Here is a 576716-nt window from a genome sequence, read left to right as displayed (position 1 = left end):
GCTAAATTTTGGTGTTTCTTTATAGGATAATGTTACATACTTGGTACATTGTGATCTGCACTGCGTGCCCTTGTGTTCTTCAGGAGGTCATGACCGCAGTGCTTTTATAGACTAGAGTGGGAGTGGGGTATCAGTCCAGCAATGTTTTCTGCTCAGGCTAAATCATGGATGACTCAGATGTTGACAAGTAAGCAGGTGGCCATTTACCTGCCCTCCACAGCACTGTAAACTGTCATAAGAATTCCACATGCATGAGCATTGACCTTTCAATTAAAGTGCACTTCAGCTCTGTCTTGGCGCCTTAAAAATAGATTCATTCAAAGATCTGTTCAGCTTCCCATTACTTCTTCTTCTCTAATTACGGTGCCTTTCCATCTCCACCCGACAAATTAAGACTCAGTAGAAATGCTGCCCTGGTTCAGAGATTCTATTCTCAATTAATCAGACATTGTTAGACTCAGGAGAATCACCACTTGATGTTATTCGTTTTTTATTTCATTCCAGCTCCAATTAATGCAACTAAATGTTTAACTTTGCTTATTTTTATATTCAACATTCCTAATGCCACTAAAACTCTATTAGATGGAACTTTTCCTGCCTCTCCATGCCTATATTTTTTTGACCTGCTTTTAAAATTCCTCCTTTATCTGCTACTCACGTAGAACTTCTTAATTCTCTTTTGGACTATTATTCATCACTCTCCTCCTGGACGTTTGCCAGTTTTCTGCATTGGTCTCTACTTCTGTTGTGCTTTGGATACTGCTCTGATGTGAGTATCTATCCCTTTGAGATTTGCATTACAATTGCTGTAAAACATGATAATACAGAAATTCTAAATCCTTTCTCATTTAGGACTTCTACTTGCCTCATACAATCTTCAAACTCTTTGATATTTGAAGCCTGTTATTGCTGAATCCTAGCTCCATATTCCAAACTGTATATATTTTGAGCCCGATACCCTCCATATCAAGTTGCATTGTGCCATTGATGCTCTCACTGCTTACCTTTCTTCAGACCTGGTTGTTGGCCATGACTTGTCGGTCTCAAGGATACTTTGATGATTGGCTGGATATGTACTTATATACGGTTCTGAGTTTTTAAAGAAGTTAGTGGCTGACCGGCTATACCAAATCTTATGAATGAAATGAAGGGGAGCTCATCTTGAAAGTTGGAGAAAATACTACACATTTTAAGTCTCATGCCTAATAGAGATGAAAACTGTTGTCTGAATAGTCCCTGATGTCAAGAAATTAGAAGTAAATGCCATGACATATGTTTGAAATACTAATAGACAATTGAAACAGAATTTAGCATTTTTTATAGAAAGGGAAATATAGAAGTTTTAAACTTACAAAATTCAGTTTATAGTGCGTTAGTGCACAGGGTCAATAAGCAAACATGTCACAAAATGGAGGGCGATCGTCTGAATTGTTCCCAAATGTTCAGTTTTGTGGAAAAAGTTCCCTTTATTTTGGATGCAACTCAGAAAAAAAGGTTCAAAGAAAGACTTTGTTATGATTGACACAGTACATTTCAGGCACACTAAACATATGTTCTGTAGTATTTTGAATCGTCTCTGCATTGACAGTGTTTGAAATTGACATATATGCTGTGTATTACAGGATGGATACATAATAAATTTCCAGTGCATTGATGAAGTGAGTGGAAAATTGTCTGGATTTTGACGAAGAATATACCCTGGAAAATGCTAATAAAGCATGCTGTTGAGATAATTATGATATGAGATCTATTCAGTGTTTCAGTTTGATGACAACAAAGAAGTACTGAAAGAAAAGCGCTGTAAGTCAATTATTTTCTTAGCACTTACAGTATAGTGTATGATGCATATTCAATTTAGGAAAAAATATGAGCAGGTGAAGAGTAGTCTGAATTGGGTAATGAGACATTGTCTCAACTCAACCATTGCACTCAGCCAAGCCAACCACAAGCCACTTTCAATACCAGGAGAACAGCATCAGCTGGTCTGGGAATCAGAAACTTGCCCCAGCACAACCTCTTTTGCAGTAGCTGCCAGCCACAGGTTACTGGTTGCTTGTTCTCCTTACTCAGGAGATCCCTGCTAGGAAGGTGACTAGCTCTTGTCTCAGACCTTTCCTAAGGTGAGGGAGTAACAAATGCACTCAGCCAGTGACCTCTATGTTGAGCTTCCTCTGCTCTAATGCTCAAACTCATCAATGCAGTATATATACATTAGTTTTCAAGTTACTCACACTTGCAGGGTGAGCATGACGGGAATTTGATTCATCTTGTTTGCAGCACTACTGTCACTTTAGGCATAAAAACAAGATTCAAAATTGCACAAAAAGCAAAACTTTGATTGAAAATTTTAGTCTATCTCACACAAGGATCAATGCTCATTTGCATATTGCATCATTCACAATCAGCCTCATTTACATGCAAATCTGAGGAGTGGTGCACATTTAATGCTAATGGATAGGCAGTGGTTAGTATTTTAGCTTCAGGAAATATCTCTTAAGATAAATTCTTGATGATTTTCGACACTTTTTAAAAGAAGAGCTGGATCACAGTATCTTAAATTGAAGGATGTCTACTATTAGATAGTATATTTAAAAGATACTTGGATGATTTCTTTAAATTTGTTAGCACTTGTGAAACTGCTTACCGTCATTTCTCTGATTTTTAGTTTACTTTAAGGAAATTACCAGCTATATTTTTGAATTTATGAAAACCATGGGGATGGCAGCCAGGCTAAATCTTGGTGTTTCTTTATAAGATAATGTTGCATACTTGGTACATTGTGATCTGCACTGCGTGCCCTTGCGTTCTTCGGGCGGTCATGACAGCAGTGCTTTTGTAGACTAGAGTGGGAGTGGGGTATCAGTGCAGCAATGTTTTCTGCTCAGGCTAAATCATGGATGACTCATATGTTGACAAGTAGGCAGGTGGCCATTTACCTGCCCTCCACAGCACTGTAAACTGTCATAAGAATTCCACATGCTTGAGCATTGACCTTTCAAAGTACACTTCAGCTCTGTCTTGGCGCCTTAAAAATAGGTTCATTCAAAGATCTGTTTAGCTTCCTATTACTTCTTCTTCTCTAATTACGGTGCCTTTCCATCTCCACCCGACAAATTAAGACTCAGTAGAAATGCTGCCCTGGTTGAGATATTCTATTCTCAATTAATCAGACATCGTTAGACTCAGGAGAATCACCACTTGCGGTTATTCGTTTTTAATTTCATTCCAGCTCCAATTAATGCAACTAAAGGTTTAACTTTGCTTATGTTTATATTCAACATCCCTAATGCCACCAAATCTCCATTAGTTGGAACTTTTCCTGCCCCTCCATGCCTATATTTTTTTGACCTGCTTTTAAAATTCCTCCTTTATCCGCTACTCACTTACAACTTCTTAATTCTCTTTTGGACTATTATTCATCACTCTCCTCCTGGACATTTGCCAGTTTTCTGCATTGGTCTCTACTTCTGTTGTGCTTTGGATACTGCTCTGAGGTGAGTATCTATCCCTTTGAGATTTGCATTACAATTGCTGTAAAACATGATAATACAGAAATTCTAAATCCTTTCTCATTTAGGACTTCTATTTGCCTCATACAATCTTCCAACTCTTTGATATTTGAAGCCTGTTATTGCTGCATCCTAGCTCCATATTCCAAACTGTATATATTTTGAACCCGATACCCTCCATATCAAGTTGCATTGTGCCATTGATGCTCTCACTGCTTACCTTTCTTCAGACCTGGTTATTGGCCATGACTTGTTGGTATCAAGAATACTTTGATGATTGGCTGGATATGTACTTATATACGGTTCTGAGTTTTTAAAGAAGTTAGTGGCTGACCGGCTATACCAAATCTTATGAATGAAATGAAGGGGAGCTCATCTTGAAAGTCGGAGAAAATACTACACATTTCAAGTCTCATGCCTAATAGAGATGGAAACTGTTGTCTGATTAGTCCCCGATGTCAAGAAATTAGAAGTAAATGCCATGACATATGTTTGAAATACTAATAGACAATTGAAACAGAATTTAGCATTTTTTATAGAAAGGGAAATATAGAGGTTTTAAACTTACAAAATTCAGTTTATAGTGCGTTAGTGCACAGGGTCAATAAGCAAACATGTCACAAAATGGAGGGTGATCGTCTGAATTGTTCCCAAATGTTCCGTTTTGTGAAAAAGTTCCCTTTATTTTGGATGCAACTCAGAAAAAAGGGTTGAAAGAAAGACTTTGTTATAATTGACACAGTACATTTCAGGCACACTAAACATATGTTCTGTAGTATTTTGAATCGTCTCTGCATTGACAGTGTTTGAAATTGACATATATGCTGTGTATTACAGGATGGATACATAATAAATTTCCAGTGCATTGATGAAGTGAGTGGAAAATTGTCTGGATTTTGACGAAGAATATACCCTGGAAAATGCAAATAAAGCATGCTGTTGAGATAATTATGATATGAGATCTATTCAGTGTTTCAGTTTGATGACAACAAAGAGGTACTGAAAGAAAAGCACTGTAAGTCAATTTTTTTCTTAGCACTTACAGTATAGTGTATGATGCATATTCAATTTAGGAAAAGATATGAGCAGATGAAGAGTAGTCTGAATTGGGTAATGAGACATTGTCTCATCTCAACCATTGCACTCAGCCAAGCCAACACACAAGCCACTTTCAATACCAGGAGAACAGCATCAGCTGGTCTGGGAATCAGAAACTTGCCCCAGCACAACCTCTTTTTCAGTAGCTGCCAGCCACAGGTTTCTGGTTGCTTGTTCTCCTTGCTCAGGAGATCCCTGCTAGGAAGGTGACTAGCTCTTGTCTCAGACTTTTCCTAAGGTGAGGGAGTAACAAATGCACTCAGCGAGTGACCTCTATGTTGAGCTTCCTCTGCTCTAATGTGCAAACTCATCAATGCAGTATATATATGTTAGTTTTCAAGTTACTCACACTCATAGGGTGAGCATGACGGGAATTCGATTAATCTTGTTTGCATCACTACTGTCACTGTAGGCATAAAAACATGATGCAAAATTGCACAAAAAGCGACACTTTGATTGAAAATTTTAGTCTGTCTCACACAAGGATCAATGCTCATTTGCATATTGCATCATTCACATTCAGCCTCATTTACATGCAAATCTGAAGAGTGGTGCACATTTAATGCTAATGGATAGGCAGTGGTTAGTATTTTAGCTTTAGGAAATATCTCTTAAGATAAATTCTTGATGATTTTCGGCACTTTTTAAAAGAAGAGCCGGATCACAGTATCTTAAATTGAAGGATGTCTACTATTAGATAGTATATTTAAAAGATACTTGGATGATTTCTTTAAATTTGTTAGCACTTGTGAAACTGCTTACCGTCATTTCTCTGATTTTCTGTTTACTTTAAGGAAATTACCAGCTATATTTTTTAAGTAATGAAAACCATGGGGATGGCAGCCAGGCTAAGGGCCCCATTAGGATGTCGGGCGGATTGCCTCCGCCAGGGTGGCAGTGGCCACCGCCACCCTGGCGGAGGCAATCCGCCCAACAAGCACTCTCGTTTTCCCCTCTGCCAGATTAGGATGGCGGAGGGGACAGCGGCGGACGGAAAGACCGTCCGCCGCTTTACCGCCGCGGTCGCCTTGCGACCGGGGCGGTAATGGATTAATATGGTGGCGGTGTCCAATGGACACCGCCAGCCATATTACAATGGCACACAGTAGAGGCCTTTCCGCGGCGGCAATGCCGCCACGGAAAGGCAGGCGGGGATTGCTGCGGGGGCCCCCTGCAGGGCCCCCAGGTTGACACCACTGTCGGGGGCACATGGGGGGTACCTATGGTACCCCCCCACATTTGCATATGCAAAGCGGCAGGCACCGCGCGGTGCCTGCCGCTTTGCATATGCAAATGCAAAAAAGCATTTTTAGCATTGTGGCGGGCGGTGCAGAGTGCACCGCCCGCCACAATGCTAAAACTACAGGATGTGCCCGCCACTGTGGCAGGCACATCCTAATTCCCCCCACGGGACCCCCGCCCTTATGGCGGGCGGTCCCGTTCCCCACTATGGTGACGGGCGGACAAAGTCCGCCCGTCATCATAATGGACCCCTAAGTCTTGGTGTTTCTTTATAAGATAATTTTTGCATTCTTGGTACATTGTGATCTGCACTGCGTGCCCTTGCGTTCTTCGGGGGGTCATGACAGCAGTGCTTTTGTAGACTAGAGTGGGAGTGGGGTATCAGTGCAGCAATGTTTTCTGCTCAGGCTAAATCATGGATGACTCATATGTTGACAATTAGGCAGGTGGCCATTTACCGGATGTATGACGTTACAACGCATACTTTTACAACGACTACTATGACCACGCAATTTTTACAACGCAGGATCCATTACAACGAAGTACCATTACAACGCATGTATTTACAACGCAGATACCTTTACAACGCATACCATTACAACGTAAGTATTAGTAAGTATATAATATTTTTTGAAATGTAAATTAATTAAAATTAATTTAATTTAATTTAATTTAATTAATTTAATTAATTTAATTAATTTAATTAATTTAATTTAATTTATTTTAATTTATTTAATTTAATGTGATTTATTTAATGTAAATAATTTAATTTAATTAATTTAATGTAATTTAATATAATTAATTAATTTTAATTAAATTGAATTAATTTAATGTAATTTAATGTAATTTATTTAATTTAAATAATTTAATGTAATTAATTTAATTTAATTTAATGTAATTTAATATAATTAATTTATTTTAATTAAATTTAAATAATTTAATGTAATTTAATGTAAGTTAATTGAATTAATTAATTTAATTTAATTTAATTTTATTTATTTTAATTAATTTAATTAAATTAATTTAATTTATTCTAATTTAATTTAATTAATATAATTTAATTTATTTTAATTTAAATAATTTAATTTAATTAATTTAATTTAATTTAATTTATTTCAATTTAATTAATTTTTTTTTATTTAATTTAATTTAATTTAATTATTTAATTTAATTTAATTTATCCTGTACCCCTTTACCCAAAAAACCCCAAACTGACCCTGAACCCTAAAAATACCCCTTTACCCAAAAACCCCAAACTGACCCTGAACCCTAAAAATACTAAGCATGGGCGGAAAATCCGTTACGCTCGCGGATTTTTCGGATTTTCGGTAAATCCGCAATCCGCGAACTCCCGCGGATGTGGCGAAAATACGCAAATCCGCGCGAAGTGGATTTTTGCTTGTGTTCGCACTGCTCGCGGTCCGCGGCGCGGGCAGCAACAATCTCGCACTCGCGAAAGTACAAAAATTACAATTGGGGAGGGGTGAAGGAAGTGGCCCAGTCTCCAACTTCCTGTTCCTGTCCAGCAAGCTCCTCCCATAGGGGTGGGGTGAAGGAAGTGACCCAGTCTCCAATTTCCTGTTCCTGTCCAGCAAGCTCCTCCCATTGCTTACTCCATTTCCTGGCCACTTTGAATTCGATCTTGACTGGGAAGGATTACTTTTTGTGGATGCTGCTGGAGATTTGGCTTTGAGGCCTTTTGGATTACTTTTTGATTCGACATTTGATTTCACAAGTAAGTTGATAAGTTGATGTTGTTTGTTTGTGGTGATTTTTGTGTGTGTTTTATGTTTTTCGACTTTTTGGGGTGGGTTTGGGGGCTGGCTATGTTGGTGGGAGGCCATTTTGAGGCATGGTCCTGCAGGTCCTAGCCATGTGGATGGGGTCAATCGGGCCAACCAGTCTGCTCTGATTGCTTTCATATGCCCAGGGGGCCTAGAACTCCCGCGGATTACCCGAAAATCGGATTTAAAAAAAAATGTTTTGCCTGTGTTCGCACTGCTCGCGTCCCGAGCAGCAACAATCTTGCACTCGCGAAATAGTAAAAATTACAATTCTGCACATGAATTGAAAACTACCAGGCTTAGTTATGGGTGCATGCATGATACAACTGTTTTCTTTAATTTTAACATTATTCTGGCCAGGGCATGGATGGCATTGGATTGTGGTGATTTTTGTGTGTTTTACAACTTTTTGGGGTGGTGTTGGGGGCTTGTTATGTGGGTGGGGGCCATTTTATTGCCTGGTCCCGTGTGGGTGGGGGTCTATGGGCCATTTTTAAGCCAGTTTGTGTGCTTTGTGCCATAGGCCTGCACCCAGTGTGCTCTGATTTCATCCATTATGGCCAGGGGGCCCAGAATCGGTCTGTTCGCGGATTTTGCTGGTTTTTCGGCACGTTCGCGCCGTGAAGCAACAATCTCGCACTCGCGAAATTGTAAAAATTGCAATTTTGCACCAGAAAACCACCAGCAGGCAGCATAAGCCTTCTGAAACTTGATGGATGGCATTGGATTGTGGTGATTTGATTTGTGTTGTGTTTTTTGACTTTTTGGAGTAGGGGTTGGGGGCTGGCTATGTTGGTGGTGGCCATTTTGAGGCATGGTCCTTGCCATGTGGATGGGGGTCAAGCGGCCATTTGGAAGGCAGGCAGTGAGCTTTGAGACATAGGCCTGCACCCTTTTTGCCTTGCTTTCACCCATTGTGCCCAGGCGGAGTCAGGGGTACATGAAAGTACAACCCTCTCTGTGTGTGCTCTCTTGGATCAATGTTAAATTCTTGTTTCCCAAAAATTTAGCAAATCCTAATTTTGAAATTTCCATATTGTGTGGTGTGCACGTGTGTATTCATAAATGCCTACTTGCAAACTATTTATTGAAGCGCTACATATGCAACATATATTTACTAATGATCCTCTGTCTTCGTTTGCTTTTAGGTGCACAAAGTCAATAACTCCGCATCATCGTTGAGCATCAGTGCCAGGAAGAAGTCCTGCTGCGGCCTGTTGTTCCGACATCTGAAGAAGATGGCTCCAAAAAGAGGTGCCCGTAGGTCCTCTTGCAAGAAAGATGTCTCTACTAAGGAGAAGAAGAAGCAAGTGGCACCACTTACCAAGGAGACTGGTGGCTCGACCACTAAATTTTTTGGGGAAAAACAAAGGCCCACCATGAGTGCTGCACAGGTAGCCTGTTTAGTTGTTGAATCACCAACGACCAGTGATGTTGGTTCATCGCAAGAAAGTAGCAGCACATCATCAACACAGGTTGTAACTCATCTCACAAGTACTATTCAACAACCAAAGCCGCAACAACAACTGCATGGGCTACTAGTACAAGCACAAGTACATGCGCAAGGAGCTGTCAGAGAAGGAGAGGTCCATGGAGAGTTGCAAGTAGAGGTCAGTGAAGAGGCCCATGTAGCGGCGCATGGAGCGGTGCAAGTGCCCACAATGGTTGTTCTTCCAGAAGTAGGGGCACAGGAGGAAATTGACTTTGGAGCCGGGGTATCATGTCAGGAAGACGAAGGCACTCCTCCTGATGAATCATTTTCTCCCAGCTCCCAAGCAAGGAAAAGATCAAGGAGTGTGTGTAGAAGTTCCTCTTCAAGCCCCGCTCCATCAGATGATGATCTGGATCTAGATTGGCAACCATCTCCGACGTCTGAGAGGGAGGCACACCATGAGCTGCAAAAGGTATCAAATGTTAAAAGGAAGGGCCCCGGAAAGCTCATACTTATGGATCCGAACGTCGGACTTGATGAAGTGGTGCATTGTGATGTTGTTGAACAGGATGACAGCAATGACCTAGTCATCACACACGTCAGTCCAGCCACACCGGCCATGCAGCAGACAGACATTTATACCCTATCCCGATGTCAGGCTGAGCGTGACCCAGGCGACGTGCCACTGGTAGCACCACCAATGCAGTCAAGTAGTACAACAAGTTCAACAAAACCTACAGCTCCCATATTTTCTCCCCAGAGGGGGACTCCATCCAGCTCGACTACCTCAAGTAGGGTTGCTGAAATAATTGCACACCCCAGTAGATGTCTGCAAGGCTCATCCACCACTGCTTCATCTGGCATTGGCAGTATCATCTCGTGCGCCAAAACCAGAGGTTTCAAGTCCCCAGTTTGGAACTTTTTTAGTGTCCATGCAAAGTATGATAACATAGCCGTTTGTTGCATTTGTAAGACTAGCGTTAGCCGTGGTAAGACTAGTACCAACTATGGAACCGGAGGCCAGATAGGTCATCTTGAAAGAAGGCACGCTGTCGAATGGTTTGCGCACCTAGCAAACATCAAGGGAAAGCAATCCCAAAGGGCAAGTGGCCAAAATATACCCAAACTAGGTGTTTCATCTGAAGATGACGGGGAGGTAGAAGAAGCGTCAGACATGTGTCCGGTTGCACCCAGTACCCCTGGCAGCACCACACCCTCCGGAACACATAGGAGGCACACTGAGAGTCTGGGAGACACACCAATGCGGAAAATGTCAACACTGATCAGAAGTGGGTCGAAGAAGGCATCAGCATCATCCCGTAAATTTGTCCAGCACACCATTTCAGCCATGTTCTCCTCAGATGTGCAATTTCAACGCAACCACCCAATTGTACGCCTGTATAACACTAAGCTGGCTAAAATGCTAGCGGTGGACCTTCTCCCTTTTTCGTTTGTCGAAGGTGTGGGTTTCCTTGAACTCGTGGCAACACTGGCCCCTAAATGGAAGGTTCCTAGCCGGTTCTATTTTGCCAGGGCTGCTGTTCCAGCACTATATAAAGAGGTGCTTGAGTTGGTTGGGGCTGCTTTGCAGAAGAGTGCTGTTCACACTATACACCTGACAACAGACATGTGGACCAGTTGCCAAGCCCTTGATTACATGTGCATGACTGCACACTGGGTCTCTTTTTCAGGGGTTACAAAACAGATAAATGCAGGTGGTGACTTGGTCGAGATTTTTAAGGGTGCTCGTAAACATGCAACATTAGCCATGTTTGGCATGGAGAAAAGTCATACTGCAGCCAACATTTTGGATGACTTTAACAAAAAGGTCTCGCAATGGCTGCCCCCAAGAAAATGCAAGGTTGGTTATGTTTCTACTGATAATGGCAGCAATGTACTTAGGGCCATGGAGGACGGTTTCTATTTCAGAGTGCCGTGTTTGGCGCACTGTATGAACCTTGTCGTGCAAAAGTTCTTGAAAAAAGAACTTGCAGTCGACAAAATACTGACCATCTGCAGAAGAATATGCACACATTTTAACCATTCGTTTAAGGCCCGGAAGGAGCTGAGGCGCAAGCAAAATGAACGTAGTATGCCAGTGAAAGCACTTATCCAGGAGGTGGCAACACGTTGGAACTCAACCTTCTACATGCTTGAGCGTCTGCATGAGCTGTTTCCAGTAGTCAATGAGTATTTCTACAACCTGGGTGGTGATACGACAGAAATGATGCTAGCGGTGGAGCAATGGCAGCTAGTTAAAAGCCTGACAGACATGCTTCGTCCTTTTGAGGTCTTCACGCGTGACGTCCGCAGGGAGGACTGTTCTTTGAGCAAGGCTATCCCATTGTTGCTGAAGCTCGAGCACCAAGTCAAGGTGGTGTCTTCACAATTAAAAGAAGCTGGAAAGAATGAAGCATATGAGTTGGCGCAGAGATTATTACAACGCCTAGTTAGCAATAAACGGCTTGTAAATATCAAGAAACAACAGCACTACATTTGTGCTACTATTCTGGATCCACGTTACAAAAAGCCATTGTTTGGCAAAGTAATAATTCCTTTTGAAACATCAGATGTTGCAGAGTACAAAGGTTGGCTAGCTCAGTCAGCCATTCGTTTTGAAAGAGAGCGGAAGGAAACTGTAGGAGAAGACAGTACAACTAGTGAATCAGCAGGCCATCAGGCGTCCCAAAAAAGCACTTCTGCATCTGTGCCTCTGGCAGAAGTGAGTGACTTTTCCACTAAGCCGTTAACCACACCAGCAACCGTATCATCTGCACCAGGCCCAGGCGATATGTCTGAAGCGGATTGGCTAAGTGAGCTAGGGTTTCCTTGTCCCAGAAAGGACACAGAAGTGCAAAGTACAGGAATGCAGGAGGACATTCTTTCAATGGTGCAGGCCTATCTGGATGACTCAACAGCGGTCAATATTACTGAGGACCCATTGGCGTATTGGCATGGGAAAAGAAAAATATGGCGAGAGCTCACCAACCTGGCTATCAATTACTTGTCTTGCCCACTCGCAAGCGTGTCTTCAGAACGTGTTTTTAGTTCTGCTGGTGGCATTGTGACTTGCAAAAGGTCCCGCCTCTTGGCCGCAAATGTGGAGCGGCTCACCGTGATAAAGATGAAACAGCACTTCATACCACCAGATTACAAAGTGCGAGAATGCACGCAGGAAGAAGAGGACACCGACCTACCTGAGGAAAGTTCTCCTCAGTTACCAGAAGTACTACCGACTGATGAATTTGCAGAGTATGAGGACGAGTTCTGCTTCCCTGACAGCGAGTTCTGAAAATGAGTCAATGATTCATTAACTGTAAATTTAGTCCTCCTTATTCACTTTTATTCCTGTGTGTCTGTCTTTCTTTGTTTAGCAAGTGCTTCATCACATTCACAACAAAACTGTAATCACCCCATCACAACAACAAGCCCATCAGCAGAACTGTCTTGATTTTGATGCTGCAGCATTCCTCATGTTCACAACAGTTAGTTGACAAGAACTCAGTCCTGGTCGTCTATCCTCCTCCTCCACTCATCCTATCCATTTCCCGTAATGCTGATGCCTGGATTCTGCACAATGAAGAAACTTACGTTGAGTCCCCTAAAGAGGGACTGGAAGTAGTGAGTCCTCATTTAAATACATTTTGCTAAGTGTGACTTTTTTTCCCCGATTTGCATTTTTGGCTGTTTGGGGGTGTCAAACTTGTTTGCGCTTGGGTTTACGGGTCTTGGCTGGGCCATTGCTGGCAAGGTCTATTAAGGGATGAAATTGGTTAGGCATTTACTTTGGAAAACATTTGGCCTATTACACGTGAACGTTTAGGCGTTATTATTGCTCGCTTGCCTGTCTTAGGGGTGCTGTCTGTGGGGCTTCTAGGTTTTTGTGGTGTGTGAGCACCGCTGCCACATTTCTAATGTTGATTGCTTTTGTTTTGCAGAAAATCCACTCCGGGAAACTCCAGTTGTGGCCCTGCTGCAGAACGCTTTAGGACTCTGTGAATTCCAGGTGGAGCCAGCCCTCAAACACAAATTACAGATAAGATAAGCGTTTGGATGGGAGGTAGTATAATGGAGTATTCGGAGAGGCGAGAGAGTGACAGTGGTACTAGTAGTAAAGTCCTAGGGCTCTTGATTTAACAAACTCTGTGACAGGCATTTACTTTGGAAAACATTTGGCCTATTGCACGTGAACCAACACGATGACAGTGTTCAGTTAAATTAACTTACTGCAAAACCACCACCCACCAAGCTCAAAAGTAGTAAAAAAACAGGTATGCTCAGATAAAGTTTGAAAAAGTATATTTATATCCCTAACAAAATAATCTCCCGCAAGACCCTCCCTAACCCCAACAAATAAATAGTCCTTCAAAAGTCCCCAAAAAACCCAACTCCCAATTCCCACCCCCCAAAAGTCTCTAAAAAAGGGGCAAGGGACACTCTAGGGATGCAAGGTGTTGAGTTTGGCCTCCAGGGCATCATGCCTTAGGGCCAGGGCATCGTACTTCTCCTGGAGGGTGGCGTGATCTAAGCGGAGGCCCTCCACCACATTCTGATACTCGTTCCATTTCTGGACCTCCGCCTCTAGGTCGGACACTCTGCGGAGTGCACAGCGCAAGCGAGCCTTAACAGTACTGCGAGGTGCAGCCTTTGCTGCTCGGCGGTGGCGTCTTCCAGCATGGCTCCGGTTCGCTGGAGCACTGCGCTTACCGGCAGAACGTGGGGTCACGGAGGAGGATGCAGATGTTACATTTGATGCACTGGAGTGCGTGTCGTCCCCCTCCAGTTCCACCAGCCGCCGATATTGGGCAACAGTGGCATCCAGCCTCCGTTGCCGGGCCAGTACAGCCTTCATACTCCTGCTCGGTGTTGAGGTTTTAGTATGACCAACTATACGAAGAAAGAAAGACATAATCTGTAACCAATGTTCTTTAAGTATATGATTAACACAAAAAGATTCAGCAGGAAGTTGTGTCACAGTACAACTAGCAACTAGCCAGCGCAGTACAAAACTATTCAGGCCAGTATCATGGGCGTCCGCAGGGAGGGGCAAGGGGGGGCGCTTGAATCACCATTTCCCTTCCCACAACTCACTTGTATCCTTGGTTTGGTGCTCTTTCATATGAAAGAGATCTGGCAGAAGTGAGTGACTTTTCCTCTGAACCGTTAACCACACCAGCAACAGTATCATCTGCACCAGGCCCAGGCGATATGTCTGTTTCCCTCTCTCTCTCTCTCTCTGTCTCCCTCCCTCACCCTCCCTCTGGCTCCCTCCCTCTCTCTCTCTCTCCTTCTGTCTTCCTCTCTCTCTGTCTCTGCCTCTATCTGTCTGTCGGTCCCAGCCTGCTGTAATTACCATATTGTAATTTGTCACTGGGCCACCACTGGATACACATCATATCCTATCTAAAAGTCAGATAGTACCATGATCCAGCTTACCTGTACTCGCCACCGCCACTGTCTTCTTCCTCACAGTTTGTACTTCTTGGTCCGACTCCTCTTGCGCCGCATTCTCCCCATAGCTGTCCTCGGACTCAGAGTCAATGATCACCACCACATCCGAGCTGGCCCCGCCACCAGATGTTCCACCTACAAAGTAGATTTAAGAATGTTAGATTACACCACTCACTAGTATTTGGTCTAGGAATGAAGAAATGTGAAAACAACAGAAAAATTAATTGAATGTCTACTCTAGTCGACTCTAAAGTAAAAATGTCCATCCTTCCAGGGAAGGTTGTTGTTTTGCTGCATTTTTTTGTCATAATTGATGAATGCTTGATTAATTTTAACACACATCATTTTTCTCTGAACAGACAGAAACTGGACTTCTAAGGACAAGAGCAACATCAACTTCAAACCAGGTGAAAGCTCGGCTCGACCACAAGAAATGTGTTCCATTACTCATCAACTCAGCACCAAGCACTTTTATATAAAATTTCCAACTAACTTTATTTTAATATATGTGTTTACTTAAACTTTTAATAAAGCTTTTAAACTTGAATAGACTCTGTGGTTTTTGGTCCTCCAGACTAGAGTGACTGAGGAAAGGTTTTGCAATTTTTGCAAGGAGGATTCCGTGCCGCTGACACTACCAGGTTTATACAGTGTGCCAAACACGCCACTCTGAAATATTATTACTCTGGTCTTTGGTGTCCATAGTTCGGTTTGTGGAGAATTGTCCCTGCAACAGTAGTATTATTGATTTTGCTCCTATCTAAACACTATTTCGAAAAAATTAAATTAGGAACGCTTGGACAACAATAGGTCCTCTATATTTAAATGAAAACTTACTGGGGCCAGCAAAGGAGCACTCGCCGCCCTGGCCTGCATCCTCCTCCTTTGGAGCCACTGCATCCGCTTTTTCTGTCCGCTTGCCCCTGGGCGGACCTGACGTACAACATGAAAGAAAGAACAGAAAACATTGATGATTGCTGCTTGTCGATGTCCTTCTCAACCCAATCAAACATTTAGAAAGAACAAGAACCAACTATTTCATCCAAAATGAGGGCTACAAAGGAAGGACTGCACCTGAGCCTCCACTCTAGGGGCAGATTTACAAGCCCCTTGCAGCTCTTTTGCTCCGTTCTTGCGTCACTTTTGTGACGCAGCGCCACAACAAGAGAGGCGCCATGGTGTGGCGTATATTAACAACGTGACGCATATGGGAGATGCATCCCATTCTATTGCCCTGCACCATTAGGGAGCGTTCCAGCGCAAGGGAGGGCGTTCCTGCGCAGGAACGCATGCTAAAAGTGGCTATGGGGAATATATAAAATTTCAATCAGTCATTTAGGACAATGATGCGTCACTGAAACCCTGCGCCTGCATGAAGCAGACTTACGGCTTGACGCAGCATTGCTGGAGCTGCGCCATCGTTGCAACGCAACTCCATCTATGAGCCGCCTTTACGGCACCAATGCGTAACGCTTCGGTGACGTTTTGGGACCATGGTGTGCCGCATTGTAAATACGGCGCACCATGGGTGGTGCTGGCGTGCCGCACACTTTGCAGGGATGCGCAGGTAATTGCTAATCTGACACTTAGGGGCATACTTACGAGTTCTGAGCTGGACACCTCCAGATGTGCACCAGAACAAATGCGTAACGCAAAACTAACCTTGCGTCACGGCAGATGCGCCGCAATTACAATGCGGCAAACCCTGGCGCAAGGGTAGGCAGATGCGTGACACATCTCGTGACGAAAGAGAGGCGCATCTCTAGAGTCGCGTCGCAGGCGCGATGCAACTATAGCAATGCTCAGGGCTGCCCAATACTCAACATACCGCATCAGTCCTTACGCCTGCTTCAAGCAAGCAGGCATAAAGAATTGACGTAGCAGCGTCGCGGAAGTGCTTGCGTTAAATCTTGTAGATTTCACGCAGGCACTTTTGCGAGGCGCACAGCTGCCTGACCGCCACCCCCCACCCCCCACCCCCCCCCTGCGTGGGAACGCACCCATTGTGACGCAGGCCCAGGCCTTAACGTGGCGCATCTCCCTAGATGCATCACGTTGTACATGACTCGCAGGGATGCGCCACGTTTACGTCGCTGTGCGTCAGGTAAGGCAGCGTAAACGTGGCACAAGGGGCTTGTAAATCTGCCCCTTTGTGTCTAGCATTACGCAGTTCTGTAAAATACACTCATACATTACTCAGCCCAATTAAATGAACACAAAATAGAAAACAAATAAGCAGTGGCACCGCCACAGAGAAGGAGAACAGTGCACCTGAAATGCACAGAAGATTTTGAAATATTAATTTACCTCTGTTATCAATGTAATCAGCAGCATTATTGCTCTTTGTAAAAAAGTTAAAGCAAACATTTGCTATATAACACAGTCACACAGAGCAGGAGAAAAAACAGAGTAGTGAGTGATGAAAAAATTGCTACTACTACTCACCAAGCCTGGGGACCTCCACTCCCAGCACGTCTAGCAGGTCACGCTCTCGGTCCAGGATATCGGTCCAGCGGTGGGTCACTTGATTGTAGGTGCGCTGGACCCCCGTGATGTTAAAAAGGGCCCGGCACACCTGCCCCCACCGCTTCCGTCGCTCCTGGCTGTTGGTATAACCAGCAGCGATCCTGCCGCGATGGTCCTGGGGAGACGGCGCTGCACATAAAAAACGAGTGAGCCCACCTCCTCAGGGCTGAAGATCTCCCTGGGCACCACCGTTTCCGCCCTCAAGCGGCCACACGGGAGCCGGGCACGGGCTGCGGTGCCCGTCTTGGGCAGCTTGACAGCTGTCTTCACCATGTTCTGGGCAGGTGTTAGCAGTAAGGAGACAAAATGAAAAAGAATAAGAGTAGGGAAGAAGGAAATAAAAGTTTAAAAAAGTAGTTGAAAAGTAAACAAAAGTAGCCTAAAACACAAAAATATAGACCTAGAAAAATAGAGGGATAGAAAAAAAGTTAAATAGATCAAAAAAATATCAAAACAAGCAAAGGATGGCAGAGATATTCAGAGGATAGAAACACCATACCCAGACACATAGGAATGAATGAAAAACAAGATGGCGGCCCGAACACGTGCGTGTAAGTAAGTTCGCATGCAATTTCTCTCGCGAACTCGTGCGAACTTGCATTCGCAAGGCGCTCATTGCGCGAGATTACACATAGCGGGCGGAAACGGAAATACGTCACGCAAACAAAATGGCGGCGCCCATACTCAACCTTGGGGTAACTCGCACGAGTTCGCGGCTTCCACGGTCGATTTCGCACGACGCCGCGCCTCGCGAATAGGGCGAAATTACCGAAAAACGAGTTTTGCAAAAGCAAAACCAACGAGCAGGTGCAAAAGTTTGAGCTCATCATTTGTAACCATTTACCTGTAGTGCTTCCTGAAGGGGCCCTCCAGAATCCGGTTGCCTACTTGCAACTATTGTGTGACCCTGCTCTGACAGTCACAGAATAGTTACAAGTATGCCATTGCATCCTGTTATTGCAACAAAAAGGAAAGGGAGCAGACAAGCAGGTGCCAGCCTTCATTAATGTCAGTTGGGGCAGGGCAGGTGTTGTTGTTTGCAAAACTTAAAGCACTTAGCAGGTGTGCTTGGCTTTGCCACAATAATGTACACTCACTGGTCAATCAGAGGGTGCTGTGATGACACCGAGGGTGGCATGGGTGTGCCAGCCAGAGGGTGGCATGGGTGAACCAGAGTGCCAGTGTTGACAGAGGATGGCAGTGCTTTGCTTTGCCCCAATAATGTACACTGGTGAACCAGAGGGTGCTGTGATGACACAGAGGGTGACATGGGTGAGCCAGAGGATGGCATGGGTGACCAAAGAGAGTGCCAGTGGTGACAGAGGGTGGCAGTGATGAAGAAAGCCTTGCAAACAGGCTGGGCACGTAGAAACAACAAGTTCGCAAAACTGGCGACCCGACAAGAAAGTTCGCAATTTGCGAAATTGTACAAAACCCTCGCGAACTAGCAGAAACCCGTGCGAACACACACCCCCCCAAAAAATATGCAAATCCGCAAGAATTCGCGGAATTTGCGGATTTTCGCAATACGCAAATACGCAAATACGCAAATTCGCGGATTGCGAATCCGCAAAATCCGCCCATGCCCTTTACCCAAAAACTGAAAACTAACCCTGAACCCTAAAAATACCCCTTTACCCAAAAACTGAAAACTGACCCTGAACCCTAAAAATACCCCTTTACCCAAAAACTGAAAACTGACCCTGAACCCTAAAAATACCCCTTTACCCAAAAACTGAAAACTGACCCTGAACCCTAAAAATACCCTTTTACCCAAAAACTGAAAACTGACCCTGAACCCTAAAAATACCCCTTTACCCAAAAACTGAAAACTGACCCTGAACCCTAAAAATACCCCTTTACCCAAAAACTGAAAACTGACCCTGAACCCTAAAAATACCCCTTTACCCAATAACTGAAAACTGACCCTGAACCCTAAAAATACCCCTTAAAAAAAACCCAAAATATAACATTTTAAATATAATTATATACTTACCAATACTTACGTTGTAATGGTATGCGTTGTAAAGGTACCTGCGTTGTAAAAACATGCGTTGTAAATACATGCGTTGTAATAGTTTTTGCGTTGTAAAACTTTCGTTGTAATGGTAGTTCGTTGTAAAAGTTGCGTTGTAAAGGTTGTTTCCCCCATTTACCTGCCCTCCACAGCACTGTAAACTGTCATAAGAATTCCACATGCTTGAGCATTGACCTTTCAATTAAAGTACACTTCAGCTCTGTCTTGCCGCCTTAAAAATAGGTTCATTCACAGATCTGTTTAGCTTCCCATTACTTCTTCTTCTCTAATTACGGTGCCTTTCCATCTCCACCCGACAAATTAAGACTCAGTAGAAATGCTGCCCTGGTTCAGAGATTCTATTCTCAATTAATCAGACATCGTTAGACTCAGGAGAATCACCACTTGCGGTTATTCGTTTTTAATTTCATTCCAGCTCCAATTAATGCAACTAAAGGTTTAACTTTGCTTATGTTTATATTCAACATCCCTAATGCCACCAAATCTCCATTAGTTGGAACTTTTCCTGCCCCTCCATGCCTATATTTTTTTGACCTGCTTTTAAAATTCCTCCTTTATCCGCTACTCACGTAGAACTTCTTAATTCTCTTTTGGACTATTATTCATCACTCTCCTCCTGGACGTTTGCCAGTTTTCTGTATTGGTCTCTACTTCTGTTGTGCTTTGGATACTGCTCTGAGGTGAGTATCTATCCCTTTGAGATTTGCATTACAATTGCTTTAAAACATGATAATACAGAAATTCTAAATCCTTTCTCATTTAGGACTTCTACTTGCCTCATGCAATCTTCCAACTCTTTGATATTTGAAGCCTGTTATTGCTGCATCCTAGCTCCATATTCCAAACTGTATATATTTTGAACCCGATACCCTCCATATCGAGTTGCATTGTGCCATTGATGCTCTCACTGCTTACCTTTCTTCAGACCTGGTTGTTGGCCATGACTTGTTGATCTCAAGAATACTTTGATGATTGGCTGGATATGTACTTATATACGGTTCTGAGTTTTTAAAGAAGTTTGTGGCTGACCGGCTATACCAAATCTTATGAATGAAATGAAGGGGAGCTCATCTTGAAAGTTGGAGAAAATACTACACATTTTAATTCTCATGCCTAATAGAGATCGAAACTGTTGTCTGAATAGTCCTTGATGTCAAGAAATTGGAAGTAAATGCAATGACATATGTTTGAAATACTAATAGACAATTGAAACAGAATTTAGCATTTTTCATAGAAAGGGAAATATAGAAGTTTTAAACTTACAGAATTCAGTTTATAGTGTGTTAGTGCACAGGGTCAATAAGCAAACATGTCACAAAATGGAGGGTGATCGTCTGAATTGTTCCCAAATGTTCAGTTTTGTGAAAAAGTTCCCTTTATTTTGGCTGCAACTCAGAAATAAGGGTTCAAAGAAAGACTTTGTTATAATTGACACAGTACATTTCAGGCACACTAAACATATGTTCTGTAGTATTTTGAATCGTCTCTGCATTGACAGTGTTTATAATTGACATATATGCTGTGTATTACAGGATGGATACATAATCAATTTCCAGTGCATTGATGAAGTGAGTGGAAAATTGTCTGGATTTTGACGAAGAATATACCCTGGAAAATGCTAATAAAGCATGCTGTTGAGATAATTATGATATGAGATCTATTCAGTGTTTCAGTTTGATGACAACAAAGAAGTACTGAAAGAAAAGCACTGTAAGTCAATTTATTTCTTAGCACTTACAGTATAGTGTATGATGCATATTCAATTTAGGAAAAAATAGGAGCAGATGAAGAGTAGTCTGAATTGGGTAATGAGACATTGTCTCATCTCAACCATTGCACTCAGCCAAGCCAACCACAAGCCACTTTCAATACCAGGAGAACAGCATCAGCTGGACTGGGAATCAGAAACTTGCCCCAGCACATCCTCTTTTGCAGTAGCTGCCAGCCACAGGTTTCTGGTTGCTTGTTCTCCTTGCTCAGGAGATCCCTGCTAGGAAGGTGACTAGCTCTTGTCTCAGACCTTTCCTAAGTTGAGGGAGTATCAAATGCACTCAGTCAGTGACCTCTATGTTGAGCTTCCTCTGCTCTAATGCTCAAACTCATCAATGCAGTATATATATGTTAGTTTTCCAGTTACTCACACTCATAGGGTGAGCATGACTGGAATTTGATTCATCTTGTTTGCAGCACTACTGTCACTGTAGGCATAAAAACATGATTCAAAATTGCACAAAAAGCAAAACTTTGATTGAAAATGTTAGTCTATCTCACACAAGGATCAATGCTCATTTGCATATTGCATCATTCACATTCAGCCTCATTTACATGCAAATCTGAAGAGTGGTGCACATTTAATGCTAATGGATAGGCAGTGGTTAGTATTTTAGCTTCAGGAATATCTCTTAAGATAAATTCTTGATGATTTTCGACACTTTTTAAAAGAAGAGCTGGATCACAGTATCTTAAATTGAAGGATGTCTACTATTAGATAGTATATTTAAAAGATACTTGGATGATTTCTTTAAATTTGTTAGCACTTGTGAAACTGCTTACCGTCATTTCTCTGATTTTCTGTTTACTTTAAGGAAATTACCAGCTATATTTTTGAATTTATGAAAACCATGGGGATGGCAGCCAGGCTAAATCTTGGTGTTTCTTTATAAGATAATGTTGCATACTTGGTACATTGTGATCTGCACTGCGTGCCCTTGCGTTCTTCGGGGGGTCATGACAGCAGTGCTTTTGTAGACTAGAGTGGGAGTGGGGTATCAGTGCAGCAATGTTTTCTGCTCAGGCTAAATCATGGATGACTCATATGTTGACAAGTAGGCAGGTGGCCATTTACCTGCCCTCCACAGCACTGTAAACTGTCATAAGAATTCCACATGCTTGAGCATTGACCAGCTCTGTCTTGGCACCTTAAAAATAGGTTCATTCAAAGATCAGTTTAGCTTCCCATTACTTCTTCTTCTCTAATTACGGTGCCTTTCCATCTCCACCCGACAAATTAAGACTCAGTAGAAATGCTGCCCTGGTTTAGAGATTCTATTCTCAATTAATCAGACATCGTTAGACTCAGGAGAATCACCACTTGCGGTTATTCGTTTTTTATTTCATTCCAGCTCCAATTAATGCAACTAAAGGTTTAACTTTGCTTATGTTTATATTCAACATCCCTAATGCCACCAAATCTCCATTAGTTGGAACTTTTCCTGCCCCTCCATGCCCATATTTTTTTGACCTGCTTTTAAAATTCCTCCTTTATCCGCTACTCACGTAGAACTTCTTAATTCTCTTTTGGACTATTATTCATCACTCTCCTCCTGGACGTTTGCCAGTTTTCTGCATTGGTCTCTACTTCTGTTGTGCTTTGGATACTGCTCTGAGGTGAGTATCTATCCCTTTGAGATTTGCATTACAATTGCTGTGAAACATGATAATACAGAAATTCTAAATCCTTTCTCATTTAGGACTTCTACTTGCCTCATACAATCTTCCAACTCTTTGATATTTGAAGCCTGTTATTGCTGCATCCTAGCTCCATATTCCAAACTGTATATATTTTGAACCCGATTCCCTCCATATCAAGTTGCATTGTGCCATTGATGCTCTCATTGCTTACCTTTCTTCAGACCTGGTTGTTGGCCATGACTTGTTGGTATCAAGAATACTTTGATGATTGGCTGGATATGTACTTATATACGTTTCTGAGTTTTTAAAGAAGTTAGTGGCTGACCGGCTATACCAAATCTTATGAATGAAATGAAGGGGAGCTCATCTTGAAAGTCAGTGAAAATACTACACATTTCAAGTCTCATGCCTAATAGAGATGGAAACTGTTGTCTGAATAGTCCCTGATGTCAAGAAATTAGACGTAAATGCCATGACACATGTTTGAAATACTAATAGACAATTGAAACAGAATTTAGCATTTTTTATAGAAAGGGAAATATAGAAGTTTTAAACTTACAAAATTCACTTTATAGTGCGTTAGTGCACAGGGTCAATAAGCAAACATGTCACAAAATGGAGGGTGATCGTCTGAATTGTTCCCAAATGTTCAGTTTTGTGAAAAAGTTCCCTTTATTTTGGCTGCAACTCAGAAATAAGGGTTCAAAGAAAGACTTTGTTATAATTGACACAGTACATTTCAGGCACACTAAACATATGTTCTGTAGTATTTTGAATCGTCTCTGCATTGACAGTGTTTATAATTGACATATATGCTGTGTATTACAGGATGGATACATAATCAATTTCCAGTGCATTGATGAAGTGAGTGGAAAATTGTCTGGATTTTGACGAAGAATATACCCTGGAAAATGCTAATAAAGCATGCTGTTGAGATAATTATGATATGAGATCTATTCAGTGTTTCAGTTTGATGACAACAAAGAAGTACTGAAAGAAAAGCACTGTAAGTCAATTTATTTCTTAGCACTTACAGTATAGTGTATGATGCATATTCAATTTAGGAAAAAATAGGAGCAGATGAAGAGTAGTCTGAATTGGGTAATGAGACATTGTCTCATCTCAACCATTGCACTCAGCCAAGCCAACCACAAGCCACTTTCAATACCAGGAGAACAGCATCAGCTGGACTGGGAATCAGAAACTTGCCCCAGCACAACCTCTTTTGCAGTAGCTGCCAGCCACAGGTTTCTGGTTGCTTGTTCTCCTTGCTCAGGAGATCCCTGCTAGGAAGGTGACTAGCTCTTGTCTCAGACCTTTCCTAAGTTGAGGGAGTATCAAATGCACTCAGTCAGTGACCTCTATGTTGAGCTTCCTCTGCTCTAATGCTCAAACTCATCAATGCAGTATATATATGTTAGTTTTCCAGTTACTCACACTCATAGGGTGAGCATGACTGGAATTTGATTCATCTTGTTTGCAGCACTACTGTCACTGTAGGCATAAAAACATGATTCAAAATTGCACAAAAAGCAAAACTTTGATTGAAAATGTTAGTCTATCTCACACAAGGATCAATGCTCATTTGCATATTGCATCATTCACATTCAGCCTCATTTACATGCAAATCTGAAGAGTGGTGCACATTTAATGCTAATGGATAGGCAGTGGTTAGTATTTTAGCTTCAGGAATATCTCTTAAGATAAATTCTTGATGATTTTTGACACTTTTTAAAAGAAGAGCTGGATCACAGTATCTTAAATTGAAGGATGTCTACTATTAGATAGTATATTTAAAAGATACTTGGATGATTTCTTTAAATTTGTTAGCACTTGTGAAACTGCTTACCGTCATTTCTCTGATTTTCTGTTTACTTTAAGGAAATTACCAGCTATATTTTTGAATTTATGAAAACCATGGGGATGGCAGCCAGGCTAAATCTTGGTGTTTCTTTATAAGATAATGTTGCATACTTGGTACATTGTGATCTGCACTGCGTGCCCTTGCGTTCTTCGGGGGGTCATGACAGCAGTGCTTTTGTAGACTAGAGTGGGAGTGGGGTATCAGTGCAGCAATGTTTTCTGCTCAGGCTAAATCATGGATGACTCATATGTTGACAAGTAGGCAGGTGGCCATTTACCTGCCCTCCACAGCACTGTAAACTGTCATAAGAATTCCACATGCTTGAGCATTGACCAGCTCTGTCTTGGCACCTTAAAAATAGGTTCATTCAAAGATCAGTTTAGCTTCCCATTACTTCTTCTTCTCTAATTACGGTGCCTTTCCATCTCCACCCGACAAATTAAGACTCAGTAGAAATGCTGCCCTGGTTTAGAGATTCTATTCTCAATTAATCAGACATCGTTAGACTCAGGAGAATCACCACTTGCGGTTATTCGTTTTTTATTTCATTCCAGCTCCAATTAATGCAACTAAAGGTTTAACTTTGCTTATGTTTATATTCAACATCCCTAATGCCACCAAATCTCCATTAGTTGGAACTTTTCCTGCCCCTCCATGCCCATATTTTTTTGACCTGCTTTTAAAATTCCTCCTTTATCCGCTACTCACGTAGAACTTCTTAATTCTCTTTTGGACTATTATTCATCACTCTCCTCCTGGACGTTTGCCAGTTTTCTGCATTGGTCTCTACTTCTGTTGTGCTTTGGATACTGCTCTGAGGTGAGTATCTATCCCTTTGAGATTTGCATTACAATTGCTGTGAAACATGATAATACAGAAATTCTAAATCCTTTCTCATTTAGGACTTCTACTTGCCTCATACAATCTTCCAACTCTTTGATATTTGAAGCCTGTTATTGCTGCATCCTAGCTCCATATTCCAAACTGTATATATTTTGAACCCGATTCCCTCCATATCAAGTTGCATTGTGCCATTGATGCTCTCATTGCTTACCTTTCTTCAGACCTGGTTGTTGGCCATGACTTGTTGGTATCAAGAATACTTTGATGATTGGCTGGATATGTACTTATATACGTTTCTGAGTTTTTAAAGAAGTTAGTGGCTGACCGGCTATACCAAATCTTATGAATGAAATGAAGGGGAGCTCATCTTGAAAGTCAGTGAAAATACTACACATTTCAAGTCTCATGCCTAATAGAGATGGAAACTGTTGTCTGAATAGTCCCTGATGTCAAGAAATTAGACGTAAATGCCATGACACATGTTTGAAATACTAATAGACAATTGAAACAGAATTTAGCATTTTTTATAGAAAGGGAAATATAGAAGTTTTAAACTTACAAAATTCACTTTATAGTGCGTTAGTGCACAGGGTCAATAAGCAAACATGTCACAAAATGGAGGGTGATCGTCTGAATTGTTCCCAAATGTTCAGTTTTGTGAAAAAGTTCCCTTTATTTTGGATGCAACTCAGAAAAAAGGGTTCAAAGAAAGACTTTGTTATAATTGACACAGTACATTTCAGGAACACTAAACATATGTTCTGCAGTATTTTGAATCGTCTCTGCATTGACAGTGTTTGAAATTGACATATATGCTGTGTATTACAGGATGGATACATAATCAATTTCCAGTGCATTGATGAAGTGAGTGGAAAATCGTCTGGATTTTGACGAAGAATATACCCTGGAAAATGCTAATAAAGCATGCTGTTGAGATAATTATGATAGGAGATCTATCCAGTGTTTCAGTTTGATGACAACAAAGAAGTACTGAAAGAAAAGCACTGTAAGTCAAGTTTTTTTCTTAGCACTTTGTGGGGAGGTGAGAGAGGGCTTGGGGACCTGGTCAGAAACTTTTGCACTGATACGGGCCCTGTGGGTTTCTTCCCCGGAAGCAGAGGCTGAGAACTTAAAGAGACTTTTCAAAGACGGCTTTATTTTAGAGTAAGTCTTTCTCTGTCGGCTGGTGAGGCGCTCTCGGGCAAAACCGGCCGGGTCATAGGTCGCTGACGTCGGGGAATCCAGGATGTCTCAATCTCTGGTCTGTTCTCCTCAGGAACCAGGGCGCCCCGTGTGGAAGAAGAGAAATCAAGTATTAGACTTGTTCAGGCTCTATAATTTTAGGGGACCGGGAGTGAGGGGAACCAGTGCTCAAGTGCATTCACAACGGAGTGGCTCGTGAGGGATTGTGCACGTGACTACTGGGATGCAGGGCACTCGATTCAGGGTCGGTACGCTTAGTCTACGGGAGGGAGGCGTTTCTGTCCCATCCAACCCGCCATGCGACCCCGTACCTGTTGGAGCCACACTCCTCCCGTGGGAGTGTGGCGGGGCGGCTCGTATATCCGGTGGCCTCCTGGCTTCTCCGACTCTTCTCCTGGACTCGCTATGTTCTCCACGTCCACGGGATCACGGCTCACTCGCTCCTCGGCTCCTCTCCTCTCCAGGGAAACGTTGTCCGTCGCTTCCTGCTTCCGGGGCTCTTTTGACGCATGCGCGTCCATTGTCAGGGGCGGGGCTTCCGGTGTTACTTCCCATCCCTTAAAGGCATAGTACGGGTTTCCGTCCCTCGTCGGCCACCAGTACTCGGGGTCTCCGGAGGTCCAGTCATCTCCCTCAGGGCGGTCAGGGTGCTGCGTAGAGGGAACGGAGGTATGTGAAATAGAGGTGGCTAACCACCAGTCCGTATCCTGAACCCTCTCGTCGGGAGCCGGCAACCCCACCCCGTCACACACCTCCCCCCCTGGACTCTCCCGATCGGGGAGAGGAAACACCCGGGAGAGGAAGTCCGCATTCCCATTATCTTTTCCATGTTTGTGTAGTACTGTGAAGGAATAGGGTTGAAGGGAGAGGAACCATCGCAGGACCCGGGGATTGTGACCGCTTTGTTGGTGCATCCAACGCAGCGGCGCATGATCGGTATGGAGAACGAATGTCCTGCCCTCTAAATAATACTGCAACTTCTCCACCGCCCATTTGATGGCCAGGCATTCCCTCTCAATGGTGGAATATCTTGTTTTTCGGGGGTACAATTTCCTACTTATATACACAATGGGATGCTCCATCCCGTCTGGACCTTTCTGGGAGAGGACCGCCCCTACCCCCACATTAGACGCGTCGGTTGCTAGCATGAAAGGCTTCTCAAAGTCAGGGGATATCAACAAAGGGGCTGTGGTCATGGCTCTTTTGAGACGGGTAAATGCTGTGAGGGCCTCGGGGGAGGGAGAGGCCAGGTCTCGGGGTCTGACGCCCTTCTTCAACAGATCTGTGAGGGGAGAGGCTGTTTCCGCAAACTTGGGGATAAAGCGTCTGTAGTATCCGATTAGGCCTAAAAAGGCTCTCAGTTCTTTTTTTATTTTCGGATACGCCACTTCGTTGATGGCCTTAACTTTAGCTTCTTGGGGGGCGATATGACCTTCCCCCAACACATACCCCAAATAGTTCACCTTGGAAAAAGCCGCTTGGGACTTTTTGGCGTTGATGTGTAGGCCGGCCTCCTGTAGCGCGGTCAGAATGGTCTGGATGTGTTTCAGGTGTTCTTCCCAACTCCTGCTGAAGATCACGATGTCATCCAGGTAGGCCGAACTATAGGAGAGGTGTGGCCGTAGTACTTCGTTCATGAGGCGTTGGAATGTGGCGGAAGCCCCGTGCAGGCCGAACGGGAGCACCGTGAATTCGTAGAGGCCCTCCTCTGTGACAAAGGCCATCTTCTTCCTATCTTCCTCACGGAGGGGCACCTGCCAATACCCCTTCATGAGGTCCAGGGTAGTGATGTACACAGCGTCCCCGATCTTTTCGATTAGTTCGTCCACCCTGGGGATAGGGTAGGTGTCGAAGGAGGATATTGTGTTCAGCACCCGAAAGTCCATGCAAAACCGCTTGGACCCATCGGGCTTTGGGATCATCACAATCGGGGAGGACCATTCGCTGTTCGAGGGGCGTATCACTCCTAACTCCAACATCTCCTTGACTTCCTTCTTCACCGCAGCGCGTCTGGCCTCGGGGATCCTGTATGGTTTCTGTTTCACTATCTTTCCCGGTTCGGTGTTAATGCCGTGCTCGACGAGGCTCGTTTTTCCCGGGAGATCGGAGAAGATGGGGGCAAAAGGATGCAGAACACGGTGTAGGGCTCCTTCCTTCTCTTTGGCCAGTTCGGGGTTTACCACTAGCTGCTTTACCGTGGAGGGCGACCCCGTGGCTAGATGTGCCGATTGTACGCTTCTAGGAGCTGGACCCAGCCACTCTTTGAGGAGGTTGATATGGTAGGTTTGTGTTTTCCTTGCCGACATTCTTAGTTTATACGTCGTGTCCCCTATGGTTCCAACCACTTGGTAAGGACCTTGCCATTCACTCTTGTTTTTCCCACTTATGGAGGGGAGCAACACCAGGGCCCACTTCCCCACAGAAAGACGCCTCAGTCTTTTCCCCTTATCGTAGGTCTTCTTTTGCTCCCCTTGTTTCTGTTCCAGATTGGAGGCAGCAAGACCCCCTCAGCTTACCGAGCCTGCTCCTCAAGTGCATGGTGTAATCGAGGACGGATTTCTGTTCCTGTATCTCCTCGGATTCCCACAGGTCCTTAGTAATTTCTAGAAGCGATCGGGGTTGACGTCCGTATAAAAGCTCAAAAGAAGAGCACCCCAAACTGCTTTTCTTTTGGGCTCTTAACACGTATAGGGCCAGAGGTAGCAGTCGATCCCATTCCGGTCCTTCCGAGGTCATCATCTTCTTTAGGATATTTTTCAGGGACTGGTTATACCTTTCCACCAACCCATCGGTCTGGGGGTGGTAGACCGAGGCCTTCAGATGTTTTATATGCAGGGTCTTGCATATCTCCTTCATCAGTTTGGAAGTGAATGGCGTTCCTTGATCCGTTAACACTTCCTTGGGAAACCAAACTCTTGCAAACAGCTCTACGAATCGGTCGGCAATGGCGGTTGTAGTGGGTGCTCTTAATGGAAATGCTTCCACGAATCTGGTGGCATAGTCCACTAATACCAGGGCATATACGTGACCTTTTGCAGTTTTCGGCAGCGGGCCTATTAAATCCATGCCGACCCGTTCAAACAGAACCCCCACGATGGGCATGGGACACAACGGAGCGGCGCTTGGACGGTGTGTGTTCTTTCTCTGGCACACCTCGCACTGAGCGCAGTGGTCCTGCACTTCTTTGTAGATACCCGGCCAGAAGAAATATCGCAGGATGCTCTCCGTGGTTTTTTCTTTGCCTGAATGTCCTGCTGTCAGGTGAGTGTGGGCGTAGAAGAGCACTTGGTCTCTAAAGGACCGGGGTACCAGTAACTGGGGCTGCTTGTTCTCCTGTGTTTGACGATATAGCAATCCGTTCTTTATGATGAACCGAGGGTATACGGGGTTTGGGGTTCCCTGATGCTCATGGGCGCTCTCCCACGCATTGAACAGAGTCCGGTCTTCTGCCTGTGCGTAACGGAAACTATGGTCGGTGATCCATGGCTCAGGGGCAAGGTAGTGGGGTACCGGTGGGTTACCTAGTCGCTGGGAGGGCTCTAGGGATTCCCTGAACAAGGAAAGGAAATCCGGATTGTCCACCCCTACTATGACGTCCTCGGGTAACGAATCCACCACCCCAACCCTTACCCGTACAGGGACCCTTATCCTTGGGGGTAAGCGTGATGGAGGCCAGGGGGTAGGGCTTGACATCCCCATGGACACATCTGATGTGTACGAGGGCACCTGGGACATACTGACTAGGTAAGACAAATTGTTCCTGCACCACTGACTGTCTGCACCCCGAGTCCAACAGGGCCCTCACCTGCAAGCCATTCATCCACATACTTATGTAGAAAGAAGAGCCCAATTCGGAGGAATATAGCACTGTTCGGGGTAGATACCCCACCTCCATGGGTTCCTCAGGGGGGGTCTTTTCCGGGGACACATCCGGGCTATGTGCCCCCATTCACCGCATTCGTAACATTGCGGCCCTCTCAACAGGGGTGAAATGGCTCCTGGGGGGTTTTTGAAACATCCTGAGTCCCCGCTGGGTTTGGGTTTTTGCTCCGGTTTGAAGGGCAAAGGATGCTTCGTTGCTTTCTCGTGGTCCCAGGAGGGGTTCTTGGGCTGCGCTCTGGCGTAATTGGCCGCCATTTCGATGGCCTGCTCGATCCCTAAGCCGGAATGTTGGCGTAGCCATCGTTGGGAGGCGTAGGGGAGGGCTTCCATAAATTGTTCCAGATACACTTTATGCAGGATTTCCTCCTTGGAACATGTCTCTGGCTTTAGCCATTTGTCGGCGGCCATTTTAAGGCGGAAGAAGAGGGTCTTCGGGTTCTCCCCTGGAAGGCCTCTCTCCTTCCTGAACTTCACCCTGTACGCTTCCTGGTCTAGCCCCAAGTGGTCTAGGATGACGCTCTTATTCACAGTGTACGGGGTGTTTCCTAAAGGGTTCGCAGCCTGGTAGGCTGACTGAGCTTCTCCCGTGAGCAAAGGGGCCCAAAAAAATGGCCATTTTTCTTCGGGCCATCCCAATGCCCTGGCGGCCCTTTCAAAATTCATCAGGAAGGCGTCGGGATCCTCACCGTGCATATACTTTTGTAAGGTAATACCCGAGGGGTGTGGTGAGTGCACCCGGGTTTCTCCCAGGGGCAGGCTTGCGGGAGGCGGCACATTTTTCAGGCTCTCGATCTGGGCCGTGATGGTGGCTTTAAACAACTCACGGTCGGCTTGGGCTGAGGTCAGCTGTCTTTCGACCACCCATTCGAGCTTTTCTTGTCCCTTGACAATGTGCTGGATGAGGGCGTCCATCTCGTTGGCACAGATGGTCTGGTCTTCCGATCCCACTTCTGACACCAGTTGTGGGGAGGTGAGAGAGGGCTTGGGGACCTGGTCAGAAACGTTTGCACTGATACGGGCCCTGTGGGTTTCTTCCCCGGAAGCAGAGGCTGAGAACTAAAAGAGACTTTTCAAAGACGGCTTTATTTTAGAGTAAGTCTTTCTCTGTCGGCTGGTGAGGCGCTCTCGGGCAAAAGCGGCCGGGTCATAGGTCGCTGACGTCGGGGAATCCAGGATGTCTCAGTCTCTGGTCTGTTCTCTTCAGGAACCAGGGCGCCCCGTGTGGAAGAAGAGAAATCAAGTATTAGACTTTTTCAGGCTCTATAATTTTAGGGGACCGGGAGTGAGGGGAACCAGTGCTCAAGTGCATTCACAACGGAGTGGCTCGTGAGGGATTGTGCACGTGACTACTGGGATGCAGGGCACTCGATTCAGGGTCGGTACGCTTAGTCTACGGGAGGGAGGCGTTTCTGTCCCATCCAACCCGCCATGCGACCCCGTACCTGTTGGAGCCACACTCCTCCCGTGGGAGTGTGGCGGGGCGGCTCGTATATCCGGTGGCCTCCTGGCTTCTCCGACTCTTCTCCTGGACTCGCTATGTTCTCCACGTCCTCGGGATCACGGCTCACTCGCTCCTCGGCTCCTCTCCAGGGAAACGTTGTCCGTCGCTTCCTGCTTCCGGGGCTCTTTTGACGCATGCGCGTCCATCGTCAGGGACGGGGCTTCCGGTGTTACTTCCCATCCCTTAAAGGCATAGTACGGGTTTCCGTCCCTCGTCGGCCACCAGTACTCGGGGTCTCCGGAGGACCAGTCATCTCCCTCAGGGCGGTCAGGGTGCTGCATAGAGGGAACGGAGGTACGTGAAATAGAGGTGGCTAACCACCAGTCCATATCCTGAACCCTCTCGTCGGGAGCCGGTAACCCCACCCCGTCACACACTTACAGTATAGTGTATGATGCATATTCAATTTAGGAAAAAATATGAGCAGATGAAGAGTAGTCTGAATTGGGTAATGAGACATTGTCTCATCTCAACCATTGCACTCAGCCAAGCCAACCACAAGCCACTTTCAATGCCAGGAGAACAGCATCAGCTGGTCTGGGAATCAGAAACTTGCACCAGCACAACCTCTTTTGCAGTAGCTGCCAGCCACAGGTTTCTGGTTGCTTGTTCTCCTTGCTCAGGAGATGCCTGCTAGGAAGGTGACTAGCTCTTGTCTCAGACCTTTCCTAAGGTGAGGGAGTTACAAAGGCACTCAGCCAGTGACCTCTATGTTGAGCTTCCTCTGCTCTAATGCTCAAACTCATCAATGCAGTATATATATGTTAGTTTTCAAGTTACTCACACTCATAGAGTGAGCATGACGGGAATTTGATTCATCTTGTTTGCAGCACTACTGGCACTGTAGGCATAAAAACATGATTCAAAATTGCACAAAAAGCAAAACTTTGATTGAAAATTTTAGTCTATCTCACACAAGGATCAATGCTCATTTGCATATTGCATCATTCACAATCAGCCTCATTTACATGCAAATCTGAAGAGTGGTGCACATTTAATGCTAATGGATAGGCAGTGGTTAGTATTTTAGCTTCAGGAAATATCTCTTAAGATAAATTCTTGATGATTTTCGACACTTTTTAAAAGAAGAGCTGGATCACAGTATCTTAAATTGAAGGATGTATACTATTAGATAGTATATTTAAAAGATACTTGGATGATTTCTTTAAATTTTTTAGCACTTGTGAAACTGCTTACCGTCATTTCTCTGATTTTCTGTTTACTTTAAGGAAATTACCAGCAATATTTTTGAACTTATGAAAACCATGGGGATGATCTGCACTGCGTGCCCTTGCGTTCTTCGGGGGGTCATGACAGCAGTGCTTTTGTAGACTAGAGTGGGAGTGGGGTATCAGTGCAGCAATGTTTTCTGCTCAGGATAAATCATGGGTGACTCTTGTGTTGACAAGTAGGCAGGTGGCCATTTACCTGCCCTCCACAGCACTGTAAACTGTCATAAGAATTCCACATGCTTGAGCATTGACCTTTCAATTAAAGTACACTTCAGCTCTGTCTTGGCGCCTTAAAAATAGGTTCATTCAAAGATCTGTTTAGATTCCCATTACTTCTTCTTCTCTAATTACGGTGCCTTTCCATCTCCACCCGACAAATTAAGACTCAGTAGAAATGCTGCCCTGGTTCAGAGATTCTATTCTCAATTAATCAGACATCGTTAGACTCAGGAGAATCACCACTAGCGGTTATTCGTTTTTAATTTCATTCCAACTCCAATGAATGCAACTAAAGGTTTAACTTTGCTTATGTTTATATTCAACATCCCTAATGCCACCAAATCTCCATTAGTTGGAACCTTTCTTGCCCCTCCATGCCTATATTTTTTAGACCTGCTTTTAAAATTTCTCCTTTATCCGCTACTCACGTAGAACTTCTTAATTCTCTTTTGAACTATTATTCATCACTCTCCTCCTGGACGTTTGCCAGTTTTTGTGCATTGGTCTCTACTTCTGTTGTGCTTTGGATACTGCTCTGAGGTGAGTATCTATCCCTTTGAGATTTGCATTACAATTGCTGTAAAACATGATAATACAGAAATTCTAAATCCTTTCTCATTTAGGACTTCTACTTGCGTCATGCAATCTTCCAACTCTTTGATATTTGAAGCCTGTTATTGCTGCATCCTAGCTCCATATTCCAAACTGTATATATTTTGAACCCGAAACCCTCAATATCGAGTTGCATTGTGCCATTGATGCTCTCACTGCTTACCTTTCTTCAGACCTGGTTGTTGGCCATGATTTGTTGGTCTCAAGAATACTTTGATGATTGGCTGGATATGTACTTATATACGGTTCTGAGTTTTTAAAGAAGTTTGTGGCTGACCGGCTATACCAAATGTTATGAATGAAATGAAGGGGTGCTCATCTTGAAAGTTGGAGAAAATACTACACATTTTAAGTCTCATGCCTAATAGAGATCGAAACTGTTGTCTGAATAGTCCCTGATTTCAAGAAATTAGAAGTAAATGCCATGAAATATGTTTGAAATACTAATAGACAATTGAAACAGAATTTAGCATTTTTTATAGAAAGGGAAATATAGAAGTTTTAAACTTACAAAATTCAGTTTATAGTGCGTTAGTGCACAGGGTCAATAAGCAAACATGTCACAAAATGGAGGGTGATCGTCTGAATTGTTCCCAAATGTTCAGTTTTGTGAAAAAGTTCCCTTTATTTTGGATGCAACTCAGAAAAAAGGGTTCAAAGAAAGACGTTGTTATAATTGACACAGTACATTTCAGGCACACTAAACATATGTTCTGTAGTATTTTGAATCGTCTCTGCATTGACAGTGTTTATAATTGACATATATGCTGTGTATTACAGGATGGATACATAATCAATTTCCAGTGCATTGATGAAGTGAGTGGAAAATTGTCTGGATTTTGACGAAGAATATACCCTGGAAAATGCTAATAAAGCATGCTGTTGAGATAATTATGATATGAGATCTATTCAGTGTTTCAGTTTGATGACAACAAAGAAGTACTGAAAGAAAAGCACTGTAAGTCAATTTTTTTCTTAGCACTTACAGTATAGTGTATGATGCATATTCAATTTAGGAAAAAATAGGAGCAGATGAAGAGTAGTCTGAATTGGGTAATGAGACATTGTCTCATCTCAACCATTGCACTCAGCCAAGCCAACCACAAGCCACTTTCAATACCAGGAGAACAGCATCAGCTGGACTGGGAATCAGAAACTTGCCCCGGCACAACCTCTTTTGCAGTAGCTGCCAGCCACAGGTTTCTGGTTGCTTGTTCTCCTTGCTCAGGAGATCCCTGCTAGGAAGGTGACTAGCCCTTGTCTCAGACCTTTCCTAAGGTGAGGGAGTAACAAATGCACTCAGCCAGTGACCTCTATGTTGAGCTTCCTCTGCTCTAATGCTCAAACTCATTAATGCAGTATATATATGTTAGTTTTCAAGTTACTCACACTCATAGGGTGAGCATGACGGGAATTTGATTCATCTTGTTTGCAGCACTACTGTCACTGTAGGCATAAAAACATGATTCAAAATTGCACAAAAATCAAAACTTTGATTGAAAATGTTAGTCTATCTCTCACAAGGATCAATGCTCATTTGCATATTGCATCATTCACATTCAGCCTCATTTACATGCAAATCTGAAGAGTGGGGCACATTTAATGCTAATGGATAGGCAGTGGTTAGTATTTTAGCTTCAGGAAATATCTCTTAAGATAAATTCTTGATGATTTTCGACACTTTTTAAAAGAAGAGCTGGATCACAGTATCTTAAATTGAAGGATATCTACTATTAGATAGTATATTTAAAAGATACTTGGATGATTTCTTTAAATTTGTTAGCACTTGTGAAACTGCTTACCGTCATTTCTCTGATTTTCTGTTTACTTTAAGGAAATTACCAGCAATATTTTTGAACTTATGAAAACCATGGGGATGGCAGCCAGGCTAAATCTTGGTGTTTCTTTATAAGATAATGTTGCATACTTGGTACATTGTGATCTGCACTGCGTGCCCTTGCGTTCTTCGGGGGGTCATGACAGCAGTGCTTTTGTAGACTAGAGTGGGAGTGGGGTATCAGTGCAGCAATGTTTTCTGCTCAGGCTAAATCATGGATGACTCATATGTTGACAAGTAGGCAGGTGGCCATTTACCTGCCCTCCACAGCACTGTAAACTGTCATAAGAATTCCACATGCTTGAGCATTGACCTTTCAATTAAAGTACACTTCAGCTCTGTCTTGGCGCCTTAAAAATAGGTTCATTCAAAGATCTGTTTAGATTCCCATTACTTCTTCTTCTCTAATTACGGTGCCTTTCCATCTCCACCCGACAAATTAAGACTCAGTAGAAATGCTGCCCTGGTTCAGAGATTCTATTCTCAATTAATCAGACATCGTTAGACTCAGGAGAATCACCACTTGCGGTTATTCGTTTTTTATTTCATTCCAGCTCCAATTAATGCAACTAAAGGTTTAACTTTGCTTATGTTTATATTCAACATCCCTAATGCCACCAAATCTCCATTAGTTGGAACTTTTCCTGCCCCTCCATGCTTATATTTTTTTGACCTGCTTTGAAAATTCCTCCTTTATCCGCTACTCACGTAGAACTTCTTAATTCTCTTTTGGACTATTATTCATCACTCTCCTCCTGGACGTTTGCCAGTTTTCTGCATTGGTCTCTACTTCTGTTGTGCTTTGGATACTGCTCTGAGGTGAGTATCTATCCCTTTGAGATTTGCATTACAATTGCTGTAAAACATGATAATACAGAAATTCTAAATCCTTTCTCATTTAGGACTTCTACTTGCCTCATACAATCTTCCAACTCTTTGATATTTGAAGCCTGTTATTGCTGCATCCTAGCTCCATATTCCAAACTGTATATATTTTGAACCCGATACCCTCCATATCAAGTTGCATTGTGCCATTGATGCTCTCACTGCTTACCTTTCTTCAGACCTGGTTGTTGGCCATGACTTGTTGGTATCAAGAATACTTTGATGATTGGCTGGATATGTACTTATATACGGTTCTGAGTTTTTAAAGAAGTTAGTGACTGACCGGCTATACCAAATCCTATGAATGAAATGAAGGGGAGCTCATCTTGAAAGTCTGAGAAAATACTACACATTTCAAGTCTCATGCCTAATAGAGATGGAAACTGTTGTCTGAATAGTCCCTGATGTCAAGAAATTAGATGTAAATGCCATGACATATGTTTGAAATACTAATAGACAATTGAAACAGAATTTAGCATTTTTTATAGAAAGGGAAATATAGAAGTTTTAAACTTACAAAATTCAGTTTATAGTGCGTTAGTGCACAGGGTCAATAAGCAAACATGTCACAAAATGGAGGGTGATCGTCTGAATTGTTCCCAAATGTTCAGTTTTGTGAAAAAGTTCCCTTTATTTTGGATGCAACTCAGAAAAAAGGGTTCAAAGAAAGACGTTGTTATAATTGACACAGTACATTTCAGGCACACTAAACATATGTTCTGTAGTATTTTGAATCGTCTCTGCATTGACAGTGTTTATAATTGACATATATGCTGTGTATTACAGGATGGATACATAATCAATTTCCAGTGCATTGATGAAGTGAGTGGAAAATTGTCTGGATTTTGACGAAGAATATACCCTGGAAAATGCTAATAAAGCATGCTGTTGAGATAATTATGATATGAGATCTATTCAGTGTTTCAGTTTGATGACAACAAAGAAGTACTGAAAGAAAAGCACTGTAAGTCAATTTTTTTCTTAGCACTTACAGTATAGTGTATGATGCATATTCAATTTAGGAAAAAATAGGAGCAGATGAAGAGTAGTCTGAATTGGGTAATGAGACATTGTCTCATCTCAACCATTGCACTCAGCCAAGCCAACCACAAGCCACTTTCAATACCAGGAGAACAGCATCAGCTGGACTGGGAATCAGAAACTTGCCCCGGCACAACCTCTTTTGCAGTAGCTGCCAGCCACAGGTTTCTGGTTGCTTGTTCTCCTTGCTCAGGAGATCCCTGCTAGGAAGGTGACTAGCTCTTGTCTCAGACCTTTCCTAAGGTGAGGGAGTAACAAATGCACTCAGCCAGTGACCTCTATGTTGAGCTTCCTCTGCTCTAATGCTCAAACTCATTAATGCAGTATATATATGTTAGTTTTCAAGTTACTCACACTCATAGGGTGAGCATGACGGGAATTTGATTCATCTTGTTTGCAGCACTACTGTCACTGTAGGCATAAAAACATGATTCAAAATTGCACAAAAATCAAAACTTTGATTGAAAATGTTAGTCTATCTCACACACGGATCAATGCTCATTTGCATATTGCATCATTCACATTCAGCCTCGTTTACATGCAAATCTGAAGAGTGGTGCACATTTAATGCTAATGGATAGGCAGTGGTTAGTATTTTAGCTTCAGGAAATATCTCTTAAGATAAATTCTTGATGATTTTCGACACTTTTTAAAAGAAGAGCTGGATCACAGTATCTTAAATTGAAGGATGTCTACTATTATATAGTATATTTAAAAGATACTTGGATGATTTCTTTAAATTTGTTAGCACTTGTGAAACTGCTTACCGTCATTTCTCTGATTTTCTGTTTACTTTAAGGAAATTACCAGCTATATTTTTGAATTTATGAAAACCATGGGGATGGCAGCCAGGCTAAATCTTGGTGTTTCTTTATAAGATAATGTTGCATACTTGGTACATTGTGATCTGCACTGCGTGCCCTTGCGTTCTTCGGGGGGTCATGACAGCAGTGCTTTTGTAGACTAGAGTGGGAGTGGGGTATCAGTGCAGCAATGTTTTCTGCTCAGGCTAAATCATGGATGACTCATATGTTGACAAGTAGGCAGGTGGCCATTTACCTGCCCTCCACAGCACTGTAAACTGTCATAAGAATTCCACATGCTTGAGCATTGACCTTTCAATTAAAGTACACTTCAGCTCTGTCTTGGCGCCTTAAAAATAGGTTCATTCAAAGATCTGTTTAGATTCCCATTACTTCTTCTTCTCTAATTACGGTGCCTTTCCATCTCCACCCGACAAATTAAGACTCAGTAGAAATGCTGCCCTGGTTCAGAGATTCTATTCTCAATTAATCAGACATCGTTAGACTCAGGAGAATCACCACTTGCGGTTATTCGCTTTTTATTTCATTCCAGCTCCAATTAATGCAACTAAAGGTTTAACTTTGCTTATGTTTATATTCAACATCCCTAATGCCACCAAATCTCCATTAGTTGGAACTTTTCCTGCCCCTCCATGCTTATATTTTTTTGACCTGCTTTGAAAATTCCTCCTTTATCCGCTACTCACGTAGAACTTCTTAATTCTCTTTTGGACTATTATTCATCACTCTCCTCCTGGACGTTTGCCAGTTTTCTGCATTGGTCTCTACTTCTGTTGTGCTTTGGATACTGCTCTGAGGTGAGTATCTATCCCTTTGAGATTTGCATTACAATTGCTGTAAAACATGATAATACAGAAATTCTAAATCCTTTCTCATTTAGGACTTCTACTTGCCTCATACAATCTTCCAACTCTTTGATATTTGAAGCCTGTTATTGCTGCATCCTAGATCCATATTCCAAACTGTATATATTTTGAACCCGATACCCTCCATATCAAGTTGCATTGTGCCATTGATGCTCTCACTGCTTACCTTTCTTCAGACCTGGTTGTTGGCCATGACTTGTTGGTATCAAGAATACTTTGATGATTGGCTGGATATGTACTTATATACGGTTCTGAGTTTTTAAAGAAGTTAGTGACTGACCGGCTATACCAAATCCTATGAATGAAATGAAGGGGAGCTCATCTTGAAAGTCTGAGAAAATACTACACATTTCAAGTCTCATGCCTAATAGAGATGGAAACTGTTGTCTGAATAGTCCCTGATGTCAAGAAATTAGATGTAAATGCCATGACATATGTTTGAAATACTAATAGACAATTGAAACAGAATTTAGCATTTTTTATAGAAAGGGAAATATAGAAGTTTTAAACTTACAAAATTCAGTTTATAGTGCGTTAGTGCACAGGGTCAATAAGCAAACATGTCACAAAATGGAGGGTGATCGTCTGAATTGTTCCCAAATGTTCAGTTTTGTGAAAAAGTTCCCTTTATTTTGGATGCAACTCAGAAAAAAGGGTTCAAAGAAAGACGTTGTTATAATTGACACAGTACATTTCAGCCACACTAAACATATGTTCTGTAGTATTTTGAATCGTCTCTGCATTGACAGTGTTTATAATTGACATATATGCTGTGTATTACAGGATGGATACATAATCAATTTCCAGTGCATTGATGAAGTGAGTGGAAAATTGTCTGGATTTTGACGAAGAATATACCCTGGAAAATGCTAATAAAGCATGCTGTTGAGATAATTATGATATGAGATCTATTCAGTGTTTCAGTTTGATGACAACAAAGAAGTACTGAAAGAAAAGCACTGTAAGTCAATTTTTTTCTTAGCACTTACAGTATAGTGTATGATGCATATTCAATTTAGGAAAAAATAGGAGCAGATGAAGAGTAGTCTGAATTGGGTAATGAGACATTGTCTCATCTCAACCATTGCACTCAGCCAAGCCAACCACAAGCCACTTTCAATACCAGGAGAACAGCATCAGCTGGACTGGGAATCAGAAACTTGCCCCGGCACAACCTCTTTTGCAGTAGCTGCCAGCCACAGGTTTCTGGTTGCTTGTTCTCCTTGCTCAGGAGATCCCTGCTAGGAAGGTGACTAGCTCTTGTCTCAGACCTTTCCTAAGGTGAGGGAGTAACAAATGCACTCAGCCAGTGACCTCTATGTTGAGCTTCCTCTGCTCTAATGCTCAAACTCATTAATGCAGTATATATATGTTAGTTTTCAAGTTACTCACACTCATAGGGTGAGCATGACGGGAATTTGATTCATCTTGTTTGCAGCACTACTGTCACTGTAGGCATAAAAACATGATTCAAAATTGCACAAAAATCAAAACTTTGATTGAAAATGTTAGTCTATCTCACACACGGATCAATGCTCATTTGCATATTGCATCATTCACATTCAGCCTCATTTACATGCAAATCTGAAGAGTGGTGCACATTTAATGCTAATGGATAGGCAGTGGTTAGTATTTTAGCTTCAGGAAATATCTCTTAAGATAAATTCTTGATGATTTTCGACACTTTTTAAAAGAAGAGCTGGATCACAGTATCTTAAATTGAAGGATGTCTACTATTATATAGTATATTTAAAAGATACTTGGATGATTTCTTTAAATTTGTTAGCACTTGTGAAACTGCTTACCGTCATTTCTCTGATTTTCTGTTTACTTTAAGGAAATTACCAGCTATATTTTTGAATTTATGAAAACCATGGGGATGGCAGCCAGGCTAAATCTTGGTGTTTCTTTATAAGATAATGTTGCATACTTGGTACATTGTGATCTGCACTGCGTGCCCTTGCGTTCTTCGGGGGGTCATGACAGCAGTGCTTTTGTAGACTAGAGTGGGAGTGGGGTATCAGTGCAGCAATGTTTTCTGCTCAGGCTAAATCATGGATGACTCATATGTTGACAAGTAGGCAGGTGGCCATTTACCTGCCCTCCACAGCACTGTAAACTGTCATAAGAATTCCACATGCTTGAGCATTGACCTTTCAATTAAAGTACACTTCAGCTCTGTCTTGGCACCTTAAAAATAGGTTCATTCAAAGATCTGTTTAGATTCCCATTACTTCTTCTTCTCTAATTACGGTGCCTTTCCATCTCCACCCGACAAATTAAGACTCAGTAGAAATGCTGCCCTGGTTCAGAGATTCTATTCTCAATTAATCAGACATCGTTAGACTCAGGAGAATCACCACTTGCGGTTATTCGTTTTTTATTTCATTCCAGCTCCAATTAATGCAACTAAAGGTTTAACTTTGCTTATGTTTATATTCAACATCCCCAATGCCACCAAATCTCCATTAGTTGGAACTTTTCCTGCCCCTCCATGCTTATATTTTTTTGACCTGCTTTGAAAATTCCTCCTTTATCCGCTACTCACGTAGAACTTCTTTTTTTTTTTTTTTTTTTTTGAAAACCTTTATTGAACAGAGAAAGCTCACAAATACGGGCCCACAACCCACCAGGGCTGGCCACCACATAACAAAAACAGCAGGAGACATATATCAGGTGTCACAATATACTAAGGCAACAAATCAGGGGAAAGAGCAAGCATCTTAGAGCAATCTCAGGAGCAAACAAATAGAAAGGTAGTTTTCTTTTTTAAGAACGGGTTTGGGAGGTCAGGAGCCTGGCGGGCCATAACACAAGCCAGAGGGGCGGGGTCGCGGCGGGCAGCAACGCAGCGATCTTAAAGACACAGGAGAAATAAATACGACAGAGGTATACCAGTAAGTACCGGGCAAAACAACGGGTAGAAAGAAAAGCAATTGTGCACACAATCCACTGCCCGCCCACCGCAGCCACCACCCGTCCCACCGATCAGCACAATAAAGGACCCAAATACCAAAACGATACGAAATGCACCCCCAAGTAGAAGAAAACCCCACAAAAAGGGGGGGGGAGAGGGAAGGGAAAGGGGGAAAAAGGAAAAGGAAGGGACCCCAACCCAACCACCCGCCCCCAGGTGACAAAGCAGGAAAAACAAAATTCCGGTACAAAATCGACCACAAAATAGGAAGACAAACAGAACAAATCACCATCTTTGTAATACCGGAAAAATACACCAGAAAGACACCCGGGGGACAGACGGCGATACAGAGCCCCGAAAAAGGGGATACACAAGGGCCATAGAACCAAGTAGGGAGAAAAAAGGAGGAGAGAAAGACCCCTCCAAAAACAACAACAGACCCTCCCACCCACCCCACAAGCCCTCCCTACACCCCTGCAGAGGGCTATGGCCTACCCCCCGGCAGCGTGCCTGTCGCCCTAAATAGAACCCGAAATATAGAAGAAAAGGAACAGGGTAGAAACAAAGACAAACGGGAGGGGGCAGGGGAAGGGAAGGAACAACGCACACGGGGGAGGGCGAAAAATCAGTATCATCTGCTTCCATCCCGCCACCTGCTACAAGGGAAGGGTATAGCCCATGGGAAGTTAACGATATTAGAAAAAGTTTCAGGAGTCCCATAAAATTACAGGAACATCACAACAGCACTTGTCAATCACATAACAAAGAAACCAGACTACCGCATATAAAAGTCGTTTCAGCCCTGTCCACTTTTGTCCAAGGTTGTAACCATCCGAACAAACAAAGAGCAAACGATGAAGGACACAGGGCTCAGGAGAAAATTTCGCGGCAGTCCAAAGAAGAAACTGGAAAGAAAATATTGAGGATACAGGAAAGACACAGTACAACAATCGTATTGCAGACAGAGTTCCAAGGACAGTTCGAACGAGGCAGGCCCAGCCGGGCCGGAACATACTTCTCGGTCGGGGAGTCGACGCGAAGAGAGACTGGAAGGATCGTCGACGCCAGGCCAGGATACAAGCGGACCGCAGCCCAGTGGCCGAGGCAACCAGACAGGACAACGGGGGGCGTCGGAGACTCTCCGAGCCAAGGATGCGGTCCCCGCCGGGGGCACAGAGTCCAGGAGCACATCAGTCGCGATCCTCGACGAGGAGGCCAAATCCGATGACGGGGGCCCGCATTGTTCAAAATGAGGGTCCGCCCCCACAGTGGAGACAGACGCAGCCACGGTAGTCCGCCAGGAGTTCAGTGCATCCAGGACAACTCGAAGCGCAGGAAACTCTTTACAAGATCCGACATCCGGGCCATGCGGCGGGCCCCCAGTGCTCGCCCGGGCCCGGCAAAGACTCCCAGGGCAGGCCGCCATCTTAAGAGCCCAGCACGTCCCCGGTCGTCGGGAACCCCGGCCGGGGTAACACCAGAGCAAAAGGAGGTCAGCCGGACTGCGGCAGGGCGCCCCAAGGCAGAAAGGAGAGCCACCAGAAGAAGGATGTCTGTCGGTCCCCCCGTACCGCCGGCCCCGTTCTCCGAGCCCGGGCGGAAAAATTCAAAATGGCCGGGCCGGGGAATAGAAGGGGGACCCAACCAGACAATTGAGTAGGCTCTCCCGCGAGGAGCAGCGTTCGTACCTCTGGGCCCAGGCCAGTCGGGTCCGTCAAGGGGCACAGCCGGCCAATTCACACATCAGCCTCCGCGTCCAGCTCCACAGCGCCAGCAAGGGCCGACCAACATGTTCCGTCACGGCCCAGCGTAGCAAGGAGGCCCGGCCAGACCGCCCCGGAGGCTCCGAGCGGGATCACTGCACAGGATCGACAGCACTCAGGATCACCGGAGCAACGGGTAAGTGTCCGCTAAGTGACTGGAGTACCGAAACACAGCAAGGAGGGCTTCCCGGGGCAAGAGGAATACAGGATAAATGAAGATAAACAGGCGGCCGGACGGAGCCGAGCTAAAACGCGGCCATCTCGGTCGCGAGCTAGGCTCCTCCCACGTAGAACTTCTTAATTCTCTTTTGGACTATTATTCATCACTCTCCTCCTGGACGTTTGCCAGTTTTCTGCATTGGTCTCTACTTCTGTTGTGCTTTGGATACTGCTCTGAGGTGAGTATCTATCCCTTTGAGATTTGCATTACAATTGCTGTAAAACATGATAATACAGAAATTCTAAATCCTTTCTCATTTAGGACTTCTACTTGCCTCATACAATCTTCCAACTCTTTGATATTTGAAGCCTGTTATTGCTGCATCCTAGATCCATATTCCAAACTGTATATATTTTGAACCCGATACCCTCCATATCAAGTTGCATTGTGCCATTGATGCTCTCACTGCTTACCTTTCTTCAGACCTGGTTGTTGGCCATGACTTGTTGGTATCAAGAATACTTTGATGATTGGCTGGATATGTACTTATATACGGTTCTGAGTTTTTAAAGAAGTTAGTGGCTGACCGGCTATACCAAATCTTATGAATGAAATGAAGGGGAGCTCATCTTGAAAGTCGGAGAAAATACTACACATTTCAAGTCTCATGCCTAATAGAGATGGAAACTGTTGTCTGAATAGTCCCTGATGTCAAGAAATTAGATGTAAATGCCATGACATATGTTTGAAATACTAATAGACAATTGAAACAGAATTTAGCATTTTTTATAGAAAGGGAAATATAGAAGTTTTAAACTTACAAAATTCAGTTTATAGTGCGTTAGTGCACAGGGTCAATAAGCAAACATGTCACAAAATGGAGGGTGATCGTCTGAATTGTTCCCAAATGTTCAGTTTTGTGAAAAAGTTCCCTTTATTTTGGATGCAGCTCAGAAAAAAGGGTTCAAAGAAATACTTTGTTATAATTGACACAGTACATTTCAGGCACACTAAACATATGTTCTGTAGTATTTTGAATCGTCTCTGCATTGACAGTGTTTGAAATTGACATATATGCTGTGTATTACAGGATGGATACATAATCAATTTCCAGTGCATTGATGAAGTGAGTGGAAAATTGTCTGGATTTTGACGAAGAATATACCCTGGAAAATGCTAATAAAGCATGCTGTTGAGATAATTATGATATGAGATCTATTCAGTGTTTCAGTTTGATGACAACAAAGAAGTACTGAAAGAAAAGCACTGTAAGTCAAGTTTTTTTCTTAGCACTTACAGTATAGTGTATGATGCATATTCAATTTAGGAAAAAATATGAGCAGATGAAGAGTAGTCTGAATTGGGTAATGAGACATTGTCTCATCTCAACCATTGCACTCAGCCAAGCCAACCACAAGCCACTTTAAATACCAGGAGAACAGCATCAGCTGGTCTGGGAATCAGAAACTTGCCCAGCACAACCTCTTTTTCAGTAGCTGCCAGCCACAGGTTTCTGGTTGCTTGTTCTCCTTGCTCAGGAGATCCCTGCTAGGAAGGTGACTAGCTCTTGTCTCAGACCTTTCCTAAGGTGAGGGAGTTACAAATGCACCCAGCCAGTGACCTCTATGTTGAGCTTCCTCTGCTCTAATGCTCAAACTCATCAATGCAGTATATATATGTTCGTTTTCAAGTTACTCACACTCATAGGGTGAGCATGACGGGAATTTGATTCATCTTGTTTGCAGCACTACTGTCACTGTAGGCATAAAAACATGATTCAAAATTGCACAAAAAGCAAAACTTTGATTGAAAATGTTAGTCTATCTCACACAAGGATCAATGCTCATTTGCATATTGCATCATTCACATTCAGCCTCATTTACATGCAAATCTGAAGAGTGGTGCACATTTAATGCTAATGGATAGGCAGTGGTTAGTATTTTAGCTTCAGGAAATATCTCTTAAGATAAATTCTTGATGATTTTCGACACTTTTTAAAAGAAGAGCTGGATCACAGTATCTTAAATTGAAGGATGTCTACTATTAGATAGTATATTTAAAAGATACTTGGATGATTTCTTTAAATTTGTTAGCACTTGTGAAACTGCTTACCGTCATTTCTCTGATTTTCTGTTTACTTTAAGGAAATTACCAGCTATATTTTTGAATTTATGAAAACCATGGGGATGGCAGCCAGGCTAAATCTTGGTGTTTCTTTATAAGATAATGTTGCATACTTGGTACATTGTGATCTGCACTGCGTGCCCTTGCGTTCTTCGGGGGGTCATGACAGCAGTGCTTTTGTAGACTAGAGTGGGAGTGGGGTATCAGTGCAGCAATGTTTTCTGCTCAGGCTAAATCATGGATGACTCATATGTTGACAAGTAGGCAGGTGGCCATTTGCCTGCCCTCCACAGCACTGTAAACTGTCATAAGAATTCCACATGCTTGAGCATTGACCGTTCAATTAAAGTACACTTCAGCTCTGTCTTGGCGCCTTAAAAATAGGTTCATTCAAAGATCTGTTTAGCTTCCCATTACTTCTTCTTCTCTAATTACGGTGCCTTTCCATCTCCACCCGACAAATTAAGACTCAGTAGAAATGCTGCCCTGGTTCAGAGATTCTATTCTCAATTAATCAGACATCGTTAGACTCAGGAGAATCACCACTTGCGGTTATTCGTTTTTTATTTCATTCCAGCTCCAATTAATGCAACTAAAGGTTTAACTTTGCTTATGTTTATATTCAACATCCCTAATGCCACCAAATCTCCATTAGTTGGAACTTTTTCTGCCCCTCCATGCCTATATTTTTTTGACCTGCTTTTAAAATTCCTCCTTTTTCCGCTACTCACGTAGAACTTCTTAATTCTCTTTTGGACTATTATTCATCACTCTCCTCCTGGACGTTTGCCAGTTTTCTGCATTGGTCTCTACTTCTGTTGTGCTTTGGATACTGCTCTGAGGTGAGTATCTATCCCTTTGAGATTTGCATTACAATTGCTGTAAAACATGATAATACAGAAATTCTAAATCCTTTCTCATTTAGGACTTCTACTTGCCTCATACAATCTTCCAACTCTTTGATATTTGAAGCCTGTTATTGCTGCATCCTAGCTCCATATTCCAAACTGTATATATTTTGAACCCGATACCCTCCATATCAAGTTGCATTGTGCCATTGATGCTCTCACTGCTTACCTTTCTTCAGACCTGGTTGTTGGCCATGACTTGTTGGTATCAAGAATACTTTGATGATTGGCTGGATATGTACCTATATACGGTTCTGAGTTTTTAAAGAAGTTAGTGGCTGACCGGCTATACCAAATCTTATGAATGAAATGAAGGGGAGCTCATCTTGAAAGTCGGAGAAAATACTACACATTTCAAGTCTCATGCCTAATAGAGATGGAAACTGTTGTCTGAATAGTCCCTGATGTCAAGAAATTAGATGTAAATGCCATGACATATGTTTGAAATACTAATAGACAATTGAAACAGAATTTAGCATTTTTTATAGAAAGGGAAATATAGAAGTTTTAAACTTACAAAATTCAGTTTATAGTGCGTTAGTGCACAGGGTCAATAAGCAAACATGTCACAAAATGGAGGGTGATCGTCTGAATTGTTCCCAAATGTTCAGTTTTGTGAAAAAGTTCCCTTTATTTTGGATGCAACTCAGAAAAAAGGGTTCAAAGAAATACTTTGTTATAATTGACACAGTACATTTCAGGCACACTAAACATATGTTCTGTAGTATTTTGAATCGTCTCTGCATTGACAGTGTTTGAAATTGACATATATACTGTGTATTACAGGATGGATACATAATCAATTTCCAGTGCATTGATGAAGTGAGTGGAAAATTGTCTGGATTTTGACGAAGAATATACCCTGGAAAATGCTAATAAAGCATGCTGTTGAGATAATTATGATATGAGATCTATTCAGTGTTTCAGTTTGATGACAACAAAGAAGTACTGAAAGAAAAGCACTGTAAGTCAAGTTTTTTTCTTAGCACTTACAGTATAGTGTATGATGCATATTCAATTTAGGAAAAAATATGAGCAGATGAAGAGTAGTCTGAATTGGGTAATGAGACATTGTCTCATCTCAACCATTGCACTCAGCCAAGCCAACCACAAGCCACTTTAAATACCAGGAGAACAGCATCAGCTGGTCTGGGAATCAGAAACTTGCCCCAGCACAACCTCTTTTGCAGTAGCTGCCAGCCACAGGTTTCTGGTTGCTTGTTCTCCTTGCTCAGGAGATCCCTGCTAGGAAGGTGACTAGCTCTTGTCTCAGACCTTTCCTAAGGTGAGGGAGTAACAAATGCACTCAGCCAGTGACCTCTATGTTGAGCTTCCTCTGCTCTAATGCTCAAACTCATCAATGCAGTATATATATGTTAGTTTTCAAGTTACTCACACTCATAGGGTGAGCATGACGGGAATTTGATTCATCTTGTTTGCAGCACTACTGTCACTGTAGGCATAAAAACATGATTCAAAATTGCACAAAAAGCAAAACTTTGATTGAAAATTTTAGTCTATCTCACACAAGGATCAATGCTCATTTACATAGTGCATCATTCACAATCAGCCTCATTTACATGTAAATCTGAAGAGTGGTGCACATTTGTTATGTTATGTTATGTTATTTATTTTTATATCGCGCACAGCTGCCCCAGCGAAGGGGCGTCCTGGCGCGTGAACAGGTACTGAACATAACAGAATAGAAAGGAAGGAGTCCTAGTCGAGGGCAGGGAACAGGAAAGTTTTAATCATACGTCTGAAAACAGTAAGATTATTCAGTGCACGGATATGCACTGGTAGAGCATTCCACAGGCCAGCGGCCAGTACTCGGTAAGATCGACCACCCATCCTACTGAGCTTAAAGCGAGTACAAAGCGCCAGATGAAGCGCCTCCGATCTTAGAGACCTCAATGGTAGATACGGAGTTAGCAGATTCGCTAATGCCGGCGGCGAGGAAAGCTTCAGAATTTTGAAGGCCAAACAAAGTCACTTAAACTGAATTCTTTGCCTAACCGGTAGCCAATGAAGAGCGGAGATCGTGCTGGACACAGAGCAATATTTAGGAAGACCAACTATCGCCCTTGCCGCGGCGTTCTGCACCCTTTGGAGTCTAGATGCTTCGGCCTGATTGACCCCCAACAACAGCACACTGCCGTAGTCCAGTCGCGATAGAACCGTGGCTTGAACCACGATTTGCCGAGTGGAAGAGTCGAAGAACTTAAGGATGGGTCTGAGGCCCCGCAAAATGCCATAGCAGGTGGCTGCAACCTTCTTCGTGTGACTCGAGAAGGATAGGGCAGAGTCCATCCAGGCTCCTAGGTTCTTTACCTCGGAGACAGGGACAGGAGTAACGCCCAATTCCGGCGGCCACCACTGATCACCCCAGAGCTCTGCGTGTTTCCCCAACACCATAACTTCCGTTTTTTTGGCGTTAAGTTGTAGGCAGTTAGATCTTAACCAATCTGCCACGGCCAGAAGTCCTGCTCGGAATCTGGGGTCATCTATCTCAGGGTCACTGTTCAGAGTCACCGCCAGCTGCGTATCGTCAGCATATGAGGTCATAGTCAGACCCCACTGATTGACGATCACAGCTAGCGGTTGTACATATAGGTTGAACAATGTAGGGCTCAACGAGGAACCCTGAGGAACCCCCATATCCAACAAGTGAAAGGTGGACTGGCCAGGTGGTATAGCCACTTTAAAGGACCTGCCGGAGAGGAAAGAGCAGAACCACTGAAGGGCGGTCCCCGAGATACCAGCCTCCTGCAGACGCAGGGCCAGAATGCGGTGAGACACAGTGTCGAACGCGGCGCTCAGATCTAATAGGAGGAGCGCCGCCGTTCGCCCCGCATCGAGTACTCCACGTAAGTGCTCAGTCATGTAGAGCAACGCGGTCTCGGTACTGTGTCCCGCCCGAAAGCCATTCTGGCTCGGATCTAAAATGTTATTGCGAGCAAGGTGTTCAGTCAGGGTGGAATTTACGTGTGCCTCAGTGATTTTGGCTATCCAAGGAAGAAGGGATATAGGGCGGTAGTTTTCCGGTAGAGCTGGATCCAAGGTGGCCTTCTTTAAAACAGGAGTAACTACCGCCTGCTTCCATGAGGAAGGAACCGTTCCTGAGGTTAACGACAGATTAATCAAAGACAACATCGAGGCCCGGCACGAAAGGGGAAGAATCCTGATATGATCAGGCTTCAGCGGATCTAACAGAGATCCAGATTTAATCCTCAAACCCAGTGTGTCAAAGGTTTCCATGGATAATGCCGGTAGGCAGGACAAAGTCTCCACCTCCGACGAGTGAAGGCTCCCAAACTCTGAGTCATGCAGTGAACAGTTAAATCCTCGATAAATAGTCTGCACTTTTTCCAAAAAGAAGGATGCCAACCCCTCACAGTGAGCATCAGTGCAGATAGCAGTCGAGGTGGCCCTTTTATTTAGAAGATCCTTGATGACCTTAAAGATTAGTTTGGAGGGATTAGAGCTGGTTTGGAATTCCAGGGCATAGAATGTGGCGCGGGTTCTGCAGATCGTTCTGTGATAGTTCTTGAGTTTAGCAAAATAAATGGACTTCAGGTTAGGATCATAAGTCTTCCTCCACTCCCTCTCAGCTTTCCGGCAAGTTCTTTTTAGCTCGGCAAGCGAGTCATTATACCATGGGCTGGATACTTTAGAATGGCATTTTGACCAGCGCATTGGTATAAGGGAGTCGAGGGCATCCGAAATCCATTTACAGAACGATTCATACCCTGCATTTAATGCTAATGGATAGGCAGTGGTTAGTATTTTAGCTTCAGGAAATATCTCTTAAGATAAATTCTTGATGATTTTCGACACTTTTTAAAAGAAGAGCTTGATCACAGTATCTTAAATTGAAGGATGTCTACTATTAGATAGTATATTTAAAAGATACTTGGATGATTTCTTTAAATGTGTTAGCACTTGTGAAACTGCTTACCGTCATTTCTCTGATTTTCTGTTTACTTTAAGGAAATTACCAGCTATATTTTTGAAGTAATGAACACCATGGGGATGGCAGACAGGCTAAATCTTGGTGTTTCTTTCTAGGATAATGTTGCATACTTGGTACATTGTGATCTGCACTGCGTGCCCTTGCGTTCTTCGGGGGGTCATGACAGCAGTGCTTTTGTAGACTAGAGTGGGAGTGGGGTATCAGTGCAGCAATGTTTTCTGCTCAGGCTAAATCATGGATGACTCATATGTTGACAAGTAGGCAGGTGGCCATTTACCTGCCCTCCACAGCACTGTAAACTGTCATAAGAATTCCACATGCTTGAGCATTGACCTTTCAATTAAAGTACACTTCAGCTCTGTCTTGGCGCCTTAAAAATAGGTTCATTCAAAGATCTGTTTAGCTTCCCATTACTTCTTCTTCTCTAATTACGGTGCCTTTCCATCTCCACCCGACAAATTAAAACTCAGTAGAAATGCTGCCCTGGTTCAGAGATTCTATTCTCAATTAATCAGACATCGTTAGACTCAGGAGAATCACCACTAGCGGTTATTCGTTTTTAATTTCATTCCAGCTCCAATTAATGCAATTAAAGGTTTAACTTTGCTTATGTTTATATTCAACATCCCTAATGCCACCAAATCTCCATTAGTTGGAACTTTTCTTGCCCCTCCATGCCTATATTTTTTTGACCTGCTTTTAAAATTCCTCCTTTATCCGCTACTCACGTAGAACTTCTTAATTCTCTTTTGGACTATTATTCATCACTCTCCTCCTGGACGTTTGCCAGTTTTCTGCATTGGTCTCTACTTCTGTTGTGCTTTGGATACTGCTCTCTGGTGAGTATCTATCCCTTTGAGATTTACATTACAATTGCTGTAAAACATGATAATACAGAAATTCTAAATCCTTTCTCATTTAGGACTTCTACTTGCCTCATGCAATCTTCCAACTCTTTGATATTTGAAGCCTGTTATTGCTGCATCCTAGCTCCATATTCCAAACTGTATATATTTTGAACCCGATACCCTCCATATCGAGTTGCATTGTGCCATTGATGCTCTCACTGCTTACCTTTCTTCAGACCTGGTTGTTGGCCATGACTTGTTGGTCTCAAGAATACTTTGATGATTGGCTGGATATGTACTTATATACGGTTCTGAGTTTTTAAAGAAGTTTGTGGCTGACCGGCTATACCAAATCTTATGAATGAAATGAAGGGGAGCTCATCTTGAAAGTTGGAGAAAATACTACACATTTTAAGTCTCATGCCTAATAGAGATCGAAACTGTTGTCTGAATAGTCCCTGATGTCAAGAAATTAGAAGTAAATGCCATGACACATGTTTGAAATACTAATAGACAATTGAAACAGAATTTCGCATTTTTTATAGAAAGGGAAATATAGAAGTTTTAAACTTACAAAATTCAGTTTATAGTGCGTTAGTGCACAGGGTCAATAAGCAAACATGTCACAAAATGGAGGGTGATCGTCTGAATTGTTCCCAAACGTTCAGTTTTGTGAAAAAGTTCCCTTTATTTTGGATGCAACTCAGAAAAAAGGGTTCAAAGAAAGACTTTGTTATAATTGACACAGTACATTTCAGGCACACTAAACATATGTTCTGTAGTATTTTGAATCGTCTCTGCATTGACAGTGTTTATAATTGACATATATGCTGTGTATTACAGGATGGATACATAATCAATTTCCAGTGCATTGATGAAGTGAGTGGAAAATTGTCTGGATTTTGACGAAGAATATACCCTGGAAAATGCTAATAAAGCATGCTGTTGAGATAATTATGATATGAGATCTATTCAGTGTTTCAGTTTGATGACAACAAAGAAGTACTGAAAGAAAAGCACTGTAAGTCAATTTTTTTCTTAGCACTTACAGTATAGTGTATGATGCATATTCAATTTAGGAAAAAATAGGAGGAGATGAAGAGTAGTCTGAATTGGGTAATGAGACATTGTCTCATCTCAACCATTGCACTCAGCCAAGCCAACCACAAGCCACTTTCAATACCAGAAGAACAGCATCAGCTGGACTGGGAATCAGAAACTTGCCCCAGCACAACCTCTTTTGCAGTAGCTGCCAGCCACAGGTTTCTGGTTGCTTGTTCTCCTTGCTCAGGAGATCCCTGCTAGGAAGGTGACTAGCTCTTGTCTCAGACCTTTCCTAAGGTGAGGGAGTAACAAATGCACTCAGCCAGTGACCTCTATGTTGAGCTTCCTCTGCTCTAATGCTCAAACTCATTAATGCAGTATATATATGTTAGTTTTCAAGTTACTCACACTCATAGGGGGAGCATGACGGGAATTTGATTCATCTTGTTTGCAGCACTACTGTCACTGTAGGCATAAAAACATGATTCAAAATTACACAAAAAGCAAAACTTTGATTGAAAATGTTAGTCTATCTCACACAAGGATCAATGCTCATTTGCATATTGCATCATTCACATTCAGCCTCATTTACATGCAAATCTGAAGAGTGGTGCACATTTAATGCTAATGGATAGGCAGTGGTTAGTATTTTAGCTTCAGGAAATATCTCTTAAGATAAATTCTTGATGATTTTCGACACTTTTTAAAAGAAGAGCTGGATCACAGTATCTTAAATTGAAGGATGTCTACTATTAGATAGTATATTTAAAAGATACTTGGATGATTTCTTTAAATTTGTTAGCACTTGTGAAACTGCTTACCGTCATTTCTCTGAATTTCTGTTTACTTTAAGGAAATTACCAGCTATATTTTTGAATTTATGAAAACCATGGGGATGGCAGCCAGGCTAAATCTTGGTGTTTCTTCATAAGATAATGTTGCATACTTGGTACATTGTGATCTGCACTGCGTGCCCGTGCGTTCTTCGGGGGGTCATGACAGCAGTGCTTTTGTAGACTAGAGTGGGAGTGGGGTATCAGTGCAGCAATGTTTTCTGCTCAGGCTAAATCATGGATGACTCATATGTTGACAAGTAGGCAGGTGGCCATTTGCCTGCCCCCCACAGCACTGTAAACTGTCATAAGAATTCCACATGCTTGAGCATTGACCGTTCAATTAAAGTACACTTCAGCTCTGTCTTGGCGCCTTAAAAATAGGTTCATTCAAAGATCTGTTTAGCTTCCCATTACTTCTTCTTCTCTAATTACGGTGCCTTTCCATCTCCACCCGACAAATTAAGACTCAGTAGAAATGCTGCCCTGGTTCAGAGATTCTATTCTCAATTAATCAGACATTGTTAGACTCAGGAGAATCACCACTTGCCGTTATTCGTTTTTTATTTCATTCCAGCTCCAATTAATGCAACTAAAGGTTTAACTTTGCTTATGTTTATATTCAACATCCCTAATGCCACCAAATCTCCATTAGTTGGAACTTTTCCTGCCCCTCCATGCCTATATTTTTTTGACCTGCTTTTAAAATTCCTCCTTTATCCGCTACTCACGTAGAACTTCTTAATTCTCTTTTGGACTATTATTCATCACTCTCCTCCTGGACGTTTGCCAGTTTTCTGCATTGGTCTCTACTTCTGTTGTGCTTTGGATACTGCTCTGAGGTGAGTATCTATCCCTTTGAAATTTGCATTACAATTGCTGTAAAACATGATAATACAGAAATTCTAAATCCTTTCTCATTTAGGACTTCTACTTGCCTCATACAATCTTCCAACTCTTTGATATTTGAAGCCTGTTATTGCTGCATCCTAGCTCCATATTCCAAACTGTATATATTTTGAACCCGATACCCTCCATATCAAGTTGCATTGTGCCATTGATGCTCTCACTGCTTACCTTTCTTCAGACCTGGTTGTTGGCCATGACTTGTTGGTATCAAGAATACTTTGATGATTGGCTGGATATGTACTTATATACGGTTCTGAGTTTTTAAAGAAGTTAGTGGCTGACCGGCTATACCAAATCTTATGAATGAAATGAAGGGGAGCTCATCTTGAAAGTCGGAGAAAATACTACACATTTCAAGTCTCATGCCTAATAGAGATGGAAACTGTTGTCTGAATAGTCCCTGATGTCAAGAAATTAGATGTAAATGCCATGACATATGTTTGAAATACTAATAGACAATTGAAACAGAATTTAGCATTTTTTATAGAAAGGGAAATATAGAAGTTTTAAACTTACAAAATTCAGTTTATAGTGCGTTAGTGCACAGGGTCAATAAGCAAACATGTCACAAAATGGAGGGTGATCGTCTGAATTGTTCCCAAATGTTCAGTTTTGTGAAAAAGTTCCCTTTATTTTGGATGCAACTCAGAAAAAAGGGTTCAAAGAAATACTTTGTTATAATTGACACAGTACATTTCAGGCACACTAAACATATGTTCTGTAGTATTTTGAATCGTCTCTGCATTGACAGTGTTTGAAATTGACATATATACTGTGTATTACAGGATGGATACATAATCAATTTCCAGTGCATTGATGAAGTGAGTGGAAAATTGTCTGGATTTTGACGAAGAATATACCCTGGAAAATGCTAATAAAGCATGCTGTTGAGATAATTATGATATGAGATCTATTCAGTGTTTCAGTTTGATGACAACAAAGAAGTACTGAAAGAAAAGCACTGTAAGTCAAGTTTTTTTCTTAGCACTTACAGTATAGTGTATGATGCATATTCAATTTAGGAAAAAATATGAGCAGATGAAGAGTAGTCTGAATTGGGTAATGAGACATTGTCTCATCTCAACCATTGCACTCAGCCAAGCCAACCACAAGCCACTTTAAATACCAGGAGATCAGCATCAGCTGGTCTGGGAATCAGAAACTTGCCCCAGCACAACCTCTTTTTCAGTAGCTGCCAGCCACAGGTTTCTGGTTGCTTGTTCTCCTTGCTCAGGAGATCCCTGCTAGGAAGGTGACTAGCTCTTGTCTCAGACCTTTCCTAAGGTGAGGGAGTTACAAATGCACCCAGCCAGTGACCTCTATGTTGAGCTTCCTCTGCTCTAATGCTCAAACTCATCAATGCAGTATATATATGTTCGTTTTCAAGTTACTCACACTCATAGGGTGAGCATGACGGGAATTTGATTCATCTTGTTTGCAGCACTACTGTCACTGTAGGCATAAAAACATGATTCAAAATTGCACAAAAAGCAAAACTTTGATTGAAAATGTTAGTCTATCTCACACAAGGATCAATGCTCATTTGCATATTGCATCATTCACATTCAGCCTCATTTACATGCAAATCTGAAGAGTGGTGCACATTTAATGCTAATGGATAGGCAGTGGTTAGTATTTTAGCTTCAGGAAATATCTCTTAAGATAAATTCTTGATGATTTTCGACACTTTTTAAAAGAAGAGCTGGATCACAGTATCTTAAATTGAAGGATGTCTACTATTAGATAGTATATTTAAAAGATACTTGGATGATTTCTTTAAATTTGTTAGCACTTGTGAAACTGCTTACCGTCATTTCTCTGATTTTCTGTTTACTTTAAGGAAATTACCAGCTATATTTTTGAATTTATGAAAACCATGGGGATGGCAGCCAGGCTAAATCTTGGTGTTTCTTTATAAGATAATGTTGCATACTTGGTACATTGTGATCTGCACTGCGTGCCCTTGCGTTCTTCGGGGGGTCATGACAGCAGTGCTTTTGTAGACTAGAGTGGGAGTGGGGTATCAGTGCAGCAATGTTTTCTGCTCAGGCTAAATCATGGATGACTCATATGTTGACAAGTAGGCAGGTGGCCATTTGCCTGCCCTCCACAGCACTGTAAACTGTCATAAGAATTCCACATGCTTGAGCATTGACCGTTCAATTAAAGTACACTTCAGCTCTGTCTTGGCGCCTTAAAAATAGGTTCATTCAAAGATCTGTTTAGCTTCCCATTACTTCTTCTTCTCTAATTACGGTGCCTTTCCATCTCCACCCGACAAATTAAGACTCAGTAGAAATGCTGCCCTGGTTCAGAGATTCTATTCTCAATTAATCAGACATCGTTAGACTCAGGAGAATCACCACTTGCGGTTATTCGTTTTTTATTTCATTCCAGCTCCAATTAATGCAACTAAAGGTTTAACTTTGCTTATGTTTATATTCAACATCCCTAATGCCACCAAATCTCCATTAGTTGGAACTTTTTCTGCCCCTCCATGCCTATATTTTTTTGACCTGCTTTTAAAATTCCTCCTTTTTCCGCTACTCACGTAGAACTTCTTAATTCTCTTTTGGACTATTATTCATCACTCTCCTCCTGGACGTTTGCCAGTTTTCTGCATTGGTCTCTACTTCTGTTGTGCTTTGGATACTGCTCTGAGGTGAGTATCTATCCCTTTGAGATTTGCATTACAATTGCTGTAAAACATGATAATACAGAAATTCTAAATCCTTTCTCATTTAGGACTTCTACTTGCCTCATACAATCTTCCAACTCTTTGATATTTGAAGCCTGTTATTGCTGCATCCTAGCTCCATATTCCAAACTGTATATATTTTGAACCCGATACCCTCCATATCAAGTTGCATTGTGCCATTGATGCTCTCACTGCTTACCTTTCTTCAGACCTGGTTGTTGGCCATGACTTGTTGGTATCAAGAATACTTTGATGATTGGCTGGATATGTACCTATATACGGTTCTGAGTTTTTAAAGAAGTTAGTGGCTGACCGGCTATACCAAATCTTATGAATGAAATGAAGGGGAGCTCATCTTGAAAGTCGGAGAAAATACTACACATTTCAAGTCTCATGCCTAATAGAGATGGAAACTGTTGTCTGAATAGTCCCTGATGTCAAGAAATTAGATGTAAATGCCATGACATATGTTTGAAATACTAATAGACAATTGAAACAGAATTTAGCATTTTTTATAGAAAGGGAAATATAGAAGTTTTAAACTTACAAAATTCAGTTTATAGTGCGTTAGTGCACAGGGTCAATAAGCAAACATGTCACAAAATGGAGGGTGATCGTCTGAATTGTTCCCAAATGTTCAGTTTTGTGAAAAAGTTCCCTTTATTTTGGATGCAACTCAGAAAAAAGGGTTCAAAGAAATACTTTGTTATAATTGACACAGTACATTTCAGGCACACTAAACATATGTTCTGTAGTATTTTGAATCGTCTCTGCATTGACAGTGTTTGAAATTGACATATATACTGTGTATTACAGGATGGATACATAATCAATTTCCAGTGCATTGATGAAGTGAGTGGAAAATTGTCTGGATTTTGACGAAGAATATACCCTGGAAAATGCTAATAAAGCATGCTGTTGAGATAATTATGATATGAGATCTATTCAGTGTTTCAGTTTGATGACAACAAAGAAGTACTGAAAGAAAAGCACTGTAAGTCAAGTTTTTTTCTTAGCACTTACAGTATAGTGTATGATGCATATTCAATTTAGGAAAAAATATGAGCAGATGAAGAGTAGTCTGAATTGGGTAATGAGACATTGTCTCATCTCAACCATTGCACTCAGCCAAGCCAACCACAAGCCACTTTAAATACCAGGAGATCAGCATCAGCTGGTCTGGGAATCAGAAACTTGCCCCAGCACAACCTCTTTTTCAGTAGCTGCCAGCCACAGGTTTCTGGTTGCTTGTTCTCCTTGCTCAGGAGATCCCTGCTAGGAAGGTGACTAGCTCTTGTCTCAGACCTTTCCTAAGGTGAGGGAGTTACAAATGCACCCAGCCAGTGACCTCTATGTTGAGCTTCCTCTGCTCTAATGCTCAAACTCATCAATGCAGTATATATATGTTCGTTTTCAAGTTACTCACACTCATAGGGTGAGCATGACGGGAATTTGATTCATCTTGTTTGCAGCACTACTGTCACTGTAGGCATAAAAACATGATTCAAAATTGCACAAAAAGCAAAACTTTGATTGAAAATGTTAGTCTATCTCACACAAGGATCAATGCTCATTTGCATATTGCATCATTCACATTCAGCCTCATTTACATGCAAATCTGAAGAGTGGTGCACATTTAATGCTAATGGATAGGCAGTGGTTAGTATTTTAGCTTCAGGAAATATCTCTTAAGATAAATTCTTGATGATTTTCGACACTTTTTAAAAGAAGAGCTGGATCACAGTATCTTAAATTGAAGGATGTCTACTATTAGATAGTATATTTAAAAGATACTTGGATGATTTCTTTAAATTTGTTAGCACTTGTGAAACTGCTTACCGTCATTTCTCTGATTTTCTGTTTACTTTAAGGAAATTACCAGCTATATTTTTGAATTTATGAAAACCATGGGGATGGCAGCCAGGCTAAATCTTGGTGTTTCTTTATAAGATAATGTTGCATACTTGGTACATTGTGATCTGCACTGCGTGCCCTTGCGTTCTTCGGGGGGTCATGACAGCAGTGCTTTTGTAGACTAGAGTGGGAGTGGGGTATCAGTGCAGCAATGTTTTCTGCTCAGGCTAAATCATGGATGACTCATATGTTGACAAGTAGGCAGGTGGCCATTTGCCTGCCCTCCACAGCACTGTAAACTGTCATAAGAATTCCACATGCTTGAGCATTGACCGTTCAATTAAAGTACACTTCAGCTCTGTCTTGGCGCCTTAAAAATAGGTTCATTCAAAGATCTGTTTAGCTTCCCATTACTTCTTCTTCTCTAATTACGGTGCCTTTCCATCTCCACCCGACAAATTAAGACTCAGTAGAAATGCTGCCCTGGTTCAGAGATTCTATTCTCAATTAATCAGACATCGTTAGACTCAGGAGAATCACCACTTGCGGTTATTCGTTTTTTATTTCATTCCAGCTCCAATTAATGCAACTAAAGGTTTAACTTTGCTTATGTTTATATTCAACATCCCTAATGCCACCAAATCTCCATTAGTTGGAACTTTTTCTGCCCCTCCATGCCTATATTTTTTTGACCTGCTTTTAAAATTCCTCCTTTTTCCGCTACTCACGTAGAACTTCTTAATTCTCTTTTGGACTATTATTCATCACTCTCCTCCTGGACGTTTGCCAGTTTTCTGCATTGGTCTCTACTTCTGTTGTGCTTTGGATACTGCTCTGAGGTGAGTATCTATCCCTTTGAGATTTGCATTACAATTGCTGTAAAACATGATAATACAGAAATTCTAAATCCTTTCTCATTTAGGACTTCTACTTGCCTCATACAATCTTCCAACTCTTTGATATTTGAAGCCTGTTATTGCTGCATCCTAGCTCCATATTCCAAACTGTATATATTTTGAACCCGATACCCTCCATATCAAGTTGCATTGTGCCATTGATGCTCTCACTGCTTACCTTTCTTCAGACCTGGTTGTTGGCCATGACTTGTTGGTATCAAGAATACTTTGATGATTGGCTGGATATGTACCTATATACGGTTCTGAGTTTTTAAAGAAGTTAGTGGCTGACCGGCTATACCAAATCTTATGAATGAAATGAAGGGGAGCTCATCTTGAAAGTCGGAGAAAATACTACACATTTCAAGTCTCATGCCTAATAGAGATGGAAACTGTTGTCTGAATAGTCCCTGATGTCAAGAAATTAGATGTAAATGCCATGACATATGTTTGAAATACTAATAGACAATTGAAACAGAATTTAGCATTTTTTATAGAAAGGGAAATATAGAAGTTTTAAACTTACAAAATTCAGTTTATAGTGCGTTAGTGCACAGGGTCAATAAGCAAACATGTCACAAAATGGAGGGTGATCGTCTGAATTGTTCCCAAATGTTCAGTTTTGTGAAAAAGTTCCCTTTATTTTGGATGCAACTCAGAAAAAAGGGTTCAAAGAAATACTTTGTTATAATTGACACAGTACATTTCAGGCACACTAAACATATGTTCTGTAGTATTTTGAATCGTCTCTGCATTGACAGTGTTTGAAATTGACATATATACTGTGTATTACAGGATGGATACATAATCAATTTCCAGTGCATTGATGAAGTGAGTGGAAAATTGTCTGGATTTTGACGAAGAATATACCCTGGAAAATGCTAATAAAGCATGCTGTTGAGATAATTATGATATGAGATCTATTCAGTGTTTCAGTTTGATGACAACAAAGAAGTACTGAAAGAAAAGCACTGTAAGTCAAGTTTTTTTCTTAGCACTTACAGTATAGTGTATGATGCATATTCAATTTAGGAAAAAATATGAGCAGATGAAGAGTAGTCTGAATTGGGTAATGAGACATTGTCTCATCTCAACCATTGCACTCAGCCAAGCCAACCACAAGCCACTTTAAATACCAGGAGAACAGCATCAGCTGGTCTGGGAATCAGAAACTTGCCCCAGCACAACCTCTTTTGCAGTAGCTGCCAGCCACAGGTTTCTGGTTGCTTGTTCTCCTTGCTCAGGAGATCCCTGCTAGGAAGGTGACTAGCTCTTGTCTCAGACCTTTCCTAAGGTGAGGGAGTTACAAATGCACTCAGCCAGTGACCTCTATGTTGAGCTTCCTCTGCTCTAATGCTCAAACTCATCAATGCAGTATATATATGTTAGTTTTCAAGTTACTCACACTCATAGGGTGAGCATGACGGGAATTTGATTCATCTTGTTTGCAGCACTACTGTCACTGTAGGCATAAAAACATGATTCAAAATTGCACAAAAAGCAAAACTTTGATTGAAAATTTTAGTCTATCTCACACAAGGATCAATGCTCATTTACATAGTGCATCATTCACAATCAGCCTCATTTACATGTAAATCTGAAGAGTGGTGCACATTTGTTATGTTATGTTATGTTATTTATTTTTATATCGCGCACAGCTGCCCCAGCGAAGGGGCGTCCTGGCGCGTGAACAGGTACTGAACATAACAGAATAGAAAGGAAGGAGTCCTAGTCGAGGGCAGGGAACAGGAAAGTTTTAATCATACGTCTGAAAACAGTAAGATTATTCAGTGCACGGATATGCACTGGTAGAGCATTCCTCAGGCCAGCGGCCAGTACTCGGTAAGATCGACCACCCATCCTACTGAGCTTAAAGCGAGTACAAAGCGCCAGATGAAGCGCCTCCGATCTTAGAGACCTCAATGGTAGATACGGAGTTAGCAGATTCGCTAATGCCGGCGGCGAGGAAAGCTTCAGAATTTTGAAGGCCAAACAAAGTCACTTAAACTGAATTCTTTGCCTAACCGGTAGCCAATGAAGAGCGGAGATCGTGCTGGACACAGAGCAATATTTAGGAAGACCAACTATCGCATGCCGCGGCGTTCTGCACCCTTTGGAGTCTAGATGCTTCGGCCTGATTGACCCCCAACAACAGCACACTGCCGTAGTCCAGTCGCGATAGAACCGTGGCTTGAACCACGATTTGCCGAGTGGAAGAGTCGAAGAACTTAAGGATGGGTCTGAGGCCCCGCAAAATGCCATAGCAGGTGGCTGCAACCTTCTTCGTGTGACTCGAGAAGGATAGGGCAGAGTCCATCCAGGCTCCTAGGTTCTTTACCTCGGAGACAGGGACAGGAGTAACGCCCAATTCCGGCGGCCACCACTGATCACCCCAGAGCTCTGCGTGTTTCCCCAACACCATAACTTCCGTTTTTTTGGCGTTAAGTTGTAGGCAGTTAGATCTTAACCAATCTGCCACGGCCAGAAGTCCTGCTCGGAATCTGGGGTCATCTATCTCAGGGTCACTGTTCAGAGTCACCGCCAGCTGCGTATCGTCAGCATATGAGGTCATAGTCAGACCCCACTGATTGACGATCACAGCTAGCGGTTGTACATATAGGTTGAACAATGTAGGGCTCAACGAGGAACCCTGAGGAACCCCCATATCCAACAAGTGAAAGGTGGACTGGCCAGGTGGTATAGCCACTTTAAAGGACCTGCCGGAGAGGAAAGAGCAGAACCACTGAAGGGCGGTCCCCGAGATACCAGCCTCCTGCAGACGCAGGGCCAGAATGCGGTGAGACACAGTGTCGAACGCGGCGCTCAGATCTAATAGGAGGAGCGCCGCCGTTCGCCCCGCATCGAGTACTCCACGTAAGTGCTCAGTCATGTAGAGCAACGCGGTCTCGGTACTGTGTCCCGCCCGAAAGCCATTCTGGCTCGGATCTAAAATGTTATTGCGAGCAAGGTGTTCAGTCAGGGTGGAATTTACGTGTGCCTCAGTGATTTTGGCTATCCAAGGAAGAAGGGATATAGGGCGGTAGTTTTCCGGTAGAGCTGGATCCAAGGTGGCCTTCTTTAAAACAGGAGTAACTACCGCCTGCTTCCATGAGGAAGGAACCGTTCCTGAGGTTAACGACAGATTAATCAAAGACAACATCGAGGCCCGGCACGAAAGGGGAAGAATCCTGATATGATCAGGCTTCAGCGGATCTAACAGAGATCCAGATTTAATCCTCAAACCCAGTGTGTCAAAGGTTTCCATGGATAATGCCGGTAGGCAGGACAAAGTCTCCACCTCCGACGAGTGAAGGCTCCCAAACTCTGAGTCATGCAGTGAACAGTTAAATCCTCGATAAATAGTCTGCACTTTTTCCAAAAAGAAGGATGCCAACCCCTCACAGTGAGCATCAGTGCAGATAGCAGTCGAGGTGGCCCTTTTATTTAGAAGATCCTTGATGACCTTAAAGATTAGTTTGGAGGGATTAGAGCTGGTTTGGAATTCCAGGGCATAGAATGTGGCGCGGGTTCTGCAGATCGTTCTGTGATAGTTCTTGAGTTTAGCAAAATAAATGGACTTCAGGTTAGGATCATAAGTCTTCCTCCACTCCCTCTCAGCTTTCCGGCAAGTTCTTTTTAGCTCGGCAAGCGAGTCATTATACCATGGGCTGGATACTTTAGAATGGCATTTTGACCAGCGCATTGGTATAAGGGAGTCGAGGGCATCCGAAATCCATTTACAGAACGATTCATACCCTGCATTTAATGCTAATGGATAGGCAGTGGTTAGTATTTTAGCTTCAGGAAATATCTCTTAAGATAAATTCTTGATGATTTTCGACACTTTTTAAAAGAAGAGCTTGATCACAGTATCTTAAATTGAAGGATGTCTACTATTAGATAGTATATTTAAAAGATACTTGGATGATTTCTTTAAATGTGTTAGCACTTGTGAAACTGCTTACCGTCATTTCTCTGATTTTCTGTTTACTTTAAGGAAATTACCAGCTATATTTTTGAAGTAATGAAAACCATGGGGATGGCAGACAGGCTAAATCTTGGTGTTTCTTTCTAGGATAATGTTGCATACTTGGTACATTGTGATCTGCACTGCGTGCCCTTGCGTTCTTCGGGGGGTCATGACAGCAGTGCTTTTGTAGACTAGAGTGGGAGTGGGGTATCAGTGCAGCAATGTTTTCTGCTCAGGCTAAATCATGGATGACTCATATGTTGACAAGTAGGCAGGTGGCCATTTACCTGCCCTCCACAGCACTGTAAACTGTCATAAGAATTCCACATGCTTGAGCATTGACCTTTCAATTAAAGTACACTTCAGCTCTGTCTTGGCGCCTTAAAAATAGGTTCATTCAAAGATCTGTTTAGCTTCCCATTACTTCTTCTTCTCTAATTACGGTGCCTTTCCATCTCCACCCGACAAATTAAGACTCAGTAGAAATGCTGCCCTGGTTCAGAGATTCTATTCTCAATTAATCAGACATCGTTAGACTCAGGAGAATCACCACTAGCGGTTATTCGTTTTTAATTTCATTCCAGCTCCAATTAATGCAATTAAAGGTTTAACTTTGCTTATGTTTATATTCAACATCCCTAATGCCACCAAATCTCCATTAGTTGGAACTTTTCTTGCCCCTCCATGCCTATATTTTTTTGACCTGCTTTTAAAATTCCTCCTTTATCCGCTACTCACGTAGAACTTCTTAATTCTCTTTTGGACTATTATTCATCACTCTCCTCCTGGACGTTTGCCAGTTTTCTGCATTGGTCTCTACTTCTGTTGTGCTTTGGATACTGCTCTCAGGTGAGTATCTATCCCTTTGAGATTTGCATTACAATTGCTGTAAAACATGATAATACAGAAATTCTAAATCCTTTCTCATTTAGGACTTCTACTTGCCTCATGCAATCTTCCAACTCTTTGATATTTGAAGCCTGTTATTGCTGCATCCTAGCTCCATATTCCAAACTGTATATATTTTGAACCCGATACCCTCCATATCGAGTTGCATTGTGCCATTGATGCTCTCACTGCTTACCTTTCTTCAGACCTGGTTGTTGGCCATGACTTGTTGGTCTCAAGAATACTTTGATGATTGGCTGGATATGTACTTATATACGGTTCTGAGTTTTTAAAGAAGTTTGTGGCTGACCGGCTATACCAAATCTTATGAATGAAATGAAGGGGAGCTCATCTTGAAAGTTGGAGAAAATACTACACATTTTAAGTCTCATGCCTAATAGAGATCGAAACTGTTGTCTGAATAGTCCCTGATGTCAAGAAATTAGAAGTAAATGCCATGACACATGTTTGAAATACTAATAGACAATTGAAACAGAATTTCGCATTTTTTATAGAAAGGGAAATATAGAAGTTTTAAACTTACAAAATTCAGTTTATAGTGCGTTAGTGCACAGGGTCAATAAGCAAACATGTCACAAAATGGAGGGTGATCGTCTGAATTGTTCCCAAACGTTCAGTTTTGTGAAAAAGTTCCCTTTATTTTGGATGCAACTCAGAAAAAAGGGTTCAAAGAAAGACTTTGTTATAATTGACACAGTACATTTCAGGCACACTAAACATATGTTCTGTAGTATTTTGAATCGTCTCTGCATTGACAGTGTTTATAATTGACATATATGCTGTGTATTACAGGATGGATACATAATCAATTTCCAGTGCATTGATGAAGTGAGTGGAAAATTGTCTGGATTTTGACGAAGAATATACCCTGGAAAATGCTAATAAAGCATGCTGTTGAGATAATTATGATATGAGATCTATTCAGTGTTTCAGTTTGATGACAACAAAGAAGTACTGAAAGAAAAGCACTGTAAGTCAATTTTTTTCTTAGCACTTACAGTATAGTGTATGATGCATATTCAATTTAGGAAAAAATGGGAGGAGATGAAGAGTAGTCTGAATTGGGTAATGAGACATTGTCTCATCTCAACCATTGCACTCAGCCAAGCCAACCACAAGCCACTTTCAATACCAGAAGAACAGCATCAGCTGGACTGGGAATCAGAAACTTGCCCCAGCACAACCTCTTTTGCAGTAGCTGCCAGCCACAGGTTTCTGGTTGCTTGTTCTCCTTGCTCAGGAGATCCCTGCTAGGAAGGTGACTAGCTCTTGTCTCAGACCTTTCCTAAGGTGAGGGAGTAACAAATGCACTCAGCCAGTGACCTCTATGTTGAGCTTCCTCTGCTCTAATGCTCAAACTCATTAATGCAGTATATATATGTTAGTTTTCAAGTTACTCACACTCATAGGGTGAGCATGACGGGAATTTGATTCATCTTGTTTGCAGCACTACTGTCACTGTAGGCATAAAAACATGATTCAAAATTACACAAAAAGCAAAACTTTGATTGAAAATGTTAGTCTATCTCACACAAGGATCAATGCTCATTTGCATATTGCATCATTCACATTCAGCCTCATTTACATGCAAATCTGAAGAGTGGTGCACATTTAATGCTAATGGATAGGCAGTGGTTAGTATTTTAGCTTCAGGAAATATCTCTTAAGATAAATTCTTGATGATTTTCGACACTTTTTAAAAGAAGAGCTGGATCACAGTATCTTAAATTGAAGGATGTCTACTATTAGATAGTATATTTAAAAGATACTTGGATGATTTCTTTAAATTTGTTAGCACTTGTGAAACTGCTTACCGTCATTTCTCTGAATTTCTGTTTACTTTAAGGAAATTACCAGCTATATTTTTGAATTTATGAAAACCATGGGGATGGCAGCCAGGCTAAATCTTGGTGTTTCTTCATAAGATAATGTTGCATACTTGGTACATTGTGATCTGCACTGCGTGCCTGTGCGTTCTTCGGGGGGTCATGACAGCAGTGCTTTTGTAGACTAGAGTGGGAGTGGGGTATCAGTGCAGCAATGTTTTCTGCTCAGGCTAAATCATGGATGACTCATATGTTGACAAGTAGGCAGGTGGCCATTTGCCTGCCCCCCACAGCACTGTAAACTGTCATAAGAATTCCACATGCTTGAGCATTGACCGTTCAATTAAAGTACACTTCAGCTCTGTCTTGGCGCCTTAAAAATAGGTTCATTCAAAGATCTGTTTAGCTTCCCATTACTTCTTCTTCTCTAATTACGGTGCCTTTCCATCTCCACCCGACAAATTAAGACTCAGTAGAAATGCTGCCCTGGTTCAGAGATTCTATTCTCAATTAATCAGACATTGTTAGACTCAGGAGAATCACCACTTGCCGTTATTCGTTTTTTATTTCATTCCAGCTCCAATTAATGCAACTAAAGGTTTAACTTTGCTTATGTTTATATTCAACATCCCTAATGCCACCAAATCTCCATTAGTTGGAACTTTTCCTGCCCCTCCATGCCTATATTTTTTTGACCTGCTTTTAAAATTCCTCCTTTATCCGCTACTCACGTAGAACTTCTTAATTCTCTTTTGGACTATTATTCATCACTCTCCTCCTGGACGTTTGCCAGTTTTCTGCATTGGTCTCTACTTCTGTTGTGCTTTGGATACTGCTCTGAGGTGAGTATCTATCCCTTTGAAATTTGCATTACAATTGCTGTAAAACATGATAATACAGAAATTCTAAATCCTTTCTCATTTAGGACTTCTACTTGCCTCATACAATCTTCCAACTCTTTGATATTTGAAGCCTGTTATTGCTGCATCCTAGCTCCATATTCCAAACTGTATATATTTTGAACCCGATACCCTCCATATCAAGTTGCATTGTGCCATTGATGCTCTCACTGCTTACCTTTCTTCAGACCTGGTTGTTGGCCATGACTTGTTGGTATCAAGAATACTTTGATGATTGGCTGGATATGTACTTATATACGGTTCTGAGTTTTTAAAGAAGTTAGTGGCTGACCGGCTATACCAAATCTTATGAATGAAATGAAGGGGAGCTCATCTTGAAATTCGGAGAAAATACTACACATTTCAAGTCTCATGCCTAATAGAGATGGAAACTGTTGTCTGAATAGTCCCTGATGTCAAGAAATTAGATGTAAATGCCATGACATATGTTTGAAATACTAATAGACAATTGAAACAAAATTTAGCATTTTTTATAGAAAGGGAAATATAGAAGTTTTAAACTTACAAAATTCAGTTTATAGTGCGTTAGTGCACAGGGTCAATAAGCAAACATGTCACAAAATGGAGGGTGATCGTCTGAACTGTTCCCAAATGTTCAGTTTTGTGAAAAAGTTCCCTTTATTTTGGATGCAACTCAGAAAAAAGGGTTCAAAGAAATACTTTGTTATAATTGACACAGTACATTTCAGGCACACTAAACATATGTTCTGTAGTATTTAGAATCGTCTCTGCATTGACAGTGTTTGAAATTGACATATATGCTGTGTATTACAGGATGGATACATAATCAATTTCCAGTGCATTGATGAAGTGAGTGGAAAATTGTCTGGATTTTGACGAAGAATATACCCTGGAAAATGCTAATAAAGCATGCTGTTGAGATAATTATGATATGAGATCTATTCAGTGTTTCAGTTTGATGACAACAAAGAAGTACTGAAAGAAAAGCACTGTAAGTCAATTTTTTTCTTAGCACTTACAGTATAGTGTATAATGCATATTCAATTTAGGAAAAAATATGAGCAGATGAAGAGTAGTCTGAATTGGGTAATTAAACATTGTCTCATCTCAATCATTGCACTCAGCCAAGCCAACCACAAGCCACTTTCAACACCAGGAGAACAGCATCAGCTGGTCTGGGAATCAGAAACTTGCCCCAGCACATCCTCTTTTGCAGTAGCTGCCAGCCACAGGTTTCTGGTTGCTTGTTCTCCTTGCTCAGGAGATCCCTGCTTGGAAGGTGACTAGCTCTTGTCTCAGACCTTTCCTAAGGTGAGGGAGTTACAAATGCACTCAGCCAGTGACCTCTATGTTGAGCTTCCTCTGCTCTAATGCTCAAACTCATCAATGCAGTATATATATGTTAGTTTTCAAGTTACTCACACTCATAGGGTGAGAATGACGGGAATTTGATTCATCTTGTTTGCAGCACTACTGTCACTGTAGGCATAAAAACATGATTCAAAATTGCACAAAAAGCAAAACTTTGATTGAAAATTTTAGTCTATCTCACACAAGGATCAATGCTCATTTGCATATTGCATCATTCACAATCAGCCTCATTTACATGTAAATCTGAAGAGTGGTGCACATTTAATGCTAATGGATAGGCAGTGGTTAGTATTTTAGCTTCAGGAAATATCTCTTAAGATAAATTCTTGATGATTTTCGACACTTTTTAAAAGAAGAGCTGGATCACAGTATCTTAAATTGAAGGATGTCTACTATTAGATAGTATATTTAAAAGATACTTGGATGATTTCTTTAAATTTGTTAGCACTTGTGAAACCGCTTACAGTCATTTCTCTGATTTTCTGTTTACTTTAAGGAAATTACCAGCTATATTTTTGAAGTAATGAAAACCATGGGGATGGCAGCCAGGCTAAATCTTGGTGTTTCTTTATAGGATAATGTTGCATACTTGGTACATTGTGATCTGCACTGCGTGCCCTTGCGTTCTTCGGGGGGTCATGACAGCAGTGCTTTTGTAGACTAGAGTGGGAGTGGGGTATCAGTGCAGCAATGTTTTCTGCTCAGGCTAAATCATGGATGACTCATATGTTGACAAGTAGGCAGGTGGCCATTTACCTGCCCTCCACAGCACTGTAAACTGTCATAGGAATTCCACATGCTTGAGCATTGACCTTTCAATTAAAGTACACTTCAGCTCTGTCTTGGCGCCTTAAAAATAGGTTCATTCAAAGATCTGTTTAGCTTCCCATTACTTCTTCTTCTCTAATTACGGTGCCTTTCCATCTCCACCCGACAAATTAAGACTCAGTAGAAATGCTGCCCTGGTTCAGAGATTCTATTCTCAATTAATCAGACATCGTTAGACTCAGGAGAATCACCACTAGCGGTTATTCGTTTTTAATTTCATTCCAGCTACAATTAATGCAACTAAAGGTTTAACTTTGCTTATGTTTATATTCAACATCCCTAATGCCACCAAATCTCCATTAGTTGGAACTTTTCTTGCCCCTCCATGCCTATATTTTTTTGACCTGCTTTTAAAATTCCTCCTTTATCCGCTACTCACGTAGAACTTCTTAATTCTCTTTTGGACTATTATTCATCACTCTCCTCCTGGACGTTTGCCAGTTTTCTGCATTGGTCTCTACTTCTGTTGTGCTTTGGATACTGCTCTCAGGTGAGTATCTATCCCTTTGAGATTTGCATTACAATTGCTGTAAAACATGATAATACAGAAATTCTAAATCCTTTCTCATTTAGGACTTTTACTTGCCTCATACAATCTTCCAACTCTTTGATATTTGAAGCCTGTTATTGCTGCATCCTAGCTCCATATTCCAAACTGTATATATTTTGAACCCGATACCCTCCATATCAAGTTGCATTGTGCCATTGATGCTCTCACTGCTTACCTTTCTTCAGACCTGGTTGTTGGCCATGACTTGTTGGTATCAAGAATACTTTGATGATTGGCTGGATATGTACTTATATACGGTTCTGAGTTTTTAAAGAAGTTAGTGGCTGACCGGCTATACCAAATCTTATGAATGAAATGAAGGGGAGCTCATCTTGAAAGTCGGAGAAAATACTACACATTTCAAGTCTCATGCCTAATAGAGATGGAAACTGTTGTCTGAATAGTCCCTGATGTCAAGAAATTAGAAGTAAATGCCATGACATATGTTTGAAATACTAATAGACAATTGAAACAGAATTTAGCATTTTTTATAGAAAGGGAAATATAGAAGTTTTAAACTTACAAAATTCAGTTTATAGTGCGTTAGTGCACAGGGTCAATAAGCAAACATGTCACAAAATGGAGGGTGATCGTCTGAATTGTTCCCAAATGTTCAGTTTTGTGAAAAAGTTCCCTTTATTTTGGATGCAACTCAGAAAAAAGGGTTCAAAGAAAGACTTTGTTATAATTGACACAGTACATTTCAGGCACACTAAACATATGTTCTGTAGTATTTTGAATCGTCTCTGCATTGACAGTGTTTATAATTGACATATATGCTGTGTATTACAGGATGGATACATAATCAATTTCCAGTGCATTGATGAAGTGAGTGGAAAATTGTCTGGATTTTGACGAAGAATATACCCTGGAAAATGCTAATAAAGCATGCTGTTGAGATAATTATGATATGAGATCTATTCAGTGTTTCAGTTTGATGACAACAAAGAAGTACTGAAAGAAAAGCACTGTAAGTCAATTTTTTTCTTAGCACTTACAGTATAGTGTATGATGCATATTCAATTTAGGAAAAAATAGGAGCAGATGAAGAGTAGTCTGAATTGGGTAATGAGACATTGTCTCATCTCAACCATTGCACTCAGCCAAGCCAACCACAAGCCACTTTCAATACCAGGAGAACAGCATCAGCTGGACTGGGAATCAGAAACTTGCCCCAGCACAACCTCTTTTGCAGTAGCTGCCAGCCACAGGTTTCTGGTTGCTTGTTCTCCTTGCTCAGGAGATCCCTGCTAGGAAGGTGACTAGCTCTTGTCTCAGACCTTTCCTAAGGTGAGGGAGTAACAAATGCACTCAGCCAGTGACCTCTATGTTGAGCTTCCTCTGCTCTAATGCTCAAACTCATCAATGCAGTATATATATGTTAGTTTTCAAGTTACTCACACTCATAGGGTGAGCATGACGGGAATTTGATTCATCTTGTTTGCAGCACTACTGTCACTGTAGGCATAAAAACATGATTCAAAATTGCACAAAAAGCAAAACTTTGATTGAAAATTTTAGTCTATCTCACACAAGGATCAATTCTCATTTGCATATTGCATCATTCACATTCAGCCTAATTTACATGCAAATCTGAAGAGTGGTGCACATTTAATGCTAATGGATAGGCAGTGGTTAGTATTTTAGCTTCAGGAAATATCTCTTAAGATAAATTCTTGATGATTTTCGACACTTTTTAAAAGAAGAGCTGGATCACAGTATCTTAAATTGAAGGATGTCTACTATTAGATAGTATATTTAAAAGATACTTGGATGATTTCTTCAAATTTGTTAGCACTTGTGAAACTGCTTACCGTAATTTCTCTGATTTTCTGTTTACTTTAAGGAAATTACCAGCTATATTTTTGAATTCATGAAAACCATTGGGATGGCAGCCAGGCTAAATCTTGGTGTTTCTTTATAAGATAATGTTACATACTTGGTACATTGTGATCTGCACTGCGTGCCCTTGCGTTCTCCGGGGGGGTCATGACAGCAGTGCTTTTGTAGACTAGAGTGGGAGTGGGGTATCAGTGCAGCAATGTTTTCTGCTCAGGCTAAATCATGGATGACTCATATGTTGACAAGTAGGAAGGTGGCCATTTACCTGCCCTCCACAGCACTGTAAACTGTCATAAGAATTCCACATGCTTGAGCATTGACCTTTCAATTAAAGTACACTTCAGCTCTGTCTTGGCGCCTTAAAAATAGGTTCATTCAAAGATCTGTTTAGCTTCCCATTACTTCTTCTTCTCTAATTACGGTGCCTTTCCATCTCCACCCGACAAATTAAGACTCAGTAGAAATGCTGCCCTGGTTCAGAGATTCTATTCTCAATTAATCAGACATCGTTAGACTCAGGAGAATCACCACTAGCGGTTATTCGTTTTTAATTTCATTCCAGCTCCAATTAATGCAACTAAAGGTTTAACTTTGCTTATGTTTATATTCAACATCCCTAATGCCACCAAATCTCCATTAGTTGGAACTTTTCTTGCCCCTCCATGCCTATATTTTTTTGACCTGCTTTTAAAATTCCTCCTTTATCCGCTACTCACGTAGAACTTCTTAATTCTCTTTTGGACTATTATTCATCACTCTCCTCCTGGACGTTTGCCAGTTTTCTGCATTGGTCTCTACTTCTGTTGTGCTTTGGATACTGCTCTCAGGTGAGTATCTATCCCTTTGTGATTTGCATTACAATTGCTGTAAAACATGATAATACAGAAATTCTAAATCCTTTCTCATTTAGGACTTCTACTTGCCTCATACAATCTTCCAACTCTTTGATATTTGAAGCCTGTTATTGCTGCATCCTAGCTCCATATTCCAAACTGTATATATTTTGAACCCGATACCCTCCATATCAAGTTGCATTGTGCCATTGATGCTCTCACTGCTTACCTTTCTTCAGACCTGGTTGTTGGCCATGACTTGTTGGTATCAAGAATACTTTGATGATTGGCTGGATATGTACTTATATACGGTTCTGAGTTTTTAAAGAAGTTAGTGGCTGACCGGCTATACCAAATCTTATGAATGAAATGAAGGGGAGCTCATCTTGAAAGTCGGAGAAAATACTACACATTTCAAGTCTCAAGCCTAATAGAGATGGAAACTGTTGTCTGAATAGTTCCTGATGTCAAGAAATTAGATGTAAATGCATGACATTTGTTTGAAATACTAATAGACAATTGAAACAGAATTTAGCATTTTTTATAGAAAGGGAAATATAGAAGTTTTAAACTTACAAAATTCAGTTTATAGTGTGTTAGTGCACAGGGTCAATAAGCAAACATGTCACAAAATGGAGGGTGATCGTCTGAATTGTTGCCAAATGTTCAGTTTTGTGAAAAAGTTCCCTTTATTTTGGATGCAACTCAGAAAAAAGGGTTCAAAGAAATACTTTGTTATAATTGACACAGTACATTTCAGGCACACTAAACATATGTTCTGTAGTATTTAGAATTGTCTCTGCATTGACAGTGTTTGAAATTGACATATATGCTGTGTATTACAGGATGGATACATAATCAATTTCCAGTGCATTGATGAAGTGAGTGGAAAATTGTCTGGATTTTGACGAAGAATATACCCTGGAAAATGCTAATAAAGCATGCTGTTGAGATAATTATGATGTGAGATCTATTCAGTGTTTCAGTTTGATGACAACAAAGAAGTACTGAAAGAAAAGCACTGTAAGTCAATTTTTTTCTTAGCACTTACAGTATAGTGTATAATGCATATTCAATTTAGGAAAAAATATGAGCAGATGAAGAGTAGTCTGAATTGGGTAATGAGACATTGTCTCATCTCAACCATTGCACTCAGCCAAGCCAACCACAAGCCACTTTCAATACCAGGAGAACAGCATCAGCTGGTCTGGGAATCAGAAACTTGCCCCAGCACTTCCTCTTTTGCAGTAGCTGCCAGCCACAGGTTTCTGGTTGCTTGTTCTCCTTGCTCAGGAGATCCCTGCTAGGAAGGTGACTAGCTCTTGTCTCAGACCTTTTCTAAGGTGAGGGAGTTACAAATGCACTCAGCCAGTGACCTCTATGTTGAGCTTCCTCTGCTCTAATGCTCAAACTCATCAATGCAGTATATATATGTTAGTTTTCAAGTTACTCACACTCATAGGGTGAGAATGACGGGAATTTGATTCATCTTGTTTGAAGCACTACTGTCACTGTAGGCATAAAAACATGATTCAAAATTGCACAAAAAGCAAAACTTTGATTGAAAATGTTAGTCTATCTCACACAAGGATCAATGCTCATTTGCATATTGCATCATTCACATTCAGCCTCATTTACATGCAAATCTGAAGAGTGGTGCACATTTAATGCTAATGGATAGGCAGTGGTTAGTATTTTAGCTTCAGGAAATATCTCTTAAGATAAATTCTTGATGATTTTCGACACTTTTTAAAAGAAGAGCTGGATCACAGTATCTTAAATTGAAGGATGTCTACTATTAGATAGTATATTTAAAAGATACTTGGATGATTTCTTTAAATTTGTTAGCACTTGTGAAACTGCTTACCGTCATTTCTCTGATTTTCTGTTTACTTTAAGGAAATTACCAGCTATATTTTTGAATTTATGAAAACCATGGGGATGGCAGCCAGGCTAAATCTTGGTGTTTCTTTATAAGATAATGTTGCATACTTGGTACATTGTGATCTGCACTGCGTAACCGTGCGTTCTTCGGGTGGTCATGACAGCAGTGCTTTTGTAGACTAGAGTGGGAGTGGGGTATCAGTGCAGCAATGTTTTCTGCTCAGGCTAAATCATGGATGACTCATATGTTGACAAGTAGGCAGGTGGCCATTTGCCTGCCCTCCACAGCACTGTAAACTGTCATAAGAATTCCACATGCTTGAGCATTGACCGTTCAATTAAAGTACACTTCAGCTCTGTCTTGGCGCCTTAAAAATAGGTTCATTCAAAGATCTGTTTAGCTTCCCATTACTTCTTCTTCTCTAATTACGGTGCCTTTCCATCTCCACCCGACAAATTAAGACTCAGTAGAAATGCTGCCCTGGTTCAGAGATTCTATTCTCAATTAATCAGACATTGTTAGACTCAGGAGAATCACCACTTGCCGTTATTCGTTTTTTATTTCATTCCAGCTCCAATTAATGCAACTAAAGGTTTAACTTTGCTTATGTTTATAATCAACATCCCTAATGCCACCAAATCTCCATTAGTTGGAACTTTTCCTGCCCCTCCATGCCTATATTTTTTTGACCTGCTTTTAAAATTCCTCCTTTATCCGCTACTCACGTAGAACTTCTTAATTCTCTTTTGGACTATTATTCATCACTCTCCTCCTGGACGTTTGCCAGTTTTCTGCATTGGTCTCTACTTCTGTTGTGCTTTGGATACTGCTCTGAGGTGAGTATCTATCCCTTTGAGATTTGCATTACAATTGCTGTAAAACATGATAATACAGAAATTCTAAATCCTTTCTCATTTAGGACTTCTACTTGCCTCATACAATCTTCCAACTCTTTGATATTTGAAGCCTGTTATTGCTGCATCCTAGCTCCATATTCCAAACTGTATATATTTTGAACCCGATACCCTCCATATCAAGTTGCATTGTGCCATTGATGCTCTCACTGCTTACCTTTCTTCAGACCTGGTTGTTGGCCATGACTTGTTGGTATCAAGAATACTTTGATGATTGGCTGGATATGTACTTATATACGGTTCTGAGTTTTTAAAGAAGTTAGTGGCTGACCGGCTATACCAAATCTTATGAATGAAATGAAGGGGAGCTCATCTTGAAAGTCGGAGAAAATACTACACATTTCAAGTCTCATGCCTAATAGAGATGGAAACTGTTGTCTGAATAGTCCCTGATGTCAAGAAATTAGATGTAAATGCCATGACATATGTTTGAAATACTAATAGACAATTGAAACAGAATTTAGCATTTTTTATAGAAAGGGAAATATAGAAGTTTTAAACTTACAAAATTCAGTTTCTAGTGCGTTAGTGCACAGGGTCAATAAGCAAACATGTCACAAAATGGAGGGTGATCGTCTGAATTGTTCCCAAATGTTCAGTTTTGTGAAAAAGTTCCCTTTATTTTGGATGCAACTCAGAAAAAAGGGTTCAAAGAAATACTTTGTTATAATTGACACAGTACATTTCAGGCACACTAAACATATGTTCTGTAGTATTTAGAATCGTCTCTGCATTGACAGTGTTTGAAATTGACATATATGCCGTGTATTACAGGATGGATACATAATCAATTTCCAGTGCATTGATGAAGTGAGTGGAAAATTGTCTGGATTTTGACGAAGAATATACCCTGGAAAATGCTAATAAAGCATGCTGTTGAGATAATTATGATATGAGATCTATTCAGTGTTTCAGTTTGATGACAACAAAGAAGTACTGAAAGAAAAGCACTGTAAGTCAATTTTTTTCTTAGCACTTACAGTATAGTGTATAATGCATATTCAATTTAGGAAAAAATATGAGCAGAGGAAGAGTAGTCTGAATTGGGTAATGAGACATTGTCTCATCTCAACCATTGCACTCAGCCAAGCCAACCACAAGCCACTTTCAACACCAGGAGAACAGCATCAGCTGGTCTGGGAATCAGAAACTTGCCCCAGCACATCCTCTTTTGCAGTAGCTGCCAGCCACAGGTTTCTGGTTGCTTGTTCTCCTTGCTCAGGAGATCCCTGCTAGGAAGGTGACTAGCTCTTGTCTCAGACCTTTCCTAAGGTGAGGGAGTTACAAATGCACTCAGCCAGTGACCTCTATGTTGAGCTTCTTCTGCTCTAATGCACAAACTCATCAATGCAGTATATATATGTTAGTTTTCAAGTTACTCACACTCATAGGGTGAGAATGACGGGAATTTGATTCATCTTGTTTGCAGCACTACTGTCACTGTAGGCATAAAAACATGATTCAAAATTGCACAAAAAGCAAAACTTTGATTGAAAATTTTAGTCTATCTCACACAAGGATCAATGCTCATTTGCATATTGCATCATTCACAATCAGCCTCATTTACATGTAAATCTGAAGAGTGGTGCACATTTAATGCTAATGGATAGGCAGTGGTTAGTATTTTAGCTTCAGGAAATATCTCTTAAGATAAATTCTTGATGATTTTCGACACTTTTTAAAAGAAGAGCTGGATCACAGTATCTTTAATTGAAGGATGTCTACTATTAGATAGTATATTTAAAAGATACTTGGATGATTTCTTTAAATTTGTTAGCACTTGTGAAACTGCTTACCGTCATTTCTCTGATTTTCTGTTTACTTTAAGGAAATTACCAGCTATATTTTTGAATTTATGAAAACCATGGGGATGGCAGCCAGGCTAAATCTTGGTGTTTCTTTATAAGATAATGTTGCATACTTGGTACATTGTGATCTGCACTGCGTAACCGTGCGTTCTTCGGGTGGTCATGACAGCAGTGCTTTTGTAGACTAGAGTGGGAGTGGGGTATCAGTGCAGCAATGTTTTCTGCTCAGGCTAAATCATGGATGACTCATATGTTGACAAGTAGGCAGGTGGCCATTTGCCTGCCCTCCACAGCACTGTAAACTGTCATAAGAATTCCACATGCTTGAGCATTGACCGTTCAATTAAAGTACACTTCAGCTCTGTCTTGGCGCCTTAAAAATAGGTTCATTCAAAGATCTGTTTAGCTTCCCATTACTTCTTCTTCTCTAATTACGGTGCCTTTCCATCTCCACCCGACAAATTAAGACTCAGTAGAAATGCTGCCCTGGTTCAGAGATTCTATTCTCAATTAATCAGACATTGTTAGACTCAGGAGAATCACCACTTGCCGTTATTCGTTTTTTATTTAATTCCAGCTCCAATTAATGCAACTAAAGGTTTAACTTTGCTTATGTTTATAATCAACATCCCTAATGCCACCAAATCTCCATTAGTTGGAACTTTTCCTGCCCCTCCATGCCTATATTTTTTTGACCTGCTTTTAAAATTCCTCCTTTATCCGCTACTCACGTAGAACTTCTTAATTCTCTTTTGGACTATTATTCATCACTCTCCTCCTGGACGTTTGCCAGTTTTCTGCTTTGGTCTCTACTTCTGTTGTGCTTTGGATACTGCTCTGAGGTGAGTATCTATCCCTTTGAGATTTGCATTACAATTGCTGTAAAACATGATAATACAGAAATTCTAAATCCTTTCTCATTTAGGACTTCTACTTGCCTCATACAATCTTCCAACTCTTTGATATTTGAAGCCTGTTATTGCTGCATCCTAGCTCCATATTCCAAACTGTATATATTTTGAACCCGATACCCTCCATATCAAGTTGCATTGTGCCATTGATGCTCTCACTGCTTACCTTTCTTCAGACCTGGTTGTTGGCCATGACTTGTTGGTATCAAGAATACTTTGATGATTGGCTGGATATGTACTTATATACGGTTCTGAGTTTTTAAAGAAGTTAGTGGCTGACCGGCTATACCAAATCTTATGAATGAAATGAAGGGGAGCTCATCTTGAAAGTCGGAGAAAATACTACACATTTCAAGTCTCATGCCTAATAGAGATGGAAACTGTTGTCTGAATAGTCCCTGATGTCAAGAAATTAGATGTAAATGCCATGACATATGTTTGAAATACTAATAGACAATTGAAACAGAATTTAGCATTTTTTATAGAAAGGGAAATATAGAAGTTTTAAACTTACAAAATTCAGTTTCTAGTGCGTTAGTGCACAGGGTCAATAAGCAAACATGTCACAAAATGGAGGGTGATCGTCTGAATTGTTCCCAAATGTTCAGTTTTGTGAAAAAGTTCCCTTTATTTTGGATGCAACTCAGAAAAAAGGGTTCAAAGAAATACTTTGTTATAATTGACACAGTACATTTCAGGCACACTAAACATATGTTCTGTAGTATTTAGAATCGTCTCTGCATTGACAGTGTTTGAAATTGACATATATGCCGTGTATTACAGGATGGATACATAATCAATTTCCAGTGCATTGATGAAGTGAGTGGAAAATTGTCTGGATTTTGACGAAGAATATACCCTGGAAAATGCTAATAAAGCATGCTGTTGAGATAATTATGATATGAGATCTATTCAGTGTTTCAGTTTGATGACAACAAAGAAGTACTGAAAGAAAAGCACTGTAAGTCAATTTTTTTCTTAGCACTTACAGTATAGTGTATAATGCATATTCAATTTAGGAAAAAATATGAGCAGAGGAAGAGTAGTCTGAATTGGGTAATGAGACATTGTCTCATCTCAACCATTGCACTCAGCCAAGCCAACCACAAGCCACTCTCAACACCAGGAGAACAGCATCAGCTGGTCTGGGAATCAGAAACTTGCCCCAGCACATCCTCTTTTGCAGTAGCTGCCAGCCACAGGTTTCTGGTTGCTTGTTCTCCTTGCTCAGGAGATCCCTGCTAGGAAGGTGACTAGCTCTTGTCTCAGACCTTTCCTAAGGTGAGGGAGTTACAAATGCACTCAGCCAGTGACCTCTATGTTGAGCTTCCTCTGCTCTAATGCACAAACTCATCAATGCAGTATATATATGTTAGTTTTCAAGTTACTCACACTCATAGGGTGAGAATGACGGGAATTTGATTCATCTTGTTTGCAGCACTACTGTCACTGTAGGCATAAAAACATGATTCAAAATTGCACAAAAAGCAAAACTTTGATTGAAAATTTTAGTCTATCTCACACAAGGATCAATGCTCATTTGCATATTGCATCATTCACAATCAGCCTCATTTACATGTAAATCTGAAGAGTGGTGCACATTTAATGCTAATGGATAGGCAGTGGTTAGTATTTTAGCTTCAGGAAATATCTCTTAAGATAAATTCTTGATGATTTTCGACACTTTTTAAAAGAAGAGCTGGATCACAGTATCTTTAATTGAAGGATGTCTACTATTAGATAGTATATTTAAAAGATACTTGGATGATTTCTTTAAATTTGTTAGCACTTGTGAAACTGCTTACCGTCATTTCTCTGATTTTCTGTTTACTTTAAGGAAATTACCAGCTATATTTTTGAAGTAATGAAAACCATGGGGATGGCAGCCAGGCTAAATCTCGGTGTTTCTTTATAGGATAATGTTGCATACTTGGTACATTGTGATCTGCACTGCGTGCCCTTGCGTTCTTCGGGGGGTCATGACAGCAGTGCTTTTGTAGACTAGAGTGGGAGTGGGGTATCAGTGCAGCAATGTTTTCTGCTCAGGCTAAATCATGGATGACTCATATGTTGACAAGTAGGCAGGTGGCCATTTACCTGCCCTCCACAGCACTGTAAACTGTCATAGGAATTCCACATGCTTGAGCATTGACCTTTCAATTAAAGTACACTTCAGCTCTGTCTTGGCGCCTTAAAAATAGGTTCATTCAAAGATCTGTTTAGCTTCCCATTACTTCTTCTTCTCTAATTACGGTGCCTTTCCATCTCCACCCGACAAATTAAGACTCAGTAGAAATGCTGCCCTGGTTCAGAGATTCTATTCTCAATTAATCAGACATCGTTAGACTCAGGAGAATCACCACTAGCGGTTATTCGTTTTTAATTTCATTCCAGCTACAATTAATGCAACTAAAGGTTTAACTTTGCTTACGTTTATATTCAACATCCCTAATGCCACCAAATCTCCATTAGTTGGAACTTTTCTTGCCCCTCCATGCCTATATTTTTTTGACCTGCTTTTAAGATTCCTCCTTTATCCGCTACTCACGTAGAACTTCTTAATTCTCTTTTGGACTATTATTCATCACTCTCCTCCTGGACGTTTGCCAGTTTTCTGCTTTGGTCTCTACTTCTGTTGTGCTTTGGATACTGCTCTCAGGTGAGTATCTATCCCTTTGAGATTTGCATTACAATTGCTGTAAAACATGATAATACAGAAATTCTAAATCCTTTCTAATTTAGGACTTCTACTTGCCTCATACAATCTTCCAACTCTTTGATATTTGAAGCCTGTTATTGCTGCATCCTAGCTCCATATTCCAAACTGTATATATTTTGAACCCGATACCCTCCATATCAAGTTGCATTGTGCCATTGATGCTCTCACTGCTTACCTTTCTTCAGACCTGGTTGTTGGCCATGACTTGTTGGTATCAAGAATACTTTGATGATTGGCTGGATATGTACTTATATACGGTTCTGAGTTTTTAAAGAAGTTAGTGGCTGACCGGCTATACCAAATCTTATGATGAAATGAAGGGGAGCTCATCTTGAAAGTCGGAGAAAATACTACACATTTCAAGTCTCATGCCTAATAGAGATGGAAACTGTTGCCTGAATAGTCCCTGATGTCAAGAAATTAGATGTAAATGCCATGACATATGTTTGAAATACTAATAGACAATTGAAACAGAATTTAGCATTTTTTATAGAAAGGGAAATATAGAAGTTTTAAACTTACAAAATTCAGTTTATAGTGCGTTAGTGCACAGGGTCAATAAGCAAACATGTCACAAAATGGAGGGTGATCGTCTGAATTGTTCCCAAATGTTCAGTTTTGTGAAAAAGTTCCCTTTATTTTGGATGCAACTCAGAAAAAAGGGTTCAAAGAAATACTTTGTTATAATTGACACAGTACATTTCAGGCACACTAAACATATGTTCTGTAGTATTTAGAATCGTCTCTGCATTGACAGTGTTTGAAATTGACATATATGCCGTGTATTACAGGATGGATACATAATCAATTTCCAGTGCATTGATGAAGTGAGTGGAAAATTGTCTGGATTTTGACGAAGAATATACCCTGGAAAATGCTAATAAAGCATGCTGTTGAGATAATTATGATATGAGATCTATTCAGTGTTTCAGTTTGATGACAACAAAGAAGTACTGAAAGAAAAGCACTGTAAGTCAATTTTTTTCTTAGCACTTACAGTATAGTGTATAATGCATATTCAATTTAGGAAAAAATATGAGCAGATGAAGAGTAGTCTGAATTGGGTAATGAGACATTGTCTCATCTCAACCATTGCACTCAGCCAAGCCAACCACAAGCCACTTTCAACACCAGGAGAACAGCATCAGCTGGTCTGGGAATCAGAAACTTGCCCCAGCACATCCTCTTTTGCAGTAGCTGCCAGCCACAGGTTTCTGGTTGCTTGTTCTCCTTGCTCAGGAGATCCCTGCTAGGAAGGTGACTAGCTCTTGTCTCAGACCTTTCCTAAGGTGAGGGAGTTACAAATGCACTCAGCCAGTGACCTCTATGTTGAGCTTCCTCTGCTCTAATGCTCAAACTCATCAATGCAGTATATATATATGTTAGTTTTCAAGTTACTCACACTCATAGGGTGAGAATGACGGGAATTTGATTCATCTTGTTTGCAGCACTACTGTCACTGTAGGCATAAAAACATGATTCAAAATTGCACAAAAAGCAAAACTTTGATTGAAAATTTTAGTCTATCTCACACAAGGATCAATGCTCATTTGCATATTGCATCATTCACAATCAGCCTCATTTACATGTAAATCTGAAGAGTGGTGCACATTTAATGCTAATGGATAGGCAGTAGTTAGTATTTTAGCTTCAGGAAATATCTCTTAAGATAAATTCTTGATGATTTTCGACACTTTTTAAAAGAAGAGCTGGATCACAGTATCTTAAATTGAAGGATGTCTACTATTAGATAGTATATTTAAAAGATACTTGGATGATTTCTTTAAATTTGTTAGCACTTGTGAAACTGCTTACCGTAATTTCTCTGATTTTCTGTTTACTTTAAGGAAATTACCAGCTATATTTTTGAATTTATGAAAACCATGGGGATGGCAGCCAGGCTAAATCTTGGTGTTTCTTTATAGGATAATGTTGCATACTTGGTACATTGTGATCTGCACTGCGTGCCCTTGCGTTCTTCGGGGGGTCATGACAGCAGTGCTTTTGTAGACTAGAGTGGGAGTGGGGTATCAGTGCAGCAATGTTTTCTGCTCAGGCTAAATCATGGATGACTCATATGTTGACAAGTAGGCAGGTGGCCATTTACCTGCCCTCCACAGCACTGTAAACTGTCATAGGAATTCCACATGCTTGAGCATTGACCTTTCAATTAAAGTACACTTCAGCTCTGTCTTGGCGCCTTAAAAATAGGTTCATTCAAAGATCTGTTTAGCTTCCCATTACTTCTTCTTCTCTAATTACGGTGCCTTTCCATCTCCACCCGACAAATTAAGACTCAGTAGAAATGCTGCCCTGGTTCAGAGATTCTATTCTCAATTAATCAGACATCGTTAGACTCAGGAGAATCACCACTAGCGGTTATTCGTTTTTAATTTCATTCCAGCTACAATTAATGCAACTAAAGGTTTAACTTTGCTTATGTTTATATTCAACATCCCTAATGCCACCAAATCTCCATTAGTTGGAACTTTTCTTGCCCCTCCATGCCTATATTTTTTTGACCTGCTTTTAAAATTCCTCCTTTATCAATCAATCAATCAATCAGGTCATTTGTAGAGCGCACTACTCACCCGTAGGGTCTCAAGGCGCTGGGAGGGGGGGGGGGGGGTGCCGCTACTGCTCGAACAGCCAGGTCTTGAGCTTCTTCCTGAAGGAGAGGTGGTCTTGGGTCAGGCGCAGATTGGTGGGAAGTGAGTTCCAGGTCTTGGCGGCCAGGTAGGAGAAGGATCTTCCTCCTGTTGTCGCTCTTCGGATGCGGGGGACGGCGGCGAGGGCGTGGTTGGTTGATCTGAGGAGGCGCTTGGGAGTGTAGAAGTTGATCCGGTTGTTGAGGTAGCTCGGGCCTTGGTCGTGTAGGGCTTTGTGTGCGTGGGTGAGGAGACGGAAGGTGATTCTCTTGTTGACCGGGAGCCAGTGCAGATCTCTCAGGTGTCCGGAGATGTGGCTGCGTCGGGGGATGTCGAGGATGAGTCTCGCCGAGGCGTTCTGGATCCGCTGGAGTCTCTTCTGGAGTTTGGCAGTGGTTCCGGCGTAGAGGGCGTTGCCGTAGTCCAGTCGGCTGGTGACGAGGGCTTGGGTGACCGTCTTCCTCGTCTCGGTGGGGATCCACCGGAAGATCTTACGTAGCATGCGCAGGATGTTGAAGCATGATGAGGAGACGGCGTTGACTTGTCTGGTCATGGAGAGGGAGGAGTCCAGGATGAAGCCCAGGTTGCGTGCGTGGTCCGTCGGTTTGGGTGCGGTGCCCAGGGCGGGGGGCCACCAGGAGTCGTCCCAGGCGGAGGGCGTGGAGCCCAGGATGAGGACCTCCGTCTTGTCTGAGTTCAGTTTCAGGCGGCTGGTCGTCATCCATTCGGCTACGTCTCTCATCCCTTCGTGCAGGTTGGCTCTGGCGGTGGCGGGGTCGTTGGTCAGGGAGAGGATCAGCTGGGTGTCGTCAGCGTAGGAGATTATGTTGAGGTTGTGTTGGCGTGCGATGGCCGCGAGGGGGCTCATGTAGACGTTGAAGAGGGTGGGGCTCAGTGAGGATCCTTGAGGGACGCCGCAGATGACTTTGGTGGCCTCTGACTTGTACGGTGGTAGGCGGACTCTTTGTGTTCTTCCGTCGAGGAAGGAGGTGATCCATTCCAGTGCCTTCTCCTGGATTCCGATGTTGCTGAGGCGCTGTACTAGGGTGCGGTGGCAGACAGTGTCGAAAGCCGCGGAGAGGTCCAGGAGGATGAGGGCCGCTGTTTCTCCGTTGTCCATCAGGGTTCGAAGGTCGTCGGTGGCGGCGATGAGGGCGGTCTCGGTGCTGTGGTTCGCTCGGAAGCCAGACTGTGAGGGGTCGAGGGATCCATTCGTCTCGAGGAAGGCGGCCAGCTGTTTGTTGACGGTCTTCTCGATGACTTTGGCCGGGAACGGGAGGAGCGAGATGGGACGGTAGTTCTTGAGGTCGGTGGGGTCTGCTGTGGGTTTCTTGAGGAGAGCGCTGAGTTCGGCGTGCTTCCAGCTCTCAGGGAAGGTGGCGGAGTCGAAGGAGGTGTTGATGATGTCCCGTAGGTGGGGTGCGAGGACAGTGTCGGCTTTGTTGAAGACGTGGTGAGGGCAGGGGTCAGTCGGAGATCCGGAATGGATGGAGTTCATGGTGCGGATGGTGTCTTCGGTGCTGATCGGGGTCCAGGTGCGGAGGGTGGTGGTGGGTGGCGTCGTTGCGGTTGTGGCTTGCGTTGGTTGGTTGTTGAAGCTGTTGTGTATGTCCGTGATCTTGTTGTGGAAGTAGGACGCGAGGGAGTTGCAGAGTTCTTGCGACGGGGTGATGTCATTGTTTCCGGCGTTGGGGTTGGATAGCTCTTTCACGATGTTGAAGAGTTCCTTGCAGTTGTGTGCGTTGTTGTCCAGCCGGTCCTTGTATGCATTTTTCTTGGTGGCGCGGATCAGTTGGTGGTGCTTCCGGGTGGCGAGCTTGAGGGTGGTCATGTTGTCCGTCGTTGGTTCCCTTCTCCAGGCTTTCTCGAGGGCTCGACAGTTCTTCTTGGAGCTCTTGAGTTCGTCGGTGAACCATGGTGTTTTTCTGCTGCAGGATCTGCTGGGTGGGGTTCTCAGAGGGGCGAGTTCGTCCGCGCAGTCGTTGATCCATTTCGTGAGGTTGTCGGCGGCCTGGCTGGGGTTCGCTGAGTTGGCGGGAGGGTGCTGGCTCAGGGAAGCGGTGAGCTGGTCGGCTGTGATCTTGTTCCAGCTTCTTCGAGCAACCTGTTGCTGGTGGTGGTGGATCGTCGTTCTTCTGAAGGTGAAGTGGACGCAGCTGTGGTCCGTCCAGTGGAGTCCTGTTGCGTGACTGAAGGTGACGTCTTTGCTGGATGAGAAGACGGCGTCGAGTGTGTGTCCGGCGTAGTGGGTGGGGGTGGTCACCAGTTGCTTGAGTCCTAGGTTGTCGAGGTTGTCGAGCAGGCTGATGGTGTTGCGGTCGTTGTTGTTCTCCAGGTGGAAGTTGAGGTCCCCCAGGAGGATGTAGTCGGCGGAGGGGAGAGCGTGCGGGCTGACGAAGTCGGCGATGTCCTCGCTGAATCGTGTGCGTGGTCCCGGGGGTCGGTAGATCAGGGTGCCTCTGAGGGTGGTCTTTGGGTTGGTGTGGATCTGGAAGTGCAGGTGTTCAGCGGTGGTGAGGGTGTCATCGGTGTTGGTAGTGATGCGGATGGTGTCTCTGTGGATGATGGCGATGCCTCCTCCGGTCTGGTTGTCGCGGTCCCTCCGGGTGATCTTGTAGCCCTCTGGGATGGCGATGGCGATGTCTGGGGCTGAGGAGGCGTTCATCCAGGTCTCGGTGATGAAGGCAACGTCGGGGGCGGTGGTGTCGAGCAGGTTCCAGAGTTCTACGGCGTGTCTGTGGACGGAGCGGGTGTTGAGCAGGATACACTTGAGGTGGGTGCTGCTGGAGTTCGGCTTGGCGGGTGCAGGGAAGGTCCGGATGCAGGTGAACTTGCAGGCGTGGCAGCTGAAGGGTCCGTGGGTGTGCTTCGGGGCGGCTCGGTGACATCCTGGGATGTGGCCGGTGTTGAGTGCGATGAGGTCGGCGGCGCTGTAGGTTCGTCGGGTCGGCTTCCGTCGGTGGGGGCCAGGGGTCCTGGCGCTGGTCGCGGTCCGGTCGCGGACGGGCGCAGACGGGCTTACCTTTGGCGCGCCTTCGGCGCACAATCGGCGCGCCCGCTGCGCGTGACCGCTGCGCGTTCGCACGGTCGCCATTTAAGGCGAAGTGCGCGGGTGGGCGGAGCAGCTGGGAGGCGGGAGCGGGGAGGGAAACAGAAGAGAAAAGGGGCGGGGCTAAAGGCGGTGGCGGGAAGCGGGAGCGGGGGGCGGCGAGGTGGCCAAGCACGACGAGAAGCGGCAAAAAACAAGCACAATTCCAAGTCAAAACAGGGGAAAAAGACAGCGACACACGATCTGGGGAAGAAAAAAAACAAGCACAACTACAGGCAAAAATACGGGGGAAAAAAGACAGTGACACGATCTGGGGAAGAAAAAAACAAGCACAATTACAGGCAAAAACACGGGGGAAAAAAGACAGTGACACGATCTGGGGAAGAAAAAACAAGCACAATTTCAGGCAAAAACGAGGGAAAAACCAAGGAGAGCGCTCAGGGCGGCAGCGAGGCCGGCGCTGAGGCAGAGGCAGGCACTGGGGGCACACGCAGCAGCTGGTGGCCGTGCGGCGCGGGGGTGTCCCGCTACTCACGTAGAACTTCTTAATTCTCTTTTGGACTATTATTCATCACTCTCCTCCTGGACGTTTGCCAGTTTTCTGCTTTGGTCTCTACTTCTGTTGTGCTTTGGATACTGCTCTCAGGTGAGTATCTATCCCTTTGAGATTTGCATTACAATTGCTGTAAAACATGATAATACAGAAATTCTAAATCCTTTCTAATTTAGGACTTCTACTTGCCTCATACAATCTTCCAACTCTTTGATATTTGAAGCCTGTTATTGCTGCATCCTAGCTCCATATTCCAAACTGTATATATTTTGAACCCGATACCCTCCATATCAAGTTGCATTGTGCCATTGATGCTCTCACTGCTTACCTTTCTTCAGACCTGGTTGTTGGCCATGACTTGTTGGTATCAAGAATACTTTGATGATTGGCTGGATATGTACTTATATACGGTTCTGAGTTTTTAAAGAAGTTAGTGGCTGACCAGCTATACCAAATCTTATGATGAAATGAAGGGGAGCTCATCTTGAAAGTCGGAGAAAATACTACACATTTCAAGTCTCATGCCTAATAGAGATGGAAACTGTTGCCTGAATAGTCCCTGATGTCAAGAAATTAGATGTAAATGCCATGACATATGTTTGAAATACTAATAGACAATTGAAACAGAATTTAGCATTTTTTATAGAAAGGGAAATATAGAAGTTTTAAACTTACAAAATTCAGTTTATAGTGCGTTAGTACACAGGGTCAATAAGCAAACATGTCACAAAATGGAGGGTGATCGTCTGAATTGTTCCCAAATGTTCAGTTTTGTGAAAAAGTTCCCTTTGTTTTGGATGCAACTCAGAAAAAAGGGTTCAAAGAAATACTTTGTTATAATTGACACAGTACATTTCAGGCACACTAAACATCTTGTTCTGTAGTATTTAGAATCGTCTCTGCATTGACAGTGTTTGAAATTGACATATATGCTGTGTATTACAGGATGGATACATAATCAATTTCCAGTGCATTGATGAAGTGAGTGGAAAATTGTCTGGATTTTGACGAAGAATATACCCTGGAAAATGCTAATAAAGCATGCTGTTGAGATAATTATGATATGAGATCTATTCAGTGTTTCAGTTTGATGACAACAAAGAAGTACTGAAAGAAAAGCACTGTAAGTCATTTTTTTTCTTAGCACTTACAGTATAGTGTATAATGCATATTCAATTTAGGAAAAAATATGAGCACATGAAGAGTAGTCTGAATTGGGTAATGAGACATTGTCTCATCTCAACCATTGCACTCAGCCAAGCCAACCACAAGCCACTTTCAATACCAGGAGAACAGCATCAGCTGGTCTGGGAATCAGAAACTTGCCCCAGCACAACCTCTTTTGCAGCAGCTGCCAGCCACAGGTTTCTGGTTGCTAGTTCTCTTTGCTCAGGAAATCCCTGCTAGGAAGGTGACTAGCTCTTGTCTCAGACCTTTCCTAAGGTGAGGGAGTAACAAATACACTCAGCCAGTGACCTCTATGTTGAGCTTCCTCTGCTCTAATGCTCAAACTCATCAACGCAGTATATATATGTTAGTTTTCAAGTTACTCACACTCATAGGGTGAGCATGACGGGAATTTGATTCATCTTGTTTGCAGCACTACTGTCACTGTAGGCATAAAAACATGATGCAAAATTGCACAAAAAGCAACGCTTTGATTGAAAATTTTAGTCTGTCTCACACAAGGATCAATGCTCATTTGCATATTGCATCATTCACATTCAGCCTCATTTACATGCAAATCTGAAGAGTGGTGCACATTTAATGTTAATGGATAGGCAGTGCTTAGTATTTTAGCTTCAGGAAATATCTCTCCAGATAAATTCTTGATGATTTTCTGCACTTTTTAAAAGAAGAGCCGGATCACAGTATCTTAAATTGAAGGATGTCTACTATTAGATAGTATATTTAAAAGGTACTTGGATGATTTCTTTAAATTTGTTAGCACTTGTGAAACTGCTTACCGTCATTTCTCTGATTTTCTGTTTACTTTAAGGAAATTACCAGCTATATTTTTGAATTTATGAAAACCATGGGGATGGCAGCCAGGCTAAATCTTGGTGTTTCTTTATAAGATAATGTTACATACTTGGTACATTGTGATCTGCACTGCGTGCCCTTGCGTTCTTCGGGGGGGTCATGACAGCAGTGCTTTTGTAGACTAGAGTGGGAGTGGGGTATCAGTGCAGCAATGTTTTCTGCTCAAGCTAAATCATGGATGACTCATATGTTGACAAGTAGGCAGGTGGCCATTTACCTGCCCTCCACAGCACTGTAAACTGTCATAAGAATTCCACATGCTTGAGCATTGACCTTTCAATTAAAGTACACTTCAGCTCAGTCTTGGCGCCTTAAAAATAGGTTCATTCAAAGATCTGTTTAGCTTCCCATTACTTCTTCTTCTCTAATTACGGTGCCTTTCCATCTCCACCCGACAAATTAAGACTTAGTAGAAATGCTGCCCTGGTTCAGAGATTCTATTCTCAATTAATCAGACATCGTTAGACTCAGGAGAATCACCACTTGCGGTTATTCGTTTTTTATTTAATTCCAGCTCCAATTAATGCAACTAAAGGTTTAACTTTGCTTATGTTTATATTCAACATCCCTAATGCCACCAAATCTCCATTAGTTGGAACTTTTCCTGCCCCTCCATGCCTATATTTTTTTGACCTGCTTTTAAAATTCCTCCTTTATCCGCTACTCACGTAGAACTTCTTAATTCTCTTTTGGACTATTATTCATCACTCTCCTCCTGGACGTTTGCCAGTTTTCTGCATTGGTCTCTACTTCTGTTGTGCTTTGGATACTGCTCTGAGGTGAGTATCTATCCCTTTGAGATTTGCATTACAATTGCTGTAAAACATGATAATACAGAAATTCTAAATCCTATCTCATTTAGGACTTCTACTTGCCTCATGCAATCTTCCAACTCTTTGATATTTGAAGCCTGTTATTGCTGCATCCTAGCTCCATATTCCAAACTGTATATATTTTGAACCCGGTACCCTCCATATCGAGTTGCATTGTGCCATTGATGCTCTCACTGCTTACCTTTCGTCAGACCTGGTTGTTGGCCATGACTTGTTGGTCTCAAGAATACTTTGATGATTGGCTGGATATGTACTTATATACGGTTCTGAGTTTTTAAAGAAGTTTGTGGCTGACCGGCTATACCAAATCTTATGAATGAAATGAAGGGGAGCTCATCTTGAAAGTTGGAGAAAATACAACACATTTTAAGTCTCATGCCTAATAGAGATCGAAACTGTTGTCTGAATAGTCCCTGATATCAAGAAATTAGAAGTAAATGCCATGACATATGTTTGAAATACTAATAGACAATTGAAACAGAATTTAGCATTTTTTATAGAAAGGGAAATATAGAAGTTTTAAACTTACAAAATTCAGTTTATAGTGCGTTAGTGCACAGGGTCAATAAGCAAACATGTCACAAAATGGAGGGTGATCGTCTGAATTGTTCCCAAATGTTCAGTTTTGTGAAAAAGTTCCCTTTATTTTGGATGCAACTCAGAAAAAAGGGTTCAAAGAAAAACTTTGTTATAATTGACACAGTACATTTCAGGCACACTAAACATATGTTATGTAGTATTTTGAATCGTCTCTGCATTGACAGTGTTTATAATTGACATATATGCTGTGTATTACAGGATGGATACATAATCAATTTCCAGTGCATTGATGAAGTGAGTGGAAAATTGTCTGGATTTTGACGAAGAATATACCCTGGAAAATGCTAATAAAGCATGCTGTTGAGATAATTATGATATGAGATCTATTCAGTGTTTCAGTTTGATGACAACAAAGAAGTACTGAAAGAAAAGCACTGTAAGTCAATTTTTTTCTTAGCACTTACAGTATAGTGTATGATGCATATTCAATTTAGGAAAAAATAGGAGCAGATGAAGAGTAGTCTGAATTGGGTAATGAGACATTGTCTCATCTCAACCATTGCACTCAGCCAAGCCAACCACAAGCCACTTTCAATACCAGGAGAACAGCATCAGCTGGACTGGGAATCAGAAACTTGCCCCAGCACAACCTCTTTTGCAGTAGCTGCCAGCCACAGGTTTCTGGTTGCTTGTTCTCCTTGCTCAGGAGATCCCTGCTAGGAAGGTGACTAGCTCTTGTCTCAGACCTTTCCTAAGGTGAGGGAGTAACAAATGCACTCAGCCAGTGACCTCTATGTTGAGCTTCCTCTGCTCTAATGCTCAAACTCATCAATGCAGTATATATATGTTAGTTTTCAAGTTACTCACACTCATAGGGTGAGCATGACGGGAATTTGATTCATCTTGTTTGCAGCACTACTGTCACTGTAGGCATAAAAACATGATTCAAAATTGCACAAAAAGCAAAACTTTGATTGAAAATTTTAGTCTATCTCACACAAGGATCAATGCTCATTTGCATATTGCATCATTCACATTCAGCCTCATTTACATGCAAATCTGAAGAGTGGTGCACATTTAATGCTAATGGATAGGCAGTGGTTAGTATTTTAGCTTCAGGAAATATCTCTTAAGATAAATTCTTGATGATTTTCGACACTTTTTAAAAGAAGAGCTGGATCACAGTATCTTAAATTGAAGGATGTCTACTATTAGATAGTATATTTAAAAGATACTTGGATGATTTCTTTAAATTTGTTAGCACTTGTGAAACTGCTTACCGTAATTTCTCTGATTTTCTGTTTACTTTAAGGAAATTACCAGCTATATTTTTGAATTTATGAAAACCATGGGGATGGCAGCCAGGCTAAATCTTGTTGTTTCTTTATAAGATAATGTTACATACTTGGTACATTGTGATCTGCACTGCGTGCCCTTGCGTTCTCCGGGGGGGTCATGACAGCAGTGCTTTTGTAGACTAGAGTGGGAGTGGGGTATCAGTGCAGCAATGTTTTCTGCTCAGGCTAAATCATGGATGACTCATATGTTGACAAGTAGGCAGGTGGCCATTTACCTGCCCTCCACAGCACTGTAAACTGTCATAAGAATTCCACATGCTTGAGCATTGACCTTTCAATTAAAGTACACTTCAGCTCTGTCTTGGCGCCTTAAAAATAGGTTCATTCAAAGATCTGTTTAGCTTCCCATTACTTCTTCTTCTCTAATTACGGTGCCTTTCCATCTCCACCCGACAAATTAAGACTCAGTAGAAATGCTGCCCTGGTTCAGAGATTCTATTCTCAATTAATCAGACATCGTTAGACTCAGGAGAATCACCACTAGCGGTTATTCGTTTTTAATTTCATTCCAGCTACAATTAATGCAACTAAAGGTTTAACTTTGCTTATGTTTATATTCAACATCCCTAATGCCACCAAATCTCCATTAGTTGGAACTTTTCTTGCCCCTCCATGCCTATATTTTTTTGACCTGCTTTTAAAATTCCTCCTTTATCCGCTACTCACGTAGAACTTCTTAATTCTCTTTTGGACTATTATTCATCACTCTCCTCCTGGACGTTTGCCAGTTTTCTGCATTGGTCTCTACTTCTGTTGTGCTTTGGATACTGCTCTGAGGTGAGTATCTATCCCTTTGAGATTTGCATTACAATTGCTGTAAAACATGATAATACAGAAATTCTAAATCCTTTCTCATTTAGGACTTCTACTTGCCTCATGCAATCTTCCAACTCTTTGATATTTGAAGCCTGTTATTGCTGCATCCTAGCTCCATATTCCAAACTGTATATATTTTGAACCCGGTACCCTCCATATCGAGTTGCATTGTGCCATTGATGCTCTCACTGCTTACCTTTCTTCAGACCTGGTTGTTGGCCATAACTTGTTGGTCTCAAGAATACTTTGATGATTGGCTGGATATGTACTTATATACGGTTCTGAGTTTTTAAAGAAGTTTGTGGCTGACCGGCTATACCAAATCTTATGAATGAAATGAAGGGGAGCTCATCTTGAAAGTTGGAGAAAATACTGCACATTTTTAGTCTCATGCCTAATAGAGATCGAAACTGTTGTCTGAATAGTCCCTGATGTCAAGAAATTAGAAGTAAATGCCATGACATATGTTTGAAATACTAATAGACAATTGAAACAGAATTTAGCATTTTTTATAGAAAGGGAAATATAGAAGTTTTAAACTTAAAAAATTCAGTTTATAGTGCGATAGTGCACAGGGTCAATAAGCAAACATGTCACAAAATGGAGGGTGATCGTCTGAATTGTTCCAAAATGTTCAGTTTTGTGAAAAAGTTCCCTTTATTTTGGATGCAACTCAGAAAAAAGGGTTCAAAGAAAAACTTTGTTATAATTGACACAGTACATTTCAGGCACACTAAACATTTGTTATGTAGTATTTTGAATCGTCTCTGCATTGACAGTGTTTATAATTGACATATATGCTGTGTATTAAAGGATGGATACATAATCAATTTCCAGTGCATTGATGAAGTGAGTGGAAAATTGTCTGGATTTTGACGAAGAATATACCCTGGAAAATGCTAATAAAGCATGCTGTTGAGATAATTATGATATGAGATCTATTCAGTGTTTCAGTTTGATGACAACAAAGAAGTACTGAAAGAAAAGCACTGTAAGTCAATTTTTTTCTTAGCACTTACAGTATAGTGTATGATGCATATTCAATTTAGGAAAAAATAGGAGCAGATGAAGAGTAGTCTGAATTGGGTAATGAGACATTGTCACATCTCAACCATTGCACTCAGCCAAGCCAACCACAAGCCACTTTCAATACCAGGAGAACAGCATCAGCTGGACTGGGAATCAGAAACTTGCCCCGGCACAACCTCTTTTGCAGTAGCTGCCAGCCACAGGTTTCTGGTTGCTTGTTCTCCTTGCTCAGGAGATCCCTGCTAGGAAGGTGACTAGCTCTTGTCTCAGACCTTTCCTAAGGTGAGGGAGTTACAAATGCACTCAGCCAGTGACCTCTATGTTGAGCTTCCTCTGCTCTAATGCTCAAACGCATCAATGCAGTATATATATGTTAGTTTTCAAGTTACTCACACTCATAGGGTGAGCATGACGGGAATTTGATTCATCTTGTTTGCAGCACTACTGTCACTGTAGGCATAAAAACTTGATTCAAAATTACACAAAAAGCAAAACTTTGATTGAAAATGTTAGTCTATCTCACACAAGGATCAATGCTCATTTGCATATTGCATCATTCACATTCAGCCTCATTTACATGCAAATCTGAAGAGTGGTGCACATTTAATGCTAATGGATAGGCAGTGGTTAGTATTTTAGCTTCAGGAAATATCTCTTAAGATAAATTCTTGATGATTTTCGACACTTTTTAAAAGAAGAGCTGGATCACAGTATCTTAAATTGAAGGATGTCTACTATTTGATAGTATATTTCAAAGATACTTGGATGATTTCTTTAAATTTGTTAGCACTTGTGAAACTGCTTACCGTCATTTCTCTGATTTTCTGTTTACTTTAAGGAAATTACCAGCTATATTTTTGAATTTATGAAAACCATGGGGATGGCAGCCAGGCTAAATCTTGGTGTTTCTTTATAAGATAATGTTGCATACTTGGTACATTGTGATCTGCACTGCGTGCCCGTGCGTTCTTCGGGGGGTCATGACAGCACTGCTTTTGTAGACTAGAGTGGGAGTGGGGTATCAGTGCAGCAATGTTTTCTGCTCAGGCTAAATCATGGATGACTCATATGTTGACAAGTAGGCAGGTGGCCATTTGCCTGCCCTCCACAGCACTGTAAACTGTCATAAGAATTCCACATGCTTGAGCATTGACCGTTGAATTAAAGTACACTTCAGCTCTGTCTTGGCGCCTTAAAAATAGGTTCATTCAAAGATCTGTTTAGCTTCCCATTACTTCTTCTTCTCTAATTACGGTGCCTTTCCATCTCCACCCGACAAATTAAGACTCAGTAGAAATGCTGCCCTGGTTCAGAGATTCTATTCTCAATTAATCAGACATTGTTAGACTCAGGAGAATCACCACTTGCCGTTATTCGTTTTTTATTTCATTCCAGCTCCAATTAATGCAACTAAAGGTTTAACTTTGCTTATGTTTATATTCAACATCCCTAATGCCACCAAATCTCCATTAGTTGGAACTTTTCCTGCCCCTCCATGCCTATATTTTTTTGACCTGCTTTTAAAATTCCTCCTTTATCCGCTACTCACGTAGAACTTCTTAATTCTCTTTTGGACTATTATTCATCACTCTCCTCCTGGACGTTTGCCAGTTTTCTGCATTGGTCTCTACTTCTGTTGTGCTTTGGATACTGCTCTGAGGTGAGTATCTATCCCTTTGAGATTTGCATTACAATTGCTGTAAAACATGATAATACAGAAATTCTAAATCCTTTCTCATTTAGGACTTCTACTTGCCTCATACAATCTTCCAACTCTTTGATATTTGAAGCCTGTTATTGCTGCATCCTAGCTCCATATTCCAAACTGTATATATTTTGAACCCGATACCCTCCATATCAAGTTGCATTGTGCCATTGATGCTCTCACTGCTTACCTTTCTTCAGACCTGGTTGTTGGCCATGACTTGTTGGTATCAAGAATACTTTAAAGATTGGCTGGATATGTACTTATATACGGTTCTGAGTTTTTAAAGAAGTTAGTGGCTGACCGGCTATACCAAATCTTATGAATGAAATGAAGGGGAGCTCATCTTGAAAGTCGGAGAAAATACTACACATTTCAAGTCTCATGCCTAATAGAGATGGAAACTGTTGTCTGAATAGTCCCTGATGTCAAGAAATTAGATGTAAATGCCATGTATGTTTGAAATACTAATAGACAATTGAAACAGAATTTAGCATTTTTTATAGAAAGGGAAATATAGAAGTTTTAAACTTACAAAATTCAGTTTATAGTGCGTTAGTGCACAGGGTCAATAAGCAAACATGTCACAAAATGGAGGGTGATCGTATGAATTGTTCCCAAATGTTCAGTTTTGTGAAAAAGTTCCCTTTATTTTGGATGCAACTCAGAAAAAAGGGTTCAAAGAAATACTTTGTTATAATTGACACAGTACATTTCAGGCACACTAAACATATGTTCTGTAGTATTTAGAATCGTCTCTGCATTGACAGTGTTTGAAATTGACATATATGCTGTGTATTACAGAATGGATACATAATCAATTTCCAGTGCATTGATGAAGTGAGTGGAAAATTGTCTGGATTTTGACGAAGAATATACCCTGGAAAATGCTAATAAAGCATGCTGTTGAGATAATTATGATGTGAGATCTATTCAGTGTTTCAGTTTGATGACAACAAAGAAGTACTGAAAGAAAAGCACTGTAAGTCAATTTTTTTCTTAGCACTTACAGTATAGTGTATAATGCATATTCAATTTAGGAAAAAATATGAGCAGATGAAGGGTAGTCTGAATTGGGTAATGAGACATTGTCTCATCTCAACCATTGCACTCACCCAAGCCAACCACAAGCCACTTTCAACACCAGGAGAACAGCATCAGCTGGTCTGGGAATCAGAAACTTGCCCCAGCACATCCTCTTTTGCAGTAGCTGCCAGCCACAGGTTTCTGGTTGCTTGTTCTCCTTGCTCAGGAGATCCCTGCTAGGAAGGTGACAAGCTCTTGTCTCAGACCTTTCCTAAGGTGAGGGAGTTACAAATGCACTCAGCCAGTGACCTCTATGTTGAGCTTCCTCTGCTCTAATGCTCAAACTCATCAATGCAGTATATATATATGTTAGTTTTCAAGTTACTCACACTCATAGGGTGAGAATGACGGGAATTTGATTCATCTTGTTTGCAGCACTACTGTCACTGTAGGCATAAAAACATGATTCAAAATTGCACAAAAAGCAAAACTTTGATTGAAAATGTTAGTCTATCTCACACAAGGATCAATGCTCATTTGCATATTGCATCATTCACAATCAGCCTCATTTACATGTAAATCTGAAGAGTGGTGCACATTTAATGCTAATGGATAGGCAGTGGTTAGTATTTTAGCTTCAGGAAATATCTCTTAAGATAAATTCTTGATGATTTTCGACACTTTTTAAAAGAAGAGCTGGATCACAGTATCTTAAATTGAAGGATGTCTACTATTAGATAGTATATTTAAAAGATACTTGGATGATTTCTTTAAATTTGTTAGCACTTGTGAAACTGCTTACCGTCATTTCTCTGATTTTCTGTTTACTTTAAGGAAATTACCAGCTATATTTTTGAAGTAATGAAAACCATGGGGATGGCAGCCAGGCTAAATCTTGGTGTTTCTTTATAGGATAATGTTGCATACTTGGTACATTGTGATCTGCACTGCGTGCCCTTGCGTTCTTCGGGGGGTCATGACAGCAGTGCTTTTGTAGACTAGAGTGGGAGTGGGGTATCAGTGCAGCAATGTTTTCTGCTCAGGCTAAATCATGGATGACTCATATGTTGACAAGTAGGCAGGTGGCCATTTACCTGCCCTTAACAGCACTGTAAACTGTCATAGGAATTCCACATGCTTGAGCATTGACCTTTCAATTAAAGTACACTTCAGCTCTGTCTTGGCGCCTTAAAAATAGGTTCATTCAAAGATCTGTTTAGCTTCCCATTACTTCTTCTTCTCTAATTACGGTGCCTTTCCATCTCCACCCGACAAATTAAGACTCAGTAGAAATGCTGCCCTGGTTCAGAGATTCTATTCTCAATTAATCAGACATCGTTAGACTCAGGAGAATCACCACTAGCGGTTATTCGTTTTTAATTTCATTCCAGCTCCAATTAATGCAACTAAAGGTTTAACTTTGCTTATGTTTATATTCAACATCCCTAATGCCACCAAATCTCCATTAGTTGGAACTTTTCTTGCCCCTCCATGCCTATATTTTTTTGACCTGCTTTTAAAATTCCTCCTTTATCCGCTACTCACGTAGAACTTCTTAATTCTCTTTTGGACTATTATTCATCACTCTCCTCCTGGACCTTTGCCAGTTTTCTGCATTGGTCTCTACTTCTGTTGTGCTTTGGATACTGCTCTCAGGTGAGTATCTATCCCTTTGTGATTTGCATTACAATTGCTGTAAAACATGATAATACAGAAATTCTAAATCCTTTCTCATTTAGGACTTCTACTTGCCTCATACAATCTTCCAACTCTTTGATATTTGAAGCCTGTTATTGCTGCATCCTAGCTCCATATTCCAAACTGTATATATTTTGAACCCGATACCCTCCATATCAAGTTGCATTGTGCCATTGATGCTCTCACTGCTTACCTTTCTTCAGACCTGGTTGTTGGCCATGACTTGTTGGTATCAAGAATACTTTGATGATTGGCTGGATACGTACTTATATACGGTTCTGAGTTTTTAAAGAAGTTAGTGGCTGACCGGCTATACCAAATCTTATGAATGAAATGAAGGGGAGCTCATCTTGAAAGTCGGAGAAAATACTACACATTTCAAGTCTCAAGCCTAATAGAGATGGAAACTGTTGTCTGAATAGTCCCTGATGTCAAGAAATTAGATGTAAATGCATGACATTTGTTTGAAATACTAATAGACAATTGAAACAGAATTTAGCATTTTTTATAGAAAGGGAAATATAGAAGTTTTAAACTTACAAAATTCAGTTTATAGTGCGTTAGTGCACAGGGTCAATAAGCAAACATGTCACAAAATGGAGGGTGATCGTCTGAATTGTTCCCAAATGTTCAGTTTTGTGAAAAAGTTCCCTTTATTTTGGATGCAACTCAGAAAAAAGGGTTCAAAGAAATACTTTGTTATAATTGACACAGTACATTTCAGGCACACTAAACATATGTTCTGTAGTATTTAGAATCGTCTCTGCATTGACAGTGTTTGAAATTGACATATATGCTGTGTATTACAGGATGGATACATAATCAATTTCCAGTGCATTGATGAAGTGAGTGGAAAATTGTCTGGATTTTGACGAAGAATATACCCTGGAAAATGCTAATAAAGCATGCTGTTGAGATAATTATGATGTGAGATCTATTCAGTGTTTCAGTTTGATGACAACAAAGAAGTACTGAAAGAAAAGCACTGTAAGTCAATTTTTTTCTTAGCACTTACAGTATAGTGTATAATGCATATTCAATTTAGGAAAAAATATGAGCAGATGAAGAGTAGTCTGAATTGGGTAATGAGACATTGTCTCATCTCAACCATTGCACTCAGCCAAGCCAACCACAAGCCACTTTCAATACCAGGAGAACAGCATCAGCTGGTCTGGGAATCAGAAACTTGCCCCAGCACATCCTCTTTTGCAGTAGCTGCCAGCCACAGGTTTCTGGTTGCTTGTTCTCCTTGCTCAGGAGATCCCTGCTAGGAAAGTGACTAGCTCTTGTCTCAGACCTTTCCTAAGGTGAGGGAGTTATAAATGCACTCAGCCAGTGACCTCTATGTTGAGCTTCCTCTGCTCTAATGCTCAAACTCATCAATGCAGTATATATATGTTAGTTTTCAAGTTACTCACACTCATAGGGTGAGAATGACGGGAATTTGATTCATCTTGTTTGCAGCACTACTGTTGATAGAGCGCGCGAGGCCACCCGACCAATAGTTTTCGCCGTTTCCGGCTTCAGGGCCCATATACTTTCAAATCACCATATACATCGATCGGGTGACTTCACGAGCTCTACCAAGTTGATGTGTGTGTGTTCCCTGCTAATAATTTTCAGTGCACCCGACTTACCATCCACCGATGCGGGTATCTAATGACCACAATGAATCAGGGAGCTAGCTGTAAAAGAAAGGCAGCAAAATGCAAACCCACACAATAACATTCAAATACTGTTTAAATGACCACGGACAACTGGAAGTTTTAAAATGTTTATCTAAATTCAATAACTTCTTGCATGAGGTACAGTAAAATAAGGCAATCAATAACCAAGGTAACGTAAATTATATAGGCATAAAGAAATAATGACAGGGTAATCATTCGAATGTAATATGAAATGCAGATGGAAAATACTATAAAATCTCAGAAATGTTTAAGCATGGACAGTTTATGCATGAATAACTATGGGAGGGTCTATAAAGAGTAACACGCTTCACTTAAGGTGAATGGGCCTTTGAACAATCTAGGCAATGAAGTTCTAGACCATATCATAAAATTACAGACTGCAATGCAAAATATAATTTCTAACCAGTGAGTAGACATAGGAACAAAACCTTATGGAAAAATATGTAATTGACTTTCAATAGTTGCGGAAAAGCATGGAAAATATAACATATGCAATGATGAACTTTATTAAAGCAAAAGTCAGAAATTCAGAAGGTGCAAGATTTAAAGAGTTTTCAGAGCAATATTTACCTAGAAAGGTGTGGAAACCAAACCCTGGCCACGGGTCAGTTAAGGACAGGAAACCCTCAAGGAAGGATACCCCTCAAAGGACAGCAGGTGCAGAACGGACACCCAGGACAGGACAGGATACCCTCGGAATAGGAATCAGGACAGGACCCTCAGGACAGGACAGCAAACCCTCAGGACAGGACCCTCTTCAGGACAGGACCGGAACCCACAGTTCGGAAGCAACGCCTGCGCTCCACCCGCTCTGCAGCTATCGATCAAGACCCCGATTGGGTCAGCGAACTCCCAGCTAAGTGCTTTGCCAGCACTTTAAGGTTCAGTAGAACCTTAGTCTATGGTCAAATTCGGACAGAGTGCTTCGCAGCGCTCTGTATCTTCAGTCACCTATTGAGTGCGTTGGGTCAGTGACAGGTCAGCTAAACCAGACAAGTCGGACGGTTCACTAGGTGAACCCAGGGTAGATATACAGTTTGGGGTCAGTGTACCACCCCCCAATGTTGCAAAGTGTCAGAATCCTTCAATTTGGATTGGTCCTAAGGTAGGATTTGGGTAGCACACCAATCACGACATAGAGTCTCAAGCCTTCATTTGCATAATAGGGTACCGCCTAACTAGATTGGGGTTCTCATGAGAACTGGTGCAGAAATACAATGGCAACTTTAACATTGTTGCTCTGTGAGTACATGTGATTGGTTCAGCCGAGTTTTCGGGTCGTTCTCAGGAGCATCTTGCTCATCACTGCCAACTGGCTGAGTTCCATCATTCAAGGTCTGCTCTGGCTTGGCAGGTCGCGCAGGCGCAGAAGGACCTCCAAAATGGTTCTCGGCACAGACAAACCCCATTCCCCGCGGTACATAAAAAGTAAGCGAAAAACAAATTAATACATAATAATGTCATTATGAAAATACATCACAGGATTTGTACTTTTGACTCATCATCAAGAAATAAAACTATTGCATTAAAATGTTAGCTACATTGACACAGTCACAAGAGCAGTGGCACGAGCAGTACCACATGATAAGCACAGCTATGAATTACGCATGCGCATAACTTTCCCTCCACTTCTGCAGACGCGTCAGGACACGTGAGTGTGGCTGACGCATGCGCAGTAACTAAATACAAGCGGCGGCCATTTTAGGTGACTTGGGTAAATTATTTTAGTAAAACACATGTGCAAGCTTCACTATCTGTGTTCAAACTTAACATAAACGTTAGTAAAACATACATTTGTTACCTTATTACACATAAACGAGGTTCTTGACTTCGGCAAGCCGCAAAATATGCGAAGCTTTGCTTCATCAATCCCCTCTTTGATGATATTTTCTATCATCACAAATTATAATGGAACCAGATGCCAACTTTCTTTCACACTTTATAAAGTTCTATTTCTTCCAGCAACCGTTCTAACTTTTCTCTCTCAGTTTTAGTAGGGTGAGAAGTCTTCACCTTTTTGTATATCTGATCATTCACTTCCTCTAATTCAATCTCATCCACACTTCGTTTCACTCCTCTTGCATTTACCCCGTGCTTTTTTGTGCGCTTGCGGCATTTACAGCATAAGAAAATGGAAAGTATAATAAGACCTATAATACCAATTGGCATCAGAATTTTGAACAATAAGCTTTTACCTATGCTAGCAAGCCAATGACCTACATTTGAGAGACCATCTACCAGTCTCTTCCAGGCACTATCAACCTCGAGTGGTTTGAGTTCCTTTGCCAAATTAGTAATGTTTTTCACATATCTTTTGATCTGTACACTTTTATCCGGAATATAAGTGCAACAATGTTGCGCCTTCAACATCCGGCAGACTCCGCCCTCTTTCGCTAATAAGGTGTCAAGAGCAAGTCGATTCTGCAAAACCATTGATCTGATCGCAACCATTTCAGTATTGACCAGCAGAAATCCATGAGCTGTTTCAGTAGACAGCACATCTACTATAGTAGACAATTTGCAAATTCTGTGAGTGTTCAGAACCACTCCCACTCCAGGTATCAGTGCACTGAAAATACTACCCATAATTTCACCTATACTTTCTCTTTTACTACGCACTAAGCCATTAGTATCTTCATTGCTTCCAGCTTTTCCATTCACATGGTATATTTTCGGGAAGACAATGCCAAAGTAGCAGCTTCCATACCAGTGATCTGGCAATTTGAAATAAGCCTTGTCCCCACAAATATAATAAATTCCAGGAAACACAGGCTCTGACCCATTTTTGAAACCCCAACCTCCAATTACCTTGTAATTATGTTCGCATTCACTGGAACCAATGAAAACATTATTATAATAGCTAGTCTTCTCGCGGTGAAGACATAGCTTGCCTTTCTTTTCAAAATCCAGCAACAGAGCAGGACCCGCTCCACCAGATGAGGTGCCTTCCATGTTCTCTGCCCACTTTGGCTTTTTCTGACTTTCGTCATTAGCCTTCTTTTGAATTTTAATTCTTCTTTTCTCTGCCATGTTCAGGAACATTTTTTCCTGCTCACGCAAAGAACAAGTCAAGTTATCTCTGTGTGCGTCTGCTATGTCAATGTTACCTATAGTCAGAAAGTAGTCTCCCATATATCTTATGGTGTCACTTTTGGTATGTACAGGATTCAAGTTCCCACGTATAGGAAGTTCAGAAAAGATCACGTCATTGTTAGAGTAATAGTACTGTAACGGTCCCCTTTTGTAAAATAAACTAGCTAAAATGCTACAGGAGATTCCATATGTCAATGGCAGGTGATGGTATGTCACGCCTTCAGCCACAGAAGTAGGTAGCTTCATGCAGACATAGCAATCTTCAATTTCCATAGTCTCTACATAGTGTATTAATAAGTTTGCGAAAACATTTAAGTGTGTCTTGTTCTTAACTCCATGATAATGTAGTCCTCCCTCATCTGATGCTTCTAAGTTCTGTTTTGTTTGTCTCAGGGCTCTTTCATGTCGTGCTACACTCTGTGTTGTTAGCTCCTCACTGTCAGTATTTACAACTTCAGTAGGGACAATGTTAGTATCTTTACTTACAGCAAAGGGAATGAAAATTGTTAATCCTATCCAGATAACTATCAGTACTACTACACTACATATACACACCTTGCAACACGTCTTAAAACGGCTGCAACTAGGTCTACCATTCACCGTTGAATCAGACATTTTGGCTCAGAAGGAGTTTCTCGAACCCCTCTTTTTGGCTTTACACAACTAGCTTACTTCGTGCAAATTCACGGTGGTTCGTCTTCTTCTTCAGCTGAGTACCCAGGGACGGGCTCTCCGTCGCTCACGTCAGTTATATCAAGATCTTCAAGTTCTTCCAAAACCAGTGTCCATTCAGGAGACTTGTACTTTTTGTTTTGTCTTTTTATTCGTTCACTCCTTCTTTTGGAAGAGTCTTCTTCTTGCTCTGCTATCCGAGCACTTCTTCTTGCTTCTGCACGTTTTTCTTCCACTGTCTTTATCCTTAGTCTCAATCTTTTTACAAACCTAGGCTCAAGGTTGTTTCTTTTCTTTAGTCTCTTAGTCGGTACTTGGACTTCACTTTCTTCTCTTATTCTCTTGTTCTCTTTATCTTGTGGTAATTCTTCTCCACTTTCTTCTTCTACTTCCCCTATCTGGCTAGTTCCAGGGCTAGCATCAAATTCTTCTGCCTGGTTGCTAATCTGGCCTTGTTCAGGAATATTTTGCTTTTGGCTTTCGATTGTCTTTATTTCTGTGTCTATTTCCTGAACCCGTTCTTCTAACCCTCTCTGATCCTGTTCAAGCACTTCGATCTCTTGATTTTCTTCTGCTCGAACTATCACTCTATTTCTAGTCTCTCTTTTATCTGCATCAGGTGTTAGCGGTGGGGTATCGAACACCTGCTCTGTCCCTGTCTGACCTTCTCCTTCCTCAGTTTTGATGTGAATCTCAAGCGGCTGAGGTTCTTCGCCTGTGCCTTGCTTTTCCTGACTAGTCCACTCTCTACCTTCACTAAGTCGCTCTCTTGTTCTGATAGGATCTTCGGTCAGATCAATCATCGGTATCCATTCTTCTGGCCATATGCTTGGCAGCTCGTCTTCAGCTACTCCTGGCTCAGTTTCCTGGACCTCTTCAGCAGGCTGGATTCTTGGCAGTTCGTAGTCAACTACTCCTGGGCCAATGTCTGCTGTTCCTGCAACCTGACTGGTGCTGGGCTGCTCGTTGTCAGTTGCTTCTGGTCTGGCTCCTTCAGGGTCCTCTACTGGTTGCCCTTCTTCTTCAAATCCTCTGTCTGGTAATACCTTCTGGGTGTGTCCAGCGTGGATCCACTGGGGAACACCTGCGACCTTCACTGCAGTGGTTGTTACCAGGATTACTTGGCGTTTCTTTCCCCACCTTGGTGCCAGACAGCTTGATCGAGTGTGCTTCTTTATTTTGACCCAATCTCCTGGAACCAAGCTGTGGAGAGGAGTCGTTGGATTGAGGATGCCGTCGTCTCCAATCTGGCGAGAGATAGAACGCACTTGATCACCCAATCTTCTGCAGTATTCAAGCACCAAATCATCAGTAATATTCAACAGTTTGCTTCCTGGCACCCATGCTTGTCTCATCACTCTTCCCATAATGATTTCATGGGGACTTAGGCCTGTCTTGCGGTCAGGAACACTTCTCAGTCCCATCAGGACCAGGGGCAGGGCCTTCACCCAGGTCATGCCAGTAGCATTTGTCAGCTTTGCTAGTCTGTTTTTGATAGTTCCATTTACTTGTTCTACTATTCCAGAAGCCTCTGGGTGGTATGCACAATGCAATTTTTGCCTTATTCCGAAGGCCTTACATAATTCAGCCAGTATCTCATTCTGGAAATGTCCACCCTTATCTGATTCAATAATGTATGGTATGCCGAATCTAGGTATCAGTTCTTTTAGTAAACACTTCGCTACTGTCAGTGCGTCACTTTTGGGAGTAGGGTAAGCTTCTACCCATTTTGAAAATACACAAACAATGACAAGGACATATCGCTTTCCTTCACAACGGGGCATGGTGATGAAATCAATCTGTATTTTTATAAAGGGACCCCCTGATCTCCCAATCTTGCTCAGTTCAACCATTGTCCTCTTGCCTGGGTTCATCTGTTGACATGACAGGCACCTCTGCCAGAGGGACTCTGCTACCTTCCTGAACTTTTTACTGTACCAAGTCTGTTGAAATACCAGAATCATGGCATCCCTACCAATGTGTGATCCTTCGTGTATTAATCTTGCCATTGCGCCAAGCAAGTGTCGGGGTAACACAGGCATACCAGTTGGGCCCAAAATCACACCATCCACACGCCTCGGTCTACACCCATCCTCCTTCCATTTCTCTCTTTCTTGCCAAGGAGCCGATTCCTGCCACTCTCTCACTTCATCCCATGTAGGCACTTCTTCAAACACCTGAAGCTGGCAGCTGGTTCCTGGCCCCCCTCGTTTTGGATTTACAATATACCGATCTTTGGCACACCATTGGGCCACTCGATCAGCATAATCGTTTCCCAGTGATACTTTGTCCATGCTCTTTTTATGAGCAGCACATTTTACCACTGCCAGTTCTTTGGGCAACTGGATGGCCTCTAAAAGGTCATGAACAACCTTTGCATTCCGAATGGGAGTACCTGAGGAAGTCATGAATTCCCTCTGCAGCCACAATTGGCCAAAGTCATGCACAACTCCATAACAGTACTGACTGTCAGTATACACTGTTATGCGTAAGTCCTTCCCAATTTTGCAAGCTTTTATCATAGCTATTAATTCGGCTACTTGTGCAGACTTGATGTTATATAGGTAACCTGCTTCTTCAATTTTTGTGAAAGAGACTACTGCATAAGCAGCACTCAAGCCTCCGAGTTCATGTCTTAGACAGGAACCATCCACAAATAGTTCTTTATCATGTTCAGGCAATGGCACTTCTTTTATGTCTGGGCGTGGTTTAGTACTGAACTCTGTCAGGTCAATACAATCATGTTCATCATCATCCCCACCTTCTATTTCCAAGGGGTCGGGGAGTAAAGTGGCAGGGTTCAGAATACCGCACCTAACAATGCTTACATTTGCTGCACCCACAAGAATCCTCTCGTATTTAGTCAGCCGACTAGGGGTGAGATACTGTGTTTTAGTTCTGGTCAATAGAATTACCACTCCATGTGAAACATACACGGTCACAGGATGTCCCATGACAATGGACTCACTCTGTTCCAAACTTGCGCAGGTAGCAGCTACTGCTTTCAGACAGCCTGGTAACCCAGCAGCTACTGGGTCCAAAGTGGCAGAGAAATAGGCCACAGGCCTTCTGGTCGTGCCATGTTCTTGAGTCAGGACTGACAATGCACAATTATCGCGAGTGTCACAGAATAGGGCAAACTCTTTGGAATAATCTGGCATTCCCAACGCAGGGGCTGTACACAGACAATTTTTCAGTCTTGTGAAAGCCATTAGACTTTCATCGTCCCACTCTACAACATCTGGCATTCCTCTCGTGGTCATTTTTATCAAGGGCCTGGCTAAGGCTGCAAATCCCAGAATCCACTGCCTGCAGTACCCTAATACACCCAGGAACATTCTGACATCTTTTTGAGTACGGGGCAACTGCATCTTTTGAATTATTCTCACTCTTTCTGATGTGACCTTTCTGACACCCTTTTCTATTTGGTGTCCCAGATATTTCACTGATTTCGCACAGAACTGTAGTTTGTCAGGGGCCACTTTATGCCCTTTCTCACACAGATGATTTAAGAGGGCAATGGTGTCAACTACACAGTCCCTATGACTTTTAGACGCCAGTAGAAGGTCGTCTATGTACTGCACTAACACAGAGTTCCCAGGTAAGATCAAAGTCTCTAGACATTTTTTCAAGATCTGATTAAAGATAGAAGGGCTCTCTGTATACCCTTGAGGGACCCGGTTCCAACAATACACGTGACCTTCGAAGGCAAATGAGAAAAGAAATTTGCTGTCGGGGTGCAGGGGTATCGAAAAGAATGCATGACACAAATCAATCACAGTGAACCATTCAGCATCCCAAGGAATCTGGTACAATATCACTGCAGGGTTCGGGACAATAGGGCAGCAAGGAACTACAATTTTGTTAACCTTTCTCAGGTCCTGCACTACCCTATACTTGCCACTAGGCTTTTTGATGCCCATAATCGGTGAGTTGCATGGGCTGCTCATCACTTCCTGTATGATGTCTCCTTCTAATAATTTTTGTATTTCCAGAGTGACACCTGCTTTCACTTCAGCATTCATTCGGTAGGGCCTAGTGTTAGGATATACTGCATTGTCCTTGATGGCTATCTGTATGGGGTCCACATCTTTCATCAACCCCACATCTTTTCCAGTGAAATCCCACACCTCTGGCTTTACGGTTTCCTGGAGTTCTTGGGGCAAGTCCTGCAGGGTCAATCTTTTAATTTCTGAGTCAGGTCTAAGTAACAATAGTTTATAAATGCCATCTTCATCTGGGGTCTGTATTTCAACACCTTTTGGTGTGCAAAAGATGGTACAGTTCATTTTGCACAGCAAATCACGACCCAGTAGATTCACTGGACTGGTGTCACAGACGACAAATCTATGCATCTGTTTAAAATTTCCAATTGAAATCTCCATTGGTTCGGTAACAGGAGTACTAATCAATTGATTAGATACACCCACTACTTGGATATTTTCTCCCGAGAGGGGTAGGTTTGGAACGTCCACTGTTCTTACAGTAGAACGGGTAGCGCCAGTGTCCAACAGAAAAGTGACATCATTTCCGTCAACCTTTCCTTCAATATATGGTCCAGACTGGTCTACCGGCAAGGAAGCGCCAAGTACGCACTCCTCGTCCTCCCCTCTCAGGCCCCGTCAGTCCTGATCATTACAAAGGAAGGTATCATTTAGCAGATACTGCGAAGTTGCTGTATTTCTGTTCTCCCCGCTTTCCCAAACCTCTATCTCTTCATCTTCTGCCTGTCTTCCCCTGTATACCTGCTTGGGTGCTCGAGGCACCTGGACTGTTTTTACCTGGGGTTGAGTCTTTCTTGGTCTTTCTTTCTGCGTCTGTGGAGTTAAATCAGGAGTTTTTTCATTAGCATCTACTAATTGGGGACACTCGTTTCGCCAGTGTCCAATTTCGCCGCACTGATGGCAGGGAAATTTCTTCATAGCCTCTTCCCTGCTAAATTTGGGCCGGGGCTTTCCTCCACCCCCTCCCCCAGGACTTTTGTTCTCAGCATTCTTAACCATGTTACTCAATTGTTTTTCCTGCTGTTCTGCGAGCTTCACCTGAGCCCACATCACCTTTTCCTTAAGGGCTTTTTTCTTCTCTGCCATCTCGTCCTCGCAGTACTTAGCGTACCGCAGGACCTCATCCATTTTCTTAGTATGCCAACAGATTTTATTATCTTTTATCCACTGACAAATTTCAGGTCTTAAACCATTTACAAACCTGTAAATAAAGTGCGTCATGTCCTTCAAATCGATGTTATCAATACCACTGTATGTTTTAAATACCTGCAATAACCTCTCATAGAAGGAGTGCACTGTCTCGTCCCTTTCCTGAGTTGTTCTATCTATTTTTGTCCAATCAGTTTCCTTTGCGGGCACCTTTTCTTTCAAATGCTGAATTACCTGCTCATATTTTCGCATGACATCCTTTGATGGCTCCCCAGTTTCCTTGTTTCTGGGATACTCCTCACTGGGCCAGTCTATGGCTATTTTACACTGGGTCCATAAATCTACTGGAACCACAATGTCGAAAAACCCATCCAGGTCTTTCCACAGACATTTCTGTACCTTCACGAACCTCTCCACCTGCCTGTACCAGTCAACTGGTTTCTCTCATAATTTTGGAAAATCGTTCGTGAAGGACACAATATCCTGCCTAGACCAGGGGACATGCACATATTTCCCTCATGGAACTTCGCGCATGGGGCATAACTGCTCAGGTTTTTCTACCTCCCTTAAAGCAAACTCAGGAGTCACTTGTCGGGAGCGAACCTCTTCCCTCTTTTTCGCCCACCTGCTTCTCCATCTTTCCACATCTCCCCATTTCTGCAGTACCCCCATTAATTCTTTAATCTGCAACTTCTTCCCTGCCACATTCAGGTGTTCTATATCTTTGTCTGAGAAGTCTGCTCGGTACGGTTTCTGTAAGGGCTTGGATTTTGAGATATCTACCCCCATACTAACTGCTGTTTCGGTCAGTTTTTCGTGGAGCACTCTGGTGTTCCTTGTAAAGCTTTTACATATGAACGACAATTCTTCTTCAGAGTAGGTATTCAATCGATCCAACCCCACATTTCCTGCCATTAATTCTTCTATTTCGACCCTCAGCTTGTAGAGGTCTAAAGGTTTTGTTTGCGGAGTCTGCTTCTCTAATTCACGACTCCAACTCTCAATTTCATCCGGAGTTACCAGAGAGACATTCCTAGTACCTGTTGCTGTCTCTAATTTAATTTCTTTTGTATTAAAAGGGTTATGCCTCTGCTGTATTCCCTTTCCAGTCTGTTTGTTTGGCAATTCCAAGAACGCAACTTCAGACTCGCACTCACTGGACTGATCATCTATGATGATCGATTCCTGTCTCGGGGTTGCCATGACTGGGGTCATAACTGGAGTAATCGGATTTCCCTGACCATTTCCGTATAACGGGACCACCGGTCCAATAGTTACTGGAATAGTCAATGCCTCAGGACTGGTATTTAACTGGGAAATTTTCTGAATTATTTCTGTCCTTTGTCTAGCTAGAGCCTCTTGTTCCTTTTCCACTAGTACCCTTCTTAAAGTTGTGTCATGTAATATCTGTGGGGTCAACGGAGGAGTAAAACTCGGGGCAGTAGGATGCGTTTCACTTGGTCCTCCCCCATAATTTGGTTTCGGGAATAAAGTTCCAGTATTAAAGGACCTGCGCTCTTCCCCATATGGAGGTTGAACAAAAGGCAGTCCTGTATTCGATGGTTTCTCTTCGCTTTCATACAAGGGTCTGGGAAAAAAGATTTTCGTACGTGAATATTTTTCTTCCTGGCTCGCGGGCACTTTGGGATATATATCCCTTGTTTCCGCCGGTTCGGGTTTTTCAGGATAGGGCAATACTTGACCACCCCCTCCCAGTCCCAGGGACCTGTCTTCTTCCTTTAGGAAGTGGCGTCGGGGAACATCTCCTACACTGGAAGGTCGGGTTCCCTCATTGTAAGGTGGCGGACTTCTGGTACAGATGTCATCTATTAGTTCATCATCTGATTCCCCCAGGGCCCCCCAATGCTTACATTTTTCAGTGCTTTTCTCACCCGCTCCAATGTTATGACATGCCGGCATCATGGGAAACAGACCCTCAACAATCATGCTCTGCCTCCACTGTTTCATCCTTTTATCCCTGGACTCCTGTTTCTGCCTGGGGTACCACTTGGTCAAACCCTTGTCCATTCGGGGTCTTTCTCTTTCAAAAGCCTCAATCTCCCATTCCTCTAATGCCTCATACTGCGTTAGTCTCGGTCTGGGATGCAATTCGTTCATCCGAGTCCTTAAATTAAATAGGATCCTACCATTGAAAGTACCATCTAACGGAAAAGCCAATACTCCGTCATCTTTTGTGTATTTCACCCAATTCTCCAACCACACACAGGTATTGTACCCTCGGTCAAACATCATGAATGAGGCAGGACTATTAGGTGGTGGGACAAGAACACCTTCCCTAGATTTAATCGGTTTGTCCGTTTTAAAATAATTTTTCACCTTACTTATAAGGGACATTTTTCTTTTTGTTCCGTACATAATATCGTATCTATTAGTCTTCCACTGATCCCTTTCAAACCCTAGGTGCCTTGGATCAGGTCGAGTTCCTGTAGTCTGCGAGTGCCACATACGACTTCTGCGCTAAACTTTGTTTACAAACTACCTCCAATCAGAACGCGCTTCAGAAATTCGTGTAACCAATGGGTGCGCGACACTAAATAAGCTCCGCCAATGGGTGCGCGGCCCCTTCGTGAGACAGTTCCCACGCTCCGGCGCTCACCCCTCCTTTACAATTCCAGCTCCGCTACCCGCCCGCTGCTTCTACCAATCCTAGCGCGGCACAGAGTGACGTCAGAGGCGCTTCGCGACTGACTCCCTCCCTTCACAAGGTAACGGAAACTTTCTTTCTTTTAAAGTGCTCAGTGCTTGGTTATTTTACAACAAATACACATTCGCCACAGTGCTCAAGTGTCTAGACAGAGAAAGAATTGTTTTACTGCAAGTAAACTACTTCCATTTACTTTTCACTCGCTGCGGGCAGATCTCTTCCGCCTACCCTTCACTCTAGCCTCGGTGAACCTGTTATTCCCCTAAACTCATCCACTTCTTTCCGGGATATATTCAGAGTTTTAAGGTTTCTCAGCGGACCCCTCTGCTTTCACGCTAGCTCCGAGGAACCTGCTACTCTTCCGATGTGACCCTTACTAGGTTACGCCACTATGGGAATTTTGCCAATGAACCCCGTTACTGTCATTTATTCACACATGTATTCAGAAAACCCTAGTTAGTGCTTCCCGGTTATCCTAACCTGCACCTAACTTTCCTCGAACCTGTGACCTCAGGACAATGGATTCTATTCACCACTTGCCCTTTCAATTCCCCGGGGAGTTCGGACAACATGAAACTAAACGATTGACAAATGCATGGATTAGTACATATAACAATATAAGAACAAGAATAATAAAAATGCAAAAATTCATGAGTTTCAGCAGCGTATTCACAAGAGAATGATCAGGTCTCTTAGAACAGCCGCTCTTCTAGCAGCATCAATATAATAGCAGCTTCCGACTCAACTTAGTCCAACTAATCCCTGCCTTACTCTCAACTAGTCCCTAACCATCCTCTAGCTACCAGTAAACTGATAGAGCGCGCGAGGCCACCCGACCAATAGTTTTCGCCGTTTCCGGCTTCAGGGCCCATATACTTTCAAATCACCATATACATCGATCGGGTGACTTCACGAGCTCTACCAAGTTGATGTGTGTGTGTTCCCTGCTAATAATTTTCAGTGCACCCGACTTACCATCCACCGATGCGGTTATCTAATGACCACAATGAATCAGGGAGCTAGCTGTAAAAGAAAGGCAGCAAAATGCAAACCCACACAATAACATTCAAATACTGTTTAAATGACCACGGACAACTGGAAGTTTTAAAATGTTTATCTAAATTCAATAACTTCTTGCATGAGGTACAGTAAAATAAGGCAATCAATAACCAAGGTAACGTAAATTATATAGGCATAAAGAAATAATGACAGGGTAATCATTCGAATGTAATATGAAATGCAGATGGAAAATACTATAAAATCTCAGAAATGTTTAAGCATGGACAGTTTATGCATGAATAACTATGGGAGGGTCTATAAAGAGTAACACGCTTCACTTAAGGTGAATGGGCCTTTGAACAATCTAGGCAATGAAGTTCTAGACCATATCATAAAATTACAGACTGCAATGCAAAATATAATTTCTAACCAGTGAGTAGACATAGGAACAAAACCTTATGGAAAAATATGTAATTGACTTTCAATAGTTGCGGAAAAGCATGGAAAATATAACATATGCAATGATGAACTTTATTAAAGCAAAAGTCAGAAATTCAGAAGGTGCAAGATTTAAAGAGTTTTCAGAGCAATATTTACCTAGAAAGGTGTGGAAACCAAACCCTGGCCACGGGTCAGTTAAGGACAGGAAACCCTCAAGGAAGGATACCCCTCAAAGGACAGCAGGTGCAGAACGGACACCCAGGACAGGACAGGATACCCTCGGAATAGGAATCAGGACAGGACCCTCAGGACAGGACAGCAAACCCTCAGGACAGGACCCTCTTCAGGACAGGACCGGAACCCACAGTTCGGAAGCAACGCCTGCGCTCCACCCGCTCTGCAGCTATCGATCAAGACCCCGATTGGGTCAGCGAACTCCCAGCTAAGTGCTTTGCCAGCACTTTAAGGTTCAGTAGAACCTTAGTCTATGGTCAAATTCGGACAGAGTGCTTCGCAGCGCTCTGTATCTTCAGTCACCTATTGAGTGCGTTGGGTCAGTGACAGGTCAGCTAAACCAGACAAGTCGGACGGTTCACTAGGTGAACCCAGGGTAGATATACAGTTTGGGGTCAGTGTACCACCCCCCAATGTTGCAAAGTGTCAGAATCCTTCAATTTGGATTGGTCCTAAGGTAGGATTTGGGTAGCACACCAATCACGACATAGAGTCTCAAGCCTTCATTTGCATAATAGGGTACCGCCTAACTAGATTGGGGTTCTCATGAGAACTGGTGCAGAAATACAATGGCAACTTTAACATTGTTGCTCTGTGAGTACATGTGATTGGTTCAGCCGAGTTTTCGGGTCGTTCTCAGGAGCATCTTGCTCATCACTGCCAACTGGCTGAGTTCCATCATTCAAGGTCTGCTCTGGCTTGGCAGGTCGCGCAGGCGCAGAAGGACCTCCAAAATGGTTGTCGGCACAGACAAACCCCATTCCCCGCGGTACATAAAAAGTAAGCGAAAAACAAATTAATACATAATAATGTCATTATGAAAATACATCACAGGATTTGTACTTTTGACTCATCATCAAGAAATAAAACTATTGCATTAAAATGTTAGCTACATTGACACAGTCACAAGAGCAGTGGCACGAGCAGTACCACATGATAAGCACAGCTATGAATTACGCATGCGCATAACTTTCCCTCCACTTCTGCAGACGCGTCAGGACACGTGAGTGTGGCTGACGCATGCGCAGTAACTAAATACAAGCGGCGGCCATTTTAGGTGACTTGGGTAAATTATTTTAGTAAAACACATGTGCAAGCTTCACTATCTGTGTTCAAACTTAACATAAACGTTAGTAAAACATACATTTGTTACCTTATTACACATAAACGAGGTTCTTGACTTCGGCAAGCCGCAAAATATGCGAAGCTTTGCTTCATCACTGTCACTGTAGGCATAAAAACATGATTCAAAATTGCACAAAAAGCAAAACTTTGATTGAAAATTTTAGTCTATCTCACACAAGGATCAATGCTCATTTGCATATTGCATCATTCACAATCAGCCTCATTTACATGTAAATCTGAAGAGTGGTGCACATTTAATGCTAATGGATAGGCAGTGGTTAGTATTTTAGCTTCAGGAAATATCTCTTAAGATAAATTCTTGATGATTTTCGACACTTTTTAAAAGAAGAGCTGGATCACAGTATCTTAAATTGAAGGATGTCTACTATTAGATAGTATATTTAAAAGATACTTGGATGATTTCTTAAAATTTGTTAGCACTTGTGAAACTGCTTACCGTCATTTCTCTGATTTTCTGTTTACTTTAAGGAAATTACCAGCTATATTTTTGAAGTAATGAAAACCATGGGGATGGCAGCCAGGCTAAATCTTGGTGTTTCTTTATAGGATAATGTTGCATACTTGGTACATTGTGATCTGCACTGCGTGCCCTTGCGTTCTTCGGGGGGTCATGACAGCAGTGCTTTTGTAGACTAGAGTGGGAGTGGGGTATCAGTGCAGCAATGTTTTCTGCTCAGGCTAAATCATGGATGACTCATATGTTGACAAGTAGGCAGGTGGCCATTTACCTGCCCTTAACAGCACTGTAAACTGTCATAGGAATTCCACATGCTTGAGCATTGACCTTTCAATTAAAGTACACTTCAGCTCTGTCTTGGCGCCTTAAAAATAGGTTCATTCAAAGATCTGTTTAGCTTCCCATTACTTCTTCTTCTCTAATTACGGTGCCTTTCCATCTCCACCCGACAAATTAAGACTCAGTAGAAATGCTGCCCTGGTTCAGAGATTCTATTCTCAATTAATCAGACATCGTTAGACTCAGGAGAATCACCACTAGCGGTTATTCGTTTTTAATTTCATTCCAGCTCCAATTAATGCAACTAAAGGTTTAACTTTGCTTATGTTTATATTCAACATCCCTAATGCCACCAAATCTCCATTAGTTGGAACTTTTCTTGCCCCTCCATGCCTATACTTTTTTTGACCTGCTTTTAAAATTCCTCCTTTATCCGCTACTCACGTAGAACTTCTTAATTCTCTTTTGGACTATTATTGATCACTCTCCTCCTGGACGTTTGCCAGTTTTCTGCATTGGTCTCTACTTCTGTTGTGCTTTGGATACTGCTCTCAGGTGAGTATCTATCCCTTTGAGATTTGCATTACAATTGCTGTAAAACATGATAATACAGAAATTCTAAATCCTTTCTCATTTAGGACTTCTACTTGCCTCATGCAATCTTCCAACTCTTTGATATTTGAAGCCTGTTATTGCTGCATCCTAGCTCCATATTCCAAACTGTATATATTTTGAACCCGATACCCTCCATATCGAGTTGCATTGTGCCATTGATGCTCTCACTGCTTACCTTTCTTCAGACCTGGTTGTTGGCCATGACTTGTTGGTCTCAAGAATACTTTGATGATTGGCTGGATTTGTACTTATATACGGTTCTGAGTTTTTAAAGAAGTTAGTGGCTGACCGGCTATACCAAATCTTATGAATGAAATGAAGGGGAGCTCATCTTGAAAGTTGGAGAAAATACTGCACATTTTAAGTCTCATGCCTAATAGAGATCGAAACTGTTGTCTGAATAGTCCCTGATGTCAAGAAATTAGAAGTAAATGCCATGACATATGTTTGAAATACTAATAGACAATTGAAACAGAATTTAGCATTTTTTATAGAAAGGGAAATATAGAAGTTTTAAACTTACAAAATTCAGTTTATAGTGCGTTAGTGCAAAGGGTCAATAAGCAAACATGTCACAAAATGGAGGGTGATCGTCTGAATTGTTCCCAAATGTTCAGTTTTGTGAAAAAGTTCCCTTTATTTTGGATGCAACTCAGAAAAAAGGGTTCAAAGAAAGACTGTTATAATTGACACAGTACATTTCAGGCACACTAAACATATGTTCTGTAGTATTTTGAATTGTCTCTGCATTGACAGTGTTTATAATTGACATATATGCTGTGTATTACAGGATGGATACATAATCAATTTCCAGTGCATTGATGAAGTGAGTGGAAAATTGTCTGGATTTTGACGAAGAATATACCCTGGAAAATGCTAATAAAGCATGCTGTTGAGATAATTATGATATGAGATCTATTCAGTGTTTCAGTTTGATGACAACAAAGAAGTACTGAAAGAAAAGCACTGTAAGTCAATTTTTTTCTTAGCACTTACAGTATAGTGTATGATGCATATTCAATTTAGGAAAAAATAGGAGCAGATGAAGAGTAGTCTGAATTGGGTAATGAGACATTGTCTCATCTCAACCATTGCACTCAGCCAAGCCAACCACAAGCCACTTTCAATACCAGGAGAACAGCATCAGCTGGACTGGGAATCAGAAACTTTCCCCGGCATAACCTCTTTTGCAGTAGCTGCCAGCCACAGGTTTCTGGTTGCTTGTTCTCCTTGCTCAGGAGATCCCTGCTAGGAAGGTGACTAGCTCTTGTCTCAGACCTTTCCTAAGGTGAGGGAGTAACAAATGCACTCAGCCAGTGACCTCTATGTTGAGCTTCCTCTGCTCTAATGCTCAAACTCATCAATGCAGTATATATATGTTAATTTTCAAGTTACTCACACTCATAGGGTGAGCATGACGGGAATTTGATTCATCTTGTTTGCAGCACTACTGTCACTGTAGGCATAAAAACATGATTCAAAATTGCACAAAAAGCAAAACTTTGATTGAAAATTTTAGTCTATCTCACACAAGGATCAATGCTCATTTGCATATTGCATCATTCACATTCAGCCTAATTTACATGCAAATCTGAAGAGTGGTGCACATTTAATGCTAATGGATAGGCAGTGGTTAGTATTTTAGCTTCAGGAAATATCTCTTAAGATAAATTCTTGATGATTTTCGACACTTTTTAAAAGAAGAGCTGGATCACAGTATCTTAAATTGAAGGATGTCTACTATTAGATAGTATATTTAAAAGATACTTGGATGATTTCTTTAAATTTGTTAGCACTTGTGAAACTGCTTACCGTAATTTCTCTGATTTTCTGTTTACTTTAAGGAAATTACCAGCTATATTTTTGAATTTATGAAAACCATGGGGATGGCAGCCAGGCTAAATCTTGGTGTTTCTTTATAAGATAATGTTACATACTTGGTACATTGTGATCTGCACTGCGTGCCCTTGCGTTCTCCGGGGGGGTCATGACAGCAGTGCTTTTGTAGACTAGAGTGGGAGTGGGGTATCAGTGCAGCAATGTTTTCTGCTCAGGCTAAATCATGGATGACTCATATGTTGACAAGTAGGCAGGTGGCCATTTACCTGCCCTCCACAGCACTGTAAACTGTCATAAGAATTTCACATGCTTGAGCATTGACCTTTCAATTAAAGTACACTTCAGCTCTGTCTTGGCGCCTTAAAAATAGGTTCATTCAAAGATCTGTTCAGCTTCCCATTACTTCTTCTTCTCTAATTACGGTGCCTTTCCATCTCCACCCGACAAATTAAGACTCAGTAGAAATGCTGCCCTGGTTCAGAGATTCTATTCTCAATTAATCAGACATTGTTAGACTCAGGAGAATCACCACTAGCGGTTATTCGTTTTTAATTTCATTCCAGCTCCAATTAATGCAACTAAAGGTTTAACTTTGCTTATGTTTATATTCAACATCCCTAATGCCACCAAATCTCCATTAGTTGAACTTTTCCTGCCCCTCCATGCCTATATTTTTTTGACCTGCTTTTAAAATTCCTCCTTTATCCGCTACTCACGTAGAACTTCTTAATTCTCTTTTGGACTATTATTCCTCACTCTCCTCCTGGACGTTTGCCAGTTTTCTGCATTGGTCTCTACTTCTGTTGTGCTTTGGATACTGCTCTGAGGTGAGTATCTATCCCTTTGAGATTTGCATTACAATTGCTGTAAAACATGATAATACAGAAATTCTAAATCCTTTCTCATTTAGGACTTCTACTTGCCTCATACAATCTTCCAACTCTTTGATATTTGAAGCCTGTTATTGCTGCATCCTAGCTCCATATTCCAAACTGTATATATTTTGAACCCGATACCCTCCATATCAAGTTGCATTGTGCCATTGATGCTCTCACTGCTTACCTTTCTTCAGACCTGGTTGTTGGCCATGACTTGTTGGTATCAAGAATACTTTGATGATTGGCTGGATATGTACTTATATACGGTTCTGAGTTTTTAAAGAAGTTAGTGGCTGACCGGCTATACCAAATCTTATGAATGAAATGAAGGGGAGCTCATCTTGAAAGTCGGAGAAAATACTACACATTTCAAGTCTCATGCCTAATAGAGATGGAAACTGTTGTCTGAATAGTCCCTGATGTCAAGAAATTAGATGTAAATGCCATGACATATGTTTGAAATACTAATAGACAATTGAAACAGAATTTAGCATTTTTTATAGAAAGGGAAATATAGAAGTTTTAAACTTACAAAATTCAGTTTATAGTGCGTTAGTGCAAAGGGTCAATAAGCAAACATGTCACAAAATGGAGGGTGATCGTCTGAATTGTTCCCAAATGTTCAGTTTTGTGAAAAAGTTCCCTTTATTTTGGATGCAACTCGGAAAAAAGGGTTCAAAGAAATACTTTGTTATAATTGACACAGTACATTTCAGGCACACTAAACATATGTTCTGTAGTATTTAGAATCGTCTCTGCATTGACAGTGTTTGAAATTGACATATATGCTGTGTATTACAGGATGGATACATAATCAATTTCCAGTGCATTGATGAAGTGAGTGGAAAATTGTCTGGATTTTGACGAAGAATATACCCTGGAAAATGCTAATAAAGCATGCTGTTGAGATAATTATGATATGAGATCTATTCAGTGTTTCAGTTTGATGACAACAAAGAAGTACTGAAAGAAAAGCACTGTAAGTCAATTTTTTTCTTAGCACTTACAGTATAGTGTATAATGCATATTCAATTTAGGAAAAAATATGAGCAGATGAAGAGTAGTCTGAATTGGGTAATGAGACATTGTCTCATCTCAACCATTGCACTCAGCCAAGCCAACCACAAGCCACTTTCAACACCAGGAGAACAGCATCAGCTGGTCTGGGAATCAGAAACTTGCCCCAGCACATCCTCTTTTGCAGTAGATGCCAGCCACAGGTTTCTGGTTGCTTGTTCTCCTTGCTCAGGAGATCCCTGCTAGGAAGGTGACTAGCTCTTGTCTCAGACCTTTCCTAAGGTGAGGGAGTTACAAATGCACTCAGCCAGTGACCTCTATGTTGAGTTTCCTCTGCTCTAATGCTCAAACTCATCAATGCAGTATATATATGTTAGTTTTCAAGTTACTCACACTCATAGGGTGAGAATGACGGGAATTTGATTCATCTTGTTTGCAGCACTACTGTCACTGTAGGCATAAAAACATGATTCAAAATTGCACAAAAAGCAAAACTTTGATTGAAAATTTTAGTCTATCTCACACAAGGATCAATGCTCATTTGCATATTGCATCATTCACAATCAGCCTCATTTACATGTAAATCTGAAGAGTGGTGCACATTTAATGCTAATGGATAGGCAGTGGTTAGTATTTTAGCTTCAGGAAATATCTCTTAAGATAAATTCTTGATGATTTTCGACACTTTTTAAAAGAAGAGCTGGATCACAGTATCTTAAATTGAAGGATGTCTACTATTAGATAGTATATTTAAAAGATACTTGGATGATTTCTTTAAATTTGTTAGCACTTGTGAAACTGCTTACCGTAATTTCTCTGATTTTCTGTTTACTTTAAGGAAATTACCAGCTATATTTTTGAATTTATGAAAACCATGGGGATGGCAGCCAGGCTAAATCTTGGTGTTTCTTTATAAGATAATGTTACATACTTGGTACATTGTGATCTGCACTGCGTGCCCTTGCGTTCTCCGGGGGGGTCATGACAGCAGTGCTTTTGTAGACTAGAGTGGGAGTGGGGTATCAGTGCAGCAATGTTTTCTGCTCAGGCTAAATCATGGATGACTCATATGTTGACAAGTAGGCAGGTGGCCATTTACCTGCCCTCCACAGCACTGTAAACTGTCATAAGAATTCCACATGCTTGAGCATTGACCTTTCAATTAAAGTACACTTCAGCTCTGTCTTGGCGCCTTAAAAATAGGTTCATTCAAAGATCTGTTTAGCTTCCCATTACTTCTTCTTCTCTAATTACGGTGCCTTTCCATCTCCACCCGACAAATTAAGACTCAGTAGAAATGCTGCCCTGGTTCAGAGATTCTATTCTCAATTAATCAGACATCGTTAGACTCAGGAGAATCACCACTAGCGGTTATTCGTTTTTAATTTCATTCCAGCTACAATTAATGCAACTAAAGGTTTAACTTTGCTTATGTTTATATTCAACATACCTAATGCCACCAAATCTCCATTAGTTGGAACTTTTCTTGCCCCTCCATGCCTATATTTTTTTGACCTGCTTTTACAATTCCTCCTTTATCCGCTACTCACGTAGAACTTCTTAATTCTCTTTTGGACTATTATTCATCACTCTCCTCCTGGACGTTTGCCAGTTTTCTGCTTTGGTCTCAACTTCTGTTGTGCTTTGGATACTGCTCTCAGGTGAGTATCTATCCCTTTGAGATTTGCATTACAATTGCTGTAAAACATGATAATACAGAAATTCTAAATCCTTTCTAATTTAGGACTTCTACTTGCCTCATACAATCTTCCAACTCTTTGATATTTGAAGCCTGTTATTGCTGCATCCTAGCTCCATATTCCAAACTGTATATATTTTGAACCCGATACCCTCCATATCAAGTTGCATTGTGCCATTGATGCTCTCACTGCTTACCTTTCTTCAGACCTGGTTGTTGGCCATGACTTGTTGGTATCAAGAATACTTTGATGATTGGCTGGATATGTACTTATATACGGTTCTGAGTTTTTAAAGAAGTTAGTGGCTGACCGGCTATACCAAATCTTATGATGAAATGAAGGGGAGCTCATCTTGAAAGTCGGAGAAAATACTACACATTTCAAGTCTCATGCCTAATAGAGATGGAAACCGTTGTCTGAATAGTCCCTGATGTCAAGAAATTAGATGTAAATGCCATGACATATGTTTGAAATACTAATAGACAATTGAAACAGAATTTAGCATTTTTTATAGAAAGGGAAATATAGAAGTTTTAAACTTACAAAATTCAGTTTATAGTGCGTTAGTGCACAGGGTCAATAAGCAAACATGTCACAAAATGGAGGGTGATCGTCTGAATTGTTCCCAAATGTTCAGTTTTGTGAAAAAGTTCCCTTTATTTTGGATGCAACTCAGAAAAAAGGGTTCAAAGAAATACTTTGTTATAATTGACACAGTACATTTCAGGCACACTAAACATCTTGTTCTGTAGTATTTAGAATCGTCTCTGCATTGACAGTGTTTGAAATTGACATATATGCTGTGTATTACAGGATGGATACATAATCAATTTCCAGTGCATTGATGAAGTGAGTGGAAAATTGTCTGGATTTTGACGAAGAATATACCCTGGAAAATGCTAATAAAGCATGCTGTTGAGATAATTATGATATGAGATCTATTCAGTGTTTCAGTTTGATGACAACAAAGAAGTACTGAAAGAAAAGCACTGTAAGTCATATTTTTTCTTAGCACTTACAGTACAGTGTATAATGCATATTCAATTTAGGAAAAATTATGAGCACATGAAGAGTAGTCTGAATTGGGTAATGAGACATTGTCTCATCTCAACCATTGCACTCAGCCAAGCCAACCACAAGCCACTTTCAATACCAGGAGAACAGCATCAGCTGGTCTGGGAATCAGAAACTTGCCCCAGCACATCCTCTTTTGCAGTAGCTGCCAGCCACAGGTTTCTGGTTGCTTGTTCTCCTTGCTCAGGAGATCCCTGCTAGGAAGGTGACTAGCTCTTGTCTCAGACCTTTCCTAAGGTGAGGGAGTAACAAATGCACTCAGCCAGTGACCTCTATGTTGAGCTTCCTCTGCTCTAATGCTCAAACTCATCAATGCAGTATATATATGTTAGTTTTCAAGTTACTCACACTCATAGGGTGAGAATGACGGGAATTTGATTCATCTTGTTTGCAGCACTACTGTCACTGTAGGCATAAAAACATGATTTAAAATTGCACAAAAAGCAAAACTTTGATTGAAAATTTTAGTCTATCTCACACAAGGATCAATGCTCATTTGCATATTGCATCATTCACAATCAGCCTCATTTATATGTAAATCTGAAGAGTGGTGCACATTTAATGCTAATGGATAGGCAGTGGTTAGTATTTTAGCTTCAGGAAATATCTCTTAAGATAAATTCTTGATGATTTTCGACACTTTTTAAAAGAAGAGCTGGATCACAGTATCTTAAATTGAAGGATGTCTACTATTAGATAGTATATTTAAAAGATACTTGGATGATTTCTTTAAATGTGTTAGCACTTGTGAAACTGCTTACCGTCATTTCTCTGATTTTCTGTTTACTTTAAGGAAATTACCAGCTATATTTTTGAAGTAATGAAAACCATGGGGATGGCAGCCAGGCTAAATCTTGGTGTTTCTTTATAGGATAATGTTGCATACTTGGTACATTGTGATCTACACTGCGTGCCCTTGCGTTCTTCGGGGGGTCATGACAGCAGTGCTTTTGTAGACTAGAGTGGGAGTGGGGTATCAGTGCAGCAATGTTTTCTGCTCAGGCTAAATCATGGATGACTCATATGTTGACAAGTAGGCAGGTGGCCATTTACCTGCCCTCCACAGCACTGTAAACTGTCATAAGAATTCCACATGCTTGAGCATTGACCTTTCAATTAAAGTACACTTCAGCTCTGTCTTGGCGCCTTAAAAATAGGTTCATTCAAAGATCTGTTTAGCTTCCCATTACTTCTTCTTCTCTAATTACGGTGCCTTTCCATCTCCACCCGACAAATTAAGACTCAGTAGAAATGCTGCCCTGGTTCAGAGATTCTATTCTCAATTAATCAGACATCGTTAGACTCAGGAGAATCACCACTAGCGGTTATTCGTTTTTAATTTCATTCCAGCTCCAATTAATGCAACTAAAGGTTTAACTTTGCTTATGTTTATATTCAACATCCCTAATGCCACCAAATCTCCATTAGTTGGAACTTTTCTTGCCCCTCCATGCCTATATTTTTTTGACCTGCTTTTAAAATTCCTCCTTTATCCGCTACTCACGTAGAACTTCTTAATTCTCTTTTGGACTATTATTCATCACTCTCCTCCTGGACGTTTGCCAGTTTTCTGCATTGGTCTCTACTTCTGTTGTGCTTTGGATACTGCTCTCAGGTGAGTATCTATCCCTTTGAGATTTGCATTACAATTGCTGTAAAACATGATAATACAGAAATTCTAAATCCTTTCTCATTTAGGACTTCTACTTGCCTCATGCAATCTTCCAACTCTTTGATATTTGAAGCCTGTTATTGCTGCATCCTAGCTCCATATTCCAAACTGTATATATTTTGAACCCGATACCCTCCATATCGAGTTGCATTTTGCCATTGATGCTCTCACTGCTTACCTTTCTTCAGACCTGGTTGTTGGCCATGACTTGTTGGTATCAAGAATACTTTGATGATTGGCTGGATATGTACTTATATACGGTTCTGAGTTTTTAAAGAAGTTTGTGGCTGACCGGCTATACCAAATCTTATGAATGAAATGAAGGGGAGCTCATCTTGAAAGTTGGACAAAATACTACACATTGTAAGTCTCATGCCTAATAGAGATCAAAACTGTTGTCTGAATAGTCCCTGATGTCAAGAAATTAGAAGTAAATGCCATGACATATGTTTGAAATACTAATAGACAATTGAAACAGAATTTAGCATTTTTTATAGAAAGGGAAATATAGAAGTTTTAAACTTACAAAATTCAGTTTATAGTGCGTTAGTGCACAGGGTCAATAAGCAAACATGTCACAAAATGGAGGGTGATCGTCTGAATTGTTCCCAAATGTTCAGTTTTGTGAAAAAGTTTTCTTTATTTTGGATGCAACTCAGGAAAAAGGGTTCAAAGAAAGACTTTGTTATAATTGACACAGTACATTTCAGGCACACTAAACATATGTTCTGTAGTATTTTGAATCGTCTCTGCATTGACAGTGTTTATAATTGACATATATGCTGTGTATTACAGGATGGATACATAATCAATTTCCAGTGCATTGATGAAGTGAGTGGAAAATTGTCTGGATTTTGACGAAGAATATACCCTGGAAAATGCTAATAAAGCATGCTGTTGAGATAATTATGATATGAGATCTATTCAGTGTTTCAGTTTGATGACAACAAAGAAGTACTGAAAGAAAAGCACTGTAAGTCAATTTTTTTCTTAGCACTTACAGTATAGTGTATGATGCATATTCAATTTAGGAAAAAATAGGAGCAGATGAAGAGTAGTCTGAATTGGGTAATGAGACATTGTCTCATCTCAACCATTGCACTCAGCCAAGCCAACCACAAGCCACTTTCAATACCAGGCGAACAGCATCAGCTGGACTGGGAATCAGAAACTTGCCCCAGCACAACCTCTTTTGCAGTAGCTGCCAGCCACAGGTTTCTGGTTGCTTGTTCTCCTTGCTCAGGAGAGCCCTGCTAGGAAGGTGACTAGCTCTTGTCTCAGACCTTTCCTTAGATGAGGGAGTAACAAATGCACTCAGCCAGTGACCTCTATGTTGAGCTTCCTCTGCTCTAATGCTCAAACTCATCAATGCAGTATATATATGTTAGTTTTCAAGTTACTCACACTCATAGGGTGAGCATGACGGGAATTTGATTCATCTTGTTTGCAGCACTACTGTCACTGTAGGCATAAAAACATGATTCAAAATTGCACAAAAAGCAAAACTTTGATTGAAAATTTTAGTCTATCTCACACAAGGATCAATGCTCATTTGCATATTGCATCATTCACATTCAGCCTCATTTACATGCAAATCTGAAGAGTGGCGCACATTTAATGCTAATGGATAGGCAGTGGTTAGTATTTTAGCTTCAGGAAATATCTCTTAAGATAAATTCTTGATGATTTTCGACACTTTTTAAAAGAAGAGCTGGATCACAGTATCTTAAATTGAAGGATGTCTACTATTAGATAGTATATTTAAAAGATACTTGGATGATTTCTTTAAATTTGTTAGCACTTGTGAAACTGCTTACCGTCATTTCTCTGATTTTCTGTTTACTTTAAGGAAATTACCAGCTATATTTTTGAATTTATGAAAACCATGGGGATGGCAGCCAGGCTTAATCTTGGTGTTTCTTTATAAGATAATGTTGCATACTTGGTACATTGTGATCTGCACTGCGTGCCCTTGCGTTCTTCGGGGGGTCATGACAGCAGTGCTTTTGTAGACTAGAGTGGGAGTGGGGTATCAGTGCAGCAATGTTTTCTGCTCAGGCTAAATCATGGATGACTCATATGTTGACAAGTAGGCAGGTGGCCATTTACCTGCCCTCCACAGCACTGTAAACTGTCATAAGAATTCCAAATGCTTGAGCATTGACCTTTCAATTAAAGTACACTTCAGCTCTGTCTTGGCGCCTTAAAAATAGGTTCATTGAAAGATCTGTTTAGCTTCCCATTACTTCTTCTTCTCTAATTACGGTGCCTTTCCATCTCCACCCGACAAATTAAGACTCAGTAGAAATGCTGCCCTGGTTCAGAGATTCTATTCTCAATTAATCAGACATCGTTAGACTCAGGAGAATCACCACTTGCGGTTATTCGTTTTTTATTTCATTCCAGCTCCAATTAATGCAACTAAAGGTTTAACTTTGCTTATGTTTATATTCAACATCCCTAATGCCACCAAATCTCTATTAGTTGGAACTTTTCCTGCCCCTCCATGCCTATATTTTTTTGACCTGCTTTTAAAATTCCTCCTTTATCCGCTACTCACGTAGAACTTCTTAATTCTCTTTTGGACTATTATTCATCACTCTCCTCCTGGACGTTTGCCAGTTTTCTGCATTGGTCTCTACTTCTGTTGTGCTTTGGATACTGCTCTGAGGTGAGTATCTATCCCTTTGAGATTTGCATTACAAATGCTGTAAAACATGATAATACAGAAATTCTAAATCCTTTCTCATTTAGGACTTCTACTTGCCTCATACAATCTTCCAACTCTTTGATATTTGAAGCCTGTTATTGCTGCATCCTAGCTCCATATTCCAAACTGTATATATTTTGAACCCGATACCCTCCATATCGAGTTGCATTGTGCCATTGATGCTCTCACTGCTTACCTTTCTTCAGACCTGGTTGTTGGCCATGACTTGTTGGTCTCAAGAATACTTTGATGATTGGCTGGATATGTACTTATATACGGTTCTGAGTTTTTAAAGAAGTTTGTGGCTGACCGGCTATACCAAATCTTATGAATGAAATGAAGGGGAGCTCATCTTGAAAGTTGGAAAAAATACTTCACATTTTAAGTCTCATGCCTAATAGAGATCGAAACTGTTGTCTGAATAGTCCCTGATGTCAAGAAATTAGAAGTAAATGCCATGACATATGTTTGAAATACTAATAGACAATTGAAACAGAATTTAGCATTTTTTCTTTTTTTTTTTTTTTTACTTTTATTCGTTGCAAAACATGATACAGGGTAGGCATCTCACCTTCCAAAAGGGTCGGCTACAAATATTGGGCTAAAGCATCCAAACATACTAGTGCGAATTTACACAGCCTATTCGCCGACATCCCGGAGGCCCGGCAGCGTAAAGTATGTCTTAGTGAGTCAAAGTCCAATGATTCTGTGGCTGGTAATGCTGCACTATCTATTCAGCAACATCAGGCCGCTCCCTGCAATATGTTATCTGCAAATCGTGCAGCTAAACCCCGACCAGCTGCAGATCAACCCACCCTTCTCATGCCTAGAAACATCTACAGTCTACCCCAGCTACCCCCCCACCCACTGTTGTCAGTAGTATGCCTGTCTGAAATGCGTCACAGAATAGAAACCCTGGTCTGCTAACTACACCCGCCCCTCCTTCCAACGCATCCCTCCAGCTCATAATCACCCATACACTATACCGTCCCACCTACCGTCTAAACTTCTCTACCCTGATCTAGTAGTCATCTTCGATGCACCTATCCCAGGATCTGGTTCACTGCCGTCTCTAGCTCAGCCGTGTCCCCATCCCGTTCTATGTCCTCCCCACCCTCGCCGGACTCTACATGCATCCTATATAAGCTCCAGAAGTTCTTGGGGCGGCTCTTAGGGGAAAGCAGTTCACTGTACACTTCGGATTGAGTGCAGCAGTATAACATGTCTCTGGCCCATTTCTGTTTGGTTGGTAACGGTCCCCTCATCCAGCAAGTGGCGACTACGCGCCTGGCCACAAGTAAAGCCATGTCTGCCAGACGCCGCAAAGCCACAGGTAGTGGTTTTGAATATCCCAACAATGCTAGCACCAGAGAGATTTCTATCTCTGCATGCAGTATCTGGTTTAATTCCAAGAACACCTCTCCCCAGAATTAATGGATTCCAGGGCAGTCCCACGCCATGTGTATGAAGTCAGCAATTTGCGCGTGGCAGCGTTCGCATTCCGGAGACTGTCGCAGCCCATACCTGTGGAGCCTCTCTGGTGTGTAATAGACTCGGTGCAGATATTTGAAATGCACTAGTCTGTGCCTCCCATTCAGCGAGATCTTTTTTGTGCTGACACAACAATATTTCCACATTTCGTCGTCTATCCGCACCTGTAGGTCATGCTGCCACTCCGCTCTGGCCTTGGAGAGTGGGGGTTGTTTGTGTCGGGGTCCCAATTTGTTTCGATTCGTTACCAGTTTACGCGGGGATGGAGTCTTAATCACGTAGGTGAGTTCGGGCAGCGCAGGTGGCTCCGCAAGATCCGGGCCCAGGATTACCTGCAGTGCGCTCCGAAGCCTGTGATATTGAAAGCGTGTTAGTAGTGTCGCCTCTGCCCGCGATGGGGGTAGCTGTTCCCACGTTTTCACAACTGCATTAATGAATAAGTCTTCTAATTTGGAGATCCCCAGTTCATTTAACGCTCTCGTGACACCTCTCTCAAGTAGCAGAGGGATCCACACTGCCCACTCAATTGGCATATGTGGGGAATACATCAGGTCACAGCCCTGCGCCTTCGCCAGCTCGTTCCAAGCATGGTTTGTGGCTTTAATGGAGTCTAGATATCCAATCCTACGGTCCACCGGTAGGCAGACCGTGGCCGGTAATGGTGTGGGTTTCGCAAATAAGCGTTCCAGCACTATATGCGGAATGCTCGAGTGCCCATGTATCCACGAATGTAGGTGAGTAGCCTGAGCCACCCTGTAATATCTTTCCATATCTGGGGCTCCGAGACCTCCCATTTCATAAGATAGAGTCAATATCCTCCATTGAATTCGGGGCTGCCCACCCCCCCAAGCCAGTTGTATAAGGTCTTGTGTCAGTTGCTTGAAGAAGGCCTTCGAGAGGACCACAGGTAAGTTATTAAACAGAAAGAGGAATCGCGGTAAAACTACCATTTTCATGATGGCTATCCTACCCATTAGTGACAGGGGGAGTTTACACCATTTTTCGACGTCATCCACTAGCTTGGAGAAAGCAGTCCCATAGTTCTCCCGGATCAGGATTTCGGGATTAGTGTGTAGCTGAATCCCCAAGTATCGTACAGAGTCAGTGGACCACTGCAGTGGGTATTCCATCTCGAACGGCTCAGTGACTGGGGTGAGGGGGAACGCAACTGACTTGGCCCAGTTGACTTTAAGACCCGAGAGGGTCCCAAACCGTACTACCTCTCTGATCACTGACTGAAGGTTAGATTCTGGGTCGCGGACATATAGGAGTGTATCGTCAGCATACGTGGAGATACCAATTTTATATGTCGGGAAATTGATACCTTCCGCAGCATGATATTCCCTAATAGCACACGCTAATGGTTCAGCCACTAATGCGTATAGGAGCGGGGAGAGGGGGCACCCCTGTCGCGTACCTCTACTGATTCCGAAGGAGTCAGTGACTACATTCCCTATCCGCAATCTAGCAGTTGGTTTGTGGTATAGCGCTCCTACCATCTGCAGGAAGGGCTCTCCCAGCCCTAATTTCCTCAGTACTCTCACCATGAAGGGCCATTCGACAGAGTCGAACGCCTTTTCCATATCAAGGAAAACTGCCAGCGCTTTGTTTTCTTGCCGGACGTGCTGCATCGTCCCCAGCACTGTACGGATGTTATATGTTAGGTTCCGGTCCGGGACAAACCCGGCTTGCTCCGGAGCAACCAGATCCGGGACCAGTAGGGCCAGTCGTGTGGCCAATATCTTAGCATATAGTTTGGCATCTACGTTCAATAATGAAAGAGGTCTATAGGATCCGCACCTATCAGGGGGCTTTCCTGGTTTCAGAATGGTAACTAGCAGTGCCTCACACATGGTCGGGGACATACCTCCCTCCTCGCAGATGTCCTCGAAGAGGGCTGTCAAGTGAGGCATCAGTTTGTCTATGTACGCCTTATAGAAGCTCACTGTAAGGCCGTCCGCCCCGGGGGCACTCCCGGCACGCATCCCCCCCAAAGCGTCTCTTATTTCGTCCTCCTGTATAGGCGTCGTCAAAAATTCCCTCTGTGCGTTTGTTAGGAATGGCATTCTGATGTAACTAAGGTAGTCCTCGATCTCCTCCTCCATATGAGAAGCTTTTGACGTATAGAGATCGGCATAATAATCTTTTAGTTCGTTAATAATCTCAGTCTCGTCCGTGAGTACCGCACCTGCGGTCGTAGTTAATTCGTCTATCACCAGTGGCCTTCTTTCCTGTTTCAGGATTCTGGCTAGCACCGAGCTAGGTCTGTCTCCCTCCCCATACGTCCGCGCAGTGGCATACTTGCCCATGTGTTTCACCTCTCTATCCGCCTCTTTATTATAGTCTGCCAGTAGCGTTTTAAGCTGTTCCTCTACATCAGGGCCCGGGTCAGTGCGTTGCCTTGTCTCCACCTCCTGTATTTGTGTTTCAAGGTGTTTCAACCGTTGTCTAATAGCCTTTAGAACACTGGAGTGTTTGGCCATAGCCATCCCTCTGATGTAGGCTTTGAAGGTGTCCCACAGCGTCAGGAAACTGTCAACAGACCCCAGGTTAGTCTCAAAGAAAATGTCGATGTCATTCGCCAGCTCCCCTCTGAACACTTCGTCCAATAAGGAGTAGGGGGGAAATCGCCATGTATATGGGGGGATCCTCCTTGTAGGAGTCACCAGAGTCAACAACAGCGGGGAATGATCCGATAGGGTCCGCGGTAGCACTACACATCCCCGGACCCAAGGGAGCACAGAGTGGGAAGCCAGAAAGTAATCAATTCTCGTGTGAATATTGTGGAAGGCTGAATAGTGTGTGAAACCTCCCTGAGTGGGGTGTTTACAGCGCCAGACATCCGCAATGTCTAATTTAATAAGCTCCGCTTGCATTAGGAGGGCCGCGGCAGCTGGCCGACGGGATGGCCCTCTGGATCTGTCCCTGGCAGGGTCAAATACGAAGTTGAAATCCCCTCCCCAAAGCATATGAGAGGAGACATAAGGTCTGCAATGCCTGGCCAGATTCGAGTAGAAGTCAGGGTGGTCGTAATTGGGTCCATACACATTTACCACTATGAAATCGTGTCCCTTCCCCACACACCGTGTTATCAGATAGCGACCCTCAGGATCAGCTGCCAATAACGTCTGCTTTATACAAGAGCGAGGATTTACCCATGTAACCACCCCTCTGGAGTTTGAAGTGAATCCCGCAGCAAGACTATTACCTCCCATACCTCTAGCGGTGTGCATCTTACTCTGCGGAGGGAGGTGCGTTTCTTGTATGAGGGCTAGATCAATGTGGTGCCTATGGAGGTAGTGCAGCACTTTCCTGAGTTTGCGGTGGTCGTTGAGCCCCCTTTCATTCCAGGTTAAGGCCCTCAGCATGGTCTGATCACAATCTACAGTTGAGTCACCCAATCCTGCCATACCAAAAGTATAAATTCAGTGCTCGTGTGTGCTGGTGTCCCCAGATCGCAAGACAGTCTCTGTAAGGGCCTATCCAGTGTAAACATCCCTCGACAAGCATATCAGGCAAAACTATGTGCAATTCAGGAGTCAGTGCCTTATTAGCACAACAAACATAACCCTCCCCCCAACCAACCCCCCACCCACTGCAGACCACCCCCAACCAGGGCTGACAGAGTCCCTCCCCATACCACAACATCAAACTTGGAACCAATCCCTGAGTACACCCTAAGGAATGTCTCTCAGGGGAGTGTTGAGCCAAAGGCACTAGGGCGGAGGTCACCATGTGAGTCACACAGTTTTGTGTCAGTGATCTACCGAGGCACTCTGGCCCGTAGCGCCATCACCCAGTCTATGTCCATCAACAGACACCCAATACGGGGTGCCTCACAGCACACCGCAAGGCCCCTCCCCTAGTAACGCTCATCTACCCCCCGCCATCAGGACCGTGCACTGGCAGCTCTAGGGATGGACAAGACACCAATACTAAACTAAAGCAGCAGTCCTTGCAATATCATAACAGTTCACATGTTTGTCGTGACAGTGGAAGCAAAATGAAACAATCTCACCCAGCCGCCACACGTCGACCATATACGGATAGCAGGACTCTCCTCACCCCCGCCAATGTTCAGTGTGTGTAAGCGCGTAAAGTGGCCACAGTTCAGCGCCTCTCTTCTCTGTGCTCGTGATCCCTGGGCAGCCGACCAATCGTAGGTTACATAGGAGATTATTCCTGTTCGTCGAGGCGGCTATTGTCTGCTTGGTCATCGGCCTGTCCACGTGGGCTCTTCCGTTGTTCCTTGGTCCACTCCTTCAGCGACTTCTGGAGAGTCTTAGGGTCCGTGAAAAAATGGGAATGTCCCTGCCGGTTGACCCTTAATTTCGCCGGGTACAGCATTGCGTAGTCCAGACCCAGATCCCGTAGTTGTTTCTTGTATGGTGCGAAGTGCCGCCTCTCCTCCTGGACCCTCGCGGTAAAGTCTGGATATAGGGAGACTTCCATACCCTCGTACTGCAGCTTCCCCTTGTCTCTGGCCACCCGTAGCGCCGTGTCTCGATCCCTGTAATTCAGTAGTTTCGCTATTATCGGTCGAGGTGCTGCTCCCGTGTGCGGGCGTGGGCCCAGAGTGCGATGCGCCCTCTCCACTATGAACATCGGAGAGAAAACGTCGTCGCCCAGCAGGGTGACCAGAAGTTTCTCCACAAACAGTTCCATTTTGCCGGTCTGGGTCGTCTCCGAAATCCCCGTGATACGGATGTTCGATCTTCTTGAGCGGGCCTCCAAGTCCTCTGACTTGTCTTGGATGACCTGCAGCAGCCTGGAAAACTGTTTGCGGTCCTTGTCCCATTCAGTCTGTGCTTCCTCGACCTCTGTTATCCGGCGCTCCGACATGTCCAGTCTCTCCGAGTGCTTGTCGACACGCTCCGACATGCGGTCCATACGATAGGTGAGTGCGTCGATTTTCGTCCCGATGGAAGCCATACTTTCCTGCAGACCTTTTTCCATTGACACCAGCATGTCTTTGATATCAGAGTACATAGTGTGCTCAGGGCCGGAGCTCTGCTGAGCGGGGTTAGGCGCGACTCCTCTGGAGGCTTGGTTTTACGCTGTTCAAATGCCAGTTTAGGCTGGGTCCTGTCGTTTTTACCCATATCGCGACACAGGTAGCGGTCAATGTCCTGTCTCCCACAGCGAAAAAATCCTGAGCAACTGGTGACCTCTCGCTAGTGACTTCGCGCCCCCGCAAGACGCTTTGTCTCTCCGCTGCCGGGGAGTTGGCGCAGCGAATGTCCACGTCCTCCGTGTAATATAGACCGGCCGCTGCCGTAGTCGCGCCTCCGTCCGCAGGCCAGTAGGTCACACGCTGCACCGAGGTTGCGGCACAATTCACCAAGCAATGCAACAGTGGCCACAGGAATCGCTGTCCCGCACCGCCACAGACAAAGTCAGAACTCCGACAGCTAGTGCGCCTGGCTACTCAGTCTTTGCTCACTCAGACACGTGGTCGCCAGTCCAGAAGGATGCCTTGTCTCCCAGTCCCCCTCTCGGGCGCACAGATGGCGGGCCCCCCCAGAGCCCAGAGGCCGGGTCCCACGTCGCACAGCAGCTCGGTAGTACTGACCTCCCACTGGGAGAGATAGCGAACTTCCACCGGGCCCCCTCAGGCAGTTACTTCAAATCAGGGGTATTACCAAAACACAAGCATTGAAGACAGTGGGGGACCCAGTTATGCACCCCCGATGCAGTGAGGCGGGGGTCTCGGTGGCAGCGTTCAGACCCGTACGGGGATGTCCGTTACTCACACTGCAGGCCTCTTCCGGATTCCCAGTCGCCAGGCACCTGGAGACTCACCCCCGCAGGGGCACAGCAAGGAAGCCCCGCGTTGTCTAGTGTCCGTCCGTCGCTAGCAAATGTTGCCCGACTCCGCCGTCTCTCCGGGGGGGCCACCTCAACAAGGGGCCTGCAGATCTCCGAGGCCTCGCCACAATCCTGGCCGCACGTCGGGGCACGCACACCGGCCGAGCGCCCAGGCAAGTCCGCTGCTTCTGGGCCCTGTGAGGCGGGGGCGCTCAAACCTCGTAACTCCTCCAAATTTCGGTCGATTTTCGGCGGACAGCTCGCCGAGCGCTCCCCCCAGATCAGCGCATCTGCTACACACTCTGTACGGTGTCGGGGTCTGTTGATCAAAGGATAATTTATTGTATATTGCGGGCGATGGTGCGGAGCTCCGCGCTCACACGTCTGGCATCGGCGCCGGCAAGCTCCGCCCAGAATTTAGCATTTTTTATAGAAAGTGAAATATAGAAGTTTTAAACTTACAAAATTCAGTTTATAGTGCGTTAGTGCACAGGGTCAATAAGCAAACATGTCACAAAATGGAGGGTGATCGTCTGAATTGTTCCCAAATGTTCAGTTTTGTGAAAAAGTTCCCTTTATTTGGGATGCAACTCAGAAAAAAGGGTTCAAAGAAAGACTTTGTTATAATTGACACAGTACATTTCAGGCACACTAAACATTTGTTCTGTAGTATTTTGAATCGTCTCTGCATTGACAGTGTTTATAATTGACATATATGCTGTGTATTACAGGATGGATACATAATCAATTTCCAGTGCATTGATGAAGTGAGTGGAAAATTGTCTGGATTTTGACAAAGAATATACCCTGGAAAATGCTAATAAAGCATGCTGTTGAGATAATTATGATATGAGATCTATTCAGTGTTTCAGTTTGATGACAACAAAGAAGTATTGAAAGAAAAGCACTGTAAGTCAATTTTTTTCTTAGCACTTACAGTATAGGGTATGATGCATATTCAATTTAGGAAAAAATAGGAGCAGATGAAGAGTAGTCTGAATTGGGTAATGAGACATTGTCTCATCTCAACCATTGCACTCAGCCAAGCCAACCACAAGCCACTTTCAATACCAGGAGAAAAGCATCAGCTGGACTGAGAATCAGAAACTTGCCCCGGCACAACCTCTTTTGCAGTAGCTGCCAGCCACAGGTTTCTGGTTGCTTGTTCTCCTTGCTCAGGAGATCCCTGCTAGGAAGGTGACTAGCTCTTGTCTCAGACCTTTCCTAAGGTGAGGGAGTAACAAATGCACTCAGCCAGTGACCTCTATGATGAGCTTCCTCTGCTCTAATGCTCAAACTCATCAATGCAGTATATATATGTTAGTTTTCAAGTTACTCACACTCATAGGGTGAGCATGACGGGAATTTGATTCATCTTGTTTGCAGCACTACTGTCACTGTAGGCATAAAAACATGATTCAAAATTGCACAAAAAGCAAAACTTTGATTGAAAATTTTAGTCTATCTCACACAAGGATCAATGCTCATTTGCATATTGCATCATTCACATTCAGCCTCATTTACATGCAAATCTGAAGAGTGGTGCACATTTAATGCTAATGGATAGGCAGTGGTTAGTATTTTAGCTTCAGGAAATATCTCTTAAGATAAATTCTTGATGATTTTCGACACTTTTTAAAAGAAGAGCTGGATCACAGTATCTTAAATTGAAGGATGTCTACTATTAGATAGTATATTTAAAAGATACTTGGATGATTTCTTTAAATTTGTTAGCACTTGTGAAACTGCTTACCGTCATTTCTCTGATTTTCTGTTTACTTTAAGGAAATTACCAGCTATATTTTTGAATTTATGAAAACCATGGGGTTGGCAGCCAGGCTAAATCTTGGTGTTTCTTTATAAGATAATGTTGCATACTTGGTACATTGTGATCTGCACTGCGTGCCCTTGCGTTCTTCGGGGGGTCATGACAGCAGTGCTTTTGTAGACTAGAGTGGGAGTGGGGTATCAGTGCAGCAATGTTTTCTGCTCAGGCTAAATCATGGATGACTCATATGTTGACAAGTAGGCAGGTGGCCATTTGCCTGCCCTCCACAGCACTGTAAACTGTCATAAGAATTCCACATGCTTGAGCATTGACCGTTCAATTAAAGTACACTTCAGCTCTGTCTTGGCGCCTTAAAAATAGGTTCATTCAAAGATCTGTTTAGCTTCCCATTACTTCTTCTTCTCTAATTACGGTGCCTTTCCATCTCCACCCGACAAATTAAGACTCAGTAGAAATGCTGCCCTGGTTCAGAGATTCTATTCTCAATTAATCAGACATCGTTAGACTCAGGAGAATCACCACTAGCGGTTATTCGTTTTTAATTTCATTCCAGCTACAATTAATGCAACTAAAGGTTTAACTTTGCTTATGTTTATATTCAACATCCCTAATGCCACCAAATCTCCATTAGTTGGAACTTTTCTTGCCCCTCCATGCCTATATTTTTTTGACCTGCTTTTAAAATTCCTCCTTTATCCGCTACTCACGTAGAACTTCTTAATTCTCTTTTGGACTATTATTCATCACTCTCCTCCTGGACGTTTGCCAGTTTTCTGCATTGGTCTCTACTTCTGTTGTGCTTTGGATACTGCTCTCAGGTGAGTATCTATCCCTTTGAGATTTGCATTACAATTGCTGTAAAACATGATAATACAGAAATTCTAAATCCTTTCTCATTTAGGACTTTTACTTGCCTCATACAATCTTCCAACTCTTTGATATTTGAAGCCTGTTATTGCTGCATCCTAGCTCCATATTCCAAACTGTATATATTTTGAACCCGATACCCTCCATATCAAGTTGCATTGTGCCATTGATGCTCTCACTGCTTACCTTTCTTCAGACCTGGTTGTTGGCCATGACTTGTTGGTATCAAGAATACTTTGATGATTGGCTGGATATGTACTTATATACGGTTCTGAGTTTTTAAAGAAGTTAGTGGCTGACCGGCTATACCAAATCTTATGAATGAAATGAAGGGGAGCTCATCTTGAAAGTCGGAGAAAATACTACACATTTCAAGTCTCATGCCTAATAGAGATGGAAACTGTTGTCTGAATAGTCCCTGATGTCAAGAAATTAGAAGTAAATGCCATGACATATGTTTGAAATACTAATAGACAATTGAAACAGAATTTAGCATTTTTTATAGAAAGGGAAATATAGAAGTTTTAAACTTACAAAATTCAGTTTATAGTGCGTTAGTGCACAGGGTCAATAAGCAAACATGTCACAAAATGGAGGGTGATCGTCTGAATTGTTCCCAAATGTTCAGTTTTGTGAAAAAGTTCCCTTTATTTTGGATGCAACTCAGAAAAAAGGGTTCAAAGAAAGACTTTGTTATAATTGACACAGTACATTTCAGGCACACTAAACATATGTTCTGTAGTATTTTGAATCGTCTCTGCATTGACAGTGTTTATAATTGACATATATGCTGTGTATTACAGGATGGATACATAATCAATTTCCAGTGCATTGATGAAGTGAGTGGAAAATTGTCTGGATTTTGACGAAGAATATACCCTGGAAAATGCTAATAAAGCATGCTGTTGAGATAATTATGAAATGAGATCTATTCAGTGTTTCAGTTTGATGACAACAAAGAAGTACTGAAAGAAAAGCACTGTAAGTCAATTTTTTTCTTAGCACTTACAGTATAGTGTATGATGCATATTCAATTTAGGAAAAAATAGGAGCAGATGAAGAGTAGTCTGAATTGGGTAATGAGACATTGTCTCATCTCAACCATTGCACTCAGCCAAGCCAACCACAAGCCACTTTCAATACCAGGAGAACAGCATCAGCTGGACTGGGAATCAGAAACTTGCCCCAGCACAACCTCTTTTGCAGTAGCTGCCAGCCACAGGTTTCTGGTTGCTTGTTCTCCTTGCTCAGGAGATCCCTGCTAGGAAGGTGACTAGCTCTTGTCTCAGACCTTTCCTAAGGTGAGGGAGTAACAAATGCACTCAGCCAGTGACCTCTATGTTGAGCTTCCTCTGCTCTAATGCTCAAACTCATCAATGCAGTATATATATGTTAGTTTTCAAGTTACTCACACTCATAGGGTGAGCATGACGGGAATTTGATTCATCTTGTTTGCAGCACTACTGTCACTGTAGGCATAAAAACATGATTCAAAATTGCACAAAAAGCAAAACTTTGATTGAAAATTTTAGTCTATCTCACACAAGGATCAATGCTCATTTGCATATTGCATCATTCACATTCAGCCTCATTTACATGCAAATCTGAAGAGTGGTGCACATTTAATGCTAATGGATAGGCAGTGGTTAGTATTTTAGCTTCAGGAAATATCTCTTAAGATAAATTCTTGATGATTTTCGACACTTTTTAAAAGAAGAGCTGGATCACAGTATCTTAAATTGAAGGATGTCTACTATTAGATAGTATATTTAAAAGATACTTGGATGATTTCTTTAAATTTGTTAGCACTTGTGAAACTGCTTACCGTCATTTCTCTGATTTTCTGTTTACTTTAAGGAAATTACCAGCTATATTTTTGAATTTATGAAAACCATGGGGATGGCAGCCAGGCTAAATCTTGGTGTTTCTTTATAAGATAATGTTGCATACTTGGTACATTGTGATCTGCACTGCGTGCCCTTGCGTTCTTCGGGGGGTCATGACAGCAGTGCTTTTGTAGACTAGAGTGGGAGTGGGGTATCAGTGCAGCAATGTTTTCTGCTCAGGCTAAATCATGGATGACTCATATGTTGACAAGTAGGCAGGTGGCCATTTACCTGCCCTCCACAGCACTGTAAACTGTCATAAGAATTCCACATGCTTGAGCATTGACCTTTCAATTAAAGTACACTTCAGCTCTGTCTTGGCGCCTTAAAAATAGGTTCATTCAAAGATCTGTTTAGCTTCCCATTACTTCTTCTTCTCTAATTACGGTGCCTTTCCATCTCCACCCGACAAATTAAGACTCAGTAGAAATGCTGCCCTGGTTCAGAGATTCTATTCTCAATTAATCAGACATCGTTAGACTCAGGAGAATCACCACTTGCGGTTATTCGTTTTTTATTTCATTCCAGCTCCAATTAATGCAACTAAAGGTTTAACTTTGCTTATGTTTATATTCAACATCCCTAATGTCACCAAATCTCTATTAGTTGGAACTTTTCCTGCCCCTCCATGCCTATATTTTTTTGACCTGCTTTTAAAATTCCTCCTTTATCCGCTACTCACGTAGAACTTCTTAATTCTCTTTTGGACTATTATTCATCACTCTCCTCCTGGATGTTTGCCAGTTTTCTGCATTGGTCTCTACTTCTGTTGTGCTTTGGATACTGCTCTGAGGTGAGTATCTATCCCTTTGAGATTTGCATTACAATTGCTGTAAAACATGATAATACAGAAATTCTAAATCCTTTCTCATTTAGGACTTCTACTTGCCTCATGCAATCTTCCAACTCTTTGATATTTGAAGCCTGTTATTGCTGCATCCTAGCTCCATATTCCAAACTGTATATATTTTGAACCCGATACCCTCCATATCGAGTTGCATTGTGCCATTGATGCTCTCACTGCTTACCTTTCTTCAGACCTGGTTGTTGGCCATGACTTGTTGGTGTCAAGAATACTTTGATGATTGGCTGGATATGTACTTATATACGGTTCTGAGTTTTTAAAGAAGTTTGTGGCTGACCGGCTATACCAAATCTTATGAATGAAATGAAGGGGAGCTCATCTTGAAAGTTGGAAAAAATACTACACATTTTAAGTCTCATGCCTAATAGAGATCGAAACTGTTGTCTGAATAGTCCCTGATGTCAAGAAATTAGAAGTAAATGCCATGACATATGTTTGAAATACTAATAGACAATTGAAACAGAATTTAGCATTTTTTATAGAAAGGGAAATATAGAAGTTTTAAACTTACAAAATTCAGTTTATAGTGCGTTAGTGCACAGGGTCAATAAGCAAACATGTCACAAAATGGAGGGTGATCGTCTGAATTGTTCCCAAATGTTCAGTTTTGTGAAAAAGTTCCCTTTATTTGGGATGCAACTCAGAAAAAAGGGTTCAAAGAAAGACTTTGTTATAATTGACACAGTACATTTCAGGCACACTAAACATATGTTCTGTAGTATTTTGAATCGTTTCTGCATTGACAGTGTTTATAATTGACATATATGCTGTGTATTACAGGATGGATACATAATCAATTTCCAGTGCATTGATGAAGTGAGTGGAAAATTGTCTGGATTTTGACAAAGAATATACCCTGGAAAATGCTAATAAAGCATGCTGTTGAGATAATTATGATATGAGATCTATTCAGTGTTTCAGTTTGATGACAACAAAGAAGTACTGAAAGAAAAGCACTGTAAGTCAATTTTTTTCTTAGCACTTACAGTATAGTGTATGATGCATATTCAATTTAGGAAAAAATAGGAGCAGATGAAGAGTAGTCTGAATTGGGTAATGAGACATTGTCTCATCTCAACCATTGCACTCAGCCAAGCCAACCACAAGCCACTTTCAATACCAGGAGAACAGCATCAGCTGGACTGAGAATCAGAAACTTGCCCCGGCACAACCTCTTTTGCAGTAGCTGCCAGCCACAGGTTTCTGGTTGCTTGTTCTCCTTGCTCAGGAGATCCCTGCTAGGAAGGTGACTAGCTCTTGTCTCAGACCTTTCCTAAGGGGAGGGAGTAACAAATGCACTCAGCCAGTGACCTCTATGTTGAGCTTCCTCTGCTCTAATGCTCAAACTCATCAATGCAGTATATATATGTTAGTTTTCAAGTTACTCACACTCATAGGGTGAGCATGACGGGAATTTGATTCATCTTGTTTGCAGCACTACTGTCACTGTAGGCATAAAAACATGATTCAAAATTGCACAAAAAGCAAAACTTTGATTGAAAATTTTAGTCTATCTCACACAAGGATCAATGCTCATTTGCATATTGCATCATTCACATTCAGCCTCATTTACATGCAAATCTGAAGAGTGGTGCACATTTAATGCTAATGGATAGGCAGTGGTTAGTATTTTAGCTTCAGCAAATATCTCTTAAGATAAATTCTTGATGATTTTCGACACTTTTTAAAAGAAGAGCTGGATCGCAGTATCTTAAATTGAAGGATGTCTACTATTAGATAGTATATTTAAAAGATACTTGGATGATTTCTTTAAATTTGTTAGCACTTGTGAAACTGCTTACCGTCATTTCTCTGATTTTCTGTTTACTTTAAGGAAATTACCAGCTATATTTTTGAAGTAATGAAAACCATGGGGATGGCAGCCAGGCTAAATCTTGGTGTTTCTTTATAAGATAATGTTGCATACTTGGTACATTGTGATCTGCACTGCGTGCCCTTGCGTTCTTCGGGGGGTCATGACAGCAGTGCTTTTGTAGACTAGAGTGGGAGTGGGGTATCAGTGCAGCAATGTTTTCTGCTCAGGCTAAATCATGGATGACTCATATGTTGACAAGTAGGCAGGTGGCCATTTGCCTGCCCTCCACAGCACTGTAAACTGTCATAAGAAGTCCACATGCTTGAGCATTGACCTTTCAATTAAAGTACACTTCAGCTCTGTCTTGGCACCTTAAAAATAGGTTCATTCAAAGATCAGTTTAGCTTCCCATTACTTCTTCTTCTCTAATTACGGTGCCTTTCCATCTCCACCCGACAAATTAAGACTCAGTAGAAATGCTGCCCTGGTTTAGAGATTCTATTCTCAATTAATCAGACATTGTTAGACTCAGGAGAATCACCACTTGCGGTTATTCGTTTTTTATTTCATTCCAGCTCCAATTAATGCAACTAAAGGTTTAACTTTGCTTATGTTTATATTCAACATCCCTAATGCCACCAAATCTCCATTAGTTGGAACTTTTCCTGCCCCTCCATGCCTATATTTTTTTGACCTGCTTTTAAAATTCCTCCTTTATCCGCTACTCACGTAGAACTTCTTAATTCTCTTTTGGACTATTATTCATCACTCTCCTCCTGGATGTTTGCCAGTTTTCTGCATTGGTCTCTACTTCTGTTGTGCTTTGGATACTGCTCTGAGGTGAGTATCTATCCCTTTGAGATTTGCATTACAATTGCTGTAAAACATGATAATACAGAAATTCTAAATCCTTTATCATTTAGGACTTCTACTTGCCTCATACAATCTTCCAACTCTTTGATATTTGAAGCCTGTTATTGCTGCATCCAAGCTCCATATTCCAAACTGTATATATTTTGAACCCGATACCCTCCATATCAAGTTGCATTGTGCCATTGATGCTCTCACTGCTTACCTTTCTTCAGACCTGGTTGTTGGCCATGACTTGTTGGTATCAAGAATACTTTGATGATTGGCTGGATATGTACTTATATACGGTTCTGAGTTTTTAAAGAAGTTAGTGGCTGACCGGCTATACCAAATCTTATGAATTAAATGAAGGGGAGCTCATCTTGAAAGTCGGAGAAAATACTACACATTTCAAGTCTCATGCCTAATAGAGATGGAAACTGTTGTCTGAATAGTCCCTGATGTCAAGAAATTAGATGTAAATGCCATGACATATGTTTGAAATACTAATAGACAATTGAAACAGAATTCAGCATTTTTTATAGAAAGGGAAATATAGAAGTTTTAAACTTACAAAATTCAGTTTATAGTGCGTTAGTGCACAGGGTCAATAAGCAAACATGTCACAAAATGGAGGGTGATCGTCTGAATTGTTCCCAAATGTTCAGTTTTGTGAAAAAGTTCCCTTTATTTTGGAAGCAAATCAAAAAAAGGGTTCAAAGAAAGACTTTGTTATAATTGACACAGTACATTTCAGGCACACTAAACATATGTTCTGTAGTATTTTGAATCGTCTCTGCATTGACAGTGTTTGAAATTGACATATATGCTGTGTATTACAGGATGGATACATAATCAATTTCCAGTGCATTGATGAAGTGAGTGGAAAATTGTCTGGATTTTGACGAAGAATATACCCTGGAAAATGCTAATAAAGCATGCTGTTGAGATAATTATGATATGAGATCTATTCAGTGTTTCAGTTTGATGACAACAAAAAAGTACTGAAAGAAAAGCACTGTAAGTAAATTTTTTTCTTAGCACTTACAGTATAGTGTATGATGCATATTCAATTTAGGAAAAAATATGAGCAGATGAAGAGTAGTCTGAATTGGGTAATGAGACATTGTCTCATCTTAACCATTGCACTCAGCCACGCCAACCACAAGCCACTTGCAATACTAGGAGAACAGCATCAGCTGGTCTGGGAATCAGAATCTTGCCCCAGGACAACCTCTTTTGCAGTAGCTGCCAGCCACAGGTTTCTGGTTCCTTGTTCTCCTTGCTCAGGAGATCCCTGCTAGGAAGGTGACTAGCTCTTGTCTCAGACCTTTCCTAAGGTGAGGGAGTAACATATGCACTCAGCCAGTGACCTCTATGTTGAGCTTCCTCTGCTCTAATGCTCAAACTCATCAATGCAGTATATATATGTTAGTTTTCAAGTTACTCACACTCATAGGGTGAGCATGACGGGAATTTGATTCATCTTGTTTGCAGCACTACTGTCACTGTAGGCATGAAAACATGATGCAAAATTGCACAAAAAGCAACACTTTGATTGAAAATTTTAGTCTATCACACAAGGATCAATGCTCATTTGCATATTGCATCATTCACATTCAGCCTCATTTACATTCAAATCTGAAGAGTGGTGCACAGTTAATGCTAATGGATAGGCAGTGGTTAGTATTTTAGCTTCAGGAAATATCTCTTAAGATAAATTCTTGATGATTTTCGGCACTTTTTAAAAGAAGAGCTGGATCACAGTATCTTAAATTGAAGGATGTCTACTATTAGATAGTATATTTAAAAGGTACTTGGATGATTTCTTTAAATTTGTTAGCACTTGTGAAACTGCTTACCGTCATTTCTCTGATTTTCTGCTTACTTTAAGGAAATTACCAGCTATATTTTTGAATTCATGAAAACCATGGGGATGGCAGCCAGGCTAAATCTTGGTGTTTCTTTATAGGATAATGTTAGGTACTTGGTACAATGTGATCTGCACTGCGTGCCCTTGCGTTCTTCAGGGGGTCATGACCACAGTGCTTTTATAGACTAGAGTGGGAGTGGGGTATCAGTGCAGCAATGTTTTCTGCTCAGGCTAAATCATGGATGACTCAGATGTTGACAAGTAGGCAGGTGGCCATTTACCTACCCTCCACAGCACTGTAAACTGTCATAAGAATTCCACAAGCATGAGCATTGACCTTTCAATTAAAGTGCACTTCAGCTCTGTCTTGGCGCCTTAAAAATAGGTTCATTCAAAGATCTGTTTAACTTCCCATTACTTCTTCTTCTCTAAGTACGGTGCCTTTCCATCTCCACCCGACAAATTAAGACTCAATATAAATGCTGCCCTGGTTCAGAGATTCTATTCTCAATTAATCAGACATCGTTAGACTCCGGAGAATCACCACTTGCTGTTATTAGTTTTTTATTTCATTCCAGCTCCAATTAATGCAACTAAATGTTTAATTTTGCTTATGTTTATATTCAACATTTCTAATGCCACCAAATCTCTATTAGTTGGAACTTTTCCTGCCCCTCCATGCCTATATTTTTTTGACCTGCTTTTAAAATTCCTCCTTTATTTGCTACTCACGTAGAACTTCTTAATTCTCTTTTGGACTATTATTCATCACTCTCCTCCTGGACGTTTGCCAGTTTTCTGCATTGGTCTCTACTTCTGTTGTGCTTTGGATACTGCTCTGAGGTGAGTATCTATCCCTTTGAGATTTGCATTATAAATGCTGTAAAACATGATAATACAGAAATTCTAAATCCTTTCTCATTTAGGACTTCTACTTGCCTCATACAATCTTCCAACTCTTTGATATTTGAAGCCTGTTATTGCTGCATCCTAGCTCCATATTCCAAACTGTATATATTTTGAACCCGATACCCTCCATATCAAGTTGCATTGTGCCATTGATGCTCTCACTGCTTACCTTTCTTCAGACCTGGTTGTTGGCCATGACTTGTCGGTCTCAAGGATACTTTGATGATTGGCTGGATATGTACTTATATACGGTTCTGAGTTTTTAAAGAAGTTAGTGGCTGACCGGCTATACCAAATCTTTTGAATGAAAGAAAGGGGAGCTCATCTTGAAAGTTGGAGAAAATACTACACATTTTAAGTCTCATGCCTAATAGAGATGGAAACTGTTGTCTGAATAGTCCCTGATGTCAAGAAATTAGATATAAATGCCATGACATATGTTTGAAATACTAATAGACAATTGAAACAGAATTTAGCATTTTTTATAGAAAGGGAAATATAGAAGTTTTAAACTTACAAAATTCAGTTTATAGTGCGTTAGTGCACAGGGTCAATAAGCAAACATGTCACAAAATGATGGAGGGTGATCGGCTGAATTGTTCCCAAATGTTCAGTTTTGTGAAAAAGTTCCCTTTATTTTGGATGCAACTCAGAAAAAAAGGTTGAAAAAAAAAACTTTATTATGATTGACACAGTACATTTCAGGCACACTAAACATATGTTCTGTAGTATTTTGAATCGTCTCTGCATTGACAGTGTTTGAAATTGACGTATATGCTGTGTATTACAGGATGGATACATAATCAATTTCCAGTGCATTGATGAAGTGAGTGGAAAATTGTCTGGATTTTGACGAAGAATATACCATGGAAAATGCTAATAAAGCATGCTGTTGAGATAATTATGATATGAGATCTATTCAGTGTTTCAGTTTGAAGACAACAAATAAGTACTGAAAGAAAAGCACTGTTAGTCAATTTTTTTCTTAGTACTTACAGTATAGTGTATGATGCATATTCAATTTAGGAAAAAATATGAGCAGATGAAGAGTAGTCTGAATTGGGTAATGAGACATTGTTTCATCTCAACCATTGCACTCAGCCAAGCCAACCACAAGCCACTTCCAATACCAGGAGAACAGCATCAGCGGGTCTGGGAATCAGAAACTTGCCCCAGCATGACCTTTTTTGCAGCAGCGGCCAGCCACAGGTTTCTGGTTGCTTGTTCTCTTTGCTCAGGAGATCCCTGCTAGGAAGGTGACTAGCTCTTGTCTCAGACCTTTCCTAAAGTGAGGGAGTAACAAATGCACTCAGCCAGTGACCTCTATGTTGAGCTTCCTCTGCTCTAATGCTCAAACTCATCAATGCAGTATATATATGTTAGTTTTCAAGTTACTCACACTCATAGGGTGAGCATGACGGGAATTTGATTCATCTTGTTTGCAGCACTACTGTCACTGTAGGCATAAAAACATGATGCAAAATTGCACAAAAAGCAACACTTTGATTGAAAATTTTAGTCTGTCTCACACAAGGATCAATGCTCATTTGCATATTGCATCATTCACATTCAGCCTCATTTACATGCAAATCTGAAGAGTGGTGCACATTTAATGTTAATGGATAGGCAGTGGTTAGTATTTTAGCTTCAGGAAATATCTCTTAAGATAAATTCTTGATGATTTTCGGCACTTTTTAAAAGAAGAGCCGGATCACAGTATCTTAAATTGAAGGATGTCTACTATTAGATAGTATATTTAAAAGGTACTTGGATGATTTCTTTAAATTTGTTAGCACTTGTGAAACTGCTTACCGTCATTTCTCTGATTTTCTGTTTACTTTAAGGAAATTACCAGCTACATTTTTGAATTTATGAAAACCATGGGGGTGGGAGTCAGGCTAAATCTTGGTGTTTCTTTATAGGACAATGTTACATACTTGGTACATTGTGATCTGCACTGCGTGCCCTTGCGTTCTTCAGGGGGTCATGACAGCAGTGCTTTTGTAGACTAGAGTGGGAGTGGGGTATCAGTGCAGCAATGTTTTCTGCTCAGGCTAAATCACGGATTACTCATATGTTGACAAGTAGGCAGGTGGCCATTTACTTGCCCTCCACAGCACTGTAAACTGTCATAAGAATTCCACATGCTTGAGCATTGACCTTTCAATTAAAGTACACTTCAGCTCTGTCTTGGCGCCTTAAAAATAGGTTCATTCAAAGATCTGTTTAGCTTCCCATTACTTCTTCTTCTCTAATTACGGTGCCTTTCCATCTCCACCCGACAAATTAAGACTCAGTAGAAATGCTGCCCTGGTTTAGAGATTCTATTCTCAATTAATCAGACATCGTTAGACTCAGAAGAATCACCACTTGCTGTTATTTGTTTTTTATTTCATTCCAGCTCCAATTAATGCAACTAAAGGTTTAACTTTGCTTATGTTTATATTCAACATCCCTAATGCCACCAAATCTCCATTAGTTGGAACTTTTCCTGCCCCTCCATGCCTATATTTTTTTTTACCTGCTTTTAAAATTCCTCCTTTATCCGCTACTCACGTAGAACTTCTTAATTCTCTTTTGGACTATTATTCATCACTCTCCTCCTGGACGTTTGCCAGTTTTCTGCATTGGTCTCTACTTCTGTTGTGCTTTGGATACTGCTCTGAGGTGAGTATCTATCCCTTTGAGATTTGCATTACAATTGCTGTAAAACATGATAATACAGAAATTCTAAATCCTTTCTCATTTAGGACTTCTATTTGCCTCATACAATCTTCCAACTCTTTGATATTTGAAGCCTGTTATTGCTGCATCCTAGCTCCATATTCCAAACTGTGTATATTTTGAACCCAATACCCTCCATATCAAGTTGCATTGTGCCATTGATGCTCTCACTGCTTACCTTTCTTCAGACCTGGTTGTTGGCCATGACTTGTCGGTCTCAAGGATACTTTGATGATTGGCTGGATATGTACTATGTACGATTCTGAATTTTTAAAGAAGTTAGAGGCTGACCAGGTATACCAAATCTTATGAATGAAATAAAGGGGAGCTCATCTTGAAAGTTGGAGAAAATAGTACAGATTTTAAGTCTCATGCCTAATAGAGATGGAAACTGATGTCTGAATAGTCCCTGATGTCAAGAAGTTAGAAGTAATTGCCAGGGCATATGTTTGAAATACTAATAGACAATTGAAACAGAATTTAGCATTTTTCATAGAAAGGGAAATATAGAAGTTTTAAACTTACCAAATTCAGTTTATAGTGCGTTAATGCACAGGGTCAATAAGCAAACATGTCACAAAATGGATGCCGATCGTCTGAATTGTTCCCAAATGTTCATTTTTGTGAAAAAGTTCCCTTTATTTTGGATGCAACTCAGAAAAAAGGGTTCAAAGAAAGACTTTATTATAATTGACACAGTACATTTCAGGCACACTAAACATATGTTCTGTAGTATTTAGAATCGTCTCTGCATTGACAGTGTTTGAAATTGACGAATATGCTGTGTATTACAGGATAGATAATAATAATAATAATAATCCACATTTGTAAAGCGCACAATCACTCGTAAGGGTCTCTAGGCGCTGGGGGCTGTCGGGAAGATTAAGCGAGCTATTGCCCAGAGTCACATGGTGCTGGGCTAACCTGCCGCCGGGGATCGAACCCTGATCCCCAGATTCCAGCATCAGTCGCCCTGGCCGCGGCGCCACACCTCTCCCATAATCTCTCCCACCTCTCCCATAACCTCTCCCACCTCTACATAATCAATTTCCAGTGCATTGATGAAGTGAGTGGAAAATTGTCTGAATTTTGACGAAGAATATACCCTGGAAAATGCTAATAAAGCATGCTGTTGAGATAATTATGATATGAGATCTATTCAGTGTTTCAGTTTGATGACAACAAAGAAGTACTGAAAGAAAAGCACTGTAAGTCAATTATTTTCTTAGCACTTACAGTATAGTGTATGATGCATATTCAATTTAGGAAAAAATATGAGCAGATGAAGAGTAGTCTGAATTGGGTAATGAGACATTGTCTCATCTCAACCATTGCACTCAGCCAAGCCAACCACAAGCCACTTCCAATACCAGGAGAACAGCATCAGCTGGTCTGGGAATCAGAAACTTGCCCCAGCACAACCTCTTTTGCAGCAGCTGCCAGCCACAGGTTTCTGGTTGCTTTTTCTCCTTGCTCAGGAGATCCCTGCTAGGAAGGTGACTAGCTCTTGTCTCAGACCTTTCCTAAGGTGAGGGAGTAACAAATGCACTCAGCCAGTGACCTCTATGTTGAGCTTCCTCTGCTCTAATGCTCAAACTCATCAATGCAGTATATATATGTTAGTTTTCAAGTTACTCACACTCATAGGGTGAGCATGACGGGAATTCGATTCATCTTGTTAGCAGCACTACTGTCACTGTAGGCATAAAAACATGATGCAAAATTGCACAAAAAGCAACACTTTGATTGAAAATTTTAGTCTGTCTCACACAAGGATCAATGCTCATTTGCATATTGCATCATTCACATTCAGCCTCATTTACATGCATATCTGAAGAGTGGTGCACATTTAATGCTAATGTATAGGCAGTGGTTAGTATTTTAGCTTCAGGAAATATCTCTTAAGATAAATTCTTGATGATTTTCGGCACTTTTTAAAAGATGAGCCGGATCACAGTATCTTAAATTGAAGGATGTCTACTATTAGATAATATATTTAAAAGATACTTGGATGATTTCTTTAAAATTGTTAGCACTTGTGAAACTGCTTACCGTCATTTCTCTGATTTTCTGTTTACTTTAAGGAAATTACCAGCTATATTTTTGAATTTATGAAAACCATGGGGATGGCAGCCAGGCTAAATCTTGGTGTTTCTTTCTAGGATAATGTTACATACTTGGTACATTGTGATCTGCACAGCGTATCCTTGCGTTCTTCAGGGGGCATGACCGCAGTGCCTTTGTAGACTAGAGTGGGAGTGGGGTATCAGTGCAGCAATGTTTTCTGCTCAGGCTAAATCATGGATGACTCAGATGTTGACAAGTAGGCAGGTGGCCATTTACCTGCCCACCACAGCACTGTAGACTGTCATAAGAATTCCACATGCATGAGCATTGACCTTTCAATTAAAGTACACTTCAGCTCTGTCTTGGCGCCTTAAAAATAGGTTCATTCAAAGATCTGTTTAGCTTCCCATTACTTCTTCTTCTCTAATTACGGTGCCTTTCCATCTCCACCCGACAAATTAAGACTCAGTAGAAATGCTGCCCTGATTCAGAGATTCTATTCTCAATTAATCGCACATCGTTAGACTCAGGAGAATCACCATTTGCTGTCATTCATTTTTTATTTCATTCCAGCTCCAATTAATACAACTAAAGGTTTCACTTTGCTTATGTTTATATTCAACATTCTTAATGCCACCAAATCTCCATTAGGTAGAGCTTTTCCTGTCCCTCCATGCCTATATTTTTTTGACCTGCTTGTAAAATTCCTCCTTTAGCTGCTATTCACGGAGAACTTCTTAATTCTCTTTTGGACTATTATTCGTCACTGTCCTCCTGGACGTTTGCCAGTTTTCTGCATTGGTCTCTCCTTCCGTTGTGCTTTGGATACTGCTCTGAGGTGAATATCTATTCCTTTGAGATTTGCATTACAAATGCTGTAAAACATGATAATACAGACATTCTAAATCCTTTCTCATTTAGGACTTCTACTTGCCTCCTAAAATCTTCCAACTCTTTGATATTTGAAGCCTGTTATTGCTGCATCCTAGCTCCATATTCCAAACTGTATATTTTGTGAACCCTATACCCTCCATATCAAGTTGCATTGTGCCATTGATGCTCTCACAGCTTACCTTTCTTCAGACCTTGTTGTTCGTCCATGACTTGTCGGTCTCCAGGATACTTTGATAATTGGCTAGATATGTACTTATGTACGGTTCCGAGTTTTTAAAGAATTTAGTGGCTGACCAACTATACCAAATCTTATGAATTAAATGAAGGGAAGCTCATCTTGAAATTTGGTTAAAATACTACACATTTTAAGTCTCATGCCTAATAGAGATGGAAACTGTTGTCTGAATAGTCCCTGATGTCAAGAATTTAGTAGTGAATCCCAGGAAATGTGTTTGAAATACTAATAGACACTTGAAACAGAATTTAGCATTTTTTGTAGAAAGGGAAAAATAGAAGCTTTAAACTTACAAAATTCAGTTTATAGTGCGTTAATGCACCGGGTCAATAAGCAAACATGTCACAAAATGGAGGGCGATCGTCTGAATTGTTGCCAAATTTTCAGTTTTATGAAAAATGTCCCTTTATTTTGGATTCAACTCAGAAAAAAGTGTTGAAAGAAAGACTTTATTATGATTGACACAGTAAATTTCAAGCACCCTAAACATATGTTCTGTAGTATTTTGATACATCTCTGCATTGACAGTGTTTGAAATTGACGTATATGCTGTGTATTAAAGGATGGATACACAATCAATGTCCAGTTCATTGATGAAGTGAGTGGAAAATTGTCTGAATTTTGGTGAAGAATATATCCTGGAAAAGGCTAATAAAGCATGCTGTTGAGATAATTATAATATTACCAGCTATAGCTTTTCAATTTATGAAAACCATGGGGATGGCAGCCAGGCTAAATCTTGGTGTCTCTTTACAGGGTAATGTTATGTCCTTGGTACATTGTGAACTGCAGCGCGTGCCCTTACATTCTTGAGGGGGTGATGACCTCAGTGCTTTTGTAGACTAGAGCGGGAGATGGGCATCAGTGCAACAATGTCTTCTGCTCATGCTAAATTACTTCAATTGAAGTATGCCTACTATTTGATAATATATTTAAAAGGTACTTAGATGATTTCTTAAAATTTGTTAACAGTTGTGTTCTCAGCAAAACTTTAAGGATTAATACCATTTGTATAGCTCTTCCATTTTAAACAAATAAATCAATTCTGGCATTCCCGTTTTCAAATTTTAAGACACTGTTTTGGTTTGAATAGGGCTTAATAAAATGTTGCATACATTCAAATTTGCTTGTTGGCTCCTACTTGAAACTTTCACGCTGTGTATAAAAATAATCTACACCAATGAGTAGCCAACTCCAAAGGTGGCCGACAACAAGGCCAAGGCAGAAGTCATGGATACCCAAATATGTGGAAAATCCATAGCACGTCTGAAAAAAGTGTTGTTTTCAGCATGCTGATCATAAGTGGGAGATGACAGGTGAGCGTGCCTGAGGCTAATTTAGGTACTGGAGTTGATGGTCACTAAAAAAGTGCCTGGCTTTACTTGGAAGGCAGGAAGTAGGGCACAGACCTGGCCCTCTGCACAGTTCCCTGTGAGCTGTACCCTCTGCAGGTTGGGTACTGGGTCTGACCACAGACAAGGCTGTGATGCCTACCTCCATGGCACATGATAGAGAAATCAATGAAGTGCACTGAAAGAAAGACAGTCAAAAAGTAAGTTGTGTTTAGTGGCTCAAAGGTGCAAAACTACTGAAATTCATCAGTTATGATTAGGATCACACAGCACATAACATAACTCCCAGCCACCATAAACGAAACACATATACAGCACCAGCACAGATAAAATATACAGGTAACTTGATTACAGCGTGTTGGTTATCCTTGAGTTAGGTGATGAGTGCATTCCTGAACATAGCAGGAGAATTTCAATGGTTTTGCATGAGCCTTAAACATTACTCCCTTTTTAACTATGTTTTTTCAGTGAAAATATATATATATATTTATTTTTTTCACTGAAATAACCGAAGGTTAAAGTAACGTTATAGTTAGGTAAATATGTCAGTGGCAACATTAATGTTTTGAAATAAAATAAAACACAAATATTCACCAGTTATATTTGGCAGAGCTAACTATAACTTGTGGCCTCGCCATGTGATGCATATGACCTCACATATTACGTCATTCATGATGTTCTATGACATCATTTATGGCATCTCTGATGATATCATCCAATAATTCTGTTAGTTTGTTTTATAGTGTACATAGTAGAGGGTAACTATGATATTTCTTTTCTACAAAATGTGTACAGCCTGTGTCCAGCCATTCGCTATAAGTGTTTACAAAAGGCAAGTGCTCTAAATGCACCATAGGTGTGTACAGGCACTGAACATGTTATAAATCTTTGTATTGAAGAGTAACTCTTTGTGTAGGTGACAGATAACAACTTGCGTTTATTGTGTTCCACACGAGTTTTTTGGCACTGCAAATAAAGTTTCCCGTAGGGCAGAGATTCAACGCACCACATACTAAGTATTGTAAGCAGCCCTGTGTTATTAGACAGAATCGACTTAACATAGAAGACTGTGTGCACCAGGTACTAACCTATGTAAATGTGCTTGTTGTGCTTCAGAAGATAGGCTATCTGTAAAGTTTTCAGTACAGTACGAAGGCTGCAGGTAGTATGATCTTTAGCACCTTCAGACTATGGCTATTTTAAGTGAATAGTCAGTCTTTAGGCACGTTTTGCATATAGTGTTCACTGATCTTAGTAGATACTTTGTGGTGTATTTTTCATGAGAATTTCACTGTCTGTAAACAGTGTGGTACAGAGTAAACTCTATCCATTTATTAAACTGTGTTAACAGTATGCACTTTTCTACTTGTATCTACTTGTTTTCTCAATTTGGGTTCAGTGACTATCAGGAGTTTGATACAAGTAAAGGCTGTTCATAGTAGGGCATTAGTTATGTAACAGAGCTTGAGTATCTGGAGGAAATTGGTTTCCCTGAATAGTTGTGTACAGATTAGACACAGTGTGCATTATAGGTTACCCTTTCCTGTGGTTCATAGTCAACATGAACTTGACTACCCATGAAGTAAGCGGTATATGGTCAATGATGCACATAACACAAGCTTGCTTTACCTATGGGAGTTGTATGTATGATAGCGGAAATGATGCTTCATATTATTCTGATCTATGTTGCACTCACTTTCATAGTTTTAATGTTATACCCATTTATAAAGCAATGTGTACAAAAGAAGCTTGGCTGATGTCATCTGTGAGGTAATTTGAGATGTCATCAGTGATGTCATTAATTATGCCATAGAACATGTCATGAGGACCAACCCAGCATTGTTTCCAGTGGTGAATAATCCTATTGTGAGTTCCCTGGAAGGGGCTTTATGTTAATTTTGGAAACGTCACTCCCCAAAGGAGTACTTGACTTTGCTGGAGCTAGTTCACCAAATGAGCCTCATTTTAACAGGGATGACTACTGTACCCATGTCAAAGCCAAGAAACATCTGATGGATGGTGGCAGCTGCAGTGCGCAGCAATAGTGCCATGGGACTGGATGCAAGCAAGGTAAAGGCCCCCGCTAGTCAACTAGTAAAATACAGCAATAAACAATGGGCCCTTTAGGCCTCTGAGCCCCAATGCCACTGTGCCTGCCGCACCACTGACAGCTACGAACCTGGACTGCTGATTGTTAGCTGTGTGGTGCAGGCTATTTTACCTTTAGTCCAGATTGAGAACCCTGTCTGCTGAAGCTCTCTTGTAAATTTCTGATGTTAATAATTAATGGAGCCCTCTTTGCTTTATTGTATTTGACCCGGATCAGAGGCATAAATCAGCTTGATCACAAGGTCCCTTCTCAGATTATCTTATTTACCCATGAAGAACTAGGTTTTCTGGAGCAATACTATGTACAGAGATTTTGTATTCAAGTAAAAGTATGGGTCCTTTCAATGTTGTGTATATGGCTTTGCGCATTGCACAGCAAAGCCCTTCTGCACATAGGTTTACCTGCACAGGTAAACATGAGGACAGAAAAAGGACCCTGTAGGACAGTTATTTAGAACAACGGAATGTGACTTAAGAAACTATTTTCCATATAGGGCAGGCAGGAAGAGTAGAGTTTAAACTTTAGTTCAAATTCAGAAGGATCGCTGACAGTTGGAGCCAGGGACCTGGGAACCTGTAGCGTCACATCAGGCACTCGGTTGCTGATCCTCAAAGGCAGTGCTTCCCAAACCTTTTGGAATCACACTTTTTAGCATGATGAACCTTCACGACCCACCTCAATTTAATGGACATGAGGCAGACGATTTTTTTATGTACCTAAAGCATCATGTTTAGGACGCTGTCAATTCCAGGCAGCATTTTTTCTATTGAAATCGCCACTAAATTTGAACAGGCATACAGTTTTACTGATAAAACTATATCGCACACACATGGTAATAAGTGGAAATTGGGTTTCAGTAAATATTTATCATTTACACGTCACCCCAAAAAATTATTTTTATTTATTTTGATCCTATTAAAATATTTGTTTCCATCATACTTCAGAATTCCCAAAAATGTGCTTAATTTTTGCTTTCTGAACTGCTGAATGTCGGCAGTTACATTTCAGCATGTTAAGTACGACTACATTCACTCACAACGTCTTCACATTAAATTATGTTGCTGGTTTCCCATTCGTCAACACTTATATTATGACAATATTCTTTTGGTTTAATGCAACAATGCCATTCATATTTATTATATGGGAGTTATTTGCAGTTGACTGGACCACCAACACGTGTTTCGCTGTGTTATGGCATGCAAGCCCACAGCTTTTTCAAGGCTTACATAAAAGTTAATACTTGACAATGACAATAGTTAATTCTCATATTGGCCCATGGTGTGCCTAGAATAGTGAATAGGTTTTGCCTAATCCTTCCGTTCAGTAAATCGCCAAATATTTTCTATCTTTTGAATGTAATTAAAGTAGTTACGATCCGGAATTTGGTATCCAAATGAAGGTTGCAGTTGAATGGAGACTTCCTCTCAGTGAAATCATTTGTCATGGGGTAGAGGGATAGTCCAACCCAGCCCTATGGCTGTCAGTCTCAATGCGGTCTGTGCTGGTACAACCATAATTTGGAAGGGTCTTGTAACTATCTGACCAAGTTTCAAGAGGTCTGGAGCCGTGAGCCCAGGAGACTACATGTAGCTACACCAACAGGGAAGGAAGCTATATCACCAACAGCAGACTACATGGTGCACCTTACCTTACTTATGAAACAAGACAACAATAAATGGACAAATCACCACAGAAATATACAAAGACTGAAGAACTTAACTTAGTAGCAAGAAAAGGGTGGTCTCGGAGGATTCAATGAAATGCATATATGGCTATAACGACTGTGACTGAATGGATGCGTTGAAAAACTTTATCCGGTTTTAGTAAACCATTAAAGTCACACATACAAAAATAGATAAAATGCATGAAAAAAATAAAACTAACAAAAAGGCATGTAGCATACTTGAAAATCATAAGAGCACATCAAGGCCGTCCGAATCAAGTCAATAGAAGTTCGTTATCATTATTGAGACACAATAAAACGATGATCGTTTAGATATGTACAAATATGCAAATTTAAGAGAGGCATGTTAAAATTTTCAGACACGACACAGAGCCATAAATTATTCTTTAAATTACATAATGCCTTTTGACAGAAACCGGACAGATACAATAAGAAGATAATCAACCAGGTAGTTACACGTTACTGTGGTACAGGTTACTGGTTCTCTTCCCTATCAATCAGTGGAAAGACAAAGCAATGCATCCATGCTCCAGGGGAGTGACAAACACAAGAAAAGGAAGGAAAGCCTATGGAAGCTGATGTAGATTGAGCAAGCAAATGAGAGTGACAATGAAGCTACCCAATGGTAAGGAATGGGCTGCCTCTATGCCCATTGCATAGCCATGCCAAGTATCCACGGTCCATGCAAAGTTTTTATTTTAGTTCTGGTACATGTAGCCTTGCTAATTTCATTATAATATCAGGACAATAAGTTCCAGAATTCAAAGAAAAACCTGGACTGAAGCAGCTCATCACACATGGACTTGGGTAACTTGGCAGCTATTATAAGCAGGGCTAGATTTAGGAAGCCAAAGTCGCCCTGTAAAATGTTGTCAGCCTCCATACAATGCAGAGCGAACAAGCCTTGCCACTACAATAGGGCAAGGGGGGGGGGAGTCTCCCCCCAAGAAATTGCAAAAATGGTGCATTAAACAACACGTTCTTCATTATATATTTAATTGTATTTGTTTTTAAAGCAGAATAAGTGATGGCCTTACAGTGCACCAGGATATGCAATCTATAAGGGGGCTCTTCAATGATTCGTCAATGATTCCCTCACTATCACCCTCCAGCAGTGTCTCTCTTCTCTCCATAGCCCCTCTCTCACATGTATTTCATTTGTTTTAGAGCACCTCTAATACCAGTGTATGGTGTTGAAGCATTTAACATCACACATACATACAGAGACAACGAATCATACGTGTGCAACGCAGTGTAGAGAAAATGTTACAAAAGACAAACGGGACTACAAGGTGTAGGATTCACATGTCCTCCATAATGGTAGGCATTTTTTAAGAGTGGTTTGTCTGGGAAAGCGCAAACTTAGAATTCAGAATGTAACACTGTGGTTAGGGTTGATTTTATTCATAAGAATTTATTTTTACTACAAAAGCCTTTTTTTAGCAAAATTAGGATAATGAAAAACTGGAAAAAAGACATAACTTCCTAACCTAGATTGCAATAGTAACTTGTGAACTGCACAGTAAAATAATGATCTCTGTGACAAAAGCGGTAAGTCACTGATGTATGCACATACTACTGGGTCATCTGCATAGTACACACTCTTTTCAGCAGGCATATTACCCCTCTGTGCTACCTTAGATGAGTCAAACCTGACCTTAGACAAAACTTTGATTTCTCTCCAGCAGGTACCTTAATCACCATAGTTATCTTAGCACTTTTATTGTTGCCTGAAAACTGTTGGATATATAAGGAACTCTGCAGTGCTTTTAAAATTGCTGCACTGCTACAAAAGCGTCTCCCAGTAACAAAAGCATCCCTCCCCCCACCCTTCTATCCTCTCGGCGAAACGCCCAGTTTGTAAGGTAACAAAAAGTATCACAAGAGGTCACGCAAGTGCATATATGCCAACATTTTCAAACTATGAAGTGGAAGATTATGAAAAAAATGGGTGAGTGTATTTTCCCCATTGGCTTGTATTGCAACTGAGGCCATTTTTGCAGGTTAAGTCGTATGTCATATGTTTTGTGAATTTGTAGAGCGCTGCAAATCACCAGTGAGGGTCTCCAGGCGCTGAGTAGGGCAGGCCTGAGGGGGAGGAGGAGATCTTGCCTGTTTCATCTGAAAGAGCCATGTCTTGAGGTTCCTTCCACGAGGGAGGTTGAGGTTCTGAGGTGTTGCAGGAGGCAGTGTTGCCAGATTGTGAGACCCATCCCAAGCCCAAAGCTGTCCAAGTTCAAGTCCAAATTCAGCCCAACGCAGACCATTATAAGCTCAAACAACAGCCCAAAGTTGAAACCCTCTATTATTCAAAAGCACCTTCAGGAAACATTCTAAGTGTAATTCTAATTTCTATTCAATATGTGTACAATGGGAACATGTTCAATGGGCTCCTATGTACTTCTGCAATCATGTCCAAATTCTATTAATACTACTGATTTTGAAGATCAGTCCCCACTATCACCTTCTAACTGGCACTTCAATCGCCACAAATCTGAAAATGGCATTGATGAAAATCTTTACAAAAGCCTCAGAGGTGGGACTTTGAAACCCATTACGTAATATGGATTCTTAAACAGTACATTTAATGGATCTCACTGTATTAACACCACAAAACAAAACATGTTCAAAGAAACCGCCCTAGGGTTAAAACAATTCCGGCATGACTTTGTTTAGCAAGCTATGATCAGTCTTCACAGTACGACAAGTGGCCCACTACTGCTAGTTAAAATGTAAGATGGTTGGCAAAGAGACAGTCACTTACTTTGACTACTCCCATGCCCTTCACTCCAAAGTCTTTCAACATGACCACTTACTCTGGCACTAAATGTTATACAGGACCTATGCTGTTACCATTGTGTTGTTGTGAATACTAGACTAAACGTTGGTGTCTTGGCAAGAAGCAGCTTCTGGAGCAGATCAGAAAAAGACCCCTTTCCCAAAACCTTCTGTGGAATCCTCCTCTAACATCTCATCACTTTTACTCCCTCAAGTCTGCTAACACCATTATCGCTCAACTTGCCCCATTCCATTCCCCTTCATCATTGTCCCACTTAACTGTGAAATCTCATCGAGATGTCCAGCTCCTTTACACCTGCCAACCACTCAGGGCTTTCAGTGGGGCAGACCTAAAACTCTTTGAATTATGTCCTCCAAGGGTCCTTTGTTCTTATCTTTGAGATCAGTTATGGGGCAGTTTCCCACAATACAATAATAGAGGTATAGGAAAACAAGCACAGGAGTTAGAGTAGGCTGCACTCAGAGAAAGGGTGCACACAGAAGATGGAGGGGAGGGCATTCAAAGAACATGAGGGGGGTATTCAAAGCAAAATTAGGGGGCCAATCAAAAATAATTATATTCAACGCACCTTACACCAGAAAACGCTGAAAAAGATTAACATTACTAAGAACGCAGATGCCAGGTACAACCCTAACTGGTTTATTACAGTGACAACCGGTGCCGGTAAGAGCGGTGAGGCGGGTTGGGGGGAGTCAATAGACGCTGATGAGCTAAAATAAACATTTTAGAAAAAGATAACCCCTTACCTTGCGCTCGTCGCATCATTTAAGTGTTTTTCTTTTTTTTATATTGTCTCCCCTCGTTATCGTCTGTCTAGTCCCCCCAACTCCGCCTCACCGCTCTTACCTGCACCGGCCATCACTGGTTTACTACATGGGTAAACTAAAGAAATATATAGGTAGTCAATGATGAAAGAGCACCCATGCAGCTATCGACAATGTTTGTTGTGTACTTAGCACGCTAACACACTTGATCCTTTCATTCACGAAAGAGGGAACCTTAGTGCTAAGTGAAAAACTCTTTCCCTGCATTACTGTTCGCCTGCCCTTCCGTGCAGTAGTTAAATACAATTAAAATATGAGGGTTCACCCAAAGTGAAGGTTAGCAAATATTAACAAGATACATGTGCATTTAAACTGGAGTACCCCAATGACAAAAGTGCACACTTGGAAGCAGAATCAAAATAGCTTTGTCTACACCACAGGGATTTGTTAACACATACAAATTGAAATAGAAGGTTCCATCTCATATACCAACTGGATTGGATTTGAGAGAGCAGCTTTGTTTCACTCACAGCATCCATTTTACACAAATACTCTAGCATCACTTCTCTCTCTAAGCTAGCCATTTCTCATTCTACATTCCAAACCGCAGAGTCTTTCATTTCTTCTCCTATTACCTCTTAGTTCTTTGAAGTAGTCTTTGGGTAACAAGCGCCAAATATGGCTAACCCATGTTGCACAACATACTGTGCCCTTCCTACTCTCCACTGGCATACTGAAGCAGCCTAAGTGTAGCTTTAGAGGCATAAAAAGCAAAACATGATCAAGCATGCTGCACCTTACTCCTCTCCTATTCCTTCCTTCGATACCTCCAACAGTTCTTTGAAGTCCCATCAACAACATACTGGGTAAACCAGTATCGCGTCTTTCTCCTACCTTTCCTCGTGTTTTTCTTTTCTCCTACTCCCTCTGCAGCGCTCTGAAGTTTCATCCGGGGCACCCCATTTCACAAATAACCTATAGCATAACAACAAGAATTATTCACACCACAACACAATCTCCACCAAGTTATAATCTACAGAGAGCAAGGCATCTTCTCATCAAATGGCCACAAACATTAAAGGGCATGACACTGTTTCAGAACGTTTGTTTGAGCTACATGTGTTTTGCAGTTATTGTATCCAAGTAGCATTGCTTACCTTAACTGGTATTGAAGCATGGGCTGTTGCAGCTGTAGCTAGGAGGCACTGCGAGATGGACACCTGAAGGGGCAGTCTGGGCAGGAGTGTGATCTTGATGGCTTTATTTTGCTGTGGTGCATGGCTGGCACATTTGTACAGCCTGCTATATTTCGAAAACGGTGCACAGGTGTGCTGAGAGCAGGCCGAAAAGCACAAAAGGAGCACTGAAGCAGCAAAAAATGCATCATATGCATGACCCAATTTTGCAAACTACTTGGCTTTAACTTATGTTCATGTGGAAGATAGGCATTGTTTAGTCAACCCATTTACTCAGGAATAATTCCACTTAAAACAAGCTCTTTAAGGTAGCTGAACTGCTTTAGTTTGAGAAACAGTATACCTGCACCTCTCAGCGCTGGTGCAATACTTTTAATTGGAGAGTACCAGTACTAGTAGTAACAAGTATTATGGGATAGTGAGTACAAGCACTTCAGCATTTCCATTTAAAGCGAGAATTTAGTAGATCCAGTGCATTTATTTTGGATACGAGCGCAGCTAAAATATAAATGGCCTCAAGATGCCCCTGAGCAGTACTTCTAAAACATGTATCTACCTCCACTTGTCTAACACCCATTTCACCAAGCCATACCAAACTAAGCAACCGATTCACCACACTCTCCTAGGTTTAGATAAAGCAAAGTAGATGCTTGTAAGCACCGTGCAGAGATACATCACTCCTAGGGTTTCTATCTTTCCAAAAGAAAAATACTGGTCATTTGTTGTTGCTTTAGATGTATAGGTGCAGGCATAATAATAAATAGGACTTTAAATACAATAAAATATATTCACGTGTATATTTAATTGTCTGCTTTTGTTTCCTCTAATTATTAGTCAGGGGTGATTAACAAAGTTCCCAAACACATTTAAAAGTGTTTTCTATTTATATTTGCAGTTTGATGTATGTACAGATAAGAGGTAAAAATACCAGCTATGGGTGCTTTTGCTAACTTTTGCACCGGCGAGATATCAAAATAATGGTGGTACCATAGAAAACCAGCTAGGTGGCAGCACTAATCCTTTCCCTCCTTCGCCTGAAGCTCTGTGGTGGTTTAGAAGATGTGCTGTACCTAGCTGGGACATCCTCCGCAAATAAGTCCTAGCTATCGGTAAACTCCGTGACCTGCCACGAGAAGGCTAAGGCATATGCTCGCATGGACAGCAGCACGGACATCGTCGTATCTGTTGTATAGAGCAGTCAGCTCCAGCCTTCATCCGCAGTACCAGACATATTGCCTTTGTTTTGCCACCGACCTCCTGTGCCTGAGCACAGCCCTTTATCACCTTTCCTCTCAGGCATGCCTTTAAGTACATAGCTTCCAAGGTTTCAGATTGCTATGTGTGACATTTTCTTAATTTCAGTGTAATTATGAGTGACATTTCAAGGACTATGAGTGACACTTTCTCGCAAGCAAACTCAAGCAGTGAAGGTGAGGGAAACATAAATATCAGAAATAACACCCATGTGAGCAACAAGGAACCCTAAAACGAGTCCCTTCATAAGCCACAAGCTGTATTACTGAGCGGTGCGCCCTGGTTCTGCATGCCGCCCTCTACCTGCCAAGCCGTGCTGGTGGCACCACGCACCAGTTGCAGCCTGTCTCACAGATCTACACGACAGGCTCTTCTGACTTAGTGATGCTTTGTGCGCTGAGAAGTTACGTTGGCAAGCACCACAGTGGCTCTCACAGTCACCTGACCCAAAACGAGTTAGTGCCTCCAGCTACTGACACAGCTTATTGTCAGTGAGAAGACAGACTGCTCTGTGATGTACAGTTCTCAGCTGTTATAGGGCAGACAGGCAGCAGTTCAGAAGATCATGACTATGGCAGAAGAAAAAAAATAACGCTCAGGGGTGTTGCCAAGCAGGCCTGTGCAAATGAAATGAAACAAGAAAATAAGGATGCGCAGTGAAATTCGGCCCAGCTCCTCTCAGGAAAGAGCTGCTCAATAAGTTCTTAGGAGGTCTCTGCAACACGTTATGAGATTATTTGCATTGCTAACATAACGTTATGTGAATACAGAGCTCACACACTGCCCAGATGAGCAGAGAGGGCCCTGCACACATTTGTTTTCAGATGTATAATGGGCTCTATCCCCTCTCCAACCGTCTGATTCTCCTTTGTCTTCATGAAGGGCAGTTTGAACCCTTTATCAGTGCTGCACCTCCCACATTAGTTATGTTTCACTTACACCTGTGCTTAGTCCCTATACGACGGAGTACATAGCTGAAAGCGAAACAAATGTCCATTCCAGAAAAGTCCACTATTGTGTGAACTTCAGAAAGTGTACATTCCATTTTGATCATCGGTATGTTCAATGCCATTTCTGCTATCTGATGTAATGTTGGTATCCCCCCACACAGATACACTGACGAGTTAGTAGCGGGGTAAAATGTATCTTTATTATAGAGAGGGAGACAATTCTGATCTCCGCTATCCAATTCTATTACAGGACCGGAGGCTTCAGATTATGCTTCTCTTATCTTTACTGCAAAACACAGCAGCCAATGAAAATGCATATTTTCTTTACAAACAGTATAAACAACTACATTGCCCATGATGCCCACATATTAGCCACGCCTCCATAGTCCCTAAGAACCCTCTGCGTGGTCCCATCAACCTCTTTCTTTGCTGCTCACAGCAAGAGATAAGTGCACTTTTGTTCCCTCCCTCTGCTTTATTGCATGTTCTTTGGTATTTTACTGAGTGATTGATCTCTGTTTCATTTACTGTAATGTATTTATTGGATCTATTGTGAGGGAATGGTGCATTAGCGGGCAGGCGCTTCGTAGTGAGCGCGTCACATCAGCCCGCTTCATTCTGCATTCCTCGATTTCCTTTCTTTTCTGTGTTACATTTCAGACTCGCGCCGATACAGGGCGCGCTTGATTTACGGTTGTTGGCCGGGGCAGACCGATACCTTTTTCTCCTCACGGAGCCTTTGTTCCCGGTTTTGTTTATCTTCCCCATTAGGCACGTGCTCCTCACGCAGGCGCAAGGGCTTCCCTCATCGCCCTGTGACGCCGCAGGCACCGGGTGGCTCTCGGCAGCACCGCGCTCCCCAATCGCGCTCAATTGGGCTGCATTTGGGCTACTTTTCAGTCGCATCTTGGGCGGCGCGTTTGCAGCACGAATTTCCCTTTTATTCAAACGCGAATCTTGACGGTTATCGCTCTGCCTGAAAATCGCCTGCCTAAGGTTGTAAAATTCTGGCCAGAAGAGAGTGAGCACACGCTCTTGGTACATCTTGGTTGGCCTGGGTCTCTGACCCTCTGGACTACAGCTTTGCTGAGGGGGTTTATAGGTGCAGAGTGTTGTGTGCTAGCGGGCTGACCCCCCCCCCCCATTACCCCTCCTGGTGGCTGTGAAAAAGACTGTCAGCAATTCAATTGAATTTTATAAATACTTATAATTGCTTCACTCCACCCTTTGATTATGGATGAGTGGGTACAGTACCCAGATGAGTATAATGATGAGGAGGAGGCATGTGACGGACAGCAGGAGGCTGTTTTAGAGGACAATCTTGTGGAGGCATTGGACGCCTCGGTCCAGTCCTCTGTTAACAGGGTGATGGAGACCACGGTCCCGCAAACTGTTCAGCAAGCCCTAGCGGCGGCCCTGCGCCCTATCAGGAAGCAGCTAGAAGGCTTCGCCAGGAGACACGGCTACGATAAAAAGCCACAAAAGAGGAAGTCGGAGGCTTCTACTTCTGGTCAATGCACATCCAACCCCAAGCAATGGCCACATGCACAGGCTCTTTCCGCGTTGCCCGCCAGTGGGGCGGATGATCATTCCTATGCAGGGACCAAGGCCAAAGCTAAGCTTAAGGCCCACACCGACACAGATAACACCACAACCAACACTGACACCGACACCGACACCTCAGAGGAGCCTCCTCCACCAAAGAAGGCGAAGACTACTCTTCCGTCAATGGCGGAATCTCTGAACACCCCGTTCACCTTTGACCCTTCCGAGATTATGCACCCACGGTCATCGGACTGGATACCTCCCCCCGCGGTTTCTGCCTACCTCCATGAGAACCTGAGGAAAGGTTTTCCCAGAGAAGTGCGTAATCGCCTGAAGTCCGAATGTCCGCGCCCCGAGCTGCCGGACAATAGATGCAAGCCTTCTAACATTCCTAAAGAAATTCTCAAAGGATCCCAAACGTGGCATCGACCGCGCCTGGCATGGGTGCCAGGATAAAATGCTGGACGTTGTGGGCCCTTTGGCCAAGATACTAGCGATGGCCTGGGTGGCAAAAGAGAGCTCTACCCCAATAGACCGGGATATCCTGGCTGGTTGGACCCAAAGGGCCATATGCCTCATTGGCAACACCAATTGTGCGATATTGTCGGAGAAACGCAAGTCACTCCCGATTAGAATGGACAGCAATCTTACGGAGCTGGCGGACGCCGAACCCGGACCCCTAGCGGCGGGACAGCTCTTCGGGGAGCGCTTCGTCAAAGACGTTTCAAAGTACGTCGGTACGTTTACTACCCTGGATAAAGCGCAAACTGGGATAAAACGAGTCTTCAACCGAGGTGTTTTTAATCGGGCCAGGTGAGGCGGGGGCCGCTCGTCAGGCCGTGGATTTCAGCAAGGTTCCCAGAGAGGCGACTTTGGTCACGGGAGAAACGACTGGGACTCCACACGCGGAGGTACCTTCTATCCATCCCGCAGGGGATTTAACAGAGGGCGTTTCCAGTCCGGCAACAACAGGGCGAACTTCAAGGCCCATCAATCCACAGGTGAGTGTTGTAGACCTTTCTCTTCTTTCTTTGGGGGGTCGTACTCAACACTGTCTGCGACAGTGGCAGGACCTAACTCAGGATGCCTGGGTGTTGCAAACCGTGCAGGGTTTTCAGTTAGAGTTGTACTCTCGTCCTTTTCAGTCAAATCTCCCAGCAGATCTCCATTTTTCCCTACAAGATCGCAGTTTTATAGACGAGGAGATTGCAGGATTGCTGCAGAAGCACGCGATAGCACCGTGCAACGAGGGGCCTCACGGCTTCTGCAGCAACATCTTCATTGTGCAGAAGAAAGGGGGTGGGAACAGGCTTGTTCTGAACCTCAAAGATTTCAATCAATTTCTAACGTACAATCATTTCAAGATGGAAGGAGTCCATCTTCTAGCAGATTTGTTGCAGGAAGGAGATTGGTTGGTCAGGCTGGACCTCAAGGACGCATACCTCTCCATCCCAATCTTCCCGCCACATCGCAGGTTCCTCCAGTTCAGGTGGAACGGCCGATGGTACGAGTATTTGGCTCTTCCTTTTGGGCTTTCCTCAGCTCCTTGGTGCTTCACCAAGGTGATGAAACCAGTGGTCGCTCATCTACGGAAGCGAGGGATACGTCTCATAATTTATTTAGACTACATCCTGATTATGGCACAGAGTCAGACCACTCTCCTGCAGCATCTCATTCTCACGACAATGCTGCTTCAGAGCTTAGGGTTTGTAATCAACCTGAAGAAGTCAGTGGTCATCCCGACACAGCTGATAGATTTCCTCGGGTTCACGATCGATTCGCGGTCGGCTCAGTTATGTCTTCCCAAAGCGAAATTGAAGGACCTCAAGAAGGAGATCCTGGCGCTGTTGAGCAGACAGACGGTGACGCTCCGGGCCATCGCCAGAGTGGTAGGGATTTTGGCCTCATCCATTCAGGCAATATTCCCGGGCCCTCTTCACTACAGGGCCCTTCTGCGCCTAAAGATCAGACACCTTCAGAAGGGACTGTCCTATTCGGACGCCATCCCATTGTCTCAGGAAGTCAGGACCGAACTACAGTGGTGGCTAGGTCATGTTGACGCCTGGAACGGCAGGGCAATCTTCGGCTCTCATCCCAACATGGTTATCGAGTCAGACGCCAGCCGTTGGGGCTGGGGCGCACGCTGCGGCGACATCTCCACGGGCAGCAGAAGGTCTCAGCAAGAGCTATCCTTACATATAAATTGCTTAGAACTTCTCACCGGGTCTTTCACGATTCGGACACTGTCCCCGAGGCAGACCTCTTGTTGCATCCTCCTCCGCTTGGACAATGTGTCCGCAGTGAGGTATATCAACAAGTTGGGCGGCACGAGGTTGTCTCTTCTGGTAGAAATAGCCAAGGACTTTTGGCATTACTGCCTCACTCATCAGATTTCGGTGACGGCGGAGTACATCCCGGGTCAGTCCAATCAGGTGGCAGATTGGAACTCCAGACACTTTAGAGACTACAGCGACTGGAAGTTGTTTCCCAAAGTCTATCAGTGGCTTCAGGCAGTTTGGGGCCCCTTCCACACGGATCTCTTCACCTCCAGACTCACGTGCCAGATTTCCCAGTTCTTCAGCTGGAGGCCTGATCCAATGGCACAGGCGACCGATGCTTTTCTCCAGAATTGGTCGGGCGCAATCCAATATGCGTTTCCCCCATTCTTGCTGATCCTCAGAGTGATGACACAGGTGATCAGACAACAGGCAGAGATTGTCCTGGTGACACCGTGGTGGACGTCTCAGCCGTGGTTTCCGAAGTTGTTGCAGTGGAGCTGCGATCTCCCCAGGTTGCTCCCAGAATCAAACTCGTTGTTGCTGGGCCCTCTTCAGGAGCAGCACCCCATGGTGCTGGAAGGGCGCCTCTCGCTGATGGCATGGAGGCTTTCAGGGAACAGTGGCACCTGCCAGGAGTTTCGGGCAAGGCTTCTGAATTTATCAGACAAGCCTGGGCACCCTCCACCAGGAAACGTTACTCCTCGGCCTGGAAGAGCTGGGTGGATTGGTGCGTGGAACGACATCTGGATCCCGTGGGGGCAGAATTACCCCACGTGTTGAATTTCTTTTCAGACAAAGCGGCGAATGGGCTGGCTTACAGATCGGTCAATAACTTTCCGTCTGCCATTTCGGCGGGGCATGCCCTAGTGGACGGCAAACCGGTGGGCATGCACCCGGTCGTTTGCAAACTCCTTAAGGGTATCAGGGTTGCTAACCCGCCCAGACCCAAGTATACAGGTCTGTGGGACGTTTCTTTAGTTATTTCCCTGTTCAACTGTTGGCCGGTTAATACTCTCCTATCCAGGAAGCAGCTCTCAGCCAAGTTGGCTACGTTGCTGTGCCTGTCGTCGTGCAGACGGTCTTCGGATGTGAGAGCACTCGACGTTACAGGTAGAGTATTTACCCCTGAGGGGGTTTCTTTCAATATTACTGGACGTACAAAAACATTGTCTCGTCATATTGATTATAATGCATTCCCAGAAAATGAAAAATTATGTGTGGTTAAATGTTTAAAAACGTATGAGGAATGTACAAAGGTCTTACGACCGCAAGGTTGTTCTCAATTGTTAATTGCACTGCAGAAGCCTTTTAAACCAGTAACAGCTGCCACTATTGCCAGATGGCTTCGCTTTGTAATGCAGGAGGCCGGTATTGACATCCAAATGTTTGGTGCACATTCTATAAGAGGCGCTATGGCGTCAAAGTCTTACATTTTGGGTTATAACATTCAGGACATTATGCGTTGTGCAGATTGGTCCTCTGAGTCAACTTTTAAAACGTTTTATTATAAGCCGGTGGGTTATATTACTACTGTGGTTTTTAATGAGCACTAAACTAGCATAATCTGAAGCCTCCGGTCCTGTAAAAGAATCAAAAATTTGCTAGCATTCGCGCCAAGAATTTTCAATTCTATTAAGAACACGGAGGCGAGGATTATCCCACCCGGCTTTTGTTTACAGTAAAAAGCTTGCCCGCCCATGTTCACTGTTATGACGTTTGGCTATACAGTGGTTAAGGTTGTCTTATTTCCTTTATTTCAGGATCAGACAAGAAGTCTGAATAGAAGACGTTGGATGGTTCGCACTTCTGCTTGAAGACTGGTTATTCTTCCACGTTGGAGGAGATGTTGGATTTATTCTTGTTTAAGTTTGGACTTGCGTTCTCTGCAAAGAAAGAGGATGATGGAACCACGCAGAGGGTTCTTATGGACTATGGAGGCGTGGCTAATATGTGGGCATCATGGGCAATGTAGTTGTTTATACTGTTTGTAAAGAAAATATGCATTTTCATTGGCTGCTGTGTTTTGCAGTAAAGATAAGAGAAGCATAATCCTCGCCTCTGTGTCCTTAATAGAATTGAAAATTCTTGGCGCGAATGCTAGCAAATTTTTGATTCTCTCTCTACCACGAGTCACAGTGCGCTATCCCGTCAGGCACCACGTGGGGTCACGTGGTTGCCTGACGACTAGACTGCGACACCACATATCTCCCCCCTTAATAACAACACAACATAAAGTACATACCAATGCAATTGCTTTGCGTAGGTCCAAACAATCTGAACAGAGGGTCTAAGTGCGACCTATGCTGTGGCACCTCAGCCGAGGAGCATATAGCTTATGGCTGGGGGGGTGCTGCCTTTGGCCTTGAGGAGAAAAGAGAGAGAAAAAGAGACAGACAGAGAAACGCTGTACTGAGAGTGGCCTACGGGTAGCGAAGGGTCTGCCCCCTGGGAGGGAGTTACATTGCAAACTCGCTATATCTTCTTGGACGTACCACTAACCTGCCTGTGCGGGTGTGTGTGTGAAGAAGGCCTGCTCCCCTTGTCTTTCCCCTGCCTGAGATGTGATCTGTTTGTTGCTCTCTGCTTGATTCTCGCTATGTACACTAGGTGCCCTCTGCCCCATGCCTGGGTTGCCTGCGTCATTAATCTCCTGAGGTGGTGTGTGCTGTGTGGAATTCCTGTTATTACTCGACCCTGGGTCACCCCCTGTCCCCCCCAAGGTGCCGAAGACTCTGGAGTTGTCAGGTGGAGGGGCGACATCGGCCTCTGCTTCCTCACCATCGTAGCCAGCCCTGTTGGTACTGCTGTCCGTTTTCCACTGGAGGACCTTGTTGCACTTCACCCAGCGGTCGTGTGACAACACTTTGCCATCACTCAGGAGAGCGCAGCGTGAATAGAGTTCTCTGATTTGTAATGGCTTGCTGAACTTTCTGGCACCTTTCTTGCATAGGTGGCCCAGTTGCACTCTGACCCAGTCTCCTAACGCCAAAGAGACCTCTTGTACTCCATATCTCCTGTCGTAGTTATCTTTTTAAATCTTCTGGGCCATCTCGATGTTGCTTCTAATCACTGCTGGGGACCACTTGCTTTGTAGTTTCATGTTCATCCAAACAAGATTGTCCCTCGTAAATGGCTCTCTTCCTCATAGGATCTTGAATGGGCTGTATCCTTTCAGTGTGGGCGTAATGCGGTATGCCCAGATCGTTTTCCTGATTTCTGTTTCCCAGATCTTGCCCGCCCGGAGGGCAGCTTGGACTGAGCCCATGATGACTCAGTTGATGCGTTCGGCTAGGCCGTTGACAGCGAGGTGATACACTGGTGTGTGCTGTGTCTTGATACCATTATTCCGGGTGAAGCCCGTCCATTTTTTGGGGATAAACTGGGGTCTGTTATCACAGGTGATGACTCTCAGGATTCCTTCCCTCAAGAAGGCGCTTGTGAGGGACGCGATGATTGCATCAGTGTCCGCCTTCTCACAGACTTCCACCTCCGGCCATTTTGAGTACCTGTCGACAAGAATGATCACATATTTGGGCACGCCCCACGAGTCCAGGATGGGACCCAATATGTCAACTCACAGCTCTTCCCAGGTGTTGGTGGTAGTGGCGAATTCACCCATTGGGGCCTCAGCAGAGTAAGTGATTTGTCCGCATTGACGCAGTGCTGACACGCCTGTACATACTTTTCCACGTTGGTGTCGATAGCAGACCTCTCATAACACAAAGGAGACAAGAGGGAAAAGCAAGGTACACAAAGGGATCGCCCTCCACTCAAGTGAATTCAATAACAAAAAATCCCTGTACCATGGATACTGGTTAGCATCTGTCACATCACCATAAGTAAACACAGATCTGGATTATTTTACTGTCTAATACCAGAAACACCCCCTTCCTATTTATGGTGTGGTGTGTGTTCTCTTATAACTTCCAGCCCACAACAAACCAATGTTTGTTACTTAAAACCAGGATGATACGGGTTAGGTTCAACTCGACAGAGCCAAAGATGTCTGCCCAAATGAGACAGTACATCCGCCCACATTCAAACAAATAATCAATGGAAAAATGTGTGGTGGGAAGGAAGGTACCTCACGGGCGAACAACCCTCGGGGAACTTGGCAGATGTTACCAATTCAATGCCCCTTTCTCATCATCGGTTACCATTCCGAATCCAAAGAAAGAAAATGGTGTACAAAACAAACAAGTGCGTGCAAAGAAGTGCTAAACAAGAGGCTAAATCAATAGCTCCCTGGTGTGACCAACATAAAAAAGTGATATAAAATCATCAGACACACTCAATATAGAACTTTTTTATTCATGCTAGTGTGAACTGGTGAAATAAAAAGGCTGGTAGCTTAATGTCGCATACCACTACCTGACACCGACATGTTTCACTGCCCAGTTACTTTATGGCAGATTCATCAGGGTGATTAACACTCGGTCACCGCACCACTCTTGGACATCTTTTTAGGACACTGTTGAGTTGAAAAACACACACCCAATAAAAAACCATATCTAAACCAATCTCACTACCTTCTTAATGTTATTATGGGAATCATTACCCTCAATCAGCCATGTCCCCTCATACCAGCTGATCAGGCACAAGTCACCTTTATGTAGATTGTAGCATCAATCTAAAAATAAAAATCTGTAATTAAAACTATCCCAAAAGCTCTACATCGATGTATAGAATATGTAATTACATCTGCACATGGTCACTCATTCAGTTGTCTGGATCACACACTGATCCGGTACCAGTCGTCTCCCTTTCACAGCTACCCCAAGAATGTAGCCCCCAGTTTTTAAGTAGCCGGCACCGCCCTGTAGAAATTGTTTACGCATAGAGCATACACATCTATTAAACTGGCCCGGCTAAGTATTGGTGCCGTCTGTTACCTTCGTCCGGCGGGAATAAATTATCGAGCCCACAGGTATCACTTATGCCACCAAACACTCTTCTCACTGTACACTTATGGAGCCGGGGCGTTCTATCATCCCAGGAACGCCGCATTTCTCACTTCCAGCGTTATTTAATGGGGACTCGATTACGTCAAACCCCAGCATTTCCGGACATGTGATTTTACAGCGCATGCCCAGTGCGGCGGAGTCGTGTGTAAAAAGAACGGGCGCCATCTTAGAGTGGAGTATTAAGCCGTTTTAATAGATATTATAAAACCAGAATGTGAGATACGCCACTAACAAGCTACAAATTCTGTCAAGTATCGCGAGTGATACAAAAAAGCGCACATAGCGCAAATATACAGTTTATGCCCACGCCAAACAGGGGCAGAGGGCAACAAAGCTATTTCGAAAAGGAGTTCGGACCTGATGTCCAAGCCAACCGTAATCCTGCATTGCAAAGACCTATTCTATTGCTTATAGTGGAAGGTACAGTCAAAACAATTTTTTTAAAATAGCTGGAAGATACAATGACAGAGTGTGAGACCCTACACATGTAGCATGGGTCACAACGCCACTAGTATTTAGGCAGGAGTCAAAAGGTTAGTACATAGCCTCCCACACTATATCACTAAGAGTGAACAGAAGGAGCACCCAAACTAGCATAATGTGTATTCTGTCACAGAGACCATGAGTGGACAAAAATACCAGGGAATATTCATTTCACTCTATTCCACTCAATGATCTCGTTTAAGCCCTGTGTGTCACTGCGTTCTCTGTAAATCCATCTAGCTTCCTTGTTTAATAGCACTGCCTCCATGTTCATCGGATTGCCTTTCACTGTTTCTAGCACGGTCCAAGTAAAACCATGTTTCTCCTGGTGACAATGCTGGACAAGTTTGGTAGTAAGTTTACCTGACTTGATAGTGCTTAGGTGTTCTTGTATGCGCACCTTAATTTTCCTTGTGGTTAATCCAATATATTGGAGACCACAACTGCACAATAGTCTATAAACCAGATTAGCGGTGTTACAATTGCTAAAGTGGTTTAGAAACCATTCCCTTCCTGTTGTCAACGTAACACTATTACTCTTCTTCGTTAGTGGGCAAACCGAGCACATCCCACACGGGTAGTGCCCATTGGGTACAGTTGTAGAATCCTTTCTCTGGAGCACAGAGTCACGGGTATGGACAAGCCTGTCCTTAAGGTTACCTGACCGTTTGAAAGCGAATCTTGGGGGTGGCATGGAGAAATCTCTGTTGGATAATAGATTCCAGTGTTTTCTGATGGACTGTCTAATTTTAGTGGCCATAGGATCGAACGTCATCACTACCGTTAAACAGTCTTTCCTTTCCTTGTTAGTGTGTTCAAGAAGGACACTCCGGGGTGTATTCAGTGCCCTCTTCCTTGCATTCCTCACCACTTTACGTGGATACCTGCGTTGTTCAAGTTTCTTGGTCAGGTCATCAGATTGTTCCAAGAACGTGCCTGTGGTAGAACAGTTCCTGCGGTACCTCAGAAATTGAACCACCGGAAGATTGTCACGGAGGGCTCTGGGATGATATGACTCGTACAGCAGTAGGGAATTTCTGTCAGTGAGTTTCTGGTGGACCCGAGTACTCAAGCCACCTTCCACATGTGACTCTATTTCGAGGTCCAAGTATACAGCAGTGGTATGGCTATATGCCCAAGTAAACTTAAGGCTCTGATCTTGTGAGTTCAGCCAGGACAGAAATTCTAGTAGAGATTCCTCAGAGCCTGACCAAATGCAGAGCACATCGTCTATATATCTCTTCCAGAGGCAAATATGCCCCTGGAAGGGGTTGGTGTCAGGATAGACGATGTGCTCCTCAAATTGGCCTACATATATACACGCCAGGCTAGGGGCCATAGTTGCCCCCATTGATGTTCCAGAGGTTTGCAGGTAGAGTTGGTCCTTGTACCCAAAATAATTGCGAGTGAGAGCCAACTCGACACATTCCATGACAAATGATTGAGGAACGTCATAGAACCATTCAAGATCCCCCAGGGCGCGCGCTGCTGCCACCAGTGTCGCGTCCTGGGGAATACTCGTGTACAAGGACTCAATATCGATTTTCACGAGGAATTGTATACACGGATTATATGGGACATTCTCCAGGATGTTAAGGACGTTGGTGGTGTCCTTAATAAAGGACTGTTGGTTCACCACCGACTCACGTAGGAAATAGTCTGCGTATTGGGAAAGCGGCTCTAGTACTGATTGTATGCCCGACATGATGGGTCTTCCCTGGAGGGGGGCTGGTAGGCCTGTGTATCTTTGGTAAGATATAGAATACTGGAGTCCTAGGGGTATCATTCACTAGGAACTCCGCTTCTTTGACTGAGATCCATTTGTTGGTTTTAGCTTTATTAACCATCTCGCGGATGGTTTGCAACAGGCCCTCACCGGGATCCCTGTTGAGAGGTCGATAGTTGGTACGTACACTAAGCAGGCGATGTACCTCAGTGTCGTAATCCCGTGTGTTCAGGACCACGACAGCGCCCCCTTTATCGGCTGACTTAATAGTCAACAAGGTGTTCTGTTCGAGTCCTTTAACCGCCACCCAATCCTCTGTGGTCATGTTGGTGTATTTAGAACGTTCCTGGGATTTTTCTAACATCTCAATGTCACGGAGAACTTTCTCCTCAAACACTGTCACTTCTGGACCCATCGTAGAAGAAGGGGGGCAGAAACTAGAAGGTTTTCTCAAATTAGTCCCTCAAAACTGATCAGTATCTTTTTCTTTTTCTCTATGTGCGAAAAATTTCTTTAGTTTGATCTTGCGCATCGTTTCGTGGAATTCAACACGACACTTAAATGCATCATGTTTAGGCATCGGGACAAATCCCAACCCCTTGTTGAGAACTCTTTCCTCATTCGATGTTAAAATATGATCAGACAGGTTCACAACAATACTCTCATTTAGTTCTCGGTGCGACCCCGACTGCGGGTCACTCTGGGTGAGTAGGTCTGCCATTGGGGTGTTGGATTGCCTCTCCCTCTGCCCCTTCCTGAGACCCCCCTTCCCCTGTTGTGGTTGGTTCTCTGGCCCTGTCCTAAAAAAGAGCGTAACAAGGTACCCAAATCTTCGTTTTGGCGGTTCTGTTGGTTAAACCTCACCCTGTTGCTCTGTTGGGGTTCTTTTTCTTCCTCACTTGAGGTATTTTCAAAAGTCCAGTTGTTGGGTGTACGCCTGGGCTGTTGTCTACCTCCCCTACCTCTCTGCCGAGTCCCTGCACTGGACTGTTCAAGTGCCTGTTGGTAATATTCTTCTTTCACATACGGGAAAGCCCACTCGTGTGTATATCTTTCCAGGTTCCTCGTCAACCCCTTTAACTTTTGGTTGACCATATAGTTCTTGTACTCTGCAAGATCGTCCTGTATTCTCTGGAGGTGCTCCTTACTGTCCACCAGAGTGATATCTTTGGCTATATTTTCTTCCAGCTCAAGGATCTCTTTTAAGAGTTCCTCGCTAAGTCGTTGGGCAGTACTAATTATAAGGATGAGCCAGTCCCAAGTGCACTTGTTGGCGATGAAACTCCAATCAAGGCGGAACTTATTATCATCAAGGAATATGCGTGGCTCAATCCTCACCAGCAGACTTGGGGGGGCTATTCCTGCTGTATAATACTCAGTCATCAACGCACCATGTAGTGCTATTCTTACTTGCTTTTTCTTTAACGTTGACAACGTATCCCATTCTTCCCTAGCTGAGGTAGTTCCTCATTAAGGGGGCACCTGGGAATAGTGACGGGCCTGACAAGATTGCTGCTATCTGGTCATCCGTAAAAGCCAGACAGTTCTTATCCATCTGGAAACAATCCTGGATAGGATAAGAGCAACCCTAACTATTACTAATTGACAGAAAGAAGGAAGTGATTGGTCCAGAACAAATGTTCTATAGATATGGGATCTCCTCGAACTTAAAAAAAAAAAACAAGACTCTCACGGCTGAGCCGCCGTACATCACATATCATAACGCAAAGGAGCCAAGAGGGAAAAGCAAGGCATAACACAAAGGAGCCAAGAGGGAAAAGCAAGGCATACACAAAGGAGCCAAGAGGGTTTTTCAACTCGACAGTGTCCTAAAAAGATGCCCGAGAGTGGTGCGGTGACCGAGTGGTAATCACCCTGATGAATCTGCCATAAAGTAACTGGGCAGTGAAACATGTCGGTGTCAGGTAGTGGTATGCGACATTAAGCTACCAGCCTTTTTATTTCACCAGTTCACACTAGCATGAATATTAAAGTTCTATATTGACTGTGTCTGATGATTTTATATCACTTTTTTATGTTGGTCACACCAGGGAGCTATTGATTTAGCCTCTTGTTTAGCACTTCTTTGCACGCACTTGTTTGTTTTGTACACCATTTTCTTTCTTTGGATTCGGAATGGTAACCGATGATGAGAAAGGGGCATTGAATTGGTAACATCTGCCAAGCTCCCCGAGGGTTGTTCGCCCGTGAGGTACCTTCCTTTCCACCACACATTTTTCCATTGATTATTTGTTTGAATGTGGGCGGATGTACTGTCTAATTTGGGCAGACATCTTTGGCTCTGTCGAGTTGAACCTAACCCGTATCCTCCTGGTTTTAAGTAACAAACATTGGTTTGTTGTGGACTGGAAGTTATAAGAGAACACACACCACACCATAAATAGGAAGGGGGTGTTTCTGGTATTAGACAGTAAAATAATCCAGATCTGTGTTTACTTATGGTGATGTGACAGATGCTAACCAGTATCCATGGTACAGGGATTTTTTGTTATTGAAGTCGATAGCAGACCCCCAGTATGACTACTTTAGCCGCCTCTTGGACTTCACGCTCCCTAGATAGGCTTCATGCAATATGCATAGGATGTGGTCCAGTAATATCTTCGGGGGGACCACTTTGTCTCCCCTGAGTAAAAATACAGTGTCGTTACTGAGGATAATTCATCCCGCAATTCCCAATACTCCCGGGCATCATCTTTCAAATGATTCTTTTCAGGCCATCCCAGCGTGACAAAGGTTTTCACTTGGGCCAGGGTAGGGTCAGTGTCGTAAGAGGAGGTCCAGTCTTGTGCACTGATGATGTTCTCATGGTCTTCAGTGAATGCCACGTGGTACTCATCCCAGTCACTGGGTTTAGGTGCCTCTTTCATGGCAGCAGAGCGGCTGAGGAAATCTACAACCTTATCTTTTGTCCCAGCAAGTATTCCACATCGTAAGCGAAGTCCATGAGCTTGAGGGTCATTTTATCTATTCGCGGGGTGGCAGCTGTGTGGCCGCTGGATGTTAGGACCTTTATCAGCAGTTTATGGTCCATTCTGAGGGTACAACGGGAACCCCAGAGGTACTGTAGAAACTTGTCCAGATGGATGCCAACATTTCTTTCTCGATGACACTGAATTTCTCCTCGACGGGGGCAATCGAGCGAGACGCGAAGCCTATCGTGGTTTCCGTGCCTTCTGTGGAGCGTTGCGACAAAACCGCACCCAGCCCCTTCTAGCTGGCATCCGTGGTCAATATGCTGGGGGTAGAGCAGTCGAACCCTTGAAGAGGTACAGCCTCACAAATGCCCTATTTAATGGTTTCAAATTCAAGATTTGATTCCGGTGTCCAACAGAAACTGTTCTTGTCCATCAAGAGTTGGTGCATGCTGTGGGTTTTAGTGGTGAAATTTCTGACAAATTTACCGTGGAATTCTGCTAATCCTAGAAAGGAACAGACTTCGTCCTTGGTTCGAGGTTGGGGCGCAGACTTGATAGCCTCCACATTTGCTTTCTTTGGGGAGATCCCATTTTCACTGATCTCATGCCCCAGGTACGTGACATTGCGCAGTCCAAACTTGCACTTCTCCAGTTCTGCTGTGAGGCCGTTTTCTGATAGTGTCCGTAACACTTCCCAGAGATTGACAAAGTGCTCCACTTTGGTTGTACCCATGATGAGTATGTCGTCCTGGAAGTATAGGACGTCTTTGCTGTCCTTGAATAATTTCTGCATGAGTTTTTGAAATACCGACGCGGCGGACGCCAGGCCAAATGGCAGACGTCGGAATCTGTAGCAGCCAAACAGAGTAATGAAAAAGGTCAGTTTCCTAAGTGAGGGATGGAGCAAGATTTGGTGGTACGCTACTGTGAGATCTATTGTAGAGAACCACTTAATTCCCTTGGTCTGGGCCAACAGTTGGTTGATGGGTGGTAATGGAAATTTGTCCACCAGTATATTTTTATTCAGTTCTCGAAGATCAATGCACAAACGCACCTTCCCTTTTGGTTTCTGTGCCACGACCAAGGGCCCCAGCCATTCAGTGCTTTCGATGGGTTCTATAATGCTGCCGTCTTCGGGACGTTGCAGTTCCAGCTGTTCGGCTTCCCTGCAGTTGAAAGGGATGTTTCGCACTTTGTGGCTGACTGGTACGGCGCCATCCTTTATGACTATCTTGTGCGTGAATTTGGAAAGTTGTCCGATGGTCCCACCAAGGACACTCAGGAAGTCTTTCCTCAAGTTGTCTAGATCCGGTCTGGGAGGATCGTCTGTCATAATGACTTGAATTTCTCCACTGTGGTTACGTTGGATGCCTAATGCACCTTGGTCGGCCCAACCAAGGACCGAGGAGCCTTTATCTGCCACATACAGTTTTCCAGTAGTTACTCTTCCTTTGAACTCCAAAAAAGACTGTGTCACTAGTTATTGCACTTAAACTAGTGATTTTGCTGTCGCATGTTTCGTTATGAATAATATATAATTTTTGGGTGTTTAAAAATTTTCTCTAGACTCTCTAAACTTTGTGCTCCTCAATTTGTGTAGTTACATGGGTAAAAGACATCATCATGGTCACATTGCTTTTCAATAAATTGTTAGTTGTGTTCAACTTTTCGTAGGCAGTATTATTTGTGCTGTTTAAAATGTTTGTGTTCCCAGAGCATGTTCTACTGCCAGGGATTTATTAGTGGGAGTGTCTAAATAGTAGGATGGTGCTTATAATAAGCATTTGAAATGCAATAGGTCTTGCATTTGCAAACGTTTGAGCTATTGGCATTGTAAATAACAATGCCTTTAATGTATTTTGAAAACCCGCAAGCTGTGCATAAAAACGCACTTTGTATTTATTGACCTTGCTTACAAGAAGCAAGGCTGGTAGTAAAAGAGAGCGATACAAAAGGGGATGATGGACGGAGTGTTTGAGCAAATCAAACACTCACCCCCAGTCAACTGATCTGGGTTTAATCCATCACCATTCTTTAGCCCACTCAGCCACCTCATTTCAGACATGGCCATATGCAAATCAGTCTGACCCTGTGCCTCATGGGAACAGTCCAGCCCGAACTGCCAAGCCATGTCTTCCATGGACCGGAAACAAGCATCCTGGGACCGGTTTCGGATTCATAATCCTCATCAGCCAGGCTATATTGAATCCAGTGGCCAAGTGAGCAAGGGACTCTCGTCTGAGCATACCCTGCCACACTTAGGGCGAACAAAGCGATACAAAAGGGGATGATGGACGGAGCGTTTGAACAAATCAAACACTCACCCCCAGTCAACTGATCTGGGTTTAATCCATCACCATTCTTTAGCCCACTCAGCCACCCCATTTCAGACATGGCCATATGCAAATCAGTCTGACCCTGTGCCTCATGGGAACAGTCCAGCCCGAACTGCCAAGCCATGTCTTCCATGGACCGGAAACAAGCATCCTGGGACCGGTTTCGGATTCATAATCCTCATCAGCCAGGCTATCTTGAATCCAGTGGCCAAGTGAGCAAGGGACTCACGTCTGAGCATACCCTGCCACACTTAGGGCGAACAAAGCGATACAAAAGGGGATGATGGACGGAGCGTTTGAGCAAATCAAACACTCACCCCCAGTCAACTGATCTGGGTTTAATCCATCACCATTCTTTAGCCCACTCAGCCACCCCATTTCAGACATGGCCATATGCAAATCAGTCTGACCCTGTGCCTCATGGGAACAGTCCAGCCCGAACTGCCAAGCCATGTCTTCCATGGACCGGAAACAAGCATCCTGGGACCGGTTTCGGATTCATAATCCTCATCAGCCAGGCTATCCTGAATCCAGTGGCCAAGTGAGCAAGGGACTCACGTCTGAGCATACCCTGCCACCCTTAGGGCGAACAAAGCGATACAAAAGGGGATGATGGACGGAGCGTTTGAGCAAATCAAACACTCACCCCCAGTCAACTGATCTGGGTTTAATCCATCACCATTCTTTAGCCCACTCAGCCACCCCATTTCAGACATGGCCATATGCAAATCAGTCTGACCCTGTGCCTCATGGGAACAGTCCAGCCCGAACTGCCAAGCCATGTCTTCCATGGACCGGAAACAAGCATCCTGGGACCGGTTTCGGATTCATAATCCTCATCAGCCAGGCTATCCTGAATCCAGTGGCCAAGTGAGCAAGGGACTCACGTCTGAGCATACCCTGCCACCCTTAGGGCGAACAAAGCGATACAAAAGGGGATGATGGACGGAGCGTTTGAGCAAATCAAACACTCACCCCCAGTCAACTGATCTGGGTTTAATCCATCACCATTCTTTAGCCCACTCAGCCACCCCATTTCAGACATGGCCATATGCAAATCAGTCTGACCCTGTGCCTCATAGGAACAGTCCAGCCCGAACTGCCAAGCCATGTCTTCCATGGACCGGAAACAAGCATCCTGGGACCGGTTTCGGATTCATAATCCTCATCAGCCAGACTATCTTGAATCCAGTGGCCAAGTGAGCAAGGGACTCACGTCTGAGCATACCCTGCCACACTTAGGGCGAACAAAGCGATACAAAAAGGGGACTTCCTCTAGCTACCTCTGTCTCCCTCTCTCTGTCTTACTCCCTCTAGCTCCCTCTCTCTCTATCTTACTCCCTTCTAGCTCCCTCTCTCTGTCTTACTCCCTCTAGCTCCCTCTCTCTCTGTCTTGCTCCCTCTAGCTCACTCTCTCTTATTCCCTCTAGCTCCCTCTCTCTCTGTCTTGCTCCCTCTAACTCTCTCTCTCTCTATCTTACTCCCTCTAGCTTCCTCTCTCTCTGTCTAGCTCCCTCTCTCTCTGTCTTTCTCACTCTAGCTCCCTCTCGCCCTGTCTTTCTCACTCTAGCTCTCTCTCTCTCTGTCTTACTCCCTGTAGCTCCCTCTCTCTCTCTGTCTTCAGTCTTACTCCCTTTATCTTCCTCTCTCTCTGTCTTACTCTCTCTAGCTCCCCCTCTCTCTCTCTCTTACTCCCTTTATCTCCCTCTCTCTCTGTCTTACTCTCTCTAGCTCCCTCTGTCTCCCTCTCTCTCTTTGTTACTCCCTCTTGCTCCCTCTCTCTCTCTGTCTTGCTCTCTCTAGCTCCCTCTCTCTGTATTACTCCCTCTAGCGCCCTCTGTCTCCCTCTCTCTCTTACTCCATCTGTCTTCCCTGGGTTTTTATAAACAAGATTGCGAGCAACAGGTGGCACTGTAGTGAAGAGCAAGCTGAAATTATTTCCATTGACAACTGCAATGGCTACTAATGGCCAAAGACCAGCTGCATGTTCACCCTGAGATTTTGGCCACCTACTGTGTAGCTGCCCACCTACCAGCACCATGCAAGCATATTTCAAAGTGGTGTACTTTGTTAAGACAATGTTTTAAGTGCTTCTATGGTGTTTAAATGAATGCCACACATTGTGGAGTTTTTACTGTGCAAATGTTTTCTTGGCACCAATTAACTCTACCCAAACACAGTTCAAAAGCATCAAATAGGGAATCACCTACACTGGCTATTTCTGCGAGGCCTGGGAATAATATCAATCATGCTGGAGTAATCAGACTAATTTAAATTCTGCAACACTTTTTAAGGAGAAATTACCAAAAATAACTAGATTACGCCACTTACGGAATTAAGAGTAATTTAGGGGGGATCCTTAGGTGACAGCACATTTAGAGAATGTGAGCAGCTGCTTGCACCGCAGTTTATGTTCTGTTGCATTTATTGCTATTTTCTTAGCGAAAAATACCCCCTTGCATCCATTTTGTAAGTGATGGTGCATTTTGTGCTAAGAAACTGGCGCTAAATGCCTTGAGTCCTTTGGGGGGAAAATCTTTCTCCACTTTCACATTTTCAAATGGTAGTTCACATTGTAATTAATGTTCTGTTGCAGTTAGTTCTATTTTTAGAGAAAAATGCATCCTCACGTGCATTTTGAAGGTGAGTGGGTATTTGTGCCTAAAGAAAATGGTGCTAAATTCTAAATTACACTTAAGTGATTCTGTGTAATCTCGCTGAATTTTTAGGTAATTCAGAAAGATTACGCTACACAGAATAATGTGAGTTACGCCAACCCCTAATTTCTACATACTTTATCATAGTTACTGAATTCCTTGACAATTGTCCTTCTACAGTGGCCTTGGAATTTTGTATCTGTGCTAGTATTTTGAAAGTTTTCTCTTCCTTGAACTCTGACACTGCTGGGTGAAGACTGGTGGGTTGGGAGGTCAGTGGATAGATGGTAGAGAGTATTATGCAATTTTTCTCTGACAGCTGTAGTAAGGCGAAAATGTGGGGCAATAACCAGTTCTGGACTGCAGGCTAGCCAACTTTCTTCCAGGTATATTACCTTTATAGTGGGCACGAATGCTGTGGACCATCAACACCTGGCTGGATCAATCAGGGGTGATTTTATAATGAACATTTGTCTCTCTTGTTTCTTGGATTACCGTTGGGCATTCCTTTATACTTGTGGTAACATTTAAGATCCTGGATGACACTGGCCATGGGTAACAAAGCGTGGCCTACATTCTGAAGGAAACCCACTGGCTCCACTTTTAGGTCAGCACTATCTTCAAAACCAGCTGCATCATAACAAGCACCTATGCATATCTCGATAACAAGCGCTCCGTCTCTGGAAACTCTCTGCACATCCGCAACTAGGGCACCATCATACTGAAAGTAAAGAAGTGGAGAGGAAAAAAACAGCCTGTGTTGATCGATCCATGCACTTCGGATATAGAAATACATTCCATATCAATCAAGATCTCCTCAGCTCTGCTTTCATTTTAGTAAGCCCTGTCTACCCAACATACACATTTGTCTGGGTCGATTTAAAGATTTCATCTTTTCGTGATTCTATCACACACAAAAAACAACATTACATTAAAATCCCTGCACCTTCAAAGTTACAATGTTTGAAACGTAGGCATCTGAAAAGCACACAACGCTGCATTTACATCCGAGGTAGTAATACAATCAGGAGAGGGAGGCCTGGCCATGGTTATTGACATTAAGTGAATGTTTCTATTGAAATTACCAAAGTGTTGACATTTTACCTATCATCATAACTGGAATTACATTTTTCTGCACATAACTGGCGCTAAACACCACTACATAATAACCCGCCTGCCCGGGCAGACTCCCCACAAAAACGCAGAGGGCTGCCTTCCATTCCAAGCATGGGCGTTTTAGGAATAGTAGTCGTATAGAATGTGGACTGTACAAGTGATGTACGGAATCCACCTGAACGGTCTGTTTGATTAAACAATATTCTACAAAATATGTTGCCTTTGAATTGTCTTTACATAAATGTAACTTTTAATCTTCATTAAGGGGCCTTGCCTTTAACTTCGTGGGGGTCGAGTCTCTGGCAAAGCAAAGTTTAAAACATGAGGCTTTTTAGTTAGTTTCTTTTTCTTCATGTCCATGCATAATTAAAATTGGACAGGAGTACATCCGGAATACAGAAGGTGAGGCTAGACAAGACAAGTAGCGGTAATGCTGGTGGAGAAGGGCGTGCACACAGAGGGAGACACAGAATCCTAAACCCAGGTCTGGGGATAGGGCAGATTTTCCTCATGTGTGGCAATCAACTCGTTGGACACCGCCCACACTAAACACAGCATCTGCAAATACATCGGAGACCTTCTTAACTTCCTAACAGAAAAGGTCAATGGGTGGACGGCTCTGAGATTTACTCCAGCAAGACAATCATGCCCTCCCACCGAACACATGTAGCTCCTTCCACCGGCGCCCTGACATCCAGCACACAATGCTGAGGCCTACTTCCCCCTGTTGAAGTAACCCCCAACGACCCTATTCTCCCCATTATAAAGAGCAGCCAGGGGCATGACGCACAATTCAAGTCTGTGACCCCCGTCTACCCACCATTTCTCAGTCGAGACAGTTGCCCAGACAGACTGCCAAATAAAAGTGCAGTGGAGCTCTTCGAGAAGCCCCTAACAAGCCAGGAGCGCTAGCGGCCCCCTGTCCTGAGCCCTATGCCACAGCCGTAAAACAATCTGTCACAATAAATATACTCGTATCTCATTCCCTGCCAGATATTGCTATGGATCTGTCTTGGTCCCAGCGCAGGACTTTTGTTCTCCCCGCCCGTGACTTTGACCTCAATTAAATTATGAATTTAAATCCGATAGACTGCCCCACTTACCCTGCTGCTCTCACTGGCTGGATGATTAATTAGCGTTGGCCAGAGCTCCCCCAGTACCACCTTAAGGATGAAGAGCTGGCACAGACGTGGAGACAACTGCGCGCCGAGGACCATTTAATTTAAAAAGAGACTGTGTGAGGTGCAACGACGGCGAGCGTAACCACGTAAGTGACGTAACCCGTCACATCCAAGCAAGACTGATGTATTGTGTGTTCTGGCTGCGGAGGGGGGCCCTGGAGCGCTGGGGGCCCCCCGCAACTCGTGGGCTGCGGGGGCCTGTGTTATGCCGGTGGCGACAGTAAAGGTGAGAGCAGACTCGAGGCTGCAGTGCAGATTGGTGTCACCCCATGTGTTGGTGTCACCCGGTGCGGTCCGCACCCCCCTAGTGACACCGCTGGGTGAGTGTTTGATTTGCTCAAATGCTCCGTCCATCATCCCCTTTTGTATCGCTTTGTTCGCCCTAAGTGTGGCAGGGTATGCTCAGACGTGAGTCCCTTGCTCACTTGGCCACTGGATTCAAGATAGCCTGGCTGATGAGGATTATGAATCCGAAACCGGTCCCAGGATGCTTGATTCCGGTCCCTGGAAGACATGGCTTGGCAGTTCGGGCTGGACTGTTCCCATGAGGCACAGGGTCAGACTGATTAAACCCAGATCAGTTGACTGGGGGTGAGTGTTTGATTTGCTCAAACACTCCGTCCATCATCCCCATTTGTATCGCTTTGTTCGCCCTAAGTGTGGCAGGGTATGCTCAGACGAGTCCCTTGCTCACTTGGCCACTGGATTCAAGATAGCCTGGCTGATGAGAATTATGAATCCGAAACCGGTCCCAGGATGCTTGATTCCGGTCCTTGGAAGACATGGCTTGGCAGTTCGGGCTGGACTGTTCCCATGAGGCACAGGGTCAGACTGATTTGCATATAGCCATGTCTGAAATGGGGTGGCTGAGTGGGCTAAAGAATGGTGATGGATTAAACCCAGATCAGTTGACTGGGGGTGAGTGTTTGATTTGCTCAAACGCTCCGTCCATCATCCCCTTTTGTATCGGTAGTAAAAGAGAAGCAGCTATTGCCAGCCTTGCTTCTTGTAAGCAATGACTATAAGTATAAAGTGCATGTTTACGCACCTCTTGCAGGTTTTTAAAACACAAATAAAAGGCATTGTCATTTACAATGCCATTAGCTCAAACTCTCGCAAACACAAGACCTATTGCATTGCAATTGCTTGTTCCATTTTATCTGTAGGCTGCAATGGGGTTGCTGCGCTACTTCTCTTGAACCTCTCAGCTGCCTTTGACACGGTTGACCATGACACACTGAAACAAAGACTTTATGAAGCTGGCATAGAGGAAACTGCTCTAGACTGGATCGCGTCCTACCTTCGAAACAGAACTAATGTCATCCATACCCCACTTTTCTTGTCCAAACCGTACTGCACAAAAGCAGGGGTCCCTCAAGGTTCTATCATCTCACCCATGCTTTTCAACATCTACATGAAGTCATTACCAGTACTGATCAGAAAATTTCACCTCACGTGCTATAACTATGGAGATGACCCGCAAATACTCCTTCAACTGGAATGCCCAAAGACATTGGAAAATCACCAATTTTCCGCTGTCTCAGAACCGTGGATCAGTGGATGACTTGAAGCCACCTCAAATTGAATGCTTCAAAAACGGAAATACTCACGTGTGGCGATTGGAAACATTACAACCTGTTTGCTGCATGGCCTGATGAACTGGTATCACTGCCTAAAGTATCGAAGGAAGTAAGAAACCTTGGAATGACCATGGACTCCAAGCTGTCGATGAATGCGCAAGTGGATAAACTAGCAAGATCGAGTTTTGCTACTATAAAAATGCTGCGACGAATTTTCCCTCATTTGGGATTTCCACACAAGGTCCAAGCTACCATCTCCCTTGTTCTGTCCAAACTTGATTACACCAATAGCCTCTACCACGTATCACCTTTAACGACCATGAAAAGACTACAACGGATTCAGAACTCGGATGCCAGACTACTCTTGCATATCAAACCGCAAGACCACATCTCCCCTGCCTTGATAGCCCTGCATTGGTTACCGGTTGCCAGAAGATCCACGTTCAAGCTGCTTTGTATCACCCACAAAGCAATACATGGAATAGGACCACTCTTCATCAGGAATAAAATCACCAAACACATTCAACAAAGGAATCTCCGCTCTAAAGGAGCATCTCGCCTCAAAATCACACCATACAAGAAAAAAACCATGGGTGGCACATCCTTCTCTGTTCAAGCAGCCAAACTATGGAACTCTTTACCCCCCAACATAAGGTCCACCGACAACCACCTTATCTTCAGAAAACTACTCAAGATTAGGCCCTTCCCCACATAAGCACCATACGCAAACAGAAATTTACAGCATATCCCTCTGTATATAAGCATTTGTTTTCACTATAGATATGTCCCATATCTTTGTGTATTACTTTGTATAAACATGTAAAATAATATTATGTTGTTAAGAGAAAAAATAATAATAAATAAATAAAAATCATTTTTGGTCTACATGTACATACTTCCATTGTGCATCTATGTACCTTCCATGTACTTGGATCTGTGTGTCTGTTACTTTTCTCCTGAAAAAGCATATCCAATGCACTACCCTATTTCTCATCCTGTGCCTCTATCAATATCTTTAATCTACACATACTTACCTCCTTTATGTATCTATATACTTTCAATGTACTAATGGATCTATATATTTATCACTTTCTTCTAATTTAGCATTTCCAATGCACTACCCTATTTCTCAGCCTATACTTTGCTCAATATATCTTCTAGGCCAACCTTCTGACTCATCTCAAACTTCTTTCTACTACTCCTTCCAATGCACTACCCTATCTCTTATCCTATACATCTATCAATACATCCTCTACATCCACTCTCATTTATCCCAAACCCCATACCACTACTATGATCGCCAAAATAATCCTTTCTAGACTCTCTCCTACTCTACCCCTCCTTGCATCATCTGACACCTCTTTTTACAATACCGATCCCCTAAAACAAACCTTTCTAAACTCTTCCCTCTGACTCCTCCTCTCCAAAACTCCTTTTTACTCATCCAAAAGCCTCCTCCTACTGCTAAGATTTAAAAAAATAAAAAAATAAAAAATCCTTCACTCTTTTTTCCCTCCACTATCCTTTTCTTTTTTTTTCTTTTTTTTTCCACAGTAACTCAATGAACCAATACATACATTAGAAAATCAAAGTCAATTCAATCAGACACATGATCGGAAAACATCCCCCAGATACCTAAACCACTCTTACGTTTCTTGATCCCTTTAACCGAATACATACTAAACTCTAATAAAAATAAATTATACATCTTAGCCCTCCATCGCTCAAAAGACGGAGGTTCAACTTGTAACCACTCAGCTGCAATACAAAGTCGGGCAACAGTCATTGCAATAAACATAAAATGTCTGTGTTTATATAAGGGAGTACCCTTACCAACTTCCGGTCCAATACCCAAAAGCATCATTACGGGTGTTATAGTAATAGAAACCCCTAGTACTCTTGACAAAAATTGCTCAATGCATCGAATATAATTTGCCAGACAAACACACGAAAATAAAATGTGAAACAAATCTGCATTATCCCCCCGGCATCGCAAACATGTTCCATCTTGCCCTATTCCCCATTTTATCCTACGAGCCGGTGTATAATATAAACTGTAAAAAGTTTTAAAACATTGAGCTTTCAGGTTCGCAGACAAAAGAGTCTCCTTGGATCTAACAATAGCATCTTTTAAACTCAAGTGCTCAATGCCCAGTATCGCAGCCCACTTAATACTAAATTTATCAAGATCATCTTTTTTACAGGAAACAATACGGGACCAATTTTGACCTGTTGTTGAACCACAGTAACTACTGGGCTGAGGTCCGCTCTAACTTTTTTCCGAAAAATAAAATCTCTTAACTGAAGATACTTAGAAAATTGGTTTTGAGGCAAATTATACTGTCGGGATATTTCTTCATAAGACATCAGGGGGCCATCTTTACAAAACAGATCCCCAAGTGAAACTACACCCTTTGCCCTCCACCCTTTAGCAATAGTATCCCAGAATATAGGAGGAAGAATATTTACTCACAAGGTGGTGACACAAACTTCTCATGTCACGAAAGGGTAGCACAGCCTGATTCACGTTTGTGATAGATTATCCACGTACTCAATACTGTTTGTCACAATTCATCCATTTTATTTGACAATTTTCTCCATCTTGATAAGTCACGCCAAAGAAACAGAGTTACATCTTTTCTCGCATCTTCAATTGCTCAAGAATTGCCCATCCGGGCTTATTCACTGGCACGTAAACACACTCCGTTGCTCCAACACAATAAATTCACCCAATTCAATTCAATTCAATTCAATTCATGAAGCTTTATTCGCCCAATGCATTTCGATCTTTAAATGACCTTCTTCAGGGATATCTACAATAATTTCAACAAATATATATTAGTCCCATGAGATTAACATTGCCTAATCATTCTTAATATCAAGTACATTATACGTGCCCATTATGAACTCATAAACAAAATGCATATCCTTATTGTAAACGAATAAAAAATAAACACAAATCCCTTGTGCCCAAGCTCACCCCACTGAACAGTCACGTACACCCTCCTAACTCCAAATACCATAAACCTCGTGGTTAACAAAAACGAAATTTCACTAACTCATACGCTTTCTAATAAAAACCTCAAAAAGTACTAACATTTGCCCCGTTCCCTTAATCTGCCCCCTTGAACTTATACTGAAACATTTGATTCCCCGATAACTACCTGTTGGTGATTAGCGTTGATACAAACAGTCTTCTCGCCCCAAAACTCTAACGCCATGCTGAACGCGATCTCCCTGCGACTTTAGTTTTAAAATTAAACACCTCCTTCCCCACCTGTGTTAATAACGTATGGCTCCCATGCGCCACCCCTAAGGAGTTTCAATAGCGACAATGTATCACCCTCATTGGTGCTGCTCCCAATGAACTCAATATCCCATAATGCCCTTGTGAACAACAACATTACATGAAACATATGAAACCCTAATAACAAAATTAATCAATAAACGTCCATAACAGATGTAGTTGGACCCATACATTTTCGTTGGTATTGATTTGGAGAATCTTTGACGTGACATCTTGGTTCTTCATTTTCCACTTGTTTATTGTTGGGGTGCTAAATAGGGTTGGGACGGTGTGTAATGTTTCATTGAAAGGAAACCTGAAGCACACCCTTTTTGTTTCTGTGCTATTTGTAAATTCATCCATTTATCAAGTTTGGCGTTTAAGTGTGTATGCACGCCAAACTTGATAAATGGATACATTTACAAATAGCACAGAAACAAAAAGGGTGTGCTTCAGGTTTCCTTTCAAGGAAGAATATTTACAGCATTAATTGGGGTGTACCGAGATAGTTTTTCCACTGAACAAAACTTTCATATTCTTTTCCAAACGTTAAAGGCAGATATAAGGACCTTAAACCTTGTGCATTTGTGATAACTACCATCAATTTGTTTGAAGAAACATTAACGTGCCTCAAGACCCAAACAAGTCTGACAAATAGGCGGAGCCTCCGCCATATTACCCACATCTTCTCCGGTTAATAAGATCCTCATTCTTAACAAAAAACAAGAATAAAAATAAAGGGCAAAATCAGGGATGGCAAACCCCCCCCCCACTCCACGGGTAAGGTCAGGAACTTCATGGCTCGTCTGGGTTTCCCCGGGGCCCAAAGGAACTTAGAGCAAATAGACTGTAAATGCTGCAGTGGTGCCTTAGAAATCTCCAACGGAACAGCTCGGAAAATGCACATCACCTTTGGTAAGACATTCATCTTAATAATGCTAGTTCTACCAATCAAAGTGATATGCATTCTGGACCACTTATCTAATGAATGTTGAATACTCCATAATAACGAATTCCAATTAACGTTAACCAATTCCTCCATAGATAATCTAATTTTGATACCCTGATAAGTCACTTCTTTTACCACTCGTGGATATTGCATAGTAACTGATCAGTAATTAAGACCTGTGTCTTAGTGACATTTAATTTATAGCCGGAACTCTGATCAAACAGAAGTGCAAGCCGCTCTATCTCTTGTAGCGCTAGGACGGGGTCGGAGGTAGTTACAGCAATATCGTCTGCATATGCAAACACTGAGTAAGATACATTGTGAACCATGAAGGGCTTGATCAAAAAATTATTGCCTAGTTGTTCGACATACGGATTTATAAATAAAGCAAACAGTAATGGGGAACAAGGGCACCCCTGTCTTGTATCTCGAGTGATTTGTACCTCTTCAGAGAGTAAGCCCATTGAAGAAATCCTGGCGACCGGTGCAGTGTACAAAACCTGTAGGGCATTTATAAACCGTCTACCAAAACCCATCCTTGACATCAATTCCCACAAGTAAGCCCACACCACCCAGTCGAATGCTTTTTCTGCATCCAATAAAATAAGACCTAACTCCCGCTTCTCCGTCTGTGCAATATCAAAGAGCGTCACCACTTTGTTGACATGTGATACTGTGCTACACTCCGGGGTAAAACCATGTTGATTTTGGGACACCAAAGGAGTAATGATTTGAGACAATCGATTAGCTAAAATTTTACAATATATTTTGCAATCACAATTCATTAGTGAAATTGGCCTATAAGACCCTGCCAATTCTGGATCTTTACCTTTTTTCCCGAAAACCACAATAGTGGCTTCTGCCCATGTTTTAGGGGCCAATCCAATATGTGCAGCCCTAAATATGCATAGCATATCTTCCTTTAATACCCCAAAAAACAACTTATATATGTTTGCCGGTAGTTTGTCGGGTCCAGCCGATTAGCCCAATGCTAGTCCATTAACGGCTGCTTCCAGCTCTTCCATTGTGATCGGTTCCTCTAGCTTCTCCCTTTCCCTGGTCTCAAGTTGAACGACGGGACAAACCCTACTATCTAAAGTGGATGTACTAGGAGGTAGATTCTTGCGTATACAATTCTGAGTAAAACTGTTGGAAAATAGCTAAAATTCCTTTAGGGTCCTGGCACCGTACACCAGCATTTTCCCGCATCCCAGCTATACGCCGCCCAGATTCATTCCTACGTAGGAGAAGCGCTAAACATCGTCCGAACGATTCACCAAATTCATGGATTTGTTTTTTGTGGACCAGATATGTCCTGGCATTATCCATATTCCAGATTCCCTTAATTTGGGACATCCGTAGCTCCACGGCCTCCTCTAACTCTTGTATATTACCTATATGCATGGTAACCCCCTGAATTAGTCTATTTTCGGCGTCCCTCAACTTAGCATATAACTCCAGCTTCTCCTGCTTTCTCTTTCTATTCTCTTTCTATTCTGATAGCTCACAAAACATAAAAGCTCCCCTCTAAAACATGAATGAATCCCACACGATTGCAGATTAATAGAGAAAAATTCCTTAATCCACTCTGACATATGTCTCTGAAAATCTTCATTCAGACACAGTTTCCGGTCGAAGGAAAAATTTAAGTTTCGAGGTGTAAAAGCAAGAGCAGGTACCCCAAGCACAATTAGTGAGTGATCAGATGTAATTCTTGGCAGAATTTGCATTGAAGCAATATTAATTAACGAACCGAAAACAAAAAATAATCTAAACGGACAACCTTTTTGTGAGGGAAAGAATAATACGTATATCCCGGATCTACCATATTTAGATGGCCCCAAACATCCACTAATCCAAAATCTGTTACCAGAATATATAATGCTTTAAGCACTTTTGGCTTACACCCTTTATAGTGTCGTGCCCCCGTCTTCAATTCATCGAGGGATAAAGACATATTAATGTCTGCGCACACTATAAGAAGTGTCCCCCAGGTAGCTAACTCATTATTAAGTTCTATTAAGGCCGAAGCATCATCCAAATTTGAGCCATATATTGTACACAAAGTATATTTACTCTCCCCTATCATCCAAAAGCTTCCTCCTACTGCCAAGACCTAAAAAAAAAAATTTTTTAAATCCTTCACTCTTTTTTCCTTCCACTAGCCTTTTCAATCAAAATTAACAGACTAACATGTTCACTTCTCAAATTCCATATTCAACTATACTAATATACTACCCAAATAACTGAATGACATATCCACTACTCAAATTACTTCAGATTTATACTAAACTAATTTTCAACACTAATCATTTATGGGTTCCGGAGTGGGATGCTACTCGCCAGAAAAGAACTTCAACACCCATCAGGGGTAACAAGTGCTATATGAAGGCAAATCTTTCTTCCCCTTTTATCCCTCTGCTATTCTTCTCACTCCAAGTAACTGACTAATATCCACCACTGAAATTACTTCATATTTCACCATATTAATTCACCACTAATCCTTTATAGTCTTCCTGAATAGCGTACGTCAACAAGCGCTATATAAATACAAACCTTTTTCCTCCTCTATCCTTCTGCTATCATTCCAAATCCAAATAACTGACTAACCTATCCACCACTTAAAATGTACTTGCATGTTTCACTATACTAATTCAACACTAATCCTCTATGGGTCCCGGAGTAGCGTGCTACTCGCCGAAAAAGCGATTTGACGCCTCGTCAGGGATAGTAAGCGCTATGTAAATGCAAATACAATACAATACAATAATCTGTTCTATACGGGTACATGCTGACCATTGTTACTCTAGACTGATACCCAGCATCCAATCAGAAAAGCACAACCAAAGGGAACTATTGGGATTGTCTAAAAGCAATAATTATAAAATAATTTAAAAGATGTTTGTGGTTAGACACTTCTGAAAATCATTCACCCTAGCACTGTCATTGGTCGACCAGTCACAGATTATAATTAGAGGGATTTGCAGGTATTCCCATAGCAGTACATTGATTAGATACTTTCAGTTCACTATTTTATGTGTGCACAGAAGAGTAAACCATAAAATGCAGACCTGGCTTCGAATTCAATTCATCTTACCACATAAAATTTACCAAGCCTTACCTGTGAGGACTTCACGATATGTTAAGGTTAATCGCCATTCTGTGATCCTGTTTTGGCATCAAAACCACTTCCCTTTTAAACATTTTTTCCCCTAATGTAAACCATCCCTTCTAGTACCCTGTCCCATCACCCAACTCCTCCTTCACCAGCCCCGTACCCACTCCTCCCATCTATCCCTATTCTCAAAAATCTCCATCGTCAGTCCTGTGTCCTTTCCTGTCAGCTGTACACTACACCTCCCATCTGTCACAAATCTCCTTTCATCGCCTGTCAACCATCAGCTACATCACACCCTTTGCATCTATTCTCATATATGGCCATTCCCCTGGGTGCCCATTGGGCTTATGTCTTGAATTCACAACCCTTTCCCATCTGAATCCATCTTCACCCACTTAACAATGTCAACTCATTCCTTCGCTTATCTAGAATTTGCTTTTACTGAGACCCGTTCCGTTCCTTTTAACAGTTCTCCCAACATCTATCCAGTGCCACTCTTTCCCTGTCCACTTCTGTCATTCAACCTGCCACGTTCTGCCACTTGTCTTTCAATCCAATACACTCCAATCTCACCCTCTTCCAAGAACCATATACTGAAACTATCCATACGCATCTTTATCCGTCATATTCCCTCTCACTATCTGTTTATTCACATCGGCACACTCATTAGGTTGCTCAGGCGGCCAGCTCCCTTCTGTTAGCCCGCCTTCTTTTCTGACATCAGAAAAATGCATAAGAGGTAAATACTCATAAAGATTTCTTGTAACCTGCAGGTCCCAAACTCAGTTTTCCATGCATCTGAGATTAGTAAATGAAGTGTGATGAAAGAGTCTAACAGTAACAACTGTCATTTACAACTTTTAAAACATAAAAAATATTGTATGAAAAATAGCTATATCCTGCTTCTCCATCACCACTTAAAGTCTTTGGTCATTTTCACCCACATACTCTGTCCCTCATCACCAGCCTCACAGTAATCAAATGTTACTCATTGATGGCTCTTACATCACATAATACTTCTGGGACCTAATTTACAAAATAGTTTAATAGTTGCAAACCCTAGGTTTCGTGAGATCTGAGGGTTTGTAATCGCTAAAACACTTTTTGTTCATTACTAAATCAAAGTAACAATCCCCCCCAAAAATTGTATTTACTAAATGGGTAGTGGTGGACCAAACTCATAGAATTGGAATACATGGAGATTTTCTATTGTAATTGCAGTTATATAGCTCTTACTACCCCTGACGAGGCAATTGAAGCGCTTTTTCGGCGAGTAGCATGCTACTCCGGAACTCATAAAGGATTAGTGTTGAATTACTATAGTGAAATATGAAAGTAATTTGAGTGGTGGATATGTTATTCAGTTATTTGGATAGAGAAGGGTAGTGGAGGGATACAAGAGCGAAAAAGGTTTGCATATTTTTAGTGCTTGCTACCCCTGATGAGGTGTTAAAGCGCTTTTTTGGCAAGTAGCACACTACTCTGGAACCCATAAAGGATTAGTGGTGAATTAGAATAGTGAAATATGAAATTTGAGAAGTGGAAATGTTAGTCTGTTATTTTGTTTGAAAAGGGTAGTGGAGCATAAATAACCTATGAGATTCCACAGAGTTTCTGCAATGTACGTAAATAGACATGTTGTACTGTGATTTAGTGCAGGGAACACGCTCCCAGTGCAAAACAATAGTTCAAACAGCACCATGCAGTGAGCCAGAGGGTGCAGCTACTCAAGTTGATTTTACTACTGCTCGTGTTAATTTTCTTCTCAAGCAGCATCCTTCGGATTACTAGAGGTTGCAACTACCTGCGACCACCCGTGTCTGGAAATTGTCACTGCATGTACGCCTAGCGACTGGAAATCACGTTGGTGGACTCCAAATCTTGCTCACCAACTTACCGTTCTGGAGCCACGTGAGAATAAAATCCCATCATGCTGCGATTGGTGGAAGTTGGCCAGACTCTGTTACACCAGTAACACTGAGTCCCCAAAATTACACCAATTATGCCAGTGGGACATATTATTTCACCCACCCCTATAAATGGGCTAGGTAAGCATTAACGAATCGCTATTTGGAAGGGACATTTTAAGGGCATCCCTTCCAAATACTGAATCTCTAAGAGATGTATGTCTGCCTACAAAATGATGCGGCTAATACAAAGTTCCTTTGAAGTCTTTCAGGTGAACTTTATCACAGATTTCAAGCTACACATTGTACAGGTGCCAGGTTACAAGCTAAGTAGATTGATTAAGTGCCAGTTCCTGAGGGGGTGGGGACGATACTGACCTTAAGCAAACAAGCATTGGCAAAGCCATTATGCCTCTGCAATGCGAGAGCTATTGGTGTTGCCAATGTCTGTTAGAATGTTGCATGGCTAAAATCATGGACAAAAGTACTATGACAAGACCAGTGCTGGCCGAGTCACAGGGTTTTTTTGTCTGGCAGGAGGGCGGGACAAGGAGCACAAAAAGGGGGGTTGGTATGGTAGGTACTCTGCATAATGAAGTATATGCAGCCCTCTCATACTAACTTTACATCACATTGCTGCTTTGTTTTTGCAAAGCAGCTGCTCATAAAAATGGTTCAAATGGCATAAGATGTGCTAATGCCACATAAAAAAATACACACAACTGCATGGCTGCGTTATATTAACGTCTCTGCATACACCAATGGGAAAAGTGGAAAGGGACAGAAATGTAGAGTGTCACAACTAAAAAGGGCATTGTTCTTTTCAAAGAAGTCTACAGATCACTAGAGCCTGTGTGTTTGGAAGCATAACATCTAGACACAATACACATCCAAGCCCCATGGCACCCCAACCTTGATATCAGGTGCATCAATATTTATGAGGAAGGAACATTAATATTTCAATTGATCCAAGTCCCAAGTTCCTCCTGTGGCCACTCTGCCTCTCCTGGTTGTTTCTTCACAGTCCATTTTAATTTTTTCTCCTTGCCCTCTTGTGCATTCCATGCCTCCTGTGCTTTCCCATGCACACCTGTACACACCGTGCTCCCCACTTCAGCCAGTCAAATTCACTTTATTCAGTTAATTAAAACCATAAAAGCATACAACAAATATACAATAAAAGTATCCAAGAAGTGTTATAAAATCTAATTCATCAATGTACACGTTAAAAAGAATTCTTATCAAGTTACTAACAGTGGGCACGAATTATGATCATGTCCTATTTTCTTCTTTATTCTAACTGCTGCAGTTAAAAAACTAGCAATACTAAAAAATTCCCACGCCTTATTTAACATTTGGAGATGAATGAAGGCCGGTCTTGCCTGGATAAAACCTTTACCTTTTAAAATAGGAATTATAAATCGATTTCGAATATGTAAAAAGTATTCACAAAATAAAACAAAATGCATGGAGTCCTGAGTGGAAAAATTGTCACAAGTGCATACATTTAAATCCTCCACCTTTTTCCATCCCTTGGGTTCAGCAAAGAGCAAGTGCAATTGATTCAATCTAAATCGAACCAAGAGAAAACGATGCTGCTGATTTGACACTATTGTCAAATACGGCTCAACAGTTAGTGTTGTGCATATCAACTGGTGTGCTCGCACAAGAGGCTTATTTAGTTCTTTCTGCTCTCTATCACTTTGAGATATTTGAACATGCATGTTTTTATCCCACACTATGCCTGCCCTAACCTTTTTTTCCGGAGACTAAACAAATCAGGTCTCCCTAAATATAGTCAAGTCAAGAGATAAACAATCACGGATAATATCACGATTCATCACAAGCTCAGGTTTAATCCAAATACTAATCCATTTAAGCAGCGGAGCCACTTCTATAGTATCTGAAATGAAGCCAATGCCCAGCTCTTGATGAGAGATATAAGTGGAAGTTGAGGATGGAACAGACAGAAAATTTCTTAAAAATGTGTTTTCCACATTTTAGATATCCTTAGTATTCCTATAACCTCAAAGGTGACATCCATAACTCACAATAGCAAGACATTTGGCCTTATAGATGCTTAACATAGTTTGAATGGGTCTAGAGCCCAATCTACGTGCAAAATCTAAGACGGTAGTAGTTGATCACGGGGGTGAGCGGGCTAGTTGTTGGAGCCCAGCGACTACATAGAGGCGGCCAGAGTGGACGCGGGGTCTGATGATTCTAGACTGCCGTAGCTCGCGCCTGGAGGTGGTCGAGGCTCTGACACTTGAAACGGCTTTCGCGACACTGCTACGCTGGTAATACCTTTTAGGAACACCCTTTGGGTTTTTAAATTTCACTAGTAAAGCTTTGCTCTTCATTGCCTTACCTTCATTACTGGCTCTGATCTCAGGCAGCATTTTTTTTCACGCCCATGCCCCCCGGTCCGTCGCGGCAAGTGCCGATTGTACGGAGGGGGCCGAGGGCTCACTCAGCACGCACACACTCACTTCCGGTAGGAAGCCTGGTACGGGGGTGAGCGGGCTAGTTGTTGGAGCCTGTTCGTGCCTGGTCCGGGCCTAGGGCCAAAATCTTTGCCCAAAAATATAAAAATCAAACCAGGATAGTCTATAGTGACGATGAACTTAGGGTTTTACGGACTACCCATAGTTGCGCTGTCCTCAACCCTCTGCTGGAATCAAAACACTGTACGAGCTGCTCGCTGACCTTTAATTACACCAGGTGTGGATCAGCAGACAGGCAATGCTCGCAGGTTACAAACAAACCAAATACACTAATAAAGGCAGCTTTGCTAAACGCAAGATCTTTGGTAAAACACAACACAGAAGTGGCAAACTTGATAGACAGTAGACACACATGATCTTGACATATTGTTCATAACTGAGACTTGGGCAGATAACTCCTCTGACATTGACTTGATACTAGCAGTCCCGGGAGGTTATTCCATCCATCGGGTGGATGGACAGGGGAAACGTGGGGGAGGGACAGCGATCATTAGTAAAGATGAATTTCAGGTGCGCTGCGTGGCCGGGGGAGTACCCCAGACTGTGAGGCCCTTCCTTTTAAAATTTGCATCACTGAAAATTACACTTTTGATGGCCTTCTGCTATACAGATCACCCAAGGCGAAGACCCCCATATTACAATTACTGGGCCCTGCATTGGAATCCAGTATAATGGGGGCGAATTACGGTATAAAGCAGCAGGAATATCGACGGGATAATATCGACTAGCATAAATATCGAGGTAAGAATATCGACTGTAAAAAATATTGTTGTAGTAAATATCGTTGTTGTAAATATCGTTTTTGTAGAGTGACAAAAATATCGTCAAAATAAAATATCATTGAATAGAATATCGTTTAGAGAAATATCGTTGAATATAATATCGACAAAATAATTGAATGTGTAATATAAGTGTAGAAAAATTTGTTTTATGTTTAAATATTATTAATTAAATGTTTATTTTTATTATAATAGGGATAAAAATGTAATTTTTTTTTAATATTAGTAAATATTTTAGGAGCGGGTTATTGGTATTATAGGGGATAAGGGTGGGTAGTAATTTAAAAAAGTAGTGTAAATAATATGTATATAATGGTAAAAAATTAGAAAAATGTAAATTAAATTTTTTTTCAATGGCGAAATTTTAAATTTAATTTAAATTACTGAATTATTGATTGAATTGTTTTTTTTAAAGATTTAGTAGCGGGTTGTTGGTGATATAGGGGATAAGGGTGGGTAGTATATTAAAATATGTTTAATAAAATTTAAATTAAATTAAAATAAATTATAAATTGAAATACGAAAATGTATTTAATTTATTTGAAATTGAATGTATTATATAATAATTTGGTAATTAAGTGTTATATTTTTTATATAGTGTTTAATAAAAAAATTCTATAAATAATACGAAATTAGAAATTTCAATATTTAAATTTCTAAATTGAAATTTTAAATTTTTTATTTCAAATTTGAAATTTGAAATTTTACATTTATTTTTTAAATTATATTATTATAAGTCAAGTGTGTAATATTTTATGTTTGTGTATTTGTTATAATATATGCTAAGAATGAGTCAAAATACAAATATACAAAGTTTGGGTTACATTTTTAAAAATGTTAAAACTTTTTTAAAATTGTTAAAAAATTTAGATTTTTGAAATTTTAAATTTTGGTTAAAAATTTTGGTATTGTTATGTTCAAAATAAAATATTGTGTGATTGTAATTTAATAGTCTATTTTGTAGTATAATAGATAAGAGTGGTTATTAATATATATAGTGATGTTTATGTGTTATAATATCACAAATATTATTGTTTCCTGTCCAGCACTTTACCTGACTTGTGTAGGATTGGAGTTAAAATTGTGATTTATTTTAGCTTACTGTTAAGTATTTTCTATGTGTTATGTTTTATATTTTATATTTTATAAAAAAAGAAATTAAATGTTTTTTTTTTATATTTTACAATTATTATGATATATAATTTTGCTATATTTTTTTTAATAATAAACAAATATGATTCTTTTGTACATTTTTACATATATATCACAAGTGTCAACATTTATTAAGTACAATGGTAATATAGTTTTGGACACTTTTTTTATTCATACTTTTCAGTTGTTGATGCAAACATTTTCATATTTTTTAATACACTTTTTTCAAATATTTGTTTACATTCTACATTGCAATTTTTATCATATATATATTGTTATATTACATTAATTACTATATTAAATTTTAAATTTTAAAATTAAAATTTAATATGTTAATTAATTTACATGTAATTGTATTTTTCTACAGTATGTACATAAAATTGTGCTCAGTGTTATACATATAAAACAAAATTAACAATCAAAAACATATTTTTAATATACTATAATTATTTAATATATAATTATATTAAAAATATTATTGTATATTTTACATTAATCAAAAGGTTCTTTACAAACAATAATACATTTATTACAATACATGGAAAAAATAATGCTATTCATCTCTATTTTTGTTTAAATTATGGGGATTTAGTCCTATTTTAGTTTTTATTGTGCTGCCATTTTAATTTTTGAACTTCACTTTTTTGTCTATCTACATCGTTGTTTGGGTCAATTCAGAAAACGGAACCTCGCGGTTGGGAGCTGCTTCGTGTTGGTGAATGTAAGTTTATTTTACATTATTTTTAACTACATTTTAAGACATTATAGAGCTAGTTGTATTGTGTAAGTGTTGGTATGTGTTGTACTTTACAGTTTATGTGAAAAATACGTGTTATTTAAGGTCTTTATTGATAACGTACTTTGTAAGATATTTATTATGAAATTAAGGTTTATGTATTGTGTAAATGAATTAATTTAGGTGTTTTCCTATGTTTTATATGTTATGTTTAGGCTTAGTGGCTTTCGTATTTATTGTGGGTGAGTTTTGTTTGTATTTATTTACAGGTGTTCGTTTTGGTGAGCTGAGGGATTTTATCGCGTAATTTTGGTTAAATACAGCTAAATGTTTAACTACATTTCTTGATTTTTCGGGGTTTTGGAGCGTTTTTATCGTCATTATTTTTCTCGTTTTTTATAGTTCCGTTCTCGAGAAGATTGCTACGTGGGACCCTTATAAAACAGTTGTTTTTTTCCATTTTGTGGGGATTTTTTTAAACCATGTGGATTTATTTATTTTCTATTCGTCTTGAAACCATCTTTTTGGAACACATTCTACAGCTGCACAACACTTAAGTTATTATTATATTTTAGATTGGGGTGGATTGAGCTATATTGTGCAATTTTGTTTAATGTCGTTTTATTATGTCTTGTAATAATAGATTACATTTATTTTTACATGACATAATGTAACTACATTAAATAAAAAGGTTTGTTTTATTTATTGTTTGAAATGTTTTTATGTGTTGCTTGTTAAAGGATAGATTTTGCTATTAGTTCTAAGTATTCAATACCTTCAATACTTGGGTACATTCTGACTTTTTGCTGTAGGTATTCGTACATATTTAATGTTTGTTTACTTAGTTTAGGGCCGATTTTAGATAGAGATTGCTCTATTCTTAGTTCTTGGTAGCTTTGCTCTTTTTTGATGCTTTGGATTAGTTTATGAAGTGTGGGTTGTGTTCTTCCTATTGTGGCTTGGAAGGCATTATGCCATCCTTCGACCGCGTTGTTGGTTTTGGCTTTCTGTGCCATAGTACTAGCATACACATTCCACCATGGAATTTGGAATTTAGGTTGTCTGCGGTGGCCCGAACGATGTAATCTTCCCACCCAGGTATCTTCAAAATAGTCTAAGAAGGGAGTTAATTTTGTCTCATTGGTGCGGTAGAAAGGGCTGTCAAGTAGTAAATTGTAATAGTTAGCAACTTCTGTTGTTGGTACAAATGCCAATGCTATTAACTTTTTAATCTGATAAGCAAAGTTACTGTTTGTTGAATATTCAATGCTTAAAGTAGATTTTTGTAAGTGCCTCCATATACTTTGGTTGTAGTGATAATAACACCCTTGTATTGATGTGTGAGGATATATTTTAAGTATAGCTTGAATCATGGCTATTTCAAAGTCTATTATTATTCTTTGTGGATAGTAATTATCAGTAAATTCTTTGATAGTTGTTAAAATTTCTACATAGCTAGCATTTGTTTTATTTGGCAGCAGTGTATAAATTAAAGGGATATTTGTTTCTTGGTACTCACCATGGATGGTGTAAAGTTGATAGAAAGGTTTGGGACATACTTTAAAAGTTCCGTCCATCATCCAGGTTTCACACGATTTTAGTTTTTGCAAATTGCTATTTGTTGCAAAAAGTAAAATTCTTTTATCATGACTGTGGTTATCATACATTAAGAATTTATCTTCATTGTGTGTAATAGTATATTCAGGATAAATTATAATGTCTTGAAAAGTTTTAGGTGCTGGTGGAGTTGGATCAGAAGCTCGTTTTGTTTTTGCAATTAATCTTTTCAAGTTGGGTATTGAAGGTAACTGTCCTGTGACATGTTCTGGCACCTTGCTTAAAACATTTTTCAAAATAGTGGTGCTTGTTTCTTGTGAGCCTGTACTAGCTTCTCTCAATGTCTCTAGTGCTTCTCTTACTTCGACTTCTGTTACATTGGGTGGGTGGTTATGCTCATGTACATTTACAACATTGTTATCAACAGTCTGTGCTCTACCATAGCATGCAGTTGAGTAATATTTACTACATTTCCAATAAGTTTTATTCCCTTTGATTCTTTCTTGGGTGTAGGTGTAACCCATGTAGCTCAGCATAATTTTCCCTTTTTGAGAAGTAATAAAAGTAGCTCCTGTTGCCATGTCTAAGGTAGATCTGTGAAGACATATATATTTTTTTTAGTAAAAGTGATAAACATTTCTTGACATGTGTACGTTAAAAGGAAAAACTGCAAAAACTTACTTCCAATGTTGTTTTCCTGCTAATTATATGTTTTCTGTTCATATATGTAGATTTTCACTCTTTAATGTTCTGTAGTTGTGGTAAAGAATAATACAAAAAAATGATTTAGTTTTATAGTTGTTTGTTTTTACTTTCTGATTATTAATAGACACAGTGGGTATACTTACTTAATGTAGTAGAAGATGTTGTTAGTTTAGTTGTAGATTGGTAGATGAATTTTCTATAATCTGTAAAAGAAAGTTAAATTGTGTTATTTATTGTATTAGGATCTATTAGTAGGTAATAACATATCAAGTCTTTAGCAAGTTTACTTTGTGACTTTTTACATTTATTTTAAAGCTTTCTAAGTACACATGGATAAGGCAGTTCATAATTTCATTTAATTATTATCTTGTGGTAGTTGTTGATAGGATGTTGTAGTTATATTTAAACAAATAAAAAGACCATCTTTTTAGTTTAGGGAGTTTAGCTAGTTATCGACAGGTTTGTATGATAAATGAAATGGGACTTCACTTACTTGATTTTTAGTATGCTGTGTTGTAGTCGTTGTAGTAGGTGTGTATTCTCTTGTTTTCAGCAAAGTAACCGTTTTCATCCAAGTTTGGCCAAAAAATGGTAAATTACGTTAAGTCTGTAATTGTCTTTATAGTAGTGAGTTAATTAATTGTTATATTTGATTGGTTCAATTACATATATTTTAAATTCATTGGCTGAGAACATTAGTTTGAATTTGAAAGCCGTTAATTTGTAAAGAGTTTGTAGCATCAATAATTGTTTTCGATTTTAATTACAAAATGTATTATATGTGTTTTATTTTAAATGTAAATATTTATTACAATGTTAAAATTAGTGAAATGTTATTTAAAGTAATCCGATAAGAGTGTATGATAGTGTTTGGTAATGTTTATATTGGTTTACCACCTTTACAACTTAACTTTTACAACGCTAAAACCATTACAACGTATGTATTTACAACACATGTTTTTACAACGTAGGTACCTTTACAACGCATACCATTACAACGTAAGTATTTGTAAGTATATAATTATATTTAAAATGTAAAATGTTTGGTTTTTTTAAGGGGTATATTTAGGGTTCAGGGTCAGTTTAGCGTTTTTGGGTGAAGGGGTATTTTTAGGGTTCAGGGTTAGTTTTTATTTTTTGGGTAAAGGGGTATTTTTGGTGTTCAGGGTCAGTTTTTAGTTTTTGGGTAAAGGGGTATTTTTAGTGTTCAGGGTCAGTTTTCAGTTTTTGGGTAAAGGGGTATTTTTAGGGTTCAGGGTCAGTTTTCAGTTTTTGGGTAAAGGGGTATTTTTAGGGTTCAGGGTCAGTTTTCAGTTTTTGGGTAAAGGGGTATTTTTAGGCTTCAGGGTCAGTTTTGAGTTTTTGGGTAAAGGGGTATTTTTAGGGTTCAGGGTCAGTTTTCAGTTTTTGGGTAAAGGGCTATTTTTAGGCTTCAGGGTCAGTTTTCTGTTTTTGGGTAAAGGGGTATTTTTAGGGTTCAGGGTCAGTTGTCAGTTTTTGGGTAAAGGGCTATTTTTAGGCTTCAGGGTCAGTTTTATGTTTTTGGATAAAGGGGTATTTTTAGTGTTCAGGGTCAGTTTTCAGTTTTTGGGTAAAGGGCTATTTTTAGGGTTCAGGGTCAGTTTTCAGTTTTTGGGTAAAGGGGTATTTTTAGGGTTCAGGGTCAGTTTTCAGTTTTTGGGTAAAGGGGTATTTTTAGGGTTCAGGGTCAGTTTTCAGTTTTTGGGTAGAGGGCTATTTTTAGGGTTCAGGGTTAGTTTTTAGTTTTTGGGTAAAGGGGTATTTTTAGGGTTCAGGGTCAGTTTTCAGTTTTTGGGTAAAGGGGTATTTTTAGTGTTCAGGGTCAGTTTTCAGTTTTTGGGTAAAGGGGTATTTTTAGGGTTTAGGGTCAGTTTTCAGTTTTTGGGTAAAGGGGTATTTTTAGGGTTCAGGGTCAGTTTTCGGGTAATGGGCTATTTTTAGGGTTCAGGGTCAGTTTTTAGTTTTTGGGTAAAGGGGTATTTTTAGGGTTCAGGGTCAGTTTTCAGTTTTTGGGTAAAGGGGTATTTTTAGTGTTCAGGGTCAGTTTTCAGTTTTTGGGTAAAGGGGTATTTTTAGGGTTCAGGGTCAGTTTTCAGTTTTTGAGTAAAGGGGTATTTTTAAGGTTCAGGGTCAGTTTTTAGTTTTTGGGTAAAGGGGTATTTTTAGTGTTCAGGGTCAGTTTTCAGTTTTTGGGTAAAGGGGTATTTTTAGGGTTCAGGGTCAGTTTTCAGTTTTTGGGTAAAGGGGTATTTTTAGGGTTCAGGGTCAGTTTTCAGTTTTTGGGTAAAGGGGTATTTTTAGGGTTCAGGGTCAGTTTTCAGTTTTTGGGTAAAGGGGTATTTTTAGGGTTCAGGGTCAGTTTAGAGTTTTTGGGGTACAGGGGTACAGGATAGAAAAAAATAAAATTATATATAAATTTAAAAAAAAATTAAATGAAATGATTTTATATTAAATTAATTTACAATTTATTTTTTTCAATTAATTTATATTAACAAAATTAATATATACTTACCAATACTTACGTTGTAATGGTATGCGATGTAAAGGTACCTGCGTTGTAAAAACATGCGTTGTAAATTCATGCGTTGTATTAGTATTTGTGTTGTAAAAATTTCGTTGCAAAGGTATGCGTTGTAAAAGTATGCGTTGTAACGTCATACATCCTTTATATTACTAATGTATCTTTTTATTATTATATATAAATAAAACATACATAGTGTATATACATATATGTTAGAAAAGCTTATTTTGATTTTTAATTATTATGAAAAAGTGAATAATAGAAAGGTAATGTGTATATAAGGTTATAATGAAAATGACGATATTTTTTGTATATTAATATAAGTAGAAAGGTAGTCGATATTTGTGTAGTCGATATTAGTGTAGAAGGTAATGTTATTTTAAAGATAGTCGATAATGTAGTAGTCGATATTTATGTAGTCGATATAATTGTTAACGATATTAGAGTAGTCGATAAAAAAAATCGATATTTGTGTAATTTCTTGTTTAAGTATATGGTGACGATATTTTTGTAGACGATGTATTTGTGGCGATATTTTTGTAGGTCGATGTTTTAGTAATCGATATTTCATCATGGAACCGCGAATTACACCATACTAGGAGACTTCAATATACACCTTGAGAAAGCAGCAGATAAAAATACATTACTTATCACAGAAGCAATGACAAGTTGTGGCCGGTCCGAGTTGGTACAGCAAGAAACACACTCCGCTGGTCATACATTGGACGGGATTTTCTCCGCTAACCCTAACATCAATATAGGGGAAGTCATTCCGGTCCCCTGGTCGGACCACAAAGTTGTCAAATTTACCCTAGCTATAGAACACACTAAAAACACCAGGGCTTCCCAAGGGAGGCATCTTACATACCAGGAATTGGACAAAATTGACATAGCCAAACTACCCGAACAGCTGAACATGACTGTCCCAGATTAATTCATGATATTGATACAGCCACAGACCAATTAAACAATTGGATCAAAGCGGAAGTTCTTTCAGTCACTCTGATAAAAAAGAAAAACGCTAAGAGGAAAAACATTTCCGCGCCTTGGTTTTCAGATAAACTGAGAATACAAAAACAAAAATGTAGGCGGGCTGAAAGGACATGGAGGCGCATTTATGATATCAGGGAGAAAGCAAACTACTGCAGCTCACTATCAATATATAAAAAAATTATAGCAGAGGAAAAGTCAGTATATTATGTGAATAAAATAGAGGAGGCGAAACACTCTAGTAAAGTACTCTTTGCCACGGTTAAAAAATTAACAGAGCCAACACCCAAAAACATAGAAGGTAGCTTAGATTTATGTAATGAATTGGGGCAGTTTTTCATCGACAAAGTCAAACTCATCTATGAATCGATTAAACCCCTCAACAGTAATCATCAGGAAAAGCACAACCTAGTTCACAGAGGGACATAGAAGGGAGCATGGAAGTCTTTCAGTTATCTGCCCCATCTATAGAGCAGATATGCCAACTCATACAGACAACTACGTCAGGGGGCCCAATGGACCCATGCCCACCCAGAGTGCTGCATCTGTTCCCAGAGCTACTTAGTTCTCAACTCCAGCTGCTTCTCGACAAAATAATACAGACAAACTGTTTCCCGAAAGCATGGAAAGCTGCCTCGGTGCGGCCTCTTCTAAAGAAACCCAACCTTGACTCATCGGTCCCTGTTAATTACAGACCAATATCAAGAATCCCTTTCCCGGCAAAACTTTTAGAAAAACACTTAAATACACAACTATCCGGGTTCATTAGGGCGTCCCAGGCGCTTGATGCCTCACAATTTGGGTTCCGGGAGGAACACGGAACAGAAAGCGCTTTGATCATGGCGGCAGAAGAGGTCAGGAGGTTGCTGGATGAGGGGGAAAGGCTGTCTTGATATTGTTAGATCTGTCGGCAGCCTTCGACACCGTTAATCACAGCATACTCCTTACCCGTCTAGAAGAAATAGGCTTACACCCATCTGCAGTATCATTAATGGCCTCCTTTTTGGGAGAAAGATCCTTTACGGTTCAGCTAGGGGAACATTCATCAAAATCTTTTTGAACCCCCTGGGGGATACCGCAGGGCTCGTCATTAAGCCCTACCCTCTTTAATGTATATGTGGCCCCTTTAGCAAACATCATCAGAGATTGGGGATTTATCCCAATATCCTACGCTGACGACACCCAAATTGTAGTGTCCATCTCGAATATCACAGGCGAGACAGCAGAGAGGTTTAGGCTTTGCATGTGCCAGGTCAGTCAATGGATACAGGCAAATTGCCTAAAATTAAATGGCGATAAGTCAGAGGTTCTGTTGCTGGGGGCTGAACACAACATCTGGTCACCGGACTGGTGGCCTGATAGTTTGGGTTGCTGTCCATCACCAGTAGATAGTGTTCGGAACCTGGGGTTTGTGTTTGACTCCAAACTAAACTTCAAGGCCCAGATCAACAAACTTTCTTCATCAATATGGTACACTCTTAAATTGATAAGAAAGCTATTGCCATTTGTCCCCTTGGTCACCAGGAAAACTCTAGTAACAATGCTTGCACTTTCTAAACTGGATTACGGAAATGCTCTGTATGCAGGGCTTCAAAAACAGCTACTACTAAAGCTCCAACGCCTACAGAATGTGGCGGCCAGGCTTGTCTTGGATATACCCAGATTTGAGCCGGTGGCTCACAGACTGAATAGTCTCCATTGGTTAACAATGGAAAAGAGAAGCCAGTTTAAGTCAGCATGCCTGGCTTATAAGGCCTTGCATGGTTCAGGGCCCCTGTTTTTGAAGCAAAACCTAAAACAATATGATCCACAGAGGACCCTTAGGTCTAGTAGCGCCATGTTACTTAAAACCCCCAGATTTAATCAGCTTAGATGGGGGGGGAGAAGCTTTGTTTTGCATACAGCAAAGATCTGGAATCAGATACCGATAGCAATAAAAAATAGCTCCTCATTGCTTTCTTTCCGAAAGTCTTTAAAGACTTGGCTTTTCTCGAAATAATTCAGTTTAGCACCAAGAAGTCCTTGGGCATTCGTTGCGCTCTATAAATCTGATAATCGAATCAAATCAAATCAAATTATATTTCTTTTGGCCTGCATTTGTGGGATCCAAGACCCCCATTCATCAAAAAGCACTCCTAGATATGGGAATGATGTTACCCGAGTAAGTTCATTCCTCTCACAATAGTGAGTCTTATATTTCTTGGGCTTGGACCCCATAATCATGATGTCAGATTTTAAAAAATGTACGTCCAAATCCAGGGACTTCATAAAAGTGGCAAATGTGGTTAAAAGATGCTGTAAGCCATTCACCGTTCTAGCTAAAAGAGCAGCGTCATCCGCATATAGGAGGGCCGGAATTAATTTCTGTCCTATACGAGGATGTCCATACTAGCACCCAATAAAATGTCATCAAGATTATTAATATATAAAGTAAATAAAAGTGGTGCTAAAATACAGCCCGGTCTTGATGAAGATCCACTAAGAAGTTTACGATGTTCTCATCTACTCCAAGCTTGAACAGTGAGTGCCATAGCTTAGATCTATTTACTCAGTCAAAGGCCGAGGAGAGGTCCATAAATGCTAGGTGTAAAGTGCCCTTCTTCGCGAGAGTATATTTTCGGGTCAACAGAAGCACATTTAGGCATTAATCAGTTGTAGCTCTCCTCCAAATAAAACCATACTGCAGATTGGAGAGAATATTAGTGTGATCCAGCCACTCTGTAAGCTTTGCCAATACTGCTCTTCCTAAGATCTTAACAGCTGAATCAATCAAAGAAATGGGCCGGTAACAGCTCGGATCACTTCTTAGTCCCTTTTTAAAAACTGGTACTATTACTGATAGCGACTAGGACTGTGGTAAACCCACTTTATGGGCACTATTAAAAACATTTGCCAACAGTTTAGACCATAAAGGTTATATTCATTTTAAAGAGGTCAACAGGAACCCCATCCGGTCCTGGGGCTTTATTTTTAGACATTTGGGCTATGGCATTTGCTTTTTCACTATCTGTAAAAATGAAAGAATATTTTTTGCCCACATAAATAGGATCCTTGGATTCAATATCTTCCTGGTCCCCATATATAATTTTAAAATGGCTAACCCAATCCTTTTAACTTCTATTACAGTCCAATTTAGTTCCTTTATCCTCTGAAAAATATTGCCTATTAACAAGACTCCAATCCCACATTTTGAACTATTTTTTAACACATCAATGGACGTTAATTCGTTAAAAGCATCATTCTTTATGTCTTTTTTACGAGACTTTATTGCCAGTATATACTCTTTCCTGCAAGCAACAATCTTGGTCTTTTCTTGTGGGCTAGCTTTTAAAACATCCATCAAATTCCGGTGTGCACTGAGCACCTGTGATCGAACCATCTTTCTTTGCAGGAATACGAGAGATATTTTGCTACCTGCTTACTAATTATGTCATAGGTTTTTAGGACCCTATTATCTCCCGCCCCACTATCGCAACACAACTCCAATTCTGGACCAACTTGATTGACTAATTAATTACAAAAATCCTCTGGAATAATCATACTCCATTTTAATCTACGGCCCTGGTCTGTATTCTTAATTGCTGCTGAGGCAACCCATGTGTTAACTTCAGACTTAAGGGTGATACCCCCCTCAAAATCAAATGGATGGGATTATGATCACTGAATTGAGACCATAGGGCTGTGTATTCCTTAACATATACTTCAAGGGTTGTATTTATAAAAATTTAGTCAATAGTTGTATGGTTTCCCCTCCCTTTGAAGATAGGGATAACATGTGTCTCACTTGGATTAGTTGGGTAAAAGAGTCCCAAATCTGTCATGAGTTGCTCCAGATATACACCTTGTGGGGTATGCTCAAAGTGGCTCTCTGAAAACCTATCAGGCCCCAAACAGTCTGAAACACTACAATGCTTTTGACATAAATGTATATTAAAATCTCCTAACATTATAACCAAACAAGGCGAAGAATAGGTCTCCTTATAACCCTCTAAGTAGGTCTTTAGATTAACCAAATGTTCCACGACTGTGATTCTATCAAAAGAATTATAAATATTCACAATTAAAACTCTAGTTGAATTCGTAGCTATAACCTCAACAACTAGACAATTTGCCAAACCTGTTTCTAACCTATGATAGTTCCCAGCAACTTTTAGTGAAGTCAAAGTAATCAAACCCCCTTTCAGCCTACCCAAAGTGGATGGTCTGGCAGGTTCAAAATAAGAGGTAAAACCATCTATCCATAATGAATTTTCGACTTCCCAGTTCAATAAAATGATGTAGTGTAACAGCCAGAGCAGCAACATTTGGAGCTGGGGGACCAGGTTCGAGCCTCGGCGTCAGCTCAGCATCCTGTGATTCTGGACAAATCACTTAATCTCCCAGTGCCTAACAAAAATGAATGGAACAGGGGGCGTGGCCAAGACCTTGATGGAGTAGGACACACACATCTCGAACTGCATCCTCCAGGGTCGGCCTAAGTCTCTTTTAAGCACTCACATGCACGGGGGCACAGTTTTTGTGCTCTCCTCAACCGCTCATAGCCCACTGCAGATGTCAGACCGTACACAGGGGCTCAGAAAACGAAGTTAACCCAGAGACGAAGGAGGCCGTCTGTTGAGACGATCCCGCCCGCCATTTTGCCAGAGGCCATAGGAATGATCCCAACCTACCAGTGAGCCTGAGACCAGCTCTGCACCGAGCAATAGTTTTGCTGGGGTGCATTTTCCTGCCCACCGTCCCCGCTCCTGACAGCGAGCCGTGCTGGGGAATCTGAGCGGCTCTGGGGGCTCCCCGCAGCAGCGGATACGGGCGGCTGTGGTGATTTCACCCGCCATTTTCCGGAGCCGCAGGAGCGACTCCCACCTGCCAGTGAGACTGAATCCTGCCCTACATTGAGCGACGAGGGTGCGGGTGTTGCTGGGGTACGACTTCTTGCCCCGCTGTCCCCACTCCTGCCAGTGAGATGCACTGGAGGCTCTGAAGGTTCGATGGCGGCTCTCTGGGATGGCCTGTACGGATCCCAGTCCCAGGTACCTGCCCAGGCTCTGCGACACCCCCTAATCGTCCGCCGGATCGGGTGGGGGAGAGTACTGAGGTGAGGAGCGATCGGCGCTGTCCCCGGGGGAGGAGAAGTGCCCCTAGAGGGCGAAGGACGTTATCTCAGTGCTGAGCACGGACTTGGACCCCCCGGGCCCTGCACCCCATCGCACTTGGCGGTGATTCATCGCTTCCCTCCCAGACAATTGGGATAGCAGGGGGAGACTGGATAGCTTCATCTAGCAACTTTGCCGGCACTCAGGCCTAGCTAGGCCTGTGAAACCTGCCTTGCTGTGTCACGACAACATACTTCTCCACACTGCTTGAGCCCTCGGATAGCGACAGGCCTGAAATTTACCACCCCCTCACCTCTAGCTTTGTAAGTTCGGGAACTTCTCTGCCTCTGAGACGGTTCTCTTGGAACGCGGCCTGCGTGTTCGGCCTGGGCCTGGAGTGTCGAAGGGTCCGTGCCACGCGCTGGTTGCCGCAGCACGCTTCTTTAAGGCGACGGGTGAAAATGACTCCTACTGTTGAATTTGACTCCTGACATTGATTGTACAGCACCATATCCCGCCTTGAATATTCTATGACTGGGTCGTTTACAAGGCCAGACTAAGAATTGCCACTTGAGCTGTCCGTCCTGACCTAGGCCTGGGTCTACTATATCATCCCACACAAGTACTGAGCTATGACCAAACCCAAAACAGGGAAAGCCGCTGCACAATCAACATCCAAAGACACGTCGGTGACGGACTTGTGGAATAAACACATCACGGGGCCATCATAGGAGGACACCGCAATGGCCAACAAGCTGGAGGCGGCCGATCATAGCCCCATCACGCAGGTGTTCATGTCCAACTTCCTCCAAGAAATAAAATCCGAGATTTCCTCTCTAAAGCTGGAGGTCAAAACCTGTCTTACAGACATTCACCACGATGTCACTGAACTCAGCACTACAGTGGACGAATTGGAAAGCACTTTCGATTCGCGCACGGAAGACCAGTAGGAGCTCTGGCGCCGTGTCTCAACACTTGAAGAGCAACATATAGAGCTTCAAATCAAGCAGGGGGACTTAGAAAATAGAAGCCGCCGGAACAACCACCGCATCCGGGGTGTGCCACGGGGAGCGGAAGGGCAGGACATAATGACCTATGTCTCCTCCAAGCAGTCAGGGGGAGCGACAACAACTCTCCTCCAACTTTGGACCGCGTGCATCGGATTGCCCCCCCCCCCCCGCCCTCCCCGCGTGGGAACACCAACCTGGTCCCTGACATCCTGACCAGAGTTCATTTCTTCACGGAGTAGGCTATCCTCCGGGCATCTCGAACAGCTGAGAATCTGGTATATGAAGGGCACAATTTTCAAATCTTTCAGGTTCTATGCCCCCTCACCCTACGCCACCATAGGGATTTTGAGCCAGTAACTGATAAACTGAAGAATCCAATGTCAAATACCAATGGGGCCACACTATTGCTCTGATTTTCCACTGGGAGGGGAAACGTAGATCCTTGAGATCCAGTAAGGAGGCCTTCCAACTGCTTCGCATTTTGCCTGGATCTTGGCCCTCCTCCCCCATGCCTGCCACCTTGGACTCCCGGATTTCCTTCCCCCGAATTGTCGAAGGTGCAGCCCCCCGTACTAGATCCTCCAAAGCCGAGAGGCGCTAGGGGGCGCACAGCGGAATGGCTGCCTGAACCGCAGCTCCGCCGGGCGATCACCATCTGAGAGGTCAAATTCCGCCTTCACCACACTGTTCCACTCTACAAACACAGCAATCATCGTGGGAAGACGCAGTGTGTTGGCGACGGGGTACATTTCGACTAACACTCCGGTCGAAATGACTTTTAGCAGCGTTTACTGCGGAGCGCGATCACTTGCCTGACAATATGGCCGCCGTCAGGACGTGAACCCAGGACATACAAGGCGACGCGTCTTAACCTCAACCACCTGCATTAACTTCGGCAAGCCGAGGTGAGAGTATGCGCTCAAGGTCTGTGCGCATACATGACTTGGTCATTTCGCCTCAGTTCATGGCCAGAGGACCTCATAGGCGCCCGGACTCAACTGCCTGACAATATGGCGGCGGAGGACTCCTGAGCACCGAGACGGCCGCCTTCGCGCCAAAACGCGCTGTAACTGCCGCACTGATCTGGGGGCTGAGAGGAGATCGCCGTCACACAGCGGACCACTGTGCACACGCCAGTGCAAACTGCCCTGACCAAATTACTGTCGTCGACCACACTGCCACTTTGATACAAGTCCAGCAGACCGGGCTACACGCTACAGTGACGGTGGGTCACACATGGTAGAGGGCGACCCCGCAGCTTGCCACCTGTAGAAGGTTCCCGGACGGTGATGCAGGCGATTATTGACAGCACCACGCCAAACTGAGGTGAGAGAGCATAGATCGCGTCCTCCCTCTCGTGAATTGCGCGGTCTGATGCGCTGGGCCCAAACGCAGGATCGGTGTCCCACGAGCGTGCTAACTATCTGTACTGAGGCACCACGGCAGCAGCGATACGAGCAACGAGGGCTTCTGGGCCCGTGCTCAGGAAGACAGCTTCCCCCTCCACCACCATGGGTAAACCTGATAAACAACAACCCAAGATATCATTCGACGCGAAAAAGGCGACAAGACCAGTGGATGGGTCAGCGGAGGACGGCGGTGCGACCGAAACACGACCCAGTACCAACATGGAAAAGATCCTGCTGGCGATCCAGTCGAATCTACAAGACATTAATGGTAAGCTTGATAATCTAACGTGCAGGATGGATAGTATGACCGCCCGTCAGGAAAAACATGGCGAACGTCTGGATGAAGCGGAGACCAGGATTTCTGCCGTTGAGGATGAGGCGCGGACCTCCACTACAAAATGCACAGGCATGGAACGTCTCTTGGAGGTGATTAGGGCTAAGGAGGAGGATTTAGAAGCGCGCTCGAGGCGCAATAACGTCAGAATAGCGGGCCTGCCGGAGACGACCAACACTGGGCGGATGGAGCAATTTGTCGAGAACCTGTGTAAAGATCTCTTTGGCGCGGAGGCCCTATCCTCGGTCTTCATAGTGGAGCGGGCCCATAGATCGCTAGCTCCCAAGCCACCACCTGGCGCCACACCTAGGCCTATTGTGGCGAGAATTCTCAACTACCGAGACAGGGACACGATCCTTCGGCTTGCACGGGAAAAGGGCAAAATCACCTATCAAGGCAACTCCCTTGAGTTCTACCCGGACCACACGGTTGCAGTCCAACAGGCACGTAAGGAGTACTCCTCAGTGAAGGCCAAGTTGCGGGATTTGAACATTGTCTACTCCATGTTATATCCAGCGAGGCTACGAGTGATGTGGAAGGGGAAAGCAATCGTTCTGGCAACACCGAAGGCTGCGCAGGACTTTGTTAAAAGGACACAGCGTGAGGCGAGAGAGGACTCGCAAAATGACCAGCACAGAGACTCGGACTGAGGTCGTTGCTGTTATCCCTCGTCCTACAGCGGTGAGTTTTATTGTACTATTTCTCGCTCTGGATGGCCACGTGACCACTGTTGACTGTATTGGATGGCTCAGAGCGGGGTCATCCACATGGGGGGGGGTAAATATCGCTATCAGACACTAACTGTGAGACACTGGGGCTGCCGTCCAATGACACGATCAGGGCTAAAGTACGACTCTGTTATTTCCCTTGATTTTTTGTTGCTTTTCCCTGTGGCTGACCCTGGCTACACTATCTGCCTATCAGCACGTTATCCATGAGGCCGAAACGGACTGCTGCAGTAACAGGTGCCGGAGGCGGTTAACAGGCCCCCACCCCTGGCGATAGCAATAAATACTTAGATTTCGGGGTCACCAGGCCGCGATATGCGTGCAGGACTATCACTTACTGTGGATTACCGACTTGGGATACAGACTCCGGCTGAAGTCAGTCCATTTGCTTGTATGTTGATGGTGTTGCCCATTGGCTGCGTCGCACTAAATGTAGATGGCACCGTACGTCTAATGATGTCGAGCTTTCGCGGTGGTGCCCTTACGGCACTGCTGCTGCTTGGATAATCTTGTTGAGATGCGGTGGTGATGGAGGGGGGGCGGAAGGTTGATCTCTTGTATCATGCATATTTACAATTGTTATAGTATCGCCGGAACCCGACCACCGGGTGTAGAGTTGTGCTCCTAGCGGACCTCCGTAAGGGTATTACCCACTAAGTGTTCTAAATATGGGCACTGTATTGATGGTTAAATGTTTGGGGGTATTGTGCTCTGAGGGGATATGGCTTCGGCAGGTTGGGGTTGCTGGAGTGGGTGGGATTAGGGGGGGGGGGATGACTGTAAGTTTACTGAGACCGACAACCTTGCATATGTATTGCCTTGTGGGTTCTAAACCGCACTGTACTGCCATTGTTGTGCTTACTCCTTGCACTGAGGGCGGGAGAATACCACATGAAGGATGGGTTTATAAAGGGATGGAGCATGTCACAGTCACAGATGTACATGGGTGCTAGGGTGGAGGGTAGAGTATGTTTGAACGTGCTTACTTGGAATATCAGAGGGTTCTCCAGACCTCAGAAGATCAGGCAGGTCTTTACTAGTCTTAATAGGTGGAAAGTAGATATAGCCTTCATACAGGAAACACACCTCGCACCACACACTCACGCACATTTGGGCGAGAGGTGGGCTGAGTCAGTGTATAGGGCATCTTATTCCTCCTACTCCCGCGGGGTGATTATATTGATCAGGAAAGGGATCAACTTTGAAGAGAAACACGTTGTGAGGGATCCCACTGGCAGATACATATTGGTGACTGGTACACTGAGGGGCCAACGGGTGACACTCTTGAACGTATATGGACCTAACACGGATGCTCCCGAATTTTTCCGGGAGGTATGGGGACACTTGCAAACACATGCTAGCGTGCACATACTCTGCGGAGGGGACTGGAACGTCACATTGCAGGATGGGCTGGACCGCTCCCCCCAATCACTAGAACAACACAAGCAGTCGAGACAGATGGTGGGTCACATGATGGAGGATCTGGCCTTAGCGGATCTATGGAGGCTGCAGCACCCTGGTCAGACAGGCGCTACGCACATCACCGCGTCTCACAATAGTTGGTCCAGGCTGGATTACTGGTTAGGCTCTAGGGACGTGGCCCTGTGGGTTCGTCAGATACAGGTGCTGCCCCGCACACTATCGGACCACAACCCTGTCATGCTGCGGGTGGAGCTGCCTCGTTACACCCCCCCCCCTTCCAATGGCGATTCAATGCCCGTGCCCTCTCAGACACAGTCTATGTAGACACATTAAAAAAAGCTATCGAAGACTACTTTGCTAATAATGCGCACACAACTGAAGACCCGTGCCTCCTCTGGGAGGCGTTCAAAGCTACGATCAGGGGAGTCTGCTTAAGCACCACTATAGGGATACTCAGGGACATACGGGGCCAAATTCGTCGTTGTGAGGAACGAATGAGGGACTTGGAATTGGTGTATGAGACCACACAGGACGATACACATTTATCAGGCTTGCGAGCTTTGCATACGGAGCATGCAGAATTTTTAGAGTCCGAGATTAAGTACTTAGATCGCCCACATGTGGCTAGAGCCTTCGGGGAAGGGGGCAGACCAGGAGGTGTGCTGGCGCGTAAAATTTGTGAGGGACGAGGACAGAAAGCGATACTCAGAGTAAACTCTAAGGAGGGTGTACCACAAACGCATTCTGAAGATATTCTGAGATGTTTTGTCGACACCTTTGGCACGCTATACCAGTCACAGCCCACAGCCCCAGCGGAGGAAACGTATGATTATTTACACGACGTGGCGATTGGCTAGCTATCGGATACACACAGAGAATACTTGGCTAGGCCCATTACAGTTGAGGAAGTAACGGCAGTGATCGCTGCACTTCCGAACGGCAAGGCACCCGGTTCTGACGGGTACACCTCTGAATTCTATAAGCAATTTGCGGATATCCTCGCTCCCTATTTAGTAGGCATGTATGGCGCGGCCTTCGATAAATCATTCCTCCCCCCCACTCTGCGAGAGGCCATGATCATTGCTCTTCTGAAGCCCTCCAAAGACCAGGAGGTATGTGATTCCTATAGACCTCTATCTCTAATTAATGTTGACTCAAAAATCCTCGCAAAATTGTTAGCGGATCGCCTATCCCCCTTGATGACCCGTCTGGTCCTTCCGGATCAATCGGGATTTATACCCACTAGATCCACTACACACAACACTAGATCTTTGTTTGCTCTTTCCCATTACCTCAAACCTTCTGTTAAAGCGGCGGCTGTCATGCTTGACACTGCGAAAGCGTTCGATTCCATTGAATGGAGATATATGCTCCTCGTCCTGAACCGAATGGGATTCCCTAAACGGTTTGTGCAGTGGATAACCTTACTCTACACAGACCCAAGCGCTAGGGTTCGGATCAACGGTTATATTTCAGACCCGTTCGACATTCAGCGTGGTACTAGACAAGGCTGCCCACTATCCCCTCTGTTATTTGCGCTGGCACTAGAGCCACTTGCGTGCATTGTACGCCAGAAATACAGTGAGTCAGCTTTGCAATTTGCGGCCCGGCCACTCCACATATCGCTATACGCGGACGACATGTTATTGTACGTCCGTGACCCTGAAATCCATCTCAACCCGCTGCTCCGTGAATACATCCGCTTCGGCGGACATTCAGGGCTGGCGATTAATTGGTCCAAATCCTCCATAATACCTCTGACTGACACCACTTTACCCTTTGAGGTAGATTTCCCATTGGACTGGCAACGGGAACCGATTAGATACCTAGGGGTCATGTTCCACAGAAATCCGGAAGAGGTACTGCGGGCAAACTATGGGGTGATCCTCTCTAAGCTTGAAGATAAGGTCCAACGGTGGATTCGCTTGCCACTCTCGATAGCCGACAGAATCGCAATTGTCAAGATGAACGTATTGCCCAAACTGTTATACCTGTTTAATAATATCCCCATCACGCCAACGAGTGAGATATTCCGCCGCATAAACTCTATGATGCGGACTTTAATTTGGGCGGGTAAACAGGCTCGGGTCGATCTGCAGACTCTCACGCTTCCGTTCGCGAGGGGCGGCTTCGGTGTACCTGATTTTCTCCTCTACTACCTCTGCGCGCAGGCACAGTATGCGGCGTATTGGTACCACAAGGTCCCATATCTTGCGCACACGGCCATCGAAGAGGGTGATGCTCACCCCATACCCCTCTCTGCGATCATATCCCACTCGAGGCCGCCACTGCATGCTATGGACATCAACACAGTGGACACCACGGTAAAAGCGTGGCACAGGCTTAGCCAGCTGGCCCACAAGACCCCGCTATATGCACCAGACATGCCTTTGCAACATCACCAGGCACTCTCAGTCACTGGTGAAAAGGTCGGTATGTCCTTGCTGAGTAAAGCTGGTATTGACAAGCTAGGAGATGTGTTTCAAGCCGGCACTTTCGTGGGACTAGACCAACTGAATTATATCCAAAACCAGACTCCCATGTTCCGCTTCACGTACTATAGGTTGACTAGAGCATTGAGGGAACATTACCCGACCTTCCCAAAAGAACCAGACTGCCTTACACCACTACAACTCCTGATCACCACTACTGATCTTTCCCATCTAGTGTCCAGACTATACTCCGCTGCACAAACGGAACTGGGGGGACACACTCAGAAGGCTAAGGGGCGGTGGGATGCACTATTAGAGGATCCGTTAACGGATGAGGAGTGGAATAGCGCTTGCGCGTTAACGCAGATTTTGACGCCTAACGGCAACTTAAGAATCATACATTTTAAATTTATGCACCAGATCTACTACACGCCGACCAAGATGCGCAGATTTGGCCTACAGGAGGAAGACAGATGCAAGAGGTGCAATAGGGAGGGGGCGGATTTTGCACATCTGGCTTGGGACTGCGAGAGGGTGGCAGGGTATTGGGGTGAGGTCACCACCACACTAACTGGCATGTTGGAGGAGGAAGTACGGTGCACGCCCAAGATCTGTCTACTGGGAATAGTTCCTCAATTCCGGGCGTTGAAGCGCAAGTTTTGTGCACTTGCGTTATTGTTGGCAAAGAGACAGGTCGCGCAATGTTGGCATAGCCGGAAGGTACCGACGAAGAAATCGTGGCTGCATGATATGACCATCTGTCGTGATAGACTACAGACATATGAGGAGCAATTACCGGCGAGGTCCAGACCGAAAGACATGTGGTGTTTTTTGACTAACTATCTTACATCTCTGCAGGACAGTGAGGAGGATTAGTCCATCTTCTGTTTCATCCTCCCGAGTGGGTTGTTTAGTACACGGGTACAGATTGGATGCGGGTGCACACGGGGTGGGCGCTGAAGCTTTGTTTGAATGTACATCCAGGTCATATGCAATGATACTGTCAGGTCTTAAGTTGGGGTATGTTGTTTTTTCCGTATAAAAAGTTAAAATGTAAGACTCACGCAATTTGGCAGAATGAGCCCTATATGAGATATTGTGGGACGTAAACCTAAAGTGTACATGCCCTGCTTCATATAACGCTTAATGACTACACACTGCTTGCATGGAAATGGCGGGCCGGCCTCAGGGTTGTAGGCTCATGCTGTGTACTCTGCTTGGTATCAATAAAGGTCTTACAAAAAAAAAAAAAAAGATCCTCCAAAGCCAACGCGTCAGCTTTCCAAGTCAAACAGGACATCATCCACCACTTTAAAGCAATGGAGACCACACAATCCTCTGCAGGGGGAGGTCCATGGTCGGGCCCCCCCTCCCTTGCTATCTCAGGTGCCGGGGACTGATTCACTGACTTATGTATTTTCATTGAATTAGGAGGGAAATTCCCTCTTCACTCTGCTGAAGTAGACCTGATCTCTTAGATGGATACTTGCTCTAGCGAGCAATGTCAAGATATCCTGTTTAACTTTGATGCATGCTTACATAGCTGAATGCTATTCTAGAAACAAACAAGACAATGGACGGAATGTTGACAATGGCAAAACATTCACCCCCAGTCACAGATCTGTGTTTAATCCATCGTTATTTTGCTCACCAAGCCACCCCAGTTCAGACATGGCCATATGCAAATCAGTCTTGACCCTGTGCCTCATGGGAACTGTCGAGCCCGAACTGCCAAACCATGTCTTCCCTGACCGGAATCAAGCATCCTAGGACCGGTTTCAGCCAGGATAGCTTGACTCCAGTGGCGCAGTGAGCACGGGACCCACGTCTGGGCATACCCTTCCCACATAGGGTGAACAGCAAAACAAACAGGATGATGGACGGAATGTTGCACAATGGCAAAACAATCACCCCCAGTCACCACCCCCTTTTGTACCACTGTGTTCGCCATAAGTTGGCAGGGTATGCTCAGACGTGAGTCCCTTGCTCACTTTGCCACTGGATTCAAGCAAGCCGGGCTGAAGACGGCTGAAATGCCAGAAACCGGTCCTCGGAAGCTTGTTTCCGGTCCAGGGAAGGCATGGCTTGGCAGTTCGGGCTGGACTGTTTCCATGAGGCACAGGGTCAGACTGATTTGCATATGGCCATTTCTGAACTGGGTGGCAGAGTGGGCTAAAGAACGGTGATGGATTAAACCCAGATCTGTTGACTGGGTGTGAGTGTTTGATTGGTTCAGATGCTCCGTCCATCACCACCCCCTTTTGTACCCCTGTGTTTGCCATAAGTTGGCAGGGCATGCTCAGACGTGAGTCCCTTGCTCACTTTGCCACTGGATTCAAGCAAGCTGGGCTGAAGACGGATGAAATGCCAGAAACCGGTCCTCGGAAGCTTCGGGCAGACGGCAGTCCTTGAATATAGGTGCTGGGCGGGGAGTCACGAGCGTAGAAAGAGGACGCCGCGTGAACATTTCCCATACCGCTCTGACCCAGGAAGTCATTGTTCTTCCTCGTAACCTGTATCTTTGGCTACTGTACTCCACAGTGTGCCGGCACGGGTATTATCCGTCAGTAACTATTTGTTCACTCTTTAATTTTTACATTTTTCACATTAAGTACCTCACGGGAGGGTGTACCTTAGCGCGTATATACCACCGGAGTGCCATTTAGGTGTGGTCCTGACGAATGCTGTGCGATCCCGCTTTTTGACAGCAGAAACATGTTGACCAGATATTGTAATTAAGGACACAGGTCTCCTAATAAAGAACCTTTGGTTGTCCGGCTTTCACGCTTTTAACCCTAATACGGGTTGGCCTGCATTAAATACTTTGTTTGGGTTCCAATCTTGTATTTTTTAATCTTGCACTCACATATTTTGCACATTCTTTTGAGTTCAATCACTATTACACTCACCATCAACCCGCTCCGCTGTAACTCAGGCGTTGTAGCACGCTGGGGCGGCATTCGGCCACCCCAGCGGGGACCCAATGATGAAGCATGTCACCAACTAGTGGTGAGTGAGGGTCCTTCTAGACAAAAGGTTACTTGCCTTTCCCTGTTGGACGCAGTCATTCTTGCCAACAGGGTTGTTGCCTCCTGATTGTTAGGATTGGACATGCCAAATCCTAGTTTTGCCTGAACCAGGTAGGGGTCCTGGAAAAACCTGTCACTTTGTTTTTGTTTTTGCTTTTCACGTAGGTTACGTTTCACATAATCACTCCTCAGTTGTTTCTGATATGATGTGATTCTCCAGTGACCTAAACATTCATGCCTCCCTCTACCTTGTTTTTGTAGCTTTCAGTCACGACCTTCTTTCACACCTCAAGAGCTTAGCTCCATACCACACTGAGGGACCTTGGCAACACTCATGAGAAGGCCCCTGTACCTCCCCACTGATAGTAAAGCAAACATTCCACTTGAGGACGGGCGCTGACTACTCCGTGCAATTCCATGACCCACCCTGTGAGAAGTTGGCCTGGTATATGATGTTCACTATTCTAGTGAGCGCCTTGCACCAGTCCAAACAACCCTTATGGTGATGGTTGTAAAGTCAACCTTATAGACCAGCTATCCTAGTGGTAGCATGGACAAAGCAGTCTTAGGCTAAACTCAAGAGGGCATGTAAGGCCAGCTGTTTTACCATATGCAATCCCTTTAATACCAAATGAAAGGACACCACAGAGGATATATATAAAATATATATGTATTTATTTTTAAACAACCCCTCTGAACTCTTTATGAGGTCAGAGGACAAAGCACATAACAAGAGACTTAATTATCATACAGTAAGTTGCACAATATACAGTAATACCCTAGGGACACTTCAAACCATATACTAAAATAGTGGTATAAGAACCACGTCACGAACAAAGGACAGGCCTAGGGCCTGGGGAATCGCTGGGGCTACGCTGTACTACCAAAGGATAGGGAACAGGAGGCCCACGGGATGCGTGTGCAGTGTCTTTACACACACGCGAGTTACCATAGAGTTAGAATGGGAACGAAAGAAGAGGAAACTAGTTCTTTTAGGGCACTTCCGGATGGACTAGGAGAAAGCTACTTAAAACTTAGACAGTTGGATAGTCAATACCCACAGGAGCACTGAAACACTCGCTTTACCTCACCCACAGAAAGCGGGTGCATAAGGTGTCAAAGTGTGTCAGGTTTCGTCACTGATTCCTATGGAGCCTTGAAGAAAGATGCTGCAGGCGACCAGGAGGGAAGTGTCTGGATGGATCCAAGGGCGGATCGAGGATGAAGAGAACCTGAAAGCAGAGGGGACAGAGTCTGGGTCACTAGCCAGTGACCAGGAAGGAACCAGGAAGGAACCAGGCGATGTCGTGAAGCAATCAGGTGATGTTGTGAAGCTTGTCTCTGCAGCCACGTGGACCAGGAGGTGTCAACGACAACCAGGAGCTGGGCACGGACTGTCCTACGAAGGATCTCGCTGTCGGCGGTGTCGGCTTCCGGATTCCAGTCAACAAGCCTTGGTAAAGGCAACCCACGCAGAAAAGGAAGATGGCTTCTTAATCAGACCAGCAAGGTCTGATGGGCTGCTCCTTTTCAGGGTAGCAGGGGCCAGTCTGGAGCAACCAGACCAGTGGTGTAGATTCAAGATTTAGTCGTCACAGAGGCCACTAGCCAACGGGCAAGTGACCGGACAGATGCGTTGAGCAGGAAAATGCAGAAGGGCCCCATGCAGAACTCGTGGAGTGTGGAGGGCTGATCTTCGGTGCAGTTGATGCTCGGGGCTGGGGCTTCTCAATCCCCAATGCACAACTTCGAGGGTGTCTCAGAAGTTGCACGGAAAGCAATTCGCTGGCTTTCCAAGATGGCCGGTCCCACGTCTCTCGTCGCCTCCAAGGGTCTCAGCTCTGCTGTGACTGTGGATCGGGCTGTTGGAAGTCTGGAAGTCTGGGTCTTGTCAGGCTCTGTGCTCGGGCTCCAGCGGGAGCATCGACAAAGCAAACCGTTGATCGCTTGATGGTGCCTGCTTGTGCAGGGTGGTCACTCCTTGACCACAAGGGAGAATCTTCAGTCTTCTATGTTGAGTAGAATGTCGAAGGTCCAGAGTTTCATTTCAAGTTTCAGTCAGGATACAATCTAAAGTCTTGGGACTCAGGGCCCGATGTAGGTAAAATAGATTTACCGATTTTTAATTACCGAATCATACCGATTCGGTAATTAAAAATCGGTAAATCTAAGGGGTTGAGATGTAGGAACATCCAGATGTTCCTGCTACCGAATCGGTAAAAATCTGTTTTTACCGATTCGGTAAATACCGACCGATAATGGCCCATTCATTCCTATGGGCTTTGAAGCCCATAGGAATGAATGGGGCATTACCGGTCGGTATTTACCGAATCGGTAAATACAGATTTTGACAAGGGTGCAGGGGGTGTCACTTTGACACCCTCTAGCACCCCCAAAAAAGATTCGGGGGCATGTGGCAGGCATACCTGCCCTAAGGGCAGGTCTGCCTGTCATATGGCACAGGTGTGCATGCACACGTGTGCATGCACACCTGAATCGGTATTTTACCATCAAATATATTTGATGGTAAAATACAGAATCGGTAAGGGTTGTGGGACTCAGAAGAGTCCCACCTACATATCAAAAATACCGAATAGGTATAAATACCGATTCGGTATTTTACAGATTCGGTAAATTTACCGATCGGTAAATTTACCGAATCTGTAAAATTCTGGGCCCTACATACCAAATCTGATTTTCCGGTCGGTAACGGCCGAAAATACCGATTTTCGGCCGTTACCGACCGACCTACATCTGGCCCTCAGCTCCTACCTATATACCAAATTTAGGGGCTGGAATACCTGCTAGGTCCCTCCTATGGGTGGGACCCAGGAAGGGGGTGGTTACACCCCTTTCCCTTTGTCCAGTTTCACGCCAGAGCTGGGGCTGGAGTGCCCCAGCACCGGTTTGAACTGGATTATGCATGGGACACCTTGTGTGCCCCAGGCAGTGTCTCATTTCATTCAGCCCTCCCAGCCCCAATACACTATGGCCTGTCTGGGGTGGTGCTAGCACCTCCCAAGACAGGAAACCTATTGTCCAAGCCTCCCTCGCTGGAAGGACTCCCAGCAGCAGGAGGTCAGACTTGTGTCGGTGGCAGCAGTATCCATTTTGTGATGCTGAGGCTCTGGTTAACTTTAACCGGGATTAGTAGGAATAACATGTCTTCTCCCTCTAGAAGGGTGGAATGCTACCCCCGTCGCCAGAACTGGCGAGGGGGTAGTATTCCAAAGCATATTACACCTTACACGCCATGTTTTGATAAAGCCAAACCAAAGTTAGCATTTAACCTCGAGGTTCATACTGCACTTAAAGAGTATATGGTATTTCAATATCCTAGAACAGCAAAAAGTACATGGTTCCGAAAGCTGCAGACAGGCTCAGTTCATGCTAGAGCCTCATCTCACATAAAACCAAGCACTCTGCCTCCAGGATTGTTAAGGCCTGCCATAGGAGTGACTTATAGGTGTATACGTGTCTAGATATAAGGGTAGATATAGGAATACTATACCTAAGCAAGGGGTGATTACACGACCTTGCCCCAGCTGAGTGATCAGCCAGTTGTGTAAGTTTGGATGGCCAGCCAGGGGTGGCAAAATATATGCTGCAGCCCCTGGTAGGCCTTGGATGCACCTATGCCCTGGGTACATATGGTACACTGTACAGGGACTCATAAGAGTGACCCAATTTCCATTTGGTGATGTACCTAAAGTACATGGTGTGAATTTAGAGAGAGAACAGCAGGGCTGTAGGTCTGATTAGCAGGCCCACAGACAGCCACATCTAAGTCAAAAACCAGTGAAGCAAAAAGTGGGGTGATCATAGGAAAGCAGACCCTACTCTCCTACACACCCCACCATTTCCTTAGTCCTCAAGAGGAGTGACTTCCTCATAGCCGCCCTGGTTCCCACCATTGGGCCGCTCCTGGACTGGAATGGTCCCTCTTGGCCCAGTTGGACTTTTTGTAGTTTGATATTCTCTATTCTCTCTGCGGACCTCTTTACTATACTTTCTTCTTTCCTGCTTTTCTCCACCTGGGCTCCCGGGGAGAGGGTCCGCACTCGACAAGACAACTCAGCTCCTTGGCCAGAACTTATGGGGGCCAATGAGGAAGTCCACCTTCTTCCTTGTTGGGACAGGCTCATACAATTCCCCCACATCCCACTACAATTATTGCTTACACATGGAACCCAGAGCCCAGCGGAAGAGAGATGTGATGATCTACATCCCTGCCAACGCGTGTCCTCATCCGTAACAACTAATGGCTCATCTTAAATGTCTCTCTCTTAATGTTAAAGGTCAGTACACACTGAACAAGAGGAGGCAAATCTGGCGCTACCTTCTATTACAAGACCCAGACGTTATCATTCTCCAAGAAACCCATCTTTTATGCACTGACACTTCGCGCATGTCCCACCCTGATTTTCCTACACAATCCTGGGCCTCTACACAAACTAAGACAGCAAGTTAGCCGTTCTTTTTAAAGCAGGTCTTCACGTGCAGATCACATGCACTATACTGGATAAGGAAGGTTGGTTCCTCAAGCTGGCGATCTTACTGCAGGGCAAGCCACTTACCTTGCTTAACGTATATATGCCCAATCAAGCACAGGATGCTTTTCTCGGCAACCTATTTCGGAACTTACTCTCTCGGGAAACTAACCCCAACATTCTTGGAGGCGATGTTAATTTGGTATGGGACCCCAGTCTGGACTGAACCACTTCTTCTTTCCAGGGAGCAGGGGCTATGTCTGCAGTGCTCAAACGAGACATAGACACTCTGGGCCTCATAGATGCCTGGTGCTACCGGGAGACGTAAGCACAAGACTATACTTTCTACTCCCATGCCCACCGCTCTTATGCCCGTATTGATTATTTCTTTATATCCCAATCATTCATTAGCTCCTTGGACTCTGTGGTAATTTCGGACATACCCATCTCAGACCATGCCCACTTAGAAATCACCTTGTCCAATGAGGGTAGACACCCGAGATCCATCCCTCGGTGGTGCCTGTGAGAAGTTAGCCTGGCATATGATATCCACTAGTTCTAGTGGGCACCTTGCACCAGTCTAATCAACCCTTATTGATGGTGGTTGTAAAGTCAACCTTATAGCAAGCTATCCTAGTGGTAGCATGGGCCAGCAGTCATTAGGCTAAGACTTCAGAGAGCGTGTTAAGCAAGTTGTTTTACCAATTATAATCCCTTGAGTACCAAATGAAAGGACACCACACAAGGTATATATCATATATATATGTATTTATTCTAAACACAACCCCTCTGCACTCTTTATGAGGTCAGAGGTAAAAATACAATACAAGTCACTGAGTTAATATACGATAAGTTGCACAGTAGACGTTATGCCCTAGAGGCCTCACAAACCATATACTAAAATAGTGGTATAAGAACCATGAGAGATTTAGAAAGCAGGTCTGGGGCCTGTGGAATCACTGGGGCTACTCTAAACAACCAAAGGTTAGGAAGTAGGAGGCCCACGGGAGACGTGTGCAGTGTCTAAACACAGCCGTGTGTTACCATTGACTTTATATGGAAAATGTAGAAGTTACAAATATACAATTTAAGGACACTTCCAGCTGGACTAAGATAGAGCCCTTTTAAACTAGGACACTTTGAGAGTCAAGACCCACGGGAGCACTGGAGTACTCGGGTTACCTCACCCAGGGAAGCCGGGTGCATAGGTGTCTTTTCGTATCGGGCTTCGTCGTCGTTTTCAATGGAGAGCTGCAAAGAAGTTCTGCAGGCTGTGGAAAAGTAAATTTTGCCATGTTCTGTGTCCCTACGCCTCATCCATCATACGTTATGTGTGCATGATTAAATATGCATATGTACTCCCTATGTTCGATTAATGACGCAATTACAGTTGTGTCCACCTCTAGTATGTCAGTTTCCAGTCCTCGTGAATACTACGAATATCAGGCCTATGTAAAGCTACGTTGCCACGTTTCCCAGTGTGCACGTTATTCTATTATAAAGTCCCCGTTTCTAGGCCTCAAAAGGGCCTGGACACCAGATTCAGCTCCTGTCTCCTGAAGCCTCGCTGAGGAGCGATACAGCCCCCACCTGTATCCTCGACCCTTCACCTACTTCCTGCCTCGCAGTGCCCGGTGCAGCCTGGCTCTGCCTCTGAGTCTGCCAAAAGTATGTTATAGTTCCAGTTATCAGTTCAGTCCTCCTTCTCTGCATTCCTAAGCTACTGAACTGCATCAATAGTTTCCGTCATTGTCTAGCCTTCACGTCTCTACGTTAGAGAAATACTGCATTTACTGGTCATTTAATATTCTTCATCACGCACTACATGTAGAATAATGCATGGTCCAGTCTTAGAGTCAAGTTAGCCTTTCCCCTTCTGACTTCTAGTTTATATCAACATGTTCTCTAAACATCAGATACTAGATAGGGTTTAGGTACATGTCGCTCCGACCCTCCAGACTTTAGTCTCTGCTCCTAGCACAGAGTTCATAGCCCCCAGCTTCTCCTAGTAATACGTCATTGCTAGTTTGCGCGCACCACCAGGTTAGAGGTCCCGGCTCCTTAGGTAGCCCCCTCCATGGTTTCCGCCCCATTCATGACATATTCTGTTACGTCTGCACCACATGTCTATGTATACGCCCAGTTACACCTCTTTTTACCCTTATCTTTCGCGACTGCTACGCGTCACGCCTTCTGCTCCACCCACTGCTACGCCTACTGCAATGTAATGCTATGTGTTTGCGTTATGTATATATGCTCATGTATTGTTATTGAAAGTCAGCGCGCTCATCCCAGATCCAGCCCCAGCAGCTGCTGGGCCCTGTCATCCTATTCCTATGCAGGTTGTCCTGATCCTGTCCTTATGCTGTATTAAACCTGCAAAACTCCTACTACCTCGAATCTTGACTCTTATTTATTGAGCTATCTGTTATGATATATGTCTAGTCAAAAATAGGGTATTATTTATTTATTTACCACATAATGGCGCCCGAATAGGGACTTGCCCTTTCCCCACGCGTCGGTGAAGCCACGCCGACCCCCTGACCCTCTGCAGTCGTGACGGAACTCTTCTGCGCAGTGGCAGATATTTCTGCTCAAGTATCCCTCAGGCCCACGGAGGAGACGGAGGAGGCGGTCCAGCATCCAGACGAGACGGTGGAGGAACGCGGCGAGTCCCGACCAGAGCCCAAGCCGAGAGTCCAAGGTCCGAGGTATCCGGAGGTCCACCCGTAACTGAAGTCCGAAGTCCGAAGTTCGTCGTCCGTCGTCGTAGCAGTCCAGTCCAGTCTGAGGCCTTCCGTTCTTGCTGCCCGGTGAGTACCGTTACTGGGGTAGTATCTAGACAGGGTCCATTTAATTGACTCTGGTCTGTGGGTTGGTGGTACACAGTCCCACAAACGAAGTGTCCACTTCGGTGGATGCGGGTCCTGACGTGTCTCTTTATGAGACCGGTAAGTTTCGTACTGTTTCAGCAGTGCATCTAGTTTCTGTTCTAGTCAAGTTTCTGTTCTCGAGAAAATTTCTGTTCTCAATATCTCCAGGTAGTATTCTGTTCGAACTGTTATTTTAAATGTTTTTCATGTATTTTAATGTCGTGGTATGAATGGAGTATAAGTATCGTGTTCATTGTGTATTGTATTGTGTCTAGATTACAGTTCAGTCATGCCCATATTTTCCAAGTTACGTCAGTTAAAAACTAGAAAGGGTCTGCTGGAAGCAGCAGTTCCCGTCCCGCCCAGGGACAGTCCAGGTCACTTTATGTATCAGAAACATGGCATAAGCGCCATATTGTATCTAGATTTATGGGTAGAGTATACCAAACAGTTAGAAGAAAAGTACAGATGGCCCGTATCGGGTACATGGGATGCCGAGTGCATCATGCGAGTAGAAGAGGCATTATGGAAAAAGAAAGCCAGACAGTCACAGAAAGATGCCATCGAGTTATGGCGCAAAGAAGCTCATAAAAGAACCGAAAAAGAAATCAGAAAGTCAGAATTAAGTAGAGAATCCTTAGAACGAGCCCGAGAAAAAGAACTAATCGAGATAGGTGAACAAGTCAAAGCCGAACAGTCAGACAGACAGAGGCATGCCCTTATTAAGGGTATGTATCCTCTTCTTGCCGAGGGCTTGCCAAAAGCGACCCCGGAGGCATCCAGTAATTTCCCGCCACCATTAGTTCCGACCAAGCTACGTCACAAACCAACCGCAGCTGATATTTTTATTTCGTCCTATTTGGACGACACAGTTCCTGAATATGCAAATCCTGTTCGCACTCCGCCAGTCCCTGTAAATCAGGCACATCCTGCTCCTCCAGATATCGGGGCACCCCATGCAGTACCTGCTACGGTACCCCCGGTCCAGCCAGCATTTCAATTTCCTGCTCCGCCACGAAGAATATCAGTCCACGATTCTAGTCTAGGGGCCGCAGGAGGAGGTCCTCCTCAAACCCCGCCGCCACGCAAGCGTTTATCAGCACTCGAATTACATGCTCAAGCATCACAGCGTACTCCCAAGAGTAATAAGTCTGTCGCAGAAATCAGGCAAGCCCTTGGCGAATGTGCCTATGACCCAGTCCCAGGCGAGAATAATATGGTTTTATATTCAGTACGCGTAAGGAGGGTGACCGAGTATCTAGTCACCCTACCCAATATGAAAGAAGATCTAGACAGAATATATCGTTTCATCCGTACAGGGGATGATCCAGAAAGTATTAAGGATGCCATGTCTCAAAGGAAAGCTGAGATCCAGCGTATGATATTAAAGTTTTTAATTAACTGTCTAATAAGAGAACAAGATTACCCGTCTAAAGATCCGGCCGAAATGAAAACCCTGACAAAGTGGAGTGATAATATAGCCGAAGGAAAGCACAATACCATTAGTGCCATGGAGAATATGTACAAGAAAATCCGTAGAGAAATAATAAAGATACACGAACAGCGTAAAGCAGCACAAGTAAGCGAGAAAGAAAGTAACTCTGATACTGAAGAGGTAGAAGATGAGAATACCGCCAGAATAGCGTATGTGGGAAAATCTAGATTTCCAGATCGCCATTTACACCTAGAACACAAGTCAATTTTCCATCATTCAGCACCAGAACAAGGTTCCCTAGAACAAGTATTCCAAGCTACTGATCACATTCTGAAATCACGAATCGGTTATAGTGAGTTAAGTACTATGCATGAACAGGAACTAGTTCGGTCAGCAGTCCGATGGATTACTGATTCTACCACTTTTCCAGACGAAATAGTGGCACAAATGTTTCTGAAATTGCCCCCAGCCGAGCAGCGACTGGTGGGTATGTATATGATCCAGTACCTCATTACTCTGTATGAGGGTCAGCACTCTGATCCAGGCCCGTTACATGATGTCCTGAACGAGTTACTCCAGTATAGATGGAAAGGTCTAGGTACCGATTTAATTAGTGTCATTCTAGAACAGCGCCACAAATATAGAACGTTTCTGAACCCGCATTTTGTTCATGTCTCACTCCCAGAAAGTAAACCATTTTACATAGAAAGACAGAACCCGTTACGAGAAGTGCATCCAGTTAAGACAGAGGACGGTGAAATGCAACGAGTGTTTGTTTACACCCCGATTACAAAGATGGAACTCCTCGAAATGAAGAAATTAATTCCCTGTCATGACAAAGATCCAGCAGGGTTCCATAGAGAATTAAAAGACATGCTCCGTATGGGAGAATACACATACCCGGATATAATTAAAATGTTAAAGGTTCTGTTGCCCGCAGGGGTGTATGAAAAGCTAAAGGAAAAAGAATGGGAGGTGGGAGAGAAAAAGATCGATTGGGCAGTTCTAGAAGCTGAAGACAAGGCACGAGTACCAGGTACTGGTCTAGGAGAGAAATGTAAAGAATTACCAGAATTATTGATTCAAGTTTTACCCAGATTATTGACAACTAGAAAGGAAGACTGGGACGCAATCTCAGCCTGTAAACAGAAACAAGATGAAGATATTAGTGATTTTTATTCTAGGTTTGAGAAATGTTTCAGTATCAACAGTGGTCTCAAGACAAGTAGTGAGTCATACCCTCACCTTTTCGTTACTAAATTAGTCGAGAATTCAAGTCCACCAATTAAAAACCGAGTTCTGAAAGTCGAAAGTACCTGGCAAGCTAATACTCCGTCCCAGATGTTGCAAATGCTCCAGTATCACCAGAATAGAATCAGAGAAGAGCAAGAACACGAGAGAAAACGTATGAAAGACACGAAAATGAAAGTGCTAGTTGCACAATCTGTTCCTCAAGACAGTCAGAAGAGGGGTCCGAATCAAACCAGTCATCCTGCAGCTCCCGTTAAAGGGAACTGCAACTATTGTAAACAGCCAGGTCATTTTATAAATGAGTGTGCAGTTCTGAAACACAACATAGCTACTGGTAAGACAAAAGAAAGACCACGTCCGCCTAGACAAGAGCAAGTTTCACAGACTCCTCAGTCACAGAATGCACAACAGACAGTTACAGCTCCGCAGCCTATCGCTGCAACACAGCACGTTACATCGCAGATGTACCAGTATGCACAGTCTGAGTATCCAGAATATCAGCAGTATTCATGAAACAGCCTAGAGAGGGAGGTAGGCTTGCCTCTCATCGAGATACCTGTAGATCAAGAAGGTCCCTATGTTCACAGTCAAGTATTAGGGAAAGACAGAAAGTTTTTGATTGATACAGGGGCAAGTAGGACCACAATTAGTCATGCCGAAGTTCCAGGGGCTCCACTCTCAGGCTCAAGAAATGTTTCCCTTGGATTTTCAGGAAAACCTATCGTAAATGAGATTTCAAAGCCAGTTACTCTAGAAGTAGGTCCATTGTCCCGTACTACTGATCTGTTACTTACTAAGTCATGTCCAGAAAATCTATTAGGCATTAAAACACTGAAAGAGTTAGGTGCAGTTATATGCTGTTCCCCAGAGGGAATACGACTGTTCCTACGTGACTTCAAGGGTCACTATGTATTACGAGATTTTGATTCAAGACTGTCTAATGTCCCGCAGCATTTATGGGCGCAAGGTCCAACTGATGTAGGTTATATGCAAATCACACCCTATCGTGTGACCCTGAAACCAGGTGTAGTGTTACCACGAATCAGACAGTACAGATTGCCACCCGAGGCTGTAGCAGCCTTATCCAAAATTATTGACGAGCTCATCGCTCAAGGAGTAGTTGTAGAAACTGACTCCAATGTATGTAATTCTCCGATCATTCCAGTCATGAAACGTACTGATCCAAATGCACCCCCAGTATATCGATTAGTGATCGACCTACGAGAGCTTAATAAATGTATTATTCCTCAGTACCCAGTTGTCCCAGACATCTCTTCCCTATTGACAGCCATTGATTCCGAAGCCATGTTCTTTACAGTAATCGACCTCAAGAACGCATTTTTCAGCGTTCCCATCCATCCAGACAGCCAGTTCCTTTTCGGATTTTGTTTAAATGGAAGGAGCTATACGTTTACACGAGCTCCTCAAGGTTTCACAGAAAGTCCTAGTATTTACAGTCAAGCACTTAAGAAACAACTAGACAACATTCACATGCCAACTGACACTGCCCTGCTCCAGTATGTCGATGATCTACTGATCACAGCCCGTTCTGAACGTGCTTGCGAGCGAGCATCCCTGACGGTTCTGTATTTTCTAGCCGAGATGGGGCACAAGGTGTCCCCTTCGAAGCTTCAATTCTGTGTCCAGCAAGTGGTCTACTTAGGACACTTACTGTCCAAGAGGGGTAGGCAGTTGACACCAGACCGTATCCAGTTAATAGCGAGTCTTCCTCAGCCCAAGACCCAGAAGGAGGTACGTGCTTTTATCGGCCTTACTTCTTATTGCCGACAATGGATTCCGCAGTATGCATTTCTAGCTAAGCCACTGATACAGTTAACGACACAGGAGGCAGCCGTATCGACTGTCCTCCCTTGGACATCTGAACATACACTTAGTTTCAATGAGTTAAAGAAAGCCTTATGCCAAGCTCCAGTTCTAGCTACACCGAACTACAGTAAGCCTTTTACACTTTTTGTCACAGAACGTGAAGGTACAGCATTATCTGTTCTCACACAAGATCAAGCAGGACAGTACAAGCCGTGTGCTTATTTTTCTAGCACACTAGATCCAGTCGCCCAGGCGTTGCCTGCGTGCCTCAAGTCAGTTGCAGCCACAGCACTAGCTATCAGACAAAGTGATTCCATAGTCTTAGGACATACTCTGACAGTACAAGTCCCACACTCTGTGGAAGTTCTTTTAAACCGAACACAAACTCAGCACTTGACAATTGCACGTTTAACAGGTTATGAATTGACACTGTTCCAACCACACATAGAAATCAGACGCTGCAACATCCTGAATCCTGCTACACTGTTACCATCAGTTAATTCAAATCCAGCCACACATGATTGCGTGGAAGTAGTTAACATTACGACAAAGCCAAGACAAGATCTGACAGATATTCCGTTACCAGACCCTGACCTGACACTTTATGTGGATGGTTCATGTATGAGAACTAGTACAGGAGATTTAGTTGCCGCGTATGCAGTGACTACTGACACCGAAGTTATTGAGACACACCGTATTGACACCCTGTCCGCTCAAGCAGCAGAGCTAGTTGCTCTGACACAAGCCTGTATACACGCCAAGAACCTGAAAGTTAATATTTACACAGATTCACGCTACGCATTTGGAGTCGTTCACGACTTTGGAGTGCTCTGGCAGGAGAGAGGTTTCATGACTTCTCATGGAACCAAGATTCAGCATGGTCTCCTTATTCAAGCTCTGTTAGATGCCATACATTTACCGACATCTATCGCTATCATGAAATGCAAAGCACATACGAAAGTTACTGACATTATTTCCCAAGGTAACGATCTAGCAGATCGCACAGCCAAGCTTACAGCACAGACTCCAGACATTCAAGTTAACATGACACATACTCCAGATCTGACTACATGCATGACAGTTAAGGACCCTACACAAGATGTCATAGATATCCAGTTACATGCTACTCCCGATGAAATCAAGAAATGGTCCGAACAAGGAGGGGTCCAGACAGATCAAGGATGGGTAACGAAGGGTAGAGCCACATGGTTTCTCCCCGACTCTATGGTTCAAGTCATCATTAATACCGCACATAGTCCAGCACATTTAGGAGAAAAAGCTATGTTAGACAGTATCCAGAATATTTGGTTCAACAAGCATTTACGAGCTGCAGCCAAGCAGAAAGTCCGTACCTGTATGATATGTTGCCAGTTTAATCCAGGTAAAAGTGTCCCGGTGGAACAAGGTGGATTCCAGCCCCCTGACCACCCTTTTGAAGTCCTCCAGATGGATTATATTCAGATGGAGCGATGTCGAGGTTTCAAGTATGTCCTTGTAGTTGTATGCGCTTTGTCCAGGTGGACAGAAGCATATCCAGTCCCAGATTACACAGCCGCGACCACTGCCAAGCAGTTGGTTCGTGAGTTTTTCCCTCGATATGGACTCCCTAGAGTCGTATATTCTGATAACGGTCAGCCATTCTCATCCGAACTCATGAAGCACGTTTCCCTGTTGTTAGGGTACCAGTGGAAGTTTCATTGTGTACGCCATCCTGAAGCAGCCGGTCTCGTTGAGAGACATAACCAGACCCTGAAAATCCGAATTGCCAAAATATGTAAAGAGAAAGGTGTGGACTGGCTAGTAGCTCTACCAGTCGCTTTATTTTATATGCGCATGGTCGCACATTCCAGATCAGGTCTGTCCCCGTACGAGGTCGTTTTCGGCCGCCCCCCTAATATGTGGGGTACTCCTAGACCCCGAAGTATTACTGATGTTTCATGTAATATGCTGACAGATTACCTAGCTTCCTTGATGTCTGCCCTCAACTCATGTCGTTCACAGGTTGCTGCCGCATTTCCAGACAATACCGAGGTGGCACCGCATGAAATCGTTCCAGGTTCGATGGTGATGGTCCGCAACTTTGACAGATCAAGTCCGCTGGAGCCTCGATGGAAAGAGCCCCGACAGGTCCTCCTCACCACCCGTACAGCCGTGAAGTTGGAAGGACGCAAGGGCTGGGTGCACCTTTCTCATGTTAAACTTTTTAAAGGACTGAAACCCGTCTTTAAGAACATTTCCCAGGATTCGAAGGGTTGCCAAAATATTGTTCTCAAGGACTGTCCCGCAAATGACATTGTTACAACCCCTCCTCTGTTAGAGAAAACTCCGCAGCAGGAGTATAAACAGAAACTACGGTCTAGTAAAATAAGTCAGTCAGTTTGATTGTCTAAGTCCTCCCCTAGGTGAAACGGTTAGACTGTTTCTGACATGTATAAAATAGACCCCCATAGTGAGAGAGTTAGTCAAAACTCAATCCGATGTATCGTTTTTCTAAGTTTCATATTATTCATCAGCATAATGATTTCCTGCACTAGTTACGCATTTTTCCTATGTTTCCCAGTTTCACATGTAAATAAGTCTGCTAATGCTACAGTAGAGCACACGTTTAGTGATCTGCCTCCTCACGAGCTGTCTTACCGCCTCGCTATGCGTAATAACTCATTTATCCGCATGTTACATTACTCACACCAGACCAGCAATGCCACTAATTGTTGGGTGTGTGGTCGACTCCCCCCTTTCCAGACCCCGAAGGGAGTTCTGCCACTTTTTCCCTATCCATTTTCACATAATGGTTCGTGTGGAGCATGGTCCACGTTAACGTCATCCTCAACAGATATGTCTTTTCTTAACAGTACATGTTTTCCAGACAAGCAAGGTCTCCCCCACAGAACAGGTTTAGATCTAGAAAATGAAGTGTATAATTTAGGTAATTATTCGTCGAATTTTATGGTCCTGAATGTTCAGTCTGATACTACTCCAGACTTACCCGCTATTTCAGTACTACCAGTCAAAGGCGAATTATGTGTCCGAAATAATGGTTCTGTACATGTAGGACATAGTGATTGTACTACTATTGTCAAGTATAGTGACAGTGGGAAATCTATTTTCAAAGCTTCACGTCATTCATATTTTATTTGTGGTCAAACCGCATATATTCGTCTGCCCCTCGATTGGGAGGGAACCTGTTACATTGCCTTCCTACTGCCACCTGTTTTTCTAGCCCCACCTGACTACCATAGGAATTCCTACCTAGTACATACTAGACACAAGAGAAACCTCCCGATTGTCGATTATACTGAAACTGCTGCAGAGCAATTCATTGATATTGATAAAGGTGTTTTCCCTTATTTAGGCACAGTTGTAAATAGTAAGCTAATTCGTAGATTAACAAGAACCCTCGAAGCTGTAGTAAGTGAGACTGCCTCCGCTCTAGGTAATTTAACTGAAGAGCAATCTGCTATGAGATTTGTCGTTTTGCAAAATCGTCTCATCCTTGACGTCATACTGGCCGATAGGGGCGGGGCCTGTAGAGTCATCGGATCTAGTTGCTGCATTTTCATTCCAAATAACGCGCCGTCTGTTTATTCAGCTATAACCAGACTCCATAAAATTGCCCATCTGATACACCAAGATCCAGGCACCTGGACATGGTCCGGTTGGTTCTGGAATATTATTTCCGCATGGGGATGGAAAATATTGTCCTTTCTAGGTATAGCAGTAGCGATCATATTCAGCTGCTGCCTCTGTATACAATGTGGCCCTGCGATTTGCGGCATTTGTGCTACCTCTTGTATTCCTAGTTCCAAGCCCCGTTCTAAATCCCGTTCCAAGAGAATTCGAGACGAGCAAATGATACTGTATGAAATGATAGATGGTATCATGAATATTGATGTTTCCTGATGGAAACGTAGTGACAAGGAGGGAATGTGGAAAAGTAAATTTTGCCATGTTCTGTGTCCCTACGCCTCATCCATCATACGTTATGTGTGCATGATTAAATATGCATATGTACTCCCTATGTTCGATTAATGACGCAATTACAGTTGTGTCCACCTCTAGTATGTCAGTTTCCAGTCCTCGTGAATACTACGAATATCAGGCCTATGTAAAGCTACGTTGCCACGTTTCCCAGTGTGCACGTTATTCTATTATAAAGTCCCCGTTTCTAGGCCTCAAAAGGGCCTGGACACCAGATTCAGCTCCTGTCTCCTGAAGCCTCGCTGAGGAGCGATACAGCCCCCACCTGTATCCTCGACCCTTCACCTACTTCCTGCCTCGCAGTGCCCGGTGCAGCCTGGCTCTGCCTCTGAGTCTGCCAAAAGTATGTTATAGTTCCAGTTATCAGTTCAGTCCTCCTTCTCTGCATTCCTAAGCTACTGAACTGCATCAATAGTTTCCGTCATTGTCTAGCCTTCACGTCTCTACGTTAGAGAAATACTGCATTTACTGGTCATTTAATATTCTTCATCACGCACTACATGTAGAATAATGCATGGTCCAGTCTTAGAGTCAAGTTAGCCTTTCCCCTTCTGACTTCTAGTTTATATCAACATGTTCTCTAAACATCAGATACTAGATAGGGTTTAGGTACATGTCGCTCCGACCCTCCAGACTTTAGTCTCTGCTCCTAGCACAGAGTTCATAGCCCCCAGCTTCTCCTAGTAATACGTCATTGCTAGTTTGCGCGCACCACCAGGTTAGAGGTCCCGGCTCCTTAGGTTGCCCCCTCCATGGTTTCCGCCCCATTCATGACATATTCTGTTACGTCTGCACCACATGTCTATGTATACGCCCAGTTACACCTCTTTTTACCCTTATCTTTCGCGACTGCTACGCGTCACGCCTTCTGCTCCACCCACTGCTACGCCTACTGCAATGTAATGCTATGTGTTTGCGTTATGTATATATGCTCATGTATTGTTATTGAAAGTCAGCGCGCTCATCCCAGATCCAGCCCCAGCAGCTGCTGGGCCCTGTCATCCTATTCCTATGCAGGTTGTCCTGATCCTGTCCTTATGCTGTATTAAACCTGCAAAACTCCTACTACCTCGAATCTTGACTCTTATTTATTGAGCTATCTGTTATGATATATGTCTAGTCAAAAATAGGGTATTATTTATTTATTTACCACAAGGCGACCAGAGGAAAAGTGTCCGGGTGGATCCAAGGGAGGATCAAAGATCTGAATAACCTGAAAGCAGAAGGGACAGAGTCTGGGTCACTTGCCAGTGACCAAGGTGGAGATAGAAAGATGCCATCAGATGTCGGGTGACTTCAGGTGAAGATGTGAAGTTTGTCTCTTCAGCCACGAGGAGCAGGAGGCGTCGACGATGACCAGGAGCTGGATTCGAGCTGTCCCACAAAGGATCTAGTTGACTGCGATGTCGGTATCCAGACTGGACCCATCAAGCCTTGGCAAACGGAACCCACGCAGGATGTCGATATTGGCTTCGGTGCAGACCAGCAAGGTCTGGGAACTTCTCCTTTGTAGGGAAGTTGGAGCAAGCCTGGAGCAACCAGAAAAGTGACTTTAATTCAAAATGGAGTCTTCAGGGGCCTCACTAGCCAACGGACTAGGAACCGGGAAGAGGCGTCGAGCTGAAATGCAAGAGCGGGCCCCACGGGACACTCGTGGAGTATGGAGGCTTGAGCTTTGGTGCAAATGTGGCTTGGGGCTGGGGCTTCAAGCACCCCAATGCACAACTTCAAGATACCTCGAGAAAGGAGTGCAGCTTGCAAAATGCAGAATGTCCAGGAGTTCCGGTCCCACTTCTCTCATGTCGGCCATGGGTCTCAGCTTTGCTGTGAGCGAAGGTTGGGGTCAGCAATGTCTGGAAGTCCATGTCCTGTGTCACAGAGTCTTCGGGATCCAGCAGGAGCCTCGACAATGCAGACCAACAAAGTTGCTGTTGGTGCCTGTTTGAACAGGGTGGTCACTCCTTGACCACAAGGGAGATGTATTCCATCTTTCAGTCGAAATGGAATGTTGAAGGTCCAGGATTTATGTTTCTAAGTTTCGTCCAGGGTAAATCTAAAGTCCTAGGGACACAGCTCCTATACTTATACTGAGTTTAGGGGCTGGACTACCCTTAAGGTCCCTCCTATGGGTAGACCTGGGAAGAGGGTAGTTACACCCCTTTCCCTTTGTCCAGTTTCACGCCAGAGCTGGGGCAGAATGCCCCAGAAACCGTTTTGAACTGGGAAATGCATGGAGCACCTTGTGTGCCCCAGGCAGTGTCTGGAAAAAATTCATTGAATGCAGCACTCCCTTCCCCAATACACCAAAGCCTGTCTGGGGAGGTGCTAGCACCTCTGTGGACAGAAAACTCATAGTCCAGGCCTCCCCTGCCGGAGTTTAGTCCAGCAACAGGAGGTCAGACTCGTATCTGTGGCAGCAGCATCCATTTTGTGATGCTGAGGCTCTGTTTAACTTTAACCGGGTAAACCAGTAACTACATGTCTTCTCACTCTAGAAGAGTGGAATGTTACCCCCGCCGCCAGGACTGGCGTGGGGGGCGGGTAGTATATCAAAGTGTTTGAAACCTTACACGACATGTTTTGATAAAGCCAAACCAAAGTTAGCATTAACCGCGAGGATTATAATGCACTTAAGAGTATATGGTATGGCTAAATCATAGAACAGCTATAAGGAGATGGTTCTGAAAGCTGCAGAGGGGCTCAGCTCATGCTAGGGCAACCTCTCACATAAAACCAAGCACTCTGCCTCCAGGATTGTTAAGGTCTGCCATAGGAGTGACTTTTAGGTGTATATGTGTCTATATGTATATATAGATATAGTATACTATATCTAAGTAAGGGGTGATTATATCACCTTACCCAGGCTGTGTGAACAGACCTGTGGTGTCAGTTTGGAAGGAAAACCAGGGGGAGCACAATACATGCTGCAGCCCCTGGTAGGCCTAAGGTGCACCTATGCCCTGGGTACCTATGATACACTATACAAGGGCTCACAAGGGTAACCCAGTAACCAATCTGGTATGTACCTAAAGTACATGGTATGAATTTAGAGAGAGAACAGCTGGGCTGTGGTTCTGATTGGCAGCCCCACAGCCACACTAAAGTCGAAAAAACAGAGAATCACAGCAAAACGTGGGGGTAACCATAGGAAGCAGACCCTACTCTCCTACAGTGCCTTCCCCCGCACATCCTCCGTGACCAAGTAGATGTGACTAAACTACGACAGGCCATACAATTATATTTCACTACTAATGACCTCCTGGAAACCCACAAACACATTTTGTAGGACGCTTTTGATGCCACGATCCGGGGTACCATTATCTCCATCTCTATAGCCCGCAGGTGGGAATCCCACTTAGTAGATGATAACCTTACCCGCGACATTAAAACTTTGGAACAGCAAAGCCATAGGGTGCCTTCTCTTTCAACACGTAAGAGGCTTGTCTCTCTTCTGGGCCAGCTCAAAGCTCTTCGAGTGAATAAAGCGGAACACTCCCTCTTGGCACAATAAAAAACCTTTTATGGAGTGGGTAACAGGGTGGGTTCCATGCTGGTGTGTCCCCTCCACCTTTAGGTATCCCGTGGCCACATCCCTAAGATTGCCTTGCTGGGGAGGGGGATGAGCAATTTCAGAACGAGCTAAACAGCTGGAATTTAGCACGTTCTTTTCCAATCTGTATAACCAGGGGGATAACTGTGTGGATCAGATAGACCCCTTTCTGGCAACCTGTCCCTGGACGCCATTAACTCCTTATTATAAAGTAGCAGCTGGAGGAGCTCATCACAGTAATCAAGCTTCAAAAAGCATTCCAGTGGGAAAATCACCAGGCTCCGATGGCCTAACGCTGGCATTTTATCGCCTCTTTATTCCAGAGCTTAGGCCCCTTTGCTGCGCCTCTTTAATTCCTTTGCAGAGACCGGGTCTGTAAATCCGACGATGGCCGAGGCAGAGATCGCGCTTATCCCCAAACCAGGAAAGGACCCCACAGCATGTGCCTCATATAGGCCTATTTCTCTATTGAATGTAGATGCTAAACTGTACACCAAAATCCTCGCCCGATGCCTTGCTTCCCATCTCCCAGGCCTAATCGAGCCTGACCAGGTAGGCTTCATACAAGAGCGTCAGGGAGCAGACAATATTCGCCGAGTAGCTTGTCTAGTGCAAAAGGCTCAACACCACAATATACCTGCCTTCCTCCTCTCCCTTGATGCTGAGAAGGCCTTCGACAGGGTTGACTGGTCTTTTCTCCGGGCGGTCCTCCATTGTGTAGGTCTTGGGCCGTTTATGATCGCACAAATTATGGCCCCATACGCGGCGCCCTCAGCACGCATCCGTGTTAATGGTCTCCTTACCCCTCTTTCTCCATTCGCAGGGGCACGCGCCAGGGGTGCCCGCTCTCACCTCTACTTTTTGCTCTTGCTGCGGAACCCCTGGCGATCGCCATCCGGCAATCGGAGTACATCTAGGGCATTCGAATGGGGGGATCGAACACAAGATTGCCCTCTTTGCTGACAATCTTCTCCTGACGCTTGTGGACCCTGTGATTTCTCTCCCCACACTCTCAGACATAGTCTCCCAATTTGAATTAGGGTCGGGCCTTAGGATTAATTTTCCAAAATCACATGCACACAACCTCACCCTTTCCCCTCAACACTTGGACGATCTGAGGGATGTTAGTCCCTTCTAATGGGCCCCACTTTCAATCCGCTATCTCGGTATTAATGTTACGGCTAACCTAGACACATGGATACAGGCGAACTGGCCGGCCTGTAGAGCTTCAATACGAGCTGAACTCTGTCGCTGGAAATCGCTCCCCATCTCTTGGCTGGGCCGCCTTAAAGCAGTCAAAATGACAATCTCGCTGAAAGTCCTGCATCTCTTTCAGGCGCTCCCTACCCCGATTCCCCATAGAGATATTCTGGGCATTCAGGGGGAGGTACTACGGTTCTAATGCTGCCGCAAGACTGGGGAGGATTGGCTTGCCCCAACTTGCTCGTCTATTATTGGGTGTCACACCCACGCTACATATCGGAATGGGTGGTTCGCGAAGGCGAGAAACACTGGTTCCATATGGATAGGGCCGTGGCCTGCCGTCCACTGTGGGACTTGGCCTGGTTGCAGAGAAGCGCTAGGCATCGTAGTGCCTATATCACCATCCCAACAAAGACGGGTTTGGAAATTTGGGATAGAGTTGCGGTGCCACGCGGCCTCACTATATTCCCCTCTCCTAATACACCAATAGCACTCAACCCAGAATTTCCACCGGCCTTGCACCCAGCATCCTTCCCGGCGAGGGCAGCCAGTGAGTGCCGTAACATAGAGCAACTGTTTGAGAAAGAAAGTCTTAAACCCTTTGACCAGTGCAGGAAAGATTTTACTCTCCCCAAAACCACGCACCTACAATACTTCGACACTGGCTCCGTGCCCCCTCATACACGGAAGGCGCCACACGTCAACTCACGCCATTCGAGTCCCTGGTACTCACCTTTGACCTCGAGCATGATATTCTCCCTGATCAATGGGAGCAGCTATGGCGAGATATCCCCCACATTTTTAGAAGGATAACGCAGCAAGAATCCCCATACAAAATCATGACTCATTGGTATTACTCTCCCCTTAGACTCCAGAGGATGATCCCGGGTTCCGCCCCTCTTTCCTGGTGCTGTCAGGCAGTTCAGGGCTCCTTCCTACACATATGGTATTACTTTTTGGCGTGAGGTACTGGGTCACATTAAGGAGGTGGTCGGGTTACTTCTACCCAGCGACCAGGGGATAATCATTCTAGGGCTAAAACCAACATCTCTTAAAGCAATGACTCACACAGACTGGTGCTTGATTTTTCACATGCTCACTGCTGCAAAACAGGTCACTGCACACCATTGGAAGAAAGCTTGCACTCCTCCGCCCTTGGTTTGGCTTACACGTCTCTGGCATGTCATGACGATGGAACTTCTTTCCCACAGATTGGCACACACTGAAGCTAAATTTGAACGCACCTGGCAGCCCTTGGTCTCACATCTCTCTCAGTTGGAACATGCTCGATCTGTCCCTCCTCGCTTGAGAGCCCTTCAACTCTTTGGTGATCCTATACTCCCAAGTGGGGAAACCTATGAAGACGAAACAGGCTGAAGGAGGAGGCAATTTCCACTCATTACGATACGGCCACAGATTCATCGCGTAAGGCCCTTTCCCCCCTCCCGAGCTCCCTCTGGTCCAAGGAGTTGACACACCATGCTCTCTCCCCTTCTCTTCTCTCCTCTTCACTTTCTCCTCTTCTCTTTCCTCCACCAGACCTCTGGCTGGGGAGGTGCCACTTCGTCTGCTATTCTCTCTTCTTCCTTTCTTTTCTTTGTTCTCTGCAAGCCAGCAGTTCTGAAGCTTCCCATGTTACTTATTTGCAGGTGCCACAGACACCATTATGCACCGATTGTTTTAGACAGGGCAAGTATAGCCGACATATGCTACCTCTAGGCAAAGATCTAGCGAGGAACTGCACAGTACCCGGGTTCCCAGTCCTACACGCAACTCGAGTGAACCCAACGGGAACATTGAGTGGCGTCCCACGAGATACCTTGCTGCACCTAACATGCTCGCCTCCCTAGGACCCCTTGAGTAATATACCTATTCCCACCCTGCGCACCTTGCTATCCGAGATTTCCCTAGCTCAGATACAGTGGCCGCCTGGCTAGTCCAGCCGCATACATCTGCACGACGCATAGTGCCAATATCGGCTCACTCACCAGCCCTCTAGCAGCAACATGCATGTCACATAAATAAGCAGACAAGACAATTTTTTGTTGGAGAAAAGTAGCTGCAGGTTTATTAGCATATACACATGCCAACATGGTGGGTTATCTTACAGGCGATCCAAAGGCAAGCCGCCCCTCGCGGCCTACCACCTGATGTGCCAATTTGCATCGTGGCCTTAGCCAATCGTTGCATAGCGGTTGTGGTGAGGAGATAGCCCCTCCCACTTCCGGTGAACCATTGGTCCACCCTACTGCTCACGCCCCCCCCTACGAGGGGCGGAGTGTTCAAGCGACCCCCGGTTGTACAGGTTTCCAACCGCCCGTAGGATAGCGGGGCGCCGTCGCACCCCCAGTGTCCACCGCACAGACTTCCTGGGGATATTAGGCCTCAGCATCCTTTGTGCTCCTGAAGAGGGTACTCCTGGGTACCTTTCCGGCTCTGGATCACCCTGTAACTCCTCCACAGCCCTGGGTGTGGCGACCGTCGCAGCCAGGGCCCCCCACCAAGGCCGGCATTCCTCCTTCCTATTTCTAGCTAGTAGAATCTAGGGCCTCTCCCCTATCCAGCAAGAACAGGTCCATATTAAGTCGGGCCGGAGTGCCAGAAACCTCCTCCCAAAAGCCCCTTGTGATTGGCGCAAAGCCTCCCCGGGCTAAAAACGCCCTGTCTCCTCTGCCATTGAATTACTCACAGCGCAGGACTTCCTGCGTATTGGCTCCAGCGCCTCCCCTGACTAGCGCCTTGCCTACAGAGATGGAGACATGTCTGACCACTGAAATTTACCTGTCACCCACTGGTGGCAAGACCCAACGTAAGTTCATAGTGGTCGTTCTAATCAAGTGCCATAAAATACTGCAGTGCCCAGCGCAATCCATGGTCAAAGAACCTTGGTGCACACACAAGGTGTCATAGTCAGTATTGAGGGATTAAGAGTAGAGAGTCCTGCACTTGATACACCGCAAAATTTTGCAGCGTGTCAACCTACGCTGCTTGCTGAACAAGCGCCTGGTTACAGAAGCCTGGACCCTGCTAACCACTTGAGCCCTTACATGTACACCGGAGTGGTGTCAAGTAAGATCGTGCGTCACAAGGTTCCCTACTAGGTGGTTAAGGAGTAACAACTGGAACCAGTCTGCGGAAGAGAAAATACCGAGACACGCACCCCAGTCCAGAATAACCTTGCCTGGTCCTCAAGGCACCTAGAGCCCGCTGCTCCCCGCCACGCAGGCGAGGGAAACCTGCCCAGGAACCTCAGACTGATATTCGAACATTAACACCACACCAGGCTCTAGTTAGGGATTGGCTACCTCTGACCTGGTCAGGCCCGTCGGAGGCCAACCCCCCCTCTTTAGCTGACTACCTAGCCCTGGGGAAGGAGAACTTAGGGTGAAACCTGAAAGCATAGACATAGCAGCGAGTGTCCATGTGTCTACGTTGGATAGCAACAGAACGCTTATCCTAACTGAGCCGTCTGGCCGCCAAAACGACCTTCTTCCAAATGAAGCCCAGTTCAGTTGACCCTCAGACTCCACCGGTATAAAAACTCAACCCCCATCAACTGGCGGCTCTTACCAATGCATAGCTCCCTGGCACTTGAGAGGAAGCAAAAGACTGCCTCGAATGGACTAGTGCCTCCATTGCTTGGTGCGCCCTGGCCCTACATTGACTCACCTTGGGTGACCAAACCCCTGCCTGGCCGCCAGCACTAAGCCCCTGCGGAAACCACCTGCCTGTGCAGGCCGCCTCCCTTGGGATACCCCCCATACCCAAGGCTTACCTTATAGGCAAGAAACCAAAGTCTCCCTAAGCTAATAAGGCTGGACGGAACCTGCATAGGCAATCTCCCTTCGAGTACACCTGACGAGAAACTGTAAAGTATGTCTCTGGACCAGTCGCCCGATTGGGCACTGAACCCCAACCAACACACAGCTGATCGCAGAAGCCACGGCCTAGCCGAAGGACGGGACAAGTAGTCCAACTGGGAGAACTTGGGGGTACCCCCAAGGAGCAAGCCTGCTCAATACACAGCACCCGGGATCTACCGTCCACTGTGTTGCCGCTAACTTCCCAGACCCGAGAATGGGCAGTATGCGTGATGCTTGAGTACTCCCCTTCTAACACTATGTACCGTGCATCCTCTTGAAAATCACTTGAGTATGGTCCCCTACTAGCCTGGCACGAGAGGACCCGATGCAGGTCTAAACAAGCCAGGTAAGCAACTGTATAACATGACGCGCCACCGGGGGACTGATGCTACATCACTCGCAGCTCCCGGCGTGAGGAGGCTGTCACTGGAACCCTCTTATCCATGAATAACCACCTAGTAAAGTGCTGTTAGGAGGAAGACTAACCGGTGGACATGGCCGAGGGCCCTCCCGTACGTGTCGAAGTGGCTGAAAGAAAAAACCGAAACGTATAGCCTGCTCCCATCCTAACCCTACCAGACCAATGAGCCAATGAGACGAAACTGGCGCCTACGTGGCAAAATAAATAACGTTGGTCCAGCGAAAAGAAAGGAGGGGTCTAATTGATAATCCGGACCGACAGCCAGAGTAGCTGGAAGGTCCTAGATTTGTCAGACTGAAGGAGGGACATGTGGCTAAGACCGGCCCAAAACAAAGAACTGAGCCCCGAGGACCTGTATCCCAAATACCATAGGGCCTGAGAGTAAGAAACCGGTGATGCTGAGATGCAGCCAATAAGATGACTCAACGAGGGCAAAATTCGCTCAGCTTGAAGTCCAGGCTAGACAGGCTGTAGCCCCATACCACCTGGACAGGCCCTCTCCCTTGCTGAGAGTGACCCTGTCTTGTACCGCCAGTCAAGACCCACCAGGTAACTACTGGAAAAGGCCTCTGAGCACCCCCTAGTGTTTACCATAAACACAGTCTGCCAATCTACCCGTGCTGCTGTTCCTCCCGACAACTCTGCGAGGGGCCAGGGCTGAAGAAGGAAATAAAGCACAACTGAGCTAAAGAGGAAGGAAGGATGTCAAGGCAATAATGACAGAAACATTACACTTGACAATGCTTATACTTCTCCCCTACGAGAAGTTTGCACCGAGATGCCAACTCTCAACCCAAGAGCAAAGAAACCGGAACAATAATCCGGCACCTGGCCCGGAGCAAGCCCTGGCAGATCCTGATCCAGTTCCCACCTGCTAAGACACCCCTGTCTAGCTGTTCTGGGCACCACAACCCCTGAAACCAAGGAAAAAGGCCCCTAAGCTTTTGAATCTCCCCGTGGCTGTGGTTGCGGCCTTCTCCGATAGCCAGACATAGCCCTGGAGTGCCAATCAGGGCGGTGCCACGAACCAGAAACCACCATCTTGACCAAAAGAGCGCCGGTGGACATGCTGCTGCTATAAACATAGACGGGCCCTAGCCGCACTTACAGGAGTCAACAGTCTCTCTCACCCTGAGGTGAAACAAGTTTACCAGGTGACACATGTGAATCCCGCGAACACCTCCCCGTGTGTCCAAATGGGGAGAGTCTGCCCTTTCCGAAGAAAATCCTTCTACCTATGCTAGGTACCAAACATTTTGCTACCTGTTTCATTGTTTCTTGTTCCGGTACATGCACGAGTGCCACCATTGCCTACGTAACGTTAGTACTTGTGTTTGAGAAAGAAATGAGACTCGCTGAGCATGTAGGGCAGGGTAGAAGAAGCGTAATCTCTCCCCCACTGCCCTCCGATTCATGATGCCGCCAGGAAAATTCTGTAGCCGCGTGAAAGGAACGTCGACAAGTATCACAATGTACCCAGTTCTCACCCACGCTCCCTGGCCTTACCAAGTGGCTACTTCAAGAAACCTCCAATCGAAACCAGAAAGGGTGAAGGCCACCTAGCGCTGGGGAGGCAAGGCCTCATGCCGCAATGTCGAGCCTCCTGCCCATCGCAGCATGTTCCAGGAAAAGAACTACTATTGCCAGACGCAACGTTAGGTTGAAAGAAGGAGGGGCGCAAGGACCGCCTGCTAAGGATGTTATGTAACCACCTATCACCCACCGACTGGCCAAACCTAAGAACTAGAAAATTGTTATCCTAGGCCCCAGCCAAAAGTGAAACTGAGACCCACAACACAGACCCATAAAGAAACGTGGGATACAAGCATATAAGGCATGGGGCGATGAAGTGCTTTGCTCAGAATCACAGGATGTTCGGCGCCGAAACCAAGACTCGAACCCAGCTCCCCAGGTTGAGCGCCTTAGCCGATTCGCCCAACTGGCAGGTCAGTGTAAGTGCGGTAAATGTGGCTGAACTTGGCCCGATGGATGACTTTTGAGCAACCCGCTTCAAAATGCATCCTGTCCCACCGTGCTGCACCCAAGCTAACTGCGGCACACTTGTGCACTCACCTGCATGAACAGGCCTTAAAGCCTACAGTGAGACTAATTGATGGGATGGGAAGCGGTCAGGCCAGCAGCCGCAGTGCCGTCACCACTAACAAATGACATCTTTGATGGCCGCACGCGTTACCCCCTGCTTGACTAAATTGTGCCCGCCGCACCAAAGCCCCAAGATCCCAAACGGACACCTACGAAGCGCGATGTACCAACAGACTATATTCAAACTGACTGAAAATCCATAAAATTAAAAGTTCCAAGAGTTAACGGATGAGACGCGTATTGAAATGTAAAAGTGCCCGACTGCTACTGGTTACCGCCCGAAGCAAAAACGCCCCCAAGACACAGGTAACCTTATCCTCTGTAAGGCGCACGTGTTCCTAAACAAAACGTAAAAGCCAAATAAAGTGGGAAAAGAGAAGTGAAGTAATGCCAGCATCCAATTACTGTAAGATCTACGCTGGAATCGCTGGGACTCGAACACGGGTCTCCCAGCCCAAAGGCGGATGCTTCATTTCTTACGCCACCCCCCTAACTATTGTGTAGTGGAGCCAAAAGCAACTTGCCAATGTAAATGTACTGTAAGACGCTAGTCGCGCTAGAGAAGCTGCAAAGCAACTGTAAACCTATACAAATCTGCCCCACTTCGAAGGCATCCTACAACTACCCACGCCGCTGCTGATGAGTTCTACTCGCCTAGACGCCTATTGCATGTTAATAGTGCCCGACTGTTGCTGTGAGGTCTACGCTGGGACTCGAACCCGGGTCTCCCAGCCTGAAGGCAGATGCTTCGTGTCTTACGCCACACCCCTAACTATTGTGTTGTGGAGCCAAATGCAACTCGGCATTGTAAACGTACTGTAAAACGGTAGTCGGGCTAGTGAAGTTGCCAAGCGACTACAAAGCTTTACAAATCTGCCCCTACTTCGAAGGCACCCTACAACTACCAACGCAGCTGCTGATGAGTTCCACTCAGATTACGTTGGCCACGTGGTGAAAAACTATTGCTCCCTATTCGTGTGGGGCAGCTCACCCGCACTTCATACATGCTCATTCATCACTACAAGTAATTAAATGCCACAGTGCGGCTGAGCCCCATTTTTGTAGTGTCATAAACCAAACAAACACACTTACACATTGAGAAGGATATGCGCTGGCGGGATATTTCAATGCGTAATAATAATAAGTCACACACGTGGCAGATAGTGGGGTGATCACATTTTAAATTGCCAAAGAAACCCGCTTTTAAATTGCATCGATTTAGTGAAAGTCACCTCCAATATTTATCGGCAAAGCAACCAACCACATATGAAGTTACACATGACAAGTTCAATGAACACAAAGCAGTTCTGACCTGGACACGTTAATCTACACCTTTCTTCTGCTCAATAGGGCGTAATATCTAATACCTACTTGTTGACCACATCTTAACGCTCGTCGAGAACTGAATAGCAATATGCTAATGTATTCCTATGCCTAATGGAATACGCTAGCCATCCATATTACAGGTGGCAGGACATTAGACCAGGTGAAACTGCACAAAGAGCCAAGTTCTACGCCATGTGACATCTAGATGGTATTCAATTCCGAATTAAAAGAAACTTTAAGCAAGTAAATCAAATAAGCACATAAATCAAGTCTTGTAACTTTACACACACCGAGGACTAAATCCACAATTCTAAATGAAGATCAAGCTTACGACCCCGATAAAAGCCAGCACTAGCTACAGCAAGATAGTTGCGACATAACAATGGCGGAACGGTCCCCGAAAATTCCTTCAAGCCCCACGTGTGTCGGGCGCTTCAGATGACCGATGCATTACTTGGGGAAGGGCATGTCCCGACGCACGTGAAGGACTCAGCCCCAGTCAACAACCACCTCTGCCTGCCAACTAAGCACACTGACCCTGCGCTAACTCGAATATTTTGAGGCACAAGCGGAGGTGCCAATGTGTCGAGAAGCCCAGCGCGTGCCTGGCCAGGAGGCCCCCACACCAACCACAACCTGGTGTGCACCGCAAAAGGGGGGGCCTAAGCGAGACCCGCTATAAGCCCAGCCAAGCACATCTCAGCCGTGTCCAAACCGTCTAACACGCGCAAAGAGAGGCCTGTTTCCAAAATGTTGCCTGATTACAGACTGGACTAGCTGGAACTCGAGATGTTCCCCACGGTTGCCTGCGAAACAAGACACGGTGCCTGAGATCTGCATCCCCACTCCCCGACCGGCCCCAAAAAGAGGCGTAACACCGGGACTGGAGATTCTCGATACGAAGGTAGAGAAGGGATGCAGGGAACCCCTTGAACTAATAACCTAAGCTCTGTCGTGCAGGAGCAATGGCCGAGGGACAGCGCCACCCCGTGGTAAAGGCGCCATAAGCACCCGGAGATCACCCATGCACGACCACACCGTAAAACATTAAGGCACCCAGAAGGTTTTCCTAGAACAGTGGCAGAAGCCTCATAGTCTACAGTCCCAATACAAAGAAGCCTAACGCTCCCAGTATACCATCCCTAATAAAGTCAAATTAACCTCGCCCTACACCTACACAGCTCCGCTCGCTGATCAAAGTCTGCCCGGTAGCGTAACAAAATTACCAGGCAGGACAGAGAGAAAGCCCGCTGACCTCACTACCACCAAAATGTCTGCCCAAGTCTCGGAAGTTCAGGAAACACCCTTCGGTAGACTTCTTACTCGAAAACAGAGTCAGCTGATGAGCACGAGTGTAAAATGCGCAAAGTTAAAACACGTAAACAGTTTAAAATCCAGCGAGTAACGGGTGTACTGTGTAAAAACAGCCATAATGGGCGAATACAATGTAGGTCTCTCCCGGCGCAAGCCTAAGGAGGACCTCACAGCAGGTTCCCAGCAGTCCCCGTGTACGTTCGTTCGCAGTGTCGTATAACTCGCTGAGCCATCCGACCCAAACACAAATAAATGATGCGGAACCGAAATCATCAACATAAGTCCGCTCCACACCCCGGCACAACAACATCGTCCATAACTGTAGGCCTGTCCCAGCCTCAGCGGCCAGCCCAAAGTAGGCCGCCCGATCAAGCTCCGACCCCCAAAATGGGGGAAGCAGGTACGAAGGGGGTGACATGAAGCTCACCTAGTACTGTGCTATTCCTGCGCACAACAATCGCCATCAAGTTCCTATGATACATGTGGGTGGGGCCGGGGGCCTCCCACAGGCTAAGTGCTTCTTCCGTCGCACTCCTCAAAACACCGCAGGCCATTCAATCTAGATGGCGGGGAGGGGGGCGGGGTGTTACTAGTGTAAACATACCCATACAAACCCCCCCCCCCAATACAAACAATAAACATGCGCCCCTGGTCCTGCGCTCTCAAAATCACTGCCTCACCGAGGGACCAAGACCCGAGGGGGGGGTGGCCCACATGCCCCGGACATAAACGAGGCCAAGGCAGGGGCTTGGCGAACACAACTATTACTCTGCCCCCACCACTGTCCCCTCGCCCGAAACAGCGATTAACTCTCACCGTAAAGAAAAAAAAACGGCGACCGTAGGGAGATGGAGTACATCAACACGCCGACGCCAGACCAGCCCTCTGGACGGAGCGACCAGAGGGGAAACAAACGGCGTCAGGGTGAGGGGACAGCATACAAAGAGGCCGCCAGGAGGGCGGGGGAGGAATATATACTTCTCCCCTGCCCCCCTCCCGGCCGGAAGTGACGAGGGGACCCTCCCAGGGTCCCGAGCACTGGGCTGCCCCGTGTGCCATCTTGTGGCACTACGTGGCCGCCCTCTTACTAGTGTCCCCTGCGGGGACGTGTCGGTCGGCCTGCATTCTGCCTGATCCTCACTGCTGTTAGGGCACTGACTAATCACTTCCAGCCCAACTTCTGTTAGGATATATACGACTGAGCTCCGGCAATACATCCCATTGCCTGGCCCTGTATAATGACCTTTGTAGCCTGCCTTTTCTGAACCATTGAAGTACATGATATAATCTGCTCCCTCTGTAATGCCTTATATTGCCTACTGTCTGGTAACTGCTATGTTGAATTTGCTTGTTGTGTATAAATTCAATAAAAGAGGTTTAAACTAACAAAAAACATTAATGGAACTGGTGCTCCTGTTAGACCGCCAATAACTTCGTGGCAAGCTCGAGCTATATAAAACTGCAGAAAAATACGATAAAAAGCGTTGCGCATGGTTCTCTAAAAACTGAAATACCAGCTGTAGATGGAACAAATGGAACATCATACACAATTTTGCCACCATTACTGACCAGATTTATTGCTGGTGGTCCCAAAATGCTGAGTAGGTCTCGGTCAGCAATCCAAGAGTAGCTTTGCCGAGGGTAGACCCTGTGCCAGTTGAGAAACAGGCATGCAGAGGGCTATATCAGAAGGTTTAATGCAAAAACGATTTTTTGTAGGGCAGAAATACAGGCCCTAGAAAAAAGCCAAACACTCCCTTGCGAAAATAGTTTGTGGAGGGATTGTCGAAAAAATGCAGTCATGCCTATTAAATTAGTAGCATGGGGGAGTTTGTGTTAAGTGTGTATACAGACCCTGCGAGTTAACCTACCACACAATTTGTTTCCTTTGGACAGTACATACGTTTATAGAAGAGGACGTTCGAAAAAGTGAAAGACGCACACGGTGTAAATGTGGAGAAATACATTACTAGTACGCTGTAGCTCAGGAGGGAAACAATATTTATTAAAGACACGCATTTTCAAAACAAACAAAACAACATACAATCATTACCCAATACGATCTACCGAACATCAATTTGGCGCTGACGATTTAACCTAGCAGAATCTCTAGGTTAGCAAGGACTGATGAGACTCGATCTTGAAGTAGTCTGCACGCAGTCAAGTGTAAGGTAGCACCCCTATTCTCTTTTTCATGGTCCGCTTTGATTCCCCATAATACTCTAGCGTGTGCCCACAAACGTTGGCTGGCACTAGTTGGTTGTGTAACTTCCAACTAGATGTGTGTATGAAAGGGATTTAGAGGCATGCTTGGACACAACTTTTGGTATGGTTCAGTTGTTGCGAGCGCAGGTGAGTGCTGCGAGTGAGGACAGAGATGCTGGAATGCAGCGCTTCTCTTTAAACAAGAGAATTCAATTTTTTTCACCAAAATTCATGTTTGTGCAGTTTTATATATTGCTAATTTGTCCTTAGTATACTGTAGTGCTTTTCATTAACACCTGTTACATTACATAAGACCACATACATTTTTTCAAGCAGGGGGAGAGTGGTTTGCACAGAATAACAGGACGTTGAGTCGACACTGAGACTTGAACCTGGTTCCCCATTCCAAAGTCGAAATCTCTGACAGTAACACCAAATCCTCTAAAGTACTCTTGTTTTATTTGGGTTTACATTTAAATGTCCTTACTTATATTAGGTTAATGCGCTAATTTATTTCTCTCGACTATTTTTTTAAATGTCTATGCTATTTCTATTGTTTTGTGCCATGTGTGGGGTACACAAGTGTTAGAAGCGGCTGTCTCTAGTTGGCAGAGGTGTACACTTCTGACAAATAGGGACACACCTTTTCTAGTCAGGGCAAGGGGATCACACACTTAGATAACCCCTGCTCACCCCCTTGGTAGCTTGGCAAAGCAGACAGGCTTATCTCAGAGGCAGTGCGTTAAGCATTTATGACCACATACAGTAATAAAGTGAATACACTACAAATGGACACGACACAGTAGTATTATAAAAATAAGTATTTTTACATAAGGCTTAGCACAAGACCAAATAACGACAAAAATATACCACAGTCTTAATAAATACTCTTGGAAGGAAAAATAATAGTTCAAGTACGGTTTCTTCTTAGCACAAAAGTCTTTAGTATCAAAAGCAACTCTTCTTCTTTAAAACACAGTTCTTGGCAACAATGTAACCCACACGGGAGTCACACGACGTCGAGGCAAAGTTAATCCAAAGGTTCGGCGTCGACCGCGAGGAGCGCTACGTCGAGCCCGGAGTCGCACAGACCCCAACAACACAGTACCTTGGAAAAGTGAAGCACTCGATGATCAGCGGCGTCGAGATGTCCGGCGTCGCGTCTTCGGCGTCGATCGGGCCTCGGAGTCGGGGCGATCTGCAGCGGCGTCGACCGAAGTCAGGCAGGAGCAGCGCTCACGAGATGAAGCAGGATACGGCGTCGTCGATGTCGATGTTGCAAGAGTGAGCAGCGCTCACGGCGTCGAGAGGGCTCGAGGTCGATGCGATCAGCGGCGGCGTCGACACAGGATCACTTGGAGCTGGAGCCGAACTCGCTACTCACTGGCGTCGCTACTGGCGTCGATCGGGCCCGGCGGCCGGCGTCGAAGGTGCGGGACACTGGGGCCGTTACTCACGATGTCGAGCTGGATTCGGCGGCGTCCGTCGGCGTCGAGATTGCTGGATTCTTCAGAGGTGCTGGATTTCAGGTTCCAGCAACAAGCACTTTCAGCAAACAAATGAAGTCCTTTGACCCTGTGACTTCAACAGGAGGCTGGCACTTCTTCCAGCCCTTGGAGATTTTCTTAGCAAGCTTGAGAGTACACACTCAGTTCCTCTCTCCTGGTTCCTTGGCAAAAATAAAGAAGCAACTGCAGGATTCCCCCAACAAACAGCACTCTGGCAGAAGTGGTAGGCAGTCCTTGGATCAGCAGGCTTCTTGTCCTTGGTTCAGGTTTCCCTGTCAGAAGTGATCTCAATTCTTGGTTCAGGGGTCCTTCTCTTATACCCCTTTTTGGCTTTGATCCCTTTGTCCATGCAGGGGAATTTCCCCCCATCTTGGGTTTGTTATGGGTGTTGCCAGGCCGAGGCACCTGGCCTATTCACTGTGCAGGGCAGAGTCTTCAGCCGCCCAGCAGGAGCGGGGCCAGCATTGTCACTGGCAGGGCAGGGCCATCAGCTGCCCGGCAGGAGGTGGGGCCAGGAAAGTCCCTGGCAGGCACAGAGTCATCAGTCGCCTGGCAGGGGGGCGGAGCCAGCATTGTATCAGGCAGGGCAGGCTATCAGGAGCTACTCTTCCCCTACTCTCAATGCAAATGCCCCACTCATCCCACACTGACTCATCCAGACCTCTGGAGCCACCCAGCTCCTGTCACACGCACACTAGAACCAGCAGAGACCGGTAGACAGTTAGACAAGAAAATAGCTACTTTCTAAAAGTGCTATTTTCAAACACAGAGTCCAAAAACCATCCACCCAAACGGATGCGTTATTAAACCCTGAGTTCAGGGATACCAAACTCGACATTGCACCATGCTCCCCGAGCCCGCTAGGATTATAGCATTAATAATCCTGGCAGCCCATTCTAACTTATGGAGAGCAGGTTACCTTACAATAGTGAAAAACGAATATGGCTGTAATTCACTATTAGGACATGCCAACCTTGTCAGGCTTGTCCTACCTTATGCTTACAATGCACCCTGCCCGTGGGCCTACTATAGGGGTGACTAATATGAAGTTAAGGGAAGGTTTAGGGACTGGCAAGTAGGTGTACTTGCGCAGTCCTCGTGACAGTCAGACTGCACGTGGTCTAGCAATGGCAGACCTTCACACATACTTTTACTAGGCCGCTCTTGTGGGTGGCACAACACGTGCTGCAGGCCCACTAGCAGCATTTGTATTTACAAGCCCTGGCACTCCTGGTGCACGCTACTAGGGACTGACAGTAAACCAAATAAGCCAAACATGGAATTCAATCAATACAGCAATTTCACATAGGGAGCACTTGCACTGTGGCACTGATCAGCAGTGGCACAGTGCCCAAAGCATTATACCAGCCAAAACATCGTAAACAGAGGAGGCAAACAGAAAAAATGGAGGAGAGACTCATGCCAATGATGTCAGGTCTAACACGTGTCCCCTCCAGCTGAAATGTGGGGCGAACTACCCTTACCCTAGGGAGTCCTCATCACTAAGGCGGAAAAATCTGGACAGACCATAAGCATTGGCGTGATCTGTGCCAGGGCGGTGTTCCACCGTGAAGTCCATCCCCTGTAGGGAAATGGACCACCTCAACAGCTTTGGATTCTCACCCCTCATCTGCATCAACCATCTGAGGGGCCTGTGGTCTGTCTGAACCCGGAAGTGAGTCCCAAACAGGTAGGGTCTTAGCTTCTTCAGCGCCCAGACCACAGCAAATGCTTCTCTCTCTATCGCACTCCACCTCTGTTCCCTGGGAAGTAACCTCCTGCTGATGAAGGCTACAGGTAAGTCTCGGCCCTCTTCATTCACCTGAGCTAGAACAGCCCCCACGCCATGCTCTGAAGCGTCCGTCTGGACAACAAATTCTTTAGAAAAGTTGGGTGCCTGGAGTATGGGTGCCGTGCACATTGCAGTTTTCAAGGTGTCAAAGGCTGTCTGACAGGCGTCAGTCCAGATCACAAGTCGTGGCTGCTTCCTGGAAGTCAGCGAAGTCAAGGGGTGCACAATGTTACCATAATCCTTGACGAACCTCCTGTAATACCCCGTGAGACCCAAGAAGGCTCTCACCTGAGTCTGGGTTTTGGGCGGTGCCCATGCCCGGATGGTATCAATCTTGGGTTGCAGGGGGGCCACCTTGCCGTTCCCTACTTGGTGCCCCAAGTACACCACTGAACCCTGCCCAATCTGGCACTTACTGGCTTTGATTGTGAGGCCTGCTCTGCGCAGGGCCAACAACACTTCCTGGAGGTGGCGCAAGTGTTCCTCCCAGCTGGCGCTGAACACTGCGATGTCGTCCAGGTAGGCGGCACTGAAATCCTCCAGTCCAGCCAAGACCTGGTTGACCAACCTCTGGAAGGTGGCAGGGGCATTCTTCATCCCAAAGGGCATAACCCGGAACTGGTAGTGCCCATCTGATGTGGAGAATGCTGACCTCTCTTTTGCCCCATCAGTCAAGGCGATCTGCCAGTACCCAGACGTTAGATCAAACGTACTAAGGTACCGGGCAGCCCCCAACCGATCTATGAGCTCATCAGCTCTGGGGATGGGGTGCGCGTCAGTCTTGGTGACTGAATTGAGTCCTCGGTAATCCACACAGAACCGAAGTTCCGGTGAAGCACCAGGCGCTGCAGCCTTTGGGACCAAGACCACTGGGCTGGCCCAAGGACTGCTAGAGGTCTCAACTACCCCTACGGCAAACATTTTGGAGACCTCCTCCTTGATGTATGCTCTGACCTTGCCAGTCACTCTGTAAGCCTTGTGCTTCACAGGAGTGCTGTCCCCGGTGTCCACATCATGGACACACCACTGAGTGACACCAGGAATCAAGGAAAACAGATCAGGGAATTGTCCCAACAGTTGGCGACAATCCTGCTGCTGTTCAGGGGTCAGTGTGTCAGAGAGGACAACACCATCCACTGACCCATCTTGCTCTTTTGCATACAGGAGGTCAGGAAGAGGCTCACTCTCCTCCTCCATTCCAGCATCTGTAGCTAGGAACATGCCCACTTCGGACCTTTCTAAGTGGGGCTTCAAACGGTTGACATGCAGGACCCGCAAGGGGTTCCTGGGAGACTTCAAGTCCACCATATAGGTGACATCGCTCTTTTTCTCCACAACCTTAAATGGTCCAGTCCATCTGTCCTTGAGCGCACAAGGTTCCACAGGGGACATGACCCAAACTTTCTGTCCAGGCTGAAGCTCCACCAGAGTGGCCTTCTGGTCGTACCACCGCTTCATCTCTTCCTGGCTGGCCTCCAGATTTGCCTGAGCAAGATCTCTGAAGCGCCTAGTCTGGTTCCTAAAGGCCAGCATGTAACTGTATACATCCTGGGGAGGTTTCCTGGGAGATTGCTCCCAGCCTTCTTTGACCAGACTCAAAGGTCCTCTTACCGGGTGTCCATACAAAAGCTCAAAGGGGCTGAACCCTAGAGACTTCTGTGGCACCTCACGGTAAGCAAACAACAGGCATGGCAAGAGGACGTCCCATTTACGCCTCATTGGTTCTTCAAGACCCATTATCATGCCTTTAAGGGTACGGTTGAATCTCTCAACCAACCCATTACCTTGAGGGTGGTAAGGAGTGGTGAACTTGTAGGTTACCCCACACTCCTTCCACAGAGACTTCATATAGTTGGAAATTAAGTTGGTGCCCCGGTCTGACACCACCTCTCTGGGGAACCCCATGCGGGAGAAAACACCCATCAGTGCCCGTCCCACCACGGGGGCCGTCACTGTTCGGAGAGGGATGGCTTCCGGGTACCGTGTGGCATGGTCCACCAAGACCAGGATGAACCTGTTGCCCAGGGCTGTCTTGGGGTCCAGGGGCCCAACAATGTCAATCCCCACCCGGTCAAAGGGGGTACTGACCACGGGAAAAGGTTGGAGGGGAGCCTTCTGCTTCCGCCCGCTTTTCCCACTTGCCTGGCAAGTTTGACAGGTCTTGCAATGGATATCTGTATCCCTTCTCATCTGAGGCCAATAAAAATGGGTGACAAGCCTGTCATAGGTCTTGTCCTGCCCCAGATGTCCAGCTAACGGAACGTCATGAGCCAAATCCAGTAGGAAGGCTCTGAAGCGCTGGGGTACCACCAGCACACGGGCTGACCCAGGCTCAGCAGCCTTAGGCTCGCTATACAGGAGATCGTTCTCCCAGTAGACCAAATGTGACCCTGACTGATCACCTGTTGTCTGGGCTGAGGCCTGCTGCCTCATACCCACAAGAGAAGGGCACACTTTCTGTTCTGCACAAAATTCTTCCCTGGAGGGACCACCATCCTGCTGCCAGTGGGTCAGCTCGGCAGGTCTCCCAGTTCAGCAACTTGTTCACCGGTGGGTTCCAGGGCATACCCCTCAAGGTCTGCCTCCTCCTGGACCACGGGAACTACGGGGGACGGTTTCCCGCGCCCCCTGCCTCTTCTCTTCACAGCTGGGTCCTGGGCCATACTTTCAGGCTCCAGAACCCCATCAACACCCTTACTTGCTGTCATCGATCGAGTGGTTGCACACACCCACTCTGGCACACCCACATTTTCAAATGTGTCTCCCTCTCCACCTTAGCCCAAGGGGAGTCTTCCAAATCATTGCCCAGGAGACAATCAACAGGCATGGCGGGCCTTACAGTAACTTGAAGAGTACCTGAAACTCCCCCCCCATTCAAAGGAAACTTGAGCTACCTCACACTCTCTCTGGGAGTTGTCAGCAGCTATCACAGGGTAGAATGCGTGGGGAACAACCTGCTCTCTGGACACCAAGTGACACTTTACAGCTGTCACACTCGCTCCGGTGTCTCTGAGAGCTTCCACTCTATGGCCATTAATGGTCACCCACTGCCTATATTTCTTAGTGTTACTAGGCAGAGGGGGTGGAGGGACCATTTCCATGTCTCCTAAAGAGACCAGGGACATCTCTGCGGGACCCTCCCCACCATGGGCAACCATCTCTTCCCCTCCCAGGGCTACACTCGCCAACTGACGGGGAGCTGCACGTGGTGGTGCAGTAGAGTTCTTCAAGGGACACTGAGGATCATAAAAACGGTGTCCCACCTGCTTACAAGCGAAGCAGGTCATTGGGCCCCTACGAACAGGTTTACCTGTCGGGCCTCTGATTTCTTATCTGGGGGAGGCTGGGAACCCTTCCCTTGGTTCCCTTGGGGATTACTTTGGGGCCCTTTCTGGAACTCCCTCTGTTTACCCTTGTCCCCCCCACTCTTCTGCTGGGGACCCTGCCCACCTTTGGCTGAGTCTCCCACTGGACCCTTGTGGACCCTGGTACTGACCCAGCGGTCCGCCTCCTCAGCAAGTTTTCTAGGGTTAGATATCTTGCTATCAATAAGGTGCTGGCGCAGCTCTGGAAAACAGTTATTAGACAAGTGCTCCCAAGCAAACAAATCATAAAGAGCATCATAACTTTCCACTTTGCTGCCCTTTACCCAACCATCCATGGCTCTGCAAAAAAATGACACATATTCAACCCACGTGGTACCAGGCAATTTCTTACATTCTCTAAAGGCCTGTCTGTACTTTTCTGGGGTTAGGCCATACCTTAACATTAAAGCATCCTTCATATGAGTATAAGACATCCTATCCTCAACAGGCATGTCTAACAGGGTATCTCTTCCCTCATTCACAAAGCGACCCCACAACCCCGCTCCCCAATCCTTCTCAGGGACCCGGTGGGCCAACAATGCTAACTCATATGCTTTAAACCATTGACCAATATCTTCATTCTTCTGAACATCTTTGATCACATCTTTGGGAAAATAAAACCTACTTTCTGCAGGCACAGATGGGATGCTGCCACCAGAGGGATTCAATTCTAACTCTTTAGCTTTGAGCTCCAACTCCCTCAACCTGGTATCACGCTCCAAAGCTAACTTCTCTCTTTCAAACTCCAACCTTTTGATCTCCAGATCAGCTTCTCTCCTGCCTCTTGCATTCTCTAGCTCCAACTGCCCATCTATCTTAAGTTTTGCCATTTCCATGTTGTATGCTCGCTCCTTCGCCCTTTCTTCTCTTTCTTCAGGAGAAAGACCTTTGGAGGAAACACTGCTGCCAGGAGGGGATGTGGGCCCATTCACTGGCACCTCCTCCTCCCCTTCCCCTGTCGGTACCACCACCGGATCAGAGGGATCTCTGGCCTCTAACCAGGCCTCCAATGCTTGGAAATATTCTTCCTTAACTTTGAGGCCTGTTGTAGGAACTTTCAATTGCCTGCAAAAGGATTTCAGCTGCTGTAACTTGTAATCCTTTATCTTACTCCTATCAAACTCCTCCACAACAACAACAGGGGTAGTGACTCCGGCATCACTCATGGTCAAAACTGGCAGTTTCAAAAATCAAGCTTCAGGAAATTGGAGAACACAAATAGGATATCCAACCAAAACAGATTGTGGCTACGCTATGGTCTGCTTTCACTATGTAGCGCACACTAATCACTGCACATGGGTCATAAATGCAAAGTTCAAATCCTCACCGCTGACCCACCAATGTTAGAAGCGGATGTCTCTAGTTGGCAGAGGTGTACACTTCTGACAAATAGGGACACACCTTTTCTAGTCAGGGCAAGGGGATCACACACTTAGATAACCCCTGCTCACCCCCTTGGTAGCTTGGCAAAGCAGACAGGCTTATCTCAGAGGCAGTGCGTTAAGCATTTATGACCACATACAGTAATAAAGTGAATACACTACAAATGGACACGACACAGTAGTATTATAAAAATAAGTATTTTTTTATAAGGCTTAGCACAAGACCAAATAACGACAAAAATATACCACAGTCTTAATAAATACTCTTGGAAGGAAAAATAATAGTTCAAGTACGGTTTCTTCTTAGCACAAAAGTCTTTAGTATCAAAAGCAACTCTTCTTCTTTAAAACACAGTTCTTGGCAACAATGTAACCCACACGGGAGTCACACGACGTCGAGGCAAAGTTAATCCAAAGGTTCGGCGTCGACCGCGAGGAGCGCTACGTCGAGCCCGGAGTCGCACAGACCCCAACAACACAGTACCTTGGAAAAGTGAAGCACTCGATGATCAGCGGCGTCGAGATGTCCGGCGTCGCGTCTTCGGCGTCGATCGGGCCTCGGAGTCGGGGCGATCTGCAGCGGCGTCCACCGAAGTCAGGCAGGAGCAGCGCTCACGAGATGAAGCAGGATACGGCGTCGTCGATGTCGATGTTGCAAGAGTGAGCAGCGCTCACGGCGTCGAGAGGGCTCGAGGTCGATGCGATCAGCGGCGGCGTCGACACAGGGTCACTTGGAGCTGGAGCCGAACTCGCTACTCACTGGCGTCGCTACTGGCGTCGATCGGGCCCGGCGGCCGGCGTCGAAGGTGCGGGACACTGGGGCCGTTACTCACGATGTCGAGCTGGATTCGGCGGCGTCCGTCGGCGTCGAGATTGCTGGATTCTTCAGAGGTGCTGGATTTCAGGTTCCAGCAACAAGCACTTTCAGCAAACAAATGAAGTCCTTTGACCCTGTGACTTCAACAGGAGGCTGGCACTTATTCCAGCCCTTGGAGATTTTCTTAGCAAGCTTGAGAGTACACACTCAGTTCCTCTCTCCTGGTTCCTTGGCAAAAATAAAGAAGCAACTGCAGGATTCCCCCAACAAACAGCACTCTGGCAGAAGGGGTAGGCAGCCCTTGGATCAGCAGGCTTCTTGTCCTTGGTTCAGGTTTCCTTGTCAGAAGTGATCTCAATTCTTGGTTCAGGGGTCCTTCTCTTATACCCCTTTTTGGCTTTGGCCCCTTTGTCCATGCAGGGGAATTTCCCCCCATCTTGGGTTTGTTGTGGGTGTTGCCAGGCCGAGGCACCTGGCCTATTCACTGTGCAGGGCAGAGTCTTCAGCCGCCCAGCAGGAGCGGAGCCAGCATTGTCACTTTCAGGGGCAGGGCCATCAGCTGCCCGGCAGGAGGTGGGGCCAGGAAAGTCCCTGGCAGGCTCAGAGTCATCAGTCGCCTGGCAGGGGGGCGGAGCCAGCATTGTATCAGGCAGGGCAGGCTATCAGGAGCTACTCTTCCCCTACTCTCAATGCAAATGCCCCACTCATCCCACACTGACTCATCCAGACCTCTGGAGCCACCCAGCTCCTGTCACACGCACACTAGAACCAGCAGAGACCGGTAGACAGTTAGACAAGAAAATAGCTATTTTCTAAAAGTGCTATTTTCAAACACAGAGTCCAAAAACCATCCACCCAAACGGATGCGTTATTAAACCCTGAGTTCAGGGATACCAAACTCGACATTGCACCATGCTCCCCGAGCCCGCTAGGATTATAGCATTAATAATCCTGGCAGCCCATTCTAACTTATGGAGAGCAGGTTACCTTACAATAGTGAAAAACGAATATGGCTGTAATTCACTATTAGGACATGCCAACCTTGTCAGGCTTGTCCTACCTTATGCTTACAATGCACCCTGCCCGTGGGCCTACCATAGGGGTGACTAATATGAAGTTAAGGGAAGGTTTAGGGACTGGCAAATAGGTGTACTTGCGCAGTCCTCGTGACAGTCAGACTGCACGTGGTCTAGCAATGGCAGACCTTCAGACATACTTTTACTAGGCCGCTCTTGTGGGTGGCACAACACGTGCTGCAGGCCCACTAGCAGCATTTGTATCTACAAGCCCTGGCACTCCTGGTGCACGCTACTAGGGACTAACAGTAAACCAAATAAGCCAAACATGGAATTCAATCAATACAGCAATTTCACATAGGGAGCACTTGCACTGTGGCACTGATCAGCAGTGGCACAGTGCCCAAAGCATTATACCAGCAAAAACATCGTAAACAGAGGAGGCAAACAGAAAAAATGGAGGAGAGACTCATGCCAATGATGTCAGGTCTAACAACAAGAATAGTGTAATTGGGTCAAAAAAGGAAATCTGAGTGACTGGCGAGCAATGCAGCAATATGGTCTGATAAGCGCCCATGCCTGACAGTTTGCCTCCAATACATTAGAATCCGGAGCTTTACTGTTATGGACTCAAACACCCAGAATGCAACAAGCATTCAACTTGTCATGAATGGGGAAGATTAAGTCTAAAAACAATATTACCATGTTCTTGTTGTGACCTTACATAAACTTGGTTGATCGGTTCTCAACATGCATCATAGTGCATGCTGCATATCACGCAAGAGGCACCGAACCAATTAAAAAATGAGTTAATAGAGGAGGAGTCACACGTCTTTAAACCGAATGTTCTCCATGCAGTGACGTGCAGCCCTGCAAAGAACAACTTCCAAGGGTTTAAACCCATATTAAGCGGTGGCTGAATCTAAAGCCGTCAGTTTGTTTCCAGACCACAAACATACCTGTCAACTTTGGCTTCTCTGGAGGCCAGGCAAAGCCCCTACTCACACCCGTCCCTTCGGAGTTTCTTCATAGCGATGTAAAGCAATGCAGGGATGAGCCATGTTTAAAAAAAGGAGCATTTGTGCCTAATATATGCTCCGAGTTGCATGACTGTGTCAGGGACCTTTAACACCTCCCCACCACCATCACCCAATGCAACAAGCATTTGAGGAAACAATTATATGGTGCTTGAAACCAGACATCTTTACACACAAGAGCATAACCTAGCTTTTTCAAACACTGTAACATGTTTCCTTACTTAAGGCAGGCATTCAGTTCACTTAGCTATCTTAGAGGGAGAGAGTGTGGCTTAACGGCTAGGTGAGATGACCTTGAAAACTCAGAAGGTGCAAGTCTCGGCAGGGATGCTCAAACATCCTGTGACTCCGCGCGAATCACTTAATCTCCCCAAGCCTTAAATGAATGTGTCCATCTGTAATGCAGCTGGTGCTCAAGTGCTCTGATACTTTTGGGTTGAGTTATCGATATATAAAAAAATATAAAAAACCATGCCAAAACCATGGAAATATTCGAATGCCGATCAGGTGCTCAGAAAAGCCTGTTATGTTTCTTTAAATACTAGAACGCTGTCTTCTAGAAAACACAGGCTAATTTTAAGTGTTGCTATGAGTTTCAAATCAGGTGCAATCTATGTGCGTTCTAAATCTAACAAGCATTGGCATTGCCAATAGGTCTCGCTTGGGGACCTTATAAGTATTTAGTTTTGCAGCACAATATCCGATTATGCAACAAGGATATTGTGCTGCAAAACTAAATACTTATAAGGTCCCACAAGCGAGACCTATTGGCAATGCCAATTCTTGTTCCACCTTGGCTTTATTTCTCTACTGCGCATGCGCATCGGGGCTCCTATGAGGCCACAGATAAATTGATGGGGGCCCGGTGTTTACGGTCGGAGGGGAGATTAACACCCAGGCGGCAGAAGAAGAAAGCGGAGAAACTTCGGGGGTGGCGGTGGGGGTGGGGGGGGAATTGGTGGCCACGAAAAGTGGAAAGTAAAGGAACATGCACGCACGCACACACACACAAACGCTTTGACATACACAGGCAAACACACACAGATGCTTTCACATACATAGGCAAACATACACAAGCATGCACACACAGATACACACACACACCCCCAGGCACGCACACAGACACAGATGCGCATACACGCCCAGGCATGCACACACAGGCCAAGGTACGCACATGCACACACACAGATTTATTTATTTATTTTATTTTTAAAGTTGTTTATAGCGCTAGATTGATCCGTAGATGCGCACACCTATACAGGCACACACACATTGAGACGCACACGTCCCAGAGTGCACACACACACACACACTGATGCACACACACACACAGATGCGCACACATACACAGGCACAACACTGAGCTTTGATGTTCGCTACAGAGATGTTTTCCAATTACTGAAAACTGGTTGAATACTCGTTACAATCAACAAGTAGAAACCCTTAGTGCACAATTTGCACCACAGCTGGGATTCCGTCTTGGATGCAAATTTCTTTTGCAGCACATCGGGATGTCGTGCGCCTAAGATGGAACGGAGAAGGGGGTCGTCTCTGCGTCTAAAATGCAGTGGGCAGCCTTGCGCCTTAGTGAGAGAGAGAAACTGAAAGCAGAAAACGTCTGCAGTAAATAACCTTCCCTGCACTGAGATTAATTTTAAACACAGCGAAGACAAAGTGCAATCCAACTGAGGGGGGGCAAGATAATGCAGCAAACATCCGATCTTAATCCAACCAAAAAAAAAAAACAGCTTGCCGATTTCGATTACTGGCACTTTTATATACAGTGCTGCTCAGAATTGTAAATGCAGCTTTGTGAGAGGTGGTAGCACCAACAACCATGTTAGGCGACAGGCAGAGGCCACGCGGGGCGGACATCAAAGGAAAAGTGGGAGGGGAAAAAAACTGATTAGCGGGGAAGCAGATTGCCTTCAAGCAAGCCCCTTTAAAGCTCTCGCGTTTGACGTGAGTGAAAAGAGAGGGGTCCCAGTAGCAATGGAACTTGTAAACACTTGAATGAAAAATAATCAAAGAAACATGACTTGAGTCCACACTGTTTACTTCACAATGGGAATGCGCATTTAAATATGCTGTATTAGTATACACAATAATAAATCGGTAATTTACATGGTGCCCCAAGGACAGGAAAGGGTTGGAGGTGGTGGTGGTTGTGGGGAAATGGTGAAGGAAAGAGTGAAAGTTCGAAAGTGACAGTAAAATCAACAGTTGTCAATCATTTAGCAATGTTACAGACTCTGTACAATGAAATGAGACCAAAATGTTCCTTAGATTATTCAAAGAACGCCATACTCCAAGTAGTTCAATTAATGAGAATAATAGGGAGTAGAGTTGGCGATGGAAAGTAGACGTATGTCGACGTTTCGACCCTTTTAATATGCAGACATCAGTGGTTATCTTGCTGTAGGGTCTTCATCAGGACTGGAGGGGCACACACCCTATTTGGTATATAAAAATATTTTGTGAGTACGGGAAACTAGTCCCTGTAAATAGTTGTACATAGGCAAGAAAAACACATCACCCCATAATGGGTAGAAATCAAGGCACTGGTTAAAGTCCCATAGAGTATATTGGGACAGTGATATCTGTAAGAATACATTGAATTAGACTAGGGTCAAATAAATTGAAGGTTGACTGGTTGTTGGCGCGTAGAGAAAAGCCACAGCGAACAAGGTGGGCAGGTACACGCGACTGCTCAATATTGAGACCGCGTTAGTGGGAGGCCCAGGCAGCATTGGGGCTGAGGATTATAAAGCGCCTACATACAACAAAATTTGAGAATCGTCGTATGACTTACCACAGATGTGGTAGAAACAGGGCCGAGTCTGGTAAGTACAACGTGTCCCAGATGAATCTGTGGAGTGAGAGTATTCAAAAAATGAAGCACTAAATGGCTACCGAATACTAGGTGATCGGGGATACTGGTAACGGCAAAACTCACCGTCGTTGGCAACACTAGTTGTAAGTACGTTGCTGGTGAGGATCCGGGTTACAGTTACCCTGGAAAGTCGACTCTACAAAATGGAATAGAGATGCATAATAGTAAGCTGGATAGAGTGAGAGTTGCACGAGCAAAACGGATGGACATAAACTCACCCGGTTGCCGTCGTGAGTAAACGTCCGGCTGGGAAATTGGTCCGTGTCGGTGTGGATCAGGGTAAAAAATACCCGCAATTGTAGAATCTGGAAAATTAAGGCGGCGCAAAATGAATTAAACTAGAGGGACTAGTGGGTACAGACTACGGCATGCATGCAGGGTGGACGCAAACTTACCCGAATACCGTCGTGTGAAAGCGTACGGCTCGGAAATGGGTCCGTGTAGATCAGGCAAACCTTGCTCGTTCGGGGATCTGAGGAGCGTAGAGTCATACAATTACTCGTGAGCAAGACAACCAAGTGGATTGATTACAAGTGTAGGGATTAGAGGAACGCCGAAAGGCGGCTTACCGGTCTCGGACTGAATCCGTGTTTGATCGCGGCAGGCTGTCAAAGTGAAGGCGCCCGGTTCCGGGTATGATAATATCGCCGTGGTAACCGAGTCATGTGACAGAGTGGGCGGGGATACGAAAGGCAGGAGGTCGCTTAGCAACAAGGAAGCCCTAGACATAGTCAACATACTGCATAGGGGGTAGGATAGCTGCTATCACATAAGAGGCGCCCGGTTCCGCGTGTGAGCATATCGCTATGGTAACCACGTCACGTGGCAGTGTAAGGAAAGACGTGGGGTCGCTTATCAACATGGAGGCCATGAAATGGTCCGCATCCTGCGTTAGAGATAGGATAGCTGCAGGCATATGGAGAATAGTTCGGTAAATGGAAGGGATCAGCATATACAATGAGAGACCCACCAAAAGGAATCGTCTGCATTACTTATTCATAGAAGGGCAGATTCAGAAGTGTTGGTATTTGTTACAAGACTACATCAAAGTCTATTAAAGCAACAATATAGTTGTAACTAAATCAAATTTGGACCATGTGGATAAAGGGGACCAGAACAGGGTTCACGTTCAAAACATCCATGTAGATGGAACATTATGCTGTACATTAAGGAAGTTAAAGCCACAAACATAGTAAACTGATGACCAATATAAAACCACAGTAAGTAAACTGATGACCAATATATAACAACATTAGAGGGCGTACCTCACTCAAGCGGGTAAAGGCCCTTTACAATTGCAATAAGATATGTTTGAGCGATACTGGCGTACCTCGCACATGCGGGTAAAAGCCACTGAACATTAAATTGAGATACTAATTAAGTCAAAGTGGCTAATTGTGAAAAAGAACTGTCCTGCTCGTTGAGCCCTGATTCAATTGAGTCGAAAGTGAACATCCATTTGAGTTCACGGGTATTGAGGATGCTGGAGATACTACCCCCCCGAGGTCCCAAGGAGGCTTTCTCAATGATAACCCACTTTAGACTTTCTGGTGAGTGGCTTGCGGTGGAGAAATGGGCAACCAAAGGTGCGGTTTGTACTTGGCAACGGATTCTGCTCATATGTTGAAGTATCCTGGTTTTGGCCTTTTGCTGAGTCTGTCCTATATAGATCAAATTGCATGGACAGAGGATGGCATAAATGACGTTGACCGTGTTGCAGTTGGTATGACTTTTCAGTTGAATTTTGTGATGGCGATAGGTGAACTCTTTCGTCTGTATTGTGCTGTCACAGGCTTTGCAACCCCCACATCGGAAGTGTCCCAGAATGGGGGGTAGGTTCCACATAGTGTTGATGGTAGGGGCCTCCGGTGTCTTAAAGAGGGAGCGGACCACATGGTCTTTGACACTCCTTGCTTTCTTGAAAGCATGTAGTGGCGGGTCTTTTTGTTGGATATCATCCGATATCAGTTCCCAATCGTTTGACGTGGCCAGCGAGTGGGGGTAGGAAAGGGAGTGAGGGGGAGCAGAAGCCTTTGAGCACTGGATAATTAATGTTTCTGCTGACGGAAGGCAAAGAGTTGTCAAATATATTCAGTTTCTTGTTTGGATTGTTGCTTAAGTCCTGTGTTAACAGTGGAAGAAGGAGAAGTTTGAAGTAAACTGGAAATCAAAGCGGCCCAATTAACCACTTAATTTGGAGCAAGTACGCAGAGAGAGAAGGCAAATGGTGGGGGCCTGAAGGAGGAGGGGGTGCGAGGGATGAGGGAACACGGCCTGGGGGAAGCTGGCTGGGGAGAGAATGCAGAGCGCACGCTGGGTGAAGCCCTTTGATGTGCTGTGAGCGGCCGGGAATGAATGATTAGGGGAGGAGAAGCGGGAAACTGAAAGTACGGCCGGCCTGCGGCCGGCCATGAATAATTAGGGGAGGAGAAGCCCTGGCCGTGAATGCGCGTGCATGTTGCTCACGTGGTTCACATGAACTGCATGAAAACGCCATGAAAACGCCAGCAAAAAGCTGGTGGTTTCATGATGTTTTCGCCACTTGAATTCTCGCTCCGCTCGATGCGCATGCGCGCATCGATAGGTCGCGAGACCTAAAAACGGTGGTTTCATGAAAATCGTGATGCCCTCTGTTTATGATGCTCAATTTCCTCCAGGCTTGTGGAGTATTGTGTGTGGGGGATGCGTGTGTTCAAGGATCTGCTGAGGTGTGTGTTAGACTGTTGCACAGTTCAAGGAGGTTATTTTATGTTCTGAAACCAATTTGCCATTATGGTTCTCATTATGAATGCCTGGTATAGGGAGAGTTAACTCTGCACTGCCTGGGTTAATGATACCTCAGGCTTCATTGAAACGCTGCACTGAAGCGCTGCACGCCGACACAACTCACCTTCTGCCCTTGGTCCCGGGAATTGCTGGGAAGCTACGCCTCGCCGGACCCGCTTTGCGGGTCCCGCAGCGCGTCCAGAAACCTGTTACAAGACCATTGGAAAGGGGGCAGTATCTTCTCGACCGGCAGGGCTGCGAGCAACAGCAGGGACTCCGAGGACCAGCAGTCCCTGCGCGCCCCATTGGACCAGCTGGGCTGCTCTCCCTGCCGGCCCCGCCCGCCCGCCCGCTCACAGTGCTAAAAGCCTGCCGCACCTGGGTGTGAGTGGATTCTTCATTGAAACGCTGCACTGAAGCGCTGCACGCCGACACAACTCACCTTCTGCCCTTGGTCCCGGGAATTGCTGGGAAGCTAAGCCTCGCCGGACCCGCTTCGCGGGTCCCGCAGCGCGTCCAGAAACCTGTTACAGGACCATTGGAAAGGGGGCAGTATCTTCTCGACCGGCAGGGCTGCGAGCAACAGCAGGGACTCCGAGGACCAGGAGTCCCTGCGCGCCCCATTGGACCAGCTGGGCTGCTCTCCCTGCCGGCCCCACCCGCCCGCCCGCTCACAGTGCTAAAAGCCTGCCGCACCTGGGTGTGAGTGGATTCTTCATTGAAACGCTGCACTGAAGCGCTGCACGCCGACACAACTCACCTTCTGCCCTTGGTCCCGGGAATTGCTGGGAAGCTACGCCTCGCCGGACCCGCTTCGCGGGTCCCGCAGCGCGTCCAGAAACCTGTTACAGGACCATTGGAAAGGGGGCAGTATCTTCTCGACCGGCAGGGCTGCGAGCAACAGCAGGGACTCCGAGGACCAGGAGTCCCTGCGAGCCCCATTGGACCAGCTGGGCTGCTCTCCCTGCCGGCCCCGCCCGCCCGCTCACAGTGCTAAAAGCCTGCCGCACCTGGGTGTGAGTGGATTCTTCATTGAAACGCTGCACTGAAGCGCTGCACGCCGACACAACTCACCTTCTGCCCTTGGTCCCGGGAATTGCTGGGAAGCTACGCCTCGCCGGACCCGCTTCGCGGGTCCCGCAGCGCGTCCAGAAACCTGTTACAAGACCATTGGAAAGGGGGCAGTATCTTCTCGACCGGCAGGGCTGCGAGCAACAGCAGGGACTCCGAGGACCAGCAGTCCCTGCGCGCCCCATTGGACCAGCTGGGCTGCTCTCCCTGCCGGCCCCGCCCGCCCGCCCGCTCACAGTGCTAAAAGCCTGCCGCACCTGGGTGTGAGTGGATTCTTCATTGAAACGCTGCACTGAAGCGCTGCACGCCGACACAACTCACCTTCTGCCCTTGGTCCCGGGAATTGCTGGGAAGCTACGCCTCGCCGGACCCGCTTCGCGGGTCCCGCAGCGCGTCCAGAAACCTGTTACAGGACCATTGGAAAGGGGGCAGTATCTTCTCGACCGGCAGGGCTGCGAGCAACAGCAGGGACTCCGAGGACCAGGAGTCCCTGCGCGCCCCATTGGACCAGCTGGGCTGCTCTCCCTGCCGGCCCCACCTGCCCGCCCGCTCACAGTGCTAAAAGCCTGCCGCACCTGGGTGTGAGTGGATTCTTCATTGAAACGCTGCACTGAAGCGCTGCACGCCGACACAACTCACCTTCTGCCCTTGGTCCCGGGAATTGCTGGGAAGCTACGCCTCGCCGGACCCGCTTCGCGGGTCCCGCAGCGCGTCCAGAAACCTGTTACAGGACCATTGGAAAGGGGGCAGTATCTTCTCGACCGGCAGGGCTGCGAGCAACAGCAGGGACTCCGAGGACCAGGAGTCCCTGCGAGCCCCATTGGACCAGCTGGGCTGCTCTCCCTGCCGGCCCCGCCCGCCCGCTCACAGTGCTAAAAGCCTGCCGCACCTGGGTGTGAGTGGATTCTTCATTGAAACGCTGCACTGAAGCGCTGCACGCCGACACAACTCACCTTCTGCCCTTGGTCCCGGGAATTGCTGGGAAGCTACGCCTCGCCGGACCCGCTTCGCGGGTCCCGCAGCGCATCCAGAAACCTGTTACAAGACCATTGGAAAGGGGGCAGTATCTTCTCGACCCGCAGGGCTGCGAGCAACAGCAGGGACTCCGAGGACCAGGAGTCCCTGCGCGCCCCATTGGACCAGCTGGGCTGCTCTCCCTGCCGGCCCCGCCCGCCCGCCTGCTCACAGTGCTAAAAGCCTGCCGCACCTGGGTGTGAGTAGATTCTTCATTGAAACGCTGCACTGAAGCGCTGCACGCCGACACAACTCACCTTCTGCCCTTGGTCCCGGGAATTGCTGGGAAGCTACGCCTCGCCGGACACGCTTCGCGGGTCCCGCAGCGCGTCCAGAAACCTGTTACAGGACCATTGGAAAGGGGGCAGTATCTTCTCGACCGGCAGGGCTGCGAGCAACAGCAGGGACTCCGAGGACCAGGAGTCCCTGCGCGCCCCATTGGACCAGCTGGGCTGCTCTCCCTGCCGGCCCCGCCCACCCGCTAGTTATACTAATAGTTATTTATAGGTTGATGTGATCCCGCTGCGCGGGAGCGCGCGGGGAGAGCGCCGGGAGAAGCCCGGGACAAGGGAGGGACCGTCTGTGGCCGTCCGAGGCCGAAGGAGGCCGGGCTGGGCCAGTTCTCTAACATCCACGAAGTAACCGTCTGTCATTTTATCCCCTGTTATATATAGTTCCAGTGTATGTGGTCAGGGGATTTAGTATTTAATATTTAGTGGTCATTCTTTGACTAAATCGTAAATATGACTAGTTCTCTCCCACCCAGTGTGGGCGTCCCATCTCAGGGGCCTCTTGATAAATATTTTGTTACGGTTAATAAGGAGATAGATAAAGAACTTTTTTTGGCAGAAAGGCGGGCAGAGCGTCGCCGTTCTATTGAACTCTTGAAACAAACTATGTCGACCACTCAGCCTGGACCAAATAACTCCCAAGATCTGCCAGTGCAAGGGCAAACGATTATTGATCTGGACTTGACAAGCACTGACCAAATTCCGAACATTTTTCGAGCACCTATTTGCTCCCCTGTTTGCTCTTTTATGAATAGTGAGGGCCAAAATATTCGTCCCAATCCTTCCCCGAGTAGCCCCATTGATTTTACCGTTCGCATTGAACAGATTGCTGCCCCAGACTTACACTCAACTTTTACCAACCAATCATGTTTAAGTGATGCTCAGGGAGGGAACTCTCGGACTCATTCTAATATTGTCCCTGACATTAATTCCTCAGGTAAAGCACGAGCTGCCTGCCCTCCACCCAGGAAGAAAAGAAAAAAGGGTGGTGTGAAAAGAAAAGGCATTGATCAACAAACTTGTCCCACCACCACCTCACTTACTCAATCAATCAATCAATCAATCAAGGACATTTATAGAGCGCACTACTCACCCGGAGGGTCTCAAGGCGCTAGGGGGGGGGGGGGGTGCCGCTACTGCTCGAACAGCCAGGTCTTGAGCTTCTTCCTGAAGGAGAGGTGGTCTTGGGTCAGGCGCAGGTCGGTCGGGAGTGAGTTCCAGGTCTTGGTGGCCAGGTAGGAGAAGGACCTTCCTCCTGTTGTCGTTCTTCGGATGCGGGGGACGGCGGCGAGGGCGTGACTGGCTGATCGGAGGTGGCGTTTGGGAGCGTAGAAGTTGATGCGGTTGTTGAGGTAGCTCGGGCCTTGATCGTGCAGGGCTTTGTGTGCGTGGGTGAGGAGACGGAAGGTGATTCTCTTGTTGACGGGGAGCCAGTGCAGGTCTCTCAGATGTCCGGAGATGTGGCTGCGTCGGGGGATGTCGAGGATGAGTCTGGCTGAGGCGTTCTGGATCCGCTGGAGTCTCTTCTGGAGCTTGGCTGTGGTTCCGGCGTAGAGGGCGTTGCCGTAGTCCAGTCGGCTGGTGACAAGGGCCTGGGTGACCGTCTTCCTGGTCTCAGTGGGGATCCACCGGAAGATCTTCCGTAGCATGCGCAGGATGTTGAAGCATGACGAGGAGACGGCGTTGACTTGTCTGGTCATGGAGAGGGAGGAGTCCAGGATGAAGCCCAGGTTGCGTGCGTGGTCTGTCGGTGTGGGTGTGGTGCCCAGGGCGGGGGGCCACCAGGAGTCGTCCCAGGCGGAGGGCGAGGAGCCCAGGATGAGGACTTCCGTCTTGTCTGAGTTCAGTTTCAGGCGGCTGGTCGTCATCCACTCGGCTACATCTTTCATCCCTTCGTGAAGGTTGGCTCTGGCAGCGGCGGGGTCGTTGGTCAGGGAGAGGATCAGCTGGGTGTCATCGGCGTAGGAGATGATATTCAGGTTGTGTTGGCGTGCGATGGGCGCGAGGGGGCTCATGTAGACGTTGAAGAGGGTGGGGCTCAGCGAGGATCCTTGAGGGACGCCGCAGATGACTTTGGTGGCCTCTGACTTGTACGGTGGTAGACGGACTCTCTGTGTTCTTCCGTCGAGGAAGGAGACGATCCATTCCAGTGCCTTCTCCTGGATTCCGACGTTGCTGAGGCGCTGCACTAGGGTGCGGTGGCAGACAGTGTCGAATGCCGCGGAGAGGTCTAGGAGGATGAGGGCCGCTGTTTCTCCGTTGTCCATCAGGGCTCGGATGTCATCGGTGGCAGCGATGAGGGCGGTCTCGTGCTGTGGTTGGCTCGGAAGCCAGACTGTGAGGGGTCGAGGGATCCATTCGTCTCGAGGAAGGCGGCCAGCTGTTTGTTGACGGTCTTCTCGATGACTTTGGCTGGAAACGGGAGGAGCGAGATGGGGCGGTAATTCTTGAGTTCGGTGGGGTCCGCTGTTGGTTTCTTTAGTAGAGCGCTGAGTTCGGCGTGCTTCCAGCCCTCCGGGAAGGTGGCGGTGTCGAAGGAGGTGTTGATGATGTCCCGCAGGTGGGGTGCGATGGCAGTGTCGGCCTTGTTGAAGACGTGGTGAGGGCAGGGGTCGGTCGGAGATCCGGAGTGGATGGAGTTCATTATGCGGACGGTGTCATCGGTGCTGATCGGAGTCCAGGCGCGGAGGGTGGTGGTGGGCGGCGTTGCTGCGGTCGTTGTGTGCGATGGTTGAATGCTGAAGCTGTTGTGTATGTCCGTGATCTTGTTGTGGAAGTAGGAGGCGAGGGAGTTGCAGAGGTCTTGCGATGGGGTGATGTCGTTGTTTCCGGCGTTGGGGTTGGAGAGCTCTTTCACGATGTTGAAGAGTTCCTTGCAGTTGTGTGCGTTGTTGTCCAGCCGGTCCTTGAATGCAGTTCTCTTGGTGGCGCGGATCAGTTGGTGGTGCTTCCGGGTGGCAAGCTTGAGGGTGGTCATGTTGTCCGGTGTTGGTTCCCTTCTCCAGACTTTCTCGAGGGCTCGGCAGTTCTTCTTGGAGCTCTTGAGTTCGTCGGTGAACCATGGGGCTTTCTTGCTGCCGGGTCTGCTGGGCGGGGTCCTCAAAGGGGCGAGTTCGTCCGCGCAGTTGCTGATCCACTTCGTGAGGTTGTCGGCGGCCTGGCTGGGGTTCGCTGAGCTGGCGGGAGGGTGCTGACTCAGGGAAGCGGCGAGCTGGTCGGCTGTGATCTTGTTCCAGCTTCTTCGGGCAACCTGTTGCTGGTGGTGGTGGATCGTCGTTCTTCTGAAGGTGAAGTGGACGCAGCTGTGGTCCGTCCAGTGGAGTCCTGTGGCGTGGCTGAAGGCGATGTCTTTGCTGGATGAGAAGACGGCGTCGAGTGTGTGTCCGGCGAGGTGGGTGGGGGTGGTCACCAGCTGCTTGAGTCCCAGGTTTGCGAGGTTATCCAGCAGGGTGGTGGTGTTGCGGTCGTCGTTGTTCTCCAGGTGGAAGTTGAGGTCCCCGAGGAGGATGTAGTCGGCTGAGGGGAGGGCGAGCGGGCTGATGAAGTCGGCGATGTCCTCACTGAATTGTGTGCGTGGTCCCGGGGGTCTGTAGATGAGGGTGCCTCTGAGGGTGGTCTTGGGGTTGACATGGATCTGGAAGTGCAGGTGTTCGGCGGGTGCGATGGTGTCGTCGGTGTTGGTCGTGATGCGGATGGTGTTCCTGTGAATGATGGCGATGCCTCCTCCTGTCTGGTTGACGCGGTCTCTCCGGATGATCTTGTAGCCGTCCGGGATAGCGATGGCGATGTCGGGCGCTGAGGAGGCGTTCATCCAGGTTTCCGTGAGGAGGGCGACGTCTGGGTCTGTGGTGTCGAGCAGGTTCCAGAGCTCGACGGCGTGTCTGTGGACGGAGCGGGTGTTGAGCAGGATGCACTTCAGGTGGCTGCTGTTGTTGCTCGTCTTGGTCTTGGTGGGTGCGGGTGTAGTGCAGGTCCGGATGCAGGTGAACTTGCAGGAGCGGCAGCTGAAGGGTCCGTGGGTGCGTCTCGGGGTGGCTTGGTAGCATCCAGGGGTTCGGCCGGCGTTGAGTGTGTTGAGGGTGGCGGCGTCGTACGTACGGCGGGTGGGCTGGGGTCTGCGGGGGCCAGGGGTTCCGGCGCTGGGCGCGGTCCAGGCGCGGACGGGCGCAGACGGGCTTACCTTTGGCACGCCTTCGGCGCACAATCGGCGCGCCCGCTGCGCGTGACCGCTGCGCGTTCGCACGGTCGCCATATATGGCGAAGTGCGAGGGAGGGCGGAGCAGCTGGGAGGCGGGAGCGGGGAGGGTACACAAAGAAAAAGGGGGCGTGGTCAGTGGCGGTGGCGGGAAGCGGGCAGGGATTACACGGGGAGCGAAAAGCAGGCACGAAAGGGAAAAAGAATATGGTTACAAGATTAAACAATATTAAAGCAGTACACAATGAATGCAGAGGGGCACACGGCAGGACAGCGGGCACAGGAGCACAGACCACGCCGCTCGGCGGTAGGGGGGCGTGGTCAGACGGCGGCAGCTGAGGCAGCTAGGCAGGCAGGCGGGAGGCGCACGCAGCAGCTGGTGGCCGTGCGGCGCGGGGGGTGTCCTAAACTAGGTCACACTCAGTTACTCAGTTAACCGATGTAACAGTACTTCCAGTAATTGAGGTTCCCCCTAGATCTCCTCATTTTCCAATGCCCTCTGTGGACACCTCAACTGGGTTTAACAAGGAGTGTTATGATATCTTTGAGAAACTCCTGAAATCATACATGTTACCCCTCCTGGAACGAGTAAGGTTATTAGGCGAAAAGATGGATCGACTCTTACTATCTGGGGTTACACCCTTACCCACAATTTTGGTTAGCCAGTCTGCTCCTCCATCTAAGCCTAGCGTTACTGCTGTTCCTCCGAACATCCAACCTGGAGTGACCAGTAACAGTATAGTATATAGCAAACTAAAAGCTCAGGATTTGTCAACCATTCCCCAAAGTGCCCCCAATATTGTCAAAGATAAGCCCCTACTACCAAGTATTAAGGCATCGGTTGTGGGAAGCAAGGCAACTCCCAATAAAGGTATAGCCAAGTCTGTCAATTCCACTTCTAGACCTATGTTAAATCGCAGGAACACAGTAGAACTTCCACCCGAGTCTGCTAACTATGTTATCATTATGACGGGTGTGCCTCCACTCTCAAATGGTAATAAGGAAAGTAATGTTAACCTTAAGAACAAGGTCATCTTTTGGTTGAAAACCAATAGACCACTCCCGGCCCATCTCAATGGCGATATTATTTCAGTTCGTAGATGTAAGTGGGTGGGTCCTCGCCCAAAAGACATTGAGGGTGATATTGTGATCATTAACTTCAGGGATCACAGGGTAGTTTCGCACCTGACCGATTGGTATGTGGGAAACTATGATGGTGGAATATCCACGAGGAACTTAAGTTATTTTTACCCGGAGTCCCTGGTTAGACCACAAGGACAACTACGTCCGACAAGTAATCCCTATCCCCTTAAATGGACCAACTTTACCCACAGATTCCATCGGCCTCCAATTAACCCAGAAGCCATGTATCATTCCTATTCACAATCAGCTTACAACAGCTCCACTTATACACCGCCCTGGGCTAACCACAATTCCAACCCCCAGTACTCGGGTTATCCTGATTTACACGTCTTCCCTAACTCTCGTCAACATCATAGTCACCTTCCCAATTTTAATAACCCCGGCAAATACATCCAGCCCAATGAGTATTGGAATATCCCGTTGAGGAACTTGTATGAGCCCCTCTCAGATCTGAATCATAATGATTGACCAACTTCCCCAACGAGGGTAGGAGTGGGCAGTCTAGAGTGTTCAGGGGTTGCTGTTTTTCAATTGAATGATTCCTGTAAAACCCTAGACTCCAGGGGTCAATCTGTTCAAAATGTTATTGATGCTGTTGTTAAATTGTGTGGGTCTGTGGATTCATCGTTGGTACTAGAACCCGTGTTATCAGCAGTTGTAAACACAGAGTCTGAACCCCTAGCATTAAGTACTTTGGGTGAGCTCACTGGTTCTTGTGCTATAGTTGAACTGGGGGACATCGCTTCTAATTTAGGAGTTGTTCCCTCGCATGTAGATGATACCCCGACTACTGATGTTGAGTGTATTCCTGACCAAGGGAGATCTAGTGCTTTATTAGGTGGACATGGTACTATTCTGGGTAGCTGGAATATTGCCGGTCTGGAGTCTAGACTGTCTATACCTGATTGGGTTAGTTTTATACGCAGAGGGGATGTATGGTCCTTTCAGGAAACATGGCCCCTCCATCCATTGTTTCTTACTGGCTATCTGTCCTTCAGTAAATTGGCTGTTAAGGGACAAAAAGGTCATGCCATGGGGGGCCTGACAGTGTGGGTTCGGCAGCAAGTGGGTGTTATAGTAGAAGAAGTCTTTATAGATAGTCCTGATATACTACTGGTTAGTATTAAATCCACCAGTGGCCTGAATATTTTGGTGATTAATATTTATGCCAGGGGTATTCAGGGTGGTAGGATCTCTCCATCCCTTATCCTCCTGGACGACTATCTAAGTAAAGCTTCAGAAACAGGGCTAAAGGTGGTGATGGGAGATTTAAACTCTTGCTTTGAACCTCTGAGCCAGGATGACGGCTCTTTTACTGAGTCTGAAGATCAGGCTTGGGGGATCCCCCAACTGGATCTAGCTCCGATTAAAAAGTGGTCCCAGGTGGCAATTTTCATTAAAGGTATGTGTTTGGACCAAGGTTTGCGTGCCCTCAACGGCAGAACACGCTCTGATAGGCTAGGCAAAGACACCTTTAGTAATGGTAGACATAGTAGCAGAATAGACTACGTACTACTGGATGTTAAACTGTGGCACTTGTTGGTGGATATGGAGGTAACATCACGCGCCGAAAGTGACCACGACCCCCTAGTGGTGGAACTAAGGGATTCAAGTTTCACAAGCCTAGACAATTATATCTCTAACGTTGTACAGGATAATGTCATTCTTACCAATGATACTAGAAGAGTACGTTGGCCAAAAATTTGTGCTGATCCTGAAGCCTGTGAGACCATCAGATCTTTGGTTTCCGATTCCCTGGTTAATATTTCCAAATGTGAGTCTCAGGAGGCAATCAATTCTATGATCACCGACACTCACACTTTCCTGTTTAGGTCTTTAAAGAAACTTTTTATTAAATCCCTCACTAAAAGGGGGGGAAGGGGGTACAAGAAAAGGCTAAATTGGTTCGATGATGAGTGTCATCAAACCCATGCCGAATTGTTTAAGGCCCTTAAACTTAAGAATCTCTGCCTCATAAGGGCTTGTAGGAAGGCTTATAATGCAGCGAAACATAGAGCTAGGGTGAAATGGGATGAAGAAAGGTGGACTACTCTGGCAGATGCATGTAGCTCCAAAAACTTTCAGCAGTTTTGGCATCTTCTTAAATGGGGCCTGTCCCAGGACGATCGGCCGAGCCCTTCATCGGTGGGTCAACAACATTGGGTTAGCTATTTTGGGAACCAATTTAAGGGTCCAGACAGTTCTCTGGAGAACATCTGCTGCCAATACCAGTTGACCCCCTAGTATTTACATCTACCGAAGTGAAATCTGTCTTGAATTCAATCCCGAGAGGGAAGGCACCTGGACCAGATTGCATCCCAGCCGATTTATTCCTTCGGGATCAAGATCTATGGGTTCCATATCTGGTTCAGTTGATTAATGCCTTGGCCTCTGGTGCTAGAGTCCCGGAATCCTGGGCTGGGGCTGAAATCTTACCTATCTATAAGAAAGGTGATAGGTCGGTTCCCTCCAACTATCGGCCTATCAGCCTTATAGACGCGGTACAAAAAATCATAGCCTGTCTTGTCCTTGCTAGGATTCATGAATGGATAGATTCACACAATATTTTAACTCCACTTCAGGCTGGATTCAGGTCCCATGTAAGCACTTTAGATCAGGCCTATCGTTTTATGCTTCTCTTCTGGAAGACGGTTCTTTTAGGCAAGGGCAACCTATATGCAGCATTTGTAGATCTCAGGTCTGCCTTTGACCTTGTGCCGAGGGCTGGTTTATGGAAGTGCCTACTAGATTTGGGCATGCCAGCCCCTATTGTTAGTCTGCTAATTAGCTTACATAGGAATACCTATGCCCAGGTACGTTGGGGCAAACCAGGGGAGGTGACTGATAGTTTTTTTGTGGCCAAAGGTGTTAGGCAAGGCTGTGTTTTAGCCCCTACCCTTTTTTCGTTATATATTAATAGGGTTGTTAACTACTTTGCTAATCACCCCACAGATGCCCCGTCACTAGCGGGAATGAAAATACCTCTACTCATGTTCGCTGACGATACCCTTATAATATCTAAAACCAGACAGGGTCTTCAGCAGGCCCTGTCTAGGTTCGAGTTATTTTGTCACGAACATGAGTTGGAGGTAAATGTTTCTAAGACCAAGTTTATGGTCTTAAGATGCCACAATCAGATCACCGCAAGGGTCACAATGGGGGGTAGGCCCCTAGAACAAATGAAGCTGTTCACATACTTGGGAGTTACATTTAGTGACACCCTAAGCTGGACTCCCCAGATTGAGCTTATGGCCTTGAAACATCTGCAGATTGGAGGTGCGCTGATCAAAGAGCATAAACGCTCTTTCACTCGGCCTATCTCTCCCCTAATTAAGATCTACGGATCAAAGGTTCTTCCCTCTGTTCTCTACGGGGCGGAACTTTGGGGGTTTAGTAACTTGGATCCGTTGAGATTAGCCCAAAACAAATTTCTAAGGGTGGCCTCTGGTCTGCCACAGTCATCCCCAAGGATCCCACTCATGTATGATCTTCGGTGTCTACCGGTTGAGGAGCAGGCTAGATTTCGCCCACTGGCGTTCTGGAGGCGCCTATGGACGACGCCGGAACTTAACCTGTATGCCAGGGCATGCTTAGATGTCAGAGCTATCTCTGGCTCATCGAACATAAGCTGGTTTAGAGATCTTAGATCATCACTCTATGCCCTGGGGTTAAGCGAATTATGGGTATCTCCTGATTCAGCAGTCTTTCCCTCAAAGAAAATATTAAAAGCGCTGTACTGGGAGTGGGTGACCTCAAACCGCCACCAGAGATTGCCTGCAAACAACCTATCTAGTAAATTCATCGACCTCAAAGATGCCCCTAAGCTCGAAAAATACTGGGATCTAATCACCAAACCAATGGTTTGCAAATTGTTCCATCAATTTAGATGTGGTACGCTTCCATTAAGGGTGTTTACCAACAAATGGTGTTCAAGTGGGTCAGAGTGCTGTCCGCACTGTCATGTCCTGGGTGAAAGTGTTGATCATTTTTTGTTTGCATGCCCTTTGTATGCTGGTCCTAGGTCCAAATGGCTCAGCCCTGTCTGTAGAACTCTGGGTACTCGATTAGCTATTGAGGCCAGCAGAATTCTAAGAACTAACCTAACGCCTCTTATTGTCATTGGTGTGGCAAAATACCTTGGATGGGCGTGGGTGATTAGAACTAGGAATCTAAAAAACAGCTAGTACCAGGTCAGTCATTGATCATTTAAAGACGACTTCCAATTGTACGTCCTTTGGTCTTCCAGGTTTTATAGTGTTTTTTCTTTTTTTTGTTTTTTTGTTAATGTTCCGTACCTATTGTAAGAATGTCTGTTTAAACTGATTTAATATGTTTTAATGTCACAAAGAATCTGTACATTTTTATCATGTACATTTTGTATGTACGTCTTTTAAGATGAAATAATCGAATAAAGACTTCTTAAATGGATAAATGGATACCTCAGGCTTCGTTTAGCTTCAGGAGTGCAGAATTAACAGGGATTCGGCCTCCAACCTAGGTCCTCTATTTAGTAGTAGCGATATGTACATAATGTACTTCAGCAGGTACTTGATACCATATGTAATTAATAATTAATCTGATATCTAAATAGAGTTCGATGTGCAGTAAATGATACATAATTCTAAAATAATTTGAATGGTTGAACATTTTTAGTAAAACAAAAGAAAACGTTGCAATCATAAAATAAACAGCGCATCATGTGTAAATCAGAAACACATTTTCTTTGTTAGTGCTAGAAAAGTAATCTGAGACTCATTTTCAAAAAAACTTCCAATCCTTAGAAATGAACTAGTCAAGTGAAGTCATTAAATACTCCTTACAAAGTCATCCTAAACTCATCAGGAAGATCGCAGCTTCTGAAATAATCAGATGGTCATTTTGAAGTCATCTTCAAATCATCTGGGAAACTTGCTGATGACTTCAAGAGCTTGATGATGTCCGATGAAGAGAAAATGACTTCTAAAGTAGTTGGCTGATCATCCAATGACTCTGGGATGACTTCTAAAGTAATCCTTGACCTGGGTGTGCCTTTGCCTGGGAAGCAGATTTAAGGTAGCTGATGAGTTGGTAGAAGATAAGGTTGTGGTTGAGGTAAGTGGGACCGCTGTTGTGGAGAGCTTTGTAGGCACGGATGAGAAGATTGAATTTATATCTTTCCTTCCGTGACAGGGAGCCAATGGAGATTGTAGAGGTTTGGCGAGATGTGGTTATTTTATAGTTATTCTACAATCATTTTGGGTGTTCTAGTTTTTGAAGTTCAACCAGTGCTGGAAAATAAGTAGATCCTGCTGGATCCTGGTTCCGGCAGCTATTTCTACGAATCTTTCAACACGTTCTGTTTGGCAAAATGTAAGTAGTAATCGTCTGTGTCTATTTTCAACAAAAGTCCGTGTTAACTAAACTTTCAGGTTTATGTAGTCATGACCGTCTTAATATGGCCGCCACGATTGCTATTCCTATCCTGATGCTCTTACGCACGAGTACGAGGTCTTGCATGTTCCTGTTTGAATTATACCACTGGCGAACCGGAAGCTATTGCCGCCATCTTTACTGTGCGTGAGCGTGCACTGTTTTGGATCCGAGCATTGCATTGAACATGCGCTGTATTTGCCTGACCATAGGCTGTACCTAGCTGGGACATCCTCCGCAAATGAGACCTAACTACCGGTAAACTCCGCGACCTGTGGCGCGCCAAACGAAGGGTCTCTCACTCGTACATAGCATTACAAAGTCCCGCTCCCCTTTCGCATAATAAACATCACTCTTCCAATGTCCTAATAGTCACTCGTTAGATAGAAAAATTGCCTCTTTCCCTCCCTCTGTTATATTTACGCCAACAACTTCAGCCCGTTGCAAAAAATATGCCGCCTAAAGGTCGAGGAGGGAAGAGCCTTCCAACTCCCGCCGATGACGGACCCAAGGAAACCAGGAGTGAGTGTTGACCACTGAGGTTGTTAGATAGTTACAAGACCTCACTAATGAGTTATTAGGCACGGTGTGTCGAATGTATTTGATGTAGACCTATTGCCTGCTAGTAATGTTTCAGTAGCCTGAATTGGAAAGTAAAGGTATACTTTGTAGCGCATCTCTTTAAGTTTAAAAACTCCATACGTGCTCAAAATAAGGATCTTATTTATTTAGAATAAAGCATGGTTATTCACTAACATGTTCCCACGGGTCGGAATGGTCTGTGTCGTGATCGAGGGCCACATTGATGGCAGTAAGATATGAGTTGGGTTGTGTGTGTGGAGTGGTGGGGGGCGGGGGGGGGGGGGGGGGGGGGAGCTGTATTGCCATATGGGAAGCGCAGCTTGTACATGATGTGAACAAAGCGTCATTTTGAGGGTCAATTCATATCCTTCCTACGTCATTTGTCTCCTTATTTGCCATTATGTGATGTAGGTAGGCAAACTGCTGAGAGCTTGGATCTGTTGCCTGGCTCTGCCTGAGGTTCTCTCGAGTCATCGAACCCAAAACGAACTGAGCCTTGATGTGGCTTCTGTCTGCCACTCACTCTCTAACTCATGCGCCAAGAATTAAATACAAAGCATGAACTGTCAATACAAAACATGAAAGAGCATACATGCCAACATTTCAGAAGAGCAAAGTGGGAGATTTTTTTTTAAATCGGGAGAATGGGTCCTTTAATCGGGTTTCTGTCATGTGTGGGCTTTGAAAGTGTGCTGCTGCACGATAGGACATTTGAAACGCAAATGCACGTTCTTTTTCTTACCTTTCAGAAGCATGGAGCGCAATGACAGGCAGAGAAAGGGTGATGCAAGTGTTGAACACTGCCTGGCCTGGCAGGTTGCTGGCAGTGAATTCGCCCCCCCCCTTCCCCCCTTTCCCCCCACCCCCCAAACAGGGCACACACACAGCCGCCCGAGTACTCCACAGGTCTTTAAAAGACCATGCGCTTGTTAATGAGGCTTAATTGCTTTTTCACCCCTTCTAGCCCCTGCATCGCCACTCTGACTTTTTGGCTGGAAATTAGCAGGTTACACAATACCAAGCCCTGTCAGCTGAAACCCCTGAGGAATCGGGTTTTTAGGTCTCGCCTGTCGATGCGCATGCGCATCGAGCTTGCGAGCCTATTGCGGCTTAAACAAGCTTTAACTAAGAAGCAAGGAATCGTGGCGATTCCTTGCAGTGCCCGTGACTTTTAAGCTCAATGCGCATGTGCATTGAGCTTAAAAGCGCGTGCACAGCCGCCCGCATTCCTCCGACACCTTTGAAGTGAAGCTTAGCTTCACTTCAAAGGCCCGGCTTCTTCACACCCACATGCCGCTCTGCCCCGCTCCGCCCCCTCCCCTGAGTCATCCTGCCTGCCCAGACTTCTCCTCCCCCCTAATTACATCCCGCTTTCACTTGTTTTTTGTTCCGACTCGACGTGCACAGCTACCCTCCCCCCGCCCCCTCCCGCCACGCAATGCCGAGAGCTTGTTTGGAGCTGCAAACAATCTTGTCATCTGTTTTGTTTTGATGGGTCCCCGTCTAGGCTGGCGTTTCTAAAAGGCTGACTTGGTTTGTTTTCCTTCGGTTAATAAACAAAATAAAAGTAGAACTACCTCCATGCTGCTTATGCTGCCTCTTAAATAAGGTCTAGCTGCTAGGGCTTCTGCTTCTACCCTCTTCTAAATAGTGCCTCTTAGAGCGTGTCATACGGGCTCGCTCCCTCTGACAGCATTCCTTGCATCTCTTAAAGGGGCAGAGACAGCTAGCGTCTTGCAACCCGATTCGTTCCGCGGACGGGACTCCAGCGGAGCTAAATAACTCCCTAGTGCCAGTTCAATTCACAGTTGCGTCACATCATTCATCACATCATTCATAGAAAGACTTGTCTTGGAAAACAAATGCGTCATATCATTCACAGAAAGACATGTTTTGGAGGAAAAAATGAACCATTTCTAAAAGTTTACCAACTGCTTTGCTTGTGGCATGCCCAGTTAAGTTTCAACGGAAAAGAGAGCGAGTGCGTGTGAACTGAGCTTCCGAACGCGCGCTAGTGATCGTATTCTCGAGTCATTTATTTATTTCTTTTTGCGGCTTTATGAAGCGTGAGCATTGCCAAAAGGCGTTAACATGCTTTACAAAGAAGAGAAATAAATTATAATGAGTGATAATAGATGAGCGATAAGGAGGTGTCGAAAATGAATCTAAGGCAATAATCAGTTTTACATTTAAAAGTAGTTAAATATATGGGTGCAGATTTCATTGAAGCTTAAATGAACTGTTGGTTCTAATCGCAATTCACATATCAACAAAACAATAAATGGTAGATGGCGATAACAAGATGACAATTTGAGGGAAGTTAAGCATTTTAATGTAATCTCTTCAATCAAGCCACTTCGTCTAATTCATGACATTGCTGATTTAGGTCAATGACGACTTAACGTCAGTTTTTTTTTCTCCCCCAAAAGATATTTCACAAATCAGCAGCGAGTTGTTAGGGGTACAAAGGAAATCTTCACACTCTTTTTATACACTTCACTTTTGTGCTAGAAATGCCTGGATTTGACAGACACCTTCCATGGTTTCGTGTAGTGTTTGCTGTAGTGTTATATTATGTTGTTATATATTTATACAGCGGGATCACCAATTCCTTGGCGTCTTGGCGCTCTGTTCAAACCCCAGTCTGCAGCTGTGATTCATCCATCACAGTTTCTGCATTGCAGATTTTGTTGCACGGCCACATTGCTGTGGATAGGTGATTTGGCATAATAAAATCATGTTTTAAAAATATTATTTTATTCTGTGCCAATTGATTGTATTTTGCACTCGCCACAGGCAGCACAGTCACACACCCAATGCCACTCACACACGCAACGCCACTCACACACGCAACGCCACTCACACACGCAACGCCACTCACACACGCAACTCATCCACGCAACCCCACTCATCCACGCAACCCCACTCATCCACGCAACTCCACTCACACACGCAACACCACTCACACACGCAACGCCACTCACACACGCAACGCCACTCACCCACGCAACGCCACTCATCCACGCAACGCCACTCATCCACGCAACGCCACTCATCCACGCAACGCCACTCATCCACGCAACGCCACTCATCCACGCAACGCCACTCACACACGCAACGCCACTCATCGACGCAACGCCACTCACACATGCAACGCCACTCACACATGCAACGCCACTCACACACGCAACGCCACTCACACACGCAACGCCACTCACACACGCAACGCCACTCACACACGCAACGCCACTCACACACGCAACGCCACTCACACACGCAACGCCACTCACACACGCAACGCCACTCACACACGCAACGCCACTCACACACGCAACGCCACTCACACACGCAACGCCACTCACACACGCAACGCCACTCGTCCACGCAACGCCACTCGTCCACGCAACGCCACTCGTCCACGCAACGCCACTCGTCCACGCAACGCCACTCATCCACGCAACGCCACTCATCCACGCAACGCCACTCATCCACGCAACGCCACTCATCCACGCAACGCCACTCATCCACGCAACGCCACTCATCCATTTGCAAAACGAAAAAAGTTAAACTCTTCTATTGCGAGACCTATTGCATTTTCAATGCTTGTTCCTTGTAGGAATCGGGAGGCGGGAGACTAGCCCTGAAATCGGTAGTCTCACGCCTGAATCGGGAGGGTTGGCATGTCTGAAAGAGACACCCATCTTGTGGCTGAATGCACAATGTGAACCCAGAAAGCCTAGAACCAGTCCCGGCTTTCCCACTTGATCAAATTGTGTGATCCTATGCAATTGTTTTATTTCACTTTTCCTCCTTATTCTTCTTTATCATGTATGCGAGGATCTTGAAATACACAAGTTCAGAGTGTGTGTTGTGCAACACCACCTGTTTTTGATTTGATTAACCATAATGTTGTTAGATGTAAAGTAAGAACTTAAGCCACTCCCCCAGCGTGACAGCTGTCTTGCCTCTTAGTTTACTAGTAGCGTGGTTGTCAGGATGGAGAAGTCCTGAATGTTTGTGAATTCATGTTTGAGAACTATGATTTTTGTAAAATGTCTATAAGGCAGTGATATATGCTTCTACATATGAATGAAATACACTTTTTTTGAATTTTGAAGATGCGTTAATCATATTTTTACATATGTGGTGCAAGATGCCTATTAAATTAAATGTTACTTTTTAAAATTGGGGTAGGACACCTTTGCTTCTTTTCCTGTACTACACTTATCGTATTCATAAATGCTTGCTTGTTTAACATCTGCCTGTGGTGCTGAAAGAATTTTTAAAGTGGGGGTGGTGGCCCGTAATGTCGCCACACTAGCTGCACAGGTGATATGTGTGACGCTCCCTTTGACAATACAACACATGCTGCCCAAAGAAAAATCAATTGCGTGGCCCCTTCCTTGTTCATCCTCCAACGAAACTCTTTCAAGTTGTAAGGTGACCGCATTGTGTACATGCGGATAAAGCCACTGGAAATATGCGATAATGGAGGGTGAAGCATGCTGCAGGATTGATTAAATACGTGGCAGGAAAAAAAATTGCGGCACAATTTGTGGCAGTGCAGTCTTGCTGTTAAGTGATTGTATTAAATACATTCATACTAAAGGAATCCCAAAATTAAGTGCAAATACAAAGATGTCTTAATAAAGGAAAGCATACATCTTCTAATGCCAATAAAGGCTGATTGACAGAAATATCTTTACAATTAGAAGGGTCAGCAGAATTACACCAATTGGCTAGGATTCGGCAAGGCTAGCACCAGACATTGTGACCAGCCTTAATGTCCTAGGGGGTATATTAAGTTGTCTTTGTCATCTTTGTTGACAGCGGGCAGGTGCTGTTGAATTTACCCTTAAATATGATATATTGCTTTTGCATGAATACACAATATTGTCAACCTAAGAGATCTATATGGATGCCTACTATACTTTGTTTTGATATTTATAAGTAATGCAAATAGTCTAAAATCCATTAACAGTATCCTTGTGTAAAATAACTCCTTCAGGAGTCGAAGTTTGTGTGTGTGTGTGTATATATATATATATATATATATATATATATATATATATATATTACCGCCACTCCACTTCGCAAGCAAGGACGCAGGCGCTCTCTTCTCCCGAAGAGACACATGGAGCACAGACCCAGGTTAGTAGAAAAATCGTTGGTTTATTAGCTGCTACTCAGTCGGCCATTACGCGTTTCGGTACTAACGTACCTTGATCACATGACCATATATATATAATTATTATTATTTTTAATTTTATAGCCAGTAATACAATACGTAAAATATAAACCAAAAAAAGCAATTTTGACACATAAGTGAGCATCATGATAGAGAAGAACTGGGACAGGGCTATTTTCATTGCTAGCTAGCCCAGATCCTTCTAAACTTTAAGCAGGAACGCAGGCCTCTAGCCTTAGCTAGGGCCAGTTCAGATTCAAAGACCTCTCATAGCAAGTAGCCTCCTGTTTAAACCTGAGGAGGATTTCCTTATCTGTAAGCTGGAACTTACGGCCCAGGCGACCTTTAAGCAAAGAAGATAACTCATTCCAGAATAGCTTTAACATAGGGCAATCAACAAACGTATGCATTAAGTCTGCTGCAAAAAGCTTTCATTTTGGGCATGACAACTTAACAGAGACCCAAGATGTTACCCACTTAGAAATAAGCTCTGGCGTATAATACAGCATAACGATTGTCCTGTGCTGCTGCAATTTCAAACTGACAGAGGCCACTGACCGATCTAAAGTATCCAAGGCCTCCTCTATATCTTTTACTGTTTTATCTGATAAAAGAAGCCAACTTAATTTAGCAGATATCTGTATACTGTTGTCATGGGCTGATGAGATGAGTTTCTGATAACATTTACTAATCTCAACCAGCTTCCCATGTATACACGACAATATTTCTGAAGTGTATGATATATCTAGAGGTTTCTGTCCGTGTAGGAAATAGTCCCTTACTTGAAGATATTTTAAAAAGAGTTCTGCGGAAGCCCAAACTCCTCTTGTAATGAGCAAAATCACTGGTTATCATAAAGCTGGACTAGGTTATTGACCCCCATATGCTGCCAAGCTTTGCAGACATAATCCTGAAATAATTTGGGGAATATTGGATTACCCCATAAAATAGTAAAATAATGTATCGAAGTCAGAGAGTATTTCCTACAGATTTCCTGCCATATCCTAGTTATGTCCCTGACTACCTTGAATCTGACCCGTTTGTAATAATTATGATCAATAGTCTTGTACAGAATAAACCTGACCGATGGCCCGCTGGCTAATTGGTAAGCCAGTGTAGATACTCTAGCTTGAACATGTTCTGGATCCGCTCGGCAAATGCAGCCCAGTAGTACAGCTTAAAATCTAGGAGCTTAAAGATTAAAGTACTGTGACCTGAGAAGAACCTCGCAGCATTTCCAGAAACTCAGATGACTTTTCTTTGCTCTCTAATTCTGCTGCTCTCTAATGATGAAGGGCTGTTGCAGGGTTTCTGTACTCACACAGAACTGTGCACAGAGGAGTGGAACCTTGGCAAATTAGGATGTCCCAAAACTTACCTTAGCAACCAACTCACCCCTTACCGAGCTAGCTACAGTGTCTCATTGGACATATCAAACTCCCAATGTTTAGACAAACCAGAACATGAACTTACAGTACCTCAGGGTACGTGGGACTCATGAACACTCTTTCGTTATATTATCATTACAAACCAGAACATGGAGTAAAGAAGACACATGTGCATTTGAAATGTTTATTTACTAATGCCGTCTTCTCAGGCGCAGTATCTTAGATAATACAAGTATACTTATTATCAGTAGCAAAATTATCAGCATAGTTACTAAGACATAAAAAGCGAATGGTGACAGCATGTTAACATGCTGTAATGAATAAGAGTTAACAACACTTATATCTCACCCTCCCTAACACATATATTATATTATTAGCTAAGAAGGTCTCTTTGGGTTGTTTTAGGGCGGGCCCATACCTTAGTGTCCTAGCATGAAGGAATCACATCAGCATACACCAGCTCTCTCTGCATGTGCACCGCATCAAGTGTGTTAACAATTCTCGTGCAAAGCAATATCAATCCCGCCTCAAGCCCAAGTTGGCAAAGGCTGCACTTGTGTTATGACTATGAAGGCGTGGAGATCAGACCTCATAACAATTCCATATCGTGTTGCTCCTGAAACTTCAGCACTCTCCGTGCAGACATGGTTTATTAAACAAAACTGATATCAGAGCAATAACATATTATTCTCACATACACCACGGCAAACCACTAGGTTGAAAGCTAAGTCAACAATTAAGGGTCGTGTGCAGAAGTTGCAAGAAAGGAAAAATGGCGTTTAAATCTCAAATGTACCTATGCTAACTTAACACGATATAAGGATATATAGGAGCTATACAACACCCCCCCATGATCCGAGAACGGACTAAATAAGGTAACAGAAGTGCCATCACATGAGAGCAGAATCCATTTATAAACGAGCATGAATAAAAATTCAATTATAAAAAGTAATGCTAAAAAATAGCCAATATAATGTGGCTCAAGCCAATAGGCAAGCAAAAATAAAATGTCTTGACCAAAAGTCAATAAAATCAAGGAAATGCTATCAATCAGCATGTCAATTTGAGGCAGTGTCTATGATAAGACTGTATATGAAAAGTAAGCTGCAACAGCCTCCAGGAGGAAGTCACTGTCCTCATCCGAAAACAGTTCAGCCATCCAATTTAAAAGATGAAAGGAACATACGTGATCCTCCAGCACCGGATCCTCTATAACCATCAGAGGACAGCTCGGTGGGTTCTCAAGAAAACTTAGTTCCAAGAAATTTTGCGCTGCCGACAACACATCCCAGGGACCCATTAGTCCATGTGCCACCGCCAAGGCCATAATCCTTTCGTCAGAACAAACCAACTCGTGAGCAATGATAGGACTCATCAGTTGATCAAAATCGACGTCAGAAGATACTGGTCCGCAGAGACACAAATCAATGGCCCAAAGGAAATCACAGGTCAGGCAGCGAAATACAGGCTGGACACAGGTGAAATAGGAGAACCGAAAAGATAATCCAAACGCCGTGCTTAGAGTCGCTAACGGCAGTGTGCCATAATAATCAAGCATGCGGTTGCGAAACCGCGTCAGTAGCAGCTGTGCGTGGTCTTGCACAGGAAGGGCATCCATATTTAAAAAGGCAGAAAACCACCAATGCGCCAGCCGCTAATGCAAGTAAAAATGGGAACCCTCCAAATAAGGACGAAAAAATAGAATGGAAGAAGGCAGGGATGACTCCAAAAATCTTCTCAAAGGAAGTCACGAGACCACCGCTCACAACTTTAAAAAAATGTGCTAGGCCCGTTGTGGAGGATGCGTTAAAGATAGAACGGACCATGGCTCCGAAATGCAAAGGCAAATCAGTGTTTAATAGAGCCTGAACCTCCGTACGGGTGTTAGCAATGTGAAGCACGAAAGTTTCACGGGCCGAGCTCAAGGCCACCTCTTTCTGGGACAATAGAGCTCTTATTCTAGCCATGCCGCTGAATTCTGCTCCCAAGGTCGGTATCTGTGGCCAAATGGAAGACTCCCTATGTTCACGTGTGGGAGGATAAAGAACATTTCTGCAGCAAATAACTCGCTCACTAACCGTTACTATGAAAGCTATACCTTTAATTAAACCACAACAGTTTTCATTATTGAGCATTAAATAACTACCATTCTCTAACAATTTAAACGTGGGGATGATAGCAGGAACTGGCGTGCCCTGTAAAACGCAAGCCATATTCGGTCTGTCCTTGTTACATGAACCGTGTAACTGTATGTGTCTACACATTAAAGAATGATCTGGCGTCTCAGTACACTCATCCCCTGTTAGATAAACTTCTTGTTCATCCTTGAAACATCTGTATGTGTATGGGAGTGACCAGACCTCATGAAGAAAACCGCTACCTAAGGGTTCAAAACGACCTATTGGCACATATTTCATACAATTTGAAAACTTATATAAAGCAAAAGGCAGCGTTATTAAACCGTGGATAAGCCACGTAGCAGCAGTGGCTTCTGCCACAGAAAAAGGTAAAGACTCCAACCTTTCAATATGTAGCATAGAAAAGGAAGCATCACGCATTGAAAGCAAGCGTTGTTTGTCTGTCAAATTAAACGGTGCAAATAAAGAGGAAACGTTCATGTATCCCCAGGGAACTTTACCCATTTTCAGAGTCTGAAGTGTCCATGCAAACTGCATGATTGACCGTAATTGATTTTGACCATGGTATAATACAGACACTTCATCATGCACAATATCAACAACAGACGACACAATATTATCTAATGTGTAAATTCTAGAGGAAAGCACGTTAATGCTATTGTCAACAACTGCAAGCACTTTCTCAAGATTCGCCTGATCAATAGCCCTAAGGCGTGAAGCAGCCTCAATCTGTGAGAGTTTCCAAATTTCATTGTAAACCCCATATAACCATCTTTTCGACCTGCCACTAGCTGGGCCTTTAATGAAATCATTCAAATCCACGTCTGCATTCAGTTTGGAAAGGTGATACTTAACCGCAGGTAAAGTTGAATGTTTCAGCCAAGCCTGACACAACTTGCCCACAGAGTAAGAGGTGACAGTATGACTCAAATCAAAACGGGGATCAGATCTAACAGTCTTAAAACCGTCAGTTATATTTAAAAATCTTTTTTGGCAAGAATCAGCACTACGGTGCCAAAGCAGCCAACCCTTGGGATTCATACTGGAAATGTTAAAGGAGGAATTCAGAAGCAGAGCCTGTATTTCTCTAATGGACAATTTAGTAAAATTACTCCAATTCTCATATTCCTCCAACTCCGGGAAAGACGGGGTGTTCAACCTTTTAGATGTAGCCAATCCAAAGCATGTGGTCTGGGAAATGGTTTCATTTAAAAACCACATATGATTTGGGATGAGACATGCACGGTGCAAAGCCTCAGTGCCTCGTACCTGCCAGGCCCTTGAGCCCCAAACTGATTTAAGGTCTATGGTATCCTTCCATAACTCATACCCCCCAGTAACTAATTGATCTAGGAAGGCCTTCGAATACAACAATTTTGTATTTGTAAGTCGAACCTTGGACAGTGGCTGTTTGTTAAATTTAAAATAAAATGACTCGGGATTGGACTGATTAAAGTCAGTGAAATAAGTATACTTTTTAAGAAACGTTTCTGAACTCCCTTGTGTAGGTGCTGGGCAATGTTCCCACTGAGTAAAATTAACTGCATCCCTTCGGGAAGATGTCTTGTGTAAGAAGTGATTGCCATAATGTTGGTAACAGAACAATTCACCATAATTAGCAGATTCTAAATATAAATCCTCAGCATCAAAAGCAGCATAGTATTTCAAATCAGAAAACAAATTTTCCACAGCATTAACATCCCAATCATCAGAACGAATGTTTTGTTTCACCACATCCCCCATATTAACTCTCAGTACATTAGGAACATTAACGACTTCCGTTGGACCATGAATCTGAAAACGAACTGCATCCCACGCGATTCCATCCAGAACAGGCCATGCTGTGATGTTAACCAAAGTCAAGTCTCTTTTTAATCTGTGTGTAGAATGTGAAGAGGAAAGTGGGGCCAATGTTCCATTTAAATGAGTAATGCAAGTTCTCTCCTCGACATAGTGTCCATTCATAATCCGAAAAAAAGAAAACACAAAACCAATTGACATAAAAAGGTAAACTGAAAAAAGGACCAGCCAAATGTATATCCAAGGAGGTATCAAAAAATGTTTTTTAAACAGGCTAGCATATACTGCAATTTTAGAGGGTTTTTTCGAGGCAAGGGAAGCAGAGTCAAATGAAAATCTGGATTCCGTGGCTAAACGAGCTTGCAGGTCAGGCATGGACAAATCAGTGGGGTATGTATAGTCTGTCTCATCAAGGTTAGTTCCTGGTAAATTATTCAATAATGGACTGGAAACAGCAGGTAATTCGATGGCCACCTCAGGTTCATTATTAGAAGCAGTGGGCATAATTGAATTTCTCACAATGGAAGGACAGGAAACAGCCGGTGTCATGCTAAGAAGAATCGGCCACTCTGTGTATCTTGACATTGTCAATAGAAATAAACCTGTTTTCCTTACGACCTGGAAGTGGTGGTAAAATGACTGTTCTTGTGCCCTTCACTCCAAGCACTGGGACTGGAGCTCGATAGGAGGGACCAAACTCTTTCTTGTTGTCGATCTTCTCTCGAACCAGTTCGCCAACTTGGGGTAGCCAGCCAACTACCGGGATCTGCAACGCATCATCCGATGTGGAGGGCAAATGTTCCTTTGTAAGAGTGTCTCTGGTCTTTTGTAGATTCTGTAAAACATTGCAATGTTCATCTGCGTCAAAAGAAGTGGCGCGAACCACTGAGTCTAGACCGTCAAGGTCAGGGACGTACATCTTGATGCCAAAGAGCATTTCGTATGGGGTCCGCCCACCCAGAGACCTTCTAGGGAGATTATTAAGAGCACGCTGCACGCCATAGAGGTGAGCCAGCCAGTTTCTGCCAGTGCCTATAACTCGGGCTGTCAAAGATTGCTTTAAATCACGGTTCATTCGTTCAACTACACTATTACCCTCAGGTCTGTAGGGTGACGAAAACTTGACTTGGACCCCCATCGAAGTCATGGCATCCTTATACGCCTTAGAGGCGAAAGCCGGACCCTGATCCGAATGGAAGGTACCACAGGCAAAAATCCCTATAAAGATACGCAAATCTCTAATGACAGTCCGTGAATCAGCGCTGCGATGTGGCCATACCCACACAAAGCGTGTGCATGAGTCAACTGCTACTAAGATGTATTTATACGCAGTATCAGATGAAAATGGACCGCAGTGATCTAAATAAACACAGCCTAGCGGTTTATTAGAAATGTACAACTGAGTCTGAGGCGGACGCGTAGCAGTTGAAGGTTTAATCTGCTGGCAGATGTCACAAAGAAGGACATAATCACGCGTCTGTTTGTACAGTCCCCGCCACCAGAAACGTAATTGTAATTGAGTTACAGTTGCCGAGACGCCCGCATGCGCAGACGCCACACCTTCATGAGCCGCTGTAATCAAGTCTGCTCTGCGATCCGAGTTGGGAATCAGCCGTTCTCCAACATCAGGAATTGTCACAAAAGGAACCTTTTCGGGACTTAAGTGGTATTTATACTTCGAAGGGAATCCCGCAGGATGTTTACTTCCCTTCTCAGAGGCAGCAATCGCTGCCAAGATGTCGCTATCAATCTTGGTTTTAGACCTAGTAACTGCTGCAACTAAGTATGTAGATACTGCTGATTTCGCCGCTTCATCAGCAAGCGAGTTGCCAACAGCGTGTACTCCCACGCGCTGATGACCGAGAGTATGAATCACATAAACGAGCGGCAACATAGCCTTAAGCTCTGCCACTCGAACCCAGATCATTTTATGTTTTATTGTGCTACCCTTGGAATCATGAAAATCATTTTGAACCCAAAAGTTTTTCATTGTAAGACTGGACACAGTAGTAAGAATCACTTACAATTAGAGTAGTAACACTTGGATCTGCGTACTCCAAAGCTAGTAAGAGAGCACGAAGCTCTGCCAATTGTGCGGTGCAATCGCCCAAGGGCAACGTGTGTACCTCCCTGGAAATGAACTCATCATTCAACATAGCACCGACCACAATGGCGCATGCGGAAACGTAGGCATGTTTAGAGCCATGCGCAACCCGCGCCGACCCATCAGTGTAAATGATGCAATGGAAGTCCTCCAAAGGTCGCATCGCCAGAGGAGCAGGATGAACGAATTCATACTGCAAGTACTCCTGCGACCGTAAGGAAGCGTAAAAAATAAACATGACATCCGCGGATGACAATGACGCAGCCCACTGAATCCACCGAGGGTGCAAAGCCTTTGAATTTGGTACACTGGCTTTCGTGACTGCCTCCAAATGAGGACAGGGTGTTACCACTAGCATGCGCTTCCCCTGTGACAGAGCACGTTCTTTTAGAATTGCCATCTGTACAGCAGTTAAAACCTTTTCCACTGTGGGAAACCGCATCTCAGCCGAAGTGTACAAGTGTGACTTGTAAGCAATAGGTACCGTGTCACCTTCATTAAAAGTGAGGTACGTGAAACCCACCGTCCCAGGAATTATTCTTATGACCAGGTTGGTGTGGTTATCACGAGTCAGTAAATATTTAGAAGCGAGCAGATCAACCTGCAAGGATTGCAAAATGGCTGAATGCTCAGGCAGCCAGCATGATTTTGAGAAAGTTGGTTGTATCAAAGCATACAAAGGCTTGATACGCTGGGCATATTCCGGAATGTAAGTCCTGCCGAAATTCAAAAAGCCCAGTAAAGATTGTAATTTTTTCAGTGTTGTTGGAGCGCGCAATTGTGCGCACTTCTCCAAGAAGTGAGGAGCCAAACCTCTACCTTCATTGTTGAGCTCATAGCCCAAAAACAACACTGTGTGTTCAGCAATGTGCGATTTTGCAAAGTTAAATTTGTAACCCATGTCTGCGAAGTTGCAAACAACAGAATTTACACGACACAGATGCTCCCAAATATCATCGTCTGTGAGATATATGTCATCCACATACGAAAAAGCATCAGGGTCGAGTGCCTCCAGAATAGAGACAATGCGAGCGGTAAATATACCAGGACTATTCTTGTAGCCCATTGGAAGACGCCGGAATTGCTTTTGGACTCCAGCGCTCGTAAAACTGGTCCATTGGGAGCTAAAGCTGTCCAATCTGTGGGCATAAAAACCATTGGATATGTCAAGCGTTGTCTTGAAACGCTTACGCACGAGACTATCCACTAGGGCAGAGCCGTGGGTATTCTGTACAGCACAGTTACGGCAATGCGAGTTTAAATGCCGGTAATCCAAAACCAAACGATATGATCCGTCAGGTTTGTTCACAGTAAAAAGGGGATTATTCATCGGTGACACACACGTTTCAATAACTCCCTGATATTCCAATTGTTCAAGGATTTCCGCGACGGAAGATTTTGCTTCACGCCGAATGGGATATTGCGGTTGAGGCTGCGGCTGAGACCGCAACGGAATTTCGTGGCAAGGCGACAATCTATCCCAACCACATTGGTTACGGTACAGAGCCGGCGCGAGAGCCCGAGCCCACTCTTCTGCAAAATGCTGCGCATGCTCTTTCGAGACAGTGTTCGCGAAACTGGGCAGGATCACCTCCTCCCCTCGCGGCGCCGCGAGCACAAAAGGTGGGGGCCAGTCAGCCTCCGAAAGTAAAATATCATATGTAGAAGACAGATTCTCCCAAAATACACCTTTAACGGTACGCTGTATGTCACCTTCAATTAACAGGACAATTTCATATAGTCTTTCAGGGGGAGCAAGTCTCGTATCCGCTGTTTCTATCACAACGTAGACATCAGTCGCTGTCACCCTCAGTAGTGGACGCAGCGCCTCTCTGACTATGGTTATCTCCGCCGCGCTGTCCAGCAAGGTCAGAGCTTACGTCAGATTCCGAAGCCGCGTTCTCACTATCTGTGGCATATCGATGCGCTGTTAAGGCTGCGACTTTCTTTTTCGCAAACTGCGGACGCCTAGGCGTAGAATCCTCCTGCTTCACTGCGCCGTCCGTCTGGCGGGACTGGCCACGTCCTTGTTGGCCACCACGTCCACGTCCACCCCCTCCTCCTCCACCGGTCTTCTGGGCCGATGTGTCCTGAAAGGAACGAGGAGAGCGTTGATCAGAACCCTGAAAACGATCAGGCGATTTAATCATCGCGCGGTCGCGCAAATCATAAACTTTTTCGGGTGGCGCAGGAGCTTGTATCGCAGGAAAAGTCCCCTGAGTCTGCGTTGTCTGCTTCCCCTGTGTCTGTTTTTTAGGCCAATTTTGTTTCTTGGACTTGGGCTGGGCATCTGTCACTGCAGATTGTCCCTGTGGTTGTTTTTTCTCCTTCACTGGAAAATACTTCAGACCTCTACTTGTGCGGCCAATCGTTTTATAAGCGGCCACCACAATCTTTGCTAACTGGCGGGGTTTGTCGGCATCGGGCAGAGCAGCCAAAGCATTCGACACCTGAAAGTTAACTGCATCTCCTTTAACATTGGAGAGAATGAGATCACTTACAATCTCAAAAGAACCACACAGGCGCATACCCAATTCAACCGCTGCCTCTGGACCGTGATCATTCTGAACACGTCTAACGATTTCAGGCAGGGCAGTCATAGACGGGGTGCCGAAGCACCTTGTATAAACTGCCGCAAATGTTTTTCCCCAGCTGTCACAGTCAGCAAGTTCAGGAGTAATATCCTTTGGTAGAGTAATCGTCAACATTCTATGTTTATCAGCAGGAGTAGAATTCGGAAAAACCGCCTCCAGTTGATCAAACTTCTCTGCTAGCCAGAATGGGAAGTCATCGTTGTCAACAGGACGCGCACCAAAAACCGAATTTACCATCACTGGATTGAGACGCATTCCGCCTCGTTCCATGGGAGCGGCCGCACCCCCCTGGGGACCACCAGGAAGATGTCGACCGATGTATTGCACTAAAGCACGAATCACGGAAATGGAGACTACATGTAGCCTGCGAATTTCTACCAGGGTACAAGCCCCGTGATTCGGGTGCGGGGTAAAGCCACCCAACGCAGGCCAATTAGTACCTGGAATTGAGAGTGGACCTAACCTCGCACGGGACAAAGAGTGGGGGAGGGCGCCATCAAACCAAACTCGATGCTGCCAATGATCTATAGGTATTTCCAATGCCCTGTATGGCGTATATTCAGCCGGGACATCCGAGGCGGTGTAGGAGTGGTACAAACCAGAATTAGCGTCCACAGCCGGAAACGTAACCCAAGAGTAAAACAACTCGTAAGGAAACGCCGGATCTGCACTTACCACGAAAATCACAGCCATCCCATCTACTGGGACCTGGTACGTCTGAAGATGGTTGCGTACCGCTACGCGACTATGCTGTGCAATAGCCACCGCAGCCGCCATCACAGAATCGGAAACAAGAAAACACAAAGAATACTTTGTAGCACAACTGGGTAGTAATTCAAAGAAACCGTTTAAGTAAGAATCAAGCTTGAATAAAGACCTATTTCAAAAAATAGGTAGGTTTCACCAACACCCCGTTTTCAGGAAACGGACGTGAAGGGGTTAAGGCATGAACGATAAACTACTCGAGTGTCATGATATAAGACCACCGAAACCGTTGGGCGCCATGTTGCAGGGTTTCTGTACTCACACAGAACTGTGCACAGAGGAGTGGAACCTTGGCAAATTAGGATGTCCCAAAACTTACCTTAGCAACCAACTCACCCCTTACCGAGCTAGCTACAGTGTCTCATTGGACATATCAAACTCCCAATGTTTAGACAAACCAGAACATGAACTTACAGTACCTCAGGGTACGTGGGACTCATGAACACTCTTTCGTTATATTATCATTACAAACCAGAACATGGAGTAAAGAAGACACATGTGCATTTGAAATGTTTATTTACTAATGCCGTCTTCTCAGGCGCAGTATCTTAGATAATACAAGTATACTTATTATCAGTAGCAAAATTATCAGCATAGTTACTAAGACATAAAAAGCGAATGGTGACAGCATGTTAACATGCTGTAATGAATAAGAGTTAACAACACTTATATCTCACCCTCCCTAACACATATATTATATTATTAGCTAAGAAGGTCTCTTTGGGTTGTTTTAGGGCGGGCCCATACCTTAGTGTCCTAGCATGAAGGAATCACATCAGCATACACCAGCTCTCTCTGCATGTGCACCGCATCAAGTGTGTTAACAATTCTCGTGCAAAGCAATATCAATCCCGCCTCAAGCCCAAGTTGGCAAAGGCTGCACTTGTGTTATGACTATGAAGGCGTGGAGATCAGACCTCATAACAATTCCATATCGTGTTGCTCCTGAAACTTCAGCACTCTCCGTGCAGACATGGTTTATTAAACAAAACTGATATCAGAGCAATAACATATTATTCTCACATACACCACGGCAAACCACTAGGTTGAAAGCTAAGTCAACAATTAAGGGTCGTGTGCAGAAGTTGCAAGAAAGGAAAAATGGCGTTTAAATCTCAAATGTACCTATGCTAACTTAACACGATATAAGGATATATAGGAGCTATACAACAGGGCTCAACCCAGAAACACGTGTCTAGAGCTATTCACCATGTCTGTACCAACTTTAGTGAAAAACTCCAGCTAAGTTTGAAGTAAACATGAGCTGGTTACTACATTTACCAGGATGCAAAGTGGTGAACTGTGCTAGGATGTGAGGCAGTGTGCTCCCAACCCCCATTCTGTTTAAAAGGCTCCCTTGAGCCAGCAAGGTGATGAGCTTTGGAAATGCACCAGTGTGCCTGTGAGTGGTTGTGACCTGAGAGGAACGTGACCACATTTCCAGCAACCCCAGATGATTTTTCTTTGCACTCTAATACTGCTGCTCTCTAATGATGAAGGGCTCTACCCATAAACAAGTGTTTTTGAGATACACTGCAATGTCTACACCAACTTTGGTGAAAAACTCCAGCTAATTTTGAAGTAAGCATGAACTGTATACTGCGTTTACCAGGATGCAAAGGGGCAAACTGGGCTGGGCTGTGAAGCAGTGTGCTCCCAACCCCCATTTTATTTACTGATAGCAAGAACAGGTAAATCACGCAAAGCAGAAAGACAGAAGAAAAGAACAATGGAAAAAAATGTCTAAAGGGAGGATAAAAGGGCAGGGAGTGTGTGGTGGAATAAAGAGGCCGTTTGTGCATTCAAGACCACACAACCTCAGTGTTCAGCATGTGGATATATAATTCTACAGCAGCATGCTTCTGACAAGATTTAGGGAGCTAGCTCTTTTTTATAGCTATACCAAAAGAGGTATACAATGGAAAGAATCCATGTATCCTCTTACTAGTAGACAAGGGCTTGCTCTAGCAATCTCAAGATGTTCTTTTAGGGGGTAGTGAGGTCAAACAGCCTTGGGCTTATCATAGGGAGTATTGAACATCTGCTGCACAAACGCAGCCAATAAATGATACACAGGACTCAATAAGGAGATCCACACCAATTTATAAAATTAGCGTTTATCTTTATATAACTTTAAGCACCAAGATCATAAAAATCCGTTAAGTACTTTTTAAAATAGCAAGTTTGTAGAAAACAGGTTTTTGATACTTTAAATCATAATTGAAGCAATTTGTGGCAATGTTAAATTAGAGGAAAACATATGCTGTATAAAGTCACTTAACTACCTGCGTGACTCTGCCCAGAGACTTGAGGTGAGTATGGGGCCAGGTTATGTAATGTAAATTATATTTCTTAAGCGCGACGGTTACCCGAAGGTGTCCTGGCGCTGAGTGTTGCCTTCCGGTTGACAGGGTGTGTGTTAACCTAAGAGGTAAAAAGCCAGGTTTTAAGTCCCTTCCAGAATGTCAACAGCTCTGTGGTGTTCCTGAGTTGGAAAGGAAGCTCATTCCATGCCCTGGTGGTGCATGTAGTGAAACTTCTCTCTCCCCCCTCATTTGCTTTTTTAAATGTGTGTACTACCACAAATCTTGCTCCGGCCAATTGGAGTGCTCTTTTTGGAGCATACCATTTAAAACACTGTTTTAGGTTTTCCTGACCTTTTCCATGTAGGGCCTTGAAAACTGCATAAGAATTTGAATTGAATCCGCTGTTTGACAGGGAGCCAATGCAACTGTTTTATTCCTTTTTTTAATTGAGACAAATTTTGGATGTTCCAGTCAAGTCTTGCTGCTGCGTTTTGCAAAAGTTGAAGCCTGTTTAGATGTTTCTTCTGGATGTTTAAGTATAGACTATTGCGGTAGTCCACACGTGATAAGATTAGGGATGTTATCTCTACCATGTGGCTGTCTGCCGGCAAGAAGGACATTTTTTTCCTTATCATCCTAAGAAGTTGGAAATTTGTGGAGGTAACTGCATTCACCTGGTCTTCAAATGCCAGTTTGTTGTCAATTAAGACTCCTAGGTTTTTCGCTTTCCTAGTTGGCTCCAGGAGCGTCCCTAGTTCTTCTGGCCACCAATCTGGTGTCCAAAAACTGGCATTGCTGCCAAATGTGAGGACCTCCGTTTTGCATGAATTCAACTTCAAACAATTCATGGTAATCCACAGCCTGACTGCTTTTATGCAGTCGTAGAACTTTTTCCTTTTCCCTGCGTCTTGTCCAGGTCGTAGTGACAGCACTGTTTGCTTTTCGTCTGCGTAGGACGTCAGCTGGAATGCAAACGATCCGATTAGTGCAGCCAAGGGTGTCACATAGACATTAAAAAGTGTGGGACTAAGGGAGGATCCCTGTGGTGCTCCACATGGCAGGGAAAATGGTTGTTAGCGAGCTTTATCAAGGTCTACGGTTTGAGTCCTTTCTGTAAGAAAGGATTTTAGGAGGGGCCAGGCCTAGCCTGCTACCCCACAGTCTGATAAACAGTCCAACAGAACATTGTGATGGACACTATCGAAGGCTGCGGAGAGGTCCAGCATGATAAGTGCTGCATTACCTCCTTGTTCCAGAGCTTCCCTGACTTCCTCCGTGGATTTTATCAAGGCTGATTCTGTGCTGTGCTCTGCCCTGAGCCCACCCATATTGAACAGAATCTAACAAATTCCTTACTCGGAGATGGGTACCGAGTTACATATTCATAGCTTTTTCGATAATTTTTGCTGGCAGTGGTAAACGAGGGATTGGCCGGCTGTTGTTGAGATACTTATGGTCGAGGTTGTGTTTTTTGAGTGGTGGGAGAATGGATGCCCTTTTCCATTTCTTAGGGAAATGCACTGATTCAAGCATTGCATTAAAAAGTGGAGTCAATGCCATGCTGATGAGCTCAGGAACAAGTTTGATCACCGAAACTGGGCATGGGTCCTTTGGGGATCCTGATTGTATAGAGGCAAGAAGATTAATAGTGTCCTGCTTGTCAGAGGTGAAAATATACCTTGGATTGGTTGAAGCTCAATTATGTTTCTCATCAGTATGGCTGGCTCACTGATCTGTGTAGTTGGGGAAAGACTAAACGAGGAAAAGATAGCTTTCACCTTCTGCCCACGTCCGAGGCAGCACCAACAGGTCGGGAGGCATTGTGGCGTCTGGGTGCAGAGATTTCTTTTTCTGCTTCAGGTGATTTTGATTCTTTAAACCGTGATTCACTTCCCCGTATTGGTAACCTCTTGAGGAAAAACATGTATTGTATTCAGATAGTCAGCAGCAACCCACGGGACCAATCTTCTGGACTTGAGGTGGGTATGGGGCAAGGTCCAAGGCCACACCAGCAGGTCCCCTCCAGCGGCAGGAGGGTAGCCAGGTGTAGAGGTGCTAAACAGCAAAGGTGCCTAGTGTTATACAATGTGGGATTGGTCTGGTCACAAAGAGGCTGCAGGTGGGAACTGGTCTTGAGATGTTGGGGAACTTGTGGACTCTTGGTCCTCCTCGGGCCGGGTCAGCCGGGTGCAGAGGGACTTTGGGGTGCTGGGTTTCTTCATATGGTAACACTCACGGTTAAGGGGGGTGTATAAAATGGGGGGCTCTAGTTGGTAAGGGCTTGCCCCTTGTCCAAGTAGGGACCCTTCTTCCTAGTCAGGATAAGGGGTTACACTCCTAAAATAACCCCTGCTCACACCCTTGGTAGCTTGGCACGAGCAATCAGGCTTATCTTAGAGTCAGTGTGGAAAGCATTTGCACATAACCAACAGTAATACAGTGTAAGCACTACAAAAGGACACCACACCAGTTAAGAAAAATATCCAATATGTTTTATATACTTAAGACAAGACCAAAAATGATAAAATCCACAATGCAGTATTAAGAAATCTGCAGTTATCACATTAACCTTGAAAGACAGTTCCTTGAAGTCGATAGCTCCCTCTGGTGCTATCACGGCGTCGTGAACAAACAAATCCAAACAGTTCTGGCTGACCGCGGCGTCGCGGCCATCTACTGTGTCGGGAAGACCTGCAAAACAGTTCCTTTAGAAATGCAGGGTGTGACGGCCTCTCGTTGAGCTCCAGAAAGCACGACATCCGCAGGCGTCTGTTCTGGAGGTCGGTACAAGAGTTGTTGGGCCCTTGAAGTCACATGTGTTGCAGATCGAATTCCTCGTTGTTGAAGTCAGGAGCGCTGGCGTCAGCAGGCGTCAGGTGCTGCGAGGCGAAGTGCAGCAGTGTGGTGTACAGTGCCCTCAGGTTGCGGTGCGAGCAGCGGCTCGATTGCGGTGTCCAATGGCATCGTAGGTGAGACCAGGGTCGCAGTGCGAAGTGATGCAGGGTTAGTCGCGGTTCTGGCAGGTCACGGTGGAAGCACCGTCGTTGTTGTTGCTGAAGCGCTGTCGTCGGCGTTGCTGAAGCACTGTCGTCGGCTGACGAACTGAAGTCGATGGCATCGGTAGACCAAGGATGACCACGGTGCGTCGTGTAACTTTACGAGCGGTGCCCTCGAACCACAGTGCAAGCAGCGGTGTTGATTTCGGCATGGAGCGTCGTCGGCGGAGATACCAAGGCAGCGTTGCGATGCGAAGTGCAGTGCCCACAGGTCGCGGTAAGAGCAGCGGCTTGATGGAGGCGTCAGCAGGCGTCGGTGAGACCAAGGTCGAGGTGTAGCGTTGCGGCTGTTCCCGCGGCTGTGCCTTCAGGACACAATCGGCAGCGGCATCGTAGATGGCGTCGTTTTGCTTTTTCTTCTGTGTCAGCACAAAATACACAGTTCGAAGTGCTGAGGGCAGAAGAGCTGGAAGTTTTTGCTGTTCCTGAAACTTCTTGAACAGGGAGCAAGCTCTACCGTAAGCCATTGGAGAAACTCACAAAAGTAGATTGCAGAAAGTTCAGTCCAGTCCTTTCCCTGCCCAAGACAGAAGCAGTCACTGCAGGCCAACACAGCAAAGCATACAGCAAAGTGGTAGTTCCTCCTCACAGCTTCTCCAGCTCTTCTTCTTGGCAGTCTTCTTGGTCCAAAAGAGTTCTAAAATTCAGGGGTTTGGGCCCCAATATTTATACCACAAAATCCTTTGTCCTCTCAGGCAGAGAGTGTCTGTGCCCAGCCAGAACCAGTTCTACCCTCTCTGCTGTGGCTTCCTGGCAGGAGGTGGAAACGGCATTGTCAGAGGCAGATCAGGCCCATTCTGGTGAAAGGAAATCTCCTCCCCCTACTCTAAATAAAGCCCAGCTCTATTCAGCACTTTCCTGACCCGCCCACCTAGACTATCCAGAGCCACTTCTGCTCCAGAGCCTCTGTCATCCAAAACCCAGACAGTCAATCCAAAAACCCAGCAGAGGCCTGCTGGATGGCTGATCAAGAAAATACCTACTTTCTAAAAGTGCTGTTTTCAAACCCAGAATGTAAAAATCCCCTTCCCTAAAAGATGCATCTTTAGATTCTGAGTTCAGGCATACTAAACTTTATTTTCCCACCTAGTTCCCAGGGCCAGTTATGTTTATACGATGTTTTAAATAAACTCCCCATTCCTTCCTATGGGAAACAGGTAGCCTTGCAATTGTGAAAAACGAATTGCCAGTAATTCAGTGCTGCAGCCCACTAACAGCATTTGATTTACAGGCCCTGGCACACTCAGTGCACTTTACTAGGGACTGATACATAAATCAACTAGGCCAATCATGTAAACACAATCCATAACACATTTTACCACAGGAGCACTTGCACTTTACCACTGATCAGCAGTGAGAAAAGTGTGCAGAAACACTAAGCCAGCACAAACAGAGTCAAAACCGGGAGGTCAGAAAGCAAAAACTCAGGGGAAACATGGCAAAATATGCCAAGTCTAACAGGGGGCTGTAGCCAGATGCTAGAGGTGGGTCAGAGATTTCACGAGGGGCAAAACAAAAGTGTACTCTGTCTCTTGAGGGCTTGCGTACCACGCTGACAACCGTTGGCCCCCTTTGACATGGGCTGGGGTGCAGTTAGCGGCGTCGGGTTATGGCGGTACCGGAGTGATCGAGGTTCTTCTTTCAGTGCCTGCAGAAGTGGGCAAGCAGCTCCGCTGCTCCATGGGAGTCCTTTAGTGTTTACTGAAGACAGGCAGTCCTCCCAGGTTTTGGAGGTTCATTAGCTTGCAAGACTCTTTCTCAGTCTTAGTTTTTGCAGCTCTTCACTGTCCTTCGTAGGTCATCAGGATCTTATTCTCTGGTGGCCGGGTTCCCCTAAATACCGAATTTAGGGAAACCGTGGGGTCATATAGGCCCCCATATGACCACTTCCGGGGAGAGGTGGTCATAACCCTGTCCCAGAATTCTTAATTTTTCCATCGCCAATATGGCTAACTTTGAAAAGTAGTTTCCACTTCAGGCTAGGCCCCTTAGTGGTGGTAAAAGCCTGGGGGTGGGCATGCCTATCTGACAAGATAATTTATACCGCCTATCCAGGTGCCAAATGGCTCTGGACAAAGGAAGTCGGCTTCTTCTCCTTCGAGAGAAACTATATTCCCATACCAAAGACATAAGAGCTCCCCTGCTTTGAAATGTTAATCTGCAGGCAAGTCATCCTGTGGGCGGAGGTGAAAGCACCCCCTTCACAAGCACGCCCGGTTCATGGGCCCCAGGAGAGCAGAGGCCCTTCAGTGGGATTTTAGCAGGTCAAGCTATTTCTATCATTTACTTAACCATGCTGAGGAGTTAATTTAAACTGGAAAGAACAAGTATTTTGTTCATTCAGAAAGCCCTTAAATCTTTTTTTGTCTTGACTCATTTGCTGTTCTGTTTAAGAACAGAGGTCAAATGTCAGTTTGTCTTTTTACTAATTGTTTCTTATCTGTTCATGGAAAATGTGCTTTACTTTTCTTTCTCTTATTATGGTTAGTGCTTTCTGTCAAGCGAGTTATCTGATAATAATTGTGAAACAAAAAAGCTGTAAAATGTCAGTTTTTTTCTAACAGGACATTTAAACAGCTTGTAAATGAATAGTACAATTATTTCAAAATATATCAGGAATTATGAAATTACTTTTTTTGTAATTCAGAAGTGTGATGCAAACAAAGTTTACGTAGGAACAAAACAAATCACAACACTTTACTTTTTGATGTGCAAATGACAAATATTTGCAGAAACTCGATTTCCAGACATTGTACTCTATATAGTTGTAAAACCATATGTCAGTGGGCAATTTTGTGTGAGTTTCAATGTAAAATCTGCTGATTGCAAATGACAGTGTGTTACTACTTTATGCTTTACTTATGCTTTTATTAAAAGTGAACGTTTTTTAAAGATGAGTTCAGAAACATTCTTGTTCCCTGCACTGATGACAATGCTGTTAATGAACTGAGGCAAGTCAGCGTTCATGTGTATCCTATATGTGGCTAGGTTTGTATTATATATATATGAAGCAAAAGTTTAGTCTATTAAACTAAACACGAGTTTTCTGTACACCAGACATGCTGACTTCGCATATTTGAAGGTGCTCTCATATGTGATAAACAAGAAAATGGCGTTTCAGTGAATTAAAATACGTGCCCAGGATCACACAATTTGAAACCAGTTTAAGGGTTGAAAGCATTATAGTTAGGCCAAGTAGATTATTCATGTCGCTAGACCTGCAGGTCTAGTAACATTTTTAGGATTTTTCGAGGCCTGCCCTTACCCTTGGCGATCAGACGCTCATCTCTGGTGGCAGGGTGATGAAAACCAGTCAATCAGCACCAGCAGCTGGTAGGTTTTCAGAGGGCACCTCTAAGGTTCCCTTTGTGTGTAGGTATTACTAAATCTGACACTGGCATCAGTGTGGGTTTATTAATATGAGATGTTGGATATCAAGAATTCCTATTTTCAGTGAAGTAACTCGTTTCCACCAGTGTGCAGCACATGCTTTTACAATGGCTTCCCAGAACACTTTTACTTGCAGTAATGGAACTGACTAGCACCGGGGCTTATGCGCTTGGGCAGCCGGGCCCTAGGTAACAGGGTTACCATTTACTAGGGATTTACAAAAGGTACGAAAGGTATTGCCAATTTGGGTACACAATTACATAGTTTTGGGAAAGAGATCCGTCACTGGGGACGTGGTTAGCAGGAACCCAGTGCACTTCCTGTTGAAATCACATCAAATGGCAGACAAAAAGTGGGGGGTGACCATGAAAAAGGGCACTTTCCCACATACACCCCTCCCAGACAAAGGGATGAGACTAACCTATCCAAAGAGATTCTTCATTGTCTAAGTGGAAGAACCTGGAAAGGCCATCTGGATTGGCATGGCCAGTCCCAGGTCTATGTTCCACCTTGAAGTTCATACACTGTAGGGAGATGGACTACCTTAAGAGTTTGGGGTTTTCACCTTCCCTTTGCCTTGTCTTTAGGACATTTTTGGGGTCTACAAACAAAGCCTCTGGGTTTTCATTTCATTTGCTGGGCGAGTTGCCAGTTGACTCACTTTATAATTAATTTCAACGGTGTTACTGCAAACTGATTTAATCTGATCACCCAAGTGGCTAGTGCATAATACTTTATTGGGGTTTTTTTTTTTTAAACCTTTATTCATATAAGCAGAGCAATACAAGCGCAGGCCTACAACCACTGGGGCCGGCCGCAAAATCAGGAGATCAAAAACAGAGCAGTTTAGACGTGTATGGTAAAAAATAAGTACAGTATAGCCGTGAGATGTGGTCGTAACACAGGAAGCGCAAGGATAAAAAAGGTTTCATTTTTATGATTTTAAGAGGAGGCAGAGGCTATATCTACCAAGGCGCCATGCAACACAGTCAGAGAAAAGGAGACGGGAGGGGTATATCCCCCCATGCAATCAGAAAGCAATAATAAGGAACGGGGCCAAATACACCCTACGCCCACCAAAGGTGGGCCAGAAGTAAAGGACAAACCATAGCAAGCAATTTAGCAAGACGTCGTGTAGAAAGCCCGCCCGCCCCAAACAGTAAGAAAGACAAGTGCAGACACCGGATAAATAAAGGAGAGAAAAAAAAAGAGAGACATAGCCAACCCCCTTGAAAGGGGAGAAAAAGGGACCATAGAACAAAACAAATTAAAATAACAAACCCCCCCCCCCATCACCCGCCACCCTACATCACCGTAATGGCTATGGCCTACCCCACTAACAGCGTGTCTGTCGCCCCAGAGTCACCCGAAAAAAGGGAAATAAAAGAAGAAGAGAAAAATAACGAAAGGGAGAAAAAGAAAGAATGAGGAGAGGAGCCGGCGATGGAAACACTCGGTCCCCCCCCATCCCCGCAACAGAAAACTTACAAATCAAGGCCAGAAAGAATACAGAGAAAAGCCAACGCACAGGGTGCAATCAAAAACAGTCCACAAGACGAGTCCCGGATACGCCATTAACTAAGAGAAAGTCCCGCCAGGATCTAGGCAAGGTCACCCCTGGCCACTTCTGTGAATAGTAGAACTGCCAAACCTCCGTGCAGTCAGGAGACAGTACGACACAAAAAGTCCATACCAGTCAGGTAAGGCAGGCGGCATCTTCGCACAACACTGTCCCAGCCACCAAGAAGTAGCCAACGATACATGGCGGCAGCCAGAATGCAACAGTACGCCAATCACCAACGCGGCCAAGTCCAAAATCAGGTCTGCCCAGCACGGAGTGGAGAACACAAGATGTGGGAAACATTGCCGCACCGGCGCCAGGTCCATTTGTTCCTTCAAAATCGTAGACTCAATCGGGGACCCCGGCTCAGCAACCGGAGGAGAATCAACGGGACCAACTCGGGGAGAAGGCACTACGGTACAAAATGGCGGATCAACAATGGCAGCGATCCGTAACTCCAAGTCCCGGGACTTCCAGAGCAGATCGGTTCGCAGAGTAACCAGCGCAAGCAGCACATGACTTCGTGTAAGCGCCGCCCCAAGTAACCGAGGTCCGGGGGTCTCAAATGCAACAGTGTCACCGTCTCCGGGAGGGATACACTCCAAGGGGCCATCCGCCATCTTGAGCACATCGTTCGCCGCCATTATCCCCTCCACCTCCAAGTCCATCATGACCGCCAGAGGCAACAGGACCCACAGTCGATCAGCGGCGGTCGGCGCCCGGCGAAGAAAGGAGAGTCACCAGAAGGCCGGGTGTGCTCCCAGCAGCTCTCCGGGAGCCAGGCACCGGTTCCCGGACGGGACTATTAACAGGAGTGGGCGTCCCACCCAAGGGGAACCGGACAACACGGCCTCTCTCCGGTTCACCAACTGCTCGGGCATACGGGGCGACCCACTATTGGGAGTGGGTCCGCTCCATCTCTCCCGGCTCGCGGCTCTCAGGCTCCTACCAACAGGCTTCTCATCCGGACCAGGGCCACCAACACTCCGAACACCGCCGGGCAGGCGCTGCACTCGAGGCCCCGGCGTCAGGGCCGGGAAGGCCAGCAAGCAGACAAGGGCAGATCGCAGGAGCCACTGCACGTTGGAGCCCCAAAATCAAACGGTAAGTGAGCGATTTTCTCTAGCAGTAGAAATCAGAAAGCCTCGAACAGGATTATCGACAGGATAGGTAAGCGGGGAGGAAGGGACCTCAGAGCGAAGCGTTCATGCGACTGTTCCGATCGCCATCTTGGCTCCTCCCCTCCTTTATTGGGTTTTATATGCTATATCTTGGTGCCTATATGAGGAGGTTTTCTTGGCTACTACTAATTTCAGTGGCCTTAATGTTTTGTTCTATCACAATTAACATTTAAGAAAAATCATTAGCAAAAATTCAGTTAGGGTGCCAGATGTAAAAATGTTTGTGTCTAAAGACTCACACAGCCTCAGCTGGTATATGCTCTATGGGGATATCCATAAGGAGATGAGGTGCAGGGTCTTTGGGCCCGGGTTGATCTGCCCCTGCTCAGCATCATCCGCACAGCCCTGGATCCTGCTGCTGTGGTTGAGAGTGCCCCCATGCGGATTGAGGTAGCCTGCGTAGGACCCCAACATGGACTACTGGTGAGGGAGGGGAGGCGAGAGTTTGTTATTGGTGACCTAGCGTTGTAACGAGGCAGACCCCAATATACGCTGGACTGTGTGTGGGGGCCCGTGACTGTGCAACGTGGGATTGGTCATCGGCAGCCACTACCTGTGGAGACCATTCCTGCAGTTCCGCCTTTCTTGGCTGCGCTGGTTCCTTTCCCATTCTTATATGGATGGGAAAGCCCCAAAGACCCCACCAGGGGAATACCATCGAGCAATATGTCACCCTGTTATGTTATTAAGATTTACACAGCGCACGAATATCAAACGGTGTCTTGACGGTAACAGTCCAGAAAGCAGTCAGGTGAACTATTCATTGTAAAACCAAGTCTTTAGGGCCTTACAAAAGGATGGAAGAGATGGAAGATTTCTGATGGAAAAGAGGAGGGCGTTCCAAAGTTTTGTGGCTCCTACAGTAAAGCTTCTGCCGGCCCAGTTAGCCTTACAGAATCTCTGAGAGAGCATCAATTTAGCCCCTTTGGACCTAAGACATCTGTTTGGGGTGTACCAGTTCAATGAACACCTCAAAAACTGAGGGCCGATGTTGTGGAGTGCCCTATATGTGACACATAAGGCCTTAAACCTAATGCTACCCTTGACTGGAAGCCAATGCAGTCTCCTAAGGTGATTGCCTGTTGATTGAAACGTAGGGATCCCCAGCAGAAGTCTAGCAGATCCATTCTGGATCATCTGCAATCGATGAGTCTGCTTCATGGGCATTCCAAGATGGAGCCTATTGCAGTAGTCCAATTTGGCCATAACTAGAGAGGTAATCACTGTTTTTCTGCTGTCTATTGGGATTAGAGTTAAGATTTTGTTGTTCCTCTTGAGTAGAAAGAAACTAACTGATGATACTGCCTTGACTTGTGCTTCAAAATGTAGTCTCTGGTCTATAAGCACTCCTAAATATTTTACTTTGGTGACCGGGGTGGGTGCTGCTCCCAATTCATCAGTCCACCAGATCTGTGACCAGTTAGGGGAAACATTACCAAATAGAATCACCTCTCTTTCCTGAATTAAGCTTGAGGCAGTATTAACTTACCCATGCGTTGACTGCCAACATACAATCTCTAAATCTATTTACTGGTGAGATGACGCCTCTGTAGATAGACATGATGATTTTGCGTGTCGTCTGTGTAGGATGTTGGCGTCACCCCAAAGGATCTGATTAATGCAGCCAGTTCAGATACATATACATTGAAGAGTGTAGGACTCATATAAGAGCCCTGAGGGACCCCACAAGGGAGAATGAAAGACTGGGAAACATAATTACCCAGCGCCACTGATTATATCCTATCGGATAAGAACGAAGATATCAGAGCTAGAGCGTTGTCCCTAATGCCCAGCACATTTAGGCGAGTAAGTAATAGTTTATGGTCGACCGTTGCTGTCCGGTCGAGCAGGATAAGAGCCGCAGCACCACCCGCATCCAAGACCGCTCTGATTGAGTCGGTGGCTTTTATCAAGGCGGTCTCAGTGCTATGCTCTGCCCTAAAACCAAATTGGGATTCACCCAGGAAGTTGTGTTCCTATAGATAATTGTGTAAGTTGATTATTCAGAACTTTGTCCACCAATTTGGCGGGAAGTGGAAGATGTGAAATGCGATTGTAATTATTAGTCTCAGTTTCCTCCAGATTTGATTTTTTAAAAAGAGGCAGAATTAAAGCCCTCTTCAATATAGAGGGGAAAGCACCCTGCTTGAACATAGAGTTAAAGATTGAAGTTAGGCTAGGGCAGAGAATCTCAGGAACTTGTTTAAAAATCATCGGGGAAGAGGATCATAATGAGAGCCAAATTTATCCTGACTGATACAGGTGGTGACCTCATCCACTGTTACCGCTCCAAGGGCCATATGTATGAAACTTTGGTTTTGCGATTCTCAAATCGTGATTTTTAGAGAATTGCTATTTGCGAATCGCAAAACGCTGTGTATGTAGGATTTGCAAATAATTTTAGGAATCCTGCATATTCCTTAATTGCGAATCGCAAATTGCAATTTGCAATTAACGAATACCTCCCCATTCATTCCTATGGGCCTAGAGGCCCATAGGAATGAATGGGAAGACCTTCTCAATTTGCGATTCTCGCAAATTGAGAATGCATTTCAAGGGAGCCAGGGTGTCAAAAGGACACCCTGTTGTTCCCCTGAAATGTACATGTGTGCACATGTGGCATACATACATGCCCGACTTGAAGTTGGTGGTAATTTGCGATTCCTTAAGGCCAAATTGCACTTTTAACACTTCTTCTTACATTGCATTTAAGGAATAGCGATTTGCGATTCCTTAAATGCAATCGCAAAATAAGGAATCGCAAATTTTGTGATTCCTTATTTTGTGAGGCAGTTTTGCTTTCATACATACCACTGAGCCAAATTGTGATTGCAAACACCGAAATTCTGCGAATTTCGGCGTTTGCGATCGCAATTTGGAATGATACATATGGCCCTAAATTCTTTGAAGGTTGGCGCATTAACAAATGGCCTGAACAATAGATCTCTAATCTCGGACCTTGCCCTATTGTCAAAGGTAGTATATATTTGTTCCATTTTGCTTTGAAAATGTCGGGCTAGAGAATTACAAAAGTCCTGAGAGTGATTTTTGCTGTTTTACCTGGTAAGGTAGATAGACTAGTTACGACTCTGAACCGCTCTTAGAGTTTTCCGCCTCCCTGATTAGTCTGGAAAAGTAGGACCGTTTTTCTGACAGAATTAGATTTTTGTAGTCCGCTAATATCTACTTGTACTTGACGAAATCTGACAAATATAAGTTAGTCTCCAAAATCACTCTAGTCTTCTGCACTCTTGCTTTTTTAGTCTTAGAAAATTCTGAGAACCATGGGGCAGTTGGAGTCTTCCTATTACTTGAATTGTTTTGAAAGGGAGCGATATTATCAGCTGTTTACGTAAGCCATTGATAAAAAAGTAGTTAAGTCTGTTCTAACTTTTTTGTCATTTTTGTTTGCCTTCGATGCTACGAGGTCCACATATCCTGTCTGCAGCAGACTCATGTCATGGGAGATAAAATACATAAGATAGCAAAAAAGTTGTGGGGGCAGCTTTTCACGGACACCTATCCATCCTATACCAGGGAGGTTTGATACAGGTTGCTTGCAGTGCCAGTGTCCCCTTTCATCATGTCAACAGTGAGGAAGACGTGGAGGGCCGCTATGTGCTTATTCTGTGCACTCTGGATGGCGAGGCCATCACCAACCTAAACACCAGTGCACCAAAGATTGATGATGGACAGTTTTACAGGGCCACGCAGGTACTGCTGGTGGGCAGTGTGATGTCCCCGATAATCTGTGCAGGAGGTTTTAACTGTATACTTGATTGGGACAAGGACCGACACCCACCACAACAGGGCGGCAAGCCCCAGATGACACGCGTCATGGACAACTTGGGTCTGCTAGATAGTTCGCATGCTCTCCATCCACAATCAAGAGAGTTTACTTGCTGCTTACTAACACACAGTAAATTGTAGTCACCTGGATAGGCTACTCTTGGCGGGAGTGGACTTGGAGGCACCGCAGGCGGTTAACCATTTGGGATAATTCCTGTCAGAACATGCTCCGGTGATGCTGCGTATGTATTGGGGAGGGAGATCACGGGTGGTACGGAGATGTCGTATGCCATCCAAGCTCCTGAGGACCTAGCTAGCCGGGAGGCGTGGGCAACCACACTCCGGGAGTACATGAAGCGCAACTGGGGCACTACCACTTCTAGGACTAACGAGTGGGAGGCTCTCAAGGCCGTGCTTCTAGGGGTCTGTGCTGGGACTAATTGCGGAGTTTTGACACAGTTATTAGCGGACGTTGGTTCCCTGGAGCATTGTTTGGCAAACCTTCAGGGGAAGAGCGGCCCGATGACTGTGCGCGGAGAGATTCTGCAAGCCCATTGCTCCATGCACGAGATGTGGGAGACCCTGGACCAGCATACCCTTACTGCTTATCGACTGCGCCTCTATAGAGAGTGCGTCAAGTCAGTGTGGCTGCTTGCCTGGATACTGAAGCGGCTATGCGAGATCTCACCCATTATGGATTTACGTGCCCCAGATGGAAGGTGTGTGATGTCTCGTCGGGACATACGAGAGTCCTTGTGGACCACTTTCAGGGTGTATATAGAGTCTGGGCAGATGACCACCTGGCTTTTGGCAGAGGAGTTCCTTGCTGGAATGGCCCTGCCTGGTTTCTTGCAAAACGAGGTAATAAAATTAGAGGAGGGATCACACTGGAGGAGATTAAACTCGCCTTGCTTGAACTAAACACAGCAAAGACCCCTGGGGACAATGTCTTTATCAATGAGTTTCTGTAGGCATCCTCTATTAAATTGGTGGAGAAAGTCCTGGAGGTGTTCCAGGAGGCTCGGGAGGTCAGGACATAAACCCCAACCATGCACAAGGGTATCATCTGTCTCATGCTGAAACCGGGGGGAGGGGTGGCCCGGAGGACCCCCCTTCATACCACCCTCCTACTAGTATTAATTCTGATTTGAAAGTTCTTTGCAAGCTGCTGGCGAGACACTTGCAGCGGGTGGTGCGTGGATTGGTCCTCAAGGACCACTGCAGGTTTTTGCCGGTTTGCAGCGCGGCTCACAATCGCCGACTGGTGCATATACTGCTTGAGACCATAGATGTGGATCAGGACATGGCTCTTGTATTGATTGACCAAGAGAAAGGTTTCAATACTGTCAATTGGGGCTAACTCATGGCGGTGCTGCAAGGGATGGGCTATGGCCCGGTATTTCTAGGCTGGGTGCAGTTGCTGTACTTGGGCCCCACGGCTCGAATCCGTGTGAGGGGTGAGGTTTCAGAGGCCTAGGCTGTATAGATGGGCACATGACAGGGCTGTTCGCTCTTGTCATTCCTTTTCGCCTTGGCTATACTCCCTGTTCCCTTTGGATGTGCCTTTCTTTTTTCGCCTCGACATCCTCTTGATCTCCCTAGTCTGGATGGAAAAGTGCAATCTTGTTGCCCTATCGACTCTCAAGAAGGACATGGAGGAAGGCATGGTGTTTCCGGACATGCAACTTTATTATTTTGCTGCGCCCCTGCAACATGCGGCCGATGGTTAACAGACACAGATAATTGGGAGAAGAAGTTGCTGCAAGGTACGATAGAGGAGGACACCTTGGTGTGCCTACTGACCGCTCTGACAGGCAGACACCCTACCTGGTTCTGCACTTGGCACAGGTGTGGGAGATGACCGTGAAGAAGCTACTAAGTCGGCCCCCCTTCGACAGAGAACTGCAGATCTGGGAGCTTAAACCCTTTCGGTCCATGGAGCAGTGTATGTCCACGGACCGGTGGAGGTAGGGGGAAGCCTACCAGCGAGGGACCTATACCTGGGGGAAATCATCCTTACTTTGAAGGATTCATAGGACACTTTTAACGTAGGGAGTGGGCACTTTTTTCACTATGCCAAACTCGAGAACACTACCAGAGTGTTCTGGTGCACCCTCCTGGAAACCCTGCTGTCTTCAAACACACACTTGGCGGCCTGATTATTCTGGCAGAGGGTAGGCTCCTCATCACACTTTTTTATAAGGTTCTTAAGGAAGACCTCTCCAAATCTCCATAAAGGGGGAGGCCGGCTTGGGAAACGGAATTGGGATCCAAGTTAGAAGACTTGAATTGGTGTCTTGCATACGGCCCGGTGAAAGGAGTCTCCTGCAATAATAGGTTTAAACTGCAGCACTTTTACTTGATGCACTGCACATACATGATCCCCGCTCAGCTTTATAAAATAGACCACACTCGGGCAATGAAATGTGTGCCGAGGTACATAAATACTGGAGGGTGGTGGTCCTGAAAGTGGGGAAGGCGCGGGGGCACCGCAGGTGTGGTTGTCCCCTGCACACAATGGGCGTGCCTGCTGGGGATGGCGAAGAGGCCCAGGAGACGCAAAACATCCTACAAATTTCTGCAATTAGCGTTGCTTTTGGCAATGCGCAGGGTAGCAATAGGTTGGATGGAATTCCGGGTTTCAAATGTGGAACTCTGGGTCCTTGAGTTGTTGGAAATGGGGGACTTCATAGGAGCATAACATACGAGTCACCCATACATATGGGGCTCCGGACTCTGACACTGACCAGAGTGAACAAGATGCATGAAGGTATATACTGAGAGTAGTTGAGGGGGGTCGCCTTGTGCGGATTCCAATGATGCATAGGTAGGGTTCGCTTGTGGACTTAGTACTACTCCTTTATTTGTACAGTTTGTAGGTTTCAGGGAGGCTAGATATGGGACATTCTGATGGCACATGATGATATGCACTGACTGTTATGTTAAATGTTTTTCTGAAAATGCAAATTAAACGTTTAAAATAAACTTGTACTTGACTGCCTTATCTGAGTTACACCAGCACTTGTATGATGGGCACCCTAACGATGATGGTGAATAGACAATCTAGTGTTGTGATTTAGGCCTTGCAAACATATTATTTATAGAGTTGGTTATTACAGTTGTGCATAGAATCACCATATTATTTATATTTTTTAGGTTCTGGACGGAAGCGTAAAGCTGAAGCTGCTAGTCATGAGCAAGCGAAGAAAATCCCTGTTATTGAAGAGGTAGAAAGTGCTAACCCTCAAGAACTCCGCTGGGAATGGCAGGGAGATGGCGATGTTTGGCACTTGTACTCGCAAGAATTGAATAATGAAATCACAAAGGCGTTCAGGTCAGTGAAGTACCCTTCTCATCTCCGGATCAGACTTCTATAAGGGCTTAAGATTTGAGGAAAACTCAAAATAGATATTGCCCCTTGAATCTTAGGTGGATGTCGGTAAGAGCCACAGGTGCTTTATGGTTCAGTAAGTCCTGCAAAAAAGCATTACTGTTATTCAGGGCTGAAGTTAGTTTCCTTAATTCATGAAGTCCTCGCCATTAGGAGTGAAATCTGTACTGATATATTACACTTTAAAACGTTGGATTTCTTCTTTAAAACTGCGCAGTGATGATTTAGGTAATTCCTTTACATACTGTTTTTGATGCTCCTCAAAAATGCCAATGGGGAATGAGCCAGAGAGGGTGCAGGAGATAGAATATACTGTGATGAAAGCTATGGCTGGGGTTACAATGAATGATTAATGCACAGAGTGGATTCTGGCTGGATGTTAAGTACAGAACTTAAATCAATACAGATTATTACCAAGCAGTTAGTAAGCATTGAATCAGTGCTAAAAGGTTTTAAGTCCAACATTTCAAACTAATTTCGTTTGGATGTCTTGGAAATTTGCCAATCGGAAAAACGAATGCAAATCCTTTCCAGTCACTGAAATAACACGAGCAGTTATGATTACCTCTGACCCAAGTTATGTTGCCCACCCCGTTACCATAGTGTTGTCATCTACAGTCAGAGAGGGAATTTAGCATAAATAGATTTCTAACTCATTTCATGACAGAACCTTAGTGCCTTCAGCTTGTAATAGCCAAGCAAATACTGATGATCCACTTGACAGCATAAACAATTAATAAACACAAGAATTGAAGCACTACCTGAGCAAAAGGCACATAAAGAAATTACGGAAACTGAACAAAATAATCATGGCAAAGAAAACTTCCATGCTTGATCTAACAACTACAAACCCCTATGCCTCTGGAAACCACAAACCTTTCCCTATATTTAAATCATGTAGGTCAAACTGATTAGTGAATAAATAAATTGCTCCAACTCGGCACAGTATTGAAGTTGCCTTTGGGAATGCCAATAATGACATACTTACTACTACAAGAGACGAAACAAATCAAATAGCAATTATTGCAACTCACTCTATATCTTCTGAACCGGTCTTGACATGCAGCCAAATTATTGCAAAAGCACCTAAGATCTCAGCTACTTCAGCTGAAGTGAATTGCCCTACACACAGCATGGATGACACAATAACAGGCACTACTGGTATTGCAAAAGGTATTTCAGAAACTCTTGAACATATAGCCAAGGACATTATCCAATCGACAAGCATCCATCATTGTCCACCTGCCCAGAGGTTCTCTTGACAAATGAAGCCAAGGGGACCGATTAACCCAACACTCTTGTTAGATCACATACAATAATCGTGTCCAAAGAAATTGGTCTACAGCCACTGGACAACAATTCTGTTACCGCACCTGTACTCATGTCACCACTGAGAATACAGGATTATCACAAGTTAACTGCAGCTCCTCCAGGTGGTAACCTGTGATGCAGCGGTAATTTCATCTGGTAATTTCTCAATGCAAAACCCTCATGCTACCTCAATTTACTGCAGAAAAAGGTGTTGGGCCCTTGACACCATGTATTACCGTCAGGAGACTTTAAATAAACATGAATAATCAAAAATGCAATTATTATTTATTTATTTATTTATTTTATTTTATTTATTTTATTTTATTGAATTTATATTGCGCTCAGCTACCCATAAAGGGTTTCCCGGCGCCAGGGACAGCCTAGAGAAGAGAGATAGGTATTTGCTGAAACAGGGAAAGCAAAAAACATTTGATCAGCTAGAACAAGAAAGTTTTTAGCTTTTTGCGAAAAGCCAAAAGATTGGTCTCTGTTTTAAGCGTCAATGGAAGAGCATTCCACATCTTCGGCCCCAAATGGGCAAAAGAGCGACCTCCCATTTTTGTCAAGCGAATTCTAGGAATTACAAAATTTGCTTGATTTGATGACCTAAGGGAACGATTTGGCTGGTATGGTCGGACAAGATTGTGCAAATATGCAGGAGCAAAACCCTGATGGATCTTAAACATAAGGCACAAAGTTTTAAAAGCTACACGGTCAGCAATTTTTAACCAATGAAGGTCACATAGGGCTTGTGTTGCAGACATTCTGCAAGGAACATTGCACAAAAGGCGGGCAGCTGAGTTCTGCACAACTTGGAGAATATTCATTGTAGCCAATGAAGAGAATTGTTGAGTATTTTAAAGAGTTTTATTTTCTAGTCAAAAGTTAAGGTTTTCTCTAACCCTTTATTCATTAGTAAAATATCAAACAGGTTACAGAATTTGGAAAACAGGAGAAATAGCATGAATACAGAACATATTACATTCTGCATATAAGCATTACATGTAGAAAAGAAAATGTGTTGCAAAATGTCAGTCAAAACTCTTAGAGTTTCTAAGAAAAAGAGTCTTGCATGGCTAATCAATAATTAAATAGTTTGCAAAAAAACTCTCATAAAGAGAAATAAATGCATAAGACAAAGAAATCTTTTCAGACCTAATTAATTAGACAAAGCATAAACTTAAAGTTTAGCATCTAATTCTATCCTAATCAGCTGCACTCTCTGCTCCTGTCTGTGTCAAATAGAACAAAGCCCGCCCTTCACAAGACCTTAAAGGAATGTGGCCTGTCGTGCCAAAAATATGACGTGCCAGGACTCTAAAAAAAAAACATGAGCAAGGGAACCTCACCTCTCCTCGGAAGCAATCTCCACCCTCAGCTATCTCCTGTGACGTTTCTTGTAATTAACCCATATGAATGAAGCAGAGCCTAAGCCAAAAGAGCCCAAAAGCCAAATGAGCCTGAAAGCCAAAAGTGAGCTAAAAGCCAAATGAGCCTAGAAGCCAACCACGCCTCCAAAGAGGTCATTATTTATACTCTTAATTCTTGGCAGACTACACAAAATGTTGCATTTTCAGAAAAACTTGTACTTGATTGGTTAGCCAATGATGGCATTATCTCTCACTATCCTGACTCATTGAAAATTCTAGAGCATACCAGTTTTAACAAAAGAAGCGCAAATGATTAATACATTTTATGTTTAGCAACATTTACTAGGAAAAATGTTTCTGTCTGATTTTCCTTTCTTCCTTCCACAGCGCAGGCTGGGAGGATACTTTAACTAACATTGGTACATTGGCACAATCACAAGAATGTACAGTTCACAGTGGCCTTGACTCCTTCGTGGTTTGAGGCAAGATGGTGTAATCTGCACATGCTCTCTTCTTTTAATGCAAGTCACAGCCTTGCTGGATTCACAGGCAGCCATGTTATTTTAGGCCCAAAAACAAAACAAACAAAAGCGAGTATTCATTTCATGTAAATCAGAACATTGTTTCCCAACTCCATATTAATACCCTTTATAAAGGATTTTCTAGCAAACCTATTAGTGTAAAGCAGCTTTTTCTATTATTTGTATACAACATGCAAAAATGTGCAAATATACAACATAGCATTATTATGCATTAGTGTAAATTTTAAAAGGTTTCAGGCACGTCATAGTTAGGAATTAGCATTTTAAAAACCTTTGAAATTTACTGAAAAAACCATAGGTTTCAGGCTCGTTATAGTTAGAAATTAACATTTAAAAAACCTTAGAAATTCACTGAAAAAAACATAGGTTTTAGGGAAAGTTCTAGTTATTTGGACATTTCACTCGTACAAAACCAGTGAAATTTCCCGTTAAAGTTAGTTCAGCTAAATATAACTCGCGCCCCCGCAATGCACTGCTGATGATGTCCCATATGACATCACTGATGACATCTCTAATGACTTCACTGATGACATCATCCATGTGATAATTTGATGCATCTTCTCACACCCTAATATAACCTTTTATACACCCACTCTAATTAGACTGCCATTCTCAAAACCATAGACACTCAGCAGCGGTGCGTCCATTGGGGCGTGGGGGCGTAGCCCCACCAAGCCACATGGACGCACGCACGCTATTGGCAAAATAAAAGCAATTTGCCTGCTTAGCCGTCCGCTAAGCAAGCAAAATACAATTGCATCATGCCGCTGAAGCCAGGGGGTGGGGCGGGGGTGGGGCGGGGGCGGGCCGGCATCCTAAGTCTCGAGCTGGTGTAGCCATTGAGTGACACAGGGCTGTAACCAGCTCGAGCATGCGCAGCGCACTGTACCAGCGGGTCCCAGGGGTGCTGCTCAGGCCGCCAGGGCCGGGAGGATTCAGGGCGATTCAGGGCGAATACAGACTGTGCCCCCCTAGCCAATCCTGGGGCTGCATGCAACGCCAGGATTGGCTAGGGGGCACAGTCTGTATGCGTGTCATCATCACCAGACAGGCGAGGCGATCCGGAGAGCGCACGTTGTAACTGCCAAGGAGACTCCGAGAATATCCGAGTCTCCACTAGACCATCAGTAGCGAGTCAGCAGGTGAGTGGCTTTTTGCGAATATTGCCTTCACAGTGATTAACCAGGCACATTAGATCACGTGCTAGTCTCCCTACACACCAAGGCTGCTGTGCGAAGGAAGACTGAGGTCGCCTCGGACTGGCAGCCTGAACAGGCTGATCTGCCCAGGTCCCATCGGTCATCATAGAGCATGAAGGCCAGCGCAAACCGGAGCCACTGAAATCCCGAGCTGTGAAAATGAGTGAGTCTTGGGATTTGGAATGTTTTTGGTGTTTTTGGTGGATACAATCACTTGTTCCCTTCCTCCCCCCGTTCCCAGGTGTCGCAGTGACTCGGAGCCCCTGAGATTGAGAGACTAGGGCAGTGCTTAATTTGTGCCGGTGCTTAGCACCGGCACTTAATTATTAGGGCCGGGTCTACATGCATCTGCTGCACAGGTCACATATTGCATGATGATAGATGTATATTTTATCATTTCCCCTGTACTCCCTCCCGACCGAGTGAGTTACTGTTGCGGCTGTGACTCTTCTTAGTCACTGTGACTTAGCCTGCCCAGGCTGAGCTGCGAGCCCAAGTCAGGGGAGATTCAAATGAATAATTATGTTGTTGATCATGATGACAGCGGCTGGCCCTTTCACTTTCAGTCAGTGTGTTTTATTAAAGAGGAGTTTGTTTGTGGGGCAGCTCTCTGCCCTCCAAGGACTGATAATGTGCTGCTCCAGAGAGGGGCGCTGCGAGGCATTCCATAGGGTGTGACAGACTATGCTGTGCTCCAGAGAGGGAGCTCTGCTCTCGAGTGTGGGGCGGCACTCCAAGGGGGTGAGAGTACTCCAGGGTGGGGGGCTTACTTTTCGCCGAGGGTGACACTGTTTCAAGATGCGCCAGGCGTGACAAGATCAGTAGTACTGGACGAGGTATTCAGTGAGTAACATCGACACCGCGTCTGCGTGATGACAGTACACAGGCTGTGCCTATAGATTCGTAGAAAAACCAGGCAACTGTTGAACATGCTCAGTTCTACCACAAAGCTACGCACAAGGCCACATTTGCACAACTGGAGTGGAGATTACACAGCACACAGATATGGTCGGTAAAACCGGCCAAACCAGCGCTTGGTTAAGCAGAAATACATTTATTATATAGGCACCTTAGTGATGACAGCCCCCCATTTTGGTAAAGCGCCTTGTTTTGTGGTTTTAACTTCTGCTTTCGCTTTGTGTCCTGTGTCCAAGATACACAGTCAAGCAAAATTGCTACACTCTTCAGGAATCGTGATTCCACTGCTTTTTCCACGTTTGAATTGCCAATTGTTGCTGCATATTTCACAATTTACTGCATAAACTGCAGGTTTAAATAAAAAACGCTTCTAGTTCAAACAGGCCAAAGCCGGTAAAACCACTAAGCCGCCTGTTCGGACGTTTAAAAATATGTCCTCACTTAGTCACTCGCCCAAATGCTTGGTGGGCTCAGGGCTGGCTTGGCGGCATGCCATCCTATACCAGCCCTCCTGACTGGCCATATTCCCAGCACTGCATATTCCAGATTGATCCATCAGGCTTACTGGCAGTGGCTCAGGCTGGGCAGGCTTTAAAGTTGAAACCCTTTGCACACATGATGCACACACCGGCAGTCCAGCACCTTCGTTCTAAAGGCACTTATTGCAAAAAAGGTTTGCAAGCATGCGACTGAGCATGGATGGAATATCTATGATAATGCAACACACACACAGTACTGGTGCCAGTGGAGGAAATGGGTGGAGCTGAAGAAAAGTAGGTGTGGCCTCCAACAAACATTTGAGCACCTGCACTTCATATTTTACAAATTAAGCACTGGACTAGGGGGAGAATGGGAGAGGGAGGTAAGTGCCTTTGTCAAGCTTAATCAGAGCACTCGTCAGTCACAGCCATGCTGCCCCCTCCTCCGGACCTGTCCTCTCAATCACAGCCAGACTGCTGCCCACAGAACGGAATAGCAGTGGCGGTTGTCCTCGAGTTGTGATGGAAAATGGCTATTGTCCCCTGTTTACCATACTGAACTAATCTGATCCTAGAGGGTCCAGTCCCTGCTTCTCTTGTAAGTAGGGTGAGCACAGAATTTAGCTTGAGTACAATACAGATGATTAAGTAGTTGTTGGTCTAGCCTGAACTGAAAAGGCCTCCAACTTACAACAAAAACAGACTACGAGGCCCTTGAAGCAGTACAGAGGATGCCCTGAAGGCAAACAAACCCAAATCAGGGGAGATTAACTGCAAAATCTCTGGGAGGTCACTGAAATAGCTCGCTATTTTTTTAACTGCTCGGTTCTTAAAGGGAACACAACTTTTGAAAACATTAATGCACAGGTTGTGGTGGTTAAACGTACGTAACAGCTCTGAACATCTGATGCCCTGAGCCACTTCAAAAACAACACTCTGCAGGGTGCAAGAATGCATTCCTTGTAGCGTGCACTTACGTAGCTCCTCTCGCATCAATATTTATTTTGAAAACAATTATTTTCACCACTTTAGTTTGTGACCATTTTAAAGTATTCTCTCAGTGATTGTTCTACTCTAACAAAGCTTTTTCCATTTTTACGTTCCTTTCCAGGCTGCATAAGGTGAACAGCATTTGTGTGGGTCTCATGTATATAAGCGCTAGTGCAGAAAGAGGAGGGAAATATATTTGCGGCTATTTAGCGCTCAGCTGGGTGTTTTCAGGCGCTATTGCCCCGGCCGCAGCAGAGGTACCACCGAGTGGAAAATATAAACGTGCGCAAAAAAGGCGTAAACACCCAGTGACAGTGTCCTGGGGTGACCTAGAAAATAAACCAAGCCCGTGCTGGTTTAAGGCTGACCCAATGACAGACAGAGCAAATGCCTCGAGTGTGCCTGGCCGTGTCCGCTAGGGTTTTTCTGCAATTTAATAAATTGTTTGATTTAAAAAAAAAGGCATTATATTACAGATCACTGTTTCCTTTTGCAATCTAGAACTGTTGTCCAGCAGGTTGAGTAGAGTGAACCAGGACCACAACTCTGTGGATGGATTGCATTGTTAAATGAATGTCCAGGATCATGAAATTCAGGATGACTTCGAACTGGGTTTGGATTTGGGCCATGGCTAGCGACATGAGTTACTAATCTTAGGCTGCCTGCCCACTAAGCGGCTGCTTCTAAACCAATCTCTGAATCTGTATGGTTCTGAGAGCAACATTCAGGTCTGAGTTTCATTTCTCTGTAAAGCAGTATTGAGAGAGAACATGAGATGCACAGGGCAGGTGGTAGGTCTATGGTGGTTTACAGTGCAGCTACTTTCGACATTTTATGAGGAAGTGAGTCGCAAAAATTGGGCTTTGTTCCCTAGGGTGTCGGTGGTGAGAAGACTGTATTCGGCCTCGCATCAAGACTTTGATTTGGGAAACTGTTCAAGCAGGGCCTGATTTCAGAAACAAATCACCGCAGGTTGATGCCACAAACCGTGCTCTTTAATAGTACATCCTGAGCAGAAAGGTCCACCCTAGAAGTAGACGTGGAGAGAAAAAATAGGTTCAGTAGTGGAAAGCTGTGTAGAGAAAGCAAAGAAGAAATGGGCATGCGGTGAGTAGGGCAATAGATGAGCAAAGGCGAGGCCTTATGGAAGAAAGAATGAGAGGGAGCGAAGAAAGGGAAGAGAAGGCCTGGCGACTGAGGCTGAGCGATGGAAAGTGGGGTCCTACAAAAGGAATCTTGTAGAGAGAAATGGAATGTTGTAGGAACATAACTATACCATGATGGCAAAGACACTGGGGTAGATTAAAAACATGAAGGGGTAACATGGGTCATTTATATACATTTTAAATTAAGTTTAAGCGTGCTCATAAATTACACTTTTGACAAATGACAAACACTTCCATTTAATTCTTGCAGAGGACGCACTGCATGAGATGTACTCACAATTGCTTACTTCTCCATCCCGTTACTCGTTCCATTCCTTACTCTATGAGTACAGTCCATCCCCTCAGGCCAGGCACTATTTTCCAAGCTCCCTAAGTCTTGATATTGATAACAAAGTTTTGCCACAGTTCCGGAATACACCACACCCCTCCCAGACCTCATAAAGGACGGACTCCTCCAATCCACATCCTGTTTTGTTTGTGTACATCTGTCCATGGAACCCTGGGCTTTGACTGGTTTGGGGCCCTTATGGTTATTTTTCATGTAAGGCAGCTTTCGGTGCATTTGGTGATGGTTTAGGCTCACCACAGCTCCTTCCCTTCTTGAGGGTCTGTTTAATCTTATGGTGTTTTAATGTTCTCTTCTGTAGCCAATAGTTTTAATATAGGTTTCCGTAAGTCAATGCTCATTTGCACTGGTCTTGCTCGGAGTCAGTACAGCTCAAATGGCATTGAGCGGGGCCTACTGGGAGTCTGATGGTCCATTTCTGGCTGCATTTGGGCAGAGGCTTAATGCGCTGGACGTCTCTGGCAAAGTTCAAGTGACACTGCGAGCTCTGAAGGTTAGAGGTCACTTGCAACTTTCAGACAAGGTCTCTGCATCACTAGTTTGTTTCACACCTATAGGCAAGACCACCAGAATTATGCGATTCTGTTGCCGCAGCGTTTTCCGCATAATCGGGGATTAGTAAGTTAAATATTTGCCTTAACACCGTTACCATGTGTAAAACTGTCAAAGTTATGAAGTAATACTATCACAGAGTGTGGCACATTACACTGCACAATTTGACTTTTCTTGATGCATAATCCAGCCAACCCTGCCACATACTTTGGTCCTTCCCTGCCGCATAATTCCAGTGGCCTTGTCTCTAGGTGTTGCAGTATTACTTAGATTTAAGACATGCAAAACTATCCAGTAGTAGTCTGTGGCCATGCCCTCTCTGCCCCTCCAACCAACACATCTCCAAAACAGCGATGGTCTGTGGTCTAAAGCATTTATGTCATAGCTCTCTGTTGGACTCCATGATCACATGTTCCAATCCTAGCTTGCCCACTTAGCCTTTCATTTTTCTAAGGTCGATAAAATAAATACAGTTGAGTTGGATAACAATAGCATCCGCTTTTCTGCGTTAAGATAGCCATCGGTGAAAGTATGTTTTACCTAAGCATGCGCTATACACCTTATTTTATTGACGGGTACATCACAACTTTAGGTACACATGTATGCATGTCATTCAGGAACACTAAGCTTCCTGGCTTATAGGAAGAGTAACGCTGCCTTTGTTGCAGGACCTCACAGCTCCATCAAGTTTCTTGCCCATGTTTATGAAGCGACGTGTTTCAGAGTGTTGAAGTTATGCACTCTGTTGGGAGTAAAGATATTTAGTGTTACTTCAGTTCACTCTTATCTGCATCATCACTCTACTGCCTAGAAAATCCTGCTTGTTCGGCGTCAGAGCGGTCTGAACTTCCCCAGGCAGAAGAGGTTAGCCAGCTCCCTTGAAGTATGCCCCATGCGCATTTTTGCTCCATGCACAGGCCTCCTTTGTTATCTACAGCTACACACGGGAAGCTGCTTTCCAAGAATTGCCTGGCACGCACAAGTGGAGGGCAGAGCATATTCCTTAGCAGGGCAGAAATGTAGAACATGTTTTTCTTCATTGATACTTCCAATTCAGAATAAGATACCAATCACTGTAGAAGCCTTCTATCTATCTCTGCAGAGAATGTAATGAGTTTGTTATTTTAGCCGAGAACTAGGGCAATTGTGCAGTTCTACAACATATGTCGCTTATGTTCTGCACTGTCCTGTCATTCTGCTGTTGTGTAAACATTGTTGTTTAATACAAATTTGTCAAATGATCCATGCATTTTTCATAATGTTGAAAGATGCATGCACGGCATACTCGCTTGTTTAGAGTCTCAGTCTCCTTTTCCTTTAATATCTCTTTAAAATTTTAAGTGAGACATCTTGGTACCATTGCTTATATATCAATTTATTTGTTTTGTTATGTTAGGTCATGTTATGTTATTTTATGCTTTGCTATTATAACAGAGATTTGTTTGGCGGGGCATGGCTTTTAGTGTGGCCCACAGTGACTGGTGGTTTGGGTACCCTCACTGTGTAGGGGTACTACCATGTCAACTTGCAGTTTCTGTTTCTTCAGGGCCCTTTTACAGCGTGATGTTGACTGTCGCTCTTGGGTTTCCTGTTGGCGCATGGGTGAATTTGGTTGTTGAATACTATGCTTGTTTTCTCTGAAGATGATCCTAGTAATAGCTTAGGTTCCAGGTGGTGGGCACCGGTGCAAATTTTGGGCGACTGGGACTTATTTTTCATTATCAGACGTTGACCCAGAGCAAGAGAGGGAAAAGCAAAGAATGGAGAAAGCACGAATAAGAGAAAGACAGAATTCAGTGACATAGGTAGAAAGCAGAGATGAGAAAGAACCTGCAAGCATGGGATTAAAAGAAAGTAATGAATGTGGAAGAAAGAGGAACAAGGTAGAAAGAATCAAGACTAGCAGCCTTTTCATTTGGCAACCCTGGTGTTTGACAGTAAAGCAGTGGGCTCCCAAGTAATCCATTGCCCCCCTGCACTAACTATTTTACAATTAAGCGCTGGTCCTAGAATTGATAGAATTTAGAGAATGAACGGTGTTAGTAGGCTGAGCAGATCTGATGTGCACCTTTATGCATGCTAGGAAGGTTGGCCTGTGGGTGGTGGCGCCTATAAATAAATTCAAAGGCTTATGTCCATACTTTTCTGAAAATCCTGGTACATCTTTGTTGGTCTAGCTGATGAAAGCCTTAAATTTCTAATGTTTAAAGCTGGCGTAACAGTATAGTTCAAATAGAGAAAAGTTGAATATAAGTACATGCTGAATGTCGTTCCATCAGCATGTTAAGGGCACTGCAACAATATGGCAATAAAAATTCCACCCGTATCAAGTGTGCAGAAAGAGCATGACAGCAATATTATGACCTGCATAAGAAATACAGAGGCATTGAGTGCATGACTTGTAACATTTTAGAATTCATCATGTGTGATGTTTCAGAGGATTTTCTATGCCTTTAGAGAGGCAAGCTGCCGCGCATAACTATTAGAAGATATCCATGAGCTGAATAATGGTGTTTAAATTACCAACAATGTCCATGAAGTCTTCCTACACACTCCTTTCACATTTCCAATTTATATTTAAAATGCATTACCTTAATCAGTCCAGTTTGTGCCTTAGGCAAGACATCATGGCTCACATTAGAGGCTTTTACAAGTGTGAGTGTATGAAGCTCTGTGGTTATACTGAATAAGCAGCTACCTATGTTATGCCATCTATTAATGTAATAACTGCACTTTCACAATTGCTTTATTAACCTCCCTGCTTTCTCAAATTTGCTTGAACAGGCACGATTTTTCTTGTTTTTTTTCAAAATTTTCTTGGAGGGGGTTATCCCCCCAAACCCCCCTATTGGGGTTCGGTCTCGCTCGCTGCGCTCGCTCGCTACGGTGCTAGATGGAAATCACTTTACGCCCCACCACTTTCAATTGTCACCCACCGCCCCTGTAGACACTCCAACATCAATAACTACATACACACTCACTGATTCTTAGGTTAACACACACATCCACTCACTCACCCGTACAGTCACTCATACTTATGTTCACTCAGTACAGGACTATCATATGCACTCCTACACCTATATAAACACTCACACACCACCACTCATCCATAGAGGTACTCGCACACCTAGTCAGCCATGCAAATAATTCATCACACTGCCATTTACTCACCTATACGGTTATATTCACACCAGCTCATTTACTCATACAAATACTAGCACATTCTTACGCTCTTATTCAATCACTGATACAAGCACACACTCATCCATAGAGCCACTCTTACATTCACACACTCTCACTTATAGCCATATATATACTCCAACACACATATATACAGCCATTCTCATATGTTGAAACTTACACATGCACCACTGAGATATTCATTCACTCACTAACACACCCATTCACACACTCACCCACCCATACAGTCCCATCACAGATGCACTCTTGAAACCATGCACCCAGTGTATCGCCCACTCACACATCTATGCACAGTCACATACCCCACCCACCTAAACACCCAGGCACTCGTACAGATACTCAGACAACCAAGCAATAACCCATATAGACACTCATGCAGCTATTCGCAAACCCATGTAGCTGCTTACATTCCAACAGACAGACGGATACAGACATTCACACAGTTTAGTCACGAACCCATGCATTCAGTAAGATACGTTTAATCACTCACTTATAGAGTCAGTCACGCACCTACTAAATTATCCATTCGGACACTTATACAGCCACTCATTCTTAAATACGCCTTTCCCTATATAAATTAAATATATTTAAAATGTACAGAGACACACACTCACTGGATGATGTCATCAGTGATTTCATTTGAGATGTCATTAGTGATGTCACTGACCATGTCATGAGTGAGGTAATATGTGAAGTCATCAGCAGTGCATTGCGGGGCGCAAGTTATAGTTAGCTGAACTAATTATAACGAGGAATTTCACTGGTTTTGTACGAGTGAAATGTCCAACTAACGATAACTTTCCCTAAAACCTATGTTTTTTCAGTAAATTTCTAAGGTTTTTTAAATGCTAATTTCTAACTAGAACGTGCCTGAAACCTTTGTTTTTTTCAGTGAATATATATATATATATATATATTTATTATACAAAAAGAAGAAATGGGAAACTCTGGGAAGTTCCCACGTTGTGGTGGAGAGCAACTCCGACATAATGCACCCTACAACACCAGCGACACTCTAAATCTGCTCACCTCAAATGTTTGTTTTCCAGCAGAGTTTTTAACGATTAGCTCAGTGCCATCCATGCCAAGCTAGAAAGGGACAAAGCCTTTGCCATTTTTACAGCAAAGTCTTTAAGCTTAGAATTAGCAAGTGCCACCCATACTGGGCCGAAAAATGATAAATGCCGTTTATCACTCCAGGGACAATATAACACTTTTGAATTGGTAAAATGCCATCCAAGCCAACCTGGAATGAATAAAAGCAACCCCTGGCGCTTGTTTTGCACTTATTTTAGCTCTCCAGCGAGGCATAGTTTTGTCCAGACACAAGCGAGCACACTTTTTTTGAATAATTTATGTGGCACCTAAGCCTGAAAATATATTGTTTTAACTCAAGCTGGGTACTGCTTCTTGATAAGATCCCAGCCACCCCCTTTTTGTTATAGTACCTAACTTGTAAGGCAGAACCACACGGTATGCCTCACTGGGTACCACGGTACCCGTAACTTGAAATATATTTTTGAAAATTTTGCTTTAAAGAGATGGGGATCTTCCAATCACCCCACCCCTCCCCCCAAGGGGTCAAGGTGTACCACTTTGTTCGCTTATTTGGCCTTTGATTTTTAGGTCTCATCTATGCAGTTCTGTCTCTTCGAGACATGCTTTATCTCCATGCTTCGATCGCTGCACCTCTTTTTCATTGGTTCCTCCTACTGCCCTTTGTAAATGGCTGCTTTAGTTTGGTGAATATGCTCAGTAATCCTTCCTTTCGGTCTTTTGGAACTTCCCATGAGGACTGCCCCTGTTACATGTTCTCTTACTCTTTTTGCTATGTATGTTACTCCTCGAGCACTATCTATTTTCTTGGATTGCCACTGCTCGTGTTTTTGGTTTAAAGTTATTTTTCTACTTTACGACTACACTAAGCTTATGTGGTGGCATTTGCTCAGCTTCGGCGCCTGTCACTGCTCCCAGCTGCTTGTGACTTCGGTAAGTGTTAGTACACTTAATCTCCCCTTGCCACATTGTCTCTCCAAAACAATTGGCTTTATAGGGATATTTTTCTTTGTTTCCCTCAGTCAGTTACCCTCCCACCATGCAGCCACACTTAACACCTTCCTCCCTTTTGTTTCCTCGAGTTCCCCCGTGAGCACAGAGGAATGACTTTCCATTCATTACACAGAAGTGTCCTGTTACGAGGTGGACACAGGTGATCATGTGAATAGTGCTTTATTCCATTTCAAAGGCCGAAAGCGAGGGAAGCGCTGCCTTAAATACAAAGCGTATAACTAAGTTAAGAACTTCATAAATGCGTTTTCATTTACAATGATTCCAGAGACTATAGCACATCTAATCACGTTGCAAAGGCATCATGCCAGCCACAGGACAAGCGCATTCACTCAAAACTTGCAGAGCCTCGCATCCGGAGTCTCTCTTCCGGGGCCCCTCCCTGCCAGCCCGCTCAACATCCACACACACCGCATAGCTTATCTCCCTCACTGGGTCCATAAATCTTCTCAGAATGCTAGTTAGCTTCACTCTCACTTCCTATCCCTACCACTGCAGACCCTTCGAAAAAATAACTTCTAATATGTCTCAAACTTTTCTCTTGTCTATCAAGCACAACATTCCTGTTGTGTCCCGCAGTACGCAGCCCGTCCGTGGCGCCACCTCCCCCCAACACCAGCCTGCCTGTTGCTGCTTGTTTACCATCTCATTGTCAGTTGTACATTTTTCCTGTTCTCTCCCGTTGTCTGTGTGTTACAAGTGCTTGTTTTTTTAAAGTCTCTGATTGTTTTGTTTAGTTTTGTTCAATCATCCTCCAAGAGAGCATTTCGGCAGTCTGTCACCCGCTGTTTTTTCCCTCCTCCATTGTCTAGGCCCCACTGTCAGTTTTTGCGGAATGTAGACATTAATCTTTTGTTGCTATCAGCTTTAAGAACACATGCAATAAATGCTCGTTTTTGTTTAAATAGTATGGCTTGTGTAAAACGTTTTGCTTATCCGTAGTACGGGAATGCCGCTTATCCGTAGTATGGGAATGCTGCTTATTCCTTTTCCCTAACCTATTTCAGTATTAATATGTTAGGGGAAAGGACATGGATTGTGATGACCAAAACGCTTTTTCGTTTGCATGTGATACCATTTTGTTACATTCTTTAATTCTGGCTATTAGTGATTTACCTAGTCCATCTCCGCAGGCAAGAGCCTTTCTGTGGCAACCTTCTTGCAATACCTTCTCTCCCCTCGTAGGTGGGACCATCAGCCTCTTTCTTTCTGTGGTAACTCTTCCAATACCTTCTCTACTCTGGTATGTGGCACCTTTTTGCCCTATAAAGGCTCCAGTTATGTGTCCAGACATCAGTTTCTCTATTTTTTTTAAACTCAAAGACACTGATCTAAAGCAAAGCTCCTACCTATTTGTTTTTTTCTGACGCCAAAAATGCAAAGCTATCTTCACAGTTCCATGCCACACTATTTAACTCCACACATTGCCAATCCACACCACATGATTCAACACCAAACCTCATAAATGAACTCAACAAAACAATCACATTACGCACCATTTGCATCCAATCCACAACACAAAATTCCACATCATACTACAAAATTCAACAGTACACCACATAGTAAACCTCACTACATTCCACAACACAAAATACCATTCCACATAATTACTCTCCATAGCAGGTAGTCCCACTGCACATAATTCATAGTATTCTCAGTACCACATAATTACTTTACATGGAATTCCACAGCACCCCATGCCACATAATTCCACTACATAATTCCACTCCACACAATTCATCACCACACCACACAATTCTACGCCACACAATTCCACTCCGCACAATTCCACAACTAACTAATCCAATCCAACCTACATAATTCCAATGCACGCCACATACATACTCTCCATAACACATAGGCAAAAGACATTGCCATTTACAATGCCAGTAGCTCTAACTCAAACTAATGCGAGATGTATTGCATTTCCAATACTTTTTTTTTTTGAGGACTGAGTCCTCGAGTGCTGTAAGAGTTGTCGCAATATATTCTCCATCTTGTTGTTACCAATCAGGATTCACCTAGACACTTTGAATGGGCATTAAACTCATATCTGGACACCAATGGTCCACATGTCTCTAATTTTGTGACCGCTTTAAATGCTTCCTGACCACCCAAGAACCTTTTTAAACGCAAATGTCTCAAACGGCTGAACAGATTTACTGAAATAACAAAGAATACACTCTCTGCGTAAAGTTGTAATTTATGACGTAATTCACTTCTGAATTTTTCTTCTGTATCTGGTAGCAAACTGTCCTTTGAGATTTAACATGGAAAATCACACTTCTGGGATTCTAGCCCCACACCCCTTTCTTGGCGCGTGCTGGAAGGATGGGCTCAAACCTTTCCATGAAGGAGCCAAAGTGGATGATCTGTATTTTAGGAAAGTTCAGTGCAGATTTGTCAAATGGTGGCAAAGTTAACAAAAACAAAAAAATACCTTCATATGGCTTAACTATAACTACATGAGGGCCACAGCATATATATGCATATGCGCCATGGCAATGAAAATAAGTTTGTCCCAATGCCACATTATTTAAAGCAATTGTACTTATAAACATAGATTCACACATTTATTACTGTAGTGAAAAAGTAAAATAGCAGTTTGTTACCACAATAGAACAAATGTGGCATAAGTCACTGTTTGCTGCCTTGCAGTTTGCATATTGCAATTGCTTTAAAAATGGAGGCAACTCTCTTATGACCTAAAGGGCTCTTTAATGCGATTGTATTTACTTGCACAAATGTAACCCTTTAGAAACAGTGTTTTAAAAATTCTGAAGAAAACATACAACTGTAGTAGTCTTCTGGCGATGCGCACAACCATCAACTTCGGTGGAGTAGCACTGAGGAGCAGCTGCTGTGTGTGACGCAGCAGGGGGCCACGATGGGAAATTACCCGAAGGGCTAGCAGCTCCTGCAGCTGCCATGTAGGCAAGGTCTGGAGGCGAAAATCAAGGGTGCACCCCCTTAATACCCTGAGCAGAAAAAGCAGAGGAAGGGACAATAGGCACCAGAGGCACCTGAGTTAGGCTGAAGCTGCTTGCACCCACGGAGGAGCCGGCCTGAGTTCCAGCTTGACTGACTTGATTGCTTATCGAAGGAGTGAGAATCTGACCCTACATTGTCTCCCCCTCCCCCAAGTGGCTTGTTGTCTTGCATCTGACTGTCCTGTGTTGAGGTGTCTTGCTCCGGAGGGAGGTGAATATAACCATGGAATCCTTGAGCCGATTGGGTGCGACTATGCTACCCTGGGAGGGCTGACCCAATCCCTCTTGAATTGTTTTCTCTTCATTCAATATGACCAAGAAAATTACGCTTGGGCAAAATACTTGCTATCAGGGCATACGGGAAAATTGAATCAAACCCCCTTTGAAATAGAACAAGTTGTGTAGGTGCTTCAGAAGAAATAGACTGTATTTCAACTATCTTAACCTGCATTGATAAATTAGAACCATCTGGAGGGGCTCCCGGAGGGCGGGGGTGAGGGGGCGATGCCTACCCTTAGGGGAGCCGGCCACTCTTCTGATCAGTCTAAACTCTAAAGACATCTACGGCACAGAATCGCCAATGTGCACTGGGTTTGCAGCCTACAGCAGATTTTACTCTACCTGATATAAATGTGATGAATATCGAGATTAATGATATGCTTATGGCTGGGACATCGCAGACAAAATTTGTCCCTAAATCATCCACGAAAAAATCAGCTAAAACTGGGCCTAATCTAGTTAATAGCACTTTTTGTACATTTTCTTTGTTAGATCAATCCTCAGATCTTTACTCTGGGCATCAAGCCTCATGTAAACTCCTAGAAAGTCCAGGTCTCAGGATCACGTCCATGTCTAAAGAGAATTCTTAGCTCAATCGTATTGCTTCTAGAGAAATCGACAGCAAACTCTAACCATGTCCTTGAGACGTTATCACTGATTCTCCAATGTCTTTCAAGAAGGGAAGACTCAATAAGGGAAAAGAACAACAAATAACAAATTTGTTCCCACCGGTACGGTCTATCTGTATTGGGACAAAAACAGCTCCGCTAGAGCTCTCAGAGTGGAGTGTGTTAAAGCAAGAGGATAGGCAGAATAGGAATATAATCAGAGTTGAACCAGCTACAATACCGTTATTCCCAATATTTCAGAAGAGGAAATTAAAAGTAGAAGAGAAGCCAATGGCGATAATTGCAATAACATCTGAGTCTGTGAATATAACCACTCCTCTGATTTAAAAAAAACCCTATCTTTAGACAAAAAATAGCAAAATATGGCGTGTAAGAAAAAAGGGCACAAGGAAAATCCAAATCGCTGAACACCCCAAAGGCATTATATCGTTGGACAAGGGTACGGACCAAGCAAGTGGAGTTCTCATGACACAAATTTTGAGTAATCCTACATCGGCCCAGCTCATTTTTATCATGTTTAAGGGCTCTTGGTTAATTTGTTGCAGAAGGCCTAAATCCTTGGGCACACTCCTTCAAGCTCTTAGCTTTAAAACATATCCAAATGGTGTAAAAACCTCCAATGTTTTAAGGGATATGTCTTGCAATACAGCTTCAACAATCTCTGCAGATGGCATGGTAAAACTGAGACTAGATCCCTCTTATTACATTTTTTCGCAGACATTGAGCCCCTAGCATTAAAAAGGAGCAGCAACATCCAGTCACACTATAGTTTTCAATCGCACTCGAGCCCGCAAACAAGGGTAACCTTCTACTCTGTATTTGGAGAATTGTGATGACTTTTTATGTAGAGGCATAGATGTTGTACGTCTGCTTCCAACTAGAAGTAAGATTCCACCAAATGATACTGCATCAAAAATAGGTGAAGGCTTTACTATTATCTCAAACCACGCCACCATTTCATCTATTTCTCTAGTGGAAGTACAGAATACGGGTGACTCAGATGAAACTCCTGCCGCAGCAGAGATAGACGAATCCAAGAGTTGGCAATGGCTTGCAAAAAAAAACTTAAATTATAATCAACTGTTGTTACATAGATTTGGTTCTCTTACCTAATATTGTCTGAACACAGACTCTGATTCCATCCCTAATCCTGGTCTAAGAAAGCTCTCCTGGATCATGGGTTGAAACAAAATGTTAGATTAAAAAATGGCATGCCTGTCCAGCCTGAAAGCTGACATTATTTGTGGACAAGACACATGGAGCCTCCCGGATATATACCTAGATAAATACATGTCAATTATCTTACCGGCATTACCCTCATGAAAAGTGAGGAGATGGCCCTTTACTTCGCCACTTTAAGGCCTATTTTCTCCTTAAAGGTATGCGCTACGAGAAGAGCCACCCCGCTGTGTGTGTGTGTGTGTGTGTGTCTCTCTCGCTCTCTGTCTCTGTCTCTCTCTGTCTCTCCCTCTCTCTCTCTGTCTCTCCCTCTCCCTCTCCCCCTCTCTCTGTCTCTCCCTCTCCCTCTCTCTCTCTCTCTCTCTCTCTCTCTCTCTCTCTCTCTCTCTCTCTCTCTCTCTCTCTCTCTCTCTCTCTCTCTCTCTGTCTCTGCCTCTCTCTGTCTCTCCCTCTCTCTGTCTCTCCCTCTCTCTCTGTCTCTGCCTCTCTCTGCCTTTCTCTTTCCTTTTTTTTTTTAAAGAGTTTGGGTGTATTCCACCGTAAACATAACATGGTGAAGTACCCTATCCACCAAACGCTGTGCATCCATGCTTAGGTGAGAGTTTGATGAACCACCATATTCCCACTTGGAGAGCATTCGCTGGCTGGTGGAAATCTTGAGCCGGATATTGAGCTGCTGATCAAAGTGCCTCACTGTCTGTCTGACTGAGGTAATTTGTTTGGAACTATGAGAGAAAGCTTGCCAGTCCCAGACAGTCCGACTCAGACAGAACTCTAACAAGCATTTGCAATGCAATAGGTCTCGCAGCATTCAAGTTTGAGTTATTGGCATTGTATATGACAATGTGTTGCATGAATTCTTTTCCAAACTCTGTATTGGCTGGTGGTGTTTGTGCCCGGTGAAAGCGTGCACTGACGGATGGTGGTGTTTGTGCCCGGTGAAAGCGTGCACGAACAACTTATGGCGTCTGTGCCTGGTGAAAGTGTGCACTGACGGCTGGTGGTGTTTGTGCCTGGTGAAAGGGTGCACTGGTGGCTGGTGGTGTTTGTGCCCGGTGAAAGCGTGCACTGACGGCTGTTGGTGTTTGTGCCTGGTGAAAGGGTGCACTGGCGGCTGTTGGTGTTTGTGCCCGGTGAAAGCGTGCACTGACGGCTGGTGGTGTTTGTGCCTGGTGAAAGCGTGCACTGATGACTTATGGTGTCTGTGCCTGTTGAAAGTGTGTACTGACGGCCGGTGGTGGGTATGCCTGATGAAACCATGTACTGATGGCTAGTGGTGTGTGTGTGCCTGTTGAAAGTGTGCACTGATGGCTGATGGTGTGTGTGCATGGTGGAAAAGCGTGCACTGACATGTTTAGAAGTAAAGTGCGCCATACTGCGATTGCTACAATAGTTAATTGTGGATGTGCTAACCATTGATGCGTGCACTGATGGCTGGTGGTGTGTGTGTGCTTGTAGAAAATGTGCACTGATGGCTAATGGTGTGTGTGCCTGGTGGAAGTGTGCACTGCCAGCTAGTGGCGTGTGTGCCCGGTGAAAGCGTGCATTGACGGCTGATGGGGTGTGCCTGGTGAAAGTGTGCACTGACGGTTGGTGGTGTGTGTGTGCGCCTGGTGAAAGCGTGCACCGACGTCTGGTTCTGTGTGCGTGTGGTGGAAGCGTGCATTGATCGCTGGTGTTGTTTAAATAGCAACATACTTGGGTCCAGCATATAGAGCACTCTTTTTAAACAGGCATTAAGAGTGAGACAGCACACAATGATCCAATGGTAATTACTAGTTGAAGGCAAATCGCATATAGAACATTAGGAACACTGCAATTCTTTACATTGATTCAGACGGTCCTTGCTGCATTCAGGACATTATCAAAAATCAGTCTGTTTCGTGAGAAGTAATACCTTACATCCTAAACAGCTGTTTTAACAGAATGTTCCCGACTTTAAAAAGAGAGATGACTAAAACATTGGCAGGGAGGCAGCATCCTGAATTTAGGTTGTATGAATGTTACTTTATTGTTTGACTGAAAGAAAAAAGCTCAACTATAATAAACTCCTAGCCAACGCTGCAACACCATTCTGCCAGCTAAGCAAGCCGAGTAAGAAGGGATGTGCGGACTTCACCCGAAGGTGTCAGAGCGAATTCACAATAGAAACAGAACTGATACATGAGAACATTACTAGTGAACAAAATACAAAGGCAAACGTTACATTACATGAGGCAAAAGTGACAATGATAACAAACCGTGCCTTACACAGTGTGTAAGGCACTTTTTGTTATCTTAGTCTAAGCCCGCCTGATTCTATGAAATGGCGGCGGGACGCGGGACAGGCCTTTATCCTTTTCTTTCACTTTCCGTTCCGCACTTCCGCCGCCGCGTATGCGCGTGCCGCGTGCGTGGGGGGCGTGGGCAGCAGGGCTGGCTGCTGCTGAGTGGTGGTGAGCAATGCCAGGCAGCCCCAGGGCACGCACAACATCATGCGGGCCAATAAGCAGTAAGCCCCTGTGCGTGGCATATGGGGCGCGGCAGGCGGCGCGCATAGCCAAAGAAGAAGACAAGAGAAGAACAACGAAAACTACGAACTTAACTGCCTTCCAAGTCCAAGACAAAGCAGCCAGGCGGCCAGGCCCGCCCACGCTGAGCTGCCCTGTCCGATTTCCGAATCCGAGTCCGAAGACCAAAGTAAGTCACTCAGAGTCTGTCACTCCGTCTCCGTCACCGACCGGCGGGGCAGGGCTGCTGCTGGCTGCCTGCCTCCAGGCCTGCTGCGTGCACTAATTAGTTGCTTTCCTGTCGCGCATTTGCCTGCTTCTTATTTATGTCCCAACTTGTCACTCGTGTTTGTCCCTCCTATAGAACATGCTTTCTCGCTTCTGTACTTCTTTGCTCCCGGGGCCGCACTCAGTGTTGCTCTCTGTTCTTGCCTGTGTGCCGCTTCCCTCCATATTGGGTTCGCCCTTGCACTCAACCAGCCCCCCAACCCCTGTTGCTTCCTCGCCTGCTCCATTTGCCCTCGGCTGCTGCTGAAGCAAGCAAGCAGGCAAGCCTATATTATAATAGTTACAGTGCGCAACGCACGCCAGGGACGGATGGTAACGGGCCCCGGCCTATAAACATTAATTATGGTGCCGTGGTGCGCACGCCCTACCGGCCTGGCCTGAGCCTTTTTAAAATTAATTAAATAGTTGGTAGTGGTACGCACTGGAGCCGGGCCGGGTCTTCATAATTAAAATGGTGCACGGGAGTGGCGGCGCGCAGAGTAGTGCTATTTTTATTTTGTATAGTGGTCATTTTCCTGCAGTTTTGCTCTTTTAGACTACTGTAAATAAAATGCGCTTTTATCAGCCAACGTAACGGTGTTCAATGCATTGGTCTTGTTAAGATGAATAGCTAAAATACTAGATTGTTATTCCATCATGTTTTTAAATGTTCAGCATCACATGCTTACTTTCGTGAGCTTTCTATGTACTTATGACATATGCATCATCGTTATAGTTGCTTCAGTCAAGGAAAAAATGCGTGTCTCTGCATCAGATGTTTGGTGATTAGCAGCTGTCCTAAGCAGGTGTTACAAAAGGAACCTTACATTATTAATCTAGTATGTTTGCACTCCGGAATTTTTCAAGCTAGCTCAGTTGGTTGATGCACCTGTTACAATGATGCAACTGCAACCTAATGGCCACTAGTTTGGAATCAAAGCAAGTTCGGCTCAGCATTTCATCCTTCTCATGCTGAGAAGATGAGCACCATGCCTCGAAATTGTTTGAACACCTTCTGGGGCCTAATCCATTTTTAAAATAAAACGTGTTCTAGCATCACTTCGTAATGGACATACACAGGTGATATTCACGTGGCTCCTTGCTCGTAGTGGGGAGTAGAATCAGGCCAAGCCCCTCTCCTGTGATAACAAAAACAACACTCGCAGGCAACAAAATACACATAAATGAGAGAGCTGGACCAAAAGCAGCAGAGTGCGGATCATCCTTCTCTTGCTCTGTCAGGGTAAGCTGCTGTCTGCTGAGCTACAAATGGGATCACATCTGAAAAGAACCCACCCGAGAGAGGAAGTGTAAACAAACACAGCGCGGTGTAATTTAGATTGATTATTGCAGTGGATTCTCGTGGATCGAAGCGCTCTCTTGTAGTGGGCTCAGGTGCACCAATTATCCCTAGACACCTGCGACTGACCTCTGTCTTTTGGGGTCATGAGACGATGAGAGAGAGGCAATGTGACCTGTCATCACTCAAAGATCTCTAAGCAGTTGCAAGACCTGGCATCCTTGACGTGTTTTCCTCTGTCTTTTTGCTCTACCACCTGTATTTTTGATGTTATGCTGGACTTCTTTTTTGCTGTTTTATGTACTCCGTACACTTTACCACTGCTAATCAGTGCTCAAGTGCAAATGCTACCTCTGTCATTTTTAATTCTGCTGGGTTCTCCATAATTTGCATATTTGATTTACTGGTAAGTCCCTAGTAAAGTGCACTGTGTGTGCCCAAGGCCTGTAAATCAAATGCATCTAGTGCGCCTGCAGCAGTGATTGTGCCAACCATATAAGCACCCCTGTAAACGTGTCTCCAGCCTACCATTGCAGTGCCTTTGAGTACAGTTTTAAACTGCCAAGTCGACCTGGCAAGTGCAGTCTCTTGCCAGGCCCTAAGCCTCCCTTTTACTACATGTTGGACACCCCTAAGGTAGGCCCAAGACACTCCCAGGGGCAGGGTGCAGTGTATGTTAAAGGTGGGACATGTGTAGGTATGTATTACATGTCATGATAGTGAAATACTGCTAATTTCGTTCTTCACTATTGTCAGGACTAGCTCGCCAATAGGATATTATTGGAGCTGCCTTGTATGTTTGCTGACTGGGAACACATTTTAAACCTAGATTGAGGACAGATTCCTCATCCCTTGTCAATACTTTCGTGGATAAATTGACTACTGTCGATGGTGGGATTTCTATTATTTGTAAAAGTTTCTGCGCGCGGGGCGCTGTAGAGTGCGGGGCGCTGTAGAGTGCGGGGCGCTGTAGAGTGCGGGGCGCTGCGTTGCACTGTAGAGTGCGGGACGCTGCGGTGCGCTGTAGAGTGCGGGGCGCTGTAGAGTGCGGGGCACTGCGGGGCGCTGTAGAGTGCAGGGCGCTGTAGAGTGCAGGGCGCTGTAGAGTGCGCTGTAGAGTGCGGGGCGCTGTAGAGTGCGGGGCGCTGTAGAGTGCGGGGCGCTGTAGAGTGCGGGGCGCTGTAGAGTGCGGGGCGCTGTAGAGTGCGGGGCGCTGTGGGGCGCTGTAGAGCGCGGGGCGCTGTAGAGTGCATGGCGCTGCGGGGCGCTGAGAGCGTGGTGCGCTGTAGAGTGCGTGCGCTGTAGAGCGCAGGGCGCTGTAGAGTGCGGGGCGCTGTAGAGTATGGGGCGCTGCGGTGCGCTGTAGAGTGCGGTGAGCTGCGGGGCGCTGTAGAGTGCGGGGCGCTGTAGAGTGCGGGGCGCTGTAGAGTGCGGGGCGCTGCGGGGCGCTGTAGAGTGCAGGGCGCTGCGGGGCGCTGTAGAGTGCAGGGCGCTGCGTGGCGCTGTGGAGTGCGTGGCGCTGTAGAATGCGGGGCGCTGTAGAGTGCGGGCGCTGTAGAGTGCGGGGCGCTGTAGAGTGCGGGGCGCAGTGCGTGGCGCTGTGGAGTGCGTGGCGCTGTGGAGTGCGTGGCGCTGTAGAGTGCGTGGCGCTGTAGAGTGCGTGGCGCTGTAGAGTGCGTGGCGCTGTAGAGTGCGTGGCGCTGTAGAGTGCGTGGCGCTGTAGAGTGCGTGGCGCTGTAGAGTGCGTGGCGCTGTAGAGTGCGTGGCGCTGTAGAGTGCGTGGCGCTGTAGAGTGCGTGGCGCTGTAGAGTGCGTGGCGCTGTAGAGTGCGGGGCGCTGTAGAGTGCGGGGCGCTGTAGAGTGCGGGGCGCTGTAGAGTGCGGGGCGCTGTAGAGTGCGGGGCGCTGTAGAGTGCGGGGCGCTGTAGAGTGCGGGGCGCTGTAGAGTGCGGGGCGCTGTAGAGTGCGGGGCGCTGTAGAGTGCGGGGCGCTGTAGAGTGCGGGGCGCTGTAGAGTGCGGGGCGCTGTAGAGTGCGGGGCGCTGTAGAGTGCGGGGCGCTGTAGAGTGCGGGGCGCTGTAGAGTGCGGGGCGCTGTAGAGTGCGGGGCGCTGTAGAGTGCGGGGCGCTGTAGAGTGCGGGGCGCTGTAGAGTGCGGGGCGCTGTAGAGTGCGGGGCGCTGTAGAGTGCGGGGCGCTGTAGAGTGCGGGGCGCTGTAGAGTGCGGGGCGCTGTAGAGTGCGGGGCGCTGTAGAGTGCGGGGCGCTGTAGAGTGCGGGGCGCTGTAGAGTGCGGGGCGCTGTAGAGTGCGGGGCGCTGTAGAGTGCGGGCGCTGTGGGGCGCTGTAGAGTGCGGGGCGCTGTAGAGTGCGGGCGCTGTGGGGCGCTGTAGAGTGCGGGGCGCTGCAGAGTGCGGGCGCTGTGGGGCGCTGTAGAGTGCGGGGCGCTGCAGAGTGCGGGCGCTGTGGGGCGCTGTAGAGTGCGGGGCGCTGCAGAGCGTGGGGCGCTGTAGAGTGCTGTAGAGCGCATTGCGCTGTAGAGTGCGGGGCGCTGTAGAGTGCGGGGCGCTGTAGAGTGCGGGGCGCTGTAGAGTGCGGGGCGCTGTAGAGTGCGGGGCGCTGTAGAGTGCGGGGCGCTGTAGAGTGCGGGGCGCTGCGGGGCGCTGTAGAGTGCGGGGCGCTGTAGAGTGCGGGGCGCTGTAGAGTGCGGGGCGCTGTAGAGTGTGCTGTAGAGTGCGGTGCGCTGTAGAGTGCGCTGTAGAGTGCGGGGCGCTGTAGAGTGCGGGCGCTGTGGGGCGCTGTAGAGTGCAGGGCGCTGCAGAGCGTGGGGCGCTGTAGAGTGCGGGGCGCTGTAGAGTGCTGTAGAGTGCATTGCGCTGTAGAGCGCGTTGCGCTGTAGAGCGCGTTGCGCTGTAGAGTGCGGGGCGCTGTAGAGTATGGGGCGCTGCGGTGCGCTGTAGAGTGCGCTGCGGTGCGCTGCGGGCGCTGTAGAGTGCAGTGCGCTGTAGAGCACGGTGTAGAGTGTGGAGCGCTGTAGAGTGTGGAGCGCTGTAGAGTGTGGAGCGCTGTAGAGTGTGGAGCGCTGTAGAGTGTGGAGCGCTGTAGAGTGTGGGGCGCTGTAGAGTGCGGGGCGCTGTAGAGTGCGGGGCGCTGTAGAGTGCGGGGCGCTGTAGAGCGCTGTCGAGTGCGGGGCGCTGTAGAATGCGGGGCGCTGTAGAGTGCGGGGCGCTGTAGAGTGCGGGGCGCTGTAGAGTGCGGGGCGCTGTAGAGTGCGGGGCGCTGTAGAGTGCGGGGCGCTGTAGAGTGCGGGGCGCTGCGGGGCGCTGTAGAGTGCGGGGCGCTGTCGAGCCCGGGGCGCTGTAGAGTGCAGGGCGCTGCGGGGCGCTGTAGAGTGCGGGGCGCTGTAGAGTGCGGGGCGCTGTAGAGTGCGGGGCGCTGTAGAGTGCGGGGCGCTGCGGGGCGCTGTAGAGTGCGGGGCGCTGTAGAGTGCTGTAGAGTGCGTTGCGCTGTAGAGTGCTGTAGAGTGCGTTGCGCTGTAGAGCGCGTTGCCCTGTAGAGTGCGGGGCGCTGTAGAGTATGGGGCGCTGTGGTGCGCTGTAGGCTGCGGTGCGGGCGCTGTAGAGTGCAGTGCGCTGTAGAGCGCGCTGTAGAGTGCGGGGCGCTGTAGAGTGCGGGGCGCTGTAGAGTGCGGGGCGCTGTAGAGTGCGGGGCGCTGTAGAGTGCGGGGCGCTGTAGAGTGCGGGGCGCTGTAGAGTGCGGGGCGCTGTAGAGTGCGGGCGCTGTGGGGCGCTGTAGAGTGCGGGGCGCTGTAGAGTGCGGGGCGCTGTAGAGCGCGCTGTAGAGTGCGGGGCGCTGTAGAGTGCGGGGCGCTGTAGAGTGCGGGGCGCTGTAGAGTGCGGGGCGCTGTAGAGTGCGGGGCGCTGTAGAGTGCGGGGCGCTGTAGAGTGCGGGGCGCTGTAGAGTGCGGGGCGCTGTAGAGTGCGGGCGCTGTGGGGCGCTGTAGAGTGCGGGGCGCTGTAGAGTGCGGGGCGCTGTAGAGCGCTGTCGAGTGCGGGGCGCTGTAGAATGCGGGGCGCTGTAGAGTGCGGGGCGCTGTAGAGTGCGGGGCGCTGTAGAGTGCGGGGCGCTGTAGAGTGCGGGGCGCTGTAGAGTGCGGGGCGCTGTAGAGTGCGGGGCGCTGTAGAGTGCGGGGCGCTGTAGAGTGCGGGGCGCTGTAGAGTGCGGGGCGCTGTAGAGTGCGGGGCGTTGTAGAGCGCGGGGCGCTGTCGAGCCCGGGGCGCTGTAGAGTGCAGGGCGCTGCGGGGCGCTGTAGTGCGTGGGGCGCTGTAGAGCGCGGGGCGCTGTAGAGTGCGGGGTGCTGTAGAGTGCTCCACTCTGCACTCTGAAGCTCCACTCTGAAGCTCAGCTCCACTCCGAATCTGCACTCCGAAGCTCCACTCCGAAGCTCCACTCCGAAGCTCCACTCCGAAGCTCCACTCTGAAGCTCCACTCTGAAGCTCCACTCTGAAGCTCCACTCTGAAGCTCCACTCTGAAGCTCCACTCTGAAGCTCCACTCTGAAGCTCCACTCTGAAGCTCCACTCTGAAGCTCCACTCTGAAGCTCCACTCTGAAGCTCCACTCTGAAGCTCCACTCTGAAGCTCCACTCTGAAGCTCCACTCTGAATCTCCACTCTGAATCTCCACTCTCCACTCTGAAGCTCCACTCTGAAGCTCCACTCTGAAGCTCCACTCTGAAGCTCCACTCCACTCTGAAGCTCCACTCCGAATCTGCACTCTGCACTCCGAAGCTCCACTCTGAAGCTCCACTCTGAAGCTCCACTCTGAAGCTCCACTCTGAAGCTCCACTCTGAAGCTCCACTCTGAAGCTCCACTCTGAAGCTCCACTCTGAAGCTCCACTCTGAAGCTCCACTCTGAAGCTCCACTCTGCACTCTGAAGCTCCACTCTGAAGCTCCACTCTGCACTCTGAAGCTCCACTCTGAAGCTCCACTCTGCACTCTGAAGCTCCACTCTGAAGCTCCACTCTGAAGCTCCACTCTGAAGCTCCACTCTGAAGCTCCACTCTGAAGCTCCACTCTGAAGCTCCACTCTGAAGCTCCACTCTGAAGCTCCACTCTGAAGCTCCACTCTGCACTCTGAAGCTCCACTCTGAAGCTCCACTCTGCACTCTGAAGCTCCACTCTGAAGCTCCACTCTGCACTCTGAAGCTCCACTCTGAAGCTCCACTCTGCACTCTGAAGCTCCACTCTGAAGCTCCACTCTGCACTCTGAAGCTCCACTCCGAAGCTCCACTCTGAAGCTCCACTCTGAAGCTCCACTCTGAATCTGCACTCTGAATCTGCACTCTGAAGCTCCACTCTGAAGCTGCACTCTGAAGCTCCACTCTGAAGCTCCGCTCTGAAGCTCCGCTCTGAAGCTCCGCTCTGAAGCTCCGCTCTGAAGCTCCGCTCTGAAGCTCCACTCTGAAGCTCCACTCTGAAGCTCCACTCTGAAGCTCCACTCTGAAGCTCCACTCTGAAGCTCCACTCTGAAGCTCCACTCTGAAGCTCCACTCTGAAGCTCCACTCTGAAGCTCCACTCTGAAGCTCCACTCTGAAGCTCCACTCTGAAGCTCCACTCTGAAGCTCCACTCTGCACTCTGAAGCTCCACTCTGAAGCTCCACTCTGCACTCTGAAGCTCCACTCTGAAGCTCCACTCTGAAGCTCCACTCTGAAGCTCCACTCTGCACTCTGAAGCTCCACTCTGAAGCTCCACTCTGCACTCTGAAGCTCCACTCTGAAGCTCCACTCTGCACTCTGAAGCTCCACTCTGAAGCTCCACTCTGCACTCTGAAGCTCCACTCTGAAGCTCCACTCTGCACTCTGAAGCTCCACTCTGAAGCTCCACTCTGCACTCTGAAGCTCCACTCTGAAGCTCAGCTCCACTCCGAAGCTCCACTCTGAATCTGCACTCTGAATCTGCACTCTGAATCTGCACTCTGAATCTCCACTCTGAAGCTCCACTCTGCACTCTGAAGCTCCACTCTGCACTCTGAAGCTCCACTCTGAAGCTCCACTCTGAAGCTCCACTCTGAAGCTCCACTCTGAAGCTCCACTCTGAAGCTCCACTCTGAAGCTCCACTCTGAAGCTCCACTCTGAAGCTCCACTCTGAAGCTCCACTCTGAAGCTCCACTCTGAAGCTCCACTCTGAAGCTCCACTCTGCACTCTGAAGCTCCACTCTGAAGCTCCACTCTGAAGCTCCACTCTGAAGCTCCACTCTGCACTCTGAAGCTCCACTCTGAAGCTCCACTCTGCACTCTGAAGCTCCACTCTGCACTCTGAAGCTCCACTCTGAAGCTCCACTCTGCACTCTGAAGCTCCACTCTGAAGCTCCACTCTGCACTCTGAAGCTCCACTCTGAAGCTCCACTCTGCACTCTGAAGCTCCACTCTGAAGCTCCACTCTGCACTCTGAAGCTCCACTCTGCACTCTGAAGCTCCACTCTGAAGCTCCACTCTGAAGCTCCACTCTGCACTCTGAAGCTCCACTCTGAAGCTCCACTCTGAAGCTCCACTCTGCACTCTGAAGCTCCACTCTGAAGCTCCACTCTGAAGCTCCACTCTGCACTCTGAAGCTCCACTCTGAAGCTCCACTCTGAAGCTCCACTCTGAAGCTCCACTCTGAAGCTCCACTCTGAAGCTCCACTCTGAAGCTCCACTCTGAAGCTCCACTCTGAAGCTCCACTCTGAAGCTCCACTCTGAAGCTCCACTCTGCACTCTGAAGCTCCACTCTGCACTCTGAAGCTCCACTCTGAAGCTCCACTCTGAAGCTCCACTCTGCACTCTGAAGCTCCACTCTGAAGCTCCACTCTGAAGCTCCACTCTGAAGCTCCACTCTGAAGCTCCACTCTGAAGCTCCACTCTGAAGCTCCACTCTGAAGCTCCACTCTGAAGCTCCACTCTGAAGCTCCACTCTGCACTCTGAAGCTCCACTCTGAAGCTCCACTCTGCACTCTGAAGCTCCACTCTGAAGCTCCACTCTGCACTCTGAAGCTCCACTCTGAAGCTCCACTCTGCACTCTGAAGCTCCACTCTGAAGCTCCACTCTGCACTCTGAAGCTCCACTCTGCACTCTGAAGCTCCACTCTGAAGCTCCACTCTGAAGCTCCACTCTGCACTCTGAAGCTCCACTCTGAAGCTCCACTCTGAAGCTCCACTCTGAAGCTCCACTCTGAAGCTCCACTCTGAAGCTCCACTCTGAAGCTCCACTCTGAAGCTCCACTCTGAAGCTCCACTCTGAAGCTCCACTCTGAAGCTCCACTCTGAAGCTCCACTCTGCACTCTGAAGCTCCACTCTGAAGCTCCACTCTGAAGCTCCACTCTGCACTCTGAAGCTCCACTCTGAAGCTCCACTCTGAAGCTCCACTCTGAAGCTCCACTCTGAAGCTCCACTCTGAAGCTCCACTCTGAAGCTCCACTCTGAAGCTCCACTCTGAAGCTCCACTCGGAAGCTCCACTCTGAAGCTCCACTCTGAAGCTCCACTCTGAAGCTCCACTCTGAAGCTCCACTCTGAAGCTCCACTCTGCACTCTGAAGCTCCACTCTGAAGCTCCACTCTGCACTCTGAAGCTCCACTCTGCACTCTGAAGCTCCACTCTGAAGCTCCACTCTGCACTCTGAAGCTCCACTCTGAAGCTCCACTCTGCACTCTGAAGCTCCACTCTGAAGCTCCACTCTGCACTCTGAAGCTCCACTCTGCACTCTGAAGCTCCACTCTGAAGCTCCACTCTGAAGCTCCACTCTGCACTCTGAAGCTCCACTCTGAAGCTCCACTCTGAAGCTCCACTCTGAAGCTCCACTCTGAAGCTCCACTCTGAAGCTCCACTCTGAAGCTCCACTCTGAAGCTCCACTCTGAAGCTCCACTCTGCACTCTGAAGCTCCACTCTGAAGCTCCACTCTGAAGCTCCACTCTGAAGCTCCACTCTGAAGCTCCACTCTGAAGCTCCACTCTGAAGCTCCACTCTGAAGCTCCACTCTGCACTCTGAAGCTCCACTCTGCACTCTGAAGCTCCACTCTGAAGCTCCACTCTGAAGCTCCACTCTGAAGCTCCACTCTGAAGCTCCACTCTGAAGCTCCACTCTGAAGCTCCACTCTGAAGCTCCACTCTGAAGCTCCACTCTGAAGCTCCACTCTGAAGCTCCACTCTGAAGCTCCACTCTGAAGCTCCACTCTGAAGCTCCACTCTGAAGCTCCACTCTGCACTCTGAAGCTCCACTCTGAAGCTCCACTCTGCACTCTGAAGCTCCACTCTGAAGCTCCACTCTGCACTCTGAAGCTCCACTCTGAAGCTCCACTCTGCACTCTGAAGCTCCACTCTGCACTCTGAAGCTCCACTCTGAAGCTCCACTCTGAAGCTCCACTCTGAAGCTCCACTCTGCACTCTGAAGCTCCACTCTGAAGCTCCACTCTGAAGCTCCACTCTGAAGCTCCACTCTGAAGCTCCACTCTGAAGCTCCACTCTGCACTCTGAAGCTCCACTCTGAAGCTCCACTCTGAAGCTCCACTCTGAAGCTCCACTCTGAAGCTCCACTCTGAAGCTCCACTCTGAAGCTCCACTCTGAAGCTCCACTCTGCACTCTGAAGCTCCACTCTGAAGCTCCACTCTGAAGCTCCACTCTGAAGCTCCACTCGGAAGCTCCACTCTGAAGCTCCACTCTGAAGCTGCACTCTGAAGCTCCACTCTGAAGCTCCACTCTGAAGCTCCACTCTGAAGCTCCACTCTGAAGCTCCACTCTGAAGCTCCACTCTGAAGCTCCACTCTGCACTCTGAAGCTCCACTCTGAAGCTCCACTCTGCACTCTGAAGCTCCACTCTGAAGCTCCACTCTGCACTCTGAAGCTCCACTCTGAAGCTCCACTCTGCACTCTGAAGCTCCACTCTGAAGCTCCACTCTGCACTCTGAAGCTCCACTCTGCACTCTGAAGCTCCACTCTGAAGCTCCACTCTGAAGCTCCACTCTGCACTCTGAAGCTCCACTCTGAAGCTCCACTCTGAAGCTCCACTCTGAAGCTCCACTCTGAAGCTCCACTCTGAAGCTCCACTCTGAAGCTCCACTCTGAAGCTCCACTCTGAAGCTCCACTCTGCACTCTGAAGCTCCACTCTGAAGCTCCACTCTGAAGCTCCACTCTGAAGCTCCACTCTGAAGCTCCACTCTGCACTCTGAAGCTCCACTCTGAAGCTCCACTCTGCACTCTGAAGCTCCACTCTGAAGCTCCACTCTGAAGCTCCACTCTGAAGCTCCACTCTGAAGCTCCACTCTGAAGCTCCACTCGGAAGCTCCACTCGGAAGCTCCACTCGGAAGGGGCAAAGATCGGAGCATCACGGAACTAAAACAAATATAAACAAGGGCTGTGAGTTACTCTGCGCATGCGCGGGGGCAAGCCTGTTCATTCCAAGCCAGCCTCAGCCAGCCTCGGGAAAAACGAAAGTAATAAAAAAGCGAAACTGACACTGCCACTGCAGACAATGCTGCGCGCTCCCGAGGTGAAATCCGGCACTGAAAACGCTCGTAACACTTTGGTGTCCACTCTCCTAAAAACGGATCACATTAGTTGTCGAGCTGACAGCATTCATGCTTCGCATGAATGCTAACGTCAGCTCGACCTAAAAATAGCGAGATGTATTCCACTAGAGCAGCTTAGTACATACTGCAACTGCCCTGGCAGAATGAACTATAGTCCGCCGTACGCTAAATGAGGGCCAGAATTTTTAAACTGTATCTATAAACTGTATCTCCAGGGATAGTGTTTGGAAATCAAACTAGTCTAGCCTTCAGCCTAGAGCAGACTGCCTGTACTTCTCTCTTGTGTCCGATTTTTCAAATTTTTTAAGTATCGCTTCCATATTGGCCAATAGAGGTTTCTATGGGAGAGACTAGAAACCTCCTATAGCTGTGTTTTTTGCACCGCTAGTTTCGGCTTACTTCTACATGCCTGAGCTAGTCCTGTGGTGGCAGGCGCTGCTGCCTTGTCTTTCAAGTGTTTTTCAGTGTTCTCTTCTCCTTTTGAGTCTCTGCAGCGTTTTAAAACACTAAAGATATTGAGCTAGTGTTCCTAGTAAACCCTAGGTATGCATACCCAAGTTTGAAGAAAGTAAGGTTGCTTGTTGTTGAGGATCAGCTGAAGCAACTGTGACGGCGTCTGGAGGTGGCGGACTTCTTTTTTTCTGTTTTTCCCTGATGTGGGTCTGAATGCTACCCCATGCATATCTGCGTCTCTGGCAGAGGTCTGCCCAAGCTGGTTGCCAATACCTTCCATGGAATACCAAGGGCGTTCTGGGCATCCTGGCCCCCAAAAGTCTAAAGGTGCCATTACTGCAGCAGGGTAGAAGGAAGCTCCAGACCTCCATGATGCAAGCCAAATATGACTACATCCCTCCACATAAAAGCAACCCTGCAATGTTGAAGATATCTAAACCCAACCAGACAGACCTCTAAGAGTGGGCCAACTTGACCCCCATAATCCCTTTTCCGTATAAGACCTGTAAGCTCCCTAGATATAGATCCTAAGATTGATGGGCTTTTTGTTATTATTTAAAATATATTCACTTTGGTAATTTAGTTTTGGTAAGAAGCGGCCCATAACCCAACTACCTGCAAACACAGTGTTTCCCCAATGTTGCTGCTTTATGCAAATGTAGATTAGAATCTTATTCATAGAGGACCATGGTACATTCCAACAACCAGGTTTCCTTTCTGTGGTTGATTACGGATTATTATCCAGCTCACAACGAAATTAAAGTAACCAGCTTCTGAAAGGTGAAAAGATGCCCCGCTAAGTTTCGATTCTAGGACCTGCAACTGCACATAGATCTCCACATCAATCTCTCAATGCACTAGCTGTCTGAACGGTTGTTGATAATACTTTTATTTTTTGTTGAAAGGGACATTATGACTTGCCAATGCCAGTAGCTCTGATTTGTGTTTTGGGAACGGACTAAAAATATTGCAGTGACAACACAAAAAAACGACCGGAAGAAAATGCATCTGTGAGATCAATACTTTAATATCAGATTATTCAGAGTACTATCTAAATATAAAATAGTCCCATATGCATTACAGTGCTAGCTCTCCATGGGAGGTAGAATGGTACATCAAACAGCCACTGTCATGTGGTGAATACTTCTCTGGATGCAGCCAAAGCCACCTATATTTTAAAGAATTGACAGAAATTGGGTTTGCAGATAGTTGTGCTGTCAAGCGGGAATTAAAACGGTTGTGCCCCTCTTTTAGTTGTTGGTTTTCATGAAATATAGTTGATCAGCTTTTTTTGTCTGTCTCCATTATCGCATTGTGATGCTGTAACACCCAAACTGATGTCATTTCCTTTTTCAGGGCAGGGAAATCTGTTGTCACTGTCTCACCCGATCCTAATGTAAAACTACGAGTTGATCTGAAAAAAATGGTGCAGAAGAACATGCAGTCTGGTTTTGAGAGAAGCATAGGTGTTGCTGCTGGGAACCACGATCATTGTAAGTGCTGGGGATTACCTCCAATTCATATGAATTCTTGCATGTAACCTCTTTCTCTTAAGTCAGTCATAATGTTTATTTCAGGGGCAAGACCCCAAAAAAGTATATAATAACTTTTCATAGAATAAATATCAGATACAAATATATATATCTCCTCGCCGCCAGGAGTGGAAGTGGTGGGAGTTGCTGTTTTACTTATATCTACAGGTATATCAATGTTATCCTTGTTTTTACTAAAAACAAATTGCCTGGTCTAATTTTCCCATGATTTTTCTCCACTATTGCCATGTTGGCAAACGAACCGTGAGAGAGAGACATCGCTATTGGACTGGTAGTATTGTATTAAAGTAAGCATAGGGCCTCCCTGTATTGAAATACACCCAGGAGTCTACAATTTGGTACTAACCACGTCCTTCTTTGCTTTACATGGCAATGGCAGAAAAAAGGAAGCGGTCCTCCGTTTCACGTATTAATTGACAGAAGGAGCATATATCTACTAAGGGTAGAGAGCTATTGGTGGACCGCTTGCATGTAAAACTTTTCAGGGGTGAAACTCCATATCTGAATTTAATCTACATTTGTCTTGCTGCGCCGGAGGGGGGTGGTCATATTTAAAGGGATCGAATACCAGTTTGGTCTTATAGTTCTGTAAGCAGTCAATGCTACTTCCTGGGCGTACCTACTGCAACTAGGACTCCTGGACATGAGACGAAAAACGCTTCTCTCTGGTTACAGAAGCATGGTTGGTCCACAGTTCATTCATCCTGAGAGTACCCAGCCACTTTTTTACTCTATTGAGCCATGAAATGATACAGGCACGGCCCAGATTCAGTATATGGCGCCAGATATTCTACACCAATATGGGATAGGTCCAAATTAGATTTTGTCCTCTACACTTTTATGGCCATATTATGACGTATTGACTGCATGGGAGAACTTTGGCAATTTTACGATCAATCTTAAAAATGTGTTCTCCACTCTAATCAGGCTTTCTGCGTCATTGCAACCTCATAATTCAGCACTTTATAACGCAGCACCCAGGTCCTTTGCCTTATATACCTACAATGCTTGCAAAACTTATCTAGAGCCTGTTGAGCCAAAGTATTTTAGGATAGCCGACGCACTGTGTTATAGGGCTAATTGACTTAGTAATTTGTGGTGACCATAACATATTGCTGGGCTATTTTACACCTAGGCATTCAAAGTCTATGACTTTTTCTGTGATTGTGTTTCCCAAAGTTAGATTCCGCCTTTATGGTTTGTGCAGTTTATAAGGACAAAACATCATGCACTTAATCTTTTGTGGATTCAGCTCCAGCTCCTGTTCCTTACATAAACCCACAAACTTGTCATTCAGGGATTTAAGCCCCATATGTGTCTTCGAGATGAGCAGTGCATCATCTGCAAAGAGCAATGCTGCAATTTTGCTCTCTGCCATTCTTGGGGCATCGTTTATGCTTAATAGTCAGTGTCCCCATCGACATACAGGAAAAAGAGTGTGGATGCAAGTACTTATCCCTGTCTCACTACCCTGTATGCCAATGGGGTCAGTGACCCCATTGACATACAGGGAAAAGAGGGTGGATGCAAGTACTTATCCCTGTCTCACTCACTGCACAGTTGCAGTACCATCTGTTAGATCCCCCTCGGGCCCTCATCTCACCTAGGCATACTTATCAGAATGAAGGTGGATGAGTAGTGACAGAATATTGTCTACCACCCCCATTTCGTCCAGCACTGCCCATAATTTGTGTCTGCGAATGTCAAAGGAAGACCGTAGGTCTACAATACTACATACAGCTGATCCTGTTGCGTTGTCACTGTCTTCAAATACATTAAAAAGAACCAGAAAGTCTGGACTATTGTGCTCACCATATTCCTGAACCCAGTTTGTAAAGGCATAAGCACGTTGTTCTCAAATATCCATCTCTGGACATTTTCCAGGACATGCCTGCAAAAAACTCTGCAAGACGCCAGCTAAGCTAATTGGATGATAATTTGTTGGATCCTCCCTTTTTCTTTTATAAAACGGGACTGTTGTCGTCTCTAACCTGCTGTTGGAACCTCTGCCCCATCACTATGGCATTTGATACCTTGTTAGTGTACGGGGCCCAGGTCATATGTACAGCAAGGTACAGATCCCAGGGAATATTATCGGGACCAGGTGCCTTTCCCCGCTTTATTGAGCTAATTGCAAGTATGGTATCTCCTAATGTAAAAACGAGACACTTGATGTTGTGCACTGTGATCTGGACGAGTGGCACTTCTTGTGGGCCTTCATATATCTGAAGGGCTGAGTATAAATCGCCAAGGTGTTTCATCCAGCGCCGTGGTTGTATATAACGCTCTACACGTGATTGTGCCTGGTGGTTACTTTGGGCTATAATATGCCAGAACACTTTGTGGTCCTTCTTTTTTGCAGCTTCAGTGAGATTGGACCAGTTCGTTTCCTCCCAGGAGCTTTTGCTATGAGCCAATTTGTTGCTGTAGTTAGCCCTAGCATCTTTTATTATGTCCCTGTCCCCCTTTTTAGGTCTCACCTAGCGTTGCAGCGCGCATGTGTAGCTCGCTCTGCGAGGCATATTGTAGTAGGGTATGTGTTAGAAGTGGAGTGGAAGCCCCGCCCATTTTTTTCATTGGCTGGTGTCATGGTCTTTGGTATATGCTGGCTTCCCATTGAGAATGAGGCTTCTTAGTACCTCCTTGTTACTGCCCCGTCTCCTTTTGGGACCGCCCATCAGGACTGGATCTTTTACTTGCGACGTTACACTGTCTCTTTATTAGTCTGTTAGCACTTTATGTTTTTCATTCAGCTTTGGCAAAGGCAGCCGTATGTTCATCTTAGTATTGCGCTTTCACTTTAACTGCTAAAGTGAAAGCGTGATGCAAAAATAAACACAAGGCTGCATTCGCGCATTGGTGAAAGCTTGTTGAAGTCTCCGGGAAAGCATTGAAAAAACGTTCTTCATCTTCAGTATTTCCAGTTAACAGGGGTGTTATTGCAGAGGAGCGCATGTTATAGAATGACAGCACGGTGCTCCAGCGTCGGTGGTCATTGGCTGACTAGAAAGGGCTATTGTTTAGGGCCTCTCCTTGATCTGCAGTGTTTTTGAGTCTGTTTTCTTGGCTGATCTAATCATCTTACACCAAACAAGGCTTGTTTTTGAAACTATTATACCTCCCGTTGTGTGCATTGTTGTAGCACACAAGAGCATGGTTTTGCTCGTCGCTTGACACTTGCGTCTCCTCACTTAAAAAGAATAGTGTGACCGGGGCAAATGAAGAACCCAATCTTTATTGTACTGAAATGTCACTATTTAAAATGAACAGCTTAACATTTTTTTCATAGGCAGGTAAGACAAGTGGACTTTGATTTTCTAAATCTATTTAAGGTAAAAAGTGAGTGACCCGTAATTCAGACAACACAACAGTGGCACATTTTTATTTTAAATTTCATTTTCCAGAGCATGGAAACATTAGAAGGCAAATTATAGTCTCTCCTACTGAAAAACAAACGTATGACCGGCCTTTTGGAGGAGAAATGTGCATATTGGTAAAGGGTTCGAGTCACAAAGTATAGAAATGAGTGAACATAAACCGACAGGCTTATAAACTCCCACCTAAGAAATTCTCAAATTTCAGTTTGCAAATCTGTAGACCTACCTCGGTTGCTGCATTCCTCGCAGAACTATAGAAATGTGAATTCCCTTTTAACGTGCAAGCATATAGCCACAAATGAGCTCGCTAACTTTCTTACCCTTTCTGTCTGCAAGGTGACAATATTTTACTGTGGAGAAATCCTTTCCTATACATGAAAGTCATTTTTCAGGGTATCCCTCAACCCCCCTTTTCCCAGAAAAATGTTTAACCCCTATCTTTCCTAGGATGAAATCTGACTATTTATAGGGAAGTAAAAGGCCAACAGCGCTTTGTGAGTACTCAATTACCACTTTCTTTCCACAGGAGTAGGTTTTCGTTACAGAAACATATTGTGTGAGTAATTCCATTTATAAATTCGCAACCAACTTTTCTGAATTTGAAAAGTAGTTTTTTTAACTTTATTAATAAGGACATTTGTGCATGTTATCGTGTATTTAATAGTATAGCTTCAAGAATGAGTACCCGCAGATTTTCTCCTATCATTTGTTTCTTTTTGAGGATTTACGAAAACCCATAGAACTGCACAGAAATCAGTTCAAGTAGGAGATTCGCATACATATTTTTCCTTTTCTGCATTACTCCTGCAAATTGTGCTGCAGAATTGCGCTTTACCATTTGATTTCCTGCAGATAGGTGCTAATGAGTTAGCTGTGTTCTCTGTTCATATTTCTATTAATTTCTAAACATCTTTACAGGACTGTAATGATTGGTGGTGACCTGATTATGTCATTTTGGTTTATGACGTTTTTCTAGTTCATCAAAGCATCCTTTGTCTGTTGCGATTCCGTCTTGTTTTGATTTTTAGTCTGGTCCACGTATTTCTGTGTTTCTTTCAAAGCTCTAAAACCAATTCCATTCAGTAGAAATAGCTATCTGGTCCAGTGCTTGTATAATGAGCACACGGAGGGCTGAGACTACTTGTGTGAATGTAAGGTGGACCTTTGGTGGAGGATTTAGTTATAGGCCCAATAGTACGAAGTCACAATAGTTCATGCTTGACTCTTCACCAAACAGGGTGGACCAGCCTAGGCTGCCTTGTTATATAGGACTGTGCTACGTGTTTTTCCTTTCATTAGCAAAGCTCCTCATTTGCTTTCTTTAAGCTTGCAGTTTCTTTTGACTTCCTGCACTTAGGCGTAGATTTCTAACATATTGTAAAGTAATGCGACACCTATTGCCTTGCAAATGCTTGGTCTACAAGTCAGTGGAGCTCTGTAGCTGAACTTTAAATGATATCAGCGCATCACAATGAGAGGCATTGTTAGGCATGCCTTATAGGCCGGGTCACTGGCACGAATAAGCAGGGAAGGTCAAATTATGTGGCATGGTTGAGAAAATTATGCGTCAAGAAAAGAACAAATTATGCAGCACAATTTGTGATGGTCTTCATTATTTTGTCATTTTTATGTCGAATCTAAGGGCAGCGCGCATGCGCCGCGTGCCCTGCGAGGCATGCTGAATTGGAGTATGCACTGGAAGCCCCTCCCACTCTCCGCCCATATTTGTCATTGACTTGTCATTGTCCTTCGTAAATACTGGCTTGTGATTCGTAAATAGGCTTGTCAGTTCCTCCTTGTTCGCATTTGTTACTTCCAATAATGACTGGACCTTTTACTTCTGTTGTTACACGGACTGTGTTATATGTGGGTGAGCCCTACTTTGTTTATTGACTATGGGGACAAACAATGGTGGCTGTTTTTTTGTATTTGCAGCACGCCCACCGCGTTTCGTATAGAGCGTTATGACACTCCAACTTTAAAAGTGTCCGCCCCCAACCCCCACAGCACTCACGGCACTATGGCAAAACTTTTTTTTATTATTAGTTTTTAGAAGAATTTGTGTCCATTTCAGGGACACTGCTCGTTCCTTCACCTTTTATTATTTAAATGAGATATCTGGTGATAGGCGAGCCTGTATTCTGTTTGAAAATTATAAGTCAGGGGTCTGGTGGTTGGGGGGGGGGGGGGGAGGGTTTGGCTCTGTCTTATTTGTTTTTTCCGGTCTTTCTCAGATGTCTCTCCTTTGCTATTTGTTTCAGTAGTTGGGGGATTGGGGTAAGGTTCTTAGCTTCCTTTCTCGATGGGATGAATGTATACGTTTTTTAGGTTTCGACTTGGCGAGGGGCGAAGCCCCTCCCAGCTCGAAATCTTTTGTTTTCAGTAGTGATGTTAGAACCGCCTCTGCCTCTCATTGGCTAGCTCCATAAATGGAGGCTAGCCATTGGGAGGCAGAGGCTGTCAATCGCGCTTTCACTCGAAAACGCGATTCGGGGGCGTTTCTGGTGCTTTTTTTAAGCCCCGCCCCTTTGTCCCGGGCCGCGCTGCCATTGGCTGCCGGCCCGGGACACCCCCGTGACGTCATTCCCGGGCCGCGCTGTGATTGGCTGGCCGGCCCGGGACCTGACTTGTTTCCCATATGGCAGCAGACAACGTTAAGCGATCTTTCTACTTTACGCGGATTTGCACTACCACGACATACTTAGCAGCAGCTCCTGGCTGCCTGAAAGGCGAGCATGATCACAGTAAATGTCAGACATGTGACGAGTTGCTTCATAACATCTGTACCCTGAGGGCTGGTCGACGCTGCGAAGGATGACGAGCTGGACGTCCGAAGCACAGAAAACAAGCCCATTAATTCCTCGGTTAGACGCGCAGACACTTAAACCCATGACCCGGCCGCCGATGCAAGGCCTGCCGGACCGGGCGTTTGACTCCACTAAACTCCGTCTCGCGCTTCACACAGGCTTCCAACCCTGACAGGCTTTTGTGCAGCCCCCCTGTGCAAATACTCAGGCCCTCGGAGACCCCAGGAGGTGTCCCCGTGTTTGTACACGAGGCCGTGGTCTGCGTGGGAACAATTACTTCTACTTAATACTCTTACTTCCATCCACTTAAAGCCAGACTCCTAATTAAAATCTCACTCGCTCCGCACCACTTGCCAAATGTAGCATAAACAGACGTGCGAGCTTCACACCCAGGAACAGGCGGCCTCCCGGGGGCGCGTGCAGGGCAGCTGGCAGCCTGGGCATGTCCCAGCGCGCTCCTGCGCGTGCGGGTCCCGGCTGCGTGCAACACTGGCGGTGCTCCCGGGGCAGCTCTGCAGCACATGCTGCACCTGTTCATGCAGGCCACCAGATCACGACTGCTTGCAACACTGGCGGTGCTCTCGGGACAGCTCTCCAGCACATGCTGCACCTGTTCATGCAGGCCACCAGATCACGACTGCTTGCGACACTGGCAGTGCTCCTGGGGCAGCTCTGCAGCATGTGCTGCGCCTGTTCATGCAGGGCACCGGCTCACGACTGCTTGCGACACTGGCAGTGCTCCTGGGGCAGCTCTGCAGCATGTGCTGCGCCTGTTCATGCAGGGCACCGGCTCACGACTGCTTGCGACACTGGCAGTGCTCCTGGGGCAGCTCTGCAGCATGTGCTGCGCCTGTTCATGCAGGGCACCGGCTCACGACTGCTTGCGACACTGGCAGTGCTCCCGGGGCAGCTCTACAGCACGTGCTGCACCAGTTCATGCAGGGCCCGTCATAGTGTTGCCTCCTGCGCTCCACCCAAATCAAGTCCACTTCTAGGATGGCCTCAGGAAGAAAGGCGCCAGCACGCTGGTTTTTTCCATACACGTTCTGCTGCTTGCATTGTTATGGTAAAAAACAGATTTTAGCTGCGAGCCCATTAGCAGTGAGATGCTGCATATGCGCTTAGATGACGCTATTTTAACTGTAACCCCCAGGGCAGTTTAACTCTTGACTGTCAACAAGGGAAAACAAGCATTTACAATGCAACGGTTTCGCCTTTGGAAAAGTTTGAGCTATTGGCATTGTAAATGACAACATTTGTATTTATGTGTTGGTTTTGAAAACAGATAAATAAATGGCATTGTCATTTACATTGCAAATAGCTTTAACATTTCCAAAGGCGAAACCGTTGCATTGTAAATGCTTGTTTGAATAGGTGTATGGAAGAAAATATAGCGGGCAATAGGGGAGGGATGACAGACAGGGCTTGGCTCCTCATTTGTTTTCGTTAGGTCAGGGAGCAACAGGGGGCGCACCAACGTGGGAGGCATCACAAGGGTCTGGTGACCTTTTTTGCCTTAGTGAGGGGTGTGGGGGTGCGTGGGGATGGGTGGATCCACTTTAAGGGAAGGGCAACTGGAAGTTGTTTGTTTGTTGGGGGTATTCTGAAATGTTTTTTTTAAACTACGGCTATTATTCTCCCTTTTCTGTTTTTAGTTTGGTGTATGTATAATTAAGTATGGGCTGTGTTAGGATAGCCACTCTCAATATTTTTGGATTAAATGATCCAGCAAAGCGGCGAAGAGTAAAAGAAGATGTTCGAACTCCAGAAGGCAGATATAATCTGCCTCCAGGAGACACACATCGGAGCTAGCAGAAGCAAGATTATGGAGCTGGATGGGTTTCAGTAGATCTCATGGTCTAAGCAGGAGGTTAAGACTAGGGGGATGGCAATATTTGCATGTCGGGGTGGCAACTTTTTCGCACTCCATGTCAGACAAATATGGTAGATGGGTAATTACTCAATGCTTAATTGATAAAAGTCTGGTTACGCTGTGTTCGGTATATGGCCCGGTGTTAGATGACCCTGAACTGTATGATTGGCTGAGAGTTGAATTGGTGGGGTGGCCGCTGCCCGTTATACTGTGTGGTGACTTTATTATAAATCTGGATTGCGCAATATCCAATCATCCGGAGCTATGCTATCAAGGGCGCAAGCCAAAAGTTTTTAGATCTCTCAGTCAACTGAAGGAATTGCATGGGTTGGTGAATATATGGGCATTAACACAAGGCAAGGATCCGGGCTTTACTTACTATTCAGCCCCACTCCAATCACATTCAAGGCTGGATTATTTCTTTATTTCTAAAAGATTGGCACAGGGTTATAACATTGAAAAGTTCCCTAGGGTAATGTCCGACCACAACCCTCTGGTTCTTGAAATAAATAATACATGTCAGAAAAATGATGCTAGTTGGACCTTCAATAGGGCTCTGGTGAGTGACAATTTGTATATAGTACGTATGGCTGTGTGGATCACCAGATTCTTGAAGGAGAACCTGGGCAGTATTAGTCTTCAGAATGTGTGGGATACCCTGAAGGCTGGTATCAGGGGGGAGACCACACAGTTTGGGTGGGAGGCTCAGAAGAAAGAGAGAAGTAAGCTAAACGTTTTGTATGAGGTGCTGACTAAAGTCGAGTTAAACTGGGTTAAAGTTATATCAGAGGGAGGGGATATTGATTTGGCTCAAACCAGGATTTTAATTGCTAGAGCTGCCATAACGGAGATCTCTTCTGCTTAAGTCCCGGCTAGATATCTTGCATGGCGGACTAAAGTGTAGGAGAGTAATGAGTAAGTGGGACATACTCTAGCAGTACGAGTGAGGGAATAGGAAGCACAAACCCGGATTGTGGGAATTAACGATCCTGACATCGATTTAGTGACTGATTCAGGCGCAATTCTTGCCGCTTTTAAGAAATTTTATCAGAGGTTATATTCTGAGGATGCTAGAGATTTATTTGGGCTACAGGCAGAAATCACTAGATATCTCAATAAGGTGAAAATAGATCTCCTCACCACTGTAGACAGTCAAATGTTGGATGCTCCAATCAGTTTTGGAGAGATTATTACTGCGCTAGACTCCGTGCAATCTGGTAAAGCGGCCGGGACGGATTTCCTCCCAGGCGAATTTTATATAAAATTTCAAACACAGCTGGCACCAATTATGCTGGAGATGTTTGGCCTGATCCAGAGGGGGGAACCTCCCCCTGTTTCTTGGAGGTTTGCAAAAAAATTTTTTTTTTAAAAAGACAAACTGGCCACGGATCTGGGGGCTTATCGGTCAATCACATTGATAAACAACGATGTTAAAATCTACTCTAAGATTCTTGCCAATAGGCTGGCATCTGTAATTAAAAAAATAGTCTCCCCCCAGCAACACAGCTTTGTCCCGGGTCGGGAAACAATAGATCATATTCGTAGGACAATAACTTTATTCGACTATACTAAGGTGACAGGAAACCCTATGACTTTAATTTTATTAGATGCTGAAAAGGCATTTGATAGGGTCTCCTGGCCCTTTTTATGGGCAGTTATGAAGCATTATGGAATTGGGGAGGGCTTCTTATGAGCAGTCCAAAGTATGTATAAGGACCCGATTGCTAAAATTGCATTGATGGGAATACAGTCGGAAGAGATTAACAAAAGGCGTGGCAGACAAGAGTGTCCTTGCTCTCCCTTGTTATTTGTGATCTATATTGATTCGTTAATAAGATCGATTCAAGAGAACCAATCAATCCTTCCAATATCTGCTCGAGGGGGAGACGTATACATTTTAGGGTACGCAGATGATCTAGCTATTACCACCTCTGCACCGCAGCAGGCGTTAAAGGAAATAGGTATTTTAACCTCACAATTTGGCAGGATCTCTGGCTATCTCCTGAACGATAGTAAGACGCAAATAGTTATTAACGATAAGGTTGTTCTTACAGATCAACGTATTGTGTCGAGTGCTAGGTATCTAGGTGTGGAGATGAGCTCTAACCCTGCAGTCATTGTAGATCTGAATCTCCCACCATTGGTATGCTTTTTGGAATAAATTAGACTCTAGGAGGATGAATAATTTTCATTTGACGCTGATTGGAAGATGTAACGTCAATAAAATGATGTTCCTTCCCAAAATACTATATTATCTCAGAGCTATACCCCTGGAAGTTAGCAAGATATGGTTCCAGAAATTTGACCAGGTAGTGTTGTGGTTCTTATGGGCGGGGCAGCGCCCAAGACGGGCACTCGGGTATATTACATTACAGAGAGATCGAGGAGGCTGGTCCGTCCCTAATTTTCAAATCTATTATTGGACAATAACACTAAAGTATTTGGGGGAGTTGGTGAATGAGGGTAATCTGGGGGGCTCAGAAATTTCTAGTTTTCAATTAATATATGGGGTCGAAGCGAGGGGTCTCCTTTTGAGGCAGATAGATTTTGCATATTATAAAAGGGTTAAGTTCAAGATCTTGTTAGGGACTTATAAAGTTTGGACTACGGTCAGGAAAAGATTCGAGATTGGGCGGTTCCATCGGTATTCTCCTTTAGTTAATAATACTTTGCTTCCGGAAATTTTTCATGATGCATATTTTAGAAGATGGGGCTAAAAAGGGATTCATTATATAGGGGATTTCTTTTACGGTGTCAAACTACTTTCTTTCGATGCATTAAAGAAAGATTTGGTATTGAGAATAAGGATTTTTTTAAATATATACAAATCCGAGATTTTTTTGCCAAAAAATGTTTGAATCGGGATCGTATTCCGTTATTAAATTTGATCAATAGTAATCATCCGGTTACCTCGGCTGTTTACAAATTAATAAACGAAAAAATGGGAGATGATCTTGCTAGGCACTTTGATAGATGGCAAACAAGTCTACACGCGGGACATGGGGGAGTGTGAGGATTCCCTGTTGCTTAGCCAAACATCGTGTATTTCAGCCAATTTGTAGGCACAATGTTTTAAGACCTGGTGTAATCTTTACGTAACCCCGGCACGTATATACCGATGGGGGGGCACATCAGGGATACATTACTCAAGCTGTGGGCTTTTGGCTGCGGATAGCACACCTATGTTTGCTACCTGCCCAGGTCTTTTCCAAGTTTTAGTTAAATTTGAACGACGCCTGGAGTCTGTTTTGGGCTATACTGTATCATTGACCCCGCAGGTCATAATGTTGAGGATCTCTAATCAAATATGGAAGAAACTAATAGGAAAATGGTTTTTATTGCAATGGCGGTATTCCGCCTGTGTGTGGCCACGGCATGGCTTGACTCAGACCCCCGACAGAACATGTGTGTAAAATCTAATCTACGTATAATTGGGAGATCTCTGTATATAAAAGAAGGGGCAGGCGGGCAAGGGAAAAAGGTGAACATTTGTAGCTGTCTTTAACTAACTGGTTAAGTAAGGATTGATATATAGTTCGAGATGTATGATTATGGCTGGGTCTCAGTACAGTATATCATTTTTGTTGTCAAGGTCTGTTTTGTCGTGGGGCGTGGCCACGAGGTGATTGAGTGCAGATGCTTGAGTGCAGAGCTCAGCTCCGCCCCTGGTAATTATCCTGATTAAGGGGCGCAAAGCCCCTGATTTTCGGAAACGAAGGAGGAATGCGCCTAGACGACTGAGCAACCTGGGGAGTAACTGCGGAGAAGATCTTCTGGGCGGAAAGCAGATTTGAGGGCAGCCGAGTTGAGGCTGTAAAATGGCGGCGTCAGTGGCTCTGGGATTCTGATGGGTACTGTGGAAGCTGGGGCCCACCGGAGCTGCTGGTAGAGGCAGCCTTGAGGCCTGGGGGCCCGACGTGTGCTTGACGCCGTGAATTGGAGGGTTTCAGTCGGATTGGCAGTCCCGGTGAGAGGCCGCCAAGGGAGACGCAAGATGGCGGTGTGAACAGCTAAGCGGAGGGCTGTGGTGATGGGGACCCAGCGCAGCAGGCGGATTTGGAAGTGTTGCGCTGCTGTCGGGAGGCTGGCTCCTGTGGCATAATCGGTGGCGGAGACCTGTGCCCTGCTGCAGCGTGGTGCAGAGCGGCAATTACGGTGAGTGGGGCCCCCCTCCCCCTTCTTTGCCTGAGCGCGGATCCAGCAGCCTGCCGGAGTGGAGAGCAATGCGTGTGGTGGCGCTGACGGGCAGCGAGGCTCCCTCGGTAGCATCTCCGCCTGGAAGAGACGCCTGGAGGGACGGAGGCGACCCAGTGGGAGTCAGAGAGCAGGATTGCTGTCCCTAGCTGGGATGCATACCAGGGCACGTAGTGGGAATCTGAACTGGGAGACCCAGGTAGAGAACAGCACTGAGGTTCCCTGCATCATACTGGGGCAGAGGATATCGGCGGTTTGCCTGCACTCACCGGCCCTGGAGGGCGAGGCATATAGGCTACCGAGCACTGGAGCTGGGAGACGGCTGGCAGGCTTAGAGAATGACTCCTCCTTCTGGTGGATTTTGAAGTTGGCAGGCTTGAGTAAAGTGGCTTGTGGGACCTCATACCGGACCCTGGAGAATAAGGCGTCTAGGCATAGGGGCATTGTTATTGAATAGCGGCTGGGTGCACGCAAAGGATGACTCCTCCCTTCTTGGGGCGTCGATGTCAGCGTAATTGAGTGCAGTGAGCCACGGAGGGGAGCGTTCTGAAGCTGTAGGAGGGCTTGGCACGACAGGGGAAAGCCAAAGGAGCGGCTGTGAGGCCCATTGGGAGGGGTGGTGGATGCCCTCGATACAAAGCGTCCTAGTCACTGCAGTTGCGAGGCCGCGGCGCTGGTGAATGCAGCAGAAGGACTCCTGATACTGCTGCGGGCCGCACTGTGCGCTAACCAGTGCTGAGCACAGAAGTGGTGGGGTGCATTGGGCCGATCAGAAGAGCGCCGCAGTTGACAATTGCTGACCTGATGCGGGCTCTGCTGCTGACATAGAGACCCCTTTATATACACCCGGGACGTAGCCCATTGCCGGGGCGGGGCAGCATGAAGGCAAGGCCGGTCTGAGCCCAGCGGATGCATTTGTCGGGTTCTACGGGAAGGTAGATCTCCTGGAGAGCCGAAAACACAGTGTTGAACGGACTGCCTGGACTGGGTGAACGACCTTGGCGGAGTGGGCCGATCTGAAGGAGGGCGGCGAACGACGAATTGGGAACACTTAATCTGCCTGAGGTACGCACGCAGAGTGAACTGTAGCGGAAAGGAGTTGATACAGTGTTAGCTCGGCTGTTGGGAGATCCCCGAGTCCGAAGAGGTCATGGGGAAACCAAGGGGGAAACAAGTGGGAGCGCCGCCGGAACAGGACGACGAAACGGCGGTCAAAGGAAAAACAAGAGATAGACTACACCAACGCTCGGAGGGGATGCTCCAGCAGCAGGTTGACCAAATACTACAAGCCATTACAGACAATAGGAAAGCCTTGCAGAAAGACATTGGCCATGTGACGCAAGGGCTGTGATTGCTCCGTGCGGACCACATCAAGCCGGCCGATAGGGTGAAGCAGAAGGAAGTAGCCATTGAGGGCCTGGAACCAGCTTAGAAATCAATGGCAGCGCACATGCCCGATTTTCAACATAGCCTGCGGACCCTGGAGAAGCGAGCGGAGGATGTAGAAGGGAGAAATCGAAGGAACAACATCCGGGTGGTAGGTCTGCCGGAAGGGGTGGAAGGTGCAGACATGGTGGAATATTTGGAAAATTGGCTAAAGGTAACCGTCGCCCCGGAGGGCTTGATATCCTTTTTCACCCTGGAAAGAGCCCATAGGGTCTCTGCCAAGCCGTTGTCTCCCGGAAGAGGCCAGGCTGCTTCATTACAAAGACAGGGATCTACTGTTGAGCCAAGCCAGGAGGTCGGGCCCGTATGCAGTGGACAACAGCAAGGTCACGTTATTCCCAGATTATACACTCTAGGTCCAATGCCGTAGGATATCGTTTGTGGCAGTCAAGAGAGCGCTGCGGGACGAGAGCATTCAATACTCTCTGATGTTTCCTGTGCACCTAAAGATAACGGTGGATGACAAGTCATCGTTCCATGAAAGCCCCGATGAGGCTTGGGACTGGTTGGAGAGGTATAAAGCAGGAATCGGTGAACCGGGGAGTGGTGTGCATATGGACGGGATGAGGCCTCAACCGCGAAGACCGAGGCGCAATCGGCGTTGCCAAACGATGGCTCAGAGACCGACGACAACGCAAACGGAGATGGAACGCATGGCTGCTTTGCAGGCTGTCACGGCTATTTCGCAGGAGGGTGAAGGACCCGCTCCAAGAAGGGACAGAATCGGAAGGAGGCTCCCTAGAGGAGGATGAGCATTCGGAGGTTGAAAGCCAGAAGCTGCCCCATGTGACAGCTGGGACAGCGACGAGATCGTGGATGGGTGATGTAGACATTGGTTGCTCCTGCTAAGAATAATGGGTGGGGGGGGGGGTCAGGAGAGGGTGCTTCTCAGGGACTCAATTGAACGGTAATTGATTTTCCAGAGATGTGGAATAAGGGAGGGCTGTGGATCATGTGTAGAAGAAGACCTCATAACTCCACGGCCATCGCAGGGTCAGGTTCAGTGATACGGGGGTTGAGCGTGGCATGACAGACGATTAGGTGTCTGCTTCTCTGAAGCCTAGGGCTTACCTCCCGTAAGTTTGTGTGGGTTGACTCCTTAGGGGCCTAGTGGGTGTGTTTGGGTAATAGTTTGGATGGGTTCCAATGTTGTGGGGCCTGTTCTGGGGGGGGGGGGGTAGTTGGGATGGGTTGGAGTGGAGGGTTTGGGAAATTGATGACACCGGTGTGCTCCTAGTTATGGGGCGGGTGCGAGGGAGGAAAGGCTTGACCTATGGGGACGTTGCATGATTTGAAATGTATAACTTGTAATGTGTGGGGTCTTCAAACGATGCAGTGGCGACACAAGGTGCATGCTTACCTGGTGCGGCGAGGGGTACAGATAGCTTTCCGTCAAGAAACACATCTTAATCTAACTGAGGGAGCGGCTCTAAGAAAAAGATGGAGGGGGCAATTATTCTACATGACTTATTCTGCTTTTGCCACGGGGGTCCTGGTGTGGATTAGCGCCGGGGTCCCGTTTCAGCCACTGCAGCATTTAGTGGACCCGGACGGGAGATATGTGACGGTTATGGGACGGCTTAATGGAGTAGATGTAGCTTTATGTAGTGTGTATGCCCCTAATGTGGATCAGCCGGCCTTTTTTGAGAAATTGTCAGGGAGCCTAGCGCCATATCTCACTATTGCAACAATATTGGGGGGGATTTTAACTCAATAACGGATGTGGGGCATGATAGATCTCACCCCCCGCTTTCTGGTGCTCCGGAGCTTAGGATCTCCAAGGCAAGAAGCACGTGGCAAACCAACTGGGAACTAATTGACACGTGGCGTGCTCAGCATTTAGAGGAGAGAGATTACTCTTATTACTCTAGCCTCCATGACCTGCACGTGCGGTTAGATGCCATAATGTGCAACCCTGTGGTTCACTCCAAGGTGATGGGTAGCGAATACCTGGCAAGAACGTTAAATGACCATAACCCATTACTAGTGCGAATACGGTGGTGTCAGGAGAGGGTGGTCATACCGACCTGGCGGCTCCGACCAGAAGCGTTGGAAGATCCGGTCTTTGGGGAGGAGCTGAGGACGGGTATTGAACAATACTACGAGGGGACGGCGACCTCACTTGCGAATGAGTGGGATGCGTTTATGGTTGTGACCAGAGAGATCTGTATTAGTAAGGTGGCAGGTGTACGAAAAACGATTTTGACGGACTTGGAGAAAGCGGGAGGCCGGTTGCGGGACTCCGAGAGGGTCCGACCTGGGAACCCAGGGGTGCAAGCTGCGATCTCGGAAGCTAGAGAGAGGTAGCGGTTCAGGTGGAGAAACTGCGTTCCTTTGACTACAAGAGCTATAGAGCTCGAATGCATGCCGAGGGGGGATAAATCGGGCGCGCTGCTGGCGTGGTTGGCTAATCCGGCCCCCAGGGGAATGCAGATATTGGGCTTGATAGCCCTGACCGGGAAGATGGTGCATACGCAATCGGGGATAAACGGCCTGTTCCTGGAGTATTACACTGGGTTTTACAGTAGCCAGCTGACTCAGGGCCCTGATGATATACGGAGTTATTTGGAGGAGGTCGCTCTACCAAGCCTGAGCAAGGAACAGGGGGATCTGCTGGGAGGTGAGATTACAGTAGGAGAGATTAGGAGTGCGATTAAACAAATGGCTCGCAACAAAACGCCTGGGGTGGACGGCCTCCCTATAGAATTCTATGCCAAATATGCAGATTGCTTGGCCACAAGGTTGCAATTGATTTATCAGGAAGCATACAAGACAGGAAGGTTGCCTGTAACCACCAGAGAGGCTATTATTATCCCCCTTCTGAAACCTGGAAGGGAAGCTACTGATATGAAGGCATATCGCCCGCTTTCAATGTTGACGACTGATTACAAAATCTTGAGCAGGATGTTAGCGTCCCGCCTACTCCCATATATGTCACAACTGATACACCGAGACCAATCCGGTTTTATCCCTAAGCGTAATACGGCTGTTAATGTGAGGCGACTACTGCGGATCCTGGAGAATTGCCAGAGCCTGGTACCGTCTGCTTTGATTCTCTCGGTGGACATAGAAAAAGCATTTGATAGCCTGGAATGGTCGTTTCTTTTTCAGGTTATGCGCAAGATGGGATTAGGGGAAGAGTTTGTGAGGTGGACCCAAATACTGTATACATCGGCGACAGCTCGGGTGCGGACGGGGGGGGGGGGCGGGGGGGGAACGGTGTCGGCTTCCTGTACAGTGGGACGAGGGACGCAGCAGGGTTGCCCGCTTTCTCCGCTACTGTTTGCACTGGCGATTGAGCCCCTGGCGGTGCAGGCTAGATCGGGAAAGCATTATGCGGGGCTGGAGATGCATGGAGACATGCATTATATATCGCTCTATGCAGATGACCTGTTGATGTTTTGGCGGGCCCTGGTGAAGACTTGGCGGGTGCGAGGATGCTGCTGGGGGCGTTTGGTGTGGTATCGGGGTTGTGTGTGAATTGGTAGAAGACTTGTCTGTTCCCGGCGCTTCGAGCAATGGAAATCCCCGACGAATTACATGGAATACGATGGGAGCCATGCTGCCTGCCGTATCTGGGAACTAACATTTATCATGAGCAGGCAGACCTTTTGGAAGGCAATGTGAATAGGGCAGTGCGAGGACTCAGGGGAAATATGACGTTTTGGAGTACTCTGCCACTCTCAGTGGCAGGAAGGGTAGCGCTTCTGAAAATGGTGGCGCTGCCTAGGCTGTTGTATAACTTCAGGACGCTGCCGATCTGGATAACGGGCCTGGTGTTTAGGACGCTCAGGACTATGGTAGGAGGGTTTTTGTGGGGGAGCGGCAGGAGGCGGGTAGCCCTGACTACGATGATGAGACCTAGAGCGGAGGGGGGATGGGCAGTCCCAGACTTCGAACTGTACTACCTGGCGGCCCAGCTGCAGTGTTGCACAAGAGTTTAGGGGACCAGATGGCCCAGAGGATCGCTGGTTCCCGCGGGATATACTGTCTTTCGTGGTTCTGGGCCAGAGGTTGCGGGTTGACAAATGAAGAGAAAGCGCTACGGGCTAGCTGGAATAGAAGTAGACGTAGAGTGGGTGGGACTCGCCCGTATGCACTGGAGATACCCCTTGGAATATGTACAGCCCTTTGGCACGGAGGGGATTGGTCGGCATTAGCAGGGTGGGAAGACCTGGGGTTGCAGATGATCGGGGACTTGTACGAGGAAGGAGCTCTCCTACCTTATCAGACATTGCAGGATAGATACGGATTGCCCGGAGGTGATTTTTTTGCTGCATGCCGCTTTGGTGGCAGCGATACAGGAACACTGGGGGGGGGCGGAGGAGGGTTGATGGAGCCACAGTTGTCCCCGACATGTCAATATGTGGTAATGGCCGCAGGGACGATAAAGACAGTAATGTGCCTTTATCGGTGAATGGTGGAGGAGGGGCTTCACCCACTGACTCAGCTGCGAGAAAAATTGGAGGTAAATTTGGTAAAGAGATTCCTGAGTCTGCTTGGTCTAAATTGGTGGAAAGGGCGTGGAAGGGTACGCGGAATGCTAGATTCCAACGTATCCATTGCTACATATTACATAGGGCATACCTAACCCCAGGACAGATAAATAAATATTTTAATGTGGATTCCACATGTTGCCCTAGATGTCGGTTGAATGCTGCAGACTTCCAGCATATGATGTGGGCTTGCCCGCAGCTCTGCACATACTGGGAAGAGGTGGTTGAGATCCTGTGCGGGGTGACAGACAGGCAGATAGAACCCGATATGGGTACATGCATACTGCACTGGTATCCACATACAGCGCGAACCAAGGTCACGAGTAAATTCATCGATCTGGGTTTGCTGTTGGCCAAACGGGAACCAACGAGAAAGTGGAAGTCCACACAGGGCCCTAGTATAGAGCGCTGGAAAACGGAATTCATGAGTTGGGCGGCTAGCGAGAGTGTGGTCAGGCTCCAACAGGCCCGGAGAGCGAATAATGAAAAGGCGATGGAAACTGCACAGGCATGGGAAGCTTTAGTGGCGACATTGACACTGCCGGAGCCGAACTCGGCCTCTAACTCCTTGGGGGTCCCCTCAGACCTAGATGAGGCACACTGAATATAGCTAGGTTGTGGGGGGTTGTTGGGTGAAGGAGGCGGGTTCGCTCATGGTGGATATTGTGAAGCAGTCCAAACGTATTACGATATTGAGGTACCCTAGTATGTTGTTAATGTTTAGACATTCTGATTTAGAATATATAGAGCACACCGGACAAAGGGGTTGGGAGGGAGGGGGGCGGATGAGGTTCCAACTTCAGGGACTACCATGTTGGGCTTCCGTCGTATTGGTGGATGTATGAGATATGAGTAGTGTTGGTAAGATAGGAACAAGGAGGGGAGGTTGGAATGTTCATTCTGATGTTGAAAATGGGGTAGACGCCAACCCAACTGTAGACAATGAAGATGCGCACTGTATCCAGTAACTGCCTGTATTGAGGTTGGACCTTGTATGGGGGGAGGATGTTTGAGTTGAAAACCAATAAAATACTTACAAAAAATAAATGTAAAAAAAGATCTGTTTAATCGTTTTCTTTAGGAGGAAGGATCCACCGGGGTGGGGTTGTGGGGTGTGAAAATACAAAAAAATGGGGCATCAGTCACAGTTTCTTCTTATGCTGTATTTGTTATTTTGCTTTTTGTCTTGTGTTCTGATATCCTAATAAAGTTTTTTTTTTAAAGTGTCCGCCCCCAACCCCCACAGCACTCACGGCACTATCAATCAATCACGGTATTTGTAAAGCGCGCTACATACCCGTGATGGTCTCATGGCGCTGGGGGGAGGGGGGGGGCACTGCTGATCGAAGAGCCAGGTCTTGAGGAGTTTTCTGAAGGCTAGCAGGTCCTGAGTCTGTCGTAGGCTGGTGGGGAGAGCGTTCCAGGTCTTGGGGGTGAGGTAGGAGAAGGATCTGCCGCCGCCGGTGGTTTTCCGGATACGAGGAACTGTGGCGAGGGCGAGGTTGGCTGAGAGGAGGCTTCGGGTGGGGGTGTGGAAGCCGAGTCGGTTGTTGAGGTATGTGGGTCCGGTGTTGTGTAGGGCTTTGTGTGCGTGGATGAGGAGTTTGAAGGTGATCCTCTTGTTGACGGGGAGCCAGTGCAGGCCTCTCAGATGGGGTGTGATGGGGCTGCGTCGGAGGATGTTGAGGATCATTCGTGCCGAGACATTCTGGATTTGTTGTAGTCTTTTCAGGAGCTTGGTTCTTGTTCCTGAGTAGAGGCGTTCCCGTAGTCGAGTCTGCTGGTGATGAGGGCCTGGGTGGCGGTTTTTCTCGTGTCGGGAGGGATCCATTTGAAGATCCTGCGGAGCATGCGGAGGGTGTTGAAGCAGGACGCGGAGACGGCGTTGACTTGCCTGTTCATGGAGAGGGTGGAGTCGAGGAGACCCCCAGGTTGCGTGCGTGGTCTGTGGGTTCCGGGGCTGTGCCTAGCGATGTGGGCCACCAAGATTTGCCCCAGGCTGATGGGGTGGGTCCGAGAATGAGGACCTCCGTCTTGTCTGAGTTCAGCTTCAGTCTGCTGTGGCAAAGCTTTTTTTTTTATTATTAGTTTTTAGAAGAATTTGTGTCCACTTCAGAGACACTGCTCGTTCCTTCACCTTTTATTTTATTTTTTTCAAATTGCATGCTGAGCGCAGTGCTGGCTTTAGGGACACCTCGCTCAGTTGAATTATTTTTTTAACTATAATGTTGAGCATGTGCCCACTTCAGTGACACCGCACCCTACAATACAATGTCTTGCTTTTGCTAAAGTTTGACCTATTGGTATTGTGAATTACAATGCATTTTAATATTATTAAATGCATTGCCATATACAATGCCAATAGCTTAAAATCTTGCTATTGACTCAATTGGGATACATTTAGCTTTCCTACATTCTCTTGAGAACTAGAGGTTAGTTGACCCCTTATTCAATTAGATTTATTGGCTCTAGTGAAATGCACCCCTAGTGCTACAAACAATTTGATGTGAGCAGAGATAGCTAAGAGACATTGGGTAAGTATACATTCCTGCTTTAGTCTCTATAGTGTCTGCAGCATATGTGTAAATACTTGCTATGATTCAGGATGCTGGGTTATATACAACCTCTTTATAGATGTCCTATTTTCTGAAACTGTTAAGGAACAATCTCTTAAATGGTAAGCCGGCCCTTCGATCGTTGATGTAGATCTTTATGTGATACACTCAGCACATTGTGATCATTTTCCATTCTTTCAATCACTACCATGTCCACCATTCTTTCAATTACTACCATGTCCACCAGGGCGGGCCAAAAGGTTGTGCTAATCGTAATGTAGTCAGTGCTGCTTGTACACCTAGCTCTGTTGTACGTATATGTCCCCAATCTATCCAATCTTGTTCACCCATTACGTGCGGTAAGGCCATAAGATACAGTGAGTGCTGCCAAGTGAAGAGCAGTGGCAGTCCAGATCGTAATTGGTGGGAAAACTAATGTGTGCATACCAAACTTCTCATCCTCCTGTCAGGTTGAGGACGGTAGGTCATCTAATGGCTCATACGTGGTGTTAAATGCCCCTGCTATTATTACTCGATAAACAATGGCTCAGTTTGTTGGTCTCCAATTTGTGTAAAGTTTCTGATTCAGAATGTTTCCTTCTGCTGCTATTATGACTATTATAAACTAAATGACATCCCACTGCTGCAGTTATTGTTAGGGCTAATAGATCCCTTGAGATTAGTGGTATCTGTTTAACTTTACAAGCCAACGCTGTGCTCACCCAGATTAATAATCTCCCTGATGGAAGGCCAACCCCTTTATGGGATGCCTTTTATGGTAAATTATATGAAACCTGATCTATGGGCTGGTCCCAACAATCATGTCTCTTGGAAGAGGCAAATGTCAAACTGGTCCATAAACGTGCCCCATTCATGGTCACTGAGTTTGGAGTTTAGCCCTTCTCTTAACTGCTTTTTATTACTTCACCATTTTCCTTTCATCTTTGTCAGAAAAGCCCTTATTTATGTTTGCCCTTGCACCATAGATTTCGTCTGGCAGTGGGAGGCTGATGATGGCTCTTGGACTCCATACGATCCAGAAACTATGCTTGAATTGGAGACTGCACAGCAAGCAAACCAGAAGAGCATTTCAGTGACTTTTGGAAAGACTACATACACCTTGAACCTTGGCAAGATGGCCCAGATAAACAACAGCACCCAGTTTGAAAGGAAGATGGAGCGTCTGGAGTCTGGTATGTTAAGGTTTTCAATAATGTTGAACTTTTATGAAGCCAAGTCCGGAAACAGAATTGTTTCAATAGGTATAATGAGCATTACTGTTTGCAACTCCATGGTATTCGTATTCTTGATTTTGGTGGGATTCCATTTTGAGTCTACACGTTTGGAGTCAGATTTGCTGTTTAAATGCAAATTTCTCCCCTGAACAAATAACACCAAGTCACAGTATTGTATTACCTTTTGGTGGGCCACAATATCATTATATGGTTGGTAGTGTGCAATTTAGACCCACACTAATAAGTAAGACCAGTGAGGGGATGTGGCTAGAGTGAAGTGACACCATGGTACAGATAGCTTCTTTTAACCCCTTGGGCGGGGCCGCTATTCTGCGCCTGGGCGGCGCTTTTAATAAGTGGGCGGGTTCATAACGGCCCCCAGCCGCCATCCGCACACGCCCACCGCAGTGCATGACGGACGGGGGCCGTCATCAGCATAGAAGGGGTTAATGTGAAGGAGCTGAATTCTCCCAGTAAGAGAGTGAGGATCATCTCTCTTCATGGAATGTGACATAAATTGTGTACAAGAAGCTGCATTGCTTTGAAAGTATCAGGTGAGACTATGAATGAAGAAATTTCCTTAGTAATACTGTGCCTCGAACTTGAGAAAAAATTTAGAGTTGTCATGCTTGTGAAGGAGGTTTCCCTTTCACATGTCGGGATGCTTAAGAATGAACCGGGGTGGTAAATATTTCTCATGAGGACTGCAGAAGCCATCCCATTGATGGTTGCCTCAGTTTATGCATTGAATCGAGGCTAGCCTGAATTTATGGTGGAATTTTTGGAGAAACTGGAGAGGGAGGCAGTTGGTACAGTTTTAACATGGGTTACCTTTGATATGGTTCTGTCAGAAGAACTCCATAAGATGAGTAACAGCAGTCATGATGTGGGTGATTTCTAAAAAGCGAGACTGGAGGCTTTGGTTCTGCTAAACATGTGGAGGGTGGTGCACCTGGAGAGAAAAGACTCCAGCTTCTACTCCCATGTCCATAAATCCCAAACACAAATAGATTACCTTTTTCGGTTGAAGCCTCCCAGACAGTGCAGCTGTCTGGCTTACTAAAGACATATTGGGGTCATTCGGAAACCTTACCTTGGAAATGCATTCTCCCCATTGCTTACCATTGACTTTGTGGTTTGTAGCTCACTTTTGCTTGCTTTCTATTTGCTGACTTTATTTGTTTTAGGCTGTCCAGCTTAAGTTTGTGGCTTTTGTGAAGCATACCTTGTTTTCCAATGAGTACTAGTTTTCTGTAAACAGTCCTTTAAATCTTGTTCTTACCTAGTCACATTTGCTGTGCATTCAAAGGCAGAGGTTCACTGCGCCGGCACATATTTCGTACCACCCAGCGTTCCCTTCGGTCTCCCGAGTACAATGACACCTAACTTCATGGTCCTGCGACTGGGAATGGCCAAAAACGTAGCGATTGAGTGGTGAAGGACGTGACCCTTAGGGGCCACGCAGGTTACTTACAACCACCTGCTATGCCTCCCCAAGAATGAAGAGTTGGTCAGACAGTAGAGAATACAAGCAGTTAGTTTTATTAGCAATACTCTGCAGAGGAGTCCATTATGACCTGCACTCTAAGATGTCTGCCGAGGGACTGGCTTCCCAGGCATAGAAGTAACAATTATACATTTCAGCAGGAGCACTAGACACACACCCAGTAACTTTCCACAGAAGACCGCAAGAGACAAAGAGGGCACACAAGGATGAACTAAAAGTCTGAGACCGGGTACACACTATCTCTCTTGCAATGTCATTCTGTTTGTGCCTGTAGCTGAGCCAGTGGGAGCAGGCCTCGTCTTATGGGAAAGGTATGCAGAAGTACAAACAATACATTCATTAGTACAGTGAGGCCCAACCTTAGGAGAAAATGTACTCCAGCAGCTTTCTGCTGAAGCAAGCAGTATATATAATGAAACTTAATTCAGTCACAGTCTAATATAGATTGCGAAATACAAATTGGAGCCACAGGCTATACATTAAGCCTGCATTCTATTAGGACAGTTCAGTGGGTTACCTACAAATGTGGCAGCGGCTACTAACTCAGCCTCATAATGCTAACCTAATATAGCACAGTGCAAGAATAACACAGCTAGGTGATTTTCAGACTAACAGGGGGCTCTAAGAGCTATATTTTTTTATATAGGTTTTTAGGCTGACTCTGCATTGGACACCCACCCAAGTGAGGTATCATTTTTATCAGGAGACCAAGTGGACCACTGGGTAGTTGGAAATGTGTGCCGGCGCTGTGATCCCAGAAAGAAATGTAAGGAAAATGTGATTTTTGTTTTTTAGGTCTCGCTTGGCGAAAGCAGCGCATGCGTTTCTTTTGCTATTGTGAGTACCTTTTGGAATCAATTAGTCGAGGGCTTTCATGCACGGGTCTGCATGGACAAACATGGCTGCTCTTGCCATTTGTCCATAGCAAACAGCATGTGCGTGTCCGTAGGGACTGTAGACAATCCCACGCCATTTTGCTGCTTAGCAACAAAAATGCCGTTTCGCGAATGCTTTGCTTTATTTTTGCTGTTAGTACCCTCGGGGCACAAGCAGGCATCCACTTCTGTCTTTTTGATGCGATCAGCTGTCCTGCAGTTCCCCCGGGACACAAGCAGGCATCCACTTTTGTGTTTTTGCTGCAATCAGCTTGTTTACTGTATGTGAATTGCCAGTGTTTCTAGTCCATTTCACTTCTGCTGCTGCCGCTTTTAAAATTAATTTAACCCCAGTACTAGGGACAAGAGAATGGAACGCGTTCAGGGTGTGTGTTTTTTTATAAAATAATTGTTATTTTGTGAATGTTTAGGGTGTGTTTATTTTTTAATTACAGTTTTTTTTGTGCCGTCTGCAGTCCAGAAGAGAGAACTTTTCCAAGGGTGGCTGGAGCAAAGAGTTGTCTATTACAAAAGATATGTAACTGCCTCTGTTCCCATGCTATCCCTACCCCGTAGTGGATGCCAAAGAGATAACATGCCAGTGTGCGTCTCAAGAGATTTATATGTATCTATATAGGGCCTCTGCATACCTCTGGTTTGCCGGCCACACAAGCGGAGGGGTGGATGGGTGTTTTACAGGAGTTGCCAGTGGGTGACTTTCTGCAGCCTCTCGGGGCGAACCTTCTTGGGAGTCCAGGGAACTCTAGCCTTCACCTGCATGCCCGGTGGGCACCATTCACAAGTCCTTACTTCCTGCAATACGATTTTCTAACTAATGTTATTTATTTATTTTTGTAATTAGTTTTTTTGTTCCTGTTTATGTACACTGCTCCAAAAAGGCATGGCTGCGCTGTATCAAACACACCTAAATAAGGAGGGCATGTTTACGAAAAAGTCTACGAAATCGTAGCAAAGAAAACTAGATCTGATCTCACCAGTGTCATTGTGGCCCTAATGACAAGCTGTCCATGTTAGGAATGCTGTGCGAGGTAAACCCAGAGCTCCAACCAAGCCACCCTGAGCAGGGCACGCCCCTGGATTGCATCAGCCCCCTGGAATGTCTCAAGGGCCCTGATCCGATCGGCATTCATGTAAAGTGCCTGGAAATGCAGCAGGTGAGGGGGGGGGTGGTGGTGGTGGTGGTGAAAGTAAGGCAAGTGCCTCTGATCTGCCGAGTAATGCGTGCTCTGTCAGTGGCAGGCACCGCTCGTTGTATCTAATCCACACAACTGGCACCTGAGCATCGACACCCCACAGGTGACCCCCCCCCCCCCCCCGACACAGATAATTTGTGCACTGAAGAGACCGCGCTCTCTGCAAAGAGCGGGCCCTCTTTCTGTGAGAGACCACAAGGACAGCTGCTCCACAAGTCCCTAGGCAGACTTTGGCTGACTGAGTGGGGTACTGGTCAGTGGTATCAGCCAGCGAACTAAAATAATTGTGGTTTTTAAATACAGATAACCACCCATAATCACATATGTCTTAATTTTCTAGAATGTCCCAAAAACCTTTGGATTCCCCTCAGCTTTATTGGTACCCAGTTACACCCCTTGTGCACTGTAAGAGGCGAGTGTGACATCTCAGAATAGTTGAAACAACGAGCCACTGATGAAGTAATGTCAGTCATAAATGCATTGGGAGAAAGTCGTGAAGCCCTTCAGAAAAAAGTATAATTAAAAAACACAGTAAGCTAAGCTGTAGTGGGGAAGTGCTGCCATTGGAAGTAGTGTGTATTTGTGAAGTCAAGCAATGGCAGCGGAATATTGAGGCCAAAACAAATCCACGGATCACTTGGGCTCGTGAGGTGGCCACGGAGTCATATGCTCCAGAATAAAGTCTGGTTGGGAATTTTTTCTGCTGATTTAATGACAGTGATGGCTGCCATACATTGGGAAGAAGGCACTAAACCTGTTTTGTTCCTGTTTGTTGTACTGCTGCTCATTTAATTTGGTCACTACAAACCTAGAATGCTTTTCTTCTACAACACAGGACGGTTATCGTAGCGTGATCAGACCCAGCGATAACCATAGCCTTTCCTGTAGAACATCCAAATAAACTGTGATGCCTGTTGGAACTCCCACAGGTACTGCGATCTCTGTACTAGAACTACTGGAGGTGGAGAAGGATCTAGTTCAGCTTCCGTCAAGACTCACTCAGAAATCTGCTCTATTAGAGCTCTTTATACCACTGATACTCGGGCCAGGTCTCACCGGTGCTTTAAACGGGTCTCTATCGGGTTCTGTTTTTTGCCCTGGCACAGGCGGTCCATTGTTCTGGTGCCACCAGGGCTTTAAGTGGAAGCTTTATATACAAGCCATAGTTGCTGCTTACTTATCTTATGCAACTAACAACCAATGACAAAGCCAATAGTCATGACTTGTAGGTAAGATGTTATTTGTTGTATCATATCTGGATGCAATGACAGAAACAGCAAAATACAAGTCATGCGTCATAGTATGCTAAGCACAGATTTTTAGCTTAGGTGTTTTTAAGTCACGCCCTTAATTACATTGGCCACGCATAGCATAACAAAGCACAGCATAGCATAACAAAACATAGCATAACAAAACATAGCATAGCCTAGAAAAACACAACAAAACATAGCATAACAAAGCGTAGCATAGCAAAACACAACAAAACATTGCATAACAAAGCATAGCATAACACAACATAGCACAGCATAACAAAACATAGCATAGGAAAATAAAACATAGCATAACAAAACAGAGCATAGCATAACAAAACGCAGCATAGCATAACAAAACAAAACAGCATAGCATAGCAAAACACAGCAAATCATAGCATAACAAAACATAGCATAACAAAACACAACATAGCAGTGCATAGCATAACATAAGAAAACATAGCATTAAGTTTCATAAACTCATAGTAGCGGGCTAGCTAGCATTAACAGTCAGTGACTGTAAGCAACTCCGTCAACCCAGAAGCAGTCACTCGGTCACCTTTGCTCTTGTATTGCAGTGGCTTTGTTTATTAAACAGTGCCCATATTTATACTGTTAGAACTTTACTTGTGCAAATTTCACGGCTCACAAAACTTTGATGAATCGAAATTCACAACTGAGGCTGTTAAGTTCGCACTATATAAAACCCCAAGGATAAATAAAAAACATTGCCATTTACAATGTGTATAGCTCCAAAAAATACAAGACCTATTGCAAAGTATAAAACATTGCCATTTACAATTGCAATAGCTCCAGCCCCAACAAATGCGAGACCTATTGCATTGCCAATGCTTGTTGTTTGTTCTTTTAGCGAAATTTGAGGTTTGTAGATCCCCTACTTGGTAGGAAAATGTTGTGGGATCCATGCATGCCTTACCTCCCTGAATTCCCCGGATGTATAGTTTTCAAAAATATCTGGGTGTGGTAGGTTTCCCTAGATGGCCGGCGAGCCCGGGATCAAAAAACCAGGTGACTCCCTTGCAAAACTGGGTAGTTTAGTGAAAGAAAATGTTGATGCCTCCGCAATCCATATTGGGCCCTTCCCTGTTGCAGGCACTTGGCCCACCCACACAAGTGAGGTACCATTTGTATCAGGATACCTGGGGGAAAGCTGGGTGGTAGGAAATGTGTGATGTTCAGGTGATCCCACAGTTTTCCTTCACAGAAATGGGAGGAAAATGTGATTTTTCTTTCTTTTTCTTCTTTTTTAACTACATTTGAGGTTTGCATGGGATTCCGGGTAAGAAAATGATGGGGGATCCACGCAAGTCACACCTCCCTGGACTCCCCCTGGGTGTCTAGTTTTCAGAACTGTTGGCGTTTGGTATGTTTCCCTAGATGGCAGCTGAGCCTGGGTCCAAAAACGCAGGTGACTCCCACGCAAAACCAGGTCGCTTTGTGAAATCGATGATTTTGAAGTATCCACAGTAAGTTTTGGGCCATTCCCTGCGGGCACCAGACCTACCCACACAAGTGAAGTACCATTTTTATCGAGAGACTTGGGTGAATACTGGGTGGGTTAAGGTGTGTGGCTTCCCGCAGATTCCCGCAGATTCCAGAACTTTCCATCACAAAAATGTGAGGAAAATGTGGGTTTTTGTACAAAGTTTGAGGTTTGCAAGGGATTCTGGTTAACAGAACCTGATGAGACACGCAAGTCACCCCGTCCTGGTTTACCCTGGGTGTCTGGTTTGCAAAACTGTACATGTTTGGTAGCTTTCCCTAGTTTATGGCTGAGCAAGGGTCCAAAATCCACAACTAGGCACATTGCAAAAAAATTGTCAGTTTTCAGTGGAAAAATGTGATGTGCCCACGTTGCGTTTTGGGCCATTTCCTGTCGCTGCACTTGGCCTACACACACAAGTGAGGTACCATTGGTATTGAGAGACTTTGTGAAACACAATTGACTTTCTATGCATTTCTGCCTTCCAAATGTAAGATTGTGTGTAAAAACGACGTCATTTTGAAAAATGCCATCTAATTCACATGCTCTTATGGGTACCCACAAAGTCGGAGATGTGGAAATAACCACTGCTTCTAAACTCCATATGTTGTGCCTATTTCAGAAATAAATATGTTTCATTGATACCTATTTTTCACTCTTTATATTTTATCAAATGAATTGATGTATACCTGGAACATAATGAAAAACCATTGCAAGGTTCAGCTCAGTTATTGGCTCTGGGTACATTGGGTTCTTGGTGAACCTACAAGTCCTGTATATCCGCGCAACCAGAAGGGTCCAGCTTACGTAACAGTAAATTGCCTTCAAAATTCTGACATACTTAGAAGCAGTTATAGGTGAAAATGTAGGCACATATGGCTGTTCTTTTCAACTCCAATTCAAGAATATTTTATTTCAACTGTTACTTTCTATAGGTAAACCTTGAAGGGTCTACACAAATGACCTCTTGTTGAATTCAGAATCTTGTCTACTTTTCAGAAATATATAGCTTTCCGGATTCATTAGTGGTTTCACACCCATTTCTACCACTAACTGGACAGACGTTGAAAGCACAAACAATAGGAAAAATAGTCCCACTAAAATGCTAAAACTGTGTACAAAATTTTGGTTTTCTGACAACAATCTGCCTGTTCCTGAAAGCTGGGAAGGAAAGAAATCTAGAATTCAAAGGTTACTATTGGCTCCGATCGTCCATGAGGACTGTCCCCTCTGGGTTGAGATTATAAATCTAGAAAAACTCCTGCCTACACTGGATCTTATAACGAGCAATAAACTAAGTGACAAGGGAAATGATGACAAGGGGGGGTGTAGACTAAGTCTACAAAGACTTTTTGCTAAACTCTATAAATTACTGAATTTTCCCCCATCTGCTCACTGAATCCTCACAGAGAAGCCTGGGTGAAAACTTTGGGAAGGATACTACAGGCAAAGAGCGTGAAAGGAAGCATAACATGGCTTTTATGCCCAATGCTGATATACAGCACAAGGAAGTCAATCTGAAGCTTATGTACAGGTGGTGTTGCACACCAGGGAACATGAGAACACCTACAAGGTGTGATGTCTTTTGGAGCAGCTGTGGAGGGTGTTGAGTCTTACTTCCTATTTTGTGATTCTGTCCAAAAATTATTCCTTGGGAGACCAGTAGCTGAAAGGGGAGATAAAGGTAAGTGATAATGATCGCTCTAATGTGACTCGTGGAACCCATTTGGGAAAGTAGCACTGACTTTGTGATATGCCGTACTGCGCAGTGAATTCAACACTGGTGAAACTGATGATTGCTTGTATCTTGAGTAGGGGCAAAAACCCACAAAGTTGCTTTGGTTCAATAGGATGTGGTCCATTCTCCCTCTGGAGCATACGTGTATGCCATGAGAGGATACCTAAAGAAACTGAGTAAAAAAGGCCATTCCTGGGGTACATCTCTAATGACTACAAGATCCTGACCTGCAGCATGACTGCAGATGTGTTAAGTGTGTGCTGGAACCTTCATTGGGACTTGAGTGAATGCTGGATGTTTATCATGTTGAATGTGAGTTTTAACTGTCAATTGGTGAAACTGACAACATTTTTTTAAACAAACAAAAAAATCAAGGTATAACACTAACTTGGCAATAGATTCTTCTACTTCGTTGGCGCTATATCAACCATAGACTCCTGTTAGAAAAAACACAGTCGCCAAATATGTTAAAAAATGGAGCCAGGTCCTGTAGCCTTAGATGAATGAGCCTTTTTTACAAGCTAGGGGTATTAATGCATTTAGCCAGTCAAAATGTTTTGAGGGCTCCACCATTCTCTATCATCTGCGGGTGCTATGTTTTTAGATTTATGATTTAACTCGCCAAATACACTAATTTATCAGCTTTTTTAAATTGTTTTACAAATGCCACCCTTTCCTTGTTGCATCACTCTTTCCATATTTGCAGTTTGTAAATATCTACCTGTAGGAAACTGAAAAGAGTTTCTCATTAATGAGTTTTACTTGCATCTTTTTTTTGACAGCGGCTGTCGAGTTTGTTTCAAATTCTCCACCCGGTAGCAGCTTAAATGGAACCTCTACCGGTGCTAAGAAGCCACGTGGTCCTAAGACCAAGAAGCCTTTTAAAGGTAAAGGCGATTCCTCTGGGCAAGGTGCTGTGACTGCAGGTGGAGACCAGAGCAGTTCTGGAAAGGGCGATAGCAAAGGTGAGTGTGTGAATCAGTCAGGGGAAGGAGCATGTCTTTACATGTGACTTCCATCATATTTGATATGTCTCAGGATATCTTCCATGATTGAGGTTACAAAAAGACAAATGACCATGATCTAACTTGCAGTTCGTTTTAACTTCCTATAAAGTCAGAAGTTATCAAAATTTTCTATTGGGAGCAAAATATGTATTCATGTTTATTTTGTTCAAGCCACTCCCTAATGCAGGACCAACATATGTTGAGGCTTCTGATTTATATAAAAATGTGACCTGCAAGAGGTCGGTTCTCGCCTCGTTCTGATTTCATTACTACATTTCAACACTTCCACTCGGACAAATGAATTTAATTGAAAAAAATCAACCAATAAAGCATTACCATAGTATTTGTTTCTTATGGTGCAGAGTGGGTCCTAATTCTATTGTTCAGAACACAAGTATTTCACCAGCCTTCACACATATGTGACTGCCAAATGTATTTTTTGAAACATCTTGTGCTTTGGTCACTTTTTCTTTATATAAAACATTTTAATAAACCTTTCCAGTACAACAACTTCAAACTGCTGCAGCAAGTTCTTTGGATCACTTGGAAATACATCTCCAGTAAGGTATTGGTGAGATGAAATTATAGTTTGGAAATCTAACTTTTTTAAAATCATACTTCCTGGACAGATTCTATATCTGAGGCAGACTCCATCTACAAACCCCAGGTATGCTTGTGCCTTTATAGGCAAACCCTGAGTTTGCAAATCTTTTTTTCCAAGACCCTACATTGACCCATCTCAGCTTTCCATTTATCCAAGCTCGGGGGGCCCGTAGCTCTCCAGATGTGCATATTCCTCTGTGCAATTAATAATCTCGGACCTACAAAAGGTTTCATATATATGTTGAGATTAGTCTCAACCGTAATGTTTAGTGGCACGGATCTGAGAGTGAGGGTAATCCTATGCTGTGTCACTGCAGATACAAGTTTTGCAACTAACGTCCAGTGCCCCTGAAGTATATGGCAGCTCTGTACCGAATGTAAAAAGTCTCCCAACTCAGCATGTCATCTTAAACATACAGTGGATGACTCCTTGCCAAGGCGCCCTAGTTTTTCCTGTGTTTAATCAATACTATGTAGTTATTCAAATTTGAATAACATGTACCTGAGTAAAATTTCTCTTTGAGCCATCAGTGCCTCCTTCCAGCAGGCAGCTTTCTTTGCCCAATGTCTTATTACTAATACTTTCTAATTTCTGAGAATGAAATTGTGGGTGTGTATGACTAGTGTCTTAGAAATACGCTATATCTTTTTATCAGGTCGTTTTGCTTCCAGTGGGCTCATTTCTGGTAATTCCATTAATGTGGCCAAATTATGGTAATATTGCATGTTTAATTTGCAGGTGTTGAAATAATTGGGTATTTAGTAGGTCAAAGTATTCTTGCAGTGTAGAGAATGTCTTGAGCTGTGTGGTGAGTAAAGTCCAACAGCAAACTCTGTGTGTCCCAACCTGTAAAGCGCTCTGGGGCATTCACTCGTGGTAATAGTGCCCCAGATCGAAGAGGGGTTTATTGAGCTAGTCTCTCGCACCATCCCATTGCGTGGGTCAATCTTTACAGACTGTGATCATCGTGTCGGTGGCCAGGGGAGATATGGATGGGATTGTTGCCTCCCATTGCATGGGGACACCGCTGGCTCTGAGGTGAACTTGGCCAGTGTTGTATAAGATAGAGGGAGGGAGAACAAATGCTCCTGTTATGCACTGGTAAAAGGAGGTCCAGCAGACCTGGTGAAGCAGAGTAGAAAGGCTGGCAGGACCGAGGCGTAAGGGCAGCTGAGGAATTGGTGGGGAGATCACACAATTACACTGTAGTAATGATTAAGGCAGCAGAGGGAGCTTGCATCCTTCCAAGGTCAGCAAATGGAGTGCCATTAATTTGAGCAAAAGTAACTTCTGCTGTTTATAGAACTTAGTAGTAACTGGGATTTAAAGGGCTAAAATGTCATTGGTGAGGAATGGATTAAGAGAGCAGGGAGCTGGCATTGGTCATATGAAGGGCACATCTGTAATCATGACATGGGAAACCTCATTGAAATATGAAATCAAGCATCAAGGGCAAAAATACCAGTGGATATGGAGGAAATCCAAGCTAGCAAGAAAACGAATAGGGCAACGTCCGAAACACTAGTGACAGAAGAACTAGGGTGAAGCTACACAGACTGGTCTAATGGAAACAGGTGATGTATTATAGCTGGTGCACAGATTCAACCCATTGAGGCCGGAGTGGACATTACTGCATTGGTGTAGTGCTGCAGAGTATTAGGTGGGGGGTGGGAGTTCTGTGATGATGGTTGGTTTAGATGGTTGGTCAGTGGTGTAGTATGGGATTGAAGCACTGCACAGGATGTGACCAAGGTGAGGAAAGGAACAGTGGAGGTGAGCAGGGTCTGGGCACAAGTTACAGAAAGATGCTGGGCATATCGAAGGTATTGGGTGATACGAGCATCTGTAAGTGTATGGTGTGGTAAAATTGGCTGATGTATTTGGAGTACTGAGACCAGACACTTAAGTGGTCTTGTGATTGGATAAGTGACTGCATAAGTGTGATTGTAGGAGACAATGTTCATAACCAGCAGGGCCCCGATGTGGTGGAGGACCTGGAATCTGAAAATAGTTGGCAGCGTGTAAAGGACAAAGCTGATCCCTTAGGAAACTGGTAGTCTCATCAGGAAGTTCCTGACTGTCCGGAAAGGACAAGCAAAATGTGAGATCGAAACATGTGGCAGAGCTTCTGAAGAGCGACCAGATTATACATCTATTGCACTCTTCCCCCCCCACCCCGCCCCCCCATACACACAGCTCAGAGTTGTAAGGGGCACAAAACACTTAAATGAATATTCCCCTCCCCTGCCTTTACACTCAAGTGAGCTGCCAGACCTTCAACGGATTAAGAGGGACATACTGGCTCAGTACAATCCCCTGACAGACTGCACAGCTTGGAGAAACAACCCTGTGGCTCAGAAATGTGCCACCTGCTCCCTGGGAGTAATGCAACTCTTCTGTGAAGGGCCACAAATGGACTACCACCCTTTGGGATCGCCAGTATATTTGGATTTCCCTGTTTATTTTAGGCGCCAAGCCCACTATCAATGTACAAGTTCTGTTTAGCCAGTGGTGCATTTGCAGTATTTCTGCCAATGAACTCAAGGATGAGTTCCCTGAACCAATAGGAGTCCGACATACGTTTGGCACCACCAATGGGATCCACTTTCTCCCTTCCTGATTGGGTGGGAGCAGCAGGTTGCCCACAGCCTGGTTCTGATTATCGCAATTGCAGATAACAAGGCGCAATGGCAATTATTTCTTACTATAAACTGGAATAAATGGCTTTATGGTTGTACCAGGGGTAGGAGGATGAGAGCTAATGTCTAGCTGACTACATAGATATTAAAAGGTTTTGTCCCTCAGAGTAATCACCTTCATGCACCCGCCTCGAGCAATATAAATTCCACACCCCAGCTCCAATGGCTGTCTCTTTATTGGAAACTAAGTTACAAACCGTTGAGCAGAGCAAAGGTAGCTAACATTATAGTGCTGTTTGTAGCTAGCGAGCATAACATGAGAACCACTGTGGAGCAATTGTTAAATGAGAATTAAAGCTGCTGCCATCCAAGATTGTTACATAATATTTTCTCTAAGATTATGCTCATAGTGATTTTTTATCTATATATTTCTCTTTTAGAAAAGGCTTTGTTTGTTATGGTCAGGGAAAGAAAGCCACAATATGTTCCATATATGGGACAATAACAGTCGACCCAGACTTATTGGTATTTATATTAAACCAATTGGCTCACTGGCCACCCCCCTTTATCATGTGTGGCGATTTTAACTTGAACTGACCCTCGGACTGGCAACCAGGGCCAGACTTCACATATAAAGGAAGGAAACCCAGAGTATTTAGAATACTCCAAGAATTATGCACCACACATGGGCTAGGGGACTGTTGGCAAGCAAAACACCCCAGTGATCCAGGTTATACATTTTGTTCCCACCCTCATACTAAACTGGCCAGGCTATATTATATATTCATCTCTCAAACAATCCTATCAAAATGCCTAATAGAGAGACTTCCTCGGGTCTTATCTGACCACAATCCACTGATGCTAACCATGGATATCGAAGGGCCGCACTGTAGCCAGAATTTGTGGACTTTTGAGAGGGCTTTACTCCTAAATGAAAAGTATTGTCCATGCATAAATAAATGGATACCAGAGTTCCTAGAGGATAAAATGGGGAGCGCACCAATTGAAATAATCTGGGATACTCTAAAGGCAGGAATTAGGAGAGAGACCCTAAGATTCTCCCTTAATCTTAACTGGGAGGCAAAACTAAAAATGAAAACATTACAGGGAAGACTAGTAATTGCCGAGGAAGACCTTATGAGGGCAGTACAAGAGGGGCAGAACATCGAAGAAGCGTGGCCATTGCAAGAAACAATGTGGCAGATATATTTACTAAAAAGGCAGTCGATAAAGCTACAGTAAATAAAGAAAGAATATATGAATTTAGCGAACAAGTAGGGCATCACTTGGCGGTACGAGTGAGACAAGAAAATATGGCAAACACAATTAAAGAAATGAACGACCCCAAAAACGGACTCATACAAAACCCAATAGGGATAAGCGGGGCGTTCCAAGATTACTATCAAGATCTATACAAGGAAACGAATAGAAATCAAAGAAAAATCGAAGAATATATAGAACAGCCTACTGTACCTCGACTATCGGAGGAAGATCAAGAAAGCTTAGCTATAAGTCCGGAATGGTGGGCAATCTTGTTATCAATTAATGGCGTACTCATCGGAAAAGCAGCCGGGCTGGATGAGATACTAGTCGAATTTTATGCTAAATTCCATAAACCACTGAAGGGAATTATAACAGCAATATTAACACATATTTTCTTGGGGGGACAGCCACCAGGTTCATGGACCAGGGCAAAAATTATAGTATTCCCCAAAAAAAACCAAAGAGCCTGCACAAATGGGATCTTACCGCCTGATCACACTAATAAACTGTGACTCCAAAATCTATTCAAAACTATTGGCAACCAGATTGGCGCAACATATACATAAAATTATCTCGCCACGCCAACACGGCTTCATTCCGGGTCGATCCACCACTGACCATGTCCAGAGGGTTATCACACTCTTTGATATAGCGGAGGTGGCAGGAGACCCTATGGCCTTGATACTATTAGACGTTGAGAAGGCTTTCGATAGGGTCTCCTGGCAGTACCTTTGGACGGCTATGTCGAAGAGTGGGATTAGTGACCGATTCATTAAAGCTACCCGCATGTTATATACAAACCCGGAAGCAGTGGTTATGATAAATGGGGAAATGTCTGGGAACATAAGAGTAACCAGAGGGACAAGACAGGGGTGTCCTTGCTCCCCCTTATTATTTTCAATCTTTATTAACCCCTTTATTCTTAGACTAGAATTCCATCCGGCAATTCCACCAATCAAAACCATAAACGGTAATACCAAGACCTTAGCCTATGCTGACGACATAGCGATAGTCACAGGAGATCCAAGGGAAGCAGTGAAAGTTATGGAAGAAGAAGCCAGACAATTTGGGGAGGTATCAGGATATAAGCTTAATCAGGGCAAAACCCAGATAGTTGTTAACAGCAAGATCACACATCAGGAAAACCGGATAGTTGCAAACGCCACGTACCTAGGAATGAATATAACATCCGACCTAGATAATCTGGTTAAAATTAACTTCGAGGGGGGAGGAGCTTCGCTAGCAATCAAGATGGCCGCGTAAGCTCCCGGCTCCGCCGACCTCCGCCAGCAGCTCGAATATCCTGCCTTTAATCCTGAACTCACGCCAGATTTCCGTGTTCATGAAGTTTTTCTGCTTCTAAAGGTGCAATCCCGAGTTTTCTACCTCATCGGCTGATGATGATACGCCGTGTTTCCATTCTCGGCCTAACAACGTGTGGAAGCCGGGGCCTCGATTTCTAGCCTATCCGGGTCGGAATTGATCAACATCGGCCGTGAGACCTGGACTGAGCCCGGTCTCCCGAAGTGTGCCGTGAATTGTTGATTTTTGGTGACGATCCTGTGAACGGTCTACACCGAGGACACACCAGTGTGCCACACCGGCTGCCGTGGTCGGGGTCTGGTGCCCGGAGACCTTGCTACCCTCTCGGGGTCGACGGGCTGGGGCCCTCGCTAACGGCGAAGGTGTTTTCTGCAAGACGAGAAGCACCCACTGTTCGACATCGGATTTGCGGGGCCTGTTACCCCGGAGTAGCCGGCCTCCGGGGTTCAAGTCCTGCTCTATCGCCTATTGAGAGGGGATGGAGCGGACGGAAGGCACGCCATCGCTGCAGGCCGTCATGGCCACCATTGGGGCGCTCCATTCGCACACCATCGCTGTGTTCCGGACACTGATTGTGAAAGTGGACGGTATCCTGGGACCGGAGGAAGATTCTTCGTTAAGTTTCCAGCTAGCTGTGGTACCAGCGGTGCACTGCACGCCTGAGATCGAGGTCCCCGTGCAGATCCCGGATTTAATGAGCCTTGGCGGTCCCCAATTAACAACAAGCCAGCCCGTGCTTATTGCCAGCGTCACCTGCTCGATTCTGCTGCCGCCTAATACATCTATAGACGGTCTTCTTTGTGGTAACAAGTTCCTCAGTGACTGTTGGAGATACTCGCTGTTCTTGGACACCTTCCCTCGTTCGATTGGTGGACATCGTGAACTTTTATCCTGTTTTCGATCCTGCTGCACTGACATGAACTTTTATGAACGCTCTGCCTTTTCCATCAAGATGGCGGCTCGAGTGAAAAAGACTCTTATGAAAGACCGTACTGGCCAGGGCTGAACTTGATTGCTTGGGTCTGATACAATAGCTTTATGCAATGCCGGGTTTGTGCCTATAATGTGACGGGAGTCGGGTGGTTATTGACTATACTCCCCCGACTGGTTTGTATATTTTGCTAAATATCGGTTTTACTACGTCTCGGGGTGGTCGCTATTGGGGGGGGGGGGGTATGGGAGACCGGGAGTGTGTTTGCTTCTCCTCCTCCACTTTCTCTTTTTCCCTTCTTTTAGGGTAGTTCTTGGGCGACGGGCACGCTGCTAGTGGGGTTAGGCCGTAGCCATTGCAGGGTGGGGGGTTAGGGGAGGTTTTTTTTTATTTTGCCTTTGTTTTGTTCTATGGCCCTTTTGTCTTTCCTTTTTCCTTTCTACGAGAGGTGGGCTGGTTATTCTATACGGATCCTTTATTGTCCGGGTGTCTACACTGGCTTTAATTATCCTGTATCATTGAGGACGGTGTCTCGCAGGTGGGATTGTTTTGGATCGTCTAATAGACCGTTTACGCATATTAGAGAAAGAGAAATAATCGCGATATGCCATGTGTTCCTTTACAATGGTTATTTGTACGTATATTTCCCCCGCCTGTCCCTGATCTGCATTTTACTGTTTGACACCTGATATCTGTACTGCCTACTCTTGTCTTACTGTTAAAATAAAAAAAATATTAAAAAAAAAAATTAACTTTGAACCACTTATAAAGCAAACGGGGAGAAAACATCTGTAGAATTGATAATCTTCACCTGACCCTCATGGGACGGTGCAATGCCATAAAAATGTTATACTTTCCTAAATGCTTATACTTCTTTAGGACCATATGTTTAGATTTCACCCCACAAATATTTAAGGACATAGAGAACCTATTGTCTCGGTTTATATGGAACTACAAAAGACCACGCCGAGCACTTAAATACATTACACTTCCAAAAAATAGAGGTGGCCTTGCATTACTCAACCTCAAAGTGTATTGGCGGGCCACAATACTAAAGTATAGCAATATTTTGCTTATCCCAAAAAGGAACACAGAGCAAGAGGGGGCGATCCCAACACCACAGGAACTAATCTTAGGCAACAAAGCTAATGAATATCTCTGGCGACTAACGTGTAATTGTTATTTTAAAAAAGTAAGATTTAAAACCCTTAGGGGTGTATATTCGGCGTGGAATAATGTTCGAAAACTCATGGGCATCGGGAGATTCTCCTCTTATACAACTTTAGTGGGGAATAACAACCTCCCAGAAACGTTTAGGGACGCTTGCATGAAAAGGTGGCAAAGGGCAGGGATTATTCGGTGTGGCAATTTTTACTCCAATACAGGATTTAAGTCATTCGAGGAACTAAAAATTGAATTTGGGCTAAACCAAAGAGATTTCTTTAAGTTCCTACAAATCAGAGACTTTTTAATGAAAAAAGGGGGAGGCCCATCCATGTTTAGAAAAAATCAGATAATCGAAGCAATAGGCATAAATACGACAGTTAAGATTGGAGTAATTTACGATAACCTGACGTCCGCACTATCAGACAACATGGAAAAATTTGCAGCAAAATGGCATGATAAACTGGATGTGGCGGAAGGGACTTGTGAGAAATCCTTCGAGGCATCCCAATCATGGTTAATGTCGGCTAACTTGCAAGCCCAATATTATAAAACATATTTCCAGCTATACTATACCCCAAATAAGATTGCCAAGTGGGGCACGAGTAGAGGCACGGAATGCCCACGCTGTATGTAGTATGAGGCAGACATTGTGCACATATTTGCTACATGTGCTACACTGGGTACAGTTCGTAGGGAAATATCCACCTTTCTGTCTGAAATCTTTAATTAAAGAATTGAAATCACAACGACAGAAATAGTACTTGGACTGGACGGAGATACTCGTCCTACAGGAATGCAAGGGCTTATATTTATTGCCACGGCAGTCTTTAGAATATGCTTGGCCACAGCTTGGCTAGACCCCAATCCTCCTACTTCTCAACAATGGCGGGCGAGATTCTTGGCCACATATAATCTAGAAATGGCTATATATCGGAGATAGGGTAGAAGGAGACAAAGGACGGGGCTGGAAATCTGGGACCCCCTGACACGCCGGATACAGAATCTGGCATAATAATTTACCTATGTCAAATATTGTGAACTTATATAGGAAATGTATATTATTAGTGTCAAAATATGGTTACAAATGTCATATCATTAACCGTGTACAAATATGTATGCATTCATGCCTACGGGGGACGGGGGGGGGGGCGAAGTCTATATTTGCTTTTTTGGGGGATTTTATGTAAAATTGGGGTTGAAAAAATATATCAATAAAGACTTGTTTAAAAAAAAAATAGAAAAGGCTTAGTTTGATTTCTATAGGGTTTGTGCTGGTGTAGGGCAGGGTGTTCAAAAGTAATAGAAAGGGAAGATGGGACCCAAAATAAATAGGCGCATATGTTTTGAGTAATATTTAATGTGCCGTTTTGGTTTGAGTAGGGACATAGAATGGCTCGCTGCAATACCATCAATTTCAATGGCTTTGAGGTAGCTGTCTTCTATTTCCGTCTCTAAAATAGTTTTGCCTCAATTCTGAAAATAAAATGTATTTATTAGCTGTTTGTCAACCCCATATAATTCGAGGACCTCTACACTATGGAACCTGCTTGGCTTTTTGGGACTGAATACTAACATATTAGGCCACATTTCAATTTCGAGGACTTTTTGAAATGTAAAGGCAATTGGAGTTTTTTCATTATTGATTCAAACAATAACATTGGTCAAGTATAGTCCCTAGCAAAACCATAACATACTTAGACTTTTAACAGCACAATGAAACGTACTTGGAGCATTGGAGTGGTGATGAGGACATAACCTTCAATATTAGATGTCTATATTCCCTATATCTAACCAGAATGTTCTTTAATTTAAGTTGTATCAGTAAATAAAAATGAGTTGGACCTCTGACTTCAGAAGGTCTTTAATGCATGTGCTTCTGAAAAGCATACCCAAACTGAAAAATCAGTTTTAAAGAGTAAGTTATTTTATTCTATAAAATTTCTTGAATAATAATCTCCCCTTTCTTGCCTCTAATGTAGAATCTGTGAAAACACTGGTAATGAATGGAAAAGCACCAGTGGATCCTGAATGTAAAGCCAAAATAGGCAAGGTAAGGTAGCTTTCACCTGTATCAACTTTGGTGTATGAAAATTGTGCTCATAATATACCTGTTGTATGACCACACCTCATGCTGCCAGCGCATTTACCCTACGGTTAGTCTTAGAAGCTCATCATTTGCAAGCTGTACTTAGACCAAAGCCCTGAGCTCTTCTCTCAGTGAGTTACTATTAACCTAGTCCGGTTTTCCCAGTTTAGCCGGTTGGATTCATGTTTTTTATTTTAGGGTTGTTTCTTTTATGATCAGATCTTAGTTTTTGTTTTCTTTTTGTAATTTTCTGGATGTATCCCCTGTACTGTAATCTGTTGGAAAATGGCTCTCTCTGAAGGGTCACCCCAAACTTTTTGCCTTCCTTCCCCTCTTTTCCTGACCTCGTTTTTTTGACGTTAGGACTCTGAGCATTTTACCACTGCTAACCAGTGCTAATGTGCAACTGAAAGTGTATGTGCTGTCTTCTCTAAACATGGTAACATTGGCTCATAACCAGTTTTCATATATAATTTACTTATAAATCCCTAGTAAAGTGCGCTGCATGTGCCCAGGGCCTGTAAATTAAATGCTACTAGTGGGCCCGCAGCACAGATTGTGCTACCCACATAAGTAGCCCCATAACCATGTCTCAGGCTCGCCACTGCAGAGCCTGTGTGTGCAGTTTTACACTGCCATATCTACCTGGCAAGTTAAACTTCTTGAACAAGTATATTCTTTACGACCCTGGTTGAGTAGACACGTCGCTTCTCCGTCCATTTCCTGTTTTATCACTTTCAACCGTCCCCAATTCTGCCTAACAGGGCACCAGTTCTTCGTTCTGCTGTTTCAGATTCCTTTCAACCATTGAGGAATTTTCCTGTTCCTGTAGTGTTGTACTCCAGAAGATTGATAGCTGTGTATTTAATGCCCCCCAAAGAAGGGACATCTGGTTCCAAAATGTATTGGGCTGCACACCTTTGATCTGCATTTCTACAACATATTATTTGCATTGGAAAAACATGGATTCATTGTCATAATATGTATGATGTATGATTGTTGAAATCCTTGTAATATGTGTTGATTATCACATGGAACTCTTCAACAAACATTTGTTTGAAACCAATTGTGGTATGAGTATTCTTTGAAAAAATTGTTAGTTTTCGCTGAAAACAATTGCAAATAAGTGATCACAAATCTTGTATATATTTAATTTGTATTGTACGCAGTTTTTCAAGCAAACACTGTGCTTGAGTTTTTTTTTAAAGTTAAACCTCTTGCCAGGCCTAAACCTTCCCCTTTTATATATACTTCACCCCTACAATAGTCCCTGTATAACCCACAGGACAGGGCGTCATGGATTTAGAAGGCAGGACGTGAACTTTTAAGTTTTACGTGTCCTGGTACTGACAAACTACCAAGTTAGTTTTTCCCTTCTGCAAGGCCGATCTCTCCCATAGAATACCATTGGGATTCCCTTATTACATCTTTTAAGTGTAACTTCCAATTGTGAAGAGCGAGACTTTTCAAGTTTAGTGTCACTGAACTGTCAATTTAGAATCACAACTAATGGTGCAGTTGGGTTTTAAATTCCATTTTAGCAAATGCCACTTTTAGAAAGTTGCCATTTACTTACTTCAGCCATTTGGTACCTTCTGCCTGTCTCTGGAATACACGTCTGGGGTGGGTGACAGCTGGCTTTCTGTATTTCCTCTAGACAGTCACACGCAAAGGAAGGGTAGGTATGCCTGAGTGGTCATCTGCATGCAGATGGCCCATCCTGAGCAGGTTGAGAGGGAGGAGCTGACACACCTAAAAAGGGCTGGGCCCGACCCCACACAAAGAATAGATTACCCCCTGTAGTTTACCTGGAGCCAGAGCAGGAAAGGAGAGCCCCTGTGCACTTCATAGCTTTTTTTGAAGTCTTCTCCTCTTCAAACGCACCACTGGGTATAACGACCTGACCTCCAACACTAACAAATCAGTACTCTTCTAGACATGTGACTTCTGCCAAGAAGAACTGATGTGCTGCTGAAAGAACTTCCACTCTGCTGGACAGGTGCAATGCTGAACTCTGCCTTGCTGTGCTCTTGCCTTACTGAGTTGCAGCAATGCTGATTTCTGTTTCCCTGCCTGGATGAGAAGGGGTGGACCTGCACCACTTGAACCCATAGTGACTCCAAGGGCTTACTGGCTTGCCTCCTGTTGCCTAAGTCTCAGGGACACAAAAAACGTAGAACTCTCTTGTTCCAATCCTTGGGCTAATCTGCTTGTGAGTCTGCTCTGCCAAGTGATACCACCCCGGTCCTGGACCCTTGGAAGTGGACCTAGGGGTTTGCTCCAGTGGAACCGTTGCATCCTCTGCTGCAAGAGCAGAATCGACGGATCGGCACATTGCAGTTCGAACCACCGCATTCCACTCGTAACCTACACATAGCCGCCGCTGCATGGAGAGGATCGAGGCATCTCCTCTACAGCATGGAGAAACCCATTCTGAACTGACACTTTGATCACAGACCCGAGGCATCACTGCAGTTGTGTGGAGACCACACTGCATGCAAATACTGGGTGAATTCCTGTATCCTTTTTAGGTTTCGCTTGTCGAAAGCTGCGCAAGCAGCCTTTCGCGCAGGCGAAATCTTATGTCTAGAGTATGTGTGCTCATGTCCCGCCCCTCTGTTCCATTGGCTAGCTCCATAAATGGAGGCTAGCCATTGGAACAGAGATCTGTCCGTCAATGCCGGAGCAGATTCGTGGGCGTAACGGCGATTTTTAGGCTTTTCGCAACGTCATGAAGACGTGTCCACTGTGGGCGTGTACTTTTTTTTATTTTTTTTTTAACATGGCTGTTTTTCTTCATTTGTTCGATCGTCCTGGTCCCGCATAGTTGTATCCCGCTATCCGTCCCACCTCCCGCTGTCCGTGTCTTTGTTCGCCCCCCCCCCTCCCCTCGTGACTCCTGCTGTCCGTGTGCCCGTCCCCGCTGTCACACGGGGCACCTCTAGCCATATCTCAGCCCTCAATCCCAGTCTTGTTTTTTTTATTATTTCATTGCACGGCCCGACCACACGGCCAATGCTTTTCCTGTCTAGTCCTCTCATCCCTCTCGCTAATCAGGTTTCTTTTCCTCTTGTCTCACGAGTCATATAAAAGTTCCACAGAACACTCCAGACATTTCCGCAGTCCTAGCCTTGTACTCTACAGATGTTTTCATCAGGTTCTATATTTTTATCCACTGATTAAAGAGCTGTTTTCATAACAGAAAGTGGTTCCGTTCTGCCCGCTACTAGCGAAAGGCAGTGTGCCGTACCCACACACCAACAAGGCGCGCTCTTACAAATCCCTCGTTTATCTCTAAGACTTACGTTAGGAATACGAACAACTAGACTGAAAGCCCTGGGTGAGTCAACGCTCGGAATAGGACCGACTATGTTTAGTCATGCTGCAGGATCTCGGAAACATTCCATAATTACCAACATTATGTCAAAAATTACAATTACTGCTATGTCGTAATTGAGCCCACTCAGTACCGCAGTAGCTGACATGAAAATCACACTCCCGAATACAACCACCCGGGGCGGGGTCAGTCAAGCTGCCTTGCAATAGGGGCATCAACCTCGGCACACGCTCACTCTCGCCCTCCGCGAGCCTGACTACACAGTTTACAATGAACATGGAGGAAGACTGGGAGATAAACGTTTTGTGCCACAAATGGCCCCATACCATGTGGGTGAATTCAGCCATTACTGGCCTCTCGGATTGTAAATGAAACCAGAACCTATAGCCCCCCTTGGCCTCAGAGTGTCTGTCCCTTAACCCCACCAGGCACACCCAGTGGACCGCACCGTTTGCTACCTCTTGTATTTTGTTTGCCTTCAATTGTAATTTTTGCCTCATCTAACTTAACGTTTGCTTTTGTAATTTGTTCACTTGTAATGTTCTTCTCATGCATCAGTTCTGTTCCTATTCTGAAGCGCTCTGACACCTTTGGGCAAAGTCTGCGCTATATAAAAACGCATTAAAATAAATAAAAATTCAAGAGGTTTACTCCACACAGTCTATATGAAAAACTGTAGTTTGTTTTAGTTTTTGTATGGCAACCATTCGTATGTCTAAATGACTTGGAAGACTTTTCGAAGAAAAACAACTTGCAAACATCCGGTCCCAACACTTGATGGCAGGAGTATGCAAAGCATGCAAATCTACAGCTCTACATGCCAAGAATAGATGCTTACTGGGTAAGTAACATTATCCTTATCTGGAACCTGGTAGGGAAACTTCAACTTGTGCAAAATGCAGCAGCCCGAATGATATTTGTCTGGCCAGGCCATATCATATCTAAATTGCCTTTAGTACATTTCACTAACTAGCTGGAGATCACAGGGTCTTATTCAAGGTTCGAGGCATGTGGGCTGCTAAATTCATATCTATTGCATAGATCGCCGCCTAGTGTTGGGTCCGGATGATTGCACATTGTTGTCCTGGAAGAGTCTTCGAAGTATCACGAAATAGGTGGCTCCTCCCCTGGACTACAGTGCGCATGGGCATCGACTCCATCCCCAGATTGTTTTTTTCCGCCATTGGGTTCGGGTGTGATTTCGACGTCTCCTGTTCGGAATCGATAAAACTATTACTTTTAGGCCAAAAGGCCTTATTCACTTCGTCGGTATTGTTAGCGTTCGGTCTCGTGTGTACTCCAACTCTTCGAGTCGGATATCTGGGGAGTCGGGTGACTCTTCGGTCATCGAGGCCCTGTCGACGCAGCAAGACCCCGACGATACTACGATGGAACGGAGTCCGTTCAAGTTCTGCCCCGTGTGCGGTTCGAAGTACCCACACATCGACGTGCATCCTGTATGCAACAAGTGCCTGTCGCCGGACCACAACGAGGCCAACTGTATGGCCTGTTCGCAGTTCAGGTCGAAGAAGACGCTTAAGCTTCGGCGCGTGGCGCGCCACGAGGCCCAGCGATCGGCACCGGCACCTGTAAACATCTTCGAAGACACCGAAGAAGAAGAGCAGGAGCTTCACCTGCAGATCTCACCTACATCGGCGGAGGTCGAGGCCGACTACGGAGAACCTGTCGAGGGCCAGGACCTACACGAAAACATCGAGGAGGTAGGGGACGACGAGGAAGCTTATGGGGCCATGGAAGATAGCTCGGAGGAAGAGCTATGCCCCGTACGTACATTTACTAAGGCTCAGGTCACGGGATCGCCACACGGCCTTACCCACGACCCTACACCTCAATCCTCGGCCCCGCCTTCTGGCCCGGCTATGGACACACCAGCGGAGCCTCCATTACTTAAATCGAAACCGAAACTAAAAACATCGGAATCGAAAACAACAAAGATGGCCGACACACCATCGAAACCAAAGACGTCTGCGACACAATCGACGCCGTCGTCTTCGAAGGCCTCGAAGCCAAAAAAGGCTGTCGAGCAGGCTAAGGTCCCGAAAGGGGTCAAGGAGCAGAGCTCGAAGAAGGTCGTCGAGCAGGTGTCGAGCAAAGTGCTCGACTCGAAGTCAGGCAAACGGGCAGTCGAGGAGAGGTCCGCAAAGGGCACCGAGCCGAAGTCTGGAGCCCCGACACAAAAAGAAAAGGCTGCCGATCCGAAGCCAACGGAGTCAACGCCTAAGGCTGTGGCGAGGGACCGGAGTGCTGTTGTCGAGGGACCGTCTAAGCATCCGGCACCCAAAGAAACATCGTCGACGCTCGGATCTTCCCCCGGTGGAGGGCCGAGGTCATCGGTCGGATCGACAAAGCCATCCGCTTCGTTTACAAAACAAGTCTCGGACTCCCTCAAACTGATACGAGAAAAGGGGTTGACGTCGGAGCCGAAAACGCCCTCGGTACCCCAGTCGATAGCCCCACCGAAGAAGACTTCGACGCCGATACTCTATACTCTACCGCCAAAGGTGGCGCCGAAGGCCTTTGCACCTCGGTCGGTGCCGAAGGAATCAGACGGATCGGGCCAAACGCGACTTAGTGGACGTTTCGGTCGACAGCCCTCATTGGAGGAGCAGTCTGAACATTATATCGACGCCGAGACGGGAAAATTAACGCTCTACAAGAGAAAAATTACTTCCCAGCCCTTGGAGTCGTTTGTGATACCTCTAAAGAAGAAGAGGCTAGCACCAGAAACACCCGAACTTGTTGAGCCCCTTCCTACAAGACCTAGGAGGAGTCCAACACCTTCACCCACTTGCTCAGAAGGAGGTGAGGATGAACAAAATGAGGAGTACAACTTTCCAGACAATACTGATCAGGATGTGCAGCAGGACTCATGGTTAGACTCTGGTGATCAGGGGGACCAACAGGTGGTCCAGGGCCCACAGGTTTATGGTGTGAAAACTTCTCCAACAGAAGACTCTGCGGCATTTAATGCCTTAATTGAAAGGGCGGCTACAAACCATAAGGTGGAAATGCATGCCGACCCTGTGGAAGTTGACTTTTTGTTTGACACTTTCTCTGCATCAGAAAAGACTGTGAAGACACTTCCTATGCTCAAAGGGGTTCTCAAGCATGCCACAGACATCTTCAAAGAACCAACGAATAGAAAAAAAGTACAGGCCAGCACCTGGTGACCCGACTTACATCCGGGGACAGTTGCCTCTGGACTCTTTGGTGGTCTCCAATGCCCGCAAGAGGGCAAATTCACAGACAACGGGTGAAGCTCCTCCCCCAGACAAAGAGTCAAAAGTGCTGGAGGCATCGGGGAAAAGGGTGGCAGCGCAGGCAGCCAACATCTGGCGCATAGCTAACACACAAGCCCTGTTGGCCAGGTATGATAGGGCGCACTATGACACCTTAGAGCAGCTATTACACCTTCCAGACAAGTTTAAAGAAGGAGCTGAGATGCTGGTACAAGAGGGCAAGCTCATTTTCAACGCTGCCATCAAATGTGCGCTGGATGTGGCAGATACAGCAGCGAGGGCGATAAACACTAGCGTGATGTTACGGCGTCAGGCGTGGCTCCGCATCTCAGGGTTCAAGCCTGAGATACAGACAACTATCCTCAACCAGCCCGTTAATCCGGACAGGCTGTTTGGCCCGGAGGTTGACACCACCCTTGAGAAAATCAAGAAAGATACTGAGACAGCTAAATCCATGGGTGCACTTCAGTCTCAGCAATTCAGAGGAAACACTTTTCGTCGCTCAAGTACAAGAGGTGTTACCAGAGGACACTTGGCACAACAGGCGCAATTCAATAGAGGTGGCGCACAGTCATCGTACCCCAAACAGGGTAGAGGGGGTTACAGAGGAAACAGCGCCAAGGGCAGAGGCAGAGGCAACAATAGTTCCCGTTCCTCTGCTGCCAACAAACAGTGACTCTCTGTCACTGCCCCCCGACCATCCAACACCTGTCGGGGGGAGACTACAACAGTTCCTGCCAGTCTGGAAATCCATCACCACAGACAGGTGGGTGAGGAAACTTATCCAGTACGGCTATTGTTTGGAGTTAACGTCCACTCCACCCAACATACCCCCAAGACAACATCCTATGTCAGCAGAGCACTTGCACTTATTGCAGCAAGAGGTTCTTGTGATGCTGCAAAAAGGCGCAATAGAGCTCGTGCCAGTGGAGGAGGAAGGCACAGGTGTTTATTCCCTGTACTTCTTAATCCCAAAAAAGGACGGCTCACTCAGACCCATTCTGGACCTACGCCCACTCAATCTGTACATCCTCTCAGAACACTTTCATATGTTAACACTACAGCAGGTTCTTCCATTGTTAAACCAGGGAGACTTCCTCGCAACCTTGGACCTCAAGGATGCTTATTTTCACATACCACTCCACCCATCCCACAGAAAGTACCTCAGGTTCACCATACTAAACAGGCATTACCAGTTCAAGGTCCTACCCTTCGGAGTGACCACTGCCCCCAGAATGTTCACAAAGTGTCTGGCGACCGTGGCGGCGCACCTCAGGAGACAGAACATACATGTCTACCCTTACTTAGACGACTGGCTGGTTCAAGCCAAGTCGGCTCAGCAGTGCGCCGCAGACATGTCCCACACCATTCACCTCCTTCACAGTCTGGGGTTTTTACTCAACTATCCAAAGTCGCACCTCCAACCAGCCCATGTGCTGCAGTATTTGGGCGCGACGATAAATACTCTGGCTGCCACAGCACAGCCAAACCCAGCGAGGATCGACAACATCCAGTCGCTAATCCAGAGGTTCAGACCGCAACACTCACTTCCAGCGAGAGTGTTCATGCAGTTGATAGGCATGATGGCCTCCTGCATCTTCATAGTCCCGCACGCGAGATTGCATATGCGTCCGCTCCAAGAATGCTTGGCACATCAGTGGACTCAGGCTCAAGGACAGTTGAAAGACCTAGTGTTGGTGACCGGTCGGGCATACAACTCTCTGCATTGGTGGAATCCACACAACCTTTGCAAGGGCCGACTGTTCCAAGAGCCTGTGCCACAGATTATCCTGACGACGGACGCTTCTCTCCAGGGATGGGGAGCTCATGTGCTCCATTACACGGTGCAGGGCCTATGGACAACTCAGCAACAGAAGATGCACATCAACTACTTAGAGTTGATGGCAATCTTCATGGCACTCAAGTCCTTCAAGGTACATCTGTGCAACAAAGTCGTGTTGATCCGGACGGACAACATGACAGCCATGTACTACATCCAGAAGCAGGGAGGTACTCACTCTCCACAGCTGTCTCATCTGGCTCAGAGCATGTGGAAGGGGGCCATTCAGAGGAACATCTTCCTCATGGCGGAACACCTCCCGGGCAAGGACAATCTGATGGCGGACCTGCTCAGCAGGTACAGCCACCAGATGCACGAGTGGGAGTTACATCCATCAGTACTCCGCCCGTACTTTCAGCAGTGGGGTCATCCGGAGATAGACCTGTTTGCAACAAGGGAAAATGCAAAATGCCAAAGCTTTGCAGCCAGGTTCCCTCACCCACAGTCGCAGGGCAATGCGATATGGATAAACTGGTCAGGCAGATTTGCGTACGTTTTTCCCCCAGCGCCTCTCATTCCGCTGGTGGCAAGAAAGCTAAAGCAACACTCGATGACGCTCATCCTGGTTGCTCCAACGTGGGCACGCCAACCATGGTACACCACGTTTCTAGAACTTTCCGTGGTACCGCATTAAAGGCTGCACCTCACTCCCAGACTCTTGACGCAGAACCATGGCGACATTCAGCATCCAGATCCGCAACAGCTCAATCTGGCGATCTGGCTCCTGAGGTCTTAGAGTTTGGCTATCTTAACCTGCCTCCAGAATGCATGGACATCATCAGGGAGGCAAGGAAGCCCACTACCAGAGCTTGCTATGCTGCAAAATGGAAGCGGTTTGTCATTTACTGTACAGACCATCACATCAACCCGCTAGATGCATCAATTCCTAACATCATCTGTTATTTGTTACATCTTTACAAATGCAATCTAGCTTACGCTTCCATTCGGATACACTTATCCGCCATAGCGGCTTATCTCCAGAACAGGCAGCATCTCTCTGTTTTCAGGGTGCCTGCCATTAAAGCCTTCCTGGAGGGACTGAAACGAGTCATTCCTCCCAGAACACCACCAGCTCCTGTGTGGAATCTCAATGTGGTTCTCACTAGACTGATGGGCCCACCTTTTGAGCCTCTACATTCCTGTGAGATTCAGTTCTTAACATGGAAAGTGGCTTTTCTCATTGCTATTACATCTCTCAGACGTGTTAGTGAGCTACAGGCGCTCACAATACAAGAGCCATTTATACAAATTCATTCAAACAGGGTAGTGCTCCGCACTAACCCCAAGTTCCTTCCAAAGGTGGTGTCACAGTTTCATGTCAATCAGACTATTGAACTGCCCGCATTCTTTCAAAACCCACAAACAGTAGCGGAGAGAATGCTCCATACATTGGACGTAAAAAGGGCATTGATGTATTACATTGACAGAACACAACAATTTAGAAAGACACAGCAACTTTTTGTTGCCTTCTCAGCCCAGCACAAAGGCAACCCAATTTCCAAAGCAGGAATAGCCAGGTGGATAGTTAAATGTATTCAGATTTGTTATCAGAAAGCTAAACGTACTTTAACGGTCCCCCCCCCCCCCGAGCACACTCCACACGCAAGTTGGGAGCCTCCATGGCTTTCCTGGGCAACATTCCTTTGGAAGACATTTGCAGAGCAGCCACGTGGGCGACACCACACACGTTTACCAAACATTACTGTGTAGATGTGCATTCCAAGCAGCAGGCAGCTGTAGGACAGGCTGTTCTCAAAACTCTTTTTCACGCTTCTGCAGCTGGCACGGGCGGCCGCCGTTAATGGAGGGACTGCTATGTATTCTATGCAATAGATATGAATTTAGCAGCCCACATGCCTCGAACTAAATATGCTACTTACCAGTATGCATCTGTTCTTGGCATGTAGGGCTGCTAACATTCATATCGCCCACCCTCCTCCCCGGCTGCAGATTATTTATTGCATTCAATCATTAGCATGGACATCATTTACACTATTTAACTCCATCTCTGACACAATGGCTAAAAACAATCTGGGGATGGAGTCGATGCCCATGCGCACTGTAGTCCAGGGGAGGAGCCACCTATCTTGTGATACTTCGAAGACTCTTCCAGGACAACAATGTGCAATCATCCGGACCCAACACTAGGCGGCGATCTATGCAATAGATATGAATGTTAGCAGCCCTACATGCCAAGAACAGATGCATACTGGTAAGTAGCATATTTATTAGTGTGCCTAGAACCCAAGTCTTTTATGCAGACAATCACTTTTATTTTTCTGCTTTACATGATATTATTCAGAACATACTAAGATCAGCTGTCCACTGCATGGTCAAATCTATGGCTTTTTCAGTAGCAGCAGCAATTCACTCTTTGTTTTCTGGTTTCAGGCTCACGTGTACAATGAAGGTGACGACATCTATGACGTGATGTTAAATCAGGTGAGAATAATTTTTCTATTTTTGCCTCCATATTTACTCCACATCTTTTTAGCTCATGCATACTTGTTTTAAATCCTTGTACTTATTTTAATCTCCATTCCATTGTTACGGGGTCTGACCTCCATCCTTAGCAGGTCTCTTGCTCATTGATCGCATTCTTTCCCTGATAGTTACCCTTTTTATTAGAAATTCCCCCATCAACCATAGCCCACAAAACAGTTGTCTTTTTCTTTGCCCTATTAAGGTCCGAGCCACATAAGAGACAGAATGGCATTAATTTATATTTCTGATGTCCTTCCTGCAGCCCAATTTGGTTAACAGTTGTATGTCACACACAGGAGAGGCATGGGCAGTCAAGGTGCTCCTAGGATGTGTCTCACAGAGCTCCTAACCTGAAGCCCACAAAATCAGGTCAAAATCCTTTGAAAGGGCATATTTGCTGCATATGTATAGCTTTTTAAGGTAGTGAAACTTTGTGCTGCTTCAAGAGGTAAAATTGAAGACCTCACCTGGTATCGTAAGCATCCTCACCTGGTATTGTAAGCGTCTGAGCAGTAAAATTCTGTTGGATGACCGAAAACAGTGAAACCCGTTTCAAAATGGCCACTGTGTCGAAGTGAAAGCAGAGTTGGAAACTGTGCGTGAGGGACCCAGCTGCGAGCCCACCTGAAGCTGTGCCAGTTGCCTGTTAACTCGCTGATGGCAATTAATTATTATTGGAGGTCATTATAGTATTTTGTTATTTTAAGTTTTTATATACTCTTTTGCAAATTCATATACTCTGTACTTGAGGTGTACCCAAAGATTATTTATGTATGACTTGTGATATGGAAGGCAAAGGTAAGTAGACAGACTATTTAAGCACATTTCTTGTGGGAAGTGGCATCTATACGATTAGAATGCCTTTATTTTCCGTTTCACATATGGTTAGTTTCACACACAGGAACCCACATTTTCCTCAACATTTCATCCAGTGTTTGGCCCCATATGTAGGTTTCCGGTCATGTTTCAATAGGTCTCAATAAAAATACTGACTTGAAGAAACAAAGAACAACGCACCTACTTCTACTATCTACCCGCACTGCCATTTTGCCCCTTCTCAGCACCCTTGCCTCTTTCCTGACAGCAGCCTTTAATGAGCCAGCCTGATCAACATCACAGAAAAGATTCATCTCATCAGCCCAGCCAACTCTAAATCTAGCCTAAAAAAACGATCTCTGCCTTTCTTCTGTGGAATAAAACTTTAACAGTCCCTGCTCTTTTCATCTTCTCTCTATAAAACTATTTGTTTCTGGAAGAAAAAAAATGTGGCCCCCTTATACATCTGTATCCTTTTAGGTTGACTGTTAGGATATGCTGCCTGTAGAAGACGTCCGTGAGCCTAACAAGAATTGTCTTCTCACACCGTGGCACTCGAAATGTTTACTTTTATAGCCAAAACAACATGCTACAATGGGAAACTGGAGACCCTTTTGGCCGAATGCGAAAAGTTCACCCATCTATCCTGACCGAACAATGTAAAGATCTGCCCTTTGTACATGAGAAGGGAATCCGAAAAAGCATTATGTTGACTGCTCAGGTTTTTAAGGAGTTTGGTGCATGCTGGAAACTAGTTGCATATGTAGCACTGAATGCATAGTTTAGTTAGTGACGATTTAGCACATTTACATGATTTGATAACGGAAGCAAACACACAGTAAATATCATCTGATAACTGAAGCTTAAGAAAGGCAAATGTAAAATGTAATTTATTTATATCATTCTATTTTTATTGTGCAGACTAATCTTCAGTTCAACAACAACAAATACTACCTCATTCAGTTACTCGAGGATGATTGCCAGAAGAGCTTCAGCGTGTGGATGAGATGGGGAAGAGGTAAACGGGGCCGCATATATGCTGTTGAGAAGCGGGGGGCAGGCTGATGGTTTGGATTGTGTCTTTAAAAGATGAAGCAATGCATTGTGTCAGAATACGAACGTAATACCAGCACTACTTAAGTAGAAGCTGACAAGTATGAATACTTCTCATTGAAGAAGTAGACTGTTAGTAGGGCTAGGATTATTATAAGATGCCGTTCTATTCCTTTCCAAAGGCATGCAATGCTCTACCTTGCCTTAGACAAGCCAACTTGATTATATTGGCATGCCTTGTGCTTGGCTTTTGCTTGCGTGTACATACACTATTCAGGTTTTAGTTTTGTGTATTTTCCTCGTATGTTTTTTCCTCTTTGCCACCAATTATAGTTTGCAACTTTTCTGTCCTTCGATAGCTTATTCATTCCTTCACTATTTATTTTTTCATTTGCCTTTGTGCCCCAGAATTGTTTTTGTAGGTCTCGCCTAGCGATGCAGCGCATGCGTTGCTTGCCTTGGCGAGACCTATAGTCGTCGGTTTTGGTAGCGAAGGGAGACAGGAGATGGCATGCGCCCAGACAGGCGATGTGCACGCGCACGGCGTGCGTGTGTACATCTCCTGTCCCGATGTAGCTTTCGCGTGTGTTTTCTTTAAGAGTGGCAGGCACTCACGCCATTAACGCTGCTCATGAATTGATCAATATATTTTCGAAGCGCTGTGCTTTTAAGAGGTGTACGAGGCACCTTCAGGTTAAAGAACGGCAGCCGTGCATTTCTTTTGTAATTCACGGCTGCTGAAATCGATGAACACAAACTTGCCATTGGCTCCTGCGATTTGCAGCCTCTCATTCCTGTCCTGCTCCCGGGCGCTGTAACACCACAAATCCCACTCGCCACTTGGGTAAGTTGATATTCCTAAATACCTTCCTTTCCATGCTTATTCACGTACTCGAGTAGGATCGACGAGAGAGTGCACCTGCTCTCAAAATGTAGCAGATCCCCCCCCCCCCCCACATAAGAAAAGCAAGAAACTGGCTTGTTAAGACGTGCTGTCGCCTGTCGAATGCGATGGCAGGACTTTCAAGACCGCTTTCATTTTAAAATGTTGATTTTTACACTCCCATATCGGGCAGCTCACTCCACCCTTGCCCCGGCAACTCTGACACTGGGGTCCTACTGCAAAACCAAACTCTTAAATCCTGGTAGAGCTTATTTCGAGCACGCCGACCTCGCTTCTGGAACAGTGAGTTACATAAATGCAGCTAATGTGGTGTATAAGAGTCTCTTACTTACTCGGGGGCCAACACACCGAAGAGGGTCTAGCCTGGCCGCTTGGCCCACTGCCTTTCACAGGGGTTGTTGTAGTAGTTTTTTTTTTATTTTCATTGTGCTTGTTTGTTTAAAATATGTAGAATTACTTACGGTGCACTTGCACGTTTAAAATGTTTAGTTACTGTTTCTTTATGTTTAAATGGAATTTGCAGCACTGCACACAAGCCTCACATCTCCCACGTCTACAGCTGCGGATGTCACGACCCCTCGCTGCTCGCAGAGAATGAGCGTTTGGCAATTTGAATAGTCAAACCCCTAGACACCAGTGTTTCCTAATTGATATACTGCTTCTGAGCACAATCAAGCACATCTGCTGCAATCGGTAAACAGACCTCCAGAATGGCCACCCACCACTGTCCATGTTTGCAGCCCTCTATGCTGCCTCCCACCCCGCAGAAAACATAATTAGTCTGACATGCCTAGTGCCCGGACAGGTGATGTGCAGCTGCACGCCGCTGCTGTCCATGTTGCACCCTCACGCTCCCGCCTTCTGTTTTTTCCCGCTGTCCCTCCAATCACCAGTCATACCAAAAATACGACTTTTCAAACCAAAGGCATCCTACCCATAAATGTTGTTGGAAAAGCACAAGAGGCTACTTAAAACTAGCACTGTCTTCACGTGCCTCGCCCCTAGTCCTTGTAAATGTCGAACTTTGCCCATGCTTGTGTAATAAATGAAGGTACTTGCATGGAAATCATTATTCAAATTCTGTACTAATAGAAACATTTCTCAAAATCATTGGGTTGTTTACAGTAAAATCAAAATACTGAGGCACATCGCTGCTGTGCAAGCAGACTGGCGTTCCCTTCCATAATCAATGTTTTTAAATAACTTTCTTAATGTGCTTTCTCCATTGTTTAAATTTTATACATTGGGGGGGCCCTAGGTGGCGCACGACTGTGATGGCGGCACATGGGTGAGGCTCCCACTGGGCCGAGCTATTACTTATCCTCCATCCTCATCCTGCATGGCACATATTGTTAGCTAACGTCACTACAGAAAGCCCAAATAACGCTGCATCTGGCGATACAATTTTCACGACGCTGGACTGACGGAAACTCGCAGTGTCAGACACGGCAACCTACAGCGCCCAGAACGGCTCGACTTGGAGACGTGAGCGCGGCCGTGCTTCCTGGGAAAGGCCGAGTTCGCTGGAGAGGGGCGTAGGAGGGTCCGAACTGCTAGACGTGGAGTTACCGGCGACGGCCAGATAACCATGTTAGTGAGGTGAGCGGCGGCGTTAACAAACCGAACCCCCCCTCCATCGAAGTTAGAGTGTAATCTCCAGCCCGTGAGCGCTGCTGCCAGGAGCAGAGCGGGCACCTGGAGCTGCCCGGAATTCCGCGGTGGGCGGCAGACGGAACCCGGCATTGACGACCTGGAAGCCGCCATCAGAGGTGAAAGAAGAGGTGAAAGACGCTCGGTATTGAAGCTGTGGCCGGGAGCGCATGATTGGTGAGGCTACCGGTGGCATATATTCCTCCTTACTGTGGAAACCCTCCTGTGTGCCAGCTCCGGAGGGAGGAGGTGAGCGGCCGCCATTTTGTTCTGCTGAGGCGGCTGGGCCCGAGACTCGGAACCCAGAGACATGAGGTCGGATTGCCCGCAGACTAGTACGACCATTGCTGTATAATTATAACTCGCTGATGCACCCCCCCCCCCCCTGTTGCCCTGTTGACGGAACATGCTAGTTGGAGGCACATAGGAGTGAACGCTTGGAGGTGGGGAGACCGCCTTGCCATCATATATCATCCGGCTCCTTAATTGCTGATACCTGCTCACTGAGCTGCTAAACTACATTAGGAGCCACCTGGGCGACATCTGCTGACACCCAGCTCTACCATCCTCTGGGAGCACGCCGAGTACACACCTGCATCTAGCTAGAGGGAGGATGGATTGGAATGTTCTTCGGGCACTCCATATGTGACTACTGAGACACAGGTTTTCTAAACTACGCCGCACTGACCCCCTGGTTTGATATAACTGATCAGACCACACTGCAGAGCACTGCGCAGGGTGGCTTTACTGGACTCTCCTGAGGAAGCCTTGCCTACGACTACTGCCTATCCTCCACTGCCTCATACCATGGGGCACACGGACTCCAAACACACAAAGATACCGTTTGCAACACGGAAAGCACCCAAGTCGCAAAATGCAGAACCAACAGAATCTGATGCCGCAGATGCGCCGGGGGAAGACTGGAAAATGATACTGCTTGGAATGAAGCAAAGCCTCTTCTCTATAGACACCAAAATGGACATGAACCTGCGAATGGAAGCTGTAGTTAATAAGCTGGATCAGCATGACTCGCGGATTAAGGAGATGGAGACCAGAGTTTCGGACCTGGAGGATGGCGCAATCACTACCAAAAGTCAGGTCACGCAAATGGATAAGTTGCTTTGGGTCATCGCGGAAAAGAACGAGGATTTAGAGGCGCGTTCCAGAAGTAACAATGTGCGCATACTAGGCCTTGCGGGATCCACCAATGTGGGCCGGATGGAGGATTTCATTGAGCGCCTGGTGGTAGACCTGTTTGGCAGAGACTCCTTCTCTGCACATCTCACAGTATAAAGAGTGCATAGATCATTAGCAGCCCGCCCTCCTCCGGGAGCATCTCCGTGACCGGTGATAACTCGCTTCCTAAACTATCAAGACCGAGATGCGGTGCTACGCAGAGCCCGTGAGCTGAAACGGGTATCTTACGAAAATACGAATTTGGCGTTTTTCCTAAACTTTACCCAATCAGTTCAGGAGGCCAGGCGAAGGTTCTTGGCGGTCAAGAAAAAAACTCCACACACAAAACATTCCCTACGCCATGCTATACCCGGCGAAATTGAAGATTACACACCACGGAAAACACTACTTCCAGAACCCGCAACAGGTAGAAGAATACCTTAAGAAGCACCGCAGAGCCGCGGCCGAAGGGGCAGGATCACAAGGACGCTCCAGATCTCACTCCCCACTATCGGACCCAGACTGATTTGGCCCGCTCCGGCGGGAACTAAAGCCGGTTCTCTTTGACCCCCTGTCTTCCATAGACTGGCTTCTCATGGTGATGTATAACTCTATGCTTTGTGTTGCCACGTGATATGCTCGGTGACTTGCCTCTGTCCCGCAGACACAACCCGCCTCATGGTGAGGTTGTGGGTGGGTGCGAGTAAGGAGGTTAAGGGGCAGGTTGTGTACCCCTGGTGTACCCCCTCTAAGGGCATACCCCCAATAGTTTTGTTGAAGAAGTACTGAGTGATAGTTGACATATGAAAGTACTTTGGGTGGGATGGTTTTTTGTACCTGGCTAGTTGGGGATGCCATTGTGGGGGTGGGGGGGGACTTGCCTTGAGTGTTAAAATGTTCATTACTTACCAGATATTGATTCTTGACGTAAAGCTGAGCATAATGTATCAAACGCATAAAAGATGACCGATAATGTATGTGCTGCGATTAATGTCAAGGTAATGTTGTGGAATGTGCAAGGACTCAACAATCCGAGGAAAAAAAGGCAGGTGCTGGGTTACCTAGGCAGGCACCATATCCCTGTGGCGTTATTACAGGAAACACACTTGGGCCCTGAATTCGCTCCAGCATTTGCCTCCAGATGGGCCTCACACCGCTGCTTTGCGTCGTATTCGACCTATTCCAGAGGGGTCGCTGTTCTGGTCAAGAAGGGGCTAGCATTTGTGCCTGGTGGAATGGAGACGGATGCGGGGCAGTTTTGCCTGCTTTGGGGGAGACTCTACGGGTACGATGTTACCTTTGCAAATTACTATGGGCCAAATGCTGATGAACCTCAGACCCTCAACCCGCTATGGAGTAAGATCCAAGAGATAGGGACTACTTATGTGGTATTGGGGAGGTGACTTTAATACTACATTGCAGCCCCGAGGGGACAGGTCCCGGTCATTACCATACCACCATACGACCACACGTCAGATATTGCACAATCTCATTACTGACAACTCTATGATTGACTCCTGGAGACACATGCACCCCACAATGATGGAGGGTACACATTTTTCAGCTGTTCACACATCTTGGGCCAGAATCGACTATGTGTTTTTATCGGTGGGAATGCTGGGTTTCCTGGGAAACGCGACACGCCTCACCCGTACATACTCTGACCACTCCCCTGTTGTGGTAGATGTGAATATCCCTGTGAAACAGTCCCGTATATTAATTGGCGCCTAAATCCTCTACACTTACAGGACGAGGTATTTAAGGCAGAGATGTAGCAAGACATACAGGATTTTTTCGAACGCAATGTGGACTCCGTCCCCAGCATGACTGTAGTATAGGAAGCGTTCAAAGTTACAGTGAAAGGATGGTGCATCTCCAAAGGGGGGCGTTTCCTGAAAACATTGCTCACTGACCTTGCAACACTCGAAAGGAAACTTAAGGCGCTTGAATGCGAGCTCAGTGTTCACCCTGATGATCACACTCTTCGAGCCAACATACGCACTGCAATGTCGGAATATGAGGAACTAGCTGACAGGGAGTGTAAATTGCAGGGTAAACCATACATGGCGAGAGCCGGACAGACCGGGTAGACCGGGTAGAGCTCTTGCAACCGCGACTCGACCTCCCAGATTCTCCAATTATGTGACAGAGATATGTGGCACTCAGGGTATCATACGCAGAAGTTTACCTGAACAAGTCACTGTGTTCAGAGATTTTTATAGAGATCTGCACTCTTCTAAGAGGGGCGTCCCGCTTGATCTGGTGAGCTATCTGGACGACACTGCATTGGCCCGGTTGGGAGATGTCCAACGGAAATTTCTTAGCCTAGGCTTGGAATTAGATGAGATCACCGAGGCCATTATGCAGATGAAGTCCCGACGGGCTCCCGGATCTGACGGACTGCCGAGAGTTTTATAAAATATATGCCTCACTGTTAGCTCCCATCCTGAAGGAAGTATTCTATTCGGCGCTGGAGGAGGTATACCTGCCCGTCACCATGCGGGAAGCTTTCATTACCTCCCTGCTTAAACCAGGGAAACCCCCAATGTAATGTGACTCACATTGGCCCCTGTCGCTGTTAAATTGCGATACCAAGATACTAGCTAAGGTCCTGGCGACCAGACTTAATTTATTGATGCAGCGACTTGCACTGCAGGACCAGGCGGGATTTATCCCTAACCGGTCTACATCGCACAATCTTAGAACCTTGGCTGCGGTTCTGCATGATATTGACCCCAATTGTTTAGCAGTGGCGGTATTCCTGGACGCTACCAAAGCGTTCGACTCCCTGGAATGGGATTACCTGTTGGGGATACTGAATCGCCTGGGAGTGCCTGCTGCTTTCCTCCAATGGATGCAGCTACTGTACTCCCCACCAGTGGCATCTGTGCTCCTCAATGGTGCTAGATCCTCCTCTTTCCCTGTCTCTAGGGGGACACGCCAGGGTTGCCCCTTATCCCCAATTTTATTCCCCTTGGCAATAGAACCGCTGGCTGCCAAACTACGTCGGCATCATATGGATAGGGCGTTGGCATACCCCTCCGGCAGCTACTTATTTCATTATACACAGACGACATGACTCTTTATATCAAGAAACCGCAAGATAACCTCAACCCGGTACTGCAGGAAATCACTAAATTCGGGGCCATATCAGGAATACAGATTAACTGGGCCAAGTCTGCGGGTTTTCCACTTACGGAGAAGACCAAGCCTCATCAGTTAGATTACCCACTAGTTTGGGAACTAGAAGAGCTCAAGTACCTGGGAATACGTATTGTTAGAGATAGAGACGCACTAATGTGATCCAAGTACGGCATCGCTATTGACAAAATCACTGATTCTATTATGAAATGGCTGAGGCTCCCCCTCTCCATAGCGGTAAGAATATCACTGAATATGATGGTGCTTTTACCAAAGTTGCTGTACCTCTTCATTAATATTCTATACCACCCCGGTTCCTTTTTCTTTACCACACTAAGTGGCCGATTAGGATGGCGGACGGACTTGCGCCCGTCCGCCACCCCAGAGGTGGAGGGACCGTCCGCAGCGGCAGTCCCTCCGTGCAAATTAGGATGTGACCGCCACCCTGGCGGTCACATCCGATATGTTTTAACATTGCGGCGGGTGCTGCTTCAAGCAGCACCCGCCGCAATGTTAAAACTGCATGTGTTACATTTACATGCACAAAGCGGCAGGCACCGCGCGGTGCCTGCCGCTTTGTGCATGTAAATGTTGGGGGGTACCATAGGTACCCCCCATGTGCACCCCCCGACACCAAAAGCCAAAGTCCACATGCTTTTCCACGGCGGAATAGCCGCCGCGGAAAAGCATGTGTTCGTGCAATTCCTAATTTGGCTGACGGTGTCTTGCAGACACTGTCACCAAATGGCCCTCCTCACACCGCGGATCAGCGGCGGACGGACCTGCCGTCCGCCGCTGGTCCAACCGCACTCCCACCGCCATCCTGATCTGGCGGTGGGTCTTCTATTTCACTGCGGCGGATAATCCGCATACTCCGGGCCGGCGGTGGCTTCCGCCGGCCCGGAGTATGCAGATTATCCGCAATCATAATGAGGCCCTTAATTTCCAACTCACTAGACTTATATGGGGAGGAAAGCAGGCGGTCCTTAACATATTCAATATGGTGCTGCCCTACCACCAGGGAGGGTACGATGTACCCAACTTTGAATATTACTACTATTGCTCGCAAGCGCACTTCGCGACTTATTGGTTCCACCCACCAACTTTTCTGCCCACTTAGCGGTGGAGGATGGCTACATGGCCCGACACCCCCAGCGGCTTATTTCTTCACGGCGGTGAAGGAACGGGAGAGAGACCCATCCACGGTAGACTGCACTGTCCTAGCATGGCACAGAATAGCCCGTAAACTTGAGTACCCGATGCTGTACTCTCCCAAGATGACCTTACTTCACAATCCCCTATTGCAAGTTACATGTGAGGGCATCTGCAGTAAGCTGCTGGAGAACCTCACTTACTCTACTTGGGAGACCTCTACAAAGGAGGGCAATTTCGTACAAAGGAACAATTTTTCACTACACGCCCACCAACTATAATGGATACTTCTCTGTACAGTACAAAGGTATGGATGCCACGTATAGGATCCTTGGACCTAGCTCTAGTGTAGGTATGTGACTTCACTGGATCAGTGTACCTTTCAGGAAAGAACATTTTCTTTCTAGTGTCCCCTCACTCACCGGGGTTGCCCCACGGTGACATGCTTCATCATTGGGGCCATCCAAGTTCTCTACGAAAAGGGGCGTGCTGCGACTCACGAACTACGCAGGAGCACTTAAGAGTGAATGACTGTGTGGTGCAAAAAAATGGTGGTGGAGTGGGTGTGTGTGAGTTAAAAATACCGTGCTTAGTGGGCCTATCCAATTTATTTAGCTCCTATGCAGGTATGTTAAAAGTGGGGTTAGTGTCACTGTAGGTCAACCAATAATGCGGTTGATTCAGTGAACGATTTTGGTCGACATGTTTCATGCTACCCCTAGCATTTCTTCGGGACCATACAGGGACCAGCCCTGTATTTGCCACTCCTATGTCCCAAAATATGTGAACGGTGAATATACAACAATTCAAATAATAATCTTAGCATGCATTCATATTAGAAATACATACGTTTCTCTTAAATAGATGGTGCTGAAAAATAAAGCATATCGTTAGTAACATACCTTCCCTAGTGGAAGGGACACATAGTGTATTCGCATGCCGCTCGCATTCTGTGCTTAGATTGATGGTTGCACCATATTGGCGCGTGCAGGCTTACCAAACTTAGTCCATATACTTTGTGCTGCATGTTCGTGAATTCACACACAGAAACAAGACAGGACTTAATGTGACCAAGACACTAGACACACAACACATAATAAATACACAAAAAGGAAATAAGTTTCCAATATTTACTTAGTAAAGTGCGAAATGACACTTCATGGTCTCGCTGGGGGGTCAATTTCACTTATGGGACTCACTGCTGTGAAATGATGGACAGATGTATTATCGGTTAGATCGATAATCAAATGGTTATAAAGTTCGAACTCGTTTTAGTTTAGCCATATGTAGGACCTGCTTCGTCCGTAATTTGCGCCAACAATGTACTTACTTCCTGGCTGGTGAAATCGCTCGAAAGTACCTACTCGGACACCTCCCCGGGACCGCATCTTACCCGTCCGCTGCTCGTATGCTGTTTTTTAATCCTCGGTGACTTCCGGGAAACTCCTCTGACCGCTAGACTGTACCGTTGAGGCGGCCATCTTGGAAGTATGCAATTCGAGTGTTCAATAAAGTATTGACAAGACCAGTGATTACTCGGAGCGTTCATAGAGAAATATTTCTTTGTAGCGATTAAAAAGGGAAACGATCAGTCTCATGGGGTCATTATATTTTTATATCCGATCTCTAGTCATTTAATTCTACGGAAAAAAACAATAGAAATTAAATAAAAATAATGTCATGTGGACACCATGCGGAAGACGGTAAATTTGTTTAGGAATCATTTGGTACTGATACTATAGTGGTTGATACTGAAGTCAGTGAGAGTCCCCATATAGGGTTTATTGCAAGAGGCATTGGGATTAGTATCATTGGATATGGAGGTTTTAGTCGTGCAGTCGATACCTTGGTTATAAGACAGTTAGAGTCCCCCTGTGGTTCATAGGGACATAAAAATTAAAATCCAAGTGATCGGGATAGAAAAAACTGTTGTGAACAAGATAGAGAAATTCTGGTTGTACAGTCTATACTCGTGATCAGTATTTTGAGTCAAGTAGGTATTTCTCCGATCTTGTCAACACTTTGGTCTCTGCTAAAGTTTTCCTTGTGCCTGAAGAGTTATATAAACGCACTCCAAGGAATATCATCATTGAGACCTTGGGAGTCCGTGCGTAGTTTGAACACCCATCTTTGTTCACGTTCGTGAAGTATCTTTTCCTGATTTTCTCTGGTTCTGACAGTTTCTAACACTACCCATCTCATATCGTTGGGAGTGTGATTCATTTCAATGAAATGGTTTGTCATTCGTGTAGTTGTCCTTTTGCACCTGATGGTACTCCTATGTTCCACAATTCTCGCACTTACGAGATTATTTGGTCCATACCCGTCCCGTTTGTCATCTTACAACCAGTACCAAAAGTGTGGCATTTAACAACGGAACCAAATGGGAATTGAGACAGATGTCCAATTGCAACACTAGTGGAGTAGTGTATATGATTACTTGCACTTGTAATTTACATTACATTGGAATGACCACACGCAAAGTCCTATTTGCTGGCGTAGTACGCGGAAATTGGAGATTTGGACGATGGAAACGAGCTATGGCTGTGAGTGGCGCACCGGTCACACAGATAGGGCCGGCTGGTATACGACTAACATTATCTCATTATCAGGAGGGGAGATTGATGTTATTTTGGAATGTTGTTTTTTGCTGCTATGCTGACGGGAGACGTAATGTGGGGCGGAAGAAGGAATTCATGAGATTTATGTGCCTCAGTAATCTGGAGTATCTGACCTTTGTATGGCGTACTGATGTCACTTGTCCACTCTACACGATGTAATGATTGTTTTTGTTATAGAATGGACTGCGATGCTAGGATGCTCGCCAACGTCAAGGACACTCGAGGAAATGGGGGGTAGTTGGGGTTGTGACTAGATTGCTGCGGGAAGGCGCCAATCTCTGTAGACCATGCTGTAATTTGCAATTTGCTGCTTTATTATTGCACTGATGTACCGCACATTTTTTCAATAAAGGTTTTTTATACATTATGTACTAAAATGCATTTTTGGGCGAACATGGTCACATGCTATATACACATGACTAGGGCACGCAATGTAACTGCACTCAACGAGCATGAATCCATTCTTAATGACAAGCTAGACATGTATAAGTGAAAGCAACCAGCCCTGTGATGAAGCCAACAGCACGAAGCTCAATATGTTATTTGGAAGCCTTATTAGCTCCTTTGATGTTTTGCCTTGCAGCCTCGATTAGTGCCCCACAGTTATTTAGTCGCAGCAGCTCTAGCCACTAACTGCAGCTGCTCACCAGCAGACCCTTAGCATGGTTGCCTGTATGTTTTTAATAAAAAATAGTGGCGCTGAATATCATGGAGGGACTTTGTTTTCACCAATTCTGTATGTGGAAATTGTGTTTTCATAGATTCCAATATCCATATTAACTTTTCGTATGACCCCCCTATCATTACAAAAATAATAAGCAATTCATGTTAATTTTGAGTTTATTCCACCCTATAATTTTATGATACATTTGTGTATTGTTCTGGCAGTGCTGTGCAGAAAAACAAAATTTTATTCAGTCAGGCGCTGCTCTGCGGCATGCTGTATTGGAGTATGGCATAGAAGCCCTGCCCACTCTCCACCAATATGTCATTGGCTTGTGTCATTGTCCTTCGTAAATGCTGGCTTCTAACTCGTTAATAGGCTTGTTAGTCCCTCCTTAGTACAGCCTTGTCTTCATTTGTAACCTCCCATGAGGACTGGCCCTTTTACTTTGGTTGTTACACTGTACGTATTTTTCAGTCTGAGAGCGATATTTTCTTTAATGAGTTTCTCCTACTGCAGGCTCAATATGTTTTCCTGCAACATTCAGATCACCATGCGTGCTTTCACTTTCCGAGCGGCCGGGACAATGGCGGCCGCTTCTTAGAATAGGTCTCACATTTACAAGAGTTTGAGCTATTGGCATTGTAATTGTTAATTAGCGAAACAGATAAATAAAAGGCATTGATATTTACAAGGCCAATAGCTTAAACTCTCGCAAATGCGAGACCTATTGCATTGCAAATGCTTGTTTTAGTTTGTGATTATCCAGTTAAGTCTAAAATCGAGGAGAATTAGTAATACTATTGCCATAAGCTGTATGTATCCTATCAACCATGTATCCCCCACCCTGGGACTTTCACGGTTAGACAAATAATTGATTATGATTGAAGATCTGTAAAATTAGAACAGTTGCTACAGATGCTATTTTAATACATTTGTAATATCTTATCTGTAACCTTCCTTTTTCTTTTTTGTTTTCTCTCCCTGTCAGTTGGGAAAGTTGGTCAGAATTCACTTGTAGCATGTGGAGCAAACCTGGAAAAAGCAAAGGATATCTTTGAAAATAAGTAAGTTTTTCAATGGGCATGCTGCTCTTCTGTATGGCTGACTGTTTTTGGGTCAGGGACTTGGAATTTGTTTCTTTTATATGTGTTGATCTCCCCAATCCCTTGGCATGAAAATGTTGAAACATTTATATGGTACATCTTTAGGCCTTCCTTTTTGTCCCATTTCTTAGCTGCAGTAACTTGTATCATTAAGCTGTGTGACATCTAATGATTAAGACTGGAAACAGTAAAAGCACCACAAATACACAATTAGTAATACAGCTACAATGCCAAATTCGACTCTTTTCTGTGAGAACATCCTCAAAACCAAGGTTGGAAACCACCTATAGTTATTAGCCTTTGCAAGGAGGCCATGCTAATGGCAGAATACAATGTATATAAATGACTAACATAAAGTTAAATCAGGAGATAAAGAATACCCATTCGCCTACATTTGTGAACAAATGGTAACTTTGACATCCATTGATGCAGAAAGATATTGGGTGAGTAACAATCTGGTCTTCTTGCTCTCATAAAAAACGATACATTCTGTTTACCTCAATCTAAGGAAACTGGTTTTATGTTTCTCATATGAACTTGGATTCACTGAATAATCAACAGAGGTATTGTTTATAGGTTCTATACCACCTACGAAATTGTTTGTTAAAGTAACCTTACTCCAATCTAGGGCAAGTGCAATTACCATAGTCTGCAAAGAGATTCCCTAAAGTGTGCTGTACTTGTGAATGAAGTAATTGCAATCTAAGCATGACTTGATTTCTCATGACAAAATGCTCCATGCATTTCTTCTGTACAGGCACTTGGGTCCTTCTCCATCTAACATGGAAAGCTTGGCCTCTCTTGTTCACAAGATAGACGGTTTACTGTAATTTCCTTTTACAATTCGAGTACTTGTCCTTTACTGCATGACAAAAAATAACAAATAATTTCTAACCACAATGATTCTTTTCAATATGTTTCAGTGACAAACTAAGGACATGGTATTTTTCAGATCTTAACGTAAAAGATTTTTTTACATTTATTTTATTTTAGGAGTTTTATATAGCGCTAGCTGGACCCGAGGGTATCGGAGTGCTTCACAGCATATACAATTATGTGCAAATGTACGGTACAGGTAGTTGGTAGAACATGAGGGTTCGAGCCAGGTAAAGAACGAACAAAGAAGCGAAGGGGCGGAGTGTGCAGGTCAAACTAGACCAGCATCCGAGCGGATTCCTTGTTCAAACAGAAGGGGTGTCCAAGTGGTTTTCTTGTTTGAAGCAGGTGCACTTGCACAGTCCGAGTAGCCCTATTACAGCTGCCTCTTAAATTGTTTCAAGTTTATTTATTTGCACAGGTAATTAAAACCTTTGCATCAGTAAAACCGCAATATAACAACCAATGTATAAAATAGTTTCACAGAACGATGTACACAAAATAAAACTTAAGAGTGTCACTACACTCTTAATAGTGTCACTACAAATAGATTAAAAAGAAAGGATTCTTATGTACCCATGTATACGGTAGTGACAGATACGGAGTGCAATGATCCAAACACACATTAAATGACATTGACAGTACAGAATAGTTAGTAATTCGTATATGCAGAGCGATAGATTTTCCAGAATAAAACAAGAGTAGATCAAGGAGGTGACTCGACACTTAGGGTGGCTTTTGTGCAGTGTAATTGATTGTTGAGCAAGTTCCATGTATACAGGGTATACCATTTCTTCCTTGTCCGTATGTTTCACTGCCAGGCGTTGTCGTTCATTTCTTTTCAACCTTGAAACTGCAGTTCAATTGTATGTCCATTGGGAAAAACAGGACCGTACCGCCTGCCTGCATGATTTAATTCCTCTTTGGTTGTAGAGTGGGGGTAACACTACTTTTCTCTCTGCCGATAATTCCTTAAAAGTGCATACCTAGTGCAACATATCTTCTTTCCCCTTTCCACATAGGCTGCAGTCTGTTGCAGTCGAGTTGCATTTCCATGGAGGTAGGTTTTGGAGTGAAGGTAGGATACCCAATCGATATCTCAGGAACTTTTTCTTTTAGTAAGTTAGAGAAGCCTGTATGAAAGTAGGGTTGGGGTTTACGGCTCTGTCATAGCTTTGCAGCACAAGCCAACCTTAGTTTCTGCCTGCCACTGCTGCTTGTCCTGGATCAGCGAGACAAGTTTAATGACTTTGTTAACTGTCTGATTGAAGCTGGCGTGGGTTGCAGATATTGCCCAGAGCTCTTGCAAACCAAGTTGCAAGGAGGATTCATTGTGGCAGGCCTGGGCAGGCGAGCTGTTTCTGGTTGTCAGTTTCAGCCATAAGTGTCAATTTAATGTATTTGGTTCAGCGTTCTTAATTTTGTGCCAACAGTAAATATACGCCCCTCTCCTGGTGAAGGTTTATTTTGAAGCTCAAACTCCAGCCGTATCTGAGATGGGGAGGTGTATTTGGGAAGGCCAAAGATCATGCTATGGGCCCTAGACTCAATCCCGTCCAGTGTGATGCATTCCATCCAAGTAGCGGCTAGCTGCCGTAGGTTATTGCAGGTATTCATTTTACTTGAATTACACCAAGCAGTGGATTTAGGTTAGGGCCGGCCACTTTCCTCTTTAGATTCCTTAATGGCCAGGCTAGGGCAATGCCCTTTCTCTTCAAGGCATCGTTCTGTGGTTTGAATGATCCCTTTTTATCCGTGATGATTCCGAAGTATTTACATTTGGACACCGAGTCTAAGCTTTGAGAGGCGATGCACCAGTTTGATATTTTTCTTTTCGCACTGTTCATAAACAATGCTTTTGTTTTTATCGAAGTTGATTTTTTTAGCCATTTTCCATCGAATTGGCATGGGTGGTGTCAGGAAGGCGTTGTAGACCAACCAAATTTAATACTGGAAATGATGATGTTTAAAGCCAGTGGCAACTCAAAATCCACAATATTGAGAATCCACTGCTGATATTTGCATCAGGGACAAGACATTGGATTGGAATCTGAATGTAGGACTACTGGTTGCTCCTTCACGATTTCAAAGCATGACGTTGACATAAATCGAGCTACCATTGGTTCAAGGTCCGAGATCGGCATCTGGACCAAATCATCGACTGATGCCGGTAAAGTCAGTATTGATGGCTGTACGGAAAACGTCAGCATTGACCTTGCTGAAGGAGTGGAAGTCCGTGCCAGAATTGACCGGGTCCCTAAAGTGAATCCCAAGATGGCAGGTGGTGTTGGAGGTGGCCCAAAGGTGGAAGTCCATCTGGAGAACCCAGGTGCTCCAGAAGGCCAGAAGGTGTGCAGGAAAGAGGATTCACACCAAAGTTCTCCAGCATGGCTTATTTCAGGGCCACTATTTGCTGCAGGTAAAAAACGGCCTTGGGGCTCCGACTTTATGAGGACCAATTGCGGGACAGCGGAGGAGTGATGGTTTTTTTATGCCTTTTCTCTAAACATCATTTGGCGGCATGGAGTTGAGTCCTGCTTGACTTTCATGTGCTTATATCTAGATTTCTATTTAGACTTACCCAAAGAATTTGCCCCGAAAGCTAACTTTTTCTCATGGCCGGTCTTGTGACTGTTAAAGGGCCCGTGACTTGCAGCAGGATCAAGACCTATGCTTTGATAGTGACCTATTTTTATATTCTGTGATTGCGCTTCCCGGTCCTGAATCACCTTTAAATGTATGATGTCACACTTGTTGAATGACAGTAATTGCCTGAGCCCAAGCCTCAGAGAAGCACCTCTGTTAACCATCGTTAACCCTGCAAACAAGATGGGGTTTGTGGAAAATTAGGCCATTGCCACCCATCTCTTGAGGGGGAGATCTGAAAGCAGAGGTCCAGCATTTTCTACCTAGGTGGTCCTTGCAATAAGATTCAGAGCAATCACTATTGAGCTATAACTTCTTTAACACATGCAAATTGACTTTCCCCGTTGTCCAGTCTCTCGGACAGTGATAGACTTTCTTCTCCAAGCTAGTTCTCTCAATTGAGCCTGTTCTGCATGACATAATGACCCCACTTCTTCTATGATAACGAGGGCAGGCGGGTTACGCATCTTATCGTGGACTGGTGCGGGCTTAACCAAAAAACTGGTCAATGTGAACTGGTTTGGAATTGTTAATCATTTCGAAGTGATGTGGTGTGCTGCCACGAAACATGGGTTTCAAACAGTTTTTATGTAAATGGTTACCAGTCTTTTTGTGTCGCTGCCATGCCAGCCATGTCAGGTTGCCCTAAGGCTGGGTTAGAAGTGATTATTTCCCTGAAGTTAACATTTACAAAATAGCTATTTTAAAGTCTACTCCCTGGTATCACATCTTGTTTTTGAGCCTTCCTGGTTTCTCTATCCTGGTTTGATTTTCTTTTATTTTAATTTATTAGTATGTTAACCAGTGGAATTGTTACGGGAATTGGATAGTCTTATCTCAAACTTTATAGAGGGCCGTTTGGGAAGGGTAACCATTATCTGGTCAGGAGACTTTAATATTTCAGGATGCTCCCTACCAGGGGATGGTGTATGTGGCTTTATAAACTGGCAGGGTGATGATTTATCTCATTTTCGTCATAATCCTTATGGGGAAGTTCTGAATCACATTATACTTAAATACAATGTATTAATTAATATGGAATTTAAGTATGGCATAGTACCTCCTCCAACCTTCACAGGTAGAGGAGGTGGTTCAGCCATTGATTTTTGTTTGTTCTCTTCTTTTTGAGCCCCATTGTTGTTGGACTATTTAACTCTGTCCTCTAATCTGAGTGATCATAATCCTGTCTCAATCTGTGTTTCCTTTCCAGACATACACTTGTTTTTCCGCTCCTGTGAGCATCATAGACCTGAAATATTGTAAAAATAAGGGTATTCACTTGAAATTAAAACATTTGAATCCTGAGAAGTTTAATGTTGATTTAGTAAACACAAAACGTGACTGTGTTTTGTTGCCTTTCTGACAGCGAAGCCCCATGTGTTACTAGCCAGTTTTAATACTTTGTGTTCACTTATGCCTGGTTTGTTGACCACTAAGAAAGCTGCTATTGACCCCCCCTCCCCCCAAACTGGTGGTTCAATCTTGCCTGTACAGCTGCCTTGAAAAAGCTGAAAAAGACAAATAGCTCCCCTACTAGAAGAATTGAGGAAATCAGGCTTGCTAGAAGAGCCTATAAGATGACATTGGATAATAGAACGACAGAAATTGGAGAGAAGACATGGGAAGATTTTCTTAAAGCTTTAACTTTTAGGGACGCAAATGTCATTTGGGACTTGATTAATCATCTTTTTTTACAGATGACAATGCCCCTAAAATTACTTGGTACGTCTCTTCCGAGAATTGGCTGTCCCATTTTTCCCGTATCTTTAAGGGCCCAAATTCTTTACCATCTGATTCTGGCCCATTTGCTACACCTTCTCTCAGTTTGAATCTCCTTGTCCCCTATGTACCAGTTTACAACTCACCTCTGTATCCCATAGATGTGAGTGATATAGTATCCACAATTCTAAAGAGCTCTCCTGGCAAGGCCCCTGGCCCTGATGCGGGTTCCAATTGAGTTTTTTTTGTCATAATACGCCTTTTTGGGCCCCGCTGTTGACAAACTTATTCTGTGCCCGATTTCTCCATGAAGTCCATAGCTCATGGAAGAAATCAACCATTGTGCCCATTTTTAAAAAGGGTGACTGAGGCGATCCATCATGTTACTGTCCCATCTTGCTGTTGGACTCGTCTGTCAAAATATTTGGCAGGGTAATTCTTGAGAAACTGGAGGCACGGGCGGAAGATAGAGGCTTCCTCTCTGAAGTGCAGTATGGCTTACGACTGGGTGTGAGTACAGTCGAACAGTTCCTCTACCTGCACCTGATGACAGGGACATGCGCTAAGGCCAAGCAAGGCATACTACATCATGCCTTCGTGGACTTGTCCAGCTCGTTTGACCTTGTGGACAGGGGCAGGTTGTGGGAACTGATGAGTAAGACCAGGGTGAATGTGATCATGGTAGAACTTCTTATGCGTTTACATTGGGGAACTATAGCCCAGGTACATTTTGACCATGATGGGCAGTGGACGCCTACCTTCAAAGTTGATAAAGGAGTTGGGCAGGTGTTTTTTTTTTTTTAACCCTCTATTTTTCTTTTGTTATATTAATTCACTTGATCCAATTTTACAGCTTAATGGCAAGGACTTGCGTAGGATAGGGAATCTGACTGTACTCGTATTAATGTACCGTGATGACGCCCTGCTGCTGTAACGTACAGCAAGCTGGCTTCACCACATTTAATTATTTTATGGCAGATTTGAAATTAAGGGTCAATCACAAAAAATCATTTATTATGACTTTTGGCCCTAGAAACATGCACTCTCTTAGATTTACTATGGGTTGTATGCCCATTATGAAAGTGTCAAATTTTAGCTAGAAATTCTGCCAGACGCAAATTTTAATTGAGCTTCACTCGTTGAACAGAGAGGGCACAAAATGAACAGCTTAGCCGAGGCTATTTTTAGTTTTGCCTGGAAACTAGAGCAAAAACTGGTTAAAAACCTTATCTCCTTTTACAAAGCAAAATGTATTTCAGTGGGTACCTATGGGACGGGGTCTGGAGGTATGCAAATTGTGATCATTTACAAGTAGCTGAAAATAAATTTCTCTCCAGATTGTTGGCAGTTCCCAATAGTACTGCCTCTATTATTAGCCATACCGAGGTTGGCCTCTCGTGTATATACATCGAAGAAATCATCAAATTAGCACTGCTAATTTTATGGGCCAAAATCCAGAGTTCCCATTTACTAACTTCTCCCGCCGCGTACTAGTAGACTGCATTACCTTGGACCATAGCAACAATATCGCTTGGCAAGCATATGTTTGTTAGGGAATCTTTTTCAGATTTGGGAGTCCCACAGCTTTTTCATTCTCCAAAACGAGATCAACCGGAATAAAAAGTCCCTGATCCGTTCCCTTTTTCAGTCACATAGTGTCCTGGAAAGGTATATTAAGTCTCTGTCTATGGATACCGTATGCTATCACATTGAGATCACTGCATCAGAGTCGGCCGAATCCTACCTTGTATGGATTCCTATTCAGGAACACAGATTTTATTTAACACGCCTTAGGCTGTGTACTGTTCATGTTCTAGTCGATTTCCCCCTACAGGGCAGCTAGTTCTCATGTTTGTCCCGCTGCCCCTGTGATAGTACCAGTCTGCAATCTACAATGCATTTGAGGTTTTTTTGTATTTTTTTTTCATAGTTCCTAGAGTTAAATTCTTACGCCGAATGTTACGATCATTAAGTGTAGATCTGCTAAAGTTGTTACAATGCTTGACCTCTGATTCAATTTGCCATGCTATTATTGGCTTTATCGGTCTCGCTTTAAGGATCAGGAGATATCTTAGGGTCTCAGTAAACAGTGATCCCTGAAATCGTTTTGTATCCCTTCAAGTTTTCATTTTGTTTCCATATTATGCTGTCACTTAAAAAAAAACTTAGATTTGCACATCTGTTTTGATATAGGTATCATGGTGGTTTTTAAAATGTGTGTGTTCCAACAATTATTGTATTTTAATCATGTTTGAAAGTTTCATTGACTTGATTGTAAAGAGCGGTCTGTCCTCTAGGCGCTCTGAAGCAAACAATGAAATACAGAAACAGTTCCCCTGAAACTGGGATACAGCAGACTGTGGTTACCGCTCACAAAATCTGCAGCCAAGAAGAAAGACCTAACACTGAGAGGTTCACGGCCTGTTAGGAAGGCATGGTGTTGGTTTTCTGATCAAGAGGCCACTAAAACTAATCTCTCTTCCGAGTGTGGCAGTAAATCGGAGTAGGAATGCTCTTTGAAGCAAGTGGAGAGCTGGTGAGATTACCGAGGACTGTTCTTTTGATGATCTCAAATCAGGACTGGCTTGAGTCCTCTGTAAAGTTTAAATGGCAAATTTCAAAATGGCTTTCAAAGTGGATATTAGTGGCTGCTAGATTATTCCTAAAGATGTGGGGTTTGCTAACTGTATATAGTATTTGTTTAATGGCTCAATAAAGCAGTTTAAACATAAATTAACATTTACTTGCTAAGCACATGATCTATATCTCGCTAGGACTCTGAAGACAGGATTACCTTTTTTAGAAGTTTCAGACAATGTGCTAAATGACACTCCAGCTGCAAAAGACACATCAGTGTCAATATTCAATGCCAACTTCTAAACGACACAAGTAGTTTATATCTCATAATAATCTAGATTTTTTTCTGGATCCTTGTCTGCAAAGTATATTTTCATTTGTACTGTACTCCGTTAAGCACCCACATTTCTGCCCGCATTTATGAATCTGCATATTACTGTTGTGGTACCCACACAGTCTAAGCTTGCAATGGTTATACTTGCTCCTGAGAAGCCAACAATAATTTCCATCCATCGAAAGCATTCTCTGTGTTTGCTGTGATGGGGTGCTTTTAAAGTTTAGTTCTGTATTAAGTATCATCATTTATTGTAGTCAGTTCTGGCTGGCTTTTGTTTGGTAGAGTTGCAGGATCTTTTTAATTGCAAGTAGGCAACAACTTCAGGTTGGAATTGGATGGCGGCTGGGTTTTTGCCGTAATTATTCATGATTTGCCCAGCCAACACTGGTAGTCAAACAAGCCATTGTTGTAGCACTTACTGGAGACAGCTTGACATGGACTTAAGCCAGCATTCTCCAACTTTGACCTGACAGCTCCATTGATTTGCTAGGTGCCACCCAATTATCTACCTCTGATCTATTATATGGTGCTCTCACTGAACAAGGACATATTCCGCCATTTTAATTCCCATATTGGACTTCTACAGTTAACTCATTCCTATAGACTCTGGTTTAATAACTATGCTGTTGACACCCATAATCATGATGAGCCTTCACGGTCCTACACACACATCTACGTAAAACTTTGCCATGTAAGAACAGCATTGAAACGTTGACTTGATAATAGCTAGTCAGAAAGTTGCTAGCCTGTCTGCCTAACTCCCATGTTTATGGTTAGAAATGTGGGAGGTATTCTAGACCGAAATCTTCCACTGATACCCCCAGTTACGTTCTCTCCATGAGGTGTGTGGGCTTCGTTTGAAGATCTTGAATTTTTATTAAATATCTGCCCCCATCCTCAAAGAGTAACAGCTACGAATTCTCCTGTTCAGTTTCATGTAGAGTAGGCATATGTACGTTTTGTTGACTTATCGAATTATGCATTGGCTAAACTGCAACAATAACATTAAGCAGCTGCTGTAATACTCCTTTTCTTCCCTGGCATCGTCTGTGGCTGGCTACCATGCCCTTAGAGAGTGGAATTTAATTTACTTGTTTGGTCCCCTGTTCTTTCATGGGAAGGACCCAGTTTCTTACTAAATTGTTCAGCCATAGACTACATTCTCTTGACTCACTGTTGATCAAAGTTACCAAGAAAGACTCTAGAAAAAGTGAGTAGGTAGTCACTTGTGGAATGAGCAAACATGATTCATCAAAGGCACACCTACTCATCCCAGACAGAAATCTATACAGCGCCTATCTGTTCAGCTTATTATTATATGCTCTACTTCCCACATGCTAAAACAGCTCATCGACCCTGCTTGCAGTCTTTAAATGTTGATACAAATTGATAGAACATGGACTTATCTATAGATGGCAGTATTTGTGGTGGGTGGGTTACTGGGCCGTTTTGGGGACTCATTGCAGGATGGGCCGGCCCAACATTAGTTTATTTCATAGAGAGAAAAGGGCTTATACCAAGCAAGCTGCAGCGCATGGCAGCATATATTTGGCCTCATGTTTTGTATTTGAGGAATGTTCTTCAGGGTAATCTTCATAGGTTCAAATATATCACTTGTCTTCAGGATGGCAGGTTTAGGACTTACTAGTTCTGCAATTGGGAGTAACTTGTTACGTGCTTTGAGTAAGTTATGTGAGCAGTGCAGAAAGAGCTGTCTGAACTTTTTTTTGTAATTTATTTCAGGTTTCTTGACAAAACTGACAATGACTGGTGTGGTCGGGATTTCTTTGAAAAGGTTCCTGGAAAGTATGACCTACTAAAAATGGATTATAAGCCGAACACTGAGGTAATGCTATTAAAAACAGGCCTGTGTTGCACTATTTACCAGTACATATCTGCATGCATCTAGCATATACACTCAGTCCAGACTGCTTTTGTGTAGTCTCTCCTTTTACAGTCATCCATTGCAGTCCAGCACACTCTTTGGTCTCTCGCCACTGCTTCTTTCACATTTAGAAAGACTGCAATTTCCTCTCCCGGCTTTCCATATGTCATAGATGGAGCACTGCTCAAGCTTGCCTCTCAACATTGTATCTAGTGAATACTGAACACCTCTTCCTCATTAGCACACACTTGTCTTTAACAATTATTCTCTAAATTGTATGAAATTAATGAATAATTCAGTTCTCTATGCAGGATACAATGCAGCGTAGTGATTACTTGTGCTTTTGTTGGTAGTTGTTTAGTGCTTAATGATGTTGTTGTGTGTTTTTTTTGTTTTTTTTAGGATGTTGAAAAAGCGAAGATAGAAACTGAAACCGATTCAGTTCCAAAGCCAACCTCTAAACTAGACACTCGTGTTCAGGACTTACTTAACCTCATCTGTAACGTCCAAGCTATGGAGGACAGGATTGTGGAGATGAAGTATGACACCAAAAAGGCGCCGCTTGGTATGTGACTATGTAATTGAGTCTGTATATTTTCAATACAGGTTCTAGTTTTTTAATTTCTATTTCACATGTGATTATTGCATTTGTTATATAGCCAACCCTAATAAGTGTGTTTGATTCATGTTACATGAAGGTTGATCTTTTTTTCCCAGCCATCTTTATTGGTTTTTGTAACGTTTACAGTGGCGTTAACACAAGAACAAATCTCGCTTATGGTATTGTGCGTGGAATATAGCCTGGAGGTAGCATTTGGTTATAGCACTTTGGAAGTACAGAGCATGGAACAAGAACATAACTGTGAGCCTAGTCTTGAATAAAAATCACAATAGGTTCAGTTGTGGTGCGGTGGTGATTGCAAGCGGCGTGTTTGGGGGTGCAAGAAGGGAAGGTTGATACTTTAAAGAACATTCCTACACCTAACTTCAGTTTGTCTTTCTTTGAAAAAATCTGTTTGCCTTTCATTCCCTGCCCCTCTTTTGCTGTGACCCGTTCATCTCCTCCCAGAATAGTCCTGTCTTCTTTAAACAAATGTGTCCACCTCCTCCATCAAACCATGCGAGAAGCAAGGAAGAAACTGGCAATCGGGATGTAGGTAATTTTACCGATTTTAATTACCGAATCGGTATGATTCGGTAATTACCGAATTGGTATTTACCGATTCGGTAAATACCGATTCAGTAATTGGGAGAAACATAGAAGGGTGGCAGGGTGTCACTTTGACACCCTGTTGCACCCCTCAATGCATGGGTGCACATGTTGCAGACATACATGCCCTTAGGGCATGTATGTCTGCAACATGGCACTGTTTTAAAAGCAAAAAAAATGCTTTTTAAAGGGTTTTCATTATTTACCACCAACTTCTAGTTGGTGGTAAATAACGAATTCTTAAACCCCTGTAGCACTGATTACAGTGCTACCTACATGTCAAAATACAGATTCAGTAAAATTACCGAATCTGTATTTTAACATGCCCCTACATCCCAAACTCCAAATACCGGTCGGTAACGGCCGAAATCGGTCGTTACCGACCGGTATTTGCCTTCCTACATCTGGCCCTAGGTGAGAGGTCAGACCTTAGAGGACGGTCTACAGAATCCTGGTTAAATCATACATATATCAGAGTAGTAGAAAGAGTTTAGTTGCTTTGACTGACATTGGCATCCTCTTTTTAAGGGTGAACAGATGCAAACCAACCACCTGTGCAAATAGGGTAACTTACTTGTGAAATTAGAGAGGGGCGAGTGGTACTAACTGTACCCACTGTGAGGGCAAGTTGGAGCCTGCCCCACTGGAGGGAAGTGGGTGAATGAACAATGGGGACCCAGATACGGCAAACATCTAGAAAACTAACAACACATTTGATAGGTAGAGGAAAATCACAGCACATGGGGGTGCTAGGTGGCGCACTAGCAAGATGGCCGCACTAGCAAGATGGCCGCACTAGCATGAGGCTCCTCCAGCCCGCAGCGTTTATCCTATCATTTATCCTGCTTCAAATCCCATCTGACGTCCAGAAATTGACTATCTGATGGAGAAACACCCCCGATAGACTCGCTGAAAATTTGGAGGGGTTGGGTCTTACCCTGCCCTTGTTCTGACGAGCAGAAGATCTGCCCGAGGTGCCTTGAGTGCGGCGCTGCTGGGAGCCTGGGTACTACCAGAGACGGAGGCAGCACTGCGACCGTCTAGGCCCGAAGAGACGGTGCGGGCAGGAGTAGCGGCCATGATCACTTCGTGCTGTCTGTGACTGGTCGGGGCTCGGCGGAGACAGCCCTCAGGACACACCAGCAGGAGGCGGCTGTTGATATTGCAGGCAGGCGGGGGCAAGTGGCGGAGATGTGCGAGCTGCGGCGGTGCCAACGAGCAGCGGCGGCAAGAGTGACCGGGCCGTGCTGCTGAAGGTGAGAGAAGCTGGCGCTGAGAGGTGCGAGAAGAGACCTGCGCTGAGGGCACATCGACAGGGGAGTGGGGGCTCTGTGGCGCGCTTGGATGTGAGGCGGCTTCGGGGATCTGCGGGATTGCGCCCACTGTGGAGACCCCTCCCGGAGCCGCCTGTTAATGTGCTGTTAGTGCCACTGGGAAGAACAGCCATCGCCTGAAAACACGATTGCAGTGTGGATGGGGTGCGGGGGCTGGGCGCTGTCCCCCCCCCCCCCCCTCGCACTGATCGCCTGAGACCGCCCTGTACACAACCCTTTGGCGCCATTTCTAAATGGAGGTGGCGCGACCACCATTATAAGCAGAGGCAAGCCGGACAGTGCAACTGGCAGCCCTGAAGGCGCACGCCGCTGGAGGGATCACCAGATCGTCTCCTCATGAATGCATGGCATTACACCGTGTAAAGGCACCCCAAAGCTGTAACCTCCCCTAATTAATGTATAAGGCACAAGTCAGCGACCAGGCGACAGGAGTGTTATAAGCAGACCACATCATTGCTGTGCTGCCTCACCTTGGAACTGCTGTGTGTGTGTGTGAGACGACTGAGGGGGACGCACGGAGGCTGGAGAGCCAGATACACACCTGACTTGGGAGTGCCACGCCCTATATGACTGAGGGCCCTTACAAAGCCACTGAAAGGGTTAGGCGATTGGGGCGAGATAAACTGACCAAGACCACGAAGAGCTGTGGTGTGGGTGTGCAGGACTCTGCTTGGGGACCTTCCCTGCCAGTGTGTCAACATGGGGAAGCCGGACACAAGGCAGCCGAAATGTAATTTCGAAGTGAAACGTAGTGCACGTGGCGTGCAAGAAGATCGCGACCTGGAAGGAGGGGGGAGAGGCTCAGAGGGAGACTACAGCACAAGCTAACGACGTACAGAGCATACTTCAAGAAGTACGGCAGGCCTTCGCTACCATAGTGGATACATTTGATCGTATGTCATCACGTATGGACGCAATTGCGCACAAACTGGAGGGTCACAAAGATAGAATTAAGGAAACGGAAAGGCGCATTTGTGATTTGGAAGACACAACTTCTAGGCACACCATGCAAATTGCCCACATGGACTAACTACTCAAAGTCATAGCCTCCAAGAAAGAGGATTTGGAAGCGCGCAGTAGGCGCAATAATATACGCGTAATCGGAATCCCGGAATCCACAAACACAGGAAAAATGGAAGAGTATGTAGGGAAAATGCTGCTGACCGCAATAGTGGCTGAATTCTTCTCGAACCAGTTCGTTGTGGAATGGGCCCACAGATCTCTTGGGCCGCGACCGCCCCCAGGTACCAACCCAAGGCCCATCATAGCAAGACTTTTGAATTATAGGGACCGGGATGTGGCCTTACGCACAGCAAGAAACAAGCAGACCCTGTCATATGATGGGAACACATTCTCCATCTACCCGGACTTTACGCCCATTGTACAGGAGGAGAGGCGCAAGTTTCTAGACTTTAAAAATAAATTGAGGAAAGCGCAAATCGATCATGCATTACTATACCCGGCGCAGCTCCGGATTACGCATCAGGGCAAACAACGATTCTTTACCAAACCGCAACAAGTGAAGGAGTTCCTCAAACATGTGACGCGCACACGTCAACCTGACGACGCCATGGCGGCTTCGCAACAGTCTGCATAGACGGAGCCGCCGCCAAGTGAAACATACCCTCATCGTCAGTACTAGAGTAATAACTGGTATTATACGGGGGAGCTATACCTATCATTAACCGGGCACCCCTCCCCTTAGAGCACGGTGGTTCCATCTCCGAAAGGCTCAATGGGAGAGGGGTTTCTGTGATGCCACCTAGAAATGACCCCCAATGGGTATTCCCCCGGGACTGTACACTGCATGAGGTTGGCAGGACATGTAGTGTTGCATTGGTTTTTGTGTTTTTTTTCGTTTGGGGTGCTGGCAAGGGTGGGAGTCTATTACTGGCAAGTTGGGGCTGCTTCAGTGGGAGGGGGGTGGAGAGGGAGAGTCATGTTTGATACATTGCATACAGTTTATGCATCAGGATTGTGCGATTAATGTAAATGCTGGGCTGACTATTATGGTTATATTAGTGCATCAGGAGCAAATTCATAATTCACTATGTGATAAGGTGGATGGGAGGTGCAGCACCCAATGGGTCGCATGTGAACGGATGTCAGACAGTGGACAAAATGGCTGAGGCAGAGGTAGAAGCACTGAATGTTATAACTTGGAATGCATAGGGCACACATAGCAATGCTACAGGAGACTCATTTCCCTCCCCAGACGTCACACAACTTTGCTGGTAAATGGGCAGAGCATAGATTCTTCTCCTCATACTCCTCCTATGCAAGGAGAACAGCGATACGCCTAAAAAAACGAGTACGATTCCACCTTGCGGGTGAAGCTTGGGACCCACACGGTCGCTATTGTTTGGCATGGTGGAGACTGGGGACTGTTTCCATAACCTTAGCCTGCTGTTATGGGCCGAATGTCGATGCTCCAGATTTCTACACCTCGCTGTGGGCCAAAATATTTGAAGTGGGGTCCAGTCACATCATATGGGGGGGCGATTTTAATGTAATGTACAATCCAAGCTTGGACAGGTCGCACCCGGCCCGTAGCATTACACTAGAGCGCGCAAAGTACTACAGGACACTATAACCACATATCAGCTGATAGATGCGTGGCGACATATGCACCCGCAGGCACGGGAGGGAACACACTACACGGCGCAAGCAGCATCGTGGGCAAGATTAGACTATTGGCTCCTGTCCAGGGGACTGGGCCCTGCAGTAACCCGCGTGCAGTACTTAGCCAGGACGTCTTCGGATCACGCCCCGGTAGCGCTTGCTCTTTCTTGTGCTGAATTTGAGGCGCCACGTAGGGTCTGGCGAATGTATGCCCCTAGCTTATTAGATACGGTCTTTCAGGAAGAATTAAGGGAGGAGGTCCAAGATTTTTTTGTACGCAACAAGGGAACGGTGGACACGGTAAAAACCATATGGGAAGCATTCAAGGTCACAATATGCGTTTTTTGTATATCAAAGGGGGCAGGAGTGCTCAAGGATATCATCAACGCGCTACGCAGACTAGAGGCCAGGCTTAACGCATTGGAAACGGAGATGTCTGCGGGCCCGAATAACTCTGTTCAGGCCCAATTTCGGGAAACACTCACAGAATATATAGACCCAGCACAGAGGGAAACTCGATTTAGAGGAACATACTGGACGGCCAGATGTTACGGAGAGGGGGAGAGGCCGGGAAGGGCCTTGGCACAGATAGTCCTACAGCCTCGCTACTCGGGCTATGTCATAGAACTTGAAGACCTAGGTGGGATAGTGTGTCGCGACACGGCTAACATTTTAAGTGCTTTTACGCAACATTACTCACGACTTAACTCCTCACAACGCAAAGATGTCTTGGACTTAGACAGCTACCTGGGGGATGTTTCACTGGGGTGGCTGAGCGACGTGCAAAGTACCTTTCTGTATGCACCGTTCGAGTTAGATGAAATCCGCGAAGCCATCATGGGGATGCAGTCAGGGAAGGCCACAGGGACGGACGGAATTCCGGTGGAATTCTACAAAACGTACATAGATCTGATGGCTCCCATCCTGCGAGAGGTGTGTGAAGAATCACCCGAGGTGGGAGTTCTTCCGGCATCCATGCGGGAGGCGCTCATAATTTCATTACTCAAGCCATGAAAGACGTTCCAGCACTGTGACTCATATAGACCATTGTCTCTCCTCAATTGTGATGCCAAGATTTTAGCTAAAGTAATTGCAAACCGATTAAGCCTCCTGATGGAAAATTTGATCCTGCCAGACCAATCAAGTTTTGTCCCTGGGAGGGCCACATCCCACAATTTGAGAACGCTCTTTGCCATACTAAACAATGTCTCGCCTGACCTACCCCTAGCCGCAGTGTTTTTAGATGCCACTAAGACTTTTGATTCAATCGAATGGGACTACATCCTTGGGGTGATGTCGCGTATGGGGTTCCCGCCCCTCTTTCTATCGTGGATTAGGCTACTGTATCAGGCACTGGTCGCCAGGGTGCATATAAATGGGCTCACGTCTCACGTTTCAAATTACCAGGGCTACCAGGCAGGGGTGCCGTATCTACCCTGCTGTTCGCCATAGAGGTAGAGCCATTGTCGGCAAAACTGAAACAACATCACAAGGACAAGGCACTACATTGTAATATGCGACAAATACTTATATCATTATATGCCGATGATATCACCCTGTACATACGTGATCCACAGCAGAATTTGAATCCAATCCTTAGAGAGTTCATAGTGTTTGGGAAGTTATCGGGGATCCAGATCAACCAGTGAAAATCGAGTATATTCCCACTGACGGCTGCTACAACTCATTTCTCGCTTGATTATCCGTTGGAATGGTGCGCTGATGAACTGCGTTATTTGGGGATCCGAATGACCAGGGACAGAGAGGAACTTATGAGGCACTGCTATAACCCACATAACGGAAAGTGTGACTAGCTGGATTGCATTACCCCTCTCAATGGCGGGAAGAGCATCATTAATTAAAATGGTGGTGCTCCCCCGGCTGCTCTACCTTTTTAAAATATCCCATATTTCCCGGAAGCTTTCTTCTTTAAGACACTAAGGTCGGAGATGACGCGCCTAGTGTGGGGCGGTAAATAGCCGAGACTGCAGTGGAAAGTCCTTATAAGACCGGATTCACAAGGGGGGGGGTTTGGGATCCCAAACTTGGAACTTTATTATATTTGTGCGCAGGCTCACTATGCATGGTTCTGGATGGCGCAGCCACGGTACATGCCACAGGTTGCGGCTGAGCACTGGCTGGCGCACCCGTTCCAATTGATGGTGCGCTGTACGAAGTGACTAGCCCCAGAGAGAGTATGGCTAACACTGTCACATGCACGATTACAACATGGCAACGGATCGGACGCATGCTGAACGCCACCTTGCTATACTCTCCATTATTGCCACTTACCTATCACCCAAACATGCCTCTTCTTCAAGAAACAATATTTCATAAATTTAGAGAGCACACTAACATTCGCACTTGGGGGGATCTGTATTAGGACGGGCGTTTTTGCACGGCGGAGCAAGTATTGCAGGGAATACAGCACACCCCACTTGACTTGTTTCTTTATACTCGTTTGAGGCAGGGGATACGATCTCTCACCCCAGACTTCCCAGCTGAACCGCAGACCGCAGACTTTGGCGCTGCTGCAAGTGATGCTGCAGAATGTGACGGCCAAGCACCTTGTCTCGCTGCATTATAGAGTAGTTCACACACAGAGAGATCTGCCGGCCACAGCTTCCCGTGCTCGATGGAGTGAGGAACTGGGGATTGAGGTGACGGATGACCACTGGGAATTTTGCTGTTTACAGACTGAAAGGGTGTCGGCCAGCAGCAGGTTCCACATTCTACACTATACATTCCTGAATAGAGTATACTACACCCCAGCTAGGCTATTCAGGTACTGACTAAGGGACTCAGACAGGTGTGATAGTAGATGTCATGCCCCTGGGGCAGGGTTTTTGCATGTAGCGTGTGAATGCCCAGGAGTGAATATATTTTGGACGCAAGTGTTTGGTGCTTTGACATTAATGATTAATGAACAAATAGCGCCCACCCCATTGATGGCTCTGCTGGGCTATGTTAAACCACTGCAGGCGGTGCACCGCAAATATGTTGCCCTTGCACTGCTAATGGCAAAGAGACGAGTGGCCTGCCGCTGGGGGAGAGGACGGGCACCCAAATTTAAGTATTGGATATCAGATTTGGTGACTTGCCAGGAACGCCTCGCTGCATATGCTGAACTCCTGCATGTGCCTCTCGACCCAGGGACATCTGGGCCCCCTTGACGTGCTACTTAATGGCACACCCACAAGACCCAGAGCAGGCAAGCATGGCCACCCCCCTGCGCTAATAGGGTGAAGGCATAAGTAGAGTAACTGTAACTGAGAAGGGGAGAGACAACAAATAAAGAATGTGTGTAGTAATTGTTCATAGAAGATATGCATATGGCACTGTAAGGGGAGCCTTGGTATTGATGAGCTATATATGTGCATTGGAACGGGGTACCCGCTACTTGTAATGAGAGATGTTATTCTACCTCCGAAATGCTGAAGGAACAACTGATATGCTCTGATATAATGTATATAAAACTGATATGCTTAGACGGAACATGAGTGTAAATGCGACCACTATGTGCCAATGATTATTTGTAATGATGTTGTTGATACAATATGTTTAAACAGAAAATTAAAAAAAAAAGAAAATCACAGCACATTATTGATGATGGCTGTAATCATATCATGGAACTTTAAGTTTCTAAATGGAGTAATTAAAGGACTTATTTAGATAGGAAAGGTGCCTAAATAGCAATGCTACAGGAAGCCCATCTAACCGCAACAGAGCTTAAAAGGAGCCAGTAAAAATGGGGAAAGTTTTGGCACAAGAGTTTACCTCATCATCAGGGCCGGACTGGCCATAGCGTGCATCAGGCAATCCCCCGGTGCGCCGCACGATTGGGGCCCGGTTTTGGGCCCCCGGGGTCCGTTTTTGTTACAAGCCGATTTTGCAGCCAAAATCGGCCGAAAACCGGCCCCGACAAAGAGCTCGGCGGTACCTCCAACACCCCCGAGTGGGGAAGGGGGGGCCGGCCGAGCACTTTGCCAGGGACGGTTATGGTTCCCAGTCCGGCCCTGCTCATCATCCAGAGAGGAGCAACATAGATAGTCCCTGTAGTTTCTTTTAAGGCAGATATAATATTCAGAGAGCCAAGAGGCAAGTAGGTATTTAGGACAAGCTGGTACATCCCAAATTGTTTCAAGGTAATCTTCAGTCTGCTGGTGTAATTCGTACATTATATGATGCTGTGGAAGGGGGCCAGGTATATACTAAACAGATGCCTGGATAGTTCAAGCTAAACTAATAGGCCGCTAGGCCGCTCATTGACTGCTCTGCAGACTATTGTGAATAATTTGAATTTAACAGATTTATAGAGAAATTAACACGTGAAGCAAGGTGATCCTGCTTTTACTCTCCACCTCATGGCACCTGCACAAGAATAGATTTGCTTGCCCCATACGGAGCAGCTGGCAGATAAGTAGCCTTCATTCGGTGTTCATCAAGTCTTAAAACTAGATACATTGAATCTCATCTTGTGACATATAACACACACAAATGTCTCTTACTCCGAGTAAGATGCAGCTCAGAAAATGTCATTTCAGCTTCCCATGCTGAACACGGTTTGGTAATCTGTAGTGAAAGGTTACAAGTCTATGGAGAGATCCCATGATGGCAAGAAATGCATGATAACTGCTCGTGTGTTTTTCCGGCGTTGGTATACCGTTCTTGCCACGTTGGTCAAACTAAATTAATCATTGCACTGTTAGCGTCTATATGGTTGATGGTGGCTGGGCACCCTTTATGCTATAAGTGGCTGCAAAAAGACTCAAAAGACTAAAAAGGACTGCCCAATAGTGTTGTAAATACATATAAAAGCTGGTTTATTCAAAGTTGGGATTATTCAGAACCTGTATTGGCAAACCCATTAGGTCTCGCCTTTCAGTGTCGCCACCCGATATGTTGTATTTGCTAATGCTGTCCTACACCTGCAAAAGGGAAACCAGCATTGGCAAAGCCAAAAAGCCCATCTTTGTCTGACAGCCGACTGCAGACTTTATCTCTGGTTTTGAAAATACTCGCTTTGTCATTTTTTTTATTGTAAAACTTTATTTGTTGGGGAAACTGCTGTGCCCTCGTGAATATAACAAAAATAAGTGTCTATAAACAAAAATATTGGTTTGGTCTCAAAAGCACACATTGCTAGAGTAGTTCCCAGCACCGAAGTTGTGTGAAGATGTTCTCTGTGAAAGAGCGGAATGCTGTCACTCACAAAGAAGTTAGTCAACAAATGACATGGGCTGCCCCACTTGCTGTATGCTGTAGTGGGCTGAAAATAATATGAAGGATACTATAACAGACCAATGGAAGAAGAGAACTGTCTGAAAGTCCTATAGGTAAGTATATTTTACATATAATTTTAGTAAAATCGAAAGTCTCTCGTTAAAATCAGGCCTAAAAAGGAGAAAACTGAAGACCATGCAATGGTGTAGGAAGCTGGCTATTTGCACAGGCTACCTCCTTTTGGTATACCATATAAAGAGTCCAGGGGTTCCCTTATGAGTGGACAGGGGCTTGCTCTAGCAATCCCAAGGTGCTCTTCTAGAGGGTAGTGTGGTCAAGCAGCCTTAGGCTTATCAGAGAGGAGTGTTCGACATCTGCTGCCCACACACAGCCAATAAATGATACATACAACTCAATAAGGAGATCACACCGATTTATAAAAATAACACTTCTCTTTATTTAACCAGGCACCAAGATCATGAAAATCAGGTAAGTACTTTTTAAAATAACCGGTTTATAGAAAACAGGTTTTTGATACTTTAAATTGTTATTGAAGCACTTTGCAGCAATGTTAACGTAGGAGGAAAACATATGCTGCATACGGTCACTTTACAACGAGCTATGTGATCTTCACCGGGATTTAAGGTGAGGAGAGGGCAAGGTCCAAAGCACCACCAACAGGTCACCTTGGGAGACACTCTATTGTTTGGGTTCAGAGGTGTGTTTTTCAGCATCGGGTGATTTAGATGCTTTAAATCGTGATTGAAACACTTCTCGGTAATGTTAACTTCTGGAGGAAAAACATGTATGGGACCATTCTTCTGGACTTAAGGCGAGCATGGGGCAAGGTCCAAGGCCAAACCAGCAGGTCACCTCCAACCGCACTAGGGCGGCCGGGTGCAGTGGTGCAAACTGTGTTGGGTGCCCAGTGTTATCCAATGGGGGATCGGTCCAGATACAAAGAAGCTGCAGGTGGGGACTGCGAGGTCAGTCCGGCTGAACCAACGATTATGTTTAGGTCTTGTGATGTTCGGGGATGTGGGGACACCTTTGGTCCTCTTCTCCTCAGGCCGGGGCATCCGGGTGCAGAGGATCTTTGGGGTGTTGGGTTTCTTTGTCCGGTAACACTTGCAGTTGAGGGGGGCTGCAGGCAACGTCTGAGTTTGAGGGACAAAACCAAAGTGGAAAGTTTCTTGAGGGCTTAGGGACCAGGCTCATGCCACTGGCCCGCTTAGACGCGTGCTGGGTTACTCGGGTGCAGTGGTGCTTTGCGATGTCGGGTTTTGGCGGTAGCGGAGTCCTTGCTGTTGTTCTTTGGGTGTCTGCAGATGCAGGGAAGCAGCTCTACGGAAGTCCTTGAGTCTTTATTAAAGGCAGGCAGCCATCCCAGGCTTTGGAGGTGTAACAGCTTGCAGGACGAGATGACTTTAGCGCCGTTCAATGGGAAAACAGCAGACAGGCCGGCAGGGCTGGTGCCACGTTAGTTGCTCTTCCTCAGTCTTTGCTTTTGCTGCTGCTCACAGTGGCACCTTCATTGTAGGTCGTCAGGATCTGATTCTCTGCTGACAGGGGCTCCCTCAAGACTGAATTTAAGGGAGTATAGGGTAGTAGCTAATGGGCTACTGACCCCTGGGGTCCCAACGCCCCCTATAGGACCTCTTCCTGTGGGAAGTGGGCATAACCCTGTCCCAGAGTTCCTAGGTTTGCCATCACCAAGATACCCAACTCCGAAAAGTCGTGTCCACTTCAGGTTAGACCGCCTTATGAGTGGTACAAGCTTGGGGTGGGCACGCCTATTTGACTAGATAATTTTCCCGCCTGTTCAAGTGCCAAATGGATTTTGACAAAGAGGGTCAGCTTCTTCTCCTGTGAGAGAAACCAGATTCACATACCAAAGGCTGTAGGCGCTTTGAAGCTCCCCTGCCTTGGAATGTTAATCTGCAGGTCATTCTGTGGGAGGAGGTGAAAACACTCCCTGTCCAAGCAGGCCTGTTTTCTAGTCTCTCAAGAGCAAATCCCTCACCCTTTGGGGGTCAGACCCTCCTCTCTGGTGGCAGGCTGATAATAGCCAATCAGTTGTCACCAGTGGCTGGTAGGGTTCCAGGGGGCAACTCTAAGATGCCCTCTGTGTGCATGTATTCCTAAATCCGACACTGGCATCAGTGTGGGTATGAATATGAGATGTTTGATACCAAACATCCCTCTTTTCAGTGAAGCCATCATGCAGCTGGGAAACTCGTTTTCACCAGAGTCAAGCAAATGTTTTAAAATGGCTTCCCTGATCTATTGTACTGGCAGCAGTGGGAGTGACCAGCACAGGGGCATATCTGCTCATGCAGCTATGTCCTCCCATGTAACATAAAGCACCTGCCTTAGGGCTGTAAGCCATCCTGTAGGGGTGACTCACTAATATTTCATGCAGTGTTAGGGGACATGGCTCAGAGGGATGTGTATCCTGTTCTGTTTTCACTTTTGGGTCTGCACCGAAACAAGCAGCTGTCTTGCACAGGTTTGGTGAGGGATCGTTTGGAGTGGCACAAGTTGTGCTGCAGGCCCCAGTGACCCTCTTTAGTACCACAGGCCCTAGGTATCATGCACATTCTATCCTAAGGGCATCGTAATACGGATGCCGGAATATCCGTCACGTTTGTGACTGAGTATTCCCTCTACCAATTTCTAAATCAGTCCCAGACTCTTTGAAAACTGTTCGATTTGAATGCCCTCTCTTGTTGGGTCACCGCCTAATCGGATTGGATATCGCCTTTTCTACTGCAACAAACCTTTTATCCATATACATAAGAAGCCAAAAAAACTACCAAAATACTCATTTATTTCAACATATGGAGAGCTCCTGCAAGAAGAGAAGGATGTTCTAACATTAGTGGGTGGCTGGAAGTATGACTAAGTTAAAAACCTGTGTTCAGTGAACTGAATTATGCTTTGCCGGCAAGAACCTACAGTTCTTTAAGCAAGCATACTCAACACAGCTTTATCCAACAATAGTTCTGGTCCTAAGCAGGAAGGATGCTGTTAAGAAAGACAATAATAATACTCTCCCTTCTTACCCAACGTTTCACCATCTCTCTCTCTCACACACACACACACCTATCCCATTAGGTTATGTCTCTATAATGTAAGGACATGATTGGAGCTTTGGTTTGTTTTATATTTACACCTTCTTGTTGTTTGTAAATTGCCATTGTTTGTTCTGGCTCGTATTGGCTTTTGCTACTCCCTGCACTGTGGGTGATTGATTCATTCATTGATTGGACGTGTTTGATTCATCTATCTTTTGTGGTCTTTGAATTACTGCTCCTTGCAATGTTTCTGTTTTAGACTCAGTTCACAAAAGAGCACTCGCTGTATATGGGGAACCAGATCCTAATTATACTTTATAACATCATTAATTTATGAATGAGTTTTTATTCATCCAAACACGTATTTATAGGCCTGTCCAAGTGCACTTTGCCTAGCAAAAGTAGTTAATTATAGGGCTGATGTTCTTCTCTACTGTTTGAATCGTGCTCAGCATGGCATCATCAAACAGTATGTTCTCTGGTCCTCACCAGAAAGGATACTTTTTAAAAGGATATTGAGGTGTGTGTGGCTGTCATCCAATACCTCCTCTTGCAAGCTAGTGGCACTGAACTGAATCTTCTCCACCTCAGCAGTACTCTTCTTCGACTGCTTTTGACTATGTAATCTAGTTGTGTGACCTATTATGTGGATGTGCACATGTGCATGGGCAGAATGGCATCTGGTTATGTTATATATATAATTTGTAGGAAAACAAAAGGTAATGGCTAATGCCAGACCTAAAAATTTGGATCAGCAAAAATATGATTGCCACTTTCGTCCCACATACAACACCGTAGAAGAATATTGGGCATGTTTTTCTGTATAGAAGGTATGGTGTTCTTTCTATTCACACACTTTAATTGTGCATTCATTTCTTTGTGTGAGAGCATTAATTGAGCATTGATTGAAGATCAAGTGCCAGGCTTTCTGCCAAATCCTTGCACACTACCTCAAAGCATCTTGCCACTGCCACCAAAAAAACGTTGTTGGAGCCAGAGACCGATTGCACAACACACCCTACATAAGACAAAAATAAACAATAGACAATCAGATGTAAAACATTGTTTAACAAAAACCAGTAAATGCTGGCAGTTACCATCAAACAATGACAAAAGATGTAATTTTTGGAAGCATTTGAAGAGACAAATGCGCCACAGATAGTCACAAAGACCCTGGCACACTCTGCCGCTGTACAGCCACAGGTCTAGATTGAAGGCCATGGGCCTAGAAAAAGGCTTGACCTGCCGTAATAGGCATATAGAGGTACCACTGTGAATGGAACTGTCCACCAATCTGCCAGGTAAATCTTTTGTTAGAAAATAAAATACCAGCCGCCTTGCACTCTCAATCTTTAATCAAATATGTTATCTTATCCAACTATTTGTATGAGTTTGACATTTGGGCACATGCTATAAATCGAATTATCTTGAAAACAGTGTAACTGATTTTTTTACAAAATTAATTATTATACCTCTTTAAAAAACTAAAAATAGAAGTCTCTGCTCATTTATGCAAAGTACCTCATTTACTGGGCCATCTTGAGTAAAAGGGTGTGACACGCATTGATCTTCAAAGACAGCCCCCTAGTAGTAGGATGTAAGAATGCGTTTTTGCTCAATTTTCCAACAGCAGTAACATCAAACCGAGATTACACATCGATACAGAAGTTAGAACGCAAGCCTGAGGAACAGGTTTCATTTCCTGCGCTCACGACTTGGGTATGAATCGGGTGGCTCATGGCACTAAAGTGCGTCTCAGGCCAGGTCTTATGTTATCAAGATGATATAGGGCACAAAAGGAGCAATACATTTGACTACTGCAGAGCTGAAAAGGATGGTGAAGTATTCACAAATTGATGTGAACCTGTTTGTCTATTGCATGCACGTTTCAATGACTTAAAGTAAAAGACTGGCTGGAAAGTGGTCTTATGCTGGGTGTGGAAATGTGCCAGGGCAAAATGCCCTCATTCAGACTTACTCCGAATTAAGTACACCAGTAGCAGAAGTGGGCTGATCCGTTGGCTCATGCTGTAGTGGGCGGAAGAAATATGTGGATTACCCAATAGACTAATGATTGAAGAGGAATGGCTGTAAGCCCCTTTTTGTAACAATATAAATATATATTTATTTTAGTTTTGACTAATACCAGACCTCAAAATACTTGTTAACAAATACAGAACCGCTTCCACAGCAGCTGGAAAAAATTCCTACCCCTGCACTGACGTGATCGACAGGCCAACTCACCCTTTATCATCATGGGCACCTACTTTCCGAGCCTGAAAACATCCAGAATTCATAAGATTGTGCCACCAAAGCATGAGGCAGAAAACCCTGTGTTTGTAATGGTCTGAAGATAGGAAGTCACCTTACTCACTATGCACCTTGACAGAATATGTATGAGTGCTGCAACTCACAAATGTAACTTGCCATGCCAGCTAGGAGTGGCAGTAGCATGCAAGACATACATGGAGTGGCAGGGTCAGCATGTGCGGAGTCGCAAGGTTAAATTGACACTTGACGGGTAGAGTAGGGCACGCCCAAGATGAGGACGGGGTGGCCAAAATTACCATGGGCTAGTTTGCCCGAACCTGGACAAACACAGTGGGGAAACTGACATGTCTCTGTCTTGAGAGAGGTGGCAGTAAATCGAGAGAAGAGTAAGCCTGTCAAAACTTACTCAGTGAATGTCTGTAGAGAAGCAGTTGGAAAGGGCTATGGAAAAATGCCACAGTTCATCTGTACTCCTACATCGTCAAACTTAGCGCTCATTATCCATTTGTAACTGTGTAAGACTATGTAGGATACTGTTGGCAAGTTTTAAAACTTAAAACTGTGTCAGATGAGTAGTCATTGGAGATAAGTGAAAACTGGATTTATTTTTGTTCTACCCATAAAGAGATTAATCAATAATTGATGCACTCGTTTGTAAATAAACAAGACAACAGATTTTCAGTTATTTAGTTACTTTTCGAATATGCTCCCATTTTGTGTTTTGTTTAACTGCTTTTTTATTTTTGGATAATCTTTTCTTGTGTAGGAAAGTTAACTTTAGAGCAAATCAAAGCTGGATACTCGTCTCTGAAGAAAATAGAAGACTGTATTAAGAAGAACCAGTCAGGACGGACCCTGGTGGAAGCATGCAACGAGTTTTATACGCGAATCCCCCATGATTTTGGGTAAGTAATGATCTATACCACAACAGAATGGAACAGACCTATGTTGTTCTGCTATCTGATGCGATCTACATGTACAACTTTGAAGCACACTGACTCTTATTTCTTTTGAAATATAAGGCACACTCGTACATGCATCACGCAGAGTGGGGTGCTTTGCAGAGATGGGAAGTGTACACTTTTCAAACATATTAGGAGTGTGGTAATGACATAATCATGGGCACTAGGTCCTCAATTTCTTTAACAGGTCACACTCTAGATGTCTGTTCCTCTGTGAAAGAGCAGGATTCTCGAAGTTGCTGCAAGGCGCACTCTGCTACACATTTCACTATTCACATTCTGGAGGGCCTTAATGCATGTACAGTTCTCAACAGACTAGCTACATATTGAGTTACAAATAGGTAGATTGTCTTTTTTGGTTATTTTCATTTTGTATTCCGTGCGTTTTTCTTCAGCAATATACAATCATTAAAATTGGTATAAAAAATAAAAAACGCATAATACAAGGTATTTTTTTTATACAAGCATGTGACGTCCTAACCAATTGCAAAGTAACTTTTTCTTCTACGTAATGCGTTTCTTACACGTAAGTGTTTCTTCTACTATGGTAGCTGATTCAGCATGAACAACTTGGTGCAGAGGTGAGCAGTAGAGATATGACAGACTGCAGAAGAGCAAAATTTAATCTAATATGAGAACTTGTGTGGAAAAGTGTGAGGTGTAATCTGATTGTTGGCCCGGGTGACAGTGAGACCTTTCACCGTTTCCCTCAAACCCTGGCTTATTGAAAACTAGTAACGCTCTGCTCCGTGCCTTGTTTAAATTAAATGCAATTGTGTTGGTTTTTTTTAACTTGCTTTGATTTTGTTTATCCTCATAGAAATGATTTAATGAATCTGAATTTTTTAATTAATTAACTTAGCCTCCAGAAGATGACCTATAACAAACATTGCCTTATGTTACAGCTTAAAGACACCACCCATGATCAGAACAGAGGAGGAGTTGAAAGAGAAAATCCTGCTGCTCGAGGTGAGAAATCCCATAGGCCACGCTAGAGCTGTCAGTTCAAAAGCACTGCTGCATGTTTCCATTTACTGTGGACCTTCACCTCATAGTCACTTTGTGCTAAAGTCTGTAACGTTAGAAAGGCGATCCCAGGGGAGACAGAAGATGTCTGTCTGTTCACCCCACGGACCCACCTCTCTTTATGGAATAGGCCGAGGGCCGTCGAGGGGCCTCCTTGGCGAGGCTCCTCTCCTACAATCGTAACAGCCGGGCAATCACACTACCACAGAAGGACACCACACGGACGTATATTCTCAAGAATCTTTATGTAAGGAATCAAGGCAAGTTCTCGTAGCAGTATATACAAAGGGATCGAGGGACCCTTAAAGTCTTGGTATCAGGAAAAAAAGGGGTAGCGGGACAGTCTGGGTACCAACTGGTATGAGGGTAGTTCAAGTGGTGGGGCCGCGACAGCGTCAGCAGGGCCTCGAAGGTGGTTCAGCGTGGTCAGGCCGCGACAGCGTCAGCAGGGCCTCGAAGGTGGTTCAGCGTGGTCAGGCCGCGACAGCAGGGCCTCGAAGATGGTTCAGCGTGGTCAGGCCGCGACAGCGTCAGCAGGGCCTCGAAGATAGTTCAGCTTGGTCAGGCCGCGACAATGTCAGCAGTGCCTCGAAGATAGTTCAGCTTGGTCAGACCGCGACCGCGTCAGCAGGGCCTCGAAGATTCCAGGTGCAAGAGTTCTGATCGGGATCAGCCACGACGAGGTCAGCAGGGCTTCGACTCCAAGATACAACTGGAGTCCCAATCCAGGGCTGGCCCATATATAGGACTGGAGTCCTTTGATGTCCGGACCCTCGCGCCTGGGGGTCAGAGGGGCCGGGATGAAGGTATCCAGACACCCAGCAGGGGGGTGGAGCCAGCGCCCAGGGAGGCTGGAGGGCGATCGATACCAGGCGTCCGGGGACGGCTGGAGGGCCATCGAAACTTCCCTCCTCCGGGATCCGCCAAGTGGCCACTCTACCACCTGGAGGGATCTTGGTGCCTCGATGTCGGGGTTTCGCTGGGGCCGGGGCCGGGCTGAGGCCACGTGCTCGGGACGTGATGGGCCCAAAATGGAGTCGGGCCGGGAATGGTGGCCTGGCATGGCTGCCGGGCTGGCAGAGGGGGGGGCGAGCCGTGGGTTGCCAGGGGGGCTGCTCTCGTCGAGTGTTCGTGAAGGTTCGTGTCAGGGGGGGGGCGACAGCGGGTCGATGGAGGGCCGATGTCGTCCCGGGCCCGTCATGCGGGAGGGGTAGACCACGCCACGAGGCCGGGTCCAACATCTGTGAAATGCAATGAGAAACCAGATGAGCAAAGTGAAAGTAAGACTTGGAATAGAGCTGAAGTGAGTCATTTTGTCTGCTTCTACCACAGCCCCCACCTGTTTAATCATTTAGTTGCAGTTGTGTAGTAATTGTCCTCAGTAGGGTTCCCTAGTACATGCTCTTACAGTAGCTTTATCTTGGTTCCCAGTGTAGCCTGAAGAATTGTTACCAGTTCGTTTTTACATAAAGGTGTCGGAGTTTTAGAAAAGAGCAGAAGCCTGTGGGTGTAACAGTGTTTGCCTAAGCCTCTAGGTGATGAGTGAAGCATACTTTTCATGTATTTCAGCAATCCTTGTGTATGCTCATTTTGAATACCATGAAGCAGTGTGGAAGCTCCGAGCTATTTTAGTAACTGCTCTTTTCTATCTCGGTATGCACTGGTAATGCCATTTCAAGCTCGTTACAAATATTACAATCCCTAGCATGGATATAGTTTTCTTTAATGGCACAGCAGGGTGTTTGAAATATCCTTTGATGTTTTTTCACGTTTTCTGTTTTTCAGGCACTGGGTGATATTGAGATTGCAATTAAGCTTGTTAAGAAAGAGGCAAACAGCCTGGAGCATCCCCTTGACCAGCAGTATCACAAACTGCACTGCGCCTTGCAGCCCCTCGACCACAACTCTGAGGAGTTCAAGGTGAGAGTCCACACCCTTTGATTCAACAACGTACAGACAAATGTAATACCAAAGAGTGCAAGGCAAACATATGAATAATTATCTTCTTACAGTTTGACCATTGAATGTAATATTATGTGCCGTAGAATGGCAATGCAGCACCACTCCTGCATCATTTAAGAGTGTGGCACCTTCTGGGCCACCTTCTGTTATTGGATGTCATTGCTGTCTGCAGTTTCATTCCATGCTGATGAACAGGGTTGCCTATGCTGTATAGCTTGGTCTGACATTTTAATTGGTTTTCTTGGTAAGAAGTATCTTATGAGAGCCAACATAATGGGAGAGCCACTACTCCTCTGTCTTTTGTAGTATACTAGTACCTCAGACTGTTATCAATTTCAGAGTGAGACTGTGCTACCAATTTGGAATGTGCATCTGGGTTAGATCATGCAGGAATACCATCACCATTTTTAGGCACAGTAGTAGATTCCGAGGTGCCCGAAAGCGGAGTTGGGCTACCCAAATATGGCATGCATCGCTTCGTAAAAACATGGAAGCTGGGCAGGGGTCGCTCCGGGTCCCGGAAAGGGCGGAAACCTTTGGGCTCTGCACCACCCACATCCCTCGTCGCGTCGGCCGGGGAGAACTCGAAGAGTGATGATGCTTCTTTGACCTCTTCTTGTGCTGCGACTCACCTGAGGAGTGTGAAGACGAGTGGTAGTGGTGGCTCCTCAGCCGGTCCCTCGACCTCCCGCGCGACCGGGACCTTGAACGATGCAGAGCCGACTGCCGGGCGAAGCTTTTGGGACCGCTCCCGCAACGACTTCGGATTCATGGTCCGGGAGTCTGAACACAACTTGTTGTCAAGTTCCAGGCACCACAGGCACACGGGGTGCGGATCCGTCACCAGCATCGGTTTTCGGCAGGAACCGCAAGCCTTGAAACCGGGCATCCCTGACGTGCATCAGAAGTCAAAGATTTAAAACGGTGTCGACAATAGTCGGCAGAAAGTCAGTTAAAAAGTGACTGAAGGTACCGCTCTCTCCGGATCTGCCCTGGCTGGCACAGAAAAACAAAGAACTGACATCAGCTCGCGTGGGCAGCGTCTAAGTAGCTACGGCGATGTCATCCCGGCGACCACGAAGCCAACGACAAACACGGATCCGACCGATGCCACCTTTCGACGTGCAGGGGTACTGCTGACGAAAAATTCTCCGGATCCAGTCTGACGCCTGGGGGTAATTCTAAAGGTAAGGAATCTATAACTAATCTATGTCTCTTACAGATATATTGTTACCGAAGGTAAGTAACTTGTTCAACAATTCCTCATATTGAGTATTCTACTACATTCCTGTAGACAAGAGTGCTATAAAAATTTCACACATTTGATTAGCCGATGGAATTGTCAGTAGTCCCAAGAGGACAGTGTTCCTTGGGCTGAGTTTGTAGCTCAAACTAAGCTATACAAATACTGGCAGTAATGCATAGCATAGCATAACCTTTCAGTCAATGGTCTGTTGATGGCAAAGAGGGCTTTCCATTGACTTTTGAAAAGAGCCATAAAAGTCTGACTTGCCAGTGCCAATTGGAGATCGCATCTGGCTGAAAGGATGACCATCTTCAATACTCCATTCTCTACACTGACGCCTTCACTTGGCCTGAATATAAAAAATATAAGGCTTCATGCAGTCATATGCTGCATGCGTAGCATGAGTAAACTGAATTTTGGTAATTGCAGCTGAAGCTTAAATCCAATGTGGGAGTCTTCACTCTTGCAAGAGGAGGAATGTTGTAAGCTCAAAGATATGGGCAGAAAGATTGCTTGCAAAGCTTCTGTAGCCATGAGAGCAGCAACTTCTGCAGTACTGTCCGCAGGTAAGATACAGAATAGTGGGAGATGGCAGCACAATTGACACATTTCATCCTGGCCTACCTAGAAGTCCGCAGAAGGCATATTGGCCTCAAAGTATACAGTGAAACCTTCACGAGCTCTGATGGACTTGGGTATTAATCACAACTTCGTTGTGGAAGTCATGAGGGGATTAGTTTATTTGAAATGCCAAGACCTGAGTGTTGGAGAGGCTGTTTGTTGGGGAAGGCTTCAGAAACTTGAGTCTTTTTTCGACTAAGAATGATGTGGCTAAAGCGTTACAGGTCATCAAGTTAGATCATGGTAGGGTGCAGGCTGTTAGTGCCAAAACTCAGAGTTAGCCCGCTTTCTTCAGCGGATACATGAGATGGATCTATTGAGGTTATACATTATCCACAGCCGCCTACTGTTATTCACAATCCTATCCACAAAGGAAACAAGAAGTAAAGTCTGTCCGAAGGTGGTGAAACTAGAGGAGCCCAACAAAAATGAGCCTACCACCAGTAAGTTGCACCTTTCCAGTTTGCTAAAATTATACCCATTTAAGCTACAAAATAAGCTGAAGTTATGTTCAAAATCCTCATCCGTGCCACCAATCTAATATTGAACCTCAGAGATTAATTGATGCTTCCTAAGAAAGAACAAGGTTGTGAAATTTCTCAAGCTAATGTCCCAATGTAAAACAACAGATTGAGATTGATCTTGTGTTCTTGATTTCTTAACTAATAAATCAAGGAAGACATTTAGATTGGCAATTTTCCAAGAGTTCATTCCAAATCTGCAAGAGTGGTATTTCCTTGTTAGAGCTCAACAATGCTTGCCTTCCTATCATCACCCCCTAAAGGCAGTGGAAGTGTCTCTCTTCATGAGGGGTGCATTAGTAATTTTGATTAGTCCCCTTTTCCCTCCGTGGCACCTGCCATCCACTGGATACAGACCTGCATCTCCAATGGGGACAAGTCATGGAGTTCTTGAAAGACCTTGTTAACTTCACTTACTCGAGGAGAGAAGCCCTGAAACAGGGGGCACAACAAGTGCATCTCTCAAAGGTCATGTTTCTTTAACATCTGATCTCACAAATCGGTGTTTGTAATTGTCCTTTTGGTGTGGACAGTGCTTCCAAGAGGTTTCAGTGATCAACTGTGCTTTATTAAGTAGAGGATTATCTAACAAGGTCCAAAAACTGGTCCAAGTGGAATCTTGCATTATGTAGTCTACCAGTTTGTTAATTTCACATATTGGGGCTGTGCTGACACTGGTGTGCAGTAGTCACTGTGGTGACCAGCGAATGGTGGGCTCTGTGGCAGAGGATGTTTCACAGGGAATTCAAATGCTATGGATTCTATTGTTAATATCATATTGGTGAAAAGAAGACAGGTATTGCACTTCACCAGCTTCACCCAATGCTTCCCATTGGACAAATGTCATATTTTAATCTGCTCATTCAGATGTGTGCGGATGCCTTCTCCACATTCCAAGTCTGTGAAGAGCACTGTCTGTTTCTTTTCTTTGCACTGCACCAGTATATTTCATACACGGTCCTTCGCATTGGCAGAAATGCATTTCCTTGCAGCCGAGCCGTGGTACATTTTTATCCATATTTGGTCTATTTGTTGATCAGTCACTACCTTCCATCAAAGTACATTCATAGCTTGCAGTGAATTCTGCACACTGTACTCCTGGATTTCCATGAACAAAGATATCTTTTGCTTCTAATGATGCTCAAGACTGATTTGATTTGAGTTGTTCTGGGCTTATGGCAAGTATATTCTTATGTATTCTTGTGTCATAAAGGAAACCATCTACAATGTCTGCCACTTTTTTTTCCTGGGTGACAAGAGATTGCTTGGTGGCTGAATTGCAATGGTTGCACTAAAGTGACACATATAAGAGATCTAGCCTTGTATCTGCCATCAGACATTTGGAAGGAAAGGAACCTGCTGTTAGTGTCTATAGTGAGGGCACTGCTTCTAGTGTTGTCCTCAACATCTTTACAGAAAATCTTCTCTTAGACTAGCAGGTCCGCAACTCTTCTGGTCTACAGGTGCCTTGAACATAAGGTCGGTGACCAAGGGGAGGAGGGGGCTTGTGGCAAGTATATTATTATGTAGTCCTGTGTCCTAAAGGGTACCATCTACCACGTCCAGTACAGGGCTGCCACTTTTTTTGTGTGCAGAGATTGCTTGGTGACTGAATTGCAGGGAACTACTGAGCAGGGTTTTCCAAAGTCGGTCCTGGAGGGCTGGATCCATGCCAAATTTTTAAGATAACTCCATTTATCTAAATGGGGATAGGCAAAAAATCTGGCATGGATCCGGCCTTCCAGTATCGACTTTAGAGAACCCTGCTTTAAAGTGACTCAAATATAAGAGATCTAGCCTTGTATCTGCCATCACACATTTGGAATGAAAGGAAACTTCTGTTAGTGTCTTTAGTGATAGCACTGCATCTGGCGATGGCCCGAAGGCCTTTTCAGAAAAGCTTCTCAGGGACCAGCAGGTCCCCAACTCTTCAGGTCCATGGGGGCCTTAAACAAAAGTCAGTGATCAAGGGGGTGGGGGGCAACTTCTCCACATTAGTGTGTTTGCACTCCGGGCAATAAATCTTTCCATGAAATATAACCAGCAGTTAGTCCGAGATACATTACTCCAATTGCACAGTTTCCGGAATTGGCTGTTAAGCCAGAGCAACTCTGGTTGCTGCTCATCTGGCATTAGTGAAGGATTTGGAGGCTTACATACTGAGTTGACTGTATCATGTTTGAGGCGATATCCTCCTAGTGCGTCCCACTAAACTGTTCTTTGCAAAATGTGCCCTCGGTGACCTGATTGAATGGTCAAAGGAAACACTTTGAGGAAATCTTGCCCTCATTAACTGTATTGTTATAATTTATTGCATGTCTATAGCGTCCCACTCAGCCCTTCCTCCAATCAGTCCCTATAGGCCAGTCCCATTCAGAAAGGGCATGATGGCAATCGGATAAGCTTGCACTTGCTATTTGACTTTGTAGACGGGGAATAGCCTGCACCCCTGTCCCGTTGCTTATCTTTTTGCTTGTTGCCTTTGTACTTTTTCAGGCACAAGACTAACATCTGCACAATTGTTTTGGTGCTTCAACAAGCTTGACCTTTCCAGGTTCTCAGTCTCTTCAAAGAGAGGAACATGACATTATTGTGTCACGTATACAGTGCAAGGAGGTTGATACGTAAACATTATTGCAACAAGTGCTTGAATGAAGCCAGTGTTTTATCGTGAGGTACATCTCCTGATAAAAAATGTTTGGATTAACAATAAGGGGCAGTTGAAGCAAGCCTGAAATGTTTTGAATGCATACTTAGTCCTGGAGTGTCATGCATATCCTGGTATATCAAACTGATACCTCAGGGTATATGAAATGCCACCATTCCCTATTCTCCCTAGAATACTTTTTCCTTGTTGCAGATGTCAGGCCTCAATAACTCGTTGCTGAGTTAAGATTCCACTTGACCTGCAAGACTAACTTTTTCGTTTGTTAATTTTTTTTTTCTTTCTGGAAAGGTGATATTGCCTTCATTATATAAGTTATGTGACAAGTTCATAAAGGTAGTGTCACTGTTTAATGCTGTTTTAGGGGTTAATTTTATGAGCCTTTAAACTAAATTAGATGACACATGTAGACCCTTGGAAGCTGAGCCTGTACATGTCAAACTGTCTGAACTTGAATTAAAACAAGACTAGGCAGACCTATGTACTTTAAGAACCTTTAGTTAGACCCATAGATCTTGAATAGCTCAAGCTGAGGGTTTCATAATTTCTAAGATTACTTTGTATGAGAACATCAATTTTACAAAACCCTTTTCTTTTTTGGGTTGTGCCATAGTAAGCTTCTGTGTTGCAGATGTTGGCACACTTGCTTTGATGGTTATTGTTTTTTTTTAGCTGACAAAGTTTCCCTTCTGCAGTGGTTTAAACTCTAAATAGATATTGGCTATATGTTTGGACAAAATGCTAACTTTCTCCTCTTAAGAAAGTTTACACTGGTACTGGTTTTTTGGTCGAAGGCTATCATGCAGCATAGCTGTCTGGTTGCAAAAATATATTTGATGGAGACTTCAGGCCGTAGATTACTTACCTTAGATTTATTCCCAAACATCAGACTGCATCCGGAATCTTTTCATGAGTAGTACACCTGCGCGCTTGTAGGTGCTGTCGTTCAGCTCCGTGTGGCATTGTTGGTGTAGTCTGTGCAAGAATTGACGTTCGTGGACCCTATATAGTTGCCACCCAGGCACGCTGACTTTTCTTTCTGCGCCAGTAAGTGCAGACCCAGGAAGAGCTTACCCCTAAGTCACTTTTTGACTAGGTTTTTCAATGTTTTGTCAAAGTTTTTGAGATTTACCTCCTGGTGTGGCATAAATGTCATTAAATAAGGCTGGCTTCAACCCGTACGGTGCCTTTCACTGACCGATGTCGGTGACGGACCCACATCTTATATGCCTCTAGTGCCTTGAGCGGGACCACGACCCGAAGGCCTGCTAGACTACCATGCCATGCACCCGAAGGCCTTGAGGGAGCGATCCCTCAAGCTTTTTGGCAGCTCGATGTGCAATGCTAGGATGATCCAGGTCCCGGTTGAGATAAAAGTCCCGGGAGCTGTCGTGGAGCTCGCGGTCTTCGTCACACTCGCCTCTTCAAGCCACTCGGGTAAGTCTTAGTCTCTCAAGAAGAAAAGAAGTTGAAGCGTGCTTCGACTTCGCCTTGTCCATCGGCCAACAAGATGAAGTGGCTTTGCTGCTCGAGGCCGGCCTCCACAGATAGGCCAGCGCCTGGGGCGGCTCTGTGATTTTCCAGGAACTGGGGTGACCCCCGCCCAATTGAAAGAATTTTATAAGGCCATGTCCCTCATCTTTGGTCGGCCTGTTACTTTTGGCCCTGCAGGTTCGGGAGGGGTCTCTACTGAATGAACCTTGGGGCACCAAGTATCCACAAATGGTTCCGGATCAGCATCGCTCGTACCACCTAGACCTTCCCCGATGCGGACGCTCCCGGCACCAGTGCTTCAGGCACTACCATCCCCATTCTTATACCGACACAGAACTGAAGAGGTACCGTCCAGCTCCAGCACTGACTGTAGCCATGCCTTCCAGGCCAGAGACTGAGCCCTAGGGTTGCTGGACCCTGAGTAATACCAGACTTATGAGGAACAAATGGACTGATGTGAGGATCTGGGTGCAGCTAGTGGATTGGATACTTCTCCAGTTACTGGCATGGTTTCTCACCCTACCATGGCTATGGAGGAGGGAGCATCCTTTGTTGGATACTTGTAAAGCTCACTGTTACTCTACCCGAGTGTCCTGGCGCTGTAGACCGCTGGGGAACCTGTGCTGGTTTTCCCTGTGAGATGGTCCCTTTCTGGGTATCTCCAGGGTGAAACCAGGCATCCCCGGCGTCTGTGGGGGGCCGTTGTAGAGATGAGGCAAGCTTAATGCCCAGAGTTACAGAGTGTGTTCCCTGGTTAGAGTAGGCACTGAGGCGAGAATTATTGAGTCCGTTGACCCTGGTCCAAGACCCTGCCGCGTCGGGAATTGAACCCTGGTCCCGGGCCGATCTCTGCTTACAGGTCTGCCGCCTCTAACCAGTGAGCCACACCTCTCCACATGTAATGGTTGTGCGGAGGGCAGCGAGGTCCTGGACCGTGGCTTGCCCTCAGTGGCAGTCAAGACTAATGTCTTGACAGAAGTGCTTGATCCAGGAGTGTCCCCATCCGAACTGCTTCTACGTTTCAATGAGGCACTTAGTGATGTCCTGCTTGGCACTTGGTCCAAGCCCAACACATGGGCTCCTGTGAACAGGACTATTGCCCGCCGCCACCGCCTGCTCCAAGGGACCCAAATTTCCTCACCCAACACCCTACCCCGGAGAGCTTGGTGGGCTAAGCCTCAATGTCCCATGTAAATCCTGGGGCATTTCTTACTGCTCCCCCGGACAGGGAATCCAAGAGGCTGGACAATCTTCGGGAGAAGATGTTTTCTTTCACCAGCTTAGCACTGCGGCCTGTGAACACTGTGTTTCTTTTAGGCCGCTATTGCCATGCTTTGTGGGATATAGGTGCACAGGTGCTACTAACGGTCCCAGAGGAGGCCCGGGCTGTGCTCTCCAAGGCTGTTGTTGATTGGAGGGATGCCACTAAGTTCACCATCTGCTGTGGACTACACACCACTACTCACTAGGCAGAGCGATTTTGTCAACAGTGGCCCTGTGACGCCACACTTGATTGAGAACTACTGGCTTTTCAGGGGATATCCAGTCCTCACTCATGGACACCCCCTTTGATGGCTCCCGTCTCTTCAGAGACACAGCCGATTTGGCGCTGGAGCGCCTTAAGGACAGCAGGGCTATGACCTGGTCCTTGGGCCTTTCTATGGCACCTAGTGACCCTCAGTCCACCTTTTACTCCTTTTTGTCGCCACAAAAGGGGTTTACAACAGCATCTTTGCCCGTCCCTCCACCACATCAGCGAAACCTGCTACTTTCCGGTGCCCAAAAAAAACATTCACACAAGAGCTTCCTTTCTTCCGAACGTGGTTACTCCATTTCACGTAGGCCAAGCTGTCACTTTGCCTACTTTTTACGCTCCACCTCATCCCTCCAAGGAAGAGGAGGGACTTCACCCTCTGGACCCAAAAAGAGCGCTGTTGTTTTACCTTAACTGTACGAAAAAGTTCCGAAGGAACAACCAACTCTTTGTATTGTATGTCAGAGCATAGAAAGGAAACCATATTAATACAAACAATCAATACAACTACAATGTTCTACCCAAACAAACAGGGTGGAACAAGGTCCTTTCCCCTGAGCAGACTTGCACAGGAAATCTGGCATTGGGCGAGACCCAAAAAAATCAATCTACAGACAGTACATCGACCATGGGTAGACAACATTACAACAGATCAACTGAGCAGACAAAACAACTGCTCCCACGAATGGGAGTTGAAACAGACAACAGTTCAGTATCCATTAAACATTGGGGAACACCAGTGTTGGACCCGTTTGCAACAATACAGAACAAGAAATGTCAATGCTTTGCCTCGAGGTTTCCACAGCACCTGTCAAAGGGAAATGCACTTTCACTCAATTGGTCACAGACATTTGTTTACACCTTTCCACCAATACCCCTGATGCAAAGAGTGCTACAAAAAGCAAAGGAACCAGGAACAAATATGATTCTCATTGCTCCTCAGTGGCCAAGGCAAACATGGCACCCAACTCTCCTAGAACAATCCAAAGGAGAAATGGTCAGGATCAAAGTAGAAAAAGACCTGCTGACAATGCAAAAGGGCCAGATTTTACACCCGGGACCAGCAGCGCTACAACTAGCCACCTGGCGCCTGAATACGTAGAATTTGGGCATCTCAATCTACCCCTGAGAACCACAGAAATTCTAAAAGAAGCAAGAAAACAGTCAAAATGTTATACATCAAAATGGAAACAATATACCACATGGTGCACCGCTAACAACAACACTAGTTCCATCAATACACAAGAAACAGGTATTACATATCTTACTTACCTCTTGGACAGCAACATCAACTTTTCCAGCCTTAAAGTGTACCTTGCTGCCATAGTGGCATACACAAGAGGAAAATCATGCAAAAGCTTTTTTACAAGACCAGTCATCAAAAGGTTCTTAGAAGGAGCAAAAAGAATAGCTCCACCAAGATCTGCTCCTGTACCCACATGGAGCTTAAATACAGTACTTTCTCAACTGATGACAAAACCCTTTGAGCCCATGCATGCAGCGGACCTCAAACATATTACTCTAAAGACAGTGTTTCTCATTGTTATAACATCACTATGAACTGCAAACATTAACGATACAGGAACCCTACTCCCAAATCCACAAGGATAAAGTAATATTAAAGACTAAACCACAGTTCTTGCCAAAAGTAGTATCTAAGTATCACTTAAATCAGAACATTCTCCTACCAGTTTTCTTCAACAACCCAAATACTAAAGCAGAGAGAAGCCTCCATACCCTGGATGTATGGAGGGCTTTACTGTATTATTTGCAGAAAACAGAACAAATCATGAAAACAAAGCAATTGTTTGTTGCTTACGCACATACCAACCCAGGCTCAGCTGTCACAAAAGCAACTATTGCAAGATGGATAGTACAAGCTATCCAATTAGGTAAACATCCATCACAAGGCGGTCAAAAAACCGCGGTGCTATTGCGACGCATCTTTTACAACCCAAGTCGTTACCACGACTTGCGCTGTAGGGCGCTCTAGACTAAGGAATAGTAGATTTACTATTCCAACACCTTCCCTACTGTATGTAGGCTGGAGTTGGAATAGTAAATCTTACTATTCCTAAGTCCAGCACCCTACAGCGCTAGTCGTGATAACGACTTGCGTTGTAAAAGATGCGTTGTGATGTACCGCGATCATTTTGATCACGTTGTAACATCATACAACCATCCAATTATTTTATGCCAATGCCAAAAAGGAACTAACAATGCAACCAACAGCTCACTCCACTAGAAAGAAAAATGCAACGCTGGCATTTATGGCCAATGTACCCATTGTTTCCATTTGCGCAGCAGCAACATGGGCATCACCACACATCTTTACAAAGCATTAATGTGTGGACATACAAATGAATAAGGAAGCTCAAATTGGAGAGAGGGTGCTGCAACACCTGTTTACATGGTCTTACCTTCACCACAGCCTCCCAGACACGGGAGAGCTTGCTACATAATCTGATGCACAGCATGTGAATCCAGAAAAGGATTCACGCTGCAAAACAAAATGCTTACTTACCAGTAGGAGTAGTTTTGCTTCTTGAAGAATTTCTTGGATTCACATGCGACCAACCCGGCCTCCCCTATAAGGTAAACAAACAGGTGGGGAAGCAAAGGACTACATCAGTATTTTTCAATACCGTCTTATGGATTCAAAACATAATTAAAACATAAAAAAGATTCAGAAGATGGTCACCACGCACATCGACCTACAGGATACTGTCTGACATCACACAGGGGACGCACTTGGAACCAAATGGTGGTCAACAGCGACCACAAAAAAAATGACAATTCTGGACCCAACCACTAGATGGCGGAATGATGCACAGCATGTGAATCCAGAACATTCTTCAAGCTACAAAACTACTGCTAAGTAATTATTTCGTTCTGTATTGCACCAATGATTATACAGTAGCTATATGAGCTTATTTTCCCCAGCCTGATCATTGGTGATACATGGATTCTCTTGATCTGGATCAGATTATATGTACTGTTGAGCACTACTGGGCAATCAAAGCTCAATATTGAAGTCACAACGATAGTGAACCTTATTTTGCCGTTACCAAATGACCGTCACTGGGATACCCCATTTCCAGTCTTTGAAATAGCAAATTACTTTGCAAAGGTGTACGTAAAACACCTGTAGTGAGTTATTTAAAGCATAGTCTTGTAAAAGGTCGACACGGGACCGAAAAAGCTCTGTGACCTAGTCATCTTCTAACAGTAATCATTTCTAATATGAGGAGGGAAGACGGGCATCCTAATTAATTGCATTGTTTTAGTTTTATAAATACGTAACCGGATTTATAATTCTTTTCTAAGAATTCTGATGGTTACGTAAAGGACGTGGACTGTCTTTTTTGCGTAAGGAACAATGTGGTAAAGAAAGTAAATACCCATATGCTCTTTTAACCATGTTAGCACGCTGTTTGTTAATATATTTGTTTTGATTGTCAACTTGCAGGTAATTGATAAATACCTTCGAAGCACCCATGCTGCTACGCATAACGATTACACAATGAGCTTGATAGATGTATTCAAGGTTGAAAAAGAGGGAGAGAAAAAGACCTTCAGAGATGATATTACAAACAGGTATGCTCATTTCCTCATGATTTCTTTGTTACATAGTACAGGGGTTTCAAAACAAAAACAATACTTTCATTATGGGCCGTAATTCACATAAAGACTTCACTGAAAAAGTGGGAAAGTCGAGAGGCAAGTTGTTTTAAACTGGTGCAGAAAAAAACTGAGTAAATGAAAACCAACAATTTTGAAGGGCAAAGTTTCTTACTTTTTAATATTTTTAAGAAAAATACTTCTCATTTATTTGTCGCAGTATGTCGTCCATTCTCAGTGCCTCATAATGCACCCTCCTCCTACCATACATGGCTGTAATTCCATTCGATAGAAAAACTTAACCAACATCACATTTATCTTTTATATTTGACTTTTAATACAATATGTGATTGACTGGAACACATAATCATACCCATTCGTGGCCCTAAAACGCCCCACTGTCTGATACACTTACCCAGCCCTGACCCCTAAAAATCTCTTACTGTCTCCTTATCCGTTCCTGAACCCTAAAAGCCCCTTATAACCCAGTACCGTTTCCTATTTATAAACAATCACTGAACCCTAGAAACCATCTTTCTACCATACACATTTACCCATCACTAAACCCAAAACAACACTTTAAGACAGTTACTACTCTGTACTCCGAACCCTAAAAACCCGCTTTAAACCTTTACCACCCTAAATCCTTACCCATCCAATAACCCTTAAAACGGCCAATGTGGATCTTACCTGCAACAGTGGTGCGTCCATTGGGGCGTGGGGGCGTAGCCCCCCCCCCCCCCCCCCCCGCCCGCAGCTCCCTCGGCGTCTTTGAACTTAAGTAAACTCTCAGTTTACTTAAGTTTAAAGACGCCGAGGTTGAACTGACAATCATGTTAGTCAACATGACGCCAGACCGCCCGGTCCGCGTCATGTTGACTAACATGATTGTCAGACCAGTGGGGGGCAACAAGCATCAGCACAACAGAAGTGCGCATGAGTGGGGACGGAGGGCACCGTGCCCACTCATGCGCACTTGTGTTTTGACCCGTTTTGATCTGTTTGCGCATGCCCATTAGGAGCCCTTTGGGCTCCTAATGGGCGTGCTACGGGCGAAGAATAGCCATGCCCTGGCGCTGCCAGGATTGGCTTAGAGGGGCTGTACCTTTGGTGGTGATCCTGCCCCCCGTCTGTGTGTGGAGGCGCTGCTCTTCCTCATCACACAAAATGTCCCACTGCGAGGAGATTTAAGGGTAAAGAAGGTTCATGTATAACCATAATTGTTTAAAAAACCACAGACCCACCTGTGATGTAACGTGGAATTTATTACAAATACACTGCGGCACCCGCTGGTGGATATCAGGCACAGCAACCTGCCGGGGATACTGGTGAATGGGCGGAGGGAGAAGGGGGGCTGGTCCTGGTGGCTGCGAGAATGGATGAATTGAATTCTATTGATGAAGGGTAGATGGATGAATGTCATGTGGGAGAGTTTGAATTCATGGCTGCAGGTGGATGGATGAATGTCATTGATTCAGGATGGATGGATGGATGGATGAATCATGGATGCAGGATGGATGAATGAATGTCATTGATGCAGGATGGATGGATGGATGGATGATTCATGGATGCAGGATGGATGGATGAATGTCATTGATTCAGGATGGATGGATGAATGAATGTCATTGATGCAGGATGGATGGATGAATCATGGATGCAGGATGGATGGATGAATGTCATTGCAGGATGGATGGATGGATGGATGAATGTCATTGATTCAGGATGGATGGATGAATCATGGATGCAGGATGGATGGATGAATGAATGTCATTGCAGGATGGATGGATGAATCATGGATTCAGGATGGATGGATGAATGTCATTGATGCAGGATGGATGGATGAATCATGGATGCAGGATGGATGAAAGTCATTGATGCAGAATGGATGGATGGATGAATGTCATTGATTCAAGGTGGATATGAACTTCAAGGATTGTCTTCCAGCAGCAGCACAGACACTTCCCCAGTATTAGCTATGGACTTCCCGCTGGTTCACCAGCGCCTGAAGTAGTCTCTGTACATAAAGTAATTCTGAAGGCTGCAAAGTCTTAGATCTTCAACTACCCACCACTGAAACCAAACCGTACTTTCTTACAAAGGTCTTTTTGCACTTTGCTTCAACATCAGAACCCCTTCTCTCCTTTTAATTAAGCTGTTTTAGAGCCTGTTTTGGCATCATGGAAGAAACCCTCTTTACCCCAGCAGTCAAATCTTTATATGGTAATATAGCAGTCCACCCTCCATTGACCCACATATCATAACTGGTGACCTATATAGACTGGCATATCAAAGGTGTAGTAACTCTACCCCAAATGATTGTCATGAGGATACCAACAGCAAAGCCAGTGCCTAAGGTGGTAATATGTGAGATTACCTGCAACAAAATGCCAGCCTACAAGCTTTATAAGAGTGTATTGACAATCCAGCCTTAAAGGCCTACTGACTTTTACATAGTCATTTTAAAGTAAAAAATAAGTCTGGCCCTACTGCCTTTGTCATACTTTTCCATAATAAACGGGTCAGGTCTATAGTCATGAATAGTTACTTGTCATCATAACCATTTCAGTCTAGCTTTGTTGAGCATATGATTTCCCATAAGGCAGTGCAAGCACTCTCATCAGAAGCACACAACTTCTCCCCAATCAAATCTTTACTCAGGGCAACCAGCATATGGGCTGGGCCTGTCTGTCCTACTCGCCACATTTCTGTGTTCTTTTCATTATATAAAGTCTATTGACAGCTGCACTGTCAAGTCAGACCTAATAATACACTTGCAACGAACCTAGCTATCTGTGTGAAATCGTGGGTGATTTTCAATAATGTATAAATGCTGCTGGAGCAGGTGTGTAACTAAATTGCCTGCTGACTGATTACGGATTTTCCCACATTCCTACTTTCAGGATGCTCCTGTGGCACGGCTCACGGTTAACCAACTGGGTAGGGATCCTGAGTAGAGGTCTGTGCGTGGCCCCACCTGAGGCTCCAGTCACTGGGTACATGGTAAGGATGTTAAAATATTATTGGGTGTGAATTCACAATGTGAGAAGTGTTGCCTACACTAGCTATAAAGTTGTTGCTCCTGATGAACTCGAAGCTCTGTATTTTTAATCGTCCTTTCTTTTACAGGATTGCTAACCTATCAAGATTCACACCCCTTTCCATTTTAGTTTAGGGCTTTTTGTGGGCTTTCACTCATCTATCTGTGTCTCTTATCATTAACCTTTTTAAGCCGTAATGCAAGAGAAGAACACAATGATGTCTTCTTTCTTCAGCTGTGACAAAAGATGTCTGAGGAGAGAGGGAGAGAGGGGGCATTAGAACTGAATAGAACCTTCTGTACTTCGTCCCATGGCCGCCTCCAAAAGTTTATTTTGTGATTGCCATTATTGATAATATAAGGCTGTAGCCCAGTGAACAGATATAACCCTTACCTGAGTTAGAACAGACAAAAAGAGCTAGAGACACCATGAAAATAAACAAGTAGGGACTTCAACCTAAGTGATATTAAGAGAACAGGACACCCAGTCCCCTATTCCCAAATACTCGACTCATGACTTCCCAGTTGGCAAACAGCACACACAAGGTCAGGGTACTAACCTGGATTTCTCAAGATGATAGTATGGCTGATGGTCCCTCCTTAAAATGAAAATTAAACCAGGTGAAACACCAAGTTTTGGTTAGCACCTAATCCCCACATTGCAGAAAATTATTCACCATTACCCGGTGCTTTGCTTGCTTCTCCTGGTTTTCCTTCCCTCATTCCACTTTTCTATTTGAGCATCACTGTTCTCATTGTATTTATTGCTACAGTCTAATGTTAAGCATGCAGATACCTTACTCGTTTTGATGGTTCTATGAGTGTATGTATTTTTCTGATAGATACATCTGCTGTGTGGATTCCTCACCTTGTGAATATCCCCTTGCGTTAGCAACATTCGGAAATTCTTTTTGTAGCTTCGCGCCGACGTGGATTCGGACGTCACAGAGGCACTGCACCACTCGCGACTCCGCTGACGTCACCGACGCCTATAACAGGCCCACGCCGGCGTGATGACATCAGTTCCCTTTTTTCCGCGTCGTCGACGCTAACGGTTTTCAGGGATCGTGCTGTAGCTTACAGTAACTTTGTTACTATTATCCTGTTATTGTATCTGTTGTTATACTCTTCGAAATGTCGTCAAAGAAGACGGGATTTAAAGCTTGCGGCGAATGTGGCAAGACTATGTCTATCACCGATCCTCACGAATGGTGTGTTTGGTGTTTAAGCTCCGACCATGGCGTCGAGGACTGTCCTTGCTGCAAGAAGATGACTCCGAAGGCTTTAAGAGAAAGAGAGACGAAACTCCTCGTGGCAAAACTTAAAAATAAGAAGGTTATGAAGTCTTCGAAGTCTCGATCTCGTCGGTCGAGGTCTCGTTCGAGGTCACACTTGGAGTCGTCTTCGGCTCACGCTTCGAAGTCTTCAAAGAAGAAACACAAGAAGAGGAGCCATGAGTCACGCCATCACTCTGGAAAGGACTCTAGTTCAAGACCGAAGTCCCAGGTCAAACTTCTGAGTAAGGAAGTGGAGATTTCGGAGTCGGAACATGATGAGGCTTCACATCCGGATTCACCTGAGTCTCAGAAGCAGGTCCATTCTCCAGTTCTATCCAATCCTTCTGGTCAGGAGGATGAAGGTGAGGAGCAGGGGGCTGGTGAAGTCGAGGTTCCGGTGCCTGCGGGTTCGTCGACCCCGGTTCCTGGGCTCGATGAAGAGGTCGACGTCGTATCGACTCCGCCTCCTCAGGAACAACCCAGAGGTCCATATCCTGAATTTCCAACTCCAGGTCAGGATCCTTCTCAGTTCCTGAACGCCATGTTTGGTGTCTATTCCAGGGCGATGTTCCCGTCTGGTGCACCTGTTGGTCCCACGGGCCCTATGGCCTTTAACTTGGGTGTTCCCCAGGCTTACGCCCCTGCGCCCTTTATGCCTTTTATGACGGCTATACCACCGCATTGGCATTTTCCGACACCACCGGTGTCGTCGACGCCGAAGCGCACGACGCCGACTCCGTCGACGCCGGTCCCATCGACGCCGATACCTACGACTCGGAGGCAGGATTCTGCCTGACCTCGTATTGAAAGACCTCGTCCGACTTCGGGTTCGACGCCGGCACCGACCCCGTCGGAGTCGATTCCGAATCCATTGACTTCTGTTGTGAAGGAAAGATCTCGGAGAAAGGCCCAGAGACTTCTGGAAGAGGAAGGATGTCTATATTCGGATACTGAAGAAGGGGAATTACAGGATTCTGAGGATCCTTTTGAAGACTTGTGTGAGGCCAGTGGGCTTGAACTGTCGCCTGAATGGGAATTGGCTTCAGTGTCAAATGCACCATCAAAGGATGTGGTGCCTTATCACACCGTTATTAAGAAAGCAGCGAGCTTATTAAATATTACTCTGCCCACGGCTGATTATAAGCCTAATATTTTGACTGAGGTGCTTCATTCACCATCATCTATCATTGAACCTATGTTACCTTTCAACAAGGCCTTATCTGAGCCCATCTATGAAGTTTGGAAAAAACCTTTATCTGCTCCTGCAGTTTCTAGAACAGTGGCGAGGAGATATAGAGTTGCACCTGAGGACCCTGCATTTTTATCAACACATCCCCTGCCTGAGAGTTTGGTGGTGCAGGCTGCCTGCTCAAAGAAATCTGCTGGTGCTTTTCCACAGGTTCCTGGAGACAAAGAATCTAGGAAGCAAGACCAAAGTGCCAAGAAGGTTTTCTCATCAGCCAGTATGGCGTTAAAGTCAACCAACGCAACATGCCTGATGGGAAGGTATATCCATGCTTTGATGGATTCTGTCACGCAGTTGATTCCGAAGATCCCTGAGGATGACAGAAAGGATTTTCAGGAAGTGATATCAGACACTCAAGCAGCTGCGAGACAAGTGATTCAGAGTGGTCTGGACACTGCTGATTCGGTGGCTAGGGTCATGGGCTCCTCCGTGGCCACTAGGAGGGCTGCCTGGCTTAAATCATCCGAGTTCTCTGAAGACGTCCAGTCTGTGTTGATGTACTTGCCTTTTGATGGGTCAGGATTGCTTGGCAAGAAGGCTGATACTGCCTTGGAACGTTTTAAGGACAGTAGGGCCACTGCAAAATCTTTGGGTCTTCAGTCCAGGGGTACTACTGGAAGACGCTTTAGAGGGTTTGGAAGATCATCCTTTCGGTCTTACAGACCATCCCAGCAGCAACCTCAGCAGCAGCAGAATACACTGTACAAATCGTACAGGGGTAGACAAAGATCCCGCCCTAGAGGTCGTCAAGCTTCCTCCTCCTCCTCCTCCTCTCCTTCCCAACCCCCGGCCAACGCAGCAAAGCAGCCCTAGATCCGCCATTCCGGATCATGTGGGCCCAGTGGGGGGTCGGCTTACACATTTTCTACAAGATTGGGAATTAATAACATCGGATCTTTGGGTTCTCAATCTTGTAGAGAATGGGTATGCACTTCCTTTCCAGGAATTTCCTCCCAATTACCCTCCTTGCCAGGGTTATTGTTCGGAGGACCACCTGCTTCTCCTGCAGGAAGAAGTCCTGGCTTTGTTCCGAAAAGGTGCGATAGAGGTGGTTCCGGAGCAGGAAAGGGGTCTGGGATGCTACTCCCGGTATTTCTTGATCCCCAAGAAAGATGGCAGGCTTCGGTCAATCCTGGACCTCAGGATTTTGAACCTTTACCTGAAACAGGAAAAGTTCAAGATGCTCACTCTTGCGCAGGTTCTTCAAGCGCTGTTAGAAGAAGACTGGATGGTGTCGATCGACTTGCAGGATGCGTATTTTCATATTCCCATCTTGAAGTCGCACAGAAAGTATCTCCGTTTTACGGTTGGGTCACAACACTACCAGTTTGTGGTCCTTCCGTTTGGTCTTACTACTGCGCCTCGTGTCTTCACCAAGGTGATGGCAGTGGTGGCAGCTCATCTCAGGAGAACGGGGATACATGTGTTTCCGTATCTAGACGACTGGCTGATCAAAGCGGAGTCGCCGGAGAAGGTGCTCCATCATCTGCAAGAGACAACTCAGTTGTTACACAGGTTGGGTTTTTCGATAAATGTACCCAAGTCTCACCTGGTGCCCTCACAGCGCAACCTGTTCATAGGTGCGGTACTGGACACTACTGTGTGTCGTGCATTCCCTCCCCCTCAAAGGATTCGCGACATACAGGGGATGATTCCTTTGTTTTACAATGGAGCGGTCGTTCCAGTCCTGAAGGTCCTTCGCCTGCTCGGTCTGATGGCTTCTTGCATTCTGTTGGTAAACCATGCACGCTGGCACATGAGGGCGCTCCAGTGGTGCCTCCGCAGGCAGTGGTATCAGCACAACAGAGATCTCAGGGAGTCAGTGAGGATCTCCAGAGAAACTGCAGCGGATCTGTCTTGGTGGAGCGTGGAAAGCAATCTGTCTCAAGGGAAGCTTTTTCAGATTCCTCCATCGGTTGCCACAGTGATGTCTGATGCGTCCACTCTCGGGTGGGGTGCTCATCTGGGGGACCTGGAGGTCAAAGGTCTTTGGTCTCCAGAGGAAAGGTTGCTTCACATCAACCTTCTAGAATTGCGGGCGATACGTCTGGCGCTCAAGGCCTTCCTCCCTTCCCTTCGCGGTCAGTCTGTTCAGGTCCTGACAGACAACACGACCGCGATGTGGTACATCAAAAAGCAGGGAGGAGTGGGGTCACAGTGTCTCTGCAGAGAGGCTCTGCGTCTCTGGTCCTGGGTTCAGGACCATCAGATTTGTCTGATGGCAAATCATCTGGCCGGGGTTCAGAACGTTCGTGCAGACAGTCTCAGTCGGCAGTTCTCTGCCGACCACGAGTGGAGGCTCCATCCAGAGGTTCGCGACCTCTTTCGGATGTGGGGGACTCCTCGGGTGGACTGTTCGCCACTTACGAGAATGCTCACTGCCTGTCATTCTGCAATCTCCAGTATCCGTTGCAAGGAGCTTTGGGGGACGCGTTTCAGTTGAGTTGGGGAAATCAACTCCTTTACGCATTTCCTCCCATACCCTTGATTCCTCGGGTTCTGAGGAAGATTCGCCAAGACCGGACCCAAGTCATATTGATCGCCCCGGATTGGCCAAGAAGGGTGTGGTACTCAGACCTTCTCCACCTCTCCTCTCACCCGCCGCTCCGTCTCCCTCACAGGGCAGACCTCCTCTCTCAGATGGAGGGGCAGGTTCTACACCCCCACCTCCAGACATTACCCCTTCATGCCTGGAGATTGAACGGGGCAACTTGATTTCTTTTTCTCTCCCTCACGATGTGGTGGATGTCATTTTGTCAGCCAGGCGTGACTCCACTAAGTCCACCTATTCTTATAGGTGGTCTAAATTTGTTGTTTGGTGCAGGGAGAGGTCTATAGACCCTTCGAGGGCCCATCCCTCGAATAGAATACGGCAGCATCGCCCTCTGCGGACTCCCCCTAACTACAACCGCACCCCTAAGAGCCTCTCTAAACGCTGCAGCGAGACTCATCACTGGGTCAAAAAAACACTCCCATATTACTCCTGACCTGAAATCCCTGAACTGGCTGCCATTTGAAGCTAGAATACATCTGAAAATCGCCTGCATGACACACAAGGCGATACATCTAAACTCACCCGGATACCTCGCTCAGAAACTGACAATCTCTGGAGGAACTAGAAACACCAGAGGCAAAAACAATCTTCTGTTGAAACCTCGAAGATTCCGGAAGAAAAAAACATATAAGCGCTCCTTCTCGGGAATGGCGCCTAGGATCTGGAACTCTCTCCCGACCGAAACCAGGCTTATCTCGTCCACCACACTCTTTAAAAATGAAGTAAAAGCTATCCTCATGGCTAAATACACCTGAACTACTATCTTGATCACTGTTAGTACTCTGCACCGAGCTATACTACATGTTTGACCCTTTTGATTATTTTTATTTAACTGTCTATTACTCACATGTTTAGCTTTGTAACCACCTAGTTGTTCTACTTTGTACTCATGTTGGGCTTAGTCGCCACCAATTTGTACTCATGGACCTATTGATTTATCTGTTTAACCATGCTCCCTCATGTACTTCTCTTTGTAAAGCGCTCTGATATCTGCAAGGATCTTGTCCGCGCTATATAAAACTTTCTAAATAAATAAATAAAATGTATCTGATGTGCTCCAGTTTGCCCTTTCACTGGCACAGCAGGGGCTTGCTGTTGCCACGGTGAAGGGTTATCTGTCAGCACTGTTGGCGTTTATCTGTTTGCCTGACCAGCCCTCTCTTTTTAAATCTCCTATAGTTTTAAGGTTTTTGAAGGGCCTCACTAATAGGTTCCCTCCTACCCCTTTTATTGTGCCTCAGTGGGATTTGAATCTAGTTTTGACATTTTTAATGGGTGCTCCTTTTGAGCCTCTTCATAAATGTCCTATGAGGCTCCTAACCTTCAAAACTGTTTTCCTCGTTGCAATAACCTCGGCAAGGAGGGTAAGTGAGCTTCAAGCTCTTTGCCACAAGCCCCCTTTCTTGACCATTCATGCTGATCGAATGGTTCTTAGGACCAGGGCTGCTTTTCTGCCAAAGGTGGTGACTCCTTTCCACCTTGGCCAATCTATTACCCTCCCTACTTTTTATCCTCCCCCACACCCTTCCAAGGAGGAGGAGAGATTTCACCGTCTTGACCCCAAGAGGGCGGTGTCTTTTTACTTGGACAGGACTAAAGACTGTCGAGTGGACGACCAGCTCTTCATTGGCTTTACTGGCTGCAAGAAAGGAAGAGCGGTCCATAAGAGGACTTTGTCGGGATGGATCGTCCTCTGCATTAAGATCTGCTACTCTTTGGCCGGTAAGGAACCACCAGAGGGTATAAGGGCTCATTCTACTAGAGCTAAGTCTTCGACCTCAGCATTGGCTAGAGGTGTGCCTGTTGAGGATATTTGTAGAGCGGCAACTTGGGCCTCCCTCCACACTTTCGCGAAGCATTACTGCTTGGATACAGAAGTGAGGAGGGACGGTCACTTTGCACGCTCTGTCCTTCAGGATTTCCTGGTCTAGAAGAGTGGACACCCTCCTCCGGGAGTGGGGACTGCTGTGGGACTCTATTCACAAGGTGAGGAATCCACACGGCAGATGTATCTATCAGAAGAACAAGTTACTTACCTTCGGTAACGCTTTTTCTGGTAGATACAATATCTGCCTGTGGATTCCTCACTGACCCACCCGCCTCCCCGTTGTCCACTCTTCTATATCAGAGTTTCTGTAATGTATTATTTGATTGTCAAGGAGTTGTTTATTTCAAATGTTTTATTGCATTTGCTTCACACTGTGTGTGTTACCTTGATTTCTATACTGCGTATACTGTGTATATTTCTACTGTCATCGGTCCGTCCGTGTGCCTCGAAGGCACGGAAAAAAGGGCGGAACTGATGTCATCACGCCGGCGTGGGCCTGTTATAGGCGTTGGTGACGTCAGCGAAGTCGCGAGCGGTGCCGTGCCTCTGTGACGTCCGAATCCACGTCGGCGCGAAGCTACAAAAAGAAATTCCGAATGTTGCTGACGCAAGGGGATATTCACAAGGTGAGGAATCCACAGGCAGATATTGTATCTACCAGAAAAAGCGTTACCGAAGGTAAGTAACTTGTTCTTTGTTTGTTGTATTGTGGACTGATTCTATCTTTTTGTAAATGCTTTCAGTTTGGAAAAGGGATCTACTTTGCGGACATGTCTTCCAAGAGTGGAAATTACTGCTTTGCAACAAGACAAAAGGATGTTGGACTGTTGCTTCTCTCTGAGGTAAACAATTTTACTGTGCTTTACATAATAGGGGCGAGGAAGAGAAAATCAACTGATACATAGTGCACACGGTTTAGAGGAGCAAGGACGTTCTAGCTGCTCTGTGGTTGAATAAATATTCAGGAGGTAGAGATTTGGGTGCAGGAAGGGGAAGAGGTGGGTGTTTTGGTGTTCGGATAGCACACGAGTTGTTTAAAGACAGATTGGTTTTAAGTTGTTTCCTAAATGCCATGGTTCTTATCTTCTGCCCTGGTGTTTTGTAGGTACGTTTCAGTGACTTGATACCTCTTTCTTTTTGAATGGGGGATTATAGCAACAAGTCTGTTTGTATCCTAAAAATGTTGTTTAGGTGGCCTGTCTTTGGGGCATAGGATTAGTTTCTCAGAATTTGAAATCCATCAAAATCAAAGCCACAGTCCTCCTCTCCAAAGACACCGAACACTTTTCCATGATTCTAGTGATCTGTTTGGCTTTTCTTTTTGTGGTATTCAGTTTTCTAAAATATCCATACAGAATGGGATGCTATAGTGGGACAGGTGGTGGTAATTTGCCTTCTTATTCACAAGCAGGACTCTGTCTATGCCATTCACCTTTATGTTTCAATTAATGTAATGCTTGCATACCACGGGTCTCTAAGGCTGTTACCTGACTTCAGTGTATGAGGACTATCACTCCATGTCCTCACGGAAGAGTGCAACTCCTAACAAAGCCCAAAAACAACTGCTTACTGAATGTTCCACTGAAGCTCCCCCGTCAGCTTTAGCGCTGATCCTTACAGATGTGCTGCAAATTTGACGTCGGCAAAAGCAGGATAACTGAACCATTTAGTCAAAGATCATTAAGAAGTAACATTTGCCAGCAATCCTGCCTACTACCTGGCTTCTTCCCGCACGGCTTGCTCTGAGGTACTGAATACTTAAACGTACAATAGAACGTGTTTTGCCGTACTGGTCTTTCACTAGAGCATGTCTCAGGTACTGTACAAGAGTTTGAGGATCAATCTGCTCCAAGTCCTGGGATTGTTGCATGATTTGACTGCACAATAGCCCAAGATGCTATTGGGGCTTCCCAACTAGGACTAAGTTGAAATTGTCTGAAAAAGATAGACAACAGACTCCAGGGTCCTTGATGATTGCTCTGCGGTAGTTCTACACTGGGCAATCTTTAGGCCCCGGGGTTAGAGATAACCTACTCTATATGGCATTAGTGAGATGATTAGTCAGATTATTAAAAAACAGTCTGTGGGCTGCCCACTCTGGAATTAACTCCTCTGACTAACAAAGATTGGTTAGTCACCAAAGCTCCCTCGACTGACCTGATTATGAATGTAACCACAAACTCATTGGGAATGTAATGCACTTAGGCAAAATATACTGGGCTCCTATTGGCCACGTAGGAGGTGGAGACTTCAGTGAAGGATTTGCTTACCCTCCCTTTCACAGCTATCAGGAAGATTTTCTCATTTACTCTCCCATCTAGAAGCAAATGGGATGAAGATTGGGATCGAACCCAGAGGGTCTAACGTCTAGGATGGTCGACCTCAAAGCTGGGGAACCAGGGTCAAGTCTCGGCCGGGGCGTTCAACATCCTGTGATTCTGGGCAAATCATTTAATCTCCCCATGCCTAGCAAAAAATGTATGTGTCCGTCTGTAATGCAACTGGTGTGCATTTAAAGTGCTCTGATACCTTGGGGTCTAGTTTGCGCTATATAAAACTCCCCAAAAAAACAAAAATCACATTTTGTTAACTGCAACTCACTTTTTGGGGATAGAAAACATGACAGCAAACAGCCTGACCTGCCTCTTGTCAGAGGAGCTTACATGTTTAAAAAAAATTGTTGTGGGGATATTTTTAATAGCAGATTTCTCACATTAGAATATCTTCCAGGCACCTATAGAAGTTTGTAGCAGGACTCCAGCACCAATCTCATAACCCCCCAAGCCCCTGTGTGGCGTTTTGCAGCTCCACGCGGGCAACCCTTGGAACTGCTGGCTCCATACCAACCCTGGAAGTGATGGAGCACAGCCACATATAAGCACAACCCCTATGCTTTGATGTTCAATCCTTTCTTCCTGCACCTTCTAATGCAGGCCTGGATCTCTACTTCAGACTTTTCTTTTTTTTTTTTTTTTTCGATCTTCAAAACATTATCTACACATTGTGTAAAACTACACCATTGTCCCACCTAAAACAACTGAATTCAAACCATGCCCTGTCTGCAGGAAGCAGATGTTGGTCATGCACCTCCACAAGGTGTGCCTTTAGTGCTTGGGCTCAAGAGACAACTTAGACATGCGTTAGCTGCACCCTCATGCACCTGAAAAGGATCCAAGACTGGGAGCCGAAGTTCTTTGTTGCCAGATACAAGATGCTACGGTCTTTAAGCAAGTCCCACTCTAAGACATGGGCCCGGTCTCGGTCCCTGGGCCGCTCCTGCTCTACCTCCAAGTCCTCTGGTAACTCTAGGTCCAACACAAACATAAGATTGCGAAGCAGGACTGGACCCCGTTCCCGCCACTCTGATTCCAAAGAGAAGGTGCAAGGCTGTCGTGATGGTATTCGCGCACTATCGAGGTCACCAGCTTAGGAGCTGATCCCTCAGGTGAATCTGATACGCCCCAGCTTCATGTGCCAACGTTGAAGCTTCAGCAAATCTAGGCCTTCATTGAGGCCATGCTGCAGATTTCCAGTCTGATTCCGGCCCATCTGGCGGATCTTTGGATCACATGGAACCACAGGGGCCTCCAGTCGTATTATCAGCAACTCCCCCGGTGCCGTCTGTCCTCTCTGGATCCATTATGAGGCACTTACTGATGCTGTTACAGACTTCAACTCCTGCACAGAGATTTGTGTCAATTTCACGGTACGTTAATGCCAGTACCGACACCACCAGAGTTGAATGATCTGGTGTCAATGCCCATGTCAGACCCCGAACAGATGTCTGACCTTGCTCAGAACGTGTCTCTTTACAAAAACACTAAAGCACAGTCAATTGTCCTACAGCCTGACTCTAACCCAGTGCTTCTACCAGCAGAGGCTCCATTCGCTGTTTTGGTTCTGTCTCTGATCCTATGCCTCAGCTGGGTGCAGACCATGATACTGATGATGATGGAAAAGGGCTTTTCCCCCATCATTATGATGATGACGCCTTATATGATGACTCATAAAATGTCTAGCTTGCCACCTCCCCTGAAACAGAATTTGCCTCGCCACATGGACTACTATTTAATGACACCCTTGCAGATACTCTGATGGCTACCAGGTCGAAACCATGTTCTTGCGGGCTTGTGAATAGACAGGTGACCAGACACACCAGCACTGACCCACATTTTCTCACCCGGCTCCCCACTCCAGTGCCCTTTATTCAAAAGTTCAAATGATCTTTATTCGGAATTAATTCATCCATAAAAGTACATACAGGTTAAACATAAATTTTTTGATAAAAACGAATTGATTTTGTTAAAAAATAGCCTCTTTCAATTACAAGTGGGTGATTATATATCAGAGCAACTTTTGTGCAAATAGCAATATTACAGAGATTCACAATGTGTGGATATTTTACAGAAGTCAAATCCATTGAGCCCAGATCACTGAATGTCTGTGTGCAAATATGCAAAAGTTAGATGTGCAAAGAGCAATTATACAGAGTTACAAAGCACAGATGTTCAATTATTCATTTGGTCAAGTTCCATAGTTGCCCGTGACCGCACACTAGCTTTAAGAAAACAACTCAGTGCAAATACAGCCTCATCTGAGAGCATCATTTGGAACATTCTCATCGCCTGGTTAAAATCCCTTAAGTCATATTTACGACAATATGGCATTAAATATTGAGAAGTATACAGTTTATAAAAACCACAGAAGAAGAAATAATGTGTCAAACTTTGTTTACCACCATTGGAACAAGGACAGTCCAGCTGCTCCAGGTGTTTATTGTAACCAAGGGGGAAGCTTAATAAGTTTACAATACTGCCATCCCGTACCCGAAACAGGAGACTCCTGTTTCATCTTCCTAGTGTAATCAACAAGTACCTCTGCGGTGTGACAGAAGTACCAATGTCGGGCTCAGCATAAGAAATGTATTTTATAATTGATTGTTTGGGGTATTCAGATTTCAACCGTTCCTCCCAGTACAAGGCATACAGTGCCTGTTTGACCATTTTCTTATGTGCGGGAACGATAGTATTCGGGGAGCTAAACAAGAGGCCCTGGCCCACACTAGATAGGCTATTCTCAACAGCTTTCAACCATGGTACAAGATTGGGCCTTTCGCTTTGTTGGCAGTCCGATATTATACTGCGGGTTAAATGGGCAGCTGGATTTAGCCAAATTTTTAGCCAAAAAAGGGCGGGCCTTGATCTAATAAAATCCTCTATGTACAATAACTTTAACTCATTGTGACAGATGAATGTTGGGGCACAGAAAACTCCCCCCAAGATCTTTCTGCAGAACCTGTTTTCCTCTATCTGAATTGGCACACAATTAGAATATCCCCACACTTCTGCTCCGTAAGTTCCCGTAGGTTGACATTGGGTACGGTAGATATTTAGCAGGGGGGTGGTAACATCAGCTTGTTTTGGTTGCCGTAGGGAGAGAATTGAATTAATGGATTTGCCAATTTTATTTCTCCCATAAACGACATGTGGGTTCCACGAGCCTGTATTGGAAAATAGTAGTCCCAAATGAGGGAAAGTGCTAGTGCATTGTAAAGTATTTTCGCCTGATTTAATTGAGGTTATATTGTACTTTCTTGGCCCACAGTTCATAATAAAAGATTTTTTAAAATTAGTATTGAGACCCATGCCTGACATAAAAACTACAAAACCAGTAATTAAAATTCGCAGGGCATTAGGGGTACGACCCATTAGCACAGCGTCATCCCCGTATAGCAGAGCAGGGATTGGATTACCATTTATAATTGGGACATCTTTAGTTATCGCACACAAGCTGCTACTCAACCCATTGATATATAAAATAAAAAGCAGTGGGGCGAGTACGCAGCCCTGTCTAACACCCCTACCAATTGAAATATCATTCGAGACTTCTCCCTCAACATTAATTCTCACTCTGGCCTTTAAGTCCCTGTGCAGATAAGAAAGAAAATACACCAAAGAATCTTCCAAACCATAACTTAGCAAAAGTGACCACAGACTAGAACGATTAACAAAATCAAACGCTGAACTTAAATCCATAAAACCTAGGTACAAAGGGGATTTTTTTACAAGAGTGTACTTCGCCATTATCAGATTCAAATTCAAACATTGTTCGACTGTGCCCACATTGCTTCTAAAACCAAGTTGACAATGGTGTAAAACGGTATTCTCCTCAGCCCAGCTCCTCATCCTGTTAAAAATTACCCTCCCAAGGACCTTCAGTGTGTTGTCAATCAGTGATATCGGGCGGTAGCAGGCAGGGTCCAGTCTGCCGCCCTTTTTAAATATTGGTACAATAACACTGTTTGACCATGATTCTGGGATTGAGTCATCAGACAAGTTGTTGAACAGATTACAAAGTATAGGGGCCCAGAAGTTAAGTTCTGATTTAATTTGATCTATAGAAAGACCATCTGGCCCGGGAGCTTTATTACTCGCACTTTCAATTATAGCGTCTTATACCTCGGAAAGTTCCATGTTCAAGGGGCCGGGAGTCGTAACGGGAGGACCAATGCTTGTGGGAGACCCTGGTACAGCATAAATTTTAGAAAAATGCTCAGCCCAAACATCTCCTGTTATGTTACAATTAATAGCTTTAGTGGTGGAACCAAAGGATCTTAGGGACTTAACCTCTCTCCAAAATCCAGTGGTATCCTTCAGTGTCGCAGTGCGAGTAAGAGTTGCCCAGTGGTCTGTCACTAGGGCCTCAGATCGTGTACGTAACGTTGTTTTATATCTGGCTCTTAGGTCTCTAACGAGTGACAGATTCCTTGGTTTAATTTTTAGGGCCTCCCTCAGTTCTTTATTGGTCCTGGAGCAGGAAGAGTCAAACCAACGGGGGCCACGGTCCTTAATAGCCCGGGCTGGTTTCGAGGATTCTCTTTTAATAGCCATACAGAGGTTGCTGAAGGAGCTAACCACTTCTGGGCCTGATCTATCAACGGACAAGCAGTTCTCAATTAGTGTTGGATGTTTATTAACAACTCTGGCTAAAATATCTTTATTATCGACCCCTTTCCATACCACTCTTAACCTGTCAGTGGATACTTCCAAGTTTTGTAACCCAATATCTGCTCTCGTTACTTCATTAGTAGTCCTTGGGTTATTTAAATATACTCTGATTGGGTAATGGTCGCTATAGGTGGATCGAATAACCTCAGCCTTTAGAATGGTGTCACTCAATGAAGGGGAAATAAACATGTAATCTATAGTGGAAGCGCATCCCTGGCCAATGTAGGTGGGGGTTAACATATTATTCCCTCCAATACCTGCGACTTCCATGGCATTCAATAAATCACGGGATGCTAGGTGGTCCCTCAGTTCCTCCCCGCTTCTGCAGGGGGGATTATTACGGTACATATGGGCATTAAAATCTCCCCCAATACAAATTCCATCGAAAGTGCCATATTTCTGTCCCATTAAAATTTCATCAATAAAATTAAACAAAATTATAAAATTATTATTAGGGCGAGTCACAAAATCATTATTATAAAAATTAATTAAACACAATTTCAACCTGTTAGTATATTTAATAGCCATAAAACATTTGTCATGTGTCTGGATCAATTTGGTTTGTACCCCAGTTTTTATTATAGCCCAAATAGAGAGTCCCCCATAGGGACGACCCTTGGATGAAGCAGATGCCTTTAAATTATGGCAACTGTAACCCTCCAGTATGGACATAGTTGTACTCCAGGTCTCCTGTATCATTAGTATGTCGCAATTTTCGTGGACCCAATCTGTCCACTCTTGAATTTTTAACTTCGATCTCAGGCCCGCTATATTCCAACTTACAAGAGATAATTCAGAGCCCAGTGAGTTGGATCTTGGGTTAGCGGATTGCTGACTAACTGGAGTAAGTAAAGGAGGCAGGGAAGTGTCCGATAGTAACTCCAAATTGGGTGCCTGGGATGGTTGATCCACATATGCACTTTATTGTACAGGCCTCAACTAGTAAGTTAAGCTCATTTCTGACTATTGCTTTGGGCAGGGAATCCAATAGGGTTGATATCTTTGGCTCCGCTGTAGGGTTGACGCTATGTTCTCTGTAAATGTGGGTTATCTGTTGATTCGATACACACTCCCTTTGCGGCATAGGAGGCAAGATCCCAGAAGATCTTAGAGCCTCTATGGCTCAGATGATAGGTGATGGGCAGGATGCAGCAAAATGTATTATCTGTACCAGCATGAACTCCACAAACTGTATTGGCATGGCAGTCGGACTAGTGTTGCCATTTGTAGACACACATGGATAATGGCCACTGGTTTCTCTGACGATGTATAAGCCTCACTAATGGATATGCCATTTTACAGGTCTCACTTTAATTGGGAGATGGCGGACTCTGCTCTAGAATCCTTTAAGGACTGCAGAACCACCTGTTCTGCGGAGTTGCCTCTTTTTAACATCTAAGAGGTCCCACGTTAGTGATCAGCACACTGTTACCAAGAATTGTTCATGATTCCAGTCAAAGGCCACTGAAACGGAAAAATAAGAAACTGACATAGGCGCTCGGGAGTGGCGAGTTATATGCAACTCTGCTATATCACTTTCAGGGTGGTATGGAGCTGTCGTGGACCACCACGCCACCACCTAGTGGCACATGGAAGCACTGCTAGAAAAGTCTCCAGATCCGGTCTGGGGCCCTCTGATATTCTAAAGTGAGGAATCTGCAATTAATCACAGCAGTCTTTCTTAAAATGCGAGCCATGGCCCCACTGGTGGGTCAAAAACAGATTTTTGGTGTCTCTCGAAGGCAAAAGTAAAAAATAAAGATGCCTTTAAATTATGTATTTATTTTGTCACATTTGCTGCAGTTAAAAGACCGGTCTAATGTCAGTCTTGTCTTCTGACAAATTGCTGCTTTTATTAACTTGGGGATTGGTGTTTACAACCTCCTCTCGCTTTACAGTCAGAGAAAGTAAAGTAAATTACGTGACAATCTTGCTGCAGGGCAGAGAGTGGTAACACACAACAAAATGTAAATACCTGTAAATGACCTGTCCACATTCAGCAGTTAGGAAACCAAAAAACGAAGCACATTGTTTTGTAATTCTAAAGCGCGATGGAAATAAAGATATTAATAGGGCCAAAACAAATCAAGGCACTTTAATTGGGGGTGCAAAATGATAAATATTCACTGAAACCCGATTTACACACGTTCTCATGGTTGTGCAGTATAGTTCTAGCAATAAAACTTTTGTCGGTACAAATTTTGTCTGCATTTCAATGGAATACGTGCTGTCTGTAAAGGACACTGCACTAAAACATGATGTTTTGGTTACATTAAAAAATTGCCTGCCTCATGTCCATTAAAGCTAGGTGGTTCCCAAATGTTTGTTGTTCTGAAAAGTTGGGTTGTGGTTCTAAAACATTTCTGAAGCACTGAGACAGAATATCCACCATAAAGACCATTACCAAAGATAATTAATGTGTTCTTTTAGCTGCATTTTGTTTAGCAATTGGGGCTTTACAGGAAAAGATATGTTTTGAGTGGGAAAGACATCAAATCCCTAACGTTTACTTGCATATTTGAAGAACTGAAATCTCTACAGAGTACCCTGTTGATTACTTCTACAAGATTTTCTGTCTACCCGTTCCTTTTATCAGTTAAAACCGGAATGACTGTTAGTCCTCCTATCAGAGCTTCATGTCAGATGTGTCCTTATATACCTGACTTTTCATGAGAACTAGCTACATTTTCAAATTGTAGGCATTTTGCATTTAATGTTTTCAAAATACTTTTGATCCTCTGTACTGATGGTAAGAAGCAATTTTACTATACGTGGCAAAACCAGGCTTGCACTAGCCCATTCAGAGAGTTTTTAGAGTGGCCTGCAAAAACCCTTTCACAAAATCCTTCATTGCCAATCAACCTATTGAGGATTATTTGGAGGCTTAGCTAATGTTTTTCCATGAGTCAAACAGACTAAATATAATGTGCCCAAGATTAATGTGCCCTATCCTTGAAACGAGTCTTCTGTCTTAGCCATTGCTAGGATAAGCACAACAGTGATACTTTCTGCCGCAATTAAGTTGTCGTAATCTTATTGTATTGTATCGTATTCCTTTATTTCAGCTCAATAGAGCCATAAAAGGTCATGATAAATATAATACAAGCAAACAATTACATTAGTCATGTAATGAGATACATAAAAGTTTCTAAGTTAAAAAAATTTAATTTCAATTCTTAAAATAAAGTTCATCAATGTATTAAAAAGTAGAAAAGACTGATAGAAAATTGTAGTAAAATGAAGTTTGATAAAAGCAAGCAAGTTCTAAAATCTTATGAATGTGTTTAAACTTGCGAAAACAGCAATATAAAATAAAAATATTCACCTTTTTGCTTGTGCTTGTGCATTGGACCTGATGTACCATATTGCCGACAGATAGCTCGCAGCAGAAAACACAATGGGGCCACTAGTGTTGATCTTACAAACTATCAAAGCTATATGACGATCCCGAAGCCAATAAGTCTGCAAAGAGGCTTGATCCAGGGTGACCGTTGCTTTTCATAGGCTTTACAAAAAAATAAAACATGTTCGACGTTTTCGGCTGCCTCATGACCCATTGAACATATATTTGCTGAGTCTCCCTTTTTTATCCAGAAGCAAGTAAAAGAGGCTACAGTTTGAATCCCCAGTTCAAAATTTAGCTAAAGTGCGCGTGCAAAAGGTTTAATTATAGTTGTCATAACCTTTCATATAGGTATGACAATGCTCACACACACTCTTCTTTTCTTTTAGATTTCAGCATGACTAGAGGACTCTTTTATAAATATTATGGTAGGACTTATTGTCTCGTGACACTTCAGTACAGAGACACAGCAGGCACTTTCAGCTGACTTGGGGCACTACCATCATTCACAGTTGGGTAGTAAATAACCTCAAAGAAGATTGATAGTTAACTATAGTCAATTACAGCTCTATGTCCCATGATCAAAATATGCATATTTACCCTTCTTGTCTCGCTAGTGTAAATATTTTGTACATTTATCTTGCGTACGTGACTGTGTTTGCTGGTTCTGTTTTTCTAAACCAAATTCTTATTGTAAAGTGCTCTGCCACTGTCCGGAGTCTGGCAGTGCTGTAACAAGACATACCAGCTAAACCAAAAACATGTAACGTTCAGATGTGTAATCAACTGACAAGCTAGCCTTTGCATCGCCTACATCTTAAATGATGGCAGTTTTACATTTTGCAGAGACTCCTGACCCCTGAATGGTACTTCTGTTTTGTATTATAGCATCTCTATCAATGCTTGTCCTGGTACGAGTGATGATTCTAATTGAACCAGATATTTGTTCTGTTGATCCGGACTTTAAAAAAAAATCAAATGGCCTCTCAGACATAAAGGCAGTCAACAACAGCAACAAATAAACTTTATTCGGTTACACAAGGTCAACCATGAAAGTTACAAAACTACATATACATAAAATCAGACAGATTAAAACACACCATAAAAGACAAGCCCACTCCAGAGCAATTCTCAGTATTAGAAGAGAGGGGCCAAAAAGATCAAAATGTGCATAGCTACTAATTCATAGGAAGCAGACGTCCCATAAAACATCCTAAAAAGATAGGCCTGCTTTCATCTTGCATCCTTTGGAAAACTAGGCCAACATACTATTACCTACCCAGTGAAACAACAAACCCCACATTATACATCAATACAGGCCCTTGATTTAATTATAGATTTTAAATAACCCACAATAAAAAATATGCAATACTCATTCAGTAGTTGGAGATATAAAAGGGCTGGGCGAACTTGTCTAAAATTCAACTTCTTTAAAATAGGGACCAGGAAATGTTTCTATGGAACTGAGTAGAATTTGCAGAAGAACAAGAAGTGCAGCAAGTCTTGTGGAGACTGACCGTCACAGCCACAGGATGCTAACACTTGTCCTCTGTGGCAGCCCTTGGGTCTAACCAACAAGAGATGGAAAAGGTTTGCCGGAACCTAGTTAGTAGGAACTTCCCATGTGTGGATAGGGACCCAAGGAGATAGGGCTCCGTAAGTGATGTTGTTTTGAGCAATAAAAACCTACAAACACTTGCTTTCTTGAGTTTCTGCTCGTCCCTATCCAGTTTCTTTAGTCATAATAAGGCTACCCTGACTAGTTCCACATCCTTCTTGGTAATAGTTTCAGGCTTATAAAATAACTCTACACGACTTACCCCTTCCAGGCTTCTTTTAATATAATTAAGCCATGGAATTTTGGGTACACTATCAAGTGTCAAGCACTCTCTCAATATCGTATGGGTGAGGTTTAACTCCTGGTTCAGCCAGCATTTTAACCAGAATACAAGAGGGCGCGAGGCCAGGGTATCACTCAAATACGCCCCCTCCCCAATTCTTTATGGGCCACCAAGTTAGAAAGGCTCTGAGGGGCAAACAACAGGTGCTTCAGGAATTTATTCTCTGCCACCTGTAAAGGATTCACTTTAGTGTGACCCCAAATTTCACTCCCTTATCTGGCTATAGCCAGGCTTTTAGCCTGATACACCTTTAGCATGGCACCAATTGGTTTCCTCCCTATTCTCGTGGCAAAATTAAAAATTGCTGCATTTGCCCTGACCAAAGCCCCCCTATTCTTAGTAATTTGGGGCCCCCATTGTAACTGATCATTCAGGAGAACCCCTAGATATGAAAAAAAAAGATTTGTTCGGGTGATAATAGAAGAGCCAACCCTAAATTGGAAACTTTTTTTTGGTCGCGGTCCCACTTGCATAACGTAAGATTTCATATGGTTTATGGCCAAATACCGATCAGACATAAAGTTAGAAAATGCCTCAAGTAGGGATTGAAGGCCTAATGCTGTCCTCGCTAAGAGGACAGCGTTGTCTGCGTGAAGTATGACATGAAGTCCACGCCGCCCTACGTATGGGAAATCTACCTCCATATTTCTTAATACTTTGTCCAGATAATTTATATAAAAATTAAATAAAAATTGAGCCATTATACACCCCTGTCATACTCCCCTTTTTATATCCAGGTCCATGGTAACCCTGAGGTCCTGAGAGAACCTCACGTTAGCCTTAGAGGACCTGGGCAGATCTTCCAAAAAGTCGACTAAACTGTTCTCTACCCCCATTGCCCGCCACAGCTTGACCCTGGTTACACAGTCAAATGCTGAGGACAGGTCCATGAAGGCAAGGTATACAGTACCTGGTTGCGCCACTGTATATTTACTCAATATCAGGGAGAGATTAAGGCATTGAGCCACAGTAGAACGCCCGGGGCAAAATCTAAACTGGGCATCCGATAAAAATGTTTGCTCCTCCACCCATCTAGACAATTTATCCAGAAGTGCATGGCCCACAACCTAAACCACTGAATCAAGAAGGGAGATTGGCCTATAGCAACAAGTGCTATTCCTAACCCCCTTCTTGAAAATATGGACGATGGTAGAGGTCGCCCAGGACTCAGGGCAACCATTTATTGCGGCTGCGTTAAACACTGCCACAAGGATTGGCGCCCAGAATGAAGGGTCAGACTTGAATAGGTCCGGGGGATACCATCTGGGCCCGGGGCTTTATTGCTTGTTAAACCTAAAATGCCTTCCACCACCTCCCCCAATTCAAAGTTCACTATGCGGGCGTTCATTACACGGCCGACCTGTGGGAGTAACTCCGTTGGGCTCTCAAACATTCATTTAAAATGGAGCACCCATTCCTCCTCCGTAATATGGGAGTCAAGGGCCCTCACGCTATACTGATCAAAAAGGCGCCCATTCACGATGCTCCAAAACCTAGAGCTACTCCTTAGGGTACTAGAGTTTATCAACTCTCTCCAGGCCTCTTCCTTCATATCTCCTTTCCTTTTTGCCAAACAATCCTTGTATTCCTTCCGGCAAACTCGCACCTGTGCAGAATTTCTTGGGTTTGCTGGCCAGGATTCCCTTAGTTTTTTAGCAGCCTTGGAGCAAGCGGAATTAAACCATCTCGGTCCAGGGTGCACAGTTCTGCCACCCGGGACACTTAAAATCTTTCCAACTTTTTTTACAATGGATTCATATGCATTAATAACCTCGCCTGGGAAAGAGCCTTCATCCATGCACGACCCTACCTCGTTGGCGCACGATTCTCTTACCTTCCGGTACAAATTATCTGGAGTGATCTGGGACCATTTAAGACGGCGTAAGCCGTCGTTGGTTTAAGCGTTCCCGTTGATGCAACTTCACTAATCTAAGCTGACACTGGTCCCTGCAAATACACATATAGAGGGTTGTGATCACTGTGTACACTATCCTCAATATTAAAACCGCTAAATAACATGTGTAAAGATGAGGAAATTAAAATATAATCGATAAATGACCCCCTACCTCTCCCATTAAAGGTGGGTACAGGGAAAGTGCGATGTGGGTCAGAGATGGTCATGGTACACATCATGTCCAAATCACTCATCAGGTTATTTAATAACTCCCCGTCTGTGGAATGTTCAAAATGGAACCTCTTTAGGCGCAGGCAACCCGACTCGTAAACTCCGGTGAGCATGGGGATTCCGAAAGGATGGATGTTGAAATCCCCAGAAATCGTAAGATTGTGTAGAATGGAGCCATAAGATTGATTGATAAGAGTGTCCAAGGTAGCAATGTTACTCACACCAGATGGGCAAGTCGCAGAGTTATACAAATTAATAAATCCCCAACTTTTGTCTCCCCTATTTAAAATCAGTGGCAATATGCCTGGGCAAGGGGATGGGATGACTTGAATCTGGCAGTCAACTGCCAGGGATATATAAGTTACTAGTCCACCCCTGGGTCTACCCCCAGCTGAGGGTATGGCAGGCACAAAAAATGCCCTGTAACCCTCCAAAAATAAATCACATTCCACCAACCAGGTTTCTTGGAGATTAATCACAAGGAATTGCCTCACGAATTTCACCTAAAGAGGATCCTGGAATTTGCTTGCTAACCTTGCAATATTCCAGGATTAAAACATTGTGTTTATTTCTGCAGGTGCACCTGGGTTCTCATTCACTAACTCTTGTGGTTGCTGGAGATTTAAATCAAGGTCGGGGCCCACGCTCACGTCGTTTCTCATGTCATTTCTTAGTCAATCACATCCCTCCATCCTGGTTAGTGATAAAAATCTATTATATAGGTTTATGATGGACTTGCACCATGTTGTCCATCAAATAGAGCTGGGGTATGGGCCATAGATGTTAACTGTTGCATGTGCACAGGAATCGATCCCTGTGACAACCCACCTTGAAAAACTGGCATTTTGACATTGCGGGGTCTTACCTTAGGTTGATCGGGTTTATAAAAGTAGTCTAACGGGAATGCCATGATTACTGATCCTGACTTACTAGGGGCCCGGTGTGCGTCCCAAAACAATATCCTACCCGCGGTATGAGGATTGTCGAAATTAATAATAACTCAGTCACCCATTCCTGTTTTACTAAGGCTCCCGATCCAGCTAACCCCACGGACCATGATAATATTTTTGGCCACTCTAGCCCCCAGGACGGTATTAATTGAGAGCCAGTGAATTATTTTATTTTTGAGCTGTCAATAGTCCTCACCGAACATTCCCCAAAACCACTACGTTGGGGGTAGATTCAGGGGGAAGATCTATCACTGGTAGACTATGTAACTGCACTTCACTGTTCTCATGTTTCCCGTCCCTGGATTGATGGAGGATGCCTTGGTTCACTACCGGGGCCGCTACCACTGCTACAAGTGGGTGTGTCCCTAATGAAACCAACTGCGGCAATCCTACCATCGTACCCCGCAGAAGCTTCAACTTGCTTTGACGGATGAATATGGGGGGAAGCCACTGAGGTCGGCTGAATAATCGATTGAATTGTCCGAGACCCAAGTACCCTTACATTGTTCTGGCCTGGGTCTGCACTTAGTTCTCCTAAAAGGGATGGTGTGGCCTTACTAGTGTGCAAAGCTATGGAATCCTCAATCCGGGTCAGCCTCTCAAGAATAGGGCCTAGTTTTGCATCCAGTAAGTTAGACAGAGAAGCCTGTACTGTTACTAACGCTCCAGTAAAATCCAGGGTTGGAGGATTGTTAGGTGGAACTGCGTTCGGTACGGAAGGTTTAACACCCAGGGTGGATTTAATTTTTTTAGGTTGTCCTCCTATAGATTGGGTTTTTCTTTTGGTGCCACCCCCCAACTGCAGAGTCCCTTCCACTATCTGGGCTACCTTTTCTCTCGATAAAGCAGGGGGTGGTTTCTCTGTTGCTAGGTAAACTGGCATCAGCTCCCAGAGGGTCCCTTCCCCACCTCCTTTGTTATTTATTACGATGACAGGTGAAAAAGGAGCAACCAAAGGGGGCTCATCATCATAAGTAGGTGACAAATTAGAAGTCCCAGCATCATTCTCAAAATCCACGCTTATATCTCACGGTAGGCACAGGGCAATGACCCCGGGTAGCAGGACCAATGTTCACTTCAGTCTCTGGTACACAAAGACGCTGAATGTTATTTGGAGACCTCGAGAGGTGCCTATTTACCGGCTCGATCTCCTTGTCCAGCACAGAAGCAGCCCTTTGCAAAAAAGAATCCATGGTGGAGACCGTTGCGGACACACCCGGCTTCCCCTTCACCGTGTTAGCGGGAATAGACACAACTTTAACGCCTGCCCATAATTATTAAAAGTGAGTTAAAAAAGTTTTGGAGTGGGAGTTAAAAAACAAGATATCAGTTAAAAAACAGACATAAGCACATCAAGTTAGTCATGTGTGAGACAAGAAATGGGCGGTCTAAACAGGCAAAAAAAACACATATAATGCATTCGTTGGGACAACCCCAGACAGCACTGGGTTGTCTTACACTTTGTCTTGGAGATCAGCCACAACCGTGTTCGAATAACCACAACAAAAGCTGGTTACCAGGTTTTTAGAAGCTCCGATCCCGCTGGTCAGAGAGGGGGCCCAGCCCGGCCTCTACCAGCCCCTGAAGGGCACAGATGGGCCAGCCCTTGGCCCGAGCGCGATCCGCTCGCTTCCCGCGCCGCTGGGGTCAAGGCAGCGCTTTATAGCGCGATCACCACGCCTCCCCCAGCGGCAGCTGCATCCAATGCGGGCGTTGTGATGTGGTGTACCCTGGGACAGTGAGTCCCACCAGGGTATGGCGGCCGTGGCTTCGATGGCAGTAGGGGCGTAAGCAGCAGCCCGGAGCCCTGCAGGCAAAGGTAGGCAGAAAACATATGGCCTTTTATGCCAGGGTTGATACCATAATATCTGGGTAGTATTAACGAGTATTGTGTCTTAAATACCATTTCCTGGTTCCCATCCCATACCCCACTTTCACTGCCTGGAGCTGCTAACCTAGACATAGAATAGAAGGGGTATACTATTTTTAGAGCTGAAGCTTCAAAAATTGAGTACTATCCCTGCAACCCTGTATCAAAGTTGTTTCATTATAGAAGGTGCACAGTCTGTCCCTCAACCAATGGCTGCTTTGCAAGCGTTTAGTGTTCATGCGTTTCTGTTGGTCAGACATGTATATGGTGAACATTGATTGTTGTGAGCAAGAAAAGGAAAAACATGGACTTTTGCCACATAGGCAGTTGTTGATATCTCTGTTTAGCAGGGTTGCTAAAATGTAAGTGCTAAAATTACCAGCACAGTCATAATAAAGGCAGCTTCATCTAAATGATTGATCCTCCAGGAAGAAAACTTATCTCAGTTAGACTAAAACAGTGAAATAGAGATGAGCCCCATAATTATCTACAACCCATGTGCCAGTAAGCAGGAATGTGATGAGCTAGTAAACACACATCTACTTCTTCAAGGGTTGGAACATTGTTTACTATTAGGTAACCATATAAAAGTGAGACACTATAACATTGCTTTTATATTTTATATGTGTGTGAGTTGAAATGTTATCAGCATTGTTAAATATTGTTTATCTCTTGATTCCACATTCCCTCCTTTCCGAGGTCCTGTGAATCTCCTCTAAAAAGAAAATGGATCGTGCACTCCTCTTATTTGTCCTCTTTTTTTTCTCTCCCTCAGGTGGCCCTTGGAGATTGCAACAAGTTGCTGCAGGCTGACTACGAGGCTGACAAACAGCTGAAAGGCAAACATAGTACCATGGGCATGGGCAGAGTGGCACCAGATCCCGCCAACCATACTGAACTGTAAGTAGTCAGTAGCTCTTAGTTAAAAGACCACTCGACCAGCCACAGACAACCTAATAGGCACTTCTTCAAAGGAGCACTGCTATCCAGTCTCACCTGATTTTTAGGTGAAATGTGTTGTGTCTTGAAGTAAATAAGATTACAGCATTCCTTAATTAACTTACATGTTTAGTTTTATTTTGAGGGAATTTCTGTAGCATTCAGGCAGCTTCACATTAGCGTCCAAGTACCAAGGAAAGGTTGAGGTTTGGAAAGGCCTGCCCTGTTGCTCCTCATCAAAAGAGAAGGTTTGTCGTCACCATTCATGATTTGACTCACGGGGGATAACAACCAGGTGTGTTTTCAGGAACCTAGCTTTTATAATCTGAAAGAGACTGTTAGTTATAAATTCCTTACCTTAGAATGACCCCCAGGTGTCAGAATAGATCCAGGGAAATTTTTTCTTAGCAGTACCTCTGCACTTCGGTTGGTGGCGTTGGTCTACTCTGCGTCTGTCATTGGCTTCGTGGTCGCCGGGATGACGTTGCGGTGTCTACTTAGATGCTGCCCCTGTCCTCTGATGTCAGTTTTTTCTTTTTCCGCGCCAGCCCGTGCAGATCCGGAGAGAGCTTGCCCCTTAGTCACTTTTTGACTAAACCTCTTTCGACTTTTGTCGACATCTGTTTGAGTCTTCAACTCTTGGTGCACGAGGGAGGTCCAACCGTCGGCCCGGTTTCAAGCCATGTGACTCCTGTCACAAGTTGATGTCGGTCACCGATCCGCACCTCGTGTGTCTCTGGAGGGCGAACCGAATTTGTGCTCTAAATCCGTAGTCTTTGCAGGAGGGGTCCCGAAAGCTTTTGGAGGACGTCTGGCTTCTCTGGGGATGTCCAATCCACACTTCTGGACATGCCCTTTGGTGGCCGTCGACTATTTGGTGACAAAGCGGACAACGCGCTTGAGCGCTTCAAGGACTCTAGGGCTACGACCAGATCCATGTGCCTCGCAGCAACTTCTCGCCTCATGCAGTCTGCCTTTCGCTGCTACAGAAGGGGTGCCCCACCACGTTCCACCCAGAGCCACAGGGCAGCGCAAGCTACCCAGCCCCCGTAGCAGGGGACATGGGACCCAGTGTCGCGGGTCAGGGGGCCAGTGGGCGGGCCAGTCCACCACTACCCCCCTTCCCCCCGGCAGCAGCCTCCAAACCTTCCTAGTCCGACTTTTCAGGGCCACCGGTTGCCAGTGGGCAGCAGGATCTGCCATCACTTTCCCCACTGGAAAACGCCACGTCAGACAGGTGGGTTTTGCAGATAGTCCAAAGGGGCTACTCCCTCCCCTTCGAGACTACCCTTCCTTCCATATCACCAACACTCCATCGTATGTCGGAGGATCATTTGGCCCTTTTCGGCCAGGCAGTTACAGCTCTCTTGGCTAAGGGAGCTATCGAACGAGTCTCCCTGCCAGAAGTAGGTCGTGGGGGCTACTCCCACTACTTCCTGGTACCCAAGAAGCACAAAGGCCTGCGTCCTATGTTAGACCTCAGGGACGTCAACCGCTTCCTTCGGAAGGAGAAGTTCAAAATGTTAACCTTGGCTCAGGTCTTGTCTGCCGTCGACTCTGGAGACTGGATGTTAGCATTGGACTTGCAGGACGCTTATTTTAACATCCCCGTCTTCCTTGCCCACCGGCGTTACCTACGGTTCATGGTAGGACGCAAGCATTTTCAGTTTACCGTGCTCCCCTTTGGCCTTACCAGCACCCCTCTGGTGTACACAAAAGTGATGGCAGTGGTCGCAGCTCATCTGCGCAGAACAGGGGTTCCAGTCTTCAGTGCTTAATTTGAGCCGGTGCTTTCAGGTGCTGAGCACCGGCACTTAATTGATTTCCGGGGCTCGGTACCGGCACCTAATGTCAAAACCATCCTTAGAACAGTCTACCACATGGTGGCGCTGCTCATCTAATTTAGAGATGAGCAGAAAAACGGTTGTTTAGGAATACAATATAAATTAAAAATAACTAATACCTGCCTCCCCAGCTATTCCTTTAGTTTTGGGGACCTGGAATAATCTGAACTGTCGCATTTACATGTGAGAGAGCTGGTTAGTAGTTGTTTTGGCAGCAATGACATGGGCGATGGGTGTGCAAGCTGCAGTGGCCTCCTGTTCAGAGCCCTGGTACTTAATATTTTCCAAATTAAGCACTGGCAGTCTTCCCCTATCTTGACGACTGGCTGTTGAAGGCGGGTTCGCCCCAGGCAGACCTCCTGCATTTGCTGGGGTTCACAGTCAACGTGCTCAAGTCGCACCTGATTCCCTCTTAGAAGCTCCTTTTCATCGGAGCACGTTCTGGATACAGCACGGTTTCGGGGCCATTCTCCCTAGCAGCAAGTCCGGGATATTCGTGCTATGATACCGATTGTTCGGCCTCTATCCCGGATTTCGGTGAGAATGACCCTGAGTTTGCTGGGCCTCATGGCCTCCTGCATCCTGCTGGTGGATCATGCCAGTTGGCATATGCGGGCTCTGCAGTGGGACCTGAAGTTCCAGTGGGCGCAGCATCAGGGAAATCTTTCTGATGTGGTCCAGATCTCGTAGGGGACTGCAAGTCAATTGCTGTGGTGACTCACAAACCAGGATTGGGTCAACAGCAGATTCTTTCCCTTCCCCAACCAGAGTGCACGGTGGTGATGGATGCGTCACTCCTGGAATGGGGGGGCCACATGGGAGAGGCGGAGATCAGAGGCCTCTGGTCTCTGGCAGAGTGTGGGCTCCACATCAGCCTTTTGGAGCTCAGAGTGATTCGTCTTGCACTGAAGGCATTCCTTCCTTCTGTCAAAGGAAGAGTAGTGCAGGTGTTCACGGACAACACCACCGCCTTGTGGTACTGCAACAAACAGGGCGGGGTGTCGTCGTGAACCCTATGTCAAGAGGCTCTTCGCCTTTGTCATGGCTGGAACATCAGGGCATATCCCTGGTGGTTCAAGACCTAGCGGGTTCCCTGAACGCCAGGGCGGACAAACTCAGTCGCCGATGCATGATGGATCACAAATGGCGTCTTCACTCGAAGGTGGTGCAGGGTTTCTTTCAGCAGTGGGGAAAGCCTAGATAAGATCTATTCGCCACTGAAAAGAACGCAGCAGTTCTACATGTTGAAGTTTCCAAGGCGGCACTCGCTCTGCGACGCCTTTCATCGCGAGTGGAATTGTGGCCTCCTATACACCTTTCCGCCTGTACCATTTCTACCCAGAGTACTGAAGAAGATCAAACGTGACCGGGCCCAAGTATTTCTTGTGGCTCCTGACTGGGCACGAAGAGTCTGGTACCATGAGCTCTTGAGCATGGCCATCGATCCGCCGATCAGACTTCCTCTTCAGGAGGATCTTCTGTTGCAGCAGCAGGGGGACGGTCCTCCACTGAACCTGTCCAGCCCCTCCTCCTTGCGTGGAGATTGAGCAGCCGCAGTTAACTGCTTACGACCCTCCTCCCGAAGTCTGTAACATCATCTTGGCAGCCAGGTGTCCCTCCACTAAAACGGTATGCACCTTTAGATGGAACAAATTAGTAGCATGGTGCACAGCAAAGGCTGTGGATCCCCTTTCTGCCCCTCTTTCAGAGGTTCTCTTCTTCATTCTTTCTTTGGCCCAACAGGGCTCTGCTCTGGGCACTCCTAAAGGCTATCTTTTGGCCATTTCTACCTTTCTTCGCCTTCCTGATCAGCCTTCTCTTTTCAAGTACCCTATTGTTAACAGATTTCTGAAGGGCATTACTCATCTCTTTACTCCTTCTCCTTTGGTAATTTCCCAGTGGGACTTGCATCTTGTCCTCACTTATCTTATGTGTGCTCCCTTTGAGCTACTACATAATTGTCCTCTTCGTCTCCTTACTTGGACGACTGCTTTCCTGCTTGACATCTCCTCTGCTCGCAGGGTGAGTGAGATTCTGGCTTTATCTCCCAAACCTCCCTTTCTTGCTGTCCATCCGGACAAAGTGGCTCTTCGTACTAGGCCTTCTTTTCTACCCAAGGTGGTTACCTCTTTCCACATAGATCAGACCATCACATTGCCCACCTTCTTCCCACCTCCGCACCCTTCCAAAGAGGAGGAGAGGCTCCACCGTCTGGAACCAAAGCTGCACTGTCTTTTTACCTTGACCGCACTAAAGACTTCCGGGTGGACGATCAACTCTTCGTGGGTTATGTGGGTGCCTAGAAAGGTCGGGCCGTGCATAAACGTACTATCTCTTGATGGGTTGTCCTATGGATTAAGATCTGCTATTCTTTAGCTAAAAGGGAATGCCCAGTGGAACTGCATGCCCACTCTACCAAGGCGATGACAACCACTACTGCTTTGGGACGTGGAGTTACGCCGGTTGACATCTGCCGTGCAGCCACGTAGGCATCCTTGCACACGTTTACAAAGCATTACTGCCTGGACAGCCAAGTCCGGAGAGATGGCTTTTTCAGTCGTTATGTTCTCCAGGACTTCCTGGTGTGAACTTAGTTCGCAGACCCACCTCCGTGGTTGCTATTGCTGGGGTATTCATTCTATGGTAAGGAATCTATAACTAATAGTCTCTTTCAGATGAACAAGTTGCTTACCTTCGGTAACGATTCATCTGTAAGAGACTTATATTAGTCAGAGATTCCTTACCGCCCCACCCATCCTCCCCATTCTGCGAACTGAATTCTAGGGATAGGTACTTCCTTACAGGGCCCTAGTTTGGTGCACCAGTGGTCCGTGTCTTGCATGGCTCTGCGTATTTGGCGTGAAAAGTCGTGTCGGAACTGATGTCAGCACGCATGGGCGGCGTCTAAGTAGACATCCGGACGCGGAGTCAACTGACGCCACCTACCGACGCGCAGGGGCACTGCTACGTAAAAATTCTCCGGGAACTAGTTTGAAGCCTGGGGGTAATTCTAAGGTAAGGAATCTAGAACTAAGATATGTATCTTACAGATACATTGTTACCGAAGGTAAGTAACTTGTTCTTCTAGCTGCAGGGTTCCTTACCTTGGAATTATCCCCAGGCATCGCACTGGCTCTGGATCTTGTTCATGAGTAGTATTCCTGTGTGCTGGTAGGTGGCGTTGTTCAACTCTGCTTGGCATCGTCCGTGCCAGAAGTGACTTTCAGGGTGCCTATATAGGTGCCACCCAGCCGCGCTGATGTCGGTTCTTTTCTTTCCGTATCAGCACAGATTCAGAAAGAGCTATCCCTGTGTAATTTTTTTACTAGGATTTTCAACGTTTTGTCAAATAATTTTTGAGGTTTGCCTCCTGATGTGGCGGGGATGTCATCCAAGAAGGCCAGCTTCAAGCCCTGCAGCGCCTGCCATTAACAGATGTAGGTAGAAAAACAAAGCGATTAGTGGCAAGGCTTCTTATGCGCAAAAAGTTTTCTAGTGTTCCCCTCAATCTGGTACAAACTATTTATGTTGTGTGCTCCAAGGACGGGGACAGCCACTCATACCCCCAGAAAAGGACTAGTAAACCAGTCCAATGGCAAAAAGAATAAATTGTCCTGAGCACAACACCATGTGTATCACGGAATCAAAGTCCAACCAGGGAGAGGTGTGGCGCCGCGGCCAGGTCAACTGACGCTGGAATCTGGGGATCACGGTTCGATCCCCGGCTCCGGCGGTAGGTCAGCCCAGCACCTTGTGACTCTGGGCAATAGCTTGCTTAATCTTCCCGACAGCCCCCAGCGCCTAGAGACCCTTACGGGTGATTGTTCGCGCTTTACAAATGTGGATTATTATTATTATTATTATTATTATTATTATCATCAGTCTTCCTTATCCACAGTGATTTTATTCTTGAGGTATGATAAAATCTTCACGAGATCACACATAGCCAACACGTGTTTCGTCAGTTCTGATGCCTCCAAATCTCTGACTTCATCAGGCCTTATTAAAGTTAATCCAAATTCCATACATAAAATCCACTGTAGTCCAGACGTCAAAAACGTGTACTAGGCAAATATATGTGCATCAATCTTCCAGAGTCTTTCTATCCAGGACAATAAAGGAATCACACTAGGTATTTCAAAACCCGAGCAGCAGAGAGTACTCCACACTCGGTTTACCGGCGTCCATTGTCCTGGACCTCTTCCGTCAGCTGATGAGACGAGAGAGTGTCGCCACTCGAGGACTGGCTCCGTGGTTGAGCTAGTGCCTGGGGCGGCTCGGCTCCTCCCCGATTATCCAGGGCAACCCCCACCCTATTAATAGTTTTATGAGGCCATGCACCTCATCTTTGGGCGGCCTATTCCCTTCGGTGGGCAAGAGGGACCCCTACTGGATCCACAGCTGCAGCACCAGTCAAGCTCCAAGGATCCACAGAAGGTTCTGAATCTGCGCAGGTCGGACCACCTCAACCTTCTCTGACGCCAATCCAGAGGCCGACATTCCCGGTCCCCCCATTCCCGACACAGAGCCAGAGGGGCATTGTCCGACATCTACCCCGGCACTGACTGGAGCCATGCCTTCCAGGCCAGGGCCTAAGCCCTATTCTTATGGGCTAGGACTCTGGGAGGAATGGTAGGGGTCAGTGAACCCTAAGGAATGCCAGCTTCATGAGGAACAAATGGACCGGTGTGAGGATCTGGTGAAGCCAGTGGACTGGCTACTTCTCCATATAGTGGAATGCTTTCTCCCCCTACTGTGGCTATAGAGAAGGGAACATCCTTCGCAATGGTGGTGTAAAGGTCGGCTGAGATCCTGGACCTTCGCTTGCTCTCAGTGGCTCTCAAGACTAATATCTTGACAGAAGTGCTTCAGCCGGGAATGTCACTATCCGACCCACCTCTCCCTTTCAATGAGGCACTTATTGATGTACTGCTTGGGTCGTGGTCCATCCCAACACAGGGGCTCCTGTGAACAAGACGATTGCCCACCACCCCCTCCGGGGACCCAAATTTCCTCACCCAGCACCCTACACCTGATAGCTTGGTGGTCCCAACTTCAATGTTCCATGTAAATCCTTGTACATTCCCTACTGCACCACCGGACAGGGAATGCAAGAAACTGGACAGTCCTGGCAAGAAGATGTTTTCTTTTGCCAACATGGCGCTGCACTCTGTGACACTGCATGCCTTTTGGGCCACTATTCCCACACCCTGTGGGATAGGGTTGCACAGGTGCTACCAACAGTTCTCCAAGGCTGTTGCCAATGGGAGGGATGCAGCTAACTTCAGCATCCGTTGTGAATTGAGCATCACCGACTTCCTAGGCAGAGCGGTTTTGTCGACAGTGGCCCTGCGACACCACGTCTGGTTGAGGACTACTGGCTTTTGTAGAGATGGCCAGACCTTTCTCATGGACATGCCCTTTGATGGCTCCCATCTCTTTGGAGACCAGGAGGATTCAGCGCTGGAGCACTTAAAAGTCAGCAGGGCTACGGCCAGGTCCTTGGGCCTTTCTATGGCACCTTGTCACCCTGAATCTGCCTTTTGTGGCCATAGAGGTGGTGTGCAACCACATCTTTACCCACACAGCCAACATTGCGCAGAAGCTTTCCTACCTGTGTGTGGCTGCAGTTCCTACCGGTCTTGTGGGTTTAGTGGCCAACGGTCGCATCAGTCAACCAACCCCCCCCTACAGGGCAGCCTCTATACCCTTCTTATCTGCCAGCTTACCATCATAGGCACCCAGTGGATGGCAGGATTTGCCTTCACCTGCCCGGCTGGTAGTCCATAACATTGGATTTGTGGGCTTTGTGGATGGTCCGGAGGGGCTACTCTCTCCCCTTTGAGACTGCCCCTCCCTCCATGCCACCTACTTAATGAGACGCTGAGAGAGGACCACCTATCTCTTCTCCGCCAGGAAGTGTTGGCTCTTTTGGCCAAAGGAGCCATAGAGAGAGTGCCGACACCAGACATGAGTCTTGGTTGCTATTCCCGCTACTTTCTGGTACCCAAGAAGGACAGAGCCCTTACTCTTATCCTCGACCTGTGCTCTCTTCTTCAAGAAGGAGAAATTCAAGATGCTCACTCTTGCTCAGGTCCCATCTGCTCTGGAGACTGGATGATAGCGTTAGACTTGTAGGTCGCATACTTCCACATTCCTGTCCTTCCTGCCCAACTGGGGTTCACTATCCACATGCTAAAATCTCTAAGAAGCTCCCTTTCATCTGAACTGTTCTGGACACGGTGCAGTTTCGGGCCTATCCCCCCAAACAGTAAGTCCAGGATATTCAGGTTATGATACTGATGTTTCAGCCTGTATCCTGGATTTTGGTGAGACTGACTCTGAGGCTCTGGACCTCATGCATCCTGCTTGTGACACATGCCCGTTGGCATATGCAGGCTCTGCAGTGGGACTGAAGTGCCAGTGGGCAAAGTATCAGGGGAATCTTTCTGTGATGGTCCAGATCTCGAAGGGAACTGCAAGGGGCCTGCAGCGGTGGCTTAACGAACCGCGATTAGGTCAGCTGCAGACCCCTCTCCTTTACCCAACCAGATCTGACAGTGGTGACAGATGGGTCACTCCTGGAATGGGGCGGCTATCTAGGAGAGATGGAAATCAGAGGTGTCCAGCGGAATCCTCCCTCCACATCAATCTTTTGGAGATTTGAGCAATCCTATTGGCATGACAGCCTTTCTACCTTCCATCCAGGAAAGGTTAGTGCAAGTGTTCACGGACAACACAACCACCATGTGGTACTGCAACAAGAACGGCAGATTGGGGTCAGGAAGCCTTTGTCAAGACATGGCTGGAACAGCGGGGCATATCCCTTGTGGTTCAACACCTGGCGAGTTCTCTATACGCCACGGTTGACTAACTTAGCCAAAGATGCCTAGCGGATCTCAAATGGTATATCTATCCTGAGGTGGTGCAAGGTCTCTTTCAGTAGTGGGGGAGCCTTGGTTAGAACGGTTTGCCACCGATGAAAACGTGCAATGTCAGCAGTTTTGAGCACTGGAGTTTCCAAGGCAGCTCTCGTTTGGAGATACTTTTAGTCTCAAATGGAGCTCAGGACTCCTGTACCCCTTTCTGCCCATACCACTCCTGCCCTGAGCTCTCAAAAGATCAGGAATGACTGGGCCCATCCTAGTGGCTCCATATTGGGCATGGAAAGTCTGGTATCCCGAGGTTTTCAGCATGCCCATCGGTCCTTTTATCAGGCTGCCCCTTCTGGAGCATCTTCTGTCCCAGCAGCAGGAGAGGGTTCTCCGCCTGAACCTATCAACACTCCGCCTTCTAGCGTGGTGATTGAGCGGTGACAGTTGACCGCTTTTGACCATCCGCCTGAAGTCTGTAACATTATCTTGGCAGCCAGGCGTCGCTCTACCAAGACGGTTTACGCCTGCCGTTGTGCTAAATTTGTGGCATGGTGTACAGAAATAAACACTGATCCCATTTGCCCCCTTTCTCAGGTTCTCCTGATAATTCTTTCCCTTGCTCAGCAGGGCTCTGCTCTGGGCAACGTTAAGGGATACCTGTCTGCAATATCTGGTTTTCATCGATTGGCTGACCTACCTTCCCTTTACCAATCCCCTATTGTATATAGGTTTTTTTTTAAAGGTATGTAACATATTTTTCCTCCTCCTGCTTTTGTCATGCCCCGGGGGACCTCAATCTTGTCCTCGCTTTCCCTCTGTGCGCTCCTTTGAGCCTTTGCAAAATTGTCCACTGAAGCTCCTTACCATCAAGACGGCCTTGCTTGTGTCAATAACATTTTCCCGAAGGGTCAGTAAGCTTCAGGCCTTATCATGCATGCAAAAAAGTGTTCTACCTTGACCGCACAAAAGAGTTCCGGGTGGTCTACCAATCTTTGTGGGGTATGCCAGAGCAAGCTACGTAGAAGCAGACCATCTCCAGATGGATCGTACTCTGCATCAAAATATGCTGCACATTGGCTAAGAAGCAACCCCCTGAGGGTTTACGTGCGCGTTCCACCAGAGCTAAAGTTGCTACCACTGCATTAGCATGCGGGGTTCCGGTCCTGAAGATTTGCCAGGCAGCAATGTGGGCTTCCTTGCACGTTTACCAAACACTGCTGCCTGGACAGTCAGGTCCGTAGGGATGGGCATTTGCCTGTACAGTTCTGCAGGAATTACTGATGTGAAATTGGTCGGCAGACCCACCTCTGGGGAGGTGTTGCTAGAGCATTTATTTTAAGGTAAGGAATTTGCAGCTAGAAGTCTCCATCAGATGATCAAGTTACTTACCTTCGGTAGCACCATATCTGGTAGAGACTCTGTCTAGCCGCAGATTCCTTACTGACCCATCCATCCTCCCCGCCTTGCGAACAACTTTCTAGGGACAGGTTTTTCGCTTTTTCAGGGTTCTAGTATTCCATACAAGTGGTCATTGTACTTCGTGGCTCCGTGCTTCTGGCATGGAAAGTTGTGAAAAGTTACTGAGGGCAGGATGCCTGAGTGGCACCTATATAGGTGCCGCAAACGTCCCTTCTGGCACGGACAACTCCATGCGGAGCCGGATGTCTCCGACTACCAGCGCACTGGGATACTGCTCACAAGTAATTTCCGGATCCAGTCTGACCCCTGGGGATAATTCTAAGGTAAGGAATGTGTGGCTAGATAGTCTCCTCCAGATAAGGAGCTATCAAATGGTAAGTAACTTCCTTCTGTGAAATCTCTGTCTCCTCTCCCTTCCTCAAGACGAGGAACTGCCCCTCTGGACACACCGCTCTCTCCTCCTCCAAACGAATAACTGCCCTTCTGGACCCACCCTTCTTCTGAATTCTGATTGTAAACCTGTCCCAGATTTCCTTTAATTAAAAAAATTGCTAACTGCAACTGCTACTGACTGGCCAGTGGAAAGAAGCCTGTGCTGTCGAGCTAACGCATCATTATGAGATAATATATTCTGAGCTATCTGTAGGCTGATCTCTGTTTTCTTCTTGGCTAACCCGGGTCTTTCTTGGAGTTTTCTTAAATTATATGCACTTTACATATGGCTGCCTTTTCCAGAAGACTTTGTGTTTGCGTTATAACTTACTGTCCAACTGGCTTTTGCACGTCTTCATTTAAAGTTACCGTAAGTCCAATTAACAGTAATGTCATCTGGTTTCCTGTACATTTCACATATAAATACCATTCAGTCGTCTTGTTTGGACTTCAGTTAGTTTCCTTAAATACATATTTATTAATGTTTGTAAAGTCATTTTATTTTGATCCTCCATCAGCTGCTGCCAGTATCGTTTGACAGGTTGCTGAGGAGTAGTCTGGTGAGCAGAATTTTGCTCTTCAGGACCACAATTTGGATGCCCCTGTAACGCAGATAATCTTGTCATGGCTGAAAATCCTCCCAATCATAGTTGTTTTAAAAGTGACCCAGAAACACAGCCTGGAAAAGCTCTATTTGGAAGCTCCACATGCAGAATGCATTTATTGCCTCCGTCATGTTGTGAAAATCTTGACTATATCAACCTCTTTTTCCAAACCGTTATGCACCCCTTCATTATACACCTCTAGTCTAGCATGAGGTGTCTCTCTTGATTACGGTTGGGAACAGGTGCTGGTCTTGTTGGCGAGTGCGCTGATGACGAAGGCTGCAGCATTATTGGAATTCTGATGAAAAAAAAGGACCTCTTCAACAGACATCTGCTTTCACACTTACGATATTCGGAAACTTTAACACAGTTTGGCCTTGCTGAGGAGAAAGAGAAAAGCATTTTTAACATTACTGATTATGATCGTGTGCCACAAAAGAAGACAGGTAGCATGATGAAGAGGAACATTCATTTTTTAAAGTGACTGCGTAAGTTACAGATCATTTAACATTTGTACTACTCTACCACTTCCTAGGTCTTAATCCCTTAAGACTGGCAATTCCACTTTCCCCTATGCACTAATACTCATGTACAATTTTACATCGATAGGGGTAACCACAATCCTTCAGACAATGAACTTTCCAGGATTGGCATTGTGATATGTTACTTTGTGTCTTTACCTCATTTGTGTTCAGCATTCTAGGTCTGATATGGTTGAAAGGGATCCTGGAATGTTGGGGTACTAGAGCAGTTGGCTCGTGCTGTAGGCCCGGTTTGATTTTTAACTTGAAGGAACAAACTTTGATTTTACCTGTCATTTGGGGCGTCTCTTCCTTTCAATTGGTGACCTGGAAAGAGTGAAACAAAAGGGGCTGGGAAGGCAGCTCCCCGGATAGCAAAATGGCATTGCAGATTGCAAGAATTTTATTGCCAAACAAAATGCATGCTGGGAATAAGAAACCCCACAGCGGATTGTATATCAAGGTTGCCATTATAGAGTACTCATGAAGGTGTTACCTTGCTCAGTCCTATTGAAAGTGTTCCAATGCCAAAGGTTTTGTGGTCCAAGTTGGGTTTGATTATTATTGGTCTACTTGGGATGAAGAAAGACACCACAAAATATGGTATTGTAGTTATTGACTAATATTCAGGTTATCTGGAGATCAAATTATTGTCTTGTGCTGATAGATAATTTCTTGGAATCTGTGCAGTGCCGGATAAGGTATTCCTTATGAAATAATAACAGACAATGGTTCCCGATATATTTCTGCTACATTTGAGGGTTTTTTAACTAGCTTTTGGACAGATCATATTACTACTTATTGTATTACCGTTAATATATATATATTCAGTTGTTCCTTGCAAGTGGTTCGGACTGGTCTTAGGAACTTAACTGCTATGGGCTGTATACACCACTCCCAACGCAGACACTAATTATTCCTTTAAAGGGAAGGTTTCCTAGCATCAAACTAAAGAGTTTGTGAAAGGGTCTTAGGTTTGTTCCAGAAGGGAGGGTGCAAAAGGTGGATGAAAAGCATAGGTTAGTTCAGACAAAATATAATTACCACTGTTGGTGACCTTGTAAGAGTGAAAGTTCCCGTTGTTCGATTAAAAACTGGTAGAAAGTTTATAGCTCCTTAAAGAGTGATGGAAGTGCAATCTAATGCAGTGCGCCTCTTTCAATTAACATGCCCAGCAGGGATATAGAACAGCGATAATGGTTCACAAGAGATTCTATAAATCTCAGGACCCAATCTGTCAAACAGAAATAACTCTCCAGGGCCCTTTTGCTCCAGAGTGGGCAGAAGGCTTTGGCAGTGTCCATGCCAGCAGGCAGGAAGGAACAAAAGATTGCACAACATTATTTTATTTTAAAGGTATAATCCCATTGCACATATCAACAATTTCCTTAATGTATATATGGTGGATATTACAGGTCCTCGGTGATCTCCACAGTAGTTCGTTTACCATGCTTCAAATGTAACACTGTAAAATATTTTCATTCAGTGGCAATGTGCATTCCCTTGGCAGCAACCCATAACACACCGGACACTCACAGGAAATGTGTTGAGAAGATGAGATTGCTGTCAGACAAGAGGTCTTCAGCATTTATACTTTTCAGGCACTGGTCTCCAGCAGCATTCGGGCTCTTGCAATCTTTCACATTAGCAAAGTTTTTTCTTTCTCCCATTAAAATCAGAATCACATTTTATATAGACATTCTCCTTAAGAGGACTTCACTGTTTTTACCAGTCGTCAGAGAAGCTCAAGAGTAAGTAAATACAGTCTCTCACCTTTCCTGAATGGAATTATAACCCAGGTACTATACAAAACGGCTTAGGCTCAATTACTTTTTTGAGGATATTTGTTTATGCACATTACCTTTAGGTCCTGTCGCATTTTAATTCTGGTTTGGCTATCCCAAACTGCTGTTTTCTTTTCATTTGTGTGTTCTGGATCATTTTCCTGTTGCATGATCCACTTTTGACTAAGCTTTAGCTGTTTGACAGATGATCTCACGTTGACTCCAGGATGCACTGGTATATTGAGGAATTTACAGTGGACTTGTCAATTGTGAGGCTGTTACAAAGCAAGCCAAAATTATCTGCCCTCTACCACCATGCATGACTAGATGGTATGAGGTTTTTGTAGTGATACAGTGTTTAGTATTCAAGTTCAAGTATATTTTATGATTTTGGAACTCCAAAGAGATCCACATAAAAAAATGAAGTATACATTTACAAACAATAAAATATGATTACAAATGCACTAAATATTATAAAACATCAGAAAAACCAATATTAATAATCATGACCTCCGTATAAATGTATTAATATATATCTAAAAAGCACTTAAAAAAGTTAAAAAGCCTATGACAAAACATTTCATTTGGTGGTTCATAGATGGAGTCTGTTAATGCAGAGGCAGAAAAAATGGATAATTTTAAACAGATTGGCCTCATCCATATACGTCGATACAATAATAGAGCAGAGCAGATAAATAGCACATGGGTAACATCCTGGATAGAATTATTGCACAAATTACAAACTGGAGAGGAACCATACCATTTAGATAATGCGTTGTTTAGCGGGTGTATACCCTGCCTCGATAATAGCCAAAAGCGGCACACTCCATGGGGAAGGTTCCAAGTGATATAAGGTTGTACTTTGTTTATCGCACAGGAATCAATAGCTGGATGAATGCCTCTCTTTAGAATACGGGCTTCCCTATCCATAGTGAAACTTAATTTCCAGGTGGCCTGTTTCAAAGTGGCCTTTAATTGATATGGCGATAAGATAAAAAGTACAGATACATCCAGTTGTAGCAAGTCAACCGCAATTCTAAATTTTTTAACAATTAATGACTGCTCATTTAGGCTTCCTAATAATTCTTTCCGAATATAAGATCTTAGTGTACCAGGATCACCCTTTACAAGGCTTGTAACCCATCGCACTATCCCTGCGAGACCCTGTGCCCAACTACTTCTCAGACCGAATTCCAACCTTTGTGCAGCTACAGGAGTTGACTGAGGCTAGGCTCCGTAAAATTTTTCCTTCTGTTGTATTTAGAAAAGCCCCATTTTCCCAAGTCAAGTAGTTCAATACCATACAATAGGGAAGCGGGAATTTTAGCACGAAATACCTCTAATAAGAGTGCAAAGTGTCTTCTTCCTGTTGATCTATGGAGGGAACCCAAAATTTTCCCCTGTGTAATTGCTTTACGAATATTATTTTCTATATGGGCTTTATCACTTAAATTTCCACACACCATTTTTCCCAGGAAAACTTATGATTTTACAAGTTCCAATTTTTGTCCACCTACAGACCAAACAAAATTCCCATACTTCAACTTTTTTCTTCCGTGCATGCACATTACTTTACTTTTAGATATATTTATGTTTAAGTAGTGGACCTCTGCATATTCGTTTAGTACCTGCAAACGACTATTTAAGCCCCTCGGTGTCAAATCCAATATTAGTATGTCGTCAGCATAAAGGAAACAGACCATCGGTTTTCCCCCCAGTAATGGGGCGATACCCTCACTTAGAGACGGAGCATAGGGGAGGTCAGATATATATAGAGAAAGAATAATAGAGGGGCCAATAAACATCCTTGTTTTAAGCCATTTATAGTGAGGATAGCTTGGGAGAGACCTCTTTCCCCTCCCATCAAGACTCTACACCAAGTATCAGTATGGAGAGCGCGGACTAACTCCAAAAGGATGGCCGGCATACCCTGATCCGACAGTTTTCTCCACAGCAAAAGACAATCAACTTTATCAAATGCTGTGGAGAAGTCTATAAATGCTGCATACACTCTTCCTCCTCTAACTTTAACATATTTTTCATTTATTACCTGTAGTGCCGTTAGGTTATCCATAGTGTTTAGTATTCACCAAGCATGTTGTGGTGCATTATAGCCAGACAGTTCCTCTTTCATCTAGTCTGTTCAGAAATCATTGTTCCAGAAGTCTTGTGGTAAATTGATGTGCTGTTTTGCAAACATGAGCAATGTATCAATGTTTTTGGAGAGAATGGGGTTTTCTCCGGGCTACTCTTCCACAAAAGCTGTTTTGTTCAATCGTTTCCCATTTCAGTGTATGTTATATAATAGATTCCCTATTTTGTTTGTACGAGTGCATAGTTTTTGGAAATGGATTGACCATTCTTGTTTTGAATGAGCTGAGCAATGTAGGGATTCTTGTCGAGATTAGGAAGGTTATTGAGACAGACTTAGATTTTCTAAAATTGTAGACTTCAATTTTCTTTATTTGGTAACCATCTCAAAAGTTGTCACACGTTCACGGATCTTTGTTAGATCCACGGTGATTGAATAAAATGCTTTTAGATGCCAATCGAGGGTATTACTTTCCCTTTTAATTTGTTTTAGTACACCAAATTGACATTAGGTTAGAGTTCTCTAATGTGATTTCCAACCATAAGCCAACTAATAACATGCGTCTAATGTATTTAATATTTAGTTTTAGAACTCTAGCCATATGGGGATAGTAATGTTCTACATGATTGAACCATCTGGTGCCTTGTTAGAATAGGAAAGCAGTTTGATCGTTTTTGAAGTTTGCCAAGTAATTGCCCCCTAGCTCTTTTGGTAATCTAATTTTTTTGAGTGATATCTAGGACCATTTGTTTTGCCAGAAAATGAATTAAAGATTGGGTCCAATGTGTGGAAGTTGTCTTCTGATTCAATAGTTATTTGGTACGGTACCACTAGGGTGATCATCCTTTTTATAGTTCCTTCCCTTCCCCCCACCCAGATAGAAATGTCAGTGAACAGCCTTCTATATTTTTAATTGTTGTTTTTTAGTGTTTAATGGTACCTGGAAGGTTATCAGCTAATTCAATACTTAGATATTCTAGCTCTATGGTTTGCCAGGACAAGCTGGAACGGCCTAATAGGTCTTTAGCAACTATGTGGTATAAAGGTTTGACTTCAGATCTCTGGTGGGAGTATATCTTGATATAGAAGAGTAAGACTCTGTTTTATCCATTAGAGCTTGGATTGAAGAGGACGCGTTTTAGGTGGACTTACAATTTCATCAGTATATGCTGCTTGTTCACCATAATATCACAACATTTAATGTCTGAGATCTTTCCATTAGTTTTGATGTTATGTAGTAAGATTTCCAAGGCTAGGAGAAATAGGGCTGGAAATAGTGGGCAGCCTTATCTGGTACCTAAAGTTTGAAATGATTCCTTCTTTTATCTCCTACTGTAGACCCAGTATATCACAATTTTAATCAAATTTCATCACATTTGAACTGGACCGCTTTGATGAAAGGCCAGTATATTTTGTCGAATGCCATCTGTGTCTCAGGTGAATTTGCCACCGTTAGGGAGGACAAGCAGTTAGCCTGATCTGTAATGTGGCAGAAGAGACTGGTTTCGATGGATAGGCATTTTTTCAAGATGTCTACCTAGGATGGATTAATCAAAAGCGGAATTATTTTTTCTCATCTGTTGGCCAGGATCTTTGCATACAATTAGCAATCAATATTTATTAACTGTTTGCAGTGTTTGGCGCACAATAGATCCTGGCCTTCCTTCCATGTGACTGTGACTTTTGCTTCCGCCAGATAGGGAAAACAGCCTCAGTCTTAGCAAAGTGATCAAACAGCTGAAGGAATGGAATGGAATGGATAACAAAGATCCGAACATTTTGTAAAATTGTGCTGAGCACCAATTCGGACCAGTTGTTTTCCCTTCTTTTACTTTTTTTAATGACCTCCGATATCTCTTCTAACGTGATTGGAGTATTGATTGGTTCCTACACTTTCATTACCCATTAGGGATGGAAATCTAAATTAGCCACATTCTGTTAACAATCATATGTACTAATATGTCTATTAGTTGAGTAGAGTTCATTAGAGAATTCCTTAAGAATGTTGGCTATTATTATTTTTTTTGGGGGGGGGGGGTGGGGGGGGTTATTGTTGTCCTTGAGGAAAGGGATAACATATTTGTTGTGTCAATTTCAAGTAGAAGCCAAGCAATTTTCTTGTTTCATTTGCTTCAGAGCTTGATGTATTTTTGTTTATTGACCCAGATTCCCAACCTTGAGCTTAACATTTAGTTGCACTCCTAATTCTTTCTTGTGTGTGTGTTAAGTAGTGAGTTGTTTTTGGATGCAATATGTTGAGATTTCTGGGTTTTTAGCTTTTTTTTTTAACGTTTAAGAGCTTCTTAGTATTCTTGTTTATTTTAGAACTGATATTAATTAGTCCTCCTCCAATAGTGTCTTTAATAGCCTTCCATATAGGTAAAATTAGATCTCTGGGATAGAGTTGTCCATTAAGTAATTTGCGATCTGAGCATCTAATTATCTCAATATTTTCTGGGAAGTATACGATTTTGTAATTTAATCTCCATAGCCTGTTCTCTGATATTGAAATGATTCCTGACAATATGGTAACACAAGTCTTAATTGGGGGATTAGTGCCCTTTGTATTAAGAAAGATATTTAGGTTGGATATGCGCATTGTTAGTTGGGTCTGTTGATGTGAGTATTCACTTGCAGAGGTTCTATATTGATTGGAAACAATCTTGGTATTGGCGTTTTGTCATGTAGGTGGGTGACAATTTGAGTACAGATTTTAGGGTACCTATGGTTCAATAAGTTCCAAGCCAAGTTGGGAAAGGTGCAGAGGAAATAAAACAGAATAATGGTGTAGCTGTGTTGAGTTGGCTGAACAGAGCAACATAGGGCAAAACAAAAATCGGCTCAATAACCTCCTCCCAACCATCTGTTCGCCAATTCTATGCTTTGCCGATAGAAAAAGTAGCTAGGTCATCCATATGTGGGTAAGTTTTACATTGATACCTTTATCAGTGGCGGAGGGCTAAAAAATACAGGCATAGATGTTATTGCCACCCCAGTTGATGTGGTTATTCTTCCTCTGAAATTCTAGTATGCTTTCCGCATGTTGGAATGTGAGGGGTTAACAGATAATTGGCTGATTTTGTTATTTGTTTCATGTCTGCTGTAGTAGCTGAGATCTCCGTATGCATCATGTCTGCATTTGTTTTCGTTGACTGCATTTGTTTTCATTGTCTGAAAGTTCATGCACCTCCGCCAGCTTTTTTTTAGCATTATGTCCATGGTACTGTTTATGTCAGCTTTGCTCTAAATTGGTGAGTCTGGATTGGAAGGTTGTGCTTTAGAGCTTTTTAGGCTTGATTTATCTCTTGTCTGTCATTGTGAGTGTGGAGCATGCAGACACTCTACAAATATAACCTGTTGGTTATATTTGGTGGATTATTAAAAACTAGCAACCTCTGTGTGTATGTGATTGTTTCACCTGTGTAGACAGCTTTTTATGTGCAGTAGCAAGGTCTGTTCGTATGGAGGTGTAGAAGAGTATGGTGTAAAGCACTCTTAGTGACAACTCAGGGTGACCTGTTATATGAATTCCCAACCAGGAGATGCCTATTGTCGGAACTGAATGTGAGACACATCAGTCAGTCTCTGCAGGTCAGCCGAGTATGATGGATGATGGAGGTGGCATCAGAGGATCCTAGTGACTATTTCGAACTACCAAGACTGTATTCCTGTGTTTCGGTGACTCTTAAATGGTGGTGCGAGTAATGCCTGGCTGGTTTAGTAGCAAACAACTCAAGCAAGACTTATGATTGTGCTGACCATGAGTACAGAGCCTGAAATCCAATAGGATGTTCTCTGTATTTGTATGTTGAGTCATGTTTTTAGGAAGAACAGTGTTCAGAATAGTGTTATGAGTAATTCAGTAATGGATCGAATCAGTCATGTAAATGGTGTATGTGATACATCTCTTAATTTGGTAACTGGGTTTGTTAGATCCACGTTGTAGCTGCCATTTTGTGTGTGCGAAGGAACTACTCATTGCAGGCAGAGTGTTAATAGATATATTTTAAGGCGAGATTCAATTCCTTATATGTGCATAGCTTTAGAGTCAATGGCGGTTGCATGTGATGAAGACAGTGGGATATTGATTTGCTGTCTGAGTCTTTAGTGCGGAGGGCTAGGCACACTTCTGTTTGTGGCTTTCATGCCTCGGAACAGGTTTAGGTTGATGATATATGCCTTTGTCATTGCAGCGGTTGAATTAGAGTAGCATCCTTGGTTTTGTCAATAATTTTTGTCAATGACGTTTGTTGAGCCTGTTGATGCCTCTGGGATCGTGACAACGCTTGTGCCGCCACGCCAACTATACTTATTGGCCGTTAATGTAAGTAAGTAGTCGCTCAGTGGTTCACTGAATATTTGGGTTCGTACATACTCCGTGTGGGAAGGTAATTCTTGTGGGATGGATTGAGCCCCTTAATTGAGGTAATTATGTTTTTCTTCTAAATCAGTACATCCATTAATTGTACAATGTTTGATTCCGTGCAACTTCAATGTCAAAGACTTCTTTATCTTTCCATACGAGCAGTGTGTTAGAAGTAGGGTTGATCAGTCATGTATCTCCAGTAATTTTGGCATTAAATCAGCTGAATTTCAGTGCAGAGAAGTATACCCACAAAGGAACCAAACATACTCAGCCTTCTTCTGCCCTGTCCAAGCCACACCTGCTGTTCTGTTGGATACTTATAACTGCAGATTCCTCACCTTAGAGGTCTTCCTAAACATTAGATTGGATCTGGCAATTCTTCTTCAGAAGTGCTGCCGTGCGCAACTAAGTGGCTTCAAATTGGCTTTGTAGTGCCTCAGAAGGGACTTCGCGGAGCCGCATGTAAACACCATGATGGCAATTCATTTCTTTCCAGGACTTCCGAAATGGATCTGGAGCTCTGATTCCTAAACTGAATTCCAGTGTTCTAGGGGGCAATGTCCCCACCAAAATAACAGGATTCACATCATGCGTGACTGCAGAAACTGGTGTCGGTCCTGGACTCGCATGATGTGTGTGTCTTGGCTCGGGCCCGACTCAAAGTAAACAGGTTCTCCTGCACCTAAAAGTGATCCAGGACCGAGTGGCGAAGTTGCATGTTGCAGAACGCACGAAGTGGCAGCCTTCGCATAGGTCCTGCTTCCTTTCCACATCACACACTCAGTCCCATTCCTAAGGAAGTTTCTGCAGGTGGTAAACTTTTCGCTCGAAGTGGTAAGTGGGTTTCCCTGCCATCAACAACACTGTGAGTAGACCGAAGTTTTTCAGGTCATGCTGAAAATGTTTGGTGCATTTCTGGCTCCCTCTGACACACCTTGTGGTCCTCAGGCCGGTTACCGCCAGTAGATGCCACCTTAATGCAGTGTGACCCCTTTGAATCTGTTAGAGTCCCCGTACTAGCACTGGTACCAGATTTTCATTCCAACTCCAAGACCCATGCCAGTCTTTTCCACATCCACGCCGGTACCAATGGCGCTTGAATTAGATTGGGTACTGGTATCAATGTCATTCACTGAACCAACTTCGACTTGATCTTGACCAGCGTTTTGCTACAAAAGTGCAACCAGTTTTCATGCACCTTGGGCCTGACGCATTGCCTCAACCATCTCGTACACTGCAGCAGAGGCTCCATGGTCTTTGTGTCTCTTACTCTGACTCTGCCAGAACAAGGGTCAGCCCAGGATAATCGATTATGATGGTGGTGATCGGGGTGGCGTTCTCCCTCCTCACTATGCCTTCTGCATGAACTTGACACACCTCCTGAGGAAGGGCTTGATTTGCCACTTGAGCCACCAAAGGAAGATAGTGTCTCATTTGCAGTGGTGGTCCGGAGGGCTGCTGAGGCACTGGATTTAGAGTTGCCTTCAGTTCAGACTGAAATGAAGATCAGCCTGGGCCAGCTGCTTCTTCACCCTTGCTCCCTTTTGACAATGCCCTCACTGATAACCTTGATAGCCACTTAGTTGAAGCCTTGTCCTTGCCTACCCTTGACGAGTAGCCAGGAGCCACAGACTGACTCCTTACAACACTGATTTTCTCACTAAACATCCTATTCCAGACAGCCTTGTTGTACAGGTCTCAACTAGGATAGTAGATTCCAATTCATTCCTAATCACTCCTCAGGATATAGAATCCAAGGAGCTTGAGGCTTTTGGCAAGCATATGTTTTTCATCCACCAGCCTAGCATTGAGATCAGTGAAAGGTGTTCGCTCACTGGGTCACTAAACATATTGCAGTTGGAACATGGCCAGCAAGATTTTGCCAGCAGTTCTGGAAGACCTTATGGCCTCTTTAGCCCAGGCAATTCTTGATGGACAGGATGCGGCCAAATATGTTAATCATGCAGGTCTGGATACTACATATTGCCTGAGGAGGGCAGTAGGTACTAATGTTGTACTGTGGACACACGTGTATTCATTCCACTGGATTTTCGTGAGATGTACAGGTTAACTCTTTGACATATCGTTTGATAGGCCACATCTGTTCCATGAGAAGGCAGACTAGGATGGCACACTTAAAGTTGGGGATAACATTCTTCTCCTTCCCTGATGACTGGATTTTGAAGTCAAGCTCGCCAGTCAGTTGTAGACCACCTCCAGATGATGGCAGACATCCTGCTATTGTTGATGTTCACTATCAACGAGCCGAAGTCATACCTGACTCCTTCGCAGATTCTTCCATTCATTGGAGTTAGCCTGGACGCATTGCGGTTCAGCCATATTCCATCACTGCAATAAGTCCAGGGCACTCAGAAAAGACTGACCTCCTAAGTCAGAGCAATCTTCTGACTGGTGCTGTACACAGGATGTGCAACGTGGATGTTGCTTTGCTTAGCAGTGCACTCTCGTAGAGCATCTTTATTGGTTAGTTTTCAGCCAGCATTTGTTGGGTGTAATTGAGCTGAACAAGCACAGCATTTCCTCACACAGTTAATTTTCTAAATGTGACTGGTGCTGTTTCTGTCACAAAACAGTTTCTACTGTAGGTATGCACGATAAAGTGGTAAGCATTGCACATCACATTTCATACAGTATTACGTCTAAGAGCTTGACACAAGCTAAAAATAAAATAAAACTAGCTGATATTCCTGGGTACGACATTGCTCAATAATTGTGTACATTATTAGTTGGGATCTGATAAAAGGAATGAAAATATCGGCCAACTCGGGGGATAAAGACCATGTTTTTTTTAGATAAAGTGTGAATTATGAAGGGAAATATAGTAATGTGTTTTTACCTTTATTTGTACATATATGATGTTTTATAAAGCACCTTGTGAGACTGCCACTCTAGCAGCACTCGGCATGCTTTACTGCTGAAGCGACCCTGCATGACTGATTGTGGCCTACTCTGCATCTCTGGTGCAGTTTCCAGATGAAAGCATCTACCCAGCTCTCCAGGAGCCTCATACTCCCTGCCCCGCAGTGTCTTCAATCTTGACAGACCGCTGCTCGTGCCCTGCTCTCCATCAACAGGAGATAGATCAAGACAGCACGTGGACATTCTGTGCAGCCTTAGCCTGGTCCAAAAGGCCAACAAAGGAACGTGACGTCTCCATGACAGGCACCGATATCCATGCTCAAGAAAATAATGTCCTGGGAGTTGATGATGTGCCAGAACATTGCAAAATGGGCACTAGAAATGCATGTTACCAGTTTACACATCACGCATGCCTGGTTTTCATGTTGCATTGGTCATTAAAGCAACAGCCAGAAAGCACTGCAATACCACAGTGCAAAGCAAGTTCCAGAATGCCTGATAAAGGTGAACAGCGTTTACAACGCAACTTTTACCACGCAGTATCTTTACCACGCAACTTTTACAACGCAAGTTGTTACAACGACTTGCGCTGGGAGGCGCTGTAGGATAGGGAATAGTTTAATTTACTATCCAAAACCTTCCCTACTATCCACGGGGACTGGAGTTGTAATAGTAAATTAAACTATTCTTTATCCAGCGCCCCCCAACGCAAGTCGTTGTAACGACTTGTGTTGTAAAACCTGCGTGGTAAAGGCTGCGTTGTAAATGCATGCGTGGTAACGACATACATCCCCTGATAAACAGCTCAGGGCCAAGCCCAACAGTGCCACTTGCTACAAGTATGAAGTCTAAAGAATGGCACTTCCCATTCCTCATGTGTATAAGCATGCATAATTACCATTAGATTCCATTGTGGACGTGGGGCCTTCAGTGTTTATTATCTGGGCAGTTGCCAACCAGCACATACTTGCTCATTAGCTAGCAAGCAGGTATACTTGGGCTCTGAAGAAGACTTATTTTCAGTTCTCCAGGTGGTTCTTTAAAATCTGATTGACTCCCCGTGCCTGTTGATTTGCTTGATTGACATCCAGCTTTTTTACCCCATTGCTCACCCATACCTCCTTGCAAAGGACCTTCTCAATCCAAAAGCCATATCCGTGTGGACTCTCGTCTTTTCTTTCTTTTATGGCTCAATTCCTCTTGGGCTTGCCCAGGCCACCTCACTTTCATGATAAGACTATATTAACTCATTTCATGAGCTTTCCTGGCCCATTTTGCCATGCTATCTTTTAGTTTTTTGATTCTTCACCTTCTGCTAGGCCAGTAGTTACGAGTGACTCTTACTGTGAAGTGTATTTTGCTGTGCCGCTTCCCTGTCGAATTGTAGATTTTTTCTTAAGCAGCATTGCAGAATTGCTGGAAGAAACGCACATCAATTTTAAGGCATATAAAATCTGCTTTACAAAAGCGTGGTTCGGGTCTGTGAAGTAAATGGAGGATTTCTGCAGCCATTATCAGTTTGCTCAGTGCTAGGCCTTGTGAGAAGTCCAAAGTGTCCTAGTACCCAGCCTTTGTCTAAATTAACACCATGTTGCACATGTAAAATCTCTTTACACTTTGCAGTGTAAGAAAACATTTCACATTCATTTTGTAATAACTAATTTCTTTGTGTTTCCTACAGGAATGGTGTAACAGTGCCTCTTGGCCCTGCAAAGGAGACTGGTGTGGTGAATCCCAATGGTTACACATTGAACTACAATGAATATATAGTGTACAATTCCAATCAGGTCCACATGCGATATCTCCTCAAGATCCGCTTCAACTTTGCACAGCTTTGGTGAGGTTGCAAGGAAGGACAGCTGTGTCTGCCGAGCAGACACTCGGAGTCCCCATCATACCATCAACAACTGGTTCAGTCAATTTGTTTAGTTCTTGTCTTTCAAATTCTGCTTCAGGACTATTCAATGGAATATGAGAAGATCGCTGCAAATGTCATAAACATTGCAGTACGGTCATATCTGTATCCATAACATGTTCCATTCCTTATTATTATCCTTGCACATTTCATATTCTTACTAGGATCCTTGAATGCAGTTTTTCCATGATGTTTTCACACTAATCTGAAGGAGGGGTGGAGGCAGAAAGAATTTTGGGTAACCATCTGTATTGTACTTTATGTAATGGATTGCACATTAGATTTGAGGACTGGAGTATGTTTTTTTGAAACAATGTCTACTATATGCTATGATATTGATCTCACTCCAGGAATCAGGTTGCAAATAGTGTATTCTTTGAAGTTTCTAAGACTCAAAGGCCATTTTAGTATCCACATTGAATGTATAAGCTTTTTAGAAAAGCAAACTGTAGTTTTGAAGTGGATTTGGATGCTAAATTACTAAGATATGAAGGAAGCTAATATAAGGTTATTTCAAGGTGAACTACCACCAGAATGAGATATCTTTTTTTACTAAAGCAAACTGTTGCTTCAAACTAGAAAGGCTTTTCAACAACATAATCCTATGTCATTGTATTTCTTGGTTCCGTATTTCAGCTCCTGGAGAGGTTATTAAAAACGTTGTTATATTCTAAATGTTTAATTCCAAATGATGTAAAGATTTGAGTACAATAAAAGTTTACATTTTTTATTATAAATATTTTTGTTTTGGAGGCCTTTATCGCTTAGTTTTTGGATACTGACCATCTTCTATTCAGAAAATGCAATGAAACGTCTTGTGTGTAAAAAAAGATAACTGGATACGGTTTGGTTTGCTTGATATCCTTAACACACACTCCTGCAGCTTCCTGTGTGTGTTGTGGGTAGTACATAACATCTGAAAGTGAGAAACTGGCATCCACAGCTGGAGACATATATGGTATGTGAAAGCAGTGTCCTTTTTTTGTGGTGCCTGATACTGATCGTTAAGTTAGTTTTAAGTATGTAAAGAACATGAGGCACAGGAAAAAGTTATTTGCCCTGAATATCAACCTGGATCTCCGGGCTCTGCTCTCTATAATTACTCAGTCAGTCAAGCTCTTGCCACAACTTCTCAGGTATGTTCTTGGTTCTCAATGTAACTGATATCTGTGTTGGAGATCTGGTCAATTCTTCATTTAACCTATGACTTGGATCTAACCCCTTCTTTGATAAATTAGCTGCAGCAAATGTTCCTTTCAACATAGACATCAAACAATGGAAAGACTGTCCTTCGTATATCGCTTCCACAGAAGACCGCTTCTGATGCCCCTGTTTTGGCTTCCAGTTGAGATGGTGGACGTCTCCATGAGATGCTCTCCTGTTAGACAAGTCAGGACGTTTCTGTAGGACTTCCTCCAGTTTCCCTTTTTCACTTCACAACTGCCTAATTTTGCCACCAAATTATGTTTTGAGGATTTGTATAAGCTATCAGTTACTGATTTTCAGTTTCCAGATCTCTTATTCCAGCAAGCAAGAGGGGTAATTATTTTACTCTACTGACCACTGCTAAGCCAAATAGCGGGGTCTTTGAAAAGCAATTTGAGCATATTAAAAGAGGTATTCGGACAAAACATTGAGTTAAAAATGTCAAGTTGCATAAATATTGAGTATTTAATATTGTGAAAAAGAAACATTGCATGCAAAAATGTCACTGACAAAACTACATTTTTGTTTTTAGGTAAGACATAACGTTTTCTAAGTTTTTTGTTTAAATCAATCAATCAATCAGTGACACTTATAAAGCGCGCTACATACCCGTAGGGTCTCAAGGCGCTGGGGGGGGGGGGGGGGGTGCCGCTACTGCTCGAACAGCCAGGTCTTCAGCTTCTTCCTGAAGGAGAGGTGGTCTTGGGTCAGGCGCAGGTCGGGAGGGAGGGAGTTCCAGGTCTTGGCGGCCAGGTAGGAGAAGGACCTTCCTCCTGTAGTCGCTCTTCGGATGCGGGGGACGGCGGCGAGGGCGTGGTTGGCTGATCGGAGGTGGCGTTTGGGAGCGTAGAAGTTGACTCGGCTGTTGAGGTAGCTCGGGCCTTGGTCGTGTAGGGCTTTGTGTGCGTGGGTGAGGAGGCGGAAGGTGATTCTTTTGTTGACGGGGAGCCAGTGAAGGTCTCTCAGATGTCCGGAGATGTGGCTGGTTCGTGGGATGTCGAGGATGAGTCTGGCTGAGGCGTTCTGGATCCGCTGGAGTCTCTTCTGGAGCTTGGCGGTGGTGCCGGCGTAGAGGGCGTTGCCGTAGTCCAGCCGGCTGGTGACGAGGGCCTGGGTGACGGTCTTTCTGGTCTCGGTGGGGATCCACCAGAAGATCTTCCGTAGCATGCGTAGGATGTTGAAGCATGACGAGGAGACGGCGTTGACTTGTCTGGTCATGGAGAGGGAGGAGTCCAGGATGACGCCCAGGTTTCTTGCATGGTCTGTCGGTTTGGGTGCGGTGCCCAGGGCGGGAGGCCACCAGGAGTCGTCCCAGGCGGAGGGTGAGGAGCCCAGGATGAGGACCTCCGTCTTGTCCGAGTTCAGCTTCAGGCGGCTGGTCGTCATCCACTCGGCTACCTCTTTCATCCCTTCGTGCAGGTTGGCTCTGGCGGCGGCGGGGTCGTTGGTCAGGGAGAGGATCAGCTGGGTGTCGTCTGCGTAGGAGATTATGCTGAGGTTGTGTTTGCGTACGATGGCCGCGAGGGGGCTCATGTAGACGTTGAAGAGGGTGGGGCTCAGCGATGATCCTTGGGGGACGCCGCAGATGACTTCGGAGGCCTCTGACTTGTACGGTGGTAGGCGGACTCTCTGTGTTCTTCCGTCGAGGAAGGAGGTGATCCATTCCAGCGCCTTGTCCTGGATGCCGATGTTGCTGAGGCGCCGTACCAGGGTGCGGTGGCAGACCGTGTCGAATGCCGCGGAGAGGTCGAGGAGGATGAGGGCCGCTGTTTCTCCATTGTCCATCAGGGCTCGGATGTCATCGGTGGCGGCGATGAGGGCGGTCTCGGTGCTGTGGTTGGCTCGGAAGCCGGACTGTGAGGGGTCGAGGGATCCGTTCGTCTCGAGGAAGGCGGCCATCTGCTTGTTGACGGTCTTCTCGATGACTTTGGCTGGAAACGGGAGGAGCGAGATGGGGCGGTAATTCTTGAGTTCGGTGGGGTCCGCTGTGGGTTTCTTGAGTAGAGCGCTGAGTTCGGCGTGCTTCCAGCTCTCGGGGAAGGTGGCGGTGTCGAAGGATGTGTTGATGATGTCTCGCAGGTGGGGTGCGATGACAGCGTCGGCCTTGTTGAAGACGTGGTGAGGGCAGGGGTCGGTCGGTGATCCGGAGTGGATGGAGTTCATCGTGCGGATGGTGTCTTCGGTGCTGATCGGGGTCCAGGCGTGGAGGGTGGTGGTGGGGGGTGGTTGTTCGGTCGTGGTGTGCGTAGGTTGGTTGTTGAAGCTGTTGTGTATGTCCGCGATCTTGTTGTGGAAGTATGAAGCGATGGAGTTGCAGAGGTCTTGCGATGGGATGATGTCGTTGTTTCCTGCGCTGGGGTTGGAAAGCTCTTTCACGATGTTGAAGAGTTCCTTGCAGTTGTGTGCGTTGTTGTCCAACCGGTCCTTGAAAGCTGTTTTCTTGGCGGCGCGGATCAGCTGGTGGTGTTTCCGGGTGGCAAGTTTGACGGAGGTCCTGTTGTCCGGTGTCGGTTCCCTTCTCCAGACTTTCTCGAGGGCTCGGCAGTTCTTCTTGGAGCTCTTGAGTTCGTCGGTGAACCATGGGGCCTTCTTGCTGCCGGGTCTGCTAGGCGGGGTCCTCAGTGGGGCGAGTTCGTCCGCGCAGTTGCTGATCCACTTCGTGAGGTTGTCGGCGGCTTGGCTGGGGTTCGCTGAGCTGGCAGGAGGGTGCTGGCTCAGGGAGGTGGCGAGCTGGTCTGCTGTGATCTTGTTCCAGCTTCTGCGGGCGGTCTGTTTCTGGTGGTGGTGGGTCGTCGTTCTCTTGAAGGTGAAGTGGACGCAGCTGTGGTCCGTCCATTGAAGCTCAGTGGCGTGGCTGAAGTTGATGTCCGTGCTGGAAGAGAAGACTGCGTCGAGTGTGTGTCCGGCGAGGTGGGTGGGGGTGGACACCAGTTGCTTGAGTCCCAGGTTGGCGAGGTTGTCGAGCAGGGTGCTGGTGTTGCGGTCGTTGTTGTTCTCCAGATGGAAGTTGAGGTCTCCCAGGAGGATGTAGTCAGCGGAGGGGAGGGCATGCGGGCTGACGAAGTCGGCGATGTCCTCGCTGAATAGCGTGCGTGGTCCCGGGGGTCGGTAGATCAGGGTGCCTCTGAGGGTGGTGTTCGGGTTGGTGTGGATCTGGAAATGCAGGTGTTCGGCGCTGGTCAGGGTGTTGTCGGTGCTGGTCGTGAGACGGATGGTGTTCCTGTGGACGATGGCGATGCCTCCTCCCATCTGGTTGGCGTTTCGGTCCCTCCGGACGATCTTGTAGCCCTCTGGGATAGCGATGGCGATGTCGGGAGCTGAAGAGGCGTTCATCCAGGTCTCCGTGAGGAAGGCAACGTCAGTGGCTGTGGCGTCTAGAAGGTTCCAGAGTTCGATGGCGTGTCTGTGGACGGAGCGGGTGTTGAGCAGGATGCACTTGAGGTGGGTGCTGCTGGTGGTCGACTTGGCGGGTGCTGGCGCGAGGCAGGTCCGGATGCAGGTGAACTTGCAGTCGTGGCAGCTGAAGGGTCCGTGGGTGTGCTTCGGGGCGGCTCGATGACATCCTGGGATGCGGCCGGTGTTGAGTGCGATGAGGTCGGCGGCGCTGTAGGTTCGTCGGGTCGGCCTCCGTCGGTGGGGACCAGGGGTCCTGGCGCTGGTCGCAAAACCTAATTTGTATATGTTTGTATATGTTTTATATTGTTTGTATAATTGTTAATATTTTTAAATATAGTTTGTAATTTTAAGTTATTTATATTTTTTATTTAATTGTAAAATAGTAATTTATAGTGTAGTGGGTTATGAGGTTTGAGGGGTACCGGGTGGGAAGTTAAGTATGATTAATATATATTTTCTTAATTATTTGATCATTAAGTATGCCAATTGTGTAAATAATATTTATTTAAGTTATAATTTAGGTGTGGGTTGTTGCGTTTGTAGTTTACATTTATATTTTAAGTGTGGGTTGTTGGGTTTGTACAAGTATAGATCGGGACTTTAATTAAATAATAATTGATTAATTATTCATTATTAATTATGTAAATGTTGTCATTATTTTTTATTTACATTTTAGGTGTTAGGTTTGTAGGGGTATAGGGTGGGAAGTTAATTACATATTTGATGAATAATAAATACATAATTTATAAATCAATCATTAATATTGGAAATTGTGTAATTATTATGTTTTTTTAATTTATATATATTTTAAATGTGCGTTGCTAGGTATGTGGGACTATAGTGTGGAAAGGTTTTGAAATAATTACCATTTCTTTATTATTTTATAATTTTTATCTACTTGTTTTTTTAATGTATATGTTTCATTTTCAGTTAATAGTTTTAAAATGTTATGAAAATGAATACTTGTATTAAAATAAGGTATGTGTTTGAAGTGAAGTACTTACCCTACTGTTGCACAGACTGGAGTGGGAATAGTAAAATGTACCACTCTTAAGTCCAACTCTTTACCTACAGTTGCACCGACTGAAGTGGGAATAGTACATTTTACCCCTTCTGAGTCCTACACTTTTCCTACTGTTGCACCGACTGGAGTGGGAATATTAAATTTTAGCCTTCCTAAGTCCAACACTTTACTTACTGTTGCACAGACTGGAGTGGGAATGGAATATATATTATTCCTAACATATTATAGTTTGGCTTGCATTGTTTAAAATTATATTATGTTTCTTTGTATTTAAAATTATGGGGCTTATTCTCAAGGATTTATTGCCGTGTTAGCGGCACTTTATCGCAGCCAAAGTGGCGATAAATGTATCGCCCCATTCACAAGCTGGTGCTAAAAGCCCATATCACCAGTTTACCTGCGATAGCAGCTGCAAAAAACATCACCACAGATGACACTGGCAACTATCGCTAATGAGATGCAGAGTAGGCGTTCCTGTGCAAAAAGCATCACTCTGCAACATTCACAACGACCAGCCAGATCGGCGATAAGAACCCAAAACAGGCGATAACGCGCGTTAGGAGCAGGAAATCAACGTTAGCCTGCACTAGAAATGGGAGCCCAGCCCAGAACAACACCCGAAGAGCAACAGATGCCATGGAGCCACTGATCATGCAGCTGGGAGCCCCAACAGGGCCACAACACCCACTGACACCACCCCCAGGACCCCCCAGCAAAGCCCCCCCCCCCAACCCTCGGGCAAAGACATGTCACATCAACTTCACGAAATCATGTTAAAAAAAATGCACCTGATGTCGCACAATCACAACAGGTAACATGCATGTGTCGTTCCAAAAATGAGCACCACACATTCACCTTACCAAACAAACAATTTTATATAAAAAACTCAAAACAACATTTATGTAGACTCATGGCTGGCCTCCTCGGGACAATCTGTAGGTCACAGCCTGCAAGACAAAAATCCAGATAAGAAGGGAGAGAGAGAAAGACGGAAAGAGGGAGAGAGAGAAAGACGGAAAGAGAGAGAGAGAAAGACGGAAAGAGAGGGAGAGAGAGAAAGACAGAAAGAGCGGCAGAGAGAGAGAAAGACGGAAAGAGAGGGAGAGAGAAACATAGAAAAAAGAAGAGCGGGACAGGGAGAGAATGTGCCGACACTGCGCACCCAGGCCTCACTGCTCACCTGCTGCCACCGGTGTGTCTCCAACCACGTGTCGGTATTTACTGCAGTTCACCAGATCCCTCATCTGAAACAGAGTCCAGATACATGAATGGCAGAGTCCATACAATTGCACACGCCATCATCGCCTGTCCGCCCCTGTGCATCCAGGCAGCTGCACCCTAGCCCCTCCCGCCGTCCAGTGGTGCCTGCCCGCCCCTGCACACCCAGGCCTCACTGCTCATCTTCCGCCACCGGCGTGTCTCCAAGAGGGCCCACCACGTGCCGGTGCTAGCCCGGGGCGCGCAAGCATGGCACCCTCCACATCATGCAGCCCGCTCTGCGGGCCACCGGATCCCACACTTTATTCTGTGTCTTGATTTCGCTATGGCAGAGAACATAGTGCACACAGCATAATAGCAAGCTGCACACCCGCTCAGCCCTATAAGTGCCTCTAACTCAGTGACCTGTGAGGCACTGCCTTGTGGCGGTAGGCACGCACTGCCCGCTGGCTCAGGCCTACATTGCGGTCCAGCAGGGCTCACAATGATCCTCACCAGTCTGGACCGCCAGGAAGGGCATCATTGCAGGCTACACACCCGCTTAGCACTTAAGGTGTCCCTACCTCAGTGCACCGAAAGTCACCGTTCCGTGGTGGTGTGCCTGTGCCGGCTGCAGTGTATTTGGTGCCACCAAGTCTGTGCCCTACAAGTCATGGACCCTCTATGATTGAGTATCGTAGTGCGGACACCATCATGTCACCTCTGGCCCTGGGGAATGTTATGTTGCAGGGCCCTAGGCCCTCATGCATTACTAATAACCACACGGATACAGACAGACAGTGGAAATGGCGTTGAGCACGTGCACCAGGCCCTTTTTATTGGCAGGGTCACATGTCCTGTGACGAGTGTGCTGGATGGGTGTGGTGTGGGTGTACACCAGACGTGAGGGAGTGGCTATGGCATGCTAACAACTAGACCTGTGAGCAGCAGATCACTACAGGGAAGATTTGGGAGGACATGTACAGCAGTGTTACCTCCGGGGCCAGAGGTGAAGTGTCTGCCGCACTGTGTGGCACTGACACTTCAGGGGGCGTAGATGTGGATGTAGTGGTAGCAGCAGCATGCATCAGCGCCATGCTTTGTGGCAGGAATGCCATGAGGATGGTCCTGAGGAACCCAGCTACCTCTCTGTGGTGTGCAGCCGTGGCAGCCGCTCTTTCCGCCTGCGTCCGTTCCATGGTCTCCATTAACCTCCGCATGTGTCCCAACTCCTGTGTGACATCGCTAGAGCCACTCTGACTGGACAGTTGTTCTAGTTTCGGAGTCAGGGCTCCAGCGATGTCAACAATTAATAGTGGGAAAGGCACTCCTAATTATCAATTGCAATACTCAAAGTAAGTTTAAACTCAACAAGCATAATTACTCATGCGTGCTACAGAAGGAGATGCTGTGTCCAAACTGCATCAAAAAATTAAACATGCATTGTAATCAAGCGGAACCGCTTGCCCCCTGTGCACTGTTGCGAATCCACAATGGGAACTTCTTCACCAAGTTTATCAAATGATATCAAAAAAATGCAATACAAATTGTTCCTTTGTTTACATTTGCGTATTTTTACTTAGAAATCATCAAGTATCATCATTGCATAACGTGCAATTCATGTACGAAAATACATTATTGCATGAATCAAATTAATCCAAACAACAATATTTCATCATAAGTCTGAGTCGTGACAACGAATTGATCATTTTTCTTGCCCTTGCCCAATGCATTTCGGGCCATCCGGCCCTTCGTCGGGGGTGGTACCTAAAAAGCAAAAAACATAAATCTTATCACTAAACTGAGTGTGGTTCATCAAAATGCTAGGTCCATAGCAAGTCACTATATACATTATGGGTACTGTGGTTGAATTTTAACAGAAATCAATGTGGTTCAACTCCCTTGTCTATTACATCATACTCACTTCTAAGCCAACTGAAAATTTGTGTAAATGGGCGTGTTCAGCAAATGCCAGTGTGGAGAATTGTCTCAGCCGCTCTATGGAACAAAAACAGTGTGCCTATGTTATAGCTCTGACATGACAATTGCTTAGAACAAAAAGACGCTACAATGTGTCTCACTACTTACTCGCAAAGTGAGCACACCGTGTGGGGATGCGGATTCTTACAGGAACAGCTAATCTACTTATGCGAAAACGGAAAGCACAGGAATTTTCTGCGTGTGTGACTCTGAACGATACGACGAGAAATCTATCTGAAAAACAAGAAAGAAGTGGTCTCATGTTGTGAGATCGATATGTACCTTTGATCTAAGACATTACCAAAACATGACTCTCAATATTGCAAGTCCAGGGGATAACCCGCGTCTATCAACACATATTGCAGAGAACAACTAAACACACCTCTAAAATTGCAGCTGCGTGAACCAATAGTCTGCGGTTATTACGGCGTGAGTCTCTTGAAACCAGAAACGAAGAAAACTGCAAAAAACCACAATCAAAACTTAAGCGGAGCTGAACGACTTATATCAAAAGCAGCGTCAGGATTATCTCGGTTCCAACGGCCTCTACCTGTGCTCGTATCTGCCTCACACTCCGAATTCCACGGTTCGAACCTCTCCTCCTCTCCTCTTCCGTATGATTCCCGGCGCTCTATGAACAGCCATCTTACAAACACCGCCTCTAATACTGCTCGGCGCACTGGTGACGTGGTTGAAATGCGCAACAATGTTCGAAAGTAACAGCGGACTAAGACGGGGCTGAGTGTCATGCTTGAATGCGTTTGTACGGACGCCATGTTGGTGTTGTGCTGGATATAAACATAACATTACAGGAGTGATTTTGTTAAAAAATTGCCACAGTGTTAAACAATATAGAAAAAATTGGACATTTCAACAAAAACAGATGTCAGCCATGGTCTGTTGGAGAGCATGGAGCGGACTGCTGGTGTCCGTTAGGGACTGTGAGTGGTCCCTGATCGGACTTAGACACCAACGTATGGCATCTAGTTTGTCTGCCATGCGATCGAACCCCACCCGCACCTGTTCAGCCAGATTCTCCTGGCACCCCAACACATTGGAAGGCCATGTGTTCTCCGTGGAGGTCCTGGGAGGCAGCCGTGGTGGTGGGTGCTGCCTGCTGTGTGGTCTGTGTGGTGTCCTCGTAGCAGCTGGGCTGCCCTGCTCCTGGACGTGGGCGGCAGAGGCTCTCCACGAGCTGTTGGAGGGCGTCGAAGGTGTGGTGGTCCTCTTCGTCATCAGAGAAGAGAGGTTCGGGCTGCTCTGCAGGAGGTGTTGGACTTCCCCTTGCAATGTGAAGGGGAGATGCAGTTTAACATTGTGTTCACATGTATGTTGTCGCATTGTACATGTTTACATACAGACTGCATGACTGTGTACATTGTGGCTGTTTGTGAGGAGCTGCCTTTTTGATGCGGGACAGTGGACATTTCGACAACATCACGGATGTGTGTCGGTTCTTGTACATTACCAACTCACATTTCCCTGCAATGAGAAATGTGATTAGACAGTTTCTACACACATGCTGCACCAGTTGTGTCCTGTTGTGGACGTGTTGCGGTTTGTTCCACATCGTTGTCAATGTTGATGTGCTCTGCATGTTATGTGTGTGTGCTGCATTTTGGGTGAGTCGCCCTCGCAGCTCTGATTTTGCTGCCCCTTCTCCCTTACTTGCGGTGTGCCTTTTACTTATGTGCTTGTACAGTGCTGTGATTTTGCATACTTGGGTACATTGATCTCTTGGTGGGAGTTGGGGGTCTTGGGGCATGGTTTGTCTGCAGATATGCTCTACTTAACTGTGCATGCGTGCCATTGTGGCCATCTCCCCCCGTCCCCCCAGTCCCTGGTCGTTACTCACCCTGGTGCTGTTGTGTCCGGTCATGTTGGCCAGTGTCCGGTCCCTCAACTCCTGCCACCGTCTCCCCACTGATGACTGCATACAACATTTTCTCCATATCGTCCAGCTCCTCCTGTGGTGCTGGACTCCCACCTCCAGTCTGCATTGCTGCCTACCGGTTGTTGGCAAACACTCACCCCCAGTCAACTGATCTGGAGGAGTGAGCTAAAGAATGATGATGGATTAAACCCAAATCAGTTGACTGGGGGTGAGTGTTTGATTTGCTCAATCGCTCCGTCCATCATCCCCTTTGGTATCGCTTTGTTTGCCCTGAGTTGGCAGGTTATGCCCAGACGTGGGTCCCTTGCTCACTCTACCACTGAATTCAAGATAGCCTGGCTGATGAGGATTATGAATCCGAAACCGGTCCCAGGATACTGGTGTCCAGTCCAGGGAAGACATGGCTTGGCAGTTCGGGCTGGACTGTTCCCATGAGGCACAGGGTCAGACTGATTTGCATATGGCCATGTCTGAACTTGGGTGGTGGAGTGAGCTAAAGAATGATGATGGATTAAACCCAGATCAGTTGACTGGGGGTGAGTGTTTGATTTGCTCAAGCGCTCCGTCCGTCATCCCATTTGGTATCGTGTTGGAAAACGAGGCAGCATCTGTGAGGCCTGCACAAATAACATGTCACATTTGTCCTTCACTGGGAACCAAGCACCCTAGGGCAGCGCCTGACTCTGAGGGTAGCATTGCAGAGCAGTCTAAGGCTTACTCAAGGGAGGTGGTGTGGGCTAGTAATCTCCATTACAGGTGCGCAGCATTAACACTCAATAATTGATAGTCCAGTCTGTACTTGGCTTTATAAAAGTAAAAGTACATTTATTAAACACACACACTACTCAATACTATGCACAAATATACATATGGTGTTGGAATTACTTTGTGACATTGAATAACATCTCCAAGCCTCCCGCAGGGGGGTTGGGTATAGTACCACCACTTCCATGTATGCACATCAACTTGCCCCCAAATGCAGTTAGTTGAACCTAACCTGGAGCGAGGGCCCTGCGCACTGGCATCATCCCAGCAGCGACCCACCCAGTTACCTCTGTTACCTCAACAAGCATTTAAAATAGCTACACCTACCCTGGTGACACACAACTCTGACTGAGCATTTCCTACTGACCATAAAGTATACACCCCTATTCCTTAAGGGCTAACAGTCTGGGTTCTTCACCTAAGCGCAGCAGCAAGAATACATGTTTAAGAATGACTTTAGAATGACAGTACTCATCATATTTGTTGTACATTAGAATGCGTTGCAATTACAGCCCCTAAAGGCATCACAGGATTAAGCATAAACAGCCAAACACCCTAGCAGGAATGTCTGACAACATAACCCTACTTTGCTTATGACATCACCTTACACAGGACAACAATATATATGTTTCCCTCATAGAGCATCATACCTTTACATCCGACATTGTTCCTGTTTTATAGTTCACTTCTAAAGTACACCAGTGACAAAAAAGATCATCTCATAGTTTTTTTTAATTTTATCAAAACATTTCATTTATTTTTATCTCTTTTTATCACATTGTTTCTTCAAGTGTTTAGTAAAAACATCATCATAAATAATCCTTAATTTATACAATCATAGGTACGTCTCCTTGTAAATCATGATCATAGTGAATCAAATATGAAATCAAATTACAAAAGCATATATAGCAAAACACCCCTGGATTAAATTTAGAAAAAAACAATCATGCTTCAATCATCCCACTTCATCCAATCTCACACCGACTCCACTCATACAATATCTTACACAGGTACTTCACATTTTACAGGTGAACATCAGTGAAATAACCATGCCCTTCTCCAGACATCCCCAACTCAGCCCTTCACTCTCTGAGGCACTTCTCCATACAACCCCAGCTGTAGAACAAAAGTTCCAGCACAGGAGGTGTTGAAATGCTGGCTGAGCCCTTGAGGGGTTATTCTTTTCAAGTTCACCCGAGACAGGGAGGGACTTCACTTCGTTGGTGGCGCTTCTCCAGCAGCTCCCCCAGCACCTTTGCACTCACTTGGTGGTGACCCCGTTCTCCTGGGGCCACCACAAACAGAGAAAAAGCAGTTTGCCCTTGCAGGCCGGTCCTGGCCTGCAAGGCATTATGGGACTTGTTGCATATGAGAGCAGCGGCTCTTCCTCTGCTCTTGGAAGAGCTGCAATGTGGGCCTTCAGTCGCTGCTGGTCCCTGTTGGAGGGTCCGTTCCCACCCGGACCCCAAGGTGAGTGGTTAGGCTCGGGGAGCCCAGCCGCTCCTGTTTTATGGGGCCCGGTCCCACCCGGGCCCCACGCACCTCTTTTGTTGTTTTTGGGGGTCCCGGTCCCATCCGGGACCCCCGCATGCCCACTCATTCGAGGGCAGCCCGGGAAGCCCACTCATGGGCTGCCCCAACCGGCTCCCTGTCCAGCCCGCACCCTCGCGTGCTGCCTACGGGAGCCGGCAACGCAGTTCTGGTCTGCCCACTCCCGCTGGCAGACGCGCAGGACTTCTCCGGCTCCTCCGGTCCTCATATGGCCATATGCAAATCAGTCTGACCCTGTGCCGCATGCCAGCCTTCACTTCGGTGCCTGGGGATAGGGTCCCGGGCCCCTCCTCATCATCACGGGGAGCGTGACAGCACTCCCTGATTTTGATTGGCTTCGGGGCCTGGGAATGGGGTCCCGGGCACCTAGTGGCCACTTTGCGTGGGCTCGACGGCGTTCCCCCCGCCTCCTCCTCTTCACGGGGAGCGCCAGGGTAAATCTTCATGGGGAGTGCAACTGCACTTCCCGCCTTTGCTTCGGGGTCCGGGGATGGGATCCTGGGCCCCTTGAGTACATTTTCGCAGGGGAGGGGGGGGTAGGGCGACGGCACTCCACCGAGTTCATTTTCCTCGGGGGCGGACCCCCACTTCCTCTGCACATTTTCATGAGGAGCACGATGGCGCTCCCCAGCCTCATGTTCAGCGGGGGACAGGTTGGGCTCTTGGCACCCCACGGGGGCTAACCTTCAAGGGGGGTGCGACTGTGCACCCTGACTTGACTTCTCTTGGGGGGCAGCCCCCGGGACCTGACCCACCCCGAGGCACATAATAGACCGGCAGTGGAGCCCCACGCAATGTCGTCGGTCCCTCCAGCTGTCAAAGGTCACCTACCTTCTGAGGGCGTATCTCGGCCCCCAGGAGTCCTATTTTGATGATCCTGGCCTCTTCTTGCTCCTGGTGGCGCTCCCCAGCCACTGGGAGCACTCTCTTTCGCCCTCTGGGTCTCTGAGAGGGGGGGATTCTGCAGGGATCTGTCTTCACTGGCTCCCTGCGCCAGCCTTTCGCCTGGCACTGGTCCTGAACTCTTCTCCTGGCGATGTTCAGGATCCTGGGACAGTCAGGGGGTTGCTCCTTCCAACTGCCCATTGCGCCAGCACCTTCTGCCTCTGCAGACCACATACCAGAGGGAGCTCCTCTTCCTGAGCATGCACTTTTTAAAAGTTGAGGAGGGGGCTGGAAGGAAGTCTCTGTTTGTCCTATCAAACAGTGACACATCCCTTCACTGCCCCTGCTCCCTCTTTCCTGCCCAGCCTCTGGATTTGTTCAAAATGACGTCGTTCAGGGTCTCCTGCCAAATGGCCTCTGATAGCCCCTGCCCCCAGGGCTGCCTTCTCCTTGGCAGCCAGTGATCACTGCTGATGGATGAGCCTATAGCTCCACCCATCTTCTCTTCCTTGGAGAGGAGGCCTTAGCTCGTGGAAGAAAGGTTATCAAACCAGCCTGCTGAGGTCAGCCCCCTGGCAGGCCCTGGTTATGGTTGATTCAGAGAAATATTACATTTCTGGATGACCCAAAAGCTGTACAAATTTGACTTGGGACTCTGCTGAATACTTCTTCTCACACCCGTTACAGTGGATTTTAGTGCGTGTCTGTAATCTGCAGGCCTTAGGAAAGTTAATCTAGCCCATGGGCTCCCTATCCCCCTAAGAGAATAATGGAATACACATTGAAAGGCACACTGGCTTTCCCTGGCATGTTTCTTCCCATTGTATACACCTGACCTTAAAATGGCCGCGTAGTTAGGTCACAAACTGAAAAAACTCCCGGGAAACGGACAGTGAGCAATCTGTTGTCACCTTGCACTGAGCATATGAGAACCTCAACGCCCCAGTGTTCCTCAATCCGACATCTTGGAGACTTCAGGTAACCGTCTTTGAGCTACTGATGAGCTCTACAGCGCCTGTTCAAAAGATGGCTGCCATGTGGGCCCAATTGAGACCCTGACCCACTGAATTTTCTGCGCACAGCTCAAGGGCACCCCACAGAGGTCCCAATGGAGCCCATACTGCCAAGGCCACCAAAAATCTCCAAGCTGATACTAAGGAAACCTGAAAAATGCACTACAAACTTCCTTGAGCTTCACAACGTCCAGACTGCGCCAGTGAGTCCCCTCACCCTGATTGCCACCCATTCACCTCGTTCCTGGGACTCACCCCTTTTTAACCCCTTCCATGCTGCTGATGGCCCCCGTCCGTCATGCATCATGGTGGACGTGTGCTTATGACGGCTGGGGGCTGTCGTGGACCCACCCACTCATTAAAACGGCCGCACAGGCGCAGAATCGCGGCCGCGCCCAAGGGGTTAATACAAATCTGACCCCCTGCATATGTGATAACTTTTTCCACATAGATACCATAGCTCCACTCCTTCCTGCTGACGAGGCACTGTCCCTGAGGGCAGGGCCATTAATTCCCTAATGCAGTGTCAGCATTGTTGCGACGTTAGCCCGCCACATCCTTATCCCGCACCGCCCATCTATTCACTAGGCCTGACCACCTGAGGGCTTTCCCCTTAGACTCTGGTCACATAACTCGTAATTTCAACAGCCGTACAACAATAACTGGCCCAGTCCCCTCCAGAAACAAAAGTGTCTCGAGCCCCACTGCTCCCACTCTCTCCCTGCCCCCAAAGACCACGTGTCAGCAGCCAACTAACCCAATACATATAGAAGCGATCTGACACCGCTAGCAGTCTCGTCCGTTGCCACTACCCTCCCCGACCGCGGTGTTATCAGAACACACCTAGCCCGAAAGGAACTAGCCCCACCTCCAACTTAGATAAAATGCCTTCTACCACAACAATCTCCCCCTCTCCTCACCCTACCTTTGTGACCATCTACTCTAACGGCACAGTCCTGATTCAAGCTAACAATGCCAACCTTGAGGCTTTTGATCTCCTCTTCTCTTCTCTACGGACTAACAACACCCATGCACAGCCCCCGCTCCCTCCCAATCTACCTGGACAACTAATCCCCCCCCCCCCCACAGAACACCCTCCCCATTCTTGCTCCTGCTATCACAATCGCCTACGCTCCACCTCGAACATCCTCCAACACCAAGAACAAGGTGCCCCCTCCTGCATTAGTCCACCCTCTGGAACAGCCCCTGTGCATAACCTCCTCCAAACATTACCGTGTGACCTCAATACCCACTCTAAGTCTCCCAATCCCCTGCCTATACCCACCTGCAAAAGAAAACAACTACCACAACACGACCCCCTCACCCCACGCCTTATCCCATAACCCAAACAGACAACACAACTACTACCAGAAAACAGCACAACACTATCAGTGCTTTCTCCTCGCCGAGAAGACCCTACCCAGAAGCAACCCACCCCCCCCCCCCTCAAGAAGAGACAGGACGCCGGCTCTCCCTTATTTAAAGCTAAGTGGCTATTATAATGCAATGACATCCTAAGCAACCTCACGAAACTACATAAGCCCCCCGTAAACACTCACTCTACTCCCGTCTACCTCCACCTCACACACCATAGGCTTCCTAAGGCCCCGCGTCCCAGCTGGACCTCATCCCCCCCCCCCCAAGATCCATGCCCCGAGAACGAATAGTACTATGGAAGCCATGTCCTCTGATGAAGCGACCGAGCTGGCCTCCTCATACACCACCCCCCTCTACTCACATCCTGTAATCCACGGTTCAGGTAATCACTGGATTCAGAAGTGAGCACTCCATTCCGAAACCCCCTAGACCCCCAGCCTCTCTCATCAACATCCCTACTGCTTCACTAACAACTGAACCAAAAAAATAAGAGACTCCCCGTACTAACTGCAGATCAGCCACTAAACATGCCACAGAGCTAGCTGAATCCATACTTAACCATGACATAGACATAGCCTTTATCACCGAGACCTGGCTCAACGACTCCTCTCCTCCAATCATGGATATGCTCGTACACCCGGGTTTCTCCATCATCAACAAAGATAGAAAAGACCAAAGAGGTGTAGCAATCATTCACAACAACAACCTGTCAGTGACCGAAATAGATACCTTCAGCTAAAACTCCTTCGAATGCCTAACTGCCAACATCAAAACCAGTAGCAACAATCTACTACACTGACATCGCCTATACCATCCCCCAGGCAACACCGTCACGTTCACGGAACACCTGTCAGACCTGAACGCCCACTGCTCTCTCCGAGTTAGAAACAACCTAATTCTGGGCGACCTCAACCTCCACTGGAATGATAAAAACAGCGCTCCAATACAAAACTTGAATGAGCTATTGCATTCCAACAACCTTATCCAGCACTGCTTAAAAGAAACTCATAGCAAAGGGGCAATCGTGGATGTCATCATCGCCCATCACGACGCAATCACAATAGACCACATCCTTTCGGTCGACTGGTCAGACCACCACTTAATCCTGTTCCACATCTCGCAACCGATCATGTGCCAACCTTCCATCCAAGACCCCCCTACATGGTCAAGAAACCTAACACAGATCAACACATTTGACTTGGAAGAAAGAAAATCACCCTCCTGCCCATCTCCCCTGACAGCCTCTCAACTACAGAACTCACATCCAACTATAACATAACCATGTCCACCAACTAGCCCCCCTGAAACTGAAAAAATCCAGGAACATCCGCTCCAGATCCTGGTTCAACAAGGACATCAACGAAGAAAGGAGGCAACTTTGAGCCACAGAACGTCTCTGGAGTAAGAATCCCTCCTCTATCCTTTGCGAAGAACTCAAAACAACAAGAAGAAAGTACAAAGGACATATCAATAATGAAAAACCCAACTTTTTCTGCACCGCGCTTGACAATGCGAAAAACACTTATGTGACAGCTTCGCCAACTTCTTTAATGACAAAATCATCAAGATTGAACTATCACTTGTCAACAACCTCCATCCTGCCGGCAAAAACTTTGCCCCTGCAATCGAAACTACCTCTGGCTGGCGCCCCACTAAAACCTGGAGATCCTTCGACCCCATTCCTGAAGCTGAGATTCTCAATTTAATCTCCTCCTCCAAGCACTCATCGCACATCCTGGACCCTATACCCTCCCAAATGGCCAAAAAGATGAAACGCTCCCTTGCACCACTTTGGTGTGACATCATAAACAGCTCCTTAAAAACCGGCATCATACCAGACTGCCTCAAAGTTGGCCGAGTCACACCACTTCTGAAGAAGCCAGGCCTAGACACCAACAACTTGAACAACTTCAGGCCTGTTTCCAATCTTCCCTTGCTTGCCAAAATCCTTGAAAAATGTGTTCTCCGTCAACTGAACCAACATATTGACACTATCAATCTGTTATACCAACACCAGTCGGGCTTCAGAAAAGGCTGTAGCACCGAAACCACAATCCTTAACATCGTGGATAACTCCTCAATTCCCTTGACACGGACCATTGCTGCTCACTCATCCTCCTACACCTGTCAGCAGCCTTTGACACGGTGAATCACAATCTTCTCATCAAGGCTCTCAAAGACTGAGTAGGTGCAGACGAGGTGATCCTTCAATCGTTCTCCTCCTTCATTCACAATCGCTCCCAAAGGATAAAAATCAAATCCTTTACGTCCGACCTACTCCCTGTCAACAGAGGTGTCCCCCAAGGTTCAGTTCTCTCCCCTCAACTGTTCAACATATACATGGAACCCCTCACCACCATTCTGAAAAAAGCCAACATCTCCTTCCACCTATATGCAGAAGACACCCAGATCTACTTGGAAACCTCCTCTATTAATGACATTCTAAGACTCAACAATACTCTGAGAAGTTCAACAATGGCTACCAACAAACCACCTTAAACTCAATCAGGAAAAAAACTAAATCCTCCTCATCTCTAATAAAGACGAAAACCCACAAATCGTAGAGTGGCTGAAAGCAATCTATGCTCTCAACGGCAATCTCACCCTGGCAAACTTGGTAAAATCACTAGGAATCACCCTTGACCAAAAACTAACCATGACCAACCACATCAAGAACTCCGCAAAGAGTGCCTTCCTCAATCTGAAGCTTCCCAATAAAATCAAACCCTACATTCCTCCCATGGACCTCAAACAAGCCACCCAATGACTGCTTTTGTCTAGACTGGACTATGGGAACGCAGTCCTCTCCGGTACAGCTCTCTCCCACTTAGCGCCACTCAAAACAACTCTCAATGCTGCTACCAGAATGGTCACCGGAGTCAAAAAATATGACCACATATCTCCCGCACACAGAGAACTAAAATGGCTCACAGTGGAAATGCGTGCTAGCTTCAGAACTGCCTGCCTGCCTCACGCACAAAGACCTGCACACAGGGAAACCGGAATACCTGGCCTCTAAAGCTAAGAAAGCCGGACAGTCTAGAAACCTCAGGAGCTCCAACTCCTTCTTACTCATCCCCTTGAAAACATGCAAACAAAAAAACTGCAGCATGCTCCTTCGCAGGAAACACACCCAGAAACTGGAACTCCATCTCTGTTGATATCAGAACTACCCCCTACTTTGTAAAATTCAAAAGACTCCTAAAAGACCTCTACCTCAACCGTGCCTTCCCGAACTGAAATCCGTAACTCACAAGCCTCCACTCTGCAGTCACCTGGCAATGCTCCTCCACTCCCTACCTCAACCCCTCTCCCTAACCCGCTCCTGTTCACCGCCTCTCGAAGGAAGATTTAGCCTAGGACTTTATCCATGCTTTGAGACTACCTCTGGACCTCTCTACCTCAATGGCGCACCTCGGACGCACAGCACAATGCAACTTTTGAACACTTATGTTTACTTTTATCTCCTTTATTTGATTTCTCTCCTTTCTGCTGTAAAGCACTCCGATACCTTCGGGTCTGGCCAGCGCTATATAAAACTTCTTGAATTGAATAAAATAAAGTCTATTCCATGTCACCACCCAATTCTGCATAAGTCCTGCCACACCCTTCGCTTTGTAGCTGCTCCTGGACTGCGCAGGCCAGGAATCTCCCCTGCGCAGCCCGTACACGTGTGCACCGCATATACACGTGTTTGCATTTAACCTTCCCGGAGTCCGTTACTCCAGCTGCTGCGCAGCGGCGTGGTCAAGCCAGGGGGACACAAGTAAAATCCCCATGCAGTTTCTTTCATTTTGCGTTCACTGTGGGCGAGTCACAACTTATGAGGCTCCCCCACAGTAAAAGCTCAACAATTAGGTGCTCAAAAAGCGAAAAATCCGGGCGGCCCATAGTGTCCGAACTTCCTCCTAACAGTTGCAATAAAAAAATTCAATTAAAAATGAACCTTGACATAAAAAGACAGAATAATTAAAAACAAGAACAGTGAAAATAGAAATTAATTAAACCTGTTTGTCTGAAGCTTATTAATTATATGATTTTTTGGGGGAATGTGGCACTGAGAAAGTTCTAGCTCAGAGATTGGTAGCTGATGATTGGGTACAAAGGGATGTTAAGCAAAATGCTAGCACCTCTTCAAATTGTGATAACCTTCTATCCACTCTTTTTTTTTTTTTTTACCTTTCAGCTCCTAAAAGCATTCAAATGAATTTGTTTACAAAACAAAGGCCTATGTCACTGAATGCATAGCCTAATACATGTGTTCTAGAATCTTAAAGGTAATAACTGAAGCATCACTGACAGAATCAGGAGTGAAAGAGAGTGACAGTAGGTCTACTTGTAATTGCATTTATATAGCGCTTACTACCCCTGACGAGGCGTGGAAGTGCTTTTTCGGCGAGTAGCACGCTACTACGGGACCCATAAAGGATTAGTGTTGGATTAGTATAGTGAAATATGAAAGTAATTCGCATAGGTTAGTCAGTTATTTGAATTCGGAAGGATAGAAGAGGAAAAAAGGTTTGTATTTATATAACGCTTGTTACACTAATGTGTTGAAGCGTTTTTTTTTGCGCGTAGCATCCGGAAACCCATAAAGGATTAGTGGTGAATTAGTATGGTGAAATATGAAAGTAATTGGAGTGGTGGATATTAGTTATTTGGAGTGAGAAGGATAGCCGAGGGATAGAATTGAAAGAAATGTTTGCATTCATATAGCGCTTGTTACCCCTGATGGGGTGTTCAAGTGCTTTTCTGGCGAGTAGCACGCTACTCTGGAACGCATAGAGGATTAGTGTTGAAAATTAGTATTGTGAAATATGAAGTCATTTGAGTGGTGGATAGGTTATTCAGTTATTTGGATAGAAAGGGCAACGGCAGGATAGAAGAGGGAAAGAGATTTGTATTTATATAGCGATTGCTACCCCTGATGGGGTTTAAGCGCTTTTTTGGTGAGTAGCACGCTACTGTGGAACCCATAAAGATTAGTGTTGAATTAGTATAGTGAAATATGAAAGTGATACGAGTGGTAAATATCTCAGTCAGTTATTTGGATTGAGAAGGGCTGGGTAGGAGTAGAAAAGGAAAAAGGTTTGCATTTATATAGCACTTGTAACCCTGATGGGGTGTTGAAGCACTTTATTGGTGAGTAGCACGCTACTCCGGAAGGATATGCCCTCTAGCTCACCAAGGCTTACTCTGGTTGTTTTGGGAGGTTTCTTTGTGTGAAACCACTCTTATCTTCTCACATTCTTTACACTCCCACTGCTCCTCAGTAATATATGCACCCTTTTCTCACAAGTCATCTTTATCCATCTAGCACCCTTCAAGATGGAGAGCAGTAGGCCTTCTTTATCCATACCCAATCACCAACTCTATTGGTAAATGGCTTAGCCCCCTTTTTTCATGTCCTAGTATCCTTTGCTCCTTTCGTGGTCAACCAACAAATTCCTTCGCACCTTTTCAACTGACCACTTCTCATGCCTGCTTCAGATGTCCACACATCTACACTTCTCATGCTGCTCCAAGTGTCCCCTCATCTAGACCAGGTGGCATTTCTGACACCTCTCCAATACTTTGCTTAATTCCATTCCAAAAACTAAGGAATGTGCTGTACCAACAAGAATGCGGTGCACCCCAGTGTTTCTCCTAGTGCCGATGCTAAATCTAGCTGGCTAGTGCCAATACAGGCACCCTTGTACAATAGTGTCTGTGTTGGTAGGAATGATTGTTTAATTGCAGGAAGGGACACCTTCCTGCACATGAACAATCACAAATGGTGATTTGTAACTCCTGTGTCTGCAGCACACACAGACGCTGCAACACCGATTTAACACCCATTACACGCTAGGTGTAGAGTCCAAGGGGGTATTATTTACAAGGCAGCGTTAAGTGGCTTAGCACAAGTCCTAGATTGTCAGTCGGTAGAGGTTGAGAGCACCAAACTATGTAACACTTAAGTTCTTGAACAGAAACGGTAGAGCACTTTGAACTGAAACCATGCTTGATCTGAAGGAGTACTCGCACGGAGGGCAGGGCATACATATCATGGGGTGTATTAAAAATAGACTCCAACAACTCTCTAAATTGAACTAACATTTGTATCATTGCGTGATTTTGATTGTAGGCATGCCTATGGGTGCCTCCGGTACACAAGTTAGAGCAGTACGCAGCGAGTAGACATAATAACAGGCCTGAAGGTTCATTGAGAGATCAGATTAAGGTGTCCTTCGTCCAAGACCTGCTGGGGACTCTACAGAGCGTGGAGCTGCTGGAGGTGACAACCTTCGCCCTCAGGGCCCGCGGACTCACCACTCACTGAGCTGGCCTAAATAAAACTGAATGTTGCAGCATCTGTTCCGCCACAGCACAATTCAAACAGGTTTTCAAAGTAAACAAGCAGCAAAAAAATAATGCAGGTGCCTCCCAGTGCAGGAAATGAAATATCCCTCACGCTGGTTGACTTCCGCCAGGAGTTCAGGGGGTACATGACAACATTTGTAAGTTGTCCCCACTCAGTGCGATCTATAAACATACATACAAACAAACTTACATAGGTGAGGCCATACCTGCCTTTTCTGTCTCCACTGATACTCTTATAGAAAAGGTTCTCCAACGAGTAGCTCAGAGCTGCTGGTAGCCCTCATGCTACCTGTGAGTAGGTCTTCTGTGAGCATCCCAGCTTGGGTTTACATACCGAGAACTTGACCCAAAGGTATTGAAGCGCTTAACACGAGTTCCAGTTACATTATGCAAGGACACATTATTTTAGTTTTTAATAATGGCGTTTCTGCTCGCTTTATGCGCCCTCAGGCCACTTTGGCATTTCAGAATAGCCACTGGCGCACATACCGCATCAGAACTTTCTCAAGAGGACGTTCCCTCATTTGCATGGGGACATACCCTATACAAATAAGGGCATCCCTTTGCCTCTGCGCCGGATTACAAAGCGGGCGCGGAGGCAAAGAAGCTGTCTGGGCCACCAGAAAGGTGGTGCACTATTAGTGCGCCCCCTGATAGCAGCCCTCTGGCGAAAAAGGAGGTCCCATGGACCCCACCAGACATCTCCTTGCAGGTGGGTGTAGTGAGTGACTGCACCCACCTGCAAGGGGATCGCTAATCCCCTTTAAAAGTGTAGGCGGTGCGACCTGCACTGTGAAAACATGGAACGGCTTCCAAGCAGACTCTCCGTTTTTCACATGAATGCACAGCCTTGGGGGCAACGCATTCTAAGTAATAAGGCTCACTTTCTCTGATTGTGCCTGGCGCATCTGTTTTAAAGTGCACCAGGGTGCAAACGGAATAAGCACCATATACATATTAGGGCCCAATAAATCATGTAACCCATACGTATATTATAAATAACAAATCCATGTAAAATTAAATATCAAATGAGGGCTACCAGAGTGAACAAGTGACGAGGCAGTGCTAAAGTGGAGAACACACAAATACGAAAGTACGACAAAAAGCACATGAAGGAGGAAACATTGGCTGTCAAAATTACTGAAAAATAAAATAGAGGAGTTTGAAAGTCAACCAATTCCCTGATAGGTCTCTTCTGTGAAGTTGGTGACGGGAGAGTAGCACACTGTTGCAGGCGACAGTTCAACCCTATAAGAATAATTTTATGGGGTCCTCATCAGGACAAGTACAACATATGGGGTGGCAACCCTGAGGGCTAATCATAAGCAGGAGCAAGCTTGAGGAGAAGGGAGTCACAAATAACGGGCCTGATTCACAGAACTAACTTAAGACAAAATCCTAAACTTACTCATTTTGGTATTCACAGAAGGCACTTACTCATCAATAAGTCAGTGCCTTCTGTGAATACCAAAATGAGTACGTGCATTCTGTGAATACCAAAATGGTAGTAAGTTTAGGATTTTGTCTTAAGTTAGTTCTGTGAATCAGGCCCAACGCAAATATCCTGTGGTCCTAGCAAGAGTATCTAAAGCGTGTTAGTGGAAATTGTATACCCCAGCCCGTTACTCAATAAGTAAAGTCAACTGTGTGTCAGAAGACAATTCCCCCTTAACCGCATGCGTGCGGGCGGAATTCCGCCCGTACGCTGAGATTTGCGGTATCGCATGTTTCATGACGAGCTGGGCTCGTCATGAGCGTGCCAGGAGGCTACCTCATGACGAGCCCAGCTCGTCATGAGCGTCGAAGGGGTTAAAACAAGGGAAGAGCGTCTAGCTCGGTTAATAGTGCTAGAGTTAGGAGGCAATGTAATCATCACTCTCCATTGCACTCGTAGACATGCGCAACCCACCTTTATTGACAGTGGCATAATTGTAAATTCACTGTTGATGGCAGCGGGTTACGTGTTTCTATGAGTGCACTGGTCAGTGATAGTTAGGCAGCCTTATAACTCTGGACTATAAACCAGGCTGGACGGCCTTGTGGAGTGGGGTGGTCATAACTGACTTTTTGGCTTAGATTTTTGATTCTGTTAGTGAATGCTATTTGACAGCATGAGGAGCATTTCTCAGAGGGGTCCAGGGTTTAAGTAATAAAGAACCACATGCTCCACAAAGACCATGTGGAGGGCAGCTTCCTCAAAGACCGCCAATAAGGGCAGAGCTAGAAGAGAGACATATTTCCTATAGAACTCTAAGTGAAGGCTATTTAGGGTGTCCAAATGGCATGGGTGCAAATTCAGGACAGTGAGTAACAATTCAGGACAAAGGGTCAAAATTTAGGACAAAAATGCAAGTCAGAAGTCAAAATTCAGGACAACTTTGGAACAAAAGGTACGTTTTGCAGACATCAGAGTAGGTCGCACAATAGTATATAAGTAAATAGATAACTGTTAGATACCAAGGCCATACCCCATTGGAGGAGGGTCTGCGACTGAAACCCACCAAGCTCCAGGAGAACTTATCCGTCAATAACAGAGATGACCATGGTGGGAACAGTAGTGCCAGCGCGGCTTGACACCAGACCTATTAAGCCCTGTAAGGGAGCATGAATAAGGGTAGGCAAAGCATCACAATCCGCAAGATGACTTTACTAGACCTCCCTCGTCCAGAAAGGGATGAAAGGTGACACAGAACCAGAAAGGTCAGTGCAGAATGAAAGAAACCTCTGCAAAAAGACAGTGAACTGAACACCAGATACCATGAACCCGCCAGAGACCGAGTCCCAGAAAAAGGGACAAGATAGTATGCCATTGTTAGATTTGGGGGGTCTCTAGTTGGCACAGGTAAGTACTTGTGACAAATAGGGACCCTCTCCTCTAGTCAGGATAAGGGGGTACACTCCTAAAATAACCCCTGCTCACCCCCTTGGTAGCTTGACTCGAGCAGACAGGCTTATCTCAGAGGCAGTGTGTAAAGCATTTGAGGAACACATACAGTAATGAAGTGACAACACTACAAATGGACACCACACAGGTTGTATATTTATAAAAATAAGCATCTTTTATATAGAGTTACCACAAGACATAAAACAACAAAAATAATCCACAATACTATTAGGAATCAAGAGTTCTTGTGGAAAAAGGCTTAAAATCACAGTTCTGTGCGAGTCGGTAGCCCTGTCCGGCTACAGCTTTGCTGAAATAACACAGAGTCTAACAAATCCAGCGGACCGAGTTGGTCCGGGCCCACTCAAATGTCGACAGACTCAATCACAGTACCTGTACTTGATGCGGCCGGCACGGACGTGCGAGCCGGTTCCGGTGTTCGTCGCGGTGCAGAAAAGAAAGCGTTGCAGGACGCGTTGTCCCTTGATGCTGTGCAGGCAGCGGCCCATTGACGGAGTCGGTGGGTCCAAGGCGTATGTTGCAGGGAGAGACGGTGCTTTGCTGCGGTGCTTCCAGCTTGCGGTGCGGTGACAGAGCCGGAGTTCGGGAGCTGGCATCGATCAGTCTGGACAGCGGTACGAGTCAGGTGGTGCGTCGCGAAGCGTGCGAGGCGGTGCCCAACTCCGATGCATTCACAGGACTCGAAGTCAGCAACAGTGACCGCGTCGGTCAGACCAATACGAGTCAGTGTAGCGAGGTGTTGCACGAAGCGGTGTCCACAGGTTACGGTGCAGGCAACGGCTCGGTGACGGCGTCAGGATGGAGTCGGTGAGCTCAGAGCTTACGTTGCAAGATGCAGGCGTTGTTCGATGTGGTGCCTACAGGACACCGGGCCAGTCGTGAGAGTCGGTCACAGCTCCCTGCCTCTGTAGACACTGAAACAGTGTTTCCAGCAGCAATCCACAAAGTCTGGTGAAGTCTATTGGTCCTGAGACTTTGGTCAGGGGGCAAGCTCTCTTCCAAGCCCTTGGAGATCCTTCACAAGTTAAAAGTAAAGTACACAAAGTTCTTTCTCCTTTCTTTGGAAGCCAGGCAACCACTGCAGGCCAATCCCTCAAGCAGCACTTCAGCTTAGGGATAGTCTCTCAGTTTCCTCTCCTCAGCAAAGGTTTCTACTTGTAGTCCAAAAGTGATCTAATTTCTTGGGATCAGGGTCCCAATATTTATACCCCTAAATCCTTTGTCCTCTGAGGGCAGAGAGGCCTTTGCCACATCCAAACCAGTTCTCGAGCACTCCGTTTACATGACTCCTTCTTTCCTTTCACATTGCAGGGCAGAAACATCAGACGCCCCACAGGAGGTGGAGCCAACATTGTGGAGGGAAATCACAGCCTGGAGCACTTTTTTGACATGATTCCTTCTCTTCTTTCGCAGGGCAGAGACATCAGACGTACCACAGGGGGTGGAGCCGGCATTGTGGAATGCAGGCACAGCCCTATTCAGGTCCCAGGTGCAACTTCTCCCTCCTATCTACACGCAGATCTCCCTATTCACCAATGGGCTGACTCATTCTGTCACCTGGAATCTCCCAGCCCTGTCACTCACAAACTCCAGACAAGGAATACACAACCTAGCAGAGGCAGGCTTGGAAAGTTAGACAAGAAAATACCTACTTTCTAAAAGTGGTATTTTCAAACACAGAATGTTAAAACCAACTTCACTAAAAGATGTATTTTATCATTCTGAATTCAGGCATACTAAGCTCGAATTTCTACCATGTTCCCGGAGTCAGTTAAGATTATAAAATGTAATAATCTAACTGCCCATTCTGGCCTATGGAGAACAGATAGCCTTGCCATAGTGAAAAACGAAAATGGCTGTAATTCACTATTAGGACATGCCACACACATCAGGGCTCGTCCTACATTATACTTACAATGCACCCTGCCCTTGGGCCTACCATAGGGGTGTCTGATATGAAGAAAAGGGAAGGTTTAGGGACTGGCAAGTGGGTGCACGTGCTCAGTCACACATCGCAGTACCAGACTGCACACAGGCTCTGCAATGGCAGGCCTTAGACAAATTTCACAAGGCTGATTCTGTGGGTGGCACAACCAGTGCTGCAAGCCCACCAGAAGCATTTGGATTACCAGCCCTGGGCACTCCTGGTGCCCGGTACTAGGGTCTGACAGGTAAACTAAACCAGCCAATCATGAATCCATACATCAATTTACAATAGGGAGAGCATATGCACTTTAGCACTGATCAGCAGTGGTAAAGTGCCCAGAGTCATAAAACAGCCAACAACAGGTCAGAAAAAATAGAGAAGGAAGGCAAAAAGTTCAGGGATGACCCTGCAAAAAAGGGCCAAGTCTAACAAGTTTATATTTGGTTGAGACAATCATGCACTTCACGTTTGTTTGGTATGTGTGCAGCCTTGAGCAACAGTGCAGGTCTTCTTGTGGTATTGCATTTAATCATAACCTACTTATATGGTTACTGCACTGGGTTGTCCAGTCTGATATTTTGTTTACAGATCATGGTCCTGAGCAGGCATGTTTGGTGAGTAAAGTGGTCAGGAAGATCTGCTCGGATGGACTTTGTTATTAGCATCTGATATCGGAGTGCCATTGTGAGATGTAAAGCAGCACACATAAGGGGATATTCTCAAGAACGTGTGATAACTATCGCAAAATTAGCTTAACGCAACTTTCAACATTGCAGTCTATCACAGGAAAATAACGCCGTCCTAACTAAGTTTTCACAACACGGAGGCACCATGCGATATGCCCACGATAACGCCTCAAATGTCCGCGATAACGTCGACGAGACGCCGCAAAAATGCAAAACACGAACGCAATAAAAGTTAAGATGAGGCCAATCGCGATACAAAAAGCAGCGAAAACCAGCGACAGGTCTGCAAATCCCACGCGTCAGGTGGGAAAATGCACTATAAAAGCAACAAAAAGAACACACCAAAAATATTTCAAAGTGCGTAGTAACAGGGATGCACCCGGACCGAGTGCAGAGGTCAACACGAACCCCACAAACTCCACAGACCACCAGTAAGGAACAACGGGGTCGGGGAAGGCCAAGGAGGAGAAGATTGGGTGCAGTCCGCAGGAAAACCAGATCAGCGTCACAGAGGTGACAGAACACACTTTATAAATAAAAATAAATAAAATACCATCGCTTGACCTACAATTAGACTAACGTGAATGCAGTCGGAGTGTCAAGGAGGTCACTGGGGGAGACCAAGAGGCGCTGGCATGATGTGAACATCTAAACCAAGCACAAACCCACTGACAACAGGAAGGTAGCGAAGGCGACAGGAGGTGGGAGTCCAGCGCCACAGGAGGAGCTGGAGTAAACGGAGGCCACAGTCATCAGTGTGGAGATGATGCAAGGAGTTGGGAGTCTGGACACAGCTTGAGAGGACCTGACATCATCAACAGGATGAGTAACGACCATTGACTGGGGGGCCGGGGGGAGATGGGCATAATGGCACACATGCACAATGATGTGTAGCACACTACACACCCACAATGACCCTGGATCATGTCCCTGATCCCTGTGGCACACTGCAGCACATCCACATTGCAATAAAAGCACATCCACTTTGACGAGTGCAACCCCGACACTGCAGAACAGAGGACACAACTGGCTCTGCACATGCGCAGAAACAGGCCAACTACATCTAACAGAGCAGGAAACTGTGAGATGGAAATGTAAGTGTACAACTTAACATCCTTCATGTAGTCCAAACGTCCACTGTCCCACATCAAAATCCAGCACCTTGGGAGGAGCCAAGCCGGCGACCAAGATGGCCGCTTAGGGAATCGCCTCCGCCAACCCCCCTTTCCTGCCACGATATCCTGCCATCCATCCATCCTAGGCCTGAACCCCACTCCCGTACCTGGGAGCAGAAGCGACGCCCGTGGGTTTTGGTCCGAGCCTCCCCCAAGGTCCGGCGATGGAGATACGCTGTCGGAAAGACTGAGGCCTGTTCCAGCTTGGAAGCCGGGGCCTCGAGTGGCGGCGCGGCCGCCTGGCAGTGAGTCAACATCGGGTGCCATGGGCCGGCCCGATCCGGATGACAGGAGCGATTGGTCCGAGGCAATCGGCGGGCCCCACAGCATAGGCACAGTGGCGGAGCTGTGATGGAGGGGCACGGGCACTAGAGGACACGCCCAGCTGACCTGAGATTTTACGAGTGGGAGCCCTGGAGGACATTGGCCGCCCCAGGGATTACCAGGTGTGGGCTGTGATCCGGCTGCACGGGTCCGGCTGGCGTATTAGTCGGGACGCCCCCGGGACAAAGTGAGCTCGATCCGAGCTTGGAGGAGAGCTGGAACACAACTTTAGGGGAGCGGGTGTTAACCACTATGATAGCCCGGCCTGGATGATCCCGTGAGAGGTGCTGCCCTGCAGAGAAGTGATGGCTGCGTCGCCCTGGGGAGGTACACAGGTGCCAGAGGCAGTGTAACAGGCCATACAGAGGAGACTCTTGGCTTGGCTGACCTGGGGGAGAACCCCTTAAACCGTCTTGTGTTGCCAGGTGCAGAAATTGGTCACTGGGGGTGCCTTCGAAGCACACCCTGTGAGGGAGGCACCTGGGAGACGGTAGGTGCGGCCAGGAAGTGATGTGCAGTGTTGCTGGACGTATTCTCAAGAGTGGTAAGGAGTCACCCAGGAGAGTTTCTGTGAAACCGGCCAAAACCTTGGGGAGATCCTAGAGGGTGAGCCGGACATGGAATTTGCTTAGTGGTGTGGAGGACCTGGCCAGTGGGGTGAATCAATCGCGTCGGAGTCGGCCTAATACCTCGACTGGAGGAGAGACTTTGGAGGCGGCGAGGAACCCTTGGGCTGCTGAACAACTCCCCGGGAGCCGAGCAGTGTGTGGGAAGTGACACGAATCGGGCGGCTAGGCGTGGCCTGGTGGAGGCGAGTGGCGCGAGATTGGAGACGGCCCATCATCGAATATCGGAAGTGAGCAGAGGAGCTGAGACTTTGAATACAGGTGTAGAGAGGAGACGTATGGGATAAGGCAGTGAGATGATGACAAAAACTGACCAGGATAAGTCCTTGCCCCGGTCCTCTAAGGGGGCCAGAAACATCCAATCCAACAAATTGGATCGCTACACTCTGCCTAAGGGGTCCCCGGTGGAATCGAAAAGGGCCCCCTCGGGGAGGGAAGAGACCACTCTTGCCAGGGATGAGCCAACACTGACGGATCTCATGGCGGCCATCACCGGAGTTCCGACATCCCTGGGCCAGAAGATGAAGGCCCTGGACAACAAACTCAACACCGTCACAATTGAGGTGGGGCTGATAAGAGCGGACCTCACAAAGGCAAGTGAGAAGGTCAAGACTCTGGAACTCAAGACAGCCAGCCTAATAGACGATGTGAACCTGTTGCAACAAGACGTGTGTGATCTTAAGGCCTCAAGAGTTCTCACAGATCGCAAGCTGGATGATTATGAAGGAAGGGCACGGCGCAACAACACTCGTATACTGAGGGTGCCAGAGAAGTCGGAAGGCCAAACACCAGACCTGTTTGTTGAAAACCTCAATCTTAACCACCTCAAACCCAAAGGTCTTAGTAATTCCTTCACGGTTGAGCGTGCTCAGAGAGTCCCGGGGGGTAGACCCAGACCGGGAGCGCCACCCCCGTCCTATGATCGCAAGGGTTCTGAACTTTCGGGACAGAGATGTGATCCTCCGGGCGGCTCGCGCGGGGGCCCCGTTAAGATTTGAAAATGCGACTCTCTCATTCTTCCCGGATTTTACCCAAGCGGTACAAAAGCAGCGCCAGGGCTTCTTCTCGGTGAACAAGAAATTGAGAGACAAGGGAATAAAATATGCCATGATGTTTCCGGCCCGCCTCTGGGTGGAACTAAACGGGAAAGCCTGGTTTTTCGACAATCCTGAGGTGGTGGCGGATTGGTTGGATAGTACCCACATGCCGGATACGGAGAGCCAAGACCGAGGAGAGGCGGATGAACAATAAATTAGTGCAAAGTGGTGACTGAATGGGCTTAAATTGTAGTAAGTTGTTGCGGGGGTTGGCGCGGGTATGCAACAGATCCCCTGACTTGCTGAGTTCAGAAAGATATCTCGGTGGATTGGTATATACAGGGGTAGCATGGTGGGACTGGGGAGGAGGGGGGTGGCGGGTTTGTCCGGGGGCCCTCCTCTATTTTCTACTTTTAGTTAGCTGTAGAGTAGGTTGGGGGCAACAGGCACACTGCGAGTTGGGGGTTGAGCGTTAGCTACATGCAGGGGTGCAGGGTGGGTGGAGGGGGTTGAGATTTGAGGGGTGTTTTGTGTTTCAGTTTTCATTATGTACACGAATATTTGCAATCTGTTTTTCTTTCTTTATTGCATCAGGTGACTTAGACAGAATATACCATTATGCTGTCTTCTGATAGACAGGGATTGAGGATATCCACACACTGCTGGAAAGTGAATGGCCTTGGGGATAAGATAAAACAGGGGATGGTAAATCAATCGATCAGGAGACACTCCCCAGATGTGGTGTTGCTTCAAGAGACACATCTGGTCGGAAACCGTTGTATGGCATTACATAGGGGAGGTTATAAGTTGGTGGCGCATCCCGGATTCACCACGGGCTCCAGGGTGGTGAGCATCCTGGTAAGAAACCCCTTCCCACTGACTATTCAGGCCACCTGGACTGATAAACGAGGCAGATACGTAGGCGTCTCGGGACTGTGGGAGGGTAGAGTTGTCACTTTTTTGTCTGTGTATGTTCCACCAGGTCTGCGTACGGACACCTTTCGAGACCTGTACGTGATTTTTTTTAACCCTGCCCGCGGGTATACTGATTCTGGGTGGAGACTTTAACGCTGTGATGAATGGGGAAGTGGATAGGCACCCAGCCCGAATTCTACTGCTGTCCCAGAGGTGGTTCCCAGATTTAATAGAAACAACGGGGCTCACGGATGGGTGGAGGTTGAGGAATCCAGATGGAGTGCATTACACACACGCCTAAGCTGCGCACCACTCCCTATCAAGAATATATTATATCCTAGTACCAGCGTTGCAGGCAGCATGGGTCAGTGAAGTGCGCTGTTTGAGAAGAGGGGTCTCCGATCACTCCCCAATCTGGCTCAGGGTGGAGGTGGGACGGAGAGATGTGGGAAGGACTGCCCCCATTAATGGGACCCTGACACCAAGAAAGAGGCGATACAAGTCATGGAGAGATATTTCCAAGAGAATGTGGTAATAGTTGAATCAGCACAGTCTCTGTGGGAGGCTTACAAGACAGTCATTAGAGGGGAAGTCTTATCGTTAGTCACTGGGAGGAAGAGGAAGAGCCGGGCAGAGGTTGAAAGGATAGAAGCAGAAGTGACAAGTATGGAGGAGGAAGTGTCGAGAGACGCTACCCACGAGGGAATGCACCGGTTGAGACTCCTTCAGGATGAATACAGGAGCCAGGCTAGAGACAGGGCTAAAGTGCAACATGCAAACACCCAGAGTAGGGTATACGAACTTGGCGATAAAGCAGGGAAACTGATGGCGTGGTTGGAGAAAGGGGAGTGGGCATCGAGGCTGGTCCCTGAGTTGCAGATAGGAGAGTCGAGTAGGGTGACGGATCTGCAAGTGATAGTAGAAGAGTTTGCCGCTCATTATAGATCAGTGTATAAATCTGCAGGTAACTATACAGAGGCTGAAAACAAAGCTATGATACACAACATCCAAATGCCTGTACTGTCGGTAGAGGACAGGAAATACCTGTATTCCCCCCTTACGAACGACGAAGTGGCGCAAGCTATTAGAGGGTTCCATTCTGGGAAGGCCTCCGGCCCAAACGGAATCCCCATCGAGCTGTATAAACTCAATGCGAATAAGTTAGCAACTTTTCTCCGTGCCATGTTTGTTGAGAGCAAGGAAAGGGGCCAGCTCCCCTATGATCAACGAGTGGCAAACATTATAGCTATTCATAAAGAAGGGAAGCCTAGGACACTTTGCTCTTCCTACCGGCCAATCTCGCTCTTAAACGCCAAGCCCAAGGTGCTGGCAAAACTGCTAGCGACCAGACTTGCCAAGGTCATCACCACTCTGATCCACTCGGATCAGTCGGGTTTTATGCCACGCCGGAATGCGGCTTTAAATCTCCGGAGGTTGCATGGAATTTTGGGAGGCGCACCAAAGATACACAAACCGGCGGCCTTGGTATCATTAGAAGCGACCATGGCTTTTGATAGGGTCGAGTGGCCCTATCTTTTTGCAGTTTTGGAGAAGGTGGGTATCGGCCATGAGTTTATAGGTTGGGTCCGTCTCTTGTACACAGATCCTCTTGCCAGAGTGGTGGTGAACAACCGCAAATCCGCTGACTTCGCTCTGGGCAGGGGCACACAACAGGGGTGCCCTCTGTCCACGCTATTATTTGCTCTGGCACTTGAGCCACTGGAGGCGTGGGTCCGTTGGGACCGATCGATCAGAGGGCTGCGTTGGACACCTGAGTGGGAAGACAATATCTCGCTGTACGCAGATGACATTCTGCTATATCTTACTTCTCCCAGGGTCTCTTTGATTCACTTGCTGGATGTCCTGGCAGTCTTCAGGGAGTACTCCGGCTTCGCTGTAAACTGGGCGAAGTCAGTGCTCTTTGTCCTCAGCGGAGATCCCCCGGTCCTTCCGGGTTCATGCCCACTGCAAATTGAATCGGTGGGGTTTCGATACTTGGGTATATATGTTACCATGGACCCGAAATTGAGATACGAGAACAATCTGGGGGCCCCTATGTCTAGGTTCCGTAGAGATGTGGCGAGATGGAGATCATTGCTGCTCTCACTTCTGGGTAGGGCAGTGCTGTTTAAAATGATGGCCCTTCCCCGCTTCCTCTACGCGCTTCAGAACTCAATGGATCCGGTACCTTCCGCATACTTCAAAGAAATAGAGTCCCTCCAAAGACAGCTGCTCTGGGAGGGCAGGCCCTGTATTACTTTTTCCAAGCTCACTCTTCCCTGGTATGACGGGGGATTGGTTTGCCAGACCACCGGAAATACTATTGGGCATTACAACTTGCGGCGATAAACTAAGCAGTCTATGGATCCCCATTGGATCCCGGTTATGCGATGGATCGCAGTCAGATCCCTGGTGGGGATATTACTAGAGCTCTATATGCTAGGAATGGGCGGTTTCCCCTTGTCGGGCCACCGGCACATGCGGTGCAAGTGTGGCATGCAGCCGGCCGAAACCTTAAATGGGACGATAAACTAACTCTTGCGACCCCATTGTGGAACGCAGAGAGATTGGGTAGCCTGTGGAAAACAAAGGGATTTGACAAGTGGGGCCTCATTGGGATCTCGCAGATTAGGGACATCTGGGGGAAACATGAGATTCTTACATTTAACGCTCTACAAAGAAAATATCATCTGCAAGAGAGCGAGCGTTACCGATATCTTCAGGTCAGACATGCCCTACTGGCAAATATCCCCAGAGGCACCACTCCCCCGGAGGCTCCCCATTGGAGGACCGGGTACTAGATGGACACCTCCCAGAAAAAAACATTTCATTGATATATATAAGAAACTAATTAATCATATGGGGGAGCCATTGGTGGCCATTAGGGAGCAGTGCGGACGGTCTAGTGTTGGATGATGAGGATTGGAGAGAGGCGGTCTCCTCCCCAAGGGTAGTAGCCGTCCAGATGAAACTCAGGTTGGTTCAATTGAAGATCCTTCACAGAGCTTACACAACTGGACATCGGCTGGTCCAGATGGGACTGGCTGATAGTGGGGAGTGTCGGAGGGGATGCGGGGAGACCGGAACGTTTATGCACATACTGTGGCACTGCCCTGAAATACATGACTATTGGGCCAGAATACACGATAAGATCCGGGAGGTTATGGGGGTGGAATTGCGCTAGAGGCCAGAAGATGTGTCCTGAATGTATGGGAACACACGGACCTGAACTCAAATGGGAAGCTATGGGTGATCCTGGTGTGCATGATTGCTAAACGGAACATCGCTCAGCTGTGGGGAGACAGTCAGGTGCCAAAGATTGGGAAGTGGATGGAGGATTTGGACTGGTGCAAGTTCAGGGAGAGGTCTGTGTATGTCGCCAGGGGCTTCCTCAAGAAATGGGGGATGATCTGGGGTGCTTGGAATGGATATAGAGGGGATATCTGTACTCCTCCAGAGGTTAGAGAAGTGGCAGTAGCACTGGAGTCCCTTTGATCCCTAAACATGTTTTTCTGTGCATTTTATTTTGTAACTCGGAAATGTATATCCGATTAATGTGAAGTATGTCTGTCACCTGGTGCATCATTTTTATGTTAATAAAAAGAGTTTTAAAAAAAAAATCCAGCACCTACCAAACAGTCACATTGTACATTGTCATACAGTCTGCATGTTACTGCTTCGCTGTGGCGGACATTCCGCCGCGGAAAAAAATGACGTGTGCACAGTTTGGACAGCAACCGGACGTCCTCCGCACACGGTGATGTCGGACGGCCGCCAGGCGTCCAACGCATGGAAAAGGTTAAACAAGAACAATGCGCAAACATTCCCCTGGCCAGAGGCACGCGTCAGGGCTGTCCACTGTCCCCGTTGTTGTTCGCCTTGGTTCTAGAACCTTTGGCAGAATGGATAAGATGGGAACCTACTATCAGGGGCCTTAACTGGACCAATGACTGGGAAGATCGTATATCCCTATATGCGGATGACATCCTACTGTACTTCACCTCCCCCGAGCGGTCGATTAACACTCTTTTGGACATATGCACTGCCTATTGGCGGGCGTCTGGTTATTCAATTAACTGGTCTAAATCCACCATGTACATACTGCGCGGCCCCGCGCCGCGCCTACCGGACGGTTGCCCGCTTCGGACTGCAGATAGCGCATTTAAATATTTGGGGATATATATCACGGCTAACCCGGATGAATTCTATGCGCACAATTTAAAACCCCCCCATTGACCGTCTCAAGTGTGACGTACGTCACTGGGAATCGCTGCCACTGACTCTGCTGGGCAAGGCAGCGCTTTTCAAAATGATGGCTTTACCCCGCTTCCTTTACATCTTAGAAAACACGCCATACCCCGTGCAGGCCGCCTACTTTAAAAGGATCACCGCACAGGTGTCGGTGTTGTTGTGGGGTTACAAGCCCGCACGTATAGCACAGGCCAAGCTGGTACGCAGCTGGTACGATGGGGGCATAGCGCTCCCAGATGTCCGTCTCTATTATTGGGCATCACAGTTGAAGGTTGTTAACCAATGGTTGCATCTCCCGCAGTCTGAACCGGCTTTGAAGGCAGACCGGGCTCAGCTGGGACAACCTGCTATGCTGGCTCCCCTGTACGATAAGTCGTTGTACCTCACAAAATTTGGCCCACTGAAGCACACACTCACCATATGGCATACTGCGCTGACCAGGTTGGGATGGCGGGGAGTATTGACACAGTTGACTCCACTATGGGACACCAGGAAGCTGGGGAAACTTAGACACACCAAGGGCTTTGACCGTTGGGATGCTATAGGCATTTCCACAATTGGGGATCTTTGGCAGAAGGGGCGGGTGATACCCTTTGATACCCTGAGACAGCAATATGATTTGGCCCCATTGGAACATTTCCGGTATATGCAAATACGCCATGCTTTAATGACGGCGTTGCCACCAGAAACAGACGTCCCAGAAGCGTCCCCTATCGAAGACAGACTACTCACAGAATACATGCCGTCAAAGGCGACATCACTGACGTATCGTAAGTTAATAAATAATTTACCTGACCCAACGGGGCCCCTGCGGGAGAAGTGGTCGCATGATTGTGGGAACATTGAGGATTCGGAATGGCAAGAGGCGCTTGCGTCCCCGAAAGAAGTAGGCATCCCCTCACGTCTCCGCCTGGTACAACTACGCATACTACATAGGTCATATTACACGAGACACACACTGCATAAGATGAGACGAATAACACACCCTTACTGCCTGCAGGGTTGTGGTGAGGAAGGGACCTTCTATCACACTATATGGGACTGCCCGAAAATTGCACCCTACTGGACACAAGTGATGCGAACCATGTCTCAATCGGAGGGGGTCTCAGTACTACCAGATCCTAGACTTTGCCTTTTGAATATATGGGTACCTAATGACCTCACACATTCTAGACAGGGGTGGATGTCACTGGGTATGATGATGGCAAAGAGGAACATAGCGCAGAGGTGGGGTGGGATGGGATGGAGTCGCCTACGCTAGCGGCCTGGAAACATGATATGGATGCAGCAATGGTTACAGAGCGGGCAGTGTATCGTAATAGAGGTTGTCCCAAGAAATGGAGTAAAATCTGGGGGGCCTGGAATAAATACAGAGGGGACATTTGTGACCCACCCTCAGATGATGATAGTTCTAGCTCCGATTCTGATTAATGTGTTGAAAATGCCGCACGTGCCTCTGGCCCCCTGCCGAGACTGTTACATTCCAATATATCTGTATTTATGGCATAGTAATGTTATTATCTGTTGGACTGATGATGTGCTCTATTCATCTAATAGTTTCACTGAACAATGTATCGCGTTGTTTTGAAAATGCAAACAAAAATAATTTTTAAAAAACAAAACAATTTGAACAACAGCAGGGTTGTTACCTGCAGATGACGACGCACCATCTCTGGCGACCTTGCCTTTAGAAGCCAGTCATCAAGGTAGGGGAAAACAGGGATCCCGACCTCCTGAGATGGGCAGCCACCACCACCATCACCTTGGTGAAGACATGAGGTGCAGTAGTAAGACCAAACAGAAGGACCGCAAACTGGTAATGTTGCGAACCAACCATAAAATAGAGATACTTCCTGTGGGACTTCAGGATTGGGATGTGAAAATGCACATCCTGCAAGTCAATGGACACCATCCAGTCCTCTTGCTGCAGCGCCTGAAGAACCTGCAATAGGGTGAGCATCTTGAACCTCTCCTGCTTGAGAAATAGATTCAAGATTCTGAGATCCAGGATGGGTCGTAACCTGCCATCCTTCTTGGGAATCAGGAAATACAGGGAGTAGCATCCCTGGCCCATTTCCTGCTCCGGAACCACCTCTATCGCACCTTTTTGTAACAGGACAAGAACTTCGTTCTGAAGAAGTAAATGATCATCCGTGCAAAACCCTTGGCAAGGAGGAGGGAATTTCCTGAAGGGAAGGGCGTACCCATTTTCTACCAGAACTAAAACCCAAAGGTCCGAAGTGACCAATTTCCAATCCTGTAGAAAATGGGTAAGCCGGCCTCCCAAAGGACTTGCATGATCCAAGATGGCGAATCTAGGGCTGCTTTCCTGCATTACCAGGAGGGGTTGGGGGGGTAGAGGAGGAGGAGGAGGAGGAGGAAGAAGGCTGAAGACCCGCTCCACGAAGGCGACATCTGCCTTTACCCCTGTAGGACTTGTACAAGGGGTTTCGTTGCTGTTGTTGCTGCTGTGGCTGACAGAAACCACGAAAGAAAGACTTTCTGAAGCCACTGTATCTTCTATAGCCATAACCCTTTGCCTGAGTCTGCAGACCCAAGGATTTCGCTGTGGCCTTACTGTCTTTGAACCTTTGCAGAGCAGAATCAGCTTTTTCTCCAAAAAGTGCAGATCCATCAAAAGGGAGATCGAGCAGGGCAGCCTGTACATCAGGTGGAAACCCAGAAGACCACAGCCACGCATGCCTTCTCGTAGCAATGGATGAGCCCATCACCCTGGCAACCGAATCTGCTGTGTCCAGACCAGAAGATGACTTGGCGAAGCGCAGCTTGCGAGTCTGCCAGCACCTCATGGAAATTTACCCGATCTTCCTCAGACAATTTTGGAAGAAGTTGTTTGGCAGAGTCCATAAGGGCATGAATGTATCTACCCAACAAACAGGTAGCATTGGTGGACTTCAAAGCCATGCTCGCCGAAGAGAAGACCTCCTTTGCAGATTGTTCCAACTTCTTGGACTCCCTGTCAGCAGGAGACTGCGGAAAGGCGCCCGTGGACTGCTTAGAACATGAAGCCTGCACCACCAAACTCTCAGGCGAAGGATGAGACTAAAGGAACACAGGATCCCCTGGAGCAGGCCTGTACCTTCTGGACACCGACCTTAAAACTGCAGGAGCAGAAAGAGGATTGCCCCACACATCAAGGATTGGCTCAGTTAAGGCATCATTGAACGGCAAGAGTGGTTCAACCACAGAGGACGGAGAATGAAGCACCTCTGTGAGCTAATTAAGTTTATACTCAGCCATAGGGAGATGGAGGTCCAAGAGCTCTGCAGCCTTTCTAATCACAGTATGATAAGGTGCAACTTCCTTCGAGGGGGAAGCTTTTTGCCAAGCAAAGTCCCACTCCAGGGAGGTGTCAAGTCCACTTGCCTCTCACAGACCCTCAATCATATCCACAGTATCATAAATTTCACCTTCCTTCATTCCTTCAGCCTGGTACCGCTCAGTCTATGAACCTCTGCGCTTCTCTCCTCGAGCGCATCTTCTGTTACGGCATTGGCTGACCCACACGTGGCGCCGATAGCTCCGGGAGCGGCGTCGAAGGAGGATCCACAGCAGCAACCAGCGCCTGAGGATATTGGTGTGGCACACCCAAATTAAACACCAGAGGACCCATGGGATCCCAATGTGCACCAGAAGGATATGAGGCCGTGGCAAAAACGCCATACATCGCATATCCCATTAAAAAAGTGCGAGGGATCCAAACCCGACGCCAGAAATTGAGGATACTGAGCCGGTTCGCGATCCAATCGAGGCATCTCAGGAGTCGGAACTGCCGGGGCCACAGGCGGAGCCGCAGGAGCTGAAGGAGCCTCAGCATCAGCCGGATTAGACAATCCTTCCGGAGTCTGAGAAAATCTTGGTGTCTGTGACTGCGCCGGAGTCCCCTTATACGAAGGAGAATGGATCGGATTTGCTTGAGAAGACACTGAAGGCGAAGGAGAGACTAAGTCCTTTTCTCGACGTCGAGGAGCCGGAGAAGGCGACCTCGAAACCACAGCCTTCGACAAACGACGCAGAGATCCATGCCTCTTCTTTTGTGCTTCCTCTTTGAGTCATGTTAAGTCGACGACCTCGACTTCGAACATTTTCAACCCCTTTTTTCTTTCCTCACTTTAGCCATGTACAGCTTGAATTCCCGTTCCTTCGAGTTCATTTTTCTACAACAGGAACAGCCCGTGAGGTCGTGATCTGATGATAAACACTACAGACAGTCCTCATGGGGGTCAGTGATCAACACATGACCCCTGCACTCTTTACAGGGCTTGAAACCCGACTTCCTCGGAACAGACATGCCAAAACCACAGAGAGAAACAAACGAAAATACAAAGTATCTAGCCGAAAGAATGAAGAGTCCCAGAAAAACCGTTAGAGTCTACAGTGCGGAAAAAAGGGAACTGACATCACGCCGACGTGGCCCTCTTATGGCTCCAGTGACGTCATGCAGAGCTGCATGCAGAACCATAGCATTGTGACGACCTCCTCAGCGTCGGGAGCTAGGATAAAAGTTTACGCGGAATGATGGCGCAAGGGATATTTAGAAGGTGAGGAATCCACAGGCAGATCTATCCATCAGAAAGGACGGGTAGGCCATTGGCAACTGCGTAGGCTCTGCCAGAGCCGCAGGGGCGGCACCAACCCCTCAGCTGCGTCGTGCAACCAGCTAGGGGAAGGCGAAGAGCGACGACGCTTCTTCGACTTCTTGTGCTTCGCCTTACCTGACTCAGAGTACGAAGACTTGGAATGATGGTGATGGCTCAGCGACCGGTCCCTTGACCTCCCACAGGACCGGGACCTTGAACGGTGTGGACCCGACTCCTGGGCCTCCAGCCACTTTAGGGACCGCTCCCGCAAAGTTTTCGGAGCCATGGCCTGGCAGTGGGGGCACAACTCAAAGTCGTGGTCGCGCCCCAGGCAGTAGAGACACTCACGGTGCAGGTCCGTCACTGACATCGTGCAGGGACAGGCCACGCAGGACTTAAAACCGGGTATCCCTATGCACCTGTTAGATTGATAATACTTTATAAACAGACAAAAGTCCCCAAAAACTCAGTCAAACTGGGGGTACCGTTCTCTCCGGATCTGCGCTTGCTGGCGCAGAAAAAGAAAGAACTGGCGTCAGCGCATGAGGGCGCGTCTAAGTAGCTCCAGCGACGTCATCTCGGCGACTACGACGCCAGCGGCATACGCGGAGCCGTATGACGACGCCTACCAACGAGCAGGGGTACTGCTGACAAAAACTTTCCGGATCCGGTCTGACGCCTGGGGGTATTCTAAGGTAAGGAATCTCTCACTAACGGGTCTCTTTCAGATGACTTATTGCTACAGCATCATCACCTGTTGGCAAACAGACTGCTGCAAAAACTGTATCCTGGCAGAAAGAAGCCCTGTGCAAGGCTGCTGAAGGCTGTAAATTCCGCTACGGAGTATCTTGCACGCTCCACACCGCTGGTCAGTGCAGAGGCTGCTTTGTTACTCCCCGCTGGTGTACATGTATGTTCTTAACCACGTGTGGGTGCGTGAGTGAGGCTGCAGTCCAGGCATTTTGGAAATCCAACAGCTCTCTTAGTCTGATAGCTATATAACGCAAACACTAGTTACATTAGGCAAGGCCGTATTAATTTTTTTAATCAAACGATGCTAAGCGGATGTCCGGCTCGAACCTGCTTTTTCAGGCTTGAAAGTCGATAGCTGTAGCCTTACACAATCTCGCACAAGAACCAAACTATTTTTAATATTATATTCAACAAAGACATAGGTGTTGCTAATTTATACTTTTAATGTTACCTGTTGCATTATATATCTGGATGAATCGACAGAACCAGCAAAATACAAGTCCGGCGGCACACTATGCTCAGCACAGAATTTTAGCATCAGTGTTTTAAGCCTCGTCCTTAATTACATTGGCCACCCCCCTATGGGAAGAGACTCGATTAATGGACAGTAGAAAATGTGTAAGCATACACAGCAAGTAGAAATCTGTACGACCGCCTTCTTGGACCTTGGGAGAATTCCTGAAATGCCTGTGCCCCAGAAACCGGAAAAAAAGATTTTAATCAACAGATTATACAGCTCAACAGCACTGGTGGGTTCTGCGAGCAGTGTGTGAGCTAAGAGAGCTGAAGAAGCTAACGCTGTCTCTGCTACTTGTCCCGGAATCTTAAAACACGATGTGCAGGGCAGGCTGGCAGTAATTTAAACTGTTATAGCCCAACTCACCCACAATGAAGCAGCCCCACCCGGGCTGGGAGATCCAGGGGCCGCAAGTGGGTCTCAGTGAGGCCAGGCGGGCGGGGCTGACAGAGCACGAGAAACAATGTAGCCCTGCCGGCCGCTGTCAGGGGACTCCGGCATGAAAGGAAGAGGAAGTAAAACTGATTAAACCAGAAGTTCAGATGCCGCCACTTTGGGCAAAGTTGCCGAATTAATAGCGCTGCCTGCTGGAAAAAAGAAATAATGAGTCGTGCTCGGACTTGTTGAAAGCTCTTCTATAACCGCTTGTGGCGTCTCAGATCTAATCCCTGTCCACACTTCAAACCAGCCTGTGTTTATAATCAGTGACGCAGCAAGGCCGCCATCTGCCGCGGTGCAAGCAAGGAAAACAAACCCGCTAGTGGTGTGCGCATGCGCTGCAAGGAATTTAAGGTATGCAGCTGGCACACTGCAGGCCGCTGTTCGCTCCCGAGACCCCTAGGCCATGGGACTGATAGTTTAGAGGAAAGGCGGGACATGCACCCACCTTTGGCCATTTGCGTGATTTAATTATTGAAAGTCACACGCAAAGGCCAATGGAATGTGTGGGAGGAGTCTGACCCACACGGGGAAGTCTCTTGGAAGTCTGGAGTGATTCCAAGAGGTCCTCTACTAGGGCTAGGCTCGATCTAAAAACAGTCTTTAAAGTCAACAGTCTGAGAGGACAGTTATGTAGTGGCTCGAAAGGACCACACAAGTTAAGTTAAGACCAGGTTCAAGTCACACTGTAAAAGGAATAGGAGGAAAGAGGTGAGCAATGCCCTTAAGAAACCTATTTTCAATTGGGGACATGAAAAGAGAAGGCTGATCAGGAAGGTGAAGAAAGGCTAAAACGGCCGAAAGATAGCCTTTAAGGGTGCCCAGAGCAGAGCCCTTCTTTCCCAAAGATAGAATGAAGAGCAGAACCTCTGAAAGAGGGACAGAAAGGGGATCCACCGTTTTAGTGGAGGGATGCCTGGCTGCTAAGATGACATGGCAGACTTCGGGAGGAAGGTCAAAAGTTGTCAATTGTCGCCGCTCAATCTCCACGCAAGGAGGTGTAGGCTGGACAGGTTCGGGAGGAGGACCTCCCCTTCTGCTGCGACAGAGGATCCCCCCGAAGAGGCAGTCTGATCAGAGTATCGATAGCCATATTCAAGAGCTTGGGATACCAGAATTTTTTAGCCCAGTCCGGGGTCACAAGAATGACTTGGGCCTGGTCGCACTTGATCTTCTTCAGCACTCTGGGCAGAAGTGGTATAGGCAGAAAGACATATAGAAGACGGCAATTCCACTCGCGACCTAAAGCGTCGCCGAGCGAGTGCAGGCTTGGAAATTCCAACGCGCATAACTGCTGACGTGTGTTCTCTTCGGTGGCTAATAGATCTAACCAAAGCTCGCCCCGCTGCTGAAAGAGACCTTGCACCACCTCCGAGTGAAGACGCTATTTGTGATCCATCATGCACTGGCGGCTGAGTTCATCTGCCCTGGAGTTAAGAGAACCTGCCAGGTGTTGTACCACCAGGGACATGCCCTGATGTTCCAGCCACGTCCAAAGGCGAAGAGCCTCTTGACATAGGGCCCACGACCCCACCCCGCCGTTAAGTTGTAGAACAACATGGTGGTGGTGTTGACCGTGAACACCAGCACTACCCTTCCTCTGACAGAAGGAATGCCTTCAGTGCAAGACTAATCGTCCAGAGCACCAGAAGGTTGACGTGGAGTCCGGACTACGCCGGAGACCAAAGGCCTCTGATCTCAGCCTTTCCCCTACGACCGACCCAGCACAAGGGGTAAACAATCTGTCACCACTGTGAACTCTGGTTGGGGAAGGGAGAGAGATCTGGCGTTGACCCAATCCTGGTCTGTTAGCCACCATTGCAATTAGTGTGCAGTGCCTTCCGAGTGGCTTTCCTGACAGATAAATGCATATGGGGGATACCTGACATTAATCTCTCAGGAACAGCTCCTCAATGGCATGACAATGAGCAAATTCAAGTCCATCTTTCTTGTTGATATCTTTGCTGGCACTTAAAAGCGAACAGCAGAACGATTCCTCACAGACAATTTCTGGCTCTCACCGTGGCATTAAGTGCTTTAGAATGGAAGTCCACTTTGACAGTTCTGCTCTAGAATAATAGGTTATTTTAAGATAATTGGCCATCTGGATAAAAGTTATCGTATTAAGGTAGCATATAAACAATTAGTGATTTTAAAGAGATGGCCAAACATACTAATTTGCACAGAAACAGGACAAATACAGATTGTCAAACTTAAACTTTGATGGCTTTCTTAAGTTGAACCATCCTAAATCGATCCATGAACGTAGAAATTCAAAGTAAATCTTATTCAGCTTAAATAAGCCAGAAAGTGAAGTTAAACAGCTTCTTGCATCTATCAATGTCTAAACAGTAGAGGTACAACAACTAACAAGAAGATTGCACTTAATTGGTCTCAATACATGAATATCTATAATGGCTTTGAAATTCCTCGTTAGAAAATACATTTACTTTTTCTTCAAATCTACATTCTCCTCAACAATTGCTCAAGCTAGGTTCATGCTGACACATTGCACAGCGTGAACACCTTATAAAAAAGACAACTGCGCCTAGCAGTGACAGATTTGTGTTGCCACTGTCACAATATGCAGTAAGATGCGTTAACATCCGCTGTGGTGGAAGAGGCAAGATGGCGTCCGTGGTGTGGGCTGTGTAAGCAGCCTCTCACTCTTCTCCTGGACTGATCCGCGCTAAGAATACGGTGGTGAACGATGGAGTAAACACTCCCGAAAGGCGGAAAGGTGGAAAAGGGGCAGCTGTACAAACATCTTTAGCCCGGCCCAAAATGCTCTGCATATTCTGTACGCCGATGAAATAACGGCTGTGTGGGGATTAAGAGCGAGAGCACGAGCGGTGCTGCCGGAGGGGTCGTGCTTGGACGGAGCCGCTGAATGATCACCCGGCAACGCAGTTGAATCTAGAGACTTACCCGGAGCCTCTCTGCTGGGGTTGGGAGTTCGACTGCTGTACGGAAACCGGCCCCTCCGAAGGGCTGTGGCTGTGCCTGGAGCTCCGTGCACTCGGCCGATCTCAGGGTGTGCTTGGTGGCCGCTGAGGACGGGACAGGTGTGGCTCGTCGAGCCTCGGGCTGCCGAGGACTCCTGAGTGCGGGGCGTTCCTGGAAGGAGAGCAGCAATTGAATAACTGCCTGATTGGATTTGTCAGGAAACAGAACGAGAGTGACCTGAGGAGCCCTGGGGGATAAGTGAAGTACGGAGGTACCGAATAATAGTGACTTTTTCTTTTCGTGTAGTTTGCCTTGAAAGAGCTTAAATGCACTTAAATGTACTTTTAAAGCTGAATCTCCAGAAAAGGTAAACAAATAGAAAACTGAGCAATAAGAAAACAACACTAATATTGGATACAACAAACTAACAATAGATTGCTCATAACTTTAACTACAATTACTGTATTTGAAGCTTTATACGAATGCCGAGCGATCTAATTTCATTTTGGCGCAGGGCGCCACTCTGGAGATCCCCTCTGCTGTTGTTATTAGGTGGACTTCAGAGCCGAGTAGCTCGGGGGCGAGGAGGCAAACCCCTTAAAAATAAGAAAATGCAGGCGAAGACAGCTGAGCAAGGAGATGAGCTCACAGCAAAGAAAGCAATAAAAGTGACTACGCGTGGTGGCAAAAACAAGGATTTAAGAACTGAAGCGAACAAGGAAACTATCGGGGATATAGTGGAAAGACCCATTGAAAGACCCACTAAGGCGATTGATATAGCCAAAGACAATAATCCTGAATGTGAGAACAATGAGAGTACGGTCGAATCTGGCGGGGCCTTGAACACTCCAGATACGAATTTAGCAATCATTATGGGAGCTAAGTAAAAAAAAACAGAACAGAGAAGGAAGACGTCAGTAATCTCTCGCTCCCTGAAAAAAGGAGCGCAAAATCTTACACTCCCCGCTATGTTTGAAAGGCAAAGTGTTCGCCATAACGATACCTTGGTAGAGACAGTAATAGCTACCTCAGCGCTAGAGAATACTACAAATCCTGGAACAAATCTTGGAACAACAGTCAGTTCCCCGACACAAATTGAAGAAACAATTGGTGAACTAACAATTACTTCTGATATTGTTCAGAATAACGAACAATCACAAGTGACTGTGGAAGCGACGGTGGAAGATGTTAATAACCTGGAGTTAAATACTCTATCAGGCGCGGCCTGTGCCGCTATTCTTCACAACCAGAAGGAAAAAGAGCTTGGCTCACAAGGAACTTTGTCGGTACCAGAATCAGGGGAAAATTTTTACTCCCTCTCCGACAAGTCATCAGACGAGGAGTGGGAGGACGATATTAGTGGAATTAGCAGTGCTGACGAGCTCTCCGGAGATAGTAAGAATTCGCCTGATCTCAGTATTTCAACTGTAAAGAAAAGAACGAAGAAGAGGAAAGAAAGACAATATATGCCAGGTGGACCTCAAATAACCGGCTTGGCAACCACGGAGTTACGTGAGGTGACGCAGAGACTGAACGTGACAACAAACTCCGAATTAAATCCTCCAGAGACTACGGCCCCACAGGAAATTACTCTTGTAACGATATATGAGACAATAATGAACCACAGAGCTGAGAGTAAAACAGAAATAACACGCGTGCAGGCTACTTGCAGTAAAGTGAAGAACGCAGTACGACGGGCGATTAAACTGGGAACAGAAACTGCAGACCGAGTTACAGAAACAGAAACACGTATATCTGTACTTGAGGATTATGCAGTAGCCCAGAAAGAGGAAGTGGAAAGTATTAAGGCACAGCGTGACGACCTCGCCAATAAGTTGAGCGAACTTGAAAACCATACCCGTAGAAACAACCTACGCTTTTTAGGTATCCCGGAGGGCTCAGAAGGAACGAATCCGCGCACATTTATTGCAGAATTATTGAAGGAAGCCTTCCCAGAGCTAACAACGTGGGAATGGACACGAGAAATACAGAGGGCGCATAGATTCCCTTTCAACGTGCGGAAACCTAGCCAAGGTCAAGAGACTCTCCCAAGAGCAATTTTGGTTTGCTTCCATAACTTTCTGGCCCGAGAAGATATCTTCGACCTTGTGAGACCTGATAAAAGGGCCAAAGCTAAAGGATGTAGTTTCTTTGTCAGACCAGACTTTTGCCAAGCTACAGTATCTAGGAGATGGCATTTAAGACAGCTAATCCCAGACTTTAAAAAAAAGGCGCCGTGATATATCTTCAAAACCCGGCTAAACTCAAAGTAATGTTTAAAGGACAGACTAAGTTCTTTCAGTCGGAAATCCAGGCGAAAGAATATCTGGAAACTTTATAAAATTTGGTGACAGCACATTATGTTGGTCTAATATATGAATCTCCGCCTGGGTCACTAATGCGAGACTGTAACTGTATTCACAGGTTAATTGCTAATTACATGACTATAAGATTCGAGGAGGAGAGGACACGACACTCCATCACTGCAGGGACCTATGGTCCTTGGGCCTCATGAGTTGGGAGTGAGGGGTGGGGGGAGGGTAGGGTGGGGCGAAATGGGTGGGGGGGAAATAGGTGGGAAAGGAGGGGCACGGGGTATAGTTGAAGGGGGGGGGGGGTAAAAAAGGCACCAGCAGAAGATTTAAGTGGAGTATTATTATTTGTTGACGACTGTGAAAAGGGGTATTTTCAGAAAACCAAAAGAATAAGAATGCTAAGAATGATAATGGAATTTAAATGCAATGATCAGAAAAATCAAGATATGTACATTAAATGTATGTGGCTTAAATGATCCACGGAAAAGACAAGTTTTGGCCAAAATTGTCCAGATGTTGGGTATGGATATACTCTGTTTACAAGAGACACACATTGCATGGGCTAAAAGAGAATATTTAAGAAATCTTGGGATGGAATTAGTCGTCTGCTCCAAACAATCTGGAGTTAAGAGGGGGGTAGCAATATTAAAAAAGAGGGGTTGGCTGGACTGTATAAAAATGGCAGCTGATAGATGGGGAAGATGGGTGTTAGCTGAATTTAAGGGAGGTCGGCAGGGGTTTACACTCTGCAATATTTATGGCCCAAACTTGGATGACCCAGAGGTATTTAATTTTCTAAATTTAGAATTGGCACAATGGGCTACCCCAGTGATATTATCCGGTGATTATAACATTAATTTGGAGGCAAAGGTTGATATAAGATCTAATGCCGTATATAGTGGTAGGAAAAAACTTGTATATACTGCCCTACGCGGGCTACTCCTGGAACATGGTCTCTTTGACGTTTGGCACGAGAAGAACCCGAATCTATCTGGGTTTACCTTTTTTTCGTCTCCCCATCAAAAATTTGTTAGGCTAGATTACTTTTTCACTTCACACTCTTTGTTATCACAATCAAAAATCCAGATTCACCCTAAATTAATATCGGACCACAATCCGGTAGTGCTGGAACTAAATGTGGAAACAGAGGGCAATATTGAATTACCACGATGGTCTTTTGAGCGCAAATTATTGTTAGAGACTGAATATTGTCAATACATGACTAAAGTAATAACCGAATTTTTTGCTTGTAATAAAGGTACTGCCCCCTACGAAATGGTTTGGGATACATTCAAAGCTGTAGTTAGAGGGGAGACTCTGAGTTATTCCGGGTTTAAGCGTAAGCAACTTTTAAACGAACAGCGGAACGATTTTGAAGAAATTATAAAAGCGGAGGAGAAGCTGGCTGAGACCTTAAAACAGAGAGGGGAATCAGACGTGAGTATATTAGCCCAAAAAGACCTTTCGATTAAAAAAGCCAAAGTGTACTCTAAAATAGCCGACTCAATAGCCATTAATTACATTCAACATAAGGAAATAGCATATGAGTTTGGTGAAAAAAGCGGCAGATTGTTAGCGAAAAGAGTAAGGGAGAAGCAGGTATTCAGTGACATCCAAAAAATTAAGGATTTAAAAGGGAACATGCAGGAAACAAAAGGAGGGATATTGACTGCTTTCCGAGAGTTTTATCAATGTCTATATAGTGAGGAAAGGGACTATCGATCCAGGTGAATATTTGAAGGAAACAAAATCTATGTCTTTATCGGAGGCTCAACATCTTAATCTCCTAGCACCCCCTGTCTGGGAAGAGATAGAAGCAGCAATTTTAGGGCTGGCCTCCGGCAAAGCCATGGGGCCTGATAATATACCGCTGGAATTTTATAGAACATTTAGAGTTCAACTTAAAACCGAATTGGTTGAAATCTGTCAGCGAGCTTTTGAGGGTAAAGCCCCACCATCTTGGGCGGAAGCAATTATTGTCATTTTTCGGAAAAAGGGAAAGAATCCTGAGGAGATGGGGTCTTATAGGCCAATCTCTCTACTGAATTCAGATAGTAAAATCTATTCGAAGCTTATTGCAAATCGTCTAAATGATCTTATGAAAGGGCTCGTCTCTATAAGACAACATGGTTTTATACAGGGTAGAGGGACCACTGACCATATTAGGCGAATAATATCTTTGTTTGATTGGGCTCAGGGGACTGGATCTCCGGTTGGGGTGGCGCTGTTGGACGCTGAAAAAGCGTTCGACAGGGTCACGTGGACCTTTCTGTGGTCAGTGATGGAGAAGATGGGAATTCCTAAAAATTTTATTAAAGCTATAAGATCACTTTATATTCATCCGACTGCGGCAATTCGGATCTCGGGCTCTTTGTCAGGCCCGGTGCGGATAGCAAGGGGGACGAGACAGGGATGTCCCTGTTCCCCCCTGCTAGTCGCCCTATATATTGGCCCCTTTATAAGAAAGTTGGAAAATAACCTTGCAGTTAAACCAGTATCATTAAATGGGTGGGAAATAAAAGTCTGCGCTTATGCTGACGACATAGCTGTGGTCACGGCAGACCTCAATATAGCCTTTCCTAACATTATAAAACTAGCGGAGGAATTCGGCCTGGTCTCTGGCTATAAATTAAATATCGACAAAACTCAGCTTATCCATTCCGTGGCGGGATATCCAGAGAACATGAAGCTAGATAAGGAGGCTACATATCTTGGTATTAAAATGTCGGCTAATATTGAGGAAATTATTCCAATCAATTTAGACCCAGTAATAGCATCTTCAAACAAGATTTTAGAAAGGGTTAATAATTTGAGACTATCTCTACTAGGTGTTAGCAATTTGATAAAAATGCTTATCTTCCCAAAATTTTTATATATTTTCCGAGCCATACCTCTGTTAATTCCATCCGGCTACTTTGCACGGCTGGAGAGAATGAGCTCTAGTTTTTTATGGGGGTATCGTCGAGCTAGGAGAGCATTTAAAAGCTGTGAATTACCCCGAGACAGAGGGGGATGGGCTGTGCCAAATTTTCAAATCTATCACTGGATGGCTATAATGCAATATATGGGTGTACTTCTATTACCAGAGGATCATCTGGAGGAATGCCTGATCCCTTCCATTTATGAAATGCTCTTGGGGACAGAGGCGAAACCATGTCTAAACAGGATCATAGAGCCCAGCTACTACAAAAAAACTAAGTTTAAGATATTTGATACAGCCTACTCTATCTGGCGAGCTGTTAAGAAGAAATGTTGTCTCAATATAAATTTAACGAAATATACACCCTTGCAGAAAAGTTCCTTTTTGCCGGTGATATTTCAGGACGGGGTAATGCATAGGTGGAACGATTTAGGTGTTAATAAGCTAGAGGATCTGTTTATAGAACAAGACTTTGTTTCATTTGAATATTTGATAAACACTTATCATATACATCGTTCTGATTTTTTTTAAATATCTCCAGGTTCGAAGCTTCTGTCTACAAAAGCTTTCTCAGTCATTAATATTTTTGGAGAAAATTGAAATTTTAGAAGCAATAGAACACCGACAAAGAATTGGATTTTTGTATCAATTAATTTTGGAAAAAAGAGAGGACGATTTAGAGGCGGTGGAGAGCAAATGGCAGCAGAAATTAAATATCCCCTTTATAAATTTAGAGAGAAGTTTAGCAATCGCTAGAAAGGCTTTAATGAATGGGTCATTAATCAGTCTGCATTATATGTCTATATTCGGATTGTATTATACACCGGGGAAGATAGCTAAATGGAGTGTCGCACGTAGGACGAGTTGTAATCGCTGTAATCTTTATGGAGCTGATGCTATTCACATGTTTTTTAATTGCCCAAGACTGGCAAAATTCATTGTCGATGTGGAGCATTTTCTCACAGCCGAATTGGGTATCTCAATTAAATTAACCCCATCTTTGGTTTTGTTCGGGTGTGAAGAAAATGCTTCCAACCCAATCTCAGATTCAGTATCTGGGTTTGTGTTTATAAGTATGTCTGTTTTCCGTTTTTGTGTCACATCCGGCTGGCTTGATGAAGAACCACCAAATATTATTCTGTGGCGAAATAAGCTTCTCTCTTTGTATCATCTCGAAACGGCATTGTATAAACTGAAAGCTATAAGAAGGAAGACATTTGGCTGTAAATTATAGCTACCAGTGACTAATTGGATTGAAAAGTGAGAAATTATGGAAGTGAATCATATTATTATTTCTGCCTTTGACTTGATGTATATAGGTGTTTATCTTTTTGCTCTTTTTGTTTTCTTTTTCTGCTGTTGCCTAATAAAACTCTTTAAAAAAAAAAAAAAAAAAAGATGCCTTAACATTTATGTGTGAATATGCACAACTTAAATATTCCTGGGTAAAGAAATTTGACACATATTGAATCAACCGGTCTTAATTTGCCCAGCTTCGACATGACAGGGTGTCAAAGGAATCTGCAGGTACTTAGAGAACAGAAGTAGTCTTCCTCCTAGATCTAAAACTGTACTCAGCAATTGGAAAAACACAGAAGATCTACCACACTGTTCGTAGTGGATAACAGTATCATACGTGCGTTAATGCAATATTAGCTTGCTGAGCTCCTGCCATTTCAAATACCTGCGGAGAATTAAATTGTAGAACAACCTGGATCTAGGTTCCAAAGATCAAGGTTCCTATGAAACCAAAATATCTAGTATACAATATGCCTTCCGACTGGAATGGAATGTAAGGTCCCTGGCAAAACACCCCTTGGAAATCTGGGACATGAAAACTGGGACATGATTGTTTCCCATGCACCTACTCTGTGTTTTTTAACCGAAACTTGGTTGAATCCTACCAACTGTACTATGATCAATCTTGCTATCCGGGATAATTACAAACTAATCCACCTGGATAGGGAGGGGAAAAACGGGCGGGGGTATAGCTATCGCCTTTCAGGATCATCTAACAGTAAATTGGTTATCTACAATCAGTAGTGAAAGTGTGGAACTGGGTATTTTCAAAGCCACTCTGTCACCATCAGACTGTTGGTACGGAGCTCTTATATATCGACCAAACTGAATTTCATTGACCATCTGGTCGAACAAATCGATCTACATGCCCTGGCAACCAGGAGGTTTCTCCTACTGGGAGATTTTAATTTCCATGGAGAACGTACCTCTAATCCAGAGGTCAGCAAACTCTTCTCCGCTCTGGAAGCTATAGGACTTACTCAAAAAGTGGAAGGCTCAACCCATCAAGCCAGCCACCTGCTCGACCTAGTGTTCACTAATGACAACCAACTCCGATGCAGCCCCCCTTACTAGGACGGATCCTTCTTTGATCACCTTTTCCATACACCAGACTCCTGTAAAGAAGACAGGGAAATTGGTCATAAATAATCCGATCCAACGTAGGCCATGGCGGAATCTCACCATAGAAGCATTTGATGAGGTCTTTCTCAGGGATCCAGTTAACAATCAGACGGAAGCTCCTAAGAAATTGGAGACTTTCATGTCTGCGCTAGAACCGGCCTTTAACGAGATCATACCTAAGAAACGTGGGCCTGTTCACAAGCGACCCCCAAATCCGTGGTACACAGAAGAGTTAAAGGCTGATAAATCAAAATGCTGACAGCTGGAAAGATCCTGGCGTGTCAGTAAGGACCCCCAAAATAAACTGTTATATAGACAAGCACTGGCTTGTTATCACCTGAACCTAAAGGCATCGAAACGTCACTTTATTTTTAGACAAATTGAACAGTTGGGCAACTCCTCAAGGACTCTGTTCAGCATTTTCAAAGACTTTACGTCACCCGAGGCCTGTAGTCCGGTCCCAAATGAATCTCAGGACTTATGTGACTCTATAGCCACGTTTTTTCAGGATAAGATATCCAGCATCTATGATAATTTTCCCCAGATAGCTCCCTCAGTCTCTGATACGTTGGCATAACTGGCGGAGAAACGGAGGAGGTCCAAAAAGGCTTAGCCTTGAGAAAATCAGGGTCCCCCAATGATCCTTGTTCCTCCAAAAATCATGGCCCTCCTAGCTAAGAGCTGCGCACCAGTAATTTGTGACATTTTTAACTGCTCCATTTCCACCGGTATTATTCCATCCTCCTGGAAAGAAGCAGTGGTCCGTCCTATTCTTAAAACACCTACATCGGAGCCCGCAATCCTCAGTAACTATCGGCCCATTTCCCTTTTACATCATTTGGGAAAAGTGCTGGAGAACATCATAAACCAACAACTGAGCCTCTATCTGGAACAGAATGAAATTCTGGATCCCTCACAGTCGGGCTTTCGCCCAGGTTTCAGCACTGAAACTGCCGTCGTAGCAGTTACCGACTCTCTAAGACAGACCATCGACTCAGGCAGTTCCGCGATACTGATCCTCTTAGATCTCTCCGCAGCTTTCAACACCATCTCTCATTCTTAACTAGCAGAGAGACTATCTGGATGTGGTGTCAAAGGAACAGCCTTAAAATGGTTACAACATTTTCTGTCGGAGAGAACACAAAAGGTCACCTTAGGTCCTTACTCTTCGGCTAAATTGCCTTTAGATAAGGGGGTCCCGCAGGGCTCTTGTTTGAGTCCTACCCTTTTTAACATATATATGGCCCTTCTAGCTCAGATAGTGGAACAGCTGGGCTTCGAAATCATCTCATATGCAGATGACAGCCAGCTCATGTACACTATCTGGAAATGTCCTGAGCTAGAAAAATCACGCTTCGCTAATGGTATATAGCTGATCTCAGACTGGATGACGGTGAATTATCTTCAACGAAATCCAGGTAAGACCCAGAGCATGTTAATGGGAAAAGCCCCAGCTATCTGGTCAGAGGACTGGTGGCGGCCTGACCAAATGGGTGTCGTCCCTACTCCTAAATTATCTGTGAGGAACTTAGGAATAAAAATTGACCGTTCTTTGTCCATGAAAGATCATATTGCAACAACTACTGGTATATGCTTCTATAGCCTCCGGCTTCTTCGGAAAATATTTCTATTTATATCCACTGCACACCGTTGGTCCATGCAATGGTAACAAGTCACTTAGACTATGGTAATGCCCTGCTGGCAGAGGTGGGGGCAACCCTTCTGTCAAAGTTGCAAATTGTCCAGAATACGGCGGCACAAATGATTTTTTTTTTTTTTTTTTTTAAACCTTCATTGTGCAGTATCAGTAAACAGTTACGGGCCTACAACCACCTGGCCGGCCTCAACGTATGTCCAAGCACTTACACAAACGATACGGCAACTCGGCAGCACGATAAGAATAATTAGCAAGTATTCAGAATTACACTAGAAGCCTCAGACTGCCGAGAAACAGGAAAATTAAGGTTCAATTTTTGAAATTATATAAGCAACATACAGAAAAGGGTAGGGACAAAGAAGGATCAGTAACCATACAATCACCAAGAGCAAGAGTGAGCAATGTCCACAAAGGATATCTAACGAACAGGGAAACATAAGCAAAGAACGGCACTTAAACAGCAATGAAAGGATAAATAACCATCAGAATATTTCGTGCCCGTCCGTACCCACCCCACATCAAGGAACCCTACTGACCCAAGAAAAAGGAGAAGAGAAAAGGAATAAAAAAAGAAAAGAAAAAATCAGGCCCATAGAAACAGAAAACTGACAAAAAGAAAACCCCCCCTCCACACCCCCCACCCAACACACATGCAGAGGCTACGGCCTACCCCACCCCTAGCAGTGCGTCTGTCGCCCAATAAAGAGTACCCGAAATGCAGACAGAGAAAAGAAAGACAGAAAAGAAAAAGGAAACGATATTAATTAATTAATCGGAGGAGGGCCATACACATGCGCTCCCGGTCTCCCAAGCCTCAGGTTCAATCTCCACCCCAAGAATACATGTCAACCGTGATGAACAACAATTACTGTAACGAATGGGGAGAGACAGCAAAAACAGCGCAGCTGAACGTTACATTAAAACATGTCAGTCCGATCCTCCGCCAGCCAAGCATCCAGCAAGTAGAAAAGGGAACACCTAGCCCTGGCCTGTTCGTGCAAGCCCCCCTAAACATGGCTCCCGAGGGGAGCCCGTCCCATCCACCACAAAGGAACTAAATGTCCACGTACGGCGGAGCGGGCTGTAGACACAAAATGGACGCCGCCAGTCACCAAGATGGCCATCTTCCTCGACAAGTATCGCCCCCAAGGTCGCCCGACGACACTCAATCCAGAGCAAGGAAAGTGGGGCTCGGAAGGAAGAAGCCGTCAAAGGAGCGAACAGTTGAAAAGGCATTGTCCGGAGTGGTAACGACGATATCGCCAACGAAGTCTCATCCCCCAGGTGGGAGAGATACATTGCTGTGTCGCAGGAGCTAGCAGACGGCCGTCCGCGGGTACCCACATCATCCAGGAGAATACGCTCCGCCTCGCAGTCGCGCGGAAACATAGTAGCCCCCTCGGGAAACGGAGAAGGCAAGTCGACATCCCACTGGGAGCAGGACCTCCGTGTCCGCCTCAGAGTGTAATGCACGCCATCAAGCTTATCACCCAGCTCTCGATAACCATCCCTCCACACACAGTGTAGGTCCCCAAGAGCAGCGAGAATGGTGCCACAGGATAGCACAGATCGGTGACTCCACACCTCCGTGTTTCGAGAAGACCCGCATATCCCATCATACTTCACCTCGATAGGCAGGGCACTGCAGACCAACTCACGCAGGGCACCATCAAACGTGTCCATGGAGGGAGAATAGCAATAAGATGGGGGCGAGGATGGCACCGGCAGACAGCAGTCCAAGGTACCTACGCCAGCAAGGCATACCTCGAAAAAATCACCCTCCGGAACAGCCATCCCCACATCAATGCAAGTCCGGGGTAGATTCAGGGGCGGCCCGCCAAAATCGGGAAACTCCGAAAATGGGGTCGACGTCGCTCACCTCCAGCTTTCCTCAATAAAATAGCACTCCCAGGGGGCTGACACCTCGCAAACGCTCTTCAGGCGCGCTGCGGGAGGAGCAGCGCTCCAGCCGAGAAATTCCGTTCCCGCTCTCAGTCAGCAGCCAAGATGTCACAATGGGCCGGCTCCGACCAGGACCAAAGGGCCGGTGTTGATCAGTTAGGACCCGGCCACATGCAGCGGACGAGGTCCCGGCTTCAGGGCGGCGGAGGCCACAAAAGAACCTCTCGAGTAACTCCGGTTACCGGGCTGGTGGAAACTCCGGAAAAACACGAATGAAGGCAGCGCGCAATCACCGGCACCCCGCTGCAGCGCGACCTCAGGATAGTAATCAGGATTAACAGCGGGGCTCAAAGTTAGTGGAGCCGGGAGCCTATACGTCTGCTCCGGTGGCCATCTTGGCTCTCTGGGGCACAAATGATTTTGAATCGTCCGGCGGGCTCTCCATCTGCTCCATTGCTCAGAGAATTGCATTGGCTCAATGTAAAAAAAAAAAAGCTCCTTTTTAAAAATCTGCTGCCTAACGCAAAATGCCCTCAGTGACAAAGGCCCTCGCTATTTACAGTGTAAACTGATTAAATACTGCCCTAGTAGGAGGCTTAGATCCACCACACTAGGCATATTACAAGTTCCCCGAATTTGTTTGACTCAGGACTGGTGGGAGAGCGTTCTCCTACTTAGCCCCCAGATACTGGAACCAGCTCCCACAGGCCCTGCGAGCTATTGCGAATTATGGTACCTTCAGGAAACAGCTGAAAGCCTTCCTATTTTAACGACTAGGTTTGCCCGGTTCCCGTTAGCTGCAGACGAATTTGCTAGTCAGCGCCGAGATGCCCCAGGGTGATTTGAGCGCTTAATAAATCCTAACCTATCCTAATCTAAAATATCTAGTATACAATATTGGTGATTGATAATTGATTTTCTAAATCTAAATTATTGCAGTGGATATCACAACCATTGATACCAATTATATATTACAGCTTGCTAATTGCCATCGAGACCCAACAGTCTTCGGCCCCTGCTCCCCTCAGTTTTTCTATTCTCAAGTTTTGTTCCCACTCCTTGCTCTGGTCCTGGTATCTTCTGTCTTTTTTAGTTCTCATTTTTACTTACCAGGTTATCGCACCAATTTCTCTGCTGGATAGCACTGCCAAATGAATGGGTAGACTGCTCCTAAATATGCTAAAGGAATGGGTATCCACCAACAATATTTTAGCACAGACCCAATATGGGTTCAGGGAGGGGAACGATTGATCAAGGGCTTAATCTGGCCTTACTTGCAGCAAAGTAAGTCTGTGCGAAAAAGGGACAGTTTTATATGGCTTTTGAGGATCTATCCCCGGCCTTCGACTGCGTGGAGCATTCAAAATATGGGATCTTTTGAAGTCGATGGGCATGGATAGATCTATAATTCTTTTTATTAGGAAACTCTACAGAGAGTCCGGGCTGTGGTTAGATTTGGAAAACGGGGAATGTATTTATTTTTTTGTATTTATAAAGCGCGACATTCATCCAAAGGATATCACAGCGCTGTACACACATTTCAAATCAATGTACAGAGACATTTCAAATCAGTTGAAAAGAGAGTGCAACAGGGTTGCGTTCTCCCTATATACAAACAATTGTTAACAAAGTCCTGTCAGCACAGTCCTTGGATGTTCCATCTGCAGGGGGCTTATCACTGCCAGCTCTGTCCTACGCAGAAGATGCGGTTTTGATGGCCAAGACACCTCTGGCCCTACAGCGCCAGATTAACTCCTATTCATCTTTTACAGCTGAATTGGGCCTGTTGGTTAACAGATCAACAACTTTTATACTAATAGCCTGATGGGGAAGAAAAAGGTCTATTTCATTTAATTTAGATGGGGGCTCTCTGGAATGAGAAGAGTCTTCTGGAATGAGAAGAGGCCTCTTTTTTTACTCTAAGCTTAACTGGTCCGCCATGGTTGTAAATATAATAAACAGGTTTCAAAAAAGCAGGTTGCCCTGTGGAAATTTGCCTCTAAATTAGGTAAAAAGTCTGTTAGGGAAATGGTAGAAATATACCAGGCAAAATCGGTTGCCATAGCTTCCTATGGCGTAGAAATCTGGGGTACAACTGAAGTGGGAGCTTTGCAGAAAGTGGAGGATAATTTCGATAAAAAGCTGCTTCAGTTAATCCAGGTTGCTCAAATCTGATCGCTCCTTCTATGGTTGCGCATATTGAAAAGGGACTCGGTTGGGCTGAACCAAGCTGTAATTAAATATATCACTAACCTTGACCGAGCCCATAGTATTCTCTGGCTTGTATGTCAGGAAGTCGTTATAGATCTGGGTTTGGCTTTCTTGTACACATTACCCAGTGAGTGCATGTTCTTTGCCAAGAATAAGTTAAAAGAAGCCTTTTTCACCACATGTGAGTCTGAAAGATGGCAACGGAGTCAAAGCAAAACCACGGTTACACACTACCTAACATTGCCCAGGGTGGATTTATATCTTTCTTTTGTGACCGACAATATGCACCGATATTTATTAACAAGGATGAGGTAAAACATTTTCCCCTCATGGCAGGATACCCAACTTTTGAACACTCATTAAGTAACTTAATACTATGTCCCCGTGCTGGTCAGTCTACCCAATCAATACCACACATCTTATTTTGTTGTGGCTTTTATAAGAGGGAAAGGAAACAGTACATTCTCCCTCTGATAAAAAAACTGAGTCTACACTCTTATTCCTCAACTCTAACAGCTATTCCTTGGAAAGTCCCTATATTTGTCTTATGTTAGCACATTTTTTATACTCAGTCCTTTGGACTAGGAGGAGATCTACAGATAGGGGTGTTTCATGTGATAATTTTTATTAACGGTCGTCAACTTTTAATATTTCTCTTAACTAAATTGCTGCTAGATATTAAATACGCTAAATAGAAACTGTCAAAGAACAAGCATTTGCAATTTACGCGAGTTTGAGCTATTGACATTGCAAATAACAATGGCTTTATTTTTTGTTTTTAAAACATAAATAAAAGGCATTCTCATTTACAATGCCAATAGCTTAAACTCTTGTAAACGTGAGACCTATTACATTGCAAATGCTTGTTATTCAGCGCCTCTCTGCATCATGGTATTTGAAGTTTCATTTTAATCATAAGTATGTGCCCCTAACTCCGAGGATGCAAGTCCAGTCGGATAAGAGCCGCTTGGCGTCTTTACTCAGACTGAACGTTCCTTCTGCTGTTAGGTTGAGAAACCTGAAAACATTTATCATTTTGTCTTAGAATTCATAGCAAATATTATTTCAAGTGGAAAATACAATTATTCAAAATAGGTTTTGACCCTTGTAAAGGTCAGCCTTTAAATCCCTTCTTATAGTGTCAGCAGACAACACTCTTATTTTACCAGTACAATGTTGGAGGATTGAAAACGTTAGTTTAGGGAACTGGAAAAAGGGGCGTGTCACAGGGACACACAAGCCAAGCAACCCTTGTAATGCGAGACATTCAGCCAGCCCTGGCTTTTATCACAACATCATTTGTTAATGTTATTGTTAAAAATGTCTTGTAAAGCGCACGTACACCGGGCGGTTTCATGGCGATATAAGAAGAGAAGGCAGAGATCGTTACCCTAGAGAGCATCAGTTGTAGGCTTGCTCAAAAAGCCAGGTTTTGAGGGATCTTCTGAATTTCATAAGATCAGAGCAGGCTCGGATCTCCAGGGGGAAGGAGTTCCAAAGTCTGGGGGCGAGAGTAGCAAATCTGCAACCTCCTAGGCGTTTCCACCTAAATGAGGGGTGTGGAGGAGTGAGAGGTGGGCTGAGCGTAAGTTGCAGGAGGCGGTGTGCCTGATTATCACGTTGTTGATAAATTTTGGACTTTTGCCGTGCAGAGATTTAAAGATCAGGCATCCAGTTTTGAAAGTACAGCAATGAGAAATATGAAGCCAATGTAGTTTCCTTAACAGGGGAGTAAATGGTTGCCATCTGGGTTGTCGTAGAATCAGTCTGGCCGCACGGTTCTGGACCAACTGCAACCGTTTTAGCACTTAGAGAGGCATGTCCAGGTAGACGGAATTGGCGTAATCCAGGTGTGACGGGACGGTAGCTATCACAACCTGGGTCAGGGCTTCCTGCGTGAGAAGGCGGCAGATCTTCCTAATTTTTCGTAGTTGGAAGAAGTATTTGGAGACTAACAGACCCACTTGTGTTTAAGTGAGAGATCGCTGTTTAATGTGACTCCGAGTGTTTTTGCCGAGGAGGAGGGAGAAGGCGGGGATCCCATCTCTGAAGGCCAGTAATGCGGGCCCCAGAAATTGTGACTGTCTCCTGTAAGTACCAGCTCAGTCTTTCTAGGATTCCGCTTAAGGTGGTTTTGGTCCATCCATAGTTGAAAGTGCCTCATGGTGGTCTGAAAGTCAGTGATTGATCTGTCAGTGTAATCAATCATAAAGATCAGTTGGAGGTCATCTGCATAGCTGAAAACAGTCACCTTCCTGTCTCTGAGGGACTGAATCAGGGGGAGGATATAGAGATTGAACACGTGGGTGGACAGGGAGGAACCTTGCGGGACACCGCAGGTAATTCTCTGTTTGGAGGCCAACATCTTATTTAAACGGACGGCCTGAAACCTGTCCTCCAGGAAGGAGCTTAGCCAGCTTGGCAGTTCGGGCTGGACTGTTCCCATGAGGCACAGGGTCAGACTGATTTGCATATAGCCATGTCTGAACTGGGTGGTGGAGTGAGCTAAATAATGTTGATGGATTAAACCCAGATCAGTTGACTGGGAGTGAGTGTTTGATTTGCTCAAACGCTCCGTCCATCATCCCCTTTGGTATCGGCTGTTCCTTGAATGCCAGCTTGTCTGACACGGTCAACCAGAATAGTATGGTCGACCGTGTCAAATACGGCAGAAAGATCCAAAAGTAAGGAGCATGTGGGGAGCTAATGTCTGCGCAGTCACGGAGGGTTTTCAGTACAGCTAATATTACTGTTTCTGTTCAGTGGGCATGCCGGAGACCCGCCTGATGAGGCTCGAGATAATTGGACTCTTCCAAGAAGTTAGAGAGGCATCTAGCAACGTGTGCCTCCAAAACTTTTACTAAAAAGGGAAGCAAGGAAATGGGGCGGTAATTAGGCATGCAGGTGGGGTCAGCTCCAGGTTTTTTCAGGAGAGAGACCACACTGGCCTCTTTAAAAGCTGTAGGGACGTGGCCGGACGAGAGCCGTTAAGGAGGGTAAGGGCAGGATCTGGGAGAGCGGAGAGACAATTTTGTAGTATGTGAGGAGGACAGCAGTCAGTGGGAGCCCCTGACTTGACCTTGGCTAAGAACTCCTGGAAGGTCTCCATGCTGATGGTAGGAAAACTGTTGATTGTACATTTGTTTTTATAGAGACGGGGGGAATCATATTGGAGTGTTTGGGGATACTAACTTTAATGGTCGAGATTTTGTCAATAAAATAATCATTAAGTGAGTCGCACAAAGCTTGAGTGGGGGTAGCCTTAGGGAGGATTCTGGATGGGTTGGACAGTTCGTTCATGATAGTGAAGATTTCTTTGGAGATTCGAATTAAGGTGAGGAGAAGTGGGTAGCTTTGGCCGAAAGAATAGCCTTCATGTATTCTTTCCGCGCTGTGATATACTGGAGCTTCATTTCTGGGGCATAGTTACGTCGCCACAGCCACTCTAGTTGGCGTAAGGTCAATTTGTGAGATTTAAGTTCGGTAGAGAACCATCTCTGGGCATCTGCACGGCAGCCAAGTTTAACTTTCTTAAGGGGGGCATGCATATTACTAGCTGCAAGCAGCCAGCTAGAGAGATTAGCTTCAGATAAGTTAATGTCAGGGTGAGGTGGCAGGGC

The 576716-nt window shown here is 45.0% G+C and overlaps 1 protein-coding gene across 1 annotated transcript; it reads left to right on the top strand.

Annotated features, from left to right (window-relative positions):
* Positions 1-283440: 283440 nt before the first annotated feature.
* On the top strand, positions 283441-514658 carry PARP2 (poly(ADP-ribose) polymerase 2). Its single transcript, XM_078652645.1, has 19 exons — positions 283441-283834; positions 318311-318488; positions 353191-353327; positions 375122-375328; positions 384241-384423; positions 394372-394442; positions 405307-405357; positions 407137-407233; positions 419568-419643; positions 429581-429683; positions 430125-430287; positions 446226-446364; positions 447327-447390; positions 449233-449367; positions 460960-461087; positions 464012-464111; positions 471797-471895; positions 489025-489149; positions 513688-514658. The coding sequence occupies exons 1-19, from the start codon at positions 283765-283767 to the stop codon at positions 513845-513847; spliced, it is 2286 nt and encodes a 761-aa protein (XP_078508771.1). The 5' UTR covers positions 283441-283764; the 3' UTR covers positions 513848-514658.
* The last annotated feature ends 62058 nt before the right edge of the window (positions 514659-576716 follow it).

This window comes from Lissotriton helveticus, chromosome 7 (genome assembly GCF_964261635.1).
Source record: "Lissotriton helveticus chromosome 7, aLisHel1.1, whole genome shotgun sequence".
NCBI lineage: Eukaryota > Metazoa > Chordata > Amphibia > Caudata > Salamandridae > Lissotriton > Lissotriton helveticus.
This window is presented reverse-complemented; position numbering and strand designations above follow the sequence as displayed.

Coding starts and splice junctions, on each gene's coding strand:
- PARP2 (XM_078652645.1), top strand. CDS start 283,765: ATGCCGCCTAAAGGTCGAGGAGGGAAGAGCCTTCCAACTCCCGCCGAT. Junction 353,328..375,121: donor TGCTGGGAACCACGATCATT/GTAAGTGCTGGG, acceptor CTTGCACCATAG/ATTTCGTCTGGCAGTGGGAG. Junction 394,443..405,306: donor GTAAAGCCAAAATAGGCAAG/GTAAGGTAGCTT, acceptor TTCTGGTTTCAG/GCTCACGTGTACAATGAAGG.